This window comes from Hyla sarda, chromosome 2 (genome assembly GCF_029499605.1).
Source record: "Hyla sarda isolate aHylSar1 chromosome 2, aHylSar1.hap1, whole genome shotgun sequence".
NCBI lineage: Eukaryota > Metazoa > Chordata > Amphibia > Anura > Hylidae > Hyla > Hyla sarda.
In genome coordinates, this window is record NC_079190.1 from 178,427,607 (window position 1) to 179,004,322 (window position 576,716).

The following is a 576,716-nucleotide window of genomic DNA, read 5'->3' on the forward strand; positions in this document are numbered from 1 at the left end:
CTGGATCTGTATGGTACTAACTGTAGGGGGCTTGCAGTCTGGATCTGTATGGTACTAGCTGTAGGAGTCTTGCAGTCTGGATCGGTATGGCACTAAATGTAGGTGTCTTGCAGTCTGGATCTGTATGGTATTAATTGGCGTTCTGCAGAGCTCTGGCATTAGTTGTAGTACCCGCAGGTGAGCATTGGGCGGCGCCCCACAGGGGACACTTTACACTCGGGAGAGGCTGGACCCGATCCAGGTAAATATTTCAGGCAGTTGATGACGTCACGGACCTGTGCACGAGTTCCCATTAACACACCTCTTTCCTCTCCTTGACGCTCTGGACAGCCAATCAACTCTCATGGAGTCGGAACTGACCGTGACGTCACTCCCAGCCCCAGTTCTACCCAAACAGAAAGGAGAAATGCACACCGGAGCCGGCGTGGGGCGGAGTTACGTTCCGTGACGTGTAAGCCCTCGCAGCCAATCACCGTGCAGTTCGGCCAGACGCCGCCAAGCTCGGTTTTTTGTTTGAGGTGACGGGAAGGGAGGACACAGCGAAAGGAGGAAGAGAAGACGTGCCTGGGAGGACGGCGACAGTGCGCGGGCAGCACTGGACAGAGGCACCGGCTCCGAGCACCTGACGGCCGGGGAGACTAGGAAGAGCGGCGGGGATACCGCGTGTGGCCGGGGGTGAGGGGCCCGGGCTGTGGTGATAAGTAGGGTCGACCTCCCACCTCTGAGGATGCTGCATCCCCGCGTCCTGCTCCCGCCCGCCCCTCTGTCCGTGTGACAGCCCGCTCTCCCGCAGGGCATCCTCCGCACAGGCCTAGGCCTCTCCGCCGCTCTCTCGTGCCCTGCGTGCTCGGCAGCTGTCGGCCCCTCTCCGCCTCCCGCACTCACATGAACCGTCCTGCAGCCCCCGCCGTGTCTGAGCCCGTCTGCTGACCGGCCCGGAGAGCTCACCGGACAGCGGATCGAGAGGTTGGTGTCCTGCCTGAGGCCCGGAGCTCCGGACACGGCCGACTGTACTATGATGTCGGGAAGTGGGGCCTTTGTGTACGGGCTTCAGGAGGCCGGGCACTGACGTGTGGATCAGCCGGGCGGGGTGTGCGGGCAGAGGCCTACTCCATGACACACACTACATGGGGTTGGGTGACCCCATAACTAGGGCCGGCTCGTGTGCTCCGGTCATGGGCCTGATCTGCTCTCTTACACCATGGCTGACCTCTACCTCCTGTGTACATGTGATCTAGACATTAGGGGTGATCTGTGTCCGGGCACAGCTGTGGGGTAGTCGCTGCACCCCTCCATCTATGGGCATGGCTCTGCAGCACATGTGCCGGGTGTTTTTCCATTAGATGCAGGCATGATCCTGCCCTGTGGGTACATGTACACGATCCCTGACCTGGGGTGACCTCTGACTTTCCTGCATCATAATTTGGAGGTGCCAGTGCACAAGGGGCATTGATAAGGAAAGCATTGGGCATATTGTTCCTTCTGTGATGCCTAGTGTGAGGTCTGCTACCCAGCTTTAGATGGCATGCATTGTAGAGCAGTTGGGGGTATTGCCCTCACATCATTTTGGGTGCTACCCCCCACACTGCTGTACATGTTCCATTTGATGAGCCTTGGGCCTGCTTTTTTACTTTAGGCCCAGCTCACATGAGTAGATCAGTGGGTGGAGTCTGGTATGTGGATAGGATTGAGCAGTGTACCTCCAGTAATGACATACCTTACCATCTCTTCTGTCCCTATTTTATATTGCAGCTCAGTGCTCCAGTATGTGTTTATTAAAGAGCAGGCTCTGTCTCCTAGGACCCTGGGTGGCAGTAAAGATTACTATACCACCTAGGTCTTCAAACTATGGTCCTCCAGCTGTTGCAAAACTACAAGTATGCCTGGATAACCAATCTTCTGCTCTAGCAAAACTACAACTCCCAGGATGCCTGGACAGCAAACGGCATCCTGGGAGTTGTAATTTTGCAACATCTGCCGTACACTTTGCAACATCGCTGTGCACTAGAGGAGCTGGCTACACCATTCCAGAATACATTTGGCTTTTTGTAAGCAAAGATCTTCACAGACCTCAATAGACAGCAGCCCCAAGAAGTAGCATTAGGAGCATTGACCAGCTGGCTCTTTGGAGTTGTTACATTTTGCCATAGCATCAAAACTCCCATTGAGTGCGATAGAAGCCTCTAAGCAAGTTGTTGTACTGTATACAGGATCCTAGGATACCGACCCCATGCTATATCCTAAGCCCTGCACAGCTGTCTCAGAACATGCCTCACGACTCATCATTTTATAGTTATGCTTCAAATATATAATGTAGTTCAGTGTTTCCCAACCAGGGTGCCTCCAGATGTTGGAAAACCACAACTCTCAGCATTCTGAGAGTTGTAGTTTTGCCACAGCTGGAGGCACCCTGGTTGGGAAACACTGATTTAGATAGTGTAATTACATTATTGGCAAAACAGGACCTATGGCCAGTTTACCCATAACCTTTAAAGGGGTACTCCAGTTTTCGAAGTTATCGGTATCGCCAATTACCTTGCTGATAATGTCGGCGCTTTAAATCAATGAACTGCAGCGGCTTTTGTGCGGCCAGAGACCGCCGCCCGCTTCTCTCCCCCTGCCTGTCCTGAGTCCAACCACTGCCGCTGCCCGATTGCCTCCCCTCTGGCCAGAGACCTCCACCGCCGCTGCCCTATTGCCTCCCCCATCCCCGGTTTTATAATTACCTGTTCCCAGGGTCCGCGCTACTTCTGGCTCCTGCAGTGTCCTGAGCAGTCACTGCGCGCCGGGCCACTGACAGTGACGGCGCGTTGAGGACGTCACTCGTCATTGCACAGCAACAGCGCAGGACGCCGCAGGAGCCAGAAGTAGCGCGGACCCTGGGAACAGGTAATTATAATTATATCCCCAGGCCGGTGAGTCTGTTCATGGTGAAGGCCAGGCTGGTGACCGGGGACAGCACTCCTTCGGTGTCTGGATAAATCATGCTCTGGCCGCAGGGCTGCGGAGGGGCGGCTGGGGCTGAACTCAGCAGCTTCTCCATCTCCATTGTGCAAAGCGGCGGGGTTGGACTCAGGACAGCGGTGGTGGTGGTTGGACAGACACACGCCGCGGGCAGCAGCGGTGGTTGGACTCAGGACCCCAGGACAGCCAGGGGGAGAGAAGCGAGTGGCGGCGGTGGTCTCTGGCTCTGCAAAAGCCGCTGCAGTTCATTGATTTAACTGGAGGGAGGGGAATTAAAATGCACAGAATATCGGTATAAGTTATCGGCTATCGGCCTGAAAGTTCACAGGTTATCGGTATCGGCTCTAAAAAAATCAATATCGGTCAATCCCTAGACAGAGGTGTCAGCAGAGAGCACTGTGGACAAGACCAAAAAGAAATTCAAAAAGAAAAGAATTTCCTCTGTAGCATATAGCTGCTAATATGTACTGGAAGTGTAAAGATTTTTTTTAATAGAAGTAATTTACAAATCTGTTTAACTTTCTGGCACCAGTTGATTTAGAAAAACAAGTTTTCCACTGGAGTACTCCTTTTAAGGGGTTATCCAGCAAAGCTCTTATTGAAGAGAAAAACAAAAAAAGTGCCCAGGGAACTGAACTTTTAGATACTTATTACCCCACAGTATAGGGGATAAGTGTTTGATTGCAGGGAGTCAGAGCGCTGGGGCCCTTTGCAATCTCCAGTACGGGGCTGTCCTAGTTCCTTGGAGCAGAGCTGCCCCCACCTTCCTGGAGGAATGTAAGTGATGTACACCCCCACGGTCAGGCACTTATCCTCTAGGGAATAAGGGTCTAAAAGCTTAGTTCCCTGGACTACTCCTAGCCTCCAGTATCAGTGCCCAGTCTTTGCTGACCTCTGCTGCCCGGAGCTGAAGACAATACGTCACACTGCCTCTCAGCCAATCACTCGCTGAGACGGGACACCACTGAGGTCAGTGATTGGGTGATCGGCAATGTGACGTATTGTCTGCAGCTCCGGGAAGCAAAGGGTAGCAAAGACTGGGTGCCCTAATACAGGGAAGCGAGGGCGATGAATATAGGCTTTACTACACAACCTGGTCACTTTTATTTTGAAGGAAACAAAAAAAATGTTGCTGGATAACTCTTTTAGCAATTGTCAGACATGGCAACATTTTTACTTTGCATGGAAATCTGTGGATCAGTCTGCAAAAGGTTGAAATCCTCTGCAGATCTGCAATGTTTAGACCATGCTGTGTCTTCAAAGGTTTCTAGCATTTTTTTTCTGCCCTGTGTGGTTGAGGGGTTTTGTAAAGAAACACATCCATGTCTGAAATGGCTTTTAGTAAGTTTATGGATCCCCCTAGACACAGTAAAATGGTGCATTGGTCTCCATTTGATTTAAGCAGGAATAGTTCATAATAAATCAGCCAGTGTGTTTTTAATAATTCCTTTTATAAATGGGGGCTAAATTAGTGCTGGGCGGTATGGCCTAAAATTATCACAGTATTTTTTTTCTATCACTGTATTACCGCCTGTGTCCACTAGCGGTGTCATGTGCCCCTCCGAGCGCGATCGCTACCATCTTCGCTAGCGGGGTCCCTGTGCCCACTAGCGGTGTCACAAGAATGCCGAGCATGGCTCTGTTCCCCGTCCCTGTCAGCTCTCAGGGTACGGGAACAGATTTAAAAGCCTCGTGCGCAGCTAACGTAGTACTGCGCATGCGCAGTACTATGCTAATAGCGTAGTGCTAACGCCAGGCTCCTAGCGCTGCCTACATTAGGCCTACGCAATTTTCGTACTACTGTTAGCTGCGAGCGAGGCTTTTAAATCTGTTCCCGTACCCTGAGAGCCGACAGGAACGGGGAACAGAGCCGCGCTCGGCATTCTTGTGACACAGGGACCCCGCTAGCAGTGATGGTAGCGCTCGCGGGAGGCATTCTTGTGACACCGCTAGTGAGCACAGGAACCCCGCTAGCGGTGATGGTAGTGGTCGCGCTCGTGGGGGGGCACATTTGACACCGCTCATGGGCACAGGGACCCCGCTATCGGTGATGTTAGCGCTCACGGGAGGCATTCTTGTGACACAGCTAGTGGCACAGGGACCCCGCTAGCAGTGATGGTAGCGCTCGCGGGAGGCATTCTTGTGACACCGCTAGTGGGCACAGGGACCCCGCTATCGGTGATGGTAGCGCTCACGGGAGGCATTCTTGTGACACCGCTAGTGGGCACAGGGACCCCGCTAGCGGTGATGGTAGTGGTCGCGCTCGTGGGGGGCACATTTGACACCGCTCATGGGCACAGGGACCCCGCTATCGGTGATGTTAGCGCTCACGGAAGGCATTCTTGTGACACAGCTAGTGGCACAGGGACCCCGCTAGCAGTGATGGTAGCGCTCGCGGGAGGCATTCTTGTGACACCGCTAGTGGGCACAGGGACCCCGCTATCGGTGATAGTAGCGCTCACGGGAGGCATTCTTGTGACACCGCTAGTGGGCACATGGATCCCACTGGCGGTGGGGACACAGTAAATGGATTAGCTTCTGTGGCCCGGTTCTGCTCTTGGAATTGGGCCAGAGAAGCACACCGGGACAAGTGAGGGCGCTGCGCTGGGCTCTACAATTCATCCGGAGGGTGGGGGCGGGGCCCGACCGGTATAGCGACGTGGTATTTTAGCGACGTGATAGTTTTTATCAGTGCCGTTTTAGTTTTAATGGGACTTTTTGATCACACTTTATTATTTTTGTTTCTGGTATGTGAAGTGATCGAAAATAGACTCTCGATTTTATTTGTTTACGTTTATGCTATTGACTGTGCGGTTATATTTTAATAGTTTGGACATTTCCACAAGTGGCGATACCACTTTTTTTGTTTTTTTTTCTCCATGTTATAATGGTAAAGGGGGCTGAGAATGAACAATTTTTATTAGAGAAGGGGCTTATTCACATTCAGAAGCTTACATGTAATATTTTGAGTGAAAACACTAAACAATGCTGTGCTATAGCACAACATTGATCAGTGTCATCGGTGCTCTGTTACTGCAGGCTGCTCAGACAGGATGGAGGTAGGTAGGGGACCTCTGTCTTCTCAGCTGGTCGGGACCCTGTGATTTTGACATGGTGGTCGCAGTCTACACCACAGATTATGTGAGGAGAGTCTCGGCTTAGAATGTAAACTCTGCTGGATGTAAATGTACATAAGTACCAGCACGTACATTTGTCCAATGTTGTGAAAGGGTTGACCTATCAGTAGGATAGTGTAGGAGGCAACCGGAGTATCCAGACGAAACCCACACAAACCCAGGGAGAACATTTGACTTCAGACTGATGTAGGACCCTAGTGCTGCAAAGCAGCAAAATTAACCACTAACTCACCATTCAGTACTAAACCATTTTCTGGTAGGTTTTATCCTTGGAACCCTTTTAAGGGGTATTGTTTAGTATCAAAAAATGGTATTTAAACAGGTTGTCCATTTTTAATTTTTGTTGTTTTACTATTGTCCTCAGACTGCCTAACAAAAACTATAACCCGCCTTCCTCCATTCTCTTGTAGCCTTCTGTATCTGGGTCCCCCGTCTGTGGCCGGTGACTGCTTTCCCCAGAGCTACAGAGCGTAGTGTCAGCAGCTGGGAAAACGGACACAACCAAAAGCTGGATGAGGCAGGACACCTCTGCGGCAAGTGATTGGTTAAGTGGCACTGTGAAATCACGTCTACAGTGTGATCCTCCTGCAATAGAGACTGGCCAGAGATGGGACGCCCTGGATCTGTAGGCAACAGGGGAGCAAGGAAGGAGAGTTTTTATTACGCAGGCTAGGGACAATGGTTGAAAAAGAAAAAAAAAAAATCAATGAATAACCCCTTCTAATAAATCTATCATACCAAGATATATAACTTACCATTATTGTGTTATCACAAATTGTCATGGCTTCAGTGCTTTTGCGTTATTCACGTGGGCATAAAGTTTTGTAGTTTTTTACATTGGTAGTGTGGTGTTGTCTCAGCAACTTCCTAGCTCCTACCTCTCTCCAGAGACAACCCATCATCCTCTGTTGCCTCAGGATCCTTGACTTGATCTGGATCTCTGTGTGCAAGCCCTGCCACCCTCAATGATGAGCGTAAGCCCTGCCAGCCTCTACAACTTGCATCACAATCCTATGATACACCTAAAAACTATTATCTCTCTTGGTATTCAGGGAAGAATGAAGAGTGTTTACTGCATGCTACCTTGTGCTGAACAGTGGCACAGGCAGAGGAGCAGACAGGGAATGGCTACAGCAGCTGCAAGTTTGCCGTGTACTGACATGTTTAGCAACAGCTCTGTGGATTTGGGAACTAGCACAAGTGCTGTGTGAGGGGACTGATGTAGAGCTGAGCAAAAGCAATTCATTCTGGGGATTGTAGTGCTGAGCAACTGCTCAACCAGGATATAGTGAGAGGTCATGGTAGAGGAGAGGAGAAAATGTCCACAAAACAAATGGATTTTTAGTGAATTCAGAACTAACCTAGAATACCTCTTTAAATGCCCATACACTTACAATAGCTGTCGGACAAGCGTTCACGTATTGTGAATTGGGAGAGGGGAGGTAAGCTGCTGCGAGGCAGCTTCTCCCAGAAAACAGAATGGTCTGGCAGTCGAAATCCTTAATGTCCAATCCTTAATGTCTGTTAAGGGAGAGTCAGGAGGCCCCATAAATATTAGTCATTCAGTCTTTCTGCCTTTTCACTGGGGTGTGTGGGTTTTTTCCGGGTGTTTTAACACATTAAAATGATATAGCATGTTTATGCCACAGTATGATTTATATACCCTTAAAGGGGTTATTCAGGAAAAAACTTTATTTTATATATAGAATATATATATAATATATATCTCTCTCTCAACTGGCTCCAGAAAGTTAAGCAGATTTGCAAATTACTTCTATTAAAAAAATCTTAATCCTTTCAGTACTTATGAGCTGCTGAAGTAGAGTTGTTCTTTTCTAAGTGCTCTCTGATGACACCTGTCTTGGGAACTGTCCAGAGTTGAAGCAAATCCCCATAGCAAACCTCTTCTACTCTGCAGTTCCTGAAACAAGCAGAGATTTCAGCAGAGAGCACAGTTTAGTGTCATACAGAAAAGAACAACTCCACTTCAGCAGCTTATAATTATTGGAAGGATTAAGATTTTTTTAATAGAAGTAATTTACAAAACTGTTTAACTTTCTGGAGCCAGTTGAGATAAATATATAGAAAGTTTTTTCCTGGAATACTCCTTTTTAATGAAGAATAATTCTGTGCCAAAAACAGCCTTTAATGTTCAAGGGACCATTATGGTACTCCATCATGGCTTATTGTAGGGCGAGTGCACTTTTCTTTGTAGGCTTTATTTTGTAGCCTATAAACCTAGTTCTGATATGTACTTCCAGGGAGCTCTACTCTGGTCCAGTCTTTTCATATTTTCTCATTGGCATTGTCATTCTTGTTGTGCCTTTCTTTGAACAGAGGGGTGTTCTTTGGCCTTAACCATAGATCAGTTTTGTTCAGTATTCCTAGTGTATGGGCTGAAATTGTGCCTTCAGATGCCTCCAGCTCAGCCTTAAGTTTTTACCACATTTTTAACCAACTTTCTTATGGGTGTCATATTTTTTTCTGCTTTCCACCAAGTCCTGGAAGATTCTTGACTGTTCCATGAGTAGCAAACATTTTTGGTAACTTTTCAAACTGTTGGTCAGGATGGCAAGGTCTTTGTTAGTCTTGTACTCTATAGACTGTGCTTAGTGATGACAGCATTTCTGGTCTACTCATTGTGAGCAAGGAACAGGGAATAAGAAACCCTTTGGACGAGGGGCTTTGATGCTTAAAAATGCCAAAGTAAAATCCTCAGTTTCACTAAACACCTGATACCTGAAGATTTTACGTGGTATGGGTAATATTTATAGAGTGCCTATATTGTAGACAACAGCTGTAACTGACTGCATAGAAAAGTCCACAGCTTAAGTAGGGGCCTTTTTCTGGATGTGTGAACTTAGGCGCTCTTACATGTGGCATTGTTGGCTGCGGCTGCTTGCGATCCCGAATTGCTGATGGCACCTGGACACGCCACAGCAGGATCACACGCAACAGACACATCTGATACTGCCGCATAAGAGCGACATTTGTGACTGTTTTGACTACCCTCTGATTTTGGGCTTTGGGAGAACTTGATATTGTGCTATTTTTTTTTATATTTTTTTTAAACTACATATTTTTAATATATATATTTTTTCTTTATTACAGAAGATTCAACTTGGGTGGCAATCCTGCTAACTTAATTTTGCGTAATTGGTAACATGGCAAAAGATGTAAGTATCCTATGCATTCATGGCAAAAAAAAAATTGCTTTATTCGGGTCGGTGCAAGGAAACTGTGGAGGGGGACTCTAGTTGTGCCTCCTGATCTATTCATTTGAACTGTGTTGTCTGGATTTAACCACAGTATAGAGTGTGTCTTTAATCCCTTAACAACAAAGGACTTAAATCTATGTCCTGGTGCCCTGGTACTTAACGCACCAGGACATACACTTACGTCCTATACATGACGCGAGCACCAGAGTGGTGTTAGCAGCTGGGACCTGCGTGCATGATGCGATCAGCAGCCAGGGACCTGCCAGTAATGGCGGACATCAGCGATCGTGCTGATATCCGCAATTTACACCTCAGATGCTATGATCAATACTGATCACAACATCTGCGGCAATGGGGCACTTGGAATGGATGATTGGATCGCTCGCGGTATGGTTGCGGGGATCCGATCATCCAAGATGGTGGACGGATGTCCCCTCACCAACCTCCATTCGTCCTCCCGGCGTTGTCTTCTCTGGTCTGCCTTCCAGCAGACCAGAGAAGTAGGTTGCCAATAATACTGATCAGTGCTATGCCTGTGCATAACACTGATCAGTATCTGAAATCTAAAAATTGCAAAGAATAGTCCTCTTTGGGGACATAGTGTTGAAAAAAGCCCCTCCCAAATAGACGTGTATGCGTAAACGTCCAAGCTATCAAAATATAATGTTCATGATCCTGAATGACGTAAATGTTTAAAATAAATAAATAAAAAATAAAAACATTTTGTCACAATGTTCCAGAAAAATTTATAAAAACCAAAAATGTGGAAGCGATAAACTTCAGATCATGGCGCAAAAAATGAGCCCTCATACATCCACATATACAGAAAGATGAGAAAGTTAAGTGTTCAAAATAGGGCAATTTTAAACATACAGTGGGGATCAAAATTTTGGGCACCCCAGGTAAAAATGTGTATTAATGTGCATAAAGAAGTCAAGGAAAGATGGAAAAATCTCTAAAAGGCATCAAATTACAGATTAGACATTCTTATATGTTAGCAAAAGTTAGATTTTATTTCCATCATTTACACTTCCAAAATAACAGAAAAAAAAAAATGGCATCTGCAAAAGTTAATATCTTGTACTGCCCCCTTTGGCAAGTATCACAGCTTGTAAATGCTTTTTGCAGCCAGCCAAGAGTCTTTCAATTCTTGTTTGAGGTATCTTTGCCCATTCTTCCTTACAAAAGTCTTCCAGTTCTTTGAGATTTCTGGGCTGTCTGTCACGCACTGCTCTTTTAAGGTCTATCCATAGATTTTCAATTATGTTGAGGTCAGGAGATTGTGAAGGCCATGGCAAAACCTTCAGTTTTCACCTCTTGATGTAATCCCCCCTTGGATTTCGAGGTGTTTAGGATCATTATCCATTTGTAGAAGCCATCCTCTCTTTAACTTCAGCTTTTTCACAGATGGCATCAAGTTAGCACCCAAACTTTGCTGAAAATGTATTGAATCCATTTTTCCTTTTACTCGTGAGATGTTCCCTGTGCCACTGGCTGCAATACAACCCTAAAGCATGCTTAACAGTTGGACAGAGGTTCTTTTCATTAAAGGGGTATTCCGGGCAAAAACATCTTATCCCCTATCAAAAGGATAGGGGATAAGATGTCTGATAGTGGGGGGCCCGCCGCTGGGACCCCCCGCGATCCCACTGCTGCAGCCCGCATTCTATGCGTAGCTGCGTCTGAAGTTTCGGAAACCTCTGGGCTTCCGAGACAGGGACGTAACGCCACGCCACCTCCATTCATGTCTATGGGATGGGTGTTGTGGCCGCAACGGGGGGTTTCACAAACAGCGGGCTACAGACTGTATTGTGCCTTACTCATTTAGTCAGGCCCCTGATAAAAACTTTAGATCATGGCGCAGAAAATGAGCCTATGTACATCCACATATGCATTAAGATGTGAAAGTTATAGGTGGTCAAAATAGGGCAATTTTAAATATACGGATTTTGTAAAAAAAAAAAAAAAAAAAAAAAAATTCATACTATAATACAAAAATATCTATTGAATGATACGTGGGTATCATTTTAATCATGTAATTTTTACCGTAAAGAGTACATCGTGAAAACCAAACCTTCCAAAAATTTTTCAATTTCCCCACACACGTTTTTTTTTTAATGGTAGAATGAGTAGTGTCATTACAAAGTACTATTGTTCGTGCAAAAAACAAGCCCTTACATGGGTGTCTGGATAGAAATATAAAAGTTATGAGTTAAAAGTTATGATTTTTAGAACAAAAATGCAAAAATAAAATTGTCTGTGTCTTTAAGGCCAATATGGGCTGTGTCTTTCAGGGGTTAAAGTCTGCCTGCTACTATCTTCTTTTTGAGGGAAGATTATCCTATGCCACGCACAGTTCAAGTCTGAAAAGAGGTTGATCCCCAATCCATTAGTAACCATGCACCACTGTAGCGACATAACCATTTATTCTGCACTTATACATTTAACCACTTCATGTGTGGAGTGGACTCGGGGCATGTGAATGTTTTAGCAAACCCTTTGCACGCACTGTAAAAAATCACAGGATTCACAGCATGCTACAGATATTTTAAGTCTGCTAAATGTTACATCATTTTTCCAGATTTCCCCTGAATTTTAACAGATTGCTGAGCTCATTCTTCAGTGTGACTGTAACCATGTTTTTTTTCATTCCCCTATTAAAATTACAGCTGCAACAGTCATGTGACCTCAAGCCACAGACAAATTGCACTGACTGTTGTGTGACCCATGTCATCTTGTAGCCTGAAGTGGTTAACTGCTGCTACCCACTGATTTGCCCCTTGTCTCACAGGGTGCTTTGCTGATCGGTTGTCATGGTAGCGAGGGCGCTCTCTGAAGGCCTCCATGGCTGACATGTTAGGGCTTGTATTTAATAGGTGTAACTAAAAAAACACTTAAAAGGGGAGAGTTAACAAAACCTTTGTACAGGATAAGTTATCCAAAGCAACAAATCAGATGGCTTCTTTCATTTTTCAGAGGCCTTTTAAAGAAGCAATCTGATGGGTGGCTTTGGATAAATCTCCCCATGGGGTTTTCACAGGATTGACCACTGATTGGTGGGGTGCTGACACCTGACATCCCGCTGACTAGCAGTTTGTTGCCCGCTCTATACAATGAACGGGAGCCATGTGCATTTTATTGTATTGGAGTGGCGCAGGGTAACTGCTGCTCCCAGTGAAGTGAGTGTTAGGCACGCTGGAGTTACCTGGCGCCACCACTGTACAATGGACAGCACAGTACTTTTAGCCCTCTTAACTGTAGTGGGGAATACCGATCAGCGATTGGTGGCCTATCCTGTGGATAAGCTATCAATCATAAAGTCCTGGAAAACTAGTTTAAACCCTTAAGGATATAGCGCATTTTGGCCTTGATGATTTTTATATTTGCATATTTATTTTTTCTCACTTTTTAATAGCCAAAACCCTTTTGTTTTCCATCCGAAGAGCCATGATAGCTTGTTTTTTGCGTGACCAATTGTACTATGTAATGACATTTCATTTTACCATAAAATGTACGGCGAAACTAAAAACTTTGTGAGGGGAAATTGAAAAGAAAAACGTAATTTTGCAACTTTGGAGGGGTTCGTTTTTATGCAGTGCATTTTATGGTTAAAAAATGGGGGGCAGGTGATTTTAACCCTTTAAGGACCAAGCCCATTTTAACCTTAAAGGACAACTGCAGCGCTAGCAAATTAGGGCCCAAATGTAATAATTACCCAAGTTATATAAGTTTCCATATGGGATCCATTACCTGGCTGGTCCCGTTTCTCTGCTATGCCGCCACCGGAAGTCATCTCCTGGTCCCCTAACGCACGTAGCGTCGACCTATTATTCTCTATGCAGCCGCCATCTTGGTCGACGGTACGTCACAAATGCCCATAATGCGCCGGGGGATTGCTTCACTCCCCCTGCAAAGTTTTCCGAAGCTAGAGCGGGGAGGAGCGAGGGCAGAGGCCGGATCGCACGTCTGCAGGACTTAAGCTACGCCCCTTGGGTTCGGAAATCTCACATCACACCTCCCGCTCTTACATTACACAAGAAGCAGGGGGAGAGCGAGGACATATACAGCTCGGTACACAGCTCCATACACAGCTCCATCCCCCGCACACAGCTCGGTACACAGCTGTGACTACTGAGATACAATATAGGTGTTGATGAACTACAACCCCCATGAGACTACAGAGGCAGCATGCTGGTTTTATACCATAGACTGAAGACTCCTGAATGACACATGCTGGGAGTTGTAGTCCCTTTTGTGAGTGTATGCCAGTGTATCCCAACCAGGGCTGAGTTACCCTATTTATCGGCGTATAACACGCAAAAATTTTTTAGCCTAAAGTGTATGTGCGTGTTATATGCCGATACAACCCCAAGAAAAGCGGGGGGAGAGAGGCAATCGCTGCCTGCTTCTCTCCCCCTGCCTTTCCTGGGGTCTAGAGCCCTGCTGCCGTCCCTTCTCTCCCCCTGGCTATCGGCGCCGCTGCCCGTTCTGTCCCCCTGACTATCGGTGCCGGCGCCGATAGCCAGGGGGAGAGAAGCGGCGCTGACAGCCAGGGGGAGAGAAGGGGCAGCGGCACCCATTGCCGGCGCCGCTGCCCCGTTGCCTACCCCCATACCCAGTGGCATAATTACCTGTTGCCGGGGTCGGGTCCGCGCTGCTTCAGGCCTCCGGTATGCGTCCCCTGCGTTGTTGCTATGCGCTGCGTGCCGCACCGATAGTCAGGGGGACAGAACGGCCAGCGGCGCCGATAGCCAGGGGGAGAGAAGGGCCGGCAGCAGGGCTCTAGACCCCAGGAAAGGCAGGGGGAGAGAAGCAGGCAGCGACGGCCTCTCTCCCCCTGCCTTTCCTGGGGGTATATCGGGGTATACACGCGCACACAGGCACCCTCATTTTACCATGGATATTTGGGTAAAAAACTTTTTTTACCCAAATATCCTTGTAAAATGAGGGTGCGTGTTATAGGCCGGTGCGTGGTATACCCCGATAAATACGGTATATTGGTGTACTGTGTATAACTCTGCACAGGCTGTGTGTGTATATGTATGTGTGTGTGTGTATATGTATACCTGTGTGCGGGGGATGGAGCTGTGTACCGAGCTGTGTGCGGGGATGGAGCTGTGTACCGAGCTGTATAAGTCTCCGCTCTCCCCCTGCTTCTTGTGTAATGTAAGAGAGGGGGGTGTGAAGTGAGATTTCCGAACTTCGGAGAGAGAAGGGGAGGAGGGAGAGCAGCAGCTAACAGGAAGCTGGCGCAGGGAGTCATGGGAAATTTAGTCTTTATGACATGGCTGCTTACTGCTACAGGTGGCAATTACAAGAGAATGGCCGGGCCAAATTTGACAAATGAGGTATCGTTGGAAAGGTCTTTGAAAGAGCTATCAGATGAGGTATGTTTTTTATGTATGAGCGCTGCAGATGTCCTTTAAGGACCAGGCCAATTTTATTTTTGCGTTTTTGTTTTGCCTTCTAAAATCCATAACTTTTTTATTTCCATGTACAGACCCATATAAGGGCTTGTTTTTTGCGTGACCAATTGTACTTTGTAATGAAACCTCTCATTTTACCATAAAATTTACGGCGAACCCAAAATTAATTTTTTTTAGGGAGGAAATTTTAATGAAAACCACAATTTTGCACATTTTGGAGGGTTTCATTTTCACACTGTACACTTTACGCTAAAAATGTGTTCTTGATTCTGTGGGTCAATATGATTAAAATGATACCCATGGCTAGATACGTTTATATTTTTGTACCGCTTAAAAAAAAATCAACTTTTTGTACAAAATCGGTAATCTAAAATCGCCCTATTTTGACCACCTATAACTTTCATTTTTCAATATATAGGGCGGCATGAGGGCTCCTTTTTTTGCGCCTTCATTTGTACTTTTTATCGATACTACTTTTGCATATATAAAACTTTTAGATACATTTTTTTTTTTTGGGGGGAATAAAATGTGACAAAAAAAGCAGCATTTTTGGACTTTTGATTTTTTTTTAACATTTATGCCGTTCACAGTACGGGATCTTTGACATTATATTTTGATAGTTCAGACTTTTACGCACGCAGCGATACCAACTATTTTTATTTTTAAAAAAGTTACGCTTTTTGGAAGTAAAATGGGAAAAACTGACAATTTTCATTTTTATTGGGGGGAGAGGATTTTTCAAAATGCGGGCGATCCGATCATCTATTTTACATTTACGTCTGTGGTCGTTAAGGGGAATAACTTTTAGTAGGGGAGGGGCTTTTATTGTATGCAATCATTAGATTGCATTCAATGTACATCGCTATGCTATTGCTGTCTACTGATAAAGCCTGGCAAAGCTCGGGGAGGTGGAGCAGGCGCAATTTTAACTTTTTTGTACCCTCGCATTTGCTCCTTGGGGTTCTGATTAACTGCAGGAAAGAGCTAGCAACTGTAATTTCTTTTAGACATTGATCAACATTGATCATGGCAATCAAAGGGTTAATGAGGGGCAGCCGTGGGATCGCCACTACCGTAATTAGGGGAGTGCCTGGATACTGTAAGTAGCGGTCACTCACCGCCTATGGAGAGAGTGCAGCTCTTGCACTATCTTCGTGACACGTAATACTTCAGGGCGTACAGGTACACCCTGGTGCATTAAGTCACTCATGGCAAGAGTGTACTGGTATGCCCTGCTTAACCTAGGGGTTTAATAAGCATTCCAGTGTACTTTTACAAGCGATTTAATGGTTGCCACTGAACACAAGGAAGGAAAGAAAGCAAAAAGGAAAGTGAGGAAACAAAAATTTTCTAAGTGGGTAGATGTTAAATATTTACACATTCAAACTGAAGACCTGCACATTTTGTTTACTGAAAATAAGTGAAATCTGTCCTAAATTTGGTATTTAGGAAGGAAAGTACACAGTTTTTCATTGTATACAGATCATTCGGATGCGTTTTATCACTGAAATTCTGTGTAAACCTCACCTAATGCTATTGATCAGTTATAGGCTTGGCATTTCAGGAATTAGGAGCCAATGAACAGGAAATTATACATTTTCAATACTGTCTTCAGGTCTCTTACAATTCTTCAGTAATAAACACTTCTGAACAGTGGAATTACAACACCAAGCAGGACGTACTGTAAGGTTATGCAGATCAAGGAAGTAGCAGATGATCAAGCACCTAGGTCCAATATGTGGTGTGTGGGAGGGGCTTCAATGCTATAAAGACCAGACTAAAAGCAGCATTATTCAGCCACATGAAACCTCAGAAATGAGAGATTAGTCAACTGTCGTTTACCATGCAGGATCAGAAATGTAATATTTAAATAGTTTGGACATTTCCGCTTGCTGCAATAACAAATTTTTATTTTTACATTTGAAAAAGGGATTAGATATTTCCCCCCCACGTCTCCACGACAGCAGCCATGAGATTATCTCCTCCTCCTGATTGGGACAGGAAAAAACACTGAGAGGTTAAATTCCCCACCCCTTCCTGTCCACACCAGTGTTTTTTCCTGTCCCTGTCAGTGAAGGAGCTGAGAGGTGCAGGGGGGTGGGTTTCTTACTCTCCTGCATGAAGAAATTAAGGTCCTTACCGGGGCCTTGCGGACTCGGGGTGCGAGCATAGCACACCCCCTGTCTTTTTTTCTCCCCGTGGTCAGGTCCTCTCTGTAGGTCCGCTCCGGGAGCATGGAGGCAGAGGGATACCGCGGGAGCACCATATAGTGTGCAGGTCTCTGTACGGTCTCCTGGTAGCGGTCTCTGCCTTCATCAAGGAGTTCTCTCCTCGCGCGAGCACTTCTAGTTTTTCTCCCAGCCCGGGATGCTGGCGTCTGACGTCACTTCCGTCCGCGCTCGGGCGGGGAATTTGAATCTGGAGACCGGCTTTTTTCCTATAAGAAGCCTCTCTCCCAGATGGAAGCTGCTCTAACTGATTCTAGCATTGGAAAATACAAGGCTGCATCATGAGCTCGCCTGCAAAAGTTCCAGATTCTCCAGTGATCCCAGGATCCATGAGTACTGAGGGCCTATGGGTTCGCCCTGGCCTATCTTCATTGCATGGTGTTTTATCCTTCTCTTCATTGTATTTGCAGGGAGACAAGGATTCTGCAGGTTCTTCGGTTAAACCGAAAAAATCAAAACCTAAGAAATGTGTTCTTTGCTATAAGGAGTTTCCTGAATCTGCTTCTAAACCTCTGTGTAAATCATGTATTGAAAGGATGACTCTCCAACTCTTATGCAAGAAATTAAATCCATGATTCATTCAGGGATACACTCTGCATTTTCCTCTTTTACACCTGTTACCCCTGTGGCATCCACTACTTCGGTTAATGTATCAGCTATAGAAAGTGTATCTCCAGAATTGAAAGGAGAATTTGTGGAAAATCCTGTGGAAGATTCCTCTTTGAAAAAATTCTTGTTTAATTCTGATTATACAGAATCCTTAATTAAGTCCGTCCGTACTACCTTGAATTTAGAGGAAGTTCAGGAGACTACGTCTATCCAGGATGAGCTTTTTGGAAGCCTAGGAGACGGGAAACCCTGTACTTTCCCTGTTCATACAAATTTGCATAAAATTATTAAGATGAATGGGCTAAGCCAGAAAAGAATGCCTTTATTCCTAGGGGTCTAAAAAGGCTATATCCCTTTGATGTTACAAACTCTACTACCTGGGACACGATACCATTAGTAGATAGTCCGGTTGCTAAAGTTGCAAAGCGTACCTCTCTGCCTTTCGAGGATGCTACACAACTTAAAGATCCAATGGATAGAAAGGCAGAGAGTTTGCTTAAAAAGACCTGGGAGGCTGCTTCCTCACTGTTAAGGCCTAGTATAGCCTCTACCTGTGTAGCCAGGACTTTAGGAGTTTGGTTAGACCAGTTGGAATACCACCTCCAGTCTGATACTCCTAAGGTCCAGATTTTGGAATCCTTACCTCTGCTTAAGATAGCATCTAATTTTTTATCAGATGCCTCTGCAGAATCGGAAAAACTTGCTTCTCGTACTGCTATTTGTCCAATACCACTAGGTGTGTACTGTGGTTAAAATCTTGGTCGGGAGACATGACTTCAAAAAGTAAACTCTGCTCCCTTCCTTTTCATGGAAAATTTTAGTTTGGTCCAGAGTTGGATTCTTTTTTGTAAAAAGCAGCAGACAATAAAAAAGGATTGCCCTTAGATAAGGTCCAACCTAAAAAGCCTCCTTTTTCGTCTTTTTTTTCCCAATCAGACCAATCCTTCAGAGGAGGTAAGGGGAAAACTGGACGTTGGTCTTACAGGAAGGGCAGTAGGGGTAGAAATAGCTTTACTAACCCCGGTCAGTCCTCTTCCAACCCTAAGCAATGACACCAGGCCAGTGGGGGCAAGGCTTTCCCATTTTGCCCCAGTTTGGGAGTCACTAATTCCCAATCCCTGGATAGTAGAGATAATATCTCAGGGCCTCTGGATCGAGTTGTCATCACCTCCCCCTCCAAGGTATGTTGTTACTCAACAGAGTAAAAAAAAAAAAAAATTGGTTCTCAAGGGTGTTCGGGACCTTCTCTCCATGAGTGCTATCCAGGAGGTTCCTCTCCTTCAGAGGGACCTAGGTCATTATTCTTCCCTGTTTTTGGTTTCCAAACCAAACGGGAAGTTCCGTACAATTATAAACCTGAAACCCCTGAACAAATTTGTGGTTTACAAAAAATTCAAGATGGAAACTGTGAAGTCTTTAGTTCAGTTAATAAAGGAGGAGGCGGTGATGGCGACTATCAATCTTCGCGATGCATATTACCACATTCCCATCCATTCAAATTCCCAAAAATATCTGAGATTTGCCATCCAGTGGGGGTCCAGGGTCCGCCACTTTCAGTTTGTCTGTCTCCCATTCGGCCTGTCATCTGTGCCTCGAATTTTCACCAAGGTCTTAGCAGAGGTGGTTGCCCTTCTCAGGAAGGAGTCTATTCTCATTATCCCTTATCTAGAAGACATACTGATAGTGGCGGACTCAGTTCCTCAGCTGGAACTTCATTTACAGAGAGCTATACTTGTTCTCCAGAAGTTGGGTTGGATCCTAAATCTAGACAAATCAGATCTAATTCCCAGTCAGAGAAAATTTTTCCTAGGTACCCTTTTGGATTCAAGGATCCAGACCTCCTTTCTTCCGGATTCCAAAAGGATATTACTGCAGGCATTAGTCTCCAGGTTTCTAAGCCTCCATTCCTGTACAATCATGACAGCAATGTCCTCTCTTGGTCATATGACATCATGCATCCAATCAGTAGCTTGGGCTCAGTTTCACTCCAGGCCTCTACAAAAGTGGCTCCTAACCATTTGGGTCAAGTCTCAGAAAGCTTTAGACAGAAGAGTGATAATTCCCACTCAAGTAAAAACCCATCTAAGATGGTGGACGTTCAAGAAAAACTTAAAGAAGGGAGTAAGTTGGTTTCAGTCAAACCAGTTACTCATAACAACGGATGCCAGTGCAGGGGGATGTGGTGCTCACTCAGAGTCTCGAGTAGTCCAAGGAAAGTGGGATCCACAGACAGCAAGAAAATCTTCAAACTTCAGAGAGCTACTGGCAATATGGATGACACTCCAAGAGTTAGAGATCTGCAAAAATCGCCATATCCTCATTTACTCGGACAACATGACTGCAGTGGCCTTTATAAGGCGTCAGGGAGGTCCAGGGTACACAGCTCTCCAGTCAATTTCGCATCAAATATTTTCTTGGGCAGAAAACAAGGTGCTTTCTATCTCAGCAGTCCATCTCAAAGGGGTCTGGAACTTGGAGGCGGACTTCCTGAGCAGACACATATTAGACCCAGGGGAATGATCTCTAGCTCCGTGGGCATTCAGGATGATTATAGAGAGATGGGGGGTCCTCAAATAGATCTGTTTGCAACCAAGAGAAATCACAAGGTGAATCTATTCTATTCCCTAAATCCAAGGGACTCTCTGTTAGCAGTAGATGCATTAGCTCAGGATTGGACATTCAGTATGGGATACGCATTTCCTCCCCTGCCGCTAATATCTCGGGTCCTTCAGAAGCTAATGAACTATCATTGCATTCTAATCCTAGTGGCTACATACTGGCCAAAGAGGAGCTGGTTCTCTCTATTAAAGACTCTGGCTGTAGAGGATCCCATCTGCCTTCCTCTTCAAAAGAATCTGCTGTCCCAGGGACAATCCTTTCATCGTCAGATCAAAAACCTCAGCTTGACAGCATGGAAATTGAAAAGTCCATTCTGCTGAAGGAAGGTTTCTCTGAAAAGGTAGTAAATACCCTTCTATCTAGCCGTAAAGATACTACCTCTAGAATCTATACTAAAACCTGGAAGAAATGTATCTCTTGTTGTGGGGATTCTTTTTCTATCAACACTCCGGTGATTCCTAAAATTCTAGACTGCCTTCAGCAGGGATTTGATTTAGGTCTTTCCCCTAGTACCCTCAAAGTACAGGTTTCTGCTCTCAGTGCTCTCTATCATGTAAAATTGGCTGATAACATGTGGATTTCAAGATTTATTAAAGCGTCCAGCAGACTCAGACCTAAGACTTTAAATATCTGTCCTCAGTGGAATTTAAATACAGTTCTAGCGGTTATTCCTTTGGATCCCTTTGAGCCTCTGGATTCTATTTCTGAAAAATTTTTGACTCTCAAAACTATTTTTAATCGCCATCGCTACAGCTAGGAGAGTAGGTGAAATTCAGGCTCATTCTATCCGAGAGCCTTATCAGAATTTTGGATGACAAAATCATTTTTAAGCTTGATCCTAACTTCCTCCCTAAAGTTGTTTCTACCTTTCATAGATCACAGGATATTGTGATTCCATCCTGCTGTTCAGATCCAAAAAATGACTTAGAAAAATCATAGTCTTTTGAATGTTAGAAGAGCTGTTCTCATCTACATTGAAAGAACTAGTCAGTGGAGGAAGGATGACAATCTGTTTATTCAGTTTGCTGGCCCTAATAGAGGCAAGAAAGCCTCTAGGAGTTCTATAGCCAGATGGATTAAGACCGCAATTTCAGAGGCTTATGTGGCCAGAGGAAAAGCCCCTCCTAGACAATTGAAGGCCCATTCTACTAGAGCAATTTCCTCATCATGGGCAGAGAGAGCCGGAGCTTCTGTAGAACAGATTTGCAAAGCTGCCACTTGGAAAAACCTTCATACTTTTTCCAGACATTATAGAGTTCACATCTTGTCTTCTGAGGATATGGCCTTTGGACGTAAAGTTCTCAGTGCTGTAGTCCCTCCCTAATAAATTCTTTGGCATTTCTCATGGGTGCTGTCGTGGAGACGTGGGGGGAAATGGTGAAATATACTCACCGATAATTCCTTTTCTGGAAGTCTCCACGACAGCACCCATACAAAACCCTTTGGTTTTTATTATAGTGTTTTTTGGTGCACTTTTTTTCCTTCGGTGTTCTTTATAAATACACTGGTGTGGACAGGAAGGGGTGGGGAATTTAACTTCAGTGTTTTTTTTTCCTGTCCCAATCGGGAGGAGGAGATAATCTCATGGGTGCTGTCGTGGAGACTTCCAGAAAAGGAATTATCGGTGAGTATAATTCACCATTTTTGCTTAACCCCTTCCCACCCTAGGACGTACGCATACGTCCCAATTGCTGATATGTTTCCTGCACAGCACGATGCACTGCAGAAGATCAGCGGCCGGGCCTGGCTGTCGATCACAGCTGCTAAGACATGGATCGCTCTGTTCTCGGCAGCATTAACCCCAAAGATGCCGTGATCAGCCCTGATCACGGCATTTATAGGACTGACAGGAGGAGGGGGCTCCCCTGTTCACCAACAACAATCCTGTGATGCGATCGAGGGCTCCCATTAGTTGCCATTGATGGCCTCCTGTCTGCTTAGTATGGCAACCTGTGAGGTCCAGCCATAGGCTGGATGGCACAGGCTGATTGTGAGTGTGATACTGATAGTTGTACTGCCACGCAGTATAACAGGTAAAAAGTGAAAAAAAAAAAAAAAATGTAAAAAAAAAATGCCCCTTTCCCAATAAAGCCTTATCACCCAAAAAAAAAAAATTATGGCTGTCAGAACAATGCAACATAAAAAGGGGTAAAATTTGATTTTGTAGTGAAAAGAAAAAAGAACATATAAATATGAATTGGGTATCGCCTTAATCATACCGACCCACAGAATACAGGTAACCTTATTTTTACCACACTGTAAACACCATAAAATTTTAAAAAATTTTAAATGTCACGAAAAAAACAATCTCTGAATCTATTTGTTCAATAAAAGCATTTCAAAGTTATTACAATTTTAAAATGCGACACACCAGATTTGAGACACGCCAGATTAACAAAATGATGCTTTGTCATTTAGGTAAAAACAGGGGGCGTCCTTAAGAGGTTAAGTCTCACTAGGAGACCGTTTATAAGCAATCATCAAATTATTGCTTAGAAATTATTAATCATACTGATCATGCAATGTTATGTAGTGTGAATGTAGCCTCAATGGCACCTTATGCTATTAGAATATGCAAATGTGAGTACAGATAATCTATTTTATTCAGCAGTTTATTGTTTTTTTGGCATTTCTTCAGGCTTATGGTCCGTTTGGCCCTATTTTGGGCAAGAAGGTAACGTTCACATGATCGTAACTCCCTGCAAGTTATGCTACCATTGATTTCAATGGGTCTGCCGGCAATCTGCCTCTATTGTGGACTTTTGGCTGACCCATTGAAGTGAATGGCAGTGGAACTTGCACCAGATTTCTTGTGTGAACGTACCCTGAAACAGTTTTACAACTACTGGAGGAGATTCATGAAGTGCTATAAAAGTTGACTAGTTGCCCATAGCAACCAATCAGATTGCTTTTATTTCTCAAATGCCTTTTCAAAATTGAAAGAAGCGATCTGATTGGTTGCTACGGGCAACTATCCTTTGTTTATTTTATTTATTTTTTTGCAAAAGTTTTGATGAATCTACCCCACTGTGTGTGTAAACATAGCCATATTTGCATGTTCATTTTAGATTTTTCATCCTCAACCACCTAAAAAAAAGAATATTAAAATCGCGAAATTTCTAGTTATCATAACAATTTTTTTTTTTTTTTTGAGTAATGGGACCATTTTAAAACCTCATTAATGTTTTTGGAACTGCTGCTACATGAGTGATAGCTGGTTAACAGGCTTATACCTCTATATACACACCACCATTTACCAGACTTAAGTGTCACTTGTAGTGTGATCTTTATTCTATGTTTTTGTACTCTGCCAGTTTCTTAATAGTAGGAAGGAAGTTTGTGAAAACAGAAGTCTTGTTTCATCGAAAACTAAAAGTATACAATGAATACCCTGCTCTATTAACTGGTGAAGTAACTTATTTAAAGGGAATCTGTCAGTAACTTCACACTGCCCTATCTGCATGGAGCATACAGGATGTATTGCAGGCATTCTGATAATATCCAAGGGACACTAAGTACAGCAGGGTGCAACTCCCTCCACAGCAGTTATCTGTCTTCCTACACCAGTGTTTCCCAACCAATGTGCCTCCAGCTGTTGCAAAACTACAACTTCCAGCATGCCTGGACAGCCGAAGGCTGTCCAGACATGCTGGGAGTTGTAGTTTTGCAACAGCTGGAGGCACATTGGTTGGGAAACACTGATCAACACGCATTATAGCACATACATCAGTGGCGGCTGGGCAAAGGCAGTGGATTCTAATGAATTTCTACAGAAAATGAACCTACTTGGTATGTACGCTGCGTGCAGTAATGTCCAAATGATTAAATATAACCATATTTATCCCACATGAAGAATGCTGTAGGCTTAAAGGGGTACTCCGATTTTTTTTAAATCAACTGGTGCCAGAAAGTTAAACAGATTTGTAGATGACTTCTATTAAAAAATCTTCACCCTTCCAGTACTTTTTAGTAGCTGTATGCTGCAGAGGAAATTCTTTTCTTTTTTCATTTATTTTTTGTCTTGTTCAGAGTGCTCTCTGCTGACTAGAGCAGGAGAAAATCCCCATTACAAACCTATGCTGCTCTGGACAGTTCCTGACATGGACAGAGGTGTCAGCACTGTTGAAAAGACAAAAAAGAAATTCAAAAAGAAAAGAATTTCCTCTGTAGCATACAGCTATTAAAAAGTGCTGGAAGGGTGAAGATGTTTTAATAGAAGTCATTTACAGATGTGTGTTTAACTTTCTGACACCAGTTGATTTAAAAAAAAAAAAAAATTCCACCGGAGTACCCCTTTAACTCCTTGGCATTCACATGCCATGTGCATCTGAAATCTGTTACTTGTCCTACTCTTGCTGTATCCTGCACTTTCACACAGAAAAGCAGAAATGTGAACACTGCCTAAGCTGACATCTTCAGTTCAATAAAACATTGTTTTTTTACCACTGATTTAATTTGAGCCTTTTAAAACACCTTTCCATAAAATGTGACAGATTTGGTGTACCTTATGCCATAATAGCCTTACATTGCTTATTGATTGCCTCATTTATTATGATAAACCAGTGTTTTCCAATCAGAATGTCTCCAACTGTTGCAAAACTACAACTCCCAGCATGCCCGGACAGCCGTTGGCTGTCTGGGCATGCTGGGAGTTGTAGTTTTGCAACAGCTTGAGGCACCCCAGTTTAAAAAACACTTTGGTAAACCCTTATGCATCTTGGTCGATAAGAAAGGGGTGTATGGCTATGTGGCAAAGGGGATAGGTCTTGCATGCCAATTATTTCTATTAAAAAAATCTTAATCCTTTCAGTACTTATTGGCGGCTGTATGCTACAGAGGAAATTCTTTGCTTTTTGGGATTTCTTTTCTGTCTGACCACAGTGCTTTTTGCTGACACCTCTGTCCATGTCTGGAACTGTCCAGAGTAGGAGAACATCCCCATAGCAAACATATGCTGCTCTGGACAGTTCCTAAAAACAGAGGTGTCAGCAGAGAGCACTGTGGTCATAACAGAAAAGAAATCCAAAAAGAGAAAAGAATTTCCTCTGTAGTATACAGCTGTTAATAGGTCCTTGAAGGATTAAGATTTTTTTAATAGAAGTAATTTACAAATCTGTTTAACTTTCTGGCAAATTTCCACGGAGTACCCCCTTAAAGACACTTTTTATTTTATTTTAGCCAGTACAGAGGAATTGTTGTTTTTATATTAATGTGGCATTTTTCTGTTTCGTCCTTAGGCTGGATTAATTGAAGCAAATGGAGAGCTGAAAGTTTTTGTAGATCAAAACCTTAGTCCGGGAAAAGGTAAGATAGCAAAATATTTGGAACTCTTATTATTGGCATGTTTGGAGATGACAGAGCCTGTTGAAAAGAAATGTGCTTCATGTGTCTGCCTGTTCAGAAAACAGGTCCTTGTTTGGTTTTTCTTTTTCTTCAGTTGGGATCATTTCAGATGGATTGCTACAGATATCGGACAAGGCTTGCCTATTGCTTCAGTTGTAATATGCAAGGTTCACGTGTTCCTTGTGGATCCTGGGTTGTCAGTGATGGTGTATATCGTGTGATACAGTAGCAGCACACTTAGGCCCCTTCCTGTAAAAACCTCCGTTATTACTCCCGGCAAAAAGCTTTGAAAACTGGCGTCCAAAAAAAATCCCATTCATGTCAATGGGAATTTTTGACCATCCTTTTGCATCAGGTATGTCTGTTTTTACTAATGTCTGTTATTTTTGCCGGCACAAAAGACGGTGCATAAACAAATTTTTGGTCCGGGAAAAATAATGGTCCAAAAACAACCTTTTAAAATTTTACATTGCAATCTATTGGAAACAGGTGTAAAAAAATAAACAAAAACCAACAAAGAAAAACATCCATTATAATCCATTATTGTGTTTATTTATTTTTTAATATCCCTTTTCTGTACTGAGCATAAAAGGTTTAAAACAAATGGATTCTAAATGGTAATTACGGAGGAGCAACATCAGGTTTTTAAGAAAAAACCCATTTAAAAATAACGGATGATGGTCGTCGGTTATCGTCCGTTATTACCAGTTATTGCATCCAGTTATTTTCATCCGTTATTGTAAAATAACGGCAGTAAAAAAGCAGGATGATACCTGTAATGTGAAAGGGGCCTCGGTCTGGAAAATTTTTTTGGACAAGCCTTTATTTTTTTTATTTTTTTTTGCACTAAAACAGTTGATAAATTTATTGAGACCTGCACCTCTCCAATAAATTTGTAGCAACTTATTCCAGTGCAGTTTAGCTCTAGACCAGTGTGTAGAATGACAGTCTTTACTAAATCAGCCCCATAATTATCTTTTTTAGTTACTTTCTTAAACACACAAAACATAAAGGGTTACTTAGGCGGTAGGGTGTTTTTGTGTGTGTGTGTGTGTGTGTGTTTTTTTTTTCTTCCTTCTTCTTATTAGACATATGCCCATTTATCTCTGCTATAAAAAGAAAATGTTTTATTTACCTCCCCTAGGACCTTCAGTACCCTGCTCCTGGCCTCCAGTGCCGTCCTCTCCCTGGTGCTGGTTGATCCGTCCCAGTAAAGCTCAGCCACTCGCTTGCCGCAGCAGTGTCCCACCTCAGCAGTGTGTGACCTTTTGATATGTCTCACTAGCTGAGACAGGGCACAACTGTGACCATTGATTCACTGAGCTAATGTGCCAGGTTGACCAAAAGGAAGAGGATCGCAGCGGAGGCTGGCAGCAAGATACCAGTAAGACCCTGATGTATTCCAATATATATATAGATTTTTTTAAGGTATTGGATCACAGCTTATTGAAAGTTTATGGCAGTGTTTCCCAACCAGGGTGACTCCAGGTGTTAAAAAATTACAACTCCCAGAATGCCTGGACAGCCGAAGGCTGTCCAGGCATTCTGGGAGTTGTAGTTTTGCAACATCTGGAGGCATCCTAGTGGGGAAACACTGGTCTATAGGTTGCTTTAAATGTAAATTAGATTCTAACCTGCTAATGGGGCATGAGCTAGTGATTACCCGTGTACCTTATTAAGCCTCCATGCTGGGCTGTTTTTGTGTAGCATTATTTTTATGCTTATTATGTTGTTAATTGCACTAGGGGGGCATTACTTTCCCCCTACGTGCACTGATCCATGCAAGTGCTGCTGTAACAATCACTCCTCATTAAAATTCATTTAGCCCTCAAATGACAAGCTGCCTTGAGTTATGTCACTGTGGGTCAGATGAATGTTTCTGCGGAGGCACTATTCCAGCAGTGGGCAGATTGGTACACCTAGGGATAAAGTGCACTAAATTGCCTAGTTAACATGTAAATAAAAATGAAAGGAATTATCTGGCAATTTTATTTCTTTTTCAACGTGTCATGGCTGTCTGAAAAAAAGGAAAACTGTATGTACCGTACCTCCCCTGGGGGACACCGCTGCGGCCAGTGATTGGCTATGTCTTGTACAACATCAGTACCAGATAGTTAGAATTCCAGCAATTTTTTTTTTTTTATTTGGACTATGCTACAGGGGCTGTAAAGTTAGTGTAGTTCATAATATGGTGTCTGTACCTGTGTGTGACGGTTTTCTCACAATTCTCCTGTGATTTTCACCCCACTATTTATTTTTACCAGCATACAAAATTACTGTTGTCTCAGATTTTTCCCAGATTGCAATGCGGCCGAGACCTGACTCACTAGTCAGCTGATGACAGGAGCCTGTCTGCTTTAATGGGTGGAGGGATCAATCTGCAACTAATGCAACAGCTGGAGGCACTCTGATTGAAAACCACAGGTCTTTTGTTTCAATGGGTGTGGTGGCTGATGGTTGAGAAGGAGGAAAATGGCATTGTGGGAGCTGTCAAAAAAACATAATTTCTCAGGAAATACAAGTTCACAAAAAACTAGCTACAGTGTTATGGTAATCTCACAACATAGCCATTTAGCCCCAAGACAAGCACAGATCCTTGCTAAGCATGTCCATTACCGTCTGCCAGGTACGTACTGAAATCGCAAGGATCAGAAGTACAGCCTGTGCATATTGGCAGAAAATGTATTAACCTCTTAAGGACCAGGCACGTATGAGTACGTCCCTGCACCCTGGGTCTTAAGGACCAGGCACGTACTCATACGTCCGTGGGATTTTCGGGGACTGGACCGGGGTGACTACTGATATCTATCAGCAGGCATCCCGCGCAAATGCCCAGGGGGGTCATCAGTTTGGGCATGCTGGGAGTTGTAGTTTTGCAACAGCTGGAGGGCTACAGTTTGAGACCACTATATGGTAGTCTCTGAACTATAGCCCTCCAGATCTTGCAAAACTACAACTCCTAGCATGCTCACACAACTGTTTGCTGTCTGGGCATGCTGGGATTTGTAGTTTTGCAGCATCTGGAGGGCCACAGTTTGCAGTGGTCTCTATACTGTAGCTCTCCAGATGTTGCAAAACTGCAAATCCCAGCATGCCCTTCGGTGATCAGTACATGCTGGGAGTTGTAGTTTTGCAACAGCTTGAGGCACACTGGTTGGAAAATATTGAGTTGGATAACAGAACCTAACTGAAGGTTTTCCAACCAGTGTGCCTCCAGCTGTTGCAAAAGTACAACTCCCAGCCTGCATGGTCTGTCAGTACATGCTGGGAGTTGTAGTTTTGAAACAGCTGGAGGTTTGCCCCCCCATGTGAACGTACTGGGTACATTCACATGGGCAGGCTTACAGTAAGTTTTCTGCTTCAAGTATGAGCTGCGGCAAATTTTTCGGCGCAGCGCAAACTCCTAGCAGGGAACTCACTGTAAACCTCCGCCAGTGGGAATGTACCCTAAAAACACTACACTAACACATAATAAAGGGTAAAACACTACATATAATACACCCCTTGCACTGTCCCCCCCCCCCCCCCCCCCATAAAAATTATAAAACGTATTGTACGGCAGTGTTTCCAAAACGGAGCCTCCAGCTGTTGCAAAACAACTCCCAGCATTTCTGGACAGCCACTGACTGTCCAGGCATGCGGGGAGTTTAGCAACAGCTGGAGGCACCCTGTTAGGGGTATTCTACGCCAGTGATTCCCAATGTCCACCCCTATGCAATCCCTAATTCAGTCCTCAAATGCGCATGGCGCTCTCTCACTTTGGAGCCCTGTCGTATTTCAAGGAAACAGTTTAGGGCCACATATGGGGTATCTCCGTACTCGGGAGAAATTGCGTTACAAATTTTGGGGGGCTTTTTCTCCTTTTACCCCTTATGAAAAGGAAAAGTTGGGGTCTACACCAGCCTGTTAGTGTAAAAAAAAAAAAAAAAAAAATTTTACACTAACATGCTGGTGTTGCCCTTTAATTTTTATTTTCACAAGAGGTAAAAGGAAAAAGAGACCCCCCCCCAAATTTGTAACGCAATTTCTCCTGAGTACGGAAATAACCCAGATGTGGGCGCAAAATGCTCTGCGGGCGCATAACAAGGCTCAGGAGTGAGAACGCACTATGTACATTTGAAGACTAAATTGGTGATTTGCACAGGGGTGGCTAATTGTACAGCGGTTCTGACATAAAACGAAAAAAAAAAACCAACATGTGACCCCATTTTGGAAACTACACCCCTCACGTAACTTAACAAAGGGTATAGTGAACCTTAACACCCCACAAGTGTTTGACAAATTTTCGTTAAAGTTGGATGGGAAAATGAAAAAAATTATTTTTTTTCACTAGAATGCTGGTGTTACCTTAAATTTTTCATTTTCACAAGGGAAAATAGGAAAAAAGTAGTAACCCCATTTCTTCTGAGTAAGAAAATACCCCAAATGTGGATGTAAAGTGCTCGGCGGGTGAACTACAATGGCGGGCGCCATTGGGATTTTGAAGAGAAAATGTGTCCGGAATTGAAGGCCACGTGTGTTTACAAAGCCCCCATGGTGCCAGAACTATGGACCCCCCAACATGTGACCCTATTTTGGAAACTACACCCCTCACGGAATGTAATAAGGGGTACAGTGAGCATTCACACCCCACAGGTGTCTGACAGATTTTTGGAACAGTGGTTCGTGAAAATGAAAAATGTAATTTTTCATTTGCTCAGCCCACTTCAAAGATCTGTCAAATGCCAGTGGGATGTAAATACTCACTGCACCCCTTATTAAATTCTGTGAGGGGTGTAGATTCCAAAATGGGGTCACATGTGGGGGGTCCACTGTTCTGGCACCACGGGGGGCTTTGTAAATGCACATGGCCCCTGACTACCATTCCAAACAAATTCACTCTTCAAAAGTTCAATGGCGCTCCTCCTCTTCTGAGCATTGTAGTTCGCCCGTAGTGCACTTCAGGTCAACTTATGGGGTACCTCCATACTCTGAGATGGGGTTACAAATTTTGGGGGGTATTTTCTGCTATTAACCCTTGCAAAAATGTGAAATTTAGGGGGGAAACACACATTTTAGTGTATTTTTTTTTTTTTTTTTTGCATATGCAAAAGTCGTGAAACCCCTGTGGGGGGTATTAAGGCTCACTTTATTCCTTGTTACGTTCTTCAAGGGGTCTAGTTTCCAAAATGGTATGCCATGTGTGTGTGTTTTTTTTTTTTTTTTTTTTTTTTTTTTTTTTTTGCTGTTCTGGCACCATAGGGGCTTCCTAAATGCAACATGCCCCCCGAAAGCCATTTCAGAAAAACGTACTCTCCAAAATCCCCTTGTTGCTCCTTCACTTCTGAGCCCTCTACTGCGCCCGCCGAACACTTTACATAGACATATGAGGTATGTGCTTACTCGAGAGAAATTGGGCTACAAATACAAGTATAAATATTCTCCTTTTACCCCTTGTAAAAATTCAAAAACTGGGTCTACAAGAACATTCGAGTGTAAAAAATGAAGATTGTGAATTTTCTCCTTCACTTTGCTGCTATTCCTGTGAAACACCTAAAGGGTTAAAACACTTACTGAATGTCATTTTGAATACTTTGGGGGGTGCAGTTTTTATAATGGGGTCATTTATGGGGTATTTCTAATATGAAGACCCTTCAAATCCACTTCAAACCTGAACTGGTCCATGAAAAATAGTGAGTTTAAAAATTTTGAGAAAAATTGGAAAATTGCTGCTGAACTATGAAGCCCTCTGGTGTCTTCCAAAAGTAAAAACATGTCAACTTTATGATGCAAACATAAAGTAGACATATTGAATATGTGAATAAAAAAATAAAAATTTATTTGGAATATCCATTTTCCTTACAAGCAGAGAGCTTCAAAGTTAGAAAAATGCAAAATTTTCAATTTTTTCATCAAGTTTTGGGATTTTTCACCAAGAAAGGATGCAAGTGTCCACAAAAATTTACCACTATGTTAAAGTAGAATATGTCACGAAAAAACAATCTCAGAATAACAAAAAGCATTCGAGTTATTAATGTTTAAAGTGACAGTGGTCAGATGTTCAAAAAACGCTCTGATCCTAATGTGTAAATGGCCTGGTGCTTAAGGGGTTAAAGGGGTACTCCGGTGGAAAACTTATTTTTTTAAAGAACTGGTGCCAGACAGTTAAACAGATTTGTAAATTACTTCTATTAAAAAATCTTTATCCTTCCAGCACTTATTAGCAGCTGTATGCTGCAGAGGAAATTCTTTGCTTTTTGAATCTCCTTTTTGTCTTGTCCACAGTTTTCTCTGCTGACACCTCTGTCCGTGTCAGGAACTGTCCAGAGTAGCATAGGTTTTCTATGAGGGCTTTCTCCTGCTCTGGACAGTTCCTGATACGGGCATCAGATGTCAACAGAGAGCACTGTGGACAAGACAAAAAAGAAATCCGAAAAGAATGTCCTCTGTAGCATACAGCTGCTAAAAAGTACTGGAAGGAAAAATATTTTTTAATAAAAAATTCTGTTTAACTTTCTGGCACCAGTTCATTTAAAATTAATTACATTTCCACTGGAGTACCCCTTTATATTTCTTATTGTAGAACCAATAGGCAATCAGTAACAATTTTAAGAAAAATATTACAATATAACTGCCTGTGCAAACATCTGCTTATAACTATTAGGCCTTATGTGTACTCCAAAGCACAACTAGGAAAAAAGGGAAAATCTTAACTAGAGAGAGAAAAATAGTCACTCCAGCCAGTACATAATGAATATATACTAACATTAGCACCAAAAGGTGTTCACATATTCTGTCAGTATCATGGATGAAACAATCATTCCACTAAATATGTAATACAGAAAGCAGGGAACACATACATACTAAACAAAAAATAATAAGCAATGCACTGTGCCAGAGTGACTCCTCCCCACATTTCCCTAAATTTCTTATTGTTAGACAAAAACTATGCAGAGGGGAGAGATAATAATGGTAATCATTGCCCCTGCCCGATTAGTCCATAGCAGCAGGTTGTATTCTTCTAATCTGCTGACGGCTTCACTTTAATACCTTACTAATAGTTATTAATCTGTCCGCACAGTGGCACTGTGTTCCACCGCATGTATGTGCTGCTAGCTGCTATGTGCAAGAAATAGAAATCCTGATGTAATTATTAATTTACACGGTTACCTTTTACTAAAGTTGTTATTAAGCTGTTTAGATTCTTTTATAGTTACAATGAATTACATTTAATGTGCTGTATATGCACACTAAAGAACCTTCTTCACATAGGACACACATGCAGGGCTTATTCTACAGTGCTGTTGTAGAAGAACTCTTCATGGCTGCTGTAAAAGGGTCTATTGGCTGTTGAAAAGAAGGCAGTATATTTATAAAAGATAACTAACTTTAACCTTTTAATGCTGGATATGGAGTCACACTCAAAAAAGTGGAAAACCACACTACAGGCTGATCCAACTTTGATGTAATGTCCTTAAAACAAGTCAAAATGAGGCTCAGTAGTGGTGTGTGGCCTCCACGTGCCCGTATGACCTCTGTACAATGCCTGGGCATGCTCCTGATGAGGTGGCGGTCTCCTGAGGGATGTCCTCCAAGACCTGGACTAAAGCATTTGCCAACTCCTGGACAGTCTGTGGTGCAATGCAGCGTTGGCAAGACATGATGTCCCAGATGTGCTCAATTGGATTCAGGTCTGGGGAACAGACGGGCCAGTCCATAGCATTAATGCCTTCCTCTTTTCAGGAACTGCTGACACACTCCAGCCACATCTAGCATTGTCTTGCATTAGTAGGCACCCAGGGCCAACCACACCAGCATGCGGTCACACAAGGGGTCTGCGGATCTCATCTCAGTACCTAATGGCAGTCAGGCTACCTTTGGCAAGCACATGGAGGGACAGCACAGCTTTCATCTGTGAAGAGCACAGGGCGTCCGTGGTGAATTTGCCAATCTTGCCAAACGTCCCCCCCCCCCCCTGTTGATCTCTGGCCCTCATACCACCCTCATGGAGTCTGTTTCTGACAGTTTGAGTGCACACAAACTTAACTACAAATGGCCGCCATCTTGTCTAAATTAGATGATGCTCTTGTATAGTTCAGTACATATCAGATGCAGTATTTCAGCAGAGAGAACCAATTAACGCATCATACACAGGTTATAAATCACAGTTTTTATTATACCCATGTAGTGGTTGCAGATGTCAATCTCTCACATGTATATCTTAGCACGCAGTAGTTCCAACATGCATTGTAGCAATAAAAATTGATATACTGATGCTGATCAGAGGCTCCCCTTATAATGCCCGAATAAAATAATTCTCATACACTCCACAATATGTTTTCACCATGTAGTTCATGTCAGGAGCATGTCCTATAGATTTCTGCATACTGGCCTGCCAAAAGTGCCTGTGCATAGCAGCTCGTACTGTCCATATCGAAGCAACAGTGTGTCTTTAAATCTCCAAAAGAGCATGTGCAGTGCAACTTATTATAAGACACACAAATCTAACACCGAAAAACCTGTTTTCCAAGGCATTTCTCCGTCCATACAGCTCATCAAGATGGAGGCAGATAGATTACAATTCTAGTTATCCTCTATCCTCAGGATAGGGAATAACAATCTGATTGCAGGGGGTCTGACAGATGGGGCATCCTCACAAGCTCCAGAATGGGAAATGGTCTCCTCCGAGAACTTGGAACGAAGCCCCCTCTGAGGAAAGAGCATCAGTTGGGTGTGCAATATACCACTTCATTCATTCTGTATAGGTACTGCCATAGTCAAGCACAGCGTTTGGTGGCTCCCATTTAAAAAGCTTAGCTGCCCTTTTCCAATCCACTCTAAATGCAAATGCATGAGATGAAACTAGAGGTTTAGAAAATAACATAAAATAGACAACCTTTTTTTTTATGTCATTCAAATGTCCTCATCATAAGGTCATTACAGACATTCAAATGGCTACAATGAAGATAAATAGGCGTAAACTGAAGCATTTTATGAAAATAGCCATGCCTAATGCACAACAATTTCTAAAAAATGTACTGTCTGATAACTATCTATGGCTACAGTTATGGCCATAAATGTTGGCACAACTGATTTTTTTTAATTTTTTTATTTTTTTTAAAGAAAACAAAGTATTTCTCACAGAGAAGGATTGCAGTAACACGTTTTCCTATACACTTGTTTATTCCCTTTGTGTGTATAGGAACTAAACTAAAAAGGGAGGGGAAAAAAAGCAAATTGGACACAGTCGCACCAAACTCCAAAAATGGGCTGGACAAAATGATTGGCACCCTTTCAAATTGTGGAAAAATTAGATTGTTTCAAGCATGTGATGCTCCTTTTAACCCCTTAAGGACTCAGTGTTTTTCTGTTTTTGCATTTTCATTTTTTCCTCCACCTTCTAAAAATCATAACTCGTTCAATTTTGCACCTAAAAATCCATATGATGGCTTATTTTTTGCGCCACCAATTCTACTTTGCAGTGACATTAGTCATTTTGCAAAAAAAAAATCCACGGCGAAACGGAAAAAAAATCATTGTGTGACAAAATTGAAGAAAAAATTTCATTTTTTTAATTTTGGGGGCTTCTGTCCCTACACAGTGCATTTTTTGGTAAAAGTAACACCTTATCTTTATTCTGTAGGTCCATACGGTTAAAATGATACCCTACTTATATAGGTTGCATATTGTCTTACTTCGGAAAAAAATCATAACTACATGCAGGAAAATTTATGTTTAAAAATTCTCATTTTCTAACCCCTATAACTTTTTTTTATTCTTCCGCGTACGGACCGGTATGAGGACTCATATTTTGCGGCGTGTTCTGAAGTTTTTATTGGTACCATTTTTGTATTGATCGGACTTTTTGATCGCTTTTTATTCATTTTTTCATGATATAAAAAGTGACCAAAAATACACTATTTTGGACGTTGGAATTTTTTTTGCACGCACGCCATTGACCGTGCAATTTAATTAACAATATATTTTTATAGTTCGGACATTTTGGCACGCAGCGATACCACATATGTTTATTTTTATTTCCACAGGTTTTTTTTTTGTTTTTTTAATGGGAAAAGGGGGGTGATTCAAACTTTTAATAGGGAAGGGGTTAAATGACCTTTTTTCACTTTTTTTTTCACTTTTTTTTTTTGCAGTGTTATAGCTCCCATAGGGACCTATAACACTGCACACACTGATCTCCTATGCTGATCCCTGCAAAGCCATAGCTTTGCAGGGATCAGTCAGATAGGGGCTCGATTGCTCAAGCCTGTAGCTCAGGCTTGGAGCAATCAATCCCCGATTGGACGCCGCGGAGAGAGGTAAGGAGACCTCCGCCTGCGTCCCAGCTGATCGGAACATCGCGATTTTATCGCGATGTCCCGATCAGCCCGACTGAGCTACCGGGAACCGTTTGCTTTCGTTTTCAGACGCGGCGGTCAACGATCGGTGCCGCACACTGTTAGCCCAAGGTCCCGGCTATCGTCAGCAGCCGGGACGACCTGGTGTGATGCGGGGTCACGGCGTGACCCCGTTTTTCACACCGGGACTGGGGTTAGGGCGTACAGGTACGCCCTAAGTCCTTAAGAGGTTAAACTCACCTGGGGCAAGTAACAGGTGTGGGCATTATAAAGATCACACCTGAAAGCAGATAAAAAGGAGAGAAGTTCACTTAGTCTTTGCATTGTGTGTGTCTGTTTGCCACACTAAGCATGGACAACAGAAAGAGAAGAGAACCATAATTGTGGGAAAATATGAACAATCTCAAGGTCCATCTCCAGAGATCTAGATTTGCCTTTGTCCACAGTGCGCAACATTATCAAGAAAAAGCAAGACTACATTTTGCCAAAAGGATTTGATTAAGCCAAAATCCTTCTGGGAAAACGTCTTGTGGACAGATGAGACCAAGATAGAGCTTTTTGGTAAAACACATCATTCTACTGTTTACCGATAATGGAATGATGCCTACAAAGAAAAGAACACAGTACCTACAGTGAAATATGGTGGAGGCTCAATGATGTTTTGGGGATGTGTTGCTGCCTCTGGCACTGGGTGCCTTGAATGTGTACAAGGTATCATGAAATCTGAGGGTTACCAACGGATTTTGGGTCGCACTGTACAGCCCAGTGTCAGAAAGCTGGGTTTGCGTCCGAGATCTTGGGTCCGGCAGGACAATGACCCCAAACATACGTAAAAAAGCCCCCAGAAATGGATGGCAACAAAGCGCTGGAGAGTTCTGAAGTGGCCAGCAATGAGTCCAGATCTATATCTCATTGAACACCTGTGGAGAGATCTTAAAATTGCTGTTGGGATAAGGCGTCCCTCCAATAAGAGAGACCTGGAGCATTTTGCAAAGGAAGAGTGGTCCAACCGGCTGAGAGGTGTAAGAAGCTTATTGATGGTTATAGGAAGTGACAGATTTCTGTTATTTTTTCCAAAGGGTGTGCAACCTAATATTAAGTTAAGGGTGCCAATAATTTTGTCCAGCCCATTTTTGGAGTTTGGTGTGACATTATGTCCAATTTGCTTTTTTTCCCCTCCTTTTTTGTTTAGTTCCAATACACACAAAGGGAATAAACGTGTGTAGCAAAACATGTGTTACTGCAATCATTTTCTGTGAGAAATACTTAAATTTTCTTGAAAAATTTCAGGGGTGCCAACATTTACGGTCATGACTTTATCTATTTACTTATCCCCCTGAGCCGCCTTTGTTTTGCCCTGTTGTCCTTGATTACGCCCAATCTTGGGACATCCACTGAGATGGTCAGACATGCCCAATTCAGTTGCATATTGCTTGTTAGTCTCTACTGCAGTATTTCCCAACCAGTGTGACTTCAGGTGTTGGAAAACAACTCCCAGCATGCCTGCACAGCCTTGGCTGTTCCGGCATGCTGGGAGTTGTAGTTTTGCAACAGCTGGAGGCACCCCAGTTGAGAGAAACTGCTCTACTGTATATGCAAGCAAGGGCAGGTGTGGGAAATTGTGCTCTGTTGCATGGCAACAGCAGGGTTATAGTTCATAGGAGAAAGCAGGAAGTGACCAGATCCATGGGGGAGAACAGTACAGGGATGTAGGGCATTTTACCTCAGTGAAAAAATGACATTCACTCTCCTTTTACATATATGTATTTGGTATATATCTGATTTGACTAACTATTCTTTTGGAGGGTGGGGGGACACCCTCTGAATAAGAACATACCCCTCAGTCTCCACACAGATAGGGATATACAGGTGTATGTCTTTAATGTCTACAGAAGACTGTATTAGTGCTGTCTTTTGTGGATATTAGGGCCCGGACCAGTTGTACAATGACTATTGGCTCACTGCTTGCCACATGTAGAAGTATGTACTCAAGTTACAGCTGCTGCTTGTGGACAAAACCATGTTCCCGTGTGGTGGGTGATGCCTGGTAATGTAAGTTTTACTATCCTGTTACTACCTTTTTAAAAGTAGAGTTTACAGCAGTTTTGGTTCATTATAAACATTGGCAACCCCTATGAAAGATGTGGTGTCATCTCTCTCATGTAAGCCTTTATCTTTATCATGCGTGCTCATGTTAGTGGAATGTACACAATAGAGGAGTAATAGGCTGTCTTACAACTCTGACATCCATGATCTTCCAGATACAATGTTTAAAGGATAACTGTCAGCTTGCTCCCGCGGTACTGGCTGGTAGTGCGGGGGACGCTGATCAGTTTGATGGTTACCATGCCCGGCCAAAATCTTCGGTTTTCTGTATATTCTAATTTGGTGCTAACTGGCACAGGCGGGGTCACTGGCACTCTGATGTCAGTGACGCCGGCAACAGCGCCGCCCAACTCATCATACTCCTCCCCTCCCTACGCCTCTTCATTACAGAGCGGGGAGAAGAGGTAGGGGAGGAATGTTGATGAGCTGGGCGGCGCTGACGTCAGAGTGCCAGTTAGCGCCTAAGCACAGCATTATTAGCCTGTTCTGCCAATAATCAACTTATGTAACACAGTCCTAACTCTTATTTCTATTTTGTGCAACCCAATTCTAAATAAATTGCTACTGAAATGCATTACCAGCAGGTCATCTGCAGTCATTGTTTTTGGTTAATTTGTAGGTGTAGTGTCGTTGTTGGCTGTTCATCAATCTTCTGTCGGAAAACAGCTGTTACCCAAAACATTTGGACAGTCCAATGTTAACATTTCTCAACAAGTGGTAAGCAATTTCTTTTAATGTGGATGGTAATAACGTAACATAGTTTTCCTATACTGTATTGCACTTTATTCAGTCTGTCCATAGTAATTGTGGCTGCCTTTTTAATTAGATCAATCTGGGCCAACTCTCTGGATTTACCTGTAACCACCAATCACAGCTCTGCTTTGATTTAACCAAAGCTCGTTCAGCTATGAAAACTGAGCTGTGATTGGTTATGGGCCAAACAAGACATTTTGGTTTAAGGCACATTGATAAAACTGGACCAGAATATATACCCCTTGAAATGCATCTGTCAACTCCATTTCAGTTAGGGCATTAGGAGATGTAACATATATTGAGGCTGTTTGGGAATTCCGGCGACCAGTCAGAGAGGCTGGACGACACTTGAAGCATATCCTCCTTCCTGCTGTAAGCATGGATCCTGTATGTTGGACCAACATGATTGACATACCGGCTCCATACTGAGAGCAGGTGGCATGCCTCTGTGAGAGTCCACTGTTTGCTGGAATTATCAGACAGCCTGAATATCCAGTTGCACTTTAAGGGTCTATTCACACATACAGTATTCTGCGCAGATTTGATGCGCAGGTTTTCAAGCTGTGTTCAGTCAGTCAGTTTACATTGAAATCTGCGGCAGATAATCCTGTGCATCAAATCTGCTCAGAATACTGTACATGTACAGGCAGGTAGTGTGTCTGATACTGATGACAGCCATACTCTCATATCTACGATCCATGCTCTGGTTTTCCTGGTACCTTCATCTGTTCCCTTTGTTTGGCCAACAGGCTTGAGACACGGGCAGAGCTTTGTGACGTTACCACTGCTGGGCCCTGCTGCACGCAGGCCTAGGAAAACAGCAGCGGTGATGTCAAAGCTCTGCCGTTGCCCAAAGCTTGTCGGCACCGATGAGTTTTCCTTTAAGGGAAACTCCAACAGTTGAGAACTTATTTCCTTTTCTGTGGGTATTGATTGTGGTGGGTACTACTGCAGGGACCCCCTCTGTTCAACTGTCCTTGTGCATGGAGCACCTGGTCGACATGCCCCATCCATGCACCTCTATAGGAGCACTGGCATTTCAGTAAAGATGCATGTGAATTCAGTGCACTGTAGGGCTGCACGATATATCGCAAAAGCAATCAAATCGCGATTTTTGCTTTTTGCGATATAGCAATACGGTCCCCGGGAAAACATGTGATTATCTGCTCAGGCTGGCTCCCAGTGGTTCCCAACCACGGAGCCTCAAGTTGTTGCAAAATTACAACTCTTAGCATGCCCGGACCGGCAAAGGCTGTCTGGGCATGCTGGGAGTAGTTTTTTCGCAACAGCTGGAGGCCCCCTGCTAGAAAAACACTGAGCTAAGGGCGCAGGGAGAAAAATAAAAAAAACCTTCTGCTCACCTAGTCCCGGTCCCTGCAGATTCATCTGTGCGCTCAGGAGTTTCCTCTCTTCTTAGTACAGGCAGTAGGACCTTTCCTTTTCAGCCAATCACTGGCCGCAGTGGTGTCACGTGTCAAGCCAGTGATTGGCTGATGATCTTGTACTGCAGCAATACACTAGGTTTCCCGGGTCCCGCGGAAGATTTGAAATCCGCCTGGGAAACCCAGTGTATTGCTGCATTATAAGAATACAGACAGAAAGGGGTGTGTGTGTGGGGGGGGGGAGGGAATGTGACAGAAGGGAGATGTAAAATAGGTGGTGGGCATAAAATGGGTAGGTAGACGTGAAATGGAGGTGATTGGACATGAAATGGGGGGGGATTTCACAAATTATTATTATTTTTTTTAATTATATCGCATCGTATATATCGAAATCGCAATATTTAGGCCCAAAATCACAATTGCACATTTTTCCAATATCGTGCAGCCCTAGTGCACGGGAACAGTCTGGTCCTGTTCTGGAGATTTTCGTGGATGGGGGCTATTGTACAACCCAAAATCAGACACTTAACCCTACCCTGCGGATTGGAGATAAGTTGTCAGGTGCCGTAGTACCCCTTAAAGGATGCACCTGTTTTGGCATTTATGGCTCATTTGTCTGTGGTAATATATTTGTAATGTTAAAGAAGCAATCTGGTTGCTATGGCCAACTAGTCAACTTCTCTTGAGTGGTACATTTAGCCAGATTCCTTCGGAAATCATTTGTGGAAACTCCTTTGTTTAGAAAAAAAAATTATTTGGTAAAAACATTATTTGGTAAATGTCTATTAACTTTTTAGGATGTTAGAGGGCTTAGGAATTCATAGTGACTTTGAGAGGTTTGTTTGCTGGAAACACCCATAAATATAAATCACTCCATTTTAAAAAGTGCGCACCCCAAAGAATTCAAAACACTATTGAGCACCCTTTAGGTGATTGACATGAAATATATAAAAAAAAAAAAAATTTAATTTAATTTTAATCCTTTTTTCTTTTCTTTCTGTAACACAGTAAAAGTCAACCCTAATGTGCCGATTCACATGCCTCAGAAATGAAGGAGCATCACACAGATTTTTGGGACACCTACAATATATCCACACACATACAAAAAAAATGCCATTTTAGAAACTACCCCTTAAGGAATTTATCTTTGGGATATATTAGAATTAGGATGTAAAAATTACTGCTACTTCATTAAAGGGGTTGTGCGCTGCCCTGCCTTTCGGAGCTTCGCACGCAGCGTCCGGAAGTTCATTACTCCGAAAGCTGTGTGCGGGCTTCCGTGTTGGCAGCCAGCTCCCGCCGCTGATCCTGTGGGCTCAGATTTCTGAAACGGCTCTGCCAAGGAGCGTTAAAGAGTAGCTCCCACCATCCTTTTTTTTTTTTTTTTTTTTTTTTTTTTTTTTCCTTTCTCTCTCTTGTCCTGCCTATTGCACATCTATCCCTAACAGCCTCCCTGCCTTTACATGTTTTACTATATTAAAAAATGCCTTTTTGTCTGCCTGGTAGTGTGCTCACTTACCAGGCAGACTTCCCCAGCAGGTGCGACGTCACTGATGTCTGCTGGGGGGGGGGGGGGGGGGGTATACAGGGTGTCTCCAGCTGTTTCACCACTACATCTATTGGCTGTCAGGCCATGCTGGGAGTTGTAGTGGGGAAACAACTGGAGGCACCCTGTGGTGAAAACAGTACGTGTGTACTGCGATGGTCGCAGCTGCCGCACATCCTGAACCCCGCCGCGCAACCCACTCTCCCCCCCCCCCCTTTGCCCGCCCAAATAAAGACTAAAGTGCAGGGTTAATTCTACCTCACACCGGGGGCCGGCGTGCGAGGCCAGGGAGCCTGCGTGCATCCTCATAGTTCAAAGTGCTCGCTCCCACCTGTCTGACTGGCAGGGAGCGAGCGCAGCCTGACTGAATTTGGATCAATGCCCAGCCGGGATCGGTCCGAATTCATCTGTGACGTCACAACAGGCTGCAGCCGGCCACTAGGAGGGAGACCCCTAGTGGTCAGATTTCAAAATTAGTGTTTTAATAAAAAATAAAAAAATTAAGTATATTAGAAATATGTTGTAGTACATCAGTACTACAACATATAAAAAAAAAAAAAAAAAAAAAGTTCATGACACTGCCAATTTAAAACTTACAGCTATTACTGAAATACACCATAGGGCTGGGAAGAGCTTAAATGGGCACTGTCAGGTACAAAAACTTTTGATATGTTGTAAAGCATGCAAAACCAATGTTTTTCAATTGCTTTCATTAGAAAATTTTCAGTATTTTATACTGAAAAAGCCAGTCAAACAACTGCCCCTCTGCCTGCTTGGACACATACTAGTCCTGCTTTGTCCATGCATAATCACCTACATCATGGACACACTTCCTTGATTGACAGCTGGGAGCGCAGAGCTCACAGCTGGAGGAAAGATCCTCCCACTGTCAGCTTGTGTCCCGCTACTTACTGTCAGTGAGGACAAGCTGGGAGTTGTAGTTTTGCTAATGCTAGGGGAGATGTGAGCAGACAGCATACTGAGGGAGGGGGCGGAGACCTGCACAGTGAGGCCACGCCCCCTCCCTTTAAGAGGAATTCAGACTAGTGAGCTAAATTATAAGTGTAAATAAAAAATAAAGGAGCTAGACACAAAAATTAAATATACATGGTCAGGATTAGGTATTGAGTGATATATTAAGAAAAGGTTTTTTTTTTGTTGGATCTGACGTGTACGCGTTATAGGGGATAAGTGACTGATCTTTCGGGGAAGGGGGATCCGAAGCTGAGAAACAGACAGACCCCCCCCAAATATCTCCAGAATGGGACCTGTCTCCATCACTTAACACTGGCCCCACTTTCCAAGACATACTAGTCTCAGTAGTGACAATCATGAGCCTGTGATTGGCTGAGGGGGCCATCACTGCCAACACAAGGTCTCAAAAGGTAGGGGCAGTCCACTTATTGGTAAGAGACTGGCCCTGTTCTGGTAATCAGAGGGTTCCAGCAGTCAAACCCCCCAATATCAGACATTTATCGTAAACATTTTCCGTGAATACATTTCTGTTGTTCTGTTCGAATTGGAATTCTCCTTAAAGACTGGGTTTACGTTGTGTTTAACATACATGGTGTTAAACTTTTGAAATAGAAATGTTAATCTGTCCGTGATAAAGGGTGTACAGGTACACCCTTGCGTCCTGGTACTTTAACCCCTTAAAGACCATGGATTTTTCAGTTTTTGAACTTTTGTTTTTTCTCCTCACCTTCTAAAAATATATAATAACTTTAAATTTTGCACCTACAGACTCATTTTGCGCCACCAATTGTACTTTGTAATGACAGCAGTCATAGAGGTGAGGGAAGTTACAGTAATTTGATTCTTCATGAACCTCGCAGCTCGGCGGTTGCTGACTTTAACCTGCATAAATTAGTTCAACTTTCAGGTGCTCTGGTGGGCTGGAGACTCTCCTAGGACTGTATCCACCTTTTCCAGCACACTCGAGCACCTGAAAGCTGAACTAATTTATGCAGGCTAAAGTCAGCAACCGCCGAGCCTCGAGGTTCGTGACGAATCGAATTGCTGTAACTTTGCTTATCTCTAATAAATCATTTCACCACAAAATTTACAACGAACCCAGAAAAATATATTTTTGTGATGCATTTTTGATCACTTCTAATTCTAAAAACTTTGATCAATTAAAAAAAGTGATTAAAAAGTCCCATAATAAAATGGTACCAATAAAAATGACAGATCATTGTGCAAATAAACACCTCACATAGCCCTGTATGCGGAAAAATAAAGTTATAGCGGTCAGAAGATGACAATTTTAAACATACAAATTGGTGCATGTAGGTGCACATATTTAAAGTGGTAAAATAAAATAAAACCTACATAAATTGGGTATCCTTGTGACCGTATGGATCTACAGAATAAAGAAAAGGTGTCATTTTTTCCGACAATTACCGTATATACTCGAGTATAAGCCGACCCGAGTATAAGCCGAGACCCCTAATTTCAACCCAAAATCCCAGGAAAAGTTATTGACTCGAGTATAAGCCTAGGGTGGGAAATACCTCATCCCCCCCTGTCATCATCCAGACCCGTCATTAACATCCTCATCATCCCCTTGTCATCATCCCACACATCCCCCCTTCATCATCCCCTTGTCATCATCCCACACATCCCCTTATCATCCCACACATCCCCCCTTCATCATCCCCTTGTCATCATCCCACACATCCCCCCTTCATCATCCCCTTGTCATCATCCCACACATCCCCTTATCATCCCACACATCCCCCCTTCATCATCCCCTTGTCATCATCCCACACATCCCCCCTTCATCATCCCCTTGTCATCATCCCACACATCCCCCCTTCATCATCCCCTTGTCATCATCCCACACATCCCCTTATCCCACACATCCCCCCTTCATCATCCCCTTGTCATCATCCCACACATCCCCTTATCCCACACATCCCCCCTTCATCATCCCCTTGTCATCATCCCACACATCCCCTTGTCATCATCCCACACATCCCCCCTTCATCATCCCCTTGTCATCATCCCACACATCCCCTTATCATCCCACACATCCCCCCTTCATCATCCCCTTGTAATCATCCCACACCCCCCCTTCATCATCCCCACCCCCCTTCATCATCCCCACACCCCCCCCCCCTTCATCATCCTCTTCTCATCATTCGCCCTCAGTGGTCTTCAACCTGCGGACCTCCAGAGGTTTCAAAACTACAACTCCCAGCAAGCCCGGGCAGCCATCGGCTGTCCGGGCTTGCTGGGAGTTGTAGTTTTGAAACCTCCGGAGGTCCGCAGGTTGAAGACCACTGCGGCCTTCAACATGCGGACCTCCAGAGGTTTCAAAACTACAACTCCCAGCAAGCCCGGGCAGCCATCGGCTGTCCGGGCTTGCTGGGAGTTGTAGTTTTGAAACCTCCGGAGGTCCGCAGGTTGAAGACCACTGCGGCCTTCAACATGCGGACCTCCAGAGGTTTCAAAACTACAACTCCCAGCAAGCCCGGGCAGCCATCGGCGGTCCGGGCTTGCTGGGAGTTGTAGTTTTGAAACCTCCGGAGGTCCGCAGGTTGAAGACCACTGCGGCCTTCAACATCATCCAGCCCCCTCTCACCCCCTTTAGTTCTGAGTACTCACCTCCGCTCGGCGCTGGTCCGGTCCTGCAGGGCTGTCCGGTAAGGAGGTGGTCCGGGCTGCTATCTTCACCGGGGGCGCCTCTTCTCCGCGCTTCCGGCCCGGAATAGAGCCGTTGCCTTGACAACGACGTATCTGCGTCGTTGTCAAGGCAACGTGACTATTCTGAGGCCGGGCCCGAAGCGCTTAGAAGAGGCCTCCCCGGTGAAGATAGCAGCCCGGACCACCTCCTCACCGGACCACCTCCTTACCGGACAGCCCTGCAGGACCGGACCAGCGCCGAGCGGAGGTGAGTACTCAGAACTAAAGGGGGTGAGAGGGGGCTGGATGATGTTGAAGGCCGCAGTGGTCTTCAACCTGCGGACCTCCGGAGGTTTCAAAACTACAACTCCCAGCAAGCCCGGACAGCCGATGGCTGCCCGGGCTTGCTGGGAGTTGTAGTTTTGAAACCTCTGGAGGTCCGCAGGTTGAAGACCACTGCGGGTGGGGGAGTTCACTCGAGTATAAGCCGAGGGGGGTGTTTTCAGCACGAAAAATCGTGCTGAAAAACTCTGCCTATACTCGAGTATATACGGTACACTGTGTAGAAACGGAAGCCCCCTATTTAAAAAAAAAAAAAAAAAATTTAATATATAGATTTTATTAAATGATTTTATTTTATTAAATTATTTGTCATTACAAAGAACAATTTGAGACTCATCAAATATGCCCTCATTTGGGTCTGTAGGTGCAAAATTGAAAGCTTTACGATTTTTAGAAGGGGAGGAGGAAAATTTGAAATTCGCCTGGTTCTCAATGTTAAAATGAGCTTCGTCCTTAAAGCGTACCAGTCAGATCCAGCAAAAAATTTTTTTTTTATATATCACTCAGTACCTAATCCTGACCATGTACAACACATTTTTATGTGTCTATCACCTTTATTTTTTATTACACTTAATTTAGCTCACTAGTCTGAATTCCTCTCAAAGGGAGGGGGCATGGCCTCACTGTGCAGGTCTCCGCCCCCTCCCTCAGTATGCTGTCTGCTCACATCTCTCCTAGCATTAGCAAAACTACAACTCCCAGCTTATACTCACTGACAGTAGCGGGACACAAGCTGACAGTGGGAGGATTTTTCCTCCATCTGTGAGCCCTGCGCTCACAGCTGTCAATCAAGGAAGTGTGTCCAGGACATGGTGATGATGCATGGACACAGCAGGACTAGTATGTGTCCAAGCGGGGGGTGGGGTGGTGCAGCAGTTGTTTGATTGGCTTTTTCAGTATGAAATACTGAAAATTTTCTAATGAAAACAATTGCAAAACCTATTGGTTTTGCATGCTTTACAACATATCAAAAGTTTTTGTATCTGACAGTGCCCATTTAAGGGGTTAATATTCATTTCTATGATGAAATATAGAAATTAAAATTGCATAATGTAGTAGTCTCTTCCTTTGCATTAAAATTTACTATGAACTCGAATAGGAAATGGATTTTTAAGCCATACAATGCGTGTATCTTAACCGTAAACAGTGTGAACCTAGTCTTGGGCTGCTTATGCAGTCAAATGGAGATGACCACTGTGCTTTCCAGTTGCAAGTACAGTAAACTTTACAGCTCAACTGCAGTGTGTACCCCAGGGCTGTGGAGTCGGTAGATAAATGTTCCGACTCAAACTCCGGAGTTTTTTGTACTTCCAACTCCGACTCCTCTGTATTAATATGCAAATGTATTTTATACATTCCTTGAAGGAAAGAAAGGCAACATATCATTACCACAGGACTACTGGCTGGGAAGCCAACAGTCTACTGTATTGAACAGTTTGTGTGCTGATCTGCTGCTGAAGATAGGGCAGTGGGAGGATCCAGGAAGAGGCATTTATTATAATACATGATTTCCCTAGTAGAATCCCATAGTCATGTTTAAAGGGGTACTCCGCTCCTAGACATCTTATCCCCTATCCAAAGAATAGGGGATAAGATGTCAGATCGTCGGGGTCCCGCTGCGGCACCACGCTTTCATTACTACACAGCGAGTTCGCTCTGTGCGGAATAACGGGCGATACAGGGGACGGAGCAGTGTGACGTCATGGCTCCGCCCTTCGTGACATCACTGCCCACCCACTTAATGAAAGTCTATGGCAGGGGGCGTGACGACTGACACGCCCCCTCCCATAGACTTCTATTGAGGGGACGTGCCGTGACATCACGAGGGGCGGAGCTGTGACTTAACGATGCTCCGGCCCCTGTATTGCCCGTTATTCCGCACAGAGCGAACTCGCTGTGTAGTAATGATAGTGCGGTGCCTCAGCGGTGATCCCAAGGGTCCCCAGCAGCGGGACCCCGGCGATCTGACATGTTATCCCCTATCCTTTTGGATAGGGGATTTGATGTCTAGGGGTGGAATACCCCTTTAAGCTAACAATCGAGTTTACAAGTTTTTATAGCCTTAGCTGAATGGCAGCGGTTTTTCCAATGGTTTACAGCTTCAGTTTTGAACTATTGACCCTCCATTCCCTTCACTTATACAAGCGTCTCTAGTCCAGCAAAAAACAAATTTACTAAATCCCTTATCAGTGAGAGGCTAGGTTACCCATGGGTTCCCTGTAACAGCAGAACACAACACTATGGAAAGTATAAGTATTGCCGCTCCTAATTGTGCGTTGTGTGCCTTATAGTGAACCACATGAAAAGCATGCTTCTTCAGTCACTTAACGTGTTCGTTTTGCGGTTACGTGAGGCACTGCATGCATTGGTCTTTATTCTTACAGTAGAGAAGTCATTAAAGGACAACTGCAGCGGAATTACTTATCCCCTATCCACAGGATAGGGGATAAGTGTCTGATCGTGGGGGGTCCGACCGCTTGGACCCCCCCTCGATCTCCCTAACGGGGCGCCGGCATTAGCGCCCATGGTGACGTAGCGTCGACCTAGAGGTCGACGGTGATGCCCCGTCTCCTCCCCGTCCCCATACAGTTTTATGGGGGATGCGGGGAGGCACGAATGCTGCCTCCCCCCCTCTCCCATAGAGATGTATGGAGTAGGCGTGCCGGCCGCAACATCATGCTGCGGCTGGCACGCCCCCTGCACGGCAGAGCCGCATCCCCGGACAGGAGATCGCCGGGGGCCCCAGTGTTCGGACCCCCCGCGATCAAACTCTTATCCCCTATCTTGAGTGAATTTCGACATTTAAACGTGCTTTTTTTTAAATTAATTATTATTATTATTATTATTATAATAATTCCAATCAAAATTTAGTGGGAGTCGGTGCATTGTTTGTCGACTCCGGGTACCCAAAATTTTGTCCTACTCCCCAACCCTGGTGTACCCCATGGGGGTATAACATTTGTCAATACTGATGACTGATGGTATTTTTCCATAGTACATCCATATTTAACATCATACCCATGTGCTTAAGGCTGAGGCTACATATGCACTTGTAGCTTGGTAGTTCATATCGGGAAATCTTGGTACAGCAGCTGTGCCTAAATGCACATTAAGTTTGTGACTTTGTGCTCTCCTGTGGACTGTAACTGGTACTTCATAGTTAAAGGGAAAAGTCTCACTACAAAGTCTGTATAGCCTCAGCCTTAACCTGGTTTGTGCAGCTAACACTGAACGAGGTCACCTGGACTTAAGGCAGATAATAATAAAAAAAAAAATCCTCTCTCAGCAACTAATAGGGTCATGGTAAGTAGTGCATTTATCCAGTTAAGGAGGGGAACAAAGGGATAGCTAGCTTAAAATAACTCCTGATATTATCTGCAGTTCCATATTAACCTTGCTCTTCATTAATCTGTACATTTTATCATAGGGAATGTGAAGCCTATCTGTTTGTAGCCATGATAGGTTAATCTGCACGTAAATTCTGCTCTTCTATGATGTTTGACACCCCTTGTATCAACACACCCTGTGAATAAAAGCTATGGGAGTACATGTTTGTTAGGTTTTTTCTCCAGAAAATTTCAAAGTCAAGCTACTTACCAGTGTTGACATCCCTCCCCTACCACGTTTCCATCTCTTCATGGTTAGTATGTAAACGGTTTGCCAGCTTTGATCAAAGTGCTTTCACATGCATGTTTCATAACTGCCTCGTCCATATATTCTACTGCAAAAACACCCTTTCAGGGTGGATACTTCTGGGCCACAGTTATGAGATATTAAGTTATTTTTTAGATCCCGGGGATGGTCCAAATATTAGCTCTGTCTAAATCTGTTTGAAATTATTTCAGGGCATACTCAAATATGCATACAGTGCTATAGCATGTGAATATAGTCACATGACCACATTAGCGTAATGGCTATATAGTTTACATATATTGGTGAGTTTCTTCTTTTAGAGACCAGGCCATGTGATCTTTCAAGGGGTAATCCTAACATTAAAGGTTATCCTCAATCCACAGGTTTGGGGAAAACTATCTGATTGGAGTTGGTCCATCCAATCCCAAGAAACTGGTCAGTTATCCTGAATGAATGAAGTGCATTCTTAGGCCAGCCTTCCATTGATTCTTTGTAGGGCATCCGAACACTGCTGCAATGTTCAGATACCCCATAGTGAATGAATCTAACACTACTGCAATTCTTTTGCATATTAATGTATATGTGTCAGTGTTACGCTGACTGACAGTTTATTGGACTCTACCCATCAGCACAGTGATTGTCTGATGGCTTTACAGATGAAACCTCTGCCCCTCTAATCTCCTGTATGTGCACATGGACAGAACTTGCTAAGCTATGGTTTGCACTCACAGTTCAAGCATGTATAAATAGCTTTATTAATTATAGACTATTAACAAAGTTAAAATAGAAATGTGTTCATGACCAAAAGAAATGTGTTAATAGCCCTATTTGTGGTTATGAGGATTTGAAGCTGCATATTTATGGGTTCTCACCCCACTTAAGACAAGTTGACCAAAAAATCATAACCATGCAATGTCTATGTACTCTCCTGTTATCACAGAGGTTAAGACCAAACACTTGTTGCTACTTCATCAGGGGTAATGTAATACTTTTTTCAACTTTACTTGTTTAAATACATATAAAGCACACAGTATCAGAGCATAAACTAACTTGGTATATTTGTATGGGCCAATGTGCAGAGAATGTCATGGACCTTGATGTTCGAAATTTAACCGGTACTCCGGAGCTAAACATTTTATCCCCTATCAAAAGGACAGGGAATAAGATGTTAGATTGTGGGGGTCCCGCTGCTGGGAGCCGTGACATTACCATACTCCGTCCCCTGAACCGCCCGTAGGTGCTGCAGGAGAGATCACTGGGGTCCAGCACAGCAGGATCCCCGTGATCTAACATCTTATCCCATATCCTTTTGATAGGGGATAAGATGTTTTGCGTCGGAGTACCCCTTTAAGCAATGCGCATGCACACAAGTAAAACTATGTGCAGGTGCAAAACATTAAAAATTAGACTTAAAGGGGTACTCCTCCTCCTAGACATTCAAAAGAATATGTAATAAGATGTCTCATCTCGGAGGGGGTGACGAAGGCTGGCTACTGGGACCCCTGCGATTTCTGGCCTGGCATCCCATAAATGTTCAGAACGCAGTCGGTGCTAGGCTTCGGGTGGCTGATGTCATCACGTCCCCTCCATTAATGTCTATGGCAGATATATGGAGGGGGTGTGACGACTGTGGTTGCTCTTAATCCGGTGCGGAGTGGATTTCGCTCCGTGCATGGATATTACTAGGGTGCCGGACTGGAGATCACAGGAGGTCCCAGTGGCCGGACGCCCTGGGATCAGACCATCTTATCAAACCTTTTGATAGGGGTAGGATGTCTAGGGGCGGAGTACCCCTTTAACACCACTAAAATGTGTAGTAAAAAAATTTATGTAAATTAACTCCTTCCTTAAATGGGCACTGTCATGAAAACAAAAAATTGATATGTTGTAGTACTTAAGTACTACAACATATCTCTAATATAGTTTAATTAAAAAAAGTGATTTTAAAACAGTTTAAAATCACTTTTAAATTCTGCCACTAGGGGTCGCCCTCCTAGTGGCCGAATGCATTCTGCAGTGACGTCACTACAGAATTTCGACTCCTTTCAGCCGGGCAAATGAGTCGAAATTCATTCACTGCGCGCTGGCTTCCTGTCTGTCAATCAAACAGGCAGGAAGCCAGCGCAGTTAAGTCCAGGAGCAGCCGCCCTGGCCGCAGCAGGCACACAGCCTGTACCTCAGCCCAGTTGGAGTCTGCACTCTCTCTGCAGACTCCGGTAACTGAATTGGATTCCCCGGCACGTCCTGCATCTGGATTCCCCGTTTCTCCGCAGCTCGCCGCGCAGCGCAGAGTTCGCGGTCCCGGCTTCTTCTATCCATCTGAGCGACCTTAGGGGAGGGGGGCGGGGGCGGGAGGTTTGTATGAATGGATGCCTCCAGTTGTTTCCCCACTAGAACTCCCAGCATGCCCTGTAAGCCAATAGATGTCAGGGCATGCTGGGAGTTGTAGTTGTGAAACAGCTGGAGGCACCCTGTTAGAACTAAGGGCGGAAGTCCCCACCCAGCAGGCATCAGTGACGTGGTGCCTGCTGGGGAAGTCTGCCTGGTAGTGAGCCTGTCTGCTTCAATGGGTGGAGGGATTGCTTGGTGGGAGAGACATCAATCTGCAAGTAATGCAACAGCTGTAGGCACCCTGATTGAAAACCACAGGTCTTTTGAATGGGTGCAGCTCATTTATGTTTCAATGGATGTGGTGGCTGATGTGTGGGAGGGAGAAAAATGGAATTATGGGATTTGTAGGCAAAAAAGGAACTCCAACAGGAAATACCAGTTCACAAAAAGCTATCCACAGTGTTATGGTAATCTCAAAACATAGCCATTTAGCCCCAAGACAAGCGCAGATCCTTCCTAAGCATGTCTATTACTGTCTGGCAGGTATGTACTAAAATCACCTTATGGTGGATAACCCCTTTAAACTGAAGTGGGCAGAAAGCCAGGAAGGGGGTAGCACACAGAGCTGCTGCTGAGCATCGAGCAGGAAGACTGTTTACTGGTTATTTGTGTAGAGGTGGTGTGGTATTCCAGGAGGGTAATAAGACACTGAATGGAGCAAGAAAGTTTAATAAAGTACAATACAAAATGTATTTAAATTGTTAGAATGAATGTTAAAAGGCGTTTCCAGGGAACTGAACTTAATCAGACACCCAAATCACCACCACCTGTCACCCAACTTGCAGTAAATCATATCTCCTAAATGGTGTTAAAGGGGTATTCTGGTGGAATTTTATATATATTTTTTTTAAATCAACTGGTGCCAGAAATGTATGCGGATTTGTAAATTACTTCTATTAAAAAAATCTTAATCCTTCCAGTACTTATCAGCTGCTGTATGCTCCAGAGGAAGTTCTTTTCTGTCTGACTACTTTTCTCCCTGCTGACACCAGACAGAGGTGTCTGCAAACAGCACTGTGGTCAGACAGAGAAGAAATTCAAAAAGAAAAGCACTTCCTCTTGAGCATACAGCAGCTTAATATTAAAAAATGTTATTAAAAGTTTCATACATGCAAATGAGGGTTTCAAAAAAGTACAGATCACAGCACAAAAAATGAGCCCTCATACCGCCGCTTATACGGAAAAATGCAAAAGTTGTAGGTCGTCAAAATAGAGATTTTAAACACACTAATTTGGTTAAAGGGTTTGATATTTTTTAAAGTGGTACAATAAAAGAAAAGTATGTAATCATGGGTATCTTTTTAATCGTATTGACCCACAGAATAAAGAAAACGTGTAATTTTTACCATAAATTGTACAGTGTGACAACGAAACCTTCCAAAATTAGCAAAATTGCGTTTTTTCAACTTCCCACAAATAGTATTTTTTTACATTTTTCCATACATTTTATGGTAAAATGAGTGATGTCATTACAAAGGACATCTGGTCACGCAAAAAACAAGCCCTCATACTAGTCTGGATGAAAATGAGTTATGATTTTTAGAAGGCAAGGAGGAAAAACGAGAATGCAAAAATAAAATTGGCTGTGCCCTTAAATGGGGCACTGTCAGATACAAAAGCTTTTTATGTTATAGGTTTTGCAATTGCTTTCATTAGAAAACTTTCAGTATTTCATACTGAAAATGCCAGTCAAACAACTGGCCACCCCACCTGCTTGGACACATACTAGTCCTGCTGTGTCCGTGCGTCGTCACCTATGTCATGGACACACTTCCTTGATTGACAGCTGTTAGTGCAGGGCTCATAGCTGGAGGAAAAATCCTCCCACTGTCAGCTTGTGTCCCGCTACTGTCAGTGAGGACAAGATGGGAGTTATATTTTGCTAATGCTAGGGGAGATGTGAGCAGACAGCATACTGAGGGAGGGGGGCGGAGACCTGCACAGTGAGGCCACGCCCCCTCCCTTTGAAAGGAATTCAGAATAGTGAGTTAAATTAAGAGTAATAAAAAAATAAAGGTGCTAGACACATAAATTAGATGTACATGGTCAGGATTAGGTACTAAATGATATATTTAAAAAAATGTTTTTTTTTTTTTTATCTGACGGGTACGCGTTAAGGTCAAAATGGGCTGTGTCCTTAAGGGGTTAAAGAAGAAGTCCCACTTAGGAAAACTTATCCAACTGCTAGGATGCCCCGCAAACTCCTGTACGGCACTCCAGCTGTCCTCTCACACGGAGCGGGGGTCAACGCATGCCCTCCATTCATCTCTATAGGTGAGCCAGACATACACAAGCGCTGTACTTGTGTATCTCTTGTTTTCCTATAGAGCTGACTAGAGGGTGCGTGCTGACCCCTGGCAAAGTGCAGTTCAGTGTGTCATTTTTGTTGTTTTCTATGGTTAGTGATATTGTTTAAAATTCATTTTCCTACTTCTACAGGTTGGACTCTCCAGTTAAAAGATGAATGATTATTCAGAGCTCGTTGACCTATAAAGAGCTTGAAGTCCTGCACCAAGTTGTTGTGCTGAATGAGTTAAATGGAAACTTTATCAGTTTCACCCACACTAACCTGTTGGTACAGGTGTGTAGTGTGGGTGACATCGATAACAATTACTTACCTACCCCCTGATCCTTAGTCCTGTTCACCCATTATCCTCCTCGTTTAGGCAGCACGCTTGATGTGCAGACAGAACACTGCTGCTGCGGTGATGTCAACATGCTCCTAAAGCTCTGCATGCGCACAAAGCCTGCTGCCCAAATTAAAAGAACAGGACCACGGATCAGGTTGGTAAGTATTGTTATAATCAGTGTCTTCCACATTACCCGTCTGTACCAACAGGTTAGTGTGAGTGTGCTTTTATCCATTCAAAGGGCCGGTGTAAAGTAAGGAATCTTCTTAAATTTTGTAGAAACTATATGGCAATAGAAGATCCATCAACATATTTGCCTATTTATTTAAATATGTGGATGAACACCAGCCTAACATGTAACTACATATTCCCTCCTTTTTGTTTCAATCACAGGTTATTACCACACCACAAAGACAGTCCGCACCAAATACTATTTTATTAGGAAGTCCACATACTCCCAACACGCACTTTGTTTCACAAAGCCAAGTTACAGACTCCTCTCCATGGTCTGCTGGGTAAGCCAAACATCACATAGGAAATTCATTTAAAAAATTAAAAAATTTCTGTTAAAGGTATAGCTGCATTTTATGTACAGCTTAAAAGTGACCTAGCTATTTTTTTTTTGGGTGGTTGACTGTGTCGTTGCATCTAACACTAGAAGTATTAATAATGTTGACTGGTAGGTTATTCACAAAGCTTTCAGACCCTTTTTATCTTTTTTTCACATTGCATTTACGATTGGACATGAATTGGAAAGACACAGTCCTGTCTGTATACTATAGCTGATAATGCATATTAGAGCAAAATCCAAGCCACGAGGGGTAAAGAAATGCCTGTAGAGCACAGGGACAGGATTGTGTGGACACACAGATCTGGAGAAGGATACAAAAAACTTCTACTTCACTAAAAGTTCTTGAGCACAGCGGCCTCTATATAATTCTTAACTAGAAGAAGTTTGAAACAACCAGAACTTTTCCTATAGCTGGCCGACCCACCAAACTAAGTTATCAGCGGGAGAAGGGTCTTAATAAGCGAGGTGACCAAGAAACCAATGCTCATCCTAACTGATATCCAGAGATCATGTGTGCAGTAGGGAGAAACTGCAGCACTCCACCAATCTGGACTTTATGGCAGATCAGAAGTCTCTCCTCAGTAAGGGATACATGAAAACAAAACTTTAAACTTTTTTTTGCCTCAGTTCTAAGTGTCATGTCTGGAGGAAACCAGGCACTCCTCATCATCTGCCCAATAACCTCCCTAAAGTTGGGCATGGTGGTGGCAGCATCATGTTGTGGAGGTATCTTTTAGCAACTGGAACAGGGAGACTGGTCAGGGTTGAGAAAAAGCTGTAATGGAGCAAAGTACAGAGATATTCTTAATGGGGTAATCCGGTGGATATTATTTTTTTTTAAATCAACTGGTGCCAAAAAGTTGCAGATTTATAAATTACTTCTATATAAAAATCTTAAAGGGGTATTCCAGGAAAAAACTTTTTTATATATATCAACTGGCTCCAGAATGTTAAACAGATTTGTAAATTGCTTCTATTAAAAAATCTTAATCCTTTCAGTACTTATGAGCTTCTGAAGTTAAGGTTGTTCTTTTCTGTCTAAATCCTCTCTGACACCTGTCTCGGGAAACGCCCAGTTTAGAAGAGGTTTGCTATGGGGATTTGCTTCTAAACTGGGCGTTAACCGAGACAGGTGTCATCAGAGGATTTAGACAGAAAAGAACAACCTTAACTTCAGAAGCTCATAAGTACTGAAATGATTAAAAAATTTTAATAGAAGTAATTTACTAATCTGTTTAACTTTCTGGAGCCAGTTGATATATATAAAAATTTTTTTTTCCTGGAATACCCCTTTTAATCCTTTCAGTACCTATCAGCTGCTTTATTCTGCAGAGGAAGTTGTTGGCATTTGCACAAAGGAAATCTTCGTTCAGTTATATTTTTTCGTTCGGGTAAATTTTTCGTTCGGTAATGGAATTAATTTTTCGTTTAACTTAGTTTTGTTACTTTGTTTTGTTCTTTTTCGTTTTTGCTCTTTTGCCCGGGGTACTACGAAAAAGATGCTGTAGGGAATTGTGAGAAACAAATATTTTTATTTTTTTGATAACAAAATTATTTTTTATTTAGAAGCAGGAGACAATTATGGGGAGCGGGTGCAGGAAAAGGGAGCCGCAGAGATCAGAACATTGGAAGACAGGTAAGATAATGTTTAATTTTATGTGATTTATTAATACTGCTCAAAAAATAAAGGGAACACTAAGATAACACATCCTAGATATGAATGAATGAACTAATCGTATTTAATACTTCTTGTCTTTACATAGTTGAATGTGCTGACAACAAAATCACACACAAATTATCAATGTAAATCAAATTTATCAACCCATGGAGGTCTGGATATGGAGTCACACTTAAAATCAAAATGGAAAACCACACAACAGGGTGATCCAACTTTGATGTAATTTCCTTTAAAACAAGTCAACATGAGGTTCAGTAGTGTGTGTGGCCTCCACGTGCCTTTATGACCGCCCTACAACGCCTGGACATGCTCCTGGTGAGGTGGTGGATGGTCTCCTGAGAGATGTCCTCCCAGACCTAGACTAAAGCATCCGCCAACTCCTGGACAGTCTGTGGTGCAACGTGTCGTTGGTGGATGGAGCGAGACATGTCCCAGATGTGCTCAATCGGATTCAGGTCTGGGGAATGGATGGGCCAGTCTATAGTATAAATGCCTTCCTCTTGCAGGAACTGCTGACACACTCCAGCCACATGAGGTCTAGCATTGTCTTGCATTAGGAGGAGCCCAAGGCCAACCGCACCAGCATATGGTCTCACAAGGGGTCTGAGGATCTCCTCTCGGTACCTAATGGCAGTCAGGCTACCTCTGGCAAGCACATAGAGGGCTGTGCGGCCCCCTAAAGTAATGCCACCCCACACCATTACTTACCCACCGCCAAATCGGTCATGCTGGTGGATGTTGCAGGCAGCAGAACGTTCTCCACGGTGTCTCCAGACTCTGTCACATGGGCTCTGTGTGAACCTGCTTTCATCTGCAAAGAGCACAGGGAATCACTGGTGAATTTGCCAATCTTTCTCTGGCAAATGCCAAACGTCCTGCACGGTGTTGGGCTCTAAGCACAACCCACACCTGAGGAGGTCGGACCCTCATACCACCCTCATGAAGTATGTTTCTGACAGTTTGAGAGGACACATGCACATTTGTGGCCTACTGGAGGTCATTTTGCAGGGGTCTGGCAGTGTTCTTCCTGCTCCTCCTTGCATAAAGGTGGTCCTGCTGCTGGGTTGTTGCCCTCCTACAGCCTCCACCACGTCTCCTGATGTACTGGCCTGTCTCCTGGTAGCGCCTCCATGCTCTGGACACTACGCAGACAGACACAGCAAACCTTCTTGCCACAGCTCGCATTGATATGCCATCCTGGATGAGCTGCACTACCTGAGCCACTTGTGTGGGTTGTAGACTCTCTCATGCTACCACTAGAGTGAAAGCACTGCCAGCATTCAAGAGACCAAAACATCAGCCAGGAAGCATAGGAACTGAGAAGTGGTCTGTGGTCACCACCTGCAGAACCACTCCTTTATTGGGGGTGTCTTGCTAATTGCCTATAATCTCCACCTGTTGTCCTATATGCACAACAGCATGTGAAATTGATTGTCAATCACTGTTGCTTCCTGAGTGGACTGGTATTTCACAGTTGTGATTGATTGACTTAGTTACATTGGGGGAGATTTATCAAATCCTGTCCAGAGGAAAAGTTGCCTAGTTGCCCATAGCAACCAATCAGCTTGCATCTTTCATTTTTAACAAGGCCTCTGCAAAAATTATGATTGGTTGCTATGGGTTACTGCGCAACTTTTCCTTTGCACAGGTTTTGCTAAATCTCCCCCATTGTGGTGTTTGTGTTCCCTTTATTTTTTTGAGCAGTGTACATAATGTAGTGTTGAATCAGTGAATGCTGCATGAATGATGTGTTTGGGTGATTTATGTATAACGTGTCAGGTTGGTTAACTTTATATTTTTTTATGTAGATATTTATAGTAAAATGTGATTTGAATATATATACTTATTGTTAATACATACATTTTTATGTAATTAGTATTTTTTTGAACATGTAAAATATGTAAGATACGTGTTTTACACTTGCGCTAACCCAGTGATTCCCAACCAGGGTGCATTCAGCTGTTGCAAAACTATAACTCCCAGCATGCCTTGACAGCCAAAGGCATTCTGGGCGTTATAGTTTTTCAACAGCTGGAGGCACCCTGGTCCGTTAGGAAACACTGCGCTAACCTAGGTAAGATTTTTTTTTTTTTTTTTTTTTTAAATGTCCCTCTCCCTTCACTGAACTGGTTAGTATGTTAATGAAATGCATAGTTTATTGCCATGGAATTTTTTTTTATTATTAAAACACAATCGTTCTAAATTATTAAATTATGTCTGTGGTCTTGTCAATAATCCCACAGCAACTAACTATGCATTTCATTAACCTACTAACCAGTTCAGTGAAGGGAGAGGGAAATTTAAAAAAGAAAAAAATAACTAGGTTAGCGCAGTGTTTCCCAACAAACCAGGGGGCCTCCAGCTGTTGCAAAACTACAACTCCCAACATGACCGGGCATGCTTGGTGTTGCAGTTTTGCAACAGCTGCAGACACCTTGGTTCGTTGGGAAGCAAACACTGGGTTAGCGCAAGTGTAAAACACGTATCTAACATATTTTACATATTCAAAAAGATACACATTAGTTAAAAATGTATTAACAATAAATATATATTAAAACCATATTTTACTATAAATATATACATGAAAAATACAATAAAAATAACCATGACATGTTATACATAAATCACTCGTCAAACACATCGATCAAACACATCAATCATTCCTGCAGCATGCATTCATTCATTCAACATTACATCATGTATTAATAAATCACATAAAATTATACCTTCTTACCTGTCTTCCAATGTTCCGATCTCCCTGGCTCTCTTCTTTCCCGTTCACCCGCTCCCCATGATGGTTCCCTGCTTCTAAACGAAAAATAATTTCGTTTAAAAAGAAAAAAAAAGTTTTTCACAATTTTGTAGGCATGTAAAATTAGTTTTGTTACGAATTCAGATTCATTCAGATGTAAATATTTCGTACATTCGGATCAATCTGTACGAAATAGGAGCAATTCGGACAAAAACAAATTTCTTAAAGGGGTATTCCAGGAAAAAACTTTTTAATATCAACTGGCTCCAGAAAGTTAATCAGATTTGTAAATTACTTCTATTAAAAAATCTCAATCCTTTCAATAATTATCAGCTGCTGAAGTTGAGTTGTTTTCTGTATGGCAACAGTGCTCTCTGCTGACATCTCTGCTTGTCTCGGGAACTGCACAGAGTAGAAGAGGTTTGCTATGGGGATTTGTTTCTAAACTGGGCTGTTCCCGAGACATGTCATCAGAGAGCACTTAGACAGAAAAAAAACATCTCAACTTCTGTAGCTCATAAGTACTGCAAGGATTAAGATTTTGTAATAGAAGTAATTTACAAATCTGTTTAACTTTCTGGAGCCAGTTGAGATAGAGATATATATATATATTATATTTTATTATATTATATTTTATTATATTATATATTATATAATATTATATTATATTATATTATATAATATTATATTATATAATATTATATTATATTAAAAAGTTTTTGCCTGGATAATCCCTTTCAAGAGATGAATTGCACATGTCTAGGAAGTTGTATAGTTTTTTCTGCCTGACCACCTTGCTCTCTGCTGTCACCAGAGCAGGAGAGGTTTGCCATGGGGAGTTGCTCCTGCTCTGGACAGTTCCTGACATGGACAGAGGTGGCAGCAGAGAGCACTGTGGTCAGACAGAAAAGTACAACTCAACTTTCTCTGGAGCTTACAGCAACTAAGTCCTGGAAGGATTAGGCTTTTTATATAGAAGTAATTTACAAATCTGTTAAACTTTTTGTCACTAGTTGATTTAAAAAAAATAAAATAAGTAGCTTCCATTGATGGTCCGCATCCAACTTGACCGTTTGAGAGGATCTGCAGTGAAGAATTTCAGATAATCCCCAAACCCAGGTGTGCAAACCTTGTGGCATCATCCTCAAGAAAACAAAGAGATCCCTGGTGTGATCTCAGTGCCTCCATCCTTGACAAAGCCGGTGTGTATGGTGAAACGTCAGGAAGGTTCTAGCTTTTTCTTATAATTAGCAAAAGCTCTAACTGGAAATCAATATAGGACACATGAAGTTTATATAAGAGGAAAGAGCTAGGAGTGAAATAAGGAGTAGATGATACTAGACGTGCAGCTGCACTGGGAGTAAACTGACTATTGGCTTGTATGATTGAATGACTATATAAGTTGAGAGTTCCTCCTATTAAGTTTACCACAGAAATAAAGACTATTGTATTTTTAACACACTAATAATTCTAAATAAAGCCTCTATATTTTAAGGGGAAAAATAAAAGGTAATTTTTAATGAATTATAGAGGGGGATCACTAAGTATTAATGTTTAGACCCACTCAGGGGCCCAAGCTCCTCCAGTGGGTTTTTGCCTTCTGAATAATTCTGGATATGTAACGGAGTTGCTGTGTTCTTTGGTGGCTCCTATTAACTGCAAAACTGTTGTGCCATACAGCTATCAAGCAGTTCAACCCTGCATCTGCTCTAAAGCACTGCCATTGAAAGTAGCCATAACACTTACATTTCTGTTTTTATATAGGAAGAGGAATAAAAAAGGAGAGAAAAATGGCAAGGGTTTACGTCACTTTTCAATGAAGGTTTGTGAAAAAGTACAGAAAAAGGGCACAACTTCTTACAATGAGGTGGCCGACGAGCTTGTAGCAGAATTTAGTTCAACTGATAACCACATATCACCAAATGAATCGGTAAGTTGATGAGGTTATAGCCCCAGTCTACCATTCAGATAGGCCCCCTATATAGGCACCCCTGCCGATCAGCATTGAGCACTGCACGCTTGTCAGCATTCACTGCTCCTTATCCTTGCAATTGTGGTAATGGTGGCGACAAAAAACTACAGCGCCAATAATAGCATTGTAATAGAAAGGTTAAGCAGCACTAAACTCATAAAGTATCCTCTTCAGTGGAGAAAGAGGCATTTTCCTCTCATATAGTTTTAAATTTGCTTATTCTATTCATGCAGAGCTTGTTGAAAGGGTAGCGTCCATTTAAATATAGGGTAAAGCCCATAACAAACAAGTCTGTTCCATTGGGAAACATAAAGAGTGAGCGTTTTGTCATACACCATATATCCCAGAGTTGATTTCATCTAAGCATTTCCTCAGAGGATATGACATCTACCAAAAATCCAAATTTGTATGGCCACCGGAAGTACTGTGAGGAAGATAACCCCAACTTTAAAGGGGTACCCGGCTGCACACATCCTATCCCCTATCCAAAGAATAGGGGTAAGATGTTAGATCGCGGGAGTCCCACCGCATGGAACCCCCGCGATCTCCGGGCCGGCAGCTGCAGGGCCCGGAACACGTAAGCTTGCAGCTTTCGCATTCGTGATGTCACGCCACGCCCCCTCCGTTCATGTCTATGGGAGGGGACATGGCGGCCTGCATCGCCAGTCATAGGGCACGGAGCGGAGTTTGCATTCTTATTCTTCATGTTTGTTAAAGGTGTCATAGTTAAACAGAATTGTTGTGTTAGATTGGTCACACGTTGTATGTTTTTTTTAGATTTTGTAAACTTTCTCATTTACAGCAAGCATATGACCAGAAGAACATAAGACGACGTGTTTATGATGCATTAAATGTGCTTATGGCTATGAACATTATTTCTAAAGAAAAAAAGGAAATAAAGTGGATTGGTCTACCGACAAACTCTGCTCAGGAATGTCAAAATTTAGAGGTATGTCTGGTTGTTGAATGTTTGTCTTCCTAATTTAATTTGCACACTAGTATTTTATACTGCTTATTTTAACATGTGTTCTTCCTTGAAGAGCATAGCAAGGCATATGCACAACTACATTTGAATTTACTATTTGTGCATTAAAAAGTGCATCTTATCTTTCATAAAATGTGTATCTCCATTACCTGATTCTAACCATTTATAGGCTCATCAGCAGTTGGATATTTGAAGGGAAAATTGCTTGTCTCTAATGAACCTCTTAAAGGGATTTTACCATGAAAAAATGTCTAAACTGATTCATTATGTAAAATGAAACCTATTTGCAAATAAAAGTAATTTTCAGAAATCAACAGTTTTTGAAAGGCAGCTCTACCAATATAGACTGGATGTTTGCTTGTATTTTGCTTGTTGCCATGGGATACGTCCTGTAGGTGTTAGTCTTTTCTCGTCAGACATGCTCGGTGCCTCAGTTCTCCTCACACACAGTAATTATACAGCCAAATAGACTGCAGCATATACAGCTGCTACACTAGCCTATCAGAAGCTGCCATATATATATATATCATTCACTGCAATAAATGTGTATGAGTTAGTCTGGCTGAATATTCACAGGCCAGGATAAGGTAAATATACTTCATATAATATTATGTACTGCTATAGCTTCTTTATTACAGTCTAACACTAAATTCATTTGGCAGAAGAGGGGGATATTATTCATTAGAGTGTGAGGAGAGATTATATTAGATTCTCCTGTTGGATAGCTTGCACTATGCAGCACTGTAATGAGCGCCTGCACCAATGACTACTGGGAAATTAAGTTCAAAACAAACATTGTACAGCCAGAAGCTCCGCCCACATACAGATTTTTATATGAAAAGGGGAGAGCACTCCTGTATGCGCTCTTTCTGATAGTACTCATCTGTGCTCTTCCCTGTCCTATTGGACAGGAGGGAGCACAGATGAGTGCTAGCCCATCCTCACTGGACTTTGTCAATGCCTGTCCTTCAGCTTGGACAAAGCCATGATTTTATAAGCCATGATTTCCATTTAAAAAAATAAATAAAAAATGATTTTGAAGTATATTAGAAAGGTTAATGTTTTAAGGTTAAATGTTTTTTGTATCTGACAGTGGCCATTTTTCCTTTTTTTCCCCCCCTGATATTTAACCACAAATCGGCAATTACAACTACATTTACGCCATTCCCCATACAGGATCATAAACTGTTTAAATAGTTCAGACGTTTCTGGACACAATGATACAAATGTGTTTGTGTTTTGTTTTTTATTAGAAAAATAGAAAAAAGGGTGATTTGATTTATTTATTTTTTTATTATAGAAGGGGCATTTTTATGTTTAAAAAAAAAACACACTTTTACAATTATATTTTTTTTTAAACTACCCACCCCTTTAACCCCTTCACGACCTATGACATACCGATACGTCATGGGTCGGGTAAGGGAAATGTGACGCGGGTTGGGTCCACGTCATAACCAGCAAATCCCATCTGCTATCAGCCGGTAATCCCTGGGGGGACTTACCTGTCCTTCCTGATCCTCTGTGAATAGAGGATTGCTTAAACAGTACTGGTCATTAAACCATATTTTCGAATTCGGATTATATTCCCTAACTATTCCTAACACCCCTCCTGCCCTTAACGCCTTAAGGAGTGCAGTCGTATCCATATGCCCCCCGTTTCTAAAGTCCTTAAGGAATGCGGGCGTATGGGTATGTCCATGGAAATTTCGGTCCCCGCTAGCTGGTCGGGGACCGTACCGGGATGCCTGCTAAAATTATTCAGAAGGCATCCCAGCACATCGCCGAGGGGGGTCCAGTTCAGACCGGCGATCTGCAGCGGTTTCGGGTCTCCGGTGACATTGAAAATAAGGGGGATCGGGGGTGTCCAAGACACCCACGATCCCCCTGACCGACCAATAGCAGATTTGGGGGGTGGGGGGGGGTGGGGTTAAAGTTCGGTTTCCAGGTTCTGCCCACCCACAGTAGTCAAGGCAGAACAGGGGAACAGACTGTGACCGGCGCCGGAGGTCACTTGTCATCGGCAACGGGTGGCGATGACGATGCGGCTGGCTCCCTGTTACAAACTACGGAAGTCGGTGAGTTGCCTAGCAACATCTGGAGGGCTACAGTTTGGAGAACAATATACAGTGGTCTCTAAACTGTAGCCCTTCTGATATTGCAAAACTACAACTCCCAGCATGCCCAAAAAGCTGTTTGGGCATACTGGGATTTGTAGTTTTGCAAAGCTGGAGGGCTGCAGTTTGGAGATCACTGTGCAGTGGTCTCTAAACTATGGCCCTCTAGATCTTGCAAAACTACATCTCCCAGCATGCCCACCCAGCAGTTTGCAGCCTGGGCATGCTGGGATTTGTAGTTTTGCAACATCTGGAGGGCCACAGTTTGGATATCACTATTTCTAAACCGTGGCCCTCTAAATCTTGCAAAACTACAACTCCCACCATGTACTAACAGCAAACGGCTGTCTCGCCATGCTGGAAGTTGGAGTATCGTACCTCCAACTGTTGCATAACTACATCTCCCAGCATGCCCTTCGGCGATCAGTACATGCTGTGAGTTGTAGCTTTGCAACAGCCGGAGGCACACTGGTTGGAAAATACGGAGTTAGGTAACAGAACCTAACTGAAGGTTTTCCAACCAGTGTGTCTCCAGCTGCTGCAAAAGTACAACTCCCAGCATGTACGGTCTGTCAGTGCATGCTGGGAGTTGTAGTTTTGCAACAGCTTCAGATTTGCTCCCATGTGAACGGCAGTGTTTCCAAAACGGAGCCTCCAGCTGTTGCAAAACAACTCCTAGCATACATGACAAATTTCATTTTTAATTTGCACAGCCCACTGTTCCAAAGATCTGTCAAACACCAGTGGGGTGTAAATGCTCACTGCACCCCTTATTAAATTCTGTGAGGGGTGTAGTTTCCATAATGGGGTCACATTTGGGGCAATCCACTGTTCTGGCACCATAGAGGCTTCCTAAATGCGACATGCCCCCCCAAAAACCATTTCAGCAAAATTTGCTTTCCAAAAGCCAAATGTGACTCCTTCCTGTCTGAGCATTGTAGTTTGCCAGCAGAGCACTTGATGTCCACACATGGGGTATTTCCATACTCAGAAGAAATGGGTTACAAATTTTGGGGGGCATTTTCTCCTATTACCCCTTGTAAATATGTGAAATTTTGGGGGAAAAACTGCATTTTAGTGAGAAAATAAAAATTTTCATTTACACATCCGACTTTAACGAAAAGTCATCAAGCACCTGTCGGGTGTTAAGGCTCACTGTACCCCTTATGTTCCTTGAGGGGTGTAGTTTCCAAAATTGTATGCCATGTGGGTTTTTTGCCCCCAAAAACCATTTCAGCAAAATTCACTCTCCAAAATCCCATTGTCGCTCCTTCCCTTCTGAGCCCTCTAGTGCACCCACGGAGCACTTTACATCCACATATGAGGTATTTCCTTACTCGAGAGTAATGGGGTTACAAATTTTGGGGGATTTCTCTCCTTTTACCCCTAATGGCTCTTCAAGAACATACGGGTGTAAAAATGTAGATGTTGAAATATCTCCTTCACTTTGCTGCTATTCCAGTGTAACACCTAAAGGGTTAACAAACTTTCTGAATGTCATTTTGAATACTTTGAGGGGTGCAGTTTTTATAATGGGGTAATTTATGGGGTATTTCTAACCTGAGCCCTGCAAATCCACTGAACTGAACTGGTCCCTAAAAGATTCTGATTTTGAAATTGTCATGAAAAATTGGAAAATTGCTGCTGAACTTTGAAGCCCTTTGATGTCTTCCAAAAGTAAAAACATTTCAACTTTATGATGCAAACATAAAGTAGACATGTTTGGGGAGATTTATCATAACCAGTCCAGAGGAAAAGTTGCCCATAGCAACCAATCAGCTCACTTCTTTCATTTTTAACAAGGCCTCTGCAAAATGAAAGAAGCACTCTGGTTGCTGTGGGCAACTGGGAAACTCTTTTTTTTTTTTTTTTTTTTTATGTTTGTGATAAATCTCCCCAATTGTATGTGAATCAATATATAATTTATTTGGAATATCCATTTTCCTTACAATCAGAGTTTCAAAGTTAGAAAATTAAAAAGTTTCATGAAAGGATGCAAGTAACGATGAAAATTTACCACTATGTTAAAGTAGAATATGTTGCGAAAAAATTCCCTGAATCGGAATAAACTGTAAAAGCATCCCAGAGTTAATGGATAAAGTGATAGTGATCAGAATTGCAAAAAAAGGGCTCAGTCCTTAGGGTGAAAAAGGGCTCAGCCCTTAAGGGGTTAGAAAAAATTCTGAGCTTTAACCCCTTGGGGACGGAGCCCATTATGACCCTAAGGACAGGAGCATTTTTTGCAAATCTGACCACTGTCACTTTAAGCATTAATAACTCTGGGATGCTTTTACTTATAAATTTGATTCCGAGAGTTTTTTCGTGACATCTTCGTCGATACTTGCATCATTTACCATATTTATCGGCGTAAAACATGGACTTTTAAAACTTACGTTTAAGGCAAAAAGTCTGCCTGCGTGTTATACACCGATAAATCTTCTGGTCACTGATTTAAAGCGGCCGCAGCAGCGGCTGCTTGTTAAGTATTAGCAGCACGGCCGCGGCCACTTTCAATCAGTGACCAGCGGCGTCTCCTCCCCGCTCACTTGTTTTCTCCCGCACTATCCACAGGTACTGGTGGTTAGTGCGGGAGACGCTGATTAAAATGAGCCCTACCATGTCCGGATCTGCGCTACCTTTTAATCAGCGTCTCCCCCACTATCCACCAGTAACTGTTAATAGTGCAGGAGAAAACAAGTGACAGTTTTACTTTTTATTTTCCCTACCTCCCTCATCATTCCCCCTTTCCCCCGCTTTTTATAGTTTTGTTTATTTTCCTGGGGGGGGGGGGGGGGGGGATGATTAGGGGGGACTTGATGAGACAGGGTGGGGGGATGATGATACTGGGGGAAATTATGGTGGGGGGAGGCACTAAATGCTTAACGGGGTATTTCAGGCAAAAACTTTTTTTATATATCAACTGGCTCCGGAAAGTTAAACAGATTTGTAAATTACTTCTATTAAAAAATCTTAATCCTTCCAATAGTTATTAGCTTCTGAAGTTGAGTTGCTGTTTTCTGTCTAACTGCTTTCTGATAACTCACGTCCCCGGGAGCTGTCCAGCTCCTATGGGGATATTTTCCCATCATGCACAGCTCCCGTGACGTGACATCATCATTGAGCAGTTAGACAGAAAACTTCAGAAGCTAATAACTATTGGAAGGATTAAGATTTTTTAATAAAGTAATTTACAAATCTGTTTATCTTTCCGGAGCCAGTTGATATATTAAAATTTTTTTTTTTGCTGAAATACCCCTTTAATGTCTGTATGGCTAGTGGTGGTCTATGACGGGGAAATGATGAGACGTGGGGGGGGTGGCGATGAGAGGGGTAAATGTGGCACAGGGACTGATAAAAGGGAAGGAATGATGTGGCACTGGAGGGGACGGGACCAAACTGAGGTGCAGAAGAAAACGAAGTGGGGGGATGATGTGGCATTTAGTCCAAGTAATTTATTTTACATTAAATTTTTTTTACTTAAATTTCCCTGTTAAAATGGGGGTGCGTGTTATACGCCAGTGCGTGTTATACGCCGATAAATACGGTATTGATGAAAAATTTTGCATTTTTCTAGCTTTGAAACTCTCTGCTTGTAAGGAAAATAGACATTCCAAATATTATATTGAGTCACATATACAATATGTCTACTCTATATTTGCATCATAACGTTAACATGTTTTTACTTTTGGAAGACACCAGAGGGCTTCAAAGTTCAGCAGCAATTTTCCAATTTTTCACACAATTTTCAAAATCAGTATTTTTTAGGGACCAGTTCAGGTTTGAAGTGGATTTGAAAGGTCTTCATATTAGAAATACCCCATAAATGACCCCATTATAAAAACCGCACCCCTCAAAGTATTCAAAATAACATTCATTAAGTTTGTTAACCCTTTCGGGGTTTCACAGGAATAGCAGCAAAGTGAAGGAGAAAATTCGAAGTCTTCATTTTTTACACTCTCATGTTCTTGTAGACCCAGTTTGTGAATTTTGACAAGAGGTAAAAGGAGAAAAATCCTCTAAAAATTTGTAACCCAATTTCTCTCGAGTAAGGAAATACCTCATGTGTATGTCAAGTGTTCGGTGGGCTCTGAAGGGAAGAAGCGACAATGGGATTTTGGAGAATGAGTGAGTATTTCTGAAATGGTTTTTAGGGGGCATGTCACATTTAGGAAGCCCCTATGGTGCCAGGACAGCAAAAAAAAAAAAACACATGGCATACTATGATGGAAACTACACCCCTCAAGGAACGTAACAAGGGGTAGGGTGAGCCTTAACACCCCACAGGTGTTTGACAACTTTTTGTTAAAGTTGGATGTGTAACTGAAAAAAATAATCTTTTACAAAAATGCTGGTTTTCCCCAAATTTTAATTTTTTACAAGGGATAATAGGAGAAAATGCCCCCCAAAATTTGTAACCCCATTTCTTCTCAGTATGGAAATACCCCATGTGTGGACATCAAGTGCCCTGCGGTCGAACTACAATGCTCAGAAGAGAAGAAGCACCAGTGAGCTTTTAGAGAGAGAATTTGTTTGGAATGGAAGTCGGGGGCCATGTGCATTTACAAAGCCCCCTGTGGTGCCAGAACAGTGGACACCCCCACATGTGACCCCATTTTGGAAACTAAACACCTCACTGAATGTAATAAGGGGTACAGTGAGCATTTACACCCCACTGGCGTTTGACAAATCTTTGGAACAGTGGGCTGTGCAAACGAAAAATTACATTTTTCATTTTCACGGACCACTGTTTCAAAAATCTGTCAGACACCTGTGGGGCGTAAATGCTCACTGTACCCCTTATTACATTACGTGAGGGGTGTAGTTTCTAAAATGGGGTCACATGGGGGGGGGGGGGGATTCCTTGTTCTGGCACTGTGGGGGCTTTATAAACACACGTGGCCTTCAATTCCGGACAAATTTTCTCTCCAAAAGTCCAGTGGTGCTCCTTCTCTTCTGAGTATTGTAGTGCGCCAGCAGAGCACTTTGCATCCACATATGGGGTATTTATATACTCAGAAGAAATGGGGTTACACATTTTGGGGGCCTTTTTTTTTTTTTCCCTTGTGAAAATAAAAATTTTTGAGTAACACCAGCATTATAGTGAATTTTTTATTTTATTTATTATTTTTTATTTTCCCCATTCAAATTTTATGAGAATTCGTCAAACACCTATGCTCGTCCAATGGCCGTTAACTGGGTATGACGCAGGCTCCCGACTCGAGCCCGCGTTATACTGGCCGGCCCCCAGCTGATTCCTGTAGCTGGGGGCCGGCGTTAATAGCTGACACGCGGCCCTTTAGATCGCTGCTGTCCAACTTTACAGTGGCGTCTAAAGGTGCCTTTTTATCCTGTCCCTGGTGTTCCAGTGTGGGGGGGGGGGGGGGGGGGGGGGGAGTTCCACTACTGAGTTAGCCTGAGGGCTTACCTCTCCTGCTGCGGTGGCTCCTGCGCTCTGAATCAATCGAGCGCAGAGCACACAGATCAATGGGATCGCCATCCTCTGGTGCCACCGATTACTGCCGCCGCAGATGGCTAAGTGGACTTCGGCACCGGTCCCCGTCAGTTTCCTCGTTCTCCCCGGCCTACTGTGGGTGGGTCAGTTGCCTAGCAACATCTGGAGGGCTACAGTTTGGAGACCACTATACAGTGGTCTCTAAACTGTGGCCCTCTAGATCTTGCAAAACTACCACTCCTAGCATGCCCACACAGCAGTATGTTGTCTTGGCATGCTGGGATTTGTAGTCTTGCAAGATCTGGAGGGCCATAGTTTAGAAACCACTGCACAGTGATCTCCAAACAGCAAACAGCTGTCTCTGCATGCTGGGAGTTGTAGTTGCGTACCTCCCAGGTGTTGCATAACTACATCTCCCAGAATGCTCTTCGGTGATCAGTATATGCTGGAGGCACAGTGGCACTTCCAGGCTATGAAGAGACAGAGGTGCTGTTTGGCAACTATAAAACCAAGTATATCTATCGATTGTCTGAGCTAGTGAGTGTGTGTATGTATAAAAGTGAGTAAGTAAAATTTAAGGGACTTTAACCCCTTAAGGACGCAGGACGTAAATGTACGTCCTGGTGCGGTGGTACTTAACATGTGAGAGAAGAGGGCAGTATCCCATTCCTCATCAGTCAAGTCGGGTATAGAGGACTTCCAGCGAGGTTCCACCAGAAGAGGCTCCCTCTCCATCTTGGCACCTAGCAAGGAGGTGTATAATGCAGATATCAAACCTCTAGGACCCTGTGTGGTTAAAATACCTATGAGTGGGAAATGAGAGAGTGGAGTCGAGGAGACTGGGAACTGAGCAGAGAACGCGTGCCTGAGCTGGAGATAACGGTAGAATGCCTGACGTGGGATACCCCTAGTGTCCCAGAAGAACTGAAAGGACCTAAAGCCATAGTCGTCACAAGTATCACCCAACGTGAGGATCCCAAATGACCTCCAGAACTGTGGGTCTAGGTGAGAAGGAAAATGCGGCAGTAGGGGATCGTACCATAATTGCCTATCCAGTAGTGCGTCAGTATAGGCATATAAATGCTTGGACGCCGTCCAAACGTGTTGGACTAATTTATGCAGTGGCAGCCAAGCACCCCCCTGGTTCGACTTACCCTCCAGAACTGTCCATAGATGGTGCAGATGCAGAACATGAGCTAGATGATGTTCACTATTGGGCAACGGGTCCAGAGCGACCCAGTGTCTAAGATATCGCAACTGTCCCACAAGGTAATATAGGTGTAGATCAGGCAAAGACATACCACCCTGATGCCTAGATCTCTGCAGTATAGATAATTTGAGCTTAGACCTGTTGTCTCCCCAGATGAAGGGAGAATAAAGTGCGTGAATGTGTGCAAAGAAAGATTTAGGTACTACTGCGGAAGCGTGTTCGAGTAAATAAAGACATTTGGGGAGGATCACCATTTTAACAAGGTGTATGTGTCCCGCCACTGAGAGTGGCAGAGAGGCCCACACTCTGAACTTCTCACGACCATAGGGAAGTAGAGGCAGTATATTAGACTAGTGATCATCACCAAATGTCCTGTTAATGATGCCCAAATACTTAAAGCTAGTGACCACTCTAAGACCGTGCATAACCTTACCACCAGTTCAATCCTTTAGGGGCATAAACACTGATTTGCCCCAATTAATTTTGCGGCCCGAGTAGGTGCCAAATCGATCAATAATGGCAATACTAAGAGGGAGAGTGACAGTGGGGCGAGACATAAAATAGAATCATATCGTCGGCATACAGGCCAACCCTATCCTCCCGGCTGCCAACAGGTATTCCAAAGAAACCAACATGCTGGTGAATCCGAAGCACCAGTGGCTCTATAGCGACAGCAAATAGCAAGGGAGAGAGCCCTGTCGCGTGCCTCTAGAGAGTGAAAAATACGGTGAAAGGGTCCCATTAATCAACATTCTGGCCTTCGGAGATCTATATACCAGCGCGATCCATTTGATAAAATTGGGACCGAACCCAAACCTGCGCAGGACCTCTAGTAGGTAAGGCCACCCTACAGAATCGAAGGCCTTAGCAGTGTCTAGAGAAGCCCGAAACCCCCAATTGTGAGTACTTGGACACTGCGAATGTTAGATGAGGTAGAGCGGCCCGGCATAAAGCCTGACTGATCGCTATGTATAATTTCAAGAATGACACTGTTAAGTCTAATGGCTCGCATTTTTGTGAGAACCTTGTAATCTAAGTTAAGCAAGGAGATCGGTCTATATGAGCTACAGTCAAGGGGAGCTTTGTCAGGCTTCAGAATGACAACTATGGAGGCATCATAAAAAGAATCAGGTAAAGCGTCTGCGGCAAAGGCCGCCTTATACATGGACAGCAAACAAGGAGCCAGCTGCTCCCTGTATTGCTTATACACTTCTAGTGGTAGGCCATCAGGGAGTGGCAACTTGCCTCTCGCCAGGGCGCCCAAAGCAGTCTCCAGTTCCTCAATTGTGAAGCCCGACTCAAGGGAGGCCATACTCTCAGCCGATTGTCTAGGGAAAGTAATGTCAGCAAGGTACTCAGATAATTCTGGAATCGAGTAGGTGGTCATCGAGGTGTACAAATCAGTATAAAAAGCGGCAAACCTGTCAGAAATCTGTGAGGTAGTTGATAATATGGAACCATTCGAGTCCCTGACCTGTAAAACAGTCGGGGAAACCGAATTTTGGTGTATAAGACGCGCCAGCAGTTTGCTGGGTTGATTGCCCAGCTCAAAGGTCACCTGCGATTAAAGCATAACTTACGGGCAGCTTTTTCCTGAAGACAATGTAAGTACTGACGACCCGCCATTAGCCAGGCGTCTTTAGACGTCTCTGAGGGATCTAAAACATAATGGTTCTCCAGCTCGCTCTCCTCCCTCGCCGATTCTCTCTTAATAAAGGAGATGGCCGACTGCAGACATCCCCTCAGGAACGCCTTGGCTGTCTCCCAAACTAGCAGGCGATCCCCATGGCCGCTGTGATCGGACATAAACACATTCAGTTGAACCGGAATACCCTCATGAGGGCCGAAGAGGGACAGACAGTAGGGGTTCAGTTTCCAGCTTCTAAGCAGGGGAGGGCCAGGGAGGGACAAGGCGAGCAACAGAGGCGAGTGGTCCGACACTCCCCGGGTCACATAAGCTATTGAGGTCACAAAGGGCAGTAGGGAAGTGTCACATAACATTAAGTCAATACGTGATAGGGAGTCGAATAGGGAGTCTGACAGGAATAAGTGCGTGTGGTAGGGTAAATATGCCTATAAATGTCATGCCACCCCAGTTCACCAAGTAGTGCAGCAAAGGGCGTGGGCGATGACTGTGGAATAGCACCCAGCTCCCTTCTATCTAATGAAGTATCAAGCACATTATTAAAATCACCCATACAGAGCACCTTTGCCTCCGGAAATGTTGCAGCGTATATAGCAGCCTGATGAACTAAAGTGAGATCACCAGGTGGGGGGACATAAATGCCCAAAATAACTTAGGGGGTACACTCTATAAGGCAGGATATAAAGAGAAATCTACCCTCAGGATCTACCGGAGAGTGGCGGGGCTCCCACCTGAGGGACTTGTGTATCAGAAGGGAGACCCCTCTGGAGTGAGAAGTAAAACAGGAATGTAGGGACCACTGTACCCAAGGGTGTGACAACCAGCGCGTAGAGTCCGGAACCAGGTGTGTGGTTGAAACTACAAATCACATGACTTTGTGAATGTGGAAATCCATCAAAGGATATAAACATGGGAGAACTATGAGATACTTCCACTTATTCTGGACTATTTTCTATACATGATCTTGGTAAGACATTAAGACAAATAGCAGAGTTTTATGATCTCGCTAGACTATATTTTAGGAGGAAAAACTTGAAACAAGTTTCCTGTGTGGGAAATATACTTATAACACTTAGCTTGGCGAGTAGGAATTCTATCAATGTCTAAGCAATTATTTAATGCTTTGATAGATTGAGTCTTGATTCTTCTGCAGGTAGAATGAAGTCTCGCAATGTTCTAAAACTATAATCTCAATATGGAGTTAATTTTATTTAATTAATGTATTTGCCAATCTAAATGGTATAATTCCATCCACATTATCCAAATTGGTCTTAATTAAATGGAATACCATTTTTTTGTGTCTCTTACCAAGTCAAGAACCTTGCTTCTGGTACCGTGTGATCAGTCCGTCTGCTGGAATCTCACACATGGCTTTTTCCACCTTGTGAGCAGACCGGAGTCAGCGTTTCACTCTGGTCAGCTCATTGAAATGTATTACATACGGACGGCATATGGCAAGGACACTTGAGAGCCTGGTTTTAGCTCCCCCCCCCAGCCGTATGCGTTCCCGTATGTCTGAAAACGTGGTGTGAACCAAGCCTAATCATTATCGGTGCTCCATTACCACCGATCACACAAGACGGACGAAGGTAGGGAACCTCCGCCTGTCCTCTACTCATCAGGACCCCCGCAGGTGTCCCGTTCAGCTCCACTTTGCTACCGCAGATTGTTTTTGTCATTTTAGACGCCACAATCGGCTTTGATCACGGCGTCTTAAAAGCTAATGCCGGACATCACATGGGTCAGTGATTTCTGGCATTAGCCAGTATGAAGCGAGCTGAGCTCGCGTCATATGCCCACCGTACGGCTGCGCCGTATACACACATGTCGGCCAGCCGTGTAAGGGTTAAGTCACCTCCTCCCAGCGCTCGGAACTGCTGGGAGGAGTGACGGTGGGCTCCGTAACTGAGGGCCTGCACCGTGCTGCACGAGACCGGGGATTGGGTTGGGCATGGTGGTGGTATCTGGAGCAGGGAATACAGACTGCGGGAGTTCCCTCCCACGGCACCGGGAGGATAAGGCAGTGTAGTGCTGGTGTGAGGTGCCTGTGTGCAGTTCTGCACCTCACACTGTAGTGTGGAAGTTGAAAGCCACACCCACCTAAATCATCATCAGGAAATCCCCTTAGCCGAAAAGGCTGATGGGGGCATTTTCGGGCGATAATTTTCGGTGGCCGTAATTTCGGTGTATCCCTAACAATAACATTTATATCATATTCTGTGTATACAGATGAGATTTATTGGGTACTTCATTATAACTTTGCATACACTGCTTCTTTTTTCTTCCTTGGTGTTTCTATTATTTTATTGGATGTGTGACAACTTGGGTCTTTTTCTCTTACAAGCTGCTTACATTTTCCTTTCTTAGGTTGAAAGACAAAGACGTCTTGAAAGAATAAAACAAAAACAGTCCCAGCTACAGGAACTTATACTACAGGTAAACTAAACATGCGTAGTTAGCTGCTTTTAATTTGTTTACATAACTGATTTATATAGTTATAAAATACCTGTTCTAACACAAAATTGCCAATGCTACTTTCTGTAGCACTTACAACATTTTCAGCAGTCCTTAAGGTCTTATTCACATGTAAAAAAAGCTCTGAGTGGAATCGGGTGGAAAAATTCTGCTCAGAAATTTCATTGCAGCAGACTTCCATTGTTTTTAACTGGATTCTGCTGCACTGCACTTTTTTCCACAGCGAAAATGTCTGCCATAGAAATTAACCCTTTAAGGACTCAGGGTTTTTCAGTTTTTGTACTTTCGTTTTTTCCTCCTCACCTTCTAAAAATCATACTTTCAGTTTTCCACCTACAGACCTACATGAGGGCATGTTTTATGCACTACCAATTTTACTGACATCAGTCATTTCACCCAAAAATCTATGGCGAAACCCCAAACATTTTTTTGTGGGACAAAATTGTAATAAAAAAAATGCCATTTTATAATTTTTAGTAGCTTCTGTTCCTACGCAGTGCACTTTTCTGTAAAATTTACACCTTTATATTCTGTAGGTCCATATGATTATAAGATTACCCAATTTATGTAGGTTTTATTTATACTTTATAACTACATGCACCAAAATTAGTATGTTTAAAATTGTCCTCTTCTAACCCCCATAACTTTTTTATTTTATCCGCATATGGGGCTATATTTTTAGGGTATACAAAATAAACAAAAATATGCAATTTTGGACTTTTTTGGTATATACGCCATTGACCGTGTGGTTTAACGTTATATTTTTATAGTTCGGATATTTAAGCATGCGGCGATACCACATGTATGTATTTTTGTTTAAATTTTTTTTAATTGTAAAAGGGGGGTGATTCAAACTTGTTAGGGAAGAGGTTAAATCACATTAACTTTATTTTTTATTTTTTGTCCCCCCATCTTCTGATTGCATACACTGTTCAATGCTATGCCATAGCATAGCATTGATCAGTGTTATCGGCGCTCTGCTGCTACAGCCGCAGGCATGGAGCAGCAGATCACTGATCAGACGGAGAGGAGGCAGGTAGGGACGATGGGTTTTCACTGTGGCGGTCCTGAACAGCCCGACTTAACTGCAGGGAACATGCATAGTGTGTTTTTTTTTTTTTTTTTTAAGGTTTATTTCACCCCTTAACGACGCAGGACATAAATGTACGTCCTGGTGCGGTGGTACTTAACACACCAGGTCATACATTTACGTGCTATACATGACCACGAGCATCGGGGTGGTGCTCACATCATGCACAGCAGGTCCCGGCTGCTACCAGCAGCCGGGGACCTGCCAGTAATGGCAGACATGAATGATCGCGCTTATGTCCGCCATTAACCCCTCAGATGCCGTGATCAATACAGATCACGGCATCTGCAGCAGTGCTGTCCGCAAAATCTATGATCTGGTTGCCTGCGGCACTACCGCAGGGATCTAATCATCCATAATGGCGGACGGAGGTCCCCTCAGTGGCATTGCGACCCGGGTGCGGGGGGTGCGGAGCGCACTGGGAGATACCAACCTGGAGGGGTGACACCACGGCCGGCAGCACAAATTCCCCCCCCCCCCCCCCCTCCAAGTCCTCATGTGCACAGCGATTGCCAACCTGCCGGCACAGCCGGTATTTTCATCCTTATTCCGGGCTGTGCTGGTAAGTTTGGATGAAAACTACTATAGAAAATATTTTTCGTTCACTGACAGGGGCGGACTGAGCAGCATCCCCAGGCTGAAGAGCCCTTCTTTCATGAACTGCAGGCTGCCGCACTCCAGTTTCAGCCCCCGACACAAAATCCTATCCCCCAGCCCCAGGAAGCTGCCTCTTTAAGACCTGCAATGCTTTCAGGGAACAGAAGTGCCGTGCGCACGTCTGCTCCTTCCCCCGACGTGTCCCTGCCTCATGTGCTCTGCGTCTTCTGAGGATTCATGGGTGATAAATTCCTCCCCAACCCTCAGACATTCCTGGACCTGGAGTCGCCGGGGGAGAGGAGAAAGTGAAGACGAGACTGGTGAGCTGGTGAGACCTCTCTGCAAAACGGTGTATTTAATGCAGTGTTTCCCAACCAGGGTGCCTCCAGCTGTTGCAAAACTATTACTCCCAGCATGCCCCGACAGCCTTTGGCTGTCCGGGCATGCTGGGAGTTAGTTTTGCAACAGCTGGAGGCACCCTGGTTGGGAAACACTGATTTAATGTTTTAATGTAACGGGGAGAAAGGTGGTGCTGAGAGGCTCTGGGGGGTGCCATTGCCAGGAGGATGATCCTCCTTATGTATGATGGGGGTGCTACCGATGAATGATGGGGATGCTGCACCTCCATCAGCAGGATCATCCTCCTGTGAGTAGCACCCCCATCATCCATCAGCAGGATCATCCTCCTGGATTATGGGGGGTGCCTCTGGCATGAGGATGATCCTCCTTATGTATGATGAGGGTGCTACTGATGAATTATGGGGGTACTGCAGGGATGATGGGGGTGCTACTGGCAGGAGGATGCTCCTGCAGATGTAGCACCCCCATCATCCTGGCCGTAGCACCCTCATAATCCATTGGGAGGATCATCCTTCTGCCATTAGCACCCCCACCATCCTGGATGATGGGGGTGCCACTGGCAGGAGGATGATCCTCCTTATGTATGATGAGGGTGCATAAGGAAAGACTATAGAGAAGTCACCTGTAGTCACTGATATTGTGTATTTTCCTCATTATGTCCCATCAGAGCTGTAGTCACTTGTAAGTTCTGCAGTTGTGATGAGTAAAACTACAACTCCCAGCCAGGGTCGGTGCAAGGATTTCTGCCTACAAAAGCGAAGCTCCATTTTGCTGCTTGTCACATATTCCAATTTTTTTTAAATAAAAAATGTATTAAGTTTTATATATGCAAATCTGGTATCAATAAAAAATAAAATCACGGCACAAATAATGAGATTTTATACCGCCATTTATACGGAAAAATAAGTTATAGGTCGTCAAAATACAAATTTTGTTAAAATAGTTAGAGATTTTTTTTAACGCGGTACAAAAATAAAGTATGTAACCTCTTAAGGACTCAGGGCGTACCTGTACGCCCTGAGCCTGGTCCCGGTGTGAAAAAACCTGCATCACACCGGGTCGGTCCTGGCTGCGAACGATATCCGGGACCCTGGGCTAACAGCGTACGGCACCGATCGTTGTGCCGTGCGCTGTTAACCCTGCAGACACGGCGATCAAAGTTGATCGCCGCATCTGAAAACAAAAGTAAACGCTTCCCGGCAGCTCAGTCACGCTGATCGGGACATTGCGATGTTCCGATCAGCTGGGGCGCAGGTGGAGGTCTCCTTACCTCTCTCCGCGGCGTCCGATCGTCGATGGATTGCTCCAAGCCTGAGCTACAGGCTTGAGCAATCAAGCCCCTATCTCGCTGATCCATGCAAAGCTATGGCTTTGCAGGGATCAGCATAAGAGATCAGTGTGTGCAGTGTTATAGGTCCCTATGGGAGCTATAACACTGCAAAAAATAAGTGAAAAAAAGTTAACAAAGGTCATTTAACCCTTTCCCTAATAAGTTTGAATCACCCCCCTTTTCCCATAAAAAAAAAAAAATCTCTGTAAATTAAAATTAACATATGTGATATCGCCGCGTGCGTAAATGTCCGAACTATAAAATTATATCCTTAATTAAACTGCACGGTCAATGGCGTACTCGCAAAAAAATTCCACAGTCCAAAATAGCGTATTTTTGGTAACTTTTTATATCATAAAAAATGAATAAAAAGCGATCAAAAAGTCCGATCAACACAAAAACGCGGAAAAATAAAGTTACAGGGGTCAGAAGATGACTATTTTAAACGTATACATTTTCCTGCATGTAGTTATGATTTTTTTTCAGAAGTGCGACAAAATCAAATCTATATAAGTAGGCTATAATTTTAATCGTATGGACCTACAGAATAAAGATAAGGTGTAATTTTGACCAAAAAATGCACTGCGTAAAAACGGAAGCCCCCAAAAGTTACAAAATGAAATTTTTCTTCAATTTTGTCGCACAATGATTTTTTTTTTCCGTTTCGCTGTGGATTTTTTTGTAAAATGACTGTCACTGAAAAGTAGAATTGGTGGCACAAAAAATAAGCCATCCTATGGATTTTTAGGTGCAAAATTTAAAGCGTTATGATTTTTAGAAGGTGATTAGGAAAAAATGCAAAAAACAGGAAAAACGCTGAGTCCTTCAGGGGTTAATCATGGGTAGCATTTTAATCGTATTGTCCCACAGAATAAAGAAAATGTAATTTTTACCGTAAATTGTACAGCGTGAAAACGAAACTTTGCAAAATTGTGGTTTTCTCTTCAATTTCCCCACACAAATATTTTTTTGGGTTGCGCCATACATTTTATGGTAAAATGAGTGAAATCATTACAAAGGACAACTGGTCGTGCAAAAAACAAGCCCTCATACTAGTCTGTGGATAAAAATGAGTTATGATTTTAAGAAGGCGAGGAGTAAAAAAACGAAAACGCTAAAATAAAATTTGTCTGGTCCATAACCCCCTTAAGGACCAGGCCCATTTTATTGTAGCATTTTCGTTTTTTTCCCTCCTCGCCTACTAAAAGTCATAACTTTTATATTTCCATGCATAGACCCATATGAGGACTTGTTTTTGCATCACCAATTTTACTTTGTAATGACATCACTTATTTTACCATAAAATGTACGGCGCAACAAAAAATATTTATGTGGGAAAATTTGAAAATAAAATAGCAATTTAGCAAATTTTGGAAGGTTTTGTTTTCGATCTGTACACTTTATGGTACTTTTGACACCCTAGAAGAAGTCTGGTGACGAAATGTCGGGTGCAGGAGGTCACTGTTATACACAAGGCAAGTTATTTATATCTATGTTTTTGTTTAATGCCAGCCAGCTTCCATGTCCCTATTCACTGCACTATTCAGCACAGGGCACTTTATTAAGGTATTTACTCTCTCCATGCACCTTATAGTTTAATGTTTACTTATGCATTTACTTTGCACATTGGCAATGATGTTGCTGCTGCACGTTAACTAGACCTCCTCTATCCTCCTTTTCCTTTGGTTGTTCCCTGGTTGTATATGCCCATTACATTGGACATTTGTACTTTCCCTCTTTTCTGTTTCATTATGTATTTTTTATGTCTTTTAAATGTTTGTATGCATTTATGTCAATAAAGATTTGTTATATTGATCATTATACGCCTGTTTTGCTGTATGTGTATACACTTTATCGTAGAAATTACATGTTTTCTTCTGTGGGTTAATTCGATTAAAATGATACCCATGATATGCTTTTCTATTGTACCACTTTACAAAAAATCTCAAACGATTTTAACAAAATTAGTATGTTTGAAACTGCTCTATTTTGACCACCTATAAGTTTCCCATTTTTCCGTATATGAGGATTCATTTTTTTTGCGCCGTGATCTGTAGTTATCGGTACCACATTTGCTTAGGTTTTACTTTTTTAATAATTATTTTTTTTTTTTTTGGAATTAAATGTGACAAAAACATCAATTTTGTCCTTTATTTATTTTTTTATTAACTTTTTTTTACGTCTACGCCGTTCTCTGGACAGGGTAATTAACAATATATTTTGATAGTTCAGACTTTTAGCCACGCGGTGATACCAAATATGTTTATTAGTTTTTTACACTTTTGTGGCGGTAAAATAGGAAAAACGGATGATTTAAATTTTTATTGGGGGAGGGGGGATTTATTAAACTTTTTTTTTTTTTTTTACACTTCAATAGTCCCCATACAGGACTATTTATAGAAATCATTAGATTGCTATTACTGTTCAGTGCTATGCAGAGTATAGCACTGATAAGTGTTATCGGTCATCTTCTGCTCTGGTCTGCTCTCTCAGACCAGAGCAGAAGACCCCTGTAGACTGATGGAGGCAGGGATGGGGACCTCCCTCCGCCAATTATGGGTGATGGAATCCCCCACGCTGCTGGCGATCCGATCATCCATTTAAATTACTGCACTGCCGCAGATGCCGTGATTGCAGATGTCTGCTATTACCGGCGGGTCCCTGGCTGCTGATAGCAGCCGGTACCTGCCACGCATGACGTGAGCACTGGTCCGGTGCTCTTGGTCATGGCAGAGCGTAAATGTATGTCTTGGTGCGTTAAATACCACGGCACCATGACTTACATTTACTTGAATTGTCGTTAAGGGGTTAAGGTCAAAATGGGCTTGGTCCTTAAGGGGTTTAGTATCTTCAAAAGAAGAGATCGTTTTATAGGTAAGTGCCCCAAGAAAATTTGGAATATGTATTGTTTAAGGCAGTGGTCCCAAACCACTGGATGATCAACATGTTGCTCTCTGTTGGTGCCTTTGGGTTTTGACCATATATCCTGAACATAAATACAGTATTGCAAAAGTTGGGACATCTATTTGTAGGCATTTAGGTGAGATCTAAATGCTATTGATTAAATAAACAGCCCTATACAACCCCCAAAAATGGTATTTCTTTATCTTTAAATAGCTTGGGGTGACAACTTTTTTTTTTCTTCTATTCTATTTCTGAGTTATGAGTTTATGATTTGTGTAATTGAGGGAATCAGTCAGATGGGTGTGATCTTATTTTATTAACCACATAGGGACCAAGAGCATACAGGTACACCCTGATGCCCTGGTACTTAAGGACCAAGTGGGACTCCACTGCTAGCCGGGTGGTCATGGGACCGGGATGCCTGCTGAAGTAATTCAGCAGGCACCCCATGCAAACCCCTTGGATATACCCTCCAATGCCGGTGATCGGCGCAAATCGCGCAGATCTTTCAAAACTACAACTCCTAGCATGCCCACACAACAGATTGCTGTTTGGGCATGCTGGGATTTGTAGTTTTGCAACATCTGGAGGGCCACAGTTTGGAGATCACTGTGTGGTGGTTTCTAAATCGTGGCCCTTTAAATCTTGCCAAACTACAACTCCTAGCATGCACGAACAGCAAACGGCTGTCACGTCATGCAGGGAGTTGTAGTTGCGTTCCTCCAATTGTTGCATAACTACACCTCCCAGCATGCCCTTCGGCGATCAGTACATGCTGGGAGTTGTAGTTTTGCAACAGCTGGAGGTACACTGGTTGGAAAATACGGAGTTAGGTAACAGAACCTAACTGAAGGTTTTCCAAACAGTGTGCCTCCAGCTGTTGCAAAAACACAACTCCCAGCAGTCTGTCAGTGCGTGCTGGGAGTTGTAGTTTTGTAACAGCTGGAGGTTTGCACCCCCCCCCCCCCCCAATATGAATGTACAGGGTACATTCACATGGGTGGGTTTGCAGTGAGTTTCCTGCTTCTAGTTTGAGATGCGGAAAACTCCTAGTGGGAAACTCACCGTAAACCCCCGCCCGTGTGAATGTACCCTAAAAACACAAAATAAAGGGTAAAACACTACATATACCCCCTTACACTGTCGTCCCCAATAAAAATGAAAAACCTATCGTTCGGCAGTGTTTCCAAAACGGAGCCTCCAGCTGTTGCAAAACAACTCCCAGCATTTCCAGACAGCCATGTAAATGGGACTGGTGCCTACACAGAAAGGTGTTTACATGAAATAGAGAAGGGTGCTACAACTTTAGTGACTAAAAAATTGATACACTTTTTTTCCCGCTTAAATACTGTGTGCGGAACAGAATAGCCCACAAGTGTCTTCCTTTTTAAGACATGAGGAAACTCTAAAACCAAGAAGCTGCTTCTGTGTACCATGAGCAGGTGCCAAGGCTTCTTGCACACCAAACATTTTCTGCTTCCTGTAGCCATAAGGCTCTGTTTACATCTGCATTGGAGAATGCAAATGTAAACGGAAATTGGCAGATTTCCCTTTGCCGTTACATTGTTGGGGAATAAGAAGTGAAATTATGGAGTTGTAGCATGGAGTTAGTAATTTCTGCATATATAAATCTATATACACTGCTCAAAAAAAAAAAGAAAAAAAGGAACACTTAAACAACACAATGTAACTCCAAGTCAATCACACTTCTGTGAAATCACACTGTCCACTCAGGAAGCAACGCTGATTGACAATCAATTTCACATGCTGTTGTGCAAATGGAACAGACAACAGGTGGAAATTATAGGCAATTAGAAAGGCCCCCCCCCCCCCCCCAAATAAAGGAGTGGTTCTGCAGGTGGTGACCGCAGACCACTTCTGAGTTCCTATGCTTCCTGGCTGATGTTTTGGTCACTTTTGAATGCTGGCGGTACTTTCACTCTAGCGGTAGCATGAGACAGAGTCTACAACCCACACAAGTGGCTCAGGTAGTGCAGCCCATCCAGGATGTCACATCAATGCGGGCTGTGGCAAGAAGGTTTGCTGTGTCGGTCAGCGTAGTGTCCATAGCATGGAGGCGCTAGCAGGAGACAGGCCAGTACATCAGGAGAAATGGAGGAGGTCGTAGGAGGGAAACAACCCAGCAGCAGGACCGCTACCTCCGTCTTTGTGCAAGGAGGAACACTTCCAGAGACCTGCAAAATGACCTCCAGCAGGCCACAAATGTGCTTGTGTCCATTCAAACGGTCAGAAACAGACTTCATGAGGGTGGTATGAGGGCCCGACCATATGCTGGTGTGGTTGGCCCTGGGTTCCTCCTAATGGAAGACAATGCTAGACCTCATGTGGCTGGAGTGTGTCAACAGTTCCTGCAAGAAGTCATTGATGCTATGGACTGGCCCGCCCGTTCCCCAGATCTGAATCTGATTGAGCACATCTGGCACATCATGTCTCTCTCCATCCACCAATGCCACATTGCACCTCAGACTGTCCAGGAGTTGGCGGATGCTTTAGTCCAGGACTGGGAGGACATCCCTCATGAGACCATCCACCACCTCATCAGGAGCATGCCCAGGCGTTGTAGGGAGGTCATCTTTGATTTTTAGTGGGACTCCATATCCAGACCTCCATGGGTTGATAAATTATATTTCCATTGATAATTTTTGTGTGATTTTTGTTATCACATTTAGCTATGTAAAGTCAAAAGTATTTCATACGATTAGTTCATTCATTCAGATCTAGGATGTGTTATCTTAGTGTTCCCTTTATTTTTTTGAGCAGTGCAAATAAAACTTAGTGTGTGTGTGTTCCAGCATCGCTTTCAAAGGCTAAAGATATTAACATAAAACTTGGCACACGTGTTACTTATGTCAACAACAAACATATAGGATAGGTAATGTAACCCTTACCCACCCCATTTGCGAGAGTCTGGGTTTTTATTTAAAGTCCCATACAAGTCTATGGGAAATATGTTACTGCATAACTTCCAAACAGCTGGAGATATTTTGATTATACTCGGTCACATGTTACTTATATGTCCACTAAAAATATAGGATGGCTAATTTTGATCCTAACCTATCCTCATTTGCGAGGGTCGGGTATTTTGTCCAATGCAAATTTATGGGAGATATAAGCATAACTTCCATACAGCTGGAGATATTTCAGGAATACTTGATCACATGTTACTTATATGTCAAATAAAAATATCTAATAGTTAAATTAGCCTACCCCCATATGAGAAGGATGGGGTTTTTGTTTCAAGTCCCGTGCAAGTAAATGGGACTTCTGGTACCTTACTCCACAAGCTCCGCTCTGCGTCTCCTGGTGAATGCGTCAGTCCAGCTGGCAAGCCACACCCTTCACACATTCCATGCCCCATCTTGCAAAGATGCGCCCACCCTTTAAGCCACACCCATGAGGGTGGGATATGGAGGCGGGACATGGGATGAGATAGGAGGTTGAGATATAAGGACAGGATATGAGGATGGACAGGGGGGATTTGTGGTAGGGATATGAGGACAAAAGCTTCCTCCTTTTGTTGCTCCCCCACAAGGAAAAGGTAGGAAAAAGTGGGCAGCGCTGGGTACTCAGCTAGTATATGTTTGTGTGTGTGTATAGATATAGATAGACAGAGAGAGATATACACACACACACACAGCAATTGGATGCAGAGTGAACGGTTTATTCCATGATGTTTCGTTGTCCTCACGCCACCTTTCTCAAGTGAGATCACCGAAAAGTTGTCTTTGATACATCGCAGAATAAACCCTTCACTGATTGCAAGTCCGTGGTGTGCTGCACCTCTTTGCTTTATTTGGACGGGGGAACTGGAGGACCGCGGTTCCGGATATGCATGCACCCTACCACACTCTTAACTTTTTATTGGATGTGCTGTTTCTATTTGCACTGTGTACTTACATGGGTATGTGTGTGTGTATGTATATGCACCGTGTGTGTGTATAACTAATGTATAAGTGTGTGTGTATGTGTGTGTGTATATGTATATATATATATATATATATATATATATATATATATATATATATATATATATATAATATGTGTGTGTGTGTATATATACAAAAAAAGATTGCAGCAGCACACTTGGTCAAAAAATGGAGGCTCTTAGTGCACTTTTTGATCAAACCGTGTACCCGTCAGATCCAATAATAATTTTTATTTTTAAATAGATCACTCAGTACCTAATCCTGAACATGTACATCAAATTTTTGTGTCTAGCACCTTTTATTTATTTTTTTACAATTTTAATTTACCTCACTAGTCTGAATTCCTCTCAAAGGGAGGGGGAGTGGCCTCACTGCAGGTCTCCGCCCCCCTCCCTCAGTATGCTATCTGCCCACATCTCTCCTAGCATTAGCAAAACTACAAGTCCCAGCTTATCCTCACTGACAGTAGCGGGACACAAGATGACAGTGGGAGGAATTTTCCTCCAGCTGTTACCCCTGTGCTCACAGCTGTCAATAAAGGAAGTGTGTCCATGACATAGGTGATGATGCATGGACACAGCATGACTGGTATGTGTCCAAGCAGGCAGAGGGGGCAGTTGTTTGACTGGATTTTTCTGTATGAAATACTGAAAATTTTCTAATGAAAGCAATTGAAAAACCTATTGGTTTTGCATGCTTTACAACATATCAAAAGTGTTTGTATCTAACATTGCCCATTTAAGTGGTTATCCCAAGATTGAAAGTTATCCCCTTTGCACAGTATAGTGATAACTATCTTATCAATGGGGGTCTGACCTCTGGGACCTATGTTTGGCCTCCACTCTATTAATTCTCTGACCTTTTAAACATTGAGTGCTGATTTCTACAATGTTTGGATTTCCAGACATTTCTATGGCTAGGACATATCTTTCAGTCTTGGGATGAACCCTTTAATCATACGGCTGTCAAAGAAGATTTACTTTCTAAGGATGATCTGTAATGATCATGTTTTGGGATCTGCTTATCCACCGTCCTTTCTGTCTGAATAGCCAGAAAATAATCTTATACCTACTACTGCAATATTAGTAAAGCAAATGTATTACAAAGTTACTTGACTGTTATGTATTTTTAAATTTTTACACTCAATATTGTGAAATTGTCATTCAAGAAGAATTCATTTTTCTTTTATCTGAACTGAGATATTGTGATTGAGCATTTGGTGAATACACATCTCTTTGGGTTTCAGCAAATTGCCTTTAAAAACCTAGTTCAAAGAAATCGGCAGACAGAACAGCAAGCAAATAGATCTCCACCTGCCAATTCAGTCATACATTTACCTTTCATCATAGTGAATACCAGCAAGAAGACTGTGATTGATTGTAGCATTTCTAATGACAAGTAAGTGACAATTACATCATTAGCCCGCTATAGCATAGATTTGATCGTTATTAGCAATCTAATTGCTTAGAAAAGTTTCCTAGAGGAACTTAAAAAGTAAAATAAAAAAAATGTATATATAAAGAGGTACCTCCTCTAATAGAAATTCAAATCTCCTTTTTCACATCTTTCAAATAAAAAAATGTGAACAGAAGTCAAAATGTATATCTGACATCACCTGGTACGCAAATGTTTGAACTGTTATAGTGTGTGTTTTAACACTGTCCTAATGGGAGTAGCACAAATAATGTCAGGCTGTTTACGTAACAGTAGGAGATAATAATAAATTGTGTAATTCCCTACGTGTGTGGACCCACTGTGCCACAAGCAGCAGGCAGAATGGGGCTCGCTCTGTCAGACTCAGCAGAGGTGATTAACAGAACAGGTACTGTGACAACTCAGAAGGGAATTGTGGTAGACAGTCTAAACTCATGACACAGGAGACAGACCAGGTTCAAGGGAATGAGTCAAAAGGAAAAGTCCAGTGTACAGGCAAGGATCAGTAGATAGACAGGCTGAGCAGACAGACTTCAGGTCAGGCTACAGGGACCTAAGTAGTACAGGGTGACCAAACTTGCTGAGACCTCAGGCAACAGGTGTGGTTTATTATATATGGAGTGCCTTGCGGGGATTGAAGGGGCAACTACTAAGGAGTGCTGCTGAGGCAATGTTCACACAGAAGAATTTCTGCATTGGAATCTGGCACGGAGATTACACTGCAGCAGAGTCCTGTTGAATTCAACGGGATTTTGCTGCTCTCTGCACATGGTGGAATTTCCGTGTCCGCACAAATAATCAACACGTCCAACATTCTTTTTGTGGAGACTGCACGGAATGCATAGCCGTCTATGAGATGGCGCATTCCTGTGCAGTCCTAGCACTGGCAGATTATGCTGATGCTTGCACTCTCCAGAATGTCCTCACTGAGATTCCCTTTGCGGACATTCAGACGTGTGACCCTAACCAAACTATAAGGCTAGGTTCAGACTACAGAATCTCCGGGCAGAAAATTTCCGCCCGGAGATTCCGAGTGCGACCAGCGCTGACTGAATCAGTTGGCGCTAGGACCGCACGGACACTGCAGTCTCCAATAGACTGCAATGTGTTCCGTGAGTATTTCCGCCTGAAAAATGAGCAACGCCGTTCTTCAGGTGGAAATTTTCACACAGATTTTCTGTTTACAAATCCCGAAGTGGGAATTTGTGAACGGAAACCCATTCACTACACTATACATTTTAGCAAGCATGTGAACCTAGCCCAAAACTTAGCCAGTGCTTGTGCATGGCCCCTAGTGTCCAGAGTAGAAACTGCAGCAAGAGACACATCAGAGCAGGAAGTCCAGGAAATAGAGCAGACACATGGTGCAGAGCATTTCACTCACATGCAATTTGTAACGCTGCTGTAGCCAACAACCAGCATACCATGGGGGGAGATATATCAAAACCTGCCCAGAGAAAAGGTTGACGAGTTGCCCTGCCCATAGCAACCAATCAGATCGCTTCTTTCACTTGTGAAAAAAACCATGTGGTTGCTATGGGCAACTCTGCAACTTTTCATCTGGGCAGGTTTTGATAAATCTCCCCCATGGTATGCTGGTGGTTGCCTACAGCAGCATTACAAATTGCATGCCATTGAAATTGTACTGACCCATAGATGAAAGAGAACATGTCTGTTTTACTGTAAAAGTCCACTATGTCCACAGTTTTTTCTTTAATTTCATCCCAAAAATCATTTTTGTTTTCATTGTTTGTTTTATGGTAAAATGAATTGTAATAGATGTGGCAAGGCCTCTCTCTTTTTTTTTTTTTGGAAGTGCCTTGAGTGGTGAAAAAACATAAAAGAAAAACAAAACAAAAGAAACAAAATGCCAGTAATATGCCATGATTTTATTGCTTTGTCTCTCTACCCTTTAGACAGTGTGAAAGAACTTTTACTTATTCATTTGTAATCTGGTTTCTGGGAAAAATACAGAGATTACATTTTAGTCTTCCATATACACAGCACAAAACACATCCAGACCTAGAATAAGTAGTCATTTATGTTACTGATACCTTTTTGTTTCTGAAATCTAGTATGTATAACAGAAGTATATTAAAGGGGTTATTTCAGATTAGAAAATAGTTAGCCCCCCCCCCCCCTTATAAACCATGCTATTCTTGTCTATATACACTGCTTTTGGTGTCTCCAAAACCTGGATTGCAGATTCCGTTATCCTCTAATCTTTAGGCACACTTTAAACAACCATAAAGTCTCCCCTACAGTCTTACATACATTCATGTAGCTTGTGGAACTGATTGGGATCAAATATTTTTTGGGGGATAAATTGGGTAGACCAGTTGCTTAAAATTTAATGCATAGTTTCATATGTCACAGTGACCCTGGTTCTCATTGTGCATACACAATGTAGTAGCTGTTAGTCTGAGGTGTGGCTGCATGAACAGAAGCTCTCAAGAAAAACATGTTGTAAGCTGTATGCCTGCACGACTGGCTTAAAGAAGAATGAAGAGTGTTTCTTCACACTTTCTGCATCTTTTCATGCACTGGACCTTATTCCTTATTGCTGAAATGCCCACCACACTACTAGATTGATCTGCAAAAACTTCAAGTCGTGATACATTTTTTGCAGTTTTATTCTTTATCCTGAGGAGCCTGACTTAAACTATATGTGCCATTAGGCTGCATCTTCTATATAGGTCTTGAATTTTTTTTTTCTTCTCAGATTTGAATATCTTTTTAATTTTGACAACACATTTGAAATACACGATGATATAGAAGTACTAAAGAGAATGGGAATGGCATGTGGGTTGGAATCTGGTAGCTGTTCTGCAGAAGATCTGAAAACTGCAAGGAGCTTCGTACCAAAGGCCCTAGAACCTTACGTTACTGGTAAGTAGCCTTCTATATGTAAGGCTGGGTTCACACTACGATTTAACTATACGGGAACCTGATACGGTTGGGGGGAGCAAAAACCGGGAGCTCCCATATCCCAGCCAGATCCGGTCTGTATCTAACTTATTTCATTGAGCCGACCGGAGTCAAACTGTGACTCCGGTCGGCTAATTTTTTCCCCGTATCCGTTTTTCTGACCGGACCTAAATGCCGCGGTTTTAGGTCCGGTTACAAAACCTGGCAATGAGGCAAAAATTAGCCGACCAGCGTCACCGTTTGACTCCTGTCGGCTCATTAAAATGAATTCGATACAGGCCAGCGTCCGGCTGGGATACGGGAGCGCCCGGTTTTCGCTCCCCCAAGCTGCATCTAGTTCCCGTATAGTTAAATCGCATTCTTAACCCAGCCTTATAAAGATGATGATAGAACCAAATTTATCACACAGCATTTACAGTTATAAGAAGCTGGCAGCCAAATGTAGTTGCCTAGCTGTATCAATTTTGATAAGAATCCCAATGACCTCAAGCAGGATACTACTTTATGTAAAGGGGTGGTCTGGTCCTGCTGAGACAACTCCTCTCTGAAGCAGAAAAGTGCTTTTACAAGTGGGGTATTGGATAACTTTAGACCAGGGTAGGGGACTAATTTTACACCACACCGAGAAATAGATACATATAGATAGAGATATATAGATAAATATATTGATAATTTTATATTATTTTTTATAATTAATGTCCCTAGACAACCCCTTTAGTCTATGGGGATTGCATAGCTGTGTGCTTAAGGTTATCGGTTTAAAAGAAGTGTGTGGGGAAACCTTAAATCAGTTTTTTTCAATCTGCTCCATTGGGGGACACAGACCGTGGGGTATATGCTGCTGTCACTAGGAGGCTTGACACTATGGTAATAAGAAAGTCGTCCCCTCCCAGCAGGGTATACCCGCCTACAGGCATCTGAGCTAATCAGTTTTAGCTCAGTGTCTGTAGAGCATTCTCCAGACCTTCTTCTTATTTTCTTAGTTAGGGAAGTTTAGTTAGAATTTCTCTCCCTTTTATTCTTTTTAGGTGGGGTCTCAGGAACCCGGTGTTCACGGTTTCCCCATTTGCAAAGAAGGGGCACAGACAGTCATGTACTGTCAACCCCTTCTCGCCAACGGTCAGCGCCTGGGGTTGTACCTCATTGGTCCGCGTCCCCCTAGCTCCCTGCTCGTCTCGCTGTCTCAGCCCGGCATGTTGCAGGTGACTAAATGCTGACTGAAGACTTCATTAGCTAAGTTTCTACGGACAAGGTGAGTATTCTCCCCCTTTTTTCTTGCAGGTTTTCCAGATTCTGCACCTCTGGAGTCCACCCTAATTGGAGCCCACTCCTTTATTCTCCTTGAATACTGCCTGCTCGACTATCCTAACATTGGAGGAGGGGGTGGTTCTATGGTGTGGACTGTTTTTTTTTTTTTTCTTTTTTTTTTTTTTTTTTTTTTTCTTCTTTTCTTACTGCCGGGAGCATTTTCACTAGGGAGACTCGCTCACTAGAGATGAGCGAACTTACAGTAAATTCGATTCGTCACAAACTTCTCGGCTCGGCAGTTGATGACTTTTCCTACATAAATTAGTTCAGCTTTCAGGTGCTCCGGTGGGCTGGAAAAGGTGGATACAGTCCTAGGAGACTCTTTCCTAGGAACGTATCCACCTTTTCCAGCCCACCGGAGCACCAGAAGGCTGAACTCATTTACGCAGGATATTTCATCAACTGCCGAGCTGAGAAGTTTGTGACGAATCGAATTTACTGTAAGTTTGCTCATCTCTATTGCTCACCCTCTCCACATTTTAGGCAATCTCGCAAGCGTCATAGGGGGTCAGTCCTCCGATTCATCACCAGAGTCCGCTAGCAGGCACCGGCACTCTCCTCACAGATATCGCCCCTCTGCTCCTACTCTCAGTCAGCGCCCCCCTTCCAGGGGCCATTCTCCTGTTCGCAGCTCTCGGTCTCCAGATCTGCCTACCAGGTCAGCTGTGCCTTCATCCAAGGTTACCTCCACCCGCTCCCTCTCTCCTTGGGACCTGGAAGATGAGGCTTCAGGTTCTGACTCAGAGGACCAAACTGATACGGCCGGCATGGTGGACATCTTGGTCTCGGCTGTCCGTGACACCTTTCACCTACAGGACCCAGGAACTTCGGATGCAGAGATACCGTTAAATACTGTGGAACCGCCATAACTTACAAAAATACTGTGATATGCATTTTTGGTCATACTGCCCAGCACTAGACCTCGTTGCAAAATGGGCATCTCCACCAACTGTGGATCCACCTGTCTCCCAGCTGTCAAAGGCAACTACTCTGCCCCTGGCAGACACGGCTTCCTTCAAAGACCCGGCTGACAAACGAGTTGAAAATCTGGCAAAATTCAGGATCTTCCTTTCTTCTGGCCTTTGCTTCTGCCTGAGTGTCAAAGGCCCTTTCAATCTGAGCTCCTCAACTTCGACAAGGCATTCTATCTGGGTTTCCTGCTGCGGACCTGGCAGACTTGGCCCTCCAGCTCTCTAATGCTGGAGACTATTTGTGCTCTGCTTCCATGCAGTCTGCCCATTGTACGGCCTTCGCCACAGGTAATCTAGTAGCTCTTCATCGTTCCATGTGGCTCAAGGCATGGGACGCTGATGCCGCTTCTAAGAAGTCTCTTACAGAACTTCCTTTTACGGGTTCTAGACTGTTTGAGATAATCTCATCCAGGCATTTACACCAGAGGCGACGGGAGGCAAGAGTTCCTTATTGCCTCAGAATAAATCTCACACCACTAGCTTCCGTTGAAAGTCGACCTCCTTTCGGTCCTTTCGTATGTATGCCTCCAATTAAAGGTTCCAAACAGGCGTCCTCACAGGACAAGAGGACTCCTTTCTTCAAGGCCCGCCCCTCCTGGAAGTCGGATAAACGTTCTGGCCGTTTCACGGCCAAAGAAGGCACCCGTAAACCTACCTCCGTCTGAAGGGACGCCCCCACCCGCAGATTTTTGTCGGATGGGAGGGCACCTTTTACTCTTCCGGGACGTCTGGACTGCTCAGGTGCAGGCCTTCTGGGTCCAAGATGTCGTTTCCAACGGCTACCGGATCAAGTTTGCTTCCTTTCCAAAGGAAACCTGTTCGTGGTCCCCAAAAAAGGGGGTTCTGTTCGCCCGATCTTTGATCTGAAGCGCCTCAACCAACATCTTCTTCGCCACCATTTCTGGATGGAGTCTCTCCGTTCTGTAGTGGCATCCATAGATTAAGGGGAGTTTCTTTCCTCGGTGGACAACCGAGATGCCTACCTTCACATCCCCATTTTTCCAACACATCAGCAATATCTTCATTTTGCGGTTCCAGAAGGTCATTTTCAGTTTTGTGGCTCTTCCCTTTGGTCTAGCCACTGCTCCCAGGGTCTTCACCAAGGTTCTGGTGGCAGTGATCGCCCTCTTGCGATCACCGGGGATATCGGTGATCTGGTCAGGGCTCCCACCAGGGCCCAGAATCAGGAGATTCTCAGTCTCGCCCTTTAAAACCTTGTCCCAGTTCGGTTGGTTGATCAATCGGGACAAGTCTAATCTGACTCCCACCCAGTCTCTGGTCTTCCTGGGTCTCCAATTTGACGCGCCATCCACCCGGATTCGGCTTCCGCCTTAAAAACGGCTGACTCTTCTGACTGGAGTTCGGACTCTCCTGAACCCTGTTCCAGTCTTCATTCGATTCTGCATGGAGGTCCTGGGCTGGATGGTGGCAGCCATGGAAGCCGTTCCTTTTGCTCAGTTCCATTATCGTCCTCTCCAACTGTCTCTCCTGTCCTGTTGGGACAGGTCTCCACTGGGGCAGGATCATTCTTCCACCAAAGTCTCGCCAGTCCCTTCTCTGGTGGCTTCAAACCCCTCTTCTTTGTTTGGGGCGGTTCTTTCGGCCACTTTACTGGAAGCTCGGGGCGACAGAAGCCAGTCTCAGCGGTTGGGGAGGAGTTTTCAGGGAACAGGCAGTCCAGGGCCTCTGGTCCTCACGAGAAGCCCTTCTCCCCATCAACATCTTGGAATTGAGGGCAATCTATCTTTGTCAGCTCTTGCTTTCTTTTGGGCCTTCCTGTTCGTGTCCAGTCGGACAACGCCACGGCGGTGGCATATCAATCGCTAGGGAGACACGCAGCTCTGCGGCGATGGCCGTGGTCTCAAAGATTCTTCTTTGAGCAGAACTCAGGTTTCCGTCCATCTCGGCGATTCACATACCAGGAGTAGACAATTGGGAAGCAGACTTTCTCAATCGATCCTCGGCCGACCCTGGCGAGTGGCCCCTTCATCCAGAGGTATTCGCAATCATCTGCAACCTCTGGGGCACTCTGGATGTAGACCTGTTTGCGTCTCGCCACAACCTGAAAGTTCCTCGCTTTGTGGTGAAGTCCCAGGATCTCCTGGCCCTAGCCATGGACGCCTTGGTGGTTCCCTGTTCCAACTTTGTCCTCCCTTATCTCTTCCCTCCTCTTCCCCTTCTTCGCAGAGTACTGAGGAAACTCAAAGCAGAAGGCTCCCCTCCCCCCCCATTCTCTTGGTACGCGGATGTGGTTCGTTTAGTGGATGACGTTCCACTGCGCCTCCCTCTCAGTCCGGACCTTCTTTCTCAGGGTCCTCTTTGCCACCCCAATTTATAGTCACTGCATTTGATGGCATGGCGGTTGAGACCGCTGTTTTAAGAGCCAGAGGACTCTCTGCCAAAGTTGTTTGCACTATGATCAGGGCACGCAAGCCCTCTTCTGCGAAGATTTACTACCGTACTTGGCGGTCTTATTTTGGTTTGAGTGAATCTCACTCCTTTTCTCCAGTCACGTTTTCTCTCCCACAACTTCTTTCCTTTTTACAGTCGGGGTTGGAACAACATTTGGCCCTTAGTTCTCTTAAAGGACAAGTTCTGTCTCTTTTTTCATTCTTTTTTAAAGTCCTCTGGCATCTGATCCTCATATCCGAAAGTTCCTCCAGGGGGTAGCTCACGCGGCTCTGCCTTACAGATCTCCCACTCCTCCTTGGGATCTGAACTTGGTTCTTGGTGCTCTACAGGGCACCCTTTTGAACCTCTCATTCCCCTTCGTCTCCTTTCCTGGAAAGTGACCTTCCTTATTGCAGTCACTTCCATCAGGAGGGTTTTGGAGCTGGCGGCTCTCTCCTGCCATTCTGCCTACCTGATCATCCACCAGGACAAAGTTGTTTTGTCCGGTGCCATCCTTTTTACCTAAGGTTGTTTCTGCCTTTCATCTCAATGAGGACATTGTCCTCCCGTCCTTTTTGTCCGGCTCCTTCTCATCCTAGAGAACGCTTGCTCCACAAGCTGGATGTGGTTCAGGCTGTTCGGACCTACCTCTCAGTTACTTCCTCTTTTCGGCAGAGTGACTCATTCATTCTCACAGAGGGTCGTCGTAAGGGACTACCTGCTTCGAAGGACACCATTTCTCGGTTCATCCAGTCTGCTATTTCAAAAGCTTACTGCTGAAAGGGGAAGACCCTACCCTTCAGGGTCTCTGTCATTCCACTCACTCTGTTGGGGCTTCCTGGGCTCTCCGTAAAAAAGCTTCGGCCTCGCAAGTTTGTAATGTGGCCACCTGGTCGTCTTTGCACACTTTTACAAAATTCTACCAGGTTCCTACCTTTGCATCTGCTGATGCTAGTCTGTGTCGTAAGGTGGTGGTGGTGGTCCAGCCTTGCCCACCCTAGGGACTGCTTTGGTACGTCCCACAGTTTGTGTACCCCAATGGAGCAGATTTGAGAAAAGAAGATTTTTATGCTTAACGTAAAATCTTTCTCTGAGGATCCATTGGGGGGGACACAGCACCCATCCTTTTCTTCTGGTGATTCCTGATTATTTATTTTTTATTTTTTTGGTTACCTGTCCGAGGGTTTTTTCAGTAAATTTTTATTCTGTGGTTTCCTCGAACAGGTTTTTTGGCCGTCTTCTGACCGGTCTGTGTTCTCCTACTGCTTTGGGACTAAAACTGGTTAGCTCAGGTGCCTGTAAGCGGATATACCCTGCTGGGAGGGGCTGACTTTCTTATTACCATAGTGTGTGTCAAGCCTCTTAGTGACAGCAGCATATACCCCACGGTCTGTGTCCCCTAATGGATCCACCGAGAATCAGATTTTACAGTAAGTATAAAAATCTGCTTATCAGAGAGATGTCCATATGTTTGGGCATGCATCGTTGGCTGCCCAATCAAGGCAGCTTGGCAAATCTGTAGCCAAGGGCATATGTGATAAAGCTAGCAGTATCCAATATATATCTCAGGCTGTGTAATGGCTAACGATTTCTTTAAAGCCATACTTGTTACACAGCCTAATGTAGAGACGGATTAGGTGAACACTGCATATCAGACATACTTAAACCAAGGAGAAAAGGGCAACAGGGGAGCTGCTGTGATCATTCAGAGCCAAGAAGAGACAAAAGAATGAACATTTAAGTTTATTCTTCCGTGGAATCCAATTTCTCATTGGAAGTTCTGCTATGGAACTTTGGGCGTGTAAACTTAACAGCAGGATCCTGTTGAAATCAATGAGAGTCAGCTGCAAGCAAAATATGCTCAGAAACAAGCCTTTAGTCCTCCTGCATTTTGTGTGACTGCAGATCACCCCAAGGAGAAGGGGCCACACAGATTTTACTCAATGCTGTTCTACACCTCTTCTCGATCAATCAGAGCGCATATGTTCTCTTTCCTTTTTTTTTCCACACTTCTGCTCCAAACTTAAAGGCGTACTCAGCCCCTAGACATCTTATCCCCTATCCAAAGGATAATGGATAAGAGGTCTGATAGCGGGAACATGCGGCTGGGAAGCCGCACGATCTCTCCCGCAGCACCCAGTGTCATGTGCTACATGGAGCGAACTTCGCTCTGTGCCTGATGACAGCCGATACAGGGGCCGGAGTATTGGGACTTCTTGATCCTGCCCTCTCTTGACATCATGCCCCGCCCCCTCAAAACAAGTCTATGGGAGTGGGCAGCTACTGCCCAAACACTCCCAATGCACACAAACATCACTAAATTTATTTCACTGTTCCTTCCTGTTCTTTACCACAAAATCTTTCTCTTGCGGTATCGGTCATTTATTGAATCTTACAATCATCACTGAAGGATTGTCTGAAACATTTGACAATGGAAAATATTTCCATTAAGCAGAAAATATTTTCACCCACAGACTGTCTCCATAAAATATTGTTTTCAATATTTAGCTACTTTCAGTCAAGCATAAGAAGTGCTTTGTTTTCATATTGTGGATGCAACATTCAGACCTCTTTGTTCATCAGACCCCGAGTTGGGATCCATGCACACTACGAAATCTCTATTTGGAACTTATCCAAGTGGGCATTGCCAGTCCCCATAGCCAGCAATACATTATTCACCCTTGAAAGACTTATAAATCCTACACACACAGGCATGCTAAATAGTATAAAATATATATTAAAAAAGTTGTGGTCATAACTGAATAACAGATAACATTTTAATGATTGGTTTACCTTGAAGATCATTTTAAAAATGCTCAGACAACTAAATGTGTTTTGTCATTTTTTTTATAGAAAAAAGTAACAAGCATAGGGGAGCAGAAGTAGCGAAGTCAGTCTTTTAATGGGCAGAACCAGATATATGCTTTATGTAGTCCTAGTACACTGGTTGCCTATATTCCTGTGAGATGTCTTCCATACAGGGAATGGCTGCAGTAGGTAACAGTTGTGCTGTGTTGCTTGGAAGTATTCCGTATGGAAATAACTCTTGAGGTAAATTAAACCATTCACTACATGTGTAACTGCACAAGCTAAACAAAGTTACCACATTTTGTTCAATATAACTTATACGAACATGAGAATTAAAGTTTTATTTTCTTAACTTTGTATTTTTAGATATATATTTTTTCTATGTTTTAGAAATGGCTCAGGGATCCATCAGCAGTGTGTATGTGTCATCTACTTCAGGTTCTGTGTCAAATGGCCGAAGGTTTTCTGCCAGGTAAAAAAAAAGCTTACTGAAATGCTTCCTTGTGAAAGAGTAGTGGCTGGCTAGTCTTAAGCAAATAATTTACATATTTGTCCTGTTTATTAATAATCTTAATACACTTTACTGTCACTATTTTATTCTTGATATAGATAATGTTGGGGATAACATATATGAAGACCTGCAGGTTACAAAATTGTAACTGCAGGTTACATATTGACCTTAGGGGATATCTGTTTATTTTTTTTGTTATTGTCTATCCTCTGGATAATACCTCAATATCAGATTGGTGGGTTTCCAAAACCAGACGCCCCCTCTGATCAGCTGTCTGAAGCGTCTGCACACGTGCGCCATGGCATCTTTACACAGCAGGGGTGGCAGGTGGCAGACCCTCACTAATCTGTTGACTAATCGTAAAGAACTCTCTAATGTTAAATTAGTACAAAATTAATCAGAAGTTGCTGCAGTCATAGAAACGACTGTGCAGGACTTGCCAGACTCACAAGTTGTGTGAATTTAGAGGACACAATGTAATTGTGCTAATGATGCTGGATTATCATGACTAACTGTAGTAGGCAGTCTTTCTTGTTTACTTGCTCAGATCTATCAATCTGAGACAGATACTGGAGAGATCTGCCCTTTGCATCCAATGACAGCTCAGCTATAGTTTGTTCAGCATTTGGAACTATATGAAAGCTGAGCTGTCATTGGTTGTTATGGGCCACTGTGTGCATGCAGTGGGAGGAGGAGAAAGTGTAATCTGAGTGAGCAGGCTTGTTGCAACAATGACCATTACCAGTCTTTTATGTGCTACTGGCTCTATAACATGACAAAAAAAAGGAGAGATCTGCACCAAAAAATCATCTTTTGAAAGGAAAAGCTTCAGAAAGGCACTGCTCACTGTGAAGCCTTTATTGTTCACTGCAGTTATGAATTATATATGAAGTGCCATCCATCATTAAACATTCCAAATGTTAGATAATTATGGTTTTTAGTCCATAGGTTTAGAGTAGAGATTAGCGAACTTAAAGTAAATTCGATTCGTCACGAACTTCTCGTCTCGGCAGTTGATGGCTTTTCCTGCATAAATTAGTTCAGCTTTCCAGTGCTCCGGTGGGCTGGAAAAGGTGGATACAGTCCTATGAGACTCTTTCCTAGGAATGTATCCACCTTTTCCAGCCCACCGGAGCACCTGAAGGCTGAACTAATTTACGCAGGATAAGTTATCAACTGCCGAGCCGAGAAGTTCGTGACAAATCTAATTTACTGTAAGTTCGCTCATCTCTAGAGTTTTTGCTCACCCAGAAGAGAATTTATATGGTGTTTTTGTTTTGTAGTGACTTGACCACTGATGGGATGCTCGCGACTAGTTCCAATGGATCACAGTACAGCAGCTCTAGAGTGGAGACACCTGTTTCTTATGTTGGAGAGGAGGAAGATGATGATGACGATGACTATGAGAATGATGATGACGACTGATGTAATGTGTATTGGGTAAAAAGAAAAAAAAGCTACAGGAACTCTGTTTTGTGTGTTTCTTTTCCTCTTGTTTAACATCACTGCTGAGAAAAAAAAAAGCTAAGGCAATTCATTGTAACAGAGCAAAAGTTTTTCTAATCTCGGTGATATTTATTTTTTTCCGATCTCCATTTTTGTGCAGTGGATGTTTGGATACGTTTATTTTTATCATTAATGTTTTAATATAATTTTTTCCTGTGCCCCGTAACCTTGCATAAGTTGGTCACTGATGTATTGTCCACCTTGAATAAAAATAAAACATTCTGCTTATGTGTAAAGAAATGGAACAAATTTTTCTAATTGGAATTCATTTAGAACACTTCAATAATGAGGGATAAAGTATGGTTTTGTGAAATCATGCAGCGTCCAAAGACACCTTTTCCAATTTGCATATGAAGTTCACGTAATTTGAAATATAGCCATTTTTTATGCTTTCTGTTATATGTTTTGGAGGAAAATAACACTTTCTGGCAAGGATTTCTCTGAAATGCTGGTGCAGCTATGTGAAATGTCTTGAAGGTTGCTATATACAGTATATAAATATAAATATTGCTTATAGTATAATTTGCCTGAATTCTTCCAGGTAAACTTTTGATTTTATTATTTGTTATATATAGTTTACATAATTATCATTTAAATGTGTTCTGAAGCAAATGTTTTGTATTTGTTTCCCAAACATGCATTGTGTACTATTATTAATGTTGAAAATTATAGAGTTTTAAGTTTGTTTGTTTTTTTTTTTGTTGTTTTTCCCTCCCTCCCTTCACCTTCGGGTTTGTGAATCGTTTTTAGCTGTTCATATTTTATATGATGAATTTCAAGGCAAGCTGTAGTGGTTTGGGATAAAACTTCACAAAATGGTTAACTGCACAAATGCTGTCAGCTGCCTGCTGAAATACAATATTCTTTTTATTGGAACATACACTTATGTAATTTTATTAACTATACAGAGACTTATAAATGATTTGTTTAACTTGGCACTGTTAGTTTTATTAATAAAAAGTGCATGGGCATTAAAGACTTGTTTTTCAATTTAATTCCCAAGAGACTTCTTAGAAATGTTTATTTTTTAATTCCTTTCGAAGCAGTATTTTATTATGCAAGAATGTTTATAGAACTTTTTATGCTTTTGTAAGGTACTTACTATTTAAATTTGCCCTGTCATGTTCATATACATATGTTTGATTTTATACATGGGACTTCCATTATATGTTTATATATTCACAGAAGTGTATAATCTTCTTTTTTTTTTTTTTTTTTTTTTTTTATAGTTTCTAAACATGGTCTTGTGATAAAAGAATACATTCTTAAATGAGTTGTTTAAGGCTGGCTTCACACCACGATTTTTGGTTCTATAGTTTTTATTAAAAGTTTTAACAGTTTACAGTATAACATACGCCGGGCATACCCAGCTGGGAAAGAAAGTCAGAGGTACCAAGATATCCACATTACTATAGTACTGTGTAATTCAGCATAACTTCTGAAGGAGAAAACAAGGAACAAAACAATACAGTGATCTAAGAAATTCTCTTTTCTACTTATAATAGGATACATGTTTGCTATTTCCATATATTCTATATGGGATCCACCAGCGTAAGGACAAGTGTCTACATTTAGCCCTTGATGTTATCCTGTAAGATGATGATGCGTGGTGTGCAGTCCTGTATGCTATGCGATGTGCCCCATGCGCCCTTCTTTAAATGTTTGAGAGCGTGCAAAATGGAGATTTCAACCAAGGCTCCCACAAATTCTGAAATCTGCTATATGTGTCATTCCCCAGTGCTATTATACGTTCATAGGAGCAAGTGGAATTGATAGAGGTAAGTATCTCTGCCTTGACTGGAATAATTGAGGATTTCCAATGTCTGAGTAATAAATTTTTCGCTGTGATGCATAGAATACATGTCTTCCTTACTCCAGAAAGAGCGTAACTTTACATGTCCAGGAATAACAATGCAAACTGGGGAGACCAAGGGATTCCTCTGCATAACACACTTTCAAGTCAGTCATGGCAATCTTTCCAGTATGGCCGTGTCAGAGGACATGTCCACAATATATGTAGCAGAGTTCCTTTGCCTCCGCACCCCCTCCAACAGCCGGCAGAGATAGTAGGATATATAACAGCCAATCTGTCCGGCGTATAATACCATCTTAACAAAGATTTCACAGCTGACTCTATGTGGGATATACAGTGCAGATATTTGTGTATAGATTTGAACGCTACTAGCCATTCCTCCTCCGAGAAGGATAGCCCCAGCTCCCTCTCCCAGCTTTTCAAGGGGTGGGATTTTTTTAATTGCCTCGATTGAGTGGAAATATCCTATAGCATTTTCAATCCCCTCCTATTAGATCTAATGTGTACAAAAATCAGTTCATTAATGCAAATATCTGAAGGTGTCAGCTGCTGCAATAGATGGTGTACCTGTAGATATACGTAAAAGTCTGTTTGAGGCAAGGAGAACTTATCTTTTAGTGTAGCAAATGTCACCAGTTGGTTGGAGTCATAAAGATCTGATACTCTAGTTATTACTTTAGCCATCCATGACCTAAGATGAACATGCGGCAGCTGAGCTAGTAGAAAGGACACTGGTAGTTGCTTTGTACGTGTGGTCTAATTGCTGTGCGTCCCCTTATGAATACATCGCCATGCTTCTAAGGATGTTTTAATTGTAGGGCTCAGAGTAATAGGGGTCAAGCCCTCCCAAAAGGGTGTATACAGTAGGTCTCTCAGTGTGTATGGATGTACAATAGCTTGTCCAATTTGTACCCATGGGGTGTCATTCGGCATCCGCCACCAGTCCTTTAGCATATTCACTAATGTTGAGACATAGTATTTTTGGATGTCTGGTAGACCCAGGCCACCCACATGTTTGTTTGATCAGTAATGAACGTGCTATTCTTGGTTGTTTGTTTTCCCACAAGAACTTAGACAGCATCGATTGTGCTTTAACAAAATAACTGTTAGGTACCGGAATAGGAAGAGACCTGAAAAGATATAAGTATTTAGGCAGGAGTAGCATCTTAAATGTAGCTATCTTTCCCATCCAAGAAATGTCATAAGTCGCTAATCTGTTCATTTCCCTTTCCATATCTCCCAACATAGCCACATAATTAAGATTGTATATGGCCGAGGTATTAGTATGCAATATAGTGCCTAGGTATTTTATGCCTTCCGAGACCCAGTCAAATGGATACAATTCTTTATATTTAGAAACATCCATCAGGGACAGGTTTAGGGGTAGTGCCTGTGTCTTCGCTGACAAATGTCCAAATTCTTCAATTCGGGACATAATTTGTGGGAGGGAAGTGTTCGGGTTAGTTAATGATAAAAATACGTCATCTGTGTATAATGAAATAACATATTCCCGACCCCCTATTGTCACTCCAGATATATGGGAGTCCTGTCTGATAGACTGGGCCAAAGGTTCCATTGAAAGTATAAATATTAGCGGGGAGAGTGGGCAGCCCTGCCTGGTCCCATTAGTAAGTGCAAATCCATCCGACAGGGTCCCGTTCACATAGGTCCTTGCTGTAGTATTAGCATATAAAGCCCTGATAGCTGTTAAAATAGAGCCCGTAAAGCCCATCTTCTGAAGGGTTGCAAAGGCGAATGACCATCTCAGGCGGTCAAACGCCTTTTCCGCGTCTAATGCCAAGGCCAAGGCTGGCAATCTGTGTGTAGATATGTGATACATTATCCCTAATGTTCTTCTGACATTATAGTATGTCTGCCTCCCTGGTACAAAGCCAGTTTGGTCAGCATGTATAATGGATGGTAGAATTTTGTCTATGCGTGTTGCCAGTAACTTTGCATACATTTTTACATCCTGATTTAACAGGGAGATGGGCCTAAAATTTTGAGGTCTATCCGGGGATTTTCCGGGTTTGGGTAGTGTGACAATGAGAGCCTGGGTGTTTTCCTCTGGAAAACCTTCCCTTTCCACTGCTGCTGTGCAAAATTTCTGTAGGTAAGGTGACAAAATAGTACTAAATTTTTTATAATAGTGACCAGCAAAGCCGTCCGGGCCTGGGGCTTTATCACTAGGTAAGGACTTTATTACTGCTATAATTTCCGCCTCTGTAAATGGGGCATTAAGAGCTTGCACATCGGTTGCAGTTAACAAGGGTAGGTTTAGGTTAGATAAAAAATTTTGAGTGTCTACTTCTATGGAATCAGGTGTTGGTATTGATTCCTTTAAATTATATAGGCGGGAGTAATATGTTTCAAATCCGTTGGCTATATCTCTTGGGGAGTACAGTTTATGATCAGTTTCTGGATGATGTAAGTAGGGGATTTTGCTTCTCATCTGTCTAGCTTTAAGTCTAGAGGCCAAAAGTTTTCCTGATTTGTTATTTTGACTATAATACGAAGCTTTGAGTTTCCGAAATGCCTTCTCAAAAGAGTCAAACAGAAGGCCCCTCAGGTTCTGCCGGAGAGTTTTCAGCTCTGCTGCCGAATCTAAAGAGGGGTTAGCCTTGTTCTGGACCTCCACCTGTCGTATCTCCTCCAAGAGTTCAGCAAGTCGTAGTTGTTTTTGTTTTTTAAAGATAGAGCCCTGCTGAATAAAGGAGCCCCTTAAACACGCCTTATGTGCATACCATAACATTATTGGGTCTATATCAGATATGGCATTTACTTCAAAGAATTCCTTGAGGTCCCTTTCTAATTTTTTCCCATGTACATTGTGTGATAAGAGAAATGCACTACTTCTCCACAAATATGTTGGAGATGAATTGATTTGTTCTGATAAAGAGGCATGGCATGATCTGACCACTTTATCATGTCAATAGTAGTCCCTGCCACATATGTCAGTGCCTCTCTATCTGTGATGAACATATCTATGTGAGAATACATATTGTGCACCTCTGAGTGGAATGTATAGTCCCGGGATGAGGGGTTATGTATTCGCCACACATCATATAGGTCATATTTCCACAGAGATGGTGCTAAGGATGTGGGTGACTTCCTATAGGATACTGTTGTGTCCACTGTCGGGTCAGATGTGATATTGAAATCCCCACACAAAATCAGTCTTCCCTGTTTCATCTTGTTAACCTTGGCCATAACTCTACTAAAAAAAAGTCAACTGAGTTTTGTTCGGTGCATAAAGTGCCACTAAAGTAAAAGGAGCATTATTAATTGTACACACCACTATAATGTACCTTCCATGTGGATCTATAAGTTGTTGTATAGGATTATAAGCAATCGTATTACGAAACGCTAGTAGTACTCCTCTGGATTTAGCGTGGTAGTGTGAGTGAAGTATTACAGGAAAATTGGAGTGTCTAACCCTGTTAGCATCTCTCTCTATGAGTTTCTTGAACTGCCAGTATATCACATTTAAGTAACATCGCATCTTTCCACAAGCATGAGCGTTTCATTGGGCTATTCAATCCATTAGCATTTACACTAGCTACATTGATTACCATTATATAGTAGTAGAAAAATTATGTATTAACATTCAAAAAAATATTCATCTATAAGGTGTGGCACACCTCCCAGCGAGGGTGTCCACCACCGGTGCGCACAGGTGGCATAGCTATACACAACATTGTATTAGATCACCATAACTGGAGAAATAAGAAAGTAAAAAAAAAAAAAAAAAAAAGGAACAACAAAACATAAGGAACAGATATGTGTTCTCATGTCCAGTAAAGTACACAACATTAAGGTAAAATATACCTTACAGAACTATTGGGGAAAAGTTCAGCTCGTAGCCTCAGGCCAAGGCAGGCACAGACCAGGTCACGAACAACTCCTACACCTAGGTGTCTGAAAAGGGAAAGGAAAACACATAGTCACCAGCCTATCAGGTAGCCTGTCGCCAGGAGTCATGCACTTTGCGTGACGATGAGGTCGGGAGTCCCCCCTTATCTCGTACAGGGAGAGAGATGTTCCAGAGTTTGAGCAGTTCTTTTCCTTCTTCCAGCGTTTTGATGACGTGCAGTTCATTTTTATGATGGATCAATAGGCGGACTGGGAATCCCCATCTATACGGCATCTTTTCACACCACGATTTGACCTTCTGATTCATAGATACGATTTCGGAAGCTCAAATTGCCTGAAATCGTATCTGTGCACAGACAGGTACTGACAGACACGGCATGCCACGATTTTCAGTCGGTGTCAAAAATCTGACATGCTGAGAAAATGACAAAGCCGCTTCCGGCGAAACGCGTCGGAGTTGTGGAGGTGGACTGGGGTGAGTCCTGTGCCAGCCTATACCAAAGGGTTTTTTCTTTGTATATCACTCTTTGCTGCTAGTCACTACTGAAACTTGCTGCTATCTATCTGCTGCTATCCATATTATTGCTGCTATTTGCCTGTTGGTTGTTATTGCTTATTGTTAGCACCACACTGTGTGACCCAGGTAATATTATTCTCTTTTTTTTGAGTTGCATGTTCAGGTCCTTGTCCACTTCATTTGCACGGTTAATTTTTTGCACTTGTTGTAACTCACTTGAGTTTTATGTTTTACTTATTTGTTTTCTTCCTTGGTTATTAATTAATAATTTTATCACATATATTTGTTTGTCCTCACCTGGCCATTGCGTGGTATTTAATTCCACAAGTATTGCACATTTTGTTTGCGCATATCCTGCACGACGCCCTTCCCCCCCCTTTCTTTCCCTCACCTTGTGCATGCAACCCCTGTAGATATTAATTTATTTATTATTATCAATTTACTTATTTATAACCATTAATTGCAGCTCACTACTAGCATCGTGACTTCTCAAAGAACTTTTTTATCTCTTCACCTATTTTATTGGCATACAGGCTTTCTCACCCCAGTATCCACCTTATACTTTGTTCTTTTATTTATATATATATATATATATATATATATATATATATATATATATATATATATATATATATATATATATACCGTATATACTCGAGTATAAGCCGACCCGAGTATAAGCCGAGACCCCTAATTTCAACCCAAAATCCCAGGAAAAGTTATTGACTCGAGTATAAGCCTAGGGTGGGAAATACCTCATCCCCCCCCTGTCATCATCCAGACCCGTCATTAACATCCTCATCATCCCCTTGTCATCATCCCACACATCCCCCCCTTCATCATCCCCTTGTCATCATCCCACACATCCCCTTATCATCCCACACATCCCCCCTTCATCATCCCCTTGTCATCATCCTACACATCCCCTTATCCCACACATCCCCCCTTCATCATCCCCTTGTCATCATCCCACACATCCCCCCTTCATCATCCCCTTGTCATCATCCCACACATCCCCTTATCATCCCACACATCCCCCCTTCATCATCCCCTTGTAATCATCCCACACCCCCCCCCCTTCATCATCCCCACCCCCCTTCATCATCCCCACCCCCCTTCATCATCCCCACACACCCCCCCCTTCATCATCCTCTTCTCATCATTCGCCCTCAGTGGTCTTCAACCTGCGGACCTCCAGAGGTTTCAAAACTACAACTCCCAGCAAGCCCGGGCAGCCATCGGCTGTCCGGGCTTGCTGGGAGTTGTAGTTTTGAAACCTCCGGAGGTCCGCAGGTTGAAGACCACTGCGGCCTTCAACATGCGGACCTCCAGAGGTTTCAAAACTACAACTCCCAGCAAGCCCGGGCAGCCATCGGCTGTCCGGGCTTGCTGGGAGTTGTAGTTTTGAAACCTCCGGAGGTCCGCAGGTTGAAGACCACTGCGGCCTTCAACATCATCCAGCCCCCTCTCACCCCCTTTAGTTCTGAGTACTCACCTCCGCTCGGCGCTGGTCCGGTCCTGCAGGGCTGTCCGGTAAGGAGGTGGTCCGGTGAGGAGGTGGTCCGGGCTGCTATCTTCACCGGGGGCGCCTCTTCTCCGCGCTTCCGGCCCGGAATAGAGCCGTTGCCTAGACAACGACGCATCTGCGTCGTTGTCAAGGCAACGTGACTATTCTGAGGCCGGGCCCGAAGCGCTTAGAGGCCTCCCCGGTGAAGATAGCAGCCCGGAACCACTATCCCACCGGACGACCTCCTCACCGGACAGCCCTGCAGGACCGGACCAGCGCCGAGCGGAGGTGAGTACTCAGAACTAAAGGGGGTGAGAGGGGGCTGGATGATGTTGAAGGCCGCAGTGGTCTTCAACCTGCGGACCTCCGGAGGTTTCAAAACTACAACTCCCAGCAAGCCCGGACAGCCGATGGCTGCCCTGGCTTGCTGGGAGTTGTAGTTTTGAAACCTCTGGAAGTCCGCAGGTTGAAGACCACTGCGGGTGGGGGAGTTCACTCGAGTATAAGCCGAGGGGGGTGTTTTCAGCACGAAAAATCGTGCTGAAAAACTCGGCTTATACTCGAATATATATATATATATATATATATATATATATATATATATATATATATATATATAATTATTTTTATACTACCTTTTATGAATTGATTCTGTGATTTCAGATATACATATATGTATTTTTTAAACTATATATTTCAATAAAATCATTTTTATACATGATCATACTTGTCATAAGTTACTTCTAACTGGGGTATATTCACCATTTTGTTGTGTGGTCTTCCACACCTGAAGGTTGTTTTTAGTTGCTCTTTTAGTGAATAATAAATCCCCTATCCTACCTATATAATATTATTCTATTTTGAGCCCTTGAGGAAAGTCTTTTTCGGTCACATGCTGAGAAAATGACCAGATGGTAGTCACTAGCTGACCACTATCGGGTCTGCAGCCCCATAATAGTTAATGGCTCCGTATCTGTCAGTACCTGTCCGTGCACAGATACGATTTCAGCCGATTTGAGCTTCTGAAATTGTATCTGTGCAGCGGACACTCAAATCGTGGTGTGAAGCCAGCCTAAGAATGTCAGTGCAATGATGATCAATATCCTTGTTGTTTTCTTTACTGAGTCGAAAATTCATTCAAGTCAGTATAGCGCCTTGAGTTGACCTCTCCAGAATAGCTCCTGTAGGAATTCTCATCCAGTATCCCTGGTGTCAGAAATTGCATTTCTGCCTTAGGGTCTATTCACACGGGTGAAATTCTGCACAGATTCCGCATGCAGATTTCTCCTCAAATTAAATCCCAATAGTCTTCTGTGGTATTCCGCACTCCCATATACACTTCTGAATTTCCGCATATGGATTCATCACAAACTCTGCACAAGCCAGAAACCACCCAAATGAATGTGGATGTGCGTAAATTCTGCCGTGTGAATAGACCCATAGTTATGTAGAAGATGATGTATCACAGCTTAAAGCGGTATTCCTGTTTTTTTTTTTCCTTCAGCCTTTGAGCCCATGATAACAAGTTATACTACTGTGTAATCTTTGATTACTTCCGTGCGCCTCTTTTTTCCAAAGTATCCATAGCAACCAATCTGATTGCATCTTTCATTTTTTTTAGGAAGGCCTTTGAAAAATAAAAAAACAATCTGATCTGTTGCTTTAAGTAATTTCACCATTCTTCCTCTTCACAGGCTTTTATAAATCTTCCCCATAGTCTCCAGGGGAGTGTCTATGCTTTAGTGGGTGGGTAGAAGGGATGTACTGAAGTAATGTTATCCACCCACCCACTACAGCATAGCCACATTCTTTGGAAACCATGTGACTTATGACATTTTCTAAGATTGTTGGGTGTTTAATAGTGTGAAATGTTGTATTAGACTTGCAAGATTCCTCTCTATTTACTATTGGGATTCACAGATTTACTAGTTGGGCAAATATTCTGACCAGCTTTTTCTTAGTGGAAATTTCCAGCCATTTATTCACAGGATTTTCTGTGAATACAATAGTTAAAGGGGTACTCCTGTCACTCCCTCTCCCATGGGCCTGCATTGAGGGGGCGGAGCGTGACGTCACACGCTGGTGGAGCCGTGATATCACAATACTCAGGCCCTGTGATTGGCACTCATCAGACCCGGAGCGAACATGCTATGGGGGCTGATGGTAACTGGGTGCTGTGTGAAAGATCACGGGGGTCCCCAGCGGCAGGACCCCCGCGATCAGGCATCTTATCCCCTATCCTTTGGATAGAGGATAAGGTGTCTTAGCACCAGAGAACCCCTTTAATAGGTCGGTTTGGAAAACCATGCCCCCTTTGCACTGTGAAAAGCCAAAAGGGGGTATGGTCTGCTGCAATGTCTGATGTCTCGGTTTTCCTGGCGCAGGCATAACTTGAAATAACCTGACAAAAACTAGTTGGTTTTAGCTTGGTAAATGAGAGCCACTGTCTCTGGCCACATGGAATCCTGGGAAAGGTCGGACAACAGTAAAATAAAGACTTGCACTACAGCACTTCCGGGTGTAGCATGCATGAAAAAGAAACTAAGCGTTACATGTAGGTAACAGAAGCTAATTTCATACTCAATATTATAAGTTGGTATCATGGCTTCAAAGATTGAAGAAAAGAAAACCCTAGGAAGAAATCTAGGAAAGTTGCAAGCAATAATGGCAGCCATATTGGCTGCCATCCAAATGTTACATCTTGTAGTTTGTAGTTCTCATTTTACCAAAAACATTAACATTTTTTCATATACAGTCTGTGTGTGATGGTTAATGCGTGGTTTATGTTTATAGGGGTGTTCTAATCCATCCCTCCCACTCTCATTTTTCTCTTTTGAGTGTAAGATTTAGGCTCTAAAAATGTCAAACATTATCAGACATGTAAGAAAAAATATATAAATAAAATATCTTTTGGATATAAACCTTTTCACTACTAGGTCATATTTTGGTCACTTTTTTGAATTAACAAATTCATTGTTGTCCCTTTTTGTATACATATTTTTGTTTGTTTTCCCCGTCCCCCCGTGTCCCCCCCCCCCCCCACATTTTTACAAACCCATGCCCTTATAAAAGGGGTACTCCGGCACCAAGACATCTTATCCCCTATCCAAAGGATAGGGGATAAGATGCCTGATTGCGGGGGTCCCGCCGCTGGGGACCCCCGTGATCTTGCACGCAGCACCCCGTTAGACTCAGTCCCCGGAGCATGTTCGCTCCGGGTCTGATTACTGGCGATCACGGGGATGGATTGTTGTGAAGTCACGCTCCGCCCCCTCAATGCAAGCCTATGGGAGGGGGTGTGATAGCTCACGCCCCCTCCCATAGGCTTGCATTGAGGGGGTGGAGCGTGACGTGTCACGGGGCGGAGCCGTGACGTCACAATGCTCCGTCCCCGTGACGTCTCAAGCTCTATATAATAAATATCCACAGTAAGTGATATATCAAATAGTCAATACAGACTACAGTGCTCTGATTATTCCCTTATGCGTATCACAAATTCCAAAATTGTGAATTTTTGGTCACTTCATATACCATAAAAATATTAATGAAAAGCGATCAAAAAGTCTCATCAAAACAAAAATAGTACCGATAAAAACGACAGACCACGGCACAAAAAATTATCCCTCATGTAGCCCCATACGCGGAAAAATTAAAAAGTTTTATAGGGGTCAGAAGATGACTATTTTAAACATACGAATATTGGTGCATGAAGTTATTTATTTATTTAAGTAGTAAAATAAATAAAACCTACATAAATTGGGTATCCCTGTAACTGTATGGACCTACAGAATAAAGATAATGTCTCATTTTTACCGAAAAGTGGGCTGCGTAGAAACGCAAGCCTTAAAAAAAAAAAGCCATTTTGCTAATTTTTGTTTCACACCACAAATACGTTTTTTTGTTTCACCGCAGATTGTTATAAAATTGGTAATGTCATTACAAAGTACAATTGGTGATGCAAAAAATAAGCCCTTATAATGGGTCTGTAGGTGCAAAACTGAGCATGTTATGATTTTTAGAAGATAAGGAGAAAAAATAAAGTGCAAAAACGAAGATGGTTTTGAGTCCTTAAAGAGGTATTCCGGGCAAAAACATCTTATCCCCTATCGCAGTGTTTCTCAATTCCAGTCCTCAGGGTCAGTGAATCAGGCATCACCACAATTATATCACCTGTGAAAGACTAAGGAAATCCTGAAAACATGACCTGTTAGGGGGCCCTGAGGACTGGAATTGAGGAACACTGCTCTATCGTAAGGATAGGGGATAAGATGTCTGATCGCGGGGGGCCCGTGATCAAGCGAGCTTTTGTCCTGCTCCACGGGAGGTTTCTGTCAGCCCTGAGCTCGCCTTAGGAGCCCTGGAGCGCTGTCGTATTTCAAGGTAACAGTTTAGGGTCACATATGGGGTATCGCCGTACTCGGGAGAAATTGTGTTACAAATTTTGGGGGGTATTTTCTGCTATTACCCTTTTTAAAAATGTAAAATTTTTGGAAAACCAAGCATTTTAGGTAAAAATTATTTTTAGTTTTTTTTTTACATATGCAAAAGTTGTGAAACACCTGTGGGGTATTAAGGTTCACTTTACCCCTTGTTACGTTCCCCGAGGGGTCTAGTTTCCAAAATGGTATGCCATGTGTTTTTATTTTTATTTTTGCTGTTCTGGCACCATAGGGGCTTCCTAAATGCGGCATGCCCCCAGAGCAAAATTTGCTTTCAAAAAGCCAAATGTGACTGCTCTGCTGGCGCACTACAGGTCTCAGAAGAGTACTTTTCACCCCCATATAGTGTTTTCTGAATCGGGAGAAATTGGGCTTCAAATTTTGGGGGGTATTTTCTGCTATTGCCCTTTTTAAATATGTAAAAAAATATTTTTTTTTTTTACATATGCAAAAGTCGTGAATCACCTGTGGGGTATTAAGGTTCACTTTACCCCTTGTTATGTTCCCCAAGGGGTCTTGTTTCCAAAATGGTATGCCATGTGTTTTTTTTTTTTTTTTTTTTTGCTGTTCTGGCACCATAGGGGCTTCCTAAAGGTGACATGCCCCCCAAAAACCATTTGTCGCTCCTTCTCTTCTGAGCCCTCTACTGCGCTTGCCGAACACTTTACATAGACATATGAGGTATGTGCTTACTCCAGAGAAATTGGGTTTCAAATACCAGTAAAAATTTTCTCCTTTTTACTCCTTGCAAAAATTCAAAAATTTGGCCTACAAGAACATGCGAGTGTAAAAAATGAAGATTTTGAATTTTCTCCTTCACTTTGCTGCTATTCCTGTGAAACACCTAAAGGGTTAAAACAATTACTGAATGTCATTTTGAATACTTTGGGGGTGCAGTTTTATAATGGGGTCATTTGTGGGGTATTTCTAATATGAAGACCCTTCAAATCCACTTCAAACCTGAACTGGTCCCTGAAAAATAGTGAGTTTTGAAAATTTTGTGAAATATTTGAAAATTGCTACTGAACTTTGAAGCCCTCTGGTGTCTTCCAAAAGTAAAAACTCATAAATTCTATTATGCAAACATAAAGTAGACATATTGTATTTGTGAATAAAAATAACATTTATTTGGAATATCCATTTTTCTTACAAGCAGAGAGCTTCAAAGTTAGAAAAATGCAAAATTTTCAATTTTTTTCATCAAATTTTGGAATTTTTCACCAAGAAAGGATGCAAGTTACCACAAAAAATTACCACTATGTTAAAGTAGAATATGTCATGAAAAAACAATCTCGCAATCAGAATATGTAAAAGCATTCCAGAGTTATTAATGTTTAAAGTGACAGTGGTCAGATGTTCAAAAAACGCTCTGGTCCTAAGGTGTAAAATGGCCTGGTCCTTAAGGGGTTAAACTCAATCAAACTGCTCTAGAGAGACCAGAAAATGGCTACCACGGACAGCTCATTTCAACCTAACAGAGCTTGAGAGGATCTGCAGAAAATCCCTAAATCCATGTGTGCAAACCTTCTGACATCATACTCAAGAAGACTGGAGGCTGTAATCTCTGCCAAAGGGACTTCAACTAAGAATTAAGAGTATGAATACTTATGTCCATGCAATATATTAATTTTGCCTTTGCAATAAATTTGCAAAGATTTCTAACATTCTTTGTTATTATGGGGGATTTAGTGCTGAATCCTGGGGAAAACCATATTTTTCATTACATTTTAGCAGGCTGCAACATAAAATGTGAAAGGGTCTGTAAACTTGTGCACTGTATATCTTACTGTACCCCACAGGACAAAGGAATATAGCTCCCTAAAAGCATGGAGTGCACTGCTGTCTGTGGAATATACCATATTTATCAGAGCCAATAATGAGGATGAATATGTGCATACACTATAGAATGTACTATACAAGTATACAGTAATTCTTTTTTAATCTGGTTTAACATAAACAGTGCCAGTTTACATGCTGATTTAGATTATTTAATGGCCATTAATAATATAAAATGTAAGTTAAAGAATAGGGACCTAATGAAAACAGCAAAATAGAAAATACGATGTAATACATTTGCTTTGTACCCATTTGCTGTCTTTCTGCACATGGTTTGCTTTCTAGCAGCTCTATGCCTTGTAAGTCTATGAGACCATGTACACCACGTGCTTGGCTTTCTGAGGTGAGCGAAACAGAGGGGCACATCACTTAACTGAGCATTTTGGCCCCTTTGTTCTAGTTATCTGTGAAGGTCACGGCAGACATACCTCCACTGGTCAAAACTTTTGAAGTGTCTCAATGACATGTCAGACGTTTTAAAAAGTTTAGGTACACTTTTAAGACAACATAAAATATCAATATCTACTTATTACTGGCCTGTACAGAACAAGTTACAAGACAGATACAGTAGAAATGTGCAGTGTGTTTCAATGTAACATATAAAAGATTTATTTAACACATATAAAATTATTTTCTTTATTATTAGTTTATTTGTGATAGGAAGTATAAAGAAAATTAAGGGGTACAGGATTAACAACAACGCTACTGACAAGGATTATTCAGTGTGTTGTAAAAGAAACAATACTAATGAATCTTATGAAACTACTGCAGTATCAGTGCACCAGAGATACAAAGCACTTGCCTCACTCCCTCTATTACTTTGGTGATGAATGTGCTGTACAGGAAAACAATGGCAGGTGGAAAGGTGTCGGAAGCTTTTATAGGTCGGGCTCTGTGCAAATTTCAAAACATGAATTTGACAAAATAACACTATTTTTTTTCCTGTATTATACCAACAAGCTGGTAATACATTGATAAATCTGACTCAACATTTAGGGTGTGTTTTTTTGTGGCCATTGATTGGCTGAAGAGGGATGGCCCACGTGGGTGATCAGCACTGTTATAATGGCAGTGGTGGGTAGCCAACATGACACTTAAAAAATATATATATATAGATATATTTGTATTGTGGGACAACTCTTATAATGTAGCAGTTGAGTTTTTGTTGCAATACATCTTTTAGTTTTTTTAATACATGAGTCATACAAGCCAGTTTCTTTGATCATTTCTCCACTTGCTGAATATTTTTTTTTTACTTAAATATATATATATATTTGTACTTTAAACCTTTTTTTATTTTTTTCTTGCTTCTGATAAATTAGCCAAAGTATAGAGGCAATACAAGAAACAACAAATGTTAAGATTGCTAAATATTGTTACATTTAGGATGTTGTTAGGGTATACAGGACTCCTCCCGGGAATGCCACTGCTTGGTACGGTTAAATCTAACCTTATTATATAGAATACATGTCATGCAGTATCAATCTTTATATGACAATTCAGTTTTTTCTGTACTAGTGTCCTGGAATAACTTGTGATGAGTGTGTGTATAATAACTATATGTAAATATAAACCACTTAAAGTATTACTATATTGAGACCCCCACCAATCAGTAGACATAGCCGGGTGAAGCATGTGGTAGCTGGTAGCACGCTTTACTCCATGGCTCGGCGCCCAATCTGTCTCATTGAAGATGACAGCCTCCATAGTCATAATGGAGCCTGTCACCGAGCACCAGGCCAGGGAGTGAAGTGCGCTGCTGTGCGCTTTACCCTGCAATATCTAGAGATTGATGAGGGTTTTAGCACTGAGACCCCAACCATTTATAACTTTTGGCGTATCTACCTGAGATGTCAAAAGTTTTTTTAATTTTTTTTGACAGTAACATTTTATAAAACTGCTGAAATATAAGTCCCCTTATGTATTAATATTTCAGTTCACATGTATCAGTGTTGGTTATAAAACAAGAAAGATGTTGTTTCTTTGCTCCGAGTCTGTGATATGGACATATTGTAAAAGAGTCCACTGGTTTTGGCTGAGTGACGGCAATAATGTCTATTTAATGACAGAATTCTTCCTGCTGGGGAGAGATCTGTGAATGACAAGAACAATGTTATTATGGTTCATATAAATATACAATATTAGATTGTTTAGACTATTATAGTGGTGGTGTTCACATATGTTGTAGTCACTGATGGTGTTTTAGTATGTATAAAAAAAAATGTAGCCTGCCTTTTTCTCTGTTTAGTCAGGTAGGATGCAACACTGATACGCTTTAAAAGGCTTTGACTATCTCAGCACTACTAAAGGTATGCACATTAAATTTTACATTCCTAGGCCCTTGTGGAAATCTATATCTACGATTTACTATGAGACTTGTAAAGAAAAAAACCTTGTGCCTTGGATCAATGGAGCAGTTACATATATCAGCCAACCGCTCATGGCCGAAGATACAGTGCATCTTTAATTTAAAAAAAAAAAAGGACTTGGAAAAACGAAAGCCGGAATCTGGTTGCTATAAGCAACTGCTACACTGTTCTTCTGCACCAATTTTGTCGATAAATCTCCACAACAAATGTTTTTGTTATGCCCCCCCCTCTATATCGACTGGTACGGGTTCTTTAAAGCCATTTTTAATACTTTGCTTGAGAATTCTGTGTCCCTTTCCATAAGGACCTTTATTAAATGCCCTATAGAAAGAAATGCATCTAATGGATCCAGCAGAACCATGCATTACAACAATTCATTGGTATTATTGTTCTATATGGTGCTTGTACTGCCATCAGGGGCCCGAACCAACACTGTCCGGTGCTCCAGACAGTTTGGCAGTAAGGGCCTCTGAAGTTTCTCATGGCAGTCCTGATGGTTATACAGGAAACAGAACATTCAGAACATTTGCCCCCATGTTTATCCACAGATTGGAGATGATCACAGAAGGTCACAGCAGTGGGACACACTGTGATCATCTTATCTTCAGGGGATCCTTCTATCTTAGAGGGGTATTCCGGCCAATTACATCTTATCCCTTATCCAAAGGATAGGGGATAAACTGTCTCATTGCGGGGGGCCCGCTGCGTGGACCCCCGCAATCTCCGTGCAGCACCCGCATTCAATGCGGGGCTGCTTCTCCAGTCTCGGAAACTTCTGTGTTTTCGGGACTGGAGATGTGATGTCACCCCACTCCTCCTCGCGCCATCACGCCACTCCCCCTCCATTCATGTCTATGGGAGGACATGACATGAATGGAGGTGGCGTGGTGTGACATCATGTCTCCAGTCCCGTAAACAGATGTTAAAATGTGGGTGCTACATGGAGATCGCGAGGGTTCCCAGCAGTGGGCCCCCTGCAATCAGACATCTTATCCCCTATCCTTTGGACAGGGGACAAGATGTATTTGGCCGGAATACGCCTTTAAAAAAATTGTTAAAAGGGGGCAGTAATGCTGTTGGCTTAAAAGTAAAATTCTCTATTATGATACTACGTTCAGCACAGCATTATTTATTTATTTTTTGTTCTATTTGGTAATTTTGTACAAAATGTAGAACCACTACGGTTCTCACATATATAAAAATGAGTGCGTACAAGAACCTTAGGTATTGCCAATCAGAAATGGGTATCCAAGAAAAGTACAAAATATTATTGCTGTGTATGTTTTGTTCTGTTGGTCCTTGTCTGTTACCTGTGTATGTGGATTCGGAATGAACACGAGTATACTGATAAGTTATCACCTTACATTGCGTCTGGTTATCTCCCCAAGTCATGATACGCAAACACATGTATTTGATTTTCACCCTGTTTCAATGTTAGTGTACCTTTCATGTGACATTTGTAATGAACCGCTGCCACACTGCTCATACCTTGTGTTCTTGTCACAGAGGCCAAACTAGTTCTTTATGTTGAGTTTGAATGTCACTTTTCCTTCATACGGATCATGTGGGTTATCATTTATGATCTTGCTCCCATTAACTCTGCACACAATTTCATATTCCGTGTTGCGTTTAACATTCAAAAATTTCACTGCCACTATTGGGTTGGTGTAGTTCGGCTGCAAGAAAACTGGATATTAGAATCTGTGAGGTACAGGTTAAAAAAAAAAAAAAAAAAAAAAGATTTTAACTATAGAAATACCTGAGCTTTTCTTCCATAGTATGGAAAGTACTGCATACCAAAGGTTCCATTTGGATAATATTCTAAAGGTCCAAGATCTTCTTTAACCTTACCCTATGTGGTGTAAACATATGTACCGAATTATGATTCCTAAACTGAAAATGTATCATTAATATCATTTTTAGTAGAATTTTATATTATTATAGGAAGAAAAAGGATATGGGTTTACAATTAAATATATTATTTCATACTTTTCCCCTACTGGCTCTGCCACAGTTTTACTGCATTAATGTTATTTGTAATCAGCTTGTACAAAAAAATTATAGAAACTTGATGTATCAATTATAAGTGAATCCTTGCTAGGACAGCTGTTGGTTGTCCAGGCATGCTGGAAGTTGTAGTTTTACGATAACTGAAGGTCCAGAGTTTGGAGACCACTGCTCTAGACTGTGGACTGCCATGTTCTCCGATGTTCTGTAATTGCGAATTAATTAACCATAACCGACTACCCCCTAGTTTCTTTAGAAGCACTAGACAGAACATTGTGGACTGAAGTCTTTAACATTGAAACCCTAAAAATGCAGTAACGTGCAATCTTATCATAGGTTTGACTACTGTAAACCACCAATTTCATAGAGTATTTTAACCAAGTCTTTGCTTAGTGTCTGTGGGGGGACATTTATAATTGATGTCTTTGGAAAGTGAGTTTTGAAGTCATCTTTTTTGCTTTGGTTTTGCTTATTTGCTTATGTGCGACACATTTATCAGGGAGGTCATAGTTGCAGCTTTTTGTAAGACTTTTTAAAAGTGCCCTCCAAAGGCAGTTTTGTATGCCAGGCCTGACCTGGCTTAGGTTCGCGACTTTTTGGAGGGGTTTGCAATGTCCTTTTATGCCTATGTGTGACATAGGCATAAAAATTGTCGCAAACCTAAGCCAGGTCAGTGTGCCGTTTACAGCACGCACTCATACTTAGAGCGGGGGCTCCTTTCTAAAGATAGGATTAACCCCTTTAAAGCTGAGAAATATGTATAGAATACTTAAAAATTTGTGCTTGTTTCATCACTGGTCATAGAAGAAACCTTTCCCCACTCCAATAGTAGGCAAAGAAGGCTAAGTGAAAAATGAAAAGTGGTCAGGAGGAAATTATTATTATTATTTTTAAGATTTCCACAAGTTTATTTTTTAGGGGCTGCAGATAATCCTGCGGACTGACAAATGATGTTAACAAAATTTTATTTTCCTTACAAGGTTTAGTGTTCCTTTAAAGGGGTACTCCGCCCCTAGACATCTTATCCCCTATCCAAAGGATAGGGCATAAGATGTCAGATCGCCGCGGTGCCGCTGCTGGGGAGCCCCGGGATCCCCGCTGCGGCACTGCGCTATCATTACAGCACAGAGCGAGTTCGCTCTGTGCGTAATGACGGGCGATACAGGGGACGGAGCCGCGTGACATCATGGCTCCGCCCCTCGTGACATCACGGCCCGTCCCCTTAATGCAAGTCTATGGCAGGGGGCGTGATGACCGCCACGCCCCCGCCCATAGACTTGTATTGAAAGGGGCGGGCTGTGACGTAACGATGCTCCGGCCCCTGTATTGCGCGTCATTACGTGCAGAGCGAACTCTCTCTGTGCTGTAATGATAACGCAGTGCCGCAGCGGGGATCCCCGGGGCTCCCCAGCAGCGGCACCGCGGCGATCTGACATCTTATCCCCTATCCTTTGGATAGGGGATAAGATGTCTAGGGGTGGAGTACCCCTTTAAGGGTGCATTCCCACCTAGCGCATTTTGCTGCATATTTGCTGCTTCGTATTTTATTTCCCATTGAAGGCAATGGGTAGGAAAATACGCAGCAGCAAAATACGCCAGGTGGGAACGCACCCTTAGGGTGCGTTCCCACCTGGCATATTTTGCTGCGTATTTGCTGCTGCGTATTTTCCTACCCATTGACTTAAACGGGAAAATAAAATAAGCAGCAGCAAATACGCCAGGTGGGAAAGTACCCTTAAGCAGGATAAAATACCATGTTCCTGTCTGTTATTTAAAAAAAAAAAAAAATGCACCACACCTGTCCTCAGGTTGTGTGTGGTATTGCAGCTCTGTTCCAGTGAAGTTAATTGAGTCTAGTTGTAATACCACACACAACCTGAGGACAGGTGTGGTGCTGTTTTTGGAAGAAATTAGCTCTGTTTTTTATTTGTGGGTAACCCTGTTAAAGATTTCATGTAATTGTAGTAATACGCAAAAACAACAAGCAAATATTAAACAGAAAAAAAAAGTTTGCTACAAGAGTGTAAATCAAACAAACCGTTGAGAAGCAATGTAGAGTTGCGGCTGTCTTATTGTCAGGAACAAATCCTATGATCTGAAAGCAAAGAAGATGACATAGTTTGTTATATGTTGCTACTATGACCTCAATAAAGCCTCTTTTATTGCTAGGAATGGCTCTGGATGTTACTGAAAGATTCTGCTTCTGAGGGATGTATTTTCCAGGTACTGAATTGTGATAAGCCATAGGAAGCATTTTTCTATCAATTAAATATAATTATTTGGCTAAGTTTCCACACAGGTTTTTTTCTGGCGTTTTGGAATCCTGCCACTGCAGTTTTTAAAGGGGAACTCCGGTGGAAAAAAAGTTTTTCAAATCAACTGGTGCAAGAAAGTTGAACAGGTTTGTAGATCACTTTTATTTAAAAATCTTAACCCTTCTAGTACTTATCAGCTTCTATATACTACAGAGAAATGTGTGAAGTTCTTTCCAGTCTGACAACAGTGCTCTCTACTGACACCTCTGTCCGTGTCAGGAACTGTCCAGTAGGAGGGGTTTTCTATGGGGATATGATTCTAATCTGGACAGTTCTGACATGGACAGAGGTGTCAGCAGAGAGCACTGTTGTCAGACTGGAAAGAAATTGACACATTTCTCTGTTTTATACAGCAGCTAATAAGTACTGGAAGGATTCAAAAATTTTAATAGAAGTCATTTACAAATCTGTTTAACTTTCAGGCACCAGTTGATTTGAAAACATTTGTTTTCTACTTCTTTCCACCGGAGTTCCCCTTTAAGCCAAAAGTCAGAAGTGGATCCAGTAGGAAAGAGAAGTGGAAGTCCTTCTGTTATACAGTAGTTTCCATTCCCGAAGGATTAAGATTTTTTAATAGAAGTGATTTACAAACCTGTTTAACTTTCTGGCACCAGTTGATTAAAAAAAAGAAAAAGTTTTCCACTGGAGTACCCCTTTAAGTATTGGACTAGGCTCAAGGCTACATATACATAAAGAAGCCTACATTCTGGGTATACAATGGCATAGCTGTGTCCTAGTTCATTCATTTCAGCATACCAAACCGTGTACTAGTGACTGTGTTCACTCCATTTCTGAGCATAAATAGTGCAAAAGAAACTGGATAAGTTTGGAAATGGACCAGACGTAGTTACTAATAGACTACCTTCAATCCATTGAAATCACTGGCACAGGAGCTGAGGCATAGCCAGAACATAGGTCACTTTATAAATGTGAATGTATTATCAAACTGCCATAACTTTTATGGCATAGACAAATTGCAAGATAAATCAGGTATTGACGTTCTAAAATTTAAGCAGTGTTAGTAAACCCTGGCCATTTTTACTTTAGATTTTTCTAGATTAAAGAAATAAGTTTATTAATTTTGGCTTATCATACTCCAATGTACTTAATTATAGCAAATGTTCCCCTTTTAGAATGCAGGTAAACTGAATACCAGAAGCCAATAAAGAGACCCAAAGAACACTTAAAGGGGTACTCCGCCCCTAGACATCTTATCCCCTATCCAAAGGATAGGGGATAAGATGTCAGATCGCCATGGTCCCGCTGCTGGGGACCCCCGGGATTGCCGCTGCGGCACTGCGCTGTCATTACTGCACAGAGCGAGTTCGCTCTGCACGTAATGACGGGCAGTACAGGGGCCGGAGCATTGTTACGTCACGGCTCCGCCCCTCGTGATGTCACGGCCTGCCCCCCTCAATACGAGTCTATGGGAGGGGGCGTGGTGGGCCGTGATGTCACGAGGGGCGGAGCCATGAAGTCACGCTGCTCCGTCCCATGTATCGCCCGTCATTACGCACAGAGCGAACTCGCTCTGTGCAGTAATGATAGCGCGGTGCCGCAGCGGCAATCCCAGGGGTCCCCAGCAGCGGGACCTCGGCGATCTGACATCTTATTCCCTTTCTGTTCTGTTCTGCCTGGTCCAGGTCCAACTGGTACATACAAGTTTGTATTATGGTAATAAAAAGAGCATTATTCATGTGGAACAAAGGGGCAGATTTACAACTGAAAATACGCAGCTTGCACAAAAAAATACCCCATTCAGGCCTTGGTATGACTTCATGAGCCAAAAAATACACCAAATTTAGTTGTACAGTTAGTCAACTATTAGTGGACGTACATAGTTTAAAGATGCACCAAATATATCAAGCAGTGTATGCTACTGTTATGAATCTGGCACAGTTTGAGACTGTCTGCTTCAAGTTTACACGTGTAATGGACAGTATTAGTAAATCTGCCCCCATTGTCTCTATATATCTCTAAATCTAGCGTAAACTCATATGTTCAAATAGGTTGATTTCCACATTCATAGATAACTGCAATAGTACATGAAAATAATGAAAGTAAAGGAGAAGACATTAAAGCGGTACTCCGCTGCCCCAGCTTCAGGAACATTTTGTTCCGAACGCTTGGAGCGGGCGGCAGGGGTTGTGACATCATGGCCACACCCCTTGTGATGTAACATCATGCCCCCACAATGAAAGTCTATGGGAGGGGGCGTGGCCATAGACTTGCATTGAGGGGTGTGTTGTGACATCACAAGGGGTGTAGCCATGAAGTCTCGACGCCCGCACCCAGCGCCGGGTGCTGCACAGAGATAGAGGGGGTCCCAGATGTCTAGGGGTGGAGTACCCCTTTAATTGTCCAGTGAACTTATTGACAAGTTAATGTCTGTAAATCTTACCCTGTTGATTCGTATAAATAGACAAGGCTGTCCAGATGCAAAGCCAAATGTGGGATCCTTGTCATAGGAGCATTTTCCAAGCATATCAGTAGTGAACTGACAGGCATACCTAGTGCGTCCGCTACCTTTTAGCAAATCTTTGACATCAGTGAGGTTGCCACAGTCCTTATTATTCATTTCTTCCTGGATTGTTTTGTTATACACTGTAATTTATTAAAACAATAAGTAAGTTATCCACATAATCCACATAGTTACCCATGAACATTAAAGGGGTACTCCCGTGGCAAACTTTTTTTTTTTTTTTTTAATCAACTGGTGCCAGAAAGTTAAACAGATTTGTAAATTACTTCTATTTAAAAATCTTAATCCTTCCAGTACTTATTAGCTGCTGAATACTACATATGAAATGGTTTTCTTTTTGGAACACAGAGCTCTCTGCTGACATCATGACCACAGTGCTCTCTGCTGACATCTCTGTCCATTTTAAGAACTGTCCAGAGTTGGAGAAAATCCCACAGCAAAGACATGCTGCTCTGGAGAGTTCCTATAATGGACAGAGATGTCAGCAGAGAGCACTGTGGTCATGATGTCAGCAGACAGCACTGTGTTCCAAAAAGAAAACAATTTCCTCTGTAGTATTCAGCAGCTAAGTAGTACTGGAAGGATTACGTTTTTTTTAATAGAAGTAATTTACAAATCTGTTTAACTTTCTGATAAAAAAAAAAAGTTTTCCACAGGAGTACCCCTTTAAGGTAATTTGTCAGCATTATTTTGATGCTAAGAGCTGCAGACATGGTTGGATCGCTGTACAAACTGTACAACTTTCCTGGAGCGGATGCTGGTTGTGAAAATGTTAGAATCTATTATTTCTCAGTCAAGTGTCAAGGAGGCAGGGCCAACCTGCATAAAAGTCACCAGCTTGATCCCATGCCATTGCTTCCCATGCCATGTCTTTTATCAGTACTCAATCCCCCAATGAGCAGGGCTTCCTGATTTTGTTTTAACACAAAGGAAATGCTCGCTCAGCCAGTCACTGGTTACAGCGGATACCTGCCTGAGCCAGTAAACATCTGTTTCATGGCAAAACAAAAAGAGGAAGCACCGCTCAGCTGAGACCTGGCAAAGGTGGAGGATGGGGTATGTAAGTATAATGTTTTTATTTTTCTTATATTTAAAACAGCTCAAGCCCATAATAAAAATGTTGTGGGGCCTTAAAACAGTTACACCATATAATAGATGTAAAACTACATATGTCATCATCATCGTTTTTTATTTTATTTTCTTTCTTCCAAAAATCACTATGACATGTTGTGTAAATAGACCTTGACCTGGGCATCAGCTAACAGATTAATGAGAACATCCAGGCAACTTCAATGCCACCATTTATAAAAATGTTTTTATACTTTGTACTTCTTGTGCTTCCATAATTTGCCTGGATGTTCTCATTAATCTGTTCGCTGGTGCCCTGATTCAGGTCCATTTACACAACATAGTCATATAGTGATTTTTGTAAAAAAAAAAATAACGATGATGATGACATATGTAGTTTTACATCTATTATATGGTGTAACGGTTTTGTTTTCTTCTTATAATAATGATTTCTGTCATTCTGTCATAGCTAGGATTTCCTATACCTGGAACAAAGAATCAATTTGCTGAAGAATGGCTTGATGCCCCATGAGGTACATGAGCTGCCACCTCCACCCAGCTACACCATTGAAATATTCAAAACTCTCATCAAGTAATTTTATGTCCTTTTAGGACTTTATGTATCTTCATCCTATACATTGGTAGAAAAAAAGATGAGATCCCAATTCGAAATAAAAGAAAGAAATGCCCAATTTATACTTTACTAATTCAATAGCTCAGAAGTAATAGCGGAAGTAACAAACACCTCATCTCAAAGGGGTACTCTGGTGGAAAACTTTTTTTTTTTTTTTTTTTTTAATGAACTGATGCCAGAAAGTTAAACAGATTTGTAAATTACTTCTATTAAAAAAATCTTAATCCTTTCAGTACTTTTTAGCAGCTGTTTGCTACATAGGAAAATCTTTATTTTTTTAATTGCTTTTTTGTGTTGTCCACAGTGCTCTCTGCTGACACTTGATGCTCCTATCAGGAGTTGTCCAGAGCAGGATACAATCCCCATAGCAAACCTATGCTGCTCTGTAGCATACAGCTGCTAAAAAGTACTGAAAGGATTAAGATTTTTTAATAGAAGTAATTTACAAATCTGTTTACCTTTCTGGCACCAGTTCATTTAAAAAAAAAAAAAAAGTTTTCCACCGGAGTATCCCTTTAAGTCTTTCTGTCTTTAACCTCTTAAGGACCCATGACGTATGCATACGTCATGAGTCCCGGTCCTGCGATATAACGCGGGGTCACATGGTGACCCCGCATCATATCGCGGCGGGCCCGGCGTCATAGTGAAGCCAGGACCCGCCTCTAATAGCGCGCGGCACTGATCGCTGTGCCGCGCGCTATTAACCCTTTAGCCGCGCGCTCAAAGCTGAGCCGCGTGGCTAAAAACGAAAGTAAAAGTACCCGGCTAGCTCAGGGAGCTGTTCGGGATCGCCGCGGTATAATCGCGGCATCCCGAACAGCTGTAGCACAGGAGGAGGTCTTCTTACCTTCTCCTGTGCTGTCCGATCGCCGAATGAATGCTTCAAGCCTGAGATCCAGGCTTGAGCATTCAATCGCCGAAAACACTGATTGATCCATTCCTATGGAGATGGATCAATCAGTGTAAAAGATCAGTTAATGCCATGTTATAGCCCCTTATGGGAGCTATAATGTTGCATAAGAAAAGTGTAAAAAAATCATTAACCCTTTCAATTATCCCTTCCCCTAATAAAAGATTGAATCACCCGGCATTTCCAAAAATAAAAAAAACATTATGTAAATAATAATAAAAATAAACATATGTGGTATCGCCGCGTGCAGAAATGTCCGATTTATAAAAATATACCGCTTTTTAAACCGCTCGTTCAATGGCGTACGCGCAAAAAAATTCCAAAGTCCAAAATAGCGCATTTTTGATCACTTTTTATACCACAAAAAAGTGAATAAAAAGTGATCAAAAAGTCTGATCAGAACAAAAATGGTACCGCTAAAAACTTCAGATGACGGCGCAAAAAATTAGCCCTCAAAGCGCCCTGAACACAGAAAAATAAAAAAGTTATAGGGGTCAAAAGATGACAATTTTAAACGTATAAATTTTCTTGCATGTATTCATGATTTTTTTCGGAAGTGATACAAATTCAAACCTATACAGGTAGGGTATCATTTTAACCGTATGGACCTACAGAATAAAGATAAGGTATCATTTTTGACAAAAAATGTACTGCGTAAAAATAGAAGCCCCCAAAACTTACAAAATAGTGTTTTTTCATCAATTTTGTCGCACATTGATTTTTTTTCCCGTTTCACCGTCGATTTTTGGGTAAAATGACTAATGTCATTACAAAGTAGAATTAGTGACGCAAAAATTAAGCCATTATATACAATTTTAGGTGAATTTTTTTTTTAATGTTATGATTTTTTAAAGTTAAGGAGGAAAAATTGAAAATGAAAAAACGGAAAAAGCCCGGGTCCTTAAGGGGTTAAAAGTGTACTCTGCCCCTAGATATCTTATCCCCTATCTAAAGGAAAGGGTATAAGATGCCAGATCATGGGGTCCCGCTGCTGGGACCCACGTGATCTCTGTGCAGCACCCCACGTTTGTTTAGAGCCCTGGGTGCAGGCTGTGGGGTTGTGACATCACGCCCCCCCCCCCCTTTGTGACATCACATCATGCCCCATCAATACAAGTCTATGGGAGGGAGCGTGGCATCCGTGACTTACATTGAAGGACGGGGCCATGACATCACAACCCTGCCGCCCGCTCCAAGCATTCGGAACAAAATGTTCTGAATGCTGGGGCAGCTGAGTACCCCTTTAAATCCCCTTCTTTTTCAGGATTCCATCCTTTGTTAAAAACAATGATTCTGTTTTATACAGTGTTATCCTCTATGCCTCATAGAGTAAGTCCTCAGATAATCCAAAGATCTTTTGCAGCCACATTTATTATGCCAGTATTTAATACAAAATCCAACAGTGTTGCATAAAGATAATAATAATAAAAAAGTACCTGAGAGAAATTTGCATAGACTTTTCACAGTTCCTTTGTAAGAGTTTTCATCTGAGACATTGTAAAACACTTCAATGACTTCATCTCCATACACATCTGGCCTTATTGTCACACCTGTCCAGCACAATCGTACAATTCAGTTAGGATTGTAGGACATTTTCATTGTATTATGTAAAGGAATTGATTGATATTGAAGTCGCTCTTTTATACTTTATCCTGCAAAAATCTCAGACAAGTGTGACCTTATGCGCATAGACATCCTGATACACATGAGGGGGGGGGGGGGCTTTTGACTCACAGAGGCCCAGATTTATTATGGCAACTGTGCTACAATTGTGGCAAAAAGCCCTCTCGGCAAATTTATTACACACACAGGCCCAGACAAATCTGTCTGAGACAAAAACTGAAGAGATTTACCCATAACAACCAATCACAGCTCAGCCTTCATATCTTAAAACTCTCTGGCAAAGTGAAAGCTGAGCTGTGATTGGGTGCTATAAAAATCTCTCCAGTTTTTGTCTCAGACAGATAAATCTGGGCCAAAGTCCCAAAAAGATAGGAAAATGAAGTGGCCTATTGGAAATGGGCAAGGTTGTATTAATTCCCAAAAAGTGCGAACATACCCGAAGGGTGCCAATTTTGGGTAGTTTTTTTTTTTTCTTTTATAACAACTTTATTGAAGTGTCTACAAGATAAATACAGAAATAAAGTACAGTAAAAATAATAGCATATCATCAAATAAAACATACATCAAAATTATATTAGTATATTACATTTTTTTTAAACAAATATCTGCAATAGTCATATACTATGACCTGCATGGGGCTAGTTGTACGGGTTATGTTCACACTTTTATACATATATTTGCATATAGTAGTTTTACTACATCTGTGAACAACCCCCTTAGATGCCATTTTCAGTATGTGGAAGACCCCTGGGCACAAAAGCAACAATGTCATCACATCTGAATACAGAAAATCAGTTGTGTGCTCTATCTAATTGTTATTTTCACAATGTTGTGCAACCATAATCTGCTTTAGGGTACGTTCACACGGGCAGATTACCTGCAGAATTTCCGCAGCGTATTTGCGGCGGAAAATCCGCAGCAGATAATCTGCTACCATTGAATTCAATGGGCCCGAAGGAAAATCTGCAAAACCGTCTCTATTGAGGAATTTCTGATGACCCATTGAAGTCAATGGTAGCAAAATCCGCTGCAGATTTTCCCAGCAAATACGCTGCGGAAATTCTGCAGGTAATCCGCCCGTGTGAACGTACCCTAAGGGTATGTTTACCAATGCATATTTTCTGCTGCAGCTCTGCTTCTGCAGATTTTGCTACCCATTGAAGTCAATGGGTAGCAAAATTACCAGCAGAAAATATGCACAAAAATACGGCACGTGTTATCATACCCTTAGGGTAGGGTCACACATGCCATATTTTGCTTCATATATGCTGCTGTGTATTTTTCTACCCATGTAACACCTTACAGGGATATTCCAGGAAAAAACTTTTTTTTATATTTATCAACTGGCTCCAGAAAGTTAAACAAATTTGTAAATGACTTCTATTAAAAAAATCTTAATTCTTTAAATAATTATCAGCTGCTGAAGTTGAGTTGTTGTTTTCTATCTGGCAACAGTGCTCTCTGCTGACATCTCTGCTTGTCTCGGGAACTGCACAGAGTTGAAGAGGTTTGCTATGGGGATTTGCTTCTAAACTGGGTGGTTCCCGGGACACGTGTCATCAGAGAGAGCTTAGACAGAAAAGAACAACTCAACTTCAGCAGCTCATAAGTACTGAAAGGATTAAGATTTTTTTTATAGAAGTAATTTACAAATCTGTTTAACTTTCTGGAGCCAGTTGATATATAAAAAAAAAGTTTTTTTCCTGGATAACCCCTTTAAGGACCAAGCCCATTTTGGCCTTAAGGACCAAGTCAATTTTATTTTGACACTTTTTAATTTTTTTCTCCTCGCCTCTTTTATATTTTCATATTTCATGTTTCGCTCTTTTATCTTTTCATGCACAGACTAGTATGAGGGCTTGTTTTTTTGTGCAACCAGTTGTCCTTTGTAATGACATAATTAATTTTACCATAAAATGTACCGCTACATTTTTCCATAAAAGCTGTAGTATGAGGACTCTTTTTTTTCTTTTTCTCACCGTGATCTGTATTTTTTTTATACCACATTTGCTTACATAAATCTTTTAATACATTTTTAATACATTTTTTGGGGAATAAAATATAACAAAAAAAGCAGCAATTTTGGACTTTTTAAAAAAATATTTTTACGTTTACGCCGTTCACCATACGGTATAATTAACATTATATATTGACATTTTGGACATTTATGCATGCAGCGATGCCAAATAAGTTTATTCATTTTTTTTATGCTTTTTGGGGGTAAAATGGAAAAAAAGGGAAGTTTTTACATTTTTATTGGGGGAGGGGGACTTTTCACATTTCTGTGCTTTTTTATTTTTATTTTTAAAATTTTTTTTCCCTTATTTTTTTACACTTTTTATGTCCCCATAGGGAACTATTTATTGCAATCACTTGATTGCAGCTACTGTTCAGTGCTATGAATAGGGCATAGCACTGATCAGTGTTTTCGGTGATCTTCTGATCTGGTCAGACCAGAGCAGAAAACCCCTAAAGACGGACGGAGGCAGGTAAGGGGACCTCTGTCCGCCATTATGGATGATCGGATCCCTGCGGCAGCGCTGCAGGCGATCAGATTATTCATTTTAAGTGCCACACTGCAGCAGATGCCGTGATCTGTATTGATCACGGCATCTGAGGGGTTAATGGCAGACATTGGCGTGATCGCTGATATCCGCCATTACCAGTGGGTCCCTGGCTGCTGACAGCAGCCGAGACCTGCCGTGCAGTATACGAACACCGGTCCGGTGCTCGCGGTCATCACGAAGCGTACATTTACGCCCATTGTCGTTAAGGGGTTAAGTAAATGACTAGCAAAATCAACTGCGTATTTTGCTACCTATTGACTTAAATAGGTAGGAAAATTTGCAGCAGCAGCAAATACACAGCAAAATATGGCCCGTGTGACCCTACCCTTAGAGGTGTATTCCAGGCAAGAACATCTTATCCCCTATCCAAAGGATAGGGGATAAGATGTCAGATCGCAGAGGGGGGTGCTGCTGGGACCCCCGCGATCTCTCTGCAGCACCCGCATTCTATGCGGGGCTGCATCTCTAGTTTCGGAAACCTCCGGGTTTTTCGGGACTGGAGATGTGGCGTGATGCCACACCCCCTCCATTCATGTCTATGGGAGGGGGCATGATGGCTGTGAAGTCATTGGCTTAACGTCATGTCTCCAGTCCCGGAAACACGGAGGTTTCCGAAACTAGAGACACAGCCCCGCATAGAATGCGGGTGCTGCAGGGAGATCGCAGGGGGTCCCAGCGGCAGGCCCCCGTGATCAGACATCTTATCCCCTATCCTTTGGATAGGGGATAATATGTTTTTGCCTGGAATACCCCTTTAATATTAATAGCACATTATATACTGGTGACTAACGCATGGTTAAACTTACCTGGCGACTGTATTTGATCTTGATAATCCGGTTCGTAAGGGCTGAGTGTTTGCATCAAAGAGTAGATGGAAAGTGCAAACAGTCCAATCATAACAATGTAAAAAGCCACATAGTAAAGACTTATATACACTGCAAAGAGAAGCATCATAGAAGTATTACATTTATATGTCCTACAATATGTATGTCACTTGTGTTACACATCCAGAATTAGACAAAAGGCAATCATTTTTAAACTACTAAAATCCATATGTCAGCAAAAAACACATACAAAGTTAAAATGCTTATCTTCTTACATGTTTGTTCCTCAATGTTTTTACATTTTTTAAATGATAAATTTTTTATTTTTTTTACTTATTCTGTCATATTTGGTTTTGTTTTTTTTAAATTACATTTATTTACAGTTATGAAGCTGTAAAATATTGTGTATTTGTTTTTGTTTTCAAAATTACATTTATATAAAGTTTTCTAAAGAAAAAAAAAAAACAATGAAACAAAATAAATAGAAGAAAAAGTGATGACCGTTTCAGACATGCTTCGTCAAAATCCATGATTGTAAAATTCATAGTTTTATATTTCACAATTAAATTAGAAATATGTCAAGTATTTCTAATTATATTTTAAGGATAATTAAAATTATGTAACTTAGTTTGTCTGATCATCCATTGGTTCAGCTTGATGGGCATGTCTTTTTCTAACTGTACAATGTTACTGTGTTGGTAGCACAAATGTTCCTTATTGGTCAAAATTCTTATGTTTATATCCACATTATGTTAGAAGGACAAACAAACTTCTCAAGGATAAAGTATTACTCTGTCTTTAACCCCTTAAGGACTCAGCCCATTTTGGCCTTAAGGACTCAGACAATTTAATTTTTACGTTTTCATTTTTTCCTCCTCACCTTCTAAAAATCATAACTCTTTTATATTTTCATCCACAGACTAGTATGAGGGCTTGTTTTTTGCGCGACCAGTTGTCCTTTGTAATGACATGACTCATTATATCATAAAATGTATGGCGCAACCAAAAAACACTATTTTTGTGGGGAAGTTAAAACGAAAAATGCAATTTTGCTAATTTTGAAAGGTTTCGTTTTCACGCCGTACAATTTATGGTAAAAATGACGTGTTCTTTATTCTGAGGGTCAATACGATTAAAATGATATCCATTATTACATACTTTTATTTTATTGTTGCACTTAAAAAAAATCACAAACTTTTTAACCAAATTAGTACGTTTATAATCCCTTTATTTTGATGACCTCTAACTTTTTTATTTTTCCGTATAAGCGGCGGTATGGGGGCTCATTTTTTGCGCCATGATCTGTACTTTTTTTTGATACCACATTTGCATATGAAAAACTTTTAATAAATTTTTAATAATTTTTTTTTAAATAAAATGTATTACAAAAGTAGGAATTTTGGACTTTTTTTTTTTCGTTCACGCCGTTCACCGTACGAGATCATTAACATTTTATTTTAATAGTTCGGACATTTACGCACGCGGCGATACCAAATATGTCTATAAAAAACTTTTTTACGCTTTTTGGGGGTAAAATAGGAAAAAACGGATGTTTTACTTTTTTATTGGGGGAGGGGATTTTTCACTCTTTTTTTACTTTTACTTTTACATTTTTTTTTTATTTTTTTTTACACTTGAATAGTCCCCATAGGGGACTATTCATAGCAATACCATGATTGCTAATACTGATCTGTTCTATGTATAGGACATAGAACAGATCAGTGTTTTCGGTCATCTTCTGTTCTGGTCTGCTCGATCACAGACCAGAGCAGGAGACGCCGGGAGCCGGACGGAGGCAGGAGAGGGGACCTCCGTGCGGCGTTATGAATGATCGGATCCCCGCAGAAGCGCTGTGGGCGATCCGATCATTCATTCAAATCGCGCACTGCCGCAGATGCCGGGATCTGTATTGATCCCGGCACCTGAGGGGTTAATGGCGGACGCCCGCGAGATTGCGGGCTTCGGCCATTGCTGGCGGGTCCCTGGCTGCGATCAGCAGCCGGGATCAGCCATGCATGACACGGGCATCGCTCCGATGCCCGCGGTTATGCATAGGACGTAAATGTACGTCCTGGTGCGTTAAGTACCACCTCACCAGGACGTACATTTACGTCCTGCGTCCTTAAGGGGTACTCCGCTGCTCAGCATTTGGAACAAACTGTTCCGAATGCTGGAGCCGATGCTGGGAGCTCGTGACGTCATAGCCCCCTCTCATAGACTTGCATTGAGGGGGCGGGGTGTGACAGCATGAGAGGGCGGGGCTATGACATCACAAGCTCCCGGCTCCAGCGTTCGGAACAGTTTGTTCCAAACGCTGAGCAGCAGAGTACCCCTTTAAGTCTTTTAAAATACTTTAACTGAACTTGAGGTTACCGTATTTTTCGCCGTATAAGATGCACTTTTTCTTCCCCAAAACTGCGGGGAAAAAGTTGGTGCGTCTTATATGGCGGATACACACCTATTGTGGCGGTCCCTGCGGCCATCAACGGCCGGGACCCGCGGCTAATACAGGACATCATGATCGCTGACCGCCGCGTCTGAAGGGAAAGTGACACTAACCCGGCTGCTCAGTCGGGCTGTTCGGGACCGCCGCGGTGAAATTCCGAACATACCGAACAGCTTACAGGACATCGGGAGGGACCTTACCTGCCTCCTCGGTGTCTGCTCCTATCCAGTGGTCTTCAACCTGCGGACCTCCAGATATTGCAAAACTCCCGGCATGACCGGACAGCCAACGGCTGGAGGTCCGCAGGTTGAAGATCACTGTTGGGTTCACAATCTTCTTTTTCTAGATTTTGCACCTTTAAAATTGGGTGCATCTTATATGCCGGTGCGTCCTATAGGACGAAAAATACTGTACTTTTATCTTTGTGTTTCTACAATTATTTTTCTCTTAATTTTATAAATTTATTCTCAACATTGATGTCTGGGTATAATATTGCAGTCTTTGCCTAAATTGTCAAATAGCTCCGTTATTAATCCAAATTGCCGCCCTTTTTCATTAAGCATTTCCTTAAATCTATAGCATCGTATGTGTAAATAATTTGTCTGAATTATGTCTCATGATTTAAACCATTGCTGTGCTGCTATAACTAAAAAAAATGTTCACATTGAAAAGTGGCATTGCAAAAATTATGATACCCTTGTCATGGGATGGCAAGCCATGTATTTCTCCGCATTAAAATTCTCTAAAATTTTAACCTCTTTGTGCCCAATAAACTGGCAATCCTTCTGCCATTGGCTTATTATTTTATTAACTTCTATTCTAAACACAAATCTATTTTCTTTTAAAAAATTAAACATTGGCACATTTTATGTTATAGTGTCATATCATAAAGTCATATAATTTATGTTTGTAATTTTTATTTTTTGTACAAAAAACATACCCCATTTGATTAAGGTCCGTCCCATCAACTCTCCTGTGTCAGGGTTCCATACAAAGCGGCCAAAGTTTTCCATTCGCTCGCTGCATGTCCTCTTTTCATTAAACGTCGCCATTTCTGATTACCAAGATTGGCCCCCCTCCGTAGCACAGCAAATCCAACACAAAGGCGGCCTCCGGTCATTCTGTCACCCTTTTTATAGAGATTTCTGAAGGTTGCTTAGATGTCAGTAAGTTCTACCATCAAATGAGATTGTATTTTCTTCCTGCATTAGCATTGTTATCTCCTCGATGCTGATATCACACAGTAAAGATTCTGTGGATATCACATGCCCTTCCATTTTCACCTACACAATCCATTAGCTAGCATTACGCATTTTCTGCACTTTTGTGAGTTCACCTTGATTAGTTTATTTACCTTGATAAGAATAGAAGAATTCATGCTACATGGCTTCAGAAACATTTCTCATATTATTTCATTTAATACACACTGGAAAAGACAGGCTCTTTGTTTTTGTTTTTCTACTTTGCTTGTGTGTATTAAAAAAATTTAAGAACTCCATATATCACAGCCAAAATGATGTGGACATCTAAACAACCATATTTATCTATGTAGGTCTCCTTAAAGGGGTACTCCAGTGGAAAATTATTTTTTTTAAATCAACTGGTGCAAGAAAGTTAAACAGATTTGTTAATTACTTCTATTAAAAAATCTTAAAACCTTCCAGTACTTATCAACTGCTGTATGCTCCACAGGAAGTTCTTTTCTTTTTAAATTTCGTTTCTGTCAGACCACAGTGCTCTTTGCTGACACCTCTGTTCAGTCCATGTCAGGAACTCTCCAGATTACAAGCAAATCCCCATAGCAAACTTCTCCTGCTCCGGACAGTTGCTGACATGGACAGAGGTGTCAGCAGAGAGCACCGTGGTCAGACTTGAAAGAACTACACAACTTCCTCTGTAGTATACAGCAGCTGATAAGTACTGGAAGGATTAAGATTTTTTTTAATAGAGGTATTTTACAAATCTGTTTAATTTTCTGGCAACAGTTTATTTTAATATTTTTTTTTTCCCAAGGGAGTACCCCTTTCAGATAGTTATAGGGGTCAGAATATGGCATTTTTTTTTTTAAAGTAAAGTAGTAGAAAGACTACGTAAATATGGATATTGTTGTAATCCCTTTAACATATAAGATAACACGTATAAAGATAATGTCAGTTTTACCATAAAGTGCAACGAAACCTCCCAAAAGTTGCAAACGTTTTTTTTTTCAATTTCTTTGTAAAATAATAGGTATCATTACAATCTACAATTGGTCACGCAAAAAAACAAGCCTGCTTATTGGTTTGTAGATGGAAAAATAACGTCTCGAGAAGAAAAAAACTAAAATGCAAAACTGAAAATTGGCTATGCCCTCAGACCCGAAACCTGCTGTGTCCTTCAGAGGCATCTTTCTTGGCACAACCAAGAAAATGTAATTTGTGGAGGGAAATAAATAATAAAACATGCATTTTTGCTCATTTTGAGTAGTGTTGCTCATGAATATTCGCAATTCGAATATTATTCGCAAATATCGCATATTCGCGAATTTCGCGAATATAGCGCTATATATTCGTAATTACGAATATTCGTTTTTTTTTTGTTTTCACAGTACACATCACAGTGATCACCCCTCTCTGCTTCCAGCTTGTGTGGTGTAAAGAAGGCTGTAATACTACTGTGTGAGACTGGCGTGCGAAAATTCGCATATGCGAAAATTAGCAGACGTCAATGTTCGCATATGTGAATTTTTGCATGCACTAATGTTCGCATATGCGAATTTCCACATATGTTAATTTTCGCATACTTGACTTTTCATACATGCGAAAATAAAACGAGAATATAACGAATATGCGAATATCCGCGAATATATGACGAATATTCGTCCATATATTCGCGAATATTCGCGAATTCGAATATGGCCTATGCCGCTCAACACTAATTTTGAGGGTATATATATTTATATACCCTCAAAACATATTTATATTATCAGGAAGTATTACTTTACTGAGGGTGCATTTACACCACGTTTTTGCATTACAGTTCCCGTATACATTTTCAATGTGAAAACCGTATGGAAGCATATTGAAAACCGTATGCATTGATTCTCCACTGAAAACCGTATGCCAAAAGATGCATCAGGTTGGTTGTGCTCCATCCCTGCATTCTTTTCTATCTGGGATCCTTGGGACAGTTTCCTTGGCAGGCAGCCCCCGTGACGCCTGACTCCTCTTTTTCCTGTTCCTCTCCTTCATTTTCTTCCTGGTTCCTTCTGTTCTTTTTCTTTCTTTTATCCCTTTCTATGTGTTGGACTGCTTCCCTCCTGTTCCCCTCTCCTTCCCCCCCTTCCCCTCCATCCACTCTGTTTTCCACCTTTTTTTTTAGTATTAACCCTCCTCCTGTCCCCCCTTCCTTCCCTGTTGTCTCTTATGGTTTCTGTATTGCCGCCACTGGATTGTGTATATTCACATTATTTTTTTTGTTAGGTGTCAGTGGAGTATGTTCTTCCCTCCACTGACATTGTGCCTTGATTTCCTTGTCATTGTAATAAAATTTAATAAAAATTTACAGTTAAAGAAAAAAAAAATGCATCAGGTTGTGTCCGTTTTGCATCCTGTACGATTTTCAGTTTTTTTCCCGTACCCAAAACCGTAGCCTACCATGGTTTTTGGTCCGGGTGAAAAACCGTATTAAACAGTATATGTTTTTCTTAACATGGGAGTCAATGGGAACCGTACAGAACGGTATGTGCGTACGGTTCTATCAGTTTTTCACCATACGGTTTTTCACTTTGCACAGTTTTCTTTTCTTGGAATTTCAATCAAACAAGTGAAACTTTATTCATAATGGAGTGAAAACTTAAAAACTTATATTTTTTTTCTTAAAAAATGGATGCAACCGGACATAATTTTTTAAACCGTATGCGGTTTTTAACCGTATACAGGTTAAAATTTGTACACACGTTTTGATACAGTTTAGTCAGGTTTTGAGGAATCCATTTTTCATCAAAAACATGGTACGGGAACTGTATTGGAAAATCGTGGTATGAATGCACCCTGAGAGAGTAGTGGATGCATGGAATAGCCTTCCTGCAGAAGTGGTCACTGCAAATACAGTGAAGGAGTTTATGCATACATGGGATAAGCATAGGGCTATCCTTCATATTAGATAAGACCAGGGACTAGTCATGGTATTTTGGATATTGTGCAGACTAGATGGGCTAAATGGTTCTTATTAGAGATGAGCGAACTTTAGAAAAATTTGAATCGGCCGATTTCCGAAAAAAGTCGGCTCGGTCCGAATTTATTTGTGGCGAATTGCTATTAAAAATGGCTATTTCTAGCCTACAGAGAGCCTCAATAGGAGTGTAGAACACTTTGCCTTGTTGTAACATGCATAGGGTGTATGCTGGGTTAGTGAAAAAATACTGTTATTCAGTTTGACATGCAGATTACAGGCATCGCTATTAGAATCACTGCCACAGAGTGTCTGGATGTGGTAGCAGGGAGACCATATGGCGTCAAAATTGAAGAGAATAAAAACAATTTTATGTAATTTTAATTTTATTTAAATTTTTTGAGTACCCATTCTGGGGAGCATTGAGGTGGCGGTCCTCCACCAGACGAGATACCACCTGCTCCAGCCCCTGCCTCTCAACGCCCCCATGACTGTGTAAGTGCGAATGTTTCATTTAATCAGTTATGGTTCATTGTTATCGCTCTATCGATTTTTTGAAATTGAAATTTAAGATTTAATAATGTGTGGTTACAAAAGACCAAATCCAACAAGGAGTCACATGGCGGCACATTGACAGAGCCTAGAGACCATATAGTGGCTGAATGACAGCTTGGATGTGGCTGAAGCATGAGGAGACCATATAGTGGCTAAATTACATTGCGTGGAGGTGTTGGCAGCATGAGGAGACCGTATAGTGGCTGAATTACACAGCTTGGATGTGGCTGAAGCATGAGGAGACCATATAGTGTGACACAGTGTGTTGGCAGCTTGAGGAGACCATATAGTGGCTGAATGACACAGTGTGGATATGTTGGCAGCATGAGGAGACCATATAGTGGCTGAATGGCACAGCGTGGAGGTGTTGGCAGCATGAGAAGACCACATAGTGGCTGAATGACACAGCTTGGATGTGGCTGAAGCATGAGGAGACCATATAGTGGCTAAAAGACACAGCGTGGAGGTGTTGGCAACATGAGGAGACCATATAGTGGCTGAATGGCACAGCGTGGAGGTGGTGGCAGCATGAGGAGACCATATAGTAGCTGACTGACACAGCGGGGAGGTGTTGGCAGCATGAGGAGACCATATAGAGGCTAAATGACACAGCGTGGAGGTGTTGGCATCATGAGGAGACAATAGGGCATCACAATCCTTAAGATTGAAAGATTAATTTTGAAATTTAAATTGAAGATGTATGGTAGCTAGTGCTACCATAAATCTTTTAAGGTAATGTCCCAGGCCCAGCAGCATCACTAAACCATATAGTTGCTGAATGACACAGCCTGGAGCTGGCAGCAGCATGAATTTTAAAAGATGAATTTTGAAATTTTAATTGAAGATTTATGGTAGCTAGTGCTTCCATAAAAAAATTCTTAGGCCCAGCAGCATCAGTAAACCACATTTTGGCTGAATGACACAGCCTGAAGTTGGCTGAATCATGAGGAGACCCTATAGTGCCTGAATGGCACAGCCTAGAGGTGGCTGAAGCATGAGGAGACCGTATTGTGTCTGGCACAGCCTGGAGTTCGCAGAAGCATGAGGAGACCATTGAAATTTAAGATTTTTACATTTGAGATTTTGAAATTGAGGATTTTGAAATTGAAATTTTAACTCTCAAGTTTTAGTGTCCCAGGCCCCGGCGTGTGGATGCAAAGGACCAATTCAAACAAGGAGTCACATGTCACATGGTGGCACAATGACAGAGCCTGGAGGTGGCATCAGTATGAGGAGACCATCTAGTGGCTGAATGGCGCAGGCTGGAGGTGGCTGAAGCTTGAGGATACCATATAGTGGCTGAATGGCACAGCCTGGAGGTGGCTGAAACAGGAGGAGACCATATAGTGTCTGAATGGCACAGCCTGGAGGTGGCTGAAGAATGAGGAGACCATATAGTGGCTGAATGACAGCTTGGATGTGGCTGAAGCATGAGGAGACCATATAGTGTCTAAATGGCACAGACTGGAGATGGCTGACGCATGAGGAGATCATATAGTGTCTGAATGGCACCGCCTGGAGGTTGCTGACACATGAGGAGACCATATAGTGTCTGAATGGCACAGCCTGGAGTTGGCTGAAGCATGAGGAGACCATCTAGTGGCTGAATGGCGCAGGCTGGAGGTGGCTGAAGCTTGAGGATACCATATAGTGTCTAAATGGCACAGACTGGAGGTGGCTGACGCATGAGGAGATCATATAGTGTCTGAATGGCACCGCCTGGAGGTTGCTGACACATGAGGAGACCATATAGTTTCTGAATGGCACAGCCTGGAGGTGGCTGAAGCATGAGGAGACCATATAGTGTCTGAATGGCACTCCTCAAAAGTGCTGATACAGTGCACCACTTTGGGTTGTTGGAAATTCTGGCAATATCCAACAACCCAAAGTGGTAAGCTGTATCAACACTTTTGATTAAAACAACAGGCAGGTGATGAACATACTACGCCAATACTGGCCGATATTACAAGCTACAAGATAGTGACCTGAAAGATGTGATCACACCTCAACCATTTGTAACTGAAATTTTAACTCCTAAGTTTTAGTGCCTCGGGCCCCGGCATGTGGGTACAAAGGACCAAATTTAACAAGGAGTCACAGTATGATGAGACCATATAGTGGCTGAATGACTGCCTGGAGTTTGTGGCTGCATGGGAAGACCATATAGTGTCTGAATGGCACAGCCTGAAGTTGGCTGAAGCAAGAGGAGACCATATAGTGTCTGGCACAGCCTGGAGGTGGCTGAAGCATGAGGATACCAAATAGTGTTTGACACAGCTTGGAGGTGGCTGAAGCAGGAGGAGACCATATAGTGTCTGAATGGCACAGCCTGGAGGTGGCTGAAGCATGAGGAGACCATATAGTGTCTGAATGGCACAGCCTGGAGGTGGCTGAAGCATGAGGAGACCATATAGCTGGGGTCCTCAAACTTTTTTTTTTAACAGGGGGCCAGTTTAGTATCCCTCAGACCGTTGGAGGGCTGGACTATAGTTTTAAAAAAAAACACTATGAACAAATTCCTATGCACACTGCATATATCTTATTTTGAATTGAAGAAACAAAACGGGAACAAATACAATATTTAAAATGAAGAACAAGTAATATATACAGCGCTACAAAAACAATATACCAGCAATAACTTTGCCCACACAGAGACATACAGACTGCACTGCCCATCAATGCAGTCTGATCAGTGTCCATCAATGCAGTCTGATTGGTGGAACTCTAACAGAGGGGCCTACCCAAACTGAATGGAAGCAGCAACTATGAACAGAGAGGCCTACCCAAACTATATAGGGGCTCCATATAACTTGGGTAGGCCCCTCTGTTAATAGTTGCCCCCATAATTGTGGTAGGCAAAACACTCTGTGCCCTTCACATATTGCAACAATGCCCCATCCTGTGCCCCCACATATAATAATAATTATTATGACCTGTTCTGTGCCCCCCACATAGTAATAAAGTCTGTCCTGTTCCCCTCATATAATAATGCCCTCTTGTCATGTGTCCCTCACATATAATGCCCCCCTGTCATGTGCCTCTCACTTATAACGCTCCCTGCCATGTTTCTCTCACATTAAATGTCTGTCCCCTTTTATGTGCCCCTAAGTTTCATAATGCCCTTGTACTATACAGTGCCCCTGTCGTGTTTTCTACAACTTACCACACACACACACGCTCTCTCTCTGTCTGTATCACACTCACACACTCACTTACTTACACTCACACTCAATAGGATCTTACCAAAAGTAAGACTTAGCTAGCACAGCCTACAGCTCCAGCTGCCCGCGTGACTTCCGGCTCCACACGTGTCTCCTGCTGTGCCGCCTGCCGTGCCGCCTGCCTCCGCTTCAGTACAGCCAGCTGCGGTGGTGTGTTAGCCCCTGCTTGCTGGCTAAGCCTCCCTGCTCCCCTGGTGTAGCCCGACCTCCCCTGCCTGTGGGGCCCCAGCATCCCTCTCTCCCACTGCGGGTCCGCCTTCTTGGGCCTCCTTGGTTTCGGGCCTGCCTCCATCCACCTTTGGCCCTAGGGCCCAGCAACCCAGCCCACCACCCCAGGCTCCTTTCTCCTTACCCTGCACTACTGGGGGTTTGGGGAACTTCTGTCCTGTGACACCCCCCTTGCAGGGGCTGCTTATTGGGCCTCAGACACCTGCGTCTCCAGTGCCCCTTTACTCTCCCCTTCTGGACTCTGACTCAGGCTGTGCTACATCTCCTGTGCCTCCCAAACAGCAACAGTCTCGGACCTCCAGCAAGATGGCGGCCAGCGCCCCTCACCTGTCCTCTCAGAGGGCTACCCCACCTGCACTGAGCTCACCACTTCCCCCCCAAGGACCCCGTCCCTTTCTCAGGATGACCAGCCTCTGCCTGATCCCCCCCTGCTGTGGCCTTCCTGCACTTCTGCCCTCTCTGCCAGATTTAATTTGCTTCTTTCTCAAATTCCAACTAAGGAGGACTTTCCTCATTGCTGAAGTTAAAGATACCTGCAGGGCAGAAATATAATCCCTACGCCAGGATTTGCAACATGTCTCTGACAGAGTCGAGGGTCTCGAGGATGCCCATGATACCACTAGGGCATACATTGCCCAATTTCATGCTACAATCTCATCTCAAACAGACTTCGTTTGTGACTTACACGCTCATGTGGAGTACTTGGATAGGACTTGGAGTAGGAGCAACAACATCAGGGTGAGGTGGCTGCCGGAGGCTACCCACGAGGAGGATCTTCATGTCATTCTAGAAGCCATCTTTAATCTTATTCTGGGGGAGCCGTCTTCTCACAAAATTAAATTGGACAGAGCGCACAGGGCCCTCCGCCCCAAGTCTAACACCGGTAACCCAAGGGATGTTATCTGCTGTGCACATGATTTCCAGATCAAGGAAGCCATTATGGCCGAGGCAAGATCTCTTCGGTGCTTTGACTGTCCTGGCTCACGCTCTTGAAGCGACGGATGCTCCAACCTTTTCTGTTCTTTGTTCTCACCAGGTGGTCTATCGGTGGAACTTTCCATCAGCCCTTCATGCCCGCAAAGATGGACGCTCTGCTGTTCTTAGTTCTTTCTCTGATCTGGCACCCTTTTGCCCCACCTTGGACTTGGCGGTACCCCAGATGGTGGATTGGGACTTAACTCTCTCCCCCCCCCCTCTGCCTCCTGTTTGGCAACCTGTCCGGTCCTGACGATCTGAGAGCCATAGAAAGTCACAAAAGAAATCTCCTCCCCGGGATCTTGGTGGACCCCCGTGGGATCCCCCTTGAGATGTTGTCTGTGGCCATCTGACTTCTCCGTGCTGAACTTGGTTGGGACTACGTTGGATTGCTTGTCTCCCCGACACTGTGTTAAGAGTTGCAATTTCCTGAGGAAACTGTTTTTTATTTTTGCTCTTTTCCATTGTCATAGTGGTTATGCATTTTGGTCACTATGGTTTATTTCCACTTGCTTTGCTATTATGTTTCCGTTCTTTTGCTATAGCCTCAGAGTATTGTGCTGTCTTGATGGTGGCCGCTATTGCTTTTCGTTCTCCCACTTCCCCTCTAGAGGCTATAGCAATGAACCACCCATGCCTTGGTTTCTTGCCCACTCTGGTGGTCTTGGCCTCTGCATTGGCTAGTTGGTCAATGGTTCACTTTGTTGCTATGTTTTGCTTTTTTTTTTTTTCACGTGGTATTGTCTGTTTGATGTCTGTCTTTCTGCCCTTTTGTGTTCCTCTGTTTTCCTTGATCTCACTATTTTTCTCCTCTTTTAGGCTCTGTTTTTCCCTCTTCTCTCTTTCAGGGTTCAAGACTCACAGGCTCCCTCCAGTGGTGTTCTCTGGTCTATCTGCTGGACTTTGTAAGTATGTGCTTTCATTGGCTCTGTCCTTGTCTCCACATCCATCATGGTCAAGTGTGTCTCTCTGAATGTTAAGGGCCTTAACTCCCCTTCCAAAAAGGCATTTATTGCAGAGAGAGTTGGTTTTGCAGCAGGCTGATGTTGTTTTCCTTCAGGAGACACACTTTGACCGTTCCGGATCTTTCCAATTTCTGCATCACCTCTATCCTCAGGCCTATTCTGCTGTTAATGACAGAAAGGTAGCTGGGTTTGCTATTCTTATCTCTAGATCCTGTCAAGTATCCTATACCTTTCTCGACCCACAAGGGCGTTACGTGATGCTGGAGGAGGTTCTGGGTGCTGTTGCTGCTTTGTAATGTATATGCCCCCAACAGATCGCAGATACCGTTTTTGCGCCGTGTCCTTACTAAACTCCGTAGGTACTCCTCTTCTGCGTGGTTATTAGGGGGAGATTTTAATCTTGTTTTTTCTCCTTCCCTGGACCGTCACTCGGTCTTGGTGGCTCCCCCCGCACCTGCCCAATTGCGACTGGCTTCCCTTTTTTGGCGGTCATACGGGCTTCTTTCTTATACGATCTGTGGAGGATCAAGCACCCAACGGAGTGCTCTTTTAGCTTCTACTCTCACCCTCATAAACTACACACACGTATTGATGACACTTTTTGGTAATCTTCCTATGGTTCGCATGCTTTCTGATGCTTCTCTTGATCCTATCTCCTGGTCTGATCACTGTCCTGTCCTTTCTTTCTCTTCTTCCCCTTCTTCTCTCCGGAGTTGTCATTGGCGTCTCAATGACTCTCTTCTCAAATCGCTGCCTTCCCGGGAGTCGATTCAGAAGTGCTTGACTGATTTCTTTGTTGCTAACGAGGGCTCAGTCTCTTCTCAGGCTATTCTCTGGGAAGCTCATAATTCGGTAGTGCTTGGGCACTGTATTGCTCTGGGTGATGCTCTGACTCGCTCCCGGGAACTCAGAGCTCAGATTGCTCATCTGGAGTCTCTCTTACTGTCCAACCCCTCAGTCCAGACCCTGAGAAGATTGGTTGCCGCTCGTTCTCAGGTGACCTGGCTCTTCATAGGGTTGAGCGACAGCTGCTATATGCCAAGCAACGTTTTTATGAGAAGGGGAATAGAGCCCATACTATGTTGGCTAGGCGCCTGCAGGATCCTGCGGTTGCCCAATCTCCATCAGCCATTAAAAATTCTTCAGGTGTTCTCCATTACCACCCTGCTGATATTTCTCGTCTTTTTGTTGGCTACTACTCTGGTCTCTATTCCCTTCCTTCCCAGCTTCTGTCCGAGCCCGGTGAGCGCGATGCTGCACTAGATACTTATCTCTCCCGGTGCGGCTTGCCTACTCTTTTGGAGGCTGACTGTGGGGTCCTTAATACTCCTATAACGGAGGAGGAACTTTTGGGCATTCTCAAGTCCCTTCCAGCTGGTCGCTCCCTGGGTCCGGACAGATTTACGTACTTCTACTATATAACCTTCTCTTTTACACTTGTCCCTAAACTTGTCCCTCTTTTTGAACTCCTTTATGGTGTGGAGGAGGGGGGGGGGGGGGAGTGGATCCCGCAGACTTTCTTGCACTCCTTAATTACCTTCATTCCTAAGCCTGGAAAGGACCCTCATGATTGCTCCAGTTATAGACCCATTGCCCTCCTAAATTCTGACTTAAAGCTATTCTCCAAGATTTTGGCGGTACGCTTATGCTTCTTTCTCCCCTCTCTGATCCATAAGGACCAGGTTGGGTTTATCCCTTGCCACCAGGGCGGGGACAACACTAGGAGGGTGGTGGACCTTGTTGACATGGTTAATCGGAGGTCGGAGCAGGCATTCATTTTCAGTCTGGATGCTGAAAAGGCTCCGGAAATTTGGACTCACTGGAAAGCTTCTCACTGCTCTGTGGGGTCTCTTCTCTTCTCCTACTGCTTCTCTCCAGCTCCCCCACTCTCCTTCTCCAACCTTTCCACTATTTAATGGCACCCAACAGGGATGTCCGCTCTCCCCCCTGGTCTTCGCTTTATGTATTCAACCTTTGGCAGCTATGATTAGGGGCTACTCGGATATCACTGGCATCTCTCTGCATGATAGGGAGTTCAAGATTTGCCTTTTTGTTGATGATGTGCTCTTAACTCTTTCTCACCCCTTACTCTCCCTGCCTAATCTCTACAAAGCTCTTTATGCCAATGGAGTGGTCTCTGGCTATAAAGTTAATCTCTTTAAAACGGAGGCGCTGCCTCTAAACCTGCCTCTATCCTTATCCACCGTTCTCTGCTCCAACTATTCTTTCAAATGGTCCTCTTCTGCCATTAAATACCTAGGGATACATATCACTTCTCGCTACTCCTCTCTCTATTCTGCTAACTACCTCCCCCTCTTTAGGGATCTCCGAGCTCTTCTTGAAAAATGGTGGTCGCAATACATCTCCTTTTTTTGGCCGAATTGCAGCAGTTAAGATGGCGATCTTCCCAAAACTGCTCTATTTTTTTCGAAACGTTGCCTACCCAGGTTCCGTTGTCGGCCCTTCGCTCTTTTCAGGCGGCTATTTTCCGATTTATTTGGGATGGGAGGTGGCATCATCTGCCAATGTCGGTTATGATGGCTGGTAGGACCATGGGGGGTTTAGCAGTTCCTGATGTTACGAAGTATTACTGGGTTGCTCATCTGCCCCACCTTGTGGCATGGTCTACATACCATGCTTATAGCCGATGGATGGAGCTGGAAAAGCTGTGGTTAGCCCCTATCCACCCTAATTCTCTCCTCTGGTCCCCTACAGCATCAACTATTTCTCCCTCCCCTCTCCTAGGCCCCATGGGTTTTTCTAGATATGCATGGGGTTATTGTTCCTTGAAGTTTTGACTGTTTTCTCCTATCTCCCCTCTACCGTCTTTCCTCTATCATCCTGCTTTTCCCTCTGGTATGTCCTCCATTATGGTACAGGAGTGGGGCTCCCGGGGCTTATTCTGTTGGGTGGATATTGTTGACCCTACCTCTCATTCCCTACTACCCTTTGAGCAACTGGCGTCTCGTTGGCATCTCCCCTCGTCTGAGCGTTTTCGCTACCTACAATTACGGCACTTTATGTCCTCCTCTGATGCCTCTGTATCGGTATTTCAGCCTACTAGCTTCGAGCGGTTATGCCATGGTGGACCTCAGGTGAAGGTCCTTCTCTCCGATATCTACTCTCTGCTCATTCACCTCCGTACGGTGATCCCCCGTCCCACCGTTATATGGCCCGTTGGGAGGAGGCCTTGAATACTGCCATTACATTGTCCCAATGGCGGGTGATTTGGGATAGGGCATCCAAGGGTTCTATATGTACTACTTACAAGGAAACCCAATATAAGTTACTTATGGGCTGGTATCACACCCCTGAACTCTTAAATAGACTTAACCCTTCTATCCTTCCTAAGTGCAGGTGCTGTGGGGTGGGGTTGGGCATGGTCTTCCATATTTTCTGGTCCTGTCCCCTCCTGGTAGACTATTGGAAAATGGTGCAGCGCTTCATTCTTGGGGCTCTGGGTGTCTTGGTCCCCCTAGATCCTCTGATTTATCTTCTCCACCTCTCTCATCCTACTTTGTCTAAGAGACCTTTTAAGCTCTTTATGCACATTGTCCTGGCTGCCAAGATTCTTATTGCCAAGTGCTGGAAAAGAACTATTCCTCCCTCTGAGATTGATTTGCTGGCTCGTATTTGTGAAATCCGCACCCTGGAATTTCTTACCGCTTCTTTTAATAATTTTATCCCCTCTTTCCTTTCGGTCTGGGAGCCATGGGATCGCTTCTCGGACCGGCAACCACCTTGATTCCCTTTCTACCTCCTCTTTCTTCTTTTCTTTTCTTCCTCTTTTTTCTCCTCTCCCTCCCCCCTTACCCCTTTTCTGTTTGTGTTTTGTATGTATGTTTGTCCTGTGTCCCCCCTTTTTTTGTGTCCCTGCGCCCCCCCTACCCCTTCACTTCTCTTACCCCCCCCCTCTGTTGTTGGTGGTGTTGTAATGTTGGGATGGCTATTGCAATGGCTTAGGCAATCTGACCTGTTTGTATCACTTTGCTGTTAGAACTCTGATGATGGAGCTCCTGTAGTGCTTTTCTGACCTCATTTGGTCCTACTGAGCTCGTCCTTATGTTACTGTTGTTTTCTTTTTCTTTTCCAGGGCCTTGGCCCTTTTGGATGTTGATTTATATTGTGTTTTGTCTTGGATTATGTCTCTGAAAAATTCTTTAATAAACATTTCAGTAAAAAAAAAAAGCTGGTGAGTACTTTTGCCTGGACTATGATAGTATCTAGTCCCTTGACAGATTAACAGGTTTAAAATAGTACACTACTTAGATGTACGTATGTGGTATGCACTTATGAGGGCAGAAAAATGCGCTATAGTACGCTTAAAAAAACTTTTTTTTGTACACAACAGTGCTGCAGCACACAGTCGCTGTGTACTAAACACAAAATTGCACTCTTTCACAGACTATTAGGAATGGACTGCTGGGTATGTATTATTCCGTCTACAGACTAGTATAACCAGCAGACCATTTGTGGTGGAACAAACAGGGCAGAAAAATGCGCTACAGTACACTTAAAAAAACATATTGGAGTAAAACACCAGCCGGTGATTACTTTCACCTGTCTTTTCACACTATGTAGGCCCTTGACAGATAAACACACAGCTCCCTGCCCCTCTCTGTAATACAATTCTGTTCACAGTGACTGAGGGGTTAATCTCTGCAGTAAGAATTCATTTCTGTGCAAAATCGCTGTGCTCTGTGTCCTACAGAAGGCTGAGGTGACTAAGAGGTGAAACACTGCTGCAACAAGCTTTTCTGTGTAACAACACAGCGATGTCCGTCCAATCTCTATGCAGTATAATGAATGATATGACGAGCTGCAAAATAGCTGCTGAATATATAGGGCTATGACATCACAGGGGTGACTGGCTGCATCCTGCATGTGATTCAGGGTAATCCTGCCTACTTCCCTTCCCGCCTTCCCAGCGTTCCTTGCCCCATGTACTGACATGTGGATCCACCATTTTAGATGCCCTGGAGCCTAGACCGCAGTAAATGGAGTTTAATGAAGCGATTTGCACGATAGAATCACTGTGATATTCGCATTCATTGCAAATCAAATTTTTAATGAAATTCATAACGAATTCGGGTTCGTCAGCTTCAATTCGCTCACCTCTAGTAGCTAGTGCTACCTTAAAATTTTTTAAGTAATGTACAAGCCGCATGAGGAGACCATATAGTGGCTGAATGACACAGCCTGGAGGAGGCTGAAGCATGAGGAGACGATATGGTGGCTGAATGACACAGCCTGGAGTTTGCAGCAGTATGAGGAGACCATATAGTGGCTGACTGACACAGCCCGGAGTTTGCGGTAGCATGAGGAGACCATATAGTGGCTGAATGACACAGCCTGGAATTTGCGGCAGCATTAGGAGAACATATGGTGGCTGAATGACACAGCTTGGATGTGGCGGCAGCATGAGGAGACCATATGGTGGCTGAAAGACACATCCTGGTGTTACAGCCTGCACTCCGGCCGCACATGTCGGCCTTGAGCGCATTGTCCCTACTCCCGGTATGCGCATCGCGGGACACGCCTGCATGCGAATCCGGCCCATCACTCACCCTGTACTGCTGCTGCCTCTGCTCCTGTGTCTCGGCTCCGTCGCGCGCGCCCCTGTCTCCTAGGGGGCGCGCATGATGGAGCGCTGAGATTTAAAGGGCCCGTTTGCCCATAATCACTGTTTGCACCTGACACTACCTTATAAAGTCCTGCGCCTCCCATGCTTCCCGGCCGGATCTTCAGTGCCCCTAGCCTGAGATTACACTATAGCCTGTTTGCCTTGTCCGTGTACCCAGACCTTCCGCTATGTTATTTGACTCCGCACCTTTGCCGCCTGCCCTGACCTTCTGCTACGCTACTTCCTTCTCCTCCTGTACCTCGCCTTGCCCAGCTACCTGTGTGGTCGAGCTGTGTTGGGGGTAGCGACCTGGGTGTCGCCTGCCGCAGCAAGCCCATCCTGCCGTGCGGCGGGCTCTGGTGAAGACCAGCGGCACCTTAGACTCCACTCCCCGATACGGTCCGAGTCATCGGCCAAACAGGTGAGAGGATCCATATCCAGCTCCGTTACACCTGGAGTTTGTGGCAGCATGAGGAGACAGTGTAGTGGCTGAATGACACAAAGTGGAGTTTGCGGCAGCATGAGGAGAACATACGGTGGCTGAATGACACAGACTGGAGTTTGTGGCAGCATGAGGAGGCCATATAGTGGCTGAAGGAGACAACCTGGAGGTGGCAGCAGCATCAGGAGTCCTGGAAGTGACCCACTGATAGAGTGGTGCGGTGGGTGGCAATACCAGTACCCGGTGATGAAGGTGGATGAAAAAAGTTCTAATATGGAGGAATGTTTGTAACTGAGGGGAAGCGCCTTAAATCTGTTTTGCACTATCCATATTTGTGAAGTGTTGGTGTGGCATCATGGTCAATCTACTCTGATGCATCAGGCATGTGGGTGGGTGGAAATCCTGGCTGATCCATGCCTGATTCCTCTTCACAAAGGTCAGTCTCTTCACATTTTTCATGGACAGACGAGTTCTCCTTGGGGTAACTATAGCCCCCGCCGCACTAAACACCCACTCTGATGGCACACTACAGGCCGGGCAGGACAGCTTTCTCAGGGCAAACTCTGCTAGTTGCGGCCACAAATCAATTTTGGCTGGTCCAGCGGATCTTCACGGTCTGTTGGCATTGTCATGTCAAGGTATTCCACCATCTGCTGGTTCAGATCCTGCTCCACGTCTACCTGCTGCTGATGAGTTGCTTCACTATGCGGGTGAAGAAAGGTACTCATCAGCGACTGTAGACTCAGGCTGCTGCTGATGGAGCTGTTACTGCTCCTGCCACCCCACCCGTCCCCAGCCACCATGGCAGTGGAACGTGAGCGCAGAGGGCCCCCGAGTAAGACCTGTGAGAGGATGGACAATGGCAACGAAAGGCATCGGCGAACTGACCACGTAGGATGTCTCTGTAGTAGGTCACTTTGTCCTCCCTCTCAGTGGGTGTAAAAAAGGCCCCCATTTTGTGCCGAAAGCGAGGGTCCAATAAGGTGGATGTAACACTCACGTTTCTGAAGACAGGAACCCCCGTGGATGTGGATCCGCTGGACCAAAGTTAATCAGCTATGTAGGTAGGTAGCCAGGTAGGTAAACAGTCCACCCAACAGTCCAACCACTCCTCACAGGATATTAAAATGTTTACCTCATGTCCCATGCAGCAATCGCAATTAAAGCACTCACGGCAGTTGGCAGGACACTCTGGAGGTAGTGGATCCACTGGACCTGTGTGGCAGATGACGTGGACCATGCCAGAGAGCGGAGTCTAAGGTGCCACTGGTTTTCACCAGAGCCTGCCGCAAAGCAGGATGGTCTTGCTGCGGCAGGCAGCACCCAGGTCGCTATCCCTGGCACGACTCGACCACACAGGTGGCTGAGGTGATGCCAGGTACAGGAGGGATAGGCAAGACAGTCAGGATAGCAGGAGGTCACGACTGGCGGCACAGGTGCGTAGACAGGGACGTAGCAGGAGGCATTAAGGCAGGCAGCAGTGAGCAAGGTCAGGTCACGGAATGCAAGGGTCTGGAACACGGCAAGGCTAAACAACAAACACTTTCTCTAAGGCTCTGGGACAAAAAAGATCCGGCAGGGAGTGATGGGAGGTGCAGATATTTATTTAAAAAAAACAGTGCAGATGCATGCAAATTTTAGAGCACCGGCGTGCGTGCTAGGAGATGGGGGCACACCAGCCGGCAGTGCAAGAAGACTGAAGAGACAGAGGAGGGCGGAGGTGAGTGACTGGCTGGGATTTGCATGCGGATGCATCCCTAAATGCGAATCCCAGCCCCGCCGGCAGGTGCAGGAGGGGAGCACTCACTGTCAGGGTAACTGGCCGGACACAGATCATGACAGCAATCTCCTCTGTAGTACAGCCAGGCCACGTCTTCCGTTCTCCACAGTCAGCGTTGAGTGACATCATTGGCGCTTGATTGGGGACATAGGTTACAAGTCTCCTCTCAGTGTATGCAGAGAAAGAAGGATGAAAGGCTGTCCCCACTAGGCGTTATAGAGAGAGCGCATAGTGGGGACAGCCTTTCATCCTTCTTTCTCTGCATACTCCTTACCGGTTCCACGCAGCTGGCACCGGACGAATCCCAGACGGCTTGCAAGTCTCCTAGAGTACACCAATTACAGGGGTGATATGCTTAACCTCAAGGCTACATCAGGGTGAGCGTCCCATCACAGACACTCACAGAGAGCCACTTGGATCCACAGAATTACACAAGGCGCTGTCCTCAAATTTTTTTTGTCTCTTTCTCCTCTCAGTGTAGATAGCAGGTTCTGTGGCTTACACAGAGAGGCAGCTTTTACCTGTATGAGCATGTATGCATACAGGTAAAAGCAGCACACAATCATCTGGGGCAAGTGTCCAGAGCAAATGTCCTGGATTCCCCATTAGCGAGGGAATGGCTGTGCCGAATGGGTCCCTGTGCTGTGCTTATTCTTTGGTGGCCTGTGATCCCCCCCTTTGGGGTACGCCCCCAGCAGGGGCTGGGTTCCCCAAAACATAAGTTCTCCATAGCTTTGACACAGCATTTCAAGGGCCAAGCCCTATTAGTCATGCATACTAGACGGTCAGAGACATATATATATATATATATATATATATATATATATATATATTTATATATATATATATATACATACAATGTTATATAAATATGTTTTATCTAATTAACAACGCATCAAAACTTATAAAAAGAATAAAGAACAATTAAAGATTACATTCGTACACTTTGGTTTCAGTGTCTCCAACTCTTAATGTATGCCATATCATATCTATGTGGTATCTGCTAATCAGTGCAGCTAATGCAGGTGTTTGGTTTTTCTAAGTACATAAACTTTATCCCTTGAGAGTATAAATGTGTTTGTGATGTTTAGACTACAGATCAGTTTGCCAGCGTAGTACGATAAGTAGGTTATAGTTGTCCCTGACCATAGGATTTACAATTATTTAAATATCTGTTTATTTTATTTAATAGAGGTCAAGAACTGTAATCTTGGACTTATAGGATCAATACTGTCATTGACTAGCAGAAGCTGCTTGGGGTCATGGTATATCCCATGAGATAATTTCCTTAGATGTCAATGAGATTTTGCTAAAAAAAAAAAAAAAAAAAAACATCTATTAGAAAGGAAATGATAATATAATATATTAAAGTAGTTGTACAGGTTTGAAAAACAAAGCACCTATCCTTAACTTTTTTTTTTTTTTTTTTTTTTTTTTTTTTTTTACAATATTTGTTCTTGCACAAGCCTTACTTTCCTTAGCAGCTGTGCTAGGTATTACAGCTTTGTCATATTCAAGTAAATGGGATACAGCTGCAATACCCAGCACAACCACTATGAAACAACTCTGCAACTGTGTGCTGTGCAAGTACAAATAGTCTACAGCTACATTTACACTACGTTTTAGCAATGCGGCTGCCCAATTCGGCAGGGTAATTTAAAAACAGTCCACTGCTGTATCCCCGGATCCGCTCTGCATCCCGTATCCGGTGACCGTATTGCTAAATCGTGGTGTGAATGCACCCTAATACTGGATGTGAACAGTGAAAAGGCTGTAGTGCCATGGCCCCTTAAGACAGCTGATTGGCTGGGGTGTTGAGAGTTGGACCCCCACAGATCTAACATTGATGGCATATCCATATAGGCCTTAAATTTCAAAAGCTTGGATAACTTAGAGGGCACACCATCTCTTCTTATACATTACAGATGGATGCTGGCCAAACATTTGCTAAACTGCTATTCATCCTTCCATTCGTATGCACACTTAACATGGAAAAGTGGGCATGCCTTATCAATTGGTAGAGGGAAATAAGCCAAAGCCACACACATTTGATGTTTGGACTGTCCTAAGGAGAAAAAGACCATACGGTCACTCCTGGTCCTGCATGGCTGCCATTTTGGGATTGCCCAATGGAAGTGCCCTACCATCAATCTGTTGAAAGCCCAAAAAACCACTTTATCCACTAAGCATGGGTGACAATTTTCTGAACTGAAACAGTCAAGCATGCAGTGCATCTTTTTAAAACAATAACATTTTTTGTTCTAAATGGTTATGCTTCATTCCATCCACCTGTGCTAAAATCCAAAGAACAACCACTGTTCCTTTGCAGGGACTGCACAGGGTACACAATACAATGCTAGAGAAATAGATCGTTTTGTAGTGGCCTGCACAATAAGTAGCCATGAGTACTGCTGTAAAATAAAAAATAAAAAATGAACATGTTTAGATTGGTAAAGGTCATGGCAGTTGAATCGTCACATTACATATACTTTGTGCCCCCATAAAAAACCTTGGGATGGGGGAGCGTTAAAACATTATAATTGGAGACAATTTATTAGCAACAGCTAAAGGTAAAATACTCCTGGCACTCATTGCAGAGCTGATCTGAGGCTGCTAAATGTAGCAATTTCTACACCTACTGTACCTGGCACCCGGCGGTTATGAAATTGCCCAGACAGAAGCAGGATGTATGAAAGACTCTCATTTACATTGGTTGGTAGGTGGAAGGCAGGTATTATCCCCACTATATTAAACCTAAATATTGTTTCTGATTAACTGTTGTAATACAGTGATGTGCATATAATGCCCTGTATTAAAAAAAAATGATAAAACATTAGGTGGTTCACGCACAGTCTGTAAAAAGGTAGGTGGTTTCTACACAGCTTTGTATGCCAGTTTTTTTGTTCAGTTTTTTTAAATTTTTTTAATTTTAAGCAAAAGTCAGAAGTGAATTCAAAGTAATAAGAAATATAAAAGAAGGGCGTACACTTTTGGCACATACACAAAAAAACTATAAAAAACTGTAACAAAAAACTGCCTCAAATTGTGTGAACCCATCCTTCTTAGCCCTCCTTCATTTTGCTAAAGAAAAGAACATGTATACAGTAAGTTAACTGGAGCCACATGTATAAGTATCTATTTTGTTCAAACCTCTTAGTGTGAGTGACTGTTCAGACATCAAGATAACCACTAGTCACCCACACGTATTATCTGTACCTAGTTGCTTTGTAAAACAGACTCTAGAAGGACTGAACTAATCCAGAGATTTTGTTTTATATATGTCTGCAAAGACTATAATCCTATTTCCTCTGCAATGAAAGAACTAGCATGTGAAGAGGAATCTGTTACAGACTGATTCAATGTGTACAGTATGTACAGTATACATGGGAATATGTGTGCAAAGAAGGATTTATGTAGAAACACGGATAACTGAGTATCGTCTGTCTGTCTATTTATTTATCTATTTATTTCTAGCTCTCCACACAGCAGATTGAACAAATCACTGCATATTTAATTTTGTTTGGTTTCATGGTTACCATCTTGTTTTTCTTGTTTTGGTTACATTTATTGTTTGCAAGAATGGGGATGAAATGTGTGATTTTCAATTTCAGGATAACAATATACTGCAGCGGAAGAACAGAGTATATTTTCTACAGATAGTGATTGAGAGAGCGAAGGAGAAAGAGAGGGAGAGAATGAGAGTCGAATTATCTACCTAAGTGGATAAAGAGTTTACAGAGGTGTTGAGTCAGGGGTATTAGTTCCTCACCTGTCATTTAGCTATCTCTTCTAATAAGTCATTCTCATATTATATCACACAGGGTCTGGATTACTATTTTACGTCTGAGGTCATCCTCAATGCACATTGACTACATTTTTCTACTTTTATTTTAGTATTTCTTTTTTGGAACAGCCTCAGGCGATGGGCTGTTTGGCCGATTCATTCCTTCTGCACAGTTTCTTGGACAAGCAATACCCGATTGAAGACCTTAGTCTATAATTCTACCTCTATCAAAGGGATTTTGCTAAGCCTGGAAGCACTGAATGCAGTAGGCAGATCTTCTTTTCAGTCAAGATTTGCTTTCTGTAGCTACCAAGTGGTTCATGTTTGGATCAGGAGACTAAACGATCAAAGATGGATTTTGGGGCACTGGAAACAGTGGTAGCCAATTCTGCATATATTACTGCTCGTGGTAGCTTCGATGGGGGCTTCAATCCTCAGATTACTCGGAACAAGAAGTTTCGTGCCAAGCTAAAGCTGCCTCCTATCAGCGAGTGTGAGCATCTGAAGAATCAGATTGATCTGGAATTTGAGAATATTTGTGAAAAACAGCCCATTGGCAAGAAGTTGTTCCAGGAGTTTTTGGGAACAGTTCCACAGTTTGTTCCTGCACTGGAAATCTGGAATAATATTGAGGAATATGATATAGCAGAGGATGAGGATCGCTTGCAGAAAGCCAACAGCATAATTAATAAATATCTAGACACCCATTCTAAGTATTATTGTCACTATTTGGATGAGAAGGTTACTGCACAAGTGGTGGAGGAATGCAATAAGGTCCCCGATGGGCTCTTTAAACCACTGCTTCAGTCTACCTTAACTTATTTAATTGAAAATGCATTTCCCCAATACAAGGAAAGCAAATTATTTTCAAGATTCCTTCAATGGAAATGGCTAGAAGCTCAGCCTATTGGAGAGGACTGGTTTATGGACTTTAGAATTCTTGGTAAAGGTGGATTTGGGGAAGTGTCAGCTTCCCAAATGAGGGCGACTGGTAAAATGTATGCTTGTAAGAAACTCAACAAGAAACGCTTGAAGAAGAGGAAGGGATTTGAAGTAAGCATTTGATTCCTTATAACTAGTCAATGAGATCCAATTTGTACGTTTGAAACATTAGCAGATTTGAAGGCATATACTTTGGAGTGCTATGATTGGCTAAAGGTCACATGACCAGATTACTTGACAGGCTTAGGTGTTTGAAAGTCATGGTTAATCACATTTAACATCATATTTTAGTTACTTGTTATTAACTGTTAATATACATTAAACTTTATTTTATTTAATTATATAATTGACAACATATCATATAATGTGAATGCATCAGTACTGGTATTCCAATATGCATGGTGTAGGGGAAGTATAGCTGGATTACAAAGTTTAGCATTTAGAGCACATTTGTTATCATTCTGAATTACCCCTGAATCTGTGTAAATCAATGTGATGACTTTTCCAGTGTAAATAACTGAACTACCAACATATAGAAAACATCTAACCATGCTGACGAGTAAATTGACTTCTATATCTTCAAATAAATCTGATACCCTAATCTGACATTTTTTTTAGCCCTTAATTTTTAAGATAAGGATTTACATTAGATGAAAAATGTTTTAATTTTTTTAATTTTTTTAATGCAAGTATACATGTGTAAAAATTACTTAGTAAATGTCTGTAATAACATTTTTAAAGGAAGAAGAATAATTGTTTTGTATAAAGAGTATGTATGAGCAGCACATGAAAAAATCTAATATGTAACATGCCTACTTTGTAGCATTTTTTGTGAAATTTTTTTAACTTTACATACATGGCATAACACAGTTAATACAATGAAAGTAATGGAATGCTTTTACTGCATTAACGGTAAGTATAGAAATTTAAAGGATTGAATTTGCAATTTTTATTTACAAAAAGTAAATAACAAGGCGTTTTATAGTTGAATAACTGCTTAGAAAGGGGCTTCAAAAACTATTCTCCGGTTCTAAGCACTTTCTGTTTAGCGTTTGCTGTTTTGGAAATGTTATGAACTAAAACTCAGGGACTTTCCTGTTAAGAACAGGTATTGTTGTACAAGCCCCATTGTGTTAGTGCAGCAATTATATAGAATAGAATATTTCATGCTGGAGGGCTCATTTAGGCCATTGTTTTTATGACAGAACAGCAGTGATATGTAACACAATGATTTCGCATGCGTCATTATACAGTTTTTGGCCCTGAAAGGTTACAACAGTAAATTAAAATTTTCTTAATGACAGCCCAAGTCCAGCTAGAAGATACACTTTTACAGTAAAGAATGAATGTTTTATACAACATTTATCTCCAGCTATAATGGGGCTGACCAGAGAACATTGTTTAAAATTCAAACGTTATTCATTAAACATTATATTATCTCTTATAGCGTTATAAGCAACCCTATCATTTATTTTTCATATGTACATAACATTTGAGCACTTTTATGTTTTGCTGATAGATCAAACTAGAGAAGGTTCAGCTTCTTTGTCCGTCTAAAATTCCAGCTTCTACAAAACTACAATACCTTTTATATGATGATATTTTGGATGATGAAAGTTGTCCTGCACAGAGTTTGACAGGATAAATAGTAGTAAAGGTTTGCTTCCTATAATACATTATGATGCCCCAGTTGTGGGTGTGTTTTATCTTTGTCAGACCTTAACAAATGAAGTGACCCTGTCTTGAATTGGATTGGATTGGGTTAAATTGGATTTAATGTGTTTTTAGTGTGTTTTTTCTTGGCTCTTTGTCACGTGCCCGGGTTGGAAATATAATGTAAATTTTTGGGGCTGTCCTTGTCTCATAGACACAGAGCATGAAGAGAAGCATGCAGACATATCAAATGATTTTTTTTATTGACAGATACACTTTAATCTAATTTTTGGGGTTAAAATATTGGATAGCTTTTAAATTTAAATCTCCATGAAAGAAATAAAAAGAGTAAAAAAATACTTGATGACATCTCAGCTTTTCAGAACCTTTTTATGATACATGAAAACATGGATATTTCTTTGATGTTTTAATAGATAAAGAGAGATGATCAACTGATGATGTCCTTATTCTTTGTATTTGTGTTATGGTCATCAGAAAAGTAGTCAAATATATTGAGACATTACATTTTTATTTTATCTTTGCCATTATGATATCTAGGGAAAATAAAACTGATGAAGCTTAAGACTGGTAAGCGATTTTAGACTGCATCTGTTCCTTGCCCCCTAATTCTAATTCCATTTACCACTATCAGCCTTGAATTATTAATTAAACAAAAAACTTACAAATTATTATTTACCCAAAGTTGCCAAAATGATTGTGCTGCATTGATCAGGCCCTCAATAATCATATTGCTCTGAGCACCTGTCTAGCCTTAGATCACGCTATAGGATAACACATCTTAACTGTAAAATGAGGTGATAACTAGTGTTGAGCAGCATAGGCCATATTCAAATTCGCGATATTTTGCGAATATATGGACGAATATTCGTCATATATTCGCAAAATTCGCATATTCGTAATATTCACTTTTTATTTTCGCATATACGAAAATTGGCATATGCGGAAATTAGCATAAACCAAAATGAGCATAAGCGAAAATGCGCATATGCGAAAATTAGCATATGTAAATTTTCGCATATGCGACAATTCGCACGCCAGTCTCACACAGTAGTATTAGAGCCTTCTTTACACCCCACAAGCTGGAAGCAGAGAGGGGTGGTCACTGTGATGTTTACTGTGAAAAAAATAAAATAAATGAATATTCGTAATTACGAATATATATTGCTATATTCGCAAATATTCGCGAATTCGCGAATATGCGATATTCGCGAATAAAATTCGCATTGCGAATATTCGCGAGCAACACTAGTGATAACACAGAATAAAATGTTTCAATGTATACTTATTTATATTAGAATATTTTACATTTCTACAAATGTTTTTCAAATTGTTTGTGTATGATGAATAGTGTTGAGCGGCATAGGCCATATTCGAATTCGCGAATATTCGCGAATATATGGACGAATATTCGTCATATATTCGCGAATATTCGCATATTCGTTATATCCCCGTTTTATTTTCGCATATGCGAAAATTCTCGTATACGAAAATTAACATATGTGAATATTAGCATACACAAAATTAGCATACGTGAAAATTTGCATATGCGAAAATTAGCATATGCTAGTTTTCGCATATGCTAATTTACGCATGCCAGTCTCACACAGCAGTATTACAGCCTTCTTTACACCACACAAGCTGGAAGCAGAGAGGGGTGATCACTGTGATGTGTACTGTGAAGAAAAAAAAAAAAAAAAACGAATATTCGTAATTACGAATATATAGCGCTATATTCGCGAAATTCGCGAATTCGCGAATATGCGATATTCGCGAATAATATTCGAATTGCGAATATTCGCGAGCAACACTAATGATGAACCATAAAGGAGTTTTCTGACACTTTTTAATTGATAGGATCCTCCCTAAAAGTGCATTCACATCTTGTTTTACAAACTTGTCAGCAAGATATGGCAGGATAATTTCAAAACCACCTCCTGTCATATCCCTGCCAGATCCGCACCACAGCCTATTGATTTCAATGAGCTTACTGGAGTAAGCTAGTGTCTCGACTTATTTTTCAACTGTATCCAGTTTTTGAACTGAACTGGGAACCGTGCTCTGCTGTGCTTTTCAGTCTGGTTTAAAAAGCACATATGGTCGAAAAATTAGCAGACTGGAGACACTAGGTGATTCCAGTCGGCTCATCTAAATCATTTTGGTAGCACGCAAACCAAGATGTGAATGCATCTTTAGTCACATATGGCTAATAAATGCTTATTTGCTCTGACAAAATAAAACAGAACACTGTATTGTTGTATACCTTACAGTATCTAGCACCCTCTGCAGCCTTAGCTGTGTCCCTCCCTGTGTGTCCTATTGTACTTCTCTAATTTTCACAGTTATGGAAATGCCTTATTAAGAGATATGACTTTAAGGGGGCATACCCTGGAAGTGAAAAGGGGAGGGTTGGGCGGGTGAACCTTCCGCTGACGTCAGAGTGGGAGGGACGGTGCCCACGTTATATGCGAGCACAGGCCCCTCCCACAAACACAGGCTAATATAATTAGCCTTAACACTTGTGGTCAGGACCTGATAAGTTTAGTGTGAACCCTACCTAATAACACCAAACATAACTAAGCGGCTTGTGTTGTGCCATAACCGCTGCGAAGGGAATATGCCTTTAAGGGGGCAAAAATCACAGACAACTGTAAATGTTTTACAGCAATTTTATTTAACCATTCACAAAACCAAATGTTCAAAAGCATCGAACATTTCTTTTTGAGGATTAGGTATGTATTCATTAAAACAAGAAGATCTCCAGCGCCCAAGTATTCTAATCACGTGGGCTGGAACTTTGTGCGGCACCCATTCAGAAAGAATGCCCAGAGATGCTGGTAGGGTTCAAACCTAAATAAATTAGAGACCAAAATGCGAGTGAGCTTGATGAATTGAGATGTGGATAATGCTGCTGTGGGAAAAGGGGACAAAGGATCGTTAGGCTCTTTGCTTTGTAGCGCTGTAAACAGATCACGTAGCACCCCTACAGGACACCAAACATGGGTAGTAGGGAAATACCTAATCAATGTGGGGGCATCCAATTGTGATGTCTTGGTAACTGGGAGAGAAAGAACAAAATAATCAGAGCAACAAGAGAGTTGGCTGTGCTTAATGTAACTGGCCTTACTGTTAACACAGGTGAATTCCCGAACCCAAAGGAATCCGTAAAAGCCAAGATATATGGCTGCTTTCAATATTAAACTACAGAAATAACCAAACAGATTCCTGGTAAGCATGCCAGATAAGTCCCTGAAAACCTGCCCAGAGATAGATTGTCTAACTGTAGCCTTGCTTTGGTTCTGTTTTAACACCCCTCATAAAGCAGCTTTTATCACATGAACTGAACAGATGGAAATTCTGCTAGGATGTTTTAACACCAAAAAATGCTAGATACCAGCCAAGTAGGATTTAACCCCTTAACGACGCAGGACGTATATTTACGTCCTGCGCCGGCTCCTGCGATATGAAGCGGGGTCGCGCTGCGACCCTGCATCACATCGCGTCAGTCCCGGCGCTCATCAACGGCCGGGACCCGCGGCTAATACCACACATCGCCGATCGCGGCAATGTGCGGTATTAACCCATTAGAAGCGGCGGTCAAAGCTGACCGTCGCTTCTAAAGTGAAAGCGAAACTATCCCGGCAAGTCAGTTGGGCTGTTCGGGACCGCCGCGGGGAAATCGTGGCATCCCGAACAGCTTACAGGACACCGGGAGGACCCTTACCTGCCTCCTCGTGTCCGATCGACGAATGACTGCTCCATGCCTGAGATCCAGGCAGGAGCAGTCAAGCGCCGATAACACTGATCACAGGCGTTTTAATACACGCCAGTGATCAGCATGAGAGATCAGTGTGTGCAGTGTTATAGGTCCCTATGAGACTTATAACAATGGAAAAAAAAAGTTAAATAAAAGTGTTAATAAAGGTCATTTAACCCCTTCCCTAATAAACCCCTTCCCATAAAAAAAAAAAGTGTAAAAAAAAAAACATCTGTGGAATTTCCACGTGCGTAAATGTCCAAACTATAAAAATATATCATTAATTAAACCGCACGGTCAATGGCGTACGCGCAAAAAAATTCCAAAGTCCAAAAAAGTGTATTTTTGGTCACTTTTTGTACCACTAAAAAATGAATAAAAAGTGATCAAAAAGTTCGATCAAAACAAAAATTGTACCAATGAAATCTTCAGATCACGGCGCAAAAAATGAGTCCTCATACCACCCTGTACGTAGAAAAATAAAAAAGTTATAGGGGTCAGAAGATGACATTTTTAAACATAAATTTTCCTGCATTTTTTCCAGAAGTACGACAAAATCCAACCTATATAAGTAGAGTATCATTTTAACCGTATGGACCTACAGAATAAAGATAAGGTGTCATTTTTACCGAAATATGCACCGCGTAGAAACGGAAGTCCCCAAAAGTTACAAAATGGCGTTTTTTCTTCGATTTTGTCGCACAATGATTTTGTTTTCCGTTTCGCCGTGAATTTTTGGGTAAAATGACTAATGTCACTGCAAAGTAGAATTGGTGATGCAAAAAATAAGCCATAATATGGATATTTAGGTGGAAAATTGAAAGGGTTATGATTTTTAAAAGGTAAGGAGGAAAAAACAAAAGTGCAAAAACTGAAAAACCCTGAGTCCTTAAGGGGTTAATAGTATTGTATGACAATTTAAGTTCAGTGTGGCAAAAGCCAATGAAAGCAAGTACATATTCAATCAATTCCATAGCACCTGGCGGGTGAGTATGCTCAAATCTTAAGAATGTGTTCCAAGCTGTGTTGTAAATTCTAGAGGTGTTGGTCGATAGTGATGCAGAGACAAGCTTACGGGCAGTGTTAAGATGGTGAATTAATCCATGATTAATAAGGTGTATGGGGGAACTGCGGCCACTAAGCGATCAGCTTCCGGCATGACCGAGAAAAAACAATGGAAAATGTTGCAGTGAAAGAGCATCTGCAGCAATATTAACGGAGCCTCTAATATGTGAGCAAATGTAACGAAAATTATGGTGTAAGGAAAGTTGTACTAATTTCCTGGCAAAAGGCATTACATGACTAGACTTAGATCTGCCTTTGGTAAGTATGTCTACTGTTGCCTGATTGTCAGAGAGGAAGGTGACTGTGGTATTAGACCACTGATTGCCCCAGACTTGGGCTGCAACGACCAAAGTACATTTCAAATAATGCGGAAATTCTGTCAAATGCAGGAATCTGTCTGACAGCTTCCGGCCACCTGTCTGCTAGCCAGTGAGAACCAAATATAGCTGCAAAGCCAATACTAGATTAACCTCTTAAGGACCAATGCAAATAAACCTGTACGCCCCTGAAAGACCAGGCCTGTTTTTTCAAATCGGGGATGTCTGTCTTTATTAGAGAATAACTCTGGCAACGTTTTGCCAATCACGATAATTCTGACATTGTTTTTTTGTCACAAGTTGTCCTTCATGTACATAGTAAAAGTAAGCCGATATCATTTGTAGTTTTTTTTTACAATGAAAAAAATCATGAAATTTTTACAAAAAATTATGATTTTTTGCTATTTTAACACTAATTGGTTGCATATATTTATACATACTGACCTAATAGTTTATGAAACTTATACTTTCAGATGTCTACTTTATTTTGACGTCATTTTTTAGTTTTTAATTAACATTTTAAATTAGTTAGAACCCTAACAATGTAACTTGAAATTTTGAAAATTTTGAAAATTTGAAAAGTACATATTTTTTTATGTGCTATGCAAGGTTTGCAGAAATTTAAAGGTAGTAGAACATAGGAACACCCCCCCCAAATGACCCCATTTTAAAAACTAGACCCCTCAAGGTATTCGCTAGGGGGTACAGTGAGTATTTTAACACCATAGTTTTTTGGCAGGAATTATTACAAAGTCAGTGTTAAAAATTCGAAAATTGCAATTTTTCACAAATGCATCATTTGGGGGGCATATTTTTTGTACATCACTTCTGATATTGAAAGAAATGCACCCTATATTTTATTTAGCTGCTTGTTCCATGTTCGGAAATACCCCCGCTTTGGCCATATATGGTTCCTTGGCCGCGTGGTAGGACTCAGAAGGAGAGGAGCGCCATTTGACTTTCAGGGCAGAATAGTACCCCCACCCCCACAAGTGACCCCATTTATATACCGCACCCCTACAAGTTATTGGATGGTCGTCTGGCAGTATAACGCGTCTGTCTGTGACAGTTAAGGCTCCTGATGGATATATCCGCCATGTTGTGGGAATAAGCACCCGCTCATGGCGAATATATCCATTACTGCTGCGGCTGGGTAGCTCAGTGTGTCCGCTCATGACTGCTGGCGGAAAATCCGCCGCTATGAGTGGACGCACAAAGCTACCCAGCCGCAGCAGCGAGCTCATTACCGTGACTGCTGCATAATGTGTAGGATCACGTGGCGGACATCCGCAGCATATTACATGCTGCGGATGTCCGCCAATGCGATCCTACACATTATGCTTTTTTTTTTTATTAGATTCATTTAATAAATGTATTTTTAATATATATTTTTTTTACACTTTTATTACATTTTTATTTATTTTTGCACTTTTATTTTTTTTATTTATTTTTACACTTTTTAATGCTTTGGAATACTTAGTATTCCAAAGCATTGCAGTTAAATGCTGCCTGCCAGTTTTCACTAGCAGGCAGCATATTTCACTAGCAGGCAATACCCAGGGCAGACCTGGGGGTCTTTGTAGGACCCCCGGCTGCCCAGGTATGCAGCAGCACCCCGCGATGCTCCGGGGTGCTGCATGAGAGACAGAGGGAGGGGGCTGTAGGGGTTAAACTGTCGGGAGTGAAGTGAACTTCACTCCCGGCCGTGCGGCCACACACAGCACCCCGCGATCGCGATGCGGGGTGCTGCATAGGAGACAGAGGGAGCCCCCTCCCTCTGTCAGAACTCCTTACAGCGCGCGGTCACTTCTGACCGCGGCTGTAAGGGTTAAACTGTCGGGAGTGAAGGAACTTCACTCCCGGCAGTGCGGCAGGCCCCGGCCAGCCGCGTATTACACGCAGCACCCCGCGATTGCGATGCGGGGTGCTGCAGAGGAGACAGAGGGAGCTCCCTCCCTCTGTCATAACACTTACAGCCCGCGGTCACTTCCGACCACGGCTGTAAGGGTTAAAACTGCCGGGACCGAAGTTTACTTCGGTCCTGGCAGTGCAGCAGGGTCCCGGCTGTGTGTTACTGCCGAGTCCCTGCCGCAATCTCGTGGGTGCACTGAGCAGCACCCACGAGAAGAATGGACGAGTATAGACGTCCAGGTGCGGGAACGCCCGCCAACCTGGACGTCTATACTCGTCCATGGTCGTTATCGGGTTAAGCATCACAAAATACTATAGGGGACTGGCTATTGGCTGCTGGAATGAAGAAAAATATGCCGATCCAGGTATTAACCCCTTAACGACGCAGGACGTATATTTACGTCCTCCTACGCCGGCTCCCAAGATATGAAGCGGCGTGATCCCGCATCATACCGCGTCGGTCCCGGCGCTCATCAACGGCTGGGACCCGCAGCTAATACAACACATCACCGATCGCGGCGATGTGTGGTATTAACCCTTTAGAAGCCTTTTGACCGCCGCTTCTAAAGTGAAAGTGAAACTATCCCGGCTAGTCAGTGGGGCTGTTCGGGACCGCCGCAGTGAAATCACGGCTTCCCGAACAGCGAGCAGGACACCGGGAGGGCTCTTACCTGCCTCCTCTGTGTCCGATCCCCGAATGGCTGCTCCGATCCAGGCAGGAGCAGTCAAGTGCCGATAACACTGATTGCTGCCATGGTAACCCATGGCAGGGATCTGTGCAATGAATCAAAGTGTGCAGTGCTATAGCCCTCTATGAGGGCTATAACACTGCAAAAAAAAAAGAGTGTAAAAAAAAGTTTAAAAATGTGTATTAACCCTTTCCTGAACAAAAGTTCAAAACACCCCCTTTTTCCCATAATAAAAAATTAAACATGTAAATAAAAATAAATATAAACATATGTGGTATTGACGCATGTGTAAATGTCCGAACTATAAAACTATATAATTAAATAAACCGCGCGGTCAATGGCATACGTGCAAAAAAATTCCAAAGTCCAAAATAGCGTATTTTTGGTCACATTTCAAGCCAGAAAAAAATTTATAAAAAGTGATCAAAAAGACAGATAAAAAAAAAATGATACCGATAAAAACTTCAGATCATGGTGCAAAAAATTAGCCCTCACACCGTCCCGTTCCCATAAAAATAAAAAAGTTATAGGGGTCAGAAAATGACAATTTTTAACATATAAATTTTACTGCTTCTAGTTATGATTTTTTTCAGAAGTACAACAAAATCAAAAGTATACAAGTAGGGTATCATTTTAACCGTATGGATGTACAGAATAAATATAAGGTGTCATTTTTACCGAAAAATGTACTGCATAAAAACGGAAGCCCCCAAAAGTGACAAAATAGTGTTTATTCTTCAATTTTGTCACACAATGATTTTTTTTTCCAGTTTCACTGTACATTTTTGGGTAAAATGACTGATGCAATTGCAAAGTAGAATTGGTGGCGCAAAAAATAAGCTATCACATAGAATTTTAGGTGAAAAACTGAAAGAGTTATGATTTTTTAAAGGTAAGGAGGAAAAATGTCAAATGAAAAAACTGAAAAACCCTAAGTCCTTAAGGGGTTAAGAAACTCTTACCACATGACTAAGTCTGCCGTGGCATTGTGACCTAAGTGAATTTGGCTGCCCTGCTGTGGGGCAGTTGGGAGAAGCTCTAACAAATGGGAAATAAAAGAATGACCTTGAGGGATAATTCGCATGGTGAAGTTCAACTTACCCAACAAGGATAGTAGCTCTTTCTTGATGAGGATGTGGGATTTTGAGAAATTGGAAAGGACTTCTTTAAATCTACACAGCTTCTCTTCCGGTAATTTGGCTATCCAGGACTATACCTAGGAAGGTAAGACTGGTAGCCAGCCCTTCTACTTTGTTAGCTGCCACCGGGACCCCCATCTGAGAAAACTGTGTAACAGTATCAGTAACATGGACAGATCGTAAGTAGGCATGTTAGGACCCTCAATTAGCAGGCAGTCATCTAGGTAGTGGATGATATGCTGGCAAGCAAACAATTCTTCCAAAATCCAGTGAAGGGCCTGGGCAAATCTGTCAAAGAGCCAGGGGCTGCTCCTGGATCCGAATGTGAGCTTTGTGGCAAAATAGTAACGCTCTCTCCATTTTAACCCATGCCACTGCCATAGTTCAGGCATTATGGGAAGGAGTGTAAAGGTGTCCAAAATATCAGCCTTAGACAGATTTTACCCAGCATCTGACTGGACAATGATAGCTATGGCCTGGTCAATGGAGGCATACTTTAAAGACACTTCCTCTGTCAGAATCAAGGAGTTGAGACTAGGGATTTGGGAGGAATTAGGTGCGGAGAGATCATAAATTAAACACTTTTTATTACTGAATTTCCCAGACACAACCCCAATGAGGCTAATTCTCCAACAATCAAATGGAGGTACTCTAAATGGACATATTAGAAATCCCTTGTCCAATTCAGCTTGAACTAAGGAACCTACTGTGCTGGGATCATTCAAGTTACTGCACTCAAATGTCTGATCTGGCAAAGCGAGCAGGCCATGAAAGTCCTGTATGAACCCCCTGACAAGAAACAGCGCAAACTGGGTATCTGGGTGAGGCTGAATGCATAAGACTAAATAATCAGTGTCCATCACGCTTAGTCATGTGGACTTAGCCGATTTTTGGGGACAGGCTATTTTCGGGTGCGCTCTGAGACTATTCACACAGACATGGAGTAGGCAACACTGATTATAGTGACATGCATATTTGTGATTTACCTAAATATTTGACTGGACTGCCTAGCTTGTCTAACGACACTGAAACCCTACTGGAACTGGATGTGGAAGGTGGGAGTTGTCTGGATGGACCAGTCTCAGAGGGAGTGTTGACACTATTACACCAGTCTGCTGTATGGGATATAGACTGGCCGAGGGAACAAGTTGGTGCTTTTAGGCCAGCAAAGTGTCTACCGAAGGTCTCTGTGTCTATGTTTGCCCAGTTAGTAGTAAATTGAAACTGAAACAAGGCTGCTGCCGCTTTTGTGGAGGATGAACGGTGATACTCATAAAAGGCTGACCCACCATATTTATGTGCTAAGTCAACTACTTTATACAGATAGAGATCTAGTTCCTCTCTCCTATCTGGCCGTACTGAACAGATTGTGTCTGTAGAAACTAAATGCAAGCATGAATTCAGACAAAACAGAAAATTTTCTATTCAATCTGACATCTCGACTGCGAAACACAACCGAAACTTCCCCACACGCTATCACTTTGTTCTCTGTGATATTCTGTGTTGCTATCAGCAGAGAAGCCAGATTGATGTCCTTTTCTTCCAGTATATCTTTTTTGATATGTGCTGGTTTGAAGTGCGCAGGTGTGATGTTGGGAGTAATCGAGGTGATACTTGAGGGGCTATCGTGTGAAGCAGCTGAAAGTGTAGGGACTACTGTAGTAGCAATATTCCTGGCTTTGATGTCAGAGATGGATGCAGTCAAATTGTTTAGCATGGAATGCATCTGCGTAAGTGAGGTCTGTATAGTTGGATTAGATATGTCATCTTGACTAGTACCAGCAGTTTCAGACACCAGTAGTCTATAGAGCTCAGCCTTCCTGGCAGTAGCTGGGAATGGTATGCCTTTCCTTGTGAGTTCAGAGGTAAATTTGGGGATTGTCCAATTTCGAAGGGATGGTATGCTCCCATGGTTGGGCAAGCGAGTGGTATTTTCAGCTAATGAGGCCGATTCTTCAATGTCTGATGCATTAGACATATGAAGGCTGCAAAAAAGGATAAGGCAATGGTAAGTAGGCTGCTACTATGAGAGTAAAATGATAGAATCTCACCATGGAAGGAAGTGCGCAACTAAATCTAAGTGGAACCCCAGCTGAGACTGTAATACTGAAGACAACCCGAGTGAACTTAGCTAATGCGTGCCTCAAAAGTCTCACACCAACAGCATGCCCGAGATGTGATGTATTGTGCACAGAGCCCTTGTGAAGATCTGCAAATGAGACAGAACCATTGCAGCAAATTTGTACCACGCCTGCTTACCAGAAGTGTCAGATGGGTCGAAATGAAAAGAACCAGACGATACTGATAACTTTCAATGTAGTATGGAGGTGAAAGCAAAGACCAAGCTTCCCCTGAATGGAAATATAATTAAACATGTGTGAACAGAGTTGAAACGTTGAGCAAATTATCGAGTCCCATAGGCATGACAGGACTAGAAGAGACATGACCCCAATACCCAAGCTTACCGCTGGTGCCAACAAGCTGAGTGTATAAGCACGAGGACGTACTAATGGGACCTTAGAAGATGCATGAAAGAAAAACACAGAAACAACCTGTGACTTAATCTGCAACATAAGATGATATACACGAAAGGCAGATATGCGTAAAATAGCGTAATTCGATGAGCACCGTAGACGAGATGGGGAGCGAGATATCAGTGCTAACCCCCAGCATGCTTACCCTGAGATGTATAGCAATGAGAATAAACTTTGATATATCAGGACGTATTGATAGCATCTGCTACCGGAATGATATAGAATGCTGAGGGAAACCATATAAGATAAGCAGGAGTAATGATTTCCAAAGGGGAACCGGACAATGCTAGGGCAACCACTGCAACTGGGCTGTAAAACGATAGCGTGCATGAGACCGTGATTTAACAAAACATTTGCCTTCTCCCCTGAATGAATGCTTACCTGCTGTAGTACCTGGAAATTACTGAACAAGCCCCAGTATATAGGTGATCAGATAGAAAGCATGCAAGATAAAATGCTGGTGTTACCCCTTAAAGGGTCACTCTCATCAAAACAAATTTTTTCTATTGCACTCCTTATGTTTCTATATATACTTATGTTTCTATATATATTTCTAATATACTTTGTTTAAAAAAAATGAATTTTTCTATGTTTTATTTGTGCTTAGAAAAGCTCAAGAGCACATTTCCCCCCATCTCATACACAGACTTTGGACCAAAGTCCAAACACAGGAAGTGCCGCCTTGAGTGCTGAGGGGGGGGGGGGGGGTGTCCAGCCTCATCCAATCATAGCTCCTCTCACACATAACTGCCATATGCTGTTGGTTGGACACCCCCCCCCCCTCAGCACTTCAGGCGGCACTTCCTGTGTTTGGACTTTGGTCCAAAGTCTGTGTATGATTTGGGGGAAAATGTGCTCTTCAGCTTTTTTAAGCACAAATAAAACATAGAAAACTTCATTTTTTTTAAACAAAGTAAATTAGAAATATTTTTCATTTACCATGAGGAGTGCAATAGCAAAAATTAGTTTTAATGAGAGGGCCCATTTAAGAGATAAAATGCTGGTGTTACCCCATTAGAGATAAAAATGCTTTTGTTACCACATGACATTAACATGCTGGCATTGCCCCCTGTATATATAACAAGCTGGCGTTGCCCCCTGTATATAACATGCTGGCATTGCCCCCTGAGTATAACATGCTGGCGTAGTTCCCCCTGAACATAACATGCTGGTGTAGTTCCCGCTAAATGTAACATGCTTGCGTAGTTCCCCCTAAACGTAACATGCTGGCGTAGTTCCCTAAACAAGTGAAACATCGGTGGTGTGGAGCTGCGTATGCTCCAGGCTAGTTGTACACGGGAGACCGGAATTTCCAGGGACCGGTGCGGGCAGATTCCTACTCACTCATGAGACTGCCCTGCCGGCCAGAATCAGGGGGCTGCTGCGGAGAATGCATACTTACTACAGACGATATGCAGTGAGAGAGCAGCCCGGAGTACCATGCGAACGCCAACGCCACGTCAGACCAACAGGACGGAAGCCAGCTGAACCTTCTGCTGACGTTAGAGTGGGAGGGCTGGTGCCCGCGTTATATGCGAGCACAGGCCTCTCCCCCAAACACAGGCTAATGTAATTAGCCTTAACACTCATATATGGCCTCTGAAAATTGAAAGAAGTGATCTGATTGGTTGCAACACAGTATTTTAATTTAAGGCAGCTTTAAGTCTACCCCCTTTATATAGGTTAGGAGAATCCTGTTGCTGTGTACTTTACATGGGGGGCAGGATGTATGAGCATAAAAAACAGCAGCCCAATATCACAGATACATGTAAGCACTCGCCATAATATAGGGGCACAATTTCTGTTCTTTATGATGTACTGTATTAGATGCATTGTTAGATGTGGTAAATGCTTGAACTGCACAGACATGCAAATGATTAAGTGACACCAGTCTAATCCTCAAACCACAACTGAATGTACTGTACCAGCAGATGTAAAGTCCCTGCCAACAGAGTCTGACCTAAATAAAGCATTAGGGAGCCAGGGACACATAGATCACATTTAGGAATACTGCTCTGCTTTCATTGCATATTGAATTTAGATATGGCTGGAATATCTGGATCTAACCCACATGTTAAATAATAGATTTCTTCTCTGTACTCATGTTGTAACCATTTGTGTCAGTTTTTGTACATCGTACAAGCTTGCTTATCATTATCAAATAGTATAGAGGATTTCTGAAGAAAGTACATTGTATCACAAATGTTGCTAAACCCCTTGGGCTAGGATCACACTGTTTTTAGCCAAAATGGCCCCAACCACAGAAAAAGGTGCACATCTTTCTGCAATGTCCCAGTACAGGACAAAATCCTGTACTACCCTTAGGCCCTGTCAGGTTGAGACCCTCACTGACCTGGGGGCTCCCCTCCCTCTGTTGTTTCCATAATGTTGTGTATATCAGTCTAATGCCTAGACAGCATCCTTATGTATAGGTAGTACAGAGTACCTGTGGGAGGTCTCAAGGACCTGTGTAAGTCTGTCACATGTTATGCAGTCACATGATTTGTTGTCACATGTTCTCCCAGAAAGCATCAGCTTAACCTATGACCCACAGCTTGATCAATGGGCTTTAGTCCAGCCTCCCACTATATAAAGGGGCGGCCATAACAATTCTGTCTCTTCTGCTGCAAGCGGCTCTTAGCTCTTACAATCTGCTACCTGATTGAGCACAGCTGTAACGAACCGGTCAGGTGACAGGTGGTGGATCCACTGGACCAGAGGGGCAATGACGTGGGCCGTGCCAGGGGAACGGAGTCTAAGAGACTACTGGTCTTCACCAGGGCCCGCTGCAAAGCGGGATGGCCTTGCTGCGGCAGGTAGCCCCCAGGTCGTTCCACCCGGTAGCGACTCAACCCCTCTGGTAGCTGAGATAGACGTGGTACAGGAGGAGCAGGCAGAAGCGTAGTCGGACGTAGCAAAGGTCAGGGCAGGCAGCACGGGTTCACAAAGCGGTTGTCACGGGCAACGGGTCGGCAACAGGCAAGGGCAACACAGGAACACTGTGAAAACTTTCACTAGGCACAAGGCACTAAGATCTGGCTAGGGCAGGAAGGGGCTGGTAACATTTATAGGAACAGTGAGGGCCAGGCACCAATCAATGGTGCGCTGGCCCTTTAAATTTCCTGAAGCCAGCGCGCCAGGAGACAGAGGCAGCGCACGAGGACGGGGACGCGGGTAAGGAGACACGGGATGTGGCGCGTGTGCAGGGACCGGCCGCCATGCTAACTGCATCCCTAAAGGAGGAGACCCTGCGCTCCCGGTCAGCGTGTCTGACCGGGACGCGCAGGGACACCGCAGACTGGGGCCGGGACAGCGAGCGCTCCGGTCCAGAGGAGGGGACCGGAGCGCTCCGGTCCAGAGGAGGGGACCGGAGCGCTCACTGTTACAGTACCCCCCCCCCTTTGGTCTCCTCCTCCTTTTGGTACCAAGGAAACTGAGGATGAGGCTGCGGTCCAAGATGTTTTCCTCAGGCTCCCAAGACCTCTCCTCAGGACCGCAGCCTTCCCAGTCGACCAGAAAAAATCTTCTCCCCCGGATGAGCTTGGACGCCAAAATCTCCTTGACAGAGAACACATCCATTGTGCCGGCCACAGGGGTAGGAGTAGAGACCTTGGGGGAGAAGCGATTAAAGATGGCAGGCTTTAGGAGGGAGACATGGAAAGAGTTGGGAATCCTGAGGGAAGAAGGAAGATGGAGTTGATAAGACACTGGATTGATTCGCTTCTTGATTCTATAGGGTCCCAAGAAGCGGGAACCCAACTTGTAGCTTGGGACCCTAAATCGGATATATTTGAAGGAGAGCCACACCTTGTCACCAGGGAAAAACTCTGGAGGAGCTCTGCGTTTCTTGTCTGCCTGAGACTTCATGCAGGCAGAGGCTTTGAGGAGAGAGGTGCGGGTCTCTCGCTAGATAGAAGAGAAATCCCGGACAAGGTCCTCAACTGCCGGTACCGGAGAAGAGGAAGTCAGTGGAAGAGGTGGAAGAGGATGGCGACCAAAAACTACAAAAAATGGAGTCTTGTTAGAAGCAGAGGAGTGCTTATAATTATAAGGAAAATTCTGCCCAGGGAAGCAGATCAGACCAGTCACTGTGGCGTGAGGACACGAAGTGGCGTAGATAGTCTCCCAAAATTTGATTCACCCGTTCCACCTGGCCATTGGACTGAGGATGGTGGGAAGATGAGAAGTCCAACTTGACCCCGAGCTGACCACATAGAGCCCTCCACATAGACCACATAGAGAGGAGGGGAGATCGGTAACAAAGTCCATGGCGATGTGAGACCACGGAGCCTCAGGAATATCGAGGGGCAAGAGGAGACCAGCTGGCTTCTAGCGAGGTGACTTGTCCAGAGCACAAATCATACAAGCTTGGACATAGTCCGAGACATCTTTCTCCATAGTAGGCCACCAGTATCTTTGGGAGATAAGCTGGAGAGTTTTCTGTACCCCAGGATGACCTGCAAATAAAGAGACATGGCCCCACTTGAGGACTCGTAGACGCTGATGTGGAGGTACATAGGACTTGCCTGGAGGGAGAGAGCGCAGATTCACTGGAGCAATGGCAATTAGGCGCTCAAGCGGAATTATATGCTGAGGAGTTATCTCGTCGCCCACCACATCGGAAGAGTGGGAAAGGGCATCAGCCCTGATGTTTTTGCTCGCTGGACAAAAATGAATCACAAAATTAAAGCGAGCAAAGAACAACGACCAGCGAGCCTGACGTGGAGTGAGCCTTTGTGCGGATTGAAGATAGGCAAGGTTCTTGTGGTCCGTGAAAATGCTCACAGGGTGGATGGAGCCCTCGAGAAGATGCCTCCACTCCTCGAGTGCCAATTTTATGGCCAACAGTTCCCTGTCACCAATAGAATAGTTTCTCTCGGCGGGAGTGAAGGCCTTGGAGTAGAAGCCGCAAGTGAGTGTCTTGCCCCTGGGTGACTTCTGGGTGAGCACGGCTCCGGCTCCCACGGAGGAGGCATCCACTTTCAGGGAAAATGGCTTAGTGGGGTCAGGTCTGGAGAGTACAGGTGCGGTGGCAAAAGAGGCTTTCAAGGACTGGAAGGCCTCTTCAGTTTGAGAAGGCCATGATTTAGGATTAGCCCCTTTTTTGGTCAAAGTTACTATGGGTGACACCAGAGTGGAGTAATGGGGAATGAATTGCCTATAATAATTGGAGAAACCCAAAAATCTTTGAATGGCACGGAGTCCTGAGGGGCGTGGCCAGTCCAGTACCGCTGAGAGCTTGGCCGGGTCCATCTGTAAACCCTAGGCTGAAATGATGTACCCTAGGAAGGGCAGACTGGACCGCTCAAACAGACACTTCTCGTTCTTTGCATACAGGTGATTCTTTCTAAGGCGTGAAAGAACTTGATGAACATGGACCCAGTGTTGGTCCAGGTTGGAGGAGAAGATGAGGATGTCGTCTAGGTAAACGACCACGCAGGTGTAAAGCAGGTCTCTGAAAATATCATTGACATATTCTTGGAACACAGCAGGCGCATAGCAAAGACCGAAAGGCATCACCAGGTATTCAAAATGGCCATCCTGTGTGTTGATAGCGGTCTTCCACTCGTCACTTGGTGAAGATCCTAGCGAAGCAGTGGTAAGGCTCCGGAAGACCAGGTGGCGGAGGAACAACGGGGTCTTGCTTGACATGAACAGACTTGAGGCAACGGCCGAAGCAAGAGGGAGCCCAACTCAGGATCTCTCCGGAGGACCAATCCAGGATGGGACAGTGGCGCTGAAGCCATGGCAAACCAAGGAAGAGTTCTGAGGAGCAGAAGGGAAGGACCAAGAACTCCAAAGTTTCTGTATGCAAAATCCCGATGTCCATCTGTAATGGCAAAGTGCGGTACTGCACAGTGGCAGAAAGTCTCTCACCATTGACTGTAGAAATGAAATGTGGCTTGGGCAAACGGACCACAGGGATTTGATGCTTGTCAATCAAGGAGGCATAGATGAAATTGCCGGCAGATCCAGAATCCAAGAAGGCAGTGGCAGTGAAGGTAGACTTGGGGGGAAAGGAAAGCTGCACTGATACCATAAGACGTGGAGAGGAAGAATCCACACCTAGCAACGCCCTCCCACGTTTACTAGGTGTGAGCGTTTCCCGAACGTGGTGGACGAAGAGGACAGTCTCTGAGGAAGTGCTCGGTACTGGCGCAATACAGACACAAATTCTCGTTTCTGTGACGGCTCCGTTCCTGCGGAGTCAGGCGAGACCGGTCCACCTGCATGGCTTCCACGGCGGGAGGCCCAGAGACGGGTTGCGGTGGACGCTGAAAAACAGGAGTCAGATGAGGATAGCGTCTTGGACGAGCTCTCTCTTTCTCCTGAAGGAGTTCCTCTTGTCTCGGCAAAACGCTTGTCAATCCTAGTGGCCAGTAGTATAAGGTCACTGAGGGTAGATGGTATCTCCCGTGCAGCTAGGACATCTTTAATTTCACTGCTTAGTCCCTTCTGGAAGGTGGCAAAAAGTGCATCATTGTTCCAATTCAACTCAGAGGCGAGGGTACGGAATTGGATGGCGTATTCCCCCACGGTAGAGCCTCCTTGGGTCAGGTTCAGCAAAGCAGACTCTGCAGAGGTAACCCAGGCAGGTTCCTCGAATACACTCAGGAACTCTTGACAGAAACTCTGGACGGAGGTAGTGGCTGGATCAAAGTGGTCCCATAAAGGTGTAGCCCAGGCCAGGGCCTTCCCGGAGAGCAAGCTGAGTATGAAGGCCACCTTGGCTCGTTCGGATGGGAACTGGTCGGCCAGTAACTCGAGATGGAGTGAGCACTGTGACAGGAACCCACGGCACCGCTTCGGATCACCGTCATACTTGTCCGGCAAGGACAAGCGGATTCTGGCACTGGAGACGACTGCAGGCTGTGATGGAGCCGCAGGTGTAGGTGGAGGTGACGGCTGTTGCTGGGTAGGCAGGAGTTGCTGCATCATGGCGGCCAACTGGGCCAGCTGTTGACCTTGCTGGGCAATCTGCTGAGTCTGTTGAGCCACTACGGTGGAAAGATCCGCAAGGCTAGGAAGAGGCATGGCCGGATCTTACTGTAATGAACAGGTCAGGTGACAGATGGTGGATCCACTGGACCAGAGGGGCGATGACGTGGGCCGTACCAGGGGAACGAAGTCTAAGGGACTACTGGTCTTCACCAGGGCCCGCCGCAAAGCGGGATGGTCTTGCTGCGGCAGGTAGCCCCCAGGTCGTTCCACCCGTTAGCGACTGAACCCCTCTGGTAGCTGAGATAGACGCGGTACAGGAGGAGCAGGCAGACGCGTAGTCGGATGTAGCAAAGGTCAGGGCAGGCGGCACAGGTTCACAGGCGATAGTCTGGCAACAGGTCAGGGCAGGCAGCACGGATTCACAAAGTGGTTGCCACGGGCCATGGGTCGGCAACAGGCAAGGGCAACACAGGAACACTATGAACGGTTTCATTAGGCACAAGGCACTAAGATCCGGCGAGGGCAGGAAGGGGCTGGTAATATTTATAGGAACAGTGAGGGCCAGGCACCAATCAATGGTGTGCTGGCCCTTTAAATTTCATGAAGCTGGGAGACAGAGGCAGCGCACGAGGACGGGGACACGGGTAAGGAGACACGGGATGCGGCGCGTGTGCGGGGACCGGCCGCCATGCTAACCGCATCCCCGACAGAGGAGACCCTGTGCTCTGGGTCAGCGTGTCTGACCGGGACGGGCAGGGGCACTGCAGACTGGGGCAGGGACAGCGAGCGCTCCGGTCCAGAGGAGGGGACCGGAGCGCTCACTATTACAACAGCAACCACCAGAGATCTCAGTGCAAGAGATCAGCATCTGAAAGACCCCAAAGGCTGCAGTCATTCCATTCAAGTCTATGTCTGCTATCACAGAAACTAGTCAAGTCCTGCATATAGTCAAGTCAAGTCAAGTTAATTACAAGTATATTGGTCCAGCAAGCTGTGAGATCCTTCTGGGTCCTGGTCACCACTCTGGGAAATCTGGCCTTAGCTGTGAAAATAATTATATCTGTCTTATACTCATTAAAGCCTCCGTTTGACCATAACTGGTTGTGGACTCTCATTTCACTAGTAGCAACTGGAATAGCTACACCCGTGGTCCCGCCATACACCAGTGGGTCATCACATTTCCAATATAGTTTTTCTCTGTGTTAGTTCCACTCCTGGTTTTGGTTAAAAATAGTGACTAAATACAATGTGGAAACTCAGCCTTAAATGGGCACTGTCAGATCCAAAAACTTTTTATATGTTGTTTCCAATGAAAATTAAAGACCTTTTGTAATGTGGTTGTTTAACATTTTTTGACTATTTAATAAAGAAAACGCCTCCTGAAAATCCCACCACTAGGGGTCCCCATTCCTACTGAGACACTAACCAGTTCTACAGCAGCATCAGGCATGTCCATAAGTCATGGACAAGAGATGTCTCATGGACAAGGCTGCATGAACAGGTGCACCAATCACCTCCCACCACAACTAGGGAGGGACACACCCCCTTCCTCTGAGAGGATTTCTAACACTGTGAGCTAATGAAAAGAGGTATTTCTTTAAAATAAGAAATATATGTGATAGATGCATAAATATTTGATGTACATAGTCAGGATTAGGTACTGAGTAACATATTAGTAACACTCATGTTTCAGTAGACAGGAACACTGGAGGAAGTGGATGCGCTGGACCTGTGTGGCAGATGACATAGACAGTACCAGGGAGCATAGTCTAAGATGCCACTAGGTCGCTACCCTAGGCATGGTTCGACCACACAGGCGGCTGAGGAAATTCGAGGCACAGGTGGGATAAGGCAACTCGTATTCAGGATAGCAGGAGGTCAGGGCAAGTGGCACAGTAGCATAGTCAGGAACGTAGCAAGTGGTCAGTAGGCAGGCGGCAAAGGAGCAAGGTCAGGTCACAAAACAAAAGGTACGATACACGGCAAGGCAATACTCAGAAAGCTTTCTCTCAGACACTAGAGCAACATAGATCCAGCAGGGAAGAGAGGGAGGTGTAGGAATTTATTAACTGAGCTACAGGTGGTACTTAATTAATGTGCGCACTGGCCCTTTAAATCTCAAAGCCCCGGTGCTCGCACCCTAGGGGATGGGGACACACGCGCCAGAGCATAGAGGCCAAGGAGGAGGCAGGAGGAACAGGAGGTGAGTGACGGGCTGGGATTCTCATGCTAGTGCGTCCCGCGATGTGAATCCCAGCCCCGCCGGCAACGGGGCCATGCGCTCATGGCTAGCGCGTGTGGCCGGAGAGCATATTATAACAGTACCCCGCCCTTTGGTCTCCCCCTCCTTTTACATTTTAGAAACTTCCTGAGAAGGTCAAGGTCCAGAATATTCTCCTCTGGCTTCAAAGATCTCTCCTCAGGAGGGTAACCCTCCCAGTCAACCAGAAAAAATTGTTTACCTCTCACGGTTTTTGTGGCAAGAATCTCTTTAACCTTGTAGGCATCAGAAGAGCCGGGGACAAGATTTTTTTGTTGTTGAGAAAACCGGTTTATGACAAGAGGCTTGAGGAGAGAGACGTGGAAGGAATTGGGAATACGTAATGTAGCAGGCAGACAGAGTTTGTATGAGACAGGATACATTTTTTGCAGAACCTGGAAGGTACCAAGGTAGCAATGACCAAGCTTGTAACAGGGGACCTTGAATCCAATGTATTTGGAGGAAAGCCACACCATGTCTTCGGGAGAGAAGGACGGAGGAGGTCTTCTACTCTTGTCAGGCAGTGCCTTCATGTGTGAGGAAGCCTGCGATAAAGACTGTCGGGTTTGTTGCCGGATGGTGGAGAAGTCATGGACCAGCTCATGAACCGCAGGCACCCCGGAGAAAACTGGGAGTGGAAGAGGAGAACGAGGATGGAGTCCGTAGACAACAAAAAAAGGGAAACGACCGCGTGGACTCGGAATCCTTGTGTTTATATGAGAATTCAGCCCAGGGGAGAAGGTCAACCCAATTGTCTTGGTGAGCTGAAACAAAATGCCGTAGATACCATGAATAAGGGTCCAGTTTGATCCGAAATGCTTTGGATATTGTTCCTGTGTATATCCATGTGATCCACAATAAAGTGTTCCTGTTTTATCCTACTTACTGCGCTGGACATCTCTTTGTCGTGCTGCTCTATTGGACCTGGTGATTGGATTTAGCAGTGGAGAGCTGTCGGCATCTTTCCTTCTCAGTTTATAAATGCCGTAGAGAAGTCTCAAGAATTTGATTGACCCTCTCCACCTGACCGTTGGACTGAGGGTGGTAGGCTGAGGAGAAGTCCAGATTGATGTCCAGATGGGAACAAATTGCTCACCAGAACTTAGAGAGAAACTGCACTCCACGATCCGAAACAATATGCTTAGGCAGACCATGTAAAAGAAAGATGTGCAGCAAGAAGTACTTCGCCAGCTGTGGGGCAGAAGGAAGACCAGGTAGGGGAATGAAATGAGCCATCTTTGAAAATCGATGTACAACAACCCAAATGACAGTATTATTACGAGATGGTGGCAGATCGGTGTATAAAATCCATAGCGATATGGGACCAGGGAGTCTCCAGAATGAATAAAGGCTGTAAAAGTCCTGCAGGTCTCTGCCGCTGAGTTTTGTCACGGGCACAAGAATAACAGGAACGGAAAAAATCAGAAACATCACATTCAAGATGGGACCACCAGTAGTGCCGAGAGATTAAAAGTAGAGTCTTACGTATTCCAGGATGACCTGCAGTCATGGAAGAATGACCCCATTTCAGTACCTTGTGTCTCAGTCTGGCAGGCACAAAGGATTTTCCTGGAGGAACTTGCTGAATTTTAGCAGAAGCATCAGAAATCAAACAGTCAGAAGGAATAATATGCCTAGGCGTGGAATCCAAAGGACGTCAGAGGACCTGGAGAGAGCATCTGCCCTAATGTTTTTGTCTGCTGGATGGAAGTGAATGAAGAAGTTGAACCTAGAAAAGAACAGTGACCACCTTACCTGGCGGGGGTTCAAATGATGAGCAGAGTGAAGGTATAAAAGATTCTTATGGTCGGAGTAGATGCTGACCAGATGAGGAGATCCTTCCAATAAATGTCGCCATTCCTCCAAATCAAGCTTGATAGCAAGGAGTTCATGATCTCCAATGGAGTAATTCCTCTCAGCAGGAGAGAAGGTCTTGGAAAAGAACCCACAAGTTACAGAATTACCCTTGGTGTTTTTCTGAGTAAGAATGGCACCGACTCCAACAGATGAGGCATCAACTTCCAAAGCAAAGTTAGCGAATCCCAGAAAGCATTGTATAGCACGTAGACCAAAACGACGAGGCCAATCCAATACCGCAGACACTTTATCTGGATCCATCTGCAGGCCTTGATGAGAGACAATGTAGGCAAGAAATGGAAGACTAGATTTCTCCAATAAGCATTTCTCCAGTTGGGTGTAGAGAGGATTCTTTGGTAGACGCAGAAGAACCAGACTAATGTGGGTTCGATGCTCCTCTATGTTGGAAGAGAAGATCAGAATGTCATCTAGGTATACGACTACACAGGTGTAGAGTAGATCACGGTCGATTATCATTGACAAACTCTTGAAAACGGCTGGAGCATTACAGAGGCCAAAAGGCATTACGAGATACTCAAAATGTCCATCACGAGTATTGAAGGCCGTTTTCCATTCATCTCCCTTGCGGATATGAATGAAGTTATATGCTCCTCGTAAGACATTGGCACCACGGAGATGGTCAAAAAGTTCTGAGATAAGAGGTAGTGGATAACAATTCTTGACCGTGATTTTGTTAAGTCCCTTATAGTCAATGCATGGACGGAGTGAGCCCTCCTTCTTTCCTACAAAGATGAAACCTGCTCCGGAAAGAGAAGAGAACTTACGGATAAACCATTTTTTTGAGATTCTCCTGGATATACTCGGCCATGGCTTTGGTCTCAGGAACCTATAAAGGGTAAATCCTTCCAGGAGGAGGAGTGGTACCAGGCAGAAGATCTATAGGGCAATTATAAGGACGATGTGGAGGCAGTGATTCTGTCTGCTTCTTGCAGAAAACATCAGAAAAATCTTGGTAAGGTAGCAGCAGGCCAGGTAAAGGAGGAGGACAAGAAACAACTTTAGGCTGAAGTGGTTGGAGACAATGATTTTGACAGAATTGCCCCCAGCGAATAATTGGTAAAGTTCTCCAATCCAGATGCGGAGAATGACATTGAAGCCAGGGAAGGCCAAGAAGAAGCTCAAAAATACAGTATGGCAGTACATAGAATTCAATCTTTTATGCAACACTCCCACTTGCAGAAGGAGAGATTCGGTATGCACCATACAGTCCAGATTTTGTCCATTACCTGATGAACAAGCCGAGTAACAGGAAGATGATATTTGTGGACCAAAGAAGCATCAATAAAGTCACCTGTGGATCCAGAATCCAGAAATGCTGTAGCGCAGAAGGAAGACTTGGCAGAAGCGAAGACTTGTACAGTAATGGTTCAGTGAGGAGAGGAAGTATTCCCAACTAGAGACACCTCTCCCACGTACCCTAGGTGCGAGCATTTCCCAGACGCTGTGGACGAACAGTTAAGTCCTTGAGGAAGTGCTCCGGGCTAGCACAATACAGGCACAAATTCTCACTGCGACGTCGAGATCTCTCTAGTGGCGTCAAGCGAGACCGATCCACTTCCATAGCCTCTTCAGCAGGAGGCACAGGAGATTGTAGAGATGGACGTTGGAACACAGGAGCCAAGCGAGGAAATTGCCGGGTACGAACAGTTTCCCTCTCCAAGCGTAGCTCTTTCAGCAAAACGCACATCAATACATGTAGCAAGATGGATTAAATCACACAAGGAAGACGGAGGATCACGGGCAGCGAAGGCGTCTTTAATTCTGCTAGAAAATCCTTGTTTGAAAGTGGCACACAAGGCCTCATCGTTCCATGTCAACTCAGAAGCCAGAGTGCGGAATTGAACCCTGTAGTCACCAACAGAGGAGTTCCCCTGGCAGAGATTCAGTAGAGCCACCATGGCAGAAGAAGCACATGCGGGTTCCTCAAAGACACTGTAATTTGGCCAGAAACACCGTCAAGTTGGAGGTAACATGGTCCCCACGGTCCTAAAGAGGAGTAGCCCAGGCCAAGGCTTTTCCGGGGAGCAGACTGACCACAAAGGCCACCTTAGCTCGTTCCATAGGAAATTGGTCCGACATGAGCTCCAGATGCATGGAGCATTGTGTAACGAAACCTCTACACAGCTTAGGATCTCCGTCATACTTGGAGGGTAGAGGTAAACATAGCTTGGAACCAGAAGAAGCAGCTGGAACAGGTGGAGATGCCTGTACAGGTTGATGCCGATGCTGTTGTTGTTGCTGCATAGCTAGAAGTTGTCGCATCATTGCAGACAATTGAATGAGCAGCTGCGATTGTCGGACCAACTGCTGTGACTGTCACACCACAACAGAGGGAAGATCCGCAACTTCAGGCAGGGGTACCTCAGCGGAATCCATGGCCGAATCTTATTGTAACACTCACGTTTCAGTAGACAGGAACACAGGAGGAAATGGATGCGCTGGACCTGTGTGGCGGATGACACGGACCGTACCAGGGAGCAGAGTTTAAGGTGCAGCTGGTTTTCACCAGAGCCTGCCGCAAGGCACCCAGGTCGCTACCCCTGGCACAGCTCAGCCACACAGGCAGCTGAGGAAATTCGAGGCACAGGTGGGATAAGGCAACTCAAAGTCAGGATAGCAGGAGGTCAGGGCAGGCGGCACAGTAGTGTAGTCAGTAACGTAGCAAGTGGTCAGTAGGCAGGCGGCAAAGGAGCAAGGTCAGGTCACAAAACAAAAGGTATGATATGTGGCAAGGCAATACTCAGAAACGCTTTCTCTCAGGCACTAGGGCAACAAAGATTTGGCAGGGAGGTGAGGGAGGTGGAGGAATTTATTAACTGAGCCACAGGTGTTACTTAATTAATGGGCGCACTGGCCCTTTAAATCTCAGAGCTCCGGCGCGTGCACGCCCTAGGGGACGGGGACGGGGACATGCATGGGCCAGAGCATAGAGGCAGGAGGAACAGGAGGGACACGTCATAACTAGTGTTGCTCGCGAATATTCGCAATTCGAATATTATTCGCGAATATCGCATATTCGCGAATTCGCGAATTTCGCGAATATAGCGCAATATATTCGTAATTACGAATATTCGTTTTTTTTTTCTTACAGTACACATTACAGTGATCACCCCTCTCTGCTTCCAGCTTGTGTGGTGTAAAGAAGGCTGTAATACTACTGTGTGAGACTGGCGTGCGAAAATTCGCATATGCTAATTTTCGCATATGCTAATTTTCGCATATGCGGATTTAAGCATATGCGAATTTTGTATATGCTAATTTTCCCATGTGGTAATTTTCGCATACGCAAATTTTCGCATATGCGAAAATAAAACGGGAATATAACGAATATGCGAATATTCGCGAATATATGACGAATATTCGTCCATATATTCGCGAATATTCGCGAATTCGAATATGGCCTATGCCGCTCAACACTAGTCATAACAACATTATTATTATAATTTTTTGTAGCATCTGACAGGTACACTTTAAGAATACAGACTAGTTTGGGCCTGTTCATTGACAGCAAACTAAAATCATGTAAATGGTAGTAAATGGGAAAGTATATTAGACAATTTTATATATGATTAAACCTTCTTAATCTTAAAGGGTTTATCCAGGAATAAAAAACAGACCCCTTTCTTCCAAACATTTCTTGCAGACAAATGTGGTTCAGTTTTTTTCTTTTTTGAGAAATCAGCATCGTTTTTCTAATGCTGGATAATCCCTTTAAAAGGATTGCCCAGCAAAAATTCAAATTCCTGACAACATGGCCAGGCTGCCTTCTTAAACAAAATAAAAACTGAACATACTTCCCACTGTCCTCCCATAGCCTCTAGTATCATTGCTCTTGGTCTTTGGTGAGTTTCCCTTCCTGTTGCTGGAAGGTTGTGCATTGGCTGAGGCGAGACACCTCTGTGGCCAGTGATTGGCTGAATGTGACATATTGGGCCCCAGCACCAGGAAATGGAGTGCAGCAGAAACAGTGATACCAGAGTCTATGGGGGATTGATGGAGGTAGGTATAGTTTTTAAGCAGGTAGGTAGCCTTGCCATGTTTTTAGAAAAATATAGCTGGACAACCCCTTTAAACTGTAAAAACTTTTAATATCAAAGGATCTAATTAACAAACAGTCAACAGATAATAGATTTGAAGGGATTGTGTCATGAAAGCAGCTCTTGCAATGTGCCTTATAAGAGCATATGTGTAACATAAATACGGTGTGCTGCTCAGGAATCCCATCTATTAACCATAGAAAAGTGAGATATTGCTTAGATTCCATGTGAAAACTGTGTCAGGTAGCCAGAATGCAGATTAGCCCCCTTCCATGCTAAAAACCATAATGAAATCCATACAGCTCCACATCAGTAATCTGAGGTTATGAAAGATTTTGTATATTAAAGTTTATATTACGTAGACTTGGATGTGACATCACAGACATAATCACTTGACTCTATACTTGATCAAGTCCCACCTCTTCATATATTTAGTGTCTCCCATGCACACGCCCCCTGCTCACCTCACATTCTTTCTGTGCATCTCCCAAGGCTCTGTGCTGGGAACTCCTATTTTTCTTTATTTATGTTTGTAGCCTGGGACAGATTATAGAATTCCATGGCTTTAAAGGGGTACTCGGGTGGCAAACAATTTTTTTCATATCAACTGGATCCAGAAAGTGAAACATATTTGTAAATGACTTCTATATTAAAATCCTTCCAGTACTTATCAGCTGTTGTATGCTAGAGAGGAAACAGAGGAACTTGAGTTGTTCTTTTCTGTCTGAACACAGTGCTCTCTGCCCACACCTCTGTCCATGTCAGGAACTGTCCAGAGTAGGTCAGAGTGGACAGAGGTGTCCGCAGAGAGCACTGTGGTCAGACAGAAAAAAACTATGCAACTTCCTCTGTAGCATACAGCAGCTGATAAGTACTGGAAGGATTAAGATGTTTTAATAGCAGTAATTAAAAAATCTGTTTAACTTTCTGGCACCAGTTGATTTGACGAAAAAATAGTTTTCCACTGCAGTACGCCATTAAGTACCATTTTTATGCTGGTGCTACTCAAATCTACTTCTCTAGTCTAGATGTTATATTTCTGCTCTCTAGGATCCCAGAGTGTCTATTGACTACATTTTCTTTCTCCTCCTCTCGCTTTGTAATACATAACAAGAAAAAAACTGAATAAAATGTTTCCCCCCACCTTGCTTCCCCCCCCCAAATGGATCTATCAATTACAGGTAATGGTTCCTCTATCTTTCCAGTTCCAAAAGTCTTCTGCCTTAGAATAATGCTTCATTCTGCTTAGTATTTCAAACCCCACATCCAAGTCTTTACCACCTCCTGCTGTCACCTCTACCTCAAAAACATTCTTCGATTCTCTCTTGCTAGTTCATGCCCTCATCATCTCCCACTTGGACTACTGCAACATCTTTTCTGTGGCCTCTTGCCCCCTTGATTTCACCCCAACTTTGCTTAATAGTTAATTTACCTCTCTCCTCAATCCTCCCTGCCTCTACCCTTTGCCATTCCCTTTATTGGCTACCCATAGCCCAGCAAATTTAGTTTAACCTGTTAGGCCACTTTCATATTACCTTCAGTCTCCGCTAAATGGAGCTCCATCGGCAATTCCTGGTTGTAACCTGGTTGTAACTTTGTGGAATCAGTTGTGCTTCGACTTGTTTTGAGGCCCTGCATTGCTTGAAAAAAAAGAGCCAAACTGACCCAGAACGGGGAAAAGCACAACAGCAATGTGAACATCACATTGACAACAATATACAAGGGTGTCCACAACCTGTTTCATCCATAAGCCTCTGCCCTCGTCTCGTGATTCTCCCCTCTCACCTTTTTCTTTTGTATTTACAGGGTGCCATGGTGGAAAAAAGAATTCTGGCTAAAGTGCATAGTAGATTTATTGTTTCTCTGGCATATGCATTCCAAACAAAGAATGAAGCCTGCTTAGTTATGACCATCATGAATGGAGGTGACCTACGGTAAGTTTCTGTAACCATGATTTTGTTTTACTTTTTTATTTATATTACTACTGAATGTTAAATCAGGTGGTCTCAACAACTGTACATGCAGTCTTTAGCAATGAATCCATTGCTCCTCCCCGGAGCGCTCGCGGCATTTATCTCCTGTTCGCAGCGCCCCGGTCAGACTCGCTGACCGGGAGCGCTGCTCTGATTCCCCCGGCTGGGATGCGATCCGAGTTTTTCTGTGGGCGAATACGTCATCCAGTTCCGCACCCTCGCCTCAGAGCTATTCTGGAATAATGAGGCCCTCTGCGCGACCCTCAAGAATGGCTTATCCAGTAACATACAAGATGTCCTGGCCGCACGAGAAATTCCTGCTAATCTGTCTGAACTCCCACACCCGCATCGACATGCGTTTCTGGGAAAGACGCCAGGAGCTTCGTCAGGAAAAGGATCTTGTTCACACCAGGCGGTTTTCCTCCCAGGCTCCTCTCTTCCAACGTCCTTTGCAATCTGTTCCTGTGCCTTCCGCCGAGGAGGCTATGCAAGTGGATCGGTCTCGCTTGACCCAACAAGAGAGGACTCGCCGCCGAAATGAGAATTTGTGCCTGTACTGTGCTAGTACCGAACATTTCCTAAAAGACTGTCCTATCCGCCCTCTGCGTCAGGAGAAACGCACGCACCTAGTTCACGTGGGTGAAACAACACTTGGTGTGAATTCTGCCTCTCCACGTCTGACTGTACCTGTGCAGATTTCTCCTTCTGCCAACTCCTCCTTCTCAGCAGTGGCCTTCTTGGACTCTGGTTCTGCAGGAAACTTTATCTTGGCCTCTTTCGTTAATAGGTTCAGTATTCCAGTAACTCCTCTCGTCAAGCCGCTCTTCATCTCTTCAGTAAACGGAGAGACATTGGACTGCACTGTGCGCTACCGCACTGAACCTCTGCCCATGAGCATTGGACTTCACCATGAAAAAATTTAAATTTTTCGTTCTGCCTAACTGCACCTCTGAAGTTCTTCTCGGCTTGCCGTGGCTCCAGCGTCATGCTCCTACCCACGACTGGACCACCGGGGAGATCAAAAGTTGGGGTCCTTCTTGTCACAAGCGATGTCTCACGTCTGCTTCCACTAGTCAAACCCCTGCGGCTTCTCCTTTACCGGGCCTTCCCAAGGCTTACCAGGACTATTCTGATGTATTCTGCAAAAAGCAAGCAGAGGTCTTACCTCCACATAGACCTTATGATTGCCCTATTGACCTTCTTCCTGGTACCACTCCGCCCCGTGGCAGGATTTACCCTCTGTCAGCCGCAGAGACTCAAGCCATGACGGAGAACATCCGGGAGAACTTAAAGAGGAGTTTTATTCGGAAATCCTCATCCCCTGCTGGAGCAGGGTTCTTCTTTGTTTCAAAAAAGGATGGATCCTTACGCCCATGTATTGACTACCGCGGTTTAAACAAGATTACCATCAAAAACCCCTATCCCCTGCCTTTGATCTCCAAACTCTTTGACCGTCTACGCGGAGCAAGTATCTTCACCAAACTGGATCTAAGGGGTGCTTATAATCTTATTCACATCCGTAAAGGTGATGAGTGGAAAACCGCTTTCAATACCAGAGATGGACATTTTGAATATCTAGTCATGCCCTTTGGGCTCTACAACGCCCCTGCTGTCTTCCAGGACTTTGTTAATGAGATCTTTCGGGACTTACTGTATACCTGTGTTGTGGTTTACTTGGATGACATCTTGATTTTTTCCTCTAACTTAGAGGAACACCATTGTCATGTCCGTCAAGTGCTCCAAAGACTCCGTGAAAACCACCTATACGCAAAATTTGAAAAATGTCTCTTTGAATGCAACAGTCTTCCTTTCCTAGGTTATCTAGTCTCTGGCCAAGGGCTACAAATGGATCCAGATAAACTGTCGGCGGTTTTGGATTGGCAACACCCTTCTGGACTCCGTCCTATCCAACGCTTCCTGGGATTCGCCAACTATTATCGACAGTTTATTCCCCACTTCTCCACCATTGTGGCTCCTATTGTGGCTCTGACTAAGAAGAATGCTAATCCAAAGTCTTGGCCTCCACAAGTGGATGAGGCCTTCAAACGTCTCAAAGCTGCCTTCGCCTCTGCACCAGTTTTGTCCAGACCTGATCCGTCGAAACCATTCTTCCTGGAAGTTGATGCTTCCTCAGTTGGAGCCGGAGCCATACTTCTACAAAAAAAAAAGCTACTGGACGTAACATTACTTGTGGTTTTTTCTCTAAGACTTTCTCTCCGGCAGAAAAGAACTACACTATTGGAGATCGTGAACTCCTGGCCATCAAGTTGGCACTCGAGGAGTGGAGACATCTTTTGGAGGGTTCCAAACATCCCATTGTCATTTACACTGACCACAAGAATTTGTCTTACCTCCAGTCCGCTCAGCGTTTGAATCCTCGCCAGGCTAGATGGTCGTTGTTCTTTGCCCGCTTCAACTTCGAGATACATTTCCGTCCCGCTGACAATAATGTCAGAGCTGATGCCCTATCTCGTTCCTCTGATGCCTCCGAGTCTGAAGCCCCTCTGCAGCATATTATACCACCTCTGTGCCTAGTCTCCTCTGCTCCAGCTTCACTGGGGCAAACCCCCCCTGAAAAGACTTTTGTTCCTCCACGCCTTCGCCTCAGGATCCTCAAATGGGGGCATTCTTCTCAACTGGCTGGTCATGCTGGCATTAAAAAGTCCATTCAGCCAATCTCCCGTCTGTATTGGTGGCCTTCATTGGAGTGTGACGTTACTGATTTTGTTCGGGCTTGTACTGTTTGTGCCCGGGATAAAACTTCTCGCCAGAAGCCTGCTGGACTCCTCCATCCTTTGCCTGTCCCTGAGCAACCATGGTCCCAAATTGCCATGGATTTCATTACAGATCTTCCTGTATCCCATGGCAACACTGTCATCTGGGTGGTCGTTGATCTCTGATGTCTTCGCTGTCAAAGAGATCCTTGCCTCTAAGATCGTCCGAGGTAAAAGATTTTTTTTTAATTGATTGGGAGAATTGTGGCCCTGAAGAGAGGTCCTGCGAGCCTGAGGCCAACATTTTTGACAAGGAGCATGTCCACAGATTCCTGGGCTCCAAAAAGAGGGGGAGACCTAAGGGGGGGGGTACTGTTACGCCGAGCGCTCCGGGTCCCTGCTCCTCCCTGGAGCGCTCGCGGCATTTATCTCCTGTTCGCAGCGCCCCGGTCAGACTTGCTGACCAGGAGCGCTGCTCTGATTCCCCCGGCGGGGATGCAATCCGCACGGTGGGGCGTGCCTGCCGCGGGTCGCATCCCGTTCTGCTCACCTGCCCCGTCCTCTTTCGGCTCCGTCCCAGCGCGCGCGGCCCCGCTCTCTAGGGCGCGCGCGCCGGCTCTATGAAATTTAAAGGGCCAGTGCACCACTAATTGGTGCCTGGCCCAATCAGTGTATTACCACCAAACACTACTTAAACCCACTTCCCCTTCCTGTCCTCGCCGGATCTTGTTGCCTTGTGCCCTGTGAAAGCGTTTTAGTGTGTTCCCAAGCCTGTGTACCCAGACCGTCTGCTGTTGCCCCTGACTACGAACCTCGCTGCCTGCCCTGACCTTCTGCTACGTCTGACCTCGCCTCTGTCTAGTCCTTGTGTACCGCGCCTGTCTCAGCTGTCAGTGAGGTTGAGTCGCTATCGGGTGGAACGACCTGGGGGTTACCTGCCGCTTCAAGTCCATCCCGCTTTGCGGCGGGCTCTGGTGAAAACCAGTAACCCCTTAGATTCCGCTCCCCTGGCACGGCCCACGCCATCAACTCACTGACACAGAGGATCCACCACCAGTGTCCTCTTCGCATACCAGATCGGATCCTGACAGATCCAATGATCTGTTTCCTCTTTGTGTCCTTTGCTTTTAATCATCAATTCACCAAATGCTGGTGTGATGATATGGAGAGCCATCACATTCTACATCCTGCAGACATATGTTCCTGTCCTCCAAATTGAATTTTTTTCAGTAGAATAATGCTCACTCACTATAAGGTTTTACTCACCAACATAAAGCAAAGGTTTCCCAGGAATTTCAACACTTCCATGACCTGCCTGGTTGCTATATTTATTACCATTCAAACATTAATGGCGAGCTTTGTAAACCCACGAGTGTGCAGGATCTACAGGACCACATGCAACATATGTGAAGAAATGTATCTCCAATCCCATTCATGAAGCCCAAAGTTCAGTATGGTTTCAACATGTACATGACATAAAATTCTTATGGTGGGAAACACCTAACATGCATAAACCAAAAATATAGGGAGTTGTCAAAATCATTTACACATCAGTCAATATGAACTTTCTATTTCTGTATTTAATGCCAAATGACAAAAACAGTAAACAGTCTACAGATATCGCAACACATTATTCTGTACTCAATACCCATAATGACAAACAAAATGTTAGAAATATTTGCTAATTTATTGAAAAAGTAAAAAGTAAAATATTAATCAGTACTCAGTTGAAGCACCATATGCAGCAGTTACATCCACTAGTCTTCTTGGGTATAATACAAAGCTTGTACACTTGGATTTGGGGTTTTCTGCCATTCTTTTCTGCAGAACCTCTCAAGTTCTTTAAGGTTGGATGAAGACTGTCAGTGGAAGCCATTTTCAGGTCTCTCCAGAGATGTTCAATTGGGTTCAAGACAGGGCCCTAGTTGGGTCACTCAAGGAAATTGTTGTCCTTAAAGAGGTATTCCAGGATTTTTTTTTATTTGACTATGCTACAGGGGCTGTAAGGTTAGTGTAGTTCCTAATATAGTGTCTGTACCTGTGTGTGATGGTTTTCTCACAATTCTTCTCTGATTTTCACCCCAATATTTATTTTTTACCAGCATACAAAATGACTGTTGTCTCAGATTTTTCCCAGGTTGCAATGCGGCCGAGACCTGACATCACTAGTCAGCTGATGACAGGGAGCCTGTCTGCTTTAATGGGTGGAGGGATCGCTTGGTGGGAGAGAGATTAATCTGCAACTAATGCAACAGCTGTAGGCACCCTGATTTAAAGCCACAGGTCTTTTGAATGGATGCAGCTCATTTATGTTTCAATGGGTGGGGTGGCTGATGTGTGGGAGGGGGAAAATGGAATTATGGGATTTGTAGTCAACAAAAGAAAACTCAAGCAGGAAATACCAGTTCACAAAAAGCTAGCCACAGTATTATGGTGACCTCACAACATTTAGCCCCAAGACAAGCGCAGATCCTTCCTAAGCATGTCCATTACTGCCTGCCAGGTACGTACTAAAATCACCTTATGGTGGATAAGCCCTTTAAGCCATTCTTGTGTTGTCTTGGCTGTGTGACTATTTTATCATTGTGTAAATCATATTCATTTTACCTGCATTTGTCTGCATGTCATCATATGTACTTTCCCCACATTTATCAAAGGGGTGCACATTCTTCATAAATAGCAAAGTAACTTAGATGTAGACAAGTTTTTAAGTTTGGTCTAGACTGGAGTGAAATAAAAAAGTTGTTGTTGTTGCAAAAATTGTTGAACACTGCAAAGCTAACCAGGCAAAAATTTGCAACAATTTTCGACTAGAGAAACAGGGTAAAACCAAGGATAAATTCCCATTCTCCCCCAAATGAGTTAGTTTGGTAGGGGGCCAGCTCTAAAATAAGTCATGGTTGGGTTCATCCAAACTTCTTCCATTTAAGAATTGTGGAGGACAGGGTGCTCTTGTTTCTGAGCTCTACAGGTAGTTCTTTTCTCCTCATGGCTTGGTTTTTGCTCTTAAATGCATTGTCAGCTGTGAGACCGTATATAGACAGGGGTGTGTATTTCCACATCTAGTCCAATCCCCTAAATTTACCACAAGTGACTCCAATCAAGGTCGAAAAACATTTCCAATAGAAATGTCAGGCCCACAGAGCTAAATTTCAAGGGTCATATCAAAGGATCTGTCACGCCCCCTCCCATAGACTTGCATTGAGGGGGCGGGGTGTGATGTCACACGGGGGGCGGAGTCGTGACATCACGATCTTCAGCCCCCGTGGTCGGGATGGAACTAGCCTGAGGGCCTCCAGCGCTTCCGGAAGCCGTTACAGGTGAGGGCGGCATGGTAGATTGCAGGGGTCCCCAGCGGTGGGACCCCCGCGATCAGACATCTTATCCCCTATCCTTTGGATAGGGGATAAGATGTCTAGGGGTGGAGTACCCCTTTAAGGATAGGTTGTCAATGTTAGATCCAAGGGGACTTACTCCTGGCATGGCTGTTTGAAGGGGATATTACAATGTGTACCAGCCCTCATACCTGCTTCACCTTACTGTTAGAAGCAGCAGTACAAGGTACTGCCAGGAGGGTGCCTCTGGGGATGCTGGGAGTGGAAACCCATGTGAGGATAGGTAATCAATTAAATATGGTTAATTAAATATACTTTTTAATATATTTACTATAGATATTTTTCTTATTTCCTGTTTGTAATGTTTCTCCTCTAAGGTTACGCTTTATCTCATATGTGTTGTCAATAACTTTTTATAACATTCATAACATTTATAATATTCATAACCTTTCTGCCTTTAGGTTTCACATTTATAATGTTGATGAGGAGAATCCCGGTCTAGATGAACCCAGATCATGCTTTTATACAGCACAGATCATATGTGGGATGGAACACTTACACCAAAACAGGATCATCTATCGTGACCTCAAACCAGAAAATGTGCTCCTGGACAATGATGGTATGCTTCTCTTGGTGTTTATCGGTTTGCACACCTGGATTTGGGGATTTTCTGCCATTCTTCTCTGCAGATCCTCTCAAGCTCTTTCAGGTTGGATGGGGACCGTCAATGGAAACCATTTTCTGGTCTTTCCATGGATGTTCAACTGGGTTCAAATCAGGGATCTGGCCACAGCATGATGCTGCCACCACCATACTACACTGTAGAGATGGTATTGGGCGGGTGATATGCAGTGCCTGGCTTCTGCCAGATGCACACACTTTCCCACAATCCTTCTTGCTTTCATATTCTAAGGAGCAATATGTAGTTGAACTTAGCATGGCCTAAGATGGTTGTAACCAAGAACAACAGGCCAAAACAAAGAAGGCACATGAGGGATTGGTAGTCATATATATATTAAATGGGATTGTCAATTTAAACTCCCACCGATTGGTAGATGCAGCCAGGAGAAGCACTCAGCTGTGCTCTTTACCCCCAGGTTCACTTTATCGCTGCAGGAGATGGTATCCATTGTAAGTCTACATACAACCTAACAATCAATGAGGGGTATAGCACTGACCGATCATAACTTTTGACATGTCTTAAGAACATGTCAAAAGTTTTTTTTTAAGTGACAGGGATACTTTTAGTATAAATATGTCAAACAGTACATTTTCAGTAATACTTGTACATTTTATCATGTTTAATTAGACATAATTCATCAGTTTAGACATATTTATCTTTGTGGGAAAACCCCTTTAACTTAAGACTATAACACAGTGTATATCCCATATTATTTCAATGTCACCCTCCAGATCTACTGTATCTATATTCAAACTATGGTCCTATCATAGTTCTGACATTGACTGTCCTGGTGTGTGTGTTCTGAAAACCTCTAAATGTACCTTTGTGCGTATGTGCATTTATGTTCCCAAAAGGCAAATAATACTGGATATCATATAAAGCGGATACTTTAATGTAGACATTATAATTCTTGTATTCACCTTTCACCCAAAATTAGAGAAACTTTTAATAGTCAACATCTGGGTACTTGGGTTTATTTTCAGTATATTTCCAGACATGTTTTGTAATACAAAGTTGTATTGGAGGGTGCAGGAACAGTATGTGGGCTTGAAGAACAAAGTCTGTGTTTACTTTTCAGGGAATGTCCGTATTTCTGACCTTGGGCTGGCTGTGGAATTAAAGGAGAAGAAAAACAAAACCAAAGGCTATGCAGGAACTCCAGGTACAAGGAGTTTACTCTAAAAGTACAGACCCTTCACAAGCCTAATATAAAGGATTTTTCTGGGAGGACTTTTTTTTATTGATAGCCTATCCTCAATATCAGAATGTTGGGGGTCTCACATCTTATACCCCCCCCCCCCGGTTATAAATTATTTGCCAAGGTCGACAGCAGAGAGCTCTGCACTTTGCGTAGTGGCCATGCTGGGTTACTTCAGCTCAGATCCCGTTCAAAATGATATGAGTTGTGATTACCCAACAAGCATCAGCAGCACATTTCCCTGTGTAAACAGCACAATGTCCTGTCTGTACATCCTGTAACAGACTTCCAGTTCCTGTGTACAGGACACTCTAGTCGGGAATTCAGCCAAACTCTCTCTCCCTTCCCCTTTCTTGTTGACTATGACCTCTCCTACATAATCAGAAGGAGATAGAGTAGCTTTATGCACCATTATATGTTTATTTATTGAAAAGTTGAATACAGTCCTACGGTTTATCCTGGTGTTAAATGTAACTGGTATTGTGTGTCATGCTTTAGCAGGGTAGTAGAAAAATAGGCTTGTTTTGGTTGCTGCCTATTTGGACATGTGAAGACAAAAAGTCATAATATTTGTCATATTTGGCATAATGTTTTTCTTAAGGGAACTACATTTTTCTCAATGGTTAATCCTTTGACACATGTAAATTATTATTTGATTTATAAAGGATTTATATGGCAAGGACTTACTAGATATGTCTTAAAATGACAGATCATATTTACAGAGGTGTTAGTGCCTTCTGAGTTGCAGTAAAAGATTCATTCTGTGCTGCATAAAGGTAAAACCACACGAGCCGTTGGCCAATCACCACAAGCCATTCACCACAAACTTATGTGGTTTTACCCTAGTAAAGAAATAATCATAATCCTAGTCATAATCATAGCCATTCCGCAGTAAGATAGTCAAGAAACTGCAGTGTTTTACAATGTGTTTATTAAATGTTATTCTAATTCTTCTTACATGGACTGATATAAATCTTACCCAGGGTTCATGGCCCCTGAGCTGCTGAATGGAGAAGAATATGACTACTCTGTGGACTACTTCTCTTTGGGTGTCACTTTATATGAAATGATTGCTGCACGTGGCCCATTCAGATCAAGAGGAGAAAAGGTAACTAAGTGTCAACCAATATGTCAGATCTGGTCACTATTAAAGGGCTTATTTAGGATGAGAAAACAGAGCTGATTTCTTCTAGAAACAGAGCCTCAGGTTGTTATGTAGTATTGCATCTCAGTTCGATTGAAGTTAATGGAGCCAAATTGTAATACCACACACAACCTGAGGACAGGGGTGGCGCTATTTTTCAAAAATATTAGAAATGATTACAGTAAATATATAACAATGGGTCGAGTGTCACCTGGCTTGGATATTGCATGGTTAAAGGCGTACTCTGCTGCTAGACATCTTATCCCCTATCCAAAGGATAGGGGATAAGATGTCTGATCGCGAGGGGATCCTGCTGCTGGGGCCCCATGCGATCTCTGGCAGCACCTGGTGTTCCAAACAAATGCCAGGTTCCCGTGGCAGTGGTCGTGACATCACTACTACGACCCCTCCATTCATGTCTACGCCCCCTCCTCCCATAGACATATATGAAGGGGGTGTAATGTGATGTAATGAGGGGGCGTGGCTATGACATCACGATCACGGGCTACGGGCCTCCAGGTTCTGAACATTCTGAACACAGCGGGAGCCCGTGATCGTGACGTCATGGTCACGCCCCTTGTGATTTCATGCCACACCACCTCCATCCACATCTATGGTAGGGGGCATCGCATTCTAAACAAATGCCAGGTTCCTGTGGCAGTGGTCGTGACGTCGCGGCCATGCCCCCTCGTGACGTCATGCCACACCCCCTCCATTCATGTCTATGGGAGGGGACATGGCGGGACATCACAGGGGGTGGGGCCATGACGTCACGATCATGGGCTCTGTCTCTGAGCATTCTGAACAAAATGTTCAGAACGCTGGAACACCGGAGTGCCCCTTTAAGGGCCTCCAGGTTCAACAGTGAATATAGAAGGAAAAGTGAGTGAAAGGTGTGCGCTTAAATTTCCTGGATAGTTTTCTTATCTGTTTGTGTGACATGTCAAAAGTTCATTTAAATGACGAAAAGCTTTAACTTTTCTGTAATTACTTTCCACATCATAGAATCTATATGGCTAACTAGATGTTTATAAAGTAGTCCTGTAAAGATGATAAGAAGATAGTTTTGTCCTTTGTAGCACCTTGTTGGTTTTTGCTGTAGTTGTACTGTGTCGCCCTATCATCATGTCAATGCTTGCGTCCAAAGCGACATTCCTTCCACCTGTCAGCTTGACACTGACCCTAGTGACGTCAGATAAACCTGGAATAACAGGTCTTGAAACTGTTGCAGGAGACTGGACCCCCCTGTTTACTGGCCCTGCCTTTTGAGGGATCCATCTCCTTAACAGGATGGCCTCAACCACGGTGAAGTTCCCTCCTTAATGCTATGTGCACAGTATAAGACAAAAAAAGAGAAAGGGAGGGAGTATGGTCTGGCAGGGTCAGATAATGGTTGTGATGGTATATACAAGGGGGCAAGTGGAAGGTATTAAATGTCTTGATAAGGTCCCTAATAGAAGCTATCCCAAAAATAGGTGCGCAAAAAAAAAAGGCACTGTATAAATATTAAAAGCTTTATGTAATACTATGTGCACTGTGCCAACAATAAATGTTGTTGATTTATAGTGGTAGGGGGTCATGCAACTGCATATATTTCTCCTCTATATCAATAAGTATATCAATAAGATATGGAAATACTAACAGAAATGTTTTTGGTAGTATATCCATCTCTTATTAAACCTCACTTTCAGGTTTATTTTAGTCCTCAGCCTTATATTATTTTCTTCAATCCTAACTAGCTGTTCACCCAAAATGACATTTAGCTGACTTTACATCCATTATAAAGGATTACATCGCCCTCTTGTGGTGTATCACAAAATGTACATCTGGCTATGCAATCTTTAGTAAAATTTAAGCTGTCTCTCTTTTCCATCCTATTTACTTGTGGACCGTCTATCATCTGGACAATAGAATGCTTATTTATTATGTTTTATCCTTTACCTAAAAAGGGAAGAATTTCTTTGATATTTACATAACATACTTTTTCTGCAAGCATAAGATCTGTACAACAGTTCATGGTTACGCAAATATGTTGAATAATACTTTTTCTTTTATGCTTTAGGTAGAACCTAAAGATCTAAAGAATCGAATACTTAATGACCCAGTAATATACACAGAAAAGTTCAGTAAGGACTGCAAATCCTTCTGTGAAGCCTTACTGGAAAAAGACCATAAGAAACGTATTGGGTTTAGAAATGGAAATTGTAATGATCTACGAGTTGTTCCTTTCTTCAAAAATATAAACTGGAGGAAACTTGAAGCCGGTAAGTCCAATTCCTTCCTGTATAAGTAATTGAAGTCTCATGTGAGACCCAGTGCAGTATTACTTCTGCTGTCATTGTTTTTAAGTTTTAAAAGTACACAGCTTTATGACAATACTTTAAGGAGTTATCCAGGAATAGAAAAACAGAGCTAATTTCTTTAAAAACAGCTACATGTCTGTCCCCAAGTTGTGTGTGGTATTACAACTTGGCTCCATTCACTTCAATGGAACTGAGCTGCAGAACCACACTCAACCTGGAAACAGACAGGGAACATTTTTTTTTAAAGAAATTAGCTCTGTTTTTCTCTTCCTGGATAGCCCCTTTAAATGCACAGAGGGGCAGATCACAAGCCAAGGGATTTCCCATTGTGTCAGGTCTATGCTTGGTCCAACAGTCTGTTGTCTGTCAAGTCTCGTTATCAGAGGGGCACGTTCTTTTTATAACCAATGAATAACACAAACTAAGACTCACTCAGATAAAGGGACCGTGTCATCAGAAAGCAACCTGTTGTTTAAAAATCAGGCTTCAGTTATCTGGGTTTTAACCCCTTAACTGCACATGCTCCACTAATTTGTATGGGAGCGCCAGAGATGGCCGAGCACAGAACTATAGCCCGGACAATTCTGCATGCAGTGATACCAAATATGTTTGTGTGTATGTGTGTGTAGGGTGTGTGTGTATGGGTGTGTATTTAAATTGTCATTAAAGGAGTAATGCCCCAGTGTTTGAAACATTTTGTTCCAAACGCTGGGTGTGGGCTGCAGGGGTCATGACATCAACCCACACCCCCTCAATGCAAGTTTATGTGAGCGGTTAGGCGGCTGCACGTATTTACTGTAAGTGCTCTATAGAGGGCACTTATATAGGAGGGATTTATATCTTCCATATGTAGAAGGTCCTTCTTCTAGGCATGTGCCATCCTATCGAAAAGCAATTTATAAATACACATTTTATACAGTTTATATTTAGCTCCACATTACTTACCCCCTTTGGAATTAGTCAATACACATATATCTATGTAATGATAGCTATGTAATGAGAATTCTCCATTGCTAGGCTAATATTTGTATATTGATATTTTAATAAGATGGAAATAATAATCATTATGGGGGAGATTTATCAAAACCTGTGTAGGAGAAGAGAAATGCAGTTGCCCATCAGATTGCTTCTTTCATTTTTAAAAAGACCTCTAAATAATGAAAAAAGCAATGTAATTGGTTGCTATGGGTAACTGCATCACTCTTCCTCTATACAGGTTTTGATAAATCTCCTCCTATAATTCTATACACTTGCCCCTCTAGAACAGGACCTCCACTAATGGGTATGTGCTACACCTCAGATGGTGGTTCATTGCTATTATGGGTTGCCTAAAATAGCTATAATTTTTTTTTACGGGGGATGGAAGCCAGGACTGCTATTGTTTTTCAAAATGTTTATCAGCTTTCATAACGCAACATCAGCTCTGTACTATTGTTTTTTGTAAATACATACAGTACACACCAAAAGACACACCTTCTCATGCAGAGTTTTCTTTATGTTCATGACTATGAAAATTGTAGATTCACACTGAAGGCATCAAAACTATGCATTAACACATGTGGAATTATATACATAACAAAAAAGTGAGAAAATATGTCATAGTCTAGGTTCTAACCACCTTTTGCTTTGATTACTGCTTTGCACACTCTTGGCATTCTCTTGATGAGCTTCAAGAGGTAGTCACCTGAAATGGTCTACCAACAGTCTTGAAGGAGTTCCCAGAGATCCTTAGCACTTGTTGGCCCTTTTTGCCTTCACTCTGCGGTCCAGCTCACCCCAAACCATCTCGATTGGGTTCAGGTCCGGTGACTGTGGAGGCCAGGTCATCTGGCGCAGCACCCCATCACTCTCCTTCTTGGTCAAATAGCCCTTACACAGCCTGGAGGTGTGTTTGGGGCCATTGTCCTGTTGAAAAATAAATGATGGTCCAACTAAACGCAAACCGGATGGAATAGCATGCCGCTGCAAGATGCTGTGGTAGCCATGCCTGTTCAGTATGCCTTCAATTTTGAATAAATCCCCAACAGTGTCACCAACAAAGCACCCCCACACCATCACACCTCCTCCTCCACACCAGCACACATGTGAAGTGAAAACCATTTCAGGTGACTACCTCTTGAAGCTCAACAAGAGAATGCCAAGAGTGTGCAAAGCAGTAATCAAAGTAAAAGGTGGCTACTTTGAAGAACCTAGAATATGACATATTTTCAGTTGTTTCACACTTTTTTGTTATGTATATAATTCCACATGTGTTAATTCATAGTTTTGATGCCTTCAATGTGAATCTACAATTTTCATAGTCATGAAAATAAAGAAAACTCTGAATGAGAAGGTGTGTCCAAACTTTTGGTCTGTACTGTATATATATATATATATAATTTATACTTATTTATTGTTTATTATGTATGATCTTTTTTTGCATTTTTTCTTCATCCTGCAGTCTGGGGTCCTTTTTCACGGCCCCAGTTGCCTCCATCATATCCTTTACATGCCGCAGTCACTATTGACCCCAATTTAAAAATTTAAATTGCCAGGGATGGACTCCGCTCCATTTCAGTTGCAGCAGGGCCCTGCCTGTGGATTACTGCTGCTTGGTGGTGGGGGGCACAATCATTGTGATCAGAAAGATGTCTGCTCAGGCTGAACTATATTGGCCTTGGCCATCAGCCCAAGCAAAGATCATTTGAAAGTGTAAGGCTGGGTTCATATATATCAGACGTGCATTGGAGGGAAACTAATGCTAGAACTGATCCCATTCATTTGAATGGGACAGTTCACAATCATCCAGCCATTTTGACGCTGGATGGCTGGACACGTCGGAGGGCACTGGACAGGGGAACGCAGCTTGCTGCGTTCCGTTGCCCGCTGCCCAGAAACAATGGATGCTGGATGCCATACAATTAATGACAACTAGTCATCAGTTGTGGCATCCGTTGTGTTGAGATCTAGGCTGAGTTCACCTATGCCGGATGACGGACAAATGAGAATCCAGCCTTAGGAGATTAACTTGGCTATTGAATTGGGACACTTGTTGTTTGATCATGATAAATTTAAGGACAGGGTACAAAAAAAAGCCTTTATGTATAGTGCATAACTAGACCACATAGATATACCACTACTAGTAATATCTGGGCTCATTCTGTCCCAAGTTTTATTTTCTAAAATTATGAATGAATGGCTTGATCTGTATGTGTGTAGGTTTACATATGGCTGCAGTGGGTCAAACATGGTACAGTTTATAACCCCTTATTAATAATTTATCCTCCCCCAACTAAACCTTATTCTTATTTTGGTGATGATACATAAAATGTTGTGTAATATATGACATAGCTCATGTTAAAATCAGTCATGTTTTCTAGAAACTGTTAGTAACATACTTGCTTATTCTTGGTACTTGATATTATCTTTATTTTACCTAACTGAAGTCTCAGCTAATAACAATGTGTAGAATAATTTGGCAATTAGCACAAAGCATATATATATATATATATATATATATATATATATATATATATGTGTGAAGATAGTAGTAAACGCACAGCACTCCTCCAATAGTGTGTAAAAAAAAGTGGATTTATTTGCTCACATATCAGCAGCAATGTTTCTGTCCTACCATAGGACCATTTTCAAGCTCAGTAATACAATTCATAAGTGCTTAAACAATTACATTCCAAGTGTTTCAATCAACCATAAAAGTATACAAAATTCATATGTGAATAAGTGAAATATATAATAAAGTTCATAGTGAATTAAAACAAGCTTGAATTCATAATATATTCATGTAACAACATAATGAACACACCTGCTAACAGTAATTAACCCCTTAAGGACGCAGGACGTAAATGTACGTCCTGGTGCGGTGGTACTTAACGCACCAGGACGTACATTTACGTCCTAAGCATAACCGCGGGCATCGGAGCGATGCCCGTATCATGTGCGGCTGATCCCGGCTGCTGATCGCAGCCAGGGTCCCGCCGGCAATGGCCGACGCCCGCGATCTCGCGGGCGTCCGCCATTAACCCCTCAGGTGCCGGGATCAATACAGATCCCGGCATCTGCGGCAGTGCGCGATTTGAATGAATGATCGGATCGCCCACAGCGCTGCTGCGGGGATCCGATCATTCATAACGCCGCACGGAGGTCCCCTCTCCTTCCTCCGTGCGGCTCCCGGCGTCTCCTGCTCTGGTCTGTGATCGAGCAGACCAGAGCAGAAGATGACCGATAATACTGATCTGTTCTATGTCCTATACATAGAACAGATCAGTATTAGCAATCATGGTATTGCTATGAATAGTCCCCTATGGGGACTATTCAAGTGTAAAAAAAAATGTAAAAAAATGTAAAAGTAAAATAAAAAAAAAGTGAAAAATCCCCTCCCCCAATAAAAAAGTAAAACGTCCGTTTTTTCCTATTTTACCCCCAAAAAGCGTAAAAACTTTTTTTTATAGACATATTTGGTATCGCCGCGTGCGTAAATGTCCGAACTATTAAAATAAAATGTTAATGATCCCGTACGGTTAACGGCGTGAACTAAAAAAAAAAAAGTCGAAAATTCCTACTTTTTAAATACATTTTATAAAATTTTTTTTTATAAAAAATGTATTAAAAGTTTTTTATATGCAAATGTGGTATCAAAAAAAATTACAGATCATGGCGCAAAAAATGAGCCCCCATACCGCCGCTTATACGGAAAAATAAAAAAGTTATAGGTCATCAAAATAAAGGGATTATAAACGTACTAATTTGGTTAAAAAGTTTGTGATTTTTTTTAAGCGCAACAATAATATAAAAGTATGTAATAATGGGTATCATTTTAATCGTATTGACCCTCAGAATAAAGAACACACGTCATTTTTACCATAAATTGTACGGCGTGAAAACGAAACCTTCCAAAATTAGCAAAATTGTGTTTTTCTTTTAATTTCCCCACAAAAATTGTGTTTTTTGGTTGCACCATACATTTTATGATATAATGAGTTATGTCATTACAAAGGACAACTGGTCGCGCAAAAAACAAGCCCTCATACTAGTCTTTGGATGAAAATATAAAAGAGTTATGATTTTTAGAAGGCGAGGAGGAAAAAATGAAAACTTAAAAATTAAATTGTCTGAATCCTTAAGGCCAAAATGGGCTGAGTCCTTAAGGGGTTAAAGGAAAACTGTCACATGTTTTGTCCCGCACTATCCACAGGTACCTGTGGATAGTGCGGGAGACGCTGAACAATTTGAGTCCTACCTTGCCCGGATCCGCTGCGCCGTTTGCCCATTACAGGTCTTTTTCTGTGTATTAAAATTAGCACTTAACTGGCAAAGGCGGGGTCCTGCCTTCAGCTGCCACTGTGTTGTAACCGCCACCCTGCCCGCAGCACCTCCCGGCTAATGAATATTCATATATTGCCTTACTATGTTGTCTCATATCGGCCGAGTCCCGGACGCTACTGCGCATGTGCGGGATTTCTCACTACACCCAGAAGCGGTCTTCAGCGCTGCTTCATTCGTCCGGAGCAGCGCTGAAGTAAGGGTGTAGGCAGTTTGAGACTCGGCCGATATGAGACAACATAGTAAGGCAATATATGAATATTCATTAGCCGGGCGGTGCTGCGGGCAGGGCGGCGGTTACAACACAGTGGCAGTTGAAGACAGTAACCCCGCCTTTGCCAGTTAAGTGCTAATTTTAATACACAGAAAAAGACCTGTAACAAGCAAACGGCGCAGCGGATCCGGGCAAGGTAGGACTCAAATTGTTCAGCGTCTCCCGCACTATCCACAGGTACCTGTGGATAGTGCGGGACAAAACATGTGACAGTTTTCCTTTAACAATAATGAAGATACGTGTGCACACCAATTTGTACATGTAAACATTCCAGCATGGCGCCGGCAGCGTGGAACGCCGCTCTTGGCGTTACTTCCTACATGAACTATAGTTCCGGTCAGGTGACGGAAGTAACGTCAAGAGCGGCGTTCCATATGTCCATATATTTTACCATATATGGACATATGTTATCCTACTGTAGAATCTCCAGCCAATGATGATTCTATTGATCCTGATGATCCAGTATGTTATGTAATGTGTATCATAAACATTACATATGGCTTTCAGGTCTTTTTTTGTGATGTAGCATAATATCATTGAAGACTCTTTTTCTTATTATTTATCATTATAAGTACATTCATATGAATTCATATTTTTTTGTTTAATTCAACTCAACAGGTATTCTTACACCCCCTTTTATTCCTGACTCCAAGACAGTGTATGCTAAGGATATTCAGGACGTAGGAGCATTTTCCACAGTAAAAGGAGTCAACATTGAGGATAATGATAAGCAATTCTTTGACGAATTTGCTTCTGGCAACATTCCTATACCATGGCAAGAAGAAATGATTGAAACTGGTATCTATGATGAACTGAATGCAGAATTGAATGACGTCAGGCGACATTCCACTGCGAATGACAACTCTGCTAAGTCTGGAGTATGTCGAATTGCATAGAAAGAATGATCTGCTTTCTCCAGATATGTCAATTTGGAGTTAATTGTTCTATATCTGTGTCTGTATGTAAGAACTTCACCTTAGGCTGTTGAAGTATTCAGAACTTTGAAGCACTTAAGACATTATGATATGCCACATATAACTGCAACTCCCCATCCCCTTAGGTAAGAATTTATTACAGAAAATCACGATATGGACCAGAGATACAAAGATCAGCACCTGCAATAAAATCTTCTTTAAGAAATCTTCTGCGAACATTTATCTTCATGAGAGAAAGTGTTTTCCTTGTCACCAAATTGCTTCTTGACCTAGGATTTGCCAACGTTGGATTTCGTAGAAATTTGGACATGGGACTGATAAAAGGGTCTTTTTATCCTCATATGAATCAGCTATAACTATAAGGTTGGTTGCATAGTAATTTGGCAAAATTCTAGATACACCTTTGCCACCATTTTTGTAGTTTCAATGAAAATTTTACAAATGTAGAAGACAATGGAAGAAATGGAAGACTTTAAATATAAAGTCGTGGTAAGTATGAATGAAACAAATTGTGCAAACAAGAAAGCTTGTCTTAAAGTCCTTTTTACGGTATTTTATTATTATTTATTTTACATGTGCATATATGTAAGGACGATGGTGTTTATATTATATCCCAATGCGGAGGATGAATAAACATTTGTTAATACATATACATGTCCATAAAGCCCTTCATGAGTGTATAGATTACCACACATCCACATCATGTCTGTGATACTCTCATGAATACTGAACAGAACTACCCACTCAAATGGGAAGCGATGGTGGTATCTGTGTTATGATATTTAAGTATTTTGTATACTATACTATGATATTGTAGTATTTTGGGAAAAAAATTGTATACTGAAGTAATATTGAAGAACATCTGTAGTACTATAAAAGCCAAACCTGATTAATTCTGGTACTAAACAACTGACAACAATGAAATGAGTTATAATATCGATGTTCACTAGTTTAAAGGGGTTGTCCAGCGAAATATATCATATCCTGAGTGCTGTACACGGTAATCTTTGACACTTCCCATTTAATGTGATTTTTATTGTTTGTTTTCCAAAGAATTCAACAATAGGACAAAACATTTCAACAATTAATTTGGAGTGTAATATAGAACAAATTAATATGTATTCGTCCATAAAAAGACAATGTTATTAATAATGCATGTGTTGTAACAATGTTGCATTATATATAAACTTATGATCATTTATGTCATAACATCATTTAGCCTAAACTTTCATACAAATAAATGGAGCGCATGCCATTTACAGCGTGTGTTCTCTCTGAGAGCCGAGGGGCCATTCTGGAGGTTGCAAGTGGTCCCAGTAGTCAATACTTATCCCCTGTCCCCTTTCAGTTCCCCAGAGTAACCCTTTAATAGATTTCTTACAGCAAACTATCCTGTAGATAAGAGATAAGATATTTTTCGCTGGACAAGTCCTTTAAGTAAGGGTATGTAAACGTGTATGGTACACATTGTGGGGGTTATCCTGCAGCTTTCATGCGGAAGATTTAATGTGGAAATTAATATAAATAGTTGAATACAGCATAAAATCCACAGCGTATACAGTACTTATTTTAAAAAGTAAAAAATAGCAAAACTAATCTGCATGTGTACATCCCGTGTTGGATTTAAATTGAAATGATTTCTTTAAAATGGGAATAAATAGGTAAATAGGTGCTTGTTCACTCAAGCTAATAAGAAAGTAGTGGAAACTGGTATTGTCCATTGGGGAAAAAAGATGTATATTATAATTTTTTTTTGTTAATTTTTTTATTGAATCAACCTTAGAAAAATTCCCCGTCCTTAAATGTTAAATGATGTATAGTATCATGATATAACTTGAAATGATACACAGAAAGTTTATCTGGTTATTTCCTCTAGATGTGTTGCACGCTACTAATTTTAGCAGTTCTGAGTGCAGACTGAATGTATGTGATTTTAATAAGGAAATATCGAGGCTGTTTAGGTAATATAACGTAATGCTAGAAGTGATAGAAAATGGCAACATTCGTCTTAATAAGATGGACTGCCTTGTATAAAATACCCATGCTACAGTTACAATTTTCCGGTAGGTCAAAGAACAGAAAGTAGGTTTAGAATTAGTAAATAAAGTTTTAAAAAATATATTTTCAACGAAAAATTGAATAGTTAAATAGGTGAATACACTGATAAAATTACAGTTGAAATTGTAGAAAACTTTATATTTTCCAAAGATATTAATTCCCAACATCCCAGTGTAAGCTTTCTCTTTGTTTTCATGACATATAGTTGCTTTGTATCACATTTTGGTTAAGCATGTACATTCGAAATGTGAACATATCTGCATTGTACACTCCTGCATATACTGTATAGAATGACTTTGTTAAACTTTAAAATAAAAATGAGAAAAATCCTTGTTTTTCTTAAACAATTAGTGTCATATATTTTTTTTTAATTTTCTATAATGACATTTTATTTGATTAACTCTGTTTAAAAGGGGGCTGCATTGTGACATGCGTGCTGCTGGAACAACCCCATTCAGATGTATGGAATTGGTTTTCAGTCAAAGACATTTTTGCAAAATAATTTCTGCCCTTTTGGGGCATTTTTGGGAAATGATCTGTCAGTAAGGACAAGTATGAATGAAAAACGCAGTTCTCTTGTGGATACAATTCTGTTCAAATAAAATGGGCAGATTCTGTTTATATAATTAAAATAATAATAATAATAATTATTTAAAAAATCATATTTATATGACATCAACATATTTAACTGGGGAGGTAAAACATGTAAAATAACAAAAAAATCTAAACAAATGAATAATGAGTATCTTAGATTCGGTTCAGGCTGCTGTTCTGTCAGATTTGGCGAAAAGAATAAAAACGCATACAGCATCATGCAGCAGTTTTAAAAGTCAATAGGGTTGCATCATTTGATACTTCATATAAGGTAGGGCTGGAGACTATTCCTAGTATTCAGGATATTGGGCAGACTAGGTGGGCCAAACACATTCTGGGTTTCTATCCATCATTTGATCTGGGCCAGCATTGTTGCTATGATCAATATCGGACGCCATGACACATATGTTAACAAATGGTAAGATATAAATATGTATTTAACAAAAGTAATGCAACACTTTAGATCTGTTTCCTGAGAGTCCAATAAACATGGAATCCCCTCATTATACAATAAGTAACTTTATTAATCTGCTATTCTGACATAAAGAAAAAAGCGCTCATCATTTTTTTATATCAAAGTTTTTTTTTTTTTTTTTTTAAGATTCTTTAATCTAAAAACACTTGAATGACACAGGAATCACCCCAAATAAAAGTATTGGGGAATTACTCATATCTTTTTAAACACTATGATAAAAATACACATATTGCAAAATACGTTATCTTTAGACTCATCTGCCGAAATCTTTTTTTTTGTGCTGCAGTGAGATATTTTTCTGCTGCTTACAATGATTTTTATCTCTGGTTCCCTGTGTAACAATACGCAATGTTTCTACATATGAAGGAAGATCATACACTGATAAAGGTTTTCGGAAAAACACATATAGGTCAACTAGACAGAAACATCGAAGGCATCTCAGCATGACAGTCTTTATATGCTTTTCTACTTGATTTTTTTTTTTACACATATACTGTATCTGATATTTCTAGGCATTATATACCGTATTTTTCGTCCTATAGGACGCACCGGCATATAAGACGCACCCAATTTTAAAGGGGCAAAATCTAGAAAAAAAAGATTCTGAACCCAACAGTGATCTGCAACCTGCGGACCTCCAGATGTTGCAAAACTACAACTCCCAGCATGCCCGGACAGCCGATGGCTGTCCGGGCATGCTGGGAGTTGTAGTTTTGCAACATCTGGAGGTCCGCAGGTTGAAGACCACTGGTATAGGAGGTAATACTCACATGTCCCCGCCGCTCCGGACCCGTCACCGCTCGTCACCACTGCCCTGGATGTCGCTCCATCACTGTCGCCGCGTCACCGTGGTGTCCCTGATGCTCAGGACGTCTTCTTCCCCGGGATCCACACTCTCCGTCATCACGTCGCTACGCACGCCGCTCCTATTGGATGACGGGACGGCGTGCATGACGTGATGACGTCGAAGGAGAGCGCCGGCCATGCAGGGGATCCCGGCACGGAGCAGACACCGAAGAGGCAGGTAAGGTCCCTCCCGATGTCCTGCAAGCTGTTTGGGACGCCACGATCAGTGTCACTTTCGCTTCAGACGCGGCGGTCAGCTTTGATCGCCCCATCTGAAGGGTTAATACAGGGCATCACCGCGATCAGTGATTTCCTGTATTAGCCGCAGGTCACGGCCGTTGATGGACGCAGGGACCGCCGCGATAGGTGTGTATTCGCCGTATAAGACGCACCAACTTTTCCCCCCCAGTTTTGGGGAAGAAAAAGTGTGTCTTATACGGCGAAAAATACGGTAAATATAGGGGTTTCATTTACACCTGAGATGGAACCATAAATTAATATTTTCTCATTTACTGGTTTGCCCATACAGAAACAGCAGTGGTTTGTATACCTACAGTTATTCAGTTTACTCGCTTACAGATGGTACAAGTGTGGAATCAATTTTGCATTAGATATATATGTTCTTCTGGGTAAAACTGGTTAAAACTAGGAGTAAGTAGAATTTTTTTTTATTTTTTTTTTAGATAACCATAAAATGTAAAATCTGTAAAATCAGATAGGAGTTTCAAAGCTATAGGACTGATGAAAAATTATTAAGCACAATCTCCATGTGCCCTATAGCTGTCAATTTAGTGGCGGTCATGCAAACACAGTGTTGATGCATTTACAAGGGCCACTCAGAAAACTTTGTTCTTTTGATCTGTGGGGATCCTGGAGGTTTAACCCCCTGCGATCATACAGTTATCACCTATCCTGCTGTGGTAAAATACTGCTCCTTTCACGCTTCAGGATCAACCATAAATTTACCATACTCTTGACCAGGGGTGCTAGGTCTCCAAAAGATTGAGAACTAGAGCCATAGGTGTCGCTATGTGAGGACAGAGCCACAAAAGAAGGGGTCAAGGGTGAAGATGCAAAAGGAATGAAACCACTTAATGTTGCATGATGCTATTACATTTTTCTCCACCCACAGGGATCAGAATGAGGGGTTAACTTTATTGCCTCTCACCCTGGTTCCCAGCCAGGGATTGGATGTCAGCTGATGCTGCTTCAAGACAGTGTTTACTGCTTATGGCCAGACCACACTTCCTGAGTTTGGTCTCCTGCCAGTCTGTGCTTTTGAGCAGACGGAATGCGGTCTGGACCAGAAGGGAGACCCCCTAGTGGACAGATTCATAAGGCCATGAAAGTAACATAAAAAGTCATTTTTTACAGAGAGAAAATTACAAATTGTATTTATTTTACCTGCTCTATTATATGCCAAACATTTTTTAATGACCATTCTCATTTAAGCTGATTGGAGGACTACAAGCTTGTGACATTGAAAATCACTAAAAGACAAGACAATGGAATGGTGCCCTGAGTTTATCAATAAATGCAGATATATCCAATAAAAATGTTCTAGTTTTCTTAATTAATGGAGTTTTACTTTAAGATTTTTACTTCCAACCTGTCACTATGTCATGCCAGAAGTTGGATCATTCTAAAGGTACTCTTTAAGTGTTGGCCACCCCTCTCCTTTTTCAGCTGCCAAAATCATATATTGACTTTATTTGTGAAAATTGAAATACACCTTTAATTATGGCTTAAATAATGTGGATAATTATTAAACCTTTATAAATATAACTAACAATCAGAATCTGGAATGCGGGAAATCAGAATTCACTTTTCCATGATTCCAGAGAGACAAGTTAACACGAATGAACACAAAGAAACCACATGTCCTTTTTAATCCTTTATTTAGTTTTAAAAATGTTGACCTAGTTTTTGCAGTGTGGAAGGAAATCTTATTAACTACAGGAAGCCAGATGAGACCAGTGCAAAAAGGACATGAATATTCCATGAAGAGCTCGTTGCTGGTCAAACCACAAACCACCCTAATACTGCCACACAACAGTCCTAGTGCTAACCACTAGGGCTAATTCATGCTTAGCCTTCAGGACAAGAATTTTTTTTTTACCTGTCAGGCTAAAAATAGTTCAATAAAACAGAAAGAGCAGCATACCATAGGATGAAAACATACGCTTTAAGAATAAACAATGATGCGGTTGTCTGGGCACATGATGCCTGTATTTGCATCTCCTTAAAGAGGTACTCCTTTGCTAGACATCTTATCTCCTATCCAAAGGATAAGGGATTAGATGTCTGATTGTGGGGGTCCGGCCGCAGGGACCCCTGCGATCTCAGTGCAGACACCCGGCATTCTAAACATTATGTTCAGAACGCTGGGTTCAGGAGTCAGTGGTTGTGACATCCTCACAAACCCAGCATTCTGAACAATATGTCTGCGCCGAGATCATGGGGGTCCCAGCGGCTGGACCCCAAGATCAGGCATCTTGTGCCCTATCCTTTGGATAGGGGATAAGTCGTCAAGCAACGGAGTACCCCTTTAAAATTAAGTGTCCACCTGGCAGGAAATTTTCAGTAGTATAGTGGAGAGAAGCTCAAGATATACTCTGACTTTCAGATGTATAGATACCATCACGAGCAAGGAACATAGAAGGAAATGCAGAAGTCGTCATAAACGGTTGGTGACTTTTATTATTTGGTCTTAAACCAACAATGCTTTTCTGGACCCTTTAATATATAAGTATTAGAGATGGGCGAATCAAATCGGACAAATTCGATTTGTTCCGAATTTTATGGAAAATTCGATTTGGAACGAATCCGAATTTCGATGTTATTCATTGTAACAAATCACTTCATTCACTCCATTTTGTGCAGGGTAAGGCTATTCCTAACATTAAAAGATGAATTTTAAAATTGAAATTGAAGATTTTGAAATTTAAATTTAAGGTTACACTCCCAAGTTTTAATATCCTGGACCTGGCGTGTGGGTACAAAAGACCAAATCTAACAAGGAGTCACATGTCACATGGCGGCACAATGACAGAGCCTGGAGGTGGTGGCAGCATGAATAGACAATAGGGCTTCACTATCCCTAAGATTTCAAAATTAATTTTGAAATTGAAGATTTATGGTAACTAGTGCTACCATAAAATATTTTAGGTAATTTCCCAGGCCCAGCAGCATCAGTAAACCATATAGTGGCTGAATGGCACAGCCTGGAGTTTGTGGCAGCATGAGGAGCCATAGTTGCTGTGTACTAAACCCAAAATTGCACTCTCTTAAAGACTATTAGGAAAGGACTGCTGGGTATTATACCGTCTACAGACTAGTATAACCAGCAGACCATTTGTTGTGGAAATAAAAGACACAGAATTGTGCTGAAAAATTATTCCTCCATTCTCTTAAGGATCATCTAGATGAGCCAGCTTGTTGAAATGTATTAGGCAACACACAGCTCTCTGCCCCTCTCTGTAATACAATGCTATAGAAAGTGACTGGGAGGTTAATGGCTGCAGTAAAAAATCTTTTCTGTGCAAAAATGCACTGCTCTCTGTCCACCAGAACACTGATGTGACTAGGAGGTGAAACACTGCTGAAAAAAGCTTTTCGGTGTGACACACACGCACAGGACGTTCATCCTATCTCTCTGCAGTAAAAGATAGGCTGCATCCTGCATGTGATTCAGGGTCATCCCACCTACCCTCCTTCCCCCTTTGCCTTCCCACCTACCCAGAGTTCCTTGCCCCATGTCCTCACATGTGGATCCGCCATTTTAGATGCCCTGGAGCCTGGACCGCACTAAATGGAGTTTAATGAAGCGCTTTGCGCGATAGAATCACGGCAATATTTGCATTCGCTACAAATCAAAATTTTCATTAAAATCGTTACGAATTCGGATTCATCAGCTTCGATTCGGTCATCTCTAGCAGTGACCATGAAAAAATAAAAAAAATTTATAAAATAATTATTTATTTTTCAATAATTGATTAAATAACACAATTTCCCAAAAAAACTACAGTCATGGCCGTAAATGTTGGCACACCTGAAATTTTTCATGAGAGTGAAGTATTTCTCACAGAAAAGGATTGCAGTAACATATGTTTTGCTATACACATGTTTATTCCCTTTGTGTGTATTGGAACTAAACCAAAGAAGGAAGGGAAAAAAAAGCTAATTGGACATAATGTCACACCAAACTCCAAAAATGGTCTGGACAAAATTATTGGCACTCTTAACTTAATATTTGGTTGCACACCCTTTGGAAAAAATAACTCAAATCGGTCACTTCCTTTAACCATCAATAAGCTTCTTACACCTCTCAGCCGGAATGTTGGACCACTCTTTCCTTGCAATCTGCTCCAGGTCTCTTTCATTAGAAGGGTGCCTTTTCCCAACAGCAATTTTAAGATCTCTCCACATGTGTTCAATGGGATTTAGATCTGGACTCATTGCTGGCCACTTCAGAACTTTCCAGCGCTTTGCTGCCATCCATTTTTAGGTGTTTTTTTTTTACATATGTTTTGGGTCATTGTCCTGCTGGAAGACCCAAGATCCCGGACGCAAACCCAGCGTTCTGACACTGGGCTTTACAGTGCGACCCAAAATCCATTGGTAATCCTCAGATTTAATGATGCCTTGCACACATTCAAGGCACCTAGTGCCAGAGGCAGCAAAACAACCCCAAAACATAATTGAACCTCCACCATATTACAATGTAGGTACTGTGTTCTTTTTTTTTGTAGGCTTCATTCTGCTTTCGGTAAATAGTAGAATGATGTACTTTACCAAAAAGCTCTCTCTTGGTCTCATCTGTCCACAAGATGTTTTCCCAGGAGGATTTTGGCTTACTCAAGTAGTAGTCATGCCTTTTTATGTCTCTATGTCTGCAGCAGTGTAGCGTTTCATTTAATTTGAATATTGACGGATAGTTCACGTTGACACTGATGCTCCCTGAACCTGCAGGACAGCTTGAATGTCTTTGGAACTTGTTTGGGGCTGCTTATCCACCATCCGGACTATCCGGCATTGACACCTTTATTCCATTTGTCTCTTCCGTCCATGCCCAGGGAGATTAGTTACAGTGCCATGGGTTGCAAACTTCTTCATAATGTTGTGCATTGTGGACAAAGGCAAATCTAGATCTCTGGAGATGGACTTGTAACCTTGAGATTGTTGATATTTTTCCACAATTTTGGTTCTCAAGTCCTCAGACAGTTCTCTTCTCCTTTTTCTGTTGTCCATACTTAGTGTGGCACACACAGACAAACAATGCAAAGACTATGTGAACATATCTCCTTTTTATTTGCTTTCAGCTGTGGTTTTTATATTGTCCACACCTGTTACTTGCCCCAGGTGAGTTTAAAGGAGCATCACATGCTTGAAACAAACTTATTTTTCCACAATTTTGAAAGGGTGCTAATAATTTTGTCCAGCCCATTTTCGGAGTTTGGTGTGACATTATGTCCAATTTGCTTTTTTCCCTCCTTTTTTTGGTTTAGTTCCAATACATACAAAGATAATAAACATGTGTATAGCAAAACACGTGTTACTGCAATCCTTTTCTGTGAGAAATACTTCATTTTCTTGAAAAATTTCAGGGGTGCCAACATTTACGGCCATGACTGTAAAGAAAAAAAAAAAAAAAAACTACAACCATTTTTGTGATTTCTACACTAGCAAAAAGCTGGTGTAAATTTTTTCATGCAAAATGGACTTTCCCCCCTTTGAAAATATCATGTAAAACATGAAATTTCATAGACAAGCCCACTTTTGCTAAACTGGTGTGTACCTTGGATAATTCTAATGTAAAGCACTTTGAATATCTAATGTAAACTTTTTTGCACCAAAATTGTGGCACGAAACGTGAAATTTTTGATGTGAAGAGTTTTGAATATGACCCCATGTGTGTTACTGACAATACAGATCTTTACAGCGGTGAATCCATTCACCTTAAGCCCGCATCACTGCAGGCAGGCAGTTCAGAGAGAGTGTGCTTTTTTCTGTTGCAACCGTACTGAGGTGTATTACTCTAAAAAAGGTGAAAAATATATGCACTGCGCAGTTCTACATTTTTTCTGCTTAATGCTAATAGGGGGCACTAAGTGTAAAAGCACTAAAAGACTTACGCATTAGATTGTTATGCGTATTTCTGGTGCAACCGTACTGGGATGTATTATCCTAAAAAAAGTGAAATATATATACGCACTCAGCAGTTTTACCTTTTTCTGGTTAAAGCTAATAGGGGGTAGTTAGTGTAAAAGCACTAAAAGACTTACCCACTAGATTGTTAAGCTTATTTCTGGTAAAACTGTACTGGGGCGTATTATCCCATAATAAGTGAAATATATACGCACTGAGCAGTTCTACCTTTTTTCTGGTTAAAGCTAATATGGGACAGTTAGTGTAAAAACACTAAAAGACTTACGTACTAGATTGTTACGCTTATTTCTTGTGCAACCATACTGGTGCGTATTATCCGAAAATATGGAAATATGGGTGATAGAGACATAAAAATACATGTACATATACAGGATAAGGTACTGAGTAACATATAATAGTTTTGTTTTTGTGAGATATGATAGGTACACTTTAAGAGGACAGTAACGGGATAATGGCATTGCCAGTGGCTGCTTGTTTCCAAGACCATTGCCTAATAATTAATTGAACCTTATAAAAAAAAAAAAAGAAAAAAAAAAAGAATTCAGCAAACAAAGTCTGTGTTTTGCAATATTACAAACACAAGAATCAAAAGAATCCTGCACTCACCACAGAAATAGATGGCTCCTCTTCGAATTTTCCTGGTGTACAGGAAGGCAGGTATGCACTTCTTCTGGCCTTGAAGCCGGGAGAAGTACATTATACTGCGCAAAACTTCTGGCAGTCGCCTCTGAGCGGCCCACACTATACATGTCTTCCCGTCTGCCGGGGGATCCGAAGAGGAGCCATGAGACATCTATTTCTGTGGTGAGTGCAGGATTCTTTTGATTCTTGTGTTTGTAATATTGCCTGAGATGTCCTATTGGGGTTCATCCTAGCACCACCATGAGTCTCGTTTACATGGGTCTCCCTCTCTGTGTCCCGGTGGAGTGGAGGTTATAGTTCCGCTTCAGTTCTGCTGTTGACTACGTATAGTCTATCTTTTAGTCATGACAATTGTAACACTCACCGGAGAAGACTGGAGGTGGATCCGCTGAGCACCGCGTGGCAGATGTAGAGAGCCGCACCAGGGAGCGGAATCTAAGACGCCGCTGGTCTTCACCAGAGCCCGCCGCGAAGCAGGATGGACTTGCTGCGGCAGGCGACGTCCAGGTCGCTTCCGCTGGTACGACTCGACCACGCGGGCGGCCGAGGTGGTACTTGGCACAGAGAGGAGTAACCGGGAGGTAGGGAGCGGGCAAGCTGTCGGGCTGATGGTAGGGCTAAGGTCAGAGGCTGGAGACTGGGTGCGTAGTCAGGAATGTAACAGAAGGTCAAGGGCTGGCGGCTAAGGTACGAAGTCGGGGACGTAGCTTAAAGGTCAGGTAGCACAGGTAGTCAATAGTAGTGGTACGCTTTCTCTAGGGCAATAGCACAAAGATCCGGCAGGGAACAAGGGAAGTGAGGTGCTTAAATAAGGTGGGACCAACAAGTGACAAATAGAAAGGGTACTGTCCCTTTAAATCTCACAGAGTGGCGCGCGCGCCCCTGGGGGAGAGACGCGCGCGCACCAGCACTGCAGGAGGATGCACGGGAGACGCGCCGAGAGAAGCCCACGGACGCGGCTCCCGTGCGAGCGGGACGAGGATGCTGCCCAGCTGGAGTGACAGAGGAAGAAGGTAAGTGGCGGGGAGGAGAATGCCGGGGCACGGGCACACAGGAGCGAGAGAGGAGGCGCAGACGGCCCCGCGCAGGATACCGGGACACGGAGCGGGCCGTGACAACAATATTGTATTTATTGCTTTCCCAACGGAAAAGACTGCTCATGCCTGCCAATAGTTGGGACACTCCTTTTAGCTCATACACCCACACAATAAAAGGAGCTCTTGCACTCTGGCCCAGTTGACAGCTTACACGTTTCTTCTCCCACACCATGACCTTCGATACATGAACATTTCCAAACACACACTATTGAGACAAGTAACATATAACATCATAACAACAACATAACTCAAACATGACAGTTGAACCTAAAAAGGATATAATTCCGGTCCGTAGCAATGCAGTTTTCTTATTGCAGGTTTCGTATTCCTGGACTGGTGATCACTTCATTCCTGCCTTTTTGTGAAGCGACACACTTTACCAACTGCTGGTGTGATGATTTGTGGAGCCATTCCATACATCACATACACCTACAATAGTTGGTCCCCCCTAGTAGTGATAAATAGGAAACTAACAGCTCAGTGATATGTGCAGGGCATTGTGTGTCCTCATGTGTTGCCTCTCATGGCTTCCAACTGGGATTTTTCAGCAGGATAATGCTCGTCCTCACACAGCAAGAGTTTCCCAAGAATGTCTCCTCCAGATTGCAATAATTTCTTAGTCTACCCAGTTACCAGATTTATTACCAATGAAGCATGTATTTGACCAGCTGGGATGCCAACTTTAGCAACCTATGAAAGTGCTGAATCTTTGAGCCCTGCTGCAAAATCTGTGGGCAAATGGCCATGTGAAATCTGTATGCCTACATATCAAACCGTATCCCATCTTGTATCAAGGCTAGAGGAGGCCCAGCAGCAGGGACGTGCACAGGTTGACTAGAAAGGGGCTTGAGCCCCTGCCGTTTTGACATTCTTCCTATAAGTGCCCTGAGCAGTCTGGCATCATTATGTGGGCATTTATATAAATAATTATAATTTTTTTTTTTTGCCCGACAAAATGTCACGTTCCTGCCCAGCAGGGTGTTAGTCTTCTTTCAGTTGTACAGTTTTTCCCCAATAAACTTTTCCTGTCTCTCAAATATTCAGTCAGATATAATCATTACATTTACACATATAGGGGGACATTTAAAATGTTAAATTTTGCGACTTTTTTTTATCCTGCTGCACAAAAATTTGCAGCTTTTCTACACATACACCAAAAAGCTAAGCCCGGTCTGGGCTGGTGTATTTTTGTGTCTTTTTGGAAATGTTTGCGCAAAAAATTGATAGTTGATAAATACATGACCACTGCATTGTGAAAAGGATAAATGGTGTACTGCAAGTCAACACTTTGAAGAATGTATATTTTAAAAGTCGCAAAAAAACCCCCACTGCGCCTAAACTATGCCAAATATAGACAACAAAACAGCTCTGAATGCAATGATAAATGTCCCCCAATTAGTTTAGTTTAAATTCCGACAACTCTTTTGTAAAGGAGTGCACATGTTGTGATGGTTATGAAAATTCTATGTACTGTATAGGGGAGATTTATCAAAACCTGTGCAAAGGAAAAGTTGCCCAGTTGCCCATAGCAACCAATCAGATCCCTTCTTTCATTTTGCAGAGGCCTTGTTAAAAATGAAAGAAGCAAGCTGATTGGTTGCTATGGGCAACTGGATAAGTTTTCCTTTGCACAGGTTTTGAGAAATCTCCCCCATATATGTGTACCGTATATACTCGAGTATAAGCCGAGTTTTTCAGCACGATTTTTCGTGCTGAAAACACCCCCCTCGGTTAATACTCAAGTGAACTCTCCGCCCTCAGAGGGGGGGGGGGGGGGCTCTTCTCTGCACTTCGGGCCCGGCCCCGGAAGAGTCACGTTGCCTTTACAACGACGCACAGGGATGTTCATTAGCAACGTCCATCTGCATCGTCGTCAAGGCAACGCCTCTATTCCGGGCCCTAAGCGCGGAGAAGAGGCCCTCCGGTGAAGATGGCAGCCCGGAACCACTATCCCACGGACAACCTCCCCACCGGACAGTCCTGCAGCACCGGACCAGCGCACCCTAACATCCTGCCGAGCGGAGGTGAGTACAGAACTAAAGGGGGTGAGAGGGGGGGGGGGGGGGGCTGGATGATGTCGAAGGCCGCAGTGGTCTTCAACCTGCGGACCTCCAGATGTTTCAAAATTACAAGGGGATGATGAAGGGGGGGGGGGGGTGTGGGATGATGACAAGGGGATGATGAAGGGGGGGGTGTGGGATGATGACAAGGGGATGATGAAGGGGGGGTGTGTGGGATGATGACAAGGGGATGATGAAGGGGGGGTGTTGGTTGATGACAAGGGGATGATGACAGGCGGTGATGATGAAGGGGGGATGATGACAGGGTGATGATGATGAGGGTGTTAATGACGGGGGGTCTGGATGATGACAGGGGGATGATGTATTTCCCACCCTAGGCTTATACTCGAGTCAATAATTTTTCCTGGGATTTTGGGGTGAAATTAGGGGCCTCGGCTTATATTTGGGTCGGCTTATACTCGAGTATATACGGTATATGTTTATTTGTTTTAAATAATGTATATTTATACATTTTTATTTAAATATATATTTTGAGTAATTATTTTTTGTTTACAATTTTTCTTTACAATACTTTATTTTATACATCCCCCCCCCCCCTAAAATGACCCTTAGTTAGCATAATATTTTAATTACAATATACTGGCAAACCCACAAATGTCAGTATACAGCATTGTAACTGTGCATAGAAAAACGCACAGGTTCCTATTAAGGTATACTGCTGGTTGGCTTTTATAGCAGACAGCCCTGGGACCTGGTTCAAGGCTATTTCCATAGTTAAGCCATCTGGCAATCATGTAGTTGGGGATGGCAAACATGGCTACAAGGGTGTGCTCCCTAGTACAGTGTCACGATCAACCTTGATTGTGGTGCTAGGAGGGTTAATTGCTGGGATCAGTGTTACATGGTGGCTGTAGTGGTGTTGTGTTACAGCCATCCTTCCGTAAGGGATTTTTTGGGCACAGAGATGACATAATAGCTTCTATCAAGTGCTATATAATAAATAAATCCAAGCCAAGTCAACACATAAAAGATGCTTTTAGGTTTTTTAAACAAATTGTTACAGAGGGGCTGTAGAGAACAGTTTAGAGTTCTTTCCTGTTGTCATTTCCTCAGACTCTTTCCTCATCATTAGATTTTTTCCCTGTGACATATTGTGAGCTGTATAGTCTCCCTTGTGCTTCACTTGTGACACATCAACATTTTCATTTGTAGAAGATGATGTGGTGGTTCCTCCTTTTTTGCATTGCTTTGGCTCAATCTGTGCAGACTCAACAAAGTAGATTTAAAGGTAGGTAAAGTATAGCTGACTTTTGTTTATTTTACTGATTTATGAATAATACATTATTTATTATAAGTGACTGAATTTGGTTAATGGGCTACTTTTATCTCTTCTTCAATTATTTGTATATGGGCTCTATACTTTTTATACTCTATATAGTCCATACACTGTCCACTCCAAATTCTGTAGTATGAATGGGCCCTTAGAGTTACTTGAATGTGTCGGAAAACCCCTTAGGCTAGGTTCAGACTACGGAATTTCCACCTGCAATTCCGCTTTGAAATTGCAGGCGGAAATTCCGCTTGATAAAATGTATAGTGTAGTGAATGGTTTTCCGTTCACAAATTCACACTTCGGAATTTGTGAAGCCGAATTTGTGAACGGAAAATCTGCTTGAAAATTTCCGCCTGAAGAATGGCGGTGCTCTTTCTTCAGGCGGAAATACTCGCGGAACACATTGCAGTCTATTGGAGACTTCAGTGTCCGTGCGGTCCTAGCGCCGACTGATTCAATCAGCGCTGGCCGCACTCGGAATCTCCGGGCGGAAATTTTCTGCCCGGAGATTCCGTAGTCTGAACCTAGCCTTAAGGTTTTATATTTCTTTGGTTTGCTGCATATTTTATTTTGGGCATTTTTTCTAAGCACCCCACGATGTATATTATGGTGTCACCCATCCACATTCTCATATACAGTGTACTGTAATAAACATTTGACATTTCATGCTGACATGTAAAAAGTTTTGATTGGTTGGAAATTATGAAGTGTGAATGGGCCCTTGGAGTTACTTGGAAGTGATCTTTAGAAGTTTGAAAATCCCTAAAAGTTTGTCTTATGTGATTAAGATACATATGATAGGTATATATTTAAAATATTTATATTCTATTTTCATATTTACCACACCTTTCTTTATTATTCACATATTTTAATTATGCAGGTCCCCCCGTGACTGTGAATTTGACATTGCATGATAATAAATTGGTTATTCAAACTTTGGATGTTCAGTATGTATTGCATATTAGTAAAAGTTGCTTTAATCTTGCTTTGCGAATGAAAACCAGCAAAGAAATGGAATGGCAGGTAAGTAGGGTTTATTATATCATAGTATAACATAAACATTTATTCAAGCCCATTGTTGCCCATTTTCTTAATAGAGAAGTAGAGAATACTCTGGCTATCCACAGGGGTTAGGGTATTGGAATCAATGCACATTGCTATCCACAGTTGGGGGGTACTAGAATCAGTGCACATTGTAATCCACAGTTGGGGGGTGCTAGAATCAGTGCACATTGTTATCCACAGTTGGGGGGTACTAGAATCAGTGCACATTGTTATCCACAGTTGGGGGGGGGGGTACTAGAATCAGTGCACATTGTTATCCACAGATGGGGGTGCTAGAATCAGTGCACATTGTTATCCACAGATGGGGGGGTACTAGAATCAGTGCACATTGTAATCCACAGTTGGGGGGTACTAGAATCAGTGTACATTGTTATCCACAGTTGGGGGGGGTACTAGAATCAGTGCACATTGTTATCCACAGATGGGGGTGCTAGAATCAGTGCACATTGTTATCCACAGATGGGGGGTACTAGAATCAGTGCACATTGTAATCCACAGTTGGGGGGTACTAGAATCAGTGCACATTGTTATCCACAGTTGGGGGGTACTAGAATCAGTGCACATTGTTATCCACAGATGGGGGTGCTAGAATCAGTGCACATTGTTATCCACAGATGGGGGGTACTAGAATCAGTGCACATTGTAATCCACAGTTGGGGGGTACTAGAATCAGTGCACATTGTTATCCACAGTTGGGGGGTACTAGAATCAGTGCACATTGTTATCCACAGTTGAGGGGTACTAGAATCAGTGCACATTGTTATCCACAGATGGGGGGTACTAGAATCAGTGCACATTGTAATCCACAGTTGGGGGGTACTAGAATCAGTGTACATTGTTATCCACAGATGGGGGGTACTAGAATCAGTGCACATTGTTATCCACAGTTGAGGGGTACTAGAATCAGTGCACATTGTTATCCACAATTGGGGGGTACTAGAATCAGTGCACATTGTTATCCACAGTTGGGAGGTACTAGAATCAGTGCACATTGTTATCCACAGTTGGGGGGTATTAGAATCAGTGCACATTGTTATCCACAGTTGGGAGGTACTAGAATCAGTGCACATTGGTATCTACAGGTGGGGGTGCTAGAATCAGTGTACATTGTTATCCACAGATGGGGGTGCTAGAATCAATGTACATTGCTTTCCACAGGTGGGGGTGCTAAAATCAGTGCACATTGCTATCCACAGGAGAAGGTGGGGGAGGGGGTGCTGGAATCAGTGTACAGTGATCCCCCGACTTATGATGGCCTCGACATATGATCATTTCAACATATGATGGCCTCTCAGAGCCCATCGTATGTTGAAGGCAGCCTCGACATATGATGCTGCTGTGTGTCGGGGCCATCGTACAAACAGCTATCTGACAGCGCTGACAACTTCAGCAACTGACAGATAGTTATTTAATGTCCCCGTGTGCCCCGTTCTGCCTCCTGTTACTCACATGCTGTCCTGTTAACTCATACAGGCTTCCACTGTGAGCTCCATGTAAGCCCCGCCCCCCCAGTGCAGCCATAGCCAATAGCCTGCAGCATCTTGCAATGAGCTGCTGGCTGCCCTCCCCTTCCTTTCCTATAGAGCTGTAGTCGGCAGGATCATAATGGAGGACATTCTGTCCCCCCTGAAGGTATTTAAAGAACTGTACGGTACTGTATGCGATGTCACACATCACATACAATATATAGGCACACTATACACCCCATACATCAATGTTTCCCTATCAGTGTGCCTCCAGCTGTTGCAAAACTATAACTCCCAGCATGCCCAGACAGTCAATGGCTGTACATGCATGCTGGGAGTTGTAGTTGTGCAACAGCTGGAGGCACCCTGGTTTGTTAAACACTCCCAATACACTCCACATACAATGGTCATCCCAGAACCAATTAGCAGTTTCCCATAGAGATATGTATTCAACATACAATGGTTCCAAGGCCCCAGAACCAATTACCATTTTTACATAGACATATGTACTCGACATATGATGGTTTCAACATATGATGGTTCTCCTGGAACCAATTAATATCATATGATGAACATATGCTACATTGTACATGTACATTGCTATCCACAGGTGGGCATGCTGGAATCAGTACACATTGCTGTCCACAGATGGGGGTGCTGGAATTAGTGTACATGGCTATCCACAGGTGGGGGTGCTGGAACCAGTGCACGTTTCTATCCATGGGGTATGGGGGGGGGGGGGGGGGGGGTAATGAGTGCACATACCGGCATCCATGTGGGAAGGAGAAGCTGGGGGCCTTGGGGGATAAATCAGTGGACATTACTATCCAGGGAATGGGTGGGGGCCGTTTATGCTAAAGTTTCCACTGAGACCCATAGGACTCTTGTTGCGCCACCTACATCTCAGCAATAACCAATTAAAAGTTTTTTTTTTATCACAATATCCTTTTAAGGCAAAAAAAATTGGAGTCTTCAAGAGGTTACAAATGTTTTCTCATGATGATCTTTGTCTTTATACCATACTAGCTGAGTACCCGGCGCTGCCCGGTTTTTCCTACCTTATCCTTGTGGGAAAGGAAAAGCAACAAAGGAGGAAGCTTTTGTCATCATACCCCATCCCTAAATCCTGACACTCATATCCCGACCCAAATCCCCTCCTCATATTCCGACCTCATATCCTGTCCTCATATCCCATCCATATATCCCAACCTCATATCCCGTCCCCATATCCTGCCCCTATATCCCAACCTCATATCCCGACCCCAAATCCCCTCCTCATAATCTGACCTCATATCCTGTCCACATATTTTGTTCTCATATGTTGACCCCATATCCCGTCCCCATATCCCGACCTCATATCCTGTCCCTATATCCTGTGCTGATATCCTGACCTCATATCCCGTCCTCATATCCCATCCCTATATCCCGACCTCATATCCTGACCTCATATCCCGTCCCCATATCCCATCCCCATATCCTGTCCCCATATCCCGACCTCATATCCAGTCCTCATATCTTGACCTCATATCCTGACCTCATATCCCGTCCTCATAGCTAATCGTCATTTATAATCCTCATATCCCGTCCTCAGGTGGGGATGTGTTGTGGTAAAGATATTGTAAGCTGAAAATAAAAGGAGTGTGGCTTAAAAGGTGGGTGTGTCTTTGTGAGATGGGGTGTGGCTTACCAGCTGGACTGTCACATTCACCAGGAGATGCAGAGCGGAGATTGTGGAGTAAGGCACCAGTAGTCCTATATACTTCCATGAGACTTGAAACAAAAACCCCATCCTTCACATATGGTAGCCGGTTAGGGGTTAGTTTATCTAATATATATTTTTTTGACATATAAGTAACATGTGACCAAGTATTATCGAAATACCTCCAGCTGTTTGGAAATTATGCAGTAACATAAGTTTCCCATAGACTAGTATGGGACTTTGAACAAAAACCCCGACCCTGGCAAATGGGGTAAGGTAAAGGTTAAATTACCTATCCTATGTTTGTTGTTGACATATAAGTAACATGTGTGCCAAGTTTCATGTTAATATCTTTAGCCGTTTGGACGTGATGCTGGAACATACACACATACACACACACATACATACACAGACATTGGCCCTCATTTACTAAGTGTGTTGTGTAGGTTTCTTTGTGGGTTTTAATTCCCAACAATTTATTTTCCACGGTATTTACTAAGGTTTCCCTACATTTTCCACTTTCCCTACACTTTGCTTTTTTTTACACATGCTCTGATCTGTCTGGTTTTCCTCAGCTCAAATCCACCACATTTTATGTGGAAATCTTAGTAAATATGTTGGGTTTTTGTGAAAATGTCGGGAACACGCCACTTTTCGGAGACTACTCCCCCTTTCCCACCAACCACGCCCCTTTTTTGGGTTTTCTTAGCAAAATGGAGAGTTAGTTGGGGTTTTTTCAATTCTGACGCAAATTCTGGCGCAGACAGAATTTCTGGTGCAATGTGTCAGAATCTGGCACACAACCCGACAAAACATGTCGGGTTTGCAATAGTAAATGGGGGCCATTGAGTTTTTTATATATATATATATATATATATATATATATATATATATGGGAATATGCAAAGCAGCTCATTACACCACCTTATTCAGGTAGTGTTCCCTTGTATCAGCTTAGCTCCTGTTAAGGAATACCCAGAATGCCCGCGGAGTGCAAAATGGCCTTATGAAGCTCCGTCATACCAGGAGTGGAAATCTCTCCCTGAGATAAATACTCATCCCCTTTAGCTGCTCTCAGGCCTCTTACCCCAGCCAAGCCAGATCACCCTTCTCTGTACTGACGAGTGGCAAAAACCACGAAACAGCTGTCTGCAGATGGGTAGAAACTTTCCTTTTGGGGAGTAGTCTGGCTTGGCTGAAATCCCGATTAGCTTTTCATATTCCTTAGCAGGAGCTAAGCTGATACCAGGGAATACTAGCTGAATAAGGTGATGTAATGAGCTGCTTTGCATATTCCCCTACCCAGAATGCCCGCGGAGTGCAAAATGGCCTTATGAAGCTCCGTCATACCAGGAGTGGTAATCTCTCCCTGAGATAAATACTCATCTCCTTTAGATATATATATATATATATATATATATATATATATAGTGCATCTTATAATAGACAGTAGAAGTAGAATCAGTAGGAAGGGGAAGTATAAGTCCTTCCTTTATATTGAATCCCCTTCTGGCTTTGGCATTTTGATTAAGGCAGCCAGAGCCTGAAGTGGATTCAGAAGGATTGTGAGATATAAATGAAAAGATTTAGGGTAGGGTCACATGTAACGGATCTGCAGCATATTTCACGCTGTGGATCCGCCGTTGACCCGGCCAATTTTGTGCCTCCAGCTGTTGCTACCCCCCTTCCCCCGCCTTGCCCGCTCCTGGCCTGCTCGCATCGGCAATCCTGCGAGTCTGCGAATGCACTCTGACAACACGGCTGACATCGCGGAACAGCCGTGATGTCTGAGTGGACTCTGTGACTCGCAGGCCCCCTGTGTGGTTGCACGTAGTGGCGGATTGCTGCTGCGAGCAGGACAGGGGCAGGCGATGCGAGGGAATGGGGGTGACAACAGCTGGAGGCACAAAATTGGTCGGGTCACTGGCGGATCCACAGCGTGAAATACACTGCAGATCCATTATGTGTGGCCCTACCCTTTTACTTCTGCTGGATCCACTTCTGGTTTGGTTAAAAAACTGAATAAAAAAACTGACACAAAAAGTTGTGTCCCAATGGAACTATAAAAATATAAAAATTTATTAAATAAAGTTTACAGTAACTGGAAAAATAATGCAAAAAAAAAAAAGGTTAAATAAAAATTGTATATTAGGTACTTATGCACACCAAATGACTGGTACACGAAAATTATTTTTCAGTTAAACAGCAGAACATAAAGAAATAAATTACAATGGGGAAATAGCTTATTTAACCCCCAGAGAACGCAGGGCATAAATGTCTGCCCTGGCCTCGATCAGCACTCACATTATAGACTGCTGCTAATGGTGGAGATCAATGGTACATTGTGGGGTCTGATGAGTGAAAATGGTGTCTGGAGTTCCCCTCAGCTGTTTCATGTTGCTCTGCTGAGATTGGCTTGTTAGGTCCGCCTCCTGTCGGGCTGTACAAATGGATTGCCAATATTAGTGATCAGTGCTATGGCAATCAAGTAATAGCTAATAAAAGTCCCATTCAATTTTTTTTTCATGTGAATTAGCCCCTCACCTAATAAAAATCTAAATGACCCCCTCCTTTTCCCATTTTGCAGATGAAAAAAATTTAAATAAATAAACAAACATGTTTGGTATCACCTTGTGGGGAAATGTCCTAATTAATAAAATATACTTATGATCTCATACAGGTGAACATCGTAATTGTAAAAAATAAGTCCAAAATTGCAGATTTTTGGTCACATCACATGCCAGAAAAAAATAAAATAAAAAGTGATTAAAGGGGTATTCCAGGATTTTTTTTTCACAATTCTTATGTGATTTTCACCCCAGTATTTATTTTTAACATCATACAAAATGACTGTTGTCTCAGATTTTTCCCAGGTTGCCATGTGGCTGAGACCTGACTCACTAGTAAGCTGATGACAGGGAGCCTGATTGCTTGGTAGGAGAAAGATCAATCTGCAACTAATGCAACAGCTGTAGGCACCCTGATTGAAAACCACAGGTCTTTTGAATGAATGCAGCTCATTTATGTTTCAATGGGTGGGGTGGCTGATGTGTGGGAGGGAAATGGAATTATGGGATTTGTAGTAAAAAAAGAAAAGTCAAACAGGAAATACCAGTTCACAGAAAGCTAGCCACAGTGCTGTGGTAATCTCACAACATAAATAAAATAAAATAAATAAAATTTAAAAAATTTAAAAAATAAATAATATAGCCATTTAGCCCCAAGACAAGCGCAGATCCTTCCAAAGCATGTCCATTACTGTCTGCCAGGTGCATACTAAAATCAAAGGAAAAAAACTGTTAGTCACCCCCTCAAGGCCAGTATCATGGTGGACATAAGGTTTTAAAAAAAAAAAAAATTCATTTATTTTATTCATTTATTTATTTTATATGATTTAAGACAAACATTTGTTAACATTATTTAATACATTTGTATAATTTTTCATCAAAAAAATGAAGCATGTATTTTCCAAAAAACCTTATGTCCACCATGTATCAGCTTGTCTGATACTGGCCTTGAGGGGGTGACTATCTGTTTTTTTTCCTTTTCTTTACGTTTAGTATACATGGCTATTAGAAGGCAAGGAGGAAATAACAAAAGTACAAAAATGAAAAATCCCTGCACCCTTAAGGGGTTAAGAAGTTAAGATGCATTTCCACTATTTCCTTCCTCAGAGTGCAAGTGCTTTATCATGTGTGTCAATTTATAATAGAATAGAATCAGGAAAAATTTTAATATGAGAATAACATGCACAACATTAAAATCTATGATCGGGTGCAATGTTGCCAACCGACCTGTATGTTGGAGGTTTTTGGATAAGTTGGATAAAAATTAGTTTGGCAGAACTGATCAGGTGCAGAAAGGTTTTCGTGAATATTGTATGCAAATAAGTGATGCAGTATAGAAGGCTTACAATACTCATATTAATACAGTTACTCTAATTTCCGTACACTATTTCTTTTTTTTCTTTCTTTTTTTAAATTACTTTTATCTTATATTTATATCTCATATGCGGCATCACTGTGGTTTCCTTTTTTGTCAGCATTTGTTTGGTTATCTGATTCCAGATATGACATCAGCAACTTTTGTATTTTCCTGCAGTTGGCTGTTCTTATTAAATATGGAAAGGCCGACCTTTTTCCAGTGCTCATTGGTGCGGCCCAATATTGAGACGTACGCTGCATGATGGAAAAGATTCATAAAACAATATAGGGAAACACTGCAGGAAAGCCCTGAGGATGTACAGGGACTCAACCAGACAGGACTGTAAGAACATATCCCATACTGGGACATCACACCCAAATATGACATTTGGTAATAACTTAAAGAGTAGCTGTCCCCAAATAAAACTTTTAATATAGTGTTCCTTGTGTAATTAGCAGACACTTTACATTCTTTGCTTTTAACTCATCAGGACGAAGGGCGTACCTGTACGCCCCTCGCCCGGTCCCGGTGTTTAAAACGGGGTGACCCCGCATCACACCGGGTCGTTCCCGGCTGCTAACCATAGCCGGGACCCTGGGCTAATAGCGTGCGGCACCGATCGTCGTGCCGCGCGCTATTAACCCTTCAAAACCGGCAATCAAAGTTGATAGCCGCGTCTAAAAATGAAAGTAAATGCTTCCCGGCAGCTCAGTCGGGCTGATCGGGACTATTGCGATAAAATCGCGATGTCCCGATCAGCTAGGACACGAGCGGAGGCCCCCTTACCTTGCTCCATCGCATCCGATCGGCGTTTGCTCCAAGTCTGAGCTACAGGTTTGAGCAATTGAGCCCCTATCTCGCTGATCCATGCAAAGCTATGGCTTTGCAGGGATCAGGGTAAAAGATCAGTGTGTGCAGTGTTATAGGTCCCTATGGGAGCTATAACACTGCAAAAAAAGTGAAAAAAAAAGGTTAACAAAGGTCCTTTAACCCCTTTCCTAATAAAAGTTTGAACCACCCCCCTTTTCCCATAAAAAAAAGTGTAAATGAAAATAAACATATGTGGTATCGTTGCGTGCAGAAAGTCCAAAATAGCGTATTTTTGGTAACTTTTTATATCATGAAAAAATGTATAAAAAGTGATCAAAAAGTCCGATCAATACAAAAATGGTACCGATAAAAATTTCAGAACACAGCGCAAAAAATGAGTCCTCATACCGGCCCTTATGCAGAAAAATGAAAAAGTTATAGGGTTTAGAAGATGAGAATTTTTAACTTATACATTTTCCTGCATGTAGTTATGATTTTTTTCCGAAGTACGACAATATCCAACCTATATAAGTAGGGTACCATTTTAACCGAATGGACCTACAGAATAAAGATAAGGTGTTATTTTTACCGAAATGCGCTGCGTAGAAACGGAAGCCCCCAAAAGTTACAAAATGAAATGTTTTCTTCAATTTTGTTGCACAATGAATTTGTTTTCTGTTTTGCCGTGGATTTTTTGGTAAAATGACTAATGTCACTGCAAAGTAGAATTGGTGGCACAAAAAATTAGCCATCATATGGAATTTTATGTGAAAAATTTAAAGCGTTTTGATTTTTAGAATGTGATGAGGACAAAATGAAAATGCAAAAGCGGAAAAACCCTAATCCATAAGGGGTTAAAATTGTTAACATAAGTATGTTTAAAATGTAATAGAAAAAATGGCCACTAGGTGGCTCTGTTCTGTTCCCTGCTGCAATGAATACAGTGAGTTTTGTCTCCTCCCGGCCTGGCAGGAGATAAAACTCAGGAAGTGTTTCTCTGCACTGAGCTTGATTGACAGCTGCACAGTGCCTCACTGAAAGCTGCAAAGAGCCTCACTGAAATATGCATAGAGTCTAACTAAAACATGTATAGAGCCTCACTTAAACATGCATAGAGCCTCACTGAAAGATGCAAGAAGTCTCATTGAAAGCTGCAAAGAGCCTCGCTGAAAGCTGCACAGACTGAATGCTGCATAGACTAAAAGCTACAGAGAGCCTCACTGAAAGCTGCACAAAGCCTGAGGTCCTTCTATTCATCACAGCACTGCAAAGATGTGAGAGTGGAAGTGGTCCCCCAGCAGGCTTTAGTTTTGTCATGCCTGCTGGAAAACACCCACTTTCTCCTGCTGGGACATTGCACTATGTGAGCAAGACATTAAATGGGTTATCCACCATAAGGTGATTTTAGTACATTCCTACCAGGCTATCAAGGTATTTCCTGTTGGAGTTTGGTCTCTTAAACTACACATCCCATAGTTCCATGCTTGTAAGTGTGAAGTTACATTCCTCCCTCTCACACATCAGCCACACCACCCATTGCAGCACAAATAAGTTCAAAAGATCAGTGTTTTATAATCAGGGTGCCTACAGCTGTTGCTAAATTATCTCTTGCTCCTCCCATTGAAGCAGGACTGGCTCCCTTTGCACAGCTGACTAGTGATGTCGGGTCTCGATGCACTGCAACTTGGGAAATCCCGAGACATGAGTAATTTTGTATGCTGTTAAAAATAAATATTGGGGCGAACATCACATAAAAATTGCGAGACCACCATCACACACAGGTATAGACACTATATTATGAACTACACTAAATTTACAGCTCCTGTAGCATATTCAAATAAAAAAAAATCCTGGAATACCCCTTTAAGGGCTAAAGAGAGGTGTGAGGAGTAGTTAGGGAACATAGCCTGAGTTAGTTTAGAAAAATTTATTTGGTGACAGGTACTCTTTAATAATGTATTTACCTGTTTTCTGAGTGATTCTGAGACAATTTTTTGTGACACATTGCACTTTATGATCTGGTTCACAGTTTTTTTTTTCATTTACGCCATAAAAACTACCGTATTTATTGGGGTATACCACGCACCAGCCTAAAACACGCACCCTCATTTTACCAAGGATATTTGGGTAAAAAAAGTTTTTTACCCAAATATCCATGGTAAAATGAGGGTGCGTGTGTGCGCGTGTATACCCCGATACACCCCCAGGAAAGGCAGGGGGAGAGAGGCCGTCGCTGCCCGCTTCTCTCCCCCTGCCTTTTCTGGGGTCTAGAGCCCTGCTGCTGGCCCTTCTCTCCCCCTGCCATCGGCGCCGCTGCCCGTTCTGTCCCCCTGACTATCGGTGCCGGCGCCCCATTGCCAGCGCCGATAGCCAGGGGGAGAGAAGCGGCGCCGACAGCCGGGAGAGAAGGGGCAGCGGCACCCATTGCCGGCGCCGCTGCCCCGTTGCCTCCCCCCATCCCCGGTGGCATAATTACCTGTTGCTGCAGGCCTCCGGCGTGTGTCCCCTGCGTCGTTGCTATGCGATGCACAGCATGGCGCATGACGTCAGTGCGCTGCGCCGTGCATAGCAACGACGCAGGGGACGCACGCCGGAGGCCTGCAGCAGCGCGGACCCGACCCCGGCAACAGGTAATTATGCCACCGGGGATGGGGAGAGGCAACGCGGCAGCGGCGCCGGCAATGGGTGCCGCTGCCCCTTCTCTCCCCCTGGCTGTCGGCGCCGCTTCTTTCCCCCTGGCTATCGGCGCCGGCAATGGGGCACCGGCACCGATAGTCAGGGGGACAGAACGGGCAGTGGCGCCGATAGCCAGGGGGAGAGAAGGGCCGGCAGCAGGGCTCTAGACCTCAGGAAAGCCAGGGGAGAGAAGTGGGCAGCGACGGCCTCTCTCCCCCGGCCTTTCCTGGGGGTGTATTGGCGTATAACACACACATAGACTTTAGGCTAAAAATTTTAGCCTAAAAAGTGCGTGTTATACGCCGATAAATACGGTATGTGGTACCATTTTGGAATACATAGGACATTTTGATCACTTTTTATTTCAGTTTTAGGGAGGACAGAGTAATTAAAAAAAGGCAATTTTGGAAAGTTTTTTTTTCTTTTTTATGGTATTTACCATTCGGTATAAATGACGTGTTAATTTTATTCTGCAGGTCAGATTCTGGTAATACCTAATTTATATAGTTTTCTTTATTATGGTTTACTACATTTACACAATAAAATCTATTGTTTGTTAAAAATAATAATAATTATTCTTGTGCATTGCTATACTCTGAGAGCCCATTTTTTATTCACTTAGAAGGAGATTTTGAGTAAATTTTTTGGCTTATTCCAAAGCACATTTCTGAAATCTGCTCACGTAGTAATTTTTTTTTTACTTTGCAGTGGTCATGTATTTATCGCAATTTATGAAGAAAAAAGTTGCATCTCCATTGAAAAGTCGCATATGTATTCCAGGTCCAACCTGGCTTACAGAAAGTGCAGATGTCTGCAGAAAAGGACATTAACACCCACTTTAACAAATGTTCTTGTTCTGCATCATGAAACAAAGCTACTAAATTAATGTTAATTTTAATTATAGAAAAAAATTATTATATAACTAATAACTATAGTCATTTTAAGGTTGAAAATACACACTGCACACCTTTTTAATTTTAGGACACGTCAATGCTGGCGTACCCACAAATTTTAAAAACTAATGTTATGTTAAAATAGAATAAGGCACAAAATTATTGTGTTAAAATTTTTACAGACTATGTAAATAACCCATATGTGGCACAAAAATTTTCCTTAAAAAAAAAAAAGAAACATCTATAGTAATACAGTTTCATGCACATTTTGGGGTGGGTAACGTACCGAGCTGTTTTTTTTTTTTTTATGTGGCTTCACTATTGTTTATGTGCCTGTTGGTGCTGCGCTGTCTTCCTTCCTGACGTAAACTCTGGCCTCAGCTCAGCGACGCAAGACTCTGCCCACCAACGTCACAAAATCCGGGATAAAAATTAAACAAAAAACACGGATATTCATGGTGCGGCATAGTATTTTAAAAATATTTTTAAATTTTTGAGAAAGGTGGATTGGTTTAGTGCCAGGCAGGCCAGTCAGGTTGTCACCCGATGCGGTACGCCCCCCCCCTCCCCGTCACTCTCTAGCAACGCTGCTTGTAATAAAGGGTAGGTAAAGAATTTCGGCTATTAACATAAGGGAAAACTTTGCTTTAAAAAAATGCTTTTGTTAGCGGGTTTCCCGGGTTTTGCTTACATGAGATTTATTTATCAAGGTCGTGCGACTATTTGATAAATAGGTAGCATGTAAGCAAAAGTAAGTTAAAAAAAATCTCCTTCTTAGTGTTTTTGGGTAGATATGCAAAAAAAAGAGGGTAGAAGGCACTCCATGTGTAGAACCTCTTGGTCAGATAGAATGGGGGAAGGGAACTAACCACAGCCACTAACCAGAATAGGTTGTGTGAACTCACACACAACAATGGATAGCGTTTGGAGGTAATAACCAGATTGTCCGCAGCCTTCCTAGAAGTGAAGAGACCATGTAGTGAGACCATGCAGGAACAATACCGTCGCTGGACGAATAATAGCAGGAGAATGGCAGGTAAGAGAACCAGGTGGGTTTATTCAGCAGGGATGCAACGTGTTTCACTGCCCATGAGCAGCTTCATCAGGCATATCAGGTAGGGCCATCACACATGTTATGTAGCTGTAGCAATTAACCCTTTACAATACTAACAATACAATAATACAACACATAAAAAATACATAAAAAAATATTCTATCATACAAAAGTTATATATAACAAAGAAAGAAGAGTCTATAAGATCTATTCAATAAATAACAAACAACCAATAAAATTAATAGTACTAAACAATGTGAACAGACCACAAAGACTATATTGCAATAATACCAAAAAAAGGAACTTACAATCAATTAAATGTATTTTTATCGAACAAAGCCACCTCAATGTGTACGTGCATCAATAAAAAAAATTATTTTCTATCGGTCAGAGTACAATAATTTAGCAAGGGTTTTCTATAGATTCATTAAAACCATAAGGGGTCAAAATACCAAGCTTGTGAATCCAAAAGGATTCCCGATTTATTAATCTTTGAAATGTATTTGGAGTTTCTAATGAGATAGATTCAAGTATAGTTAATTTTATTGTTTCCATATCTCTATGGTATTTTAAAAATGTCTTGATAAACTATGTAGCATATAGCCATGTGAAATATTCCATCTATGTTTATTCATTCTGGCACGAATAGTCTGGACCATCCGGCCAACATACTGTAAATTACAGCTACAGGATATCAGAGATATAGTGAAATTAGTATCACAATTGAGTTTTACCTTTATGTTAAAATGTTTTTGAGTTTGGAAAGATTTAAATGTGGTAATACTATTACCAATCCATTGACAACATAAACAGTGACTCCTCATGCAGGGAGAACATTCAGATTCTCCCACAACAGGAATGGCCATAGAGTTCTCGTTCCTAAATCTACTTGGTGCAATAATATTGTGAAGATTTTTTGAATGCCTATAGGTTATATTTGGTGTTGTTGGAATTATCTCTTCAACCTCTTCCCGATCATTGCATACATGTACGTCATGACCAGGAAGGTTTTCCCGACCTATGACGTACATGTACGTCATGCAGATACTGGCAGCTACTCGCGGCATCCTGCCGCGCCCGGTAAGATGGTGGCTATCACAAATAGCCAGCCATTTTGCCTTGGGACCTAGGGGTATTTCGTCCCCCCCCCTCACAGCGATTGCTCCTATCAGTTAGTCAAATCTGACTAGCTGATTTTGCACATAAAAATCCTAAGCAGCGGTGTGTGTGTCCCGATCACGGGAATCTGGACACACACGCTGCTCTGCTAGGAGACCCCAGAGTCCCTTACCTGTCCCCCTTCCCCCGTCCCTTACCCATCCCTTCCCCCAGTCCCTTACCCATCCCGAGCTGCCAGCACTGTGCTGCTGTGCCCGTCGACATGCTTCACTTTCACTTTTACTTTCAACAGCTCCCCCTAGTGTCTTAAACCTGTCACTACATGTGTTGTGCACTAGACACTAGGGGGAGCTGTTGTACAGAAGTAAAAAAATTATTAAATAATATAAATAATATATATGTATATATATATATATATATATATATATATATATATACATATATATATATATATATATATATATACACGTATACAATAGAAGAAAGGGGGGAAGAGCCGGCACTGTAAGTCAACTTATAGTCCCAAGATGGGTGCTCAGCTGTAACAGGTTTGAAACTCCAAAACCTTCTTAGATCAAAAATGAAAAAAGGAAAACAGCGGCACTCCAAAAAATTTAAAAAATAGTGGTCTTTATTCACCCTAAATGTTCATAGCGACGTTTCAGCCTACCCGTATATATATTTTAGTAGTTTTGAACTTTTGTAGAAAAATTTAAAAAATGCGCATAATAATATAAGCCTTCTAATGTCGTAAAAAAGTAAAAGAATGTTTAACAAATTATGCCAACATAAAGTAGACATATTGTGGATGTGCATTAATAACTACATTTATTTGGCATGACTATTTCTCTTACAAGTAGAGAGTTTCAAACAAAGAGAAATTACACTTTTTCCAGAGTTTTTCACCAAAATTGCTTCATGTATCAACAAAAATTTACCACTAATTCAAAGTACAATATGTCTGGCAAAAACAATCTTTGAATCACTTTACCAGGTAAAAACAGTTCAAAGTTATTACCACTTAACCCCTTAACCCCTTAAGGACACAGCCCATTTTCACCTCTAGGACGCAGCCCTTTTTTGCACATCTGACCACTGTCACTTTAAACATTAATAACTCTGGAATGCTTTTACTTATCAATCTGATTCCGAGATTGTTTTTTCGTGACATATTCTACTTTAACATAGTGGTACATTTTTGTGGTAACTTGCATCCTTTCTTGGTGAAAAATCCCAAAATTTGATGAAAAAATTGAAAATTTTGCATTTTTCTAACTTTGAAGCTCTCTGTTTGTAAGGAAAATGGATATTCCAAATATTTTTTTTTTTTGGATTCACATATACAATATGTCTTCTTTATATTTTCATCATAAAATTTATGAGTTTTTACTTTTGGAAGACACCAGAGGGCTTCAAAGTTCAGCAGCAATTTTACAATTTTTCACAAAATTTTCAAACTCGCTATTTTTCATGGACCAGTTCAGGTTTGAAGTTGATTTGAAGGGTCTTCATATTAGAAATACCCCATAAAAGACCCCATTATAAAAACTACACCCCCCAAAGTATTCAAAATGACATTCAGTAAGCGTTTTAACCCTTTAGGTGTTTCACAGGAAAAGCAGCAAAGTGAAGGAGAAAGTTCAAAATCTTCATTTTTTACACTTGCATGTTCTTGTAGACCCAATTTTTGAATTTTTACAAGGGGTAAAAGGATAAAATTTATACTTGAATTTGTAGCCCAATTTCTCTTGAGTAAGCACATACCTCATATGTCTATGTAAATTGTTCGGCGGGCGCAGTAGAGGGCTCAGAAGCGAAGGAGAGACAAGGGGATTTTGGAGAGTACGTTTTTCTGAAATGGTTTTTTGGGGGCATGTTGCATTTAGGAAGCCCCTATGGTGCCAAAACAGCAAAAAAAAAACAAAAAAAACATGGCATACCATTTTGGAAACTAGACCCCTTGAGGAACGTAACAAGGAATTAAGTGAGCCTTAATACCCCACAGGTGTTTCATGACTTTTGCATATGTAAAAAAAAAAAATAATAATTTTCACTAAAATGTGTGTTCCCCCCAAATTTCACATTTTTGCAAGGGTTAATAGCAGAAAATACCCCCCCAAAATTTGTAACCCCATCTCTTCTGAGTATGGAGGTACCCCATAAGTTGACCTGAAGTGCATTACGGGCGAACTACAATGCTCAGAAGAGAAGGAGTCATATTTGGCTTTTTGAGAGCAAATTTTGCTCGGGGGGCATGTCGCATTTAGGAAGCCCCTATGGTGCCAGGACAGCAAAAAAAACGACATGGCATACCATTTTGGAAACTAGACTCCTTGAGGAACGTAACAAGGGATAAAGTGAACCTTAATACCCCACAAGTGTTTCACGACTTTTGCATATGTAAAAAAAAAATTTATTTTTTTTACCAAAAATGCTTGGTTTAGCAAAAATTTTACATTTTAAAAAAGGTAATAGCAGAAAATACCCCCCAAAATTTGAAGCCCAATTTCTCCCTATTCAGAAAACACCCAATATGGGGATAAAAAGTGCTCTGCTGGTGCACTACAGGTCTCAGAAGAGAAGGAGTCACATTTGGCTTTTTGGAAGCAAATTTTGCTCTGGGGGCATGCCGCATTTAGGAAGCACCTATGGTGCCAGGACAGAAAAAAAAACACATGGCATACCATTTTGGAAACTATACCCCTTGGGGAACGTAACAAGGGGTAAAGTGAACCTTAATACCCCACAGGTGTTTCACGACTTTTGCATATGTAAAAAAATAATTTTTTTTACACTAAAATGCTTGTTTTCCCCCAAATTTTACATTTTTACAAGGGATAATAGCAGAAAATACCCCCCAAAATTTGTAACCCCATCTCTTCTGAGTATGGAAATACCCAATAAGTGGACGTGAAGTGCACTGGGGGCGAACTACAATGCTCAGAAGAGAAGGAGCATCATTGAGCTTTTGGAAAGAGAATTTGGCCATGTGCATTTCCAAAGCCCCCCCGTGGTGCCAGAACAGTGGACCCCCCCACATGTGACCCCATTTTTAAAACTACACCCCTCACGGAAGGTAATAAGGGGTGCAGGGAGAATTTACACCCCACTGGCATTTGACGGATCTTTGGAACAGTGGGCTGTGCAAATTAAAAATTTTATTTTTCATTTTCACAGACCCCTGTTTCAAAGATCTGTCAGACACCTGTGGGGTGTAAATGCTCACTGTACCCCTTGTTACATTCCGTGAGGGGTGTAGTTTCCAAAATGGGGTCACATGTGGGTATTTATTGTTTTGCACTTATGTCAGAACCGCTGTAAAATCAGCCACCCCTGTGCAAATCACCAATTTAGACCTCAAATTTACATGGTGCACTCTCCCTTCTGAGCCTTGTTGTGCGCCCCCAGAACACTTTGCGCCCACATATGGGGTATCTCCGTCCTCAGGAGAAATTGCGTTACAAATTTTGGAGGCTTTTTTTCTTTTACCGCTTGTGAAATTTTAAAGTATGGGGCAACACCAGTATGTTAGTGTACAAAAATGTTTTTTTTTTACACTAACATGCTGGTGTAGACCCCAACTTTACCTTTTCATAAGGGGTAAAAGGAGAAAAAGCCCCCCAAAATTTGTTAGGCAATTTCTCCCAGGTACGGAAATACCCCATATGTGGCCCTAAACTGTTGCCTTGAAATACGCCAGGGCTCCAAAGTGAGAGAGCGCCATGTGCATTTGAGGCCTAAATTAGGGATTTGCATAGGGGTGGACATAGGGGTATTCTACACCAGTGATTCTCAAACAGGGTGCCTCCAGCTGTTGCTAAACTCCCAGCATGCTTGGACAGTCAATGGCTGTCCAGAAATGCTGGGAGTTTTTGTTTTGCAACAGCTGGAGGCTCCGTTTTGGAAACACTGCTGTAGGATATGTTTTTCATTTTTATTGGGGGGGAAGGGGTGGTGGTGGGGGGGGGGGGCAGTGTACATGTGTATATGTAGTGTGTTACTCTTTATTTTATGTTAGTGTAGTGTAGTGTTTTTAGGTTACATTCACACTGACGGCGGATTACATTGAGTCTCCCGCTAGGAGTTTGAGCTGCGGCTGCAGCTCAAACTTGAAGCAGGGAACTCACTGTAATCCGTCGCCAGTGTGAATGTAACCTGTACATTCACATGGGAGGGGGGGGGAACTACAACTCCCAGCATGCACTGACAGAACGTGCATGCTGGGAGTTGTAGTTTTGCAACAGCTGGAGGCACACTGGTTGGAAAATACTGAGTTAGGTAATAGAACCTATTACCTAACTCGGTATTTCCCAACCAGTGTGCCTCCAGCTGTTGCAGAACTACAACTCTTAGCATGTACTAATTGCCAAAGGGAATGCTGGGAGATGTAGTTATGCAACAGCTGGAGGCACGCAAGTACAACTCCCAGCATGCCGAGACAGCCATTTGCTGTTCCTGAATGCTGGGAGTTGTAGTTTTGCAAGATTTAGAGGGGTTCAGGCTGGAGATCACTGACAGTGGTCTCTAAACTGTGGCCCTCCAGATGTTGCAAAACTACAAATCTCAGCATGCTAAGACAGCAAACTGCTGTCTGGGCATGCTGGGAGTTGTAGTTTTGTAATATCTGGAGGGCTACAGTTTAGAGACCACTGTCAGTGATCTCCAGCCTGAACCCCTCTAAATCTTGCAAAACTACAACTCCCAGCATGCCAACACAGCAAACAGCTGTCAAGGCATGGTGGGAGTTGTAGTTTTGCAACATCTGGAGGGCGACAGTTTAGAGACCACTCTCTAAACTGTCGCCCTGCAGATGTTGCTAGGCAACAGACTCTGGACACGCGGCGTCATACTTACCTCCACCGCCGCCGTAATCACAGCCGCTGCCGCCGGGTAAGTGACCGCCGCTGCCGCCGCCGCTATTACACGGTTCCCCCCGCTGTGCCCGGACACCGATGGGTGGGCATAGCGGGCGGAACCGAACTTTAACCCCCCCGCCCCCAGTCTGCTATTGGTCGGCCGCTCCGCCGATCAATAGCAGGGATAGGAGGGGTGGCAACCCTGCCACCTCACTCCTATCTCTTCTAGGGGGATCAAGGGTGTCTTGGACACCCCCGATCCCCCTTATTTCATCGCGGTGCCGCGATTGATGGGCAGGGGGAGAACGCTCCCCCTGCAAACACCGTAGATGCCGTGATCAGAACTGATCACGGCATCTATGGGGTTAATGCTGCCGGGACCGGCGCGATCGCGGCCCCGGCAGCTGTGGTGGGACTCCGGCTGTGATTGACAGCTGAGTCCCACCCGCGATCTCCTGCGCTGCCCGCGGCAGAGCAGGAGATCGCTTGGACGTATGCATACGTCCATTTGCGCGAACGTGTAATTCGCCTGGACGTATGCATACGTCCAATAGCGGGAAGGGGTTAAGGACTCAGCCCATTTTGGCCTTAAGGATATTTTCATCCAAAGACTAGTATGAGGGCTTGTTTTTTGCGCGACCAGTTGTCCTTTGTAATGACATAACTCATTATATCATAAAATGTATGGCAACCAAAAAACACTATTTTTGTGGGGAAATTAAAACGAAAAACGCAATTTTGCTAATTTTGGAAGGTTTCGTTTTCACGTCGTACAATTTATGGTAAAAAATACGTGTGTTCTTTATTCTGAGGGTCAATAAGATTAAAATGATACCCATTATTACATACTTTTATATTATTGTTGCGCTTAAAAAAAATCACAAACTTTTTAACCAAATTAGTACGTTTATAATCACTTTATTTTGATGACCCCTAACTTTTTTATTTTTCCGTATAAGTGGCGGTATGGGGGCTCATTTTTTGCGCCATGATCTGTACTTTTTTTTGATACCACATTTGCATATAAAAAACTTTTAATACATTTTTTATAAATTTTTTTTAAATAAAATGTATTAAAAAAGTAGGAATTTTGGACTTTTTTTATTTTTTTCGTTCACGCCGTTAACCGTACGGGATCATTAACATTTTATTTGAATAGTTCGGACATTTACGCACGCGGCGATACCAAATATGTCTATGAAAATTATTTTTTACGCTTTTTGGTGGTAAAATAGGAAAAGACAAACGTTTTACTTTTTTATTGGGGGAGGGGATTTTTCACTTTTTTTTAACTTTTACTTTTACATTTTTTTACATTTTTTTTTACACTTAAATAGTCCCCATAGGGGACTATTCATAGCAATACCATGATTGCTAATACTGATCTGTTCTATGTATAGGACATAGAACAGATCAGTATTATCGGTCATCTCCTGCTCTGGTCTGCTCGATCACAGACCAGAGCAGGAGACGCCGGGAGCCGCACGGAGGAAGGAGAGGGGACCTCCGTGCGGCGTTATGAATGATCGGATCCCCGCAGCAGCGCTGCGGGCGATCCGATCATTCATTCAAATCGCGCACTGCCGCAGATGCCGGGATCTGTATTGATCCCGGCACCTGAGGGGTTAATGGAGGACGCCCGCGAGATCGCGGGTGTCGGCCATTGCCGGCGGGTCCCTGGCTGCGATCAGCAGCCGGGATCAGCCGCGCATGACACGGGCATCGCTCCAATGCCCGCGGTTATGCTTAGGACGTAAATGTACGTCCTGGTGCGTTAAGTACCACCGCACCAGGACGTACATTTACGTCCTGCGTCCTTAAGGGGTTAAAGAGACACATGTCAGATTTGAAAAAACAGACTGGGTCATGAAGGCCAAAACTATCTGGGTCATGAAGGGATTAAAAGAGATAATTCCAACAACACCAAATATAACCTATAGGAGTTCAAAAAATCTTTGCAATCTTCTTGCACCAAGTAGATTTTGGAACAAGAACTCTATGGCCATTCCTGATGCGGGAGAATCTGAATGTTCTCCCTGCATGACGAGTCGCTGTTTATATGGTCAATGGATTGGTAATAGTATTACCACATTTAAATCTTTCCAAACTCAAAAAATGTTTAAAATAAAGGGAAAACACAATTGTGATACTAATTTCACTATATCTCTGATATCCTGTAGCTGTAATTTACAGTATAAGTGCCGGACGGTCCAGACTATTCGTGCTAGAATGAATAAACATACCGTATATACTCGAGTATAAGCCGAGTTTTTCAGCACGATTTTTCGTGCTGAAAACACCCCCTCGGCTTATACTCGAGTGAACTCTCCGCCCTCAGTGGTCTTCAACCTGCAGACCTCCAGATGTTTCAAAACTACAACTCCCAGCAAGGAGTTGTAGTTTTGAAACCTCTGGAGGTCCGCAGGTTGAAGACCACTGCGGCCTTCATCATCATGCAGACCCCCCACCCCCTTTAGTTTTGTACTCATCTCCGCTCAGCGGGACGTTAGGGTGCGCTGGTCCGGTGCTGCAGGACTGTCCGGTGGGGAGGTCATCCGGTGGGATAGTCGTTCCGGGCTGTCCATCTTCACCGGGGGGGGGGGTCTTCTGCGCGCTTCGGGCCCGGACACGGAATAGTCACGTTGCCTTGACGACGACGCACAAGGACGTTCATTAGCAACATCCCTCTGCGTCGTCGTCAAGGCAACGCCTTTATTCCGGGCCCGAAGCGCGGAGAAGAGGCCCCCCCGGTGAAGATGGACAGCCCGGAACGACTATCCTACCGGAAGACCTCTCCACGGACAGTCCTACAGCACCAGACCAGCGCATCTTAACGTCCCGCCGAGCAGAGGTGAGTACAAAACTAAAGGGGGTGGGGGGGTCTGGATGATGTCGAAGACCGCAGTGGTCTTCAACCTGCGGACCTCCAGCAAGCCCGCACAGCCGATGGCGATGAGGTCCGCAGGTTGAAGACCACTGTATCAGACATTGACAAGCGGTGATGATGAAGGGGGGGGGGGCGATGACATGTGGTGATGATGACAAGGGGATGATGAAGGGGGGGTGTGGGATGATGACAAGGGGATGATGAAGGGTGGTGGGATAATGACAAGGGGATGATGAAGGGGGGGTGTGGGATGATGACAGGGGGATGATGAAGGGGGTGTGTGAGATGATGACAGGGGGATGATGAAGGGGGGTGTGGGATGATAACAAGGGGATGATGAAGGGGGTGTGTGGGATGATGACAAGGGGATGATGAAAGGGGGGTGTGGGTTGATGACAAGGGGATGATGAAGGGGGGATGTGGGATGATGACAAGGGGATGATGACAGGCGGTAATGATGAAGGGGAGGTGATGACAGGCGGTGATGATGAAGGGGGGATGATGACAGGGTAATGATGATGAGGGTGTTAATAATGGGGGTCTGGATGATGACAGAGGGGATGATGTATTTCCCACCCTAGGCTTATACTCGAATCAATAACTTTTCCTGGGATTTTGGGGTGAAATTAGGGGCCTCAGCTTATATTCGGGTGGGCTTATACTCGAGTATATACGGTAGATCGAATTTTTCACATGGCTACATAGTTTATCGAGACATTTTAATAATACTCACCATGGAGATATGGAAATTATAAAATTAACTATACTTGAATCTATCCCATTAGAAACTCCGAATAAGTTTCAAAGATTAATAAATCAGGAATCCTTTTGGATTCACAAGCTTGGTATTTTGACCCCTTATGGTTTTAATTAATCTATAGAAAACCCTCGTAAAATTATTGTACTCATTGGACCCATAGAAAATATATTTTTTTATTGATGTGTGGTGTCCCGGTACCGTATTACATACAGTACCTTGGTAGGGGTCCCCAAAGTCAGAGCTCCTAGGAACCGTGGGGGCCTCAGATCTATTCTTCCCCTAGTCACCCCTTAGATAGTGAATATATTGTTAAGGTAAATGTGTATAAATGTATATAGAAAGTGTACTTACCTTGCGCTAGCGTCGCAGGACCTGCAGGTCACGTGACGAGGCTTTAGTCTCTATGGTTAATGAAAAGGACCTTTGGAGGTTCATAGGCCATGTGATACGCACAATGCTTTGTGAGGCTGATTGACAGATGGGGTGGACCAATCCTAAAACGGCCAGCCCCATCCCATATAAGGGAGCTGTGGCCATTATTCTCTCTCTTGGATTGCTGTCACTGAATGAGGTAGGACCTCCGCAACTTCCAACGACAATTATTAGGCCAAAGCCTTGCGGCCTCGCCTGAATTACACAGTGAATTCTTCTAAATTCTCCGCAATTATTGGCAAGGACCCTGGACCTAAACTTAACCCTACATCCAGCGGATCTGCGCATACTAAATTCCTGCAAGCTAAAGAATTTACTAAAAGTCCCAACCAAAGGTCAATCTCAGCTAAGCTATTCATAGACTCTGTACAAAGACTGTTCTTATGTTCACATGGCGCATCGGCGCACGCGCATCCCCACCAACAGTTCTCAGTGCCGCCTGCGCTCCACCTGCCCGGGGAGCTGCAGCGCGCTCCAGTGACTCGGCCAGGGGGACCTCCCTCCCAGCCTACCACCCCAAACTGCACTGCTCCCCTGTCCCTACCGGTTAACCCCTCACCTGCATCGCTCCCATCCTTCCAAGGCCCCGCTGCTTCTGCCTCTCGGGCTGCGTTGGTGGGGACCTGCGATTCTCCCCACAGTGATATACTGCAGCCAGCAACCACATGAGCTGCTTCCCCCTGCTCAGCCTTCCCCTCCTCAGGGCTCCTTGAGGGGGATGCTGTTCTTTGGTCCCCGCGGACTCCCTCTGCATTCTAGGAGATTGCTTCCTCTGCTCCTCTGGACCCATTGGCTGCCTGCTATACTCCTGCCTGCTCTCCCCAGCCACAGAGGCTTCGCACTTCACCTGTGATGATTACTGGATCCCCACATCAGTCCCCCCCTGGGATGTCTGGCCCTCTGTCTCAGCCTCCTCTGGTCGCAGGGGCGGCCTCGCCCTCACTCTCATGGGACGCTCTGGCTGAATCTGGCATTCCCTGCTCAGGAGTGCTCTTGCTATCTTCTGCTATACCCGAATTAAGCCAGCTCCTCTCCCAAATTCCATCAAAGGAGGACTTCCGCTCTCTTCTTGCTGAGGTTAAAGAGGCCTGCCATGCGGAGATTGCTGACATGCGCCGAGACCTCCAGCATGTCTGGGACCGTGTGGATTACCTAGAGGACGCTCATGATCACACCCGGGAATATATTGCACACCTTCATTCCACCATTGCTTCCCAGAAGGAATTTCTTGGTGATCTCCATGCACATGTAGAGGATCTGGACAACCGAGGGAGATGCAATAACATCAGAGTGAGGGGGTTGCCGGAGGCGACTCGTGAGGAGGACCTATTTGCCACCTTGGAAGCCATCTTTAACCTTTTTCTCGGTGAGCCATCGTCCCACAAGATCAAGCTAGACAGGGCGCACAGAGCCTTAGGCCCTAAGTCTGCCACAGGTAACCCTCTTGATGTCATCTGCTGTGTCCACGATTTCCAAGTCAAGGAGGCCATTATGGCTAAAGCTAGATCCTTGCGTAATTTTGACTTTGATGGGGCCCCGATCCAGCTTTATCAGGACCTGTCCTGGCTTTCTCTCAGAAAGCGGCGCCTACTACAGCCTCTCTTGGAAGTCCTTAGATCGCACCATGTGCCGTACAGATGGACCTTCCCATTTGGATTGCAAGCACGTAAAGAGGGATGCTCTGCTGTTCTCCACTCTTTTTCTGACCTCCAGACATTTTGCACCACCCTGGACTTGCCTACTCCCAAGATGGCGGACTGGGATCTGATGTCTCCCCCTCCTCCCTTGCCCCCAGTCTGGCAGCCGGTCGATGCCCATCGGTCTGGTGGTCTTCGGAAGTCTTCTCCTTCGGCCGCGGGGGTTCCCCATCAGGTCCCCCCTTGAGGCATTGACTGTGCTTCTAGATCTCTCCGTGCGGCCCTGGCTGGACTCCTCTGGCTTTTGTTGTTTGCCTTCACCACTGAGTGGACTCCCCTATGTGGTGCCGAACACGGTTCCTGGTTGTTTTTGCTTTTTATGAGAGTTTTTCCCATATCCGCTTTTTGTAGTCACCAGATAAGTTTGTATGATCTATGGATCACTTTGGTGGACCCTGCCTTCGCATTGGCTCTTGAGTCGATGGTGTATTTTTTTGCATATTGGTGTTTATACTCAGTTTTTTTATTGTCTTGTCGAGTCTTTGTCTGTTTGTTTCCCCTTCTGTTCTTCCCTCCCTTCCTCTCCCATTTTCTCTCCATTTTAGGGTGCTTCTTCCTACTGTCCCTTTCCCGGTTCCAGCTCCCGTGGATTGTCCTGTGCTGTCTGCTGTGCTCCTCTGGACTGTTTTCGTGAGTATGCTGCTTTTTAGCTTTTCTCTTTTTCTTTATAATCCGCCATGGTTAAGTACATCTCCCTGAACGTTAAGGGCCTGAATTCCCCCACTAAGAGACGACTATTGCAAAGGGAGTTGGTTGGTTTACGTGCTGTCATAGTTTTTGTCCAGGAGATGCACTTTGACCATTCTGGATCCTTCCAGTTCCTTACTCACCTCTTCCCTCAGTCCTATTCTGCTACCTCGGGTAGGAAAACAGCAGGGGTTGCTTTACTGATCTCCAGGTCCTGTCCACTACAGGTCTCTTCCTCCTTTCTTGACCCTATGGGACGGTATACGGTATATTGTATATTGTGCTCGAGGGAACTTTGGGTGGGGTCCCGCTTTTGCTTAGTAATGTCTATGCCCCCAACACCTCTCAAATTCCCCTCCTGCGTTAGGTCTTTGCTAAATTACATCGGTACCCTCCGTCTGTTCGGTTGGTGGGTGGGTATTTCAATCTTGTTTTCTCCCCGTACCTGGACCGCCACTCTCTTACTAGTGCTCCGCCTAACTCTGCCCAGCTGCGGCTTGCTTCGGTTTTCCGACGTTTGGTCTGTAGTTCGTCGCTCTACGACTTATGGCGGATCGCTCACCCAACGGAGCGCTCCTTCAGCTTTTATTCGCACCCCCGCAAATTACATACCCGTATTGACTATTTTTTGGGGAATCTCCCTATGGTGCGCATGCTCTCTGATGCCGCTCTGGATCCTATTTCCTGGTCTGACCACTGTCCTGTTCTTCTCTCTTTCTCCTCCACCCCTCCTCTTTACGGTCTTGTCATTGGAGGTTGAATGATTCTCTCCTTAAAACTTTGCCTTCCCGGGAGTCGATTCGGCAATGTATTACTGACTACTTCGCCACTAATGAGGGTTTGGTCTCCTCTCATGCTATCCTTTGGGAAGCATATAAATCTGTGGTCTGCGGCCATTGTATTGCTTTGGGCGCTAGACTCAAGCGAGATACTCTGACTCGCTCCCAGGAACTTTGAGCGGAGATTGCTCTTTGGAGAATCTCTTGTTGTCCTCTCCTTCTGTTTAAACTTTGAGGAACTTGGTGACGGCACGGGCCCACTTGAGTGACTTGGCTCTCCGCAAGGTGGAGCGGCAATTGCTCTATGCCAAGCAACGCTTCTATGAGAAAGGTAATAAGGCCCACACCATATTGGCTAGGGACCTGCGGGACCGAGTTGTTGCTCAATCTCCCTCTGCTCTGAAGGATTCTTCTGGGGTTCTCCACTCCAATCCCAATGATATTTCTTGCCTTTTTGTTGACTACTACACTAAACTTTATTCACTCCCCTCCCAGTTGCTGTCTGACCGGGGGAGCGAGCTGCGGCCCTTGATGCCTATCTTTCCCGTAGTGGTTTGCCTTCCCTGTCTGGAGCAGACCGGGAAGTCCTAAATGCCCCTATTACTGGTGAGGAGCTCTCGGAGGTCCTTAAATCTCTCCCGACTGGTCACTCCCCTGGCCCAGACGGCTTTACTTTCTTGTATTATAAGACCTTTTCTTCTCTTCTGGATCCTGTACTGGTCCCTATTTTTAATTCATTTATGGATGGGGAAGCGATCCCGCAGTCTTTTTTGCACTCCCTTCTCACTTTGCTACCTAAGCCTGGTAAGGACCCTCATGATTGTTCTAGCTACCGGACCATCGTCCTCCTTAACTCTGACCTTAAGCTCTTTTCTAAGGTGTTGGCTGTTAGACTCTGCACCTTTCCTTTGGCTCTTATCCATAAAGACCAGGTTGGATTTATCCCCTGTCGTCAAGGAGGTGACAACACCAGAAGGGTGGTTGGCCTAGTCGACCTGATTAATCGGAGGTCCGAGCAGGCTTTGCTTCTTAGTCTGGATCCCGAAAAGGCTTTTGATAGACTGGGGTGGCCTTTCCTTTTTGCCACTCTACAGAAATTTGGGATTTCAGGGAAATTTTTTACTGCACTGAGGGGTCTCTATTCCTCTCCTACAGCCTCTCTTAAGCTTCCTCATACTCCATCTCCTACCTTTCCTTTGTTCAATGGTACTCGTCAGGGCTGCCCAGTTATCCCCCCTGGTCTTTGCTCTCTGTATCGAACCCTTGGCTGCTATGATCTGGGGGGAACCGGACATTACTGGTATTTCCTTGCATGATAGGGAATTTAAGGTTTGCTTGTTTGCGGACGATGTCCCCTTCACACTTTCATGCCCTTTGCTGTTCCTTTCTTCTCTCTATAAAGTTATGTACGATTATGGGGTAGTTTCTGGCTATAAGGTCAATCTCTCCAAATCGGAGGCCCTTCCTCTTAACCTTCCCTCCCCCCTCTCTACTCTCTTACGCTCTGATTACTCTTTCCGGTGGTCTCCTTCTGCTATTAAATACCTTGGGGTTTGGATCTTCTCTCACTATTCTACACTGTCCACTTACCACGCCTACAGCCGCTGGATGGAATTGAAGAAGTTGTGGCTTTCACCTATCCATCCTAACGCACTTCTTTGGACCCTTCCAACTTCCTCCCCTGCTCTCTCTCCTTTCCTGGGCCCCATGGCGTTTTCTAAGTATGTGTGTTACTGCTCCGTGAAATTTAACTTGTTTTCTTCCTCCTCCCCTTTTCAGTCTTTCCTCTATCATCCCGACTTTCCTCCGGGCCTGACTTCTCTTATGGTACGGGAGTGGGGGACTAGGGGCCTTTTTTGCTGGGCATATGTGGTCGACCCTATTTCACGTTCTCTCTCTTGCCTTTTTACCAACTGCAATCTCGTTGGGACCTCCCCTCGTCTGAGCGCTTTCATTATTCACAATTGCAACACTTTATGTCCTCCACACTGGGCTCTCGGGCGGTGTCTCTGCCTATGGGCTTTGAGAGGTTGTGCCGTGGAGGACCTCAGACGAGAGGGGTCTTCTCTCCGATATATACTCCAGGTGTCTCACCGGTATATGATTCGTTGGGAGGAAGCACTTAACACCACTCTCACTCTCCCCCAGTGGAAGATCATATGGGAATGGGCTTCTAAGGCATCCATATGTCCTGCTTATAGGGAAACTCAGTATAAACTGATTAAGGGTTGGTACCACTCTCCGGAGCTGTTGAATAGGCTGAACCCAGATACCCCCCCCCCCCCAATGCTGGCATTGCGGGGTTGATTTGGGAACACTTTTTCATGTTCTTTGGTCCTGCCCTCTTATCCTGGGGTTTTGGGAGGTTGTACGTCACTTGCTCTTGGATGTTTTGGGAGTGTCTGTCCCTCTTGACCCCCTTGTGTACTTCTTACAGCTCTCACACCCTGCTTTGACTAAGAAGCTGCTGAAACTAGCTATGCATATCACTTTGGCGGCTAAGACCCTAATCGCTAAATGTTGGAAGAGGACTCTCCCACCCTCTGAAACTGATTTATTGTCTCGTATACGGGAAAAACGCTCCTTGGAGTACCTCACAGCCTCTTTGAACAATTCTTTCCCCGCCTTTCTCTCTGTGTGGGAACCGTGGGACCGTTTATCTGATAGACAACCACCTTGATTTTCTTCCCCCTTCTTTTCTCCCCCTCTCTCTCCTTTCCTCTTTTCTTATTCTCCTTTCCTTACCTTTCTTCCCTTTCCCTTCCCCTCTCCCCGTTGTGTTTGTGTTCTGTTGTTTCTTGTCTTTCGTGTACCCTTGTCCGTGTCTCTTCCCCTAGTTCTTTTTATTGGGGGGCTTTTTGAGCTCTCTTTTCCCTGAAGTTGCGATGTGTACTTACTTCCTTAACTCAAATTTGCTCTAGTTTGATGTTTACTCTGAGGTTAGGGCTTCCTACCGCAATTTAATGATATTTTCTGCATACCCTGGTCTCTTCATTGGATTGTCTTTAGCTCCTGACTTGATTATTTTGGGCTGCGACGCGGGCTAGGCTTTTGTTTTGTTTTATATACTCTTGTTATCTTTCTTGAAAACTTTAATAAAAAATTACAGTTTAAAAAAAAAAAGCATTACTCATTTAATTGATTGTAAGGTCCTTTTTTTGTATTATTGCAATATAGTATTTGTGGTCTGTTCACATTGTTGCGGATTTACTATTCATTGTATTGATTTTTTGTTATTTATTGAATAGATCTTATATATATATGTATTCTTCTTCCTTTGTTATATATAACTTTTGTATGATAGAATATTTTTTATGTATTTTTTTATGTGGTGTATTATTGTATTGTTAATATTGTAAAGGGTTAATTGCTACGGCTATATAACCTGTGTGATGGCCCTACCTGACATGCCTGATGAAGCTGCGCATGAGCAGCAAAATACCTTGCATCTCTGCTGAATAAACCCACCTGGCTCTCTTACCTGCCGTTCTCCCACTATTATTCGTCCAGCGCCGGTATTGTTCCTGCTTTTCCCGGTCACTTCATGGTCTCTTTGGGTAGATATGACAGTATGATCCCCTTTTTTCTTTTACAAGATTAACAGAAAGTTGTAATTTCTGAAAGTTTCTTGTTTATCTCTTTCATTTTTTTCGACTTCACCATTTGCGTTAATAATATGATATAGTTTTATAGGCCAATTTGTTATGGTTATGGTAATACAAAATGTGGTTATATATTTTTTATATTCACTTCAAAATCTGTTTTTCCCATTCAGATAAATTCCTGTCTGTTGAGGTCATGATTAGCTAGTAATTTCTCTATTCCGGCATTCCCCTATATTAGGGTGCATTCACACCATGTTTTGAAGATACAGGAACCGGATCCAGCTAAGGGCAGTGAAAACCGAGTGCTCCTGTATCCCAGCCAGACCCAGCCCATATCTCATTCATTTCAATGAGCTGACTGGAGTCAGATAGTGACTCCGGTCGGCTCATTTTGCTCTGTACCTGGTTTTGTGACCAGACCTAAAACCGTGGCATACCACTGTTTTGGGTCCGGTCAGAAAACTGGATACGGGGCAAAAATGAGATGACCGAAGTCACTATATGACTCTTAGCTAAATGGTCTCTAAACCGTGGAGCTCCAGCTGTTGCAAAACTACAATTCCAAGCATGCCCCAACAGCCAATGGCTGCCCGTGCATATTAGGAGTTGTAGTTTTGCAACACTTGGAGGTCCACAGTTTGGAGACCACTAAGCTAAAGCATCTTCAACTAATTTGTAACAATTTTTTATTTATTTTTACTTTACTGTCTCAATGACTGCAGAGTCTAATCGGTTAACTGTCAGGATCGGAGTATATCTCTGCTCCTGATATTTACGGCTGGAGCCCAGCAATATGTGACAGCTGGCTTCTGCTGCAGACTACACCATAAGGCTAGGATTCCACTTGGTCTTATTTCCTGTGTGAAAAAACGCCAGTGCAATTTCCTGTGTCTGACGTTTTTTCTGGCGTTTTTGCATTTGAGTGGAAATTGCATTTTTAGCCCCTTTTGCATTTTTTTCAAAATTTGTTGGGTACCAAAAACCAAAAAAAAAAAAAAAAGGAAAAAAGAGGATGCTGTAGGGATGGGAATTTTTTTTTTAAATGTATTTTTAATAAAGTGTTTGTGTGTGTGTTTCACTTTTTTTTTTTCTCTAATATTTCTCTAACATTTTTTAGGTAGTACTACTACTCCCAGCATGGAACAGACTGTTCCATGATGGGAGTAGTAATACCTGTACTAATAGACATATCACCAAATGCGATTGTCCATAATAGAGATGTGGAGCGGCTCTATACAGCGCTCGCATCTCTGCACTGTACTAAGGCCGGCCAGTGATGTGAATAGAAATTCCCATTACTCATTCATATTCTCCGCCCAGAGTGGGGAGTGGTCGGATGGTTGCAGCCAATCACAGCTCTCAAAGAGAAATATGAATGAGTGATGTTCTTTTCATATCACTGGCCGGAGTATAGTGCAGAGATGCGGAGCGCAGAGAAAGCCGCTCTGCATCTCTGCAATATATAGGACAATCACATTGAGTGTCAGGAGTGACACCCACTGTGATCTGTCCTTAACTGCAGGTACTACTATTTCCAACATGGAGCGCACACTGCTCCATGCTGGGAGCTGTAGTACCTGCATGAATAGACAGATTGCAGCGAGTGTAACTTCTGAAACCTGTTGCGATCTGTCTGTTAATGCAGGTACTACAGCTCCCAGCATGAAGCAGAGTGTGCTCCATGTTGGGAGTAGTAGTACTTGTATTTAAGGAAAGATCACAGCGGATGTCACTTCTGACACCCGCTGTGATCATCCTGTATAATGTATAGATGCGGCTGGCTGCTCTTCTATGGTCCCCTGCACTGATGTATATATGCACCTATTCATGCCCCCCCCCCCCCCAAAAAAAAAAACAAAAAAAAAAAAACCAAGTGGAATTCCAGCCTAACTGCTTCCAAGCTGGTGTCATCCTCAGGACATACCTGGTCAGATTGCAGGAAATCAGTAGTAATGCCAACATACCATGCAGGAAGAGATTAATGGTAAACTTGTTTTTTTATGGAATTTTTGTTTTTTTTCTAATTTCCTGTAATCCATCTAAATAGGCTATTTGGTGCACTGGGAGTGTTAATTTCCATCTAATTAGGAGGCATTATTACGGAAGCGGGTGGGTGGCTGTATAGTGCATATAGATAATGATGATACACAGAAACGGCGCATTGGATTGCAAGGTATCATAATCCTCAGTGTGGCCTCCCCCATTAGCCTAAATCTACAGGTTAGGGTGACCTGTCGATAGATTCCCTTTAATATGTTTTTTCTTTATTCTTTGCTAGAGAACAATCACATCTTCAGAATGTTCAGAATTGGGCCCCCTATTGCAGTGGTCATTTCCCCACAATGATCTGGATCCGGAAAAATGTTTCCATGTACAACTGCAGTTTGAAACAGTAGAAGATTGTGGTTATGATGAAATATATGTAAGTGACTGGAGTGAAACCATCTTCATGGAGGATTACAGACTAGTAGGTATGAGTCGTGTCATGTGACATGTTTACCACATGATTTTTATTCTATTGCTCTCCAGTATCTAGTATGCCTATTTTTCTTTCCATTTTATTAGAGTCATGCGAGGTCCCAACCCCCACAACGTTTGAAGTGCAGGACTCTGGCTTCTTCATCATTTTATTTTCAGTCATTTCCACATTGATGATATTTGTTATAGTTTTTCTCAGGTGTAATATGGAAAGGTATGTGTATAAATAAGCAATAAGTAGACTATTTCATTCTATTTTATTTTACCATCTACAGTATTTGTTCAGAATAATTATATCTTTTATTTTCAATATTTCTCATGGTAATTCTTATGTTAGATGCAATTTACAAACCACCAAATATGGGTTACAGTTGAAAATCTCCCATAGAGTTTTTCAAAAAGATTTTGCCAAATATATAATTTTTGCGTGTAATTTTTTTATTATGAAGGATCTAAACAACAGGTAAACTATATCTTCACCGCAAAAACCTACACTGCAATAGGAGACCAAGAAGATCTTCCAGCTGTATCTAAACAACAGGAGCAGGGCTCAAGTCCTGCAGGAATGTGTGGGAACTAAGTTCCTGCACTTTTTCCACAGCAGGAACACCATTCCCATTAGCAGGACCAGTCCTTGAGTGGAAATCTTGGGTGAGTTCCCACACTTTCCCCCCCCCCCCCCCCCAGACTTGACCCCTGAACAAGAGCACCGTTGAACAGGTTAAAAAAGTTGACCCAACAGCACAGTCATCTTATACAATGTACTTGGCAGTCCATGGTAGCCATGCATGAAGAAGGGGAGCCCAATGCTTGCAGTATTAAGGAGAACCCCCTGACCCTGACCAATACATGTCTGTTTCAAATGTGTGCAGTAAGAATAACAGTGAGATAGATGTGATCCTGTCTCTTTGATACTGTATGCATGGTGTGTGTTACCAGGAAATTCTATAGAGTGAATGGGCCCTAACACAGCTTTTCTTTCTGGCTAAAAGATTGGGTCCAAAACAGGCTTCCCTTTTTTCTTTATTTTTGTGTGTTTTTTCTTCTGCTGCCCAGACACCATTTTAGATAAATACCAGACATCTATACTCCCTCTTCATTCATTGTATTTTTATTCATTTCACACATAAATGCAGTGGGGACTGGAATAGCAGCTGGGGAGGTAAGAATGCCCTTTTTTTTTTTAAGACCAAAAAATCTTTTTAAATCCCTTAAACATACAGCAGCTGATAAGTACTGGAAAGCTTCAGATTTTTAAATAGAAGTAGTTTACAGATTTGTTTAATTTTCTGATACCAGTTGATTTGAAAACATTTGTTTTCCACTTGTTTCCACCGGAGTTCCTCTTTAGGGCATGTTCACACGGGCAGATCCACAGATCCATATTTTACGCTGCGGATCCACCGCTGAAGGACCACTACAGGGTGCCTTTTGATATGCCTGCTCAGAGCGGCAATACGCCGCTACGAGCAGACACACTGCTGAGATGTGCGAGTTGCCACGCATGCGCGGTGTACTCGGACACATCGCAGCCACTCCCCCTGCTTCCTGAGCTAGGCCGAGAGCAGTCGCGATGTGCGTATTGCCGCTCCGAGCAGGCACATCTAAAGGCACCCTGCAGTGGTCCTTCAGCGGCAGATCCGCACATGTGTATGTACCCTCAAGCTGGGGGTTTTACTGTTCTGGCTGCTTAGTATATACTGTATATCCTGCTAGAATAAACTTCCTAGCAGTCTTTAATAATTTTCTTATATAGTACTGTATTGTGCATGCAGATCAGAGATAACACTTTTCAGTACAGTTGGCAGACAGGAAATCACAGTTTCTTTAAAGATTCCTCCCATGTCTGAGAGAGATAAAACTAAAGTGTTTTTATAATGTCTGATTTATATTAATATGTGGGTGTTCTCTCAACAGAATAAAGAATTGTATTTTTCCAGTAATACCTGATCCAAAAAATTCATTTCACAACTTATTTGACAGCCACAATGGATACTTTCAGGTAACATTTACGGAATATATCAATAACAAGTACAGCATCTATGAGTACAATGTAATGTATTTACAATATATTATATATGTTATAATTTATATACAGTACAGTTGTGGCCAACAGTTTTGAGACTGACACAAATTTTTATTTGATCTTTGAGATTGATGTTTCTATGGTATACTGAAGTACAATTTTAAGCATTTCATTTGTTTTTAAGGTTTATTGAATACTCCATCTAATATATGAAAAGACTCAATATTTACAGTGTTGATCATTCTTTTCTGCTATTTGCCCTGGCATGCTGGATATCAGCTTCTAGGCCAAATCCTGGCTGAGGGGAAACTTTTCTCACTTTATCAGTACAGTGGTCCCTCAACATACGATGGTAATTAGTTCCAAACGAGCCATCGTTTGTGGAATCCAACGTATGTTGAGGGATTCGTGCAATGTAAAGTATAGGAAGCTGTACTCACCTGTCCCTGTAGCTCGAGATGGTGTCCCCGCCGCTCCCAATGGTGATCCTGGGCCTCAGCTGGCCTCTCGGCTGTCTTCTCCGGTCCTCCGCTGTCTTCTCCGGTCCTCTTCTGTCTTCTCCGGTCCTCTTCTATCTTCCGCAAGGCCTTACTGGGCCTGCATAGCGACGTCATTACGCCGCTGCGTACGCCATTCCTATTGGATGGCGTGCGCAGCAGCGTATTGACATCATCGGAGAGGGCCGAGAAGACACCGGAAGACCAGCGCTGGACCCAGAGGACACCCCGGAGCATCGTGGAGGGGTAAGTAATACCGCATCACACGGGGAACATTGAGCTGCTATCCGGCAGCAGCTTAAGCATTTGGCGCTGCCGGATAGCACTTAATGCGATGGCCCCAACATATAAAAGCATCGTATGTCGATGCTGACATCGACATGCGATGGCCTCTGAGAGGCCATCGTATGTCGATTTCATCATATGTCGGGGCCATCGTAGGTCGGGGTGGTCACTGTATTTCCATAAAGAGATGGAACAGCACAAAGCGAGGAGACTGACCTGATTTCCTATCTGAGCTGATTTCTTATCTGAGCTGCCCATCCCCACTGCTGCCCTGGAATGGGATAGGGGGGGGGGGAATCTATGGAGGCAACAGCACAGCATAAAAGATAACTAAGTATACAGTGTGAATGTGTGCATACAGTGTAGGTATGTGTGCCTGTAGCGTGAGTGTAAACATACTCTATGGAGGACATTTATCAAGATATTTAGAGTCTTTTTTTTTTCTCTTTTGCTTCCTCCGGGCTTAGCCCCTCTTGTGGCTATGCAAATAGTTACAAAAAGGCTTACCTAAGCAAACGACCAGAGCATTTTTTGAACATCTGACCACTGTCATTTTAAGCATGAATAACTCTGGGATGCTTTTTCTTATGAATTTTAGTCTGAGAGTTTTTTTCGTAACATATTCTGCTTTAACATAGTGTAACATTTTCGTCGATACTTGCATCATTTGAAAATTTTGAATTTTTTATAACTTTGAAGCTCTCTGCTTGTAAGGAAAATAGACATTCCAAATATATTTTATATGGATTCACATATACAATATGTCTACTTTATGTTTGCATCATAAAGTTGACATGTTTTTACTTTTGAAAGACATCAGAGGTCTTCAAAGTTCAGCAGCAATTTTGAAATTTTTCATGAAATTTTACCTCTTGTGAAAATAAAAAGTATGGGGCAACACCAGCATGTTAGTGTAACATTTTTTTTTTTAACATTAACAGGCTGGTGTAGACCCCACATTTTCCTTTTCATAAGGGGTAAAAGGAGAAAAAGCCCCCCAAAATTTGTAGTGCAATTTGTAGGGAAATACCCCATATGTGACCCTAAACTGTTTCCTTCAAGTACGACAGGGCTCCGAAGTGAGAGAGCGCCATGCGCATTTGAGGACTAAATTAGAGATTGCATAGGGGTGGACATAGGGGTATTCTACGCCAGTGATTCCCAAACAGGGTGCCTCCAGCTGTTGCTAAACTCCCAGCATGCCTGGACAGTCAGTGGCTGTCCGGAAATGCTGGTAGTTGTTGTTCGGAAGTGAGGGTCCATTTTGGAAACACTGCCGTACGATACGTTTTTCCTTTTAATTGTGGGGGGGGGGGGGGAGGATAGTGTAAGGTGGTGTATATGTAGTGTTTTACCCTTTATTCTGTGTTAGTGTAGTGTAGTGCAGTGTTTTTTAGGTTACATTCTCACAGGCGGGGGTTTACGGTGAGTTTCCTGTAGATCAAGTTGAGTAGGGCTCCTCTCAAGCTGTGTGTGTAGTAGAGTTATCTTTAGGGGTTTGCATAAATTTCAGCTCAAGGTCTGCTACTAGTGTCTCAAGTTCCTTCTGTTCATACATCCATATTCTCTTTTCTGATAAGCTTCATGAATTCATATGCCTCTAACAACAGCCTCTTTCATGTATTTCTATGAAACACACATTGAGTGTTTCTGAGATATACATAGGGAAAATGAGGGGAACTACATGTTAATTATTAATGATAGGCACACTATGGAAATATGCTGCTTGGCAAAGTTAATTTAGGACTCTGTGGGCACAATGGGTAAGATTTATCAAAACCTGTGCCGGGGAAAGTTGCTCAGTTGCCCATAGCAACCAATCAGCTTGCTTCTTTCATTTTTTTAACAAGGCCTCTGCAAAATGAAAGAAGCGATCTGATTGGTTGCTATGGGCAACTGGGCACCTTTTCCTCCAATGGTTGGAGGCCTTTGTGTGTCTCCATTTGCAACAATTTTCTGAGGCAGTGTAAGAGATAATTACCATCAGGAACCCTGTGTTGAATATAATTAATTTTTTAATCTAACAGTTGAAAGCAGAAATTTTGGCAACAAAATCGGTCATAAATGATTTCGGCCTAGCATTCATTGGTTCTATACACTCATATTCAAAGCTATTTACATAAAAAAAATAGCTTTCTGCGCCAACATTTTGATGCGAAAAAGTTTCTGTCAGATATTCAAAGTGTTTTACATGAGAATGATCCAAGGTTTACACTAGTCACACCAGCTTTGCAGAAGTGGGCGTGGTTATGTAAATGTCATCTTATACATGATATTTTCAAAGGGGCAAGAGTCCATTAGTTCTTTGCTAGTGTAGAAATCACAGAAACGGTTTTATTTTAATTTTTTTTGGGAGGGGATGGGGGGAGGGTGGAGTTGTTAATTAATCAACTATTGAAAAATGTATAATGATTATTGGAAAATGTTAACAACATTTTTTTTTCTGTTTTTTTTTCATGGTCACTGCACCAGCACTTACACTTAACCCCTGGACATGTTTTATTTATACAGTTATCACTTGTCTGGGTGCTAGCAATCATGCAATATTTTGTGAGATGCTTCTGCCATAATTTTCCGTGATTTCAAATTTTGAGCCAAACTTAGCAATTTTGGCACAAAGAAATTAAAGATGGTGAAAAAATTTGGTGTCAAAATCTGAAATTTTTGCTCGAAAAAAAGCAAAAAGTTGCACGAAAATGAACTCACATATTTTCATATTTTCAAAGCAGCATAAGAGACCTTTGAAAATGTAAAGAGAAAAAAAAGGGTGATTAATATTGCTGGAACAGAAATTACAGTAGTTTTTGAATATCTCCTCCAATATGTCTTATAAAAAAAAATCGTTTTTATGATTTTATCTCTCCAAAGGTTAGACTTACACTTGTGTCATAATGGTTGTTTATCAGGCTTACACAACAATGCATACTGTAGGATGGTAAGGCATTTACTCCACTGTGTGCTCACATTATTTGTTGTATATGAATAATTTTGTATTTCTCATTATTAAGGAATGGGTGAAGACACCAATTCATGACACTCATCCAGAAGTAGAGTGTGTCATGGATGTGCAGAATGATGAGCCTATCTCCACATACGTAAAGGAAACTGAGGTTGTGATGCCACTAAATCAGTCTGTTATCAAGGACCAAGAGGACAATGTCACACCCGCCTCTGCATCTCTACAGGAGGAAGCTTCTAATGTTTGCTTTGGAAATAAGAATTTTACAATGACTGAAAGCATGTATGTAATGCTGTAGTGGTCTGAATATGCATATAGTAATTGTAAGACCTTTCCAGATGTATCCTTCTGTATCTATTACTCAACCAAACCAAGATCCTGGCTATTAATAATGAGGTTATCAAGCTCTGCAGTTAAACCCATCCAGATCCCTCACCCAGGGCCAGATAATCAGTTCCTAATCCTGATGATCTGACCATTTCTTGCCCCTGTCCTGTGAGTTGCTACTTGTTCCTGATTCTCACTTTGACTAGTTCCTGAACAGGTTCCTGTCTCATCCTCTGTTTTTTTCTGCCTGGTGCCTATAGTCTGACTCCTGTCTCATGCTTGCTTCTGCCTCTTCCTCTAGTTTAAAGGGGTACTAAAACTTTTTCTTTTTTTTAAATCAACTAGTGCCAGAAAGTTAAACAGATTTGTAAATGACTTCTATTAAAAAATCTTAATCTATCCAGTACTTTTTTGGGTCTGTATTCTACAGAGGAAATTATTTTCTTTTTGGAACACAGAGCTCTCTGCTGACATCTCTGTCCATTTTAGGAACTGCCCAGAGTAGCATATGTTTGCTATGGGGATTTTCTCCTACTCTGGACAGTTCTTAAAATGGACAGAGATGTCAGCAGAAAGCACTGTGGTCGTGATGTCAGCAGAGAGCGCTGTGTTCCAAAAAGAAAACCATTTCCTCTGTAGTATTCAGCAGCCAATACGTACTGGAAGGATTATGATTTGTTAATAGAAGTCATTTACAAATCTGTTTAACTTTCTGACACCAGTTGATTTAAAAAAAAAAAAAAGTTTTCCACAGCAGTACCCCTTTAAATGTGTAGCTCCCATAGTGCCACTCCTGGTGGGAACCTTTTGCTACGTTGCATATTTCTCCACTGTCCTGCCATCAGTTCAACATCAGTGGGTTAAATAGTGATTATTCTGGGAATCACAATCTAGTTATTACCTTGTAGCAAAATCCAAAGGTTAAAAACTAGAGATCTCTAATATCCACATTCCATTCAAGCCATCTACATTATCTGATAAATGGTGACATTGTTAATACTTGCAATAGCCAGTTCTCAGTACAGCACTTGGGAATCTCCAGGGCTCCTATACAAATGAATGGAGCATGTCCTGTCCAGGGCCGGTTTTAGACTTAATGTGGCCCTGGGCAAAATTTAAAGTGGGGTCCCAAAAGCCGAACAAGTCAGTCACATTTAGTTATTTCAGGATGTAGCAGGCCAAAAGTGTTGCAAGTTTATTAACCTCTTAAGGACCTGTATTCCCTGTGTCTGATTCCCTGCTATGACATGGGCTATCAGCCGCCAGGACCCATGTCTAATGCTGTACATCACCGATTGTGATGATGCCCAAAATTAACCCCTTAGACGTGGCAATCAAAGTTGATCACCGCGTTTAACGTGAAAGTAAAACCGTTCCCGGCAGCTCAGTTGGGCTGTTTGGGACCGCCGCGGTGAAATTGGCTGGATCAGCAGAGCGCCGATAACACTGATCTGTGCTATAGCATACAGTGGGGATCAAAAGTTTGGGCACCCCAGCCCCAGGTAAAAATTGTATTAATGTGCATAAAGAAGCCAAGGAAAAATGGAAAAATCTCCAAAAGGCATCAAATTACAGATTAGACATTCTTATAATATGTCAACAAAAGTAAGATTTTATTTCCCTTATTTACACTTTCAAAACAACAGAAAACAAAAAAACGTCTGCAAAAGTTTGGGCACCCTGCAGAATTTATAGCATGCACTGCCCCCTTTGCAAAGCTGAGACCTGCCAGTGTAATGGATTGTTCTCAATCATCATCTGGGAAGAACAGGTGATGTCAATCTCAAAGGTTTTAAATGCCCAGACTCATCTGACTTTGCCCCAACAATCAGCACCATGGGTTCTTCTAAGCAGTTGTCTAGAAATCTGAAACTGAAAATAGTTGACGCTCACAAAGCTGGAGAAGGCTATAAGAAGATAGCAAAACGTTTTCAGATGACAATGTCCTCTGTTCGAAATGTAATTAAGAAATGGCAGTCATCAGGAACAGTGGAAGTTAAAGCAAGATCTGGAAGACCAAGAAAAATATCAGAAAGAACAGCTTGCAGGATTGTGAGAAAAATAATTCAAAACCCATGTTTGACTGCACAATCCCTCCAGAAAGATCTCGTAGACACTGGAGTTGTGGTACACTATTCCACTATAAAGAGATACTCGTACAAATATGGTCTTCATGGAAGAGTCATCAGAAGAAAACCTCTTCTACATCCTCACCACAAAAATCAGCATTTGAACTTTGCAAATGAACATATGGAGAAGCCTGATGCATTTTGGAAACAAGTTCTGTGGACCAATGAGGTTAAAATTGAACTTTTTGGCCAGAATGAGCAAAAGTACTTTGGAGAAGAAGGGGAACAGAATTTAATGACAAGAACCTCTGTCCAACTGTTATGGGGGTGGATCAATCATGCTTTGGGGTTGTATTGCAGCCAGTGGCACAGGGAACATCTCATGAGTAGAAGGAAAAATTTATTCAGTAAAATTTCAGCAAATTTTGGATGCTAACTTGATTCCATCTGTGAAAAAGCTGAAGATAAAGAGAGGATGGCTTCTACAAATGGATAATGATCCTAAACACACCTTAAAATCCACGGGGGATTACATCAAGAGGCATAAACTGAAGGTTTTGCCATGGCCTTCACAATCTCCTGACCTCAACATAATTGAAAATCTATGGATAGACCTTAAAAGAGCAGTGCGTGACAGACAGTCCAGAAATCTCAAAGAACTGGAAGACTTTTGTAAGGAAGAATGGGCAAAGATACCTCAAACAAGAATTGAAAGACTCTTGGCTGGCTACAAAAAGCGTTTACAAGCTGTGATACTTGCCAAAGGGGGCAGTACAAGATATAAATTCTGCAGGGTGCCCAAACTTTTGCAGACGCCAATTTTTTGTTTTCTGTTATTTTGAAAGTGTAAATGATGGAAATAAAATCTAACTTTTGTTGACATATTTTAAGAATGTCTAATCTGTAATTTGATGCCTTTTGGAAATTCTTTCATCTTCCTTTGGCTTCTTCATGCACATTAATACAAATTTTTACCTGGGGTGCCCAAACTTTTGATCCCCACTGTAGCATTTAATAGTGTATGCAATCAGAAGATTGCATGTAATAGTCCACTATGGGGACAAAAAGATGGTGTAAAAAAAGTAAATAAATGCGATTTAACCCCTTCCATAATAAAAGTTTTAATCACCCCCATTTTCCCATAAAAAATATGCAAACAAAAATAAACATAAACATAGGTGGTAGGGCCACGTGCGTAAATGTCCAAACTATAAAAATATAATCTAAATTAAACCACACGGTCAATGGCATATACGTAAAAAAATTCCAAAGTCCAAAATCGCGTCGTTTTGGTAATTTTGTATACCCTAAAACAATGTATAAAAAGCAATCAAAAAGTCCCATCAAAACAAAAATGGTACCAATAAAAACTACAGACCATGGCGCAAAAAAAATGAGCCACCCCATACCCCCCATATACGGAAAAATAAAAAATTTATAGGGGTAAGAAGAGGACATTTAGAAAATAGTAATTTTGGTGCATGTAGTTGTATTTTTTTAAATTAGTGAAATAAAATGAAACCTACAAAAATTGGGTATCCTTGTAACCATATGGACCTACAGAATAAATATGTGTCACTTTTACGGAAGAGTGCACTGCGTAGAAACGGAAGCCGCTAAAAACAACGTTTTTTTTTCAATTTTTTCCCCACAAATTTATTTTTTTTTGTCACAGATTTTGTGGTAAAATTACTGATATCATTACAATGTAAAATTTTTAGCGCACAAAACAAACCCTCGTATGGGTTTGTAGGTGGAAAACTGAAAGCATTACGGTTTTTAGAGGGTGAGGAGGGAAAAAAAAAGTGCAAAAATTTTAAGGAAATCTGTCATCAGAATCACCCGCACTAAACCTGTTACACGGGCTTGTAGTGCGGGTGATCCTTATTAAAACGCTTCTTACCTGGTTAAAAATGGTTCAGCGGTTCTTCAGATATCTTTATTTTTAGTTTTCTGTTATTCCCTGGCTTGGGACTCAGTGGGAGGTCCCCATCAGCTCGGACTCGGCTCTACGTCATTCTATCTGGGCGGAGCGTCCGCCCGGCTCATGAATATTCATGAACTTATTATCGTAGTCTAACTCCATTTTCTAGGTCACGTGGTGAGGGCCGCGCATGCGCCACATTCCGTACACCCAGAAGCGGTGTTCTCCCCGTGGCTTAACTCGACTTGCGTCCCAATACAAGTAAGAAGACGGGCTGCATGAGTGAAAAGCCGGGGTTGGGAGGAAGGGAGGGACGGAGGGTGTTACTCATGCAGCATGTCTTCTTACTTGTATTGGGCCGCAGCTCGAGTTATGCCAGGGGGAGAACGCCGCTTCTGGGTGTACGGAACGTGGCGCATGCGCGGCCCTCACCAGGTGACCTAGAAAATGGAGTTAGACTACGATGATAAGTTCATGAATATTCATGAGCCGGGCGGCCGCTCCGCCCAGATAGAATGAAGTAGAGCCGAGTCCGAGCTGATGGGGACCTCCCACTGAGTCCCAAGCCAGGGAATAACAGAAAACTAAAAATAAAGATATCTGAAGAAGCGCTGAGCCGTTTTTAACCAGGTAAGAAGCGTTTTAATCAGGATCACCCGCACTACAAGTCTGTGTAACAGGTTTAGTGCGGGTGATTCTGATGACAGATTTCCTTTAAGAACGCTGAGTCCTGAAAGGGTTAAAAGCCCAGGAGCACAAAGCGTATGTCCCTGTAGGCACACAATATTTGCTAGACACACAATACTGCTATATTGTTCCTAAATAAAAACCACATAGAGCAATATTCTCACATTCAGTAACATATAGTGGTAGATACCAGCTATACCCTGGCACCCTGCAGACCAAACGAGGCCGGGTTCACATTTATCAGGCGTGCACTGGAGGGAAACTGATGCTAGAACTGATCCCGTCATTCAGCATCTTAATTTTGACGCCGGATGGTTGGACACACTGGAGAGAGAAGTTTGGATTACACCCCCCTGAAATATACTACTGTGTGTGTGTATATCATAGGAAAGAAAATATATATATATATATATATTTCCCAACCAGAGTGTATCCAGCTGCTGCAAAACTACAACTCTCAGCATGCTGGGATTTGTAGTATTCCAACAGCTAGAGGCACCCTGGTTGGGAAACACTGATAACGATATATATTTATATACTAGCTGAGTACCCGGCGTTGCCCGGTTTTTCCTTCCTCATCCTTGTTGGGGAGGAAAATCAACTTCAATTGACTTCATATCCCATCCCCATATATTGTTGTCATATCCCAACCCCATATCCCGTCCTCATACCCCGACCTCCTATCCAGTCCTCCTATCCCATCTTTCTATCTTGACCTCCTGTCCTGTCCTCCTATCTCGACCTCCTATCCCGTCCTCATATCCCGACCTCCTATCCCATCCTCCGATCTCCACCTCCTATCTCCACCTCATATCCTGACCTCCGTACTCGACCTCCTATCCCACCCTCCTGTCCCAACCTCCTATCCCATCCTCCTGTCCCCTCCTCCTATCTTGACCTCCTATCCTGACCTCCTATTCCGACCTCCTATCTCGACCTCCTATCCCGACCTCCTATCCCATCCTCCGATCTCCACCTCCTATCTCCACCTCATATCCTGACCTCCGTACTTGACCTCCTATCCAACCCTCCTGTCCCAACCTCCTATCCCATCCTCCGGACCTCCTATCCCGACCTCATATCCCGACCTCCATTACCGTCCTCCTATCTCCACCTCCTATCTTGAACTCCTATCCTGTCCTCTTATCCCGTCCTCTTATCCTGTCCTCATATCCCGACCTCCTATCTCGACCTCCTATCTCGACCTCCTATCCTGACCTCCTATCCCGTCCTCATATCCCGACCTCCTATGCCGACCTCCTTTCTCCACCTCCTATAAAGTTCTCCTATCTCCACCTCCTATACCGTCCTCCTATCTCCACCTCCTATACCGTCCTCATATCCTCACCTCCTAACTCGACCTCCTATCCCACCCTCCTATCCCAACCTCCTATCCCATCCTCCTATCCCCTCCTCCTATCTCGACCTCCTATCCCGACCTCCTATCCCGTCCTCCTATCTTGACCTATTATCCCGTCCTCATATCCCGACCTCCTATCCTGACCTTCTATCCCGACCTCTTATCCCGTCCTCCTATCCCGTCCTCCTATCTCCACCTCCTATCCCGTCCTCATACCCCGACCCCCTAACCCGACCTCCTATCTCGACCTCCTATCCCGACCTCCTATACCATCCTCCTATCCCGTCCTCCTATCCCGACCTCCTATCCCATCCTCCTATCCCGACCTCCTATCCCATCCTCCTATCTCGACCTCCTATCCTGTCCTCATATCCCAACCGCCTATCTTAACCTCCTATCCCATCCTCAAATCCCGTCCTCATATCCCGACCTCCTAACTCAACCTCCTATCCCGACCTCATATCCCGACCTGTAATATGTGCACTAGGTATTGAAATATCTCCAGCCGTACAGAAGTTATGTGGGAACATACATTTCCCATTAATTTTCATGGGACTTTAAACAAAAACCCTGACCCTCACAAATGGGGGTGGTTAAGGGCTAAATTAACTATCCTATATTTTAAGTGGACATATAAGTAACATGTGAACAAGTATTATCGAAATATCTCCAGTTGTTTGGAAGTTATGCTGTAACATATATTTCCCATAGACTTGTATGGGACTATAAACAAAAACCCCGACCCTGGCAAATGGGGGTGAGTAAGGGTTAAATTACCTATCCTATGTTTGTTGTTGACATATAAGTCACATGTGTGCCAAGTTTCATGTTAATATCTTTAGCCGTTAGGACGTGATGCTGGAACATACACACATGCATACACACACACACACACACACATTGAGTTTTATATATATAGATACATATGTATATCAAATGTTAGCGCCATGAGATTTTTGCAACATTTGCTGCACTAAGGTTGGGCCTAGTGACAGATAGTGAAAGATGCAACACTGTATATCACATATATAAAAAAATAACTAATCGTATACACATGCAGGCATGTAGCACATACATACTCAATCACAAATATATCATACATGTGTATATCCATACATGCATTACACACACATACAGCACACTAAACACAAATACATTTAACAGATGAACTGCTGGGTGCATTAAAGGGGTTCTCCGGTGCTTAAACATCTTATCCCCTATCCAAAGGATAGGGGGTAAGATGCCTGATCTCGGGAGTCCCACAGCTGGGGACGCCCGTGATCATGCATGCGGCACCCCGTTTATAATCAGTCCCCGAAGCGTGTTCGCTCCGGGTCTGATTACGGGCGACTACAGGGCGGGCGGCATGTGACGTCACGCCTGCGCCGGTGTGTAACGTCACTCTCCGCCCCGCAATGCAAGCCTACGGGAGGGGGCGTGATAGCTATACCCGAACAGTGAGGACATGCTGGGAGATGTAGTTGTGGCGGGTGGTTGATGCAGGGCGGTGGCCGGGGCAGTGGAGGGCTCCCAGAAATATGAAACTACACTGTAATTTCACATTTCCTGGGTGATGCCGTGGTTGGCCGAGACCAATCACGGCACCGCCCGGGAAATATGAGATTACAGTGTATTTTCATATTTCTGAGTGCTGGACGACACCGCTGCCCCGGCCGCCGTACCAACCACCCGCCCAAAACTACAACTACCAGCATTTCCTCACTGTAAGGGCCTGCTGGGAGTTGTAGTCTTGCAACAGGCAGTGTGGGTGGGAGATGCGCTGGGGCAAGAACAGCGGTGGCGGCAGGGTGAGATGAGCGGCGGCAGGGGGGAGATGAGCAGCCGCGGGGCAAGCAGGGGGAGACGTGTGGCGGCGGGGGGATGTGCGGCTGTCTTACATTTATGCTGCTTTAGAGGCAGTTGCGACTTTCGCACTTTATAAATCCCTGACCACTGCAAAGTGAAAACTGAAATTTGCTTTGGTAAGCTCTTTTGTAATTTTTTGCTTACAGCCAAAAGTTGCACCAAAAATTGCTTAACCGCACATGCAACTCCTTGTGCGACTTTTGTAAGCAAAAAAAGTGCTCTAAATCACTTGATAAATCTCCCCCAGGTCATTATTATTATGGTGGATGTATTCAAATTTTTTAAACTAAATTCACCCGCCAGTAGCCAAGACGTCATCATGTGGTGTCAAAAAGGATTATTTGCAGATATGCTTTTTTTCTTGTCAGGCCATGTAAAGGTTGGCCAGTAAGGGTGGAAATTTGTCCCTCACTTGACTACCCCTGAACTGGAGGAGGAAGGACACATCAAAGATTTACAAAATCACTGTTGAAGAAAAAGCTTACTTTATCTCTTACAATGATAGTCCAAAGCTATTGAGGTATATGATACAGACACATAACACAATAAGAATACAAAGTTATTTTGCCCCTGCATAGGCTGTATTTTGTGAATTTCTAAACTTTAGTAACTATAACTTATGTATACGAAAGAATCTGGCAGCACAATGGGGGAGATTTATCAAACCTGTGTAGAGGAAAAGCTGCTGAGTTGTTCATAGTAACCAATCAGATTGCTTCTTTCATTTTTCAGAGGCCTTTTCAAAAGAAGCAATCTGATTGGTTGCTATGGGCAGCCCGGCAACTTTTCCTCTGGACAGATTTCGATAAATCTCCCCTATGTGTTTATACTTCATTATGTTCTGCAATCTACATATTCTAAAGCACAATAATAAAAATAATATTCAGAAATGGAAGAAAATAAAATTATGATGGTCACATATAGCAATAAATTCTATATTTTCTTCAGCACCCTAGCACATTGTACAGTACCTTCCAAAATATCCCTAAGTGCATATCTAATATATTCTGTGCTGCTCACTGTATGTAGCTGTTCTTTGATTTATCTAATGTATATTATTATCTACCGTACTTAATACTAGAGATGAGCAAATGTTTCTAAAAAATTTGATTTGATCCGAATTTATTTGCAGCAAATCTATATTAAAAATGGCTATTTCTGGACTACAGAGGACCTCAATAAGGTTGTAGAACACTTTGCTTTGTTCTAACATGCATATGGAGTGTGCTGGGGTAGTGAAATAATACTGTTATTCAGAATAACATGCAGATTACCGACATCGCTTTTAGAATCACTGCCGCTGAGCGGAACAATGACAGGGCCTGGAGGTGGTATCAGTATGAGAAAACCATATAGTGGCTGAATGACACAGCTTGGATGTGGCTGAAGCATGAGGAGACCATATAGTGGCTGAATGACACAGCGTGGAGGTGTTGGCCGCATGATGAGACCATATAGTGGCTCATTGACACAGCATGGAGATGTTGGCAGCATGAGAAGACCATGTAGTGGCTGAATGACACAGCTTCGATGTGGCTGAAGCATAAGGAGACCATATAGTGTCTGAATGGCATAGCCTGGAGTTGGCAGAAGCATGAGTAGACACTAGGGCTTCACAATCCCTAAGATTAAAAGAGGAATTTTGAAATTTAAATGGAATATTTAAGGTAACTATTGTTACCATAAAAATGTTTTAGGCCCAGACCCAGGCCCAGAAGCATCAGTAAACCATATATTGGCTGAATGAAACAGCCTGGAGTTGACTGAAGCATGAGGAGACCATATAGTGTCTGAATGGCACAGCCTGGAGTTGGCAGCAGCATGAGTAGACACTAGGGCTTCACAATCCCTAAGATTAAAAGAGGAATTTCAAAATTTAAATTGAAGATTTAGGGTAGCTAGTGCTACCATATATTTTTTTTAGGCCCAGACCCAGGCCAAGCAGCATCAGTAAACCATATATTGGCTGAAGCATGAGGAGACCATATAGTGGCTGAAAGACACAGCCTTGAGTTGGCTGAAGCATGAGGAGACCATATAGTGTCTGAATGGCACACCCTGGAGTTGGCTGAAGCATGGGAAGACCATATAGTTGCTGACTGACACAGCCAGGAGCTAGAAGCAGCATGAGTAGACATTAGGGCTTCACAATCCCTAAGATTAAAAGATTAATTTTGAAATTTTTATTGAAGATTTAGGGTAGCTAGTACCATCATTTTTTTTAGGCCCAGGCCCAGCAGCCTCAGTAACCCATATAGTAGCTGAATGGCAAAGCCTGGATTTGGCTGAAGCATGAGGAGACCATATAGTGTCTGAATGCCACAGCCTGAAGGTAGCTGAAGCATGGGGAGACCATATAGTGTCTGAATGGTACAGCCTGGAGGTTGCTGAAGCATGAGGAGACCATATAATGGCTGAATGGCACAGCCTGGAGTTTGTGGCAGCATGAAGAGACCATAGAGTGGCTGAGTTGCACAGCCTGGAGGTCGCTGAAGCGTGAGAAGAGACCATATAGTGGCTGAATGACGCAACCTGGAGTTGGCTGAAGCATGAGGAGACCAAATAGTGTCTGAATGGCACAGTCTAGAGTTGGCTGAAGCATGAGGAGACCATATAGTGTCTGAAAGGCACAGCCTGCAGGTGGCTGAAGCATGAGGAGACCATATAGTGGCTGAATGACACAGCCTGGAGTTGGCTGAAGCATGAGAAGAGTCCATATAGTGGCTGATTGAGACAGCATGGAGGTGGCAGCAGCAGCATCAGGAGTCCTGAAAGTGACCCGGTGACAAAGTGGTGTGGTAGGTGGCAATACCAGTACCCGGTGACGAAGGTAGGTGAAAAAAGGTCTGATGCATAGTAATGTTTGTAACTGGGGAGCAGCACCTTAAATTTGTTTGGCACTATCCATATTTTTGAAGTGTTGGTGTGGCACCATGGTCAATCTTCTCTCATGCATCAGACATTGGTGGTTAGAAATCCTGGCTGATCCATGCCTGATTCATCTTCACAAAGGTCAGTGTCTTCCCATTTTTCGTGGAGGAGATGAGTTCTCCTTTGGGTGACTAAGGCCCCTGCCACACTAAACACCCACTCTGATGGCACACTACTGGCTGGGCAGAACAGCTTTTCCGGGGCAAACTCTGCTAGTTGCGGCCATAAATCAAGTTTGGCTGCCCAGAAGTCCAGCGGATCTTCAAGGTGTGTTGGCATGGGCATGTCAAGGTATGCTGGTTCAGGTCCTACTCCAGGTGTACCTGATGCTGATGAGTTCCTTCACTATGCGGATGAAGAAAGCTACTCATCAGCAACTGTAGACTCAGGCTGCTGCTGATGGAGCTACTACTCCTGCCACCTCACTCCTTCCCAGCAGCCATGGCAGTGGAAGGTGAGCACAGGGGGCCATCCCAATTCAGACCTGCGAGAGGATGGACAATAACGCCGATAGGCATTGGCCAACTGACTACATAGGATGCCTCTGTAGTAGGTCAGTTTGTCCTCCCTCTCAGTGGGTGTAAAAAAGGCCCCTATTTTGTGGCGGTAGCGAGGGTCCAATAAGGTGGAGAGCCAGAAGTCATCCTGCTGCTGAATGGTGACAATTCAGCTGTCCCTATGCAAGCGAGCATGCGTCATGCCATTTGTGCAAGTGACTCGGAGGGACTCCCTGCCTTCATCTCCACTGCATACTGCCACGGTGTGTCTGGGTCCTCTGTCTCGCCATCCTCATAACCCTCTAGCTCCTCTGGCTGTTCCTGCTCCTCCTGTCAGATTACTAGAAAAAACACCCATTTTGCGAAACCTAAACTGTGGTCCACTGTGGCCCTCCCCCTACTCCTCCAGTTCAGCCACCACAGGGCTCATGTGGCCGTGAGATGTAGGCTCCATGTCTCCAGTGCCCTGACCAGCCATCGTTTCCAACATGTGTTGTAAGAAACGAAGCAGTGGAATGACATTGTTCATCACAAAATCCTGGCAACTTCCAACGTGTGGCAACGTCACAAATCAGACTATGTTGGAGGATACCGTTCTGACGCTACAGCTCAAGGAGGGTGTGCTTTGCGGTGTACGAGTGGCTGAAGTGCATGCAAAGTTTCCTTCCCATTGTTAGGATGCCTTGCAAATGGGGGGAACACTTCAGGAACTGCTTCACAACCAGATTGAACACGTGTGCCATGCAGGGCGCATGGCTCAGCCTTCCCAATCAGCGCATGCAAGATGTTCTTCCCGTTGTCAGTCACCATGGTTCCCATTTCCAGTTCTCGTAGAGTAATCCATGCTCCGATTTCTTTACGAATTATTTTTAGCAGTTCCTCCCCTGTGTGACTATTTTCGCAAAGGCAAACCATGTGAAGAACAGCATGACACCACCATGCCCTGCACACATGATATGCTGAAGGGCCACTGAGACTTGTCTGGGCAGTGGAGGCTGAGGACACAGTGGAGGATGAGGAGGAGGAATCACACACTGTCACAGGACCAATGGCCTGAGAGCGTGGAGGAGGAAGCAGCGTAACTGGTCCAAGTTGGTGTTGTGGCTGTGCAGGAACCACATTCACCCCGTGGGCCGTAAAGGACATGTATTGTCTCTAACCATAGTTACAGCTCTAGACGTTGACACTGCTGTGTACTTTGGTACACACCGACAGGCTCAAGGACTGGACTACCTTCTCTTCCACAAAATTGTGCTGGGCTGGTATTGCCTTCTTCGCAAAGAAATGACGGCTTGGCACTCTCCACCTCGGCTCGGCACAAGCCATCAGTGCTCTGAATGGTGCACAGTCCACCCCTTGAAAAGGGAGGGACTGAAGCACCAGCAACTTGGACAGGAGCACATTCAGCTTCTTCGCCATAGGGTGAGTGGGCGCATACTGTTGTCTCTTGGACATGATTTCACTGATGGATTGTTGGCGGAATGGCTGACTAAAAGTAGGAGGAGCAGGAGAAACTGGAGCAACAGAAGGAGGGTATGACACACAGCTCTCTTCGGCTGAGGTGGTGGAGCCTTGGCTGGCTGAAAGAGCGAGCAGCGTGCCACTGGGTGATGCAGCAGGCTGCGCCACTACATCAGAGCCACGGTTCTCCCTTGCCGCTTTATGGTGGTTAAGCAAATGTTGACGCAGGGCCGTGGTGCCAACATTGGGACCCTGGCCACGCTGCACCTTCTGCTGACATATCTTGCACGTGGCTATGTGAACCTCCTCCGGATGCTTGATGAAGAACTGCCACACCGTTGAGTAGCTGATTTTCCCACCAACAGTCCGCACTAATAGACTGCTACTGCCGCCGTCTCCAGGAACCCCTGTTCCACTACCTCACGGGAAGGTAGGCTTCTGCAAAGAAGGTGGTGTCCCACAGGCACATTTGGCTCCAGAATTTCCACTTCTGTCACCATGCTGACTGCCAACCATGCTACCACCTTACTGGCTCAGCTGCTGCCTCATGGGCAACCTGCAACTCTCTTCTGATGATGATGAAGCACCCGGGTCCCAATTGCGATCGGCTTCATCATCAACAAGTGTCTGCATGTAACTGATGTCTGAGGAACAATGTCTGCTTCAGGACCCTTCAGGAAAAGTGTCTGCTTCAAGACCCTGAACCCTGGCAACACTGCCTCCCACGCGACTCTCCTCATCACTACTTGCCCGTCTAGCGGAGGAAGTAGAGGATGTCTCCTCCACTTGTTTGCTGGGCAGTAGCTGCTGAATGTCCTCTATTAGATCATCCTCAGTGAATAGTGGAGATGAACCCACAGCATAAGATACTTCTGCAAGGGAGGGAACAGCATAGGACAAAGGCAATGGGAGGACAGGGACTGCTCCCGGGCAATGCCAACTGAGGGTTGTGTCTCAGGAACCCACCGACTGTTGACTGGGGGTGTCAGATGTCTCGTGATGAAGTGGATAACCAATCGATGATGGTAGATGGGTTGCTGGTCTAGACATGACCGTTAGCTGATACTGGGAGCTCAGGCCTCTCGCTGCGAGTCCTGCAGCCACTCGCCCTTAGTCTGCTGCGACCTCTGCCTGATGAATTTAGGCCTCTGTCACTTCTCTGTGCCAGTCCTGGCACTTCTCTGTGTGACATACTTAGTGCGTATATGAGGGGAGTACAATAGGCTTATAACACTTATAACAGTATTTGTCTAGAACAGCAGGAGGTGGGTACTTTTGGCTGGACTTTCCAGTATCTAGGCCCTTGACAGATTAACAGGTACAAAATAGTACACTACTTAGATGCAGGTATGATTTATGCACTTATGAGGGCAGAAAAATGCTCTACAGTAAGCTTCAAAAATTATTTGAGTAAAACATCAGCCGGTGATTACTTTTGGCTGTCCTTTCACAGTATGTAGGCCCTTGACAGATTAACAGGTACAAAATAATACACTACTTAGATGTAAGTATGTGGTATGCACTTTTGAGGGCAGAAAAATGCGCTACAGTATGCTTAATAAACGTATTGGAGTAAAACACCAGCCGGTGATTACTTTTGGCTGTCCTTTCACAATATGTAGGCCCTTGACAGATCGACAGGTACAAAATAGTACCCTACTTAGATGCAAGTATGTGGTATGCACTTATGAGGGCAGAAAAATGCAGTACAGTACACTTAAAAAAACTTGTTTTTGCACAACAGAGCAGAACACAACAGTGCTGCATCACAAAAAAGCTGTATACTAAACACAACATTTCATTCTGTCAAAGACTATTAGAAATGGACTGCTGGGTGTTATACCGTCTACAGACTAGTATAACCAGCAGATGATTTGTTGTGGAACAAAGACACAGAATTGTGCTGAAAAATTATTCCTGCCTCCTCTGCCAAGGTTTATGAAGTTGAGGCAGCTTGTTGAAATGTGCAGTGTATGATACAACACACAGCTACCTGTCCCTCTCTGAAGAAAGTAACTGGTAGGTTAATGGCTGCAGTAAAAATCCTTTTCAGCGAAAAAAACACTGCACTCTGTCAACCAGAATGCTGATGTGACTAGGATGTGAAACGCTGCTGAAATGAGCCTTTCTATGTAACACACACACAGCTATGTCGTCCTATCTCTATGCAGTGTAATGAATGATATGACGAGCCGCAAAATGGCTGCCGAATATATAGGACTGTGACATCACAGGGATGACTGGCTGCTGATAGGCTGCATCCTGCATGTGATTCAGGGTTCTCCCGCCTACTTCCCTTCCCGCCTTGCCTTCTTGCCTTCCCAGTGTTCCTTGCCCCATGTACTGACATGTGGATCTGCTATTTTAGATGCCCTGGAGCCTGGACCACAGGAAATTGAGTTTAATGAAGCGATTTACGCAATAGAATCGTGGTGATATTCGCATTCGTTGGTTTGTCAGCTTCGATTCGCTCTTCTCTACTTAATACACCACAATTTCCCTTTAAGGATTTGTGTATTACTGACTTGCTAATATAAAATCTAATCAGAACAACCAGACTTCTGTTCACACATATTTCAAATGTACATATCAGCAAAAAGACGCTTTCTTTCGAACAAGAAACCTCTCTATTCCACATAAGTACATAATGTGGTGTCTCTGATCGGTAGATGGATTTCCCCTCTAAAGAATAGTTCACAGTTCAATAGATGTTATCCTTACATCGCAACATAGAAAAGGCAAGCACCTCCACCTCACTCACTTAAAAGACACCTTTCAACTTAACTTTCTGTACATAGAGGTCAGGAACCACTGCTACCCCTGATCTCAAAGCAATTCCCTACTGAAACCTCCCTTCTAGCATTAATTCTGTACCCAATGAGGCAGATGTACTGTTGTGCCAGAAAATCTGTACCAAAACAACTGCAGCCTTTGGCATAGGGGATGAAAGCTCTGAAAAATGGGTGTGGCTTGAGGTGCTACACCATTTGGAGCAACTTTTAGGTGGGGTAAACTAACGTAATCTAAAGATATACCAAATTTATTGAACAACCTGTGAAACTATGATAACACCATAGTGCCTGGACCAAACAATATAACTAAATGTAACTAATGAACACAGAAGAAGCAGTCTCCACTGCCTCACAGTGACCAGCACCATGGCATTGGAGGGTGAGTCGGAGGTCTGATGCCTGAGGAGACTGAGGATCGGGCAGTGAATTGAATTGTGGAGTGTGGAAGTTGGCATAGGATATTGCTGGGATTGTTTGTGGTGACGGATGGACGGGAGGGGGGGTTGGTTGGGTGATTGTGTGGAATTTGTGAGGAGACTGAGGATGGGGCGAGGGGGTGGTTGTGTGGGATTTGTGAGGAGACTAAGGATGGGGGATGGGGTTGGTTGTGTGGGATTTGTGAGGAGACTGTGGATGGTGGGGTGGTTATGTGGGTTTTGGGAGGAGACTGAGGATGGGGGGGTAGCGGGTGGTTGTTTGGTATATGTGAGAAGGCTGAGGATGGGCGTGGTTGTGTGGGGTTTGTGAGGAGACTGAGGATGGGGAAGGGGATGAGGAGAAGGAGGATGTTGGGGAAGGGAGGGCGGGTTGGTTTGAGGAGAACGAGGATGAGGGAGTATGTGCATATGTATGTATGATGTGTATGTTTGTATGTATGTGCATATGTATGACGATAGATGTGCGTAAATATGATAGCTGTGCGTATATGTATGTATGATAGATGTGCGTATGTATGATAGCTGTGCGTATGTATGATAGGTGTATATATATGTGTGTGATAGATGTATGTATGATAGATGTGTGTATATATAATAGCTGTGCGTATGTATGATAGCTGTGCGTATGTATCATAGATGTATATATATGTGTGATAGATGTATGTATGATAGATGTGTGTATATATGATAGATGTGCATATGTATGATAGCGTTATGTATGTATGTATGATAGATGTGATAGATGTATGTGTGATAGATGTGTGTATTATAGATGTATAGTTATAGAGAACTATAACTTGATAAAGGCTATTGCCGAAACGTTGCATTTTACATGGTAATAAAACCACCAGCTTTTTCTGATCCAAGACCTACTTGTGCGGTGATTTGTTGGAATTACTGTTATAGAGAAATAGATAGCTCAACAACATGGAGGGGTTTAACCTCTTCAGGACCCATGACGTATGCATACGTCTTCACACCCTGGGTCTTAAGGACCCATGACGTATGCATACGTCATGGCGTTTTCCGGTCTCTGCCGCTCGCCGGGCAGAGATCGGAACTGGATGCCTGCTGAAATCCTTCAGCAGGCATCCAGGGCAAACGCCGAGGGGGGCCATGTAGGCCCCCCATGTCGGCGATCGCCGCAAATCGCAAGGGAAATCGCCCTTGCGATCTGCGGCGATACCGGGCTGATCGGGTCTCTGGGACCCGACCGCCCGGTAATTTCGCATGATCCCGGCTGTCACAGACAGCCAGGACCATGCTGAAGACTAGGAGCGAGGTGGCAAGCCTGCCACCTCCTCCGATCCCCTGCGATCTGTCGGTTAGCTAACCGACCAATCGCAGGGGGCGGGGCGGTTACTTCCTCCCGTCCTGCCCGGCCCCTTGAAGTCCGGAGAGGACGGGAGGAAGACCGGAGGACGCGGCGGGGGACGGGGGAGTGCTGGGGACCGGCCCCGGTACTTACCTCGTCCCTGAAGACCCGGATCCCTGCGATGAAGACGGCGGCGGCGACAGGTGAGTAGATCTTCAGCCGCGGTCGGGCCCTTTACAGCAATGCACGTCGCCGTAAAGCGACATGCATTGCTGTAATAGGACCCTGTAAACTACAACTCCCAGCATGCCCAGACAGCCCTTGGCGTCTGGGCATGCTGGGAGTTGCAGTTTTGCAACATCTGGAGGTACACAGTTTGGAGACCACTGTGCCCTTCCAGATGTTGCAAAACTACACATCCTCAGCATGCCCTTACTGTCCAGGCATGCTGGAGTTGTAGTTCTGTAACATCTGGCCCTTCAGATGTTGCAGAACTACAACTCCCAGCATGCCTGGACAGTTTTGGCATACTGGGAGTTGTAGTTTTGCAACATCTGGAAGGGCACAGATTGGGAACCACTGTATCAGTGGTCTGCAAACTGTAGTCCTCCAGATGTTGCAAAACTACAACTCCAAGCATGCTGGGAGTTGTAGTTCGGCAACATCTGGCTCTAAAGATGTTGCCGAACTACTACTCCCAGCATGCCTGAGAATGTTTGGGAGTTGTGGTTTTGCAACAGCTGGAGGCACACTGGTTGGGAAACATTGTTTCCTAACTCAGTGTTTCCCAACCCGTGTGCCTCCAGCTGTTGCAAAACCACAACTCCCAAACATTCTCAGGCATGCAGGGAGTAGTAGTTTTGCAACAGCTGGAGGTCCCCCCCATGTGAATGTACAGGGTACATTCACATGGGCAGGGGGCTTACAGTGAGTATCGGGCTGCAAGTTTGCGATGCAGCAAATTTTGCGCGGCAGCTCAAACTCGCTGTAATCCCCCGCCCGTGTGACTGTACCCTAAAAACACTACACTACACTACCACAAAATAAAATAAAAAGTAAAAAACACTACATATACACATACCCCTACACAGCCCCCCTCCCTCCCCAATAAAAATGAAAAACGTCTGGTACGCCACTCTTTCCAAAATGGAGCCTCCAGCTGTTGCAAAACAACAACTCCCAGTATTGCCAGACAGCCGTTGACTGTCCAGGCATGCTGGGAGTTTTGCAACAGCTGGAGGCACCCTGTTTGGGAATCACTGGCGTAGAATACCCCTATGTCCACCCCTATGCAAATCCCTAATTCAGGCCTCAAATGCACATGGCGCTCTCACTTTGGAGCCCTGTCGTATTTCAAGGCAACAGTTTAGGGTCACATATGGGGTATCGCCGTACTCGGGAGAAATTGACTAACAAATCTTGGGGGTCTTTTTCTCCTTTCACCCCTTATGAAAAGGTGAAGTTGGGGTCTACACCAGCATGTTAGTGTAAAAAAATAAACTTTTTACACTAACATGCTGGTGTTGCCCTATACTTTTCATTTTGACAAGAGGTAAAGGGGAAAAAAGCCCCACAAAATTTGTAACACAATTTCTCCCGACTACGGAGATACCCCATATGTGGGCGCAAAGTGCTCTGGGGGCGCACAACAAGGCCCAAAAGGGAAAGTGCACCATGTACATTTGAGGTGATTTGCACAGGGGTGGCTGATTGTTACAGCGGTTTTGACAAACGCAAAAAAAAAAAAACCCCACATGTGACCCCATTACGGAAACTAGACCCCTCACGGAATGTAATGAGGGGTGCAGTGAGAATTTACACCCCACTGGTGTCTGACAGATCTTTGGAACAGTGGGCTGTGCAAATTAAAAATGTTGTACAGCCCACTGTTCCAAAGATTTGACAGACACCAGTGGGGGGTAAATGCTCATTTTATGCCTTGTTATGTTCCTCAAGGGGTCTAGTTTCCAAAATGGTATGCCATGTGGGGGTTATTTTGCTGTCCTGGCACCATATGGGCTTCCTAAATGCGACATGCCCCCCGAGCAAAATTTGCTCTCAAAAAGCCAAATATGACTCCTTCTCTTCTGAGCATTGTAGTTCGCCCGTAGTGCACTTCAGGTCAACTTATGGGGTACCTCCATACTCAGAAGAGATGTGGTTACAAATTTTGGGGGGTATTTTCTGCTATTAACCCTTGTAAAAATGTGAAATTTGGGGGGAAACACACATTTTAGTGATTTTTTTTATTTTTTTTTTACGTATGCAAAAGTCGTGAAACCCCTGTGGGGTATTAAGGCTCACTTTATTTCTTGTTACGTTCCACAAGGGGTCTAGTTTCCAAAATGGTATGCCATGTTTTTTTTTTTTTTGCTGTCCTGGCACCATAGGGGCTTCCTAAATGCGACATGCCCCCGAGCAAAATTTGCTCTCAAAAAGCCAAATATGACTCCTTCTCTTCTGAGCATTGTAGTTCACCCATAGTACACCTCAGGTCAACTTATGGGGTACCTTCATACTCAGAAGAGATGGGGTTACAATGTTTGGGGGGTATTTTCTGCTATTAACCCTTGCAAAAATGTGAAATTTGGGGGGAAACACATTTTAGTGAAATTTATTTTTTATTTTTTTACATATGCAAAAGTCGTGAAACCCCTGTGGGGTATTAAGGCTCACTTTATTCCTTGTTACGTACCTCAAGGGGTCTAGTTTCCAAAATGGTATGGCATATGGGGGATTTTTGCTGTTCTGGCACCATAGGGGCTTCCTAAATGCAACATGCCTCCCAAAAACCATTTCAAAAAAACGTACTCTCCAAAATCCCCTTGTTGCTCCTTCGCTTCTGAGCCCTCTACTGCGCCCGCCGAACACTTTACATAGACATATGAGGTATGTGCTTACTCGAGAGAAATTGGGCTACAAATATAAGTATACATTTTCTCCTTTTTCCCCTTGTAAAAATTCAAAAATTGGGTCTACAAGAACATGCGAGTGTAAAAAATGGAGATTGTGAATTTTCTCCTTCACTTTGCTGTTATTCCTGTGAAACACCTAAAGGGTTAAAATGCGGACTGAATGTCATTTTGAATACTCTGGGGGGTGCAGTTTTTATAATGGGGTAATTTGTGGGATATTTCTAATATGAAGACCCTTCAAATCCACTTCAAACCTGAACTGGTCCATGAAAAATTGTGAGTTTGGAAATTTTGTGAAAAATTGGAAAATTGCTGCTGAACTTTGAAGCCCTCTGGTGACTTCCAAAAGTAAAAACACGTAAATTTTATGATGCAAACATAAAATAGACATATTGTATATGTGAATAAAAAAAAAATTATTTGGAATATCCATTTTCCTTACAAGCAGAGAGTTTCAAAGTTAAAAAAATGCAAAATTTTCAAATTTTTCATAAAATGTTGGGATTTTTCACCAAGAAAGGATGCAAGTTACCACAAAATGTTACCACTATGTTAAAGTAGAATATGTCACGAAAAAACAATCTCGGAATCAGAATGATAACTAAAAGCATCCCAGAGTTATTAATGTTTAAAGTGACAGTGGTCAGAATTGCAAAAAATGGCCGGGTCCTGAGGTGTAAAATGGCTGGGTCCTTAAGGGGTTAAGACCTGACGAGAACTGGTAAGAAAGGTTGTGTACCTTATACAGCCTAGACAAAATATTCAAGAGACAAATTATTACTGTCCTCTAGTGAGGTCTATTCTATGGGTCTAAGTAAACCAATAAATTGAGGCCAAAAACAAACAAGGTATAAACCACTGTTCGGTGCCCAAAAAAACTAGAAAACCTATATAGATGCACCAAACTGACACAATATTATGAGTAAATATAAATCTTTATTATAATCAGATAAGATAAAACATGATAAAAAATCAGCAGCAGTTAGAAAGAAAACGACTCCGAACACAGATATTAAATAATGTCCAATAGGCACATGGAATGGCACATAAATATAGGTATACAATACTCAATGAAAAGTGGACTTAAAAACAAGCCACAGTACATGTATATATATAAAGAATACACCTAGAGGTGCCTAAGTAAACCCAGTACACTAATGTAAACAAGAAGGACATATAAAGAAGTATAGCTAGTATAGTGTCATTTGCCCAGTGCTATCGGCAGTATGAATACAGGGAGACAAGGATGTTGCCCATACATATCTGAGGGGAAACAAACCACCTCGGTAAAAGTTGGAGCATCGGTTGTCCCTGAAAAAAGTTTTATTGAACATATAAGACTGTCCATGCACCTAGCCAACTGACACCAAGCTATACTTACAAAGGTCGGGAGCCTACCCCTACGTCGTTTCGCTCACTCGCTTCCTCAGGGAGTGTCATATGGAGGGTAAACGGAAGTATATATATATATGATATCGACCAATCAAACAAGTTCTATAAGAATTAAATACCTGGTACAGCTGTGCGCGCTGTAAGCGTGACATGTAATGGTCTGCGCCATCTTGTCTTCAACCGCGCATGCGCACGGCACCACCGGAGTGCGTACGTATTGACGTCACCACGATGGTAGCGGGCACACGCGCAGTGAACACAAGAAGCTGGAACTGGTAAGGGAAAGTCCAACGCATGTGCAGACAGATAGATAAGCTGCGCGTGCGTGGAGAGGATAAGCCCGTATTCAACGGGCGCATGTAACCAAATAGTGGTAATAAGGGGAGCGCTATATTAAGAACATAGACAACACAAACCACATGTAGTGATGACAAGAATGTGCAAAGTGCTCGTGCCCAAAATAAAATAAAGTGATCATGCTCGTGTAAAAGTGAAACGTAATAAAAACACAGAGTAAAATGTAGTAATAATATCACATGATGAGGAATAAATTTGTAAAAAATGACACATAAATATATAATGGATAAAGTGCATGTGTGCATATGCAAATATGTGCATGTAGGTGTATCCATATTGAGTGTACTTATACATAATTATGTGTAAAATGAATAGGTGAATGATGAAGTGTATTACAAAAATATTTATAATAATACATAATCACAATGTGGTGTTGAGTCGGTGCATATAGTCCCGCGCTGAACTCAAAATCCGCAGATATGCCAGGTACCTGAGATGAAAAAGAAAAGAGAAAGAGAAAGGAAGAAAGAAAGAAACAGAAAGAAAGAAAGAAAAACCAGGATAAAGATAAAGATAAGCCAGGGAACGGAAAAGAAAAGAGGGGAGAAAAGAAGAAAAAAAGAAGAAAAAAGAAAAGATACAAATGAGAAAGAGGAAAAGAGAACAAAAAGAATATAAAACCAATTAGTCCATAAAATCTCAAAGAGTAATGATAAAACCAACCACAGACCAGACGTGGTCAGTACAATAATAAATGGAATATACATATGAAGATAAAGATAAAAATATGGGGAACAACCATGATTACAAGAATGGAGCATAATTATTGTGCTCGTTGAGGCCAAAGGGGATAACAGTTTTTAAATCAAAAATCCACCGGGTTTCCCTCTGTGCCAAAATACGCTTCCAGTCTCCCCCCTCTGGGTCCCACAATCACTCTATCGATTCCTCTTACCTTCAATAAATGTCCATTGCATGCATGATGCTCTTTAAAGTGCCTAGCCAATGTCTTGAGTTTAGTGACATCCTGTTCATTCTTGGCTGCTTCGATGCTCAGAACATGTTCCTTTACTCTTCTCCGTAGCTCCCTAGAGGTCAAACCCACATAGATCAAATTGTAGGGACAGACAGCATAGTAGACAACCCCAGTAGTACAACAATCTATAGCGTGGGTGATTTTATACTTTTTGGACCCTGTGGAGTCCCAAAAGTCTGTGGCCCTTTCAATGTTGGGACAAGCCACACATCCCCCACATGGTTTGCACTCCCATTTGGGGCCCCTTGTTCCGAAAATGCCTTTCATAGATGGTTTTTTATGGTGGCTGTGCACAAGTATATCTTTTAAATTTCTTGCACGTCTATATGTAATAGATGGCTTAGTGGTTAAATACTGTGCAATAACTGGATCCATTTGTAAAACGGACCAGTGTTTTTGTAGCGCTTTCTGCATTTGTCGCCAGCGTGAGGTATAATTAGATATATATCTCACCTGGTTATCCGGGTTTTTCTGCTTGGGTTGCATCAACAGATTGTTCCTGGGGGTATTCTTTGCTCTTGAATATGCTTTTGATATATCCTGCTGCCTATATCCTCTTTCCTTGAATCGATTTGTAAGGTCCTTAGCCTGTTCCTCAAAGAATGTATCCGATGAACAGATGCGCTTCATCCTGAGGAATTGACCTACAGGGATGTTGGAGATGAGAGGTTTTGGATGAGAAGATGTCGCGTGTAGAAGGGAGTTTGTGGAGGTCTTTTTACAATATACATTTGATGATATGTATCCATCTGATTCGATGTTGAATAGTACATCCAAAAACTCCATATTTGTACGTCCATATTTATATGTAAGTTTAATGTTGTAGTTGTTATTGTTGAGTTGATCCATGAATGATCCTAACTCGTCAATGGACCCATGCCAGACAAACAGAATATCATCAATAAATCTGCCCCATAGCGACACCTTTTCAATGAGTGCAGGGGGTTCAAGCATGAATATCCTCCTCTCCCACAATCCAAGGAATAAATTTGCATATGAGGGCGCACAAGCCGCCCCCATAGCAGTTCCCTGGATTTGTAGGTAGAAGAGGTCCCCAAATAAGAAGAAGTTGTGCGTAAGAGCAAATCTCAATAAGTTTAAAATAAACTCACAGGTTTCTGGTTCGAAGTCAGTCATCAAAAAGAACATCTCCACTGCTTCAAGACCGTCTGCATGGCGAATGGACGTATATAAAGCTTCAATGTCACACGTTACCAGAAGGGCATCTTGATCCAATTGGATGCCATCTAACCGTCTCAGAATGTCCGTTGTGTCTCGTAGGTAGGAAGGTAGGGATTCAACGATGGGTTTGAGAAAATGATCAATGTATCTACAAATGGGTTCAGAGAGAGAATTATTGCCTGCCACAATTGGGCGACCGGGTGGATTTTCCAATCCTTTGTGGATTTTAGGGAGCAGATACAGTGTGGCTACCGCAGGGTGTTCCGGTAGCAAGTATGAAAATTGTTTTTGAGTGATTACACCTTCCTCCACACCCAATTCCAGGATAGCAGCAAGTTCCTGTTTATACTTGGAAAGTGGGTTGAAGGTCAGGCGTTTGTAACTGTTACGCCGAGCGCTCCGGGTTCCCGCTCCTCCCCGGAGCGCTCGCTTCACCTCCTCCGCTGCAGCGCTCCGGTCACGTCCTCTGACCCGGGGCGCTGCGATCCTGCTGCTAGCCGGGATGCGATTCGCGATGCGGGTAGCGCCCGCTCGCGATGCGCACCCCGGCTCCCCTACCTGACTCGCTCCCCGTCTGTTCTGTCCCGGCGCGCGCGGCCCCGCTCCCTAGGGCGCGCGCGCGCCGGGTCTCTGCGATTTAAAGGGCCACTGCGCCGCTGATTGGCGCAGTGGTTCCAATTAGGGTTATCACCTGTGCACTCCCTATATTACCTCACTTCCCTTGCACTCCCTTGCCGGATCTTGTTGCCTTAGTGCCAGTGAAAGCGTTCCTTGTGTGTCCCTTGCCAGTGTTTCCAGACCTTCTGCCGTTGCCCCTGACTACGATCCTTGCTGCCTGCCCCGACCTTCTGCTACGTCCGACCTTGCTTCTGCCTACTCCCTTGTACCGCGCCTATCTTCAGCAGCCAGAGAGGTGAGCCGTTGCTAGTGGATACGACCTGGTCACTACCGCCGCAGCAAGACCATCCCGCTTTGCGGCGGGCTCTGGTGAAAACCAGTAGTGGCTTAGAACCGGTCCACTAGCACGGTCCACGCCAATCCCTCTCTGGCACAGAGGGTCCACTACCTGCCAGCCGGCATCGTGACAGTAGATCCGGCCATGGATCCCGCTGAAGTTCCTCTGCCAGTTGTCGCTGACCTCACCACGGTGGTCGCCCAGCAGTCACAACAGATTGCGCAACAAGGCCAACAGCTGTCTCAACTGACCGTTATGCTACAACAGTTGCTACCACAGCTTCAGCAGTCATCTCCTCCGCCAGCTCCTGCACCTCCTCCGCAGCGAGTGGCCGCTCCTGGGATACGCTTATCCTTGCCGGATAAATTTGATGGGGACTCTAAGTTTTGCCGTGGCTTCCTTTCCCAATGTTCCCTGCATCTGGAGATGATGTCGGACCTGTTTCCCACTGAAAGGTCTAAGGTGGCTTTCGTAGTCAGTCTTCTGTCCGGAAAAGCCCTGTCATGGGCCACACCGCTCTGGGACCGCAATGACCCCGTCACTGCCTCTGTACACTCCTTCTTCTCGGAAATCCGAAGTGTCTTTGAGGAACCTGCCCGAGCCTCTTCTGCTGAGACTGCCCTGTTGAACCTGGTCCAGGGTAATTCTTCCGTTGGCGAGTATGCCGTACAATTCCGTACACTTGCTTCAGAATTGTCCTGGAATAATGAGGCCCTCTGCGCGACCTTCAAAAAAGGCCTATCCAGCAACATTAAAGATGTTCTGGCCGCACGAGAAATTCCTGCTAATCTACATGAACTTATTCACCTAGCCACTCGCATTGACATGCGTTTTTCTGAAAGGCGTCAGGAACTCCGCCAAGATATGGACTCTGTTCGCACGAGGCGTTTCGTCTCCTCGGCTCCTCTCTCTTCTGGTCCCCTGCAATCTGTTCCTGTGCCTCCCGCCGTGGAGGCTATGCAGGTCGACCGGTCTCGCCTGACACCTCAAGAGAGGACACGACGCCGTATGGAGAACCTCTGCCTGTACTGTGCTAGTACCGAACACTTCCTGAGGGATTGTCCTATCCGTCCTCCCCGCCTGGAAAGACGTACGCTGATTCCGCACAAAGGTGAGACAGTCCTTGATGTCTACTCTGCTTCTCCACGTCTTACTGTGCCTGTGCGGATGTCTGCTTCTGCCTTCTCCTTCTCTACAGTGGCCTTCTTGGACTCTGGTTCTGCAGGAAATTTTATTTTGGCCTCTCTCGTCAACAGGTTCAGCATCCCAGTGACCAGTCTCGCCAGACCCCTCTACATCAATTGTGTAAATAATGAAAGATTGGACTGTACCATACGTTTCCGCACGGAGCCCCTTCTTATGAGCATCGGATCTCATCATGAGAGGATTGAACTTTTGGTCCTCCCCAATTGCACCTCGGAGATTCTCCTTGGACTTCCCTGGCTTCAACTTCATTCCCCAACCCTGGATTGGTCCACTGGGGAGATCAAGAGTTGGGGGTCCTCTTGTTCCAAGAACTGTCTAAAACCGGTTCCCAGTAACCCTTGCCGTAACTCTGTGGTTCCTCCAGTAACCGGTCTCCCTAAGGCCTATATGGACTTCGCGGATGTTTTCTGCAAAAAACAAGCTGAGACTCTACCTCCTCACAGGCCTTATGATTGCCCTATCGACCTCCTCCCGGGTACTACTCCACCCCGGGGCAGAATTTATCCTCTCTCTGCCCCAGAGACTCTTGCCATGTCCGAATACGTCCAGGAGAATCTAAAAAAGGGCTTTATCCGTAAATCCTCCTCTCCTGCCGGAGCCGGATTTTTCTTTGTCTCCAAAAAAGATGGCTCCCTACGTCCTTGCATTGACTACCGCGGTCTTAATAAAATCACGGTTAAGAACCGCTACCCCTTACCCCTCATCTCTGAACTCTTTGATCGCCTCCAAGGTGCCCACATCTTCACTAAATTGGACTTAAGAGGCGCCTATAACCTCATCCGCATCAGAGAGGGGGACGAGTGGAAAACGGCATTTAACACCAGAGATGGACACTTTGAGTATCTGGTCATGCCCTTTGGACTGTGCAATGCCCCTGCCGTCTTCCAAGACTTTGTCAATGAAATTTTTCGTGATCTATTATACTCCTGTGTTGTGGTATATCTGGACGATATCCTAATTTTTTCTGCCAATCTAGAAGAACACCGCCAGCATGTCCGTATGGTTCTTCAGAGACTTCGTGACAACCAACTCTATGCCAAAATTGAGAAATGTCTGTTTGAATGCCAATCTCTTCCTTTTCTAGGATATTTGGTCTCTGGCCAGGGACTACAGATGGATCCAGACAAACTCTCTGCCGTCTTAAATTGGCCACGCCCCTCCGGACTCCGTGCTATCCAACGCTTTTTGGGGTTCGCCAATTATTACAGGCAATTTATTCCACATTTTTCTACCATTGTGGCTCCTATCGTGGCCTTAACCAAAAAAAATGCTGATCCCAAGTCCTGGCCTCCTCAAGCAGAAGACTCCTTTAAACAACTCAAGTCTGCCTTTTCTTCGGCTCCCGTGCTCTCCAGACCTGACCCTTCCAAACCCTTCCTATTGGAGGTTGATGCCTCCTCTGTAGGAGCTGGAGCTGTTCTTCTACAAAAAAATCCTTCCGGGCATGCTGTCACTTGTGGTTTTTTCTCTAGGACCTTCTCTCCAGCGGAGAGGAACTACTCCATCGGGGATCGAGAGCTTCTAGCCATTAAATTAGCACTTGAGGAATGGAGGCATCTGCTGGAGGGATCAAGATTTCCTGTTATTATCTACACCGACCACAAGAACCTCTCCTACCTCCAGTCGGCCCAACGGCTGAATCCTCGCCAGGCCCGGTGGTCTCTGTTCTTTGCCCGATTTAATTTTGAGATTCACTTTCGTCCTGCCGATAAGAACATTAGAGCCGATGCTCTCTCTCGTTCCTCGGATGCCTCAGAAGTTGATCTTCCTCCGCAACACATCATTCCACCTGACTGCCTGATCTCCACTTCTCCTGCCTCCATCAGGCAGACTCCTCCAGGAAAGACCTTTGTTTCTCCACGCCAACGCCTCGGAATCCTCAAATGGGGTCACTCCTCCCATCTCGCAGGTCATGCGGGCATCAAGAAATCTGTGCAACTCATCTCCCGCTTCTATTGGTGGCCGACTCTGGAGACGGATGTTGGGGACTTTGTGCGAGCCTGCACTATCTGTGCCCGGGATAAGACTCCTCGCCAGAAGCCCGCTGGTTTTCTTCATCCTCTGCCTGTCCCCGAACAGCCTTGGTCGCTGATTGGTATGGATTTTATTACTGATTTACCCCCTTCCCGTGGCAACACTGTTATTTGGGTGGTCGTTGATCGATTCTCCAAAATGGCACATTTCATTCCTCTTCCTGGTCTTCCTTCTGCGCCTCAGTTGGCTAAACAATTTTTTGTACACATTTTTCGTCTTCACGGGTTGCCTACGCAGATTGTCTCGGATAGAGGGGTCCAATTCGTGTCTAAATTCTGGAGAGCTCTCTGTAAACAACTCAAGATTAAATTAAATTTTTCCTCTGCATATCATCCCCAGTCCAATGGACAAGTAGAAAGAATTAACCAGATCCTGGGTGATTATTTGCGACATTTTGTTTCCTCCCGCCAGGATGACTGGGCAGATCTCCTTCCATGGGCCGAATTCTCGTATAACTTCAGGGTCTCTGAATCTTCCTCCAAATCCCCATTTTTCGTGGTGTACGGCCGTCACCCTCTTCCCCCCCTCCCTACCCCCTTGCCCTCTGGTCTGCCCGCTGTGGATGAAATTTCTCGTGACCTTTCCATTATATGGAGAGAGACCCAAAATTCTCTCTTACAGGCTTCTTCACGCATGAAGAGGTTCGCGGATAAGAAAAGAAGAGCTCCCCCCGTTTTTTCCCCTGGAGACAAGGTATGGCTCTCCGCTAAATATGTCCGCTTCCGTGTCCCTAGCTACAAGTTGGGACCACGCTATCTTGGTCCTTTCAAAATTTTGTGTCAAATTAATCCTGTCTCTTATAAACTTCTTCTTCCTCCCTCTCTTCGTATCCCTAATGCCTTTCACGTCTCTCTTCTCAAACCACTCATCCTCAACCGTTTTTCTCCCAAATCTGTTCCTCCCACTCCTGTTTCCGGCTCCTCGGACGTCTTCTCGGTCAAGGAGATTTTGGCTGCCAAAAAGGTCAGAGGGAAAAATTTTTTTTTAGTAGACTGGGAGGGTTGTGGTCCTGAAGAGAGATCCTGGGAACCTGAGGACAACATCCTTGACAAAGGTCTGCTCCTCAGGTTCTCAGGCTCCAAGAAGAGGGGGAGACCCAAGGGGGGGGGTACTGTTACGCCGAGCGCTCCGGGTTCCCGCTCCTCCCCGGAGCGCTCGCTTCACCTCCTCCGCTGCAGCGCTCCGGTCACGTCCTCTGACCCGGGGCGCTGCGATCCTGCTGCTAGCCGGGATGCGATTCGCGATGCGGGTAGCGCCCGCTCGCGATGCGCACCCCGGCTCCCCTACCTGACTCGCTCCCCGTCTGTTCTGTCCCGGCGCGCGCGGCCCCGCTCCCTAGGGCGCGCGCGCGCCGGGTCTCTGCGATTTAAAGGGCCACTGCGCCGCTGATTGGCGCAGTGGTTCCAATTAGGGTTATCACCTGTGCACTCCCTATATTACCTCACTTCCCTTGCACTCCCTTGCCGGATCTTGTTGCCTTAGTGCCAGTGAAAGCGTTCCTTGTGTGTCCCTTGCCAGTGTTTCCAGACCTTCTGCCGTTGCCCCTGACTACGATCCTTGCTGCCTGCCCCGACCTTCTGCTACGTCCGACCTTGCTTCTGCCTACTCCCTTGTACCGCGCCTATCTTCAGCAGCCAGAGAGGTGAGCCGTTGCTAGTGGATACGACCTGGTCACTACCGCCGCAGCAAGACCATCCCGCTTTGCGGCGGGCTCTGGTGAAAACCAGTAGTGGCTTAGAACCGGTCCACTAGCACGGTCCACGCCAATCCCTCTCTGGCACAGAGGGTCCACTACCTGCCAGCCGGCATCGTGACAGTAACATACATTATCCCTTAACTGTCTACTTGCTTCTTTCTCATACATCGATCTGGGCCACAGGACGACATTGCCACCTTTATCAGATGGTTTTATGACAATGTCGTCCAAGTGGCCCAGATCGATGAGAGCCCTGCGTTGCACCCTTGTAAGATTGTCAGATGCTCGATTCCTGGGTATACGTTCAAATTCTTTGGTAACCAACTGGACAAAAACGTCTACATAATGGTTCAATGTGAGTGGAGGGAAGTTTTTAGACTTGGAAAAAAGATGTTTAGGGAACTTACCAATTTCTGGGAGTTGTTGTTCCTCCAAAAGTTCATTCAATGTATGAACTGCATCAATTTCTTCTGCTGTTTGGAAGGTCTCTGTGTCCGGTGTAGAGTGAAACATCTTTTTAAAAATTAATTTTCTCGCAAAGAGATGTAAGTCCTTCACTGCAACAAAGGGATTGAAAGATGAAGAGGGTGAAAAAGTTAAGCCTAAGCTTAGGACCTCCTGTTCTGCAGGAGTCAAAGTCCTGTCTGATAAATTAATTACCTTGCGTGGGCCATTAGAACTTCTAGTGTCCATACGCTCCTCAACTCTTTTCCTTTGGTTCTGTCTATTTCTCTGTGGTTTCCTATTGGTAGCAAATCTAGGATTATGGATAGTAGGTGTATATGATGAAGTTGTAGATTCAGCCCCCATTGATGTAGTAGAGGAAACAGAGGGTATCCTGGTTCTGCCCTCTCTCACAGCCTGTTTCCATTTATACACCTTGTTTCCGGTGAAGTCACCCACATCTCTTGAGAATTTCTTAGCCTTATTGCTCTTAATTTGTTTTTCACATATTTTCATTGTTTCATCTAATTCTGTTTTAAAAGTACAGAAATCTTCGGATGACAGAACCTTAGATATTTCTTGTTCAACACACACAATTTGTGCTGCTATTTCTCCCAAAGATTGTGTATTATGCTCCATGATTATGGACATAAAAGTCCTGGAGCAAAAACTACATGCTTCCTCCCATGTTTTTGTATAAGACTCATTGTCCAAATTAAAAGACGGAAAAGTCTGTATCCTAAGGCCCCGTGGTATTAACTGTTTTTGTACATACTTGTCAAGTGTTACACGGTTCCACCAGATTTTCATCTGTCGATGTAATAGATTTTTCAAGGAATTCTTCAACTCCTTGATATTGCACTGATCCACATCATTACTAGCTGCTGCTGATTCAGAAAACAGAGTGTTGGCTTGTTCCAGCCAAACTGCTTCTCGGGCCTGAAAATCCATCGTCCAACTGGATGAAAGAGCCTTCTGCAATAGATACAGGAATAAACTATGTAAACCAATAAATTGAGGCCAAAAACAAACAAGGTATAAACCACTGTTCGGTGCCCAAAAATACTAGAAAACCTATATAGATGCACCAAACTGACACAATATTATGAGTAAATATAAATCTTTATTATAATCAGATAAGATAAAACATGATAAAAAATCAGCAGCAGTTAGAAAGAAAACGACTCCGAACACAGATATTAAATAATGTCCAATAGGCACATGGAATGGCACATAAATATAGGTATACAATACTCAATGAAAAGTGGACTTAAAAACAAGCCACAGTACATGTATATATATAAAGAATACACCTAGAGGTGCCTAAGTAAACCCAGTACACTAATGTAAACAAGAAGGACATATAAAGAAGTATAGCTAGTATAGTGTCATTTGCCCAGTGCTATCGGCAGTATGAATACAGGGAGACAAGGATGTTGCCCATACATATCTGAGGGGAAACAAACCACCTCGGTAAAAGTTGGAGCATCGGTTGTCCCTGAAAAAAGTTTTATTGAACATATAAAACTGTCCATGCACCTAGCCAACTGACACCAAGCTATACTTACAAAGGTCGGGAGCCTACCCCTACGTCGTTTCGCTCACTCGCTTCCTCAGGGAGTGTCATATGGAGGGTAAACGGAAGTATATATATATATGATATCGACCAATCAAACAAGTTCTATAAGAATTAAATACCTGGTACAGCTGTGCGCGCTGTAAGCGTGACATGTAATGGTCTGCGCCATCTTGTCTTCAACCGCGCATGCGCACGGCACCACCGGAGTGCGTACGTATTGACGTCACCACGATGGTAGCGGGTGCACGCGCAGTGAACACAAGAAGCTGGAACTGGTAAGGGAAAGTCCAACGCATGTGCAGACAGATAGATAAGCTGCGCGTGCGTGGAGAGGATAAGCCCGTATTCAACGGGCGCATGTAACCAAATAGTGGTAATAAGGGGAGCGCTATATTAAGAACATAGACAACACAAACCACATGTAGTGATGACAAGAATGTGCAAAGTGCTCGTGCCCAAAATAAAATAAAGTGATCATGCTCGTGAAAAAGTGAAACGTAATAAAAACACAGAGTAAAATGTAGTAATAATATCACATGATGAGGAATAAATTTGTAAAAAATGACACATAAATATATAATGGATAAAGTGCATGTGTGCATATGCAAATATGTGTCTAAGGTGTAATAAAGATATGATACTGATACTGCACCCCACAGGCTATATAGGGGGCACATTATTTAATCCATTTAGGGGGACACAGTATCTAATCCATACAGGGGGCAGAATATTTAATCATTATGGGGAGCAGTGTCATACCATGACAGTATCTAATCCATTTTAGGGGGGCACAGGATCAAACCCATGCAATGTCTAATCCAAACATGTGAGCACAGTATCTAATCCATATAGTGGGGCAGAGTATTTAATCTATATGTATTGGGGAGGGGCAATACAGCACCTCATCAGGGGCGCAAGGGGCACTAGGTATGCCTCTGCCTACAACAGATAATAGACAGTCCGGCGTTTTGGACACTGTTCTCAGACCATAAGAACAGTTCCTATTCAAGCTCTACTCAATGGGCCAGAATGGAGAGCTCAATTTTTGCTTTCCACAATATGATGGCCGGAGGGTCCCAACCTGCCTCTGTGTCATCAGATATTCAATTGGCATCTCCAGACTGCTTCTGATTAAAGCAGCCCTGTATAGAAAAATATTAAAGTGTTATAGGGGTCAGAATAGGTTCATTTTAACCATACTAATTTTTTTTACAAAAAGTTGTCATTTTTATAAAAGTAAAATAAAGCAAAACCTATACAAATGAGATAGCGTTGTAATTGTATTGCCCTACAGAAAAAACATAACTTGTCATTTTAACTATACACCCTGTTCCAAATTATTATGCAAATTATATTTTTCTCATTTACTTAAATAATTGATGTAAATAACAGTCAGTATAATTCTCATGTTATCGACTATTAAGAGTACAATTAAAATTTTATTGAACAAACCTTCTAATGATAACGGTATTTTTTTTTTAAACATAAAAAACTTACAATGCACTGTTCCAAATTATTATGCACAGTAACTTTCAAAACACTTTATAGGTTGTAATGAACTGAAAATTGTCATTTGTTCTGTTTGCAGCATATTTACTGAAATCAAAAGCTATTTCAATCAAACTTTTATCAACATTTTAACTTTTTAAACATTTTAACAGGTCACATTACATTTTAACATAGGACCCCTTATTAGTGATGTCGCGAACATAAAATTTTCGGTTCGTGAACCGCGAACGCCCGCAAAAGTTGGCGAACCGGGCGAACCGCCATTGACTTCAATGGGCAGGCGAATTTTAAAACCCACAGGGACTCTTTCTGGCCACAATAGTGATTTAAAAATTGTTTCAAGGGGACTAACACCTGGACTGTGGTGTGCCGGAGTGGGATCCATGGCAAAACTCCCATGGAAAATTACATAGTGGACACAGAGTCTGGTTTTAATCCATAAAGGGCATAAATCACCTATTATTCCTAAATGGTTTGGAATAAGGTGCTTTAGCCCCCTTTAGGCAGCACATAGAGCCCCCTTTAGGCATCACATAGTTAGATTACCCCCTTTAGACAGCACATAGATTCCCCCATATTAGGCAGTACATAGTTAGAGACTCCCTTTAGGAAGCACATAGTTAGATCCCCCTTTAGGCATCACATAGTTAGGCATCACATAGTTAGATCCCCCCTTTAGGCATCACATAGTTAGATTCCCCCTTTAGGCATCACATAGATTCCCCCATGTTAGGCAGCACATAGTTAGAGCCCTCCTTGAGGCAGCACATAGTGGGATTTGAACAAGGCCCCAGCGCTGCAAGGCAGCAGTGCTAACCTCTGAGCCACCATGCTACCCTTAGCATACATCTAATATCCACGGTGGCAAAAATGGACAGAGATGTCAGCAGAGAGTACCTGAAAAATTAGGCATGTACACATGCCTGAAAAATTTGGTATTGTTGCAGCCGCTTCTGTAGCAGGGCCATAAAAATTGCAGCACCATAACAATTGCAGCAGCAGAGGCCAGAAAAATTAGGCATGTACACATGGATGAAAAATTGGGTATTGTCGCAGCCGCATCTGTAGCAGCAGCCAGAAAAATTGCAGCACCAAAAAAAGTGCAGTAGCAGAGGCCAGAAAAATTAGGCATGTACACCTGGCTGGAAAATATGGTATTGTCGCAGCCGCTGCTGTAGCAGCAGCCTGAAAAATTTCAGTTTGTTTTGCCAGGCAGAAAGTGCCCTAAAACATTACGGCTTGAACCCTAGTTGGTGGTAGATAAGTCACGCAAGTCATCCGGCATTCAGAGTTCAAATACAGCAGCGTGTGGACCATTTTTAGGCCAAGGCAGCTCATCTGATCAGGCCTTGTTCAGTCAAATGTATCGCCCAGTGTCAGTCCCTTCGGGATCCATCCCTCATTCATCTTAAGAAAGGTGAGGTAATCCAGACTTTTGACCAAGGCGACTCCTCTTCTCAGTGACAATACCTCCTGCTGCACTGAAGGTCCTTTCTGACAGGACACTTGAAGCGGGACAGGCCAGAGGTTCGAGCGCAAATTGGGATAGCTCAGGCCACAGGTCAAGCTGGCACACCCAGTAGTCAAGGGATTCATCGCTCCTCAGAGTGTTTATCTGTGGTTAAGGCCAGGTAGTCTGCTACCTGTCGGTCAAGTCGTTCTCTGAGGGTTGACCCTGAAGGGCTGTGGCGATGTGTAGGACTTAAAAAGCTCTGCATGTCCTCCATCAAAAGCATGTCTGTACAGCTTCCTGTCCTTGCCGGTGTGTTCGTGGGAGGAGGATGACTTTCACCTCTTCCCCTGTTAGATCCCTGTTGTGCTGTGACATGACCCTTAAACGCTGTGTACAGCATACTTCTTAATTTATTTTGGACCTGCTGAATCCTTTCCGCCTTGCTGTAATGCCTGACATGTTAGGCACTTTATGTTTATACCGGGGGTCTAGTAGCGTGGACAAGCAGTACAGGTTGTTGTTATGCCGAGCGCTCCGGGTCCCCGCTCCTCCCCGGAGCGCTCGCAGCATTTACCTGCTCGCAGCGCCCCGGTCAGACCCGCTGACCGGGAGCGCTGTGATAGTGTCTCTAGCAGGGATGCGATCCGAGATGCAGGACGCGCCCGCTCGCGGTTCGCCTCCCAGCCTGCTTACCAGACCCGTCCTCCGTCTGTCCAGTCCCGGCTCCCCCGCTCCCTAGGGCGCGTGCGCCGGCTCTCTGCGATTTAAAGGGCCAGTGCGCCGCTGATTGGCACCTGGCCCAAATTAGTAATTTCACCTGTGCACTGGTCTATATTACCTCACTTCCCCTTCCCTGTATTGCCGGCTCTTATTGCCATTGTGCCAGTGAAAGCGTTCCTTGTATGTCCCAAGCCAGTGTTCCAGACCTCCTGCCGTTGCCCCTGACTACGATCCTTGCTGCCTGCCCTGACCTTCTGCTACGTCCGACCTTGCTCTTGTCTAATCCCTTGTACCGCGCCTATCTCAGCAGTCAGTCGGGGTTGAGTCGCTATCGCGTGGAACGACCTGGGGGTTACCTGCTGCAGCAAGTCCATCCCGCTTTGCGGCGGGCTCTGGGGAATATCAGTAACCCCTTAGACTCCGTTCACCTGGTACGGCCCACGTCATCACCCCACTGACACAGAGGATCCACCACCAGTATCCTCTCAGTACCCGGATCCTGACAGTAGATCCGGCCATGGATCCTGCTGAGGTCCCGCTGCCAGTTGTCGCTGACCTTTCCACGGTGGTCGCTTAGCAGTCGCAACAGATGGGGGGACCTAATGCAGCACCCTGGACCCCTAATAGGGCCAGGGTCAGCTGAAAAAACTGCGGCAGACCCTTGAGGACCTATTAGGGGGTCGGGGGGGGGAATAAAAAAAACTTTTGTTAGGTTTTATTTTTTTACCCTTTACTATATATAGTATGTCCCTTTACTATATTCTTTCCCTGCTCTAGGGGCTCCGATCTCGGCAGAGAGGGGGGGGTCCCTGGCTCCTTCTTGCATCTCTGCCCGCTGACTGAACTCATTAACCTGCCAGAGCTGCGAGAAGAGGTCATTAACCCCTCCCCTGCCGACTGCTATTGGATCGTCCCTCTAATAGTAGCGATCCCTGGGGGGTGACGAAATCGCCACCTCCCCATAGATACAGGAGGTGATTGGGGGTGTACTCTACACCCCTGATCACAATGTATCTCTGGGTCACTGGGTCACACGTGACCCATAAGACCGGACCCATGTGACCCATATGACCGGAATCGCCGCCGGTGTGAATGATCCCCCTGGGCATTTGCGCGGGGTGTCTGCTGATCAATATCAGCAGTCACCCTGGTCCGAAAATTCCCACGGGCGTACAGGTACACCCTGGGTCCTTAAGTATCAGGGCGCCAGGACGTACCTGTATGCCCTGGGTCCTCAACTGGTTAAGGCCAAAAATGGGCCTGATTCTTAAGGGGTTAAAAATGGGGTACTGGTGACACCTCTGGACAGTTCCTGATATGGAGGTGTCAGCAGAGAGCACTGTGGTCAGACAGAAAAGAAAAATACAACTTCCTCTATTTCCTTTTAAATACAATTAATATACAAATCTATTCAAAATAATAGCTTATACCTCTTTTTATTTTGAATATATTTTTACTTTGTTGCCGGTGGGGTCCGGCTATAGCTTTAATTACCTCGGTCCTTCTGTTGGGAGCTGCACCTAATTTCTAGTAATATACAAATCTGTTTTTGGCATCAGGTTATTTAAAAAAAGAAAAAAACAGTTTTCCACCAGAGTACCCTTTAAAGTGTTCTTGTCATTTAAATCATTAGACTAAGCAGGGAGAAATCTGCAGAAGCCCATAGACTTATAATGGGAAGATCGTTGCGAGCGACACATGGTTTTGCAGGACATTATTCCATAGTTTATGCCAGTTTAAAAAATAAAAAAATAAAAATAAAAATATATATACTGTATTTATCGGCGTATAACACGCACTTTTTAGGCTAAAATTTTTAGCCTAAAGTCTATGTGCGTGTTATACGCCGATAAGCCGCTGCAGTTCAATGATTTAAATCGGGCGCTTTAAATCAATGAACTGCAGCGGCTTTGCAGGTGCAGAGACAGCCAGCGCTGCCGGCTTCTCTGCCCCTGCCTGCCCTGGGGTCTAGAGCCCTGCTGCCGGCCCTTCTCTCCCCCTGGCTATCAGCGCCGCTGCCTGTTCTGTCCCCCTGACTATCGGTGCCGGCGCCCCATTGCCGGCGCCGATAGCCAGGGGGAGAGAAGCGGTGCCGACAGACAGGGGGAGAGAAGGGGCAGCGGCACCGCTGCCCCGTTGCCTCCCCCCATCCCCGGTTGCATAATTACCTGTTGCCGGAGTCGGGTCCACGCTGCTTCAGGCCTCCGGTGTGCGTCCCCTGCGTCGTTGCTATGCGCTGCACGGCGCGGCGCATGACGTCAGTACGCCGCTCTGTGCAGTGCATAGCAACGATGCAGGGGACGCACACCGGAGGCCTGAAGCAGCGCGGACCCGACCCCGGCAACAGGTAATTATGCAACCGGGGATGGGGGGAGGAGGCAACGGGGCAGCGGCGCCGGCAATGGGTGCCGCTGCCCCTTCTCTCCCCCTGGCTGTCAGCGCCGCTTCTCTCCCCCTGGCTATCCCAGGGGGAGAGAAGGGCCGGCAGCAGGGCTCTAGACCCCAGGAAAGGCAGGGGGAGAGACGTCCTCTCTCCCCTGCCTTTCCTGGGGGTGTATCGGGGTATACACGCGCACACACGCACCCTCATTTCACCATGGATATTTGGGTAAAAAACTTTTTTTACCCAAATATCCTTGGTAAAATGAGGGTGCGGGTTATAGGCCGGTGCGTGGTATACCCCGATAAATACGGTATATATATATATATATATATATTTATTTATTTTTTATTTTTTTTCTACATTTTGTAAATGATCAGTTATTTTGTAAATAACTGATTAGATATTCGTATCAATTATTTCTTACTATTTTACTATTTCACAAATGCTGATCAGCAACATTTTTGCAGATGTGCGACTTCCTTTATATTAAGCATGGAAATTAAACTGCCAAATGTTAAATTGCATATGAAACTAGAAATATAATGTGCAAACTTTCCACAGAAGAATATAATAGACATTTTGCTTTTAAAGGGAAACAAGGCTTCCTATTAAGAGTCCTGCACCGGATTTAACAATTATTCAAAATGGCTTTTTCAAACATGTATGCATTTTATATTACCCTCATTAAAGCGGCTTCACCGAAAAACATGAAAAACATGCAAACTAATAAATATGTGCATGCTTACATTTTTGGCACACATTTATTTGACCTTGTCTGTGTTTAAAATGAATACATAAAATGACTTTTACGGTATTAGAGCATTATTTTAGGAAAAATATAACTAAACTTAAAAAACTTAACAAAACAAATCTATCTATATCTATGAATGTATCTGTGTATGCTAAATATTTTCCTTATACATTTCTAATGAATAACACATCATACTACTATAAAGATAGAAACTTTGTGGATTCAAGTATTTTATGACCTGTTGGATGGCTATGGTTTAACATTTCTATCAAATTCCATCTTGGAAAAAAGACATTTCCCATACATGAAGTAAAATAAAATTAGGTAAAAAAAAAAGAACAGAAACAGAAGTCTTTCATAAACCCAAAAGCCTCTGCACATTATTTTCCTTAGAGGGGTAGTCCGGAAATTACCTTCTTTTTGGAAACTAGTCAGCTCAGGGAGGAGTTAAGTAAAAAAAAAAAAAAAAAGAACATTCTCTTACCTTCTTTGCTCCCGCGCAGCAGCCGGTATAACAGAGCTCTACTCCCTGTTCTTTGGTGCTTCTGGCTTTGGCGACATGATGTCACATGACTGCGCAGCCAAACAGCGGCTGAGGCAGGACATCACTGCCACTTCTGATTGAATAAGCAGGTGTGTGACATTTCATCAAACTCAGAAGACGCACACAGCAGGAACTGGAGCTTGTGATACCGGCATTAGAGTAGGAGCGAGAGAGGTAAGAATGGGTTCCTCTTTTAAAATGACCCCCTGCTTGACCGATTTAATTGCTGGACTAGCCCTTTAAAGCTTGTTTCGGAACAATAAATCACCAGCATGTGTTTATACAGCTAGAATTCCATGTCCCAAATCCACTGCCGCCTGGCCTTGCTATCTGGTGTAAATACACTTTTTCCATACCTGGATTGGAGTTCTGAACCCCTACCCTTGGCTACTAGTGCTTGGGCCTTGCACCAGTGAAGCCAAGAAGCGTTCCACTACCTTTATTATGCATGCATACTCTCCTCCGCTTCTCTGGCACAGGTTTTGCTTCATCTGTGCACTGCACATGTGCCAGGAGACAGGGAGAGGGAGTCTGGGATTACAATCCTGGGTAGTAAAAAGTTAATTTAAAATGGATAGTGGAGCAAGGCAGGAAAAACATAAGTGGTTTTGAGACACTAAACCCCAGCTGTGTAAACACATGGGATGTCTAAGTGTCCCAAAACCAGCTTACATGTTCCCTTTAAATGCCTGCAGAATTTCTTTATGTAGTTACGTTAGTTAGTTTATGTATAAGTTTTTGGTTGTGTTTTTTCCTGTGACTTTCTTTTCCCATTACAAATCATATGAGCATAGCTGTAGTAGATTTGATTGTGAAATGATTGATGTCATTACAAAGTAAAATTGGTGATGTGAAAAACAAGCCCTCATATGGGTCTGCAGGTGGAAAATGGTAGGGTGGTAGAAACCCGAGTCCTTAACCCCTTAACGACGCAGGACGTATATTTACGTCCTGCGCCGGCTCCCGCAATATGAAGCGGGATCGCGCCGCGATCCCGCATCATATCGCGTCGGTCCCGGTGCTCATCAACGGCCGGGACCCGCGGCTAACAACCACACATCACCGATCGCGGCGATGTGCGGTATTAACCCTTTAGAAGCAGCGGTCAAAGCTGACCGCCGCTTCTAAAGTGAAAGTGACCCGGCTGCTCAGTCGGGCTGTACGGGACCGCCGCAGTGAAATCGCGGCTTCCCGAACAGCTGACAGGACACCGGGAGGGCCCTTACCTGCCTCCTCGGTGTCCAATTGGCGAATGACTGCTCCGTGCCTGAGATCCAGGCAGGAGCAGTCAAGCGCCGATAACACTGATCACAGGCGTGTTAATACACGCCTGTGATCTGTGTAGAAGATCAGTGTGTGCAAGTGTTATAGGTCTCTATGGGACCTATAACACTGCAAAAAAAATGTAAAAAAAAAGTGTTAATAAAGGTCATTTAACCCCTTCCCTAATAAAAGTTTGAATCACCCCCCTTTTCCCATAAAAAAAATAAAACAGTGTAAAAAAAATAAAATAAATAAACATATGTGGTATCGCCGCATGCATAAATGTCCAAACTATAAAAATATATCATTAATTAAACCGCACGGTCAATGGCGTACGCGCAAAAAAATTCCAAAGTCCAAAATAGTGCATTTGTGGTCACTTTTTATATCATGAAAAAATAAATAAAAAGCGATCAATAATTCCTATCAATGCAAAAATGATACCACTAAAAACTTCAGATCATGGCGCAGAAAATGAGCCCTCATACCACCCCATACGTGGAAAAATAAAAAGTTATAGGGGTCAGAAGATGAAAATTTTAAACGTATTAATTTTTCTGCATGTAGTTATGATTTTTTCCAGAAGTACGACAAAATCAAACCTATATAAGAAGGATATAATTTTAATCGTATGGATTAAAGCGTATTTTGGTCACTTTTTATACCATTAAAAAATGAATAAAAAGTGATCAAAAAGTCCGATCAAAACAAAAATCATACCGATAAAAACTTCAGATCACGGCGCAAAAAATGAGTCCTCATACCGCCCTGTACGTGGAAAAATAAAAAAGTTATAGGGGTCAGAAAATAACATTTTTAAACGTATACATTTTCCTGCATGTAGTTATGATTTTTTCCAGAAGTGCGACAAAATCAAACCTATATAAGTAGGGTATCATTTTAACCTTTAACCGTATGGACCTACAGAATAATGATAAGGTGTAATTTTTACCGAAATATGCACTGCGTAGAAACGGAAGCCCCCAAAAGTTACAAAATGGTGTTTTTTCTTCGATTTTGTCGCACAATGATTTTTTTTTCCATTTCGCCATGCATTTTTGGGTAAAATGACTAATGTCACTGCAAAGTAGAATTTGCGACGCAAAAATTAAGCCATAATATGGATTTTTAGGTGGAAAATTGAAAGGGTTATGATTTTTAAAAGGTAAGGAGGAAAAAACGAAAGTGGAAAAACCCTGAGTCCTTAAGGGGTTAAGCGGTTTAAGGACCTAAAAATCCATATGATGGCTTATTTTTTGTGCCACCAATTTTACTTTGTAATGACATCAGTCATTTTACCCAAAAATCTACGGCGAAACAGAAAGAAAAATAATTGTGCGACAAAATTGAAGAAAAAACGCCATTTTGCAACTTTTGGGGGCTTCCGTTTCTATACAATACATTTTGGGGTAAAAATTACACCTTAACTTTATTCTGTAGGTCCATACAATTAAAATGATACCCTACTTATGTAGGTTTGATTTTGTCGTACTTCTGAAAAAAATCATAACTACATGCAGGAAAATTTCTACGTTTAGGCTACGCACTGTGGCCGAAACGCGTCAACTGTCTTCAATGTTGGCTGATTGCTGAATAAAGTCTTGAGCATTGCTTGAATTGCAACGCTGGACTCTTTCTTCATTTGTTCTACTATTGACGGACTGGGGTCCGGTCCTGTCCGTGTCATGGCGAGGGCAAAAGGGTGAGCTGTGTCAACTCCACTTTCCTAATTTTGTTTGGGACCCAGACTACGTGCTCCCCAATATGGCATCTCCTTCAAAGAATGAGGGTAAGACAGACCCGAATAATGATGTGGATTTATGCTTAATACCCTCATGCATGGGAACAACCCTAAGAATGTTCTTGAGAACACCAATAAACAATTGGTGTTCTCTACTACATATAGTCAGAATTATAGGGCAGTTTGTAACATCTTGCACAAATACATTCCCATGATATTCAATGCTAATCAATATGCGAAGGTTTTTGAAAATGGGTATAAATGTGTTGCCAGACGAGCCAAAACAATAGGGCAGTCTGTTTCCGAGTCTCTATACCTCTACTAATTCATCAACTAGAACATGGTTAGATACTAGTGGCAGTTTTAAGTGTGGACGTAACAAATGTATTGTTTGTGGCATTATGAAAAATAGCAAAACATTCACTTCCATGTTTACTGGACAAAAATATAAAATTAAACATTTTATTAATGGCAATACAGTGAATGTGATTTATTTATTAACCTGTGAAAAATGCCGCGTACAATATGTAGGTTGTACTTCATATGCTCTTAAGGTTCGTATTAGGAAACACCTTTCAGACATCCCGCATTTCTTGTCTCGACATGTTTCCATGGCTACTAAACATTGCGTGGAGAAACATGGAGGAGATTTCTCCTCCTTGTCTCTCCTCGGTATTGAAAAGATCATTAACCCTATGAGGGGAGGAAACGTCAGACAGAAATTGCTAGACAGAGAGGTGTTTTGGATAATGGAACTTCAAACGAGATATCCAAACGGTATGAATCTGAGACAGGATGTCATCCTCCACTACTAGTGTAGCCATTTTGGGAATGTATATACATTTATCTATAATATATTTTTTATGTTTTTAGATATTCTTTATATGGAGACACCTGTAGTGGACGAACCTCGGACATTTGTTATTCCTAGAGATGATGTTAACCATTTATATGGAATGTATGTATATTCCAGGGGTTCTCATCTCTTTGTCCACATTTTATTATTACTTTTTCACTAATCATATATGGTTAATAATAATTTTTATGTGGATTTTTTTAATTTTTTTATTTCAAATTACAAAATTACAATAATGCATTTCAAAATTCGCTTTACACAATATAAATAATTCCACCCACACCCCTATCCCCCCACCCACTACCAGCTAGGATGCCTCATCCCATTTCTTCCACTCGTTTTCAACTTTTTGATCTATCTTTTTTCCCTGATAATAAATAGCTTCAAATCTTCTCATTTGTTGAACTTCCCTCTGCCACTCAACCCAACATGGGCCCTGGGGAGCAAACCATCTCCTAAGAATAATTATTCTAGCTAATCCGAAAGCCTTTATCAGAACACTGTTCTTACACTGCATCCTAAGTCCTATCCCTAGAATGGCCGTTTTAATATCAAAGCTTATCTTAGTACCCAATTTCGTTTCTACCATCTTATATACCCCTGTCCAAAAGGAAAGCAGTTTTGGGCAGCTCCACACCATATGTGACAAATTCGCACCTTCCATATTACATTTCGGACATTAAGAGTCAAGTCTTTTTCCTATCTTATACAGGAACCCCGGTGTATATGGGATCCTGTGTATCAACTTTATCATAGAGGTTTTATGGTTCATATTGATAGATGATTGGGAAATATTTATAAATACTTCCCTCCGTTCTTCCCCATCGATCTGACCTACTACATGCTTCCATGTGCAATTTAATTGGACATTAGTTTTTGTGTGTTCTAGCTGATACGAGTCCTCCCTAATTTTGTGTCTTTGTACTTGTGTTCTATTTTATATTTATTTTCTCACTGATAAAATATATATACTAATTAAGCTTCTTGGTTATCCTTTTAAAGGGGTACTCCGCCCCTGGCATCTTATCCCCTATCAAAAGGATAGGGGATAAGATGTTAGATCGCCGCGGTCCCTCTGCTCCGCCCCTCATGACATCACGGCCCGTCCCCTTAATGCAAGTCTATGGCAGGGGGCGTGACAACGATCCTCCGTCCCCGGTATTGCCCGTCATTACGTGCAGAGCGATCTCGCTCTGCGCAGTAATAATAGCGGGGTGCCGCAGCAGCGATCCCCCATCTTATCCCCTATCCTTTGGATAGGGGATAAGATGTCTAGGGGCGGAGTACCCCTTTAAGTAACTAATACAATTGTGATGTCTGATTTTAGATTTTATACTTAATTTATCTATATATGTGTTCACACTGCAAGATATTGTTCTCTTGCATTTTTATTGTTGTCTTGTATGTTAGGGAGGGAGAGGGTTAAACACCTGGGCCAAGCCCTATGCGGTGATTCCACCCCTTCCTCCATAAATAACATTCACTCATGTCTGCTCTTTGTACGACTAAGGCTACGCACTGTGGCCGAAACGCGGCACCTGTCTTCCATGTTGGCTGATTGCTAAATAAAATCTTGAGCATTGCTTTAATTGCCAAGCTGGACTCTTTCTTAATTTGTTCTACTATTGACGGACTGGGGTCCGGTCCTGTCCGTGTCGTGGCGAGGGCAAAAGGGTGAGCTGTGTGAACTCCACTTTCCTATTACGTTTAAAATTGTCATCTTCTGACCACTATAGCTTTTTTATTTTTCTGCCTATGGGGTGGTATGAGGGCTAATTTTTTGCACAGTAATCTGAAGTTTTTAGCGGTACTATTTTTTTTTATTGATCAAACTTATTGATCGCTTTTTATTCATTTTTTCATGATATAAAAAGTGACCAAGAACACGCTATATTGGACTTTGGATTTTTTTTGCGCGTACGTCATTGACCGTGCGGTTAAATTAATGATATATTTTTATAATTAATTTTTTTTATTTTAAAGACATTTACGCATGCGGCGATACCACATATGTTTAATTTTATTTACGCAGTTTTTTTTTTTATGGGGAAAGGGGGGTGATTCAAACTTTTATTAAGGAAGGGGTTAAATGATCTTTATTAACACTGCACACACTGATCTTTTACATTGATCAATGGTTTCTCATGGGAAACCATTGATCGATGATTCTGCTGCTTGACTGCTGATGCCTGGATCTCAGGCACTGAGCAGTCATTCGTCGATCGGACACCAGGAGGCAGGTAAGGGGACCCTCCTCGTATCCTATAGCTCTTCAGGATGCCGCAATTTCACTGTGGCGATCCCGAACAGCCCCCTGAGCTAACCGGCATTAGTTTAGTTTCACTTTAGACGCGGTGATCAACTTTGAACGCTGCGTCTAAAGTGTTAATAGTGCGTGGCCCCGCATTATAGAACGGGAGCCGACTCATGGCGTACCAGTACGTCATGGGTCCTTAAGAGGTTAAGTTATGGGTCTTGGAATGTGGTGACACTTTTATTTCCTTTTTAATTAAGATGGTTTTTTATTGAGCTGAAGTACTAAAACTAAAAAACAAACAAACAAAAATAAATTTGGTGTCGCTGTAATCTTACTACTGCGCCACAGATAATTTTTTTTTTTTACTGCATGGTGAATGGTGCAAATTTAAAAAACAAAAAAGAAAAGGCAAAACCACAGTTTTTCCTTATCCCCTGAAAAACTTTTTTTTGAGGGGATAATGTTCATCCTCTCAAAAATATTGGCAAAAACATAAAAAAGTTACATGTGACAAAAAAAATTAAAAATAAAATGGTTTGAGCAGTAAGGGTCTATTAACAATGCAGAATTTCCGCTTGCGGAATTCCGGCTTAAATTAAAGCCCATAGACTTCTATGGGATTTCACACGCAAGCGGAATTTCAAAAGGTTGAATGGGACTGCGGACTCCCATAGATGTCTATGGGCTTTAATTTAAGGCGGCATTCCGCAAGGCCCAAATTGGCTTGGTCACTAAAGATTTTTGGCATCAACATATCCCATTTGTCCTCCTGCCCTCTAGTATTCTGAAAATCTTCTCTCCCTGCTATTCATCCTTGTCTATGATATTTGGCATTGAATAGTCCCTAAATGGCCCCTTTACTGTATGTAAAAACTGTTTATGTTAATTCATAAGTACCTGAGCCCCATGGAACACCAGCAGCCTAAGAGCAGTGAGCAATTCTCATTCTGAGAATCATCAGCCTAAAGTACAGCCTGAGCACTGTCAGTCTGAGCATAGCAGGTCTGAATACAGCCTGAACGCAGCTAGTTAAATCCACAGAAGAAGAAGAAGAATGCTAGTTAGGCACTGTTGTGCAAGTTAAAAATGTTTTACCAATTTGTCCGAGAGTCAATTACTACCCTGGCTTGTACCCTGTTCAGTAAAAAATGTAAGCATACGTTTCACCTGGTTACTGATGTCTAAAGCTCCAGCAGCACTTACAGGTCCAGTTAAAACCATAGCACTACAAAAAAGTCTTCACTTGTCTTTGCTATGTCTAAGTATTTATGAAGCAATACCTACATATTTTCCCAAGCATTGATTAAAATACAATACAATACGTTTTGCACTTGCCCCTCTTCCTCTCCTTCAAGCTGTCAGTTCCAGTCTTCTGTTGGCTCCAGCCTTCACGAACATCTCCGGAGAGTCACAGCCCAAAACACTGTTACTACTGTATAAGGGGGACATAACAAGGGCTGGCTGCTGTGACTATATGTCACATTAGGCTAGGGAGAGATCTGCTATCGCTACTAGGTGAAAGGACTTGCTGATTGTTACTTCTCTTAGGTTAGGTGTCAGGAGGATAGAGTGCTGTTGTGTTACTACAGGGTGAGCGGAGAAGTTAGAAGGGAGGCCCAGCTATATGACTATGGTGTTAAGGAGGGGGTCCTGCTCTATGACTAATGTAATAGGTTAGGGGGCTTCTGCTGTGACATATGTTTGAGGGGAAGGTGGCTGGAAAGCTACTGTGACAATTGTCTGCAATTCATAAGGGTTTATTTCTGGATTCTGGAATCTGAATTTATTTATGGGTTTTAATTTATTAATGGTTCTGGAATCTGGATTATTTAAGGGCCTGGGGTCTGAATTTATTTAGGGATCTGAGGCATGTACTTATTTAGCCCCTTAACGACAATGGATGTATATTTAGGTCCGTGGCCGGCTCCCGTAATGTGAAGCGTGCTCAGAAGCTGAGCACGCTTAGTTTCTGCTGGGTCCCGGTTGCTATCAGCAACCAGGACATGCAGCTAATACCGGACACCACCGATCAGACTGATGTCTGGTATTAATCCTTTAGACGCCGCTATCAAAGTTGATCGTGGTGTCTAAAACGGGAGAAATCAATGCCGGTTAGCTCAGTGGAGGTGTTCAGGACCGCCGCAGTGAAATTGAGAGGACAGCAGGAGGTGCCTTACCTCACTCCACTCTGTCAGATCGTCATTTGATTGCTACAAGCCTGGATCTCATAGCATTCAACAGTATGCAATCAAAGGATTGTAAGTAATAGGAGAGCTAAAAAAAAAAGTGTAAAAATTGTTTAAAAAAAAAAAGTGAATAAATGTGATGCAACCCCTTCCAAAATAAAAGTTTGAACCCCCCCCCCTTTTTCCATGTAAAAATCAATATGTAATCAAAAAATAAAAATAAACATATGTGGTATTGCCGTGTGCGTAAATGTCCTGACTATAATATTATAATGTTAATGAAAGTGCACGATCAATGGCGTACACATAAAAAAAATTCCAAAGTCCAAAATTGCGTATTTTTGGTCACTTTGTAAACCCTAAAAAATTTATAAAAAGTGATCAAAAAGGCCGATCAAAACAATCCTGGTACCGATAAAACCTTCAGATCACAGCGCAAAAAATTCGCCCTCGTATCACCCCGTGTATGAAAAATAAAAAAGTTATAGGGGTCAGAAGTGGAGAGAATTTTAAACATACTAATTTTGGTGCATGTAGTCATAATTTTTTTTAAAGTAGTAAAATAAATAAAAACCTATGGACCTAAAGAATAAATATATGGTGTAATTTTTACCAAAAAGTGCACTGTGTAGAATCGGAAGCTCCCAAATTGACAAAAAGGCGTTTTTTTTTATTTTGCCCCCCAAATTTTTTTTTCTGGGTTCGCTGTAAATTTTGTGGTGAAATGATTGATGTCTTTACAAAGTACAAGTGGTAGCACAAAAAATAAACCCTCATATGTAGATGCAAAATTGAAAGTGTTATGATTTTTAGAAGGTGATGAGGAAAAAACGAAAGTGCCAAAAACGGAAAAACCTGTGGTCCTAAAGGGGTTAAGGATCTAGGATATGAATGTATTCAGGGGTCTATGATATGAATGTTTTTAGAGGGTTATGGTATGAATTTATTCAGGTGTCTGGGGTATGATTTTTGTGTGCTGCTGTAGAAGCTGGGGATGGCTGTAGGTGAAGTCTTATGGTGCTTTAGTCTGGAATGTGAAGAGAAAGTAAACAACTTTGATCTGAGAAGACGTTACCCGGGAATCACTGGGTAATAGAGGGTATGTGGCCTCTCCTGACATCTGTTATAGTAACTAATTGTATTGCCCTTGAGATAACAATTCTGCTACATCTCTATTTAAAACTCTGTGTTGTGTTTTTCATCTATTTCACATAAAAGTGTAGGAATAAGGCTACACAAAGTCTTCATGTAGCCCTTGCCAAATTCACAGTAGGTCAGTAGGATGTGTCCTTACAGTGTAAAGCAGTGTAAAGAAGCATGAGCCACTGTTTTCCACAAATAACTAATTTACTAGTTTACAGGTTAAAATAATTCAAACTTTATTATTATAAGATGAATTTGGGTAGAAAACAGACATGGTGCACATCTACAATCTTGTATAATGATCTGATTGCTTCTCAGCATAATATCAAAAACTAACAGGTTGTTAGTATACATTTTTGATCAAAAAGTACAAGCCCACTCACCACGTCAAGGCCATCTATTTAGAGTGGGTTCCTAACTTCCCTAGCATAAAATGACATAGCACTGGGCGGCGACCACAACCGCCGCGACACCAGTGCCCACGGGGGGGAAAACGACCCACTGACAGAGCGGCCCCAATGCCACTCAAATCAGTCCATGGGTCGCACCTCCCCGCAGACACGGCGTCACGTTAGCAACGGATGCCGCACAGCACCACACCAGTGTTAACAAGGTGTAATAGCTCACTTACCATGCTCTCCCAGTCAGTCTGGGAGGCTGCTAGGAAAGAAATGGCCCTTGTGTAGCTAACTACTACTTATATAGGGTTGGGCTGAGGGGGTGGGGAAGAGTGCAGCACATGTTCAAAAAAAAAAAAAATTGAGGGGATAGAAAACACAGTGTGAATTCGGGTGGAAAACAGACATGGTGCACATCTACAATCTTGTATAATGATCTGATTGCTTCTCAGCATAATATCAAAAATTAACAGGTTGTTAGTATACATTTTTTATCAAAAAGTACAAGCCCACTCGCCACGTCAAGGCCACCTATTTAGAGTGGGTCCCTAACGTCCCTAGCATAAAATGGCATAGCACTGGGCGGCGACCACCACCGCCGCGACACCAGTGCCCACGGGGGGGGGAAACGACCCACTGGCAGAGCGGCCCCAATGCCACTCAAACCAGTCCATGGGTTGCACCAACCCTATATAAGTAGTAGTTAGCTACACGAGGGCCATTTTTTTCCCAGCAGCCTCCTAGTCTGACTGGGAGAGCATGGTAAGTGAGCTATTACACCTTGTTCACACTGGTGTGGTGCAGTGTGGCTTCCGTTGCTGCCGTGGCGCCATGTCTGCGGGGAGGTGCGACCCATGGACTGGTTTGAGTGGCATTGGGGCCGCTCTGCCAGTGGGTCGTTTCCCCCCCCCCCCCCCGTAGGCACTGGTGTCGCGGCAGTGATGGTCGCTGCCCAGTGCTACGCCATTTTATGCTAGGGACGTTACGGACCCACTCTAAATAGGTGGCCTTGACGTGGCAAGTGGGCTTGTACTTTTTGATCAAAAATGTATACTAAAAACCTGTTAGTTTTTGATATTATGCTGAGAAGCAATCAGATCATTATACAAGATTGTAGATGTGCACCATGTCTGTTTTCTACCCGAATTCACATTTTATTATTATAAATATGGATGAGCGAATCGAATCTGACGAATCAGAATTCGTTATGAATTTCAGTAAAAATTTGATTTGCAATGAATGCGAATATCCCCATGAATTCATTGCGCAAATCACTTCATTAAAGTCCATTTAGTGTGGTCCAGGTTCCAAGGCATCTAAAATGGCGGATCCACATGTGAGGACAAGGGGCAAAGAATACTGGGAAGGCAGGAACAAGGGTAGGTGGGATGACCCTGAATCACATGCAGCATGCAGCCTATGAGCAGCCAGCCACCCCTGTGATGTCGCAGCCCTTTATAATCGGAAGCCATCTTGGGGCCAGTCACTTCAGCCTTTTATTGCAGAGAGGGAGAGAGGGACAGAGAGCAGTGTGTGTTGCACAGAAAAGCTTTTTTACAGCAGCGATTCACCTCAAACCCAAATCCAGCCTAGAAGCACTGATAGGGAAGGAAGTGAGATTGAGAGAGAAAGTGCAATTTTGGGTATAGTACACAGCGACTGTGTGCTGCAGCACTGGTGTGTACTGCTAGTGTTGTACACAAAAGCTGTTTTAAGCGTACTGGAGTGCATTGTCCTCCCCTTATAAGTGTATATCACATACGAACATCTAAGGGGTGTACTATTTTGTTCCTGTTAAAGTCTTAAGGGCCTAGAGGCCTAGAGGCCAGTCAGGAGTCGCAGTGAGACCCGGTATCAGCTAGCTGTCGTGTCTCGACCAGCAACCCATCTGCCGTCATCGATTGGTTAACACCGTCATACACTTCATCACAAGTGATATCTGACACCCCCAGTCAAAAGTTGGTGGGTTCCTCAGACACAACCTTCAGTTGACATGGCCCGGGAGCAGTCCCTGACCTCCCATTGCCTCTATCCTATGCAGTCCCCTCCTCCACAGAAGTATCTTATGCTGTGGGTTCAACTCCACTATTTAGTGAGGATGATTTACTAGAGGACAGTCAGCAGCTACTGCCAAGCCAAGAAGGGGAGGAGACATCCGCTGCTTCCTCCGCCAGGCGGGCAAGTAGTGATGAGGAGAGTGGCGTGAGAAACTTGAGGAGGAGATCAGTGATGTGCAGACATAACTCGATGATGATGATGAAGCCGATCGCACTTGGAAGCTGGGTGCAGAAAGGGGGGCAGCAGCTGAGCCAGCAAGATGGTAGCTTGGTTGGCAGTCAGCATGGTGGCAGAAGTGTAAAGTCTGGAGCCAAACGTGCCCGGGGCAGACCACCTGCTTCACAGCAGCCTACCTTCCCGGGAGGTAGTGAAACAGGGGTGCCTGCAGTCGGCGGCAGTAGCAGTCAATCAGTGCGGACTGTTGGTGGGAAAATCAGCTGGAAGTTTTTTATCAAGCATCCGGAGGAGGTCAACATGGACACGTGCAAGATGTGTCGGCAAAATGTGAACTGTGGCCAGGGTGCCAATGTTGGCACCACAGCCATGCGTCAACAAATGCAGCATCACCATAAAGCAGCCTGTTAGAACCGTGGCTCCGATGTGGTGGTCCAGCCTGTGGTATCACCCAGTGACACGCCACTCCCTCCTTCAGCCAGCCAAGGCTCCACCACCTCAGCCAAAGGGAGCTGTGTGTCATACCCATCTTCTGTCGCTCCAGATGCTCCTGCTCCTCCTACTTTGAGTCAGTCATTCTGGCAGCAATCCATCTGCAAAGCCATATCCTAGAGACAACAGTATGCGCCCACACATCCAATGGCGCAGAAGCAGAGAAATTACGGCTTGTGCCGAGCAGAGGAGGAGAGTCCCAAGCTGTCATTTCTTTGTGAAGAAGACAGTACTAGCCCTGCACAATTTTGTGGAACAGAAGGTGGACCAGTCCTTGAGCCTGTCGGTGTGTACCAAAGTGCACGGCAACGCCGACGTGTAGAGCTGTAACTACGGTCAGGGACAATACATGTCCTTTACGGCCCACTGGGTAAATGTGGTTCCTGCACAGCCACAACAGCAACTTGGACAGGTCACGCCACTTCCGTCTCCACGATCTCAGGCCGTTGGTCCTGTGACAGTGTGCGTCTCAGCCTCCTCATCCTCCACTGTGTCCTCAGCCTCCACTGCACGGACAAGTCTCAGTGCCCCTCCAGCAAACCATGTGTTCAGGGCACGGCGGTGTCACGCTGTTCTTCGCATGGTTTGCCTTGGTGAACGAAGTCACACAGGAGAGGAACTGCTAAAAGTCATTCATCAAGAAATCGTATTATGGATTACTACATAAAAACTGGAAATGGGAACCATGGTGACCGACAACGAGAAGAATATCTTGTCTGCGTTGGGACATGGAAGCCTGAGCCATGCGCCCTGCATGGCACACGTGTTCAGTCTGGTTGTCAAGCGGTTCCTGAAGTGTTCCCCCCATCTGCAAGACATCCTAACAATGAGAAAGAAACTTTGCATGCACTTCAGCCACTCGTACACCGCAAAGCACACCTTCATTGAGCTGCAGAACGGCGTCCCCAACATAGTCTGATTTGCGACGTTTCCACACGTTGGAATTCCATCCTCCATATTTTGGGCCAACTATATGAACAGAGAAAAGCCATCACAGATTTCTTGTGAACCAATTGGATAGGTAACTTCAATGTCAACCAGTGGCAGCTCAGACGTGACACCTGACGTTCCCTCAGGCCCTTTGAGGAAGCCACATTATTAGTCAGTCACCAGGATTACGTGATGAACAACGTTCTTCCACTGCTTCATCTACTACAACATGTGTTGGAAATGACGGCTGGTCAGGGCAATGGAGACGTGGCGCCTACATCTCACGGCCACATGAGCCCTGTGGGGGCTGAACTTGACGAGGAAGGGGGGGGGGAGCTACACAGTGGAGCACAGTTTAGGTTTTGCGAGATGGGTGGTTTTTCTAGTATTCTGACAGGAGAGGAGGAGCAGGAGAAGCTAGAGGAGCTAGAGGGTTATGAGGATGGCGAGACAGAGGACCCAAACTCACTGTGGCAGTATGCAGTGAAGATCAAGGCAGGGAGTCCCTCCGAGTCACTTGCACAAATGGCACGATGCATGCTCACTTTCAGCAGCGGGATGACTTCTGGCTCTCCACATTATTGGACCCTCGCTATCGGCACAAAATGAGGGCCTTTTATACACCCACTGAGAGGGAGGGCGAACTGACCTACTACAGAGGCATCCTACGGAGTCAGTTGGCCGATGCCTACCTGCGCCATTGTCCATCTTCCCACAGGTCTGTGTCAGGGGGGCCTTCTGCGCTCACCTTCCACTGCCATGGCTGCTGGGGAAGGGTGGGGTGGCAGGAGCAGTACCAGCTCGATCAGCAGCAGCCTGAGTCTACAGTCGCTGATGAGTAGCTTTCTTCACCTGCATAGTGAAGCAACTCATCAGCAGCAGGTAGACCTGGAGCTGTTCCTGAACCAGCAGGTGGTGGCATACCTTGACATTACCATGCCAACACACCTTGAAGATCTGCTGGACTTATGGGCAGCCAAACTTGATTTATGGGTTAATTAGCAGAGTTTGCCCTGAAAAAGTTGTCCTGCCCGGCCTGTACTGTGCCATCAGAATGGGTGTTTAATGCGGCAGGGGCCATAGTAACCCCAAGGAGAACTCGTCTGTCCACGAAAAATGTGGAGAGACTGACCTTTATAAAGATTAATGAGGCATGGATCAGCCAGGATTTCCACCCACCAATGCCTGATGCATCAGAGTAGATTGACCATGGTGCCACACCAACACTTAACAAATATGGATAGTGCTAAACATATTTAAGGTGCTGCTCCCCAGTTACAGACATTTCTCGCCATCAGACTACATGTAAGTATTGAGGATATGCATTAGCTAAAACCTAACTTTTCTTAGGATAAAATACATGTACCCAAAATATTTTTGAAATTAAACAAATGACACCATGTGCCAACTACACCACCAAGTATTGATGTGAAGCAAAGACCTCTAAGAGGTGGAAGGGAACAACGTATGGTCAATTGTAACTGGTGGGGGTAAAAACTTCCCCTGTAAGGCCCTACTCTCGCATTATTAATTACCTTCTTGGCAAGTGTTACTCTCCCTAAAAAGGGCGGCCCCAGCCACTACATGTTCTCCTCATGCTGCTGCCACCTCAACTATGTGGTCTCCGCATGCTGCCATTACCTCTACGCTGTGCCATTCAGCCAAACCAATAGACCAGAGCTTCCCAACTGACACCTATACCCACGGTGTCTAACAAAATGGTAAATAGTAGAAGAAATTGGGGCTCAGGGTCATGCATATTGATTCAAATGTTTTCACTGTAGTATTTAAGTCCTAATCCCCTTCTCTTTGTAAGTGACGTCACATCCAGTCCAAATAAATATGGTAGCAACAGCGCGCTGATTGGAATAATACTAATGTCATATTCTTATATGGATGGGAGTTAATCATTACAACAGTAGAATATATAATTAGTTATTTTTATATATAAATAAACAAAAATATAAATGGATAAAATATATAAATAAAGTGGGCATGCAAGTGAATCACACACCTGCACATAGGCTACTAACAAATATATGGTATTGTTATATGGCTAAGGCTGTAAACCTCGAACACACCTCTACAGATCAATATGTAGTAAAATTTGAGGTAAAGTATAATATAAATAAATATATAGATACATAAATAAATCTACATATATAAAACTCAACGGGTGTGTGTATGTATGTGTGTGTGTGTGTGTGTGTATGTTCCAGCATGACATCCAAACGGCTTAAGATATTAACATGAAACTTGGCACACATGTTACTTATATGTCATCAACAAACATAGGATAGGTGATTTAACCCTTATTCACCCCCATTTGCCAGGGGTGGGGTTTTTGTTTAAAGTCCCATACAAGTCTATGGGAAATATATGTTACTGCATAACTTCCAAACGGCTAGTCACATGTTACCTATATGTCAACTTAAAATATAGGATAGTTAATTTAACCCTTAGCTACCCCCATTTGTGAGGGTCAGGGTTTTTGTTTAAAGTCCCATGCAAATCAATGGGAAATGTATGTTCTCACATAACTTCCGTACGGCTGGAGATATTTCAATACCTGGTACACATCTTACAGTTTGGGATATAAGGACGGGATAGGAGGTCGGGATAGGAGGTTGAGATAGGAGGTCAAGATAGGAGGACGGAATGGTCGGGATAGGAGGCCGGGATAGGAGGTCGAGTTAGGAGGTCGAGTTAGGAGGTCGGGATAGGAGGTCGGGATAGGAGGACGGGATAGGAGGTCAGGATAGGAGGTCGAGATAGGAGGTCGCGATAGGAGGTCGAAATAGGAGGATGGGATAGGAGGACGGGATAGGAGGTTGGGATAGAGGGCGGGATAGGAGGTCAGGATAGCAGGTCGGGATAGGAGGACGGGATAGGAGGACAGGATAGGATGACAGGATAGGAGGTCGGGATAGGAGGTCGAGATAGGAGGACGGGATAGGAGGACGGGATAGGAGGACAGGATATGAGGACGGGATAGGAAGTCGGGATAGGAGGTCGAGATAGGAGGTCAAGATAGGAGGACGGAATGGTCGGGATAGGAGGTCGGGATAGGAGGTCGAGATAGGAGGTCACGATAGGAGGACGGGATAGGAGGACAGGATAGGAGGTCAGGATAGGAGGTATGGATAGGAGGACGGGATAGGAGGTCGAGATAGGAGGACAGGATAGGAGGTCGAGATAGGAGGTCGGGATAAGAGGTCGGGATAGGAGGTTGAGATAGGAGGTTGAGATAGGAGGTCGAGATAGGAGGTCCAGATAGGAGGATGGAATGGTCGGGATAGGAGGTCGGGATAGGAGGTCGAGATAGGAGGTCACGATAGGAGGACGGGATAGGAGGACAGGATAGGAGGTCAGGATAGGAGGTCGAGATAGGAGGACAGGATAGGAGGTCGAGATAGGAGGTCGGGATAGGAGGTCGGGATAGGAGGTCGAGATAGGAGGTTGAGATAGGAGGATGGGATAGGAGGATGGGATAGGAGGACGCGATAGGAGGACGAGATAGGAGGATGAGATAGGAGGACGGGATAGGAGGTCGGGATAGGAGGACGGGATAGGAGGACGGGATATGACAACAATATATGAGGACGGTATATGAAGTCAAAGGCTTCCTCCTTTGTTTATTTTCCTCCCCAACAAAGATTAGGAAGGAAAAACCGGGCAACGCCGGTTATTCAGCTAGTAGATAGATATATGAATAAATAAAAGTGAAAAGTAATATAATATTAATGAATATGTAGGTAAATAAATAACCAAAATACAAATCTATAGGCATGCATATGAATCACATGCACATACACAGGCTGTAATGGATATGCGGTATTGAGATATAAGACTCAGATTGAAATAATATAGACACCTCTAAAAATTGATACAGTAAAATACATTAGAGTATGAAGAATGCAAGAATAAAACGGTATAAAAATATATAATACACTGTAAGTGTAATGTCCGTTTATTTGTTTTTGTATTTTTCTGTTTAGGTGTGTATTCACACATTAGTTTGTTCAGAGCAGTTTGCTATTCTACCTGGATAGGGAATAGTTCATGCTCTGAACGAATGAGAACTCTGGTTGAGTTATTTAGCCAGAGTTCTCCTGCATTCTGGTGCTGGTTATTGAGTGCAATACTAATTTGTCTCTTTGTGCTATATTCTGACTGTGTCTGCTTGAGCATTTACCTTGTATTTATCTTGTCTTTTTATCTGGGTTTTTAGCCATGGTTATATAGCATGCTCCTTGCATTTTAGTCTGTGTTACATTAGTCGGTTCTAGGATTATGTTTGTTCATTCTGCTCTGTCTGTGTTCACACGGTGTCTGAGTCTAGCTTGTACCCTGTGCTCTGTATTTTATATTCTTGTTCGGTATTCTGGAGTCTATTTAGACTTATCCGGTTCTAGTCTAGTGTTTCATGTATTATATTTCCGTTTCCTACTGGGTCAGCATTTTGTTTACACGCTGGAGTGTGTCAGGTTGCCAGTAGCCCATTTGGCTTCATTATTAATGGCTACTCCTATAGTGGAATGGGGAGTCCAGTTTGTATGTTTTGTGTCCCAGTGTGAACAGTGTCCTATATTTATATCCTGTTTGGTTGATCTGATCTTTGTCCTTTGTACTTGTACCTGTTTGTGAACAGTGTCCTACGTTACCTGTTCAGTTTGGTGTTTTGGCTCTCAGTTATTCTGTTTATCGTCTTCATCTCCTGGATTCTGCTGTATACTCATATCATGCCTAGTCTTGTTCATTTTATCATGTCTGCCATTTATCTGATATCCGGTTTATGAACTGTTTGTTAATTCACTATATACTGCTCAGTTTGTGAGTTTATATTTTGCCCTGTTACTGTTTGTATTCTGTCTGGTATATCTGGTTGTCTAGTAGTTTTCCGTTTTTGACCTGTGACCGACTATGTATATTATGTGTTTTTATGACACTGCACTTTAGCGCAGGAAGGGACCGGCAGTGGCTTTGCTAAGAATGGTGTCACCCGGTGCGATATAAAATGGTGTCACCCCATACCTACCCCCCCCCAGTAAGTTTTTAGCCTGTTGTAGAGCTGATGTAGAGCAGTGTGAAAAATTCCAGTATAATAATCAAATATACCAATTACCAAAGAATGGGAAAGCGCTAAAAAAGGTTTCACGAATTAAAACTACAGCTCCCAGTATGACCTAAGCAGTGGTGAGGTTATGCTGGGAGCGGGCCCGGTGCTGTCATAAGGCAAACCATGCGCATGGACTCGCAGCTAATGGGGGCGGAAAAATTAAGACTTTTTTTATACTAAGACCCCCACCTGTGCGCCCCGCCGCCGCACAGCAGAGGTCACTGCCACCATTCCACCCTCTCTGGCTTTATTGCTGCGGCCCAACGAGATTCCCGAAATGGAGCTTCGCTTGTGTAGGCAGAAATCCTTGCACCAGCCCTGGCTGGGAGTTGTAGTTTTACTCATCACAACTGCAGAACTTACAAGTGACTACAGCTCTGATGGGACATAATGAGGAAAATACACAATAATATCAGTGACTACAGGTGACTTCTCTATAGTCTTTCCTTATGCACCCTCATCATACATAAGGAGGATCATCCTCCTGCCAGTGGCACCCCCATCATCCAGGATGGTGGGGGTGCTACTGGCAGAAGGATGATCCTCCCAATGGATTATGAGGGTGCTACGGCCAGGATGATGGGGGTGCTACATCTGCAGGAGCATCCTCCTGCCAGTAGCACCCCCATCATCCCGGAGGATGATCTGCTGATGGATGATAGGGCTGCAGCACCCCCATAATTCATCAGTAGCACCCTCATCATACATAAGGAGGATCATCCTCCTGCCAGAGGCAACCCCCATCATCCAGGAGGATGATCCTGCTGATGGATGATGGGGGTGCTACTCACAGGAGGATGATCCTGCTGATGGATGATGGGGGTGCTACTCACAGGAGGATGATCCTGCTGATGGATGATGGGGGTGCAGCACCCCCATCATTCATCAGTAGCACCCCCATCATACATAAGGAGGATCATCCTCCTGGCAATGGCACCCCCCAGAGCCTCTCAGCACCCCCTTTCTCCCTGTTACATTAAAACATTAAATCAGTGTTTGCCAACCAGGGTGCTTCCAGCTGTTGCAAAACTACAACTCCCAGCATGTCCGGACAGCCAAAGGCTGTCTGGGCATGCTGGGAGTAATAGTTTTGCAACAGCTGGAGGCACCCTGGTTGGGAAACACTGCATTAAATACACAGTTTTACAGAGAGGTCTCACCAGCTCACCAGTCTCTTGTCTTCACTTTCTCCTCTCCCCGGGCGGCTCCAGGTCCAGGAATGTCCGGGGGTTGGGGAGGAATTTATCACCCATGAATCCTCAGAAGACGCAGAGCACATGAGGCAGGGACACGTCGGGGGAGGGAGCAGACGTGCGCACGGCACTTCTGTTCCCAGAAAGCATTGCAGGTCTTAAAGAGGCAGCTTCCTGGGGCTGGGGGATGGGATTGTGTCGGGGGCTGAAACTGGAGTGCGGCAGCCTGCAGGTCATGAAAGAAGCCTCTTCTGTCTGGGGATGCTGCAAATACCGGCTGAGTGGAGTGACGGTGTGCAGATGCAGGGGGGGGGGGGGGGGGGGGGCTGTCTGCCGTGGTGTCACCCCTCCAGACTGGTGGCACCTGGTGCGCTCCGCACCCCCCGCACCCGGGTCGCAACGCCACTGGGGACCGGCACCCAAGTAGAAAGGGAGAGATGTTTTAGAGTCAGTTTAGGGCTCACTCTCCCTGTCCCCCAGTCGGTCCCTGACAGTAAGACCCTAACTATTTCTATATATGATGTGATATGGTATAAAAATAGAAGATAAAGAGAAGTCCCAATGAAGGGCCTGTCAGAGTGCTGGGGAATACAGCCTGATGCCGACGAGCCGTCCAAAGGGACCACCCCCTAGTCTAGAAAACCAAATATTTCCAGATCGCTGTTCAGTCCTCTAGGTGCCAGGGAGCCGAATTCGAAAATTTTCCTAGACTCGGCTCTAGACATTTTACTCATATAATTGCCCCCTCGCCAATCTTGTTGAACCAACTGAATTGCTATATATCTTTGATTGTTGGGATTCCCTTGGTGGAATTGCTTGAAATGCGCAGACAAAGGGTGTTTTTCATTCTGTTTTTTAATATTGTATCTATGTTCCAAGATATGGGTTTTGAGGGCTCATGAGGTTTGACCTATGTATTGTTTGTTACAGGGACATTGGAGAATATAAATTACCCCTTTGCTTAACCCCTTAAGGACCAAGGGCGTACAGGTACGCCTTTGCTCCCTGGTACTTAAGGACCAAGGGCGTACCTGTACGCCCGTGGGAATTTCGGTCCCCGCTGCGCACCGGGCGGGGATCGCGCCGGGGTGACTGCTGATATCTATCAGCAGGCACCACGCGCAAATGCCCAGGGGGGTCATTAGACCCCCCCATGTCGGCGATCGGCGCAAATCGCAAGTGAATTCACACTTGCGATTTGCGCCGATTCCGGGTCATACGGGTCTATGGTGACCCGGTGACCCGGAATAGAAGGGGGATCGCGGGTGTCCTAGACACCCACGATCCCCCTGTAGCGATAGGAGTGAGGTGGCAGAGTTGCCACCCCTCCTATCTCTGCTATTGGTGGTCTAGACGCGACCACCAATAGCAGATCGGGGGCGGAGGGGTTTACTTTCGGTTTCCCCGTCCTGCCCACCCACAATAGGCGGGGCAGGACGGGGAAACCGACAGGGACCGGCGCCGAAGATCCACTTACCCATCGGCGATGGCAGCGGCGACGATCAGCGGCGGCAGCGGGCGACGATCGGCCGAAGAAGAGGACCGCGACGCAGCTCCCTGGATCCAACGGAAGCCGGTGAGTTACTTAGCAACATCTGGAGGGCTACAGTCTGAGACCACTATAGTGGTCTCTAAACTGTAACCCTCCAGATGTTGCAAAACTACAACTCCCAGCATGCCCAGAGAGCTGTTTAGGCTTGCTGGGAGTTGCAGTTTTGCAACAGCTGGAGGTCTACAGTTTGAGACCACTGCACAGTGATCTCTATACTGTGCACCTCCAGATCTTGCAAAACTACAACTCCCAGCATGCCCAGACAGCAGTTTGCTGTCTGGGCATGCTGGGAGTTGTAGTTTTGCAACATCTGGAGGTCCACAGTTTGGAGACCACTATGCAGTGGTCTCTAAACTATAGCTCTACAGATGTTGCAAAACTGCAACTCCCAGCAAGCCTAAACAGCAAACAGCTGTCTCTGCATGCTGGCAGTTGTAGTTGCGATCCCTCCAGCTGTTGCATAACTACATCTCCCAGCATGCCTTTTGGCGATCAGTACATGCTGGGAGTTGAAGTTTTGCAACAGCTGGAGGCACACTGGTTGGAAAATACTGAGTTAGGTAACAGAACCTAACTGAAGGTTTTCCAACCAGTGTGCCTCCAGCTGTTGCAAAAGTACAACTCCCAGCATGCACGGTCTGACAGTACATGCTAGGAGTTGTAGTTTTGAAACAGCTGGAGGTTTGCCCCCCCATGTGAACGTACAGGGTACATTCACACTGGCGGGTTTACAGTAAGTTTTCTGCTTCAAGTTTGGGCTGTGGCAAATTTTTCACCGCAGCGCAAACTCCTAGCGGAGTGTAAACCCGCCAGTGTGAATGTACCCTAAAAACAATACACTACACTTACACATAATAAAGAGTAAAACACTACATATACACCCCCTTACACTGTCCCCCTAATAAAAAATAAAAAACGTATTGTACGGCAGTGTTTCCAAAACAGAGCCTCCAGCTGTTGCAAAACAACAACTCCCAGCATTTCCGGACAGCCACTGACTGTCCAGGCATGCTGGGAGTTTAGCAACAGCTGGAGGCACCCTGTTTGGGAATCACTGGCGTAGAATACCCCTATGTCCACCCCTGTGCAATCCCTAATTTAGTCCTCAAATGCGCATGGCGCTCTCTCACTTCGGAGCCCTGTCGTATTTCAAGGAAACAGTTTAGTGCCACATATGTGGTATCTCCGTACTCGGGAGAAATTGCGTTACTAATTTTGGGGGCTTTTTTTCCTTTTACCCCTTATGAAAAAGAAAAGTTGGGGTCTACACCAGCCTGTTAGTGTAATAAAAAAATTTTTTTTACACTAACATGCTGGTGTTGTCCTTTACTTTTTATTTTCACGGGAGGTAAAAGGAAAAAAAGACCCCCATATGTGGGCGTAAAATGCTCTACGGACGCACAACAAGGCTCAGGAGTGAGAGCGCACCATGTACATTTGAGGCCTAAATTGGTGATTTGCACAGGGGTGGCTGATTTTACAGTGGTTCTGACATAAACACAAAACAATAAATACAGACATGTGACCCCATTTTGGAAACGACACCCCTCACGGAACGTAACAAGGGGTATAGTGAGCCTGAACACCCCACAGGTGTTTGACAAATTTTCATTAAAGTTGGATGGGAAAGTGAAAAAAAAATTTTTTCACTAAAATGCTTGTGTCACCCTAAATGTTTCATTTTCACAAGGGAAAATAAAAAAAAGCCCCCCAAAATTTGTAACCCAATTTCTTCTGAGTAAGAGCATACCCCATATGTGGATGTAAAGTGCTCTATGGGTGCACTACAATGCTCAGAAGAGAAGGAGCGCCATTGGGATTTTGAAGAGAAAATTTGTCCGGAATTGAAGGCCACTTGTGTTTACAAAGCCCCCATGGTACCAGAACAATGGACCCCCCCATATGTGACCCCATTTTGGAAACTACACCCCTCATGTAATGTAATAAGGGGCGCAGTGAGCATTTACGCCCCACAGGTGTCTGAAAGATTTTTGGAACAGTGGTCCGTGAAAATGAAAAATGTAATTTTCCATTTGCACAGCCCACTGTCCCAAAGATCTGTCAAACGCCAGTGGGGTGTAAATGCTCACTGCACCACTTATTAAATTCTGTGAGGAGTGTAGTTTCCAAAATGGGGTCACATATGGGGGGGTCCACTGTTCTGGCACCAGGGGGGGCTTTGTAAATGCACATGGCCCCTGACTACCATTCCAAACGAATTCTCTTTCCAAAAGCTCAATGGTGCTCCTCCTCTTCTGAGCATTGTAGTTCGCACGTAGTGCACTTCAGGTCCACTTATGGGGTACCTCCATACTCAGAAGAGATGGGGTTACAAATTTTGGGGGGTATTTTCTGCTATTAACCCTTGCAAAAATGTGAAATTTGGGGGGGGAAACACACATTTTAGTGAAAAAAAATATTTTTTTTTTTTACATATGCAAAAGTCGTGAAACCCGTGTGGGGTATTAAGGCTCACTTTATTCCTTGTTACGTTCCTCAAGGGGTCTAGTTTCCAAAATGGTATGCCATGTGTTTTTTTTTGCTGTTCTGGCACCATAGGGGCTTCCTAAATGCGACATGCCCCCCGAGCAAGATTTGCTCTCAAAAAGTCAAATATCACTCCTTCTCTTCGGAGCATTGTAGTTCGCCCGTAATGCACTTCATGCCAACTTATGGGGTACCTCCATACTCAGAAGAGATGGGGTTACAAATTTTGGGGGTATTTTCTGCTATTAACCCTTGCAAAAATGTGAAATTTGGGGGGAAACACACATTTTAGTGGAAAAAAAAATATTTTTTTTACATATGCAAAAGTCGTGAAACACCTGTGGGGTATTAAGGCTCACTTTATTCCTTGTTACGTTCCCCAAGGGGTCTAGTTTACAAAATGGTATGCCATGTGGGTTATTTTTGCTGTTCTGGCACCATAGGGGCTTCCTAAATGCAACATGCCCCCCAAAAACCATTTCTGAAAAACGTACTCTCCAAAATCCCCTTGTCGCTCCTTCGCTTCTGAGCCCTCTACTGCGCCCGCCGAACACTTTACATAGACATATGAGGTATGTGCTTACTCGAGAGAAATTGGGCTACAAATATAAGTATACATTTTCTCCTTTTACCCCTTGTAAAAATTCAAAAATTGGGTTTACAAGAACATGCGAGTGTAAAAAATAAAGATTGTGAATTTTCTCCTTCACTTTGCTGCTATTCCTGTGAAACACCTAAAGGGTTAAAACACTTACTGATTGTCATTTTGAATACTTTGGGGGGTGTAGTTTTTATAATGGGGTCATTTGTGGGGTATTTCTAATGGGAAGACCCTTCAAATCCACTTCAAACCTGAACTGGTCTCTGAAAAAAAGCGAGGTTCAAAATTTTGTGAAAAATTGGAAAATTGCTGCTGAACTTTGAAGCCCTCTGATGTCTTCCAAAAGTAAAAACACGTCAATTTTATGATGCAAACATAAAGTAGACATATTGGAAATGTGAATAAAATAAAAAAATATTTTGAATATCCATTTTCCTTACAAGCAGAGAGCTTCAAAGTTAGAAAAATGCAAAATTTTCAAATTTTTCATCAAATTTTGGGATTTTTCACCAAGAAAGGATGCAAGTTACCACAAAATTTTACCACTATGTTAAAGTAGAATATGTCACGAAAAAATCAGATTGATAACTAAAAGCATTCCAGAGTTATTAATGTTTAAAGTGACAGTGGTCAGATGTGCAAAAAACGCTCTGGTCCTAAGGTGTAAAATGGCCTGGTCCTTAAGGGGTTAAACAGTACAATAAATCATTAATTTTATACACAAAATCATTAACGGTGGATTTGACTTCAATAGTTCTCTTATCGAACTTGGTAACTTTACAATTGGGACACTGTCCGCATCTGAAGAAGCCTTTTAAGTCGACTAAGGTGGAAGGAAGTTTATTATTGGGATCTATTGTGCGGACTGTGGGCTCTGCCTTAATTCCAAAGTTTGAGGCCCTGGTATAGATGTTCTATGGCTTACCCGGGAGAAATGCACTCAATGTTCTGTCCTCGCAGAGCAACGGACAGGATTTTTTGATAATTGCTTTTATTCTGCGGTGTTGCGTGTAATAATAATACGTTTTGGATATTCTTTGTCTGATAGTGTTGATGTATTTGGATTTTTTGGAATAAAAAAAGTATATCTATCAAGACTACATACTTTTTTGAGAGACTGCTGCAGATCTGCCAAGGGATATTTATTTTCTACGAATTGATTTGTAAGAGAAACTACTTCAAATTTCAAATTGATCATTGTTAGAACAATTCCGTTTGAGTCTGCGTAATTGACTAGTTCGAACATTGATCAACCATTGATGGAGATGGCAACTTGTATGGAGTATAAAGCCATTTTTGGCGACCGTCTAATGGTATGTGCTACAAATAAATTTATCTGTATTAGTTGTAATCAATAAATCAAGAAATTCAATGGATACTGTACTAATACTGGGGGTGAATATCAGATTGAGACTGTGGGTGGATGATATGAAGTTGTCAAGGTCTGATTTGATTCCACGCCAAATAAAGAAAATATTGTCTATATAATGGTGCCATGAAACCAGATCGCCACCCAGCTGGGGATTAATGATGGTATTTTCCCAGTTTGCGAATCTGGTGCCCATAGCAGTTCTGTTAATTTGAAGGTAATAATCTGATCCAAACATAAAAACAAAAATGTATTGATTACTGTCAAGTATGACGTTGATTTGTTCCGATGGCAGATCTGCATGGTTCTCTAGTACCTTTCGAATAGCAATTAGACCTTGTTGGTGGTTAATAATTGTGTACAGTGAACTCATGTCCAGTGTCCCCAAAAACCAAGATGGGTCCCACTTAATTACCTCAACAATCTGGATAATTTGTGTGGTGTCCCGTAGATAGGATTCGGTCAACTTGACATATGGTTGTAATAGTTGGTCAGTGTATTGGGAAAGATTCGCCATTATAGAACCAATACGGTCGTTTGGGGTTCTTGTGAATCTTTGGTATGGTGTAGAATACTGGTATACGTTTTTGAGTGCCTGTAATGAATTCAAACTCATGTTTAGATAAAATACCTCTATCTTTGGATCTTCTACATGAGGTCTCTAGTTTCTTTCGAATACTGCATAGTGGGATAACCTCTCAATTTTACATATGTAGCATTATCGTTCAGTTGGGACATGCATTCAGATATATAGGAGGATGTGTCCATCACCACTATGCCACCTCATTTGTTGGCGGGTCTAATGGTGATGGGCAGATCCTGTTGTAATTGATTAATAGCTATTATTTCCCCTGGTGTTAGGTTGCCCCATGTTTGTTTGAGTGTCTTGATTCTCCTCAAATCATTTACTACAGCCTTTTTAAAAGGCTATCATGTCAGCGCTTATTTCCTGTCTTGGAAAATAATGAGATTTGTTCCTTAATGTTCTGTAGAAGTAAAGGTAGATGAGGGTTCAATTGGATTTTTCATAAAATATTTCTTGAGACTAAGATTACGAATATATTTTTCTTTCCCAAAGAAGACCCCAAATTTGTCCAGTGGTTGGCTGGGTGCAAACTTAAGGCCCTTATTGAGTAAATTAAAGGGGTTCTCTGGTGCTTACACATCTTTTCCCCTATGCAAAAGATAGGGGATAAGATGCCTGATCGCAGGAGTCCCGCCACTGGGGACCCCCAGGATCATGCACGCGGCACCCCATTTTTAATCAGTCCCCCCTGGAGCGTGTTCGCTCCGGGACTGATTACAGGCGACCACCTGGCCGGCGGCGTGTGACGTCCGAATACATCAATACTATCAGATAAAGAATATCCAAAACGTATTATTCCTTATAACACACAACACCGCAGAATAGAAGCAATTATCAAAAAATACTGTCTGTTGCTCTGCGAGGACAGAACATTCTCCTGGGTAAGCCATCCATCAACTATACCAGGGCCCCAAACTTGAGAATTACGGTAGCGCCCACAGTCCGCACAATAGATCCCAATACTAAACCTCCTTCCACCTTAGTCAACTTAAAAGGCTTCTACAGATGCGGACAGTGTCCCAATTGTAAAGTTACCAAATTCGATAAGAGAACTATTGTAGTCAAATCCACCGTTAATGATTTTGTGTATAAAATTAATGATTTTTTGAACTGTGTAAGCAAAGGGGTAATTTATATTATCCAATATTCCTGTAACAAACAATACATAGGTCGAACCTCACGAGCCTTCAAAACCCATATCTTGGAACATAAATGCAACATTAAAAAACAGAATGAAAAACACCCTTTGTGCACGCATTTCAAGCAATTCCACCTAGGGAATCCCAAAAATCTAAGATATATAGCAATTCAGTTGGTTCCACAAGATTGGCGAGGGGGCAATTATATAAGTAAAATGTCTAGAGCCAAGTCTAGGAACATTTTCCAATTCGGCTACCTGGCACCTAGAGGACTGAACAGTGATCTGGAAATATTCGGTTTTCTAGACTAGGGGGTGATCCCTTTGGACTGCTCGTTGGCGTCAGGCTGTAGTCCCAGCACTCCGAGGGACCCTTTAGAGGGACTTCTCCCCATTTATTTTTATACCATATCACATCATATATAGAGGTAGTTAGGGTCTTACAGTGTATTATATATTTTTATACCGTTTTATTCTTGCATTCTTCATACTCTAATATATTTTACTGTATCGATTTTTCGTGGTGTCCACAGGATTTCAATCTGAGTCTTATATCTCAATACTGCATATCCATTACAGCCTGTGTATATGCATGTGATTTATATACATGCCCATAGATTTGTATTTCGGTTATTTATTTATCTACATATTCATTTATATTATATTATTTTTCATTTTTATTTATATATATATATATATATATATATATCTACTGTATCTATTTATTTATATTATACTTTACCTCAAATTTTACTGCATATTGATCTGTAGAGGTGTGTATTAGTGATGAGCGGCATTGCCCATATTCGAATTCCCGATATTCTCGTTATATTCGCATATTCGAGGAAGAAAACAGTGAGGGGGTGGGAACTTTACTATTGGTTACTAGGGATGTTGTTGATAACCTCTGACAAGTGTATTTGCATCATTCTAATTGGCCCACAAGTGAAAAGAAGGAATCTGCGAATATTCACATATGAGAATATGTGCATATGTGAATATATGCATATGCGAATATGTGCATATGCGGAAAAAAGTTAATAATTGTAATTTCAAATATATAGCGAATATATTCGCAATATTCACGAATTCGCTAATTTGTGATAAAAATTCGAAATGCGAAAATTCGCACCCAACACTAGTGTGTATGAGGTTTACAGCCTTAGCCATATAACAATACCGTAACATACATGCACACTTTATTTATATATTTTATCCATTTATATTTTTGTTTATTTATATATAAAAAATAACTTATTATATATTCTACTCTTGTAATGATTAACTCCCATCCATGTAAGAATATGACATTAGTATTATTCCAATCAACACACTGTTGCTTCTATATTTATTTGGACTGGATGTGACATCACTTACAAAGAGGTAGGGTTTAGGACTTATATACCGCAGTGATTGACCCCCAAAGACATATATGTTAAGCTGCTGAGGAAAGGACCTACGGGGTCCAGCTGATCAATAACCTGTGAGACCCACTAATCTTATCATTACTATACGGCATAACCTTGAAGCACATTCAGTACATTGCATCACCCGATCTGTCAATCAATCCATGACAGAGCGCGTTACCGTAGCACGAGGACACCGCCGGGATATCTAGCTACAAAGTCCAGGAGAAGTGCTGCAGTCCACTAAACCGGAGCCCACCCCCATCCGTGCTGCAATCTGGAGAGAAGGCCGAGTCTCCAGTAGCGCTTTCTCTTGCAGAGAGACCTGGGATGGGGACAAAGACCAATGCTCACTGTAAGGTACAATTTACCTATGCTTATAATAGGCAGAGAGAAATCCTCATAGAGGCTCCCTTGCACTTTTATCCCCGGACCGGGGAGTTATAAACTAGATTAGTTACATACTGAACTCATTGTACCTGGACAATATTAACATATTGAATTGGACCGTATATCTTCTACTGCTATATTTTATACATAAGAGTGATCACTAAATTTGAGGATCGAATGAAGCCATAATGGAATATACTGTCTATTGCTTTATCCAGGACGGACTTACTATATGTGTGTGGTCACATTATATAATATTTTCGGCCATTTTAATGCTATTTTTATCCATTATAAGTTATTACAGTGTTCCTGTCGACCCACAATGGCCCTGTGGGTCACAGGACACAACACGTATTGTTATATCATTTTATTAATTATAATAAATACCAATTGAATCAATATCCATGACCCTTAGCCCCAATTTCTTCTACTATCTACTAAAATGGACATGACAGAAGAGCGGACAGATTCTCTATTATAGTTAAATATTCAAGTGTGAGTGTATCGCATCAGAGCTGTACTCCCTTTTATAGTAATTATATAATACAGTGTCTGTGTAGACCTGGTATCTGATCACTGTAAGGTCCCTGTATGATGGTATTATAGATATTATTAGTGCTTGTATAGTGGTGGCATATACCTGTCCCTGGCTGTATGATTATCCAAACAAGAGAAGTATGTATGGTGCACAGTGTTGCAAGAACTTATTTTCTGGATAAACTGCATTCCCAGGAAAGGGATTTCTTGGTAGGTGCCAACTTGCTCTTGTCTTATGATATTTAGGAGAAAGTTACTTAGACATGAATTAATGAAAAAGCAATAAAGTACATACAAAGGGTTACATAAAAAATGCATGTAAAAATACTCTAAGGAAAAGATTCAGTTACGATTCATAGAGACACATTTTCATGACTAATTACCATTTATAAATTGTATATATGTATATATCACAGTAATAAGGACATGTGAAAGAGTTTTTCTCTGAGTCTCTTCATTGGGAGCGTTTACAAACTGTTTTATAAAACAAAGGGATATATAGAACTATGTGTAAGCATGTACTTGAGAAAACATGACGCTGCGATTGAACAATGACTCATTGTTTTTTGTTACTATTTACAGTTTCCAATACTGTATGATGAAATCGGCGCCATATATTGTGAGTCTTTCTAAGCTGTTGCAGAACTACAACTTGTCCAGAAGATGGCAGCATATCTCTTCAAGCTCATCATTTAGTATTTTTTTCTCCCACTGTCTTTAGCCTTTTTTTCAGATGCGTAAAGTCTTTAATATAATGAATATATATGGTCATTGAGATTCATATATTTTAATTTAAAAGTGAAATTTACATTATCCTTAATACTATGCTAACATATTTTTTCTTTGTACATTCAAATTTGTACATGCATATTCTTATAAGACTTTAGGATTGCAGTCAAAATTTTTCGACAGGCAGACCTACTACCCCCATCAGTACATCTTGTATAGACAGCATGGCAACATTTTACATTAAAATATGGTGTAATAACTAGTTACCAAAACTAGCATTTACCTTGTCTTATCACTATGTTAGTGATACAGAGTCAACCAATGTGTGAGCTTTCTCAATATTATCCATTGTTTATTATAAATGTATTCTTTAGATCATGTATTTGTGTATATATGTATTTATTTATTTATTGAACATTTCTTTTATACATGTAAGCCAAGAAAAACATTCAGTATAAAATCCTGTTTTTTATGCCATGGATAAGATATTTGAAAGCTCAAAGCTGACTTTCATAGGGAAAAAGTTTGACAAATGTGTAAGGCCATAATAATGTCCTATAATGCATTCCATACCATCAGAGAGATAAGTACAAAATGAAATGTCCCTGTTTTATTTTTATTTCTTTTTATAATACTTAAAGGGGTATTCCGGGTAAAAACATCTTATCCCAGCGGCAGGCCCCCCGCGATCAGACATCTTATCCCCTATCCTTTCGATAGGGGATAAGATGTTTTTGCATGGAATATCCCTTTAAAATTAATTGAGAAACACAGAGATAAAGGGCAAGATAAAGGCAGTTCAATTGAATCAGTGGGGTAATATTCATAAACCCATAGGAAATGACAAGATTGGATGGAAGATAGAGAACAGATAACAGCCTTCCTGACATGGGTGCAACAACCTATACTATGTCCCAATCTCATTTTGAACTGCTTTAACAGGGATACGCATGCCAGTCATGATATGTGATCTTGTATCTGTGGTCAGTCTCACTGTCAAAATGATGTGCCTTTAAAACACCCAGGGGAGATGGACTCTCCTCTGTCAGTTAACGTTGTACACCAAACGTGTTAAAATGTCCTTTTTCTCCCCAACAAAGTCATCACTTTCAACTATTCATTCACAATGTGGGCGTAGCTATCTACTCTATCGCAATCCATGTTATTTATTATAGTTTCTGCCCTATTTTTTGCATATTTTTCCCATGTGATCTTTCCCTTATAAAAGAGTCGAAAAATTTTGTTCAAGAATATGAAATCTGACATGAAAATAAAAAACAAACAAATGTGAATTAGTAATAAATGAAGGCCATTGTGTCTGGTATTTCCTGACCCCATTGATGTCACACCACAAGTGGATGGCTGTGGAACTGGTTTTAGTAGAAGGTCACGGTCTTCTAATACTTCAACTGTTAAAGGGATTATCCAGGAAAAAACTTGTTTAAATATACCAACTGGCTCCAGAAGGTTAAACAGATTTGTAAATTACTTCTATTAAAAAAAATCATCATCCTTTCAGTACTTATGAGCTGCTGAAGTTGAGTTGTTCTTTTCTGTCTGCTTTTCTGTCTCTGATGACACGTGTCTCGGGAACCGCCCAGTTTTAGAAGCAAATCCCCATAACAAACCTATTCTACTCTGTGCAGTTCCCGAGACAAGCGGAAATGTCAGCAGAGAGCACTGTTGCCAGACAGAAAACAACAACTCAACTTCAGCAGCTGATAATTATTGAAAGGATTAAGATTTTTTAATAGAAGTAATTTACAAATCTGTTTAACTTTCTGGAGCCAGTTGATACAATACCCCTTTAAACCCCAGTTGGAATACCCCTTTAAATTATAACCCATGGTGCCAACTTGGCTGTCAGTCATGCCTAATCATGCCTGAATGGGTGTGATTACAACCTGGGCCGCACGCCCAGATGAACCCATTTTCAGATGAACCAGCAGGCATCTAAGCTTGGTAGAACACATGATATGAAGCTCTATTATGTGTTTCCACTCGATATATAGAGTAGAACTTGGTGATGGGTTCCCTTTAAGAAAATTTAATTTAATAATTACGAATAAGTAACTCAAAGTCTTAATGAAGTAAGGAACGCAAAGTCTAAAGAAACCAACAGGTGTGGAATCCAGAACTACAGGGCAAGTCATGAGATGGAATATACAGAAAACAGTACTAGTAGGTCATGTGGGTAGACTTTTTTTTAAAATATGATTTTAAATGAATAAAACTGTTAATTGATGAAATAAAGAAAATGAGTAAACATATTTCATTCTGGTTGCTATGACTACATACAGGGACAGGTACTGTATACATCTTTCTCTAGCTGTATTCAGAAAAATAAAGACATGTTAAACACTAAACATGACAGACAAATGGCTTATTACGTTGAAATTGTTTAGATTAGGGGAAATACTTGACAGTGAAAAATGAAATCAATGATTTTACTTTATTTATTTAAAGAGATAAAGCCCTGGAATAATACACACCACTATTCTTACACTTTCCATACAAAATCAACCACTCTCCAGTGTACATTATGCCTTTTTAGCTTAGTTCCTTGCCTTTCTGCAACTATGGTCTTTTAATTTCTTTGGAAGGGTACTACTGTGAACCATGTAACCAAGAAGCTGCTGTATACTAGTGTGCATTGCAGTTTGGCTCATGGTAACTCTGCCCCCTATTTACCAGAGTTTATTTCTCCTGTCTTCCCCCATTGACCTGCATAGGACTTAGTCCTTCACAAACAGCTTCTCAATTTTCTTTGTCACTGTACCCACCAATTTATTCTTCTTATGTATTGGTTGTGAATTACTCTATATTCTCCCTCTCTAACATACTCTATATTTCTATGAATTTCTGTGTAGTTCTAGTTTTCTCTTTCTACGTTTACGAGCTTATGGAAGTGCATAAAGTAGCAACATGATAAACAAATTTCTACACATATATCATTACACTTGGTGAGAAGGTCAGTAATAGTACTTGTGTGTCCATCACTGGAGGCTGCAGAAGGTGGACACAGAAATGAACAAATCTACTGACATAGGTGTTATATAGGACATTTTATCCTAGATACTTCTAGCCCTCGCAAAACTACAGGAAGGATTGATAAACATCGGTCTTTAGGCTAGGCTCATGAAAATAAGCCACATCTTGCATCCACATCAATAATCTTGCTTCAAGTTAATGAAATACACAAATGAAGTAACATAGATAAGAAAATATTTTTACTACTTTTCCTTCTATTGTTGACATATTTGGAACAACATGGAAGTGGAACAAGCAAATGGGTAATTGTAGTGTCGACAATTACCCACATTTTAAACACTTTTTATTTCTATATAATATTATTTCTGTATAATGGCTACTATACCAAATGAGACTTTTCCAAAGTTCTCCAAACTTGTGCAGTAAAGGAGACCTTAGGTGGTCTCCCACTGCTTAAAATTTCCTTTTGAGTCCAATTACTATATTTGATGTAGGAAAATTGAGAACTGACATTTGAATTTATCCATGCAAAAGGCGAACGTGTGCAAGACCCCCAAATGATTTATCGAATGGTTTGAGTTTTTGTTGTATAATGGCCTTGTGATAGTGGAATCTATGTTTAAATGTGTTTATTTGAGCAGTATAAGACCCCTTTCTCGATTAGATTATTTCTTTTTTTGGCATATGAATTGGTTCAGACAATGTCTCTCCTATTTTCAACTGCAGAGTCTTATGGCCACTAAGTGCTTTCTTGGCTTTGACTGCTATTACCATGAACGTACTAAAACCATTTCTTAGTAGTTGTTTCCATCACTAGTTTTACCTAAAGGATCCTATTTTAAGAGTCCTAAAGAAAAAAATCTTAAAGAAAGACAGAAGTTTTTTCTAAACAATGAACCTTGAGAAAAAGAATTTTGGTGGAAAAAATATAATTGTATCAGATGTTTTATCCAAAGAAAAAAATAAAACATAACTTGTAACTAAAAATATTAATATTTTTAATATAACACAAATTTGTAAAATGGTATACTGTGGTGGGGAGAGTGCTGCTTGTATATAGTCTTACTAACCGATCAGCTATAAAGGGAATCTGCACCCAGCATCACCCACACTTACCTGCTATCACAACACAATAGTGCGAGTGAGGATTCTAACTCTGATTACCTTTTTTCCTATGTGGCCCGGTTCCTGAGTTATGACCAAAAAATCTGTTTGTGCAAATGAAGTGCTTTGGTGCACTGTGGGCTTTCCCAGTCTCTTGGTGCTCTCCCTTAACTGACTGGCTTTTTTTTCCCCTCTAGATCAGCTCTGCCCATTCCTATTACATGATCATCATCACAGGTCCTTCAGCCCCATTCTCTTCTATCTCAGCTCTGCCACCCCATGTACTGGTCACATGATCGTGACATCTTCACATATCCTACATCTCCAACATGTTGCAGATAGAGAGCAGATTCTAGTTGGGCAGTTACTGCTGTTGTGTGTGTTACACTCTGCCCTCTGGCCGCAAGCATGGGCCGAGAGCGCAGAGTCCCTGTGTCCCCATCTGCCGGCAGCGCTGGGATTTGCATAGCGGGCACGTCCACATGTGAATCCAAGCCCGTCACTCACAATGCTCCGCTAATGCCTCCTCCCCTGTGTCTCAGTGGATAAAGTTCCTGCACCACCCCCACTTCCCTGCCGGACCATCAGTGCCCCTAGCCTGAGATTAAGCGTTCCATATTGCCTGTCTTCCTTATCCGTGTATCCGGAATCTGTAGGCGCTATATAAATAAAATTATTATTATTATTATCCAGACCTTCCCTCTACATTATAGACTTTGCACCTTTGCCGCCTGCCTTGACCTTCTGCTACGTCTGACTACGCTACTGCCTTATCCTTCGGTACCTCGCCTTGTCCAGCTACCTGTGTGGTCGAGCCATGTCGGGGGTAGCGACCTGGGTGTCGCTTGCCCCAGCAAGCCCATCCTGACTTGCGGCGGGCTCTGGTGAAGACCAGCGGCACCTTAGACTCCGCTCCCCGATATGGTCCGAGTCATCAGCCACACAGGTTAGAGGATCCACATCCAGCTCCGTAACAGTGTGTCAAGATCTCTGCTCCTCAGTAACTGGCGGACCTGTTCTGTATCTACCACATGTTGAAAATGCAAGTGCAAAAAAATTCAAAAAAGGACAGCGGCAAGGGGAACAACAATACAAATTTACCACTACTGGTAAGTATGACCACCATCCCTAATGCGCATTTTGATTTTCTTCTTTCTTCCACCTTATTTGTCATAAGTTGTTTTACTACCCAATATATATTATTTTGTCTATTGAGTGCCTCTATTATCTGTTGCTGATGTCATTGTTATATTTTACACATGTCATGTTTTTAAATAAATTCTAAATAAAGCATCTAGTTTTTATACAGAGTTTTTGGTCTGAGGCAATATTTGTTTTATAGGTTTATTGATGTTATCTAAAACTCTTTTGGGGGAGATTTATCAAAACCTGTGCAGAGAAAGAGTGGTGCAGTTGCCCATAGCAACCAATCAGATTGCTTCTTTCATTTTTAAAGAGACCTGTGAAAAATGAAAGAAGCAATCTGGTTGCCATGGGCAACTGCACCACACTTCCTCTGCACAGGTTTTGATAAATCTCCCCCCTTGTCATGTTCTTTGAACAATTTCATGTTCTTGACCAATTTTTGACATCTGGCAGGGCCTGCTGAAAAGAGTCACTTCTATTAGGGAATAGTTCTGCAATGAATGGGTGTATGTTGTCTGCATCAATGTTTAGGTAGGTGGTGATACATTTTAGTTGTATTCACCTGAATTATATTCACAAGTTATATTCCCATGAATGCCAGCTATAGGATTCACAGCAAAGCATTTCCCAGAACATAATACTGCTCTGGCCATATCTGGTAAGTCAGGCACTCACACACAGCTTTCCACACCATGTAAAAGAATATGGGAATTTACCAGACTAGATCACCTCCATTTATTCCATGGACCAATTATGATGCCTATCATCACATTGCAGACACTTTAAAGGTATATGGATCAACATGGGCATTCTGTGGCAAAGCAGCCCATACCCAGCATTGTGATGTACTCTGTATACTGACATCTTTCTATCTTGAGTTGCATTAACCTTTTTGATACTTTGTTTTACACTTGCTTGAAAAAACTAAAACAAACGCCATTTTGTAACTTTTGGGGGCTTCCGTTTCTACACAGTACATTTTTCAGTAAAAATTACACTTTATCTTTATTCTGTAGGTCCATACAATTAAAATGATACCCTACTTATATAGGTTTGATTTGTACTTCTGGAAAAAAAATCATAACTACATGCCGGAAAATGTATACGTTTAAAATTGTCATATTCTGACCCCTATAACTTTTATTTTTCCGCGTATGGGGCTGTATGAGGGCTAATTTTTTGCGCCGTGATCTGAAGTTTTTAGCTAGCGGTACCATTTTTGCATTGCTAGGACTTTTTTCATGATATGAAAAGTGACCAAAAATGCACTATTTTGGACTTTGGAATTTTTTGCGCGTACACCATTGACCGTGCGGTTTAATTAATGATATATTTTTGATAATTCGGACATTTCTGCACGCGGCGATACCACATAGGGGGGGGTGATTCAAACTTTTATTAGAGGAGGTATTAAATGATCTTTATTCACTTTTTTTTTCACTTTTTTTTGCAGTGTTATAGCTCCCATAGGGACCTATAACACTGCACACACTGATCTTTTACATTGATCAGTGGTTTCTCATAGGAAACCAGTGATCGATGATTCTGCCGCTTGACTGCTCATGCCTGGATCTCAGGCACTGAGCAGTCATTCGGCGATCGGACAGTGAGGAGGCAGGTATCCTCCAGCTGTCTTGTAAGCAATTTCCGCGGCGATCCCAAACAGCTCCCTGAGCTAACCGGCATGGTTTCACTTTCACTTTAGACGCGGCGAATAACTTTGAACGCCGAGTCTAAAGGGTTAATAGCGTGCTGCACCGCGATCAATGCCGTATGCTATTAGCCATGGGTCCCGGCTGTTGTTAGAGGCTGAGCCTGACCCGTTATGACGCGCACGTCATGGGTCCTTAAGAGGTTACTCCAGTGGGGGGACTCCAGTGGAAATTCTTTTTTTATTTTTTTTATTTTAACCCTTGCTTCTAATCTGGACAGTTCCTGACACGGACAGAGGTGTCAGCAGAGAGGACTGTTGTCAGACTGAAAAGAACTACACAATTTTATCTGTAGTATACAGCAGCTGATAAGTACTGGGAGGATAACAAATTTTTTACTGGAAGTAATTTACAATTCTGTATAACTTTCTGGCACCAGTTGATTTGAAAACATTTGCTTTCCACTTGTTTCCAACCGAGTTCCCCTTTAATGGAGAAAATCAATGTTATTCACTGTCAGTGGCTTTTCAACATATATAAAACAGGTATAGACTATAAAAATTTAGGACAGAGATCATTGAATTTCTTCTAGTATCAATCTGTGTTTGCTGCCTAATTCTTCATGTACAGTTACCTAATATAGATATTACCAGGTATGTGATTTATCTGTAAGCCTCTGCCCTTGTTTGTGAATGTAGCAAGCATGGCTGTATAAAAATAATAGAAAATAAAAAAAGACCTCTTTTCTAGCAAGGCAGACTTCTTTCTCAGTACTGTCAAGGGGCAAGAACTCCAAAATAGCTGACTACAGATGGGTAACTTTTCCTTGGAAAAGACTCTCGCTTGGCTAAAATTTCCCACTCATATTTTAAAGGGGTTTATTTAAAAGGGGGATTTTTTTAAAATCAACTAGTGCTGAAAAGTTCTACAGATTTGTAAATTACTTCTATTTGAAAATCTTAATCCTTCCAGTACTTATCATCTGTTGTATACTACAGAGGAAGCTCTTTTCTTTTAAAATGTATTTTCTGTCTGACCACAGTTCTCTCTGCTGACACCTCTGTCCATGTCAGGAACTGTCCAGAGCAGGAGCATATCCCCATAGCAAACCTTTCCTGCTCTGGACAGTTCCTGACACATACAGAGGTGTCAGCAGAGAGCACTGTGGTCAGACAGAAAAGAAATTCAAAAAGAAAGGAACTTCCTCTGGAGTATACAGCAGCTGATAAGTACTGGAAGGATTAAGGTTATTAAATAGAAGTAATTTACAAACCTGTTTAACTTTCTGGCATCAAAAATAATAGTTTTCCATCAGAGTACCCCTTTAAGCCATTTTTAAGGGTCCAGAATTGACAAGGATGCTACCTGCTTCTAGAGGAGAGCTTTTGCATATTGTTTTCATAGTGAAGCATTGAGTGGCCCATAAGACTCCACTAGTCGCTTTGCATCTCTTCAACAACCCAAGACAAAGGCCTCTCTTCTGAAAGGCACACAGCTGTTTACAGATAGGTAACACTTCCTTTCGGAGGAGACTCTGACATTGCTAACAATTCTGTTACGTTTTACAGATCTTAGAGTGGTCCAACATTTTCTAGGAATACTACCTCTAATAGGTGGTACTAGTGAACAATCTCTTTTCCTTACATATCTTTTCATTGAGTATTCTTGGCAAAAAAATGTCGAATTATTATAGAGGTTACAGAGATCACCATGAAAAACACATTAAAGGGCAATAAAAGCGCTAGTGTGCAAAACAGTTTTTGTGGATTATCCCTTTAAATAAACTTTAATTGCAAAATAAGGCATCATTGTAAGTTGTGACAATTTTAAACATTAAGATGGTAATTACATTTTTTTTCTGAGACATCTCATAAGTAATAAAAACCTTCACAGGCCTAATAATAATAATCATAATGTGAGATTTAAATAGAAGACACACCAGACATGGGGCTAGAGGGTAAAATAAGAAAAGAGGAGCTGAGATGACTCCAGAGACATGGAATATGAATAGCATCATTGCCTCAGTAAGGAATACAAATAATTCAGTGATTGTCAAGTGATGTTATCTTCCACTTAATAAGTTGGTGTCTGTCTTTTATGTAACTGCGCACCAATTCATGTTATATTGTATATTAACTAATAGAAGAAATGACAGGCAGAATTACATTATTTTTATGCTTATTGCATATTATATCTATTTACATGGTAGTAATTGATATAATGAGTGGCGCGTAAACAAAGTTCCAAAACAAGAACATAGGGACTGATTTACTAATAAAGTGTGCCATAATTCTGGTGCACATGACATGCACTAGATTTACATGATTGAGGTGCAACACATTGTGCCAATATTTTTCTGGAAAAGAAAAGTAACTAGCAAGGAGTGTCATAAAGTTAGATAAAAGTGTATAAAAAAGGACCAAATGTGACGTAACGTATGAGCCACTGTGATCAATTTGAGGCATCACGTCTGGTTCCAAGCTGGCAAAATTTAAGGCAGTAATAATAATATAAATGTCCCACTGGGTTATCTATATGCACATCTAAAAAATGTAAATATCAAAAATGTTTCTAAATTGAGCTATCACATTTTTCTTTTAAATGTTTAAAAGCTTGGAGTTTAAAATTGTTTTTAAATTAATATTTTCAATATTGTGTAATAAAATCCCTATTTTTTTTTCTCCACACAGTAATTGCTCAGGGATAGACTTCAGTCTACATGTTGACACTGTGTTATATCTATTGCAGGTCCTGGGGTGGTGGGGCACGTTGCCCTTGGTGCCCTGATTTTAACTGTGTATTTACTTTCTTGCTACATCCTCTAGTTTCTTGGACGTAGGTTCTTGTAATGTTAAATAATGAGACAAAGATAAATTATGTCAGGACTTTTTTCTCTGAAGAGGGAAAGAGAAAAAAATAACACACTATCACCTGGCTTTGTTGAAGCACCTATTGACTTTATTACAGCAATTAGTCTTTGTGGGTAGGAGTCTATAAGCATGGCACAAATCAAAGTAGGGCAGTCAGCTCTCACCTCTGCCACCTGAATCCTAGAGCATGGGAAAGTCCACAGCATCTTGGGCTTGAGAGTACAATCCAAGAAAAAATTAGATCCAGCTCACCTGGATACAGTATAAAACTGGATACTTTATTAAGAACTTCTAGAGCAACATACACACAGGCCGTATACGCCGATGCATTTCGAGCCTCTCAGGGCTCTTAAACTTGGCATAAATACATTTAACACATTAAAATCTTATATACACCTGGTTAGGGCTCACCTGACAGTAGTTGCAAACAAACAATAAAACATGGTGCTGGATCGGAACGGGATCTATTCAGATGTCAAGGTAACATGGTGCTGGATTAAAGCAGGATATGTTCCAACGTCAATACAAATGAGCTACGTCACATGGTCTTAGTCTATTCACATAGACACTATTACAGGTGTCAAAGTACTCATTATAAATTGAAAAAGACCACAAATATAGGTAAAGAGATATAATAAGGATTAAAAAAAGCTGTTGTATTAATAAGTCAAAATTAAATCTTGCCTAGAATTCATGCCCAAGGGATATCTTGTTTCCAGCATGAACATCCAATAGGATTCTCGATTTAATAGTTTGCGCCTTAAATCCCCTCCTCTTGTATTCTTAAAGACTATTTCTATTCCTTTTATTCTTAAGTCCGTGGTGTCTCCCCCATGTACAGTTATGAAATGTTTAGATAGGGCTGATAGATTAAACTGATTTATTTTGGCATCTGAAATGTGTCTTCTAATTCGGCTTTGTGGCTATGAATGCAGGATTATACTGCAAGTTAAATATGGACCTCCTTTCAGTACATCCACTTACAAAAAACTGAAAAATGATCTGACTCCATAATGCCAGACTGATCTTCGTAACTTAGTAGAGGAAGAATTTAGTTTGGATGTTAAATCAAAAGAATATTTATATGTGGAGCATCCCATCACCTCAGTCTTCCATTCCCTCCCCAAAGTGTATAAGGGTTTTTTCCCCCCTCCAATGCCACCAATTGTCGCAGGTATAGGGGCACTTGGAGAGAGACTGGGAGACTGGGTAGGCAACTAGTACAGGTGACACCTACGTATCTAAAGATACAAAACATGTTTTACAGGTCATGGATCAGTTTTCCTGGGACAGCAATTACAGTTGGGCCACATGCGTTGTTGTTTCTTTCTACCCCTCCATATAATGGCAACAAGGGCTTTATGCCCTTTTTAATCATCTAGACACCCACAGCAATTACTCCTCTGATCTGAAGGGATTTCCATTATCCACCACTAAGTTTTTACTTACTCATAATTTATTTTATTTTTAACGGCAAGTTTTTCCTTCAGATCAGGGGAGCTTCCATGTGTGCAAAATATTCCCTAGCGTTCATCAATATATTTATGATATATTGGGAGCAAATGTTCATTTTCACACCTGCCAATCCATTTTTCAATCTATGAAGTGGATTGGCAGGTATACAGATAAAATTGTCATGGTATGGAGGATACAGAAAACGCATTACAAGACTTTGTATAATATACCAACTCCAATTACCTAAATCTAGTTTTCACTACCACATTTTCCAAAACACAAATTTCATTTTTGGATGTCACCTTTTCTATAGTAGTTCACAGAGGGGTACACACTTTAAAATATAACTTTTAATCAGACACGTCTAAAACAAAACAATAGCACAGGCCCCACAACAAAAAGCCAGTGGTTCAAGATGACACCAGATCTAACAGTATAGACCGCACACCAGTGGAGGTGTGTCTATGGAGGAATGGGGGGAGCAGCCGTGGTGCATGGAGTGCATATATCACCCTATAATGCCCTATCGGGGAGATGTAGTGTAGACTACCCCTGCTCCCACAGGGACTGTCGGGGCACTCGCCCTAAAAAGAGCGACCCCTGCCCCGATATATCCCTTGGACTGCGCCCTATAAATCCCTGGCAATATATAAGATGCCCTTGCTCTGGTATGCCCGACGCGTTTCTACCACATCGGTGGGTTCCTCAGGGGTTAACCAGGCAACTTACAAAAAATCAATATCCCAATTTACAGTTATGTAAAAAGTAATCAAAGTAAGGGCTATCACCAAATAGAATTCACAAAAGTATTTACAATTTAGGAAATGCCATGAGTGTATCTAACTATTAAGCACCTATCCAGTTTAGGCAATAATGGTGCTGATAATGTCAGTTGTCTACTGGCAGATGAATGCCAGCAGATGGTTACTCACGGTTACCACGGGTTGCCGCAGTGGCGGTATCCCCAGGTGCACTCCCACAATGGTGGGTAGCGCACTCAGCCGATCGGTGTCCTGGCTAGACCGATCGGTGTCCTGACACCTTTTCTATAGTTCAAATATTTAGAAAAAAAAGACCTCACTGAATTACAGTAACACACCAAAAAATAATCAATTATCAATTTTATTAGCACAAATGAAAAAACAGACAAATTGCACACACAGTAATCTATATATATAAAACTCAACGTGTGTGTGTGTGTGTGTATGTATGTATGTTCCACAAAAACTTTCAAATGGCTAAAGATATTAACATGAAACTTGGCGCACACGTTACTTATATGTTAACAACAAACATAGGATAGGTAATTTAACCCTTACTCACCCCCATTTGCCAGGGACGGGGCTTATGCTTAAAGTCCCATGCAAGTCAATGGAAAATATATTTTACTGCATAACTTCCAAACAGCAGGAGATATTTTGATAATACTTGGTCACATGTTACTTATATGTCCACTTAAAATATAGGATAGTTAATTTAACCCTTTACTACCCCCATTTGTGAGGGTCAGTTTTTTTTTTTCTAAACTCCCTTGCAAATCAACGGGAAATGTATGTTCCCATATAATTTCCATACAGCTGGAGCTATTTTATTACCTGGTACACATATTACGAGTCGGGCTATGAGGACGGGATGGGAGGTCGGGATAGGAGGACAGGATATGAGGACGGGATATGAGGACGAGATATGAGGTCGGGATAGGAGGTCGGGTAGGAGGTCGGGATAGGAGGTCGGGATAGAAGGACAAGATAGGAGGACAGGATATGAGGACGGGATAGGAGGTCTGGATAGGAGGTTGGGATAGGAGGTCGAGATAGGAGGACGGGATAGGAGGTCAAGATAGGAGGTGGAGATATGAGGACGGGATAGGAGGATACTAAAGGAGGACGGGATATGAGGTCTGGATAGGAGGTCAGGATAGGAGGTCGATATAGGAGGTTGAGATATGAGGACGGGATAGGAGGTCAGGATAGGAGTTCGGGATAGCAGATCAGGATAGGAGGTCAGGATTGGAGGACGGGATAGGAGGTCGGGATAGGAGGACTGGATAGGAGGACTGGATAGGAGGACGGGATAGGAGGATGGGATAGGAGGACGGGATAGGAGGACGGGATAGGAGGACAGGATAGGAGGTTGAGATAGGAGGTTGAGATAGGAGGACGGGATAGGAGGTCAGGATAGGAGTTCGGGATAGCAGATCAGGATAGGAGGTCGGGATTGGAGGACGGGATAGGAGGTCGGGATAGGAGGACTGGATAGGAGGACGGGATAGGAGGACGGGATAGGAGGACGGGATAGGAGGACGGGATAGGAGGACAGGATAGGATGTTGAGATAGGAGGTTGAGATAGGAGGACAGGATAGGAGGACAGGATAGGAGGACGGGATAGGAGGACGGGATAGGAGGTCGGGATAGGAGGTCGGGATAGGAGGTCGGGATAGGAGGACGGGATAGGAGGACGGTATAGGAGGTTAAGATAGGAGGACAGGATAGGAGGTTGGGATGTGGGGTTGGGATATGACAACAATATACGAGGACTGCATATGAAGTCAAAAGCTTCCTCCTTTGTTTATTTTCCTCCCCAAAAAGGATTAGGAAGGAAAAACCGGGCAATGCCGGGTACTCAGCTAGTTATCAATAAATGACAAACCACATTAAAACCATTTAGAAATCTGATTCACTAAAACCATTACACAACCTAGGGGAGGGGCCATAAACCTCCTCACATAAACTGACACCCGTCCTCAAATGTTGTAAATAAGTATACCAACATAAACCCGGTCTAAGGGTACGTTCACACGTGCAGATTTTTTAGTGGGTTTTCCGCTGCGTATTTGAAAGTGGGCGGGCTCTTCTCGGCTGAATGTACACTGCGGAAAATCCACCGCAAGCCCCATTGAAGTCAGTAGGGACTGTGGCGGATTTTCCGCAGCATAAATTCCGCCGCGGAAAATCTGCTGCGGACAGCCGAGAAGGGCCCACCCACTTTCAAATAGGCAGCGGAAAACCCGCTAAAAAATCCACGCGTGTGAGCGTACCCTAAATGTGCAATGACACAATGCTATAGTGGTGCGTGAAGTACAAGACCCTGCAAAATAAATATTGCAATTCTGGACGTCTTGCAAAATAAAGTGCAGGTGCTCATACAGTATATGATGTGAAATGCCTACAAGTATAATCATTATTAAGTGTGGTAGTGAATCACAACCACAAAAAGTACAACTGGAGGAAATGAGCTAATATTTGCACATCCTAAAGTCCCATGTTAAAGACGAGCAGGTGCTCATACAGTATATGATGTGAAATAAAGTGCAGGTGCTCATACAGTATATGATGTGAAATAAAGTGCAGGTGCTCATACAGTATATGATCTGAAATAAAGTGCAAGTGCTCATAAAGTATATGATGTGAAATAAAGTGCAGGTGCTCATACAGTATATGATGTGAAATAAAGTGCAGGTGCTCATACAGTATATGATGTGAAATAAAGTGCAGGTGCTCATACAGTATATGATGTGAAATGCCTACAAGTATAATAATTATAAAGTGTGGTAGTGAATCACAACCACAAAGAGTACAACTGGAGGCAATGAACTAATACTTGCACATCCTAAAGTCCCATATTAAAGACAAGCGTCCCAGACCGGAGTCGGATAATGCACAATGCAAAGGTGGGAGAGGACGGGGTCACTGACAACCCCACGCGTTCCGTTGCCCAAAGGATGGCAACTTTCTCAGGGGTTTCTATAGTTTTCTATAGTTGATAACAAAATAGAAATATCCCCTTTTAGAAAGGAATATGCAGGTAACCCCATTTTACAGGCGAGCTCTTGTCACCTAGCACATACCCTTCATAACATCCCCTATGGAGAGTTGTGTCGCCTTAGACGTAATTGTGCCAGTGACACAGTGCTTTTTAAAGAATCAGATAAGCTTTCTGGGAGACTAAGGGAGAGAGCCTGAATAGTGCTAAAGAAAGGGCCAGCCAAAAAGAACGTAAAGATCTAAATACACAACAAAAAAAAAACTTGTAATATTCAGAACAGGAATTTTAATAGTGATAAAAACAAAAGATTACCACCATTTGTTACGTCATAAAGCTAACAATTTTTAATAAGAATCATCATGATAAAATACTTGTCGGTTTTAGAACATGAACACACTCTCAGAGAGATGACTAGTAATGGGCTCCAAGCAATATCTAAAAGGGGTCCCTCCCTTGATTCGGTTCTGTCACTCAGTTTATTTGAACAACATAAAAATAATAAAAAGTGGAGACATGCTAGATGTATCACCTGCAATCATATGGAGATCTCTCCGTTCCTGTGTCACTGGTAAAATCTACAAAATGAACAGTTATATCAATTGTAACACGTCATCAGTAGTGTATGAAGGAGAATGTGCCAGTTGCAACATACAGTATGTAGGGTGTACGTCTTGATCACTTAAAAGCCGAATTAGAAGACACATTTCAGACACCAAAATAAATCAGTTTAATACATCAGCCCTATCTAAACATTTCAAAACTGTACATGGGGAAGACACCACGGACTTAAGAATAAAAGGAATAGAAAGAGTCTTTAAGAATACAAGAGGAGGGGATTTATCTCGCAAACTATTGAATCGAGAATCCTATTGGATGTTCATGCTGGAAACAAGATATCCCTTGGGCATGAATTCTAGACAAGATTTAATTTTGACTTATTAACCTCCCTGGCGGTATGATTCTTTCTGGAAATTTGTACCAAAAGCGGTAAAATTTTTTGCACTGAATTTCACATCTCCCCCATCACATTCCCCCTCTCCCTTGTCACATCCCCCCGTCACATTCTCCCCCCTCCTTGTCACATTCTTCCCTCCTTGTCACATTCCCCCTTGTCACATTCTCCCCCTTGTCACATTCCCCCCCTTGTCACATTCCCCCCCCCCTTTTCAAATTCCCCTCCTTCATGTCACATTCCCCCTCCCCTGTCACATTCCCCCCTCTTGTCACATCCCCCCCCCCCCGCTTGTCACATTCCCCCCTGTCACATTCCCCCCCCCTTCATGTCACATCCCCCCCCCCCTTGTCACATCCCCCCTCTGTCACATTCTTCCTATCCCCCCCCCCCCCTTGTCACCTTGTCCTGCAGCAGAATACACTGGGTTTGCCGACAGATTTCAAACCTAGTGTATTTGCTGCAGAACAAGCCCTTTCCCCTTCAGCCAATCACAGGCTTTACACCACTGCGGCCTGTGATTGGCTGAAAAGTGAAAGGTCCTGTAAGATGAAAAGAGCAGGGACCAGAGCGCACTGAGGGGAACGACATCTTCAGGGACCGGGACTAGGTGAGCAAAAGGTTTTTTTATTTTACTACTTTTTCATTTTACATTTAGCTCAGTGTTTTTCTAACAGTGTGCCTCCAGCTGTTGTGAAACTACTACTCCCAGCATGCCCGGACAGCCTTTGGCTGTTCAGGCATACTGAGAGTTGTAGTTTTGCAACAGCTGGAGGCCCTCTGGTAGGGAAACACTGACTTTTAGTATTTTTCTTTACCTGCTCTGGCCGCCCCCCGCAACGGGAGCCGACCAGAGTAGATAATCGCTGGGGGCCGCATCGCTATATCGCATTGCTTTTGCGATATATCGTGCAGCCCGGCCGGGAACTCTGTAATTCTACCCCGAGCGGGACTAGGGGTTACCGATCCTGGCAGGGAAAATTTACCCCGAGTCACCCCGAGATTACCGCTCAGGAGGTTAATACAACAGCTTTTTTTTTTATTCCATATTATACTTCTTTGTGGCCTTTTTCTATTTATAAATTAGTTCTTTGACACCTGTAATAGTGTCTATGTGAATAGACTAAGACCATGTGACGTAGCTCATTTGTATTGATGTTGGAACATATCCTGCTTTAATCCAGCACCATATTACATTGACGTCTGAATAGATCCCGTTCCCATCCAGCACCATGTTTTATTGTTTGTTTGAAACTACTATCATTTGACCCCTAACCGGGTGTATATAAGATTTTAATTTGTTAAATGTATTTATGCTAAGTTTAAGAGCCCTGGGAGGCTCCAAACACGTTGGCATTTACTGCCTGTGTATATGTCGCTCTAGAAGTTCTGAATAAAGTATCCAGTTTTATACTGTATCCTGTTCAACTGGATCTATCTTTATCTTTTTCTTGGATTATAAGCACATCTTGATATTATTTACCCACTTTTCTTTGCAAAAGGGCTCCAAATCTGTCAGATTGTGAGGACATCTCCTGTGCACAAGTCACTTCAGATCACCCCACAGATGTTCAATTGGAATAAGGTCTGGGCTCTGACTGGGTCATTCCAAAATGTTAATCTTCTGGTGAAGCCATGCTTTTGTAGATTTGGATGTGTACTTTGGGTCATTGTCAATCTAAAAAGGTGCACTTTCCTCTTCATCTTCAACTTTCTAATGGATGCCTGAAGGTTTTGCGTCAAAATTGTCTAGTTTTTAGAACTGTTCATAGTTTCTTCCATCATGAGGCCCCAATTCCAGCTAAAGAAAACCAGGCCTAAAGCATGATGCTGCCACCACCATGCTTCACTGTGGGTATGTGTTCTTTAGGCAATGTTCAGAGTAGTTTTTGCATCAAACATACCTTTTGGAATTATGGCCAAAACGTTCAACCTTGGTATCATTGGACCATAACACATTTTCCCATATGATCTTGAGTGACTTTTTTTTTTTCAAACTTTAGCCAGGCTTGGATATTTTTATTTGTAAGAAAAGGCTTCTGTCTTGCCACCCTACCCCATAGCCCATTCATATAAATAATACTCACATGTAGCACACAGCCAGTACTTGCCAGGAACTCCTGTAGTTCCTTTAATGCTGCAGTAGGCCTCTTGGAAGCCTCCCTGATCTGTTTTCCCCTCATTGTTTCATCATTTTTTAGGGACATCCAGTTCTTGGTAATGTCTCTGTTGTACCATATTTTCAACACGTAATAATAAACTGTCTTCACCTATGCACCCTTCTTCTTATTAGTATCTTTAAACAGCTAGATCCCTCTGATGCTTTGGAAGCTCTTTTCAGGCCATGGCTTTGGCTCATGGCACCTAAGCAAATGTCAAAAAATTCTACTAGAATAGCTGAACTTTATTTGTTTATTTTTATTTAACTTTATTTTATTTGAACTTTATTCAGAGTCACCTTAAATCACAGCAGGTGTGCAATGATTTAACATGAGTTTGTTCAATGGGATTGGTTAATTCTGAACACAGCTACATCCACAGTTATAAGAGGGTTTGCAAAGTTATGCAACAATGTTATAAAGGTGTTATTTTTTTCTTTCCCCCCAAAGATTTCAGTTTGTTTTGCAATGGAAATGTTAAAGTTATGGGTAGAGATGAGCATATCGAAGCTGACAAACTCCAATTCGTTACATTTTCATAAAATATTGGATTCACAAAAAATGCAAATATCACTTCGATTCTATTTCCCGAATCGCTTCATTAAACTCCATTTCCTGCGGTCTAGGCTCCAGGGCATCTAAAATGGCAGATCCACATGTAAGTACATGGGGCAAGGAGCAATGGGAAGGCGGGAAGGCAAGGCGGGGAGAGAAGTAGGCTTGATGACCCTGAATCACATGCAGGATGCAGCCTATCAGCAGCCAGTCACTCCTGGGATGTCACAGCCCAATATAATTGGCAGACATTTTGCGGCTCATCATATAATTCATTACACTGCATAGAGATAGGATGGACATCACTGTGTGTGTGTTACACAGAAATGCTCATTCCAGCAGCATTTCACATCCTAGCCATATCAATGTGGACAGAGAGCAGTGTTTTTTTACACTGAAAATTATTTTTACTGCAGCCATTAACCTCCCAGTTACTTTCTTCAGCATTGTATTACAGAAAGGGGCAGATAGCTGTATGTCGCCTCATACATTTCCACAAGCTGCCTCAACTTCATAAACCTTAGCAGAGGAGGCAGGAATAATTTTTCAGCGCAATTCTGTGTCTTTGTTCCACAACAACTCATCTGCTGGTTATACTAGTCTGTAGACGGTATAATACCCAGCAGTCCATTCCTAATAGTCTTTGACAGAGTGAAATTTTGTGTTCAGTACACAGCTTTTTTGTGCTGCAGCACTGATGTGTTCTGCTGGTGTTGTGCAAAAATACGTAATTTTTTCAAGTGTACTGTACCGCATTTTTATGCCCTCATAATTGCATACCACATACGTACATCTAAGTAGTGTACTATTTCATACCTGTTAAACTGTCAAGGGCCTACATACTGTGAAAAGACAGCCAAAAGTAATCACCGGCTGGTGTTTCACTAAAATAAGTTTTTTTAAGCATACTGGACTGCATTTTTCTGCCCTCATAAGTACAAAGCACATACCTACATCTAAGTGGTGTACTATGTTGTGCCTGTTAATCTGTCAAGGGCCTACATACTGTGAAAAGACAGCGAAAGTAATCACTGGCTGGTGTTTTACTCCAATACGTTTATTAAGAGTACAGTAGCGCATTTTTCTGCCCTCATAGGTGCATACCACATACCTAAATCTAGGTAGTGTACTATTTTGTACCTGTTAATCTGTCAAGGGCCTAAATAATGTGAAAGTCTAGACCAAAGTAATCACAAGCTGGTGTTTTACTAAAATACTTTTTTTTAAGCATACTGTACCGCATTTTTCTGCCATCATAAGTGCATACCACATACCTACATCTAAGTGCTTTACTATTTTGTGCCTGTTAATATGTCAAGCGCCTAGATACTGTGAAAGTCCAGGCAAAAGTACTCACCGACTGGTGTACTCAGATACTTTTTTAAGTGCACTGTTGTGCATTTTTCTGCCCTCATAAGTGCATACCACATACCTACATCTAAGTGGTGTACTATTTTGCGCCTGTTAATCTGTCAAGGGCCTACATACTGTGAAAGGACAGCCAAAAGTAATCACCGGCTGGTGTTTTAACCTAATACATTTATTAAGCATACAGTAGCGCATTTCTCTGCCCTCATAAGTACATACCACATACCTACATCTGAGTAGTGTACTATTTTAAACCTGATAATCTGTCAAGGGACTAGATACTGTGAAAGTCCAGGCAACAATTACTCACCGGCCTGTGTTTTTACTCAGATACTTTATTAAGTGTGCTGTAGTGCATTTTTCTGCCCTCATAAGTGCATACCACATATGTACATCTAAGTAGTGTACTATTTAGTGCCTGATAATCTGTCAAGGGACTAGATACTGTGAAAGTCCATGCAAGTACACACCTGCTGCTGTTCTAGACAAATACTGTTTTAAGCGTAGTGAAGCGTATTGTACTCCCCTCATATACGCACTAAATATGTCAGGCAGAGAAGTGCCAGGATGCGCACAGAGGAGTGGCAGAGGCCTAAATTCATCAGGCAGAGGTCGCAGCAGACTAGGGGCGAGTGACAGCAGGAGTTGCAGCAAGAGGCCTGAGCTCCCGGTATCAGCTATCGGTCGTGTCTCCACCAGCAACCCATCTGCTGTCATCGATTGGTTAACACGGTCATCCACTTCATCACAAGTGACATCTGATACCCCAGTCAACAGTCGTCGGTTCCTCAGACACAGCTGTCAGTTGGCATGGCCCGGGAGCAGCCCCTGTCCTCCCATTGCCTCTGTCCTATGCTGTTCCCTCCCCTACAGAAGTATCCTATGTTGTGGGTTCAGCTCCACTATTCATTGAGGATGATCTGATAGAGGACAGTCAGCAGCTACTGCCCAGCCAAGAAGTGGAGGAGACATCCGCTGCTTCCTCCGCTAGGCGGGCAAGTAGTGATGAGGAGAGTGATGTGGGAGGCAGTGTTGCCAGGGTTCAGGGTTCTGAAGCAGACACTGTTGAGGAACCTGAGGAAGACATCAGTGACGTACAGACACTTGTTGATGATGATGAAGCCGATCGCAATTGGGAGCCGGGTGCAGAAGGGGCTTCATCATCATCAGGAGAAGAGAGTTGCAGGTTGCCTGTGAGGCAGCAGCTGAGCCAGCAAAGTGGTAGCATGGTTGGCAGTCCGCATGGTGGCAGAAGTGGAAATTCTGAAGCCAAACATGCCCGGCTGAGACCACCTGCTTCGCGGCAGCCTACCTTACCGGTAAGTAGTGGAACAGGGGTTCCTGGAGACGGCGGCAGTAACAGTCAATTAGTGCGGACTTTTGGTGGGAAAATCAGCTACTCAGCGGTGTGGCAGTTTTTCATCAAGCATCCGGAGGAGGTTCACATAGCCACATGCAAGATATGTCAGTAGAAGTGTGGCCACAGTACCAATGTTGGCACCACGGCCCTGTGTCAACATTTGCTTTGCCACCATAAAGCGACCTGGGAGAACCGTGGCTCTGATGTAGTGGTCCAGCCTGCTGCATCACCCAGTTGCATGCTGCTCCCTCTTTCAGCCAGCCAAGGCTCCACCACCTCAGCTGAAGGGAGCTGTGTGTCATACCCTCCTTCTGACGCTCCAGATGCTCCTGATCCTCCCACTTTTAGTCAGCCATTCCGCCAACAATCCATTGGCGAAGCCATGTCCAAGAGACAGCAGTATGCGCCCACTCATCCATCTGCGCAGAAGCTGAATGTGCTCCTGTCTAAGTAGCTGGTGCTGCAGTGGTGGACTATGCACCTTTCAGAGAACTGATGGCTTGTGCCAAGCCAAGGGGGAGAGTACCAAGCCATCATTTCTTTGCAAAGAAGGCAGTACCAGCCCTACACAATTTTGTGGAAGAGAAGGTGGTCCAGTCCTTGAGCCTGTAGGTGTGTACCAAATGGCAGTGCTGACATCTGGAGCTGTAACTTTGGTCAGAGACAATACATGTCCTTTACTGCTCACAGGGTGAATGTGGTTCCTGCACAGCCACAACACCAACTTGGACAGGTCGCGCTGCTTCCTCCTCCCCGCTCTCAGCCCATTGGTCCTGTGACAGTGTGCTACTCCGCCTCCTCATCCTCCACCGTGTCCTCAGCCTCCACTGCACAGAAAAGTCTCAGTGGCCCTTCAGCATACCATGTGTGCAGGGCACGGCGGTGTCACGCTGTTCTTCACATGGTTTGCCTTGGTGAAAATAGTCACACAGGAAAGGAACTGCCAAAAGTCATTTGTAAAGAAATCGGAGCATGGCTTACTCCACAAAAACTGGAAATGGGAACCATGGTGACTGACAATGGGAAAAACATCTTGCATGTGCTGCGACTGGGAAGGCTGAGCCATGCGCCCTGCATGGCACATATGTTCAATGTGGTTGTGAAGCAGTTCCACATTGAACAACGTCATTCCACTGTTTCATTTCTTACAACGCATGTTGGAAATGATGGCTGGTCAGGGCACTGGAGACGTGGCGCCTACATCTCACGGCCACATGAGCCCTGTGGGGGCTGAACTGGAGGAGGAGGAGGAGGAGGAAGAGGGGGAGGGGCACAATGGAGCACAGTTTAGGTTTCACCAAATGGGAAGTTTTTCTGGTAATCTGACAGGAGAGGAGGAGCAGTCAGAGGAGCTAGAGGGTTATGAGGAAGGCGAGACAGAGGACCCAGACACACCGTGGCGGTATGCAATGGAGATGGAGGCAGGGAGTCCCTCCAAGTCACTTGCACAAATGGTACGATGCATGCTCACCTGCTTGCATAGTGACAGCCGAATTGTCACCATTCGGCAGCGGGATGACTTCGGGATGCTCACCTGCTTGCGTAGTGACAGCCGAATTGTCACCATTTGGCAGCGGGATGGCTTCTGAGAGGGAGGACAAAATGACCTATTACCGAAGAATTCTATGTAGTCAGTTGGCCGATGCCTATCGGCACCATCGTCAATCCTCTCGCAGGTCTGAATCGAGGGGCCCCCTATGATCACCTTCCACTGCCATGGCTGCTGGGGTGGGGTGGCAGGAGAAGTACCAGCTCCATCAGCAGCAGCCTGAGTCTACTCGCTGATGATTAGTTTTCTTCACCCGCATAGTGAAGCAACTCATCAGCAGCAGGTACACCTTGAGCAGAACCTGAATCAGCAGGTGGTGGCATAACTTGACATGCCCATGCCAACACACCTTGAAGATGCGCTGGACTTCGGGGCAGACAAACTTGATTTGTGGACACAATTAGTAGAGTTTGCGCTGGAAAAGCTGTCCTGCCCAACCAATGCCTGATGCATGAGAGTAGATTGACCATGGTGCCACACCCACACTTCACAAATATGGATAGTGCCAAACAGATTTAAGGTGCTGCTCCCCAGTTACAAACATTCCTCCGCATCAGACCTTTTTTCACCCACCTTTGTCACCGGGTACTGGTATTGCCACCCACCGCACCACTCTGTCACTGGGTCACTTTCAGGACTCCTACTGCTGCTGCTGCCACCTCCAGGATGTCTCATTCAGCTACTATATGGTCTCTTCTCATGCTTCAGCCAACTCCAGGCTGTGTCAATCAGCCACTATATGGTCTCCTCATGCTTTAGCCAAATCCCGGCTGTGCCTTTCAGACACTATATGGTCTCCCCATGCTGCCACAAACTCCAGGCAGTCAATCAGCCACTATATGGTCTCCTCATACTGATGCCACCTCCAGGCTGTCTCATTCAGCCACTATATGGTCTCTTCTCATGCTTCAGCTAACTCCAGGCTGTGCCATTCATCCACTATATGGTCTCCTCCTACTGTCAGGCCCTGTCATTGTGCTGTCATGTGACATGCGACTGCCTTGTTAGATTTGGTTCTTGTACCCACACGCCGGGGCCCGGGACACTAAAACTTGGGATTTAAAAGTTCAATTTCAAAATCCTTAATTTCAATTAAAAAATCTTAAATTTAAAAATCATAAATTTCAATGGTCTCCTCATGCTTCTGCCAACTCCAGGCTGTGCCATTCAGACACTATATGGTTTCCTCATGATTCAGCCAACTCCAGGCTGTGTCATTCAGGTAATATATGGTTTACTGATGCTACTGGGGCTAGGTCTGGCCCTAAAAATTTTGTTATGGTAGCACTAGCTACCCTAAATCTTGAATTAAAATTTCAGAATTAATTTTTATATCTTAGTAATTGTGAAGCCCTAGTGTCTACTCATGTTGCTGCGAACTCCAGGCTGTGCCATTCAGACACTATATGGTCTCCTCATGCTTCAGCCAACTCCAGGCTGTGTCATTCAGCAAATATATGGTTTACTGTTGCTGCTGGGTCTGGGTCTAAAATTTTGTTATGGTAGCACTAGCTACTCTAAATATTCAATTCAAATTCCAAAATTCGTGTTTTAATCTTAGGGACTGTGAAGCCCTAGTGTCTACTCGTGCTGCTGCCAACTCCAGGCTGTGCCATTCAGCCAATTTACGGTTTACTGATGCTGCTGGGCCTGGGACTAAAAACTTTTTATGGTAGCACTAGCTACCCTAAATCTTCTATTTAAATTTAAAAATTCATCTTTTATTCTCAGGGATTGTGAAGCCCTGGTGTCTACTCATGCTACTGCCAACTCCAGGCTGTTCCATTTTGACACTATATGGTCTCCTCATGCTGCCAACACCTCCATGCTGTGTCATTCAGTCACTATATGGTCTCCTCATGCTTCAGCCTCATCCAAGATGTGTCATTCAGCCACTATATGGTCTCCTCATGCTGCCAACACCTCCACGCTGTGTCATTCAGCCACTATATTGTTTCCTCATACTGATGCCACCTCCAGGCTCTGTCATTGTGCCACTCTGCAGCAGTGATTCTAAAAGTGATGCCTGCAATCTGCATGTTATACTGAATAACAGTATTATTTCACTACCCCAGCAAACCCTATATGTGTGCTAGAACACAGCAAAGTGTTCTACACCCCTATTGAGACTCTCTGTAGGCCAGAAATAGCCGTTTTTAATATAGATTTGCCGCAAATAAATTTGTATCGAATCTAATTTTTTTTCAAAAAATTCGGCGAATCGGCCGAATCTAATTTTTCAAAAGTTCGCTCATCTCTAGTTATGTGTCACATTAAAGGTGAAAAAAGCTTTGTCTCATTCGTTAACATCACAAAAATCTGAAATTTTATGTTAACTTTTTATATCCACTGCATAATGGTTTTAATTTTTTTGTTCATTTTATGTACTTTCCTCTGAGCTTTCAGATGGGCATAGCTTTTTTTTTTGCAAAATAATGTGGAAATGCTAGGCTTGAAATAATTAAGTGCTTTAAAATTATAGCCCCCCCCCCCAAACATGCTATCTCAGCCTCATAATCACACCCACTGAACCTAGCAGCTACACCAGTTTTTGCAACAAAGTTCCTTTTTTTCTGATAAGTCAGTGAAACATTATATTCCCTACAGTGTATCTTAGGAACTGTATGCTACAGAGGAAGTTGTATAGTTATTTTCTGTCTGGCCACAGTGCTCTCTGCCAACACCTCTGTCCATGTCAGGAACTGTCCAGAGCAGGATAGTTTTGCTATAGGAATTTGCTTTTACTCTGCACAGTTCCTGGCATGGATAGAGGTATCAGCAGAGAGCACTGTGGTCAGACTGAAAAGAATTCCATAAAGAAATACGACTTCTTGTGGAGCATACAGCAGCTGATAAGTACTGGATTAATTAAGATTTTTTTTATAGAAATAATTTACAAATCGGTTTATTTTTCTGGCACCAGTTGGTTTAAATTTTTTTTTTCCACCGAGTACCCCTTTATGCTTACAGATGCACGTACTACAGGTGGATTAGATTTTACCTTCTGTACTGTGGCTGGAAGTCCCAGCAGCAGGTGTAATGGTGTAATAGAACATCATAGGACATCTGAAACTGATGTAAGCGTTATACCTTAAAGGGGTACTCCGGTGGAAAACTTTTTTTTTAAATCAACTGGTGCCAGAAAGTTAAACAGATCTGTAAATTACTTCTATTAAAAAATCTTTACTATTCCAGTACTTTTTAGCAGCTGTATGCTGCAGAGAAAATTCTATACTTTTTGAATTTCTTTTTTTGTCTTGTCCACAGTGCTCTCTACTGACATCTGCTACCCGTATCAGGAATTGTCCAGAGCAGGAGAAAATCCCCATTGCAAACCTATGCTGCTCTAGACAGTTCCTGATACGGTCAGCAGGTGTCAACAGAGAGCACTGTGGACAGGTGCAATGGGGAGAAAATCCCCATTGCAAACCTATGCTTCTCTAGACAGTTCCTGATACAGGCAGCAGGTGTCAGCAGAGAGCACTTCTCTGTAGCATACAGGTGCTAAAAAGTACTGGAAGGGTAAAGATTTTTTTAATAGAAGTCATTTACAAATCTGTTTAACTTACCGGTATCAGTTGATTTAAAAAAATTAAAAGTTTTCCACTTGAGTACCCCTTTAATTTCATCACTGCATCACAAATGGGAATAACGTCCCACAAACATTTAGCTAAATCAGCCATTTGTTCAGTTAACAACAAACAAAATAAAAAATTAAAAATTAAAAAACAACCCTTCATATCTAATGCACAACTCCTTTAAAATGAAAACTAACAAATTACTGTTTTAGTCTGTATGTTTTAACATGTCCCTTAGGAAAAACAAATCAAGTTTTGTAGATGCATTTAAACTAAGCTAATTAAAATTGGGAGCAATGTTCAAAGAAAACATAATGCTATATATATTAGGCTGTTACAACACCAGAAGTAACCGAGGAATGACACCATGCTATAAGCATAGGCGGTAGTTGTAATTAGGAAAAAAAATTGTGTAACATTATCAACAGCTTGGAAAGAAGAGGAAACTAGATGTGACAAAGTGTGCTGTACAGCAAAAAATTTACATTGTATAAAAGGCAATTACCCAAAACCCTAAGGTTGTTTGAATCTTAATATAAGCATAATCTATGCATCTTCTTGATAATATCTAATTAGTGTGAGGGCAAAGCAACTCTAATTAGAACCTTCATTTTTTAAATATTGACTTAAAACACGTCGCCATTGCCTTTTGTGGAGCTTGTATGAGGATGGAGTATTTAATGCTATTACACTACAAAATGATCTGGATATGGAATAGAAAAGAAATTATGGGAAGTGTCTGCTGGGTATTTTCATGTACTGAAACTTTCCTGTTGAATTAGAGATAATTTCTTGTATTGTTCTGTTTTCCCATTGTAGCTACAGTGACAAATGCTTAGTAGAGGTAAAATAATTCTCAGTAATTGTCAAACTCCCAAAGAATATGTCTAATAACGCTTGAGATATGACAATACATTCTTTGACTGGGATTTAATTACGTATTCTAAGCAGTTTTTAGATATGGTGAAATATACCTATAAATGTCACATTACACTAAATAGAAAAAGAAGTGTAAAAAGAAAAAGAAGCATAAAACAATAGTAATGTAATAACAAAAAAACAATGGTACATTGTGGATATGTGATGGCTTAGAATTTTGGTTAATCAAACATCATCTGACACCCATTTCTAGTCAATATCATGATGGAACTTGGGCAGAACCATTGCTTGCTCTTTATACCTCCTTCATTTCAGACTGTTTGCCAGTACCTTACTATATGCAGGGATTCTGTATTGCTTAAATAGATCTGGCACACAAAGGAGGAATCTTGAGAAATGGTTATATCATGTTGTCCATCCAGAGGTAAAAAGAAGGGACTGGCACTGTCCTGTATAAAGATGTGGGTTATAGAGCTGGCACTACCTTTTGACTCCAGCTTTACCAAAGAAATCATGTGTCTTATCAGCTTGTATAGTATCCTATGTAAGTGTAAAACAAAAATAGAGAAAAAGAAAAAAAGCCACACATCCACAATTTATATTATGATCTACTTGCTTCTCTCTCAGCATAAATTCAAAATATAACAGGTTAGTAGTGTACATTTTGATCAAAAAGTACAAGCCCACTCTGCACGTCAAGGCCACCTATTTAGAGTGGGTCCCTAACCCAACATTGGCGTGGCACCGGGTGGCGGGCACCACCACCACAACAACATGCCCACAGGAGGAGTGACCCAGTGGCCAGGCAGCCCCACTGCTGCCCAGCCAAGCCCCTGGCTTTGGGCCACACCACCCCACAGACAAAGCATCACAGTAACAAAGACTGCCGCAGTGCAACCACATCAATGTTAATACCTACCAAATGCTCCCTGCCAGAGGGCTGGGAGAATGCTAGGAGGAAACCTTTATGCAGTCTCCTGCTTATTAAAAATGCCTCGGTCGAATGGGTGGAGCAGTGCTGGCTATGAAAGAGTGGACAGACTACAATTGTAAAACAAATTTGACTCAGGCATTTTAGTTAGCAGGAGACTGCATAAGAGTTTCCTCCTAGCATTCTCCTAGCCCTCTGGCAGGGAGCACTTTGTAGGTATTCACATTGGTGTGATTGCACTGCGGCTTTCATTGTTACTGTGATGTTTTGCCTGGGGGGGGGGGGGGGGGTGTGTGGCCCCCCAGCCAGGGTCTTGGTTTTGCAGCAGTGGAGCTGCCTGTGGACATGGTGGTGATGGCCGCCGCCTGGCACCACGCCAATGTTGGGTTAGGGACCCACTCTAAATAGGTGGCCTTGACATGGCAAGTGGGCTTGTACTTTTTGATCAAAATGTATAACAACAACCTGTTAGTGTTTGAATTTATTCTGAGAAGCAAGTAGATGAAAATACAAATTGTGGATGTGAGGCTGTGGTTCTCTTTCTCGTTTTTTTATCCTGTCACTACGATAGGGCTAACTTTCCATCTCCTGCAAACTTGTGTATGACTTTCTAAACTTTTAATTTGTTGTTCCTTATGTAATTATAAGACCATTTGCCATTTACTTGCTGTTAAAATTCTCAACCTTTATATGTTTTTAATGTGATTGAAAAAACGGCCACTAGGTGGCTCTGTTCGGTTCTCTGCACAAGTCAAACAGTTAGTTTTGCTTGCTGGGGAATGCCCAATTTCTCCTGCCGGGAGCTCACACAATGTGAGCAAGGGGAAAGGTATGATACAGAGCTTTTTAAAGCTCAGAAATTTTTTTAAGGGCAGGAAGGGTGTTAGGAGTAGTTAGGGAATATAATCTGAATAAGTTTAGAAAATATGATTTGATGACAGGTAATCTTTAATAGACTGTTCTTCACTCTTGCCTTTTAAAAGGGTACTCCACCAGCCAGTGTGGAACGAAATGTTCCGAACAGGGTTTTCACACTGCCGGGGCTGGCCACGGCACTTGTGACATCACGGCCACACCCACTCAATGCAAGTCTATAGGAGGAGGTGTGACGCTTGTCACACCCCATCCCATAGCCTTACATTGAGGGTGTGTGGCCGACTCCTGCATCGCAAAAACAGCGCTTGGAACATTTAGTTACACTCTGGCCAGTGGAGTACCCCTTTAACATTACTTGCATCAATATACAACCATTACACTTTGTAGAGCATCATTCTTTTGCTCTCTTATAGCCCCCTGCCCTTCGCTGGTCAATCTCCTTTTGCAAACCACTAGACTTGCTATGCCCAGGAGTTTTTAGTTCCTTTTACATGGAAGTTGGTATAGAAAGAGTATGCTGCTCTTATTGTCAGTCATATTCAGATTGAATTTGTTTGGGCCTAAAAAACAAGCACACACACACATAAATATATATATCTATATATATATCTATATATATATATATATATATATATATATATATATATATATATATATATACAAAAGTCTTTAATTTGCTAAATCTCATACTAACAAACTTTATCAAGTACTTGATAAAAGTTAGTATGGCACTCCCGATACGTTGGATGTGTTTTGGTAAATAAACACCTTTTTCATCTTTTTCAAACACAAGAAAGGAGTGCTGTGGTGTCTCTACAACACAAGTTACCTTTTTCAATCCAACTCTGCTAGATGTAGAATAAGTATATATTCCTTCTTTCCCTAACTTTAAATTGTGTGAATATAACTTTAAGGACCTTTTTGGTCAGAGCCCAGTCTACACTCAGAAGCAACCATTATAAAACTGTGCCTTCCCATTGGAAAAAAAAATGTGCTGCATTTCCCTGTTAGATGTTGTACTCATTTGCTAAGTATAACGCCTTATCACATTTATCTGACAAGTGTGTTTGTCCTTCTGTGTGGAACTCCTTCTTGGTATCAATGGGCTAGAGGCCAAGTCTAGGCCGCTATTCTCTCACCATTACAGAACTTGTACCCATGTGTTACAAACCCCCATTGTATTCATTAAAGGGGATGGATAGGATCAGACAGTCATAGTTGTCCTCAGGTTCTGTGCCGTATTACAACTCAGCTCTATTTACTTAAATGGAACAGAGTAATGCCATGCACTAACTGAAGGCAAGTGAAGAAATGTTTTTTTAACAAAGCAGTTGTATTTTTCTAAATTTGGATAAACCCAGGAAGAATCTACCCTGTTTCTATATTCTCTATGTTTTAATGTTTATATAAATAGCTTCCTTTAGGCTTTTCCTGAACCAAAAGTTTTTATGAACCAAAGCCAGATGTGGATCCAGTAGGAAGGAGATGTAAGAAAGTCCTTCCTTTAGATTTCCCATTACCTTTATAAGCCACTTCTGCATTGTCCACAAAACTGCCACAACTGTCCACAAATTTGCTGTGTGACAGTAGCAAGAAAACTGAGCCCCAAAACTATGCCCCAAAACTATGCATTTGGGTGTTAGACAACCAAAGACATACAGTCTTGCCAGACAGCTATTTTTTGTTAAGTGGGCAACCTCTTTGAAGGGTTTGTCCAGGGAAATCATTTATTGAACTAATGTGCCCCGGCTGCATAATAAAATAAAAAATATGGTTATACTCACCTCCCTCAATCCCTTGTAACCTCCAATGTTGGTGCCCAGTGTAAGCAGTCACAGCTCTTCTTGAAGCTGTGGATGCTACATCAAAAGGCATTTCGGTCACAGCTATGTCCCACCCACGGCAGTGACTGACTAAGCATGTCATGCCTGCAGCTCTGTAAAGGGGAAGTATGCCAGAGACTGGAGGCTTTGAGGTAGCGAGGGAGGTACGTATAAGCTTTTTTTGTGTTTTGTACGTATATGTTTTTTTGTGTTATTGGGCAATTGGGCCCATTAGTTAAACAACATTTTTACTGCATAACCCCTTTAATCCCTTAAAGGGTACTCCACCCCTAGACATCTTATCCCCTATCCAAAGGATACGGGATAAGATGTCAGATCGCCGCGGTGCCGCTGCTGGGGAGCCCCGGGATCCTCGCTATGGCACTGCGCTATCATTACAGCACAGAGCAAATTCGCATACAGGGTGATACAGGGGACGGAGCCGCGTGACGTCATGGCTCCGCCCCTTGTGACATCACGGCACGTCCCCTTAATGCAAGTCTATGGCAGGGGGCATGACGACCGACGCGCCCACCTCCCATAGACTTGTGACGTAACGATGCTCCGGCCCCTGTATTGCGCGTCATTACGTGCAGAGTGCAGCTGGGATCCCGGGGCTCCCCAGCAGCGGCACCGCAGCGATCTGACATCTTATCCCCTATCCTTTGGATAGGGGATAAGATGTCTAGGGGCGGAGTACCCCTTTAAAGACACAGCACATTTTGACCTTGAGGACACAGTCAATTTAATTTTTGCTTTTTCATTTTGTCCACCTTTACCTTCTACGAGCCATATCTCTTATTTTTCCTTTCACAGACCCAAATTTTACCATAAAATATATGGCAAATTAAAAAATATATTATATGTTTAAGTAAAAATAAAATGCAATTTTGCAACTTTTTATCAAAAAGTGTATTTAAAATGGCCCTATTTTGACCCTTATAACCTTCTAAATATTTCTTTATATGAGGCTATATGATGGCTCTTTTATAGCACAATGATCTGTTGTTTTTATCGGTAAATGAGACTTGTTTTTTTTATTATTATTTTCAACTAGTTTTTTTCTGATATATGATATGATCAAAAATCAGCATTACTGGTATTTGGCATTTTTCTTCACGTTTATGCCATTTAGCATGGGGAATAATTATATTCAAAAACATATTTTAATACTTCGGACAAATATGCAAAGGGAGAAATGAAATGTGCTTATTATTATTTTTTTTTTTAATAATGGAAACCATTACATGCAATCATTGAATTGCAATCCCTGTACAATGTTATGCTATAGCATTGTAAGGGAAATTGGCATTCCACAGAGTCAGCCAGGCTCTGCCAGGCTGAATCATTGGAGTGATGTTCTGGCCTGCAGAAGGCCAGAACATCGGACTCACATCGGACTCACAGTGATCTCATTGCAGGGGTCTGATGAGCATAACAATCCCGATGTCGTCTTTCCAGTATTTCAAGGGTTACTCGCAGACATCGGCAGGTTGATCAGCTACTACTATCTTTTAGTATGTAAAGGACTGTAAAAATTAGTTTTATTGTTCACAATTACTAGGGAATTTATTGTTCACAATTACTAGGAGATGCATAGGAGGGAGTGGGAGTGCTCTATGGTGGGCTATTTAAAGGAAGGAACCCTTTGCTATGTTTGTCCACGTCTACACATGCGCACATACATTCACATGCACACATGCACATACACATACACTCACACACATGCACCCGCATGTGAACACATCCACATCCACACACATGAACTCACCCATGTGCACACACTCCCACACAGACGTAAAAACCTTTTAACACAACTTTACATTTCTAATAATCCAACACAAAATTTAAGACTCTTGGTAGTCCATATATATATATATATATATATATATATATATATATATATACATATATATATATATATATAGTTTCTTTTCCTTCCTCTTCTTTCCTTCCCCCCCTTTTTTTGCTTTCTTCCTTTTTCTTCCCCCCCCCCTTTTTTTTTTCTTTTCTTTTTTTCTTCCCCCCCTTTTTTTTCTCTTTTTCCTTTTTCTTTTTTCCCTTTTCTTTTTTCTTTTTCTGTTCTCTTTTTTCTTTTTTTCCTTTTCTTTTTTCTTTTCTCTTTTCCTTTTCTTTTTCTTTATCCTGTTCTAGAGTCATCTGCACGATTCGTTAATATTTCATGTTTAAAAAAAAAGATTTGTATCTAATACTCATTTTACCATTTTTTATTGTTTATATTTTAGATATGTTGGGGTCACATCACTTATCTTTGTAAAAGGACCTTCACCACAGCCAGGATCGCATAACACCATTCCCGCAACCATCCTGCTTTACAATATTACCATTATGGTTTAAATATCTGTTTTGATATATAACATATAAGAATAAAAGATTTTCTGCACATTGTTCTGATCATAATCATTTTTGCCCATAGATATACTATTGATTAGCTGAAGGTACGGACCCGAAACTCACTGCGCATGCGCGGGCCGGCAGGTTTGACCGCCATACATCAAATGGGATGACGCGGTCGCTGGACCAGCCAGCGCAGCCGCAGTGGGCAGACAGTGACAAGTACGGGCAAGGGCAGCCTCGCATCTGATTGGCTAACAATGTGTTGAGCGATCGGATGCGGATATGACGCAGTTATGGGTTGGAAAGTTTTCTGACACATGCGCAGACGTTCTGTTCACAAACATATATACAAACTGAACGGGGCAGTGATGGTTGCGATTGGCTGGCAAAGGAAGCGACCACGATTGTCATATGGCTGAAAGTGAAGGTACCTTCTTAACCCTGTGTATTTACACAGGTTTTATGACACAGATCACTATTTATGTACATTGATTGTTTTGTACATGTAATGTTGCTATGACAAGCTAATCACTATGATTGAAAAGATGGATCCCCAATGGGATTAAAAAGGAGGTGTGGTGTTGGATAATTACCCATTCACAACACATGAATTGTATCCAATGAAATGCATTTGCTGTATATATGTGCACTTTGTATAGTGATGTTATGCTTGATAAAGGCTACTATTGCCGAAACGTTGTAACTGGAATATGCTGTTCAGTTTTGGGCACCTGTCCATAAAAGGGACACTGCGGAGTTGGAAAGGGTGCAGAGACGCGCGACTAAACTAATATGGGGCATGGAACATCTTAGCTATGAGGAGCGATTAAAGGAGTTACAATTGTTTAGTCTTGAGAAGAGACGTTTAAGGGGGGATATGATAAACGTATATAAGTATATAAATGGCCCATACAAAAAATATGGAGAAAAACTGTTCCAGGTTAAACCCCCCCAAAGGACGAGGGGGCACTCCCTCCGTCTTGAGAAGGAAAAGTTTAGTCTCAAGGGGCGACACGCCTTCTTTACCATGAGAACTGTGAACTTATGGAACAGTCTAACTCAGGAACTGGTCACAGCAGGAACAATTAACAGCTTTAAAACAGGATTAGATACATTCCTGGAACAAAATAAGATTAATGCTTATGAAGAAATATAAAATCTCATCCCTTCCCCAATATCGCGCCACACCCCTACCCCTTAATTCCCTGGTTGAACTTGATGGACATATGTCTTTTTTTGACCGTACTAACTATGTAACTATGTAACTATGTAACTTTTTGGGGTGAATAAAGAAACCAGTTTATGAAGATCCTCGACCTGTCGGTGCTGTGATTTCTGGACTTTGCATATATATATATATATATATATATATATATATATATATATATAAACATAAAAGAAGAATATAGTTATTTTGTTGTTTAGTAGGTTAATACATATATTGTAACATTTCAATCTAAGTATTAAAGCTTGGAATTATATGTGTACATAGTACACACAATGTTGTAGGTGCAAACAATCATATTTATTAGGTAAGATGCTGGGTTTATTAGAACACATATCATACATATTTATTGTATTCCAAATACTGCATAGAAGTAGTAAAAAAACAAAGTCAATTTCATGGTATTCAAAGTCAGATGTAAAGAAAAATAGTTCTCTAAATGTGTGTTGACATGTACAATAGAGACAGAGCTTCAAATGTAGCTTTTCTCCCTTTTCCCTGGGTAGCAGCTCAAACTTTCATGTTTTGCTTAAAATATATCCGAACCCAAATTTGAGCAGACGTGGCACGGAATAACCCAATTGAGGAATTTGACGAGCGAGAGCAGAAATAACAGGTGAACTGCTAATCATCTGTGGCATTAAGCTAGACAATGGGCCACGCATGTTGCAAATGTTAAAGATTTCTTTACTATTCAGATACCGGGACTAGCTGTGAATATATTGAAGAGAGAAAGCAGTGTGTTTCTGCTAGTCATGTGGATGAAATAGAAGGTGATGCATGTTTGTTGCAAACATTTCTCTGTGTCTCGTTTTTTCTGCATTTCCTTTTAATCCCAAACTCGGCTTGTTGCTCTTTAAATTGAAATATCCTGAACAGATGTAAAAAGACATGTGAACCACTGGTCGCAAGCTGTGCAAAGCTTTGCTTCATCTGCTGATGATGTGAGCCTTAAGGAAATCTTTTTAAAATTTCATCACTATTCAAAAAGATAATTAATCTGTACCCCCAGGCTTTGATTATGCTATACACCGAGTGTGTACGGCTGGTGCGAAAATAATGAGGCTCTCATCAGGTCCAATGAAGACTCACAGCAAACATTCCGCTTCCGGAAGAAGATTCTACTCTGGTGTAGTCTAGGTAGTGTAATTTCATTTACATTAGTAACATAATACAATAGATCCCATCGCTTGTCAGCAACTGTTGCAAGCATTTTGCTTCCATACAGATGATCTTTTATAATCTGATTAAAGTCATCTAAATTTAACAATTATTTATATATATATATATAGAAATAATAATAATTTTATTTATGTAGCATTTTACTATTTTGGGATTTTGGGGATACAAATAAAGACAAGTATCAGACATAACAATATTACACACTAACATTTCAGACAGGAGGAGTAAGGGCTCTGCTCGCGAGAGCTCACAGACTATGAGGAATAGGGTTGAGAAAGAATGCAAGAAGTGGTTTTATTGATACAATGGTCCAGCTATATTTTATAAATAGGAAAGGTTACATACAGCAGAGTGAACCAGTCAACAGCTAATCTCCCAATGTCTAAAGTGCATAGAGAGTAGGGGGGAGACTGTCAAATATGAAGCTTTTGATATCTCCAAGACCCAGAGGTCTCAAAAAGGGCAAAGTGGTAGTAGTGGAAGCCATGAAATGTTGTAGGCAGGGGTTAAGTCCTGGAAAAAAAAGTGTGGGAACTCACCCAAGATTTCTAATACACCCCCTCCTTTTAAGTTTGCGCCAAAAACAAATGAACAAAAACGTCCAAGCTAAAACTTGAAATTCTGCACGGTACCAGGCTTCTTACAGGCCACAGGCATACAGCTGCCTACGGTTTATAAGAGTTTAATAACAGGGCAAGACTCATAGCTCAGTAACAGATTTTAACTGTATACACATTTTTTTTTATAACAGGTTAACCCTTTGTGTTATCCTACTAGGGGGCCATTCACATCAACATTTAAACTTATGCTTAGAATATACAAAATGGGTTGCCAACACATACTGTGGTGTACTGGCACTGGTCTAGTTCACTTTAATGGCCTAAACGTAGTCAACTACTGACTAAGTTTTAGTCAATTTTCTGACTGTATAGGTTTACTTTGCAGAACTGTAAAGCACAGCAGACCACACTTTTTAGTCACACTAAGTAAACATATACATGCAGAAAATGGACTAAACATAGACACTAGCCCTTGACTATGTTTAACCTGTGTAGAAGAAAAAAAAGAAAGGCCCGGAAGAGGCGCCTAGTGCGTTATTCTAAAAAAGGAGAAGGGAAAGAGGGAAATGGACCCCACTGTTATGTGGAATTAAGTAGTAAGCTTAAAATCAGATATTGTATGTTTGCAGGAAACACATTTAAGATCTAAGGACATCTATAGATTACAACATAAAGAGTTCCCTGACATTTTTCAGGCAAAAAAGGAGGAGTGGCATTGTTGTTCAATAAATCGGCAGTTATTACTAATCACACCATAGATATAGACGCAGGTGGCAGGTTTTTGATATTCAAGGGTAATGTTAATAATCTTCCTTTGATTATTGTGGGCATTTATGCCCCCAATTCAAAGCAAGATAAATTCCTTTGTTCTGTTTTACGTAGGACAGCTTTCTCTTCAAAAGATAGAGTGGTAATATTAGGTTTTAACCAGCCAGTGTGGCCATCTGTTGATTCCACCTCAAAAGTAAAACAGAACGAACCAACAACAATATCAAAAACTATTATGAATTACTCTCTATATGACATCTGGAGGGTTCAACACCCAACAGAATCAGATTTTACATTCTTCTCCCATGCCCATAAAATCTATACACAAATTGACTACTTCCTCATAAGTAGACCATCATTGGACCTGGCCATATCCACTGAGATTAAAACCATATCATGGTCAGACCATGCTCCAGTGATGTTAACCTTACGAGGTCTTGTACCTAGGTCCCGCCAGGGCTTGTGGAGAAGTAGTCTACATGTGCTGAAAAAACAAGAGTATAAAGAGACTATATCAGAATTTATAGAAATTTTTTTTGAAATTAATATGGGATCTGTCTCTTCTGCATCTGTCTTATGGTGCGCCTTTAAAGCATCAGCTAGGGGACAAATAATTAGTCAGATGGCACACCAGAAGAGACAGGTGCAGTTAAAGAGACAGACCATTTTGGGGGAGCTGGTTGAGCTACATAGAGAGAATAAAAAGAACTATAGCCTCGATAGAGCAACACAAATATCTGCCCTAACTGCGGAACTCCATAACTTAGACCTTTATAAATATGAGTTGGCCTTAAGGAATATGAAATTGGATAAATATTGGTTGACGAACCAACCAGGAGCCTTCCTGGCAAAACAGGTAAAGAAAAGAGAAGTACAAAACAAAATACCATATATTAAGTTAGACAAAGTAGGAATAGTCTATGACCCAAAGGGCATAGCAGACGCATTCGCCAGCTATTATGAAACTTTGTATAACCTAAAGGATGACCAAGAGATCATTCATCCAACTCCAGAAGTAATAAACGAGTTCCTGGCAAATGCGTCACTGCCATGTCTCTCTAGCATACAAGCCGGTGAATTATCTTCCCCCTTCACCAGAGAGGAAGTTAAAAATCATATCCGTCTTTTTAAATCTGATAAATCTCCAGGCCCGGATGGGCTGTTAAATGAATTTTATAAGATTAATTTGGACAAATTGGTTCCCTGCTTAACGGATTTGTTCAATGAAATTTTAATGTCTGGGAAAATTCCAGAAGAAATGCTTGAGGCGGCTGTAAGAGCTTTACCCAAAGCAGGGAAAGATCCGACTGCACTGGGCAGCTATAGACCTATCTCCCTGCTAAATAGCGATATTAAATTGTATGTGAAATTACTGGCGGCGAGAATAGGCCTAGAGCTGCCGGAGTTAGTTAACATGGATCAGGTGGGGTTCATAAGGGGCCGACAGTCCCTATATGGGACAAAACGGATCTTAAATCTCATTGAAGTGGCTACACGCGGTCGGATGCCTTCTCTACTCCTAGCTTTGGATGCGGAGAAGGCATTCGACCGCGTTCATTGGGGGTACTTGAGGGCCATATTGAGGAAATTTGGGTGTACTCCCAAATTAATATCTGCAATCATGGCGTTGTATGAAGGCCCTGCAGCAAGAGTGTGTGTAGGAGGTACAGTGTCAAGAAAGTTCCGCATAACGAATGGTACAAGACAGGGGTGCAACCTATCCCCGTTGCTTTTTTCTTTAGCAATAGAGCCATTGGCTCAACAGGTGCGAGAGTCTGCGGGGATTCAGGGCATCCCTGTGGGAACCACAGACCACCGCATGACTCTGTTTGCGGATGACATATTGATTTCATGCACAGAACCCTGCAGGTCCCTGGAGACGGTAATGGCATTAGTAAAGCACTTCGGAAGTGTAAGTTATTATAAATTAAATGTGACAAAATCCCTTTTACTATCTTTAAATATAGATAGAAACACTCAAAATAAATTGGAGGTGAAATACCCTTTTGTTTGGGCAAGGGACCATCTAGACTACCTTGGTATAAAACTGACCAGTTCTCTCATAGAAACAAGGGGGGAGATTTATCAAAACCTGTGCAGAGGAAAAGTTGCCCGGTTGCCCATAGCAACCAATCAGCTTGCTTCTTTCATTTTCATGAAGGCCTGTGAAAAATGAAAGAAGCGATCTGATTGGTTGCTATGGGCAACTGGACAACTTTTCCTCTGCACAGGTTTTGATAAATCTCCCCCAAGGTGAATTAATATAGAAGCATTAAAGATACAATTAAACTCAGACATAGCTTCCTATTCTAAGTTATAAATTTTGTGGATCGGGCGCATATCGGTCATTAAAATGGCCTTGTTGCCCAAAATACTATATGTATTTCAGAATCTCCCAATTACAATCCCAAGATCAGTAATAAAGAGTATACAAAATATACTATCCCGGTTTATTTGGAGAAACAAGAAACCCAGAACATCATGTAAAATACTATACTTGCCATTAAAGAAAGGTGGGTTGGGAAGTCCGGATTTATTATCATACTACCGAGCATCCCTATCTACCCAAGCGCAGAGGCTGTGGCAAAATGATGCTTCAGCACATTGGGTGAATATGGAGACTCAACTAATTGGAATATCTTTACCTTGCTTAGCATTGTGGGAAGCAGCCTTGTTGGGGAGGACGAGGAATGTGAATAGTTCAACTTTGAGGGCAAGTGTAGATATTTGGCTAGTTTCCAGTTAATCAACCCAATCAAACATGACAAAATACCTTTGAAATTAATCTATCATCTCCTGCCCGAGACGGACATCTCTCAATGGATGAGCAGTGGTATTAACACCTTGGGAGATATTAGTGATGGAAATATCCTTTTACCTTTTTCAGATATAGCTGACAAATTAAAAATTCCGTTAAAAGATTTTTTTAAATATCTGCAAATCCGTCACTGGATTCTCTCCCTTGAAGGCAAGAGGCCCATAACTGGACCAGGGATCCTGGATTTAGAGAGACTGATGAAGAAAGGGGGAATAACTAGGATGTATAAGGCCTAACAAAGCCTCAGCGAGCCAGTAAAGATGCACTTCCACGAAAAATGGGGAAGAGATTTGGGTCTCCAGATAACTAGCGAGGCGTGGGCTAGGGTATATTCAATTCCATTCAGAACCTCTAGATGTGTATCACATCTAGAAACCTCCCGCAAACTGATGTACCGCTGGTATTATACACCACATAAATTAGCAAAGTTTAATCCAAAATCATCCCCAATATGTTGGAGATGCGACAGGATCCTTAATCCATATATGGCTGGGATGTTCGGCGGTCCATCGGTTGTGGGAGGAAACGTACATGCTCCTACACTCAGCACTAGGGGAAGAAGTGGGATTGAAATGGGGACCTGTGGTGGCACTACTTTCTTTGGGACTAGAATCTATGTCCCGCATGAATCTTACCATAGCTTTCTATATTTTGGCAGCCACGCTGAGCTCCATAGCTAAATGCTGGAGAACAACAGAGGTACCAAATATAAAGGAAACAGTAGCTTCACTCAAACAAGTGTGTAATATGGAAAGTCTGTGGCTGGATAGACTAGGAGACATAAAAAAAAGGGCTGAAAGAACAGAGATGTGGGCTAACTTCAAAATAAAACTAGAAAAATGGGGGGGAAATTATATGAATTAAATAAGACAGCACCTAGGATAGTAAGGGAGAACTTGAGGAGGCGATTGCGGAAAGGCGAGGATAAGGAGTAAACATGCGGTTGTGAATGAGTTGGTGTCTTTTCTTTTTTCTTTTTGTTGCTTTTGTATTTTCTTTTTTTTTTCTCTTTCTTTTTCTTGGTTTGTTGTTTGATATGTATTGTGTACTATGTGTTATTGATAAATTATTAAACAAATATAAAACTTAAAGTGGGGAAAGTCTGTGACCCTATGAAATGGCCGCTCACCTTGAGCCTATGTCAAATATGCATATAACCTCATGCAGAGGTACAATGGAAGTGGATCCCGTGCAAGCCCAGAGGTCCCAGGAAGTAACCAATGGAAATCCTGTTGTGGAGCTCAAAAGAAAATGACCTTTGGAATGGGTGCCCAGGTGTCCAAAGAAATCTCACAACCAAGTCAGGGATGTGAAATAAAAGTCAGGGATGTGAAATAAGTTTTATTTATTAAATAAAAAAATAACACGTTTCGGGGTGTAGCAAGCCCTTCTTCAGATTAGTTAAGTGATGCACTGTCCAGGCATGCTGGGAGTAATAGTTTTGCAACATCTCGAAACACCCTAGTTTGGAAACACTGATATAGGACCATATATAGTAGCCAGTGAAGGAAAGAACAGAGATAACTACTGCCCCCTACCTCCACTTCTAGAAATATTCCCACATACAGTGACCATATAATGGTAGATACCAGCTGCACACAGGCTCTGCAGACCATATAAGCGATTACATACAGTTACATCAGGTGACTCGCACGTGACGTCTTCTCTGATCAGAGTCGGTTACTTTCCTTTTTCTTCTCCCTCTGGCCCAGAATGTCATGACGATTGATACCAGCCACAACTCGTCTCCACAGAACCTGCAAGACAAACATTTTAGGTGCTGCACTTTTCCAGCATCTATAGTGCCCCAAACAGTAATAATGCCCCCCTGTAGAGATTACCAGCCCTCCTGTATAGCCCCTATATGGCAGTAGGCCCCAACCGAAGTTAGTTACCATCACAGTCTGACTCCACAGTAGTGGCTGTTCTGCTCCTCATTGGCGGGCTGCAGAGGGCCCGGTGTATTCTAGCAGACGTGACTGTCTCAGCGCGTCTAGTCCCAGCAGCCGTTGCCCTGTTAAAGTGGTAGAGGCGGCTGCATTCCTAATGTGGTGGTGTCGGCCCTGGTTGACTTTCACTCAAGAGTACACACTGTAACAAATTACCTTTCTGATAAACTGTAACAAACCTTTCATAGAATTAAGGACACAGCCCATTTTGGCCTTGAAGACACAGAAAGCTTACTTTTTTTGCGTTTAGATTTTTTCTTTTTTCTTTCTAAGAGCTACAGCTCATTTTGCCATCCACAGACTGGTATGAGGCTTGTTTTTCCAAGATCAATTGTACTTTGTAATGATACCACTCATTGTAGTATAAAATCTATGGCGCAACCAAAAAATATATAATTTGTAAAGGAAATTGAAGTGCATTTGGTAAATTGGAATGTATTTGGAGTGCACTTTATGGTAAAGATGATAAACCATCTTTATTCTGTGGGTCAATATGATTAAAAGGATACCCATGTTTACATGCTTTTCTATTATTGTACTGCTTTTAAAAAAAGTTAAGCATTTAAAAAACACAAAAAAAATAAACAAAATTATTCTGACTCCCTATAACTTTTTTTTTAAATTTCCCTATACGGGGCTGTATGAGGGCAAATGTTTTGTGCCATGATCTGTTGTGTTTATCAGTACCACTTTTGCACATAAAAGACTTTTGATAACTTTTATATTCAATTTATTTTGGGTTGTGATATGGACATTGGCATTATTTTACAATTACGCTGTTCCTGTATGGGATCACGAACATTATATTTTAATAGTTTGGATATTTTCCCATGCAGTAATACCAAATATGCAGGGTTTTTATTTCCTTTTATCTAAAAAAAAAATAGAAAAAGGGAATGATTCAAATCTTTATTAGGGGACGCGCTTACCATATATACTCGAGTATAAGCCGAGTTTTTCAGCTCATTAACGTCCCTGTGCGTCGTTGTCAAGGCAACGTCATTATGCCGGGGCCGGGCGCGAAGCGCGGAGAAGAGGCCCACCCGGTGAAGATGGACAGCCCGAAACGAATATCCCTCCTCACCGGACGGTCCTGCAGCACAGATGGCCTGGACCAGCTCACCCGAACATCCCGCCGAGCGGAGGTGAGTACAAAACTAAAGGGGGGAGGGGGGGCTGGATGATGACGAAGGCCCGGGCAGTGGTCTTCAACCTGCGGACCTCCAGATGTTTCAAAACTACAACTCCCAGCATGCTCGGACAGCCATCGGCTGTCCGGGCATGCTGGGAGTTGTAGTTTTGGAACATATGGAGGTCCGCAGGTTGAAGATCACTGTTAAATCAGACATTGACAAGCGGTGATGATGAAGGGGCGGTGTGGGAGGATGACAGGGTATTGATGAAGGGGGGATGATGAAGGGGGGATGATGACAGGGTAATGATGATGGGGGGATGATGACAGGGTAATGATGAAGGGGGGGATGAGGAAGGGGGGATGATGACAGGGTAATGATGAAGGGGGGATGATGAAGGGGTAATGATGAAGGGGAGGATGATGACAGGATAATGATGAAGGGGAGGATGATGACAGGGTAATGATGAAGGGGGGATGATGACAGGGTAATGATGAAGGGGGGATGATGACAGGGTAATGATGACGGGGGGGATGATGACAGGTGATGATGATGAGGGTGTTAATGACGGGGTCTGGATGATGACAGGGGGGATGATGTATTTCCCACCCTAGGCTTATGCTCGAGTCAATAACTTTTCCTGGGTTTCTGGGGTGAAATTAGGGGCCTCGGCTTATATTCGGGTTGGCTTATACTCGAGTATATACGTTATGTGTGTTTTCCAAAAGATAACATTTTTTATTAGTTTACTTTCACTTTTTTAGGTTCCCCATAGGGAACTTTTACATGTAATCTTCAGATTGCATACACTGAGTAATGCTTCGCTGTTGCATAACATTATTCAGTGTTATTGGTGATCTGCTAGTAGAGCCTGTCTCAGTTCCTGTGCGTTCCTGCAGGACTCGAACCCTGGTTATAGGTCTACTTGAAGAGATGCGTCTTAAGGTCACGTTTAAAACTGTGGATGTTGTGGTTGAGTCTGAGGGATCGAGGGATCGCATTTTAGAGAACTCGTGCAGCACGAGCAATGGTTCAAGAGATCAATAAAAATTATTAATTATTAACAAAGTTTGAAAGCATTATAGCAGGGATGAAAATATTACCAAAGCAGTTTATATCATGCTTGATAAAGGCTATTGCTGCCGAAACGTTGCAATTTTGTATGGGGTAATAAAGGACTCCACCTTTTTGCACAAGATCCTGGGCCTGTTTGGTGCAGTGATTTTTTGGACTTTGTATCCACACCTGGGTAGGCTGCCTGGTTGATCACCTACACAGAGGCTTCAACTCGATGCTGTCTTTTCCATTTCTGTGTCAAAGCAGTTCATATGTAGGAGTGTCCTTTTATGTATGTAGCAAAATATTGTTCATTATATTTTAAATAGAAATTTAGAAACTATATTGGAATGAATAATGGAAGGAAGCAATATATTTGCTTATTGTACATATCAGCAAGGACTGGCTTGGTTAACCTCCGTCTGGGCTTGACAAGCATAACGTATGTTTAGGAAAGTTTTGTTGGGTCCCTCCAAGCAGAGTGAGCCCTGAAATCTGCCCATGTTTAAAAAAAAAAAAAAAAAACTCAGGCTAACCCTAATAGAAACCAATGACCTTTAATGAAGTTTACCTCTACTGTGAGATCTGTACTTTCTTTCAGTCAAACACGATTGGTTCATTTTATACAATTTTTCATAGATGTGGCCCAAAGTGTCATATTATTTTTCTCTTCTAATACAGAAGGAATGCTTACTTGACCTGTTAAAAATAAAGGGGACACTAAGATAACACATCCTAAATCTGAATGAATGAACTAATCGTATGAAATACTTTTGTCTTTACATAGTTGAATGTGCTGACAACAAAATCACATAAAAATTATCAATGGAAATCAAATTTATCAACCCATGGATGTCTGGATATGGAGTGACACTCAAAATCAAAATGGAAAACCACACTACAGGCTGATCCAACTTTGATGTAATGTCCTTAAAACAAGTCAAAATGAGGCTCACTTGTGTGTGTGGCCTCCACGTGCCCATATGACCTCCCTACAATGCCTGGGCATGCTCCTGATGAGGTGGCGGATGGTCTCCTGAGGGATGTCCTCCCAGACCTGGACTAAAAAATCCACTAACTCCTGGAAGTCTGTGGTGCAATGTGGCGTTGGTGAATGGAGTGAGACATGATGTCCCAGATGTGCTCAATCGGATTCAGCTCTGGGGAATGGGCGGGCCAGTCCATAGCATCAATGCCTTCCTCTTGCAGGAACTGCTGACACACTCCAGTCACATGAGGTCTAGAATTGTCTTGCATTAGGGGGAACCCAGTTACAGTATGTAAACATAGGTATTGTTTTAATCATATTGGCAGAATAAAGATAACATGTAGCTGTAAAACAGCACAGAAATATTAGCATACTGCAGAATTTTTCTATGGTGAATCTGCATCATATTGTGCCACATGTGGCATCATAGTTTAAATGCAGGGGCTACAAAAAGTGAAAAGAATAACTTCTAATGTATTTTATTAAGTCATGATTGGAATGTCATGGACAGTAAAAGCCCATGACCTCTATTGTCAGGGGTCTGTTCCTGATCGTCCATGTCTTACTGATAATATCAGATCCTCGGGAAACCAGTACGAGATGTCTTGTAGTGTATTTGAATAATTTAGATGGAGAGATTTAAGGCATTGGTGGTTGGGCTCTCTGCTCTCTATCCTCTAAGCTAAAGTAAATAGAAATATATTTTATATGTAATTCTTATACAAATGTCTTGTAATGCAAAATAAAAAATGGCACTTTGGCAAAACATGTCTACACAAAAAGCAAACAAATGCTAATATCTTGGCATGTAAAGGAAAAATAGTTGGCGTGGATTTGGCATGGATATCACATGTTTGAGTGGATATCCTGACTAACTCCTTCCTAGAGTTCGATCCGTGTGTACACTATGTCAAAATGCCAGGCATGAAGTATGGGGCAGGCTCAGGGGATCACAGGGTGCCATGCAGTTGACATGGAAACCAGGGGCTTAAAAGAGGTCCTCAGGCCTGCCATGTTCAAATCACCCAGGGGAATTCTAAAAAAAGTTAAAGTACATTGGGTTGCATTATATAGCTACATAACTCTATGTATATAAGTTCATATTCACACTCAGAGTACTTGCTAGTGCTGATAAATGGTAGGCATAAACGATCCTCCTCGTAGAGGAAACATAGAATGATAATGATAAGTATACAAAAACAGGACTTAAGAATCCCAGCTGTGCTATAAGTAGTACCTAGTAAACCCCTATACTACCTGAATTATTTATTTCAAATATAATAATCTTGCATCCCAGACACCTTTTGGCAAAATATACCAGCAAAATACAGGGACTCTGTATAGAAGATGAAAATAAGTAAAGAGAGGTAATAGAATAATAATGTGTTCAGTATGATGGAACTATAACCAGTAGAGTACATACTGTACACATGTCACAGGGACTCAGACTTCTGATGTCAGCCATAAAGGAGCAACACAAAGAGAGTTTATTGTAGCAAACCATACCAGAGAAAAAGCACCCTACATGTCTAGAAAAACAAAGATAACATACCCCTACTGCATATATATGAAAACTTACACACAGCACGTCATGATCTATGTATAGATGCCATAGCATGCCAAGCATAGTGTAGCTAAGTCAGCAGCATAGCTCCATAGTTCCAGTATTTGATCCCCTATCAATCATCAAAATTTCTTTCTTTTATTCAGGTAACAGGCTGAGATTAGGAGAACTCTCTTAAAGGGATTCCTCCTAATTTCAGCTTGTTATCTGTAAAAAAGACATCTGTCATCCAACATGCTGTACATTGGATATATACACTGGGGACGTCCCCCTACGTATACATCAGGCAGACACTGCTAGCACAGTGTAAATAAACCAATACGTCAAAAGATATGGTTTCATGTAGACCAATTTAGCTCACCTTACGGATATAAACAGTATTACAAAAAAGAAAAAAGGTGCCGTAAAACGTAACCTTTAATTACAAAGTCTGGTAAAAATTCACCCAATTCAAAAAAGGAAAGTGTAGCAAAAAAATGATACAATCACCAAACCAAAAGTTGTAATGGTAAAACTTGAATGCAGCCCGAAAAATTACACATATCACACGATAAATTCTAGCACCTATAAGCAATTAGTCTCAATTAGCAATAATATTGAGAAAATAATCCCTTACAAAATCACCCAACACGTTTCTATTACGGCCTGAAGTAGCTGAACAGGCTGAACATCTTCAGGGGTTAAAGAAGCGTAAAGGTTAAATCAAAATAAAGCAATATATTTTAATCAATAGACAACATAAAGCAGCTCACAGCCGGATCAAGAGGGGAGTATATAAATTTTAGATACTCCCCAACAGGTATAGTAACCTGTAATGGATCAATGCCACACTTATAGGGGACCTTCTCCTCTTGAATCCTATACATGGTTCCCCACTGGAATCTTTATATATAAAACTCAACGTGTGTGTGTATGTATGTATGAATGTATGTATGTATGTTCCACAAAAACGTCCAAACGGCTAAAGATATTAACATGCAACTTGGCACACATGTTACTTATATGTCAACAACAAACATAGGAAAGGTAATTTAACCCTTACTCACCCCCATTTGCCAGGGGCGGGGTTTATGTTTAAAGTCCCATACAAGTCTATGGGAAATATATGTTACTGCATAACTTCCAAACGGCTGGAGATATTTCGATAATACTTGGTCACATGTTACTTATATGTCCACTTAAAATATAGGATAGTTAATTTAACCCTTAGCTACTCCTTTTTGAGATGGTCAGGGTTTTTGTTTAAAGTCAAATGCAAATCAATGGGAAACATATGTTCCCACATAACTTCAGTACGGCTGGGGATATTTCCATACCTGGTACACATATTACAGGTCTGGATAGGAGGTCGAGATAGGAGGTCAAGATAGGAGGTTGAGATAGGAGGTCGAGATAGGAGGTCGCAATAGGAGGTCAAGATAGGAGGTCGGGATAGCAGGTCGAGATATGAGGATGGGATAGGAGGTCGGGATAGGAGGTCGGGATATGAGGACGGGATATGAGGACGGGATAGAAGGTCGGAATAGGAGGTCGGGATAGGAGGTCGGGATAGGAGGTCGGGATAGGAGGTCAGGATAGGAGGTCGGGATAGAAGGTCGAGATAGGAGGTTGAGATATGAGGATGGGATAGGAGGTCGGGATAGGAGGTCCAGATAGGCGGTCCAGATAGGAGGCCGAAATAGGAGGAAGGGATAGGAGGTCGGGATAGGAGGTCAAGATAGGAAGACGGGATAGGAGGTCGAGATAGGAGCACAGGATAGGAGGGGATGGATAGGAGGACAGGATAGGAGGTTGGGATAGGAGGTCAAGATAGGAGGACAGGATGCGAGGTCAGGAAAGGAGGTCGGGATAGGAGGTCGAGATATGAGGACAGGATGGGAGGTCAGGATAGGAGGACAGGATAGGAGGTCGGGATAGGAGGTCGGGATAGGAGGACAGGATAGGAGGATGGGATAGGAGGTCGGGATAGGAGGTCGAGATGAGAGGTCGAGATAGGAGATCGAGATAGGAGGAGCGGATAGGAAGACGGGATAGGAGGATGGGATAGGAGGACGGAATAGGAGGACGGGATAGGAGGACGGGATAGGAGGACGGGATAGGAGGTCGGGATAGGAGGATGGGATAGGAAGACGGGATAGTAGGTCAGGATAGGAGGACGGGATAGGAGGACGGGATAGGAGGACGGGATAGGAGGACGGGATAGGAGGACGGGATAGGAGGTCAGATATAATTAAAACCAAAATACAGCACTCAATTAATGACAAAAGTGCTAACTCCCCCCCCCCCCCCCTCCAGGCGCAGTATGAAGACATAGGTACTCACAGTAGGGAGATAATGGCCTGTCATATGCTGCCTAAATAAAAGAACCATGATACATATTATACAAGAAGCCTGATAGCTAAGAAGTATACCCACAAACCACAGGTCCCTGAATGATAACTTACTTGTTCGTTGTGTCAAAAAGAGGCTAAATCCTGCAGTGGCAGGAGAACCGTCCTGTGCTGGGGACACATGCTACATGTGCCAATATCCGTCACGTAAGCGTGCCCCATGTGATGCTAACGAGGGGTGTGGCTCACTGTCGGAGCCAAAGGACTCCAGAATTGCCTGAGTAGTGACTGGGATTGCTGGGCATGGGATTTAAAAGTACAGAGAAAGACTGGTTTAGTGGCGGGCGAGTCCAGAGGGTACAAATACTGTAATAAGTGCACTACTGGACTTTCGTAGGTAATGGAATTAATAAAGGTAATACAGTAAGTAGATCATTAATAGCAAAGGAAAATGCTGATTATATTAGATATGTGCACTTAAAGGCACACTGATTTGCTACAGCTGTTTGCTACAGAGTAATATCTTTATTTATTTTTTGTGTTGTCCACAGTGCTCTCTGCTGACACCTGATGCCCATATCAGGAACTGTCCAGAGCAGGAGAAAATCCCCATATCAAACCTATGCTGCTCTGGACAGTTCCTGACACAGACAAAGGTGTCAGCAGAGAGCACTGTGGACAACGCAAAAAAGAAATTCAAAAAGTAAAGAATTTCCTCTGTAGCATACAGCTGCTAAAAAGTACTAAAAGGATTAAGATTTTTTAATAGAAGTAATTTACAAATCTGTTTAACTTTCTGCCACCAGTTCATAAAAAAAAAAAAGGTTTTCCACCGAAGTACCCCTTTAACAGTTTTTATTTTTGAAGATGACACTAAGCTTTGTAATTTATAGTGCAGTCTATGGAAGATGTTTATATGTTATAAGCTAACTTGAACCCACACAGTGTTTGGGGATTGACTTGACAGATGGGGTCAGTGGAAAAAAAGAGCCATACGGACCCAGAATGGGACAGAGCACAATGGCAGTGTGAACTTAGCCTTACCTGGATGCTGTAATTTTACAGATTACCTAATGTTCTTTACTAGGACACATCTAAATCCTGTACTAGCTATAACAAGAGGACAACTGAAAGAAAACTGTGCAAAAGACACTTGGAATGCCACACAGAAAAAAACTAGTGCAAAAATGTGTGATAGTGTCTTAATCTGGCTGTTGTGGTATTTCCTATATTTTTGCCAGGTGGTTTATGCCAGTGCTACTCACAACTTGTTCATTGTGTCAAATGAATGGGAAATGGTTCTTAGAGTGTTCTGAGTATTTTAGATGCACAATAATATATTATTGGGCACTTATTTAGGAAACAAAGAAAATCTCTACATTGTATGTAAACATGAAAATAAAATCTATCACTTTCCCAACAATTTTCCAGAGCTACATAAACATGAAGTATATAGCTATGTACATGCAAAAGCAGTAAAGATGCCTTTCCTGTGGTCATTTTACCACAAAAAGATGTCATGTAACTACTAAGCTGCAATGACAAGAAACTATCCTTACATTTTGTCTTATAAAGGGAAATGTTATCAGAATGAAAAATATGAGTTTCTTTAATAAGGAACTCTTCATCCTGTTCCCTTTTCCATGCCCAAATCCTTGAATAATCAGTGCCAATCAGGCAATAGCCATTTGGTCCCCGTTTAGACTTGGCAACAAGTTCCCTAAGCTTTAGAAAACAATTATCATTCAGCTGCTGTTGAAATTGATTCTTGGGTTGACGAGAGCAGTCCCCTCTTGGCTGGTAAGGTCCTGCCATGGGAAGCAATTACTGCAAGATGCCAGCTGACAGACTCATTCCGTGGAAAGTCAGGTTGTCTTGATCCTCAGGCACTCTTAAGGCAAATTGTATCCTCACACTCATTTCAAACCTCTTACCGACTGTTCCCTTCTATAAGGGAAAATGGATTGTTCCTTTTTTTACTATGGCAAGTGATCGAATATAACTGGACAACTTTCCTCTACAATAGGATGTTTAATTTCACATTTCCAACCATGCAATATTACACAATAAGGAAGAAAAAGGGCAGCAAAACAATGGCGAGTATGCCTTGCCTAAGGAGCAACACTAATGTGAGACTTTTTATTGCCAGAAGTACATAAGTAAGTAGTAACATAAAATGTCTCTAGCAAAGCCATATGTATGTAAACACTTATATTCTAATTTATTGAAGGGAATGACATCAGGAAGCTCTTTTTTACATTTCACATGGTAATATGTGGGCCCTTTTGAAAAAACTGGGTCTTGAACTTTTGTAAATGTCTATTTATCATATACAAATTAATATTTATACATAAAAATAAGAATAAGTAATTTTTTGGTGCTACATGTGTACTACTTATCTCTTACCAAAAAAGGTGTCTGTTGCAGATTGCCTTATGGAGATAGCTGCTTATATGACAAATAGTGAGTGCTCCTGATTTCTTCTTTTCCATTTAAAAAAAGAGGTCTGTCTTCAGTGTATGCAGTGTATATAATACAGTTCATGTCAATCAACGTTGGTAAAAAAAAATCACCCCCTTACTCCTCAGAAAGAGGTTTTGCAGTTGTTGAGATGTGTGGGTAAATATTAGGTATATATTATTTTTATATTTTGATTTATGGGAGCATTTTACCAAACATAAATGTGTGTAAATATATATTTTTCTAAAATATAAAAGAATATACTTACTTAGTATTTATGCCTGACTATAGACATATTTAGAATTGCCTCAATAATACAGCCAATGTGGTGTTGTGGGCAGAATCTTATAGATGATTATATTAAACAATCATAATTGACAATCATCAATTTCAACACATTTAGCAACAGTTGAAGTTCCTATAACAAAAATCACTTAAAGGGGTACTCTGCTGTAAACATCTTATCCCCTATCAAAAGACCTTCCCGATCTCCTGGCCGGCAGCGGGAACACGGAAGCTTGCAGCTCCGCGTTTGTGATGTCACACCATTCATATCTATGAAAGGGGGCGTGATGGCAAGTACATAGCAGTCACGCCTCCTCCCATAGACGTGAATTGAGGGGGCATGGCGGCTGGCAACGCTAATCATTGGCCACGGAGCGGATTCTGCTACATGCACCGACCGAATGACAGGGGTGTCGCAGCCAAGATCGCGGGGGATAAGATAGGGGATAAGATGTTTACAGTGAAGTACCCCTTTATAGTGAACCTGTAAGCAGGAAAACAGGGGTGTACATTAGCACATGGCTATACAGGGCAAGTCATCAGGATTCTAGGCATACTTTTTTTTATTATTATTTTAATCTCTATAGTTCTTTCCAGTACAGAAATATAAAAGTGTTTTTTTTACAATTAAAGTGAGGCTTAAAGGGGTATTCCAGGATTTTTTTTTATTTGACTGTGCTACAGGGGCTGTTTAGTTGGTGTAGTTCATAATATAGTGTCTGTACCTGTGTGTGACGGTTTTCTCACAATTCTTCTGTGATTTTCAACCCAATATTTATTTTTAACAGCATACAAAATGACTGTTGTCTCAGATTTTTCCCAGAATGCAATGCGGCCGAGACCTGACTCACTAGTCAGCTGATGACAGGGAGCCTGTCTACTTCAATGGGTTGAGGGATCGCTTGGTGGGAGAGAGATCAATCTGCAACTAATGCAACAGCTGTAGGCACCCTGATTGAAAACCACAGGTCTTTTGAATGGATGCACCTCCTTTATGTTTCAATGGGTGGGATGGTTGATGTGTGGGAGGGAGGAAAATGGAATTATGGGATTTGTAGGCAAAGAAGAAAACTCAAACAGGAAATACAAGTTCACAAAAAGCTATCCACAGTGTTATGGTAATCTCATGAAATAGCCACTCAGACCCAAGACAAGCCCAGATCCTTCCTAAGCATGTCCATTACTGCCTGCCAGGTATGTTCTAAAATCACCTTATGGTGGAGAACCCCTTTAATAGCCCAGGGGGCGTTTTCCAACATGGTAAGAGTGCAGTAAGTCCAGCTTATGTCCTTTTATTACCTTCACTGGTCTGATTGCATCCGCCTACCTCATCTTCCACTAGATAAAGAGGGCAGGGGCTGGACTTACCTGGGCACTTGCTGTGGTGTGGAACGCCCCCTGGGCTTTTGAGCATCATTTGCATAATTACAGGATTATATCTCAGCACTGGAAAGGACCAAAGAGCTACAAAAGTTATACCTGGAATCCTAATGACCAGCCCTGTGCTCATTTACACCACTGTCTCCTGCTGACAGGTCTGCTATAAAGGCTAAAACAATAAATTTTTCGTAGAGATATGGAAAATTGAAAATAAGGATATATATATTTTTATACAGAAAAATAGCTATTTGAAAAGAGGGTGGGCAACAAATGACAACAAATAACTTTAGCTAATTAAGATGATTTTTTCAAACCAGAAACAGATAACGCATAGGCAAGTTTGGCACTGTTCCTAGGAAAAACAGATGTTTTCTTAATCTCATCCACCCACTTTATATATGTTAAGAATGATAACTCTTACTTTTGTTAAAAGCTAAAATCTTTTGTACTAAGTTGTAAGCAACACTGTAGCAGCTCGCCAGCTGTGACTGTAGAAACATTTGTAATTTTTACAATTTTGTAATGTGATTTTTTTTTTCTTAGATGCTGTTGTACAGCCCAATTGGGACTTTCCTAGTGCTCCTAGATCTAGTCCAGCATGTATTCTTTCCCCTTATAAATATTGTTATGATATGCATGCATTAGTTCAATACATCTTCCTACAGATTAAGATGAGGAAAAAATAAATACACATTGGATCTAAGAAAAAACAGAGATCAGAATTGTATGATGGGAATCTCCTGCAGAATCTGAAATGCACAAATAGAATAATAAATGTTTATGCCACATGTTGTTTAGCGTTGTTTCCCTGTCTACAAATTCCCACAACTTACAGTCATACATATTTAACAACTGGGTCCAATCCTTCATGAAAATGTTACAATATTAATTGCAATTAACACATATACTTTTATTCAAGGTATTTTCATGAACTACTGTGGACGAAGCTTAACCCTTTTGCTGCCAGATATCCAGGTCAAATATATTGAAAAAATAAAAAAACTGGTAGAAAGAAGATGCTACTAAATTATTGTTTATTTTTATTTTTACTACAATGATAGAATGAAGAATGAATGGCACTCACCATTTGTTTCTTAAGACTTTATTGTGTTCATGGGTGCCGGTACAAAAATAGCATCATGCCGCTTGGGGCTCAGACGCCAGTGTGCTCGGCTCAGGTAACAATTGTTTCACGCATGCTCGCACTTCAACCGACCCTCCCCTTCCCATTCAGGTATGACACTTAAATGCAACCTTCATAGATGACGTATGTCACGGGGCGGGGATTACAAGCAGAGAGGTAAAACTTCAATGACAAACAAAGTTTAAAAACAATTAAAAATACTTAGAGAAGTATACCCATATTAATCCTGTCATTAAGACCTGCTGCCTCTTGTGCATTTATTCTTAAAATCCAGCGGGCTTCAGTTTCAGGGAGGATTTTCACATTATCTCTCCCTTCCTGGAAGATTATTCTTTTTAACCCCATAAACTTCAGCGCACTGGCGTCTCCATTGTGTGCTGCTTTCATGTGCTCAATTAGATGTGGGGAACCTTTCCCGGACCTCAAAGACCAAACATGCTCACGAAATCTGTTGTTCAGGGCCCGGGCAGTACTACCGATGTAGAATCTCCTGCAACTGCAGGTAAGTGTATACATTTCAAATGGGGTCCTACAGCAAATAAATTTGGATACTTTTTTATTACAGCCCCCTATATTGACGGTCTTGTTTTGCACAAACTGAGGACACCGTTTACATCTCCCGCATTTCAAATTTCGCTTCATGGTTCTCTTTTCTAACCAATTATCTTTGCTTTTTTTCATTCTTTAAATTCACTGCATGTCAGCTCATGCCTTAAGTTTTTAGTTCTCTTCTCTTTTTGTAACCTTACATTCAAGCAATCAGGCTCCAATTGGACTGAAAATTATTTCTTAACAGGTCTGCTACGGGGCTGTATTTAAAAGAGAAGGAAAATCATTCTTGGGTACTATTTACACTACTATTTTCTCATTTTCATTTTTAAGCAAGAGTTGTTTCCTGTCTACTTTTTGAAAGGACTTTAGAAAGGACTTCTCAGGGATAACCTCTTGCTGATAGACGATGGGAGAGGGCAGTGGCTTGCTATTCGAACACAAGGTCTGTACTGTTAATCCTTTTGAGCCACAAATATTGATCGTATGGTATTGCATTCTGGGTGCGAAGGGGGTGATAGCTCTCAAAATGTAGATAAGAGTTGGAAGCAGTTGTTTTCCTAAAACCTTTTGTAACTAATTCACCATTCTCTATCACCATCTGCACATCCAGGAATTCCAATTCCGTTTTACTACATTTTGATGTTAAACGCATGTTTATATCATTTACATTTAGATAGGAAACAACATTTTCAAACTCTTCTCTGGATCTGCCCCATAACATAAAAACATCATCCACAAATCTATAAAAAGCAGCAGACATGTTTTAAAAAGGGATTCCAGGATGAAAAAACATATTTTTCTTCAAAGCAGGCAAGGTAGAGATTAGCTAGGGTACATGCCACTGGTGTCCCCATCGTGGTCCCTCCGACTTGACTAAACCATTTGTCACCAAATTTAAACACATTGTTTTTTAAAATGAAAGTAAAGGCTTCACTTGCAAAATTAATATAAACTCTGCTTTTACCAGATTTTTCCAATACTTTCTCAATGCACTCGGTGGCAGTCCCTCCCTGCGGGATCCTGGTGTATAAACTCTTGACGTCTATGGACGTCAAAAGAAAATCTTCCTGCTAACAAATGCCACTGAGCACAACGAGAAAAGCATTGGCATCTTTTATCAATTACATCATTCAATAGTGGTCTTTGGAGCCAATCAATGTACTTAGACAAAGACTCTGTAAATGACCCCACCCCAAAGACAATGGGTCTCCCGAGTGCGGACTCCAGAGTCTTATGAATTTTGGGTAAGAAATACCAGTTGACATCACTAAGTGTAAGGGGTAACAGCCTCTCTGCTAGTTTTCAACTATTTCAACTTGTTTTCTTAGGAAGGTCTGAAGTCTAGACCACAGACCTTTCATAGCATTTTTTTCAAGTTTAACATAAGTATTAGGCTCATTTAGTTGATATAGAATTCCTTGGTAGAACCACCGCGTTCCCCCCCTTTATCGGCTATTTTTTTTTAATTGAACACAATAATGTCTTAAGAAGCATATGGTGAGTGCCATTCATTCTTCTTTCTACCATTGTATTGGATTGCTGCTGAATCTACTTTTCTTGAAGAGAGCACTAACAGCAAGACTTGTCCTTTCTCCCGCATTAGCAGTCACCAGGGAGTTCACGTACACAGCATAATAGGTAGTTCCGGTCAGCTGTTTCTGTTGGTTTTTTATTTTTATTACATTTTATTAAACCTAGATAAAAAATGGCAATATACATCTCTGTGTTAATTAAATGGTGCTATCAGGGGTTTGGAAGTGTTTGTCTTGTTTCTAGTGCATAGACCCAGGCTGGCGGCAAATGCCTCCATATAACAGACACATAGGTACTCTATGTGCAACCATATTTTATGGTGCCTCCATAAGGGACCATATAATGTCCTAGTAGCAATGCTTTTGAGGAAAACATAATAATAAGACATCATGCTTTATTTTCTTGGTTCACATCACAATTTTACAAAAACTGACATCACAAATCGGACAAAAACTGATTCCCTGAAATCGTATACAATCATATTCTAAATAATTGTTTGGCATCCAATTTAAAATCATATCCAAAAATCGTATGGTAGAAAATGTAAAGCTTTTTCATTCGATTTTTACACTTGTATGTAGCAGTTGTACCTAAATGGCAAACAGGCTCCACAAACTGGTTCTGTGTGTGGAGACAAGGCTGTTGTAATACATTTTATATAGGGCAGCATCTTCTGGGAGGAAGAATCTTGAGGTTTCTAGCCACTTCCAGAGTATTCCGAGGCTATTGTGCATGTGTAAAAATTTTTTTGTGAGGGATAAATCTGATAAAATCCCTAACAAATAGCATTTATAAGTTGCTCACTTGCTTTGTGTCATTGCTTTCAGGAGGGGGCAGGCCGTCTCTCTCCCTCACTGTGGATGACTTATCTGCTCTGAGTCTGGGAGCAGCCTGGCAGTCTGCAAACCAATTCACAGTAGTTTTTATGCATATATTTTCTATCTGTTCCCAGTAAAGCTGGATGCTAATCAACATAGCTGTCCCTATGTGTGTCATTCAGCTTTCACAGACTCCTGAATGTCTGATCAGCTTCTTTGTCATTCAGGAGTCAGAAAGCTTTGGCTGTTCAAGAATGCTGAGAGTTGTAGTTTTGCATTGCAACAGCTGGAACTGCAGTGTTTATAAAGCATTGTGTTAGAGCAGTGTTGCCTTTAGCTCTTGCAAAACTACAACTCCCAGCATGCCCACACATCCTTTGTAGTTTTGCAAGAGCTGGAGGAACACAGCTGGATAATACACAGCTCTAAAACAGAGTTTCAGGGTGCATTCACACGCTTTTTGTTTTTGCGGGTTTTCCGCTGCGTATTTGAAAGGGTGCGGGCTCTTCTCGGCTATCCGCAGCAGATTTTCCAAGGAGGAATCCGCCGCAAGCCTCATTGAAGTCAGTAGGAACTGTGGCGGATTTTCCGCAGCGTAAATTCCGCCGTGGAAAATCTGCTATGGACAGCTGAGAAGCTGCAGCGGAAAACCCGCAAAAACAAAGAGCATGTGAATGCACCATCACAAATATTGTATCGACAGCTGTTGCAAAACAGGAACCACTGAAGGCTGTGGTGGTGCAATGGTGATCTCCTATACTGGATACCAACACACTTTATGGCCAGTATCCAGTATGCTGCAAAATACAGAGTAGTCTGTTGGCATAAAGACAAATGACCTCTAGTGGCGGCTATATTCATTTTTGGATTTTGTAGTAAAATTGACATTTAAAAAAATAAATGTATATTTAAAAAAGTCATCTTATCAGTAGTAGAAAATATTAAACATTTTTCATAAAGACAGTGCCGCTTTAAGGATAAACCAAGGAATTATGTGTAAGGGAATTTTCTGTACAGGAAATATCTCCATTACTATCCTGGTGTAATCACCAATGGTGCTTTGGCAGGTTGTAGCATACAAAGTCACTGCACTTAGGCTGTAGGCAAGATTTATAGACAGTGTATTGGTTAAGACAGGCTGAGATTGGACATAATCAGTAGATAAGCTGAGGCAGGGGCAGGCAGTTAGGAGGTAGACACATTTAAGCTAGGTCAATTCCAAACAGGACAGGAGTAGATACAATGGGTCAAAAAAGTATTAAGTCAGCCACCAATTGTGCAAGTTCTCCCACTGGAGAGAGGCCTGTAATTTTAATCATAGGTATACCTCAACTATGAGAGACATAATGAGAAAAAAATCCATAAAATCACATTGTCTGATTTTCAAAGATTTTATCTGCAAATTATGGTGGAAAATAAGTATTTCGTCAATAACAAAAGTTCATCTGAATACTTTGTTATATACCCTTCGTTGGCAGTGACAGACGTCAACATTTTCTGTAAGTCATCACAAGGTTTTCACACACTGTTGCTGGTATTTTGGCCCATTCCTCCATGCAGATCTCCACTAGAGCAGTGATGTTTTGGGGCTGTCGCTGGGCAACACAGACTTTCAACTCCCTCCAAATGTTTTCTATGGTGTTGAGATTTAGAGACTGGCTAGGTTACTCCAGGACCTTGAAATGCTTCTTACAAAACCACTCCTATGTTGCCCAGGCAGTGTGTTTGGGATCATTGTCATGCTGAAAGACCCAGCCATGTTTCATCTTCAATACCCTTGCTGATGGAAGGAGGTTTTCTCTCAAAATCTCAGGATACATGGCCCCATTCATTGTTTTCTTTACATGGACAGTCGTCTTTGTCCCTTTGCAGGAAACAGCCCCAAAGCATGATGTTTCCACCCCCACGCCTCACAGTAGGTATGGTGTTCTTTGGATGCAACTCAGCATTCCTTCTCCTTTAATACACGACAAGTTGAGTTTTCACCAAAAAGTTTTACTTTGGTTTACTGACCATATGACATTCTTCCAATCCTCTTCTGGATCATCCAAATGCTCTCTAGCAAACTTAAGATGGGCCCGGACATGTACTGGCTTAAGTAGGGGGACACGCCTGGTGCTACATGATTTGAATCCCTGGCGGCGTAGTGTGTTACTGATGGTAGCCTTTGTTACTTTGGTCCCAGCTCTCTGCAGGTCAATCACTAGGTCCTCCCGTCTGGTTCTTGGATTTTTGCTCACCGTTCTTTTGATCATTTTGACACCACGGGGTGAGATCTTGCGTGGAGTGGAGCCCCAGATGAAGGGAGATTATCAGTAGTCTTGTATGTCTTCCATTTTCAAATAACTGCTCCCACAGTTGATTTCTTCACATCAAGCTGCTTGTCTATTGCAGATTCAGTCTTCCCAGCCTGGTGCAGGTCTAGAATTTTGTTTCTGGTGTCCTTCGACAGCTCTTTGGTCTTGGCCATAGTGGAGTGTGACTGTTTGAGGTTGTGGACAGGTCTCTTTTATACTGATAACAAGTTCAAAAAGATGCCATTAATACTGGTAACGAGTGGAGGACAGAGGAGACTCTTAAAGAAAAAGTTACAGGTCTGTGAGAACCAGTAATCTTGCTTGTTTGTAGATGACCAAATACTTATTTTCCACCATAATTTGCACATAAATTCTTTAAAAATGACACAATGGGATTTTATGTTTTTTTTTTCTCATTATGTCTCTCATAGTTGAGGTATACCTATGATGAAAATTACAGGTGCTTCATCTTTTTAAGTGGGACAACTTGCATAAATTGGTGGCTGACTAAATATATTTTTGCCCCACTGTATTTTTAAAGGAACCAAACAGACATATTATGCTATCACTGTGTGATGAGGGAAGGGCCCTTGTGAAGTTTTAGGCACCTTAAGAAGCCTGAATGTCTGTTGAAGCCTGAGTGAACTGGTGTACACTAGCCCTGTAAAAAACAGAAGTCAGTAAATGTACAGTATGTACCTATAAAGCTAGTAGGTGAGCCACACCTAGATTTCTTTTAACTCATTAAAGCCAGATACTAAAGCATGTACTTTTTTTAAGTGAAAAATTTGTGAAAAATTGTTTTGTACACTGCTATGGGGATGTCATCTTGCCTGAACTGCTTTTAACAGCATTTAGAGACAGAGTAGGGGCAAAAAAGTATTTAGTCAGCTACCAAAAAGCATCACCTAAAAATTCTTAAAGTGTACCTGTCATGTTACTCACTAAGTCATGCAGATGCTTAAATGTCTTTTTTTTATGTGACTGTGAAGAGGCTTGTCACTGAGCACTGAGGCTATCCTTACTCACCATGTATTCTCTTCCTCCTTGAGTCTGCTGTGCAGTGCTGTGTTTCTTTATTCACTGTTGTGACCCAGCAGTGCAAAACACGTCAGGGAAACGGGAGAATAGTATGGGAAGAAAATACATGCTTTTTCTCTTGCTACTCTCGTTAAAAAACAACTGCGCCTGACCAAGAGCCCAACGGGTATTTTCCAACTGGCCACAATGGCAGTGTGAAAGGGGCCTTAGAAAGGTTAACATTTTGCCAAGATGTACAACATATAAAAATATTATTTAGTATTTTTGATACTGACAGTGCTTATTTCAAAAATATGTGTTTTACATGTAAAACTTGATTAGAACAATAGGTCATTTTCTGATGACACATTCCTTTAAATAAGAAATGCACCAACTTTATACATCATCTTCATTAAAAATATGAAACTGTTTTTGCCTGCAGTTTCTATGCAATATTATGTGCGTCTCTGCTAACAAACTACAAACAAATCCTGTGTACTCTGATTCATCAAGGGAATCTGTAAACTTTATTTGCTGCTTAGAACTGCAGACACTTTCCTGGGGAAGATGGTGGTTACCAAACTTCATCTTTTTATTTCTCTGGGACGGGGCTGAGCTGCTTAAAGGGGTACTCCGGTGAAAAACTTTTTTTTTAAATCAACTGGTGCCAGAAAGTTAAACAGATTTGTAAATTACTTCTATTAAAACATCTTAATCCTTCCTGTACTTATTAGCTGCTGAATACTAAAGCGGAAATTATTTTCTTTTTGAAACACAGAGCTGTCTGCTTACATCATGAGCACAGTGCTCTCTGCTGACATCTCTGTCCATTTTAGGAACTGTCCAGAACAGCATATGTTTGCTATGGGGATTTCCTTTTACTCTGGACAGTTCCTAAAATGGACAGAGATGTCAGCAGAGAGCACTGTGCTCATGATATCAGCAGACAGCTCTGTGTTTCAAACGGAAAATAATTTCCACTATAGTATTCAGCAGCTAATAAGTACAGGAAGGATTAAGATTTTTTAATAGAAATAATTTATAAATCTGTTTAACTTTCTGGCACCAGTTGATTAAAAAAAAAAAAAAGTTTTTCACCGGAGTACCCCTTTAAAGGGGTTGTGCACTGCCCTGCAGTTCGGAGCTCCACTCACAGCGTCCGGAAGATCATTACTCCGAATGCTGTGTGCGGGCTTCCGTGTTCGCAGCTTCCAGGCGTGACATCACGCCCGGCCCCTTCGTGACGTCTCGCCCGGACCCTCGTGACATCACGCCCGCCCCCTCTACCAAATTCTATGGGAAGGGGGCGTGACAGTGTGCAAACACGGAAGCCCGCACACAGGGTTCGGAGTAATGAACTTCTGGACGCTGTGAGCGGAGCTCCGAACTGCAGGGCAGCGCACAACCCCTTTAAGCGTCACAGACTGGAACACTTCCTCACTCATCCTTATTTACCAACACTAATCTACTAATCTACAGGGCTCAGCTTAAAATCAAAGAGGAGATGGAAGCTGAGGGCAAGTGAGGAGGTGTGCCAGACTGTGGCACTTGAGCAGCTTGGCTCTGCCCCTTGACACTTGGCTGAGAAATAACAATCCAATGGTATCTGCAGCTCTTAGGAGCGAATGCAGCTAAAAGATTAACGGGGTACTCTGGTGAAAAACAATTTTTTTTTTTAATTAACTGGTGCAAGAAAGTTAAACAGATTTGTAAATTATTCAAAAAATTGACCACACCTCAAGGGTACCGCCCTTGTGGGCACACAATGAAAAAGAGATTGAGAACAGTTTGTTTGAACAAAATGTAAGTAAATTTATTAAAATACAATAAAAAAAACACAAATATAAAACATATATTAGAGCAATACTGGTATTGAGTTGTAATTAATCTGCCATAGGGCCCTAATGGCAATATATGGCAAGTTGCCTACTGAGGAAGGGGACATTTTCAGCACCCTGAAATGCGTCTAGGCTCTAAATTCATTCTGAATAGAGCAATACAGGAATGCACTGCCGTTTATTAAGAAGCCGTCACCAAAGAAAAGAAGGAGGCCAATTACTGCACCTGGTCTCCTAAACCAACAGCCTCACTCACCTCCACGAGTATCCTGTCTGCAAAGATCCAAGCGAGGGTCCTGTCATGCTGACACGGGCACATCAACAGCACAGACCCCGCTCAGAGGAGTCTCATGCCAGAGCTACGCAACTAACAGGCTCGTGAGAACCAGCATATGAAGCTCTGATTGGCAACTCTGCAATAACCGCAGGACCCGATACCATCGGCCCGTCGCAGTACGGGACCAAAGGATTGAGACACGGTGAGAACCAACTTACATCTTTATAGAGACTCTGGACAGTCTAAGTTAAAAAGTACAGAGACTATTATTCCATTTACAAGTGATTGCTGGAGTAACAGTTGCTTTCCGGATTATCGGCATTTATTCACAAATTTGGCAGTGCCTTATACATTTTAAATATATTGCCATTAGGGCCCTATGGCAGATTAATTACAACCAGTATTGCTCTAATATATATTTTATATTTGTGTTTTTTATTTTTTTATTGTATTTTAATAAATTTACTTACATTTTGTTCAAACAAACTGCTCTCAATCTCTTTTTCATTGTGTGCCCACTAGGGCGGTACCCTTGAGGTGTGGTCAATTTTTTGAATATTTATTATTGTAAATTTGGATCGGTGGGGATCGATCTATTGGCCGCATTTAACCTCGGATACTTTGGTTGTGAGCTGCACCCATTTTGCTTTTTGTGTCTAGATTTGTAAATTACTTCTATTTAAAAATTGTAACCCTTCCAGTACTCAGCTACTGTATGATCCAGAGGAAGTTCTCTTCTTTTTATATTTATTTTCTGTCTGACCACAGTACTCTCTGCTGACACCTCTGTCTGTCTCAGGAACTGTCAAGAGCAGGATAGGTTTTCTATGGGGATTTGTTCCTGCTCTTGACAGTTGGAGACAGACAGAGGTGTCAAACAGATAGAAAAAAATTAAAAACAAAAGAACTTCATGAGGATCATACAGCAGCTGAGTCATGGAAGGGTTAAGATTTTTAAATAGAAGTAATTTACAAATCTGTGTAATGTTCTGGAACCAGTTGATTTAAAAAAAATTGTTTTTTTTACTGGAGTACCCCTTTAACTTTAAGTCATACTTTATTTAATTTGCCTCTAACTTCTTGGTAACTTATTAACTTATACTATTTAGATTTTAATTGCCATATGAGTGAAGGGGAATATCAACCATACTGAGCATTTCTATATCAACGTAGCAATTGGTACTCAATTTCAGTATTTTTCTATATCCCATTCATCTTTTACTCCAGTCTAGGAACATAATTCAATTTCACTACCTCAAACAACCAGACACTCATGCCACTTAATCCATCATTTTGTTCCTGGAGAGTGGTAATAATCCATGTTCCATTTTCACATATTTACAAAGTGATTGTTAACTATTGTTGAGCTACAATGTAGTCTATAGGTCTCTAATATACCCATTTTCAGATAAAGAATCTTCAAGAACCTTTATCACAGTCATTTGTACACATCAATGTAAATCAATTTCTTTTGAAGAAGCAAATCTTCTGTTAGGTATTGAAAAAAATCAAAAACATTAGCTTTTTTTGTTATTGTACGAGAGAGAGAGAGAGAGAGAGAGAGAGAGAGAGAGAGAGAGAGAGAGAGAGAGAGAGAGTACACTTTGTTTTCTGTTGCTGTACTGGGGTGTACTATGGTCTATACTGCTGTACTGGGTTGTACTACTCTAAAGCTAATAGGGGCTAGTTAGTGTGAGCACTAAAAGACCTAGTCACATGCTTTTAATGCCTAATTGAGGTTTAACCATACTAGGGTGTAATGTCCTCACATAGGTGTAACCTATACGTAAACTCAGGCTGTGTACATTTTTTTCCTGTTAAACCTATAAGGACCAGCAATACCTGCACACCTCTCTTTAATCTCTTAAATTGTGATGCCATATGGTCTCCTAACCCTGCTGACACATCTAGACGCTCTGCGACAGTGATTCTAATAGCAATGCCTGTAATCTGCATGTCATACTGAATAACAGTATTATTTCACTAACCCGACACACTCCCTATGCATGTTACATCAAGGCCCTATTGAGGCTTTCTGTAGCCCGGAAATAGCCGTTTTTAATAGTGATTCGCCACAAATAAATTTGGATCGAACCAAATTTTTCGGAAAATTTGGCGAATCGTCCAAATCGAATTTTTTCTCTACTTTTAACAAACTTTGTATAAATCAATAATACAATTGTAATGAACTTTTATTCACTCATAAAAAGCAGCACTCAGTTATGCTCTATTATGTCTTCTATTCTTTTGAAACTTATGAGCCACAGAAGTGTAGGATCTCCTCTTCTGTATATAGTATATGGAAGACATTATAGATGTTATGCTCAATCTACTAGCTCAGAAACAACTGTAAATTAGATATAGAGCCTTCAGTGCCAAAATTTGGTGACAAATCCCATATAAAATATAAAAGTGTTACTCCTCATGTGCATACACAGCAGCTTCTCCTGAAAAATTACCTTAAATAAAAGGTACACTTTAACACCTTACGGACACAGCCCATTTATATTTTTCCATATTAGTTTTTTAACCTCCTCGCTTTTTAAGAGGCATAACTTTATTTCAAGTTATTTTAAGTTACCATAATTAATTTTTCCACCTACAGACCCATATGAGGCTTCTTTTTCTCACGATCAATTGTACTTTGTAATGACACCTTTTATTTTACCACAAAATGTCCGACAAAACAAAAAAAATATTATTTGTGAGGGAAAAGAAAACTGCACTTTTGCTAAATTTTTAGGGTTTTGTTTTAATGAAGTACACTTTATGGTAAAAATTACATGCTATCTTTTTTCTGGAAGTTAAAATGATACCCATTTTTTATATATTTATTTTTTCTATTAACGTACCACTTCAAAAAAGTCTAACTTTATTTGCTTAAAAAAAGTGTCCTTTTCTGACCCTTTTGACTTTTTCATTTCCATGTACAGGGCTGTATAAGGGCTTAATTTTTGTGCAGTGATCCAAGTGGAAGTGGAGGAAGACAGTGAAGTTCCTCCTGTCCTAAGGTAGTATGTTTAACCCCTTAACGACGCAGGACGTATATTTACGTCCTGCGCCGGCTCCCGCGATATGAAGAGGGATCGCGCCGCGATCCCGCATCATATCGCTTCGGTCCCGGCGCTCATCAATGGCCGGGACCCGCGGCTAATACCACACATCGCCGGTATTAACCATTTAGAAGCGGCGGTCAAAGCTGACCGCCGCTTCTAAAGCGAAAGTGAAAGTGACCCGGCTGCTCAGTCGGGATGTTCAGGACCGCCGCAGTGAAATCGTGGCGTCCATAACAGCTGACCGGACACCGGGAGGGCCCTTACCTGCCTCCTCGGTGTCCGATCGGCAAATGACTGGTCCGTGCCTGAGATCCAGGCCGGAGCAGTCAAGCGCCGATAACACTGATCACAGGCGTGTTAATATACGCCTGTGATCTGTGTAGAAGATCAGTGTGTGCAGTGTTATAGGTCCCTATGGGACCTATAACACTGCAAAAAAATAAAAAAAATAAAGTGTTAATAAAGGTCATTTAACCCCTTCCCTAATAAAAGTTGAAATCACCCCCCTTTTACCATAAAAAAAATAAAACAGTGTAAAAAAAAATAAAATAAACATATGTGGTATCGCCGTGTGAGTAAATGTCCGAAATATAAAAATATATCATTAATTAAACCGTACGGTCAATGGCATACGCGCAAAAAAATTCCATTTTTGGTCACTTTTTATACCATTCAAAAATGAATAAAAAGTGATCAAAAAGTCCGATCAAAACAAAAATCATACCGATAAAAACTTCAGTTCACGGCGCACAAAATTAGTCCTCATACCACCCTGTATGTGGAAAAATAAAAAAGTTATAGGGGTCAGAAGATGACATTTTTAAACGTAGAAATTTTCCTGCATGTAGTTATGATTTTTTCCAGAAGTGCAACAAAATCAAACATATATAAGTAGGGTATCATTTTAACCGTATGGACCTACAGAATAATGATAAGGTGTAATTTTTACCAAAATATGCACTGCGTAGAAACGGAATCCCCCAAAAGTTACAAAATGGCATTTTTTCTTCGATTTTGTCGCACAAAGATTTTTTTTTTTTGTTTCGCCGTGCATTTTTGGGTAAAATTACTAATGTCACTGCAAAGTAGAATTGGGGATGCAAAAAATAAGCCATAATATGGATTTTTAGGTGGAAAATTGAAAGGGTTATGATTTTTAAAAGGTAAGGAGGAAAAAATGAAAGTGCAAAAACTGAAAAATCCTGAGTCCTTAAGGGGTTAAAAGAAGAAATACGACCAAAAGAGGACATAGTTTTAAATTAGAGGGACAATGGTTTATGTAGTAATGTCAGGGAGTATTACTGAGAGAAAAGTGGATACATGGAATAGTCTTCCTGCAGAAGTGGTAGCTGCCAATACAGTAAAGGTGGTCAAGCATGCATTGGCTTGGCATAAGGTTATTCTTTATATAAGATATTGTTCAAAATATTGTTCAATAGATAAGCCGAATCATTGTTATATGCTTACAAACTCTATGTTTCTATGTAAATATTTGACAACTGGACTGAGGTTTAGCTGTAAACAAATCCATTTAGTGTTGACAATCCCTTGCAACTCCCAAGCTCTGACATAACACAATAGTTGACTCAAAGGCCCATCTGTAGACAACCCTATTTAGAGTTCACAATCCCTTGCCAATTGTCAATTTACAAATAACCTATTAGATCTTATTGATGATATGTCCTGTGTGTAAAATAACAAAAAACACAATGAAAATTAAAGTGGGAATGCATATGTTTTGTATAGTTGAAGGGTGATCCCTTTTAATCAGTTCCTCTGGGGTACCTAAAGTCCCCTAGTGTTACAGTGTAAGCACAAGGCTATAGGTAACACCTTGCACTTTTCTAAAAACATAGACAGCTCACCTTCTAGTGCTGTGTTAAAGACATAACAATTCATAACCGTGTATAATAATGTCATGATACTACCTCTGGGGATTGGTACTGGATTCTCTGTCCTCTGTCCAAATTAATGTGTATATATATTGACTATGATGAGTCTGATTGTTGATCAATATATTGATACCTATATGTTATTGCTACTGCTGCAGAAAAACATTATTACCCTTATCTAATATATCAGCTTATGCTAGTAACTAAGATGGAGCCTGCTTTTGGAACTATATCTAGAAGCAAGGAGAAACAGAGGAAAATGACCAGCTTATGCAAGTAACTGAAGACGGTGCCTGCAGTGTGAACAGTGGCTGACACAAGAAGAAGTTGAAGAAAAAGAAGAAATTAATATCAATGCCAGGAAAATATTAGGAAAGAATGCACATGATATATGATTAATAAGATGCTGTTGCCTTATATGAACAGATCACAATATAACAAGATGATTTTAAAGTGATAACTAACCTCCCCTTTTTGATAACTCTAAAAAACAATGTATTTCCATATAATAAACAGAACTGCTTGGTAGAACTCCCTAGCCAGTGTGAGAAAAACCTCTGCTGAGAAGGAGGTTCTGCTGAGAAGGAGGTTCATTCCTGGTGTCGACACTCAGCATATACTAATATGGACAGCGGCAGTCACTCACATTCAAGGCCTAACCAGAAGCCATTCCTTAACATAAGTAAACATAGGACATATCTATTTATGTATTATGGGATTTTTTGCATTAAGTTGGACTTGTGGTGTCCTGGCCCGTTTGATGTGACTCGATTTTGGCCCAATCTTTTCTACATTCAAATGTGTCTCTAATATTGAAAAATAAGAACACCATATTTCATCTGAGGAAGTGGCAAAGCTTAGCTTCAAAACACATTGTGATGACAAATAATATTTTTATTGCAAAAAACGTATCAAGATTATTGAACAAGTTGCTTTCTACCGAAACTTCAGTGATTTGTGCCATGAAAACTGGGAAGTTTTTTTCTATAAAAGCAACACCTTGACATATTCCTCTATTGGTGATTCTTAGAAAAATGTATTTGTTATGATTTAAGGTTTACAGCAAATATATATCGGATGACAAAGGTAAATAAAAACCGACTATATATATATATATATATATATATGTATATATATATAGTCCCTGTCTGCCTGCCCCAATTATGTAACAGCTACTTGATTTCTGATGCATTTATACTACCTGTATCTCTTCTTTATCAGGAAACGGATGTTTCTAAATTGACCTAGACGCAGTAGGTGTTTGTGATACAGATCTTCAGCTATAAATAGCTGAACATTCCAGCAGACTGTTACATTTATATTCAGATTAGATTCCAATTTGCCGTATCATAAGTCGCTTTACATATACACCTTTTATTAGAATCTGAAAACAGTCCTATTTCTTCTCTCGAGCTGAAAAGATCATTTACCAAACTGGGAAAAAATAAAGTAATGTTGTATTTTTTTTCTCCCTTCTCTTCTTCAGACTTAGGATAAAGAGGAGTAAAAATAAGCACTGCTGTTGCAAATCAATAATTTTTTCAATGCACCCACAGCCCTAGGCGCCCATATATTCACTAAGTTGCTTAGGGAATTCAAATCCCTCGCACCAGCATCGCATACATTTGAATGCACATTCAGAAAACACATTCAGTGCTGTGCTGCTATGAGGCCAGGGCTTAAATTGCTGTGATTAATGGCCTCCATATGCCTAATTTATTACTGTAATTATTAGGATCATTTCGAGGAGATAAATTGAAATCCATCCGATTTTAATGTAAAAAGCGGTAATTAGTCTGCTTTAGATAGGAGAAGAAAGCCAATGTACATAACACAAAATCCATTAAGCCAATTAGAATGTTAGTGAAGCAGAAAATATGTAGCCAGTTAGACTATACCCATGGTCTTAGCCTCATTGTAGCCTCAGCGAGCAGACGTTTCTGTCAAAATCCTTCATTAAATTAATAAACACATCAAGGCAAAAAGGAAAAACAAATCTTAATCTACATAACTAATGCACAAAGATTTGGATGGAAGGTTGAGGGAAAAAATGTATTTTCATCTAGCAATTATCATGCAAATAACATAGGAACAAAGTAGAGACAGGTTGGAGAGAGGGGGGAATTGCTAATCGTACACGCAGCTTCTGAGCAATTCCCAGAAGTGTTCCAACCTGTCCTGGTGCAATTAAAACCAAGCCCCAAAAAATAGAAGACAGCAACTGTTATCGTCTATTTATTGTCAAATTAATTCAGCAGATTCTAAGATGCCATCTGCATCGGGAGAGAGAGGGTGTCACCAGCTTTACGATCCATCAGGAGAAGTGAGAGTGCTGTTCTGTTTGATAGCTCGGATAATGGAAACAAGATAAGCAATTGCAACAGATACATCATAGATTTTTTTAGATAATTACCTGACCTGTTACACTGTGTCACTCCACAGCCAAACACACTGCTTTTATGTCAGAAGCTGTACGGGCATTCTTTGCTTTGATCATCCAGTATGCTGCAAATGTCAGCATTACAGTATTTTAATTGACTCTGGGGTAGCATTAAAAAGCAACTTCTATTCCAACTGCGTAGACCTGATGCGGATGACAGCCTGGAATTTGTGAACATTAGGGCATTTATGGGAATGATGTAGGGAACCCTGATTTCTATAAGTTACATAACATAAAGAAATAGGATGAAGCTCTTTAGGAAAGTCGGTGACACCATATTTAATGCTGCAACAAGATGGTTTGCGAAATTCCTCATTCATCAACATAAATACAAGACTCAACAAAACATTTTCCCCTTTTTCTAGTGAAGTCTCTAATAAGATTTGAACCGCAATATTTTAGTACTCATTTTTATTTATTCATATATAGCCGGTATATTCAACAGAGAATGACATCAGACCCTATCGCTATTGGGACTTATAACCTACTGTTCAGTATGTTGTTGGTGCAAGGAAACAAATCCTTACACAAGGAGAACATACAAACTCCATTCAGATTTTGCCTTTGGATGGCTTTGAACCCAGGATACCAGAATTGCAAGACAATAGGCTAACCATCAAGTCTCACATGTTTTATCATGTGGGAGAGCTAAAAAAATTTTTTTTGCCATTCACATCTAATGAAAGCAACCTAATGCTGGGCTTGGTACAATAGACTTTATAATATAGTATATAAATGGGGGGACATTTATCATTGCATTCAGAGCTGTTTTGTTGTCTATATTTGGAGCAGTTTAGGCATAGCGGGTTTTTTTTTTTTGCGACTTTTCAAATAGACATTCTTTACAATGTTGACTTGCATTACACCAAATGCTTGCTCCAACACTTCCAAAAAGTCACAAAAATACACCAGCCCAGACCTGGCTTAGCTTTTTGGTGTGCGCAACAAATAAACCAGAGAAATTCTAGGGAATTGTATATGCACAAAATTTATCAACTGTCTTGTATTCATTTATTAAATTTGGTGCACCTAAACTTTTCCAGCACACAAAAAAAGGTGTAAAAAAAAAAAAAATGCTTCGCCTACACCTACAATGATAAATGTCCGCCTTTATGTATGTAAAGTTATACATAAAGTTCAAGCTTTATTTATGTACCTGCATATGTATGCACCCACAATAAGCATAGTAGGGATCAACACAATGGCACATACTTACTATTTGCAACATAATTCTGGCTCAATTTGTGAAAAAACAAACCCTTATTTGACTTGTGCCACATTTATCAGGAAGTTTAAACACTTTTTAGACATTTTACTATTGTGCCTGAAAAAGGGGCATGCGTGTGATAAAAGCGGGCGTGGCTTTGACAAAAAGGTGTGGCATGTTATGCAATATGGTGCATCAAAAAAAAAAAAAGTAAATTCTTGCACAAAATCCTGGCCAACTTTAAGCCAACTGGTAACTGGTTTAGACTTTGACCAGTCTAAGAATGTGACAGATTTATCAAACAGCCTGAGCCACTGTGATAAATCTGGTGCATTCTCATACTAAGTTCATACTGTCTAAAAATAACCAAGCTTAAAGGGGTACTCCGGCGCTAAGACATCTTACCTTTGGATAGGGGATAAGATGCCTGACCGCGGGGGTCCCTCCGGTTCTGATTACTAGAGATCACAGGGACGGAGCATAGTGATGCCACGGCTCCACCCCCGTGTGACGTCACGCTCCGCCCCCTCAATGCAAGCCTATGGATAGGGGATAAGATGTCTTAGCGCCGGAGTACCCCTTTAAGTAAATCTGGGCCATTGTTGCATAACAGTGGCACCTGCAGTGCATCTTTACAGAAAGTAAAAGCCACAGTGCTCCTTATAACGTTGTCAGCTATTGCAAGTGTCACTAACAGATGCTAGAGACATTGGGGTAGCACTTGATAAGGCCACTGTGGCTAAGAAGTGCCAACCCCAGTTTTGCACTGACAAGCTATTTCCACATTACCATGTTTTCACAAGCACATACACCTAAGACTGGAGGGATTTTGGATAACGTCTCCTTTATGACATAGGATCACATAACCACCCAGCCCACACCCACTTTTCACCCACAAAAGGACACATGATGTGGAAAGTGGACCATCTGACGCATTTATTAAACAAAATTCATAAATACTTTAAATAACCATATTAACAACATAAACAGATTTTCATCACAAGAAGGGTCCCTGGAGGCTAAAACCAGCTAGATATCTTAATTACTCCAATTCCCCCTGCACTGATAAACACTTACCCTTGGCCATGACCACCTGATCCAAGGGCACCCATGTGACTTGTGCATGTTCCAATTACTCCTGGGGCCAGGAACCACCACCATTGAAGCTGTTGCCAAAACAGCTGTCAAAACCGTTCCTCCATTTTCTCACCAGTCTCCAAATTACCCTGCAAAATACTACCTCCAAAGACCTTTTTTCCTACCAAACCCAAAAAACAAACAATGCCAAAGGACAAGACCAAACAAACAAACAGACAGACAAAAAAAGAATAGGGTTGGTGGGACCTTCACCTGTTCCTTCTCCCACCGATGGCTCCTCCCCCATCAGGCTCCTAAAAACCACTTCCACTCCTTCCCCTGAACGTATGACCCCTACAGCACAGACCTAAAATCCTTGCACCATTAACCCTTCTTAAAGGGTAAAGGGAACCCCATCCCCCAAAAATCCCCCCCTTCTCTCTAACACTAACTGAAAACCTCACCTACTACCAAGGCACGGGCAGGGTCCTACTAAAACCCCTATCATGATGCTATCATGCTCCAGATTACCCCTACACTCCATTTGCTCCTAATACTGAAAAGCTCCATGAAGCAGCTTGAACAATGGCTCCATGAACCCAGAAAGTCTGCATGCTATGCTGTTGTTCTGGGAAAGACACTGAGTCTCCTGAACACCAAATTTAACAGCTATAATTTCTAGATGATGAGAGACTACAGTATAAAATGTTTGTTAAAGGAAACTGTCCCATCGAACATGCAATTTGATCTGCCAGCACCATGTTACAATGCAGGAGAAGCTGAGACAATTGCTAAAAAGTTTTCTGGGAAAACCTTCAGTATTACTTAAGCCTGTTGATTCTCAACTAAGGTGTCCTGTGGGTGTTCCTAGTCAGTAAATTATAGCAATATCTGTATGCATCTGTATGCATGGGGAGACCAGCTGCTTCGCGGCAGCCTACTTTTCCGGGAGGTACTGGAACAGGGGTTCCTGGAGATGGCGCCAGTAGCAGTCAATTAGTGCGGACTGTCAGGTGGGAAAATCAGCTACTCGGTGGTGTGGAAGTTTTTCATAATGCATCCGGAGGAGGTTTACATAGCCACATGCAAGATCTGCCGGCAGAAGGTGAAGCGTGGCCAGGGTCCCAATGTCAGCACCACGGCCCTGCGTCAACACATGCTTCGCCACCATAAAGCGGCCTGGGAGAATCGTGGCTCCGATGTAGTGGTCCAGCCTGCTGCATCACCCAGTGGCCATCCGCTCCCTCCTTCATCCAGCCAAGGCTCCACCACCTCAGCCGAAGGGAGCTGTGTGTCAAACCCTCCTTCCTTCACTTCTGCTTCTCCCGCTTTTAGTCAGCCATTCCGCCAACAATTCGTCGGTGAAGCCATGTCCAAGAGACAACAGTATGCGCCCACTCATCCAAAGGCGCAGAAGTTGAATGTGCTCCTGTCCAAGTTGCTGGTGTTGCAGTCCCTCCCTTTTCAAGTGGTGGACTCTGCACCTTTCAGAGAATTGATGGCTTATGCCGAGCCGAGGTGGAGAGTCCCAAGCCGTCGTTTCTTTGCGAAGAAGGCAGTACCAGCCCTGCATAAGTTTGTACAAGAAAAAGTGGGCCAGTCCTTGAGCCGAGCCTGTTGGTGTGTTCAAAAGGGCACGGCAGCGCCAATGTGTGGAGCTGTAACTACGGGCAGGGACAATACCTGTCTTTTACGGCTCACTGGGTAAATGTGGTTCCTGCACAGCCACAACAGCAACTTGGACAGGTCCCACCGCTTCCTCCTCCACGCTCTCGCTCCCAGGCAGTTGGTCCTGTTACAGTGTGCAACAACGCCTCCTCATACTCCACCGTGTCCTCGGCCTCCACTGCACGTCCAAATCTCGGTGGCCATTCATCGTATCATGTGTGTAGGGCACGGCGGTGTCAAGCTGTTCTTCACATGGTTTGCCTTGGCGAACGGAGTCACACAGGGGAGGAACTGCTAAAGTTCATTCGTAAAGAAATCCGAGTATGGCTTACTCCACGAAATCTGGAAATGGGAACCATGGTGACAGACAACGGGAAGAACATCGTGTCAGCGCTGCAACAAGGAAGTGTGAAACATGCGCCCTGCATGGAACACGTGTTGAATCTGGTTGTCAAGCACTTCCTCAAGTCTTCATCCCATTTGCAAAACATCCTGAAAACGGCAAGGAAACTGTGCATGCACTTCAGCCACTCGTACACCGCCAAGCACACCTTCCTTGAGCTGCAGCGTCAGAACGGTATCCCACAACATAGTCTTATTTGTGACGTTGCCACACGTTGGAATTTCACCCTCCATAAGTTGGACAGACTATACAAACAAAGAAAAGCCATCACCGATTTCTTGATGATCCAAGCAGATAGGAGTACTCCCTTGTGTAACTTCAATGTGAATCAGTGGCAGCTCATACATGACACCTGCCGTTTGCTGAGGCCCTTTGAGGAAGCCACATTATTTGTGAGTCGCCTGGATTACGCCATGAACGACGTAATTCCACTCCTACATTTCCTACAACAAATGATTGAAACCATGGCTGGTCACGGCAATGGAGACGTTGCGCCTACATCTCAAGGCTACATGAGCCCTGTGGGGGCTGAACTGGAGGAGGAGGATGATGAGGAGGGGCAGAGCGGAGCACAGTTTAGGTTGGATGAGATGACCAGTGTTTCTAGTTTTCGGACAGGAGAGGAGGAGCAGGAGCAGCCAGAGGAGCTGGAGGGTTATGAGGAAGTTGAGACAGAGGACCTAGACACATCGTGGCAGTATGCACTGGAGATGAAGGCAGGTAGTCTCTCCGAGTCACTGGCACAAATGGCACGATGCATGCTCAGTTGCTTGCGTAGTGACCCCCGAATTGTCAAAATTTGTCAGCGGGATGACTTCTGGATCTCCACCTTATTAGACCCTCGCTACCGTCCCAAAATGGGGGCCTTTTTTACACCCACTGAGAGGGAGGACAAACTGACCTACTACAGAGACATTCTACGTAGTCAGTTGGCTGATGCCTATCGGCCACATGGTCCATCCTCTCGCAGGTCTGACTCGGGGGCCCTCTGCGCTCACCTTCCCCTGCCATGGCTGCTGGGGAGGGGAGGGGTGGGAGGAGCAGTACCAGCTCAATCAGCAGCAGCCTGAGTCTACAGTCGCTGATGAGTAGATTTCTTCACCCGCATAGTGAAGCAACTCATCAGCAGCTGGTAGACATGGAGCTGGACCTGAACCAGCAGGTGGTGGCATACCTTGACATGGCCATGCCAACAACCATTGAAGATCCGCTGGACTTCTGGGCAGCCACACTTGATTTATGGCCACAACTAGCAGAGTTTCACCTGGAAAAGCTGTCCTGCCTGGCCAGTAGTGTGCCATCAGAGCAGGTGTTTAGTGCGGCCGGGACCACAGTCACCCCAAGGCGAACTCGTCTGTCCACCAAAATGTGGAGAGACTGACGTTTGTCAAGATGAATCAGGGATGGATCAGCCAGGATTTCCAGCCACCAATGCCAGATGCCTCAGAGCAGATTGACCAAGCTGCTACACCAACATTTCCCAATTTTGGTTGGCTATGAAACCCTCTTGGGTTATCAATTAGGGTTATGGAACCCTCTTTGGTACTGCGATTGCCTGCTCCTGGCTCATCCTGTGCCTTTCAGGAACTACTTGCCTCACTGATGCTTCTGGCCTTGGGCCTTTAATTTTTGGATGTTTAGCAGTAGCTAAATATATGCTTAATGCAAATGTCAACATTGATCATTAAATGTAAGGGGTTATGAAACCCTCTTGGGTACTGTGAATGCCTGCTCCATACTCATGCTGTGTCTTTCAGGAACTACTTGCCTCCCTGCCCTCAGGCCTTGGGCCTTCAATTTTTGGATGTTTAGCAGTAGCTAAATACATGCTTAATGCAAATTTCAACATTGACTTTTAAATGTAAGGGGTTGGTTATGAAACCCTCTTGGGTACTGCGAATGACTGCTCCTGACTCATTCTGTGTCCTTCAGGAAATAATTGCCTCCCTGATATCTCAGGCCTTGGGCCTTAAATTTTTGGAAGTTTAGCAGTAGCTAATACATGCTTAAAGTGTAGCTCCCACCATCCTATTTTTTTTTTTGCTAGCCCGTTCTCCCCCCCCCCCTGCTACGGCACTGGCCCGTTCCCTCCTTCCCCCCCCGCATACCCCGTTCCCTCATTACACTTGCAGTTACTGCAGAGTCCAGCAGCGGGCGTGCAGGGACAGCAGCGGCAACGAGGCGGCGGCGGCGATGTGCGGGAGGAGTGTCCTCCCAGCCAGTGGCCGGGGAGCCAATGCACTCGCTCCCGCCTGTCTGATTGACAGGCAGGGAGTGAGTGCAGCCTAACTGAAAAAGGACTGATTGCCACTCCAAAATCAGTCCTTTTTCAGTAGCCGGTTTTTAAATGTAAATTAAACCTTTTTAATGAAAAATAATAATAAAAAAAGTATATTAGAGATATGTTGTAGTACATAAGTACTACAACATATCAAAAAATAAAGTTGATGACAGTGCCCATTTAATGCTAATTTCAACAATGATCTTTAAATTCTCGGCGCTCTGCTAGGGCCTTCACCTACCCCGCCGGGGCCGATCCGAGGACCTCACTAAACCATCCAATCGGTAGTAGAGACCTGCGGTGTGTACAAAGGGCAGGGACATAATGAACCCGAGCTTATGACTGGCGCTTAGTTGTGATTCTTCTTTCCTGGAAAATAATTGCAATTCCTGATCCCTATCGCAAAGGGGGTTCAGCAGGTTACCCGCACCTGTCGGTGAAAGATAGATACATGCTGGTCCGTTCAGTGTAGGGCGCGTGCAGCCCCAGACATCTGAGGGCATAACACACCTGTTATTGCTCGATCTTGCGAGTGATCGTGCAATGTAAGGGGTTATTAAAGCCTCTTGGGTACTGCTGATGCCTACTCCTGACTGCTCCTGTGTCTTTCAGGAAGTACTTGACTTCCTGATGCTTCTGGGCTTGGGCCTTTAATTTTAGGATTTTTGAAATACATACATACATGCTTAATTAAAATTTCAACATTTATGGTGCAATGTATGGGGTTATTAACCCCTTAAGGACTCAGGATTTTTCCGTTTTTGCACTTTCGTTTTTTCCTCCTTACCTTTTAAAAATCATAACCCTTTCAATTTTCCACCTAAAAATCCATATTATGGCTTATTTTTTGCGTTGCCAATTCTACTTTGCAGTGATATTAGTCATTTTACCCAAAAATGCACGACGAAACGGAAAAAAAAATCATTGTGCGACAAAATCGAAAAAAAAAAACGCCATTTTGTAACTTTTGGGGGCTTCCGTTTCTACACAGTGCATATTTCGGTAAAAATTACACCTTATCTTTATTCTGTAGGTCCATACGGTTAAAATGATACCCTACTTATATATGTTTGATTTTGTCGCACTTCTGGAAAAAATCATAACTACATGCAGGAAAATTTATACGTTTAAAAATGTCATCTTCTGACCCCTATAACTTTTCTATTTTTCCACGTACGGGGCGGTATGAGGACTAATTTTTTGCGCCGTGATCTGAAGTTTTTATCGGTATGATTTTTGTCTTGATCGGACTTTTTGATCACTTTTTATTCATTTTTTAATGTTATAAAAAGTGACCAAAATACGCTTTTTTGGACTTTGGAATTTTTTTGCGCATACGCTATTGACCGTACGGCTTAATTAATGATATATTTTTATAGTTCGGACATTTACGCACGTGGCGATGCCACATATGTTTATTTATTTATTTTTTTACACTGTTTTATTTTTTTTATGGGAAAAGGGGGGTGATTCAAACTTTTATTAGGGAAGGGGTTAAATGACCTTTATTAACACTTTTCTTTTACTTTTTTTTTGCAGTGTTATAGGTCCCATAGGGACCTATAACACTGCACACACTGATCTCTCATCCTGATCACAGGCGTGTATTAACACGCCTGTGATCAGCATTATCGGCGCTTGACTGCTCCTGCCTGGATCTCAGGCACGGAGCAGTCATTCGTCGATCGGATACCGAGGAGGCAGGTAAGAGCCCTCCCGGTGTCCGATCAGCTGTTCGGGACGCCGCGATTTCACCGCGGCGGTCCCGAACAGCCCGACTGAGCAGCCGGGATACTTTCAGTTTCACTTTAGAAGCGGCGGTCAGCTTTGACCGCCGCTTCTAAAGGGTTAATACCGCACATCGCCGCGATCGGCGATGTGTGGTATTAGCCGCGGGTTCCGGCCATTGATTAGCGTCGGGACCGACGCGATATGATGCGGGATCGCGCTGTGATCCCGCTTCATATCGCAGGAGCCGGCGCAGGACGTAAATATACGTCCTGCGTCGTTAAGGGGTTAAACACTCTTGGGTAGTGTTTTTTTCAAATTTTGTGATAATTATCGCAGTAATAAACTTGAATTTTCCACAATAATAACCATTACACCATTGAACGATTGTTGCGTGTGATTTTCTTAAGTAAACTTTTCAGAGGGATGAACTCTGCTTCTTTATTTCATAAAAATTATTTTATAGAAGAATGTCTTTTGGTGGTCCACCGTCCTGCATTATAGAGTCTTCTGGACTCTTGGATATGCGCTTGTTCTTAAACAAAGGTACAAAAACAAAAAATGGCCGGTCAGGGCTATAGAGACGTTGCTCCTACATCTTACGGCCACATGAGCCCTGTGGGTGCTTGTGAGATTAGGTCCTTTGTACCCACACGGCTGGGTCCGGGACACAAATTTTGATTTAAATTTCAAATACAAAAATCAAACATTTCATTGGTCTCCTCATGCTGCAGCCAACTCCAGGCTGCGTCATTCTGGTAATATATAGAGAGCACTCGCTGTCCTAAATTTTCGTTAAAATTTTTCGTCAAAAATGTTTGTCTTTTTTATTATGGATTGTGAAGCTTTGGTGCGTACTCATGCATCAGCCAACTCCAGCCTGTGTTATTCAGGCAATATATGGTTTACTGATAGCGCTGCTGGGCCTGGGAATTTCAAATTTTCTCATAGGTAGCACCCGCTATCCATAAGTCTTCTTCATAAATTTCTACAATTGTTGTGTTTTTTTGAGGGATTGTGAAGCCCTAGTGTGTACTCATGCATCAGCCAACTCCAGGGTGTGTCATTCATGCAACATATAGGTAGCACCCGCTGTCCTAAATATTCTTAAACTTATTTTTAAAATGGCAGTTTTTTCTTTGGGATTCTGAAGCCCTGGTGTGTACTCAATGCTTCCTGCTACACTCTGTTAGCCCGTTGGTCCTGCCACAGTGTGCTACTCCGCCTCCACATCCTCCTCTGTGTCTTAAACCTCCACTGCCCAAACAAGTCTCAGTGGACCTTCCATGTGTGCAGGTCACGGCGGTGTCACGCTGTTCTTCACATGGTTTCCCTTGGCGAAAAGTCTTGGAAACAATGGCCGGTCAGGGCAATGGAGATGTTTCGCCTAAATCTCACGGCCACATGAGCCCTGTGGGGGCTTGTTGGATTTGGTCCTTCGTACCCACACGCTGGGGTCTGGGACATGCAAAGGTTGTTTTAAATTTCAAATAAAAAAATGATGGCACTGTAGGGCCTAGGTCTGTTCATTTCAAATTTCTCATGGGTAGCACGCACTATCCAAAATCTTTTTCAAAAATTTCTAAAATTGTGGTGTTTTTTTGGGGGGGATTGTGAAGCCCTGGTGTGAACTCGTGCATCAGCCAACTCCAGGCTGTGTAATTCAGGCAATATATGGGTTACTGATGCTGCTGTGGGGCCTGGGTCTGGTAATTTCAAATTTTCTCATAGGTAGCACCCGCTATCCAAAATCTTTTTAAAAAATTTCTAAAATTGTGGTGTTTTTTTGGAGGGATTGTGAAGCCCTGGTGTGTATTCGTGCATCAGCCAACTCCAGGCTGTGTCATTCAGGCAATATATGGGTTACTGATGCCGCTGTTGGGCCTGGGTCTGGTAATTTCAAATTTTCTCATAGGTAGCACCCGCTATCCAAAATCTTCGGTTTAAATTTCTTAATTCATCTTTTAATCTTAGGGATTGTGAAGGCCTAGTGCCTACTCATGCTGCTGGCAACTCCGGGCTGTGCCATTCATCCACTATAAGGTCTCCTCATGCTGCCAACACCTCCATGCTGTGTCATTCAGCCACTGTATGGTGTCCTAATTCTTCAGCCTCATCCAAGCTGTGTCATTCAGCCACTATATGGTGTCCTCATGCTGACAACATGTCCATGCTGTGTCATTCAGCCACTATATGGTGTCCTCATGCTGCCAACATGTCCATGCTGTGTCATTAAGCCACTATATGGTCTCCTCATGTTGACAACACCTCCATGCTGTGTCATTCTGCCACTATATGGTGTCCTCATGCTTCAGCTTCATCCAAGCTGTGTCATTCAGCCACTATATGGTGTCCTCATTCTGCCAGCACCTCCACACTGTGCCATTCACCAACTATATGGTGTCCTCATGCTGCCAACACCTCCATGCTGTGTCATTCAGCCACTATATGGTGTCCTCTTGCTTCAGCCTCATCCAAGCTGTGTCATTCAGCCACTATATGGTGTCCTCATGCTGACAACATGTCCATGCTGTGTCATTCAGCCACTATATGGTGTCCTCATGCTGCCAACATGTCCATGCTGTGTCATTAAGCCACTATATGGTCTCCTCATGCTGACAACACCTCCATGCTGTGTCATTCTGCCACTACATGGTGTCCTCATGCTTCAGCTTCATCCAAGCTATGTCATTCAGCCACTATATGGTGTCCTCATGCTGCCAACACCTCCACACTGTGCCATTTAGCCAACATATGGTGTCCTCATGCTGCCAACACCTCCACACTGTGCCATTTAGCCAACATATGGTGTCCTCATGCTGCCAACACCTCCATTCTGTGTCATTCAGCCACTATATGGTGTCCTCATGCTGCCATCACATCAACGCTGTGCCATTCAGCCACTAAATGGTCTCCTCATGCTGCCAACACCTCCACGCTGTCATTCAGTCACTATATGGTCTCCTGACACTGATGCCACCACCAGGCTCTGTCATTGTGCTGCTGTGCGGCAGTGAATCTAAAAGCGATGCCGGTAATCTGCATGTTATTCTGAATAACAGTATTATTTCACTTACCCAGCACACTCCATCTGCGTTTTAGAACACAGAAAAGTGTTCTATACCCCTATAGAGGCTGTAGGTAGGCTAGAAATAGCCTTTTTTAATATAGATTCGCTGCAAAAAAATTCGGATCAAAACACACTTTTCCGGAAAATTCAGCGAATCGGCCGAATCTAATTTTTTAAAAGTTTGCTCATCTCTAATGCTTATATCAGGAAGACTGTCAGGCATATAGTCATCTCTGTATGCATGCTTATAACAGAAAGACTGTCAGTGATATAGCCATCTCTGTAAGCATGCTCATACCAGGAATACTGTCAGTGATATAGCCATCTTCATATGCATGCTTATACCAGGAAGACTGTCTGTCATATAGTCATCTCTGTATGCATGCTTATACCAGGAAGACTGTCAGTGATATAGCCATCTAATATGCATGCTTATACCAGGAAGACTGTCAGTGATAAAGCCATCTTCATATGCATGCATATACCAGGAAGACTGTCATATAGTCATCTCTGTATGCATGCTTATGTCAGGAAGACTTCCAATCATATAGCCATCTCTGTAAGCATGCTTATACCATGAAGACTGTCAGTCATATAGTCATCTCTGTATGCATACTTATACCAGGAAGACTGTCAGTGATATAGCCATCTCTGTAAGCATGCTTATTCCAGAAAGACTGTCAGTGTCATATAGTCATCTCTGTATGCATGCTTATACCAGGAAGACTGTCAGTGATATAGCCATCTAATATGCATGCTTATACCAGGAAGACTGTCAGCGATAAAGCCATCTTCATATGCATGCATATACCAGGAAGACTGTCATATAGTCATCTCTGTATGCATGTTTATATCAAGAAGACTTCCAATCATATAGCCATCTCTGTAAGCATGCTTATACCAGGAAGACTGTCAGTCATATAGTCATCTCTGTATGCATACTTATACCAGGAAGACTGTCAGTGATAAAGCCATCTTCATATGCATGCATATACCAGGAAGACTGTCATATAGTCATCTCTGTATGCATGCTTATGTCAGGAAGACTTCCAATCATATAGCCATCTCTGTAAGCATGCTTATACCATGAAGACTGTCAGTCATATAGTCATCTCTGTATGCATACTTATACCAGGAAGACTGTCAGTGATATAGCCATCTCTGTAAGCATGCTTATTCCAGAAAGACTGTCAGTGTCATATAGTCATCTCTGTATGCATGCTTATACCAGGAAGACTGTCAGTGATATAGCCATCTAATATGCATGCTTATACCAGGAAGACTGTCAGCGATAAAGCCATCTTCATATGCATGCATATACCAGGAAGACTGTCATATAGTCATCTCTGTATGCATGTTTATATCAAGAAGACTTCCAATCATATAGCCATCTCTGTAAGCATGCTTATACCAGGAAGACTGTCAGTCATATAGTCATCTCTGTATGCATACTTATACCAGGAAGACTGTCAGTGATATAGCCATCTCTGTAAGCATGCTTATACCAGGAAGACTGTCAGTGATATCGCCATCTCTGTGAGCATGCTTATACCAGGAAGACTGTCAGTAATATAGCCATCTTCATATGCATGTTTATACCAGGAAGACTGTCTGTCATATAGTCATCTCTGTATGCATGCTTATACCAGGAAGACTGTCAGTGATATAGCCATCTAATATGCATGCTTATACCAGGAAGACTGTCAGCGATAAAGCCATCTTCATATGCATGCATATACCAGGAAGACTGTCATATAGTCATCTCTGTATGCATGCTTATGTCAGGAAGACTTCCAATCATATAGCCATCTCTGTATGCATACTTATACCAGGAAGACTGTCAGCGATAAAGCCATCTTCATATGCATGCATATACCAGGAAGACTGTCATATAGTCATCTCTGTATGCATGCTTATGTCAGGAAGACTTCCAATCATATAGTCATCTCTGTATGCATACTTATACCAGGAAGACTGTCAATCATATAGTCATTTCTGTATGTATGCTTATACAAGGATGACTTCCAATCATATAGTCATCTCTGTAAGGATGCTTTTAACAGGAAGACTTCCAATCATATAGCCATCTCTGTCAATCATTGAGTGAGACCCCCTATTGGACACCTGAGCGTAAAAAGGTGCAGTTTAAAACAAGCATTTAAACCACTATATATCAATCTGTTCAGCTCTTCCTACTCTATTACATGATGCCGATAGATTAAACATCATTCGCATGATGTAAAAGGGTAAAGTGAACATTTACATCCCTGATAATCTGCCTGAACTGACTTCAGTGTGAAGTTATATCCCAGCAGTCAATCCTCCTAAGATTCCGACTTTTCTGTCTCGGAGCTAAAAACCATAGTTTGTGGCAGGGTACCCTGTATAATGTAGTGACCCCTTCTGCCAAGAGAATAAACGTCACTTTTTAAGAAGCACTATAACAAGATTTGCTTGTGAATTATGCAGCCAAGCCACTTGTGAGGGGTTAACCTGCAGGGTCTCTTACATGGAGGTCATCTTACTGTCACTTTGACCAGGCAAAGGCGCAAGCTGTTTTAATTGTATGTTCTATTATGTATTATATAATAGATTATACATACAACGCAACATAAAATAATATACATGGATTACATATATACATAGCTACAATCTGTGCAGCTAGCCTTTTTTTAATATAGGTATATTATTTCCCGCACAATACAGCAGCTTGGCAATGTAGTCTTCTCACAATGGAACTGCATCTAATTTGGGATTAGGACGCCAACCAGCCTGAACAGAGAACGTCATACAAAGAAGGGGCCCTGGAGGATGCTCGGGAATTGTTCTGTGGACTAGGATAAATTGATGTATTAAAAACATATTTAACTAAACCAGATAAAGATAAGCACAAGAAATGACCAAGACTACAGCACATTCAAGGTAAAATATGGAGTTAAAAGCCGTAGTGGAGAATAATTTGCGATGACCCAAATAATGATGGTTACTTTTCTCTCATGCAGTTTTGAACTCTATGTCTGTAGCTTCTACCACTTTCCTAAAGGTTACCCAGGTTCATAGTCATTTTTTAGAAAGAAAACTTTATTTCAAATTCCAGCTTGTTCAATGCAGCCATCCAGTAAGTGGTAGTATGACGAAACCTGGTGCTTCATTAAAGACCATATATTCATTTCGGGTTTCGATTCCACGATCACCTAATTACATGGTAACCATTATAAGGCAAGGACCTTTTCCCCTCTGCATTTTAATGGCCTTGCTGCTTGTCCTACATGTATTTCCCTCCTGTCATTTTTTTTTTAAATATATTTTTATTAAACAGTTTTGTAACATAAAAGCAATCGCAATCAGATATTGTTTAAACTAGAAGTACACAGAAATAAAGTAAAAATACATAAGCACAAACAAAGACAATAAGGTTCCATGCAATGAGACAATATTCCCAAGAACGTCCATCACCGGAAACAGGTGCAGTCTCTGAAGTCACTGGCCGCCCCTTACCCATTTCACAAGACAACACTCTCCCCCTATGTAAACCCCAGATAATTAAGGCCAGGGAAAGAGGAAGACAAAGAAAAGCCCCAAAGAAAAGAGGAAGACTAGTAAAAGGCACAGTTGTGTGCATATCTGATCTATTTGTCATTGGGCAATTTCAGGGATCCCAGGGTGCCCTTCAGGGATTTGAGATTATACCACATCATGTGTCTAAAAGGACGGATTATGGCAGAAATCCCCGGAGAGTGGAAGTGAGACACAATAAAGGAACGCCACTTCTAAAAAAAAACTCTTAGCACCTGAATTGCAATGCTGTTCGGCATCAAACCTGTCTATGCCTAAGAAGAATTTTAATTGCGAGATCAGCATTGCAATATCTGGCATCTGGGAATCCAACCATTTAGCCAATAGGCATCTGAGCGCCACCAGAAGTACCGCATGAACAAAACTGGAAACGGTCTCCCCGACTCCCCCTCCGGTGGGCGCAATTGATGAAATAAGAGAGATTGAGGTGTGAATAGAAGAAGCCTCTTCCAATGAACTTGGACATAGTCTCACACCAACCCCCAGCGGTCAGCCGTGAAAGGACAGTCCCAAATCCGATAATATAAATTTGTTAGTGGGGAGTTACACTTGGGGCAACTAGTAATTCTGTCTGGGGAAAAAAGGCGAAGGGAGAATGTTAAAGCTGTACAATGCAGCGTGAGACAACTTAAAGTAGGTTTCCCTCCATCTCTCATTAACCCCTTAAGGATGCAGCTCATTTTCACCTTAAGGACGCAGCCCTTTTTATCAAATCTGAACACTGTCACTTTAAGCATTAAAGGGGTACTCCGGTGAAAAACTTTTTTTTTTAAATCAACTGGTGCCAGAAAGTTAAACAGATTTGTAAATTACTTCTTTTGCGTAATACTACAGTGGAAATTATTTTCTTTTTGAAACACGGAGCTGTCTGCTGAGTTCATGAGCACAGTGCTCTCTGCTGACATCTCAGTCCATTTTAGGAACTGTCCAGAACAGCATATGTTTGCTATGGGGATTTCCTTTTACTCTGGACAGTTCCTAAAATGGACAGAGATGACAGTAGAGAGCACTGTGCTCATGATGTCTGTAGACAGCTCTGTGTTTCACACGGAAAATAATTTCCACTGTAGTATTCAGCAGCTAATAAGTACAGGAAAAATTAAGATTTTTTAATAGAAGTAATTTACAAATCTGTTTAACTTTCTGGCACCAGTTTTATTTAAAAAAAAAAAAAAGTTTTTCACCGGAGTACCCCTTTAATAACTCTGGGATGCTTTTACCTTTCATTCTAATTCTGAGATAGTTTTTCGTGATATATTCTACTTTAACATAGTGGTAAATTTTTGTCATTACTTGCATCCTTTCTTGGTGAAAAATCCCAAAATTTCATGAACATTTTGAAAATGTTGCATTTTTCTAACTTTGAAACTCTCTGCCTGTAAGGAAAATGGATATTCCAAACAAATTATATATTGATTCACAAACACAATATGTCTACTTTATAGTGACATAATAAAGTTGACATGTTTTTACTTTTTGAAGACATTAGATGACTTTAAAGTATAGCAGCAATTTTCAAAATTTTCACGAAAATTTCAAAATCTGAATTTTTCAGGGACCAGTTAAGGTTGAAGTGGATTTGAGGGGCCTTTTTGTGAGAAATACCGCATAAATGACCCATTATAGAAACTACACCCCTCAAAGTATTCATAATGATATTCAGAAAGTTTGTTAACCCTTTAGGTGTTTCACAAGAATAGCAGCAAATTGGAGGAGAAAAATCAAAATCTGCATTTTTTACACTAACATGTTCTTGTAGCCCCATTTTTTCATTTTTAAAAGTTCTATAAGGAGAAAAAGCCCCCCAAAATTTGTAGCCCAATTTCTCTCCAGTATGGAAATACCTCATATGTTGATATAAAGTGCTCTGCGGGCTCACAACATGGCTCAAGAGGGAAAGAGCAATTGTTGGATTTTTTAAAATAAATTTTGCTGTCATGGTTTTTGTGGGCCATGTTGCCTTTAGGAAGCCCCCATGGTGCCAGAACAGCAAAAAAAAAAAAAAAAAAAAAAAACACATGGCATACTATTTTGGAAACTACACCCCTCAAGGAACTTAAAAAGGGGTATATTGAGCCTTAACATTTCACGGGTAACTTACTACTTTGCGTTGAAATTGGATGTGAAAATGGAAAATTTTATTTTGAACACTAAAATTATGGTGTTACCCTAAATTTTTCTTTTTCACAAAGAGTAATAGGAGAAAATGGACCCCAAAATTTGAAGCCCAATTTCTCCCGATTAAGAAAATGCCCCATAAGTGCTCTGCTGGCGCACTACAGGTCTCAGAACAGAAGGAGCGCCATTGGACTTTTGGAGAGAGAATTTTGCTGAAATTGAAGTCGGGGGCCATGTGCATTTTCAAACCTCCCATGATCCCAGGATCACATGTGACACCATTTTGGAAACTCCCTCCAGGAACTTAAAAAGGGTTAAAGTGAGTACTTATACCTCACAGGTTTTTTGAACAGTGGGCCGTAAAAGTGAAAAATTTTATTTTTAACACTAAAATGATGGTGTTACCCCAAAGTTTTCTTTTACACAAGGGGTAATAGGAGAAAATGGACCCCAAAATTTGAAGCCCAATTTCTCCCGATTAAGAAAACACCCCTTATGTGGACATTAAGTGCTCTGCTTGTGCACTACAGGTCTCAGAACAGAAGGAACGCCATTGGACTTTTGGAGAGAGAATTTTTTGCTGGAATTGAAGTCGGGGGCCATGTGCATTTACAAACCTCCCATGGAGCCAGAACAGCAGAAACCCCACGCATGGGACACCATTTTGGAAACTAGACCCTTCCAGGAAACTATAAGTACCACCATTTTGGAAACGACACCCCTTCAGGAAAGTAACAAGGGTTACAGTGACACCTCACAGGTTTTTTGAACAGTGGGCCGTAAAAGTGAAAAATGTGATTCTTCAGACTATATTCATAATGTTACCCCAAATGTTTCATTTTCACATGGGGTAATAGGGCACAAGGCCCCCAAAATTTGTAGTGCAATTTCACCTGAGAAAGAAAATACCCCATATGTAAAGTGTAACGTGGTCTGCGGGCTCACTGCAATACTCAGAATAGAAGGAGCACCATTGGGCTTTTGAAATGAAAAGTTTGTTGGAATTAAAGTCGAGGGCCATGTGCATTTAAAAAGCCCCCATTGCGTAAGAACAGCAGTAACCCCACACATGTGACACCATATTAGAAAATACACCCCTCAAGGAACATAACAAGGGTTATAGTGAGTACTTACACCTCACGTTTTTTGAAAAGTGGGTCGTAAAAGTTAAAGAATAGATTTTTAACACTGAAATGCTGGAAGTAACCAAAAAAAACTTTTCGTTTCACAAGTAGTAAGAGAAAAAAGCTCCTTAAAATTTGTCGCCCAATTTCTCCAGAATAAGGAAATACCCCATATAAGGTGGTAAAGCACTATGCGGGTGCAAAACAGGGCATAGGAGTGAGACAGCATCGATGAGATTTGAGGCCTAAAGTGGTGCTTCGCACTGCAATGGTTGAGGGTCTGACATAAAATCCAAAAAAACTAAAAAACTGAAAGTGACCTCAATTCTGAAACTACACCGCTCAAGGAAGGTAACAAGGGGTACAGTGAGTACTTACACCTCACATGTTTTTTGAAAAGTGGGCCATAAATTGAAAATTTTTATTTTTTTACACTAAAAGGCTGGGGTTACCCAATTTTTTACATTTTCACAAGGGGTAATGGGAGAAATTGGGTTACATATATTGCAGGGCTTTTTACCCGGACTATGGAAATACATCCACATATGAGGTAATGTGCTGGGTGGGCGCAAAACAAGGCTCAGAAGTCATAGACTATATGTGGCTATGGCAAATCAGTAGCTGACGATTACATACATTCAGAGGAGGATACAAAAATGAAACACTCACATGTGACACCATTACAGAAAGTACCCACCCTGAGGAATGGGTATAGGGGTAAAGAGGACATTTTGAACGTACGGGTGTTTCCTAAATTTATTTTCTAGGAATGGATGAAGGGTGCACTTTCTTTTTACACTTTTTAACACTGAGGGGGGAGATGGCAGCACGGGGCTCCGTCCTGCACACCAGATCTCTCAGGAATGTTGGGCAGAATGGAGCAACATGCTCCTACCTCCACCTCCCCCCTCCCCATACTGCTGTGATTGGTGCGGTCACTATGGCCGCCCAATCACAGCTGTACTGGGGGGTGGAAACACTGTGACCTCCCAGTATTGTACGGATGATGATTGGTGGTGTATCTTACACCACCGATCAGACCCACGTGACTCAGAAGCTTCGCAGACTGTCATTGAGTATTTATCGGCATACTGTGGCGATCTCCGATATGAGGGGGTCTCAGGATCCCCTCCGGCAATGAGCCGGGATACCTGGTGAATGATTTCAGCAGGCATACCAGTCCGGTCCCCGACCGGCTAGCAGCGGGGATCGGATTTCCCATGGGCGTACCCATACACCCTACGTCCTTAAGAAGAGGTTTACAGACTGCACCCCAGCCCGCCAAGATAGTGGTGTGTATATCAGTGTCACCAGTCCACCGCTCCCAGGTTGTTTAAAATGCCGGTCCAATATGACCGGCGATTTCTGGCGATCGTCAACATGGGGGGGGGGGTCTCAGGATCCCCTCCGGCAATGAGCCGGGATGCCTGCTGAATGATTTACAGACTGCCCCCCCAGCCCACCAAGATAGTGGTGTTTATATCAGTGTCACCCGTCCACCTCTCCCAGGTTGTTAAGAGCTTCTCAGGATTTAATTTGAGAAGACGAGGACGGAAGGCCAGGTAAAGTGATGAAATGGAACCCCCCCTCGGTTCCTGGCCTATATTGCCATCTAAGGGATGAGATGTAGCTTCGTGTGAGGTCCCAAAGTCTGGAGGACCAGGCATGTACCTGATGTGCATGAAGGAGGTGCGACTGGGGAAGATGAAAGGTGGTAATGATATCTCTAGGTGCTAACCATCTACGAGTGTTGCTATTCATTAGTGTCCCCGCCGTGGTCATGCCCCTTGCCTCCCACAAGCGTAGCCAGGAGGAGGAAAAACCCTGAGGGAACTCTGGATGATTACTGAGGGCCATGTGCTTTGAAAGAAGGAAGGGAAGGCCAAAAACCTTCCTTACCTCCTTCCAGGATATGATTGTGTTCCTGAGCAACATCAAGCTCTTCATCTCTGGTTGTAATTTTGCGAAGGACGTGTGCAGCAGTGCAGGAAAAGAACATGGCGCAGCCAGTGTCCTCTCAATCCTCAGGTTAGAAAAATAGGTAGAACCGTGAATCCAGCCCATCACATGGCAAAATAAACACGCCAGATTGTAGCCCCTAATATTCAGAAGGTTGACTCCCCCCCCGCCAAAAGAAGAATGTATAGGCAGAGTGTAGACGATGGACATTGTCGTATTCCCTCCTGTCTTTTAGAAAAGTGTATTTCTATTGCTGTATTAAAGTAAATTGAAACATTCCCTGTGAAAGTAAAGAATTATAAACACACTTTCAACTGCATCCATTGTTAAAGAGGGAAAAAAACATGGTAAGCTATAAAAATGAAACAAAACTGCCTCTTCAGCAAAGGTTGAGGTTGAAACTAGATAATTTTTGGCATGCACAGAGGTAAATGTGAAACGCAGGCTCATTTACAAACTCAGTTTGCTAATCTTTTGTTTAGTTGGAAAGATCTTTTTTTACTGGTTCTGAATCCATTATGTTCTATGCTGACTAAAGCAAAGCCCAATATAGCACAACCTAGGGTATTGTGCAAATGAGGCAATACATATTGAGATGGAGACTGTGGTTTATGTAAAAAAAATGTGCAAGGTGTGATGGTCGGTAATGGGAAAAACATATTATTTATTTTTTTATTCCATTTCTACCTTTTAGCTTGCAGGTTAAATGTTATAAGGTCACAGCAGAAAGAGACATGCAGGACTTTAATCTTCTGCGATTCAACATATTTAAAATGAAAATATTTGTGTGGGGAAGCAATTTCCCTTTCCACTTCATGCATTTGTTCCTTTGATTTAATAATGATTATATATAAAGGTCTGCAGATTATTATTCTGCCAGAACAACATATCGGAGTCTCAGTGTCATAGCAAGTATTGAGTGGTTTACAGTGATTTTGAGGCTTTATATGCAAACAGAATGCTGGGAAAAGAAAGCTGAAAATCACAATAAACATAGTCTACTTATTTATACTGTTATTTGTAAATACTTCCAGAATTAATTAAGCTTTAGATCTCAAAATATATTGGTTGTTAACCCCTTCATGACCCAGCAATTTTTTTTTCTTTTTGGCTCACGCTTTTTTGCTCCTCCCAATCTAAGACCCATAACCTTGTATTAGGGCTTCTTTTTTTGTGGGGGCAAGTTGTACTTTTCATTGGCACAGTTTATTTTATCATATAATGTATTACGGAGCCAGAAAAAAAATATATGTAAGGCTAAATTGGAAACATAACAAGACATGGAATTGCGCAATTTTATGGGGCAATACTTTTTTCAGGGTTCACAATACGGTAAATCTGACATGCTATCTTTATTCCATGGGTCAGTGCAATTCCAATTATATCAAACTTGGATACTTTTTGTTTTGTGTTAAGGTAACAAAAAAAGTTCTATACCCCTATAATTTTTTATATTTTTAGCTGTAGTTTTTAACAGTACCACTGCATATATAATATAATAAAGAAAATATCCCATACCAGCACTCAGAGGGTTCCCATATAGAGTGAGTAGTACACTGTAAGCATCAGGTTCACTTACTCCACAACGGGGGGATGCAATGGAATTTTACATACCCCCCTCCAGGTTAGCGTATCATAATTCCACCAGATTTCAGATAGGGCATTCAGAACACAATGATGGGTCAGAGGTTGATGAACATGGTCATCAGCCTCTGACCCATCATTGTACTCTGAATGCCCTATCTGAAATCTGATGGACTTATGATCTGATGCTTACAGTGTACTACTCACTCTATATGGGAACCCTCTGAGTGCTGGTATGTGATTTTTTTCTTTATTATATTGCCTACTTCTCATGGATGCACCTGGAGTTCATCTGGATCTACATCCCGGCGCTCTCCAGTTACGATTGGATACCTGTCTTGGTGGAGGAATACTTCAAATTTTTACATACATCGACGTGGTTCCAGGGTGTCTGTGGTGAATCCCATACCATTTCTATAATTGAAACAATTTTTATTCCTTTCCCTCCCCCTGCCCCCATTTTTTTTACTTTTATGGGGGGGGGGGAGGGTGGATTACATAGATCAATGTAATGCTATTGCATTATATTGAACTATGTTTTTGGTGTTCGACAGCCTTAATCAATGGTCGATCCACCAAGGACCAGGCCTCTGCACACCTATCTAGGTTGACTAGAGGAACTAAAAAAGGAATACAAAAAGTTTTTTATAGTATAAAGAAAATCTCCTCGTAATAAAGATCAACACCCAAAGAATAAAGTAAGAAAAAGGTAATACAAAGAATAACTAAATAAGTTATATAAAAAGTTTTTTTTATAGCATAAAGAAAATCTCCTCATAATAAAGATCAATACCCAAAGAAAAAACATAGTTATTTCCTCCTTATTGTAAAACTATGTTTTTTCTTTGGGTATTGATCTTTATTATGAGGAGATTTTCTTTATACTATAAAAAAAACTTTTTATACCTTTTTGTATAACTTTTTTAGTTATTTCCTCCTTATCGTAAAACTAAGATAAAATATATTTATTTGGCCGCATTCTGCATTTGGCTGCTAATACAGCTCAAATATATATATAGGAAACAAACAAACAGAAAACAACAAACTTTTAAAATCTCCCCACCGGCCGACACGCTCTCTTCCATAGACATGAATAGAGGGGCTGTGGTGTGATATCATGTCTCGGGAGCACCGCCCAGCTCAGAATGCCGGGGGCTACACAGAGATCGTTGAGGTCCCAGCAGCGGGACCCCTGCGATTAGACATCTTGACCCCTATCCTTTGGATAGGGGATTAGATGTCTAAGGCTTGAATAACCTTTAACCCCTTAAAGTACGCAGGGCGTACCTTTACGCCCTGAGTCCACTCCCTTTCTATAATGCGGGGCCATGGCCAGGACAACGGCCGGGACCCGTGACTAATAGTGCATGGCACTGATCGCAGTGCTGCTCGCTATTAACCGTTTAGACGCAGCGTTCAAAGTTGATCGCCGCATCTAAAGTGAAAGTAAACTGCTCCCGTCTAGCTCAACGGGCTGAGCGGGCATCCCGAACAGCTGGCAGACACAAGGAGGGTCCTTACCTTCCTCCTGCATCGCCATTTACCGAATGACTGCTCAGTGCCTGAGATCCAGGCATGAGCAATCAAGCGGCAGAATCATCAATCAATGTTATCCTATGAGATAACAAAGATCAATGTAAAAGATCAGTTAGTGTAGTATTATAGCCACTAGAGGGGGCTATAACACTGCAAAAAAAGTTAATAAAGATCATTTAATCCTTTCCCTAATAAAAGCTTGAATCACTCCCCTTTTCCCATAAAAAAACTGTGTAAATAAAAATAAACATATGTGGTATTGCTTTGTGTGGAAATGTCCGAATGATAAAAATATATCATTAATTAAACCTCATGGTTAATCGCGTATGCGCAAAAGTCCAAAGTAGTGTATTTTTTGTCACTTTTGACATGAAAAAATGAATAAAAAGTGATCAAAAAGTCTGATCAATACTAAAAACTTCAGATCACGGCGCAAAAAATTAGCCCTCATACCGCCCTGTATGCGGAAAAATAAAAAAGTTATAGGGGTCAGAAGATGACAATTTTAAACGTATAAATGTTCGTGCATGTAGTTATGATTTTTTTCCAGAAGTATGACAAAATCAAACCTATACAAGTAGGGTATAATTTTAATTGTATGGACCTACAGAATAAAGAGAATGTGTCATTTTTACCAAAATTGTACTGTTTAGAAACTATAAAGAAAAGAAAAAAATAAGCCATCATATGGATTTTTAGGTGCAAAATTGAAAGAATTGTGTTTTTTTAAAGGTTGGAAGGAAAAAAAAAGTGCAAAAATGGAAAAACCCTCAGTCCTTAAGGGGTTAAGTATCTTATCTGATGTTGATTTTTATGCTAAAAAATCTAGTATGTTTTCTAGTTGGGGAAAAAAAAAACCTGAGCACACCTTAAAAATCCTTATGGCAAAAATTTTGGACAATTATTCATAATCCCAATTTAGAAGTGAAAAGGCAGATATGAAGTTGGGACGGTGGAATCTATTTTAGTTACAACTGGTGTCCGTACCTAAGGAATAGCTCCACTGATGGTGAGCATCAGAGTTTGGTCCTAACCTAAACGGAGCATCCAAGATTTTTCTTGGAGTCAGAACATTTAGAAAGACAAACCTGATCTGAGTTTTGAGTTTCTCTTTCAGAGCACTTAGTCTTTGACATATATAAATAAGAACTACAGCATTAAATTCCTGATATCTTGTATACATTTTTAATAGTAGGAATAAAAAAGATGGAGTGTGTTCTAGAAGAAAACTTTGCCAGTCATTTCTCAGGCCCATCACTATCATTACGTCCATGAATTTTTTTTTACTCTAAGGAATTTTTTTGTTTATTCATAAAGTGCCATGTTATACTTTCTCTGGGTATTGACCCTGTATTTTTGATTTGACTCTAAAGAGTCAAATAGATTGGACATAAGAATACCAATACTCCAATCAATGCTTTGACTATGGAACATTGTAAATAAGTTTATAATATACTATTGACCCTAATTTTATGGATTTTATGTCCTTAGATTTTATATTCACGTTTGCAGGTTTTTTGCCCCTATATAAGCTCATTGGACAATTCTGGATCACATGACCTGACGAAGAGGGGATCCTGCCCCTCCAAATGCTGTCTGATACTGTTTGATTTTTTTTGTTGTGTTTGTTATTTGGCAATAAAGCCTTTCTTTTGCATCAATACCCTGAGTCCACCCCGGTTTGTGGTACCATTAAGCTGAAGACCCCTCCGTGGAGAGCGCCTGGAAAGCAGTACATTTTTCTTCTCACCCACCAGAGGATACCACATTTCTACTCCATACCCACCATAGAGGACTACAGCTAACTCCTGGGCAGCATCCCACACTGATAAGTCTCAAGGAGTGACAATTGGTGAATTACGGTGTTGTGCGCGAAGTACAACACCATAAGGTGAACACGCTCTCATACTTTTTCCTTTGCATATTGCATGTAACAAGAGATAATTGCACATAGCAGCGTTCTATGACTCAGAAGTAGACACGCCCAAACACTTTATTTTTGTGTAAGATCAATTTATATTAATATGTTAATTAGGGTGTTTAGTGCACTGGGGGTGTTACTTTACCCCTAGGTGCAACGATCCATCCGCCTGCTGCTGTTACAGCGCCTCCTCATGAATATTTATCTGGATGAATATTCATGAGGCGGCACTGAAACAGCATTGGGCAGGCCAATTGTGCATGTTTTTACATTCCACAGATTCTCCTGGAAATAGAAAAAGAAGGCCTCAAGAGATTGGTGAATTCCTTGGCATAGTTGTTTTAAATAGTCCAGTTCTTGACAAACAAGGCACAAACATCTTTGTCGCTGCCTTCAGAAGATGCTAGGAAAAACAATTTACATCATCTTGAGTGAATTTTCAGAATCAATTGTTCTTGAGAATTGTGTATTCCTTTCAGTGAGACAATTATGTTCAGATAACATTTTTGAAACATTGTCTTCTCTGGCACTTATACTCGTTTTGGCTTCTTCTCAGTTTAAGAATGTTGCCTCTCACCAGTGAGGTTAATATTAGAAATTTGCTTAGCTAAATTTTAATCTCTGAATTGCATATTTGAATTGGAGAGATAATCTGTCGCATTGATAGTTATAAAGGAAATGGTAAATGATATAGGATATCTGATATCTATGAATACTTGCCATCCAGTCCGACCAGTAAATTCCCATAACGTCAGTAGCTAATAAAAATACATCAACATTTTTATCTTTCAGTCTCCTCATCTTTGTTTTGTATGGAATATTATGCTTTTTTAGTATTTATAGGAGTGTGCTGCTGTTTAGTAACTTTCCTTGCAGCAATCCCAGGATGCATCATGATTACATTTGTAAATGGATTTGCCAAAAGCAACAGAGAAGTTCATAAATAGCCTTAAAGGAATACTGTCAGTAAACTCCCCCCCCCCCCCCCCCCGCACTAACCAGTGGTACTGGATGGTAGTGCGGGGTAGGCTGATCAATTTGCTGCCTACCATGTCCGGGTCAGTCTCAACGTTCGCCCGTAATCTTCTTTTTTGTTGATATGCAAATGAGATGCTAATTGTCATGGGCGGGGTTACAAGGCACCTTCAGGCACTCTGACATCAGTGCCGTTTGTCTGCCGCACTGCCTGGCTTATGAATAGTCATCTTTTGGCCACTCGAAGGTGCCTTGTAACCTTGCCTGTGCCAGTAAGTAATCCATTTGCATATCCACTGAAACGGCGGGACGGATCCGGGTATTGTAGACAGCAAATTGACCAGTGTCCCCCGCACTACCAGCCAGTACCTCTGGTGCAGGGGGAGTTCACTGACAGTTTTCCTTTAAGAGCCACACTATGGACATATTCTTCTACCCTTAGTTTTACCATTCTCAGTTACTCTCTCCCCTTTTTCTCCTCAAATGTTTCCATGTTTTTTCCATTTTCCTCTCCGTATTTATTTTACCCCAGGAGTATTAGTGAAAGCTTTAGATAAGCTGCACAGCAAGTATAATTTACATAATGAGCCAATGAGACCAGACGCACAGCTCACTCTCTTGCCCACCATGACTTTTTTGTGCCCTTCCTGTAAGCTACTAACACTAATTCCGTTACCTGGCTGCCTCTCTTTTTTGCAGCCTAAGGAGCATTTTAAAGGGGTTCTCTGATAAACTGTGTGTGTATGTGTGTGTCTGCTAGAGATAGATAGGAGATAGATAGAACAGGGTTTCCTGAGCAGGGTGTCTCCAGCTGTTGCAAAACTACAACTTCCAGCATGCTGGGAGTTGTAACTTTGCAACCGCTGTAAACGCCCAGGTTGGGAAACACTGACATAGATAGATAGATAGATAGATAGATAGATAGATAGATAGGGAATACACATAGGACAGGGGTACTCAACTATTTTTAGTGAGGGTCTGCTTATTCAGGTCTGGTAAAGGTCCAAACTGAATGCTAAGGCCTGGTTCACACCTAGTGGCCTCAGTGCCATGAAGGAAATAGCAAACGAGTGACTGAAGTGTGGAGGATGTATGACCTGAATACTGCCACACACTGTACCCTCTGAATATAATAATGCCATCACCTGGCCCGTGGTAGATTACTGCCACACACTGTACCCCCTGAATATAATGCTGCCACACTGCACCCCTGAATATAATACTGCCACACACTGTACCCCTGAATATAATTCTCTCACACACTGTACCCCTGGATACTGCCCCACACTGTACCCCCTAAATATAATACTGCCACACTCTGTACCCCTGAATATAACTCGGTCACACACTGTACCCCTGAATATAATACTGCCACACACTGGTCCCCTAGTATATTACTGCCACACACTGTACCTCTGAATATAATACTGCCACACACTGTACCCCTGAATATCATACTGCCACACACTATACCCCTGAATATAAAACTGCCACTGTGCCCCTGAAAATAGTACTGCCATCCACAGTGCCCCTGAAAATAATTCTGCCACACACTGGGCCCTTGGTATATTACTGGCACATACTATTCCCCTGCAATATTACTGCCACATGCTGTTCCCCTGCAATATTACTGCCACACGCTATGCCCCCAAATACATTTTCGACAAACACTGTGCCCTGTACCGACTTATTGTACCTCTGTGTCCCTTAAAACAATGAATGATGCCACTGTGCCCACAGAATTAAGGATGCCACTGTGTCCCACAACATTAATGATGCCACTGTGCCCAAAGAATTAATGATGCCACTGTGCCCACAGAATTAAGGATGCCACTGTGCCCCCCATATAAACTATGCCACCACATGAACTTTGCCACTGTGACTCTCCAGCTGTTGAAAACTATAACTCTCATCATACACAGACAGAAGGTCCTGATGGGGGCTACAGTTCAACAGTAACTGGAAAGTCACACGTTGGGGAACACAAATTTTCACCTGAGAGCTTAGGCTCCTGTCCCAGGTACCGCGCTGTGCCGCTAATGGCGCCGCCTACATCACAGGAGAAGCGCCATCAGGATGTGGCTACAGGACCGCCATCAGGGGGGTACAGCCAGTACCCCAGTCAGGGTCCCGGGTCCCTAGGGCTGCAACATGCAGGGACTGGTCCTGGCACAGTACCTGCATGTGCATAACTGGACCCTTCACCTGCGAGCCCCATCGTTCCCCCTGCAACTGGGCCAGCAGGTGAGGGGGAGGGGCTGCGACTGCGGAGCCGGGACACCTGTCCCGAATCTCTGAGCGACCGCAGCTTTTAGCACTGAGTGCGCCTTTAAGATGCACCCAGCATTGACCTATCTGCTCTTATTTCTCTAATGAAGGTCTGAGGACATATCAATTCATGAAAGCATTCTCGGGGCTCGGCAATTAAAGTGCCCCAATTACTTTGAAAGAATTCGAGATGATTGTGCAGAAAGTGGATCATCAGCATCATCTTACAACCTACTCTTGGTAAACATAGAATATGTCACCGGATAAGAATTATTCGGCCCATCTAGTCTGCCCAATATTCTGAATACTATGAATAGTCCCTTGCACTATCTTGTATGAAGGATAGCCTTATACCAATCGCATACATGCTTAAACTCCTTTACTGTATTTGCATAGGCATAAGGCTACCCTTTATATAAGATAGGACCATGGACTATTTATAGTAATCAGAATCTTGGGCAGACTAGATGGGCCGAATAATTCTTATCCGGTGACGCATTCTATGTTTACCAAGAATAGGTTGTAAGATGATGCTGATGATCCACTTTCTGCACTCTCATCTCGAATTCTTTCCAAGTAATTGGGGCACTTTAATTGCTTTCATGAATTGATATGTCCTCAGACCTTCATTGGAGAAATAAGAGCAGATAGGTTTTCCCCAAGCACAACAAACAACATTTCTGTAAACAAAATGGCTTCACAAAATATAGTTTACTCAGTATTGCCAACCTGTGTAACAAAATTAAAAATTACAAACTTTATAATATTCCCATAACATAAAAATTCATAAAATGAAATCCTGCATTTGAAGAGAAGAAGAGCTAACTAAACATTTTAAACATCATACTTGTTTATTTCACATCAAAATGAATAGGAATTAACTATGTTTGACTTGAAAAAAACTTGAATGTATACCAGTTTAATTAGTCCTTGTGTGCAGTTGTTTTTCTCTGTGTTTTTTTGGCATGAAATTTCATGCAGTTATGGTAAATTTCACACAAGTACATTAAAAATGTGTAAGAATGCTTTTCTACAGGTCTGCTTGGGAAGGTGAAGATATGCATATTTTTTTTGTGTTTTTATTTTTATTTTTTTAAACTTCGCAATTCATAAATTTCTGACCACTGCATTCTCAACCAGTGGAAAATGTCAATCAATGTTTTTGCAAAAATATTTGAGATTTTTTTTAGCATGAGGAATTTTTACAATTTGAAAAAAGAAATATTTGTGAGGTGAAATTGAAAAAAAAAATGCCATTCACTGTGCAGTCAAACTAATATCCAATTTGTATAGTGTGCATCATGTTTCACTAGTTTTTTTTAAAATGTTAGACTTTTTTAATTGCTATTTTATTACCCCTGTTTGAGGGCAAATTTTTGGCATTGTAATCTGTTGTTTGAATTGGTATCATTTTGGTATTGATTGCGTTTTACTTTTTTCTGGGGTATGATGTAAAAATATAAATAATGTTTAATTTTAATAGTTCGGACAATTACGCATTCCATTTAATATGGAAGAGGTTAATGTGTGTTTTTTTTTACTTTTATTTAACTTAGTTTTTTAAACTTTTATTTAACTATTTTTTTTAGTCCCCTTAGGGGACTTTTAGGCGGAATCAATAGATTCCTCATACAGATCAATGCAGTTTAGTAGAACTCCATTGATATTTGTGATCTGTGCACATTTGGTTGAGCCTGCTCTAGGCAGGCTCAATCAAATAAAGATTTACGGACAGGCAGGAAGCAGAGATAAGCCCTCCGGTGACCTCTACAGTGGATGGGGGATCCACTGACTAAATCACTTGACAGCGGTCTCTAAAGGGACCTCTAATGCATCCCTAGTGGTCCTAGTGGTCCAGTGGGGTAGATCAACCACCTGCAGCGCAATCATGTTGATTCACCCCACTGGACCACAAGGGATGCATTAGAGGTCCCTTTAGACACCGCTGGCAAGCGATTTAAAGGGTTAATTGCCAGCTGCGGTGATTGGCGCATGTTGGCTATTAGCGGCAGCCCTCTGCTACAGGAATCAACTGAGGGTCAATTGGAATGGCCAAGGGCTCTAGTCAGGAGCCCGCACCATACAACGTTTACGGTACAATGACGTGTATACAAGTCATTGGTCGTTAACAGGTTAATACTGTTTTCCTTGCTTACATTATTTTATATAAATGATCAGGAGTGAGTCCTTATTTGTACCAAATTCATTCTGTTTCTCTCTCACTAAGAACTACAGGTGAATTATAGGATTGTAAATCATGCACATTAGAGGATAAACATGAAAAATATGAATAACACATATCACCTACTGGTATTTCTTGAGTTATGGGGCTTCCTTCTAATCCTATTGTTTCTCCAAGCAGTAAAATGAAGCGTATGCACATGAGGACAAAGAAGGAAACCAATGAGAAAATGTTTCCCAAACTGACAGAAAATATTGGAAGTCTTCACCACAGGCAAATTTGATTTTTACTTATATTTAAAAGTTAAAGGCTGTTGTTAATTCACACAGTCTTAGGTGTATTCTCATAAGCTTCAGGGTGAACTGCTTCTATAATTCATACCTTTATCCCCATTAAGTTAAGAATGTAGAAACAAAAGGAATTGTACTAAAATAATATTAGAAACTATAAAATTACTTGATTGGCATCAGTATGGAATTTACTCTAGGGCAGAACTGTCTCGTAATCCAAAATCAGGAATGTCACAATAGTTGACGTCAAATAGATGCCAGCTAGGTAGAATTCTTAAAAAGAAACAAACTTATAAACAGTATACTAAAACTTTTTTCTTTTTTGTTAAAATAGTTTTTTTTAGATGCCCACTAACATTTTGAGCTGCATGTAGAATGGCTCAGACAAATTGTAAACCCAAAAATATGGCCCTGTATGAACCTGTAGGTCCCCTGAGCTGTCACATGTACTATGTTATGTACTTACTTGCCAGACAGTAATGGACATGCTTAGGAAGGATCCATGCTTGTCTTGGGGCTTAACCTGTTGGTGACTGAGGGCGTACCTTCGCCCACTCCCTTTCTATAACGCAGGGCCACGCAGTGTCATAGTGGGTCAGGACTTATGGCTAATAGCGTGGAAAAATAAAAAAGCTAGAAGGGTCAGAATATGACAATTTTAAACGTATACATTTTCCTGCATGTAGTTATGATTTGTTCCAGAAGTACAACAAAATCAAACCTATATAAGTAGGGTATCATTTTAATCGTATGGACCTACAGAATAAAGATAAGGTGTCATTTTTACCCAAAAATGTACTGTGTAGAAACGGAAGCCCCCAAAAATGACAAAATGGTGCTTTTTCTAAAAAAAATTTCACACAATGATTTTTTTCCCCCATTTTGCCATAGAATTTTGGGTAAAATGACTGATGTCATTACAAAGTAGAATTGGTGGCGCAAAAAGTAAACCATCATACGGATTTTTAGGTGCAAAATTGAAACAGTTATGATTTTTAAAAGGTAAGGAGGGAAAAATGAAAGTGCAAAAATGGAAAAACCCTCCGTCCCCAAGGGGTTAATGACTGTGTTGTAATTCCCCCATAAGGTTGCCACATTCTTTTTGCGAAATGGCTATTTCCTGTTGGAGTACCCTACCTCCAACTACAAGTTCATTGTTTGTAAGTGTGCGGTCAGTTTTCTCCCTGAGCAGCCTTGCATGCTGTGCTGTGCTTGAAACTACAATTCCCTGCAGCCCTGTGGAGAATGATCTCCCTCCCACTCACTGACTAGTGACGTAAAGTTTCGGGCTGCACTGCAACCTGGGAAAAGCTGAGACAACACTAATTTTGTATGTTGCTAAAAATGAATATCGGGGCAAAGATCACATTAGAATTGCGAGACCAGCCATCAAACACAGGTAGAGACACTATATTATAAACTACACTAACTTTACAGCCCCTGTAGCACAGTCAAATAAAAAAAAATCACCCCTTTAACCCCTTAAGGACCGGGGTTTTTTCCGTTTTTGCATTTTCGTTTTTTGCTCCTTGCCTTTAAAAAATCATAACTCTTTCAATTTTGCACCTAAAAATCCATATGATGGCTTATTTTTTGCACCACCAATTCTACTTTGTAATGACGTCAGTCATTGTGCCCAAAAATCTACGGTGAAATGGGAAAAAAAATCATTGTGAGACAAAATTGAAAAAAAAAACGCCATTTTGTAACTTTTGGGGGCTTCCGTTTCTACGTAGTACATTTTTCGGTAAAAATGACACCTTACCTTTATTCTGTAGGTCCATATGATTAAAATGATACCCTACTTATACAGGTTTGAATTTGTCGCACTTCTGGAAAAAATCATAACTTCATGCAGAAAAATTTATACGTTTAAAATTGTCATCTTCTGACCCCTATAACTTTTTTATTTTTCCGTGTATGGGGCGTTATGAGGGCTAATTTTTTGCGCCGTGATCTGAAGTTTTTAACTGTACCATTTTTGCATTGATAGGACTTATTGATCGCTTTTTATTCATTTTTTCATGATATAAAAAGTGACCAAAAATGCACTATTTTGGACTTTGGAATTTTTTTGCGCGCACGCCATTGACCGTGCGGTTTAATTAACGATATATTTTTATAATTCGGACATTTCCGCACGCGGCGATACCATTTATGTTTATTTTTATTTTTATTTACACTGTGTTTTTTCTTTTATGGGAAAAGGGGGGTGATTCAAACTTTTAATAGGGAAGGGGTTAAATGATGTTTATTCACTTTTTTTTTGCACTTTTTTTTTGCAGTGTTATAGGTCCCATAGGGACCTATAACACTGCACACACTGATCTTTTACATTGATCACTGGTTTCTCATAAGAAACCAGTGATCGATGATTCTGCCGCATGACTGCTCATGCCTGGATCTCAGGCACTGAGCAGTCATTCGGCGATCGGACAGCGAGGAGGCAGGTAGGGGCCCTCCCGCTGTCCTGTCAGCTGTTCGGGATGCCGCGATTTCACCGCGGCTATCCCGAACAGCCCACTGAGCTAGCCGGCATGCTTTCGGTTTCACTTTAGACGCGGCGTTCAACTTTGAACGCCGCGTCTAAAGGGATAGATCGGGAGTGGACACATGACGTTCCAGTACGTCATGTGTCCTTAAGGGGTTAAGAACAAAATCTGTGAAGCACTTTAATTTGTCTTCATGTTTTTTTCTTGTTAATCCACATTCTCTTTAGCCTTAATTTTAATGTTGCGTGTGCAATTTAATTGCAAGTTGACATCAGTTTATGTTATATGCATAGACACCGCCCATTTAAAAAAAAAAAAAGAAATCACACTCCCATTCCCCCACCTCCGGACTCCATAATGGTAGTAGTAGTACCTGTACTAATTGACAGATTGCCTCAGGTCCAGTGTGATACCTCTGTATAATTTATAGATGCAGCTGGCCGCTCTTCTATGGTCCCCTGCACTGCCGTATATATATATATATATATATATATATATATATATATATATATATATATATATATATACAAAAAAAGAGGATTGCAGCAGCACACATTGGTCAAAAAAATTGAGGCTCTTAGCGCACTTTTTGATCAAAACGTGTCCCCCATCCACCACGGGGAGGTGGCCTCATTTAGGATGGGAACCTAGCACAAATTCTGAGCCTAACACTCAACTATCCACTCACCTCTGCTGGGCATATAGCCTCTGACTGGGTGACATGCTGGATCCATTTAAAACTCCACCTGTGAGAAAGGGGGAGGGGTGCACAGCTAAACAGGGTGCCATTTCCCCCTGAATTGTACACACAAGAAAAAAAGAAAGATAGCCGGCACAACAGCCTAATACACGGGTGCACACTGCCATGGCATCAGAGTATACAAAAAAAGAGGATTGCAGCAGCACACATTGGTCAAAAAAATTGAGGCTCTTGGCGCACTTTTTGATCAAAACGTGTCCCCCATCCACCACGGGGATGTATATATATATACACCTATTCATATTTCCCGCAGAGAGCTGTGATTGGCCAGATGGTTCCAGACAACCACAACTTTCTGTGGGAAATATGAATATGTATATATATACGTCAGTGCAGGGAACGATAGAAGAGCAGCCGGCCACCCACATCTGTACATTATACAGGAGGATCACAGCGGGTGTCAGAAGGGACATCCGCTGTTATCTTTCCTAACTTCAGATACTACTCCTCCCAACATGGAGCACTCTCTGGGAGATGTAGAACCAGCATTAATAGACAGATCCCAACAGGTGTCAGAAGTTACACTCGCTGTGATCTGTTTATTAATGCAGGTACTACTGCTCCCAGCATGGAGCAGAGTGTGCTCCATGTTGGGAGTAGTAGTACCTGCAGTTAAGAACAGATCACAGTGGGTATCTCTCCTGACACCCGGTGCGATCGTCCTATCTATTGCAGAGATGCGGAGCGGCTCTATACAGCGCTCACATCTCTGCACTATACTCCGGCCACTGATGTGAATAGAACATCAATTATTCATATTTCCCTCTGAGAGCTGTGATTGGCTGCCACCATCCCGCCAATCATTACTCTGGGTGGAGAATATGAATGAGCGATTAGTTCTATTCACATCACTGGCTGGCCAGAGTACAGAGCAGAGATGTGAGTGCTGTATAGAGCCGCTTCGCATCTCTGCTAAATTATGGATGATCGTATCGAGCGATATGTCTATTAGTACAGGTACTACAACTCCCATCATGGAACAGTCTGTCCATGCTGGGAGTAGTAGTACTACCTGAAAAAAATGAAAAAAAATAGAGAGAAAAAGTGAAACACACACTTTATTAAAAATGAATGAAAATGTTGTTATAAAAAATATAAATTTTGTTAAATACACTTTTTGCATCACCACTGCATCCTTTTTTTCTTTCTTTTTTCTGGTACCCAACAATTTTTGGGTACCAATAAAAAACGCTAATGGGGCCAAAAATGCAATTTCCACTCAAATGCAAAAAACGCCAGAAAAAACGCAAGAAAAAAAACACCAAACACAGGACAATTCTATGGCCTTTTTTTGGGTCACAAAAAAAACAAGTAAAAACTTAGCCTAAGAGATATCATGGCAGTTTGCCTTTACTTACTTGCAAATTAAAAACTAAAATTTGAGATGATGCCTGGAGAAATAAAACTGTAGAAAACGCCTGTACATGTAATACAATGGTCAGAAATGGTGCTATCCTTTATATATAGAATAATCCCTCATGAGTCCCAGGGTGGACTAAACAATAAATTCCAAAACCCTTTGGAGGGCTAACCCTCCTCGGGGACTAGTACCCTTCTCTAGGGTCTCATTAAAAGCACTATTTTATTGGTATGCTTTAAAACCATGTACCGTATATACTCGAGTATAAGCCGAGGCCCCTAATTTCACCCCAAAAACCCAGGAAAAAAAAAAAAAAAAAAAAAAAAAAAAAAAAAAAAAAACTTATTGACTCGAATATAAGCCTAGGGTGGGAAATACATCATCCCCCATGTAATCATCCAGACACCGTCATCACCCCCCCATTCATCATCACCGCCTGTCAATCCCTTCATCAGTGGTCTTCAACTACAACTCCCAGCATGCCCGGACAGCCATCGGCCTTCGTCATCATCCAGACCCCCCTTTTGTTTTGTACTCACCTCCCCTCGGCGAGAAGGAAGTGTGAGCTGGTCCGGGCCATCTATGCTGCAAGTACTGTCCAGTGGGGAGGGTTAGTCGTTGCAGGCTGTCCATTTTCCCCGGGGGGCCTCTTCTCCGCGCTCCAGGCCCGGACTAGTGACATTGCTTTGACGCCGACGCACAGGGACGTTGCGCATGTCAAGGCAACGTCACTAGTCCGGGGCCGGGCCCGAAGCGCGGAGAAGAGACCCCCCCCCCTGTGAAAATGGACAGCCCACAACAACTAACCCTCCCCACCGGACGGTCCCTGCAGCATAGATGGCCCGGACCAGCTCACCCTTCCTTCCCGCCGAGGGGAGGTGAGTACAAAACAAAAGGGGGGGGGGGGGGCTGGATGATGACGAAGGCTGCAGTAGTTTTCAACCTGTGGACCTCCAGAGGTTTCAAAACTACAACACCCAGCATGCCCGGACAGCTGATGGCAGTTCGGGCATGCTGGGAGTTGTAGTTTTGCAACATCTGGAGGTCCGCAGGTTGAAGACCATTGAGAAGGGATTGACAGGCGGAGAGTTCACTCGAGTATGAGCCGAGGGGGGGCGTTTTCATGCTGAAAAACTCGGCTTATACTCGAGTACATACGGTATATGTGAATGGACAAACAGTAATTAAAACTTTCAGGGACTCTGTAGTATTAACCAACTCGTGGATATGCTCCCTAGCTACTGGGTACCACTCCTGATTTTTATTTATCAGCTGCTGCTGATTACTAAACGTTAAGGGGGAAATTTTTAAGGTCTCTCACACCTTATTAGATAATCGGGGGTCTTTCATGCCCTCCGTAGTATCCTGGTTTGGATATCCTTGCCCATTAACTTATAAATCTATTTGCAGGAGTTTTTATGGTCCCAATTCATTGTATCTTTTCATAATGGTCCCACAGAGAGTCTCTGTCTAAAACGTTTTCACCAGCCTCCCCAACGTTTCACCAGACAACCTGGCTTTTTCAAGGGCTGTAGGCTAGCCTACAGCCCTTGACAAAGCCAGGTTGTCTGGTGAAACGTTGGGGAGGCTGGTGAAAATAATTTACCTCTGCAGGGATTATATATTATAATAGCCCCTTTAAGGTTGGGTCTAAAATCCAGAAAGAAGAGCTGGGTGTTGGAGTTGGGAAGAAAAGGCCAACTTCCACTCCACTATATTCCACTCCAGCCTAGAGCTGAAAATACTCAGAAAGGAACCACCTGCTGGAGCTCTGTTTAAGTCTTCCTATCCTCCGAGTTGGGGGCTCCTGGTCGGAGAAACAGCTAGTGATAAGACTGTGGAAGCCTGGAGTTTCATGCCTCAGTGAGAGCACCAAGACATTGAGCACTAATCTCAGATGTAGGCAGCTAGGGGTGCTCTATGCACAGTTAAGGCAGCGCTCAGCCAGCAGGAATTGTTTTGGTTTTGTATAATGTGCATAGTGTTGCTGATATCTATTCCCGTGGATGTATAATAAAGATGGCTGAGGCCAATTTATAACTAACATTATGTTGGATTGCAATTCCTTGTGTGCCAAACATCTCACACTCTGAAGATTTTGATCCCTATGACCAAGTAACATCAAGGTGTGACCTATGTTGGAGGAGTGCTTTGGGCAAGATCATGGCACATAAAGTTTGCTGCTGTTGGATTTAAAGGGCCAGAAGCCTTAAATGAGAGATTGACTTGGTGAAGAGAGAGATAAAGAGACAGTTTCTGCTGCAGAGAAAACAGTTGCAGTGGGTCTAATGGAGGAATTTGTCAGACGCATATGGGACAGAGTCTTATGAAATTGTGGCCAAGTGACCTTGTACAGTTTGTAGCAGAGTGGGAAGCTTTGGGGGGCCAATGGGGACCGTGAATAAAAAATTATTCTGTACAAAGTGAATGCTCCACAGCCACCAACTAGAAAGTGCAAGTGTCCAAGCCAAGTGGTTGCTATAGCAAGTTCCAAGGCACTCTCCTGTCTGAAAGTCCAGATATAAAACAAAACGGTACTGTTGGAAGGGGAACCAGCTGGACCCAAGCTTGGGATATTTGAGAGTGAACTGTTGGTATCATTTTAGTGTTGATATCATTTTGCCAAATGCCTAAGTGTAAAGAAGTAAGTTCTGCTGAGGTGCCATGATGTCATTGCTAGGAGCAAACAACCTTGACAGCAAGTGGCTGTTGCAATAGTACAGAGGAGTGAGCTATGTTGAAGGTGCCAAAGAGGGAATGTATGTGCACCTGATTGTCCCCTGGTAAGGAAAGCAAAACATTTCTAAGTGAAAACTCGTGAGTTGCTGGTGGGTGGAATCCCACTATTGGTCAAGCTGGACAGTTGTCAGAAGGCCTCAAGGGTCAATGCAGACATTATACCATTCCTGAAGACTGAACCAGAGCCTGGTTAGTCTGTTCTAATTGACTTTAAAATGTGTTTTGGGATTGTTAGGCTAGGTTCACACTGTGGAATTTCTGGGCAGAATTTCTGCTAGAGATCGAGCTGGCGGCACTAGGACCACGCAGACTACATTGCCATCCCCATAGATGGCAATCCATTTCTGAGCAGATCTCCCAAAAGATCCACCCAGAAATGCATTGCAGTCTATGGGGGCAGCAATGCAGTCTGCTCGGTTCTAGCTCCGCCGGCTCGATCTCCAGCAGATATTCTGCAATGTGAACCCAGCCTAAATCTTTTGCTTCAAGTGTGTGCAGAACTGAAGGTAGAGTTCATACTGACTGACTGTGTGAATTGTGATCAAGATGGATGCAAACTGTGTACAGAGATGCTACTATGTGAGAAGAATCCTGAGGTTGGTGAGATCATCCCGATATAGGAGATTGGGAAGGATGGACTGAAAAAGTCCAATGAACTAAAAACAAAAATGTGTTGCATACATTGTCTGATGAAAATGTTACACAACAGTTATGTGATAGCAGTGATATGTCAGGCTTTCTGCTTAACATGCATTTAACCCATAAAAATGCCAGTATGACTAAGATCGCCTAGGCGGTCAAAATGCGTCTCTGCTGTTCATCTTTACCTGTGTGCTGCCATGTCAGAATAAAAATTTTTTGCATTTGAGCTTTCACTGCACTGGACATTCTTTCTTCTTGCCAAACCCATAAAAATATCACACAACCTGATCATGTGAATGATGGGTGTGGCACAGTAAATGTAGAATGTGAACAAACTGCTAAAGAAGCTGTAAATGATGTAGTAGAGGGAATTAGCTCAAGAGTGCCCCTAAAGGTAATTTTTTATAATGACAAGAGTATTGCATATGATGCATGCTCTATGGCTGTGAACAATATAGATAATTGTGCTGTGCTCAAGTCCTATGGAAACAGGGGCAGACTGACCGGCTGGTCCATTCGGACGTGGTTCGAGGGCCCGGCCAGGTAAAGGGCCCCCTGCAGCTACTGAGGATCCAGAACATTTGTACTGGATCCCCAGTCAGACAAGCGCTACTTTCAGCTGTATAGATGACTCACGCCGATACAGTTGAAAGCCTCCTCAAGGAGCGCTGGACCTTCCTTTCCTGGTGTTTTATATGTACATATCCCTATGCTGCTTCTGCTCTGCATATCATTAGCGGAGACTGCCAGCAGCAGCGCAGGGATGAAGTGTCCCTGACTTATACCATCACAGGAAGAGGATGGGGCCAAGAGCTGACAGACCTCCTGGGAACACAACAGATCGGCCGCTTCATATGAGGGTGAGTCAGGCTGTATCACTGTGTCCTGCCTCTCCCCTCCTACTAGTAGTATAACCTTGGGCTGGGTGATGTGTCACGTAGCTGTCCGGTGGGGTCACGTTCCCTCCTCTAGTGTCCACAGGTTACCAACAGGTCCCATTACCTGAACAATTTTTATGAGACCCACCCCCATCCGGGTCCAAGTCGGCCCTTATGCACATCCCCAATTTAGGCCTTAAATGCGCATGGCGCTCTGTCACTCCAGAGCCCTGTCGTATTTGAAGGCAACAGTTTAGTGCCACATATGAGGTATTTCTGTACCTGGCAGAAATTGTGTTACACATTATGGGGGGCTTTTGCACCTTTTACTAGTTATTAAAAAGAAAGGTTGGGAGCTACACCAGCATATAAGTGTAAAAAAAAAATTTTTTTTTACACTTATATGCTGGTGTTGCTCCTTTTATTTTGTGTGTAGAACTGGTGCATGAGGAGGGATTTGGGTAGAAAAGGAGTAGGGCAGAGGTGTGGCCAGGGGCCGAGTCTCACAGGAGGCCCTTGCTTTATTTGGTCCAGGAGCCCTGGATTTTGTCAGTCCGTCCCTGTATGGAACCTAAGGTGGTTGCCAGTGGCAACTAAATGTCTGCAACTTCTGTGGGTGACACAAAGGTGTATGAACCAATTCATGTACAGAAAGAGAGTTAACAACAAAGTTAAAGGGGTATTCCAGGCAATACCTTTTTTTATATATATCAACTGGCTCCGGTAAGTTAAACAGATTTGTAAATTACTTCTATTAAAAAATCTTAATCCTTCCAATAGTTATTAGCTTCTGAAGTTTTCTGTCTAACTGCTCAATGATGATGTCACGTCCCGGGAGCTGTGCATGATGGGAGAATATCCCCATAGGAACTGCACAGCTCCCGGGACGTGAGTCATCAGAGAGCAGTTAGACAGAAAACAATAACTCAACTTCAGAAGCTAATAACTATTGGAAGGATTAAGATTTTTTAATAGAAGTAATTTACAAATTTGTTTAACTTTCCGGAGCCAGTTGATATATATAAAAAAAAGTTTTGGCCTGGAATACTCCTTTAAGTGACATGTCAGAAATTGTGCCAAAAGCTGAATGCTATGTTTGTCTGGTATGTTTTACCCAGATTGGTGCCATGAAAATGCATTCTTTTAGTTATGTAAACATAGTAAAAATATTTGGGGTTTCACTGTCTGTGAAGTGCTGCAGGGTTTAAAGGGGTACTCTGGTGGAAAACAGATTTGTAAATTACTTCTATTAAAACATTTCCAGTACTTATCCTCAGCTGTGTACTACAGAGCAAGTTGTATAGTTATTTTCTGTCTAACCACAGTGCTCTCTGCTGCCACCTCTGTCCATGTCAGAAACTGTCCAGAAAAGGAACAAATACCCATAGCAAATTTTTGGACATGGACAGAGGTGTCAGCAGAGAGCACTCTGGTCAGACAGAAAAGAACAACTCAATTTTCTGAATACATCAGCTGATAAGTACTGGAAGGAGTAAGATTTTTAATGAAAATTTTTTTTTCCACCCGAGTACCCCTTTAACCCCTTAAGGACCGGGGGTTTTTCCGTTTTTGCATTTTCGTTTTTTGCTCCTTGCCTTTAAAAAATCATAACTCTTTCAATTTTGCACCTAAAAATCCATATGATGGCTTATTTTTTGCACCACCAATTCTACTTTGTAATGACGTCAGTCATTGTGCCCAAAAATCTACGGTGAAACGGGAAAAAAAATCATTGTGAGACAAAATTGAAAAAAAAAACGCCATTTTGTAACTTTTGGGGGCTTCCGTTTCTACGTAGTACATTTTTCGGTAAAAATGACACCTCATATGTATTCTGTAGGTCCATACGATTAAAATGATACCCTACTTATACAGGTTTGAATTTGTCGCACTTCTGGAAAAAATCATAACTTCATGCAGAAAAATGTATACGTTTAAAATTGTCATCTTCTGACCCCTATAACTTTTTTATTTTTCCGTGTATGGGGCGGTATGAGGGCTCATTTTTTGCGCCGTGATCTGAAGTTTTTAACGGTATCATTTTTGCATTGATAGGACTTATTGATCGCTTTTTATTCATTTTTTCATGATATAGAAAGTGACCAAAAATGCACTATTTTGGACTTTGGAATTTTTTTGCGCGCACGCCATTGACCGTGCGGTTTAATTAACGATATATTTTTATAATTCGGACATTTCCGCACGCGGCGATACCATTTATGTTTATTTTTATTTTTATTTACACTGTGTTTTTTCTTTTATGGGAAAAGGGGGGTGATTCAAACTTTTAATAGGGAAGGGGTTAAATGATGTTTATTCACTTTTTTTTTGCACTTTTTTTTTGCAGTGTTATAGGTCCCATAGGGACCTATAACACTGCACACACTGATCTTTTACATTGATCACTGGTTTCTCATAAGAAACCAGTGATCGATGATTCTGCCGCATGACTGCTCATGCCTGGATCTCAGGCACTGAGCAGTCATTCGGCGATCGGACAGCGAGGAGGCAGGTAGGGGCCCTCCCGCTGTCCTGTCAGCTGTTCGGGATGCCGCGATTTCACCGCGGCTATCCCGAACAGCCCACTGAGCTAGCCGGCATGGTTTCGGTTTCACTTTAGACGCGGCGTTCAACTTTGAACGCCGCGTCTAAAGGGTTAATAGCGCGCGGCACAGCGATCAATGCCGCGCGCTATTAGCCACGGGTCCCGGCCGTTGTTAGAGGCCGGGCCCGAACCGCTATGACGCGGGGCCACGCCGTGGCCCCGCGTTATAGATCGGGAGTGGACACATGACGTTCCAGTACGTCATGTGTCCTTAAGGGGTTAAGGAAATTTGTGTTGTATATTCCCATGCCTAAACAGCCTACTTGCAGGAAGAAAGTCAAAAAGTGCTGCTGTCATGATACAGTTATTTATGACAGCTCTGCCATTATGTTGCTCCAGAGGTCTCACAAAAAAAAGGTCAAACGTGACCAGTGTGAACAGAAATGTTGCATTATGATACACAGGTGTGCTAATCCTAATAGGAAAGAGTGTGGCCTGCATGAAAAAAGTGCTTGTGCATGGTGCAGATGAGGATAATCATGTTGTGGTGCAAAACCAGACACATTTGTGCGACTCCTTTAGTGAAGTTAGTGGCAGTGTTCACACACAAGAACAACTGGTTACTATAGTAGAACTCTAGGCTCTATAAGCTGTTACTGTGGCTAATGTAAAAAAAGGCTTCACTCACCTCATGTTAGGTCACACACAGCCTGTCACAGTGCATACAAAAATGAAGGTGTATCTTTGGAGAATGAAAGGGGCTGTGGTCTGCCTGTTGCCCAAAGTGGGTTGAGAGTTGGTAAAGGCGATGAGACAGTGTCTGAGATTAGTGTGGACCATATAGTCCCTGCCACTGATTTAAGTAAGTGAGAGGTGTCATGTTGCCAAGGGTAAAAACAATAATGAGGAATGTATAAAATGTATTAAAAAAAAGGAGAAAAAAAAACTTCTGCTGGAGGATTCTCTTATGGTGTATTCACACGTACAGCATCCTGTGCATACTTGATGCACAGGATTTTAAGCTGCAGTCTTCAGTCAAATAGTTTACACTGAAATCTACAGCATAACATCTCTGGCTTTAAATCATATACTTCAAATATGTACGTGTGAATATACCCTTCTTATCCCCCTATCCAAATGAGATAAGATGTCTAAACCCCCTGCTTGCACCGCCTACCCATCTCTTGGCATCATGCCACGCCCCCACTCCGGTCATGTCTATGTGGGGTGGGTGACGACTGTGGTCACTCATCACGCCCCCTCCCATAGACATGAATGGAGGTGGCGTGGTGATACATCACGACCACTGCCACCCAAACCCAACGTTCTGTACAAAAATGTTCGGGGTCCCAGAGGTCAGACCTCTGCGATCAAACATGTTATTTTCTATCCTTTGAATAGGGAATTAGATGTCCAGGAGTGGAATACTCCTTTAGGGTTGAAATTCAAAAACAAGAGCTGAATGTTGGAGTTGGGGAGTAAATAGTAGCTTCCACAGAATAAAGCTGGCTTAGACCAGTTTACAATGAACATTGCTGTATTGTGCCAACCATCTCAGACCCCGGAGATGGAGATCCCGGTCAGCGAGTAGCTCCATGTTTTCACAATACATACATACATTTTTATAAAAAAACAAATAGAGGACGGTGTAAATATTTAGTCTTCTCTATTTAGAAGTAAATAATTCATTGATTTCACCTCTCCAACGTCTGCCAGAAAGCATACAGATGGTTTAAAGCAAAAAACTAAAAGTTTTAGTGAATGAAGATTATTGAATTATTGTCATGCTACTTCCAAGTTATCTTGAACATGCAACCTCTAGGGCAAGAGAGTTTTGAAAAGTACGTAGAACTGTTAGCATCTTTCTCTAGTCCAAACAATCTATTTTTAATATATCAAACTGGATTTTGTCCAATTCACAGGGTGGTCTGGTTCCTTATGAATTAAATTTAATGTTTAAAAAATAATAATTTTTTCTACAAGAAATCATGATACAACCTCTTTATTTAGGATCTTTAAAGAAAACACAATTCTACTCTTACAGAGTAGAAATTTGCATAGGAATGTACATAGGTGTTACAAGGCGATGGTATGAGCTTGCTGTGCTACCGAACTTCAACTCTGAAATATGAAAGAGCAGGAGCTATAGAGGACCGGAAGGCATCACTGAATAAGCCCCAGACACCTATGTAGGTGAGTGTTTTTTTTTTTTTTTACTTTTTATTTTAATGCCACACTCAGCAAAACACAATTTTTAAAATGTTTCTTTTAACCAGACATGTCCTTTAAAAATGAATATAGTAAGCATGCGCCCCCTAAGGGCAGACACAGAAGTGCTGACAGCAGGAACATAGTGATAGCAGTAGGAGAGGCCTGTGGCGGGGAGTAACAGGATATCAAAGTAGGAATGTACATAGTAACATGATTTTGTCGTGTACGAAGACAGAGCAGGGTAGCGATTGCTTTGATGGTTTCTGCACCTATTTCCCCAATGTCCAAATGCCAATACATATAACCCCATAAACATTCAAACTCTGGTAAGCCAAGCTAATGTTTTAACAACTTAGACAGTATTTATCTCTCAGGCCATCCCAACATCATAAAGGATTTCAATATGTTCTATTCTATGGTCAGATCAAACATCCCGTGAACAGACATTTGGGAACAATAGAATGACCCTCATAAACATTACAATATAGATGAGCTCAAACACTTATTCAATTATGATCACCATAACACATAATAATGCCCATGTTATTATTTTAGTGGCATATAGCCACAACACCTTCTTACCCAAAAATGACCCTGATGCAACAATGGCAATCTGTAGACCTATATTAGTAGTAAAGACAGGAATAGGTCTTTATGGGGTTTCAGCCTTTGGATCTTAACAAAAATATTTTATCTACTGGCAGCAAAGAAACTAAAACCTAAAAACACATTTGTATAAAGTGACCATTTCAACATATGATGGCCTCTCAGAGCCCATCGTATGTTGAAGGCAGCATCGACATATGATGCTGCTGTGTGTTGGGGCCATCATACAAACAGCTATCTGACAGCGCTGACAACTTCAGCAACTGACAGATAGTTGTTTAATGTCCCCGTGTGCCCCGTTCTGCCTCCTGTTACTCACATGCTGTCCTGCTAACTCACGCAGGCTTCCACTGTGAGCTCTGTGTAAGCCCCCCCCCCCCCCCCCAGTGCAGCCATAGCCAATAGCCTGCAGCATCTTGCTGCAGGCATCCAATGAGCTGCTGACTTCCCTCCCCTTCCTCCTTCCTTTCCTATAGAGCTGTAGTCGGCAGGATCGTAATGGAGGACATTCTGTCCCCCCTGAAGGTATTTAAAGAACTGTACAGTACTGTATGCGATGTCACACATCACATACAATACATATACACACTATACACCCCATACATCAATGTTTCCCTATCAGTGTGCCTCCAGCTTTTGCAAAACTATAACTCCCAGCATGCCCAGACAATGAATGGCTGTACATGCATGCTGGGAGTTGTAGTTGTGCAACAGCTGGAGGGACCCTGGTTTGTTAAACACTCCCCATACACTCCACATACAATGGTCATCCCAGAACCAATTAGCAGTTTCCCATAGACATATGTATTCAACATACAATGGTTCCGAGGCCCCAGAACCAATTACCATTTTTACATAGACATATGTACTAGACATATGATGGTTTCAACATATGATGGTTCTCCTGGAACCAATTAATATCATATGTTGAGGGACCAATGTATTTGTAAATCATAATGTTTTCTTACTTATTGAACAATGTGGTGAGACAACATACATTTTGTACATCCACATACTATTGTTCGTTAATACAGACTTACTACATTCTGCTTCCTATAGTGAATGTAAGATATTTTTTGTTGATCAGTGTGGAGCATGGAGATGTTAGCTCCAGTAAATCTATTAAATAAGGTTTAGTTTTGGAGCATACTGTCAGCTGTCTTTGATATTCTGCCATCTCCTGTGACTCATCAGTAAAGGTTGTCTTCAAGCCTTAAGCAGTCTCAGGTGAAATACTTGATAGAGAAATCCACATGCCAAAAATGGAAATTAAAAAATGATGTCAATAATGTTTTATCAGTGTTCAACTAGCATATCTGTGAAAATGACTGGCTTCAGCATAAATTCTCATTGGAAATGTCAAGTTAGGAGATTCCATGCATTAACCTAATGTAACTATTTGATGCTGTGCATTTAGAGCAATCAGAAAAATATTTTAGTTTACATTGATTTTTACAACAAAGATATTAAAACAATGAACAAAAAAAAAAAAAAAAATATATATATATATATATATATATATATATATATATATATATACCCCAAAATGGTTGTAATGCAGCTGTAGAAAGTATCTTGCCAATTAAATACTATTGGAGTATCAGAAGTTAAACTTTTCTAATGTACTGCATTGCTTTTACACTGCTTCACTGAGGTGTTAAGTCGGTCAAGGGTTAACTTCTCAGTACTGCCACCACTGGTGGACGTGCATAAAAACGTATTAGTTTTGGGTCACATTGATTTTCCTTCAGACAGGCTACTGCTTTGGAAGCAACCACAATGTTTAACCCCTTAAGGACCAAGGACGTACCGGTACGTCCTTGGTCCTGCTCTCCTGATATAACGCGGGGTTACACAGTAACCCCGCGTCATATCACGGGGGGCCCGGCGTCATAGTGAAGCTGGGACCCGCCTCTAATAGCGCGCAGCGCCGATTGCGGTGCCGCGCGCTATTAACCCTTTAGCCGCGCGCTCAGAGCTGAGCCACGCGGCTAAAAGCGAAACCGAAAGTTGCCGGTTAGCTCAGTCGGGCTGTTCGGGATAGCAGCGGCTAATCGCGGCATCCCGACCAGCTTACAGGACAGCGGGAGGGCCCCTACCTGCCTCCTCGCTGTCCGATCGCCGAATGACTGCTCAGTGCCTGAGATCCAGGCATGAGCAGTCATGCGGCAGAATCGGCGATCACTGGTTTCCTATGAGAAACCAGTGATCAATGATGAAGATCAGTTTGTGCAGTGTTATAGGTCCCTATGGGAGCTATAACACTGCAAAAAAAAGTGAATATAGATCATTTAACTCCTCCCCTATTAAAAGTTTGAATCACCCCCCTTTTCCAATAAAAAAAAACACAGTGTAAATAAAAATAAACATATATGGTATCACCGCGTGCGTAAATGTCCGAATTATAAAAATATATCATTAATTAAACCTCTCGGTCAATGGCGTGCGCGCAAAAAAAATTCCAAAGTCCAAAATAGCGCATTTTTGGTCACTTTTTATGTCATTTAAAAATGAATAAAAAGTGATCAATATGTCCTATCAATGCAAAAATGGTACAGTTAAAAACTTCAGATCACGGCGCAAAAAATTAGCCCTCATACCGCCCCATACACGGAAAAATAAAAAAGTTATAGGGGTCAGAAGATGACAATTTTAAATGTATTCATTTTCCTGCATGTAGTTATGATTTTTTCCAGAAGTCCGACAAAATCAAACCTATATAAGTAGGGTATCATTTTAATCGTATGGACCTACAGAATAAAGATAAGGTGTCATTTTTACCGAAAAATGTACTACGTAGAAACGGAAGCCCCCAAAAGTTACAAAACAGCGTTTTTTTTTTCAATTTTGTCGCACAATGATTTTTTTTCCGTTACACCGTAGATTTTTGGGCAAAATGACTGACTTCATTACAAAGTAGAATTGGGGGTGCAAAAAATAAGCCATCATATGGATTTTTAGGTGCAAAATTGAAAGAGTTATGATTTTTTTAAGGCAAGGAGCAAAAAACGAAAATGCAAAAATGGAAAAAAAAACGGTCCTTAAGGGGTTAAAGGTTCCCAACCTGCTCACCCCAGAGGGTGGTAACTGGTCTATCCCAGTCAATGTGTCTATTTTAGGCTGACATGTAGTTTAGTTCTGACCTAGCCAGAAAAGCAGCTCCTGTACGTTGCTTCCTGCCGGCAAATCCAGCTGTGCAGTAAGTTAAAGGGGTTCTCCACTGCCTTACCTATCTTTGGCAGTTAGTTAGTTCTGTGGCTATATGTTATTATTGCTTTTTTTCATGTTGCTAATGGTTCTGTATGTGGTGTTTTACTTACCTTTTTTCCAGACCCGGAAGCTGGTTTCTTCATTTGCTTCCTGCCTTGCCTCGACCACTTTGTTTCTTTTCTTCCGCCGCCATCTTGCCATCGGGACGTCACCGTGGAGGGTGGTGTGTTGGAGGCCGGCCTGCCTGAGGATTCCGTCGCGCGGGAGGCGGGCACGTACGGAGCGAGGGGCAGGCCGGCCTCCAACACACCACCCTCCACGGTGATGTCCCGATGGCAAGATGGCGGCGGCGGAAGAAAAGAAAATGAAGAAACCAGCTTCCGGGTCTGGAAAAAAGGTAAGTAAAACACCACATACAGAACCGTTAGCAACATGAACAAAAGCCATAATAACATATAGCCACAGAACTAACTAACTGCCAAAAGTAGGTTAAGGCAGTGGAGAACCCCTTTAATAATTCTGTTTCGAGTTGTTAAATGCAACTCGAGATAACTCTAGGTTGGGTGCCGTGAATCATGGTACCACTGGGGTTTAGGGGTATATTACCCAAGGACTTTGTTCAATTCATGCCAAGAGGGTATCTGCTTCTACATTTGTTTTTCTCCTCTTAAAGGGGTACTCCGGTGAAAAATTTTTTTAAATCAACTAGTGCCAGAAAGTTAAACAGATTTGTAAATTACTTCTATTTAAAAATTGTAATCCTTCCAGTACTTATTAGCTGCTGTATGCTCCACAGGAAGTTGACACCTCTGTCTGTCTCAGGAACTGTTCAGTGCAGGATAGGTTTGCTATGGGGATTTGCTCCTGCTCTTCACAGTTCCTGAGATAGACAGACAGAGATGTCAGCAGAGAGCACTGTGGCCAGACAGAAAAGACATTTTAAAATGAAAGAACTTCCTGTGGAGCATACAGCAGCTGATAAGTACTGGAAGAACAAACCGGTTTTGAGTTCTGGCAACAGTTGATTAACAAGATGTTTTTCGCTGGAGTACTCCTTTAAAGTGGTGTGTGTGGGGTGGGGGGTATTCTCGTGCCTGAATAGTTAAAAGCTGTACAAGTGCTCTTTTGTCATCACTGGACTCTTTGTGGCTTCTGGCTGCAGTCAGGGCTGTGTAGCTTAGAATGTTGCAACCTTTTTGCTTTACACTTTGCAAAAAGGAATTGTAATGCAGCTAATGAGTGAAAAGTATTTTACATATTAATCACAGTGATCAAGCTGTGAAGATCATCCTCAGTAGAGTTAAAGGGGTATTCCAGGCAAAAACGTTTTATATATATATATATATATATATATATATATATATATATATATATATATCAACTGGCTCCAGAAAGTTAAGCATATTTGTAAATTACTTCTATTAAAAAATCTTAATCCTTTCAGTACTTATGAGCTTCTGAAGTTAAGGTTGTTCTTTTCTGTCTAAGTGCTCTCTGATGACACCTGTCTCGGGAAACGCCCAGTTTAGAAGAGGTTTGCTATGGGGATTTACTTCTAAACTGGGCGTTTCCCGAGACAGGTGTCATCAGCGAGGACTTAGACAGAAAAGAACAACCTAAACTTCAGAAGCTCATAAGTACTGAAAGGATTAAGATTTTTTTTAATAGAAGTAATTTACAAATCTGTTTAACTTTCTGGAGCCAGTTGATATATATATATATATATATATATATATATAAGTTTTTTCCTGGATAACCCCTTTAACTTTAACTGGCCTATAACTCATAGCACCAAAAGTGCTTAGCATCTTATCAGAGACTTTCCTACAGTATTTCTGTTACCATACCTTATACACTAGCGCTAAGAGACTGTATAAACTTCTTTGTCATAAACTACTATGTCAGAATTCCTATATCAGTGTGCATTGATGATTTTACCAGTAAAGATTCTCCTTGTTTTCAAGTTTACACTTCTGTCTGGATCAAGTATTTACATACACCATCACAGGTACACCAGTACCCAACACCTTTCTATAGTGTACCCTAGGATCAAATACCTCCATAATCGTCAGATCCTCAAAACAAATGTCGCAGGGATGACCGGAGGACATTCAAGGTTCAGTCAGATCACAAAGCTGCCATGAACACAATAGACCAGTGGTCTGCAACCTGCGGACCTCCAGATGTTGCAAAACTACAACTCCCAGCATGCCCGGACAGCCGTTGGCTGTCCGGGCATACTGGGAGTTGTAGTTTTGCAACATCTGGAGGTCTGCAGGTTGAAGACCACTGCAATAGAGTGTACTACTACGCACATCTGCCCTGCACTACCAGTCCTATCCTCCTCATGGGCACCACACAAATGACTGCTGAGGCCAGTGATTGGCTTGTTCAAGACAGTATATAGTGATGTCACCAGGGTGCTTACTGGTCTTTCCTGCTATCCAGTTCTTTTTCTCTATCTATCTATTTTATTGGGTAACAGACACGTGACATCGGTTACCAGGAACCACAATGCCCTATACTGAAAACTGTACAAAATTGCTTTCATAGAACAGAATTTTCACAAAACCTTGTTCAGCCATGCAAATATTTCCAAAAAGCTCACAACTAGATTGGACAGCTGACTGTGAATGTCACAGATATATTGGGGGTCTGATTCTGTTGTGCAACTTAAAGGGGTACTCCGGTGGAAAACTTTTTTTTTTAAATCAACTGGCTCCAGAAAGTTAAAACAGATTTGTAAATTACTTCTATTAAAAAACCTTAATCCTTCCAGTACTTATTAGCTTCTGAATATTACAGAAGAAAATATTTTCTTTTTGGAACACAGTGCTCTCTGCTGACAACCCTGTCCATTTTAGGAACTTTCCAGAGCAGCATATGTTTTCTATGGGGATTTTCTCCACTCTGGACAGTTCTTAAAATGGACAGAGATGTCAGCAGAGAGCACTGTGCTTGTGATGTTAGCAGAGAGCTCTGTGTTCCAAAAAGAAAATAATTTCCTCTGTAGTATTCAGCAGCTAATAAGTACTGGAAGGATTAAGATTTTTTAATAGAAGTAATTTACAAAACTGTTTAATTTTCTGGCACCAGTGGATTTTAAAAAAAAGTTTACCATCGGAGTACCCCTTTATCCCTTGGGGAAAGTTAAACAGATTTGTAAATTACTTCCATTAAAAAATTGTAATCCTTCCAGTACTTATTAGCTGTTGTAGGCTACAGAGGAAATTCTTTTCTTTTTGGATTTCTTTTCTGTCTGTCCTCAGTGCTCTCTGCTGACACCTCTGTCCATTTTAGGAACTGTCCAGAGCAGCATATGTTTGCTATGGGAATTTTCTCCTGCTCTGTACAGTTCCTGACACGTACAGAGGTGTCCGCAGAGAGCACTATGGACAGACAGAAAAGAAATACAAAAAGAAAATAATTTCCTCAGTAGTATAATAGAAGTAATTTACAAATCTGTTAAACTTTCTGGCACTAGTTGATTTAAAAAATAATTTAAAAAAATGGAATACCCCTTTAACCCCTTGGGGACTCCGTTTTTGCACTTTTGCTTTATCCTCCTCACCTTTTAAAAATCATAACCCTTCCTATTTTGCACCTACAGACCCATATGAGGGCTTTTTTTTTTGCGCCACCAATTCTACCTGGTAATGACATCATTTTACACAAAGATCTATGGCAAAACAAAAAATTATAATAATTGTGCGACAAAATTGAAAAAAAAAATTAAAAATGAACATTTTGTAAATTTTGGGAGCTTCCGTTTCTACGCAGTGCATTTTTCAGTAAAAATTTGACCTGATCTTTATTCTGTAGGTCCATACAATTGAAATGATACCCTACTTATATAAGTTTGATTTTGTCTTACTTCTGGAAAAAAAAATTATTAAAATGAAAATTAATAAGTTTAAAAATGTCCTCTTCTGATCCCTATAACTTTTTTATTTTTCCGCATACGTGGATGTATGAGGGCTCATCTTTTGCACTGTGACCTGAAGTTTTTATCGGTACCATTTTTGTTTTCATCTGGCTCTTTGATCCCTTTTTATTCATTTAGTTTTTTGTGGTGTGAAAAGTGACCAAAAATACGCTATTTTGGACTTAGATTTTTTTTTTTACGTGTACACCATTGACCGTGCAGTTTAATTAACGATATATTTTTATAGTTCGGACATTTACACACGCGACGATACCACATATGTTTATATTTATGTGGTGTCCCAGTACAGGACTTTGTCCTGTCCCTTGTCTAAAGTCCCCTCAGCTAGAGTCCCTCCATTCATATAGGGCTCTCCTGCAGGGCTTCCCCTTGGTCACCTCACGTAAAGAGTGTTTATATTTATTTAATGTATAGAAAATATATGTACAGGACCTTAGTGGTCACATGATGTATGTTTGTGATGTATAAAATGTACAAGGACCTTAGAGGTCATGTGATGTACCCAGAGTTCACTGGGTTCATAACTTATAGGTTTTGTGACCAATGAGCTTAATCCAGCCCCTTATTATATAAAGGGCTGTAGTCAATCAATTCACTCTCTTATTTCCTGGCTACAGAGCAAGCAGCTCTTAGTCTCTTATCTCCTGGACACTAAAGAAGCACAAGCATCTCATCAGCATCAATTCAATTTAACTAGGCCCAAAGCCTAAGAACCCGCAGCCACTAAGCGTGAGTTACTCAAAGCTCCATCTATCAAATCCTGTGTGACTACTACAAGCTCAAATATTATAATTAGTAGCACAGTGGCTAACATCAGAAGCTCATTGCTTCCAAGTCCCAGCAAACCTATGAGGAACCTGAATCCCGTTTCACTCTTGAAAGACTGTTATGTTTAATACCGTTGCATAAAAGCTGCAAGTAAAGTTTCTTCAGTTTGTTCATAAAATCTGCTGTGGACATTCCGTTATTTTTCCCTGCCGTTTGTGGGACGGTTGGCAGTAGGAATATTACTATTGATGAAACCTCACCCTGGCGTCACGACATTCAAGGGTTAATACCACCAGACCCTACACTACCACTGCAACATCCCAGTCACCGTTACTCTCCCAGACACCACATTTATTTTTATTTACGTTTGTTTTTTTGTTTTTTAATGGGAAAAGGGGGGTGATTCAAACTTTTATTAGGGGAGGAGTTAAATCACATTTATTAACTCTTTTTTTTTTTTACACTTTTTTTGCAATGTTTGCAGTGCATTGATTGCGAGCACTGTTCAACGCTATGCCATAGCATTGCATTGATCAGTGTTATCTGGGGTCGATTGCTCAAGCCTGGATCTCAGGCTTGGCACAATCAATCGCTGATCGGATGCACCAGAGGCAGGTAAGGGACCCTCCGCTTGCGTCCTAGCTGATTGGGACACCGCAGTTTTACTGCGGTGGTCCCGAACAGCCAGACTGAGCTGCCGGGAATGCTTATTTTACATTTTAAACATCAAAGTTGATCGCCACATCTAAAGGGTTAATAGTGCGCGTCACCGTGATTGGTGACGCACGCTAAAAGCCCCGTGTCCGTTAGCTGCCAGGAGTGACCTGATATGATGCAGGGTTAGCGTGTGACCCCGCATTTTATTACAGGAATGGGCGCAGGACGTACAGGTCCGCCCTGCGTCCCCAAGAGGTTAAAATAAGGCAGTGAAGACATAGGGGGAAGATTTATCAAAACCTGTGCAAAGGAAAAGTTGCCCAGTTGCCCATAGCAACCAATCAGATCACTTTTTTCATTTTGCAGAGGCCTTGTTAAAAATGAAAGAAGTAATCTGGTTGCTAATGGATACTGATCAAATGTGGTTATTCAGCAGAAATATTTAGGGTAAAAAACATTTTATATATGTTTACAGGGAAAGTACGAATTGGTCTGAAGACATTAGGAAGGTGAAAGCAATGCTAGAATCAGCTTGTTAGACTGCTACCAAGCTGACAACACATTGAAGGACATGTCAAACATCTATGAGGGTTATAACCGACAAAGCAATTGTCAAGTTTTAACCCCTTAAGGACCACAGGTTTTTTCATTTTTGCACTTTTGTATTTTCTACCTCATCTTCTAAAAAATTAGAACACTTTCAATTTTGCACCTACAGACCCATGTGAGGGCTTATTTTTTGTGCTACCATTTGTACTTTTGTAATGACATCAATCATTTCACCACAAAGTTTACTGCAAAACCAGAAAAAAATGATTTGTGGGGCAAAATTGAAAAAAAAAAAACAACAACAAAACTCCCCCGCCATTTTGTAAGTTTTGGGGGCTTACGATTCTATGCATTGTACTTTTTGGTAAAAATGACACCATATCTTTATTCTGTAGGTCCATACGGTTACAAAGATACCTGATTTATATAGGTTTTATTTTATTTTACTACTTAAAAAATGATAACTACATGCACCAAAATTAGTATGTGTAAAATTGTTCTATTCTGACCCCTATATCTTTTTCATTTTTCTGCATACGGGGATGTATGCAGAAAGTGCTAATTTTTTGCACCGTGATCTAAAGTTTTTATCAGTACAATTTTTGTTTTGATGCAACTTTTTGACAGCTTTTTATAAAAATTTTTAGGGTATTCAGAGTGACCAAAAATGCGCAATTTAGGATTTTGGATTTTTTTTTTACGTGTATTCCATTGACTGGGTGGTTTAATTAATATTTCATTTTTATAGTTTGGACATTTATGCACGCAGCGATACCACATGTTTATTTTTATTTAAAAAAAATTTTAATGGGAAAAGGGGGGTCATTCAAACTTTTATTACTGAAGGGGTTAAATCACATTTATTAATGCCAATCGGACAGCAAGGAGCATGGTAAGGAACCTCCTGCTATTCAGGATGCCGTGATTTCACCGTGGTGGTCCCGAACAGCCCACTGAACTAACCGGCAACTGTTTTCTCCTGGTTTAGACGCCGCATTCAACTTTGATTGCGGCATCTAAAGGGTTAATATTGGATATCAGCCCAATCGGTGATGACTGGTATAAGCCACGGGTCCTGGTTGCTGATAGCAACTGGGACCTGCCAGGAATGAAGCACGCTCAGCTCCTGAGCGCGCGTCACATAACGTAAGCGGCAGCAGATGTAAATACAAGACCTGACATTGGGTGGGGGTGTCCTTATACAGGGTGGGGGTGTCCCTGTACATCACAATGAGTTATAGAGGCACTAGCGAAATTCAAGTAGGGAATCCAGTGATTCTCCCGTAGATGCCATACAAAAGATGCCTTTTGTTTTTTATTAGGAGCGAGAGATATTCCATAGTCGAATGTTCCTAATATGCACATAGAGGTCAGTCGAAGTAGGTGGGAGCAGTTGCTTCCATTTTACTGCCACCAAATATCTAGCGGAAGGGAGATATGTAGGAGTAATGTAAACACTGTTCTCCCTATGCAAAAAGGAGATATATTAAATAGAGGATAGTGTGATAGAGGATAATGGGATATATATGGCAGTTAATTCACTAGTAAGGGTCTGCACTATATGTGGCAACGTTCCTCTGGATTTACCACATCTTAAGCCATTATAATTAATATTCCTGTTTGCTCTATGGAGAAAAGCTGGAGTGTGATACTAGAACATACAGTTATTTTGATTAAATTTTTTTTGTACATAAAGCAAGCTAATGTTTTAGTAGCTCTATCCCTAATCAGGCAGCAAGTATCTGGGGGTAGTTGTTGGTCCAAAGAGGATTCCCATTTTGACATATACTTGACAGGCCAATTGGTCTGGATGGGTATGAAATACATTTTTACAAATGTCTCATATAAGACCTTTTGTAGAGGTGCCAGTCTTCCAGAGGCGTTATTTTTTTTTCTTTCAGAGTTGCTACTAAGTGTGGGTACCACTCTGAAGCACAATGTATTACATGATCATCCATCTATTTTAATCCATCATGTAAAGCACCTGTGAGTTTCAGATGAGAGGTCATCACTTTTTTTTTTCATTTGTTGAGTTGAAGCTACACATTATTTTCCTATATTCATATTGCACCGGTGGCTGTAAATGTTGACAAAGATTTAAATTTTTCAAAAGATTGGCACAGACTTATCAATCTGTCCCGGACAAACAAGGGTGTCATTTGTCCACAGCAACAAGTCATAGTTTTGCTTTAATTTCACCAGATCTCATTAGGATTTGAAAGCCAAGCTGTCATTGGTTGTTCTGGACAAATCTGACAATTTTTTTCAGATTGGACAGATTGATACATCTGGGCCATTTTTTTGCTATTTGTTTCACAAAAAAAAAAAAATTCTTAAAAGAGTTTATGGAATGCTGAACCCAAATCACTTTTTGGTACATATAATATTCCAATGGGTTAAGAAAATACCTTTAGAGTCTACATTGCTTTAAAACTTTGATGAAATGTCATTCTCACATCAGAGAAGAACACTGTGAGCTTCCAACCTGACAGACGTTATTCCAGAATATTTTTGTGCCATTAATTTAATTTAATGTAGTGTTAGAAAACATTTCATGCCTTCAAACAGCTGATGGGGGGAGATTCAATTATAACAAATTGCAACATACTGTCAACTCTTTTAAACAAGTCATTAGTCAAAGAATGTTCTTTAAGTCACATTATTACCAAACGGAACAAATCTGCCCGAGAGCTGTAATTGTTGGAACCCACTAAAGACTTGCTAATGAAGTAAAGATCACTTGGGTCTGTGATAATCTTCAAGGTTGCTTTTTTTATTTTTTATTATGAACTAAAAAAAAACTTTATGTAGAGGAAATTGTTATCTAGTGCAAGATTTTTTCAGTTCTTCATTTTAATTTCCAAATTTTAGATCCTACATTTTACACATTATACAACAAATATGTGGCAAGTAGGCAAAATAGGCAGCTGCCTAGAGTGCCCTCTTGATGGGGGCACCACTCTGCCCCTGCAAGAAAGTTAATAGCCAGCCAGCATCCAAAGCACCTGCTGCTCATCAGAAGCACCCACCCAGCCAGCACCACCATTGTAACCCCCCCTCTTCCGATACCATAATAATCTGCATTCTTCAGCCTGCTGGAGGAGTGCAGTGCCACCTTTGAGGCCAGACAGGAAGGTCCTGACATCACACGCACCTCCATACATCTGCCCCAGGAGGAGGAGGAGGTTTACTACAGTGTGTCACTCCAGTAGTAAGGTGGGGCATGTCAAAGGGCGGAGCCAATGGGTGGGGTCAAGGGGTGGCAAAATTAGCTTTCTCCTAGGGTGGCTAAAATCCTTGCACCAGCCCTGTCTGGTGATTTGATTTAGACAAAATTAAGAAAGAAATGGTAAAACTTGGAGGTATCTCTGACCAGGCCCGTCACTACAGGACAGGCAAACCAAGCAATTGCTTGGGGCCCCGAGCTGGCCCAGGGCTCAGAGCCAGTGCTTGCCCATCCTGTAGCAACGGGGCAATTCCCCCCATCACTATTAAGGACATCCCTGTGTCCCGAAAGATGTTTTCTGGACACAGGGATGCCACCGTTAACCCTCTCTAATGTGGGGGGAACACTGCCTACCTAATGTGGGGGAACACTGCCTACCTAATGTGGGGGGAACACTGCCTACCTAATGTGGTGGGAACACTGCCTACCTAATGTGGGGGGAACACTGCCTACCTAATGTGGGGGATGTACTACTGTTGGGAATGTACTTAAGAATTCTAAGAAGAAAACTGAACAAAAAGATAATTGGTTGAATAACTTGGCACCCAAGGGTAATTTTCCCTGCAGGGGATGTAATTTTTGCAATTTAAATTTAGCTAAGAGAAATTTTTCCTTGGGTGGTCACAATATTTTTGTCAACCAATTAATCACATGCAAGTCTACTCACATCGTGTACTGTTTACTATGACCCTGTAAGAGATTTTATGTGGGAAAAACAAAACAAAAATTATGTACACGAGTAAGAGAACATGTATATTCTCTCCGGACATGCAAGGTTTCCCCCCGGTTTGTTGCCCATATGGCTGAATGCCATGGCAGCAACAGTAGGGACATTAAATTTGCCGGGTTAGAGAGAATTGACAGCATCCCCGTCGGCATGGATAAAAATGTTTTCCTTATGCGCCGAGAGGCTTTCTGGATAGTAAAACTTAATGCCATGGGGCCGCTGGGCATGAATGAAAGACAAGATTTTTCAGCATTTTTGTGAGTCGTATATCTCTTTAGTGTTTTTAAGCTACGTATTGTTTGTTTTTTTATAAATTTTTCATTGTTTTGCACAATTTATATATATTCTTTTAATTGTTCACTACATACGGTCCGGTGTATAAATACATGGCTACCACTGAAGGGAGGCGTATACCTGTGGCCGGAAGAAGCGTCTGATGACGCAAAACTAGTCGCCTCCTATTGGTATGCCCCGCTTCTGAGCTGCCGCTCGTGTTCCCCGCTTGGAATATCCAGGACTGTTCATTTGTATTTTCACATTTGTGCACTGTTGGAATAAAGCTGCTGTTGAAGTTCATCTTCCCTGGTGAGTGCGACTATTTTCTTCTTACATTGCTAATGTGGGGGAACACTGCCTACCTAATGTGGGGGAACACTGCCAGCCTAATGTGGGGGAACACTGCCAGCCTAATGTGGGGGAACACTGCCAGCCTAATGTGGGGGAACACTGCCAGCCTAATGTGGGGGAACTATACTGCCAGCCTAATGTGGGGGAACTATACTGCCAGCCTAATGTAGGGGAACACTGCCTACCTAATGTGGGGGGAACCCTGCCAACCTAATGTGGGGGAGCACTGCCAACCTAATGTGGGGGGAACACTGCCAACCTAATGTGGGGGGAACACTGCCAACCTAATGTGGGGGAACAATGCCTTCCTAATGTGAGGGGAACACTGCCTACCTAATGTGGGGGAACACTGCCGCACCTAATGTGGGGGGAACTATGCTGCACCTAATGTTGGGGGAACACTGCCAACCTAATGTGGGGGGAACTATGCTGCACCTAATGTGGGGGGAACACTGCCTACCTAATGTGGGGGGAACTATGCTGCACCTAATGTGGGGGCCTCGTATCGACGTTCGCTCATGTCGCGCTCCCAGAATTCAAGGGCAGGCATTACTACGTCCTGACGCCGGCACCTAGAGCGTGACATGCGTGAACATCAAGGGGGGGGGGGGCTCCATGTCCATTTTGCTTGGGGCCCCCAAATTCCTTCAAATGGCCCTGCCTCTGACCTTACAACAGTAGTTACCTATTTACAGGTAGCATATTGTTGGTTACCACAATTAGTACTCCCTGCATAAGGTGACCACCAGGTTTTGCATTTAGTGGTAGAAATAAACAAACTTGGCGTTATAACATACCCTATGGTGGCATTCCTCTTGGTTACATACAGTACATAGTGAAAGTATTTGGCCCCCTTGAACTTTTCGACCTTTTGCCACATTTCAGGCTTCAAACATAAAGATATAAAACTGTAATTTTTTAGTGAAGAATCAACAAGTGGGACACAATCATGAAGTGTAACGAAATTTATTGGATATTTCAAACTTTAACAAATAAAAAACTGAAAAATTGGGCGTGCAAAAATTTTCAGCCCCTTTACTTTTAGTGCAGCAAACTCTCTTAAGAAGTTCAGTGAGGATCTCTGAATGATCCAATGTTGACTAATGATGATAAATAGAATCCACCTGTGTGTAATCAAGTCTCTGTATAAATGCACCTGCACTGTGATAGTCTCAGAGGTCCGTTTAAAGCGCAGAGAGCATCAGGAAGAACAAGGAACACACTAAGCAGGTCCGAGATACTGTTGTGGAGGAGTTTAAAGCCGGATTTGGATACAAAAAGGTTTCCCAAGCTTTAAACATTCCAAGGAGCACTGTGCAAGCAATAATATTGAAATGGATGGAGTATTAGACCACTGCAAATCTACAAAGACATGGCCGTCCCTCTAAACTTGCAGCTCATACAAGGAGAAGACTGATCAGAGATGCAGCCAAGAGGCCCATGATCACTCTGGATGAACTGCGGAGATCTACAGCTGAGGTGGGAGACTCTGTCCATAGGACAACAATCAGTCATATACTGCACAAATCTGGCTGTTATGGAAGAGTGGCAAAGAAGAAAGCCATTTCTTAAAGATATCCATAAAAAGTGTCGTTTAACGTTTGCCACAAGCCACTGGGAGACACCAAACATGTGGAAGAAGGTGCTCTGGTCAGATGAAACCAAAATCGAACTATTTGGCAACAATGCAAAACGTTATGTTTGGCGTAAAAGCAACACAGCTCATCACCCTGAACACACCATCCCCACTGTCAAACATGGTGGTGGCAGCATTATGGTTTGGGCCTGCTTTTCTTCAGCAGGGACAAGGAAGATGGTTAAAATTGATGGGAAGATGGATGGAGCCAAATACAGGACCACTCTGGAAGAAAACCTGATGGAGTCTGCAAAAGACCTGAGACTGGGACAGAGATTTGTCTTCCAACAAGACAATGATCCAAAACATAAAGCAAAATCTACAATGGAATGGTTCACAAATAAACACATCCAGGTATTAGAATCGCCAAGTCAAAGTCCAAACCTGAATCCAATCGAGAATCTGTGGAAAGAACTGAAAACTGCTGTTCACAAACACTCTTCACCCAACCTCACTGAGCTCCAGCTGTTTTGCAAGGAGGAATGGGCAAAAATGTCAGTCTCTCGATGTGCAAAACTGATAGAGACAAACCCCAAGCGACTTACTGCTGTAATCGCAGCAAAAGGTGGCGCTACAATGTATTGACTTAAGGGGGCTGAAAAATTTTGCACGCCCAATTTTTCAGTTTTTTTATTTTTTTTAAAGTTTGAAATATCCAATAAATTTCATTCCACTTCATGATTTTGTCCCACTTGTTGTTGATTCTTCACAAAAAATTACAGTTTTATATCTTTATGTTTGAAGCCTGAAATGTGGCAAAAGGTCGAAAAGTTCAAGGGGGCTTAATACTTTCACTATGCACTGTATCTACAACCTTACCACAAAATCACTTTTAGATCTGGATCCAGGCACTAAATGGGCATACATTTTTGGATAATGTGTCTGATTCAATATAACTCCCGATTAAAAGTGGTAGAAGAAACCCTAGAGGAGAAGAAGAAGATGCTAATTTGGGTATTGCTTTTAGTATGTTTGCATGAATAAAGATATTCAAATATATGCTTAGTAGTGATGAGCGGCAGGGGCCATATTCCAATTCGCGATATTTTGCGAATATATGGACGAATATTTGTCATATGTTCGCAAAATTCACATATTCGCTATGTTTATTCCCTTTTTTTTTCCCATGCTAAAATTTGTAATGAAATTTGTATATTGCGCAAGCTCTATAATTTCTTTCACCTAAAGGGTACGTTCATACATACAGGATCCTGCGCAGATTTGATGCGCAGGATTTGTAACTGCAGATTAGAAGTTGTGTTCAGTCATTTAGTTTACATTGAAATCTGCAGCAGAAAATCCTGCGCATCAAATCCTGTGCATCAAATTATGTGCATCAAATCTGCATACGTGTGAACGTACCCAAAAGAAGGGAGGGATCAGTGTCCTCTGGAAGTGCCGATATTCACGAATATTTGCATATTCGGATATATGAAATATTCGCGCTCCACACCGACTCGCACAGTAAATAATATTGGAGCCTTCTTTGGACCAAAAGCTGGAAGCAGGGAGGGATGATAATTTTTTGGTTTTTACACAGTACACATCATTGTTGTGTTGTGTACTGTGAAGAAAAGAAAAAGTAATATTTGTCAATACGAATATATATCCCTATATTCTAAATATTCTTGAAATCGCAAAGTCCCGATATTCACGATAAAAATTAGCCTTTTGACTATTCGCTCTCAACACTAATGCTTAGTATCTACTGTTCTTTTGGCATGGGTTAGATCACATGATATCCCCTATTTTTCAAAAGGGTATCAATAGTACTGCATTCAGACTCATACACCTCCTTCATCTATGAGCTTTCATATATTCACCATCAGGGAGATTCTTGGTAGTATAACAACTTAAATTGCTTAAAATATAACTTTTATTGATTTAAATACTAAAATGTTTGTACTAAATATGTGAAATAAAGAAACAAAGATGGATAGCTATCAGGCGCTGCTCAGCTCTCTGTTCTATTTATTAGCCGTGTGTGTCTTCACCGCTGATGGTGGACAGCTGCTGCGGATTGTTATGGAGGTGCCGATTCTGGGATGAAGCAAGTGTATGCCAAATAAACAAAATGTAGAGGAATAGTAAGAAATGCACTCACCAGACCGATGAATCCATGATAGAAAACGTTATTCCACTTAAAGGAGATGTCCGGTGCTCAATTTTCTTATTGTATCCGTTCCGAGCTACAAAATAAAAGAAAACAAACTTTCTCTTACCTGCCTACGCTCCCCCGGTGCTCCGGTACAGGTGTTAGGTCCCCGGGCTGTATTCTTCTTACTTCCTGTTAGCCCGGCACGTCACACAGAGCTTCAGCCTATCACCGGCCGCAGCAATGTCCTGCCTCGGCCAGTGATAGGCTGAAGCTCCGTGTGACGTGCCGGGCTAACAGGAAGTAAGAAGAATTCAGCCCGGGGACCGAACACCTGTACCGAAGCACCGGGGGAGTGTAGGCAGGCATGAGAAAGCTTATTTTCTTTTTTTTTTTTTGCAGCCCGGAATGGATAGAATAAGAAAAGTGAGCACTGGACATGTCCTTTCATGGATGGTGCAGCATACAGAGAAAATGTAAGTTCCAACTGCGGGGAGGGAGAGCAGCCGCACTCGGGATGCAAGGACACACCACTGAATGGCAACTAGTTTTGCGTCACAGGACACTTCTTCCGGCCAAGGTACACACTTGGCCGGAATAAGCGTCCTGTGATGCACAACTATTTGCCACTCAGTGGTGTGCCCCCATGTTCTGAGTGTGGCTGCTCTCCCTCCCTGCAGTTGGAACTTATGTTTCTCTGTATGCTGCACCATCCATTACCTGGAATAAAGTTTTCCATCATGGATTCACCAGTCTGGTGAGTTTAATTCCTGCTATTCCTCTTCATTTTGTCTATTTCTACTAAATAATAACTTAAATATAACTTGATTACATAGTAAAATATGTTACAAATTTGTGAAGAAAAAGAAAAAGACAATCCAATTTAGTATGAACAAATACAAAAATATGGCTGTAGGCCTCCACCACAGTCATACATCCATTGCAGAAGGTTGCAATTTGTAATTTGTGTTATGTCTTTATGACTACCTCTGGCATATAATACTGTATAAAGATGCCTGAAACAAATGACTAAACATTTAAGACTGAATGCATGCCGCCAATTATATATATTTATTTATGTGTGTGTGTGTGTGTGTGTGTGTATGTGTATATATATATATATATATATATATATATATATATATATATATATATTATATATATACACATACACACACACAAAGAAAAGCGATACAACATAACCCCATAGCCAATAGCTCTTTCTAAAATGGCAAAGGTATACTTAAATTTTTTTCTAATTTTCATCTGGGTACTATGGGGGAAATTCATTGAAGTTGCAGGTAAATGACTTCTGTACACTTTTTTTTGTGTGCTGCTAATGTGTAGGTGCACCAAATTTATTAAATGGTCCCAGGGATATTGATAAATTTTGGGCAGATACACATTTACAGAAATTTCACTCTACACACACACACACACACACACACACACAAACCTCACCCCAAAAAACTAAGTTAAAGGGGTATTCTGTCCCTAGGCATCTTATCCTCTATTAAAGGATAGCGGATAATATGTCTGATGGCGGGGGTCCGGCCACTGGGAATCCCCACAATCTCTCCTGCAGCACCCCCTGTCATCTGTGCAATTTTCCAAAAAATTCATAGTTGGTCAATTTATTACCACTGAAAGACTAACCTTAAGGCTAAGTTTCCACTTTTTTTTCTGTCAGTTTTTGGATATCTGCCACTGTAGTTTTTGAGCCAAAACCAGAAGTGTATTCATAAGGAATAGGGCATATAAAGGAAGGACTTTTACTTCTCCTCCCTTATGGATCCACTTCTGACTTTGGCTCAAAAACTGCCAGAAAAAAAAACAAGCGGAAACTTAGCCTAACAGATGGTCTGCACACACTTAAAAAAAAACCTGTAAGCTAAAAAGTCGGAAAAAAAGAGCCTGAGATGCTGTGCAGTACCAACTGTGAGACAAATATACACCCAAAAACAGCTCTAAAGACATCTAGTGATAAATGCCCCCCCCCCCCTCTTTGTCCCTAAGGCTAAGTTTCCACGTTTTTGGAAAACTGCCACTGCAGTTTTTGAGCCAAAGTCAGAAGAGGATCCATAAGGGAGGAGAAGTATAAGACCTTCCTTTATATGTCCTGTTCCTTTCGAATACATTTCTGGTTTTGGCTCAAAAACTGCAGTGGCAGATTTTCAAAAACTGCCAGAAAAAAAACCAAGTGGAAACCTAGCCTAAGAAAAAGGACCTCCTTAACCCCTTAACGCCGCAGGACGTATATTTACGTCCTGCGCCGGCTCCCGCGATATGAAGCGGGATCGCGCCGTGATCCTGCATCATATCGCGTCGGTCCCAGCGCTAATCAACGGCCGGGACCCGCGGCTAATACCACACATCGCCGATCACGGCGATGTGCGGTATTAACCCTTTAGAAGCGGCGGTCAAAGCCGCTTCTAAAGTGAAACTGAAAGTGACCCGGCTGCTCAGTCGGGCTGTTCGGGACCGCCACGGTGAAATCGCGGCGTCCGGAAAAGCTGACTGGACACCGGGAGGGCCCTTACCTGCCTCCCCGGTGTCCGATCGGCGAATGACTGCTCCGTGCCTGAGATCCAGGCAGGAGCAGTCAAGCTCTGATAACACTGATCACAGGCGTGTTAATACACGCCTGTGATCTGTGTAAGAGATCAGTGTGTGCAGTGTTATAGGTCCCTATGGGACCTATAACACTGCAAAAAAAATGTTAAAAAAAAGTGTTAATAAAGGTCATTTAACCCCTTCCCTAATAAAAGTTTGAATCACCCCCCTTTTCCCATAAAAAAAATAAAACAGTGTAAAAAAAATAAAAAATAAACATATGTGGTATCGCCGCGTGCGTAAATGTCCGAACTATAAAAATATATCATTAATTAAGCCGTACGGTCAATGGCGTACGCGCAAAAAAATTCCAAAGTCCAAAAAAGCGGATTTTGGTCACTTTTTATACCATTAAAAAATGAATAAAAAGTGATCAAAAAGTCCGATCAAAACAAAAATCATAACTTCAAATCACGGCACAAAAAATGAGTCCTCATACCGCCCTGTACGTGGAAAAATAAAAAAGTTATAGGGGTCAGAAGATGACATTTTTAAACGTATATGTTACGCCGAGCGCTCCGGGTCCCCGCTCCTCCCCGGAGCGCTCGCTTCACTCTCGCTGCCGCAGCGCTCCGGGCAGCTCCACTGACCCGGTGCGCTGCGATACCGTCTCCAGCTGGGATGCGATTCGCGATGCGGGTGGCGCCCGCTCGCGATGCGCATCCCGGCTCCCGTACCTGACTCGCTCTCCGTCTGTCCTGTCCCGGCGCGCGCGGCCCCGCTCCCTAGGGCGCGCGCGCGCCGGGTCTCTGCGATTTAAAGGGCCACTGCGCCGCTGATTGGCGCAGTGGTTCCAATTAGTGTGTTCACCTGTGCACTCCCTATTTATACCTCACTTCCCCTTCACTCCCTCGCCGGATCTTGTTGCCATTGTGCTAGTGAAAGCGTTTCCTTGTGTGTTCCTAGCCTGTGTTCCAGACCTCCTGCCGTTGCCCCTGACTACGATCCTTGCTGCCTGCCCCGACCTTCTGCTACGTCCGACCTTGCTTCTGTCTACTCCCTTGTACCGTGCCTATCTTCAGCAGCCAGAGAGGTTGAGCCATTGCTAGTGGATACGACCTGGTCACTACCGCCGCAGCAAGACCATCCCGCTTTGCGGCGGGCTCTGGTGAAAACCAGTAGTGACTTAGAACCGGTCCACTAGCACGGTCCACGCCAATCCCTCTCTGGCACAGAGGATCCACCTCCTGCCAGCCGGCATCGTGACAGTATACATTTTCCTGCATGTAGTTATGATTTTTTCCAGAAGTGCGACAAAATCAAACCTATATAAGTAGGGTATCATTTTAACCGTATGGACCTATTATCCGTATGGATATTACCGAAATATGCACTGTGTAGAAACGGAAGCCCCCAAAAGTTACAAAATGGCGTTTTTTTTTTCGATTTTGTCGCACAATGATTTTTTTTTCCGTTTTGCCGTGCATTTTTGGGTAAAATGACTAATGTCACTGCAAAGTAGAATTGGCGACGCAAAAAATAAGCCATAATATGGATTTTTAGGTGGAAAATTGAGAGGGTTAAGATTTTTAAAAGGTAAGGAGGAAAAACCTTAAGGGGTTAAACCTTAAGGGGTTAAACCTGTGTTTTGATCTCATAGATAGAGCTTTGATAGAGCAGAAACAAATAATATACTTGACTAAATATTTCATTAATTTTTCACAGGCATTAATCCACTGATAATGTGTCATGTGATCAAGGGTGACAAGATGTCATTTATAAATGTTGTTTTAATCCCTTAACCAGGGACGTGCACACATAGGGCTCAAAGGGGGCTTGAGCCCCTGCCTTTTCATGCACCTGCCCCTTAATACCCCTTTTTTTTTTTTTTTTTTTTAAAGAAAGGTGTGAGGCACAGAGGCATAGGGGCAGGAGTGTATAGAGGCACGGCTGGTAGAGATAACAGCAGAGGACAAGAAGAAAGAGCAGATACAAGTGTTAGGAAGTGACATCTTGTCATACAGGAATTCTCTGAACACTGTCTTCCGGGGTCCTGCTGCTGCTGACGGCCCCTCCCCCTCCCTGCTCCTCCCTGGGTAAGGAAAGGAAGAGATGGAGGATAGAAGATCAGCTGGAGCTGCCATGAGGGGACAGTAAGTGATCATCAGCCGGGTCTGTCAAGGAGGACTGTAGGGAGGGTGGACTGTGTGAGGGGACTTAGAAGAGTCCACAGTGACAGTAACGGATGATCAGCAGGGTGGTCTGTCAGGGAGGACTGGCCTCCTCTGTACAAGCAGCTTCAGGGAAATTATAGTGTGTTTTTGTGTTGTTTTGTTTTTTTCCTTATTTATTCTGATATATACTATTGGGGAGATTTAACAAGACCTGACCAGAGGAAAAGTTGCCCATAGCAACCAATCAGATTTCTTATTTTACTTTTGAAAAGGCCTCTGAAAAATGAAAGAAAGGATCTGATTGGTTGCTATGGGCAACTTTTCCTCTGGACAGGTCTTGTTAAATCTCCCCCATAGTGTCCCCCACCTACAGTACCTGAAAAGCTTAGTCCAGCATAGTTCTTCTTTCCCTCCCTATAAACCAGTGTTTCCCAACCAGGGTGCCTCCAGTTGGTACAAAACTGCAACTCTCAGCCAAAGGCTGTCCAGGCATGCTGGGAGTTGCAGTATTGCAACAGCTGGAGGCACCCTGCTTGGGAAACACTGCTATAAACCAATAGCTATTAACCAATAGTGTTACCCACCTGTGCCCCTATAATGCCATTCCACATCTGTATCTTCCCCACATCATCAGTCCCTACAATCTTTGTATTGTCCCACCTTTCTTGTGGACCTGTCCAGAGGAAAAGTTGCCCATAGCAACCAATCAGATCGCTGCTTTCAGCTTTCAGAGTCCTTGTTAAAAATGAAAGAAGCAATCTGATTGGTTGCTATGGGCAACTGGACAACTTTTCCTCTGGACAAGTTTTGATAAATCTCCCCCATTTTGCTGCAGAATTTCTGCTGGTAATTCAATAACAAAATTCACAGTATAAAATCTGCAGCAAAAAAATCTGTAGCAAAATCCCAATGGCTGGATTCACACTGTATTTGTGTTAACATTTAAAGCACAACTCCGTTGCTTATGATAAATAACTATTGTGCAGAACCAATTTGGCTTCTAAATACCTTAAAGGGGTACTTCTTTTTTTTTTTAAGAACTGGTGCCAGAAAGTTAAACAGATTTCTAAATTACTGCTATTTAATAATATAGCAGTTGCATGCTACAGAGTAAATCTTTTCTTTATAAATTTCTTTTTTGTCCTGTCCACACTGCTCTCTGCTGACACCTCTGTCCATGACAGGAACTGTCCAGAGCAGGAGAGGTTTCCTATGGGGATTTTCTCCTGCTCTGGACAGTTCCTGATACAGGCATCAGGTGTCAGCAGAGAGCACTGTGGACAAAACAAAAAGAAATTCATAAAGAAAATAATTTCCTCTGTAGTATATAGCTGTTAATAAGTACTGGAAGGGTAAAGATTTTTTTAATAGAAGTATTTTACAAATCTGTTTTACTTTCTGGGACCAGTTGATTAAAAAAAAAAATATATGTTTTCCACCAGAGTACCCCTTTAACAGGGCTCCTTTCTCCCCACTCCTGGAACTGTCCACAGCTGATAACTGAGCATAGTCCATATGCAGCTTATGTAGCACCAGACCCAGTGTGACACGAGGTGTGGACAGCACCAGGACACTGCGATGAGCTTATCTCCAGTCGCAGTGATGTCCCACCTCGGTCGGTAATAGGCTTAGCGCATGTCATATAAGGAGCCTTGGCCTGTTATATGACACTGCGCTCATTGTATCACTGGTCAAGGTGGGAAATCGCTGCGTCCGGCAATAAGTTCATCGCAGTGTTTCGATCTGTGCACAGGAAGCAGAAAGAAGGCCGGAACGGAGGACAGAAAAGCTATATCGGTGCAACGGGGGAGCTGTGGATGGTATGTTAAAGGGGATAAGTGTTTGATCGCGGGGGGTCCCAACGCTGGCCCCCCCGCAATCTCGTGCACGGGGCCACAGCTCTGCCATGCAGGGGGCGTGCTAGCCACGGCGTGATGTCACGGCTGACACGCCTTCTCCATGTAGTTCAATCGGAGAAGCGGGGAGGCAGCGTTTGTGCCGCCCCGCCTCTCCCATAGAACTGTAAGGGGACAGGGCGGGGAGGGTGCATAACTGTCGACCTCTCACTGAGTGCTAATGCGGGGGCCCCGTTAGGGAGATCGCGGAGGTCAAACACTTATCCTCTATCCAGTAGATTTCCCAAGCGTGGTCCTCAAGTCCCCCTAACAGGTCATGTTTTCAAGATTCCCTTAGTCTTTCACAGGTGATATAATTCTGGTCTGTGCATCAGGCATCTTTACAACTATATCACCTGATAACATGACCTGTTGGGGGTATTTAAAGGAGAACTGCAGCCAAATTTAACTTATCCTCTATCCACAAGATAGGGGATAAGTGTTTGATCTCCCTAACAGGGCGCCGGCATTAGCGCTCATTGCGAGTGCTAATGCGCGTAGCGTCGAGCTCTGAGCTCGACGGTTAACGCGCCGTCCCCACCCCGTCCCCATACAGTTCTATGGGGGAGGCGGGGAGGCATGAACGCTGCCTCCCCGCCTCTCCAATAGAGATATATGGAGGGGGCATGTCGGCTGCAATGTCATGCAGCGGCCGACATGCCCCCTGCACGGGAGAGCCACGACACAGCCGCGGCCCCGTACAGGAGATCGCAGGGGGGCCAAGCAGTCGGACCCCCCGCGATCAAACACTTATCCCCTATCCTGAGGACCATGCTTGGGTTAACACTGGTCTAGGGAGTTGCATTTGGATCGGGTGTGCCCTTTTTTTCACATTGAGCCCCTGCCCCTCAAAATTCCTGTGCACGTCCCTGCCCTTAACGACCACGGACGTATATTTATCTGTGAATATATTTATCTGTGAAGCACACTCAGAAGCTGAGCGCGCTTCAAATCTGTGGGGTCCCGGTTGCTATCAGCAACCGGGACCCAAGGCTAATACCGGACATGTCCGATATTAACCCTTTAGATGCCACGATGAAAGTTGATTGCGGCGTCTAAAACGGGATAAATCCACACCGGCTAGCTCAGCGGAGCTGTTCGGGACTGCCGCGGTGAAATTGCGGTGTCCTGAAGAGCTGAGAGGACAGCGGGAGGTGTCTTACCTTCTTCTCGGCTGTCCGATCGGCATTTTATTTCTCCAAGCCTGAAATGCAGGCTTGAGCATATGACAATGCATTGAACAGTGCCTGCAATCAGTGTATGCAATATTACAGCCCCTAGAGGGGGCTATAACAATGCATGAAAAAAGTAAAAAAAAGTTAATGTGATTTAACCCTTCCCTAATAAAAATCAGAATCACCCCCCTTTTCCCATTTAAAAAATAAAGTGTGTAAATAAAAACAAAAACAAACATATGTGGTATCACCACGTGCGTAAATGACCGAACCATAAAAATATATTGTTAATTAAACCGCACGGTCAATGGTGGTTCCAAAGTTCAAAATAGCGTATTTTTGGTCACTTTTTATACCATAAAAAAATTTATAAAAAGCGATCAAAAAGTCAAATCAAAGCAAAAATGGTACCACTGAAAACTTCAGATGACGGCACAAAAATGAGCCCTCATACATCCCTGTTAGTGGAAAAATAAAAAAAGTTATAGGGGTCAGAATATGACAATTTTAAACTTATAAATTTTCCTGCATGTAGTTATGATTTTTTCCAGAAGTACAACAAAATCAAACCTATATAAGTAGGATATCCTTTTAATCGTATGAACCAACAGAATAAAGAGGTGTCATTTTTACCAAAAAAAAAATGTGCTGCATAGCTGCATAGAAAGGGAAGCCCCCAAATATTCCAAAATTGTTTTTTTTTCAATTTTGTCACACAATAATTTTTTTTTCCGTTTCGCCGTAGAGTTTTTTAGTAGAATGACTGATTTCATTACAAAGTAGAATTGGGGGTGCAAAAAAAGCCATCATATGGATTTCTAGGTGCAAAATTTAAAGGGTTATGATTTTTAAAATGTAAAGAGGAAAAAACGAAAGTGCAAAAACTGAAAAATGCTTGGTCCTTAAGGGGTTAAAGTTAATTTGGGAATGTAAAAACTATTCAGGTTATTTTTTTTTTTTTTTTAGAAGCAGGTCTATGAAACAGAGTGTAAAAGTTTAATGTGAAAGACAAACAGAAAATCGAGAACATCGTGCCCTTTTAAGAATATTAGGTGCTCTAAATCCTCCCCAAAATGCACTTTTCAAAATAAGCTGACTGAGAAAAGCTGCTCTGTGGGAAAGCGCTCAGCATCTGAATCTGTCAGTTCACATTGTATGTTGCCCACTTTCTTTTTTTTTTTTTTAAGTATTAAAAATGCTACGTTTCTATTTCTTACAACAGTTTTTCGTACAGTGACGTCCAGTGTGTCCTTTTTGCTTTTATTTCTAAAATATGCATATTCTTTCATGTAACCGAACGCCCCACAACAAGGCATCTTTCAGGTTAAAAGGCTTGGGAAGGGTATGGTACATTTGTCAGTTATCATTTTAAATGGACCTTCGGATCTCGCACAGCTGTTTTAGAAAAATGTTTTCCATGTAACACAGCTGCATAGAAGTGGAGGTGATGAAGGAAATATTTACACCCCCCTCAAGAAACCCCTAACACTTGTGAGAATCGCTCATATCCATTTCTTATGGAGTGCAATGCCCTGCAATGTACTTTAAATATGCACTGTAATGCAGCAAGGGTATCTTGTTTCCTATGAGGGTCAAGGTAAAAATGTAGTGTTAGACTATAGAGAAAACATTTACTCCATACATCTTGTGTGAATAAATAACAAGGAAGCCATTAAAGAAGCAATCACTCAAAAACAGGAATATATGGGAAAGGAATAAAATAAATAATCCTAGTTAAAGGGGTAATCCAGGAAAATACACACACACACATATATATATATATATATATATATATATATATATCAACTGGCTCCAGAAAGTTAAACAGATTTGTAAATTACTTCTATTAAAAAAGCTTAATCCTTTCAGTACTTATGTCCTTCTGAAGTTAAAGTTGTTCTTTTCTGTCTAAGTGCTCTCTGATGACACGTGTCTCGGGAACCGCCCAGTTTAGAAGAGGTTTGCTATGGGGATTTGCTTCTAAACTGGGCAGTTCCAGACTAGTCTGGTATGACTATTGTTGAGCGGCATAGGCCATATTCGAATTTGCGAATATTCGCGAATATATGGACGAATATTCGTCATATATTCGCGAATATTCGCATATTCTCATTTTATTTTCGCATATGCGTAAATACGCGTATAAGAAAATTAACATATGCGAAAATTGGCATATACAAAAATTAACATAAGCGAAAATTCGCATATGCAAATGTTCGCATATGCGAAAATTCGCACACCAGTCTCACACAGTAGTATTAGTGCCTTCTTTACACCACACAAGCTGGAAGCAGATAGGGATGATCACTGTGATGTGTACTGTGAAAAAAATAAATAAAATTAAATAAAAAAAAACGAATATTCGTAATTACGAATATATAGTGCTATATTCGTGAATATTCGCGAATTCGCGAATATGCGATACTCGCAAATAAAATTCGCATTGCGAATATTCGCGAGCAACACTAATGACTAAGAGCGTTTGATGCTTGAAATGCGTTACCATTTTCTTGTTCCTGTTTTTGTCCTCAATAAATGGATTTTATATTCATTTGAGCTGGATCCTACCGTCTCTGCTTTCTCCATTGATTTGGTGTTGTCCAGCACCTGGATCAGTGCTCCTTCTGTTCCGGGTGGGGTGAGCTGGCTGGAGTTTTCTCCGTCCTTTCTTCTATTTAATTTACAAATCTGTTTAACTTTCTGGAGCCAGTTGATATGTAAAAAAAAATTTTTTCCTGGATAACCCCTTTAATCTACCGATTGTTAACAATGAGAACCAAATAAAAAGCCACAGACTGTGAATTGATGGGGTCCGAACATTAAAATTGGTGCAGAGATAATGTATTTTTGGACTAATTTTATCACTAGTGTCATGTCAATAAAGCTTATTCTCTGGATACTGGAAATTTCTACACATTATTTACATTTTTTTTTTTTTAAACTTCCCCACAGATCCTTGCTGGCTGTCAATGGACAGCTTCTCAGGGTGTTTTTTAAATTAACTGATGCCAGAAAGTTAAACAGGTTTGTAAATGACTTCTATTTAAAAATACTAATCTTTCCAGTACTTATCAGCTGCTGTATGCTCCACAGGAAGTTCTTTTCTTTTTTTAGTTCTGTCTGACCAGAGGGCTCTCTGCTGACACCTCTGTCCATATCAGGAACTGTCCAGAGCAGGATAGGTTTGCTATGGAGATTTGCTCCTACTCTGGACAGTTCCTGGCATGGTCAGAGGTGTCAGCAGAGAGCACTGTGGTCAGACAGAAAAGAAATTCAAAAAGAAAAGAGCTTTATGTGGAGCATACAGCAGCTGAGAAGTACTGGAAGGAGTAAGATTTTTAATAGAAGTAATTTACAAAATATGTTTAACTTTTTGGCACCAGTTGATTTAAAAAAAAAAAAAATGTTTTCCACAAAAAAAAAGTACCCCTTTTATATGTATGTTGATGTTGATCTGGACTCAATACTAACAGCTCTTGCTTGTAATGATATGTTGTAATAAACCCCAAGAGCACTACACAACTGTTTTATTTTCTGTTTTATTGGCCTAGTCAAATGCACCATTTTTTTTTTTTATGGTGATAGTGGTAAAATAAAAAAATTAATAATAATAAATTATCATTTTTCTGCAAGAGCAGCTCTTTAGTATAATTTAGTCTACAGGTTATTTTGTCATTTGAGTTACAGTGTAAATGTAAATTTTATTGCATACCTTTTGCACAATATAAATATTTTTTATTCAATTTTGTGTCACCGTTTTTTGTAGATTTTTCATTATTAGTACTAGTGTGTATTTTGGGATCATAAACGTATTTAACCTTTTTGTTACATTTTCCTTACTGGAAAAAAGCCACATCATTTTTTTTTCAAGCCATGTGGTATTAATATTATATTTGTTGTTCTATACTGTCTATACTATTCTATACTGTCTACACTGTCCCAGCTGCTATGCCAGCCAAACTTAGTTGGGTTACTGAAGAATTGTAAAGCATGCAGGATAGTAAAAGGAGGCCTATAAAACTTTATTTTCTACATTTCATATGTAGAATTCAGCATTCATAGGGTTCTGTTTTGACAGGAGATGTGATCTCAGCGGCAGCATCCCATTATTGCTGGTCTGTATCATTACATCTCACTATATTTGTGCCCTGGTTGTCTTTGACATCTTTCCTATATCCATTGGATTTGTATTCTATAGAACCTACTGGTGCATAGTACTATGACTCAAGTTTAGATTTATAGTTTGGGTTACTATACCCTCATAGATTTGTTATTGAGTATAGACATGGGTATTACTGCACAGGTCACTTTTTCTGATATTTGATATACTGTTGCCAGCCAGATTCAGTGTACACATGCTGTTATCAATTCCATTATTGTGATTGCTGCACTACAGTTTGTATTCATTGGGGGTTCCCTCACCATCATGTTTTTAATATGTCTCATGTGTATGTTTTTTAGGGGGGGGGGGTTCTTATTATGTTGTTTTCATCATGTATTTTTCAATAAAATTCAATTGTGGTCGGATTCTTATATGTACCGTAAGTAGGGTACCATTTACATGAATAATTAGGCCTGGGGTGTGCCTAGCCGGCCGTGAAGGGTATCCTATAGAAAGGGGGATACCCTGAGAGGAACTGTAGAAAAAAATGGGGAGGGAGGGTGGGGACGCCTTGCATGCTGCCGACAGCACCTGTGTAGATGAGGTGGGTATATAAGGACCATACTCCTCCCACAAATTAGGTTAACTGTTTCAGTTAACCTCCACTTGTGGTTGGATTCTTATATGTACCGTAAGTAGGGTACCATTTGCATGAATAATTAGGCCTGGGGTGTGCCTGGCCGGCCATGAAGGGTATCCTATAGAAAGGGGGCAAAAAATACATCAGTTAGGTAATGCATGAATTACTGGTTAAGCATAACCTACGTCATATGAACCCAAATTGACAAAATGCTCCAGTTAACAGCCGGAGGTTGGAACGTGTCAATGGAACAGAGCGATAACAGTGCCCTAACTTACTTAACATCTAAGTGATAACTGACAAAGAGAAGCCCCTACCCAGAAGCTGGCTCAGCTGTTATGGAGCCGAAACCAAGAAGGAATTCTGGATATACTACTTGGCACTACTGGATGGATATCGTCTACCAGAATGGTACTACCAGGGTCCGCATGGATAAAGGTAACACAAGTGACAGAGATAGGAAATGTTGTAGAATTGCTAGATAGAAAGAAGATACAATGAGTCAGTTAGATTGAGAAGTGGCCAAAACACAGACGTCAGTAGGTATTTAGATAGGTAGTGCCAAGAGAGAAAAATTCTCAAGTGTCCCGTGCTACACATATAAGTATTCCTATTGAACCATGCCATACATAAGTGACAACAACAGAAAGACAAAACATAAAAGAATATAACATACTTAACCTGAGGTTTCGTGTACCAGTAAGGCAGCATCCTCATACTTGCAGGCGTAAAGAAGATGCTTATCGCAAAAGAAAATATACATGCCCAGCAGGTTACAAAGACCAATAAGGGCAAATATACCAACAGGTACACGTTTGACAAGACAAACATACAACAAAAGGCCGAGAAGCTACATCCACACCAAAGAATTTAACACTAAGAGGTGTACAACTAAGACCACAATCAGAGGCATAATAACAAATGTAAGAGCAAGATAGAGATGACTACAACATGAGGCTCATGGACTGACAGTGCAATCTGCCTCAGACAGAATCGTATGTAACGCAGAAACGGAAACAACATGAGGCTCGTTGATTGTCATGCATTCTGCCTCTAACAGGGGCATATGCGACGTACAAAAACAAAAGAAAACAAGATGCTTGTGGATTGACGAAACAATCTGCCCCAAACAAGAACGTTTGTAATGTACAAAGGAATGACAACAATATGAAGGCTCGAGGATTGTCAGGCAGCCTATCTCTCATGGGAGCATGTGACGTACGAAAGCATGTAAAGTGACAACTTAAAGCTTACCTGGAATGGCGAGGTCAAACTGACTGTAAAAAGGTGTATAAAATGACCAGAAAGGAAACTATAAAGATGAGGCTTTACCGATTGACGACAGCAATCAGCCTCTGACCACACCGAACATATAGGGCTAAGAGGTAAAACAACCTGGTCATACCTGCTTTGGTATCCTAGGAATGTTGCCAACTATAGTGATGTTTACCATACCAGACAACAACAAGAACAACGTGACACTATAACAGCCTAATATGCCGGACTTAAGCACATGAAAACGTGAGTGTAATACTCTGACCACAGCCTAAAATACTTGACTAGCGTACATAATGTAAGCATAAAGTGACAGAGCTGAAACCAAACAATGGGACAATAACCTATGGAACATACACTGTAAGGAACTCTATGCGTATTCAATCCAGTTTGTAACTGGATTGAACACTGGCTCATGGATCGTACCCAGAGAGTGGTGGTCAATATTTCGTACTCTGATTGGTCCACGGTTATTAGTGGTGTACCCCAAGGTTCTGTACTGGGCCCGCTGCTGTTTAATTTATTTATCAATGATATAGAGGATGGTATTAACAGCTCTGTTTCTATATTTGCAAATGACACCAAGCTTTGTAGCACAGTACAGTCTATAGAGGATGTGCATAAGTTACAAGATGACTTGGATAGACTAAGTGTCTGGGCATCCACTTGGCAAATGAGGTTTAATGTGGATAAATGTAAAGTTATGCATCTGGGTACAAATAACATGCATGCGTCGTATGTCATAGGGGGGATTAAACTGGCAGAGTCACTGGTAGAGAAGGATCTGGGTGTACTTGTAGATCACAGACTTCAGAATAGCATGCGATGTCAGGCTGCTGCTTCCAAAGCCAGCAGGATATTGTCAAGTATCAAAAGAGGTATGGACTCAAGGGACAGGGACATAATACTTCCCCTTTATAAAGCATTGGTACGGCCTCACCGGGAATATGCTGTTCAGTTTTGATCGCCTGTCCATAAAAGGGACACTGCAGAGCTGGAAAGGGTGCAGAGACGTGCGACTAAACTAATATAAGGCATGGAACATTTTAGCTACGAGGAACGATTAAAGGAGTTACAATTGTTTAGTTTTGAGAAGAGACGTTTAAGGGGGGATATGATAAACGTATATAAGTATATAAATGGCCCATACAAAAATTATGGAGATAATTTCCAGGTTAAACCCCCACAAAGGACGAGGGGGCACTCCCTCCGTCTGGAGAAGAAAAGGTTTAGTCTAAAGGGGCGACACGCCTTGTTTACCATAAGAACTTTGAATTTATGGTACAGTACACCTCAGGAACTGGTCACAGCAGGAACAATTAAGAGCTTTAACCCCTTAAGGACCAATACACATAAACCTGTACGCCCCTGAAAGACCAGGCCTGTTTTTTCAAATCGGGGATGTCTGTCTTTATTAGAGAATAACTCTGGTAACGCTTTGCCAATCACGATAATTCTGACATTGTTTTTTTGTCACAAGTTGTCCTTCATGTACATAGTAAAAGTAAGCCGATATCATTTGTAGTTTTTTTTTATAATGCAAAAAATCATGAAATTTTTAAAAAAAATTAAGATTTTTTGCTATTTTAACACTAATAGGGTGCATATATTTATACATACTGACCAAATAGTTTATGAAACTTATATTTTCAGATGTCTACTTTATTTTGACGTTATTTTTTTTGTTTTTAATTAACATTTTAAATTCGTTAGAAGCCTAACAATTTAACTTGAAATTTAGAAAATTTAGAAAATTTGAAAAGTACATCTTTTTTTGTGTGCTATGCAAGGTTTGCAGAAATTAAAAGGTAGTAGAACATAGAAACACCTACCCAAATGACCCCATTTTAAAAACTAGACCCCTTAAGGTATTCGCTAGGGGGTACAGTGAGTATTTTAACACCATAGTTTTTTGGCAGGAATTATTACAAAGTCAGTGTTAAAAATTCGAAATTTGCAATTTTTCACAAATGCATCATTTGGGGGGCATATTTTTTGTACATCACTTCTGATATTGAAAGAAATGCACCCTATATTTTATTTAGCTGCTTGTCCCATGTTCGGAAATACCCCCGCTTTGGCCATATATGGTTCCTTGGCAGCGTGGTAGGACTCAGAAGGAGAGGAGCGCCATTTGGCTTTCAGGGCAGAACAGTACCCCCACCCCCACAAGTGACCCCATTTATATACCGCACTCCTACAAGTTATTGGCTGCACCAGGGACCACTCTGATTAGTCCTTGGTCGGCTGGCAGTATAACGCGTCTGTCTGTGACAGTTAAGGCTCCTGATGGATATATCCGCCATGTTGTGGGAATAAGCACCCGCTCATGGCGAATATATCCATCACTGCTGCGGCTGGGTAGCTCAGTGTGTCCGCTCATGACTGCTGGCGGGAAATCCGCCGCTATGAGTGGACACACAAAGCTACCCAGCCGCAGCAGGGAGCTCATTACCGTGACTGCTGCATAATGTGTAGGATCACATGGTGGACATCCGCAGCATATTACATGCCGGGGATGTCCGCCAATGCGATCCTACACATTATGCATTTTTTTAAATTAGATTCATTTAATAAATGTATTTTATATATATATATATATATATATATATATATATATATATATATATATATATATATATTATTTTTTTATTTTTTTTTTATTTTATTTTTTTATACATTTTTTACACTTTTATTAAATTTTTATTTATTTTTACACTTTTATTTATTTATTTCTTTTTACACTTTTTAATGCTTTGGAATACTTAGTATTCCAAAGCATTGCAGTTATATGCTGCCTGCCAGTTTTCACTAGCAGGCAGCATATTAGGACGTGCCTCTGGCACGTCCTTTCAGGCAATACCCAGGGCAGACCTGGGGGTCTTTGTAGGACCCCCGGCTGCCCAGGTATGCAGCAGCACCCCGCGATCGCGCTGCGGGGTGCTGCAGAGGAGACAGAGGGAGCCCCCTCCCTCTGTCAGAACTCCTTACAGCGCGCGGTCACTTCTCACCGCGGCTGTAAGGGTTAAACTGCCGGGAGTGAAGTGAACTTCACTCCTGGCAGTGCGGCAGGTCCCGGCCAGCCGCGGACACACACAGCACCCCGCGATCGCGATGTGGGGTGCTGCAGGAGTGACAGAGGGAGCTCCCTCCCTCTGTCATAACACTTACAGCCCGCGGTCACTTCCGACCGCGGCTGTAAGGGTTAAAACTGCCGGGACCGAAGTTTACTTCGGTCCTGGCAGTGCAGCAGGGTCCCGGCTGTGTGATACAGCTGAGTCCCTGCCGCGATCTCGTGGGTGCACTGGGCAGCACCCACGAGAATAATGGACGAGTATAGACGTCCAGGTGCGGGAACGGCCGCCAACCTGGATGTCTATACTCGTCCGTGGTCGTTATCGGGTTAAAACAGGGTTAGATACATTCCTGGAACAAAATAACATTAATGCTTATGCAGAATTGTAAAACTACATCCCTTCCCCTTATCCCCTTACACCCTTCCCTTCAATTCCCTGGTTGAACTTGATGGACGTATGTCTTTTTTCAACCATACTAACTATGTAACTATGTAACCCTGTAGGGAAATGTAAGTATGTCATACTGTAGGTAATCATACGTATGTCACACTGTATGGTACCATATTTATCGTTTGTATGTCACACTGCAAGGAACTGTATGCATAGTTCCCTGTAGGGAACAGTATGTATGTCACTCTAGGTAACCGTATGTATTGTATGTGACAATGCAGGGAACCATATGCATGTCCCACTATAGGGAACCGTTAACGTTGAAGCATGGTATATCACTTGAAGTAACGTAAACACTGTATAACATAAGCGATCTGCCTCTAACAGGGGCGTATGTAACGTACAAAAACAAGTGACGACAAGAGGCTCATGGATTGATGATACAATCTGCCCCAAATGAGAATGTTTGTAATGTACAAAGAAATGACAACAATATGAAGGCTCGAGGATTTTCGGGCAGCCTCTATCTCACGGGAGCGTGTGATGTACAAAAGGCATGTAAGTGAAGACTTAAAGCTTACCTGGAATGGCGAGATCAAACTGGCGGTTACAAGGCGTGTGTAAAGACCAGAAAGGAAACTATAAAGATGAGGCTATACGGATTAACAATAGCAATCCGCCTCCAACCACACCGAACATTAAGAGCTAAGAGGTAAAACAACCTAGCGTACAAGACGTAAGCATAACATGACAGAGCTGAAACAAAAAACGGGACAATAACTATGAAACTACACTAAGGAACTGTATGCGTATTACCCTGTAGGGAAATTTATGTATGTCACACTGTATGGAACCGTACGTATGTTAAACTGTAAGAAACTGTATGCATGGTACCCTGTAGGGAACAGTATGCATGTCACACTGTATGGAACCGTACGTATGTCACACTGAGAAACTGTATGCATAGTACCCTGTAGGGAACAGTATGTATGTCACACTGTAGGGAACCGTATGCATAGTACCCTGTAGGGAACAGTATGTATGTGATACTGTTGGGAACCGTTAACGTTGAAGCATGGTATATCACTTCAAGTAACGTAAGCACCATAAAACATCCCCGGAAACATCAAGGCCCTGTATATGAGCTTATAGTAACGTAGGCCCTGAACAACATTAATGTTCAACATAACAGCTAATTAACCACTAATACACAGTATATATAAGCCACAGTAACAAACACAAATTACCAGCAGTAGTAACATAGGCCCATATGTCAGCTAAAATAATGTTAAATGCCCAGTATATCTGCTACAGTAATATGAGCCCAAAGTAACATTAATGTACTGTACTGTATATCAGTTATTAACACTACCACATAGCATATAGTTACTAGTTTTGTAATGTAAATTATCAGCTAAAGTAACATAAGCAACGTATGACCACTATAGGGACAAAATGCACCACATCACAGATATGGAATGTAACAGTATTGGCTATATTAACACAAAGCCCAGTATATCAACTAGACCAAAATGAGCACAGTACATATGCTATGGTATCAACGCCTGGTAGTGAATATCGATATAATAACGTGAATCACAGTATCAGCTCAGGTAACGCATGCTATGGGAACTAATGTAGCATACATTTCATAGTCACGTATGCACCATGTGACAGCTCCAGAAAGGTATACATAATAAGCGTAATGTGCCTGCTATAGGAATATTTGCGTAGTGTGAACGTTAGGGGGTAAAATGACTCATGTTCAATGAGAAACATAAGAGTAACATGAAAGCGATGAACATGAAAAAACGTGACCATAAGCCATGAAAACAATACAGTAAGGAACATATGTGGGTCATATTGAAGGAAGATGTACATGTTAAACTGCTAGGGAAGCATATGCACGTACACTGAGTAGGAACCTGAGTAATGCTGTGTTGAACACAAGCGTGGTATACTGTATGAGACATAAGCATGGAACACTTTGTAGAAGGTAAGCGTGGTATACTGTGGGACATAGCATGGAACACTATGTGGAAGGTAAGCGTGGTATACTGTGTGGACATAAGCACGGAACACTATGTTGAAAGTAAGCATGATATACTGTATAGAGCATAAGCACAGAACACTATGTGGAAGGCAAGTGTGGTATACTGTGTGGGACATAGGCATGGAACACTATGTGGAAGGTAAGCGTTGTAAACTGTTTGGGACATAAGCACAGAACACTATGTGGAAGATAGGTGTGGTATGCTGTGTGGACGAAAGCACGGGACACTATGTGGAAGGTAAACGTGGTATGCTGTGTGGGAACATATAGCAGTATGCGGTTTTGCTCGATAAAACACAATTGGAAACACAATCATGGTGCAGTTGTGTAGAATGTAGCCGTGACCCAGGAAGCTAAGTGATGTCAGTACCTGGATGAAATAAATACGTGTTATCCTGTATGAACTGTATGCTTGATAAATGCAGGGAAACAAAGGCATGTATGGTAACGTAACACAGAACGCTGTAAGGAAACGTGTGGCACATTGTGAAACGAAAATGTGGAATACTATGTGGTAACATCAGCAAGGACATCCTATCATACCTGACCTTCAACATGAACAACGTATACAGGAGCAGTACCACAGCAGACACATTCCTGCACACATGTAACAGTACCACAGTAGATATATTCATGTAGATAGGGACAGCTTATGTAAGTTACCGTATTTATCGGGGTATACCACGCACCGGCCTATAACACGCACCCTCATTTTACCAAGGATATTTGGGTAAAAAAAGTTTTATATACCCCGATATACCCCCAGGAAAGGCAGGGGGAGAGAGGCCGTCGCTGCCCGCTTCTCTCCCCCTGCCTTTCCTGGGGTCTAGAGCCCTGCTGCCGGCCCTTCTCTCCCCCTGGCTATCGGCGCCGCTGCCCGTTCTGTCCCCCTGACTATCGGTGTCAGCAGCCAGGGGGAGAGAAGGGGAAGCGGCACCCATTGCCGGCGCCGCTGCCCCGTTGCCTCCCCCCATCCCCGGTGGCATAATTACCTGTTGCCGGGGTCGGGTCCGCGCTGCTGCAGGCCTCCGGTGTGTGTCCCCTGCGTCGTTGCTATGCACGGCATGGCGCATGACGTCAGTGCGCCGCGCCGTCCAGCGCATAGCAACGACGCCGGGGACGCACGCCGGAGGCCTGCAGCAGCGCGGACCCGACTCAGGTAATTATGCCACCGGGGATGGGGGAGGCAACTGGGCAGCGGCGCCGGCAATGGGTGCTGCCCCTTCTCTCCCCCTGGCTGTCGGCGCCGCTTCTCTCCCCCTGGCTATCGGTGCCGGCAATGGAGCGCCGGCACCGATAGTCAGGGGGACAGAACGGGCAGCGGCGCCGATAGCCAGGGGGTGAGAAGGGCCGACAGCAGCGCTCTAGACCCCAGGAAAGGCAGGGGAAGAGAAGCGGGCAGCGACGGCCTCTCTCCCCTGCCTTTCCTGGGGGTGTATCGGCGTATAACACGCACACAGACTTTAGGCTAAAAATTTTAGCCTAAAAAGTGCGTGTTATACGCCGATAAATACGGTACATAACCGGATAACCTAAACTGCACAACTAGAAATGTTTATCAATCACTTTCCTGAAGAACGTTACCCCTGGCAACCTTGCGCAGCCCCTCCGCAATGTTCATATGACAGCGTGTGCGCCCGTAACTAATATGCAGTGTACACAAAGCAGGACTTGTGCACAGATGCCGCTCTGTAACACTCACATGCCGCATGTATGCCAGTAACCATGGCACCGAGTAAACAAAGCGGGCTCATGCACATGTAATACCTAGCTAGCTGCCCGCCGCATGGCTTCCTGGGCTGCCAAGCCCCCGAAGTGAACGTCCGTACCTGCTGTAGTGACAAATGTAACCATGGCGCAGGCAATCTGCGCTCTTACCTGACCCCTGTACCTGATGGAGGGGGAAATGTAGGAACCGGAAGGGACCACTGGCCTAGACAGGAAACCTATCAGAATGACGTCTTGCATGCTGCCGACAGCACTTGTGTGGATGAGGTGGGTATATAAGGACCAGACTCCTCCCACAAATTAGGTTAACTGTTTCAGCTAACCTCCACTTATGGTACAGTATCATGGTTGTTATTTATTAGTGCATTTATTAGCAAGACTTTGTAGGTGTCTGGCAACCTACTGTCTAGCTACCTACCTGGGTCTCTATCTACCTTCCTACCTGGATGCCCTCATACCTACCTAGCTACCTACCTTACTACCTACTTACCTTGCTACCTGCTTGAAAATGGCTGGGTGAGCCAGCCAAAACGTTGCTTGACACAATTGTGTGAATAAAGACCAAAACTTTTTTCTGCTATCGATTTGTGTACTATAGAATTATAGGATCCATGACCAAGATCTAGATACAGGTTGCACCTGTGCAACTTTATATCTGGGAGGGTTGCTTTCCTTGGTTTTTGTACCTACCTACCTCGTTATCTAGCTGCCTACCTGGGAATAGAATATAGTTCACAGAGCAGTACACTATAAAAAAAAGTGGGTGCAGAGGGTGCATGCAAATATACAAATCCTGTTCAGGGATTCTACAGCACACAAAGGTATAAGGTGCAAAAATCAGTGGACTTTATTCTATAACAAGCAGTGTACAAGCTACATTTCAGAAACATCTTGTCCCCTCTGTCAGGCATTCTTGATTATTTTTGAATATTGGTAACACATTTACTAAGCACCAGTCTTGTCATTGTAGAATATTTAAGGCATAAGGGTCTGTCTAGCATGGTGCTTAATTCCTGTATAACTCTGGGATGGTTGCTATCTGGGCCCTGTGACGTGTTTTAATGTTAAAAAGGCAGAACTGCACTTCTTGTTGGGTTAAACAGGTAAGATTAGCTGACATTGGATTTTCCTGTTTAAATACAGTAGAGGAGAAGACATTAACCCCTTAACGACGCAGGACGTATATTTACGTCCTGCTCCCGCGATATGAAGCGGGATCGCGCTGCGATCCTGCATCATATCGCATCGGTCCCGGCGCTCATCAACGGCCGGGACCCGCGGCTAATACCACACATCGCCGATCGCGGCGATGTGCGGTGTTAACCCTTTAGAAGCGGCGGTCAAAGCTGACCGCCGCTACTAAAGTGAAACTGAAAGTGACCCGGCTGCTCAGTCGGGCTGTTCTGGACCGCCGCGGTGAAATCGCTGCGTCCCGAACAGCTGACCGGACACCAGGAGGGCCCTTACCTGCCTCCTCGGTGTCCGATCGACGAATGACTGCTCCGTGCCTGAGATCCAGTCAAGCGCCGATAATGCTGATCACAGGCGTGTTAATACACGCCAGTGATCAGAATAGGAGATCAGTGTGTGCAGTGTTATAGGTCCCTATGGGACCTATAACACTGCAAAAAAATGTTTAAAAAAAAGTGTTAATAAAGGTCATTTAACCCCTTCCCTAATAAAAGTTTGAATCACCCCCCTTTTCCCATAAAAAAAATAAAACAGTGTAAAAAAATAAATAAATAAACATATGTGGTATCGCCGCGTGTGTAAATGTCGGAACTATAAAAATATATCATTACTTAAACCGTACGGTCAATGGCGTATGCGCAAAAAAATTCCAAAGTCCAAAAAAGCTTATTTTGGTCACTTTTTATACCATTAAAAAAATGAATAAAAAGTGATCAAAAAGTCTGATCAAAACAAAAATCATACCGATAAAAACTTCAGATCACGGCGCTAAAAATGAGTCCTCATACCGCTCTGTACGTGGAAAAATAAAAAAGTTATAGGGGTCAGAAGATGACATTTTTAAACGTCTAAATTTTCCTGCATGTAGTTATGATTTTTTCCAGAAGTGCGACAAAATCAAACCTATATAAGTAGGGTATCATTTTAACCGTATGGACCTACAGAATAATAGTAAGGTGTAATTTTTACCGAAATAAGCACTGCGTAGAAACGGAAGCCCCCAAAAGTTGCAAAATGGCGATTTTTTTTCGATTTTGTCGCACAATGATTTTTTTTTCCGTTTTGCCGTGCATTTTTGGGTAAAATGACTAATTTCACTGCAAAGTAGAATTGGCGACGCAAAAAATAAGCCATAATATGGATTTTTAGGTGGAAAATTGAAAGGGTTGTGATTTTTAAAAGGTAAGGAGGAAAAAACGAAAGTGCAAAAAAGTCCTTAAGGGGTTAAAGGGGTATTCCAGGCCAAAACTTTTTTTTATATATTAACTGGCTCCGGAAAATTAAACAGATTTGTAAATTACTTCTATTAAAAAATCTTAATCCTTCCAATAGTTATTAGCTTCTGAAGTTGAGTTGTTGTTTTCTGTCTAACTGCTCTCTGATGGCTCACGTCCCGGGAGCTGTGCAGTTCCTATGGGGATATTCTCCCATCATGCACAGCTCCCGGGACGTGACATCATCATTGAGCAGTTAGACAGAAGATTTCAGAAGCTAATAACTATTGGAAGGATTAAGATTTTTTAATAGAAGTAATTTACAAATCTGTTTAACTTTCCGGAGCCAGTTGATATATATAAAAAAAGGTTTTGCCTGGAATACCCCTTTAAGTAGATTGAAAGAAAAAATAAACAAAAACAACCAGAGAGCGCTCCTTTCAAAAAACCAAATTGATTATAGTAATCAGAATTGGGGAATAGAATGTGACTCACCTGGTGTAGGTGGTGATCCCTGTATTAAAAGACCACCACTAACACCTCCAGAGCCACGTTCGCGTTGTATAATAATATATCACTCCTCCACCGAAACGGTATCCATATAGGAGATCGCAGGGATATCCAGATATACCTCAGGTAGATCCGTAGAGATTATGCATGAAGAAAAATTTAGGGGAAAAAAGTTTTTCCAAGCGCTCAGAGAAGTGATAAATGATCTTACACAATATATTATGGATAGGAACTTACTCCACAGTGGGGGGAAATGTAATTAAATGTATCCCCCCTCCCAGTAGGCACATCAAGCAGATACAGGACCAATGGCAGTCACAGGTTTCCACCCAGGTTACTGACCGATTCCGGACCGAGGTGAGCAGACCAATAAGTCGGCAGGTAGTAGATTCTTAAAAGTTTATTTAACACATGCGACGCGTTTCTGAGGTATTTTTATGGCTTGCGCCACCTCCTTCATCAGGCATATAATATACATAGTACAAACAGTTTAAATACCTTCACTACAGGTCTTCGCATGTAGCGTCTTCCGGGCGGTCCCGCTCGACATGTGACGGACTTCCGGTCACATGACTCGGCTATGCGTTCCAAGGAACGTCATTTCCTATGGGTGGTGGAACGCAACCGGAAGCAAAATATTATAGAAGACCTAAAGATCGGGTAAAAATAAAATTTACACTTTTAAAATATCATGCTACCATCATCAAAAATAAGAAGTTTATTGAGTTTATTGAGTTTATTAAGTAGATTGACCTTTTCCTTATCCTCCTCCACCATTACACCTAAATTATTTCTTAAGAGGGCCAACATTTTCAGTTTTATGTTAATCTTATTATTTATGTAGGTGAATAATATTTTTATGTTTTTTACTTTCTATTGTAATCTTTGTCTCTGCTGCAATGTTTTATAATTTTTTTTTGAGAATACAAATAGAGAAAACAGACATAGTCGCACATCCACAACATGCACAATGATCTAATGCTTCTCAGCAACATTAATAAAAGTAACAGGTTGTTACTGTACTTTATGATTATGAAGTGCAAGCCCGCTAGCCACGTCATGGCCACCTGTAAGTAGCGGGTCCCTAACGTTACTAGCATAAAATGGCATAGCACTGAGCGGCGACCATCACCGCTGCAACACCAGTGCCCACAGGGGAACCACCCACTGGCAGAGCAGCCACAATGCCACTCAAACCAATCCCAGGGCCGCGCCTCCCCACAGACATGGCGCCACAGCAGCAATGGATGCCGCACAGCACCAAACCAGTGTGAACAAGGTGTAAAAGCTCATTCACCATGTGCTCTCAGTCCGAGACTGGGAGGCTGCCCGAAAGAAAGGGGCCCTATGCAGCTTCCGGCTGATTTATATATGCCTGTGCTGAGGGGGAGGGGCAGAGCGCTCACCAAGTAAAAACAAAAAAAAGAGAGGGGGATAGAAAACACAATGTGACTTCAAATAGAGAAAACAGACATGGCCACAGACCCACAAAATACACAATGATCTAATGCTTCTCAGCAACATTAATAAAACTACCAGGTCGTTAGTGCACTTTATGATCATGCAGTGAAAGACCGCTAGCCACGTTACAGCCACCTGTAAGTAGTGGGTCCCTAACGTCCGTAGCATAAAATGGCATAGCACTGAGCGGTGACCACCACTGCTGCAACACACCAGTGCCCACAGGGGGAAAGACCCACGGGCAGAGCAGCCCCAATGCCACTCAAACCAGTACAGGTGGCCGTGGCGTGGCTAGCGGGCTTGCACTTCATGATCACAAAGTACACTAATGACCTGTTAGTTTAATAAATGTTGCTGAGAAGCATTAGATCATTGTGCATGTTGTGACTGTGCAACCATATCTGTTTTCTCTATTTGAATTCACATTGTGTTTTCTATCCCCCTCTTTTTTTTTACTTGGTCAGCACTCTGCCCCTCCCCCTCAGCCCAAGCATATAAAAATTAGCAGGAAGCTGCATAGGGCCCCTTCCTTTCTGGCAGCCTCCCAGTCTCTGACTGGGAGCACATGGTGAGTGAGCTTTTACACCTTATTCACACTGATGTGGTGCTGTGCAGCGTCCATTGCTGCTGCGGCGCCATGTCTGTGTGGAGGCATGGCCCTGGGACTGGTTTGAGTGGCATTGGGGCTGTTCCGCCAGTGGGTCATTCCCCCTGTGGGCACTGGTGTTGCGGCGGCGGTGGTGGTCTCCGCTCAGTGCTATGCCATTGTATGCTAGGGACATTAGGGACCAGCTACTTACAGGGGGCCGTGATGTGGCTAGCGGGCTTGCACTTAATGATCATAAAGTACACTAATGACCTATTAGTTTAATAAATGTTGCTGAGAAGCATTAGATCATTGTGCATGTTGTGGATGTGCGACCATGTCTGTTTTCTCTATTTGAATTCTAATTTAATTTTTTGTTTACGTAATCTTTCAGCTCCATGTAATTGTTTTTTCATGCCTCTTCACTACCATCTTAGTTTGAATGCTTTTCTCTTATCATTTGTTGCATTCCTAACTGTTTTGGTTAACCAAATTGGTCTTCTACAATTCCTAAGGCTATGTTTACATGACTGAATATCCGCACAGAGATTCTCTGTGAGGACATTCCACAAACCGCAAAATTCTATTGTAAACATTCTTTGTTTAAAGAGTACCTGTCACTTAATAAACTTTTTTAAACTAACTCAGGCTATGTTCCCTAACTGCTCCTATCATTTCCCACCCTTAGAATACATTTCAGAGCTTTAAAAAGCTCTGTATCATACCTTTATTCTTGCTCACATAGTGAAATCTCCCAGCAGAAGAAAGTGGGCATTTCCCAGCAGGCATCATGTCACTGAAGCCTGCTGGGGGACCACTTCCTCCCTCACATGGTTGCACTGCTGTGACAAAAAGAAGACCTCAAGCTTTGTGCAGCAGCTTTCAGTTTTTTCAGCTTTTAGTCTGTCCAGCTTTTAGTCTGTGCAGCTGTCAGAGAGGCTCTGTGCAGCTGTCAATCAAGCTATGTGCAAAGAAACACTTCCTGAATTTGGTCTGGTCTCCTGCCATTACAAGCAGGAGACCAAAATTTTGACCAAACGGAATGTGTTCTGGCCAAGAAGGGAGACCCCTGGTGGCCAGAGGTATACAGCAGAAAAACTAACATAAAACATTTGTTTTTTATGGAAACCAATTACAAAGGTTGTTTATTTGGCATAAGGAATCAAATATTAAAAATCATGTTTAACGACAGTGCCCATTTAACAATATGAAATTGTATAGCCCCAAAATGTATCTTTATCATGCCCATTAAACTGATCTAAGCTCTGACCTAAAAAGATGCAATCACACAATATATGACTATATGACTATGCTGTGACCAAAGGTGACATGTGCTCAGAATGTACACACAGTGCCACAGTGCTACAGCAACATTGGCTACCACACCCCAGTGTAAACAGATCACAAAGCTTACCTTACAATGTGTTCCCAGCCAGCAGACTGGGAGTAGTTTAGGGATTAGTCGTCTCCTGTAATATGTGGATGTGCAGCCATGTTTTTTCCCTATACTCCTTACATTTTTTTTTGTTTGTTGTGCCTTGGTTCTAACAAATCCTCTCAGTTGGCCCAGACCTTTTTAATTAGCAGGAGACTAATTTTATTCCTAGATTCTCCTAGGCACAGAGTAATGTGAACAGAATGATCTGTTTACACTGGTGTTGTGCTGTGTGGCAGGCGTTGTTGCTTTGACACTGTATGTCACGTGGCATGGCCTATTGCTGGGGGCTAGGTCTGGCAGTAGTGAGGCTGGCGGACCACTTGGTCATTCCACCTATGGGTGTCGCTGTTCTGGCAGAAGTGGTTACTGTACAGCGACATGACATCATTTTTAGTTAGGAATCCACTCGGGAGAAGCTATGGGGGGTGCAGTGATATCAGTTGCATCAGTGTCCTGGTGCCAGAGGGGTCCCCAAAGCACAACTGCCCCATAAGAGACCAGTATTATAAATGGCACATGGGGCCCTGTTGAAGATTTTGGATTTGGGCCTAGAAGCTACAAGCTATGCCTCTGGTACCATTTTTATAATTGGGCTGAAAAGCAATGGATCAAAGTACAACATGTGAGTGTGCGGTCAATTTTTTTTTTCTTCAATTTGTATTAACTCTCTAATATAGACTGCTGCATATAGCCATCCCTCAATCACATAGAATGCTGCTAATTAACTTTTTTATTCCAAAGACTGCTGCTCATGGCCTCCCATATCTCACAAAGACAGCTACTTATAGTGTGGTAGGCGGAAGTGAGAGTTAGACAGTTAGATACTAGGCTGACAGGTTGTCAAGTTTGTGATGCCAGAAGTAGGGTGATAGTTAGTATGTGTGACTATGTAGGGTTGTAGTGTTTAGTGGTTGACATGCAAATACTTTGTAGTTATCTGACAGTAGTTATCTGAATACTTCAATAAAACAGCTATCCCTATAAAAAAAAATGCTGGGAAAATAAATACCTCAAAAGCCAGGATATATAGATAGCAGCTTTCTTTATTTTTTACTGATGTAGCAGATCCAATATAACAGAATTTGTAGTCCTGAGGTCCTGGGATCTACTGCTAAGAAAACTCAAGATTTTGGGCTGCACTCCTATGCTGGCAGTTATCTAAGTGAGAGTACGCACTTTGTAAACTTTGAAAGTCTCCCTCCCTCACCTACGTTTCCTTGGGTTACTCTGAAACATCACTAACCTCAGGGCATCCAGCAGGGAGACTTCAGACATTAGTCATTTGCTTTGGACAGGCAAGCCCTGAGGATACCTGAACCTAATCCACATTTTCATAAAGGGCCCACCAGCTTTGTTCTTGTCCTGAAAGCCTCCACTTGTGTTGGCACTACCACTGTACAGGACACACCACAAGTTTGCAGCTTGTTGTCTAGATTTTAAGGATTGTAGTTCGAGGCAAACTCCTGCTGGAGGTGTATAAACTGCTGCTGGGTGATGTTACTGATCAGAGGCCAGGGCTAGACTAACTGTGCTTTAGGTCCTTACCCTGTCCTAATTGACTGATTGGTGGGCATTTGACCCTTTTACCAGCTTCACACTGCAAACATAAGGATTTTGGGTACAGACTGTTAACCTCTTACATTTAGGCAGAGTGCATGCAAGATACATATATAGACACAGAAAAATGCACTTGCATGAAAATTAATTTTAAGGAAAATGGTCAGCCTGTTCACCCACACTATACCCACACTGAATCCAACAAGGGGTCACCCAGAAGATACTCAGTAAATCATGCACAGGGGGCGGGGCTTTGCATCTCAATGTACATATTCATTGTCTGTGACTCCGCTTCACTAGGATGTGGAGTCACAAACAATGAATATGTAAATTGAGCCGGTGAAGCCCCGCCCCATGCATATGATTCACTGAATTTATCAGAGGATCTTCTGGGGGACATATCTCAGGACCTACTAGACATATTTAAGTAAGTGACCCCTCATTGGACTCCTCTTCACCCACACTATAACACACTATATTGGGTTTAGTGTGGGTGAACAGGCTGACAGTATTCTTTAAAGACATAAACCTGAGATTGAGCTGGGGATCTTTGAGGCAACAGCCACCAGAATAGCTTTTATGCTAGCGATTGGTGACCCTTCTCTGGGACACCACAATAGCTCTTCATCTCTTACACTCATGGCCTACATCTTTTACATAAACTGTCACTCATAGTCCCCCTCTTTTATCTTGAATGCCACCCCACATAGACTACAGCTAATGGCACCTCTCTTTGACAGTTTGGCCCTCCCATGGCCCCCCCATCTCTCAAATAGACTTCTGATCAAAATCCCCTCTTTCACACAGACTGCCCCCCATGGCCCCAATTTTTTACCTGGAACACTGTTCATGAGCTACCCCCTTTCACATAGACTGCTCTCATGGCCTCCCATCTCAAACAGATTGCTGCTTATGGACCCCCTCTCTCTCACAAAATTCTAAATTTGGTTAAGCCAGAGATCTGATGCAGTATATAGTAGATTACCCCTCAACACTTCCTATCTTCCTTTTGTTTGCTATGAGAAAAGTCAATGTGCCATGTGCGGACTACCCTTTAGTAGAAAGGTTAAAATACATTGTCCCAATGCCTCCAGCCCCAAGGAGGCTCCCTGAACAGTTATGTGACCACAGGCACAAAGAGGTGTAAAACGGTGTTATGTGTAGGGGTCTTTATAATGCTGTAAGAGGCAAAAATGAGGCATTATTACACAGAAAGGGGCACAAAGGTGGGTATTATACAGTGTGTTGCATTAAGAGGAGAACTATTAGAGTTGGTTCACACGAACAAAACTTGCAGCTTTATTGGATTCCGTATCAAATAGACTTCACACAGTAAAAACGAGCACTCCACTGTCATACGCGTTTCAAGTGCATGCACGCTCTTCATCGGTGACATCATAGATCTCTCAGGTAGAAGCTTATATCCGCAATTTCACAGGTGAGGGATAAGTTGGTTAATTTACATATACCCTCCCTGTGAGCTATCTTACCTCAAGAGATAACCATGATTACAAGGGTAGTGGTGTTCATTTAAAAAACATTATATAAGATCAAAAAAATCTTAAAAACAATCCACATTCACCTTCAGCATGTATTGGGTGTAAAAATGATCACTGAATAACACACAATTAAAAAAAATATAGCAACAAATGAAAAATAGAAAAGGTACTCAATAATGAAAAAGCTGTTATTTCCTGATATTCATGCCGAAAGGCGCACGAGTTTCCAGAGTGAACTGCCAATAGGCTTCACTGTCAGACAGTTTTCTTCTTAGGGTACATTCACATGCGCAGTTTTCGTATTTAGCTACGGATCCGCTGGTGAAGGCCCCGCTCTATGCTGGCTTTACATGTGCCTGCTGGTAGCGGCAATACGCCGCTACAAGCAGACACACTGCAGCGATATGCGCGGTGTACTCGCACATCGCGGCTGCTCTCCCTGCTCTGAGCTAGAGAGCTCCCGTGATGTACGAGTATACTGTGACTCGCACATCACAGTGTGCCTGCTGGTAGCGGCATATTGCCGCTACCAGCAGGCACATGTAAAGCCAGCATAGAGAGGGCCTTCACCAGCGGATCTGCAGTGTAAAATACGCTAAAAATCTGCGTGTGTGAACGTACCCTTATACAGCCTTTTCTGACACTGACTTTAAGATGTTCAATTGCATATATCCTAAAGCCAGACACATTGCCATTGTGCCATTTGGAAATGCTGAGATGGGGCAGATTTATTTCGAGAACTCATTGTTCCTATGTCATTAATGTGCTCTAAAGCACATACTTTCAATTTCCGTGTAGTGTAACCCACGTATTTTAACCTCTTAAGGACGCAGGGCGTACCTGTATCGGTCCCGGTATTTAACGCAGGGTCACGCCGTGGCCCTGCGTCACAGCGGGTCAGTGCCAGCGGCTAATGAAAGCAAGGAACCTGGGCTTATAATGTGCAGCACCGATCTTTGTGCCGTGCACTATTAACCCTTTAGACGCAGTGTTCAAAGTTGATCGCCGCATCTAAAGTAACAAAAATGCACTCCTGGCAGCTCAGTGAAATCGCGATGTCCCGATCAGCTAGAATGCGAGCAGAGAGTCCGTTACCTACCTCCATCACTTCCAATCAGTGATTGATTGCTCCAAGCCTGAAATCCCAGCTTGAGCAATCGACAGCCAATAACACTGATCATTGCTGTATTAATGCACGGCAATGATCTGTGTAGCAAATCAGTGTGTGCAGTGCTATAGCCACTAGAGGGGGCTATAACACTGCAAAAATAAAAGTGTGAAAAAAAGCTACTAAAGATCATTTAACTCCTTCCCTAATAAAAGTAAGAATCACCCCCCTTTTCCCATTTAAAAAAAAGTGTACATAAAAATAAACATATGTGGTATCGCCACATGTGGAAATGTCCGAATTATAAAAATATAACATTAATTAAACCTCACGGTCAATGGCGTACGCGCAAAAAAATTCCAAAGTCCAAAATAATTTTGGTCACTTTTTATATAATGAAAAAATGAATAAAAAGCGATCAAAAAGTCAGATCAATACAAAAAGGGTACCGATAAAAACTTCAGATCATGGCGCAAAAAAAATTAACCCTCATAGCAGCCTGTATGTGGAAAAATAAAAAAGTTATAGAGGTCAGAAGATGAGAATTTTAAATGTATATGTTTCACTGCATGTAGTTATGATTTTTTTCAGAAGTAATACAAAATCAAACCTATATAAGTAGAATATCATTTTAACCGTATGGACCTACAGAATAAAGATAAGGTGTCATTTTTACTGAAAAAATGCACTGTGTAGAAACCAAAGCCCCCAAAAGTTTTTTTTTCTGTTTTGCCGTGGATATTTTGGTAAAATGACTAATGTCACTGCAAAGTAGAATTGATGGCACAAACAATAAGCCATCATATGGAATTTTAGATGCAAAATTTAAAGTGTTATGGTTTTTAGAAGGTGATGAGGAAAAAATTAAAATGCAAAAACAGAAAAACCCTGAGTCCTTAAGGGGTTAATCTACAGTGGGTGAACTCAATAATGTATATTACATTATTATAGTTACAATTGATATACTCCTTGATTTGATATTTTTTACTGCCCTCAACATTTTCTAATTCACGGGTAGGTTTTACATGATTGCACGTATGACAAACGTTGTGTCCGCATTTATAAAAGCCCCTTTGGGCCAACCAATTTCCTGCACTTGGTTGAGACTCACTAATTAGACTTGGGGACAAATTATTTTTTTATGTAGGGGCTCTTTTTGAGATAACATGACAGCCATTCTGTAGTATCCTAGATAATATTTCATCTTGTTTCAGAATGTGTAGATGCCTAGATACTACATTTTTTATTTGGTTAAAATAGGGGAAGTATGTTAACGCCAAAGTAGGTTTATTTTCAAACTTTCTGGAATTTTTCGATGCGTGAATGAGATTACTTTGATTCTTAGTTGATACTTTTGTTTTTTACCTCTAGTGAGAGTATGGGCAGAATATCCCCTCTCCCTTAACCCCTTAAGGACCCTTGACGTACGCATACGTCATGACGCCCTGGTACTTAAGGACCCATGTGACCTGGTGACCCGGTGACCCAGAATATAAGGGGGATCGCGGTTGTCTAAGACACCCACGATCCCCCTGAAGGCATAGGAGTGAGGTGGCAGGGGTGCCACCCCTCCTATCCCTGCTATTGGTGGTCTAGACGCGACCACCAATAGCAGATCGGGGGCGGGGGGGGTTAAATTTTGTTTTCCCCGTCCTGCCCACCCACAATAGGCGGGGCAGGACGAGGAAATGACGGGGACTGGCGCCGAAGATCCACTTACCGATATGGGCAGGCGACGGAGGCTGCGGGCGACGGAGATCGGTGGGCGGCGATGACGTGCGGCTGGATCTGACGGAAGCTGGTGAGTTGCCTAGCAACATCTGGAGGGTACAGTTTGAGACCATTTTACAGTAGTCTCTAACTGTAGCTCTCCAGATGTTGCAAAACTAGAACTCCAAGCATGCCCAGACAGCTGTTTGGGCATGCTGGGAGTTGTAGTTTTGCAACAGCTGGAGGGCTACAATTTGAGACCACTATATAGTGGTCCCTAAACTGTAGCCCTCCAGATCTTGCAAAACTACAACTCCTAGCATGCCCAAACAACTGTTTGCTGTCAGGGCATGCTGGAATTTGTAGTTTTTCAACAGCTGGAGGACCACAGTTTGGAGATCACCTTGCAGTGTTCTCTAAAACTGTAGCCCTCCAGATGTTGCAAAACTGCAAATCCCAGCATGTCCAAACAGCAAACAGCTGTCTCGGCATGCTGGGAGTTGTAGTTGCGTACCTCCAGCTATTGCATAACTAAATCTCCCAGCATGCCCTTCGGTGATCAGTACATGCTGGGAGTTGTCATTTTGCAACAGCTGGAGGCACACTGGTTGGAAAATACTGAGTTAGGTAACAGAACCTAACTGAAGGTTTTCCAACCAGTGTGTCTCCAGCTGTTGCAAAAGTACAACTCCCAGCATGCACGGTCTGTCAGTACATGCTGAGAGTTGTAGTTTTGAAACAGCTGGAGGTTTGCTCCCCCATGTGAACGTACAGGGTACATTCACACGGGCAGGCTTACAGTAAGTTTCCTGCTTCAAATTTTTCACGGCAGAGCAAACTCCTAGCGGGAAACTCACCGTAACACGCCAGTGCGAATGTACCCTAAAAACACTACACTACACTACACTAACACATAATAAAGGGTAAAACACTACATATACACCCCCTTATACTGTCCCCCCCAATAAAAATGAAAAACGTATTGTATGGCAGTGTTTCCAAAACGGAGCCTCCAGCTGTTGCAAAACAACAACTCCCAGCATTTCCGGACAGCCACTGACTGTCCAGGCATGCTGGGAATTTAGCAACAGCTGGAGGCACCCTGTTTGGGAAACACTGGCGTAGAATACCCCTATGTCCACCCCTATGCAATCCCTAATTTAGTCCTCAAATGCGCATGGAGCTCTCTCACTTCGGAGCCCTGTCGTATTTCAAGGAAACAGTTTACGGCCAGATATGGGGTATCTCCGTACTCGGGAGAAATTGCACTACAAATTTTGGGGGTCTTTTTCTCCTTTTACCCCTTATGAAAAGGAAAAGTTGGGGTCTACACCAGTTTGTTAGTGTAAAAAAATAAAAAAAATTTACACTAACATGCTGGTGTTGCCCCATACTTTTTATTTTCACAAGAGTTAAAAGGAAAAAAAGACCCCCAAAATTTGTAACGCTTACAGTAAGTTTCCTGCTTCAAATTTTTCACTGCAGAGCAAACTCCTAGCGGGAAACTCACCGTAACAGGCCAGTGCGAATGTACCCTAAAAACACTACACTACACTACACTACCACATAATAAAGGGTAAAACACTACATATACACCCCCTTATACTGTCCCCCCCAGTAAAAATGAAAAATGTATTGTATGGCAGTGTTTCCAAAACGGAGCCTCCAGCTGTTGCAAAACAACAACTCCCAGCATTTCCGGACAGCCACTGACTGTCCAGGCATGCTGGGAATTTAGCAACAGCTGGAGGCACCCTGTTTGGGAAACACTGGCGTAGAATACCCCTATGTCCACCCCTATGCAATCCCTAATTTAGTCCTCAAATGCGCATGGAGCTCTCTCACTTCGGAGCCCTGTCGTATTTCAAGGAAACAGTTTACGGCCAGATATGGAGTATCTATCTCCGTACTCGGGAGAAATTGCACTACAAATTTTGGGGGTCTTTTTCTCCTTTTACCCCTTATGAAAAGGAAAAGTTGGGGTCTACACCAGTTTGTTAGTGTAAAAAAATAAAAAAAATTACACTAACATGCTGGTGTTGCCCCATACTTTTTATTTTCACAAGCTTTAAAAGGAAAAAAAGACCCCCAAAATTTGTAACGCAATTTCTCCTGAGTACGGAAATACCCCATATGTGGGCATAAAATGCTCTGTGGGCGCACAACATGGCTCAGGAGTGAGAGCGCACTATGTACATTTGAGGCCTAAATTGGTGATTTGCATAGGGGTGGCCGATTTTACAGCTGTTCTGACATAAACGCAAAAAAATAAATACCCACATGTGACCCCATTTTGGAAACTACACCCCTCACGAAATATAATAAGGGGTACAGTGAGCATTTACGCCCCACAGGGGTCTGGCAGATTTTTGGAACAGTGGTCCGTGAAAATGAAAAATTTAATTTTTCATTTGCACAGCCCACTGTTCCAAAGATCTGTCAAATGCCAGTGGGGTGTAAATACTCACTGCACCCCTTATTAAATTCTGTGAGGGGTGTAGTTTCCAAAATAGGGTCACATGTGGGGGTCCATTGTTCTGGCACCACGGGGGGCTTTGTAAACACACATGGCCCCTGACTTCCATTCCAAACAATTTTTTTCCCAAAAGCTCAATGGCGCTCCTTCTCTTCTGAGCATTGTAGTTTGCCCGCAAAGCATTTTACGTCCTAACATGGGGTATTTCCATACAGAAGAGATGGGGTTACACATTTTGGGGGTCATTTTGTCCTATTATCCCTTGTAAAAAAAATATTAATTTGAGGGAAAACTAGCATTTTTGTGAAAAAAAATAAATACATTTTCACATCCAACTTTAACGAAAAGTCATCAAACACCTGTGGGGTGTTAAGGCTCACTGGACCCCTTGTTACGTGCCTTGAGGAGTGTAGTTTTCAAAATATTATGCCATGTCATTTTTTTATTGCTGTTATGGCACCATAGGGGCTTTCGAAATGTGACATGCCCCCCAAAAACCATTTCAGAAAAACTCACTCTCCAAAATCCCACTGTCGCTCCTTCCCTTTTGAGCCCTCTACTGCGCCCGCCGAACACTTGACATACACATATGAGGTATTTTCGTACTCGAGAGAAATTGGGTTACACATTTTAGGAAGATTTCTCTCCTTTTACCCCTTGCAAAAATTCAATAACTGGGTCTACAAGAACATGCGAGTGTAAAAAATGAAGATTTTGAATTTTCTCCTTCAATTTGCTGCTATTCCTGTGAAACACCTAAAGGGTTAACAAACCTTTTGAATGTAATTTTGAATACTTTGAGGGGTGCAGTTTTTATAATGGGGTAATTTGTGGGGTATTTCTAATAAGAAGGCCCTTCAAATCCACTTTAAAACGGAACTGGTATCTGAATTTTGTGAAAAATTTGAAAATATACTTTGAAGCCCTCTGATGTCTTCCAAAAGTAAAAACATGTCAACTTTATGATGGAAACATAAAGTAGACATATTGTATATGTGAATGAATATATTATTTATTTGGAATATTCATTTTCCTTATAAGCAGAGAGCTTCAAAGTTAAAAAAGTGAAAAACTTTCAATTTTTTCATCAAATTTGGGAATTTTTCACCAAGAAATGATGCAAGTATTGACAAAATTTTACCACTAACATAAAGTAGAATATGTCACGAAAAAACTATCATGGAATCAGAATGAAAGGTAAAAGCATCCCAGAGTTATTAATGTTCAAAGTGACAGTGGTCAGATGTGCAAAAAATGGCCGTGTCCTACAGTGAAAATTGGCTGGGTCCTTAAGGGGTTAATCTGTGCATTAATTTTTCAGATTGAATATCATATACTTTGAAATTGGAGCAATTTTGTTTCAGGCGTTTCAACTCTCCAACTGGTATTTCACGTACTGTATGTGCCGTATGATTGCTGTTAGCCCTAAAAACTGTATTTACCCAAATTGGTTTGCGATGGGTGGCAACAGAAATTACTTCTCCACCTACGCTGCTTAGCTCCAGATCCAGTTATTGTATTTGTTTGCATATGATATGTGAATTTTACATTTTAAGGATTTTTATTGATGGATTCAACAAACAGTGGTACGAGAGATGCATCCCCCCCTCCCCGATATAAGGAGAAGGTTGTCTATGAATCTCCCGTACCACTGTATGTGAATAGCAAAAGTATTGGAGGATGAAAATATGTACTGTGACTCCCAGAAGGACATTGTCCTTCAAGCGATGGGGAGTGCCTTGCCCCCATTGAGACGCTGCTCTTCTGTACATAGTACTGATTATTGAAAACAAAATAATTCTGCTACATGAGGAACCATACTGTCATTTTAATGAATTCACATAATTCAGATGTGACCGAAAGAAACTTTCCTCAAGGGCTCAAAATTAGAAATATTGTATAGATAGGGTAGGGGATTTATTATTCACTGAAAAGAGCAACTAAAACAACAACCTACAGGTGTGGAAGACCACACAATAAATAGTGAATATACCCCAGTTAAAAATAATTTATGACAAGTATAATCATGTATAAAAGTAATTTTATTGAAATATATAGTTTAAAAAATACATATATGTATATCTGAAATCACAGAATCAATTCATAAACGGTAGTAAAAAAATATAGAATATATAAAAATATAAATATAAAAGTATAAGGTGGATGCTGGGGTGAGAGAGCCTGTATGCCAATAAAATAAATAAGGAGATAAAATAGTTCTTTGAGAAGTCACAATGCTAGTAGTGAGCTGCAATTAATAGTTTATAAATCATAAATAAAATATAAATTAGTATCTGCAGGGGTTGCATGCACAAGGTGAGGGGAAGGAGGGGGGAAGGGCGTCGTGCAAAATGTGCAAAAAAGATGTGCAATACTTGTGGAATTAAATTACCACGCAATGGCCGGTGAGGGCAACCAATTATATGTGATAAATTATTGATTAATAACCAAGACAAAAAGCAAATGAATAAAACATAACACTCAAGTGAGTTGCAACAAGTGCAAAGAATTAAAAATTAAAAAATTAATTAACCGTGCAAATGAAGTGAACAAGGACTTGAACATGCAGCCTTAAAAAGGGGAAATAATAACACCTGGGTCACACGGTATAGTGCTGATAATAAGCAATAACAACCAACAGGCAATGGGCAGCAATAGTACAGATAGCAGCAGATAGATAGCAGCAAGTTTAGGTGGTGACTAGCAACAAAGAATAATATGCAGGAAAGAAACGGTTTAGTATAAAGCTGGCAAAGGACTCACCCCAATCCACCTCCACAACTCCGACGCGTTTCGCCGGAAGCGGCTTTGTCAAGGAGTGAGGTGGACTGGGATAGTCTCGCTATAAGTAGTATATGTATGCCAATGAGGAGTGAGGAACGCACCTGTTACGGGACACTGGGTGATGTAAACCGGAAATGGCGTCAGGTCACATGAGCGGATCGGCTCATGTGAATGAGACCGGGATCTCGCGAGAGGAGGGCCGTGTAGGCCGTCCACGCCTGGGGTACACTACTGCGCATGTATGCTGGCTCAACTCCCATATAGGGAGCCAGAGACGCGCAAAGATGGAACTAATGGCGCAGGCCACACAAACATGGCCGTATGCTATGATGTTGCGCATGTGCGCCGGGCCCGGTCCCTAGAGGCAGAAGATGCCTGTGGCCTCACTAAAATGGCTGACTGCCGATAATAAATTAAGGGAATGAGGAGATGTATAAAGGGTAATAGTTAATGGGGGGAAAACAATAGGATCTAAATTAAATTAAATCAACCATGTAGGATATATGTGATGCAGGTCTTCCACACCTGTAGGTTGTTGTTCACATAATTCAGATGTATAATGACTGTGGTGTGGGATATGGTAATCCAGTGCATGCATGGCTACCATCCATGGGATGCACGTATATAATGATACGACATCACATGATAGCCATGCATGCACTGGATTCAATCTCCAATCCTCAAATGCCCTCAAAATGTCACCAGAATCTTTTAAGTATTCAGGTGCACGCTGTACGAGGGGTTGTAACAGATGATCTACCCACCACTAGAGACAATGGGATTAACCCTCCACCCATGAGACCTATTGTCTCTAGTGGTGGATCGTTGGTGGAACATTTATCTATGTGCGTAGATCATCTGTTACAACCCCTCGTACAGCGCATTCCTGAGTACTTAAAAGGTTCTGTTGACATTTTGAGGGATTTTTAGGATTGGAGATGGAATCCGGTGCATGCAAGGCCATCATGGGGTGTTGTATCGTGCAAATGCAATACATTTTCTGGATCTGGACTTAAGCAGAATAGGTGGAGAAGTCATTTCTGTGTTCACCCATCGCAAACCAATCTCGAGGAATACAGTTTTGAGGACTGACAGCAATCATACGGCACATACAGTACGTGCAATACCAGTTGGAGAGTTGACACGCCTGAAGCAAAATTACTCTGATTCCAAAATATATGATATCCAATCGAAAAATTAATGTACAGTGGTATCAGCTAAGAATCGAAGAAAACTCATTAACGCGTCGAAAAATGCCAGAAAGTTTGAAAATAAACCTACTTTGGCGTTAACATACTCCCCCTATTTTAACCAAATAAAAAATTTTGTAACTAGGCATCTACACATTCTGAAATAAGATGAAATGTTATCTAGGATACAACAGAATGTCATGTTATCTCAAAAAGAGCCCCATCATTTGTCCAATTTCCCAGTGCTGGAAATTGGTTGGCCCAAAGGAGATTTTATAAATGTGGACACAAAGTTTCTTGTGCAGTTATGTAAAACCTATCTGTGACCTTGAAAATGCTGAGGGCAGTAAAAAATATCAACTCTAGAAGTATATCAATTGTAACTATAATAATGTAATACACATTATTGAGTGCACCCACTATAGATTAAAATATGTGGGTTACACTACACGAAAATTGAAAGTATGTGCTTTAGAGCACATTAATGACATAGGGACAATGAGTTCTCGAAATAAATCTGCCACATCTCAGCATTTCCAAATGGTTCACAATGGCAATGTGTCAGGCTTTAAGACATATGCAATTGAACATCTTAAGAAGAAAACTGACCGATAGAGAAGCCTATTGGCAGTTCACTCTTGTGTGCCTTTCGGCAGAAATAACACTAGAGAACTGCTTTTTCTATTTTTCATTGGTTGCTATATTTTTTTAAATTGTGTGTTATTCAGTGATTTATTTTTACACCAAATACATGCTGAAGGAGAACGTGGATTGTTTTTAAGATTTTTTTATCTTTTATAATGTTTTTTAAATGAACACCACTACCCTTGTAATCATGGTTATCTCTCGAGGTAAGATAACTCACAGGAAGGGTACATGCAAATTAACCAAATTATCCCTCCCCTGTGAAAATGCAGATATAAGCTTCTACCTGAGAGATCCATGATGCCACCGATGAAGAGTGTCCATAAGCTTGAAACGTGTATGACAGTGGAGTGCTCGTACTGTGTGATGTCTATTTGATACGGAATCCAATAAAGCTGCAAGTTCGGTGATGTCCTGTATTATCCACGGGTCCCAACCGTTGAGGACAGCAGGGACCGCCGCGATAGGTGTGTATTCGCCGTATAAGATGCACCAACTTTTCCCCCCCAGTTATGGGAAGAAAAAGTGCGTCTTATGCGGCGAAAAATACGGTATATATATATATATATATATATATATATATATATACCTTTTTGACTTTTTTGTCCATCTGGCCCCAATGCTGCAACATTGTAAGATGTCATTTCAGCACTTGCCTCTCTATTGAAACCTATGTTCTTCTAAATTAAACTATTTAAACTAATGCAAAAAATAACCGCTATGTTCCTGTTTACCACTGGTAAATCTATACATCTGACTGTTTGCATTTCATTTAGTATATTACATTATTAAAATAACCTTGTCATGCAATGCATGGAATTGACAATTTCTGGAGAATCACCAAAGAACATTCATTAAAGGACATTCTTTTAAACAGTAAATCTATCATGATTTCCTTGTAATCATTTATAAACAATATTTATGCAAATATAAAACAATTCAGCAATTTGGGCCATTCTGCTAGAGGCAGCAACAGATGGTACAATGTAGAGACAAAATGTTTGAGGAAGGTCTCATGTTATCTCTTGATAAAAATAAATCCCTTGTGGCTCTGCTTTCCAGTTCTGAAATAAATTAAACAGAAATATTAACATATTGCTTGTGTAGTTTCAAGAGAAACATAATACAGGATTCAAAATAAAATATCGATGTGGCCGTTGTTTTAAACAAAAGTGAGGATGGACAAAAACAGCAGAAAAAAGAAACATAGAAAAGAGTTCTGAAAGGTTTTGCACACATCTGTACACAAAATAAGTCATTAGCCTGTGGATAATTTTTGGTCATTAAAGTAAAACTTCTAGGATGTGAAACTTACATTTTGAGCAATTCCCCTAATTTGTGACACTTTTGTGTCTATAGTCTACTATTCTTAAATGCCAGCTGTCATGGAGACAATGCCTAATGCAAATTATTTTAGAATGGTAGAAAAAACATGTTATAAACTAAATAAGGGGCCATTTCTTCATATAATTTACACTGAGGTCTTTCTGAAGTTGAAGATCTCCAATATGTGAATAGGGAATCTTCTCCTGTCTAGCCTTCTTAAACTTGTCAAAGACAAAGATCATCTGCATAACGTGCCATTGGGACCTCATTTCTGATATCAATTGGTCATATTCCTATATAGTCTACCAATAGGCTATGTTCACACAAAGTATTTCAATCAGTATTGTTCCCCAAAACTTGGAGTGAGTCCAAAACACAGAAGAGGTGCAAATTGTTCATTCTTGCCTTAAACAAATCTGCCATAGATATTTTTTGTAATTGTGCAGCAAAAATCCTATACTACAATGCAGATGTCTGTCAAAAATGTTTAAGGTATTTTCACTAGTGATTTCCATTGTAATTCAAAAGGTAAGACCAAATATATTGAGGTGGAATTGGACTCACATGACAACAACGGTTTGCAATATTTCAGAAGAACCAGTACAATAGTTACTTCCTTTTTCACTCATAGATTTTATGGTAAAATATATTTGACTGAATAAGAGAAAAAAAATAGTAGACAGCAATCCCAATAAATACAGATTGATGACTTATGAAAAAGCATACTGTCTAAGCAATAAACTTCATTTAACATGAATAAAATGTACAATTTATCAATTTACTTTCAGGGGAAACATTTTTTATATGTATTTTATGAACTTAAAATAAAATGTTACTATCATTTTGAAAAACTTTTGATGCCACTGAGACGTGTGAAAACTTTTGATCAGTCTGGTCTGGGTGTCTAGACCTCCACCGATTTCTAGAATGAGCTGGGAGAAGCACGTAGCTGAACATGTCTCTCCCAGCTCACTGGTATTCCTGTCTCAGTGCAGGAGACTGGCTCCATAGACTTACTATAGAATTCAACTCCTGGAGTGAGACGAAGAGTGCAGTGAGGGGAGGACTCATCTGTGTTATTCATTAAGAGCCTCAATTTTACATTTATAGTTAATATGCAGAGTGTTGCTACCACTTTTTCTTTTGTGAGTTTTGCATTTTCCCTAGCAGTGTGCACCTGCACATTTATTTTCATCTTATTAATGGAGGTGCTGGCTACTTTTGTTTTTTGCATTTTATGTATTGGGGAGTGGACACCCGGTTTGGTCATGCGCTTCTCCCCATCCACATAGTGGTTTGGATGGTAATCAGATGGATCCTGCATGCACCAAGTTTGTAGACTATAAGCCAAGGAGAGGTGAACAGAATGTTAGGGTCCCATCCGAAAAGAGGCCCCCTCCATGGCATGTCTCAATCAAATTTACATTTATATCCATTCAGAATATTTTATACAGTGCTCATGTACCTTTAGTGTTTGCAGAGTTCTGCTACAACTTGCTCTTGTTCTTGCTCTTGTATGTTTTGGATTTACCATAGCAGCATACACCTGCAAATGTATCTTGACATGAGATGTCAAAGGTTTTGATCAATCAGTGCAGGAGCTGAGCTTCATGGACTTTATAAAGAATTTAAAGGTACTGCAATGGTGGCAGAAAGTTATACGGATTTGTAAATTACTTCTATTTAAAAATCTTAATCCTTCCAGTACTTATCAGCTGCTCTATGCTCAAGAGGAAGTTCTTTTCTTTTTGAATTTATTTTCTGTCTGACCACAGTGCTCTCTGCTGACACCTCTGTCCATGTCAGGAACTGTCCGAAGCAGGATAGGTTTGCTATGGAGATTTTCTCCTGCTCTGGGAAGTTACTGATACGGACAGAGGTGTCAGCAGAGAACACTGTGGTCAGACAGGAAAGAAATTGAAAAAGAAAAGAACTTCTGCTGTGGTATACAGCAGCTGATAAGTACTGGAAGGATTAAGATATTTAATTAGAAGTAATTTACTAATCTGTTTAACTTTCTGGCACCAGATGATTTAAAATAAATAGCTTTCCACTGTTTCCCTTTAACTCCTAGACAGCATGGAGCCAAGAAGTAGAGCACTCAGCTGTGTGCTTCTTCCACCTTGTTCTAATAATCATTGGGGTCTGAATACCCCTACAGACCCAACTAATCAAACTTTTGGCATGTCTTTTACATGTCAAACGTTTCTTTTTGAAATAATAGTTATGGCTTAATTACAGATTGTAACCAGGAAGAACATGCAAAAGGCTTCATAAACTCATCCAGGATCCCAAGTGGAAATGAAAAAGTATAAATCATGAAATCAAGTTTAGAAGAGGTTTTTCATTCACATATTGCGTAAACATTTCACCCAGTGGGCACACAAAGTTTTGCTAGTCTTAGCATTGAGAAAATTGGGTAGGGGGCCTTTTTAAGTTGTGGCTATAGAGTTAGGAATCATGGAAAGTAGACCTAACGTGGATAGTTTCGATACCTGGTAAGGCACAAATGATTTTATATGTCTACATCTTTATTTCTTAACTGTGTTGCTCCTATTCACCATAGCTTCATATATTAAAGCCTAAAACTTTAAGACTAGGTTCACACTACTGAATCCCCAGCTGTAAAAATTCCATCCATAGATTCAGAGTGCAGCCAGTGCCGACTGAATCTGTTGGCAATAGGACCGTACAGACATTGCTGTTTCCATAGCAATTCTGCCTAAAGAATGAACAAAATCATTATTTTGGCAGCGGAATTTCAGCGGCAGAATGTCTGCGGTTGAAATTCCGTAGTGTGCACTGTGCTGCAGTATCCCATTGCCAGCGGAATTCTGGTTGGAAATTCTGTAGTGTGAACCTAACCTAATAGTGTTACCTTGTGGACCTAAAGAATGTATGCATATATGTATAAGTTGTGACTTGTCCATGTATCCTGTTTACTTCTTGAGTGTAGTATGTTATGTATGCGCTGTTGAAAATTGTGACCCTTATTCAATAAGTGGTGGCAGCACTGGTATTCTCGGGTAGGCTGGTCTGATTGTAGTGCATAGTTTGAGTGAGGAGCAAGAGTGAGATGGAGTGGTAAAAACCCCTTGTAGTTGCCACAAGTTGTGATCTTGCCGAGATAGCTAGGACGTGTCCTAATAATGGGATTTTGGTGCTTTTATACTATATTTAGGTTTGAATGTTTTGTCACATAATTTATTAGTGTACATAATTCAGATAAATGGTACAAATGGAATAAACCCCATGTGTGTATGTATAAATACTTCCAATCTTAATTAGCCACCGTCATAACCTAATGTTTTTTCCATCCTGTATAATTAAAAATGAACCATATTTCCAACCACAGTCTGTATTTTGTAGACTGGTACCCAGTGAAACCACCATTTAAATACTGAAATCCAAAATTAGAGGCAAAATAGTCTCCCAGACAGTGGTTTATTTAAAATAAGGAAAATATAATCGTGCAGTTGTCCTAACGTGACCTTAAGTTTTTCTCAGATGAATTTATATTTATTTGAATGAATATCTGCATTTTCAAAGATTTGATAAAGAGAAAAAAGTTCAGCATAATTACACAATCCCGGGGAGAAAAATAGTAAATGCAGTCATCTGAGAATTGCTTTATTTGCTTGATGTGAAAGGTTACCCAGATGTGCTCGTGCACACTAGCTTGTAGCATTCATGCTATGAAATTACAAAAGGCAATAGGTTAAAAAGTTCTATCCAATTCTTGTTGTCTCTGGGCAGAGCATATGCTCCCAGCTGCTCAATAGGAATGTGTAGTGAGATGGAACCCGGCCAGTTGTTTCCTCTTGTAGCCCTTGGCTATGTTTCAGTCTTTGCTTCTCCTTGATCTCTCAATTTATGTAATAGAAGAAGGAAATGATCCTATCAGTTTGAGCAGCCTGTTCTGCATCCTTTTACACATGTAAAAGTGCCTGCACACATAAGCAAATCAAACTCCAGTTTAAGAGACATATTAAAAAGAACCTGGCCGATAGTCATCCCCTTCAAAATGTGAATTTAGGACATTTGTCACCAAAATGCTGTTTTTCTATGTTTCAGCACAAATTGTTTCTAAATGATGCAACAAATATTTTCGAGTACTTTAAGGCTTTGTTACTTGTATTAATCTAAGTTATAATTGTTTCAAATATCAAAGTGTCTCCTCGGCTTCTTCTAGATTACCAACAATTGACTTGGATCAAAGCAACCTCATTTACACCATTCAGGTACAGTCAATGGGATTGGTCAAAACCCTCACAGAAGAAGTTGACAACTCTCTAACCTTCAGACTCATTCACAGAAAGGCAAAGCCTTTAGACTCATTAGCACCTAATTAAAGCTATTGGAAAAATGGCTCGGTTGGACATTAAAAATGTAGGACATAATTTAATTGTAGCTCTTAAGATATAATATGTTAAAAGTTATAATTGATTATAACTCAAAAGACAGTGACAGATGTTCTGTAAAACTAAAAGTCCTCCAGCCATGTCTGAATATTGTGAAGTTCCTCTAATCAGCTGCGATAGAAGTCTATGTCATGTTAATTAATTTATTTTTTTCTAGTTTTTGTATATTGCAATTTTTTTGTTATTTTGTCATCCATTAGTATTTGATGATTATTACAATAACCATTGTTTGACTTGGGATTTGACAGGGAGATAACATGTTCTGCTTTTAAAATGCAAGCATGCTATTAAGGCATTTAAAATTCTCATTAGATCCTAAATATAATATAAGATTTCTTCTATTGTATTTTGAAGGTGATCTAATTAAAATTAGATGTATTTTACCCTATTATTTTTCTATGTTTTTGTGGCTGTTAATACAGGCTTTCTATACACTGTTACAAACAATTGTGTCTCATTGTCTCAGGACATCTACAATAAAAAGTGAAGCAATCTTACAAATCGTCATAATCAACAATATCTATAGGTCCTATGCTGACCTGTACATATCCATGGTAACAGGCAAACTTTAATCTGATTCTGCAGCCATGTTTTCTTACTATCTGTCCCTCAATTGTTTCTAAGTAGCAGTAGCATTCTATTGTAATGGAAAAAATTTAACATTTTAAGTAAATCAAGGGTAGCCAAAGCATCCCTTAAATGTACCACAATTATACAAGGAAAAACAGGACCATGCATCTACATGGTATATATTGATCTATTGCTACTCCGCACAACTGTAAGAACTAACATCAGGTAGTGTTCTAAACTGTATAAGCCCACTTGGCACTTCTCGGCCATCTGATTAAAGTGGCTCCCTAATGGCTACCTCCACCTCCACAGAGCCAATGCCTATTAAAAACGTGACCCAGTTTTTCCAGCAGTTAGGGAAAGTTTTGGCAGAGCGCACATATTAAGGTGAGCCTAGTGATCTGATCACACTGTGTGGGGCTGTGTGGTGGTCATTGTTGCTGTGGCACTGGTTCTGTGAGTGGTAACGCCCAGATCCATGTAGCATGATCTGCTAACAGTGGTATTGCTTGACCACTGGGTCATTCCTCCCTTGGGCACTGGTATTGCAATGGCGGTTGCCACCGAAGGCCACACCATTTATGTTAGGGACCCACTTGAATAAGGTGGCCATAAAGTGGCAAGTGGGCTTAAACAGGTTGATCAATTTATACAGTACTACCTTTCTGTTTATAATTGAAATTAAGAAGCAATAGATCAATGTATAACTTGTAGATGTGCGGCCATGTCTTTCTTTCTAAACTTGTCCTGCATCTCTCAAATGTGTTTATTTTTGTATTTACTAATGTACAGTTATTTGCAAATTTTCTATGTTGACTTTCTACCCTTTATTTGTATGCCTACTTGTAAGTGAGCCTGATGATGATGATGATGATTATCAGTTACACTTACAATATCATCCTTATAAATATGTCCAGTCACTTTAGTATAAACCAGCAGAACACAGTAACAGGCTTCTTCAAATTACTATATTTACTATATTTCCAGGTTTACAGATATTGTGGATGATTTTTTAGTCTTCTAAGCATGCATTTTAGGTAAAGAAAAAGTAAAATTTCTGCGCAAGCCCTCATTTGCACATAAATGTGCTCCTTTTTGCATTTTTGTCAGTCGTGCTTGTTGTAAAAACAAAGTGGGCATAGCTTAGAGCTGGAGGGGATTTAAAAGTGCAGCTCTTGGTACAGGATTCAATAAGCAGCTGTAGCCTCTTAACCCCTTAAGGACGCAGCCCATTTGGGCCTTAAGGACGCAGACAGTTACATTTTTACGTTTTCGTTTCTTTCCCCTCGCCTTCACAAAATCATAACTCTTTTATATTTTCATCCACAGACTAGTAGGAGGTTTTTTTTTTGCACGACCAGTTGTCCGTTGTAATGCCATCACTCACTTTACCATAAAATGTATGGCGCAACCAAAAAAATACTATTTGTGTGGTGAAATAAAAAGAAAAACGCAATTTTGCTAATTTTGGAAGGTTTTGTTTTCACGCCGTACAATTTACGGTAAAAATGACATGTGTTCTTTATTCTTTGGGTCAATATGATTAAAATGATACCCATGATAACATACTTTTCTATTACTGTTACCCTTAAAAAAAATCACAAACTTTTTAACCAAATTAGTACATTTAAAATCCCCCTATTTTGAAGACCTATAACTTTTTCATTTTTCCATATAAGCGGCGGTATGAGGGCTCATTTTTTGTGCCGTGATCTTTACTTTTTATTGATACCATATTTGCTTATATAGAACTTTTAATCCATTTATTTTTTTTTATTTTGGGGGAATAAAATGTTATAAAAAAGCATCTATTTTGGACTTTTTTTATTTTTACGTTCACGCTGTTCACCGTACAGTATCATTAACATTTTATTTTAATAGTTCAGATATTTACACACGCGGTGATACCAAACATGGTTACAAAATATGTATATAAAATATTTTTTTAACACTTTTTGGGGGTGAAATAGGGGACTATTTATAGCAATCACTCGATTGCTAATCCTGTTCAGCGCTATGTATAGGACACAGCACTGATCAGCATTATCGGTCATCTTCTGCTCTGGTCTGCGGGAAAGCAGATCAGAGCAGAAGACGCAGAGAAGGTAGCGGAGCGAGGTGAGGGGACCTCCGTCTGCCATGCTGGATGATCGGATGGCCGCGGCAGCACTGCCGGCGATCCGATCATCCATTTAAGTGTCCGCACTGCTGCAGATGCTGTGATCTGTATTCATCATGGCATCTGAGGGGTTAATGGCGGATATCCGCGCGATCAGCAGCCAAGACCTGCTGCGCATGATCCGGGCATCGCTCGATGCTCGCAGTTATGCTTAGGACGTAAATGTATGTCCTGGTGCGTTAAGTACCACCTTACCAGGACATACATACTCCAGTGAAAAACATTTTTTTTTTAAACCAACTGGTGCCAGAAAGTTACACAGATTTGAAAATTAGTTCTCTTTAAAAATCTCAATCCTTCCAGTACTTATCAGCTGCTGTATGCTCCACAGGAAGTTATTTTCTTTTTTAAATTTCTTTCCAGTCTGATCCCAGTGCTCTCTGCTGACACATCTGTCCATGTCAGGAACTGTCCAGAGCAGTATAGGTTTGCTATGGGGATTTGCTCCTGCTCTGGACAGTTCCTGACCTGGACAGAGATGTCAGCAGAGAGCACTGTGGTCAGACTGGAAAGAAATTAAAAAAGAAACGGACTTCCCATGGAGCATACAGCAGCTGATAAGTACTGGAAAAGATTTTATATAGAAGTAATTTACAAATCTGTTTAACTTTTTGGCACCAGTTGATTAAAAAAAATATATATATGTTTTTCACTGGAGTACCCCTTTAACCCCTTCACGACCACGGATGTAAATGTACGTCCTGGCTTGGCGGGACTTCCCGCACCAGGACGTACATTTACGTCCTGTGTATGACCGCGAGCATTGGAACGGTGCTCGCGTCATACACGGCAGGTTCCGGCTGCTAGCAGCAGCAGGGGACCCGCCCGTTATGGCCAACATCCGCTATCCCGCAGATGTCCGCCATCAACCCCTCCTATGCCGTGATCATTACAGATCACGGCATCTGCGGCATTAATGCACTTTGATTGGATCATCCAGCATGGCAGCCGGAGGTCCCCTCACCTTGCTCCGGCCGTCTCCCGGGGTCTTCTGCTCTAGTCTGCGATCGAGCAGACCAGAGCAGAAGATCAACGATAATACTGAGCAGTGCTGTGTCCTATGCATAGCACTGCACAGTATTAGCAATCAAACAATTGCTATAGATAGTCCCCTATAGGGACATAAAAAGTGTAAAAAAAAAAGTAAAAAAAATTAAAAATAAAAAGTAAAAAAAATGTGAAAAATCCCCTCCCCCAATAAAAATGAAAATTGTCAGTTTTTCCCATTTTACCTCCAAAAAGCGTGAAATATTTTTTTTAATAAACATATTTGGTATGGCCTCATGCGTAAATGTCCGAACTATCAAAATATTATGTTAATGATCCCGTATGGTGAATGACGTAAACGTAAAAAATAAAATAATTCCAAAAATGCCGCTTTTTTGTCACATTTTATTAAAAAATGTTTTAATGAAAAATGATCTAAAAGTTTTATATATGCAAATGTGGTTTCTAAAAAAAAGGACAGATGACGGCGCAAAAAATAAGCCCTCATACCACCCTATATACGGAAAAATGAAAAAGTTATAGGTGGTCAAAATAGGGTGATTTTAGATTACTGATTTTGTACAAAAAATGTTAGATTTTTTTTTAAGCGGTACAAAAATATAGAAGTATCTAGCCATGGGTATCATTTTAATCGTATTGACCCACAGAATAACAAACACATATCATTTTTCCTGTAAATTTTACAGTGGGAAAACGAACCCCTCCAAAATGTGCAAAATTTTGGTTTTCATAAAAAACTTTTTTGGGGTTTTCCGTACATTTTATGGTAAAATGAGATGTTTCATTACAAAGTACAATTGGTCACGCAAAAAACAAGCCCTTATATGGGTCTGTAGATGGAAATATAAAATTTATGGATTTTAGAAGGCTAGGAGGAAAAAACAAAAACGCAAAAATAAAATTGGCCTGGTCCTTAACCCCTAAAGGGCCAACACAAATAAACCTGTACGGCCCTGAAAATCGGGGATGTCTGTCTTTATTAGAGAATAACTCTGGTAACGTTTTGCCAATCACGATAATTCTGACATTGTTTTTTTGTCATAAGTTGTCCTTCATGTACATAGTAAAAGTAAGTGGATATCATTTGTAGTTTTTTTTTACAATGCAAAAAATCATGAAATTTAATTAGAAGCCTAACAATTTAACTTGAAATTTTGAAAATTTTGAAAATTTGAAAAGTACATTTTTTTAATATGCTATGCAAGGTTTGCAGAAATTTGAAGGTGGTAGAACATAGGAACCCCCCCCCCCCCAAATGACCCCATTTTAAAAACTAGACCCCTCAAGGTATTCGCTAGGGGGTACAGTGAGTATTTTAACACCATAGTTTTTTGGCAGGAATTATTACAAATTCAGTGTTAAAAATTCGAAATTTGCATTTTTTCACAAATGCATCATTTGTGGGACATATTTTTTGTACCATCACTTCTGATATTGCAAGAAATGCACCCTATATTTTATTCAGCTGCTTGGCCCATGTTTGGAAATACCCCCACTTAGGTCATATTTCGTTCCTTGGCCGCGTGGTAGGACCCAGAAGGAGAGGAGCGCCATTTGGCTTTCAGGGCATCATTTTAGGCCGAATGGATTGTAGGCTGCACTTCATACCTGCAAAGGGTTTTAGCTGCCAAAACCATATACAGAACCCCCACAAGTGACCCCATTTTGGAAACTACACCCCCTAAAGTATTCATCTAGACCAAAAGGGAATACTTTGAGTACTTTTTGTGTGGCTGGAATGGATACAAAATCAGGGGGAAAATGTAAATTTTCTTTTTTTTTCACAATTGCATCATTTGTGGGACATATTTTTTGTACATTGCATCTGAAAAGTAGAAATTGCGCCCCATATTTTATTACGCTGTTTGTGCCGTGTTCAGTAATACCCCCGCTTAGACCATATTTTGTTGAATGGCCACATGGTGGGACCCAAAAGGAGAGGAGCCCCATTTGGCTTTCAGGATATCATTATACAAATGATAGGCCATACTTCAACTTGCAAAGCATTCTAGCTGTCAGAACAATACCGCACCCCCAGAAATGACCCCATTTTCGAAACTACGCCCCATAAAGTATTCACCTAGGGCAAAAGTGAGTACGTTGAGCCCTTATTGTGTGGCTAGAATTATTTCAAAGTCAGTGGAAAAAATAGAAATTAGCTTTTTTTCCCCACAAATTCTTTATTTGTGGAAAATCATTTTGGTACGTCGCTTTTGAAATGGAGGAAATGCGCCCATATTTTATCACGCTGTTCGTCCTGGGCTGGGCAGTACCCCTACTTAGGCCATATCTGGTTGCCTGACCGCCTGGTAGGACCAAGAAGGAGAGGAGTCCCCTTTGGCTTTCAGGGCATCATTATATGAATAGTCCCCTTTCATACTGCGTTTCTGCAGTATTGGTGTCCGTTGTCATGTCAAAAAAGGGATGCCAATGTATACTGTACGCGTCTCATTCAGAAATGAATGGAGCTGCTACAGTATACGTCAGCATCACTCTTTTTGACGTGATGCTGACGGATACCTCTAACACTGCGGAAACGCAGTATGAACGGGACCTCAGTGTAGGGGCACATAGAGCACATCCGTGGCTTATTTCACACCGCGGATGCCCCCCCAGCAGTCACAAGGGCGAGATCACTGCTGTGGCTGGGTAGCTCAATGTGTCCGCTCATGACTGCCGGCGGGAAATCCGCCGCTATGAGTGGACACATAAAGCTACCTAGCCGCACCAGGGAGCTCATTATTGTGACTGTTGGTGGGCAACCGCAGCATGTAATATGCTGCGGATGTGCGCCGTGTGATCCCACACATTATGCATTTTTTTTTTGATTATATTTATTTAATAAATATATTTTTACACTTTTTTTACACTTTTTTTTTACACTTATTGTCTTTACACTTTCTTTTTTACACTTTTATTTATTTTATATTTTTTACACTTTTTTTTAAATGCTTTGGAATACTTAGTAAGTACCGCGGCTATAAGGGTTAATTTGCCGGGACCAAAGTTGTCTTCGGTCCCAGCAGTGCGGCAGGTCCCCGCCCGCCGGGAATCACACACAGCACCCTGCGATCACGCTGCGGGGTGCTGCACGGGTGACAGAGGGAGCTCCCTCCCTCTGTCATTACACTTACAGCCCGCGGTCACTTCCGACCGCGGCTGTACGGGTTAAACTGGCGGGACCGAAGTTTAGTTCAGTCCCGGCAGTGCGGCAGGGTCCCGGCTGTGTGTTACAGCCGAGTCCCTGCTGCGATCTCGTGGGTGCACTGGGCAGCACCCACGAGAGCCATGGACGAGTATACACGTCCTAATGACTGAATGTGCATTCAGCCTGGACGTGTATACACGTCCATGGTCCTTAAGGTGTTAAGGTGAAAATGGGCTTGGTCATTAAGGGGTTAATGAATCAACCAAATGCTACAACATCCGGGACTGTACTAGTCACTGTTGTGTGAAATGTATGTAGACAAAGGTGGGACATTTCTTTCTAACTGTTGTGATTCTTTTATGCTTTTGCAAAGTAGTTCTCCTCCAGAGGGATATAGCTTCCCTGTAATGCTTGATCATTTATTAAATTATTGAACAAGTTAAAATCTCCTTCATAAGGAAGAGTGCATATCTGCAGACACCTATTTTGGGGTTCTCACCCCTCATCAGTACAAAGCGAGGTGCTGGCTAGCTGGGAGAGGGGCCTTTAATGTTTGTCTGTGAGGGTAATGTGTACAGATTGCCAAGCTGGCTAAACAAAGTCTTATAGGCCAGACTGAGATCCCTGGTCGAAAAGTATACAAAACAGCCCATATCCAGATGCAAAGGAGCTGGCTCTCTTGAGTTACCTTTTGGGATTTTACCCCTGTAAGTCAATGACTGACCCCCCTAAAAGAGCTTTGAAATATTACCAGAGAATATCAGCCAAAACAGAATCTCTTCACAAGAGAGAGTACTCATTGGTACACAGCTGGGCAGCAGTTCTTCTATTGTTTGTTTATTGTAAAAACATATTTAAAACCTTTCTATGTTATTTAGAAAAAAAAAAAATGTTGCCCCTAAATGGTGCAAAGCATGATTTTGGCTGGGAGAAAGACCTTTGACAAGGGTATGAAGGATTAATGTACATCTTTATGGAGACTGCCAAGTTGGCAGGGAGCCTTATTGGCCAGACAAATCTTCTTAGATAGAAAATATAACAAGTATACAAAGTAGCTCTTCTCCAGGAGCAAATTAGCCAGTCTTAACCTACCTATTGGAGCAAGTTTCACTGTCGATGTTTTGCTATTTTGGGCTTGCTAAATGGAGATTTGAAATAGACTGAAAATAAGGACCTGTTAGTGTATTAAAACACACTAGAATGTTCTACTCTGCCATCAAATAAAGATGTGGCTAGCAGTTGTGTGGGGGCATGTGGTTGGATGGCACTTTTGAAGGGACAGGTAGCCAACACTATAAGAACATTTTGCTGTAATTATTTAAAATGGCATGTAACTAGGAATGTTTAGAGGGAAAGCTGTATCCATAGTTAAGAGAAGATAATAGGCTGCCTTAAAGGGGTATTCCCGTGGAAAACTTTTTTTTTTTTTTTTTTTAATCAACTGGTGCCAGAAAGTTAAACAGATTTGTAAATTACTTCTATTAAAAATCTTTATCCTTCCAGTACTTTTTAGGGGCTAAATACTACAGAGGAAATGCTTTCCTTTTAGATTTCTCTGATGTCATGACCACAGTGCTCTCTGCTGACCTCTGCTGTCCATTTTATGGGGATTTTCTCCTTCTCTGGACAGTTCCTAAAATGGACAGCAGAGGTCATGAGAGCACTGTGGTCATGACATCAGAGAAATCTAAAATGTAAAGCATTTCCTCTTTAGTATTTAGCCCCTAAAAAGTACTGGAACAACTAAGATTTTTTAATAGAAGTAATTTACAAATCTGTTTAACTCTCTGGCACCAGTTTATAAAAAAAAAAAAAAAAAGTTTTCCATGGGAGTACCCCTTTAAGGATATCTCAGGACAACTGTTGCTGTCTCTCTCTGAATAACCAAAGAGATGGTAGTGCCACCATTACTTTTAGATGCTGAACTGATGGAGGCATATGGTCACTGTAGATAGGATTTCTTCTTTCAGGGTGCATTCACATCACATTTTTTTTACATACGGTTTTCAATGTGAAAACCGTATATAAAAAAAAATATTCATTGACATCCAAAACAAAAACATACACAACTAGATGTATCCGGTTACATTTCTGTTCTTGTACCATTTTTTCTCGTGCGCAAAACCGTTGTCTACGCGGGTTTTCTGCACAGGTCTGTCTGGTTTTGGGTCCTTTCATGATGTTATAAAAACTGTATACATTTTTTATAACATTGTACTCAATGTAAAACGCATTGAGCATTAAAATACATACGGTTGTGTCCGTTTTTTGTTTCCTGGGAAAAAACTGATGTAAAAAAACGTGATGTGAATGTAGCCTCACATTTAATATAAATTTTCTATTTGGCACTTAAAGGGGTACTCCAGTAGAAAACTTTTCAATTTTTTTTTTTAAACCAACTGATGCCAGAAAGTTAAAGGGTACCTCTAATCAAATAAACTTTTGATATATTTTAGATTAATGAATGTTGAATAACTTTCCAATAGCATGTTAATAAAAAATATGCTTCTTTCTATTGTATTTTTCCCGATCAGTCCTGTCAGCAAGCATTTCTGACTCATGCTGGAGTCCTAAACACTCAGAGCTGCCAGCCTGCTTTGTTCACAGCCAAACAGGCTGTGAACAAAGCAGGCTGGCCGCTCTGAGTGTTCTCCTTTGTGAACAAAGCTGACTGGCAGCTCGTAGTGTTTAGGACTCCAGCATGAGTCTGAAATGCTTGCTGCCAGGACTGGTAGGGAGAACCCTAGTGGTCATTTCTTCAAAGTGGAAACTGAAATAGAAAGAAGCATATTTTTTTTATAACATTCAATTGTAAAGTTATTCTGCATACATTAATCTATAATATATCAAAAGTTTTTTTGATGAGAGGTACGCTTTAAACAGATTTGTAAATGACTTCTATAAAAAAAATGTAATCCTTCCAGTACTTATCAGCTGCTGTATACCACAGAGGAAATTATTTTCTTTTTGGATTTCTTTTCTTTCACGACCACAGTGCTCTCTGCTGACACCTCTGCCCATGTAAGCAACTGTCGAGAGCAGGAGAAAATCCCAAAAGCAAACATTTCATAAATCTAAAAACAACAAAAAGCAGAGCTCCTCATAGGACAGTATGTCATAGACAATGTGAAGATAGGTGAGTGCAGGAATCACAGCTGTTTTAGTGGTCCTCTCACCTGGTACGGTTGTGTAATTGACACAACCACACAAGCGCATAAGAATAGTGGTGCAGCCTCCCGGTATCGGATCCAGCGATGAGCAGGCCGATTCAGAGCAGAATGTATAAATAGGAAAAATTACCCGGTTCCACAGCGCAGTCCACAAATTCAATCAGGAGATGATGGTGGATGTATAAGATATTTTATTAGGCCAGGGTGCAACGCGTTTCGGGGCTTGGGATCCCCTTCGTCAGGCAAATAGGCATCATAACATATCAGACAAACTGGTGCCCTTAAATAAAACCATTTTTTGGCGCCAAAATGAAGCTCCGCCCAATAGGCGTGGCCTCCATGAGCGGAATTAACATAGTGACATAAATGTATTGAAAAAACAACATAACGAAGTACATATACATTAAAAGACAATCTCATATACAGAATGGAAATACCTGGAGCGCATATGAAACAAACTCAACGCCCCAGGAGAGCGTGCATCTCCGAGCTAGCAGCGCCTGTGCCAACTCCCGATGATACTGATGATGACGGCCGGAGGAAGATAGCGCATGCGCTCGCTCGCACGTGCAGATAGAGACACCCACTCTTATCCACACATTGGACGGTTTCAAGTGGAATCAAAGATACAGTTGGCCTACATTAGACGTCACGTCTCTATATTCCAATATTCCCCACAACAAAGGTCTACAGGTTATAGATAAAGTCCTAAAGAAAGACCATACTATGCCTGAGCCCCAAAAGACGTTTGTCTGAGATTGCATCAAGTACATATTGGAACACAATTATTTTGTGTTTGAAAACCAAGTGTTCCTACAGACCCAAGGGACCGCTATGGGGACCCGCTTTGCCCCTGCCTTCGCTAACCTGTATATGGGCGAATATGAATGTGAATATATCTTTGGTGCCAACAACAAGTGGCGTAACAAGATCAAGCTGTTCAAACGCTATATAGACGATCTTCTATTCGTATGGGATGATACAGAAGAAGAATTCCATAAATTCACAGAGTATCTCAATGACAACACATACAATATTTCTCTGAGTGGGAAATGTAATTCCTCTACCATGGAATATCTAGACCTTGTACTGTCCAATGATGGTGATAAGGTTATCACTAAGACATTTTTTAAAAAAGTGGATGGCAACAGTCTACTGTCTTTTAATAGCTGCCATTTTAAAAAATGGAAATTAAACCTGCCTTACGGTCAGTTCTTCCGTTTAAGGCGCAATTGCACGCGTACTAGTGACTATATTCTTCAGAGCAAGATCGTCTCAGAAAGATTGAAAACTAAAGGCTATCCTAGTAATATCATCAAAGCAGCATACAAGCGTGCTCTCATTGGTCCACCTAAACGTGAACTGAGCGCTACCACCGATCACCCTGAAGCCCGAAAGTCTCCAGTCGATCCAGAGAAGTTCAAACACAACTTTATCACTACGTATTCTGACTCGCATTTTAATATAAGACAAATACTGGCAAGACACTGGAATATTCTAAAACAAGATCCCATATTGGGAGAACACATTCCAGATAGACCTGCTATTACATTCAGGCGTGCAGGCACCTTAAAGAATGTTTTGGCACCCAGTCGTTTAAGAAGCCGTGATCCCCTTCCTGTTCTGACTAAGAACAACCCGGGGGTATATAAATGCAGAAGCAAAGCATGCAAATGTTGTAACAATATCATTGAAGGCGCTACTAATCTTTCCAGCAATGTGACCAAAGAATCCTTTACCCTGAAAAGCAGAGTGGACTGCTCCACACCTTACGTCATATATCTACTTGAATGTCCCTGCCACTTACAATACGTTGGTAGAACTATGCAACAGTTACGCTGCCGGATGAATAAACACCGCTTTAACGTTCAACGTGGATTTCTGAATCATAGTGTGTCCAAACATGCGACTATGTGTCATAAAAAAGATTTTTCCGTTTTCTCTTTAAAAGTTATTGAGCATATCCCTGCCAATACACACGATAGATTTGACAGATTACAGAAAAGAGAATCCTATTGGATTTACAGATTTAATAGTTTACACCCATTAGGTCTCAATGAAGCCATCGATATCATTCGGTGAATTCACCACATACCCTTACCAAAGCCCAATTGCCCTACTCACTGCCATTTCCTTGGGGTGCAGCTTGTGACCAATCCATACCTTGGGGTTTATGAATATGTACATTTATTCTCAGGGTGTTATTACTAGAGTTTAAGCCACTTCTCATCTTAATACACAGAATTTTGTGCTAATTAATGTGTTATTTATTAAGGCTGCTAAAGGAGTATCAGTACTAGCCGCTTATTGTTTTAAGTATCTGTATCTATTTTTCTATTTACCCAATCACACAACTTCAACTTTTTTTTTTTTTTTTGCAATATATTTTTATTCAACATTTTCAGAATAACACAAAGACATATCAGAAATATCACGATCCCCATCTGGGAAAATAACGGACCGTGATCCAACATACAATACAATAGCTGACTTAAAAATGACAAATACTGAGGTGTTGTAGTGAAGTGATGCAGGATTCCCTCTCTCCCCAAGGATTCAATAAGCTTAATCCCTACAGTCTAGACTGAATCAGGAAGCTGTAATGCCCCCAACGTCCCTTTCAATGATTCCGTAAGGTACCATGTGGTGTGTCTAAAAGGATATACAATGTCGGCTACCTCCCGGGGATTATAGTGTGTAACAATGAACGGTGTCCACTTTTCGAAGAAACGTGCTGTGCCAGAGTTGCAATGGCGTTCAGCATCCAATCTGTCTATCCCTAAAAAGAACTTCAATTGAGTTATCAATAATTGCAGGTCCGGTACCCGGTCCTCCAACCACCGGAGAAACAAGCATCGGAGAGCAACCAGCAAGACCACATGTATTATTTTAGGGATCCTCTGGATCCCCGTCCGATCCTCCTCCGGAGGACGAAGCTGGTGAAATATAAGGGTCTGAACCTTAAAAGGAAGACTTACCCGCCAGTGGTCTCTGATGTAGGAGCAGATCGAGCGCCAGTAGCCAGCCGAGTGAGCACAGTCCCAGATCCCGTGAAAAAGATTTGTCATAGGTGTAAGACATTTGGGGCAGTGTGTTATACGCTCAGGGAAACAAGGCGACGGTGGGATATTAAAGCCGTACAAGGCTGCGTGGGAAACTTTAAAATAGGTCTCCCTCCATCGTTCATTGATAACCTGTTTACAAACCGCTTCCCATCCCGTAAGTATACAACTTCAACTTTTATGAAGTTCTTCACCCACTACATAAGGGTTATTAGTTACCATTTTTAGCCATAGCCTTTATTATATACTTATATTTTTTACATCATGATATTTATTTTAATTAGATGTTTGCATCTTATCCCTGTTAATTCAATTCCACATTTACTTACCAGTCATGCAGTTTATTTTACCTTCATTTAGGCATCTCAATGCAGTTTAGTATATTTTATATTTTATATTTTATCTGTATGTGTGCACCCCTATTTTATAATTTGTTTCTCAGCCCAGCCCTTCCCCCATGCTCATCTTGTACTGTGCCAGATTGGCTAGCTGCGGGTATTCGCTTCGCCGACACGTGTGTTTGACTGCGGCGATTCCCGAGGCGCACGCGCATTGTGTTTACTCCTCGGACTCAGTCCGACTCCAGTGCGCGTGCGCTCGGGCGCCGTGTGTCTCTCTCTGCACGTGCGAGCGAGCGCATGCGCTGTCTTCCTCCGGCCGTCATCATCAGTATCATCGGGAGTTGGCGCAGGCGCTGCTAGCTCAGAGATGCACGCTCTCCTGGGGCGTTGAGTTTGTTTCATATGCGCTCCAGACATTTCCATTCTGTATATGAGATTGTCTTTTAATGTATATGTACTTCGTTATGTTGTTTTTTCAATACATTTATGTCACTATGTTAATTCCGCTCATGGAGGCCACGCCTATTGGGCGGAGCTTCATTTTGGCGCCAAAAAATGGTTTTATTTAAGGGCACCAGTTTGTCTGATATGTTATGATGCCTATTTGCCTGACGAAGGGGATCCCAAGCCCCGAAACGCGTTGCACCCTGGCCTAAATAAATATCTTATACATCCACCATCATCTCCTGATTGAATTTGTGGACTGCGCTGTGGAACCGGGTAATTTTTCCTATTTATACATTCTGCAAAAGCAAACATTGGACAGTTCTTAAAATGGACAGAGGTGTCAACAGAGAGCACTGTGGTCGTGACAGAAAAGAAATCCCAAAAGAAAAGAATTTCCTCTGTAGTAGTTAACAATAGTTAAAGGGGTACTCCGGTGAAAACCTTTTTTCTTTTAAATCAACTGGTGGCAGAAAGTTAAACATATTTGTAAATTACTTCTATTAAAAAATCTTAATCCTTCCTGTACTTATTAGCTGCTGAATACTACAGTGGAAATTATTTTCTTTTCGGAATGCTCTCTGATGACATCAGGAGCACAGTGCTCTTTGCTGACGTCATTATAATAATAATAACTCTTTATTTATTGTTGTCCTTAGTGGGATTTGAACCCAAGGCCCCAGCTCTGCAAGGCAGCAGTGCTAACCACTGAGCCACCATGCTGCTCTTAGCATACATCTGCTATGCACGGTTACTAAAATGGACAGAGATGTCAGCAGAGAGCACTGTGCTCATGATGTCATCAGTGTTCCAAAAAGAAAGGAATTTCCTCTGTAGCATTCAGCAGCTAATAAGTACTGGAAGGATTAAGATTTTTTAATAGAAGTAATTTACAAATATGTTTAACTTTCTGCCACCAGTTGATTTAAAAGAAAAAAAAATTCACCAGAGTACCCCTTTAAGCAAATTCTGCAACCAAGGTATTTACCATAGGCAATTTTGAAAAATTGGGAGCCATGAATACGTATTTTTACTACTGGAGCAGAATTTCGATGATAACTGAGATGTTGACAAGTACCACAGACAAAACATTAACAATTGTAAAATGTGTTAAGATCACAAAGGATAATGGTTAAATTGACGGATGTCACTATTTCACCTATTTTGCATTTGTTCTAGCTAGACAAGTGCACATCAAGCGCTGACCTTCTAATGCATGTCTCGCTTATGTATAAAAGTAACCATATTGTTTGTTCTTAGATCAGGTCTGGTTCCACGGTTTTGTATTTCCGGAAGACTGTGAATAGCTCCTTCTAAACACTTTGAGTGTCCAATCATTTCATTACCCATCTAATCACTTTGTGTCTGTAAATGAAGGCTGTGGTTTATTTATTTACTCTAGGAGAGCACTAGATAAATTGCTTTTACGGCATAATCCAGCACTTGTTCGCTAAGTGAGTGCAGCTTTGTGCTTGACAACAGGTTAATGGGCCAAAACAACCTAATTTGAAAAAGTCAACAATATTGGTCCAAGAAGCTGTTTTCCAAATCTAACACATTCCACATCCCGTTTCACATCTGGATTTTAAACACACACAAGTTTTCTTTCATATAAAGCTGTTTATTGTTTTACTAGATTGATGCAGTTAATATTGCCTTTCAAGATGACAGATTAGCATCAGTAGTTAATCAGGGTTATTAGCAGATAAATATCTGTAATTTAATCACTACAGTAATTTCTTTTCCAATAATACGATTTACGAATGCAAGTGATTAAGTAATTAGCCGGCATCCTCGATCCTTACTATTCCTCTGAGCTCTGTTTGTCTGACTTTTCCCAAAGATTTTACACTTTAATTTTGGTCGCTGTGTTATTTTTTTCTCCAATCTTCTTTTCCTCTTTTATGAGATTAATTAGTCCTCGACTCCAATCAAAACCATCAATGAACCAGACATCATTCTCCAGCATTGTTCAGTCACTCTGCAAGATTTGCTTAAAATATGCACTCTCCAGGCAAATTAGAGGGAATTTGTCTTGTTATTATGGAAAAATAATGAATATGTGGATGTAGTCAGCGTAGCAGTTATATGGATCATTGGCGCTACTGCCAGCCACAATTGCACAATTACCAGCCACAATTCCATATTTTATGCAGTATTCAGATATGTAGCTATGGTTATTAGATCAGCTAGAATGGGTCCGGTTGAACTTCCATTTTTTTATATAGCTCAACTCTCACCATGGCTATAATGAGAAGATACACCGTAGCCTAAATGGTTTCATCATAAAAAAAACACTTCTTTTAATCCAGTATAAATAAAAGCTGATACTTGTTCACATTTTTATTTTTTATTTTGTTACTATCTTTCAGTCTGCATACATTTGTGATGAATACAAGTATTGGATCAACAGAATAGTTTTCAATAGAGATGAGCAAATTTTTGAAAAATTAGATTTGGCCGATTCAACGAATTTCCCCCCAAAATTTGGTGTGATCCAAATTAATTCATGGCGAATCCCTCTTAAAATGGCTCTTTCTGGGCTACACAGAGACTCTATAGGGGTGTAGAACACTTTGCCTTGCAGTAACACGCACAGGGAGTGTGCTGGGTTAGTGAAATAATACTGTTATTCAGTGTGACATGCAGATTCTTTTGGAAATGTCCTTCATGCCGTGAGAATGTAGTGACAAGAGTTACCTTCCATTCTGGACTTCTTACCTGGCTTTAAGCAATTATTTATTTAAATTATATTAAATATTATTTAAAAATGTACAAGTCACTTTTCATCAATTATGAAACGTCTCTAAACAAACTACAAAAGTTTTCGAAAAAACTGAAGCTTGAATGAAACACGATAAAATGTTTTGGACGCTTTCTCATTATAAACACAAACCTTACTTAGAGTCAAATCAGCACTTTAATTTAATGATTTAATGGCTATGGACGCCATTTTTGTAAACATTTCTTCACATTAGTGTCACTTCTACAGCACTCTTCATATCCAAGCTATCCTACGAATCTCCCACATTCACACTCCAATCCAGACAGCTGTGTAGCTTTTTATTTATGTAAATAAGTGTTTATTTATCTATAGCCTATTGGAATGTTAAATTATGATTATGAAATTTACAGGTCACTTTTCATAAATTATAAAATGTCTTTTAACAAAGTCTGCAAACTACAAGGCTCTTATAACAGCGATCAGAGAAGTGCTAAACATTGTTACATGATGTGCATTACAGACAGAGCTGTAGCTAGCTCTTTTTGATCCTGAGGCGAGAACAGAAAATTGCGCCTCTCCCCTCATTTTGACTTGGGGCACCCTTTTGAAAAAAAAAATTGTGGGACACCCTTACTGAAAAGAGAAGGCGGAGCTACTGAATGGGTTCTTTAGTTCTGTATACACTATGGAAAAAGGAGCTGACATTGGCCAGGTCAGTGCTGGTAACACATCATGTAATATACTGAACTGGCTTAATGTAGAGATGGTACAAGGTAAGTTAAGTAAAGTAAATGTAAGAAAATCTCCAGGGCTGGATGGACTACACCCAAGAGTTCTTAGAGAGGTAAGTTCAGTAATATCTGTACCCTTGTTCATGATATTTAAAGATTCTCTGGTGTCTGGTATTGTGCCAAGGGACTGGCGCAAGGCTAATGTGGTACCAATCTTCAAGAAGGGCTCTAGGTCTTCGCCAGGCAATTATAGGCTGGTAAGTCTAACGTGCATTGTGGGTAAATAGTTTGAAGGACTTATAAGGGATTACATACAGGAATACATAGGGGATAATAGCATTATAAGTGATAGCCAGCATGGGTTTACTAAGGATAGATGTTGTCAAACCAATCTAATTTTCTTTTATGGAGAGGTGAGTAGAAGCCTTGACAGAGGAATGGCTGTGGATATAGTGTTTCTAGATTTTGCCAAAGCTTTTGATACTGTCCCTCACAGACGTCTGACAGGTAAGTTAAGGTCCTTGGGCTTGGAAACTTTAGTTTGTAACTGGAGTGGTGGTCAATGATTAGTTTTAGAGAGTGGTGGTCAATGATTCGTACTCTGAATGGTCCCCGGTAATTAGTGGTGTACCCCAAGGTTCAGTACTGGGCCCGCTGTTGTTTAATTTATTTATCAATGATATAGAGGATGGTATTAACAGCTCTGTTTCTATCTTTGCAGATGACACCAAGCTTTGTAGCACGGTACAGTTTATAGAGGATGTGCATAAGTTACAAGATGACTTGGATAGACTAAGTGTCTGGGCATCCACTTGGCAAATGAGGTTCAATGTGGATAAATGTAAAGTTATGCCTCTGGGTACTAAGAACATGCATGCATCGTATGTCTTAGGGGGGATTAAACTGGCAGAGTCACTGGTAGAGAAGGATCTGGGTGTACTTGTAGATCACAGACTACAGAATAGCATGCAATGTCAGGCTGCTGCTTCCAAAGCCGGCAGGATATTGTCATGTATAAAAAGAGGCATGGACTCAAGGAACAAGGACATAATACTTCCCCTTTATAAAGCATTGGTACGGCCTCACCTTTAATATGCTGTTCAGTTTTGGTCGCCTGTTCATAAAAGGGACACTGCGGAGTTGGAAAGGGTGCAGAGACGCGATTAAAAGAGTTACAATTGTTTAGTCTTGAGAAGAGACGTTTAAGGGGGGATATGATAAACGTATATAAGTATATAAATGGCTCATACAAAAAATATGGAGAAAAACTGTTCCAGGTTAAACCCCCCCCCAAAGGACGAGGGGGCACTCCCTCCGTCTGGAGAAGAAAAGGTTTAATCGAAAGGGGCGACACGCCTTCTTTACCGTGAGGACTGTGAATTTATGGAACGGTCTACCTCAGGAGCTGGTCACAGCAGAAACAATTAACAGCTTTAAAACAGGGTTAGATACATTCCTGGAACAAAATAACATTAATGCTTATGCAGAATTATAAAACTACATCCCTTTCCCTTATCCCCTTACACCCTTCACTTCAATTCCCTGGTTGGACTTGATGGATGTATGTCTTTTTTCAACCATACTAACTATGTAACTATGTAGGTATTTATGGCCTTTAACAATAACTAGCCCCTATTAGTTTAAAAGGAAAAAAACGCAAAAGCCCTGAGTGCTTATATATTACAATTATGATAGCAAAATACGCCCCAGTACGGTTACACCTGAATTAGGTATTAAAAGCAGGTGACTACATTTTTTAGTGCTCACACTAACTGGCCCCTATTAGCTTTAGAGTAATACACCCCAGTACAGTTGCAAAATAAAGTGTAAAGATCTTTTTTCTCAGTAACACACAGACAGACACTGTCTTCTCTCTCAGGAAAAAATTCCAGAAATGCCTGTCTGCATGAATGTATAGGGCTGTGACATCACAGGGCTGGCTGGCTGCTGATAGGCGGCATGCCACATGTGATTCAGGGTGATCCTGCCTACCCGCCTTCCCAGAGTACCTCACCCCATGTCCTCACTAGAGATGTTGCGAATTGTTCGCCGGCGAACAGTTCCTGGTGAATTTAGCATGTTAGCATTCGCATCGCCAGGCGAACATATGTGAAGTTCGATCCGCCCCCTATACTTTAACATTGCAGTAAACTTTGACCCTGTGAGTCAGAGTCAGCAGACACATTACAGCCAATCAGCAGCATTCCCTCCCTTCCAGACCCTCCTACCTCTTGCACGGACACCATTTTACCCTCATTCAGCATGCTGCAGGCTTAGGAAGTGGAGGGTCAGAGAAGCTGCTCCTGATGTATAGGGAAAGCGATAGCTAGGTTGCTGCTAGGTGGTGTATTTAGGTTCCAGTTTATTTCTAAAGCACTAGAGCATCTGCTTTAAGGACAGCACCGAAAAAAGCCCTTTTTAGGGCTGAAAGATATCAGTCCGTGTGTCTTGCAACAGCTGGAGGCACCCTGATTGGGAGGGAACCGCTGGTTAAAAGGGGTACTCCAGAATCAAACTTAAGTTCCTTCAAGCAACTAACTACTACAGTATTCAAAGGGCTGAAAGATATCAGTCCGTGTGTCTTGCAACAGCTGGAGGCACCCTGGTTGGGAGGGAACCGCTGGTTAACTCCTTAAGGACCCATGATGTACCGGTACTTCATGAGTCCGCTCCCTATCTATAACAGGGGGCCACGGCGTGGCCCTGCGTCATAGCGGGTCGGTTCCGGCCTCTAACAACGGCCGGGACCCGTGGCTAATAGCGCGCGGCATTGATCGCGGTGCCGCGCGCTATTAACCTTTTAGACGCGGCGTTAAAAGTTGAACGCTGCGTCTAAAGTGAAAGTGAAAGCATGCCGGTTAGCTCAGGGAGCTGTTCGGGATAGCCGCGGTGAAATCGCGGCATCCCGAACAGCTTACAGGACAGCTGGAGAGTCCCTACCTGCCTCATCGCTGTCCGATCGCCGAATGACTGCTCAATGCCTGAGATCCAGGCACTAGCAGTCAAGCGGCAGAATCATCGATCATTGGTTTCCTATGAGAAGCTATGGTTTCCTATGGGAGCTATAACACTGCAAAAAAAAAGTGAAAAAAAAAGTGAATAAAGATCATTTAACCCCTTCCCTATTAAAAGTTTGAATCACCCCCCTTTTCCCATAAAAAAACACAGTGTAAATAAAAATAAAAATAAACATATATGGTATCGCCGCGTGCAGAAATGTCCGAATTATAAAAATATATAATTAATTAATCCGCACGGTCAATGGCGCACGCACTAAAAAATTCCAAAGTCCAAAATAGTGCATTTTTGGTCACTTTTTATATAATGAAAAAATGAATAAAAAGCGATCAATAATTCCTATCAATGCAAAAATGATACCACTAAAAACTTCAGATCATGGCGCTGAAAATGAGCCCTCATACCACCCCATACGTGGAAAAATAAAAAGTTATAGGGGTCAGAAGATGAAAATTTTAAACGTATTAATTTTTCTGCATGTAGTTATGATTTTTTCCAGAAGTACGACAAAATCAAACCTATATAAGAAGGATATAATTTTAATCGTATGGACCTACAGAATAAAGATAAGGTGTCATTTTTACCAAAAAATGTACTACGTAGAGACGGAAGCCCCCAAAATTACAAAACAGCGTTTTGTTTTTAATTTTGTCTCACAATGATTTTTTTTTCCGTTTCGCCGTAGATTTTTGGGCAAAATGACTGATGATGTCATTACAAAGTAGAATTGGTTGCGCAAAAAATTAGCCATCATATGGATTTTTAGATGCAAAATTGAAAGAGTTATGATTTTTTAAAGGCAAGGAGGAAAAAACAAAAATGCAAAAACAGAAAAACCCTCGGTCCTTAAGGGGTTAAAAGGGGTACTCCAGAATCAAACTTAAGTTCCTTCAAGCAACTAACTACTACAGTATTCAAAGGGCTGAAAGATATCAGTCCGTGTGTTTTGCAACAGCTGTAGGCACCCTGGCTGGGACCACTGCATAAAAGGGGAACTCCGCTGGCAAGCTTTTTTTCTTTAAAGCAACTAACTACTACAGTATTCAAAGGGCTGAAATATATCAGTCCGTGTGCTTTGCAACAGCTGGAGGCACCCTGGTTGGGGACCACTGCTTAAACGGGGAACTCCGCTGGCAAGCCTTTTTGCTTATAGTCACACTAGTGCAAATCACATTAGATGTGACAGTTGTGCAAATTAAAGAAAAAAATACCTTTTTTGTCTGTTAAATAAAATCAGTCGTCACTGTCAGTTCACGTCATAGTTGCACTTTTTTGCCTGCAGGGCAAATTGTGTCACCCTAGTGTAAATCACATTAGGTGTGACAGTTGTGCAAATAAAAAAAAATACCTTTTTTGACTGTTAAAATCAGTCGTCACTGTCAGTTCACGTCACAGTTGCCATCTTTTTTGCCTGCAGGGCAAATTGTGTCACCCTAGTGCAAATCCCATTTGGTGTGACACTTGTGCAAATTTAACCCAAAAAATGACAGGCAGAGGAAGGCCACCCCGCAGGGGCCGTCGTGGTGCTGGGATTCCCTTTGGCCCTAGAATGGCCAGTGTTCAGAGGCCATGTACCCTGAACCCCCAAAGTTCTGAGGACTTAGTTGACTGGCTATCACAAGACACCCAATCTACTACAGCTTCCGCTCGGAACCTTGACGCACCGTCCTTCTCCTCCTCTAGCTTAGCTTCGGGCACCTCTCATGCTACCACTTGCCCGCCTGCCGCCACCACCAACAACCATAGCACCACAGCAGCTTTTCTTGATCCATCAGAGGAGTTATTTACACATCAGTTTGAAGACATGAGTGATGCGCAACCATTATTGTATGTAGTTAACAGGGATATGTCTCAGTCAGGTAGCATTACACACATGGAGGTACGGTGTGATGATGATGTTGTACCCGCTGCTGCTTCCTTTCTTGAGGTGTCAGATAGCGGTGAAGGTGTTGATGATGACGATGTGTCCAAGGATGCCACGTGGGTGCCCGCTAGAAGAGAAGAAGAGGGGGAAAGTTCAGATGGGGAGACAGAGAGGAGGAGGAGACAAGTTGGAAGCAGTGGGAGGTCATCACAAGGAGCTAGTGGCACAGTCAGACAGCATGCATCGGCACCCGGGGTCAGCCAGACGGGACGCCAATCAACGCATGCTGTTACCACCACCAGAATGTCGTCATCGCAGAGCTCAGCAGTGTGGCATTTTTTTTGCGTGTCTGCCTCTGACAACAGCGAGGCCATTTGCAACCTCTGCCATAAGAAACTGAGTCGTGGGAAGTCCAACACCCACCTAGGCACAACTGTTTTGCGAAGGCACATGATGTCACATCACAAATGCCTATGGGATCAACACGTCAGTACAAGCAGCACACAAAGTCAAAGCCGCCATCCTCCTCCTGGTCCAGCATCTTCAGCCAGGTCAACCACTGCTGCCCTCCTTGCCCCCTCTCAACCATCCGCCTCTCCGTCTCTCGCCTTGAGCAGTTCCTGCTCATCTGCCCACAGTCAGGTGTTTGTCAAGTAGATGTTTGAGCGCAAGAAGACAATGTCTCAAAGTCACCCCCTAGCCCGGCGTCTGACAGCTGGCTTGTCAGAACTGCTACCCCGCAAGCTTTTACCATACAAGCTGGTGGAGTCTGAGGCCTTTTAAAAAATTTGGAGCCATTGGGACACCGCAGTGGAAGGTACCCGGCCAAATTTTTTTTGCACAAAAGGCAATCCCCAACCTTTACTCCATTGTGCAAAAGGAAATTATGGCATGTCTGGCACACAGTGTAGGGGCAAGGGTCCATCTGACCACTGATACCTGGTCTGCAAAGCATGGTCAGGGCAGGTATATCACTTTCACTGTGCATTGGGTAAACCTGGTGACGGCTGCCAAGCATGGAATACGTGACTCTGCAGAGGAGTTGGTGACTTGCAGGCAGGCCTGCTGCCACCTCCTCTACTCCTCCTACTCCATACTCTTCCATAACCTCCTCGGCCGAGTCCTCTTCCACTGCTGCGTCTTGCTCCACATCATCAGCACCCCCCCTAGCTCCCCAGGTGCTATTCCACATCCCGGATACGGCAGTGTCACGCCATCTTGGGGTTGACTTGCCTCAAAGCGGAGAGTCACACCGCACCACCATCCTGCATTATAGAGTCTTCTGGACTTTATGATAATTTAAATTTGAATTTTCAAGAGTACTAACCATTACACAAAGGAACGCTTGTTGCGTGTGATTTTTTAACTTACATTTTCAAAAGCCAAATACAGAGAGGGAAGAACTCTGTTTCTTTATTTGATGAAAAATTTTATTTCTCCATCCTGCATTATAGAGTCTTCTGGACTCTTGGATATGCGTTTGTTCTTATATTTCAGCCATGTGTACATGCCTAATTTTTCTGGCCTCTGGTGCTGCACTTTTTCTGCTGCTGCAATTTTTCTGGCTGCTGCTTTCATCTTGATTTGATGAAAAATTTTATTTTGAAAAGGATTTCTCTGTGATTTTCACCGTCCTGCATCATAGAGTCTTCTGGACTTTTGGATTTGCGCTTGTTCTTATATTTCAGCCATGTGTACATGCATAATTTTTCTGGCCTCTGGTGCTGCACTTCTTCTGGACTTTCTGATAATTTAAACTTGAATTTTCCAGAGTACTAACCATTACACCAAGGAACGCTTGTTGCGTGTGATTTTTAAACTTACATTTTCTAAAATAAAATACAGAGAGGGATGAACTCTGTTTCTTTTTTAGAAAATAATTTCTTTGTCTGTTTCTCCGTCCTGCATTATAGAGTCTTCTGGACTCTTGGATATGCGCTTGTTCTTATTTTTCAGCCCTGTTTACATGCCTAATTTTTCTGGCCTCTGGTGCTGCACTTTGTATGCTGCCGCAATTTTTCTGGGCGCTGCTACAGCTGCGCTGCAACAATACCAAATTTTTGAGCCATGTGTACATGCCTAATTTTTCTGGTACTCTCTGCTGACATCTCTGTCCATTTTAGCAACCGTGCATATTAGATGTACGGTAAGGGTAGCATGGTGGCTCAGAGGTTAGCACTACTGACTTGCAGCGCTGGGGCCTTGGGTTCAAATCCCACTATGTGCTGCCTAAAGGGAGATCTAAATATGTGCTGCCTAATATGGGGGGCTCTAACTATGTGATGCCTAAAGGGGGATCTAACTATGTACTGCCTAAAGGGAGGCTCTAACTATGTGCTGCCTAATATGGGGGAATCTATGGGCTGTCTAAAGGGGGGATCTAACTATGTGATGCCTAAAGGGGGGTTCTATGTGCTGTTTAAAGGGGGCTAAAGCACGTTATTCCAAACTATTTAGGAATGTTAGGTGATTTATGTCCTTTATGGATTAAAACCAGACTCTGCATCAACTATGTAATTTTCCATGGGAGTTTTGCCATGGATCCCACTCCGGCACGCCACAAATCAGGTATTAGTCCCCTTGAAACAACTTTTAACCCCTTAAGGACTCAGGGTTTTCCGTTTTTGCACTTTCGTTTTTTCCTCCTTACCTTTTAAAAATCATAACCCTTTCAATTTTCCACCTAAAAATCCATATTATGGCTTATGTTTTGCGTCGCCAATTCTACTTTGCAGTGACATTAGTCATTTTACCCAAAAATGCACGGCGAAACGGAAAAAAAATAATTGTGTGACAAAATTGAAGAAAAAATGCCATTTTGTAACTTTTGGGGGCTTCCGTTTCTACGCAGTGCATATTTCGGTAAAAATTACACCCTATCATTATTCTGTAGGTCCATACGGTTAAAATGATACCCTACTTATATAGGTTTGATTTTGTCGCACTTCTGGAAAAAATCATAACTACATGCAGGAAAATTTATACGTTTAAAAATGTCATCTTCTGACCCCTATAACTTTTTTATTTTTCCACGTACAGGGCGGTATGAGGGCTCATGATTTTTGTTTTGATCGGACTTTTTGATCACTTTTTATTCATTTTTTCATGGTATAAAAAGTGACCAAAAATGCGCTTTTTTTTACTTTGGAATTTTTTTGACCGTACGGTTTAATTAATGATATATTTTATAGTTCGGACATTTACACACGCGGCGATACCACATATGTTTATTTTATTTATTTTTTTACACTGTTTTATTTTTTTTATGGGAAAAGGGGGGTGATTCAAACTTTTATAAGGGAAGGGGTTAAATGACCTTTATTAGCACTTTTTTAAAAAAAAAATTTTGCAGTGTTATTGGTCCCATAGGGACCAATAACACTGCACACACTGATCTTTTACACAGATCACAGGCGTGTATTAACACGCCTGTGATCAGTCTTATCGGCGCTTGACTGCTCCTGCCTGGATCTCAAACACGGAGCAGTCATTCGCCGATCGGACACCGAGGAGGCTGGTAAGGACCCTCCCGGTGTCCTGCCAGCTGTTCAGGACGCCGCGATTTCACCGCGGCGGTCCCGAACAGCCCGACTGAGCAGCCGGGTCACTTTCACTTTCGCTTTAGAAGCGGCGGACAGCTTTGACCGCCGCTTCTAAAGGATTAATACCGCACATCGCCGCGATCGGCGATGTGAGGTATTTGCCGCGGGTCCCGGCCGTTGATGAGCGCCGGGACCGACGCGATATGATGCGGTAAATATACGTCCTGCGTCTTTAAGGGGTTAAATCACTATTGTGGGCAGAAAGAGTCCCTGTGGGTTTTAAAATTCGCCTGCCCATTGAAGTCGCCCGGTTCGCTGGTCCGCGAACTTTTGCGGAAGTTCACTTCGCGGTCCGCGAACCGAAAATTTTATGTTCGCGACATCACTAGTTCTTACACGTGTAGCCACCAGATAAAAGGGCAGGATCCTAATTGCTGTGTGAGCAACTTCCTTCTTTTTTTTATTTCTTTGCTGATAGGTACGCTTTAAATCGACCCACACAAATTCCAGGAAAAGTTTCACAGGTCCTCCTCATCAATGAAACTATATCACTTATTACAGTAGTATCGTTTCATTGATGACATTTTATTTTTATTGATGACATTTTACGTCTTGTAGAGGTGCAGCTTTTTTCTTTACATGTTTTTCTTGTTGGTTTTTAGTCATATGCATTAACATGTAGGCTTGCACTCTTTTATTTATTAATATTGCTGCCAGCGCATTTAATTAATTCATTATCCCATCTGACTGTATGCTCAGGCTTATAAGAGAATCATGAGGGGGTGAGAACATGATAGCTCTTGGTCAACTGCTGAGCTGTTCCATTACCTTTAATACAGAAACTTTGTTCTATGATGTTTAGGTTCTACCACGGTATCTTCCACCTACTATATTGAAGAGGCTTTGTTGAGGAGGCATCTCAAGACAATAGAACAGCTGACCAGTTAAGATTAAACTTTAATATGAAATTAAATGAGGGCAGCTTGTAAGCGGAGGCATTATCTACTTCTACGTGAAAGAGAATTATTGTCTAGGTGATTGACTCTCCATAAATTGCATACAGTGACAGAAGTCAGTGGAAGCCATGTCTGCATTCGAGAGGGAGGTTAATCCAAATGTTTATTAAGGCAGGGTCACAGTCATATATATTGTTTTTGCTTCTTGCAAACTTATCTGTCAGCTGAATTTTATGAAGCAGGAGCTGGCTTATGTATGTTTTTTGGGGGAAAAGATTAAAAGTAACTTATAAATTTTGTATTCATTTAAACGTTTGCTGATTCTGTCCTTAGTAGTCCAGTGGGTCTTCAGACTTAGTCTGACTGCTATCTCCATATGTATGCTTACATAGGAAAGGCTGTCAATCATTGAGTGAAACCACCTACTGAACTCCTAATCTTTAACCTTTAAGGAAATTAAACTAGCATACATATAGAGTTTTGACAAGGCCAAAACACAAAGGCCATGGGTATAGATACCCTAGATGCTCGGAAGAGGTTAGACTCCGCGGACGAGGACTAAAAAATTGAACCTTATATTGACTGAGGCTCAAATTAGTATAATATAAAATATAGAATATATAAAAAATATATAAATTATAAATTATAAAATTATAAACTAATGGGGTACCCCCCGAAAGGGGGACACTAGATAGGCTACATGACAAGGGGATAGCGGGGGCCTAGGGAACCTACCTAACCCTGCGATAGTTCTATAGCCCTAGTGCCTAGGCAGGGAAAACCGCCCTAATAAGGGCGGGCCTGCTCCCGATCCTCCTACTTGCCTAATAGGTCCCTAGAAATTGGTGACACTGACTTTAGGCTTACTAAAGCCTCCACTAGCTGCCTATAGTCACCAAGAACAGGGGGTACCCCCAGGTCAATCTACAAAAAACTAGCATAATTGACCTGTTCATTCAGGCCAGATGGAGTACAGGTGTCTAGTTTGTAAATCCACCTGCACTTCCTTTGTAGGAGTACACGGTCCAGATCCCCTCCTCTAGGTGATGGCCAAACTTTTTCTATACCCATGAATTTTAGATTATCTGTTCGGCCCTGGTGAGAGTCATTGATGTGCCTTGCAAGGGGCTTATCCCTCCGATGTCGGATGTCCCCCAGATGTTCAAGAATCCTGGTCTTGAATGCTCTCCTGATCTTACCCACGTTTTTTTTTTACCACATGGGCAGGTAGCTAGATAAATAACCGATATTGCAGAGCATATGATAAACTCTCTCAATCTGAACTGTTCTCCAGTGGATTTATTAACAAATATCTGAGACCTGCTGATGTTGATGCAGGCCTTACAGTGTCCACATGGAAAAGACCCCGATTGTCTAGGTCTTTGTTCTAACCAGGTGTTTCCCAATGACCTCGGTGGTAGATGGCTTTGTGTAAGTATGTCACCTAAGTTACGACCTCTCCTAAAAGTCAGTAGGGGTACCTCTGGGATTTTGTCACGTATATCAGGGTCCATTCTGAGTATATCCCAATGTCTATTAAGGATCTCACGCATTTTGGTGGACCCTTGATCAAATGTCGCTATTACTCTCGTAGTCCCCCCTAACTGGTCTTCCCTCGGTCGGGGTATAAGTAATGATTCCCTGGGTGTAGCAAGTGCATGTTGATATGCTGCTGAAAGAACGTGTGAGGGATAGCCTCTATTTTTGAACCGTGTACGAAGTTTACCAGCCTCCTCCACGAAATCACACCTCTCCGAGCAATTCCTCCTGAGGCGGAGATATTGTCCACGCGGGATATCCCTGCCTAGGCACTAGGGCTATAGAACTATCGCAGGGTTAGGTAGGTTCCCTAGGCCCCCGCTATCCTCTTTTCATGTAGCCTATCTAGTGTCCCCCTTTCGGGGGGTACCCCATTAGTTTATAATTTTATAATTTATATATTTTTTATATATTCTATATTTTATATTATACTAATTTGAGCCTCAGTCAATATAAGGTTCAATTTTTTAGTCCTCGTCCGCGGAGTCTAACCTCTTCCGAGCATCTAGGGTATCTATACCCATGGCCTTTGTGTTTTGGCCTTGTCAAAACTCTATATGTATGCTAGTTTAATTTCCTCCGACCAGATTGTATCAATATAATTATGGGAGTCACCAATGAATTATGGCAATCGTACCCAGTCATTTAGGGTACCTAGACTTCCCATTATGTATGTGTATACACTCCTATGGTCCGACTTTTCTATGCACCTATTATATATATATGTACAAGGCACCTCCGAAGTATTGCCTATTAAATATATATATTTATGAATAGTTTTAGGTTACATACTTAACCGCTATCCCGTTAGTTCCCCCTAAACTTGCCTTAAACATCTAGCCATTATGAATATACCAGGATATAAGAGTATTTACCATAGCCGTAATCACATGATTCTTTTGTTTTCATTGCGGCCGTCACCTGACCGCGCGCTGCACGATAATCGCCGCCCCCTATGACATCAATCAGGGGCGCGGCGGAAGTGACGCGTGGCTCGGCCAGCGTATAAGACGTCACACGCCGTGATCCCAGGTACGGAAGCGCATTAGCAGCCGGCATTTACCGCAAGGCTCCCCGCCACTGCGGGTATAGCGTACCGTCCTGGGATCATGGATATCGGCAGACTGGAACTGTGAGTAGCCGCATACTGCGGAGAAGTGGTTCTTCTTTACAGGTACCAGCTGGACAGTTACTGATAGGGGCTTTTCTCTATGTGCTTTCCTTTTTAGGTTTTCTGGAAAATATCCACGGCACAGTGAGTGTATGCTCCGCATGAATTGCTCATGTGTTTTATTATGCTTGGAGCACATAAATGACATTGGTACCTTTCTGTTGTGCTTTCTTTGCAGGTGGCCTGATACAGACAGTCTTTGCCGTGATCTCTTAGTCACATTGGTTTGTCTATTTAATTATATGGTGCTCTTAGTACCACAATTCTAAGGTGTCTCAAGCTTTGTCTTTTGTCTCTCCTGATGACGCCATATCATTAGTGGCAGAAACGCGTTGAGAGCGACACCCTGTATGCTTGATATTGCTTCTGGAGTTAGATCCATACCGCAACCAGAACATTTATATTTATTTGTTTGGGTCATTTGAGCACTAATTTAATTTGGTGACGATTTTAACTTTGTAAAATTAAAAGTTAAGTATTACATGCACCTCCCCTGGGATTCTAATTGATTTATCCCCCTTATTATTTCATCACATATAGCAGAAATTAAAGGGGTATTCCAAGCAAAAACATTTTATCCCCTATCTAAAGGATAAGGGATAAGATGTCTGATCGCGCGGGGGCTGCTGCTGAAACCCCCTGCGATCTCCCTGCAGCACCCGAATTCTATGCGGGTGCTGAAACTCCAGTTTCGGAAACCTCCGGGTTTCCAGGACTGGGGATGTGATGTCACGCCACGCCCACTCAATTTATGTCTATGGGAGGGGGCGTGACGGCCGTCACACCCCCTCTCAAAACTTTTCTTGAAATCCTTCTATCACCTATTTTGTTGAGTAAAGTCCAGAGGATCCCCTTTCACTGAATGTTATTCCCAAATCAGACCACTGTCTAGCCATTATTGCTTGAGAAAACTCGCATGGTTGGGATCCCAGCTATTCTACCACCAATGACCATGCCTCATTCCAAATTTCTCAGATCACTCCATTTTTCCATTACCTCTGAAGCTGATTCACAAAAATGTGCTCACTTTGTGTCTAATTTCCATATAGCAAGGTTCTGAACTGTAAATGGGTAGTTGTCGCCAACATAGTGGCCATTCAATGTCTATGCACACAGAAAAGAACTGAAAACCTGGGAAGGAATGTTTATAGCTTTTGCCTGACCTCTAACATCTTATATCTATATTTTACCCTATTACAGTCATGTGTGATATAGAAATGTAGAAAGAAAACTGTCCTAAACATACATACATCTGTTACTTTAATGATTTTACATAAAGCTCGGTGTAACACATCTACTTAGTATAGTTTTATCTCTGACAGAATCTTTTCGTGATTCCATCAATCATCTGTTATAACATATTTTCTAGCGATCAATCTTACATACTAATGATTAGGGATGATCAATCAAATCTGACGAATCCAAATTAGTTACGAATTTCAGGAAAAATTCAATTTGTAACGAATTTGAATATCGCCGCAATTCGATCACGCAAATTGCTTCATTAAACTCCATTTAGTCGAGTCCAAGCTCCAGGGGCCGGACATCTAAAATGGCAGATCCACATGTGAGGACATGGGGCAAGGAATCCTGGGAAGGCGGGAACAATTGTCAGCAGGATGACCCTGAATCACATTAAGCATGCAGCCTATCCGCAGCCAGCCACCCCTGTGATGTCACAGCCCTATATAATCAGCAGCTATCTTGCGGCCAGTCACTTTACCATTCAATTACAGTGATAGAGGGACAGGCAGCAGTGTGTGCTGTACAGAAAAGCATTTTTAGAGCAGCGATTCACCTCCCAGTCACATCAGCATTCTATTGCAGAGTGAGAGTGACAGAGAGCAGTGTGTTGCACAGAAAAGCTTTTTTACAGCAGCAATTCACCTCAAGGCCAAATCCAGCCTGGAAGCACTGATAAGGAAGGGAGTGAGATTGAGAGAGAGAGTGCAATTTTGGGTGTAGTACACAGTGACTGTGTGTTGCAGCACTGGTGTGTAGTATTGAGCACAAATATTCGTAATGCAAATTTTTATCGCAAATATTTTGAATATAGTGCTATATAATCGTACTGACCAATATTCCTTTTTTTCACATGCTAATTTTTATGCAAATTTTTCATGCAAATTTTCGCATGGAAAAAAAATGAACGAACATAGCGAATATGCGAATTTCGCGAACATAGGATGAATAATCATCAATATATTCATGAAATATCGCGAATTTGAATATGACCCCTGCCGATCATCACTACTGGTGTGTACAACAACTGAAAAGCTAATAGTAGTAAGACAGTCAGGGTGAGCAGAGCACTAAAAGTGTATTGTCCTCTATTAAGTGTAACATGTGCGTACATCTAAGTGGTGTACCATTTTCTTCCTGCTAAAGTCTTAAGGGCCTAGATACTGTGAAAGGCCAGCCAAAAGTACACACCTGCTGGTGTTGTAGACAAATACTCTTTCAAATGTAGTGGAGCGTATTGTACTCCCCTCATATATGCACTGAGAATGTCACACAGAGAAGTTGCAGAGGCCTAAATTCATCATGCAGAGGTTGCAGCAGACGAGGGGCGAGTGGCCGCAGGAGTCGCAGCGAGAGGCCTGAGCTCCCGGTATCAGCTAATGGTCGTGACTCGACCAGCAACCCATCTGCCATCATCGATTGGTTAACAAGTTCATACACTTTATCACAAGTGACATCTGACATCCCCAGTCAACAGTCGGTGGGTTCCTCAGACACAACACTCAGTTGGCATGGCCCGGGAGCAGTCCATGTCCTCCCATTGCCTCTGTCCTATGCTGTTCCTTCCCCCACAGAAGTATCTTATGCTGTGGGTTCAGCTCCACTATTTAGTGAGGACGATCTAGAGGACAGTCAGCAGCTACTGCCCAGCCAAGATCTCATCAACATCTGCTGCTTCCTTCGCTAGACGGGCAGGTATTGATGAGGAGAGTGGCGTGGGAGGTGGTGTTGCAAGAGTTCAGGTTCCTGAAGCAGACACTGTTGAGGAACCTGAGGAGGACATCAGTGACGTGCAGACTCAACTCGATGGTTATGAAGCCAATCACACTTGGGAGCCAGATGCAGAAGGGGCTTCATTATCATCAGGAGTAAAGGGTTGCAGGTTGCCCGTGAGGCAGCAGCTGAGCCAGCAAGGTGGTAGCAAGGTTGGCAGTCAGCATGGTAACAGAAGTGGAAAGTCTGGAGCCAAACGTGCCCCAGGCAGACGACCTACTTTGCAGCAGCCTACCTTCCCGGCAGTCAATCAGTGCGGACTGTTTGTGGGAAAATCAGCTACTCGGCGGTGTGGCATCACCCAGTGGTACGCCGCTCCCTGTTTCAGCCAGCCAAGGCTCCACCACCTCAGCCGAAGGGAGCTGTGTGTCATAACTATTTTCTGTCACTCCAGATGCTCCTGCTCCTTCTATTTCGAGTCAGTCATTCCACCAGCGAAGCCATGTCCAAGAGACAACAATATGCGCCCACTCATCTAATGGCGCAGAAGCTGAATGTGCTCCTGTCTAAGTTGCTGGTGCTGCAGTTCCTCCCTTTTCAAGTGGTGGACTCTGCACCTTCCAGAGAACAGATGGCTTGTCCTGAGCAGAGGTGAAGAGTCCCAAGCTGTCATTTCTTTGCGAAGAAGGCAATAACAGCCCTCATAATTTAGTGGAACAGAAGGTGGGCCAGTCCTTGAGCTTGCTATCGTATACCAAAGTGCACAACAGCGCTGACGTGTGGAGCTGTAACTACGGTCAGGGACAATGCATGTCCTTTACGGCCGACTGGGTAAATGTGGTTCCTGCACAGCCACAATAGGTCACGCCGCTTCCGCCTCCACGTTCTCATGCCATTGGTCCTGTGACAGTGTGTGACAACGCCTCCTCAGCCTCCACTGCACAGACAAGTCTCAGTGGCCCTCCAACATACCATGATGTGTGCAGGGCACTGCGGTGTCACGCATGTCTTCACATGGTTTGTCTTGGCGAACAGGGGAGGAACTGCTAAAAGTCATTCATCAAGAAATCTAATCATGGCTTACTCCACGAAAACTTGAAATGGGAACCATGGTGACCGACAACGGGAAGAACATCTTGTCTGCGCTGCAACAAGGAAGCCTGAGACATGTGCCCTGCATGGTACATGTGTTCAATCTGGTTGTCAAGCGGTTCCTGACGTGTTCCCCCATCTGCAAGACATCCTAACAATTGGAAGGAAACATTGCATGCTCTTCAGCCACTCATACACGCAAAGCACACCCTCCTTGAGCTGCAGCGTCATAACTAGAGATGAGCGAACTTTTCAAAAATTTGATTCGGCCGATTCGCCGAATTTTCCGAAAAAGTTTGTTTCGTTTCAAATTTTTTCGCTGCAAATCTATATTAAAAAAGGCTATTTCTAGCCTACATATAGCCTCTATAGGGGTATAGAGCACTTTGCTGTGTTCTAAAACACATATGGAGTGTGCTGGGTTAGTGAAATAATACTGTTATTTAGAATAACATGCAGATTACCGGCCTCGCTTTTAGAATCACTGCCGTACAGCAGCACAATTACAGAGCCTGGTGGTGGCATCAGTGTCAGGAGACCATATAGTGACTGAATGACACAGCGTGGAGGTGTTGGCAGCATGAGGAGACCATATAGTGGCTGAATGGCACAGCATGGAGGTGTTGGCAGCATGAGGACACATATAGTGGCTGAATGACACAGCATGAACAGGTTGTCAGCATGAGGAGACCATATAGTGGCTGAATGGCACAGCGTGGATGTGTTGACAGCATGAGGACACCATATACTGGCTGAATGGCACAGCATGGAGGTGTTGGCAGCATGAGGACACCATATAGTGGCTGAATGGCACAACGTGGAGGTGTTAGCAGCATCAGGACACCATATAGTGGCTGACTGACACAGTGTGGAGGTGTCGGCAGCATGAGGACACCATATACTGGCTGAATGGCACAGCGTGGAGGTGTTGGCAGCATGAGGACACCATATAGTGGCTGAATGACACAACTTGGATGAAGCTGAAGTATGAGGACTAGTGTTGAGCGGCATAGGCCATATTCGAATTCGCGAATATTTGCGAATATATGGACGAATATTCGTCATATATTCGCGAATATTCGCATATTCGTAATATTCTCATTTTATTTTCGCTTATGCAAAAATTTGTGTATGCGAAAAATTAACATATGCTAAAATTCGCACACCTGTCTCACACAGTAGTATTAGAGCCTTCTTTACACCACAGAAGCTGGAAGCAGAGAGGGATGTGATGTGTACTGTGAAAAAAAAAAAAAATACGAATATTCGTAATTACGAATAAATAGTGCTATATTCGCGAATATTCGCGAATTCACGAATATGCGATATTCGCGAATAAAATTTGCATTGCGAATATTCGCAAGCAACACTAGTCAGCATGAGGAGACCATATAGTGGCTGAATGGTACAGTGTGGAGGTGTTGGCAGCATGAGGACACCATATAGTGGCTGAATGACACAGCATGGAGGTGTTGGCAGCACGAGGACACCATATAGTGGCTGAATGACACAGCTTGGATGAAGCTGAAGCATGAGGACACCATATAGTGGCTGAATGACACAGCATGGAGGTGTTGGCAGCATGAGGAGACCATATAGTGGATGAATGGCACAGCCCGGAGTTGCCAGCAGCATGAGTAGGCACTTGGCCTTCACAATCCCTAAGTTTAAAAGATGAATTAAGAAATTTTAACCGAAGATTTTGGATAGCGGGTGCTACCTATGAGAAAATTTGAAATTCCCAGACCCAGGACCAACAGCGGCATCAGTAACCCATATATTGCCTGAATGACACAGCCTGGAGTTGCTTGATGCACGAGTACACACCAGGGCTTCACAATCCCCCCAAAAAACACCACAATTTTAGAAATTTTTGAAAAACAATTTGGATAGCGGGTGCTACCTATGAGAAAATTTGAAATTACCAGACCTAGGCCCCACCACAGCGGCATCAGTAACCCATATATTGGCTCAAGGACACAGCCTGGAGTTGGCTGATGCACCAGTACACACAGGGCTTCACAATCCCCCCCAAAATCAACAAAATTGTATAGTAAAAAAAAAAATGTATACCTTTGTGTAAAAACAAGCGCATATTCAACAGTTCAGAAAACTCTATAATGCAGGATGGTGGACCACCCAAAGACTTTCTTCTCAAAAATAATAAACCACACAATGTTTGAATAATTTTTTTTTATTATGACATATGTGTGTAAGCGCATCTGTCTCCAAAAGATCAGATCACCAAAGGAGTTGTCACGATGCCGGCTGGCAGGAGGTGGATCCTCTGTGCCAGAGAGGGATAGCGAGGACCGTGCTAGTGGACCGGTTCTAAGACACTACAGGTTTTCACCAGAGCCCGCCGCAAAGCGGGATGGTCTTGCTGCGGCGGTAGTGACCAGGTCGTATCCACTAGCAACGGCTCACCTCTCTGGCTGCTGAAGATACAGAAGATAGGCGAGGTACAAGGGAGTAGGCAGTAGCAAGGTCGGACGTAGCAGAAGGTCGGGGGCAGGCGGCAAGGTTCGTAGTCAAGGGAGATAGCAAAGGTACTGGTACACAGGATATAAACACACAAAGAACGCTTTCACTGGCACTAAGGCAACAAGATCCGGCAAGGAAGTGCAAGGGAGGAGACTAGATATAGCCAGGAAACAGATGGGAACCAATTAAGCTAATTGGGCCAGGCACCAATCATTGGTGCACTGGCCCTTTAAGTCTCAGGGAGCTGGCGCGCGCGCGCCCTAGAGAGCGGAGCCGCGCGCGCCAGCACATGACCGCAGGAGACGGGAACGGGTAAGTGACCTGGGATGCGATTCGCGAGCGGGCGCGTCCCGCTGTGCGAATCGCATCCCCAACGGCCATGACAGGGCAGCGCTCCCGGTCAGCGCTGACCGGGGAGCTGCAGGGAGAAAGGCGCCGTGAGCGCTCCGGGGAGGAGCAGGGACCCGGAGCGCTAGGCGTAACAGTACCCCCCCCCTTAGGTCTCCCCTTCTCTTTATCGGGTAACTGCCTCCCCTGGGATGAGGACACCGGGAAAGGATGGAGGGATTCCTCAACGGCAGGCAGAACCGCAGGAGTAGGAATGGGGAGAGAGGGCAGAGGGCGAGACCTGGCACGGGGCAGTGTGACACCAGGACGAGGGCCATGAGGGGACACAGAAGCTTGCCTGATGGAACTGGGAGGGGGGGAGGGGCATTTCCTGTGGCAGGCAGAGTCCTTAATGACCTTAGGGGGACCGGATACAGGAAGAACCACAGAGTTACGGCAAGGGTTACTGGGAACCGGTTTTAGACAGTTCTTGGCACAAGAGGACCCCCAACTCTTGATCTCCCCAGTGGACCAATCCAGGGTTGGGGAATGAAGTTGAAGCCAGGGAAGTCCAAGGAGAATTTCCGAGGTGCAATTGGGGAGGACCAAAAGTTCAATCCTCTCGTGATGAGATCCGATGCTCATAAGAAGGGGCTCCGTGCGGAAACGTATGGTACAGTCCAACCTGGCTCCGTTGACCGCGGAGATGTGGAGTGGCTTGACAAGACGGGTCACCGGAATATGGAATTTATTCACAAAGGACTCCCGAATAAAATTCCCAGAAGCTCCAGAGTCCAGACAGGCCACGGCTGAGAGGGGAGAGCTGGCTGAAGTGGAAATCCGAACAGGTAACGTGAGACGTGGAGAAGCCGACTTGGCATCAAGAGACGCCACACCCACGAGAGCTGAGTGCGAGCGTGCGTTTCCCAGACGTGGAGGACGGATTGGGCAATCCACCAAAAAATGTTCAGTACTGGCACAGTACAGACAAAGATTCTCTTCCTTACGGCGATTCCTCTCTTCCAGGGTCAGGCGAGACCGATCCACTTGCATGGCCTCCTCGGCGGGAGGCCTAGGCGCAGATTGCAGTGGAGACTGTGGGAGAGGTGTCCAGAGATCTAAGTCCTTTTCCTGGCGGAGCTCTTGATGCCTCTCAGAAAAACGCATGTCAATGCGAGTGGCTAGATGAATGAGTTCATGCAGGTTAGCAGGAGTCTCTCGTGCGGCCAGAACATCCTTAATGTTGCTGGATAGGCCTTTTTTAAAGGTCGCGCAGAGAGCCTCATTATTCCAGGATAGTTCAGAAGCAAGAGTACGGAATTGTATGGCGTACTCGCCAACGGAGGAATTACCCTGGACCAGGTTCAGCAGGGCAGTCTCAGCAGAAGAGGCTCGGGCAGGTTCCTCAAAGACACTTCGAATTTCCGAGAAGAAGGAGTGTACAGAGGCAGTGACGGGGTCATCGCGGTCCCAGAGCGGTGTGGCCCATGACAGGGCTTTTCCAGACAGAAGGCTGACTACGAAAGCCACCTTAGACCTTTCAGTAGGAAACTGATCCGACATCATCTCCAGATGCAGGGAACATTGGGAAAGAAAGCCACGGCAAAACTTAGAGTCCCCATTAAATTTGTCCGGCAAAGACAGGCGGAGGCTAGGAGTGGCCACTCGCTGCGGAAGAGGTGCAGGAGCTGGCGGAGGAGATGGTTGCTGCTGCTGTAGCTGAGACTGAATCTGCTGTAGCTGCGACTGGAGTTGCTGAGTCATGGTGGTCAAGTACGACAGCTGGTGATCTTGTTGGGCAATCTGTCGGGCTTGCTGGGCGACCAGTGTGGGGAGGTCGGCGACAACAGGCAGAGGAACTTCAGCGGGATCCATGGCCGGATCTACTGTCACGATGCCGGCTGGCAGGAGGTGGATCCTCTGTGCCAGAGAGGGATAGCGAGGACCGTGCTAGTGGACCGGTTCTAAGACACTACAGGTTTTCACCAGAGCCCGCCGCAAAGCGGGATGGTCTTGCTGCGGCGGTAGTGACCAGGTCGTATCCACTAGCAACGGCTCACCTCTCTGGCTGCTGAAGATACAGAAGATAGGCGAGGTACAAGGGAGTAGGCAGTAGCAAGGTCGGACGTAGCAGAAGGTCGGGGGCAGGCGGCAAGGTTCGTAGTCAAGGGAGATAGCAAAGGTACTGGTACACAGGATATAAACACACAAAGAACGCTTTCACTGGCACTAAGGCAACAAGATCCGGCAAGGAAGTGCAAGGGAGGAGACTAGATATAGCCAGGAAACAGATGGGAACCAATTAAGCTAATTGGGCCAGGCACCAATCATTGGTGCACTGGCCCTTTAAGTCTCAGGGAGCTGGCGCGCGCGCGCCCTAGAGAGCGGAGCCGCGCGCGCCAGCACATGACCGCAGGAGACGGGAACGGGTAAGTGACCTGGGATGCGATTCGCGAGCGGGCGCGTCCCGCTGTGCGAATCGCATCCCCAACGGCCATGACAGGGCAGCGCTCCCGGTCAGCGCTGACCGGGGAGCTGCAGGGAGAAAGGCGCCGTGAGCGCTCCGGGGAGGAGCAGGGACCCGGAGCGCTAGGCGTAACAGTACCCCCCCCCTTAGGTCTCCCCTTCTCTTTATCGGGTAACTGCCTCCCCTGGGATGAGGACACCGGGAAAGGATGGAGGGATTCCTCAACGGCAGGCAGAACCGCAGGAGTAGGAATGGGGAGAGAGGGCAGAGGGCGAGACCTGGCACGGGGCAGTGTGACACCAGGACGAGGGCCATGAGGGGACACAGAAGCTTGCCTGATGGAACTGGGAGGGGGGGAGGGGCATTTCCTGTGGCAGGCAGAGTCCTTAATGACCTTAGGGGGACCGGATACAGGAAGAACCACAGAGTTACGGCAAGGGTTACTGGGAACCGGTTTTAGACAGTTCTTGGCACAAGAGGACCCCCAACTCTTGATCTCCCCAGTGGACCAATCCAGGGTTGGGGAATGAAGTTGAAGCCAGGGAAGTCCAAGGAGAATTTCCGAGGTGCAATTGGGGAGGACCAAAAGTTCAATCCTCTCGTGATGAGATCCGATGCTCATAAGAAGGGGCTCCGTGCGGAAACGTATGGTACAGTCCAACCTGGCTCCGTTGACCGCGGAGATGTGGAGTGGCTTGACAAGACGGGTCACCGGAATATGGAATTTATTCACAAAGGACTCCCGAATAAAATTCCCAGAAGCTCCAGAGTCCAGACAGGCCACGGCTGAGAGGGGAGAGCTGGCTGAAGTGGAAATCCGAACAGGTAACGTGAGACGTGGAGAAGCCGACTTGGCATCAAGAGACGCCACACCCACGAGAGCTGAGTGCGAGCGTGCGTTTCCCAGACGTGGAGGACGGATTGGGCAATCCACCAAAAAATGTTCAGTACTGGCACAGTACAGACAAAGATTCTCTTCCTTACGGCGATTCCTCTCTTCCAGGGTCAGGCGAGACCGATCCACTTGCATGGCCTCCTCGGCGGGAGGCCTAGGCGCAGATTGCAGTGGAGACTGTGGGAGAGGTGTCCAGAGATCTAAGTCCTTTTCCTGGCGGAGCTCTTGATGCCTCTCAGAAAAACGCATGTCAATGCGAGTGGCTAGATGAATGAGTTCATGCAGGTTAGCAGGAGTCTCTCGTGCGGCCAGAACATCCTTAATGTTGCTGGATAGGCCTTTTTTAAAGGTCGCGCAGAGAGCCTCATTATTCCAGGATAGTTCAGAAGCAAGAGTACGGAATTGTATGGCGTACTCGCCAACGGAGGAATTACCCTGGACCAGGTTCAGCAGGGCAGTCTCAGCAGAAGAGGCTCGGGCAGGTTCCTCAAAGACACTTCGAATTTCCGAGAAGAAGGAGTGTACAGAGGCAGTGACGGGGTCATCGCGGTCCCAGAGCGGTGTGGCCCATGACAGGGCTTTTCCAGACAGAAGGCTGACTACGAAAGCCACCTTAGACCTTTCAGTAGGAAACTGATCCGACATCATCTCCAGATGCAGGGAACATTGGGAAAGAAAGCCACGGCAAAACTTAGAGTCCCCATTAAATTTGTCCGGCAAAGACAGGCGGAGGCTAGGAGTGGCCACTCGCTGCGGAAGAGGTGCAGGAGCTGGCGGAGGAGATGGTTGCTGCTGCTGTAGCTGAGACTGAATCTGCTGTAGCTGCGACTGGAGTTGCTGAGTCATGGTGGTCAAGTACGACAGCTGGTGATCTTGTTGGGCAATCTGTCGGGCTTGCTGGGCGACCAGTGTGGGGAGGTCGGCGACAACAGGCAGAGGAACTTCAGCGGGATCCATGGCCGGATCTACTGTCACGATGCCGGCTGGCAGGAGGTGGATCCTCTGTGCCAGAGAGGGATAGCGAGGACCGTGCTAGTGGATCGGTTCTAAGACACTACAGGTTTTCACCAGAGCCCGCCGCAAAGCGGGATGGTCTTGCTGCGGCGGTAGTGACCAGGTCGTATCCACTAGCAACGGCTCACCTCTCTGGCTGCTGAAGATACAGAAGATAGGCGAGGTACAAGGGAGTAGGCAGTAGCAAGGTCGGACGTAGCAGAAGGTCGGGGGCAGGCGGCAAGGTTCGTAGTCAAGGGAGATAGCAAAGGTACTGGTACACAGGATATAAACACACAAAGAACGCTTTCACTGGCACTAAGGCAACAAGATCCGGCAAGGAAGTGCAAGGGAGGAGACTAGATATAGCCAGGAAACAGATGGGAACCAATTAAGCTAATTGGGCCAGGCACCAATCATTGGTGCACTGGCCCTTTAAGTCTCAGGGAGCTGGCGCGCGCGCGCCCTAGAGAGCGGAGCCGCGCGCGCCAGCACATGACCGCAGGAGACGGGAACGGGTAAGTGACCTGGGATGCGATTCGCGAGCGGGCGCGTCCCGCTGTGCGAATCGCATCCCCAACGGCCATGACAGGGCAGCGCTCCCGGTCAGCGCTGACCGGGGAGCTGCAGGGAGAAAGGCGCCGTGAGCGCTCCGGGGAGGAGCAGGGACCCGGAGCGCTAGGCGTAACAGGAGTTTTTTCTCCAAAAATGATTAAGCAGAGTTAATCCCTCTCTGTATTTTTTAATTTTTAATTTTCATTAAAAAATCACACGCAACAAGCGTTCCATTGTGTAACGGTTAGCATTCTGCAAAATTCTATTTTATTACTGATGAAATTATCAGTAAATTTAAAAATAACACTACCCAAGAGTGTTTAATTACCCCATACATTGCACCAGGAACAGTCAGGAGTACACCTCAGCAGTACCCAAGAGGCTTTAATAACCCCTTACATTGCACAATCAATTTCGAGATCGAGCAATAACGGGTGTGTTATGGCCTCAGATGTCTGGGCCGCACTATCGCTCCACTGAACGGATTAGCGTGTCTCCATCTTTCACCGACAGGTGCGGGTAACCCACTACCTCTCTGAAAGGTAGGCTGCCTCGAAGCAGGTGGTCTCCCCCGGACACGTTTGTCTCCTGAATTTCCACTACTGCCACACCACGCTTACTGACAACCGTGCTACCGTCTTGCTGACTCAAGGGCAACCTGCAACTTTCTTCTCCTGATGACGATTAAGCCCCTTCTGCACCCGGCTCCCGTTGGCGATAGGGATCATTTTTGCCAGGAAAGAAGAATCACAACTAAGTGCGGGTCATAAGCTGGGGTTCATTAAGTCCCTGCCCCTTGTACACACCGCATGTCTCTACTAACAATTGGATGGTTTAGTGAGGTCCTCGGATCGGCCCCGGCGGGGTAGGAGAAGGCCCTGGCAGAGTGCCGAGAATTTAACGCTCATTGTTGAAATTTGCATTAAACATGTATTTAGCTACTGCTAAACTTCAAAAAATTATAGGCCCAAGGCCTGAGGCACCAGGGAGGCAAGTAGTTCCTGAAAGACACAGAATGATTCTAGAGCAGTCATTCGCAGTACCCAAGAGGGTTTCAAAACCCCTTACATTTAAAGATCAATGTTGACATTTGCATTAAGCATGTATTTAGCTACTGTTAAACTTCAAAAAATTATAGGCCCAAGGCCAGAAGCATCAGTTTCCCCCATATTAGGAGCATAGTTGTCCCCCAGATTAGGCAGCATAGATGTCCCCCATATTAGGAGCATAGTTGTCCCCCAGATTAGGAGCATACTTGTCCCCCAGATTAGGCATCATAGATGTCCCCCAGATTAGGAGCATAGTTGTCCCCCAGATTAGGAGCATAGTTGTCCCCCAGATTAGGCAGCATAGATGTCCCCCAGATTAGGCAGCATAGATGTCCCGCAGATTAGGCAGCATAGATGTCCCCCAGATTAGGAGCATACTTGTCCCCCAGATTAGGCAGCATAGATGTCCCACAGATTAGGCAGCATAGATGTCCCCCAGATTAGGCAGTTTAGATGTCCCCCAGATTAGGAGCATACTTGTCCCCCAGATTAGGCAGCATAGATCTCCCCCAGATTAAGAGCATAGTTGTCCCCCAGATTAGGCAGCATAGATGTCCCCCAGATTAGGAGCATAGTTGTCCCCTGGATTAGGCAGCATAGATGTCTCCCGGATTAGGAAGCATAGATGTCCCAGAGATTAGGCAGCATAGATGTCCCCCAGATTAGTCAGCATACATGTCCCCCAGATTAGGCAGCATAGATGTCCCCCAGATTAGGAGCATACTTGTCCCCCAGATTAGGGAGCATAGATGTCCCACAGATTAGGCAGCATAGATGTCCCCCAGATTAGGCAGCGTAGTTGTTCCCGCAGTCAGCGCGGGCCGGTCAGAGCCAATCAAATGGCCATTTATGGCAAGCGAGCCATGCAATGCCCAGGTCTGCCCCAGAGGGTTTCATAACCAACAATAATTTTTGTTTTAGGAGCATGGTCAATCTACTCCGAGCCATCTGGCATTGGTGGCTGGAAATCCTGGCAGATCCATCCCTGATTCATCTTGACAAACGTCAGTCTCTCCACATTTTTAGTGGACAGACGAGTTCACTTTGGGGCGACTATGGACCCGGCCGCACTAAACACCCACTCTGATGGAACACTACTGGCCGGGCAGGACAGCTTTTCCAGGGCAAACTCTGCTAGTTGTGGCCATAAATAAAGTTTGACTGCCCAGAAGTCCAGCGGATCTTCAATGGTTGTTGGCATGGCCATGTCAAGGTGTGCCACCACCTGCTGGTTCAGGTCCTGTTCCATGTCTACCTGCTGCTGATGAGTTGCTTCACTATGCGGGTGAAGAAAGCTACTCATCAGCGACTGTAGACTCAGGCTGCTGCTGATTGAGCTGGCACTGCTCCTGCCACCCCTCCCCTCCCCAGCAGCCATGGCAGTGGAAGGTGAGCGCAGAGGGCCCCCCCGAGTCAGACCTGCGAGTGGATGGACCATGTGGCCGCATCAGCCAACTGACTACGTAGAAACTCTCTGTAGTAGGTCAGTTGTCCTCCCTCTCAGTGGGTGTAAAAAAGGCCCCCATTTTGGGACGGTAGCGAGGGTCTAATAAGGTGGAGATCCAGAAGTCATCCCGCTGAAGAATTTTGACAATTCGGGGGTCACTACGCAAGCAACTGAGCATGCATCGTGCCATTTGCGCCAGTGACTCGGAGGGACTACCTGCTTCCATCTCAACTGCATACTGCCATGGTGTGTCTGGGTCCTCTGTCTCAACTTCCTCATAACCCTCCAGCTCCTCTTGCTGCTCCTGCTCCTCCTCTCCTGTCCGAAGACTAGAAACACCGGCCACCTCATCCAACCTAAACTGTGCTCCGCTCTGCCCCTCATCATCCTCCTCCTCCAGTTCAGCCCCCAAAGGGCCCATGTAGCCTGGAGATGTAGGCGCAACGTCTCCATTGACGTGACCAGCCATGGTTTCAATCATTTGTTGTAGGAAATGTAGGAGTGGAATTACGTCGTTCATGGCGTAATCCAGGCGACTCACAAATAATGTGGCTTCCTCAAAGGGCCTCAGCAAACGTCAGGTGTCACGTATGAGCTGCCACTGGTTCACATTGAAGTTACACAGGGGAGTACTTCTATCTGCTTGGATCATCAAGAAATCAGTGATGGCTTTTCTTTGTTCGTATAGTCTGTCCAACATATGGAGGGTGGAATTCCAACGTGTGGCAATGTCACAAATAAGACTATGTTGTGGGATACCGTTCTGACGCTGCAGCTCAAGGAAGGTGTGCTTGGCAGTGTACGAGTGGCTGAAATGCATGCACAGTTTCCTTGCCATTTTCAGGATGTTTTGCAAATGGGGTGAAGACTTGAAGAAGCGCTTGACAACCAGATTCAACACGTGTGCCATGCAGGGCGCATGTTTCACACTTCCTTGTCGCAGCGCTGACACGATGTTCTTCCGGTCACCATGGTTCCCATTTCCAGATTTCGTGGAGTAAGCCATATTCGGATTTCTGTACGAATGAACTTTAGCAGTTCCTCCCCTGTGTGACTCCGTTCGCCAAGGCAAACCATGTGAAGAACAGCTTGACACCGCCGTGCCCTACACACATGGTACGATGAAGGGCCACCGAGATTTGCCATGCAGTGGAGGCCGAGGACACGGTGGAGGATGAGGAGGCGGCGTTGCACACTGTAATAGGACCAACTGCCTGTGAGCGAGAGCGTGGAGGAGGAAGCGGTGTGACCTGTCCAAGTTGCTGTTGTGGCTGTGCAGGAACCACATTTACCCAGTGAGCCGTAAAAGACAAGTATTGTCCCTGCCCGTGGTTACAGCTTCACACGTCGGCGCTGTCGTGCACTTTTGAACACACCGACAGGCTCAAGGACTGGCCCACCTTCTCTTGTACAAACTTATGCAGGGCTGGTACTGCCTTCTTCGCAAAGAAATGACGGCTTGGGACTCTCCACCTCGACTCGGCACAAGCCATCAATTCTCTGAAAGGTGCAGAGTCCACCACTTGAAAAGGGAGGGACTGCAACACCAGCAACTTGGACAGGAGCACATTCAACTTCTGCACTGTTGGATAAGTGGGCGCATACTGTTGTCTCTTGGACATGGCTTCGTCGATGGATTGTTGGCGGAATGGCTGACTAAAAGCGGGAGAAGCAGGAGCGACAGAAGGAGGGTTTGACACACAGCTCCCTTCGGCTGAGGTGGTGGAGCCTTGGCTGGATGAAGGAGGGAGCAGATGGCCACTGGGGGATGCAGCAGGCTGGACCACTACATCGGAGCCACGGTTCTCCCAGGCCGCTGTATGGTGGCGAAGCATGTGTTGATGCAGGGCCGTGGTGCCGACATTGGGACCCTGGCCACGCTTCACCTTCTGCCGACAGATCTTGCATGTGGCTACGTGAACCTCCTCCGGATGCCTTATGAAAAACTTCCACACCGCCGAGTAGCTGATTTTCCCACCCGCAGTCTGCACTAATTGACTGCTACTGGTGCCGTCTACAGGAACCCCTGTTCCACTACCTCCCGGAAAGGTAGGCTGCTGCGAAGCAGGTGGTCTCCCCCGGGCACGTTTGGCTCCTGAATTTTCACTACTGCCACCACGCTGACTGTCAACCGTGCTACCGCCTTGCTGCCTCAAGGGCAACCTGCAACTCTCTTCTCCTGATGATGGTGAAGCCCCTTCTGCACCCGGCTCCCAATTGCGATCGGCTTCATCATCATCAACAGTTGTGTGCACGTCACTGATGTCCTCCTCAGGTTCCCCAACAGTGTCTGCTTCAGGACCCTGAACACTTCCAACACCGCCTCCCACGTCACTCTCCGCATCACTACTTGGCCGCCTAGCGGAGCAAGCGGCGCATGTCTCCTCCCCTTCTTGGCTGTCAAGTAGCTGCTGACTGTCCTCTATTGGATCGTCCTCAGTAAATAGTGGAGCTGAACCCACAGCATAAGATACTTCTTTAGGAGAGGGAACAGCATAGGACAAAGGCAATGGGAGGACACAGACTGCTCCCGGGCCATGCCAACTGAGGTTTGTGTCTGAGGAACCCACCGACTGTTGACTGGGGGTGTCAGATGTCACTTGTGATGATGTGGATGAGCGTGTTAACCAATCGACGACGGCAGATGGGTTGCTGGTGGAGACACGACCGCTGGCTGATAACGGGAGCTCAGGCCTCTCGCTGCGACTCCTGCTGCCACTCGCCCCAAGTCTGCTGCCAACTCTGCCTGAAGTATTTAGGCCTCTGCCACTCCTATGCACGTCCTGGCACTTCTCTGCTTGACATACTTGCGTTTATGAGGGTATTACAATACGCTACACTACTCTTTAAACAGTATTTGTCCAGAACAGCAGCAGGTGATTACTTACAGCTGTCCTTGAACAGTATGTAGGCCTTTGACAGATTAACAGGTAATAGATGGTACAATACTTGGATGTACGTATGCGGTATGCACTGATGAAGGCAGCAATATGCCTAACTTTTAGCAGAAAAAAAATCTGTATTTTTGTAAAACACCAGCCGGTGGATACTATTGTTTGGACTTTGACGGTATGGAGCACCTTGACAACTTAACAAGTACTAAATGGTACAATACTTGGATGTACCTATGCGGTATGCACTGATGAGGGCCTATTAGCAGAAAAAACTCTGTATTTTTGTAATACACCAGCGAGTGGATACTATTGTTTGGACTTTGATGGTATGAAGCACCTTCACAGCTTAACAGGTACTAAATGGTGCAATACTTGGATGTACCTATAGGGTATGCACTGATGAGGGCAGTAATATGCTTAACTATTAGCAGAAAAAAAATCTGTATTTTTGTAAAACACCAGCCGGTGGATACTATTGTTTGGACTTTGACGGTATGGAGCACCTTGACAGCTTAACAGGTACTAAATGGTACAATACTTGGATGTACCTATGCGGTATGCACTGATGAGGGCAGTAATATGCCTATTAGCAGAAAAAAATCAGTATTTTTGTAAAACACCAGCCTGTGAATACTATTGTTTGGACTTTGACAGTATGGAGCACCTTGACAGCTTAACAGGTACTAAATGGCGCAATACTTGGATGTACCTATGCGGTATGCACTGATGAGGGCAGTAATATGCCTATTAGTAGAAAAAAATCTGTCCTTGAACAGTATGTAGGCCTTTGACAGATAAACAGGTAATAGATGGTACAATACTTGGATGTACGTATGCGGTATGCACTGATGAGGGCAGTAATATGCCTAACTTTTAGCAGAAAAAAAATCTGTATTTTTGTAAAACACCAGCCGGTGGATACTATTGTTTGGACTTTGACGGTATGGAGCACCTTGACAACTTAACAAGTACTAAATGGTACAATACTTGGATGTACCTATGTGGTATGCACTGATGAGGGCCTATTAGCAGAAAAAAACTCAGTATTTTTGAAATACACCAGCCGGTGGATACTATTGTTTGGACTTTGACGGTGTGGAGCCCCTTGGCAGCTTAACAGGTACTAAATGGTACAATACTTGGATGTACCTATGCGGTATGCACTGATGAGGGCAGTAATATGCCTATTAGTAGAAAAAAATCTGTATTTTTGTAAAACACCAGCCTGTGAATACTATTGTTTGGACTTTGACGGTATGGAGCACCTTGACAGCTTAACAGGTACTAAATGGTGCAATACTTGGATGTACCTATGCGATATGCACTGATGAGGGCCTATTAGCAGAAAAAAAACTCAGTATTTTTGTAATACACCAGCCGGTGGATACTATTGTTTGGACTTTGACGGTATGGAGCCCCTTGACAGCTTAACAGGTACTAAATGGTACAATACTTGGATGTACCTATGCGGTATGCACTGATGAGGGCAGTAATATGCCTATTAATAGAAAAAAATCTGTATTTTTGTAAAACACCAGCCGGTGAATACTATTGTTTGGACTTTGGCGGTATGGAGCACCTTGACAGCTTAACAGGTACTATATGGTACAATACTTGGATGTACCTATGCGGTATGCACTGATGAGGGCAGTTATATATGCGTAACTATACGCAGAATAAACTGTTTAAAAAAAAAAAAAAAAAAAGCCGGTGAATAGTATTTTTTGGACTGGCACAGCCCCTTGACAGATTAACAGGTACAAAATGGTGCAAATGCACTACAGTCCACTGAACAATCACATATTTCTGAACAGCAGCAGGACCCAACAGTGCAGCACCACAAAAAAAAATCCAGGGATTAAACCCGAAATTGCACTCTGTCACACAATTCTAAGCAGCAGAAGTTTTGTGGAGCAAATAAAAATAAACTCAATTGGGCTGAACAATGAGGAGATAAGATGCTTCAGAAAGTTCAGGCAGCTTGGAGATCTGTATGAGGCAGCTGACAGCTATCTGCCCCTCTCTACTGCAATGCTCAATAACGTGAATAGGAGTTTTAGCAATCAAAGATCCTTCTCAGTGTAACAGCACAGCACTCTGCACTCCTGCCTTTCCCTAATGCTGATGTGACTAGCAGTGGCAGTGTAACGCTGTGGTATGAGCTATTCACACACACATAGTCCCGTCCTCTCCATCTGAGTGCATAGATGAAATGAAGAGAGGCAAGATGGCCACCGATCATATAGGGGCTGTGACATCACAGGGGTCAGTGAACACAGATAGGCTGCATCTCACATGTGATTCAGGGTCAGCCCGCCTACCTTCATTCCCGCCGCTGTTTCCCGCCCTCCCATAATCCCCTGCCCCATGTACTCACATGTGGATTGGCCATCTTAGGTCCCCAATAGCCTGGAAAGCTGTAAAATGGAGTTTAATGAAGCGATTCGTGCAAATCGAATTTTTCATGAAATTCGTAACGAATTCGGGTTCGTCAACTTCGATTCGCTCATCTCTAGTCAGAACGGTATTCCCCAACATAGTCTGATTTGCGAAGCTTCCACACGTTGGAATTCCACCCTCCATATGTTGGACCAGCGATACGAACAGAGAAAAGTCATCTGTTACGGCAAGTGCTCCGGGTCCCTGCTCCTCCCCGGAGCGCTCACGGCGTTCTTTGGCGTGCAGTGCCCCGGTCAGACCCGCTGACCGGGAACGCTGCACTGTTATCACCGGCAGGGATGCGATCCGTGTAGCGGGACGTGCCCGCTCGCGGGTCGCATCCCAATCACCTCACCTGCCCCGTCCTCCTGCTGTCCTGTCCCCGCACGCGCGGCCAGCTCTCTAGGGCGCGCGCGTCGGCTCTCTGAAATTTAAAGGGCCAGTGCACCATTAATTGGTGCCTGGCCCAATCAGTACCAAACACTTCCACATTATGAAAACCCACTTCCCCTTCCTGTCCTTGCCGGATCTTGTTGCCTTGTGCCAGTGAAAGCGTTCCCGTGTGTCCTTTGCCTGTGTATCCAGACCCTTGCCGTTGCCCTTGACTACGAACCGTTGCTGTCTGCCCTGACCTTCTGCTATGTCTGACCTTGCCTTTTGCCTAGTCCTACTGTACAGCGCCTGAAAGTGTTCCCGTGTGTCCATGCCTGTGTATCCAGACCCTTGCCGTTGCCCTTGACTACGAACCGTTGCTGCCTGCCCTGACCTTCTGCTACGTCTGACCATGCCTTTTGCCTAGTCCTTCTGTACCGCGCCTGACTCAGCAGTCAGTGAGGTTGAGTTGCTATTGGGTGGAACGACCTGGGGGTTACCTGCCGCAGCAAGTCCATCCTGCTTTGCGGGGGGCTCTGGAGAAAACCAGTAACCCCTTAGATTCCGTTCCCCTGGTACGGCCCACGCCATCATCTCACTGACACAAAGGATCCACTACCTGTGTCATCCCTGCATACCACTCCGGACCCTGACACCATCGTTGATTTCTTGATGATCCAAGCAGATGTGTAACTTCATTGTCAACCAGTGGCAGCTCATGACACCTGCCGTTTGCTCAGGCCCTTTGAGGAAGCCACATTATTAGTCAGGATTATGGGATGAACGACATCATTCCACTGCTCCACTCCACTCCACTGCAGTACCAGCTCCATCAGCAGCAGCCTGAGTCTACAGTTGCTGATGAGTAGCTTTCTTCACCCGCATAGTGAAGCAACTCATCAGCAGCAGGTAGACATGGAGCAGGACCTGAACCAGCACATGGTGGCATACCTTGACATGACCATGCCAACACACCTTGAAGATCTGCTGGACTTCTGGGCAGCCAAACTTAATTTTTGACCGCAACTAGCAGAGTTTGCCCTGGAAAACCTGTCCTGCCCAACCAGTAGTGTGCCATCAGAGCGGGTGTTTAGAGAAGTGGGGGGCCATAGTAACCCCAAGGAGAACTCTCCACGAAAAATGTGGAGAGACTGACTTTTGTGAAGATGAATCAGGCATGGATCAGCCAGGATTTCCAACCACCGATGCCTGATGCATCAGAGTAGATTGACCATGGTGCAAAACATATTTAAGGTGCTGCTAGTTACAGACATTCCTTGGCATCAGACCACAAGTAAGTATTGAGGATATGCATTAGCTAAAACTTAAGTTTTCTTAGGATAAAATATATGTACCCAAAATTATTTTTTAAATCAAACAACAGGAAAGGTGTGCAAAAAACACCATGTGCCACCTACACCACCAAGTATTGATGTGATGCAAAGACCTCTAAAAGGTGGAAGGGAACAACGAGTGGTCTATTGTAACCAGTGGGGGTAAAACTTCCCCTGTAATGCCCTACTCTCATATTATTAATTCCTTTCTTGGCAAGTATTACTCACCCTATAAAGGGCAGCCCCATACAGGAACCTCTCCCTATTTCCACCTATAAACACTGCCATTTCACAGGGTTTTTAGGTGGAAATAGGGAGAGTTTCCTTTGTAATGCCACCCTTTTTAGGGCGAGTAACGCTTGCCAAGAAGGAAATTAATAGGGCGAGAGTAGGGCCTTACGGGGGAATTTTTGCCACAATGGACAAACTTTGTTTCCTTTTCGAGGAAAATGTCACACGTCTTAAAAAGGGCAGTCAAACACAAAAAACCCTGGGAAAAGGTAGTGTTTGAAGGTGGAAATAGGGAGAGGTGCCTGTGTGAGGCTGCCCTTTTTAGGAGGAGTAAAACTTCCCAAAAAGGGAATTAATAATGCGAGAGTAGGGCCTTACAGGGGAAGTTTTTACCCCCACCAGTTACAATGAACCAGACGTTGTTCCCTTTCACCTTTTAGAGGTCTTTTGCCTCACATAAATACTTGGTGGTGTAGGTTGCACATGGTGTTTTTTGCACACCTTTCCTTTTGTTTGATAAAAAAAAAAATTGGGGTCCATATATTTTATCCTAAGGATATTAGTAAAAGTTATGTTTTGCGTAATGCATATCTTCAATACTTACTTGTGTACACTGCGGTCACACTCACCGTCCCGGCAGTTACTTACTTCTCAGCGCTTCTGTCTCTTCTGCTTCCCCTGACTGCCGGCGTGCACTTACCCGTTTCCTAGCGCAGGCCCGTGTGATGGTTCTTACTGTGCGCTGACCCTTTAAGTGTCTGCACTTCCCTTTGACCTATGCAGGATCTTTGTGTTCTTTTGCCATTGAGAAAGCGTTCCATATTTTATTCTGTCTACCATGTACCAGTACCTTTTGCTACGTTTCCTGACCATTGAACCTTGCCGCCAGCCCTGACCTACCTTCCCAGTCCCCGACTCTGAGATGCCTTACGAATCTGTTCCTTGCCTCATCTCTGCCGCCACTGTGGGCAAGTCGTGCCAGCGGTTCTTAGACTCCGCTCCCTGGTGTGGCTTTCACCATCACCCACAGTGGTACAGCGGATCCACCACTCCAGGTATTAAAGTAAGATCTGGCCATGGATCCCGCCAAGCAGCCTTTACCAAGCTTTGCTGATCTCACCACCATCGTGGCCCAACAATCCCAGCAGATAGCGCAACAACTTAACCAGCTATCCACCATGATGAAGCAGCTTCTCTCCATCCAGCAGTAGTAGCATCCGCAACCTGCCCCATGCCTCCTCTGGCGCCTGCAGCTTCCGTGGCTTCTGTCTGTCCCAAGCTACATATGTCCCTGCTGACGAAGTATGATGGGGACCCAAAATTGTGCAGGGGGTTCATTACCCAGTGCTCCATGCATGTGGAACTGATGACCGACCAGTTCTCCACTGAGCGTGCCAAGGTGGCTTTTGTGGTCAGTCTCCTCTCCGGCAAGGCCCTGGCATGGACAACACCTCTTTGGGACTTACTCTCGGAGTTCTGCAGCGTCTTTGAAGAGCCAGCATGGGCCTCCTCAGCCAAAACCTCACTCCTGAACCTCCGCCAATGGGATTCTTCAGTTGGCAATTACGCAGTCCAGTTCCGCACTTTAGCCTCAAAACTGAATTGGAATGATTCCGCTCTATGTGCCACTTTTAAAAAGGGCCTTTCAAGCAGGGTTAGGGATGCACTGGCTACACGGGATCCTCTGTCTTCCCTCAGTGAGCTTATTCTGTTGGCCACCCGCATCAATGTGCTTTCACTGAGAGGCAAGAAGAACTCCGCCAAGAATGCGAACCAGCCCAGAAACTAAATCTTCCCCGACTGGCTCCGATTTTCCAGCATCCACCTAAACCTCCTATGTCTCCAGCTGCCGAGGAACCTATCCAGAGGATTTCCGTAATAATTTCCCTCTTCGGCCTCGACGTCCGGGAAACTCACGCACCTAGGGCACCAGGGAGAGGCATCTCTAGGTGTGAATACTCCCTCTACTCGGTTGACCATGCCAGTTCAACTTTCCTAACAGGTTCTGCTTCCACGCTTCTGCCTTTGTGGACTCCGGTTCTGCTGGGAACTTCAATAATGCTTCTTTGGTCCATAAATATAATCTCCCGGTCACGTGGCTCGCCAAGCCATTATACATCTCTTCTGTCCACGGGGAATGCCTGAGCAACGCGGTGCAATTTCTCACTGAACCACTAATGTTACAAGTGGGATTCCTACACAAGGAGAAAATCAAGTTCTATGTGCTTCCCCACTGTTCTTCTTTCATTGTCCTCGGTCTACCCTGGCTGCAATGTCATTCCCTGGTACTTGACTGGCGTTCCGGCGAAGTATCTTCCTCGGGACAGGACTGTCTGATGAATCCTCAACTGAAGTGTATCGTGCCTTCTTCTCTGCCGAGCCTGCCTCCTCCATACCAGTACTTTGCTGATGTATTCTATGAAAAACAGGCAGAGAGCCTCCCTCCACATCGTCCCTATGATTGTCCGATTGACCTTCTAACTGGTACTATGCCACCGCGAGTAAGAATCTACCCTTTGTCGGCTCCTGAAACTAAAGCCATGGCTGAGTTTATTAAGGAGAATCTCCAGAAGGGTTTCATCCAGATGTCTTCCTCCCCTCTTGGTGCTGGATTTCAAGAACCGATACCCACTTCCACTGATTTCTGAACTTTTTGACCACCTCTGGGGTGCCAAGGTCTTCTCCAAACTGGATCTACGAGGTGCATATAATTTGATCAGAATACGCAATGGAGAGGAATGGTAGACGGCTTTTAATACCCGTGATGGACATTTCGAGTATGTAGTGATGCCATTTGGTCTCTGTAACACTCCAGCCATCTTCTAGGAATTCATAAATGACATCTTCTGGGACCTTCTTTATACTTATGTCATGCTGTATTTGGACGACATCCTGATCTTCTCACCTAACTTGGAGATCAATCGCACTCATGCCAAGTTCTCCTTTTTTTTCACCCACCTTCGTCACTGGGTACTGGTTTTGCCACCCACCACCCCACTATATCACCGGGTCACTTTCAGAACTCCTGATGCTGCTGATGCCACCTCCAGGCTATCTCATACTGCCACCTTATGTTCTCCTCATGCTGCTGCCACCTCCAGGCTGTGTCATTCAGTCACTATATGGTCTCCTCATGCTGCCGCCAACTCCAGGCTGTCATTCAGACACTAAATGGTCTCCTCATGCTTCCGCCACCTCCAGGTTGTGTCATTCAGCCATTATAAGGTCTCCTCATGCTGCTGCCAACTCCAAGCAGTCATTCAGCCACAATATGGTCTCCTCAGGCTTCCTCCACCTCCAGGCTTTGTCACTGTTCCGCCATGTGGTCTCCTCATGCTGCTGGCACATTAAATAAAACATTTTAGGTTCATCTATTTGAAATCTTCAGTTTAAATGTTAAAAAATATCTTTCATCTTTTCAATTGTGAGGACCTATGGTCTCATTAGGCTTTTTCCACCTCCAGGCTGGGTCATTCAGCAACTATATGGCCTCCTCATGCTGCCGCCACCTCCACGCTGTGTCATTCAGCCACTATATGGTCTCCTCATACTGATGCCACCTCCATCGAAGCCTCTAATTTGCATGTCATACTAAATAACAATATTGTTTCACTAACCCAGCACACACCCTATGCGTGTTACAACAAGGCAAAGTGTTCTACACCCCTATTGAGGCTCTCTGTAGGCCAGAAATTGACGTTTTTAATACAGATTCACCGCAAATAAATTCGGACTGAACCAAATTTTTTTGGAAAATTTGGAAAATCGCCCGAATCGAATAAAAAAAAAAATTCGCTCATCTCTACTAATGATGTTTCATTAGATATGGATGCAAACTAAATGAAAAGAAAAATTTCAACCTGGGGTTCTATTACATGTCGTACACTTTCTTCTAATCCTCCCTATTAAACTGCAGACAACTCTTAAAATGTGAGCCTGTGTCTGAAGTTAATGACACTATTACTCAGAAATGTTTTTTCCCTTTGCAAATGAACATTTCTGTTACATTAACGAAGCTCTGGAAACAATTAAAACTGTTTTTTAAAAAGCCAATTTAGTTTAATGGTGAAACTTTTTCTAAAACATTTGACAGATTCCTAGTCTAATTCCATTTTGTCGTTCTATGTGAGTTAAGATAATATTGTGCCAATTTCAGTCACCTTTTTGTTTGCAGATTTCATATTGGTAAAATGATAGTTATGATAGGTCTGGTAATGATTATTAAAGCCAGATACATTCCATTTTGAGAAATAGTTGCAGGAGGAGGGTGATTAGTTTTAATATATGTGTATGTTATGTTTTCCGTTTATAGTAGAAATTGTCATTGCATTGGATGGGCAGAAGAGAAACAGTTTATGTTGCTAGGGATATGTATATATAAAATGCAATGTTTGAGGATGGGACATTTAAACCCATTCTATGCTATTTGTTTGACACTTGTACATTTATGCAATCCCAAGTTGCTTATTAGCATTTACTGCACTTATTTCTTAAAAATAACAATATTCCTCACAGACCAGGTTATCAAGAAATTGCTTTTTAACTCCTTAAGGACATGCGGCGTAAATGTACAGCACTGCTAAGAGTAACTTAGCACACAGCGCCCTACATTTACAGCACAGTGTCTCAGGATCACCATGTCTCCGGACATGGTGATCAGGCCGGGATGGCTGCTGTAATTTAACAGCAGTCACCCGGCATATCGCCCAGGATAGTCCTGAGATGCCCCTTGTCGGTGATCACCGGGTCATTGAGACCCCCCTTGTCAGGGATCACCTGAATAAAGGGTGATTGGTGCTGTCTGAGACAACACCAATCACCCTTCCTCAGCAGGAGTGAGGTGGCAGGGGGGGCCACCTAACGATCTCCCTAATGACACTTTCGGCGGTAATGTCCTGGCAGCTGCATGATCGGGACTGGTGTCTGAATGCAGTTGTTGCCGCAGCATAAGCAGGAGGTGAGACCTGTCTGGCTCCTGCTGTTGCATAGATACAACTACAAACATGCTACAAGCATGCACTGTCAAGGGCATGCTGGAAGTTGTAATTATGCAACAGCTGGATACACACAACTATAACTCCCCGCATGTCCTTTGGCTGTCTTTGCATGCTAGGAGTTGTAGTAATGCAACAGCCAGTGGCACTTTGTTTCCTCTGGCTGTTGCACAGCTACAACTCCCAGCATGCACCCGCAGCCAAAGGGCTGGAGTTATAGTTGTGTGCCTACAGCTGTTAAACAGCTTACACTGACGTGGTCTGAAATGGCAAGATGTATTCAACCCCAGGTGCACCTACGCTGGGGTGGAGCTCCTGCAATTGTGGTCCGTTGCTATGGGCGATGCCCAGCATAATATGCATACAATGGAGGATGCCTGCAGACGGTCACAAGTACCACAATGGCATTCTACACCAGATAAACGTGTGGATGGGTGAAATTTAAACATTAAACAACTACATGGATGTGGTCTGAAATGGCAGACGATCCTCAACCCCAAGTGAAGTTGTGCACTTACGCTGGGGTGGAGGTCCTGCATTTGTGGACAACAATATAGGTTCACTACTGTGGTAGATGTAAACAATGACATTAACTAACCCTCAAAACTGATGTAAAATTGAGACATTAGCCAGTATATCCTTATATAAAGAACATACCTGAGCCCGCACACCAACGCCAAGATTTCTAAAGAGGTACGGGACCTAATACTAACCTACCTGTGCTATATAAGCAAAACCACGAACCAAATTTGGCTATGTTGTGAGATTACCAAAACACAGTGGCTTTTTGCGAACTGGTATTTCCTGTTTGAGTTTTCTTCCTTTGCCTACAAATCCCATAATTCCATTTTCCTCCCTCCAACACATCAGCCACACCACCCATTGAAACATAAATGAGCTTCATCCATTCAAAAGACCTGTGGTTTTCAATCAGGGTGCCTACAGCTGTTGCATTAGTTGCAGATTGATCCCTCTCCCACCAAGCGATAGCTCCACCCATTGAAGCAGACAGGCTCCCGTCATCAGATGACTAGGGAGTCATGTCTCGGACGCATTGCAACCTGGGAAAAATCTGAGACAACAGTCATTTTATATGTTGTTAAAAATAAATATTGGGGTGAAAATTACAGAAGAATTGTGAGAAAACCATCATACACAGGTGCAGACACTAAATTATGAACTACACTAACTTTACAGCCCCTGTAGCATAGACAAATAATAAAAATTCCTGGAATACCCCTTTAAGGTCAAAACAGGCGGCGCCCTTAATGGGTTAACATTGTCTTGCAGATCATGTGTATATATAGTTCAAAATAACATCATGTGTGCTTGTGTACAATGATGGGTATCTGGAACATTAGAAACATACCATGACAATCCATACTGGTTACTAAACTTGTGTATACCTTATTAAACCTGTATAAACCTGTGTATACCTCCTATCCCGTCCTCCTATCTCGACCTCCTATGTTGACCTCCTATCTTGACCTCCTATCCTGACCTCCTATCCCGACCTCCTATCCCGACCTCCTTTCCTGTCCTCCTATCCCGTCCTCCTTTCCCATCCTCACATCCCGTCCTCCTATCCCGACCTCCTATCCCGTCCTCATATCTCGACCTCCCGTCCTCCTATCTTGACCTCCTAAACATTTTTCATCCTATGTTTGTTGTTGACATATAAGTATAAGTTGACATATAAGTATAAGTTGACAGTATAAGTTGACATATAAGTGTGCCAAGTTTCATGTTAATATCTTCAGACGCTTGGACGTGATGCTGGAACATCCACACACACATACTGTACATACACACATTGAGTTTTATATATATAGATTATTCATCCCATTTTGGTCACCTTTCCTTCAAAAAAGCTAAATAACAATGATCAAAAGGTGCCATGTATCACAAAAATTAAACCAATAAAAAAAAATAAGCCCTAACACAATGCGGTCGGACAAAAACATTTAAAAGGTATGGCTGACAGAACATGGCATCACAAAAAGGGGAAAAAGGGATTTTGTTGTGAAAAGAAAAAATAACACATAAAAAGCTATATAAATTTGGTATCACCATAATCATATCAGTGAATGCAATAAAAAATCATTTAAAAAACATGCCAGACTTTTTTTTCACAAAAACCCACTTCATGTATTAAAGGGGTATTACAGGATTTTTTTTATTGTACTATGCTACAGGGGCTGTAAAGTTAGTGTGTATATAGTGTTTTGACCTTAAAGGGGTATTCCAGGAATTTTTATTCTTCTGTGATTTTCACCCCAATATTTATTTTTAACAGCATCCAAAATGACTGCTGTCTCAGATTTTTCCCAGGTTGCAAAGCGTCCGAGACATGACTGACTAGTCAGCTGATGACAGGGAGCATGTCTGCTTCAATGGGTCGAGGGAATGCTTGGTGGGAGAGAGATCAAGCTGCAACTAATGCAACAGCTGTAGGCACCCTGATTTATAAACCACAGGTCTCTTGAATGGATGCAGGTCATTTATGTTTCAATGGGCGGGGTGGCTGATGTGTGGGAGGGAGGAAATGGAATTATGGGATTTGTAGGCAAAGGAAGAAAACTCAAACAGGAAATACCAGATCACAAAAAGCTAGCCACAGTATTATGGTAATCTCACAACATAACCATTTAGCCCAAGACAAGCGCAGATCCTTCCTAAGCATGTCCATTACTGTCTGCCAAGTATGTACTAAAATCACCTTATGGTGGATAACCCCTTTAACAAAAATTTGCCATTAATATAAAATATATTATGTCAGGAAAAAATAAAGAATCATTTTTTAACAGTCAAGGCATTCCAGATTTGAAAAACCGGGCTTAGTCATTAAGATCAAAACAACCCATGTCATGAAGGGGTTAATAAATCTCTTCCTATATCCTCAGAGAGATTGCGCAACAATTGAATTTGTATGCATCTGTCTGCAGCATTTAAAGGTTTCTATTTTACTCAAGGATGAGATGGTTAGATGAAGTTAAAATGGCAACAACACCTAGCCCCCTGATGTTTCACTGAGAGACCCAGCTTCCTCAGGGCTAAATATCATTCTATCATAACTGCTCTAATTCTTTTATGAATATTAATAAAAATCCTTAAGCAGAAACACCACTGAAACATGTTTCAAACCTAATTATGTAATTTTATTACATTTTTTTTTTTAAATGAGCATATCTGTAATAGGAATAAATAGGAAAGTACATAAAAATGTTGTTTTTGCAAAAAACACAAACAATTGTCCGTTAATAAAACAAAGCCATAAAAATGTCATATAGGCAAGTAAAGTTATAATATTGTTAAACAAGCTTAGTAAATCATCCATCTTATGTGTTATTCTAAATCATACATCTTATACGTTATTCTAAAACCATTTTATACTACTCTTCTAAAGAACAGCATTGTTTTGCACATGATTTTGTATATTAAATTTTATATAACATTTTACTAAATTGTGTCTAAATTGCTCTTGTATTTGTTTGACTTGACAGATCCTGAGAGGTTTCCTACACTCTGGTCAAAGTCTAATTCTTCAGTGGGATTATGAATGTGTAAAGGTCATCATGGTGGTGGTAGTGGACACTGATTAATGAGCCCATTAGTGCCCAAAACAACCATGAACCACTAAATCAGCATTTTCCCTCATCTTGTTATCCATAAATGAAATCATCACCTTAACAACTGCTCTGCGTGTTCCGTTAATTCTCTCTGTCTGGGTAATCCTGCTAACAGAGACAATTTGCTTGGACATCTTGCTTTCTCCTTCACGGATGAGGGAGCTGGCCCATTTTTATCACTGTCTACTGGAATATGAACGATTAGTTTACTGATCATTATAGTTGTCAGTCTGCACTGTGAGATCAAATAAACATGTCTACAAAAAAGACCTTAAATTGTGATACTTCACTTTTTCCTTTGAAGCCTACAATACAGTAAATTTCACTATGACAACCACATGACAAGATAATTCAAAATGTTCCATGGCATATGTAATTATCATCTAGGTTATATAATAATAATAATAATAATAATATAAACTATTTGATTGCAAAATGCTTAATGCAGTATACAACAATTAAAAAATAGTCGTATGCTTTTGTTTAATTATATTTAGCTACAATACATTTTACAAATTTTTTTAATGGTTCATAAAGTAGATGGATATTTGGTGTCTCTTCTACAGTAATATTTTTATCAGTATTTGAAAATTCTATAATTTATGATTTATGCACAAAGCAATTAAATTTTTTTGACATTTAAAAGGGTATTCCGGGCAAAAACATCTTCTCCCCTATCGAAAGGATAGGGGATAAGATGTGTGATCGTGGGGGGCCCGTCGCTGGAACCCCCCGCGATCTCCCTGCAGCAGCCCGCATTCTATGTGTAGCTGCGTCACGTCACGCCATGCCCCCTCCATTCATTTCTATGGGAGGGGCGTAGCGGCCGCAACGACCCCTCCCATAGACATGAATGGAGGGGGCGTGACGTCACGTCCCCGTCTCGGAAGCCCAGAGGTTTCCGTAACTACAGACGCAGCTACGCATAGAATGCGGGCTGCGGCAGGCAGATCGCGGGGCGGGGGGGGGGGGGCAGAAAATGAACTTCAGGGGAAAAGAAAAACAAAGAAATTCAATACAGCCCATAAACATAGGTAAGTGAAGTATATTAGTAACTTGACTAACTTCCCCTGTCTTACATTCAAAGAAACAGAAATCCTGGAATACCCCTTATTCATTTATTTTTGTAATCCAAGTTTTAAAAGTATCTTGTGTTCTCAAACCATGTAGACATTGGCCTAAGCCTTCTGCTTTATCTCTGAGGGTAAAACATCTTACTGCTCCTTTCTCATATCTCCCCCTCTCCATTTGTGTTGATTGCGAATATTCGAAATGCAAATTTTTACCGCAAATATCGGCACTTCGGGATTTTGCTAATATTTAGAATATAGTCATATATTCGTAATGACGAATATTCATTTTTAGCTTTTTGCTAAAAATTTTTACGACTGTATGCGAATATCGGCACTTTCAGACTGGACACTGATCCCTCCTCTCTTTTAGGTGAAAGATATAATTGTACATGCGCACTATAGAAGGAATAGAAGGAACATAGAGAATATGCAAATTTTGCGATCATAGGACGAATATTCGTCCATATATTCGCTAAATATCGCAAATTCGAATATGGCCCCTGCCGCTCATCACTGCTCTCCATATGTCCTATAGAGGGCTGCCTGTAGTGAATATTACTGACATGAAAGACATCCAAAATGACCCCTTTCAATGCACAATTATTTATTTTAACTTTAATTATTTTCAATCTTGATTATGCTTAATTTCATTGACTATAGAATGAAACACAAAATTCCTGTTATATAGTAACTAAATAAGGCTGGTTTATACAATGAGTGAAATGTGCCCTTATGTAATGTGTTTTTAGATCAGAAGTAGAAATAAACTCAAGTACAAGGAAGAGTGGATATATTGTTTGGTGAATCTTCTCTTCCTCCTCTTGCCATAGTCCACTCCTACTTTTGATTATAAAACCCTCTACTACATTTGGACACCAGGGAAGCAAAGGCTTTCATAGTTCCTTTTCCAGTGGTATAAGGTTATAGTGGGGTTAATGGATGATTCTCTATTGGTCAAAAGTAGGGAAAAAAGTAGACTAGGGTAGTGAAGGGGTACATACCCATGTCCAGCAATGGTTTACTCACATCCTCATGCTTTAACATTGGCTACTGGTGAAAATGTTCACGTTTGTTAGTACTACTGCTATATTGAAATTCTTCCTGGCCTCAGTTGTGTGGATGGGGTAACTATGGGCCATTCTAGCCACCTATAGCAAAGTAGAGAGGAAAGTCTTCAGAACCCTATAAATCTAACGCTTATTACTTATATATTGGACAGGTAAAAAATGTTTGTAGCATCTGTCAGATAACCCATCATACCCTGGGGGTAAAAATAAGCTTGGGAAATTGTATCTGTCAGTTTATTTATTCAGAAAAAAAAAAAGGTCTCACATAGAGGCTATAGAGATTTCAATGTAGAATATGCATTAATGTTAGGTTTTTTGGTGCGTACTGCAAGCTAAAAGATATATTTTTACTAAAAGAATCCTATGATAAATGGTAAATATATAAATATTTTTTGTGTAATAAGACCCTATTAATAGATTTTAAAATTGTGTAGATTACATTTTATTCCATGATCTCATAAAACTTTGATATTGTTTATATTTACTTATAGGAGAATGTTGGGGAATATTTCTGGATCTATCTTTCAGTCTTTTCCTTTAAGGAATGTTAGTGCAAAAATCAAGTTGTCAGCAGATTTATGTATTTGGTTGGATCACAAGCAATTGTGTTCAGTACGACGTCGACTGTCATTAAGACCACAAACACTTGACTGGCTGGGTGGCTGAGATAATTTCTAATGTTGTGGTCATCAGGAAAGCAATCACTCACCACACCAACTTATCAGTTGCTTTGTCAGTGTTGAACAGCTGCGGCCTTAAGCTACATTAAAATTTTTGACCAAAATAAAAGCAGACATATTTAAGCTCTGTTGGGTGCTCTGTACTTAAACTAAGGACAACAAATCAAACCCTCTTAAGAACCATTCATATGGATTTTGCTTTGGTATAGAGGCAAAATATTTATTATTTACAACACACACAAAAAATAATAAAAATAATTGTTCTGTACTGTTGTCTCCCCTTTTAAAGGATTTTTTTATTTGACTATGCTACAGGGGCTCTAAAGTTAGTGTAATTCATAATATAGTGGCTGTACCTGTGTTTGATGGCTGGTCTCGCAATCCTTGGGTTGGTCATTCTCTACAGGACCACAGGGAATTGGCCAAGTGTGCTTCAATGGGTGGGGTGGGAAGGAGAAATGTGACCTCACACTTACAAACAAGAGATGCTGGGACTTGTAGTTGGAGGGAGGAAACTCCAACAGGAAATACCCCTTTCACAAATAGAAATCAGCTGTAACACTCACGTTTCAGTAGACAGGAACTCCGGTGGATGTGGATCCGCTGGACCTGTGTGGCAGATGACTCGGACTGTGCCAGGGAGCGGAGTCTAAGGTGCCGCTGGTCTTCATCAGAGCCCGCCGCAAAGCAGGATGGACTTGCAGCTGCAGGCGACACCCAGGTCGCAACCCCCGGCAATGGCTCGACCACACAGGCGGCTGAGGAGATGCGAGGCACAGAAGGGATGAGGCAACTCGTAGTCAGGATAGCTGGAGGTCAGGGCAGTTGGCAAAGTAGCGAAGTCGGAATGTAGCAGAAGTTCAGTAGGCAGGCGGCAGAGAAGCAAGGTCAAGTAACAAGAGCAGGAGATCTGGTACATGGCAAGGCAATACTAAGGAACACTTTCACTTGGCACAAGGGCAACAAAGATTCTGCAGAGAACTGAGGAGGGTGGAGAAATTTATAAACAAGACACAGTGGGAGACACTAATTAGCTTACTGGCCCTTTAAATCTTAAAGCTCCGGCGGGACTCCCTAAGGGACGGGGACACGCGCACAGAAGCAGAGAGGCAGAGGCAGGAAAGACAAACTGGGGCTTGCATGCGGGTGCATCCCGCAATCTGAGTCCCAGCCCTGTCGGCAGCAGGAGGTAAGGGGATCATGCGCTCACGGCCAGCGTGAGGCAGGAGCGCATAGCGTAACATCAGCAGCATTATGGTGGACTCCCAACACAGCTATTTAGCCCCAAGACAAGTATAGTTCCTTATTGAGTATGCCCATTACTGTCTCGCAGGTAAGTACTAAAATCCCCTTATGGTGGTCAACCCCTTTAACCCCTTAAGGACTTCATCTTTTCCTCTTCACCTTTTAAAAATCATAACCCTTTCAATTTTGCACCTACAGACTCATATGATGATTTTTTATTGCACCTCCAATTGTACTTTGTAATGACATCAGTTATTTTACCACAAAATCTACGACAAAAAAAAATATTTGTGGGAACAAATTGGAAAAAGCAAACAAATTTTTTTACTTTTGGAGGCTTCTGTTTCTACGCAGTGCACTTTTCAGTAAAACTTATCTTTATTCTGTAGGTCCATACGATTAAAATGATACCCAACTTATATAGGTTTGATTTAGTTTTACTTCTGGTGAAAATTATAACTGTTTGCACGAAAATTAATACATTTAAAAATGTCCTCTTCTGACTCCTATAACTTTTTTTTTTCCTCATACAGGGTGGTATGAGGGCAAATTTTTTGCTCTGTTATCTGAAGCTTTTATCTGTTCCATTTTTTTTTATGGGACTTTTTGATCACTTTTTATACATTTTTTATGGCATACAAAGTGACCAAAAAAGACGCAATTTTGGACTATGGAATTCTTTTTACATGTACGCCATTGACCGTGCGGTTTTAATTAACATTATATTTTTATAGTTCAGACATTTATGCATGCGGCGATACCACATATGTTTGTTTATTTTTGTTAACATATTTTTATCTTATTTTTTTACTGGGAAAAGGGGGTTGATTCAAACTTTTATTAGGCAAAGGGTTAAAATCACATTTTATGAACTTTTTTTTTTCACTTTTTCTTTACACATTTATAGCCCCCATAGGGGACTATAACATGCAATCTTTTGATTGCATATGCTGATTAATGCTATGTCATAGCATAGCATTGATCAATGTAGCAGCATTCAATCAATCAATGGAGCAATCAATCACCAATAAGATGCCGAGGAGGAAGGTAGGTATCCTCCTCATGTGCCCTCAGCTGATCGGGACATCACGGTATTACCGTGGTGATCGCGATCAGCCCAACTGAGCTCCCGTGAAGAATTTTTCTTTACATTTTAGATGCGGCGATCAACTTTGATTGCTGTATCTAAGGGGTTACTAATGTACATCAGTGCAGTCTGTGATGTCTCGTATCAGCCACGGGTCCCGGACGCTGCTAGGTGCCGGGACCGATCTAATATGACGTGGGGTCAGCACGTGACCCCACGTTATATCACGGGAGGGGGTGCAGGGCATACAGGTACGCCCTGCGTCCGTAAGCTTTTAATGTTTTGGTACACTATTCCAAACAAGCTAACAACTAAACAGTTCAAGTACAACTAATACTCTGGTATTCTTACAATACTATTTAGTAATCAGATTCAATGAGATGTTTATTATATATTAAAGGAATAATATTGAAATTAAAAAAAATCATATACTGTGTCATGACGTGTAGGGCTTTAAGAGGGTGGGGCATGGCTAGAGAAGTGCTCTTTAACTCCTTTGGCTATGCACTTTCCAGCACTTGGCACACTATACTATATGAAAGTTGCAGATGAGGCCTTGAAACACTGTATACTGATGTTCTGGTTTATATATTTAATGCTTATTGAACTGTCTTTTTCATGCAACACCTTGCAGTAGTAAAATCTTACCTGTTCATTACACTAATAGGTTTTCCTGTTTAATGTGGGAACACTTTATCAACACAGTTGACTTCCCCTAGCAGGATAAAGTTATCACAGATGTTAAATCTCTGTTATTACCATATTTAGTCATTTTTAGTAGCAAAATGCGAGAAATTACACTGATCTATGTTATTTCAAACTGAACTAAAATCAGTCTTTAGTTTATACGATGATTTGAAGCAATGGTTATAAGTGAGTCTGCAAAGATTAACAGCTTAAGCATACTTTTACTTTTTTTCCCCCCCAACTGTTAACTTTACTGGACTTGCTCAAAAAAGATTACATTAAACATTGCCTGGAACTTATTTAATATTAGAACATTCATCTTCTGTAGAGAGCTGTCACATCTTCTACTAAAGCAATAAAACAATACAAGGCCTTGCAATATTAAAAGTGCGGAGGTAGAAAGCATAACAAAAGGCACATTGTTGGAAAGACAAACAGAAAGATGTGTGCCTATTGTTTTTTGCATTAATGGATCTCATGAAAATTAGTTTAATGTCTTCTCGACTCTTAGTGCTCTGGAGACTTGTTCTCTCCATGCATTTTATACATTTACTCTAATATATATATATATATATATATATATATATATATATATATATATATATATATATATAGTAAATTTGAGCAGCCGTATTAGTCCAGTGATGCAGATGCAAATCATAAAATGTTGCAGTATCTTGTAATACCTTTTTATTGGACTAACAGCATTTTGTATAGACAAGCTTGTCTCTACAAAATGCTGTTAGTCCAGTAAAAAAGGTATTACAAGATACTGCAACATTTTATGATTTGCATCTATATATATATATATATATATATATATATATATATATATATATACACATTTTTTTAATTTTTTTTATAGAATTATATATGTTCCTATAATCATTAATTAATGCTGATTGATAAATATTTTAGCTCATCACCATATTCTAAGCCCTTCAATTATGTGATGTCCCCGCTGCAGAGTATAGAGACAGTTAAAGATCATATATGATAGTTGTCTTTCCATAATGCGTATATAAATACATATGAGGAGTATAAATCATATGACTGGCCCCATTGTGATTTGTTTCAGAGACAGTATGGGGTGACTTGAATTCACTCACATGAAAATATACAATAATGTTAATGCAGTGCAAAAAATATTAACATGGATGCTATTGTAGATTACACTTTCAAAAGGTTAACAACTACACATTACAGCTCTATAACTTCTATTATTTGCCAAGAAATATAGTTACAATAATTAATGATTATAGGAACATATTAGCAATAATAAAAAGTAATTGTAACTATGTTTCTTGGCAAATAATAGAAGTTGTAGAGCTATGATGTGTAGTTGTTAACCTTTTGAAAGTGTAATCTACAATAGCATCCATGTTAATATTTTTTGCACTGCATTAACATTATTGTATATTTTCATGTGAGTGAATTCAAGTCACCCCATACTGTCTCTGAAACAAATCACAATGGGGCCAGTCATATGATTTCTACTCGTCATATGTATTTATATACGCATTATTGGAAAGACAACTATCATATATGATCTTTAACTGTCTCTATACTCTGCAGCGGGGACATCACATAATTGAAGGGCTTAGAATATGGTGATGAGCTAAAATATTTATCAATCAGCATTAATTATTATTTATTATTGCTAATATCTTCAGTGAACTATTGAAACTAACAATGCAATGTCTCTCTTCCTGCATCCTGTTCTGTTACTGTACAACCAATCTTCAGGATATGGTGCTTTATAATCATGACAATGAAAGGCCTTCTTTTCCCACTTACTGACCCTGTCTATTGATGGCACGTGCTCTTTTTAACCCCTAGGGACACATGACAAAAAATTATGTAATAATACCCTAGTACTTAGAGCACCATGACTGATGTTTAGGGCATGAACATAAAGTGAGTGCAGGAGTAATGCTCTCTTCATAGATGGTGGGTTTCAGCTGCTATAAGCAGCTGGGACCTCACCGCTAATGGCAATCATCACCAATCATGATTATGTCTGCCATAAACCTATAGGAGGCTGATCATGGCATCTAAAGTAGTTACAAGGCTTTGGTGATACTCATTGGACCTCCCACACGTTTGCAGGGGTCAGATGAGTGAAGATAGTGGCTGGAGGTCTCTCCCCTTCTCTGTGCCGCTCTCCAAAGACCTTATTGTATAGTCTGCCATCAGGCAGACTATAACAGTACATTGACGATATTACTAAACAGTAATAGCAATAGAAACATTGCTATTAATAGTCCTCTGTGGAGGCAAAAAATGTTAAAACAAATATTAACAAAATATGTTTTCTTTTAAATATAAGCCCCTCTCCTAATAAAAATATAAATGGAAATCACCCCCTTTTCCCCATTCAAAAATTTTTTAAAATACATTTTTAGTATTTCTGTGTGCGGAAATGTCCGACCTAAGAAAATCTAATGTCAATGATCCCATATAGTGAAACCCAAAAACATACCAAAGATTTTCCATTGCATTGGAATAAAAAGTGATCCAAAAGTGGTACTGATACTACCGAGAACATCTACACGTTTACAGCAGCATATTAAAAAAAATAAGAATGTTTGGGTATGAATGTATGGGTATTGTTCTCATCGTATTGACCCAAAGACTAAAAGTAACATATCAGTTTTAATAATAAGTTCACTGTGTAAAAACGAAACCCCTCTGAAGTTCAAATTTGAGTAGATTTTTTTTTTCAATATTCCACCACAAACAATACTTTTCTGGGATTCGCCTTACATTTTATGATAGAATTAAGAAGCCCTCATATAGCTCTGGGGATTTAAAAATAGTAATTGATCTTAAAATGCAAGGAGGCAAACTTTGGGTAGTTATTTGATTTACTTTGAAACACTGAAACACCATGGCTGTAAATCTACATATATATATATATATATATATATATATATATATATATATATATATATATATATATATATAACTCAATTTGTGTATGTGCGTATGTGTGGTAGGCCTCAGGGGTAGGGATAGTGCAGTCAGGGATTTGCTTTGGTATATCAGGGGTTAATGTTAACCTTATAGTTCGTGACGCCAGGCTGAGCGCTAGTATGCTGAGATGACTCTCTGGCCTATCGCCGCCCTTCCCAGTAACGAAAGGTGCATAAGAATAAAGACTGAAGGTCCACAAGGTAGTTGAATTTTAACTTGCATAAACTTTACTTAACGGCTTGCGGTACATCCACAGAGTAGTAACAGTCTTAATCAAACAGTCTCTCTATACTTCAATGACTGACAGATGTTGCGGACCTTGACTTTAGATAATAGTCTCTGAATTCAGGGTATATTGCGAAGATCCGTCCGGATTTAGGGGATAGATAAGGTCCGGTGGTCTTGCAGAGTGTTTATGGATTGATACACTCACAATTTGGAATAGAACAGCCGTTGCCGCAAGGCTAAGGCCTAGACTCACTGATGACAGCAGCGCAGATCCTTTCTCGTCAATAGCCAGGAACCAAGAGATAGATTAATGGCCGCCGCCCCCTTATATGGGCAGGGGTGGGGCTGTTTTGATTGGTCCAGCCATCTGTCACTCACCGTTACAAAGGAAATTAGTGCATTACGTCACAAGGGCCTCCAAAGGTCCTCAAGCAGAAATACCATAGAGTTCACCTGATTACGTGACCCGCAGGTCCTGCTACGCTTCTCACAGGTAATTAACTATTTATGTACATTTTATACAGTTAAACTTCCACAAATAAGGAGCATAAGACTAGAGCAATGACTATAGGGGTGAGAGGTGACTAGGGTGGACTATACAAAAGGACCCCGACGTCCTAGGGACTCTGGCTATGGGGACCTATAAACAGGTACCATATAGGATGCGGTACCGGGACACCACATATGTATGTATGTGTGAATGTGTGTATGTTCCAGCATCATGTCAAAACGGCTATTGACGTCTGTTAAGATATTAACATGAAACTTGGCACACATGTTATTCATATGTCAACAACAAACATAGGATAGGTAATTTAACCCTTACTCACCCCCATTTGCCAAGGTTGGGGTTTTTGTTTAAAGTCCCACACAAGTCTATGGGAAATATATGTTACTGCATAACTTCCAAATGGCTGGAGATATTTCGATAATACTTGGTCACATGTTACTCATATGTCCACTTAAAATATAGGATAATTAATGTAACCCTTAACTACCCCCATTTGTGAGGGTCGGGGTCTTTGTTTAAAGTCCCATGCAAATCAATGGGAAATGAATGTTCCCACATAACTTCTGTACGGCTGGTGATATTTCAATACCTGGTACACATATTACGGGTCGGGATATGAGGTTGGGATATAAGGTTGGGATAGGAGGTTGGGATAGGAGGTCGGGATAGGAGGTGGGGATAGGAGGTCGGGATAGGAGGTCGGGATAGGGCGAGATAGGAGGTCGAGATAGGAGGTGGGGATAGGAGGACGGGATAGGAGGACGGCATAAGAGGTCGAGATAGGAGGAGGGGATAGGAGGTCGGGATAGGAGATCGAGATAGGAGGTCACGATAGGAGGACGGGACAGGAGGTCGGAATAGGAGGTCGGGATATGAGGTCGGGATATGGGGTTCCTGACATGGACAGAGGTGTCAGCGGAGAGCACTGTGGCCAGATAGAAAAGAACTATACAACTTCCTCTATAGTACACAGCAGCTGATAAGTACTAGAAGGACTAAGCTTTTTAAATAGAATTAATTTACAAATCTGTTTAACTTTCTGCCACCAGTTGATTTGAAAATATTTGTTTTTTACCGTAGTATCCCTTTAAGGCATGTACACAGGATAACCTGCATTCTCCACCCTGTGAATGGATGGGATCCTGGAAGTTGTAATTATACAGCATAATTTGAAAACCGCTAGCATAGACAACCTTTCTCAGTTTGTACGCTAATTCAATTAAAATAAGCTGTAAAATAAGCTTTTTTTAAGGTTATCATGATAAAAAATATCTAACTCAATGTATTTTATAACTTTTACATCATAGCATTAATATTGCATT

The 576,716-nt window shown here is 42.6% G+C and overlaps 3 protein-coding genes across 9 annotated transcripts; 2 read left to right on the top strand and 1 right to left on the bottom strand.

Annotated features, from left to right (window-relative positions):
• The first annotated feature begins 368 nt into the window (after positions 1-368).
• TFDP1 (transcription factor Dp-1) lies at positions 369-100,036 on the top strand. 5 transcript variants are annotated; one of them, XR_008888577.1, is made up of 13 exons: positions 463-966; positions 9,213-9,277; positions 25,439-25,505; positions 38,607-38,704; positions 54,685-54,806; positions 61,057-61,222; positions 62,067-62,213; positions 75,038-75,106; positions 86,620-86,771; positions 89,530-89,696; positions 97,259-97,456; positions 97,604-97,685; positions 99,008-99,061. XR_008888577.1 is itself a non-coding variant. In XM_056555828.1 (13 exons), the coding sequence occupies exons 3-13, from the start codon at positions 9,266-9,268 to the stop codon at positions 99,147-99,149; spliced, it is 1,224 nt and encodes a 407-aa protein (XP_056411803.1). In that variant the 5' UTR covers positions 464-966; positions 6,512-6,645; positions 9,213-9,265; the 3' UTR covers positions 99,150-100,036. The 5 variants fall into 5 exon arrangements, 4 of the variants coding, with proteins under 4 accessions (XP_056411804.1, XP_056411803.1, XP_056411802.1 ...); XM_056555828.1 differs by lacking the exon at positions 97,259-97,456 and adding an exon at positions 6,512-6,645 and having other exon boundaries at positions 464-966; positions 99,008-100,036; XM_056555829.1 differs by lacking the exons at positions 463-966; positions 97,259-97,456 and adding an exon at positions 369-451 and having other exon boundaries at positions 99,008-100,036.
• A 13,872-nt stretch (positions 100,037-113,908) lies between these two features.
• On the bottom strand, positions 113,909-465,446 carry ATP4B (ATPase H+/K+ transporting subunit beta). 3 transcript variants are annotated; one of them, XM_056555834.1, is made up of 10 exons: positions 465,349-465,446; positions 443,747-443,831; positions 372,094-372,221; positions 129,997-130,125; positions 126,437-126,550; positions 122,308-122,510; positions 119,630-119,686; positions 117,344-117,436; positions 117,073-117,260; positions 113,909-115,307 (listed from the first exon to the last, which is right to left on the bottom strand). In XM_056555834.1, exons 3-9 carry the CDS (start codon positions 372,140-372,142, stop codon positions 117,099-117,101), a joined length of 807 nt encoding a protein of 268 aa, XP_056411809.1. In that variant the 5' UTR covers positions 372,143-372,221; positions 443,747-443,831; positions 465,349-465,446; the 3' UTR covers positions 113,909-115,307; positions 117,073-117,098. The 3 variants fall into 3 exon arrangements, with proteins under 3 accessions (XP_056411809.1, XP_056411808.1, XP_056411810.1); XM_056555833.1 differs by having other exon boundaries at positions 443,637-443,831; XM_056555835.1 differs by lacking the exons at positions 372,094-372,221; positions 443,747-443,831; positions 465,349-465,446 and adding an exon at positions 316,632-316,661.
• On the top strand, positions 154,537-203,866 carry GRK1 (G protein-coupled receptor kinase 1). Its single transcript, XM_056555832.1, has 8 exons — positions 154,537-155,238; positions 185,134-185,261; positions 191,811-191,968; positions 193,110-193,193; positions 194,213-194,337; positions 196,436-196,637; positions 202,888-203,147; positions 203,330-203,866. Exons 1-8 carry the CDS (start codon positions 154,537-154,539, stop codon positions 203,558-203,560), a joined length of 1,890 nt encoding a protein of 629 aa, XP_056411807.1. The 3' UTR covers positions 203,561-203,866.
• Positions 465,447-576,716: the final 111,270 nt, after the last annotated feature.

What these genes read in the sequence shown, in the direction of transcription:
- GRK1 (XM_056555832.1), top strand. Translation starts at nt 154,537, where the DNA reads ATGGATTTTGGGGCACTGGAAACAGTGGTAGCCAATTCTGCATATATT. An exon ending in TGTGCTCCTGGACAATGATG is followed by an intron (nt 191,969 to 193,109) that starts GTATGCTTCTCT and finishes TTTACTTTTCAG; the next exon opens with GGAATGTCCGTATTTCTGAC. An exon ending in AGGCTATGCAGGAACTCCAG is followed by an intron (nt 193,194 to 194,212) that starts GTACAAGGAGTT and finishes AATCTTACCCAG; the next exon opens with GGTTCATGGCCCCTGAGCTG.
- TFDP1 (XM_056555829.1), top strand. An exon ending in TTAACATTTCTCAACAAGTG is followed by an intron (nt 38,705 to 54,684) that starts GTAAGCAATTTC and finishes TTTCAATCACAG; the next exon opens with GTTATTACCACACCACAAAG. An exon ending in AGGAATGTCAAAATTTAGAG is followed by an intron (nt 62,214 to 75,037) that starts GTATGTCTGGTT and finishes TTCCTTTCTTAG; the next exon opens with GTTGAAAGACAAAGACGTCT.
- ATP4B (XM_056555834.1), bottom strand. Translation starts at nt 372,142, where the DNA reads ATGAACCAATCGTGTTTGACTGAAAGAAAGTACAGATCTCACAGTAGA. An exon ending in AGATCAAATACAGTCGCCAG is followed by an intron (nt 126,551 to 129,996) that starts GTAAGTTTAACC and finishes TGTGCTGGACAG; the next exon opens with GTGTGACAATAAGGCCAGAT. An exon ending in TATTTATACGAATCAACAGG is followed by an intron (nt 119,687 to 122,307) that starts GTAAGATTTACA and finishes CTTTGCTTTCAG; the next exon opens with ATCATAGGATTTGTTCCTGA.